Source organism: Lytechinus pictus, chromosome 3, assembly GCF_037042905.1.
Source record: "Lytechinus pictus isolate F3 Inbred chromosome 3, Lp3.0, whole genome shotgun sequence".
NCBI classification, from domain to species: domain Eukaryota; kingdom Metazoa; phylum Echinodermata; class Echinoidea; order Temnopleuroida; family Toxopneustidae; genus Lytechinus; species Lytechinus pictus.
Genome location: NC_087247.1, coordinates 80,247,861 through 80,765,169, shown reverse-complemented (window position 1 = coordinate 80,765,169; position 517,309 = coordinate 80,247,861). Strand labels below are relative to the sequence as shown.

Genomic DNA, 517,309 nt, shown 5'->3' with positions numbered 1-517,309 from the left:
TATGATTCATGGTGACTAAAATTTTCTTCTTTCAGGAGCGGTTGTGAAATGCCTGTTGATATATATATATATATATATATATATATATATATATATATATACAGTGCGTATCAAAAAAAGTTTACACTTAGAAAAAATCCTGTTAAATTATTAATTTGTAATATCTTGAAGATTTTTCCACTTTTAAACGTTGGTACAGATCCCTTTAAGCAAATGACGATATAACTGTCGAAAAATATTTCCGCTTGAGTGAGCACCACTTACTTTTGAAAAGTTAGTGAAAAATGATTTGCGCAGAACTTTGAAATAGTTGTGCGAATAAAAGTAGACCTTAATCATGAAGAACACGTGGAATTTAGCTAATAAAATTGATTTGAAAATATCTTTTACCTTTTTAAACTTATTTCATTGCCCAAAACACTTCGAAGAGTGCATTGCGCCCCACCACACTCCCCCTCACACCAAGGCCATCGTGGTGGCATTTGCTTTACACTGAGCTGTGATCCACATGAAATGGCTTAGGCTTGAATTTCATTTTGGTAATCACTGTCAACCTTGGGAAAAGTCTGGAGAAGCAAGTATTAAATGAACAATGAAATGTAAACCCACATTAAATGATAAAAACTTATGCTGGAAAAAAAACTTATGCTGAAAAAAATGCTGGAGATGTCTGATATAAACTTTTGATCAGATTCAGTTATGTCCTCAGATCCAGCTGGCACAAAAAGGGTAAAGGTTGTGCTAAATAAGTGTTGAAATTTGAATTTGGGTGGCAAAATTGTTCCAAAATACTTGCATGTATCCGTTTTATTTCAATTGACTAAAGGTGCAAAGGAAATGTGTGAGAAATGTTTTGCAAGATGAGTTTGATTTCGCCCTTTCTTCTCGACACAGCGTGAAAACGAGCATTTCTGCGCAAACAGATTTCTGCGAGCTTTACAAAAATGGGCAGTGCTCACTCAAGTGTAACATTCTGTCAAAACTTTAACTTTCATTAGATAGATGAGACCCAAACCCATACATATATATGTAAAAAAATTATCCACATGTTGTATGTTTTTTAATTCCCAGGGCTTTTTCAAAGTGTAAACTTTTTTTTTGATACGCACTGTATATATATATATATATACTAAAGGCATAAAACCCATTTTCATTTTTCTGAGAAAATTATATTTCATTGATTTCTAAATTCACGATAAAAGGGAAGCTGCTCGCAAATGACGTCACAAATCAAACAAATTAAAATTGTGATATTTTTTTTAAATCTTTGCTGGATTTTCCTCAAATCTTCACCAATATTTTTCATTATCTTTCTGCTATTGCTTCAATAATTTTTTTTTCAGGGTGAACATCTCCTTGAAAAGGGAAGTTAACGAAAAAGAAAAGTTTGATGTAAAAATACAATACCAGGAAAAATAATTGGTGAAGGTTTGAGGAAAAATCCATAAAAAGGTTAAAGGACAAGTCTAATCCAACAAATAGTTGATTTGAATAAAAAGAGAAAAATCCAACAAGCAAAACACTGAAAATTTCATCAAATTTGGATGTAAAATAAGAAAGTTATGACAGTTTTAAGTTTTGCTTAATTTCACAAAACAGTTATATGCACATCCCGGTCGGTATGCAAATGAGGGAACTGATGACATCACTCACTATTTCTTTTGTATTTCATTATATATGAAATATGAAATATTCTAATTTTCTTCCCATTGTCCTGTGAAACAAAGGTTAATTTCTCCCTGAACATGTGGAATTACCATTGTTTAACATTTAATGGTTCAGTCAAGTTGGTCCTTATTGTCAAATCTGAAAAAAATGAAATGCTGCATAATTCAAACAATAAAAACAAAAGAAATAGTGAGTGATGGACATCATCGATTCTTTCATTTGCATGTGACTAAAGTGTGCATATAAGTATTTTGTGAAAAATAAGCAAAACTTTAAAATGCCATAACTTTCTTATTTTACATCCGATTTTGATGACATTTTCAGCATTATCCTTGTCTGATTTTTCTCTATTGATTTAACTCAACGTTTTTCTGAGGTGGACTTGACCTTTAAGTAAGATATTAAAATTTCGAATTTTTGATTTGTGACGTTATATACAAGCAGCTGCTCTATAATAATGTTGTGTAATATATTATAAAATGTATAAATTACAATTCTTCAATGGTTCATGATGACTATTTTTTTTCTTTCAGGAACTGATGTGAAATAATTTGTCTGTTGATATAATGAAGGAACAACAAAACCCATTTATGTGGGGTTTTTTAGAAATGATATTTCACTAGATACATAGGGAGCTCCTAGCATATGACGTTACCAAAAAAATCAAAATTCTAATAACTTTTTGAATTTTGACAGATTTCAAGTCCAGCCCAGAAAAATGTTGATATGAATAAATAGAGAAAAATCAAACTAGCAGAACGCTGAAAATTTCATCAAAATCGGATGTAGAATAAGAAAGCTATATGGCATTTTAAAGTTTCCCTTGTTTTTTACAAAACGGTGATATATGCACAACTCAGTGACATACAGATGAGTCGGTCGATGATGTCCATCACTCACTATTTATTTTGTTTTTTATTGTTTGAATTATACAATATTTCATTTTTTTACAGACTTGACAATAAGGACCAACTTGACTGAATCATATAATATTAAATAATGCTAATTCCACATGTTCAGGGGGAATTAATCGTTGTTTCACTTGACAATGAGGTGAAAATTAGAATATTTCATAATTCATATAATAAAATACAAAAGAAATAGTGAGTGGATGACGTCATCAGTCTTCTCATTTGCATACCGATTAGGATGTGCATATATCTGTTTTGTGAAATTAAGCGAAAATTTAAAATGTCATAACTTTCTTATTTTACATCCGATTTTGATGAAATTTTCAACGTTATGCTTGTTGGATTTTCTCTTTTTATTCAAATCAACTTTTTGTTGGGGTGGACTTGTCCTAACCTTTACCAATATTCTTTATTGTTTTTTTCTGCTATTTTCCTTATTTTTTTGTCAGGATGAAATCTACCATTAAATTGATTTATTTGTAGTCCTAATCCCTTTACCCCCGTTCGTTCCATTATCCTCAAACATGTTTCTGACGTAAAAACGTTGTTATATATAGTAAGTTGTGATAAAAGGTTTGGTCACCTCACGTGCTAGAATATATATTGATCGATCTTCATTAGCCTACAATTACGGTACATGATACATATTTGGTAAAGTATATGCATTGCTACGTGAATAACAGTGTAGTCTAATACCCCTTTCATAAACCCAATAAAACCCAATTATGCGGCTAATAGCAGCATAATTTGGTCGTAAAATCAGAGGAGGACAAGAGTTATCCGTATATTCTGATGCTGCTATTATCCGCATAATAGCGGCATCGGGACAAGATTTTGAGTTTATGAACGTATTTCCAAATAATGCGGATAATTGCCATGGTGCGGTCACAAGGTCACCCTTTTCCAACACAACCGCATCGGAGGGGGCGTGTCCAGTTGTCATGACGATTATCCGCCTTTTTCAGGACGGGCGCTCGTAAAATTAATTTTCGGAGTTTGTGAACGCAATTTTTATTGAATTATCCGCATTACTCTTAGGCGGCTAATTGGAGGATATGTTCTTATTCCTCAGTTGAAATAAAAATTTATATCTTCTTTATTTATTTCTTTATTGTTTTTTTTCGGGGGGGGGGGGCAATTAAATAGCCATGAGTGTCCTTGAACAGTGTGTGTGTACTCTATAAATCCACGCATCCAGAAATATTTCACACCAAAGGGTAAAAAAAACCACAAAAGAAGGAAAAGAAGAGGAAAAGTGTGATATCTATAATATTATGTTAAAGTCAAACACAACATTATATTCTGTATTTTTTGCTCGCTCGTGGATTTTAGAAATTTTGTCCAATATACGCTGTCGACTGGCCCCCTTCAAATTGTTGGCTCATAACGCCACTGTTAATTTTGTTATTCAAATAATTAATATATATATATATATATATATATATATATATATATATATGTGTGTGTGTGTGTGAAGTTATACATGTACTACAGGCTTTGGCAACTCTTTTATTTAAATATTGTGTGAAAGAAATTGATGAAGAGAACAATGGTAGGCGTAGCTTAAATCAAGGTTCCCCAGAACTATCTACCCTTTTCGCCCTAGCCACTAACCCGTCTCTGTGGTCTAGTGGTTAAGGCACCGGCGTTCAAAGCTGGGGGCCCGGGTTCGATTCCCGGCGGGGACATTTTTTCGGCATCACCAATTTTTCCAAAAGGGTAGATAGCTCTGGGGAACCTTGATTTAAGCTACGCCTACCATTGTTCTCTTCATCCATTTCTTTCACACACTATATATATATATATATATATATATATATAGATATTTGCTTCCACATGATGATGTTTATGAGATAGTTACGAAAATTTCATTTAACTCTGAATAATCAGAAATTACACATTTCCAAATATTATATTAAAGTGTTATATGTCGACTAATTCTACCTGCGTACATAAATATAAATTTTCATGCTCCAGTCTGCAGCCACTGATGACTATAAATACACTTCATCTGTTCATTGGAACAACAATTGTGATACTCCAGAATCATGATTTGAATCATGATTTTGAATCATGATTCTAGGGTAAAAAATTGGCGCATAAACGCACACTAAGACGTCCAAACAACATGCGCAGCCCCATGCAGTAAATGAAATTAGGCTAATGTACCCGAAAGTCAAATAATATGAACTAGATTATTGAAGGACAACAGAAAGAAAAGGTTTCAGGTGCTGTTTACTCCAAGTGTTATTCGATAATAGAAAAATCCAACTTACAGGTTACGTCAGAGAAGTGACTCTGGTAATATTAAGCATAATGTCCAATATAAAATAAGCTTGACTTTACACCCATATTTCAATTCATTCAGAGGGGAGAGAGAGATAGAAAATGAGAGGGGGAAAGGGAAGGAGAGGGAAAGAGAGGGAATGGGAGGGAGAGAGAGATGGAGGGAGAGAAGGGGAGAAGGAGGGGGGGGGGATAAAGGGGATGGAGACTGGACGATACACATTACCCCCATCACACGCTATATGACTGTGATCAGAATTCATAACAAATTGCTTGTTTAAGAAGATAGTTTCAACAAGTAAGAAAAACCTAACTTTACCTAAAACATTATTTTTGGTTTGAATTAAAGGCCCGGTCCCATTGCATTTGCGGATGCAAAAAAGGAAGTAAAACGGAAAGAAATCTTGCCATCCTTTGGAAAACGTTATGCATCCGTAGTGTACTCATTGCATACGTGTTCCATACGCTCTATTTGCGCTCTATCCATCGAGCATCCGCGCATAAATGGGTTTTCATCCGCGCAAAAAGTTTTGAGCTGCACAAAACTTTCAGAAGGGATGAACTTTTCCGGTACGATGTAAGTCCGCGACATATACGAGCAACAAACGTGGTATGTCCGTTGTCATCCGTTAAACGTCCGCTTTATCTTTTTTGCTTCCTCAGGGCATTACATCCTCGCAACTCATATCCACTGCAGCTGCAGCTGAAAACAGAATTAAGTTAAAACTGATTAAAATGGCAAACAGAGCGAAAAGATAAAGTACATGGAACCATAGGCGGCGTCAGTTTTTTTTTCTGCGTCCCCCCTAAAATTTTTGATTGATAACCTTTTTTTTTTTTTTTTGCTTATCAAAAAATTTTTGTGGTCCCCCCCCCTAAAATTTTGGGCTTCCGCCGCCAATGCATGGAACGTTTAAACCTCGTTTATATCACGGAAATAAAAAGGATTTAAGCGTATGCATCTCGTATATTAAGTCAAATCAAAATCACGGTAACCACACTTCCATCCGCTTTCATCTGCTAGGCTTCCGATAAACATTAATTAACATCCTCCCTCGCTACATACTACCCACGTCCGTTTTTCCGTTCTGTTTTCGCAAATTTTCGCCACTTTTGTCTATTTCTGGAGCGGATGAAAACGGATGACGCCACCCCGAAATTTTGCTCGTCTGCTGTGTCCTTTATGCATACGTTTTGTGTCCGTCGGCCAGTGGGTCCAGCCCTTAAATCAAGAATATTAACTCCGAGAATTTTGCTTTCAGTCCCGAATAAAAGCTGAATCGACTTTAAAATATAAGCCGTCTGTTAGATTGATGCGATGTCACTGAGAATAGAAGGATGTTCGCAGTGGCAACGTATAACGCTTTTATTATTCATACTACTAGCTAGAACTTTTGATAGTTTTATGTATTTGAATGATCATATCAAATATCAACAACATCTTCCTGCACAAATACGAATACAAAATTATAACAAGAATTTCCGATCGGACACAAAATGTTTAATATTCCTCAGAGGATCTTTAAGTTCGATAAAACATTATACATAACATGATTCATGGATAAATATTACGATGGTATAACATCGAAATGTCTTGTTTTCAAAGATGAAGATTTCTTATTGAAACAGATGAAGACAAAAATACAGAGTGCAAAGAGATATATATACTGATTATGTTCCATTATCGAAGGGGGGAGGGTAGGCCTGATATTTATCAAAGCACTTTGCACTTGCGAAGCAGAATTCAATATGATTGCTGAAGAAATTACAATCGATTTACAGTTTCTGAATTGCCCGGTAAGTTTTTCTTAGTATACTTTACTTTAAATAAGTTATGTCACGACTAAATATGCCTACACCTAACGCGCATTCGCCTAAAAAAGGAAGCTAATATGTCGCAGATTATTGCATGAAAATGCGTACGAATGGAAGACGTGCAGTTCTTTTACCGCCAATTTAGCGAGAAACTGAAAGAAGAAGCAATGAGATTATTAGACAAACGCTCTAAATTATTAGAATCATGATAGAGAAACAGGTGCAGACTATGAGAGAAAACGGTTACAAACCAATTACAATTTCTCAAGCCATCTGATCATGTAAACTGAATGATGACGTTGACGGGTAATGACGTCATCAAATTATGTTTTGTCTAACAGTATTCGATTGGCGAAAAAAATAATTGTGATAGCAAAAATAAAGATACTGCTTGAGTGGGACATGTTTGCCTCAACGATAAATTGAAATATTGCAATCATCTAAGGGTGTGTAAAGAGGTATTTAAAAATCGAACATGTAAATATTATCCGTATGACAGAATATGACAAAGACAAGTCTTTTCTATGTAGTGTCTTCCAAGATATGACACATGTCATTATTAAGCAAAATGAGAGGGCAATCAATGGAATACGCGTGATTCAATTATTCTAGGTCTATTTTCTCAGCTAGGAACTTGAAAATGAGCATCACGAGTAGAGTAGGCTGAAACATCTCCAATCGAGATACTTGCTCCAGATAGGTGATGGGAGGCAATGCCATGTTCAAACAAACTTCTGGAGAAATTGGGGTCAAAAACACCCTTTCTCTTTAAGATCAAACCCCTTTACACTCGATCGTGGCAATAAGAAATCGGACGTGAAGAAAGTTTTAGAGAGGGAAACCTTGAATTCTAAGTACGGAGGAGTGACGTATCTAGAGTTGACGGGGGGGGGGTGCAGGGGCGGATCCAGCCAATAGGGGGGGGGGGGCGGAATTTTATTCAGCCATATTTTCCCCGATCGGCCGCTTAAAGATGATTTTTGGTTTCTTTGAAGGGGTAGTCCTAATAGTGACTTTTTAGCTTTATTCTTATTAATCAACATAAATATATAGTATCATAATCCTTATTTATATAATGCGAGCGCGAAGCGCGAGCTAATCTTTTTTGGAAATCTTATGTATTTTTTCCTAAAATTTGAACATTCTGGGCAATGTTTGTTATTCTGAAAAAGATGTGTATGCAACTAAATAATTAGTACGAACGCGAACCGCGAGCAGAAATGAACTGATGGAAAAGGTGCCTGTTAAAGACTGTATGCAGTTATCCATGAAGACGTTACATATGTTAAAAATAAAATAATGCGAGTGCGAAGCGCGAGCTGAATTTTTTTTATATTTTTACCCAAAGAATGGAAATTCTAAACACTTTTTGTAAATTAAACAGAATAGGTATATAAATAAACAATTGATGCGAGCGCGAAGCGCGAGCGGAAATTTCGAGATTTAGACCTACTGAACGAGACATTCTATTCATGTTTTGTAAATCATGAAAAGGATGAGTGATTGGGGATCTTCCTTACATTAATAATGCGGGCGCAAAGTGCGAGAAGAAAATTTTCATATGCGTTTTGAACTGATCGAGAAGGTACCTGTTAATGACTGCCACTTAGCCATTAAGACGTTACAACAATCAAATAATGCGAGTGCGAAGCGCGAGCTGAAAATTTTTGACATTTCTACATAAAGAATGGAAAAATTTTAATCAATTTTTATAATCGTGAAGAAGATAGCTATATAACTAAACAATTGCTGCGAGCGCGAAGCACGAGCGGAAAAAAAAAATCGAAATTTAGACCTAAAAACGGGATACTCTATTCATGTTCTGTAAATCTTGAAAAGAATGAGTAATAGGGGATCTTTCTACATTAATAATGCAAGCACAAAGCGCGAGCAGAACATTTTTGATATTGTGATCTAAGACTGGATAATGATAATGCCTAGGGATATGTCATCATAATTATAAAAATGAAGAATGTCTTCCTATTCCTCTTGCTAAGTGCGAGATGAAACAAAAGGGACAATACAATTATTAAATTAATATCTTGTTCATTAATGCCCAATGAGGGCGCGAAATCTGATGATATGATGGCCTGAAAACTGGACATTTAAATCACTTTTTTAATTATAACTAGGATGCATCCTAATATAATATTAGCCATTAATGCGAGCGCAAATTGCGAGCCTAAATTTTTTATACACTAGTCATGAAAAGGGGGATTTTGAGTAGTTTGTTGTATAATCAATATTGAGACATACATAACTCGATAATCAAAATGCGAGCTTGTAGCGCTAGCTGATACGTTTTGACAATCAGACCTGCGAGCGCGCAGCGCGATCAAAACATGTTAATATTCAAACCATAAAACTGACATTTTTACTGAGCACTTTTTAAAAATCAATTTGTAAATCACACAAAATAATGAAAGTTCGATTTTCGAGATGAAATATGTTTTGTATATTGACTTCCAAATTGATATTTAAACTCAATATTGAACAAGATATGTAAATCACCGAAGAAGCAATACGAGCGCGAAGCGCGAGCGAAAATTTTATATGGTGACATGAAAGATTTTCTTAATTATTTTTTAAGTCTTCCCTTAGCTCATCTTATTTTATTCACTCGTCTTCTTCCTCTCATGATTCCCTTCTTTTTTCTTTTTTTTCTTTCCGTCTTTTTCTTTTTTTGGATCCGCCTATGGGGTGTCTTTAGAAGAGATATGTGACAACTTGTGGAAGAAATTGAAATGACAGAAATGTGTTATTAACACATTTCTGTAAAAAAAAAATATTATAATTTGCGTATAACTTCTTAATCAATCATGGTCACAAGAAAGACAACTTTCCTGTTCCTAAGATTATCTTTTATCGGTCTAGATTCATCTATCGTCCTTTTCTTTGGTTTGCGATAAATCAGAAAGAGTAAAGATGAATTATTAGAAACAAACAAACGGAAACAATGAAGGCATCAGAAATGGATGTTGAAAGTCGATATGCGTTGTATTATGGATATTGAAAAACACGCGAAATCAAACTCCACATCTTCTCTTTTGAAAAAAAAACATAGTCAGGTCCCTTAGGCCTATAATTTGAAGTTTTGAGGACAGAGTTTACAAAAGCACCAAAATTTCCCTAAGTGTTTGGAAGGTCAAAAGCATCATTTTTCTACAGGACATGATATTGGAAAGTAATCTTCATGCAAAAATATGCTAATTATTCATGCATAAAGCGGTATTAGAATGGGATACAATATATAAATATATATATATATAATAATTATAATAATATTAATAATAATAACGCAATTATTGTATAGCGCATATCACATTATGTCATAACGTCCCCATGCGCTTCCAAAGGACTTGGATATTATTACCCCGGCTTTATATATATTTATATATATATATATATATATATATATATATATAAGTGCATAAAATGGGATGGAACACCTATGGCAGATCAACACCTTCAAATTTCCTCACGCACATTTTATTAAAAATAATATCTTTATGCATAAATGTTTATGAATCAATATTTCAATGTGATAAACAATATAGCAATGCGAAAAGAGATTAAACTTTTTGTATATCTCTGTCAGATAAATATATCTATATTTGATCAAATAATTTGATTTCTCCGACAGAAAACTCCATCGAAAATCACAACATGATGCCTGAAAATGTTAAATTATATAAATGAGGAGCTATTCATGCACAAAGCAGTATAGGATAACCAAATATCACAATGCATAAAGAGGGGCGACACATTTATATCTTTGTCTAACCAATAACTCCATTTTCTTCTTAGAACATGCTATTGAGAATCATACTTTCATGCTCAAATATGCTGCTTTATTGAAATGAGCAGATAATTAGCATATTTATATTTCCCCGTACTCCAATGAAATGAAATTAAATAAATAAAACATAAGTCAGGTTTTTAGAACGAGACAAGAACTTAAAATATACATTCTTAAAATGGTGGGCAACATACTGTCCACACAACAATTTGGTTAAATTTTTTTTATCCAACTCTGGGTAGTTTTCAACCAATGCTGTGTAGTTTTCACCCATGGCACACATTATTGGTTTAAAACTACCCAGAATTGGATAAAGTTTTAACCAATTGTTGAGTGGATAATATGTTGCCCAGACAGAGAATAACTCATTGAATCTCTCTCAGCAACTAACTGTATAAAAGAGGTCTTCACAACTTCTGGTATACCATAATGATGAATATGGTGAATTTTGTGCTATATATATTATCATTTTAAATCAGGGCAAATTGATAAACTTTTTGGCACCCTATCTTGTATTAATGCTCCATAATAAAAGGACGCATAAGCAAAATAAAAAAGGGGTTTTGTTGAATTTTGTGTGTTTCTTGCATATACATGTACATGTAATTTTTGATATAATTTGCATAAATTTTGATATTCTATTTAGATTATCAATCATCAATGTCATATAATTTTATTGAAAATGAATTCTTTATTCAATATTAATAAATATGCAAAGTAATTATCCCCTTTTAAATGCTATACCATGAAATTTGGTTGAATCTGCGGGGGCCTTTTTTGCATGTTATTAGCACATAACTGCGTATATTAGCATTTTTTATATCAAATCTTTGTCAAACATTGTATGGAATCTTATTTACATTTGATGTTTCTTCTAAAAATTGCCCATATTTATGTAGTAATTTCGACTTTTATTTTTTTATATATGGTTAGATGTAAAGATGGGGAAATCCAAACAAATAGTTTTAAAACACAAGATGGACAATGCAATCATTATATAATCCCACAAATTTTCAAACGTCTTTTGGTTGTCATGGTAACTTTAGAGGATTGGTAAATGGACTAAGCGATGACTGATGATGTTATCAATTGTATGTACTAGTATTATCATGTCATCTCAGTCGAAGTATGGTCGCTACTCCAACCAAGCGTTGGATTATTCTGTTTTCAAAAATCATGCCATACTTCTCTGTTTTTCCAGGGCAACTTAAAAATATGAAAGCGGCAAACTTACGTAAACCCTTTCCTTGTCGCGTTCCTATTAAGCCGATGTTATTTGGGGCTTTGTACTTTTCTACAAACAAAATATAAAGTACATTGTTCTTTTGTGAAGATAGGAATGAATAAATGATTGGATTACTATGTTTTGATCTATCATACCCTGCACAATAAACAGAGTGAACTAAAATACTCATCACACACACTCAATTTCTAACGACGTCTCTTTTTAGAAAAGAAAGTGTTTTTTTTTTATTTATCTTTATTAGAAATATTTAAATAGATAAATGAATGTCCACATCACACTTTATGGTTTATAAATCATGTATAAATAATAAATTAATTTTATGATATGAGTAGCCCAAAGTACATTGTTTTTGGAGTGGTATCAATGCTACATCAAACTATTTGGGTCTGTTGTGTTAATGTCCTGCTTATAATTATTCGATTAATTCACCATGCTCACGTTTGCGTTTTCCTTCAGTTCAATCAAAAAGGATTTACTGAGGTAAAAAAAACTTCAGTCGCGGCAGGTGACGGAATTGCACAAGTTTTGACAATGAAATGTATATATATGTATATAAAGAGTTTTGTTCCAAAAGGAGCTAAATCTACTTTTGGTATTTTTCTGTAAATCAAGGTTTTTTAATTCACCACTTTCCCTTAGCCACTGCTGTTTTATTTATATATATATGATGGGTCTGATAGGTCTGAAAAGGGATTACTACCAAAATCACTCCAAAATTGGTTTAAATGCAATAGTGATGTCCATTGTCATAATACTCGTAACTCAAAGAAATTACATAGCATATATCTCAGGACCACTACAGGACAGAGAAGTGTGAAGTATCAGGGCTATCTAGTATGGTCTGCTTTAGAGGATAACATCAAACAAAGTACGTCATTACGGCAGTTTAAGATGAAATACAAAAGGTATCTGTGCAATTCTAAATAATCATTAATCAAAATCAGTGTGTAACTCGTTTTAATTCCCTTTTTTCTGTCCCCCCCCCCCACCTTATTTCCATTAGGTTGATTTTAAAGTGTTCACTGGAAGAGAGAGCTACTCCAGGAGCTTAGTTGGTCACGGTCAGAGTGCCTAATGCCTCTGACCGTATGTGCTCCCGGGGTGGGCCTCTCTTTCCTTCTCGTATTCTCCATTTCTGCCGGGGCTAGACTCGATAAGCTCTGCTTTTTCTAGCCCCGGTCACATTATTTACCATCGTATTATAATTTTGTTGTATGTTTTTTTTTCTCTCTTTTATATATACATGGAGTAATTTCCTTTTCTGTCTTTTGTAATTGTGTGTATTGGTTTTTAATGTGAAATAAATGAAATGAAATCAAATGAAATAGTACTATCATCTTAGATTTATTAAATCGTGATTTCAAAAATTTAGCATTCATTATCAATTTATAAAGAATTTTTGAAATTTTATTTTTCTTGGATTTAGCTCCTTTTGGTACAGAACTGTTTTGGATTTAGCTCCTTTTGGAACAAAAATCAAAATTGCACAAATTTTACCAACCTTTAAAAAAAAAATTCAAATTCGATATGTTGCATTTGATTCCCACGTCAAAGATACATATATTTGTGTCAAAAAATCAATTTTGGTCAAAAGTGGATTTAGCTCCTTTTGGAATCAAGCTCTTCATATATATGTGTGTGTGAAATTTTCTCCCATACGTGTACTGTATCAAAGCAGTAGCTTTGATCCAGCTGAGGCATGGCGGCTTGTCATTGTTCAAAACCCACCTACACCCGACAAAGGAAATTATAATTGGTATAGTGTCGAAAATCTGTCTATCTGAAGGTCAGTCGGATCGGGGTCGCCCTAGCCACTAACCCGTCTCTGTGGTCTAGTGGTTAAGGCATCGGCGTTCCAAGCTGGGGGCCCGGGTTCGATTCCCGGTAGAGACATTTTTTCGGCATTACCAATTTTTCCAAAGGGCAGATAGCTCTAGGGAACCGTGATTTAAGTTACGCCTACCATTGTTCTCTTCATTGCTTTCACAATATATATATATATATATATATATATATATATATATATATATATATATATGTATGTATAAATTGATATTAATATTAACTAATACTCATTCAATATTCAATTCAATTCATTTATTTCACTCGATAAAGATAACATACATACAGGTAAATAAGAAATACATAATGGCAAGAACAAAACAAAATAACAAAAGTAATAATACAGTAAATAGTGTACAGAGCAGGCTTCGAGTGTGGACTGGCATTAAAGATCTGTTAGATCTTAGAAGTTCCAGCCCAGTAAAGAAAGAAAAAGAAGGGATATAAAATAGAACATACAAAGACAAAATAATACAAGGGAAAACAAACATTAATAAAGTTAAAATGAAGTGTTTGCCTTTCGAGGAAAATGATAGAAATAAGGTAAAGGACTAGCGTATGTGGAGGGTCACAGAAAATCGACAGGTGAAATTAGGGAGAATAAGTGTAGGAGAAAGGCAAACACAGAAATTATAGTCATGTTACAATTACTTAGTTATTGGATGCGAACGTTGTTAACATAATTTCTTTGTAGAAAACTAATAAGGGATAAACTATTTTTAAGGGTAGGGGGGGGGGGGAGAGAGTTCCATAATTTGGGACCTGAATACATTATAGTTTTTTGGGTAAAAGTAGTACGGACGGAGGGCATGTGAAAATCAAATTGTCTACGAGTTTGGTGAGAGTGGGTAGCAATATTAAGACAAAAATATCTGCTTAATGATTCAGGAATTATCTTTTTGTGACAAGAATACATAAATGATCCAAGGGATAGTTTATAAAGGTCAAATACACTCAGGAATTTTAATCTTTTAAAAAGGACACTGGTGTGAGCATTAAATGAAGTCTTACATATTATTCTTACTGCTCTTTTCTGTAATTTAAACAATCTTAACATATGTAGGTTATTGTTGGCTGCGGTCGCCCATACAACATTACAATAAGTTAAATAGGGATAAACCATTGAATAATAAAGGTTGATTAATATGTTTTGAAGAAGGAAATTTAATTTATTCATTACACCTATATTTCTTGAAATAATCGAACATAAATAATTAAAGTGATTGGACCAGGAGAGTTTATCGTCAAGTTGGATGCCAAGAAATTTTGTATAAGATGTGTGTTGGATTTCCTTACTGCTGAGATATATATTAACATCGTTGGGATTGAAGTGGCGATTTGAAAATATAATTGATGTTGTTTTAGAAATATCTATTATGAGTTTATTCTTGACTAACCATTCTTCTACATGAACTAATTCTTGATTGAGATTTTCACATAATTTATTTACATTATCATTTGACAAGGAAATTGTTGTATCATCAGCAAATATTGTAAAATGCAATTTTTTGGAAGTAAATCTTATATCATCTATATATATTAAAAATAGAAGGGGACCTAAGATTGACCCTTGAGGAACACCATGCATTATGATCTTAGATTCAGAATTATGCTTTTTATATGTAGTATATTGTTTACGCCCCGACGGATAGCTGTTAACCCATTTTAAAGCTGTACCTCTTATTCCATAGCAGTTAAGTTTATACAATAATAATTTATGGTCAAGACAGTCAAAGGCTTTTGATAAATCGAGAAATAAGCTAATAGTTGTTTGTTTGGTGTCAATAGCATTAGATACGTAATGAATAAATTCTATAAGGGCAGATGAAGTTGAATGTTGTGGTCTAAATCCGAATTGATTGCAATATAATATGTTGTGTTTATTTATAAAATTTAAGATCCGGTTATACATACATCGTTCTAATATTTTTGAAAATATGGGCAATAATGAGATCGGCCTATAATTGCTATATACATTATTTTGTCCTTTCTTATATATGGGTACGATTTTAGCTATTTTTAATTGGTCAGGAACAATACCATTATTTATAGATGAATTAAATATTTTACAAAGTGGTTTGCATATGACAAAGATTACTTTTTTTTACAATGGAAACATCTACACTGTCAAATCCAGGACTAATTCCATTCTTTAGTTTGCTGGTTATGTCAATTATTTCAGAGTATTTAATTGGAGTACAAAATATAGAATATGGGTTCTTTGGTATAGGAGGGCAATAATTATGATCAGTTGATCGTATGTTTTCTGATATTAAAAGAGGAGCCACATTAATAAAATAGTCATTGAATTGAGTTGCAACCTCTGCATCTTCAAGGGTGATTCCATTATTTTCAAAAGTAGTATGATTTGACCTTTTAGTTTTACCCAACATATTATTCAATATTTTCCATGTTTTAGATGAGTTACCTTTGGTGTCTTTGAAAAGCTGATCATAGTATTTTTTCTTTGTTTTGCGTAGTTCTTTAGTAAAAATGTTTCTCAAAGACCTATATTTCTCTCTATTGCTATCGGAAGGGTTTTTAAGGTAGTTACGATACAATTTTAGTTTCTTCTTTGACAGGCATTTTAAATGTTTATTGAACCAAGGTTTATTTGAAGAGCTTTTATGTTTAGCAGATATAATAGGAAAACATTCATTGTATAATTTAAGGAATATTGATAGAAATCTATCGTAACTACTATTTGGATCATCATCATTAATAGGCCAGTTGACGGAAGAGAGTTTATGGTAAAAGGTTGCAATGGAAGTGTCTTAAATGGACCGTTTAGAAAAAGCATTGCTAAGACTATCTATTGAGGAAGGGATTTCAGTGATGATAAAAACAGGTAAGTGGTCACTTACATTGGAAACAAACACTCCATTCATTAAGTTATTTTCATCATTCGTTAATATATTGTCTAGGAGGGTTGCAGTGTGACCAGTGGCGTTAAAGAATTGGTATTAATACAGTCAGAGAAGTTCTTGGTGGTTTGAGAAGCATTCATATCATTGAGATCTATGTTGTAATCACCAAGCAAATAACATTTTTTTGTGCTCGTTATTGACAATACTCAGAATACAATTCATTTTACAAATAAAATCATCTACATTTCCTGAGGGAGGTCTATAAATTATACCAATAATATACCAAGAGTGTGAGTTATTGTTTGGTTTAACCTCTATAAATATGGTTTCTAGAGATTCAAACATGTACATTAAGTCTGGTCTCTGTTTATATGCTAGAGATTTATTAATATATACTGCAACTCCACCTCCCTGTTTACATATTCGATTATTCGTTAACATATCATAATTCTCCAAGTAATAAAGAGGTATATGTGAATTAGGTTTGAGCCATGTCTCAGAAAGGCCAATGATTGTAAATTTAAGGTCAATACTATTGAGAAATACTAATAAGTTTTCAAAGTTCTTTGGAACACTCCGACAATTAACGTGTAAAAGATATATAAAAAATATATCATAACTTGCGATGGTTAATACGACATGACAATTATCATAAAGCATAAAATTAAAAAAGTTTTCGCATATAGGGTATACCGAAAACGATACGACATAAAGTCAGTTACATATAGCCACATGCAGCAAAACAATAATACGACATAAAATAAAAGTTTCAAAATGTATGTAATGAGACAAAGTTTAATGAAAACAACAACATAATAACAGACGACTAAAATCAGACGGATGAATGTCAGATCATGTATAAATAATAGTACATCATTTAGGAAGGCAAAGCAGAAGGTTAAACGAGCAGTAAAATGGGGGGGGGGGGGGGGATACTTCGATATATGACAGCAAGACTGTAATAATGATATCGATGGTGAAGACGAGGAGGATGAAGAAAGTGATAAACCAAGATGATGATTTTGATGATGATAATAAAAAAATGATAACGGTTTTAATGGATGTACTTACCCTAGTCCCCATTTTGCACTGGCTACTGATCGATCTCTTGGTGTCGTCTGACTTGAATCCATCATAAAATCTTGAAAGTTGAAGAGTTTTTACCGCTCTCGAACGTTCGTTGATTCGATTCATTCATTCGATATTTTTAGCAGAGACCAGACAGATCTAGGTATGGATTGTGGATGTTTCTTTTCAAACATGAATTAGTTATTTGAGAAGATATTAGATGCATGGATATTTTGTGCATTTTTGTAAGAACTACAATTTAAACTCGTCTATAAGAGACAGGTGAGGAAATGCTCCAAATATTACCAAAGTTGATTGCAAATTACACATGCATTATCGCCAACAGGTCGTTATAGATACTGTATTCGATTATCCGGTAATGGATTCTACCTCCGAGGGTTAATCCCCTGGTCGTTATTTGATAAATCTCCGGGAGAATCCCTTATTGAATGAAGAAGAAGATTTTCAAGTGTTTACTTTTTAGTAATACCGGGTGCCAGAGGTGTAATCTTCAATAAGTATGGATTTAAGAAAGATCATTCATTTCTTGTCATACTGGGTCTTAACGACCTTTTTTAACGAGCAAGGCAGTGTACAATTTCGCTCTGTACCTGTACGTTTGGTGACTAAGATCAACACCTGAACATATTAATGTTAGGAACATCAATAAAGACTCAAATACAGTTCTACACATACATACGAAAAAAAAATACACACACTAACTAAAAAAAGGCACGTGCACAAGTTGGTATCAATAATACATAAAGCATTTTCTTTACTTGATGCAAGATAAAAGAGCAATGTAGAAAAAAATTACCTTGGTCAAGGGCCTTGCCGGGAATCGAACCCCGGACTTTCATGGTGTAGTCGGGCGCCTTATACCACTCGACCACAGCACCTAGCTCACTGGCACACACACATCCACCCACACCCTCTCACTCGCACACACGCCCATGCACACCCTATATAAACATGCACGTATACTTGGAGCATAACCTATTCTATCGGAGAAGCCATGGGAATTCGGTGAGTAATTGTCAGTTACATGAGAAGGATACCAGAGTTTTGATCATGCAAAATAGCCTATGATTCACCTGCATGCCAAACACAGTGGAAAAAGAAGAATACTAAAATATGAAGGGAATATAAGAATCTCATGGTTTCTTATAACAATTATGTTACGATTGCGTAACAATATACCTTTGTAAACAATTCTGATTAATTTCATTTCAATGATTTAACTTGCAATTGATAAATGCTTATATGCTATCAAACACATCTGGGGCCCCGTAACACAAAGATTAGCGATCAATTACTAATTTGAAAGGGCAATTCTGATTGGTTCTTAGTCAGTTTACTGAGCCAAATGCGCATTCAACGATGATTCTCACAGGCCAATTCATTTAGCGATTGATCGCTATGACTCCTATCTTTATACCTGGGGCGTCGTGGTCTAGTGGTTATGACACTCTCAATCTGAGGGACATGAGTTCTACTCCAAGCCATGGCGTGTTTCCTTCAGCAAGAAAATAACACACACTGTGCTGCACCCGACCCAGGTTAAGTGAATGGGTACCTGGTAGGAATTCGTCCCTGAAACGCAGCGCGCGTAACAGCTGCTCTGCATGGTAATTATGCTGCATTATATAGAGCGTTAAAAAAACTTCTGATAAAGTAAGTGTTAAGCGCTATATAAACAAGTATGATTATTATTACCCTACGATTTATCAACAGTAATTTCTACCCTAAACATACTTGTATAATGCCTGTACATATTTTGTTTAGATTTTATTAGTACAGTTTTAATTGTTCTACTTTGTAAAGCACATAGAGATACTGTTGTATATCATGCGCTTCATAAGCAAGACTTTTATAAATATTATCATGCCTCATATACTTTTTCAATTACAAAGGTTATGCTCTTTCCTGTTCTGCTCTTGTCAAAGTAATGTTAGCACAGCAGCGTGCACAATTCTAAAGACAGACACACATGGCCATGGGAAGCGGAGATGCTGGGTTGGTGAAGCATTTTCCTTGAGGGCGCTGCGTGTATATTCCCCATATAGGCAGCACCCCCGGGTATTCTGGAAGCGTGTAAAATTGACAAATGTAACCAGTGACCTTCATTTTGTAGTGAAACCCTCTTCTTTTTTTTCAAATTTCTTGGGAAAAATTAATCTTCATTTTGTAGTAGAAACCCTTTTTACTCTTCAAATCTTAGCAGACCAAAAGGGCCTCGATTTTATATTGAAAAGTTTTTTTTTTTAAATTGTCAAATTTACGTTAAAAATATCGTTCCCACAGTGCCATGCAGACACACGCCCATAACTTGCCCATTCAATTTACAGTGGAAGTTATCAGGGTATACTTTCAAAAACTACATTCTGCGCATTATAAAATGAAATGTGTGTACCTTAAAGGGATTGTCCGGGCTGAAAGTATTTATAGCTTAATACATAGAGCAGAATTCACTGAGCAAAATGCCGAAAATTTCATCAAAATCGGATAACAAATAATAAAGTTATTGAAGTTTAAAGTTTAGCAATATTTTGTGAAAACAGTCGTCATGAATATTCATTAGGTGGGCTGATGATGTCATATCCCCACTTGTTCTTTTGTATTTTATTATATGAAATTAGGTTTATTCAAATTTTTTCCTCCAAGAACTAAAAAATTGGATTGACAACTGATTTAGTGCATTAAATATTTATTGTTGCAACTAATTTCATTATAAGGGAGACATATTATTCATACAAGTATGAAATAATGAAAAAAATATTATTTTATGTAATAACATAAGAAAACGGAAAGTGGAGATGTGACATCATCAGCCCACCTAATGAATATTCATGACGACTGTTTTCACAAAATATTGCTAAATTTTAAACTTCAATAACTTTATTATTATTTTGTTATCCGATTTTGATAAAATTTTCGGCACTTTGCTCAGTCAATTCTTCTCTATGTATTATGATATAAATATTTTCAGCCCGGACCATCCATTTAATCTCAAATATAGGTGATAGCAAGCTGTTGTGCATTTTAAGAGCAACCTGCAAGATAAATTTAAAAAACAAGATACACATTTATTTCTCAACATTAACAATATCTGGCATTTTAGGGCCCGAATTTCTGTCTCACCCCCCCCCCAATTTTTTGAGCCCTCGCATCCTAATCATTAGTAATCATTAGACATTGTTTAACCAATCAGCATTAGTTATTGAAATGCAATTATTCAGAAACTGAAGACCTCAAAAGCTACGGATGATTGATTTTTCATGATTTTTAATAAAAAAATGAGTCATTTGTTTACAACACACACTAAACTTGAGGAAAAGCGAAGCAACCATTATTAGTCAAATGTGACGGCTTGGTATACCCTGATTTATCGTAAAACAACCCATAAATCACCTTTTATTTTGCAACATATTTATAGAACAATAATTTCAAGTGATGCGTGTTCATAATAACCCGTAGTATAGTATAGTATGGTATTTATTTTCCGTATAAACAAATTTAAAAAAAGCAAAACGGATGGATAGCCCAAATTCAGTTTAGTCGACATGATAATACTGTTCTTCCATGGGGTCCATGAAAATGAAAGTCGGGTTTCGTATTCAATGGTACAAACCGTTGCAGGGGAGAGGTGATAGTACGCGGGTAAACTGCGGCATACATTTTTATATATAATTTATGTCCGTGTGACTATATAGACACTGAGCCATTTGCATATTATGTTCGCAATTGCTTCTTATGGTAGGATTTAAGACATACAGCTTTGAAAAATCGAGTAAAAAATACAAGGTGAATAATACTCGACCCTTTATTATAGTCGGAAAGTAATAATGCTATTGCACTCTTAAGTTATCCTCCCTCTTTAAAAGCCTCGTTAGTCTTCGCATGCTCCATCTATCATGCTAATCATGCAAATTGACTATTCTTTTTCGTCATTGTAACATGCTAACGGAAATCTACTCGTTGTTTTCGAACCTGACTAGAATTGGAAATATCGCCTAATACATTTTTTTCTAGAAGACATTGACATTCTTTAGATGAAGGGAGTGAATCCTTATCTTAATATTGGTAGATGCGGTACCACGTACTTGGATGGGAGGTAGAGGACCCTCTCGGATGATTTGCGCTAGAGTTGATTTTACTCCCTTACTATTCATTTTCAATTAATTTTTCAGACAGTCGGTGGTGCCACATAGTTGGAAGCGAGCAATTGTGGTACCCATCCCTAAAACTACAAAGCCCACCATAGAAGACTTAGACCAGTTTCGCTAACAGATCATTGTGCAAAGATCCTGGAGAAATTTATTGCGAAGTGGTTGGTGGGTGACATTGGACATGCGATTGATAAGTCACTGGATGCAGCATCAGGAAATGCCACTCAACTATACATCATCTGATAGATAAATTAAATAACATGCATCAGAATTCCGATAAACCCCAAACGATCTAGTTGCTACGGACTCCAGCAAAGCCTTATATAGACATGATCAATGATGGGCTACCTGTATATGGGGGCATCTCCGTCCTTGGTGGCATAGATATAAAATTTGCTCTCCAATGTCTCAACTCAACGGGACATTTGACTTGAACCTATAATCTTCATCTAGATTGATTTCTGACATAATGTGATTGAATTTATGATACTTATTTGGTATAGGTACATGAGTACATACCCCATGGATAGGTTATCAACGCATAACCTGCAGGTATGAAATTTCATTTTCGTTTCAGGTTTCGTGGTTATAATAAACGTTCCCTATTCTTTAATTATCGCTTGGATTAAAACAATTTCAAAGAACTACACTGAAATTAGTGTAACAGACCGGATAGTGATGATTCTACATTGGAGATTTAGTGAAACTGAAGTGATGTATATGCTAAAGTGTGGATTAAACAAGAGAAACATATTCCCTTTGAATCATGTAAGGGTAAACATACTCGATTGTTGTAGAGTGCTTTAAGTAGGACATGTTTTACTATATACACTCATAGGGAGGTTAGATGGTCACTATCATGATGTATGATCAACCATGTTTTTATATCGAGAAATTATCACTGGCCCTGTTAAAATCAGTTACTTGAAACGAATTAATCCCGATAATTGATTATGAATCAGCACTAGCATCATCATAGCAATCTAAAAAAGAAAGAAAAAAAGGTCGTTTCGAGACCCTTGGTCATATGGGGAGAATGATGAATATGAAAATAAGTTACGGTTGATTAATCAAGAATATGCAATTGCATAAAATTATATACCTTGAAGAGAAACATTGTGGATGTCATGAAATCGCTCTTTTAATAGGCCAAATGCAGTAGAATCGTATACAGGTACAACGTTTTTTTCTTCAAATTGACTATTCTTGTTCGTCATTGTAATTCTGATAATACCTGACGTCATATCAGGGGCCCGTTTCATAAAGAGTTACAACTGTTGTAACTTTGCCATTATGGCAACTACCATGGTAACCTTGATTTTGATTGGCTGCCGAGCCGTGTTACCATGGTAGTTGCCATAATGGCAAAGTTACAACAGTTGTAACTCTTTATGAAATGGGCCCCAGATGTTTATAAATGAGGATTAAAGTTCAAACCTAAAGCAAAGTGTCTTCGCATTACTAGAACATTTCAAAGAGAAGAGAACCATATCGATTTACATTTGTTGGATATTCTGCAATGCCTCATATTTCAGTGGTGATTTATTTTTTTCTATCAAAGCACAAAATAAACGGTGACTTTTCTCAATATCCAAACGATATCTTTTTAGAAAGAGAGAGAGAGAGAGAGAGAGAGAGAGAGAGAGAGAGAGGGAGAGAGGGAGAGAGATAACAAATGCCATGTGGAACCCAATATTGTCCTTTTCAGCACGATTCAAACAACGTCTCTGTTGCATTATAGGATTACACTAATCAAACCAAAAATCGTGCCTACCGCTTAAAATGGTATTTGAACCGTCCTTGTGAGTCTTTTTGTTTCCGAATTGGGTTTACTTTTCTCTATCAAATGACGGGTATATTTCTGATCGCTTGGTAATTGAAAGTCATGGCACGCCCCGCTCTCTTTCAACTCGCCATGTAATATTAGACACTGTTTCATTTCAAGATACCTTTACGTGGGTTTCAAGTGATGTAATCAGGGCTTCGTCAACGGTAGATGAAACGACAGAGTCATTACTAAACTGTACTTTACCAAGTTGGCATATTACTCTGTATATGCAGAACCAAAATGATGATAAGCAGAAGATTGTTGTAACCATGAGGTTATATCAAAATCGAAAATCTATATTTTATTATTCGAAACAGAAATCAGACACAGAATTCCGGTACCTGTGTGTTGGCACAGTTAGCAGAGCGTCCATATCACAACTGGGAGGTCCTGAGTTCAAACCCCGGCCGCGTTAGAACAATAAAGGCGTTAAAAGATGGAAGTTGCTACTACCCTGTATATGGCGTTCAACAATACAAGGGATAGAGCCTCGTTGATCTGGCGCTGCACAGTTGCTGCCGGACACACGATCAAGCGGGCAAAGCAGATTTTCGGAGGATTTCTTTTTCTGATTTCTGTTTTGAACAGAAATATGTATTTTTCCCTGTTGGCTATTGAATTATATAATTCCCATAGGCTTTGTACAGTAACCATCAGCTTCCATTATGGGTTGCTTCCTATATGGTAGCATGGAAATAAATGGGGAATTGATTAAAAAATTAACTTTGAAAACCAGGTGTCATTGTTCAGTTTATCCCACGCGCAGCAAGGTGCATAATTATTATCCTAAGGTGCACATGGCTTTTCTCTTTTGGTTGTTGTATAAATTCAAGCTTAAATTGGGTAGTCCCTCTCAAGAAGAAGGTGAGGAGAACAATAAAAAATCTACGGCTTTCTTTATTCTCTATTGCTTAATTCAACAGTAAAATTGGATGTATCATTGCTGTCAAGAGATTAATTACTTTTTTATATTTCTATTTAGAAGACCATATCACTGACAAAGGAAGTAACCAATTTTTTTTGTCATTTTATAGGTTTCCATCTATATTCTAACTATCATTTTGACCTATTTCTTCAAGATTTTTTTTTAAAGATTTGAAGATAAGAAGCCATTGTGCATGTCACAGTATTGCTTACAATGACACTGTCAACTTGAAATTTCATTCCTTCAAACAAGAATTGATCATTTGCACAATTCTAAATCCTATTGCATGAAACTTGTCATTAATGATAAATATGCCATCAATGACAATATCATTCAATGGACAATTCAAAATAAGTTCTCTACAACCTCTTTTACTTTGTTCCTATCTCACTCTCTTCATTTTATTTCATTCTGTCATGTTCTCATTACATGTACTTTATTCTACCTCTGAGGCTTTCTTGTCATGTGCTGGGTATTTCAATTAATCTCATATATTTATAATTGTTTTTAGAACAATTTCATTTTTATATTTGCCTATTTTATTTTAAGTTGTATATTTTTTTATATGTCTGTATATACCATTGGTAAACTCAATGTAATTAAGCCTTTAAGCTGCTATCTTCAGTGAATATTTGAAATAAATAAACCACTCCATTCAATACTCAAATGACCGATGATAGAGCAGTTAAAAACAATATGTTTATGCGATGCTGATCGTTCGCATATTTATAAACTCGCAAATAAAAAGAGATCCATTTTCGATTTGAAGAAATGAAGGCATTTTTTGTAATATGATTGTGAATACCGTTATTAGGGATAGTATTCTGGAATCTTGCATATTTTTGGTTTTCAACCCTTTTATAACCCTATATAAATTAGCGGATAACGAAGGAGAAGGTAAACCAATTCAAGTTTTACCTCAATGGTTGACCGTTTTCCTGGCCCCTCAGAGAAGTAAAAACTTCGCATTTCTTTGACGTCTTCATGTTGTGAGATCCAAGTTTATACCATAACTCGTTGGAAACCATGTATACAGAAAATATACAGGAATAATTTTTGTAGAACTATAGCATTACGACAAACTTACTCATTAACAAATCTGCGGTGGCTTTGGTATGAACACCTTATATTGATTTATGTACGCTTTCTTTTATAGAAACCCACACATAATGGTTCTTGAAGAGTTATAAACATAACATTCATAGCTGTTTTATTTGAGGTTTGTTGGAGTGCGAATAGGTTGTTTTCTTCTTAAAATTAATGTGAGAAAATTACTGCCGAAAAGAAACTCCTTTTTATATAAAATCTTCCTTCAATATAGATATATATATATATATATATATACTACATATAGAAAACCGCCTCAGTTTGATATTTTGTATCAATGTCTGTTCTTATCTTCAGTAGATGACATTCAACGTAGTGCAGCAAAGGCTAACATTGTACCAATCTAGGACGAAAGAATCCTGCAGCCTTCCAAAAAGATAATCTGATCAAATTTATACAGGCCAATTTGATTAAATCACACGAAATGAGTTTTAGAACCGAGAATTGGGGATTATTAATTTTTGAAAAGAATACAGCTGTTTGTTTGATTTTTGATAAAATTTTATCTAAAAAAGACATCGATAATGAAACGTTTATATTTCATTGGATAAAAAAAGTACATAAATTTCAATATCTGTGTGGCCCTGATATTTGCTCGACTTTATTAAAGCAAAATAGGTGCTCAACAATGATGCCGAAGATAATCTAGGTGATGATGGTGATGATGAATATAATAAAGCAAACATTTTGTATGCCTTATCCCCATTATCGAAATAATACTATAAAATACAGATGCAAAAAGGGGTTAACAAATTAGTCATTCTATTCAACTAAACCTAAAAAACACTAGGAAATAAATTTCAGTGTACTTTCAGCTGACGACCATGAATACTTTGAAGGAATTCACTTTTTTGGTAGGAGGAAGAGGAGGATGTGAGGTAACGAATCATACGTCACCACTCCGGGGCATATTATTTCCATTACAATGCACACAACACGTTCTTAAATTCATTACGCAACATTGATTGAAATCCTTTGTGTTGTCTGGGTAACTTTATTTGCCTTTGATTTGACTGAATGGATATGCACTAGAAACAAATGATCTGAAAATAAATTTATACTCATGCCATATGAAGACTTTTTACAAATACTCAAACAATATTAATCATTAGATAATATACAAACCACATTTGCTGCTTGATTCGAATTCATTGATGTTTAACTAACAATAATTATCAATATGCCATCACAAATTAATCAAATCATTTCCATATATTACAAATTCGCAATAACACTTAGTGCATCACCGACACGACAGAAATAAATGTAATTCGACACGTAATTCACCAATATTACAAACCATGTTTCGATCATTGTAAAATAACAATAAAGAAATATTATATCAATGATGTACCGTATAGAGAGAGTACTTTAAAACTTTTGACATATTTCATTAGACCAATTTTTCAAAGGTGATCTTATATACAAACAGAAATCTTAAGCAAACATGTCAATTCAATAGTAATTATCATTTAATTGGATTCTCCATGCAATATTTTTACCGTTCTAAAAGGTCGATGATTTTATGATGACTTGTAATTAATCAATTCATGGTGTAATAAATACAATTCAGAAGAAAACATACATTATTAGGCAATTGAATATAATGAAAACTTCTACCACTTTCAGTAACTCGCTGGTCCAGACCAGCTCCGGGCTTAGTCGGAAATTTGTGAGTTTATGATTGCCGCGTGCTAAAATAGCCCGCGCTAGACCGGTGCTATTTTTAGGCTGATATTACCAGCATCAGACTAGCTCCATCCCCCATGCCCGAGTATTTGAATGGGTGATCGTAAGAGTAGTGCAACTCTTCTATGTAGTTACTAGAGAGTTTTCGCATTCACAACGGAGACACATAGGCCATAGACAAGGGGTCGAACCTTGTTTTTTTAGATATACAATGTTTTTTGATGGTTTCTTGTCAATTCGAGGGTGCTGATTCCGAATCTGAATGATGCCACTCTTGTAACCTTGAGCATTTTCCGCAAATTGGCAAAATCCAATATGGCCGCCAAAATATGCAAATTACCCATGAAAATCATAAAATTGCCAACACATTAGCTATAAAATGCATGTAGTTGTTGTGCAGAAGTGAAATACCAATTGGAAAAGCGATATTTGACAAAATATTTATTTTATTGATATTCAAAATGGCCGCCATAAACCCTGTATACTTTATTATGTAGAATATGAATGGGGAAAATATTTTTTCAAACAAGAGTACTATTATTGCATGTGATTGTGACCTGCGAGTGGACTACTGTCTGAAAACATGACTATTAACAAAACTATGTCATTTGTATACTATCTAATGTGATAAATGCTGTATTATGATATTCAAAATGGCTGTCATAGACCCCTTATACTGTGTACAATATATAAAAGGGGGCAAATAATTTTCACAACCTTTGAATTTGTTTGACTTTAAAATGCCAATAACTGCGAAATATTGGTGTAACACTGTCTGACAACAAGGATTTCTAACGAAACATATCATTTCCCTTGCAATTTCGGTAATTATGCTGCATGTTGACATTCAAAATTGCTGCCATAGGCCCTATCTGTATTATGAACAAAGCGAATGAAGAAACTAATTTTCACAAGAGTAAAAACAATAAAATGAATGTAATTGTAATCTATACGAGTGAAATATTGTCTAAACACATGATTTCTGGCGAAACATATCATTTCATTTTCCATGCATGAGATAAATGCTGTATTGTAAAATTCAAAATGGCCCCTATGGGCCCTTACAGTATTATCTACAATGTAAATGGGGACAAATACTTTTGAAAGAATTAGGATTTGCCTGACTATGAAATCCATATAATTCTGTTGTATAAGGAAAATATTGTTTGAAAACGTGATTTTTTTAATGAAATATAACATTTCCTCTCCCATAGGTGATAAATACTGTATTTTGACTTTCAAAACGGTCGCAAAAGCCCCTACAAATTCTGTAACATGCGTATAGGGAAACTAATCATCACCAGAATGAGAACCAAAAACGCACGTAACTATGTGATGTATAGGTAAAATTTGGTCTTGAACATGATTTCTGACTAAATACATCACATAATGGTTGAGAAGGTAATAAAGGCCTTACTTTGAAATTCAAAATTGCTGCCATAGCCCAAAGTAGTATGTACATTAATTTTGACAAAATTTGTACTATGAAAATGGCTTAATTTTGATGTAAGTGTTAAGTATTGTCTAAACCCAATGATTTCTAACGAAATATATCATAGCTTGTGTCATAAAGGTGATGAATGCAGCCTTTTAAAAATGAAAAATGGCCGCCATAGTCCCTTATCTTAATATGTAAAATTTGAATGGGGAAAGATAATTTCCACAAAGAAACATATTGCAGCCATTTTGAAATTTAAATATAGCATTTATCACCTAAATAACACAAGAAATGATCTATTTGGTTACAAAATCATATTTTCAGACGATAGTATACTCATACATGCAACACCATTTAGTCAAGCAAAGCCAAATTCTGTTAAAATTATATGTTCCCATTCACAAAGTACATAATAGGCCTACCGTTAGGGCCTGTAGCGGCCATTTTGACTTTCAAAATACATTATTTATCACCTACCTGGCAGAATGAATGGTATATCTTGTTAGGAATTATGTTTTCAGACAATATTTTACTCTTAAATCACAATTATATGCATGTTATGGTGCTGACTCATTTGAAAATTGGTTTCCCAGATCGATTGTATATAATACAGTCAATGTCTTTTGGCGGCCATTTTGAAAGTCAAAATACAATATTTAACACAAATATGAAACCCGAATAATATATTTCGTTGCAAATTATATTTGAAGACAGTATTCCACTAATTTACCACAAAAAAAAAACGTTTAGTGCTCACCTTGTGATTGTTTTTGTCCTCTCTCACATCGTAGATCATAATTTTAGGGCCTTTGGCGGTCACATTGAATATCAAAATACAGGGTTTATCACATACATGGCATGTTAAATAATAAATTTCGTTAACAATAATGTTTTTAGTCAGTATTCCACTCGTTTATCTTAACAAAATGCATTTTAGTGCTCACTCTTGTGATTTTTTTGTGTCACCATTCACATTGTACATAATAGTGTTAGGGCTTTTGAAGGCTATTTTGAATATCAAAATACAGGATTTATCACATAACTGACATAAAAAATGATATATATCGTTAGCAATCATGTTTACAGACATTGCTTCACTCATAGATCATAATTACTTGCATTTCAGTGCTCAATTTTGTAAAAATTAATTTTCCCCATTCATATTGTAGGCCTACAGGGGTCTATGATGGCGGCCATTTTGATATCAAGAAAATAAATATTTTGACAAAAATCATATTTTCAGATATTATTTCACTCCGGCAGCACAATTGCATGTACTTGCTTTTGTCGAAATTTGGATTGGGACAGCAGATCATCCGAAGATTTGCGCCGGACGAACAATTGCAAATATGTCGTTGTCCAGAGTCAAGAGATTCCCAGTCCACCAACTTTCGACAAAAGCCTCTCAGCTCTCCATTTTGATTTATCTTACACTTCAAAGGAATTGGTGAATTTTATAGAGTGTCTCCGTAGTAAATACGAAATATCCGGACTGAAACTTGTGGTGCGGACTATTTTAGTGTAAGCCTGGTGCTGACCAAAAAAATCATGAGTTACTGAAAACGGTTTTAGATTGCCTTTCCTTGCTAGTAGGGCTAACGGGGCCAGAACGCATCTTTTACTTATCAATTCTGTAATCAATCTAGTGCTTAATATGTAAACATCCCTATTCTTAAAATGGTTATTCCAATATCAAATTATAATGTGTATACTACCAGACCCTATCAGTGATGATAACATTTTTGTTACATTTTGTTTTGTATTTTATTATCTCATCAAAAACGACTTACACAAAATAAATCATCATTTTTTATAGTTGTTTTCTTATCATGTTCAACGGAAGTCCAAGTTCAATATATATTTCACCCCTTACCATCGATGGAAATAACAGTTCCTAACGGAAACTAGAAAAAAAATCATTCAAATTAACACATCTAAATCAATACACCTGAGCTACTGGACCATGTGGACTGCATTCGAACATTACATTTCCAATTGTTAGTTAAATAACAATCAGACGCATAAATGAAGAGGACATTGAATTTCATTGAAGACAATTTAATTTTCAAAATAGTTCAAATACAATAAGTAAAGTAAATGTTTTTTTAATAACAATATGAGCAACGAAGCGATCCATTTTTATTTTATATATACTCCTTTGCCGTAATTCTCATGAATTACAGAGACATTAGATCAGCTGGAGACTCCATGAGAAATACTATGAATGGTATGGTATAGGAGTCCGGTAATTGAGTCTATAAAGGGAATCATACTCAAATGTTTGAACCAAGCTACAAATTGACATGGCAAGGAGTCAATGTCTCTTTTTTTTTTGTTAGTAGAGATGTTCATTGGTAAGTAGATTTAAGTGAACGATGCCTTCTAGATGTCATTACCATTAGGGTTGATTGACTTTCAAAAGATGAACGATGTGGTGCACAACGTCCCCATTAAATGAAAACATTTGATATCGACTCTGGTCATGGATTCGTGTTCCTTTCAAATATCTAGTTTTTTAAGTGGTGCTCCAAGCACACCGTGATACATTTTCTTTTTCGATCGGGAATCATGCAGCTGTTTATTAAGAATTAAGTTCATATGGAGGTGTCATTGATTTGAAAGATATCTAGATGATACGATTAAGTAACAAGATAAATTTACATTAAAAAATATCAAGCTCTTTTTAGTATATATATATATATATATATATATATATATATATATATATATATATATATATATATATATATATGGGTATAATTTTTAGGATATTTACTTGTTTTGGAGAGAGATCCTTACATGATAAAGGAAAATGATGATAGAAATGTAAACTGAAAATCTTTCCATCGTAGTTAGCCTCATAATGACCTTGTTATCATGCCCACAGTGTAAAGTTCGTTTTTTTTTCTTTCTTAAAATCATATACAGGAACATTAAATTTGTTGAGAATATGTATAGGACCACTATGCAAAACAAAACATAAACACATGTCGGACATTTACAACTCATATGGTTGTGAAAAGTGATATATCAATATAAAACCGTAATACTACTAAGTCCCCATTGTACTATTACAACTGAAAAAAATAACAATAAGAGAACACAGATGTCAGCACTATGAAATACATCTAAACCTTGGTGAAATGCCATCCTCAAAAATGGAAGCGATATGTACATATATTTTGATACTACTGACTTAATGCAAATATGAATATACAGAATTATATACGAAATTTCAATAAATGGTGTATCACATTTAAAAGAGAATATGAATACAAATTTCGTGTTCAGTACTTAACTACCAAACCATATGTGGCTTTTTTATAAGATAAAAACAAAACCACTCCAGAAATAGTTTAGAATGACAAATTGGAATATAATAATGATGTTCCAAATGTAACAGCGCAATTTAACTAGAAATATATTTTCAATGTTAAAAAGAATATCCAGTGCATATTCGAATAGTCATTCGATGTCGTTATCTCGGAGATTTAATAGAATATTACGGCATGGTATCGAATGAATTTCTTGCTAATAGGGCGCTTCCTATAATGGTCGAATATCCAGTCAATGGCGTCCCATTTCCATAGGTCACTAATATCACTTACTTCTACAAGTGTCATAATTATAAATGCCGAGACTTCATGTCTACCTTCGAGGAATATTATTTCTTTAAGATGTCTTCATGCGTACGCAAACGGATATACCTTAATTTCCTTCCGCATCCATCGCGCTTCAACAACACAAAACCCCGTCCGAATCCAGAACAAACATACCATTCTAATGGCATGGCCCTGGGAAGCGGGGATGTTTCGGCACCCCCAACAATTTCCTTGAGGGTACTGCGTGTATTATTCTCCTTAATAATTTCTCTGGAACCAAAATGACTTCAATTTGTAGTGAAGCCCTTTTGCTTTTTAATTCTCGGGACGAATTACTAGCAGATCTCCATTTTGTAGTCAAACCCGCTTTTTTTGCTTTTCAAATTTCTCGGGACAAAGTTTATTTCCATTTTGAAGTGATTTTTTTTTGCTCTTCAAATTTACATCAGCACCCCCAATAAAAAAAAAACGCAAGTGGAACGCCTCTGGCAGTCTCGCCTGCATTACGCAATGCGATACAGCAGCAGTGCTGCCTTTGAAAACAGCTAACGAATAATTATTCACATAAGAAAACACTAATATGATAATAAAATATTATGTCCAATGACCCAAAATGACATTTGACCATTATCATGTGACCTAAGACATGTGCAAAACAATCATTCATACTTGATACCCTTATGTCGATGTTTTATGTGCTAGATCCATAAACTTTCTAAGTTATGATGCCAATTCAACACATACTCCAAACACGGCCAGAGTTCATTGACCTTTAAATCCCTTTGATCTTGGCCATGTTCTTGAAACCCGCAGGGTATTCAGGGATATATTGCTGCCCTTATGTCCAATTTTCATGAACTAGATCCATAAATGTTTAAAGTTATGATGACAATTTCACAAATACCTCCAACATTACCAATGTTTGTTGACCCTCAATGACCTTTGGCCATGGTCAAGTGACCTGAAACTCACACAGGATGTTCAAGGATACTTGATTGCTCTTATATGTCCAAGTTTCATGAACTAGATTCATAAATTTTCAAAGTTATGATGACAATTCCTCAAATACCCCCAACATGGCCAAAGTTCGTTGACCCTAAGTGACTTTTGACCTTAGTAATGTGACCTGAAACTCAGGTAGGAACTTTAGTGATACACTGTTACCCTTATGTCTAAGTTTTATAAACTAGGTCTATATACTTTCGAAGTTATGACAACATTTCAAAAACTTAATCTTGGTTAAGATATCGATATTGATTCTCCCAATATGGTCTAAATTCATTGAGCCTAAATGACCTTTGACCTTGATCATGTGACCTGAAACTCAGGCAGGATGTTTAGTAATACTTGATTACCTTTACGTTTAAGTTTCATGAACTAGGTCCATATGTTTCCTAAGTTATGATGACATTTCAAAAACTTAACCTTGGTTGAGATTTCAATGTTGACGACGCCGCCGCCGCCGTCGGAAAAGCGGTTCCTATACAGTCTCGCTCTGCTATACAGGCGAGACAAAAATCCCAGGGCACTGTCCAACGGGAAATATACATCTTTTTTCTGTCATTAAAATAATATTTGGCAAAGTAATAAGTAAATTATGCGAAATTATGTCAAGTTGTTAGTTCAGTCAAATCTTTTTTATTCATTAAAAGACCAAAACAATGCAATAGTTGTTTCGTCTTCAGCGAGTTTAGTTACAGAATAAACATGTAAAAATAGAGTATTAATTTTTTTCAAACACTGGCATAAAAAGAATAGTACTTTAGTCGTCAGTTCATTGTCAGTAATTCTTCAATTAGCGGATTTTCCTAATACAGACACCTTTATATCAAAAGTTATTTATCAAACAATGTTGCCCTGTTAGCATAATAGCAATGACCCCTTAATTAATTTTAGTGAAATTCAAATTGCGGTATAGAAAGACATTAATGTAGGAATACAAAACATATTGCATTGTTACATATCTACGCAACCTGAGCAACTCTGCTGTGATTGTTTATTTATTTAATTTCCAATATGAACATTTTTGCACAATATATGTGTTATTTGTAAATCTGGGCGTTGTGGTAAGCATCCCCGGTCAACAGTCGAAGTTACGAACGGGCTAGTCTTTACATACCAGTCATGCGTTTCTATACTGATCATGATTATTGATTCTCTGATCTTGGCCAATATGACGTGTTTCTGTCCTCTATAATGGTAACTGCAATTAAACAAAAAATACCTCCGCCGTCACAAGCTTGTTTTTGTAAAAAGTGAAAAAGAACATCTTCATACCACCTTATTTTGTCGAAAATCTGTAATCATGGTAATGTATTGCTAGAAGTGCTTCGTTCCTCCAAAAGGAACCAAATTAATCTAAGCAGTGTAATAAATTGTTCATAATCATAGACAAATGACCTAGTGAGGTGGTAGAGGATGTTACGTTGAATAAAGTGATCGATGTGTGAAACATCGAGCTTTTGTTATAATTTGATCATTATGAAGTACGTTATGTCAGTCAGATATTCAAAGTAGATTGTCGTAGTAAGTCAAGCAGTCATATAGTTTATAGTTTGTCAGGTCGTCGGTCGTCTTTTGAATTTAGTTTCCTGAAATAGTTCAGTTTAGTTGTATTGGATGAGTTTTATTTTATGAAGGTCACAGGTTTGCACAGTCAAACGTCAGCATGGTCAACTTTTGATTGGTCAGTTCATAATAGTTGGTTTAATTCCGTCTAGGTATGAGTAGGTTGTTGTTTTTTTCCACACGTGTAAGAAGCAAACCTAAAAAACGTCCATATTCCTACAACGAACGAAACCTCGGAGTCTCATTATGCCTTAGAACAAAATTACACCGATTTATCTTGGTTACGATATGTTTCACAAATAAAGCATAATGATATTTTTTGTACAGATTTTACAATAGTAAGAAATTAAATATGATTACATTATATCATGAATGAGCGCTTCACTTGTATTTACAACATATCTAAGAATTGATCTTTACTTAGCAGAATAAAGATTGTGATAGTAACTTTATGATGTTTGACATGATGTGTTTCCCGTCCTCAAGCAATATCACGTACATGCATTCGCTTGCAACAAAATAATATATTGATTAGTTATGAACTCAAAACAGTCATATCAGTGCTTTCAAAGCATGCATTATTATGATTTGTAACTCGTTTTCTAGCCGTTACCACGCTATTCTTGTAGGCTGAGTAATTACTCCTTGGCCCATCTCGTCCCATCTCGCTAGATGGTCGACAACGCAGAGTGTGTACAAGTGCTCGGCGGTAACTTGTACTCAAGGCGTACACCACGACAGGATTGAAACACGTATTCAAGAAAGCAAGAATGAAACGAACCTGGCGGAATACATGGGCGATTCTAGGATGAGATGGGTTTCTGTAATCAAAAGCATACTGGAACCACAGTGCATAAGCAAAGTAAGGCAACCAAGAGATGCCAAAGAAGATGGCGATGGTGAGTAGCATGATAGCCACTCGACGTCTCGTGTTAAGCTGTGGGGCTGCACCTGGTTGACGCTCACCGGAGAAACGAGAAGTACTCAAGATGAGTGTTCGCGACATCTTGGTGTAGAAGAAAGTGATGGTGATAAGTGGTATGACATACATAACGATGAAACGGAATGTCTCGTGTATCAGTGCAGTTCGTTCGAAGTGAGGCAAATAGAAACACGTTACCGAAGTCGGCATATGGGCAATTTTCATAATTGGAATAGAAAGAGCCAGAGACACCACCCATATGATAATCACCACCAATGATGTTTTTAGGTGAGGTGATAGAGTGCTATTGTCTCCTACCGGACGTGTAATGGCACAATAACGTTCGATGCTTCCTGCCATAAGAGAATAAATACAGACACCTTGAGAGAGTACCTGCATGCCATTACTCAGCTTACACATTACCAGTCCAAACTGCCAGCAATGGTGTATCTCATGTTCTGCGTGAAATGGTGCAGACACCAGCACATGAAGCATGTCCCCGATAGCCAGGTTTAGTACCAGAATATTCGGAGCTGTGTGGAAGTGTGTGTAGCGGAGCACAACTATCACCAGGCTCAAGTTTGCAAAGAAACCAAAGATGGCAACGAGGATGAGAAAGAACGGACCCCAGAGCTTCCCCCAATTCGCTTCGCATGTTGGTTCTGTCAGGTTAACGTAGTAGCTGGACCAGCTCACTGAACTGTAAGACTCCATTGTAGTTGGAGGGATAGTTGTTGTAGTGGTCCTAGAAAAAAGATAAAAATAATGACATTGTCAAAATATGTTGAAATATTCAAGGTCTTATGCCTGTACACTACCAAATGACTCTGTCAAATGACCCATTACTGGCTACCTGCATTTTCCAGTAACGAAAAAATGAAGCAAAAGCAAGCACAAATATAATCAAGAATTGCATGATTATAATGAACTTCCGAAACATATATGGACAAATATTTTACTTAAGTACATATGGATGAGGTTTTCTGCTTAAAACATTGACAAACGTCATAACATTCAAAATCGTATGGACAATGTTTATACAGTGCTTTAAAAGTGTTTTTACACCTTCACGGATCTCTGGTGTAAAAGTGCTTTAACACCTTCACGGATCTCTGTCCGTGGCGATTCGGGGTGCCAAACTGATATTTTCTAGCATTGCCGGAGTGAATATAGGATTTGACAGGGTATTTACACGGAAATGTACGCAAATTGCGGTTTCTACAAGGATAGACAAGGAAGCACTAGGGATCTGCTTGATAAGCTACCGGAGTCAACATGGAATGCACGGATGTTACTTGGTCCTTACATGGACCTCTAAGGTGGTTAAAGTTCTCTAATGGGATATCTAAAGAGCTATGGCCAAGAATGAAGTTTCTTTCCTCTTTGTAACTTTTGAAGCGTACCGAAACATGACCATGAGCATGGACTATTGTTCATATACGTAAAGAACGGAAAATGTTCGACCCCGGATATAGCCAGTATTAAAGTATTAACAAGGACCTCCCGGTTCTTACACGGGGCCTCCCGGATGCATGCAGTAGCTACACGGATGTACAAGGTGGCTACAAGGATGAACACGGATGGTTATCCGTCCGTGTATTCCGGGATGAAAAACTGAACATGTTCAATTTTTCTCCCGGATATGCCGGTACATCAGGGATGGAGCCGGATGAGTAGCCGGTACACGGATCGACAATCCGGGATTTACCGTGTTGCATTCGCGAAGGCGTAAAAGGAGCTTAACAAACGTACAAATAGATTCACTCTATACCAAGTTAGGGGAAATGGTAAAGTATAATATAAAGTAAGTCTACAAGTAAGTCGAAATTTTGAAAAGTTAAGGAATTTCAAGTTTCTATAGCCCAATAACTACTGCAAGGCGGGTGATTTCAAATCTTGATACTACCAGGTTCCAAGAAAATGTGCGGACTTAAAGAAAATATTTTGATATATATATTTTTTACAATAAAAGATATTCTGAATACGTGCATGGTTTATTTTTTGGTAAGGACTCTAATGCTGTAGTGAAGACGTCATTGAGACAAGATTCACGATCATTCGCACTAACGGCCGGAAACATTAACTATATCCATACCGGTACTCTCCTCTTTCCCTTTTATCAATCTGTCAACGAATATGACCTTTACTAACAATGCATAAATAATAGGACAAGGGATCATATAAATCATACTAATAGCTACAAAGTGCATCGTTGGCTACATCGAAATTGATTATTGATCCGCCCAATCTAGTATAGGAAACATTGGACATGCCAAACAAAGAACGTATCTATACCAGGCCTATCCCTGCACCCTTACATACCTCGGAATATCCATAAGAGCAATTCAAATGAGGGATGGGAGGGGGTGGAGGAGGCGCGAGTGTGGGTGTGGATGCGTCGAAATTTTCTCTATAAAGAAAATAATATTAAGATGTGAACAAATAGCAAACACGGAATAATAAAAAAAGTATATATACATAATATACGGCGTCGTCCGGACAGGAATGCATGAACGAGAACGCTGCATTAAAAAATGAGATATTGCCAATGAAAATGCATTCTGTTAATCTGGCAAGTTTAGTAAATTGGTTGGCCTACGTGGGCTCCTTATCTCACACGTTATAGATCAACGCAGATAAGTGGTCTTCTCATGTCTTACGTTCTATGATTCAAAGGATTGATGTGTCTTTGTTTTAAATTGATCTCCGGCTACGAGTCACAAGTTGCGCTTCAGAATAAATCCAGGAATGCTAAAATAAATATTCTTCCTTACTGCAATCTTCGTGGGCGGAGTAAAGTCCGAGTTGGCATCAAATCGCATCAAGTAACAAGAAACATGATTTACTTTTATAGAGTCCACAATCCAATGGTTACCAGTATACAAATTATGCACACCATCGAGGCCATTAGAAAGAATTACACGCACGAGGTACATTGGAAACTTGCTTTTACATGCCCAAGGTGTAGCCGAGGGTGTTTGAACTGTTTGAAATGTAACAAGTGTTTGTAACTATTCTAAAGCCCGAGCGAAATTATGTGTATGGTATGTTTATGATAGAGAGATGTTGTTTGTTGTTAATAGCTAAAGTACCCTCATTTTAAACCATGCCTGGTCAATATACTTTACCCATGACCGCTCATCATTGGTTATTAGTTTAATCTACGTGTTATTCCGACTGGATGACCGGTCACATTCGCGCACACAACCAATCATATAATTCGGATCCACTTCTTCAACTTACATTAGAAATCGATTCCTCAAAAGCCAAGGGAATTATAATGTTATCTCATTTCATATTACCGTTTACTGTCAGTAAAAGTGACCAGACTTACAATCCGAGGTGTTCTCAAAGCAAAGTGCTTGTGTCTTTGTCTAGCTGAACAAGTGATAGTTTGTCTTATCCATCGAAACAAAAAATGTGATGAGTTGCTTCATATTTCATATTGGAAACGATTTGAAATATAAACAGTAAAAGGTCAGATTTCTCGAAGAAATCAGACCATAACTAAAATAAAATAAAATTCAGGCAAAGCAAAGAAATTATGGTCTTGGATGAGCATCCATTTTTGCGCTTTAAGACATCGCGCCCGTGTTTGCTCCTATCATTCATGGAGGTAATGAGTGATTGCTTTCGTTTATATAAGTGCATTTACGGGTAAGATAGTATACAGTGCACCAGGCGCAGATCCATGGGGGGGGGGCCGAGGGGGCCTTGGCCCCCCCCCCCCTTCGGCTAAAAAAAAAAAAGAAGAGAGGGAAAGAAAGAAAAAAAAAGAGGGGAAGAGGGGAAAGAAAAAAAGAAAAAGAAGAAAGGAAGAGGGGGAAGAAGGGAAGAAAAAAGAGAGAGGAAAAGGGGGAAAGAAAAGAGGAGAGGGGAGAGGGGAAAGGAAAAGGAGAAAAAAAAGGAAGAAGGAGGAAAGAAGAGAAGAGAGAGAAAGGGGAAAAGAAGAGGGGAAAAGGGGGAAGGAAGAAGAGGAGAAAAAAGAGAAAGGAAAGGGGGAAAGAAAAGGAGAAAAAAGAGAGAGAGGGAAGAGAGGAAAGGAAGAGAAGAAAAGGAGAGAGAGGAAAAAGAGGAAAGAAAAAGAGAAAAAAGAGGAAGAGAAGAAAAGAAAAGGGAGGGGAGGGAGAGGGGGAAGAAAAAAGAGGAAGAGGGGAAAAGAAAAGGAGAAAAAGGAGAGAGAGGAAGAGGGAGGAAAGAAGAGAAGAAAAAGGAGAGGGGAAAGAAAAGAAGAAAAAAGAAGAGAAGAAAGAAAAGAAGAAAAAAGGAGAAGAAGAGGGGAAGAAATAGAAAAGGAGGAAGAGGGGGAAGGAAGAGAAGAAAAAGGGAGGGGGAGGGGAGAAGAAAAAAGGGAAGCGGGGAAAGAAGAGGGGGAAGAGAGGGGAAAAGGAAAATGAGAAAAAAGGAGAGAGAGGAAGAGGGAAGAAAGAAGAGGAAAAAAAGAGAGAGAAGGGGGGAAGAAAAGAAGAAAAGGGGAAAGGAAGAGAGAGGAAGAGGGAGGAAAGAAGAGAAAAAAGAGAGGGGAAAGAAAAGAAGAAAAAAAGGAGAAGAAGAGGGGAAAGAAAGAGGAAGAGAGGGAAGGAAGAGAAGAAAAGAGAGGGGAAAAGGAAGAGAAGAAAAAAGAGAGAGAAAGGGGGAAAGAAAAGAAAAAAAGGGGAGAGGAAGAGGGGGAAGGACGAGAAGAAAAAAAGGGGAAGAGGAGGAAAGAAAATGATGTTCGAACCAAAAGGGCGCCGAAATGATGTTCGAAGGAATGTCAAAATGACGTTCGAACTGGGGGCGCCAAATTAATGTTGGACCTACATGTAGGGGCGCCGAATTGATATTCGAACTAGGAGGGCGCCGAAATGATGTTCGAAGGGATGTTAAAATGATGTTCGAACTGGGGGGGGGGGGCGAAATGATATTCGAACTAGGGAAGGCAAATTGAGTTCGAAGGGATGCCAAAATGATGTTCGAACTGGGGGCCGAATTGATGTTCGAACGGGGGGGGGGGCGAATTGATGTTCGACGTAGGGGCGCCGAATTGATGTTCGAACTAGGGGCACCACATTGATGTTTGAACTAGGGGGCGCCGAATTGATGTTCGAAGTAGGGGGGCGCCAAATTGATACTCGAGCTAGGGGGGGCGAAATGATATTCGAACTGGGGAAGGCAAATTGAGTTCGAAGGGATGCCAAAATGATGTTCGAACTGGGGGCCGAATTGATGTTCGAACGGGGGGGGGGGGCGAATTGATGTTCGACGTAGGGGCGCCAAATTGATGTTCGAACTAGAGGCACCACATTGATGTTTGAACTAGTGGGCGCAGAATTGACATTCGAACTAGGGGCGCCAATTTGATGTTCCAACTGGGGGCGCCAAATTGATGTTCGACCTAGGGAGGCCAAATAGATGTTCGACGTAGGGGGAGGGGGTTGCGCCGAATTGATGTTCGACGTAGGGGCGCAAAATTTATGTTCGACATCGGGGGGCGCCGATTGAATGTTCGAACTAGGGGCGCCAAATTGATATTCGAACTAGGGGGCGCCGAATTGCTATTCGAACTTGGGGCGCCAAATTGATGTTCGAACGAGGGGGGCGCCAAATTGATGTTCGAACTAGGGGGCGCTGGAATTGTGTATGGGTATGGCTTAAAAAGAATGCAACTAGTATAAGTTATACAAGTTGCATTCTTTTTAAGCCATATACCTATAATTGCATAGGTTACAAAGCACATGTTAACATCGTCACGTTCAACACCAATAACAAGCAAGCAATGACCCACCGTGTAGCTAGTTGTAGGTCGGGATAACTTGCGCTCCATAGTTATTTGAAAAGTGGAAATTGATAATAACCGTATATTCAGACCGCCTCGATCACATTACAAGAACTTGTTCAGGCCTTAAGACTATTCGTGTTATTATTTCCTCATTCATACATTCCGTCCCGAAGAGACTTCCGAGAAATTCTCGAAGTTCTCGAAGTTACGAGCATGCGCATTATGGTCTGGAAAGCGGGCAAGGCGCGAATTCAAACTCGCCAGTCTGCAACTCATGGCGCCCAGGCGACCACGCCCAACTACAAAGTTCTCAAGTACCATGGCCAGCAAAAAATCTTCAGGTTGCGAAAATCGAAAAAGAAAAGCGGAGAGGCCAAAGCAAGCTGGCTCCCTATTAGACAATTACCTCCGCCCAAATTTGAGAGGTAGGAACACATGGTGAAACATGAACATTCATCGATTCAGTGGCGTAACTACGGGGGGGGGGGGGGGGGGCATGGGGGGGGGGCACTATTTACATAAGAAAGATTTTTTCATAACTTTATGAAACATAATTTGCTCAGGGCCTATGTCTTCATTGTTCCTGGTGCTCGCATTGTCTGTTTACCAAGATACATAATCCTGTTATACTAAAACCTCCCGTTTTCAAGTCAATATACACCAAACTGCCAAATATATTTCCTCGCACTTCGAGTTATTATTGTTTAATGTACAATAGTATGCTTCGTTTTCATGACTACTTAAAGTGATTGCCCCATTTTAAGGTCTTAATATAAAACATTTCCTGTCCGTGCTTACGTTCGCAGTAGTGGATTGGTGAAATATGTCTGCTCTCCATGAATTCCTAGAATCAGTCCTTAAAATGTCTCTTTTTCTAATCTGAATATCAAAATTTTTCAGCTCGCGCTTCGCGCTCGCATCATTTGGTTAGTGAACTACGTATGGTCTTCGTGAATTCCTACAAACAAGCCTTAAAATGCCCCTCTTCAGGTCTGAATTTCCTATATTTTCAGCTCACGCTTCGCGCTCGCAAGATTTGATTAGTGAGATGGGTATATGTTATTCATGATTACAAGTGCTTTATGTGCATGTTTAGATATAATTCTAACAAAATCAGCTAATTGGCACTCGCATTAGATGACTATGGTGAGATGTGTATACTCTTAATGAATTCCTAAAATATAGTCCTTAAAATCTTCCTGTTTGGGGGTCAATATTTACAAAAATTTCAGCTAGCGCTTCGCGCTCGCATTATTAAGCGAGACAGGTACGCATCATGCTTACAAAAGATTGAATATAATGTCCCCTTTTATGTCTGAATATCAAAAATTTTAAGCTCGCGCTTCGCGCTCGCATTATTTGACCAGTGAGAGACATATCCGTTTAATGGCACTGTCCTTAAAATGTCTCTATTAGGTCAGTATACCTGGCAACTTGGCGCGCTTCGCGCGCTTACTAAGTGACTCAAAATTTTTGCTTGTGCCCCCCAATGCCGTGACCCACGGTACGCCACTGCATCGATTGATAATGTGATGTCTCATTGAGAAGTTAGAATATAGTGAATCCCCAGAAAAAACGGAACCGTAATTCGGTGAAAGTTTTTGCTGCCATAATCATAATTTTTCTTCATGTGATGTATAAATCGAAATATATGATTTCTTTCTGTCATTTAAAGACCATATCAATGGTCATAAAACATGCATGACTGAGTTAGAACAATGGAAATGGTGTTACCAAATTTTCGTTTGCACGTGCAATTTTACGATTTTTCTGGCTTTTACTGCTACCTATTCAATCAAAGTTCATAACTGAAACATCAATTTCTTCTTTTTTCATAATTATGAGACCCTCTTCGTAAAATATGAATGACGCACGGTCGAGAAATAGTTGCATGAAACATGCAGAAGCGGATCTAGAGGGGGGGTTGGGGGGGGGTTGCAACCCCCCCAAAAAAAATCCGGGGACCATTTTTTTAAATCTTATCTTTTTTTTTTAACTTGTAATTTTAGAAAACGCCATTTTCACACACAGATTTTCAAAAATTTTCCCTACTGTGGGAGGGGGGACATTCCCCTCCCACACCCTCCCCCCTCGCTCGCTCCGCTCGCTTGGACTAGGTCGCTACGCTCCCTCGCATACCACCCCAACCCCCCCTTTATAAAAAGCTGGATCCGCCCCTGATAATTTGCTTGATTCCCTACCTATTCGTTGGAAAAGAAACATTTCACGGCAAAAAATGTTCAGTTATGCCAAATTGAATATTAATTTTTGTTTCCTTTGAATTATGGCTCAAAACTCATGACCAGTTGACCACCATAGTCATGAATGTATTTCGACCTTAGTGATGTCGGTAAGTTATACATTGAACCCTAGGCTATGAGGATAATTGACTGACGGCTATTTTGTTATTTGGGGGCTAGATCTATTTATTTAGTTCATATGGGGAGCTAAAAAAAAATCGGCCTTAGAGCTGAGTTCCAGTGTATTTCCTACCCTGCTTTGGGGCCTTCTCATACAATAGTTGACATAGACTCTATGATATTTGACATTTACCAAAAAGAAAGACTAGCAAATTTTGTGCGCACGTCAACATTTCGTGTGTCACTCTGTGGACTTTGCTTGCCAACCGAATATCAACCCCCCCCCCCAAAAAAAAAGAGCCGTTATTTGCCCACAAGGTCAAAACATTTCCATTGATGTATAATTACCATTACCATTACATACATAATAAAAACATGCATAAAAACATTTTGGACTTAATGATTTGACAGATTCAAGTATAATCTATTTCTATAACGACTTCTGGGGTCATTTTCCAAACGATATTGGATTCGACGTTTTCTTTGTACACTGCAAAATCATCACTACTACATGTCTATGTATTATGAATTATGTATATACCATGTTTATTTAATGTTTGTCGGAAAATTGTAAATGTTAATACAATGTAATTATGCTTTTTTGAAAATAAAGAACCCTGTGGAAGGGGAAAAAATGGAAAAAAAAATCATCAGTTTGCAGTCAGCTAGTCAGGTGATTCCATGGATAGAACAGGGGCAGCGGAAGCGGTGGTTTGGGGGCTTCAGGCCCTCCCCACTTTTGTCAAAACCGTGTGCAAAAACGTAAAAATTACCATAATTTTATGAATGTGATTTTTTGCATGGTCAGCAGCCCCCCCCTCCACTTTGAAAACCGTTCCGCGGCCCCTGTAGAAACTGATGAACCGGCAGAAAGTTAACTTCATTAATTTTGTACTTTGCATGTGAACCAGTTAATGAGGGAACTCTCAATTGGTCTAGGTAAAATATTGTTAAATGAGTCCCCAAAGAAAACGGCCAGTCACCGACTGGTGGATATTTCTTTCACAAGCAAACTAAAAATTACTATCCCTACGGGGGGGGGGGGCGTCAAGTAGATCTAAAACACTAAAGAAAAATGCTTAGCACGCCGTATCAACGGCAGATAATGTTATTTTTAAGTTAGGCCCCCACAATCCCAAATCAACTAAATTAGATCTACTTCAAGTAGGTTCCCAAAAGTTTCAAAACTCCATAAACTCTACACATTTTATTTCACATACAACTAAATCTACATACAAGCTAAAGATCCATTGTATTTCAAGATTATGGTTAATGATTTACATAGACACACTAACGCCAAATAAATTCAAATTACACAATTCATTTATTGATACAAAAATAAATATATACATTTAGCGCATGTTTCCAATTCAAAACATTTTATAACTATATACACTACATAATGGAAAACATCTCAATGTTACTTATACCATCGAACTTGTCACATACACGGGTGTATCTGCTAGTTTATATAATACGACGTACACATTTTATATTTTTTTATATTGTATTTTTTTAATTGAATACATCTAAAGTGGGAGATTAGCTTTAATCTTACACACGCTTTGGAATATTTTATTCTAGTTTTTAATTTTGGTAAGATTTGGATGTTGATTCTCCCAACATTTTCTAAGTTCATTGACCCAGGCGGCCAGGCCTGCAATGACCCTAAATTACCTTTGACCTTGGTCATGTTACCTTAAACAAACGTAGTCAGGATATTCCGCTATACTTTATTACCCTTGTTTCCAAGTTTCATGAACTATGACATTTCAAAAACTTAACTTTGGTTAAGATTTCAGTGTTGACGCCGTCCCCATCGTCAAAAAGAGGCGCCAATTATTGTCTCGCTCTGCTATGTAGGCGAGACAAAAATTATGCTCTGTCCTAGCGACTTTTGTAACATGTTTTAGTAGGGGGCACGTAGGCAATTCGTCAATATTTTAATGAGTAATTCGTGAGCTTCACGAGCTGAGCACTCCATAACTCTATTCCTAACAAAGGTCGCTCTTGTTTATTAAAGGCTAAGAAACAAAATATGAATAAGAGTTGTGAATTCTTCTTGCATGAAGCGAAGCACTCTGCACTTTGACAAATGTATGAGAAACGTCTGATTTTAACTGTTGTTTTTATATTGCTTGCAACACTTAAGCCACTAATCCCAAACGGATTGGAAAATATAATGTTAACAAGTGGAATATAATATTATATATAGGTCTATGTTTCAATTGGACGGTGAATGGAGTACACGGCCAAAAATTATATAAATTTAGCAGTAGTGAGAGTATTATTCTTTGATCTGAGCAGATTGAATAACCGATTTTCTTTGACATTTCTGTTAATTTCAAATTACATTTTATACTGACAGTCTGACACTGTTTACATTTTGTACTGATACTCTTGATACTTATCAGAACAAATGAGGATTTCTATTCTTAGGTGAATGTTCTCTTGTTATTTCTCTATTGGAAAGCCGTTTGAGTAAAAATCGGTCTAGTAGTATAGTCACTAGTTACTAGTAAACGTTTTGCATGTTCTAGGTGGGTAGACATTCATACCACAACGCATATCATATTCTGAAATAGGATGTGCAGTATACCACCATGTGAACTTAATTGTATATGGATATATTAATATATATTATTTACAGAAATGTTGAAGTTTACTTGCAATATGTAAAGGAATAAATGAAACTTTCAGTGTAATGGTGAAAGTTTCGGATGCGTTTTTTATTTTTTGACGAATCGTCAAATACTCAAATAACTGAAATAACTCTATGGTTTATATCGTTCCTATATTTTTGTTTCATGTAGTAATGCGTAAAAGACAGCTAGATACACTTGATGATACGACACTTTTTCGTTTCCAACCTACAGTGGGAAATCACGTTTTATTTTTTTTAAACGAATTCCACTGAAACTATTACGTGGATTTACTCAGGCATAAACTGCATTGTTACATCTTGAAATAGTTGATGTATACAAGATACATGGGACCTTGAAATTCATGTTTCACTTGTATTGTATGAAAGAGAAAGATAAGAACTTATCGTCCAAAATGATGCGAACTTAAAGGAGAATGAAACCCTTGAAACCAGCTGAATCCATATCAAAGAGAAAAATCAAAGAAACATATTGTTGAAAGTTTGAGGAAGATTGAATGAATAATAAGAAAGTTATGAGCATTTGAATATTGAGATCACTAATGCCATGTAGATCCTCCCATTGGCAATGCGACCAAGATCTGTGATGTCACACACGTACAACTCCCTCATTACTTTAGTACTTATTTCACTTATATTCTCACTTTCATAGAGTCTATCACAAGGTGAGGTGTTCTCTTTATGAAAGGACAAGTGCAGAGGTTTCACAACATTATATCATTGATGAATCGTTTGTCATATGATTAGAATGAGCAAAAAGAGATGTTTTGGGGTATATTTTCAGTGTCCAAAAGGGGAGAGTTGTTCATCTGTGACATCATATATCTTGGTCGCATTGCCAATTGGAGGATCTCCATAGCATTAGTGATCTCGACATTCAAATGCTCATAACTCTTCTATTGCTAGTCCTATTTTACTCAAACTTGTGTTGATCTTATTCTTTGATTTTTCTGCTTTCACAAAAGCTAACTTGCTCCAAGAGTTTCATTCTCCTTTAAGAGCATTGTTTTCATATTTATATAGACATTGCCAATAAAGTACATTTTACAGCATATTTATCTTTAGTTTCTTATATTTGTTTTATTTACACCGTTTACACGCATTCTGTTTCTTTTGAAAATCTATTTGGAGTATATACAATTTGAGCAAGATTATAAGATACATTTCATACATAACCTTTTGATACTTGATATGATTGTTGCAAGAGCGTAAGATCCAATGTTTGTTGAATAGGATTGACAAGACAACTCACTGTTTTGAATGGATTTCAAGCGAATAACAAAAGATTATATAATATATCCAAACACTTAAAGATCTAAGTAGGCAGTGCACTCCCAAATAGTAAATGCCGAGTGCTGACTACTGAGTCTACCTCAACTCTATAACAAAAATCATTTATATCTTTTCAGGAATATATTACCCAAAATAAAACATTAATTTTCTCTCATGCAGAATATGCAATTTAGTTATTACACAACCAGTGTTCATACGCGGCGATACAGGGGCCTATGTGCCTATGAAATAAGATAATTTAACATGCATTTAAGGCACTTAAGATTGCCTGGGGGAGGGAGGGGCCGCCATTTTTCCGAAAAGTACACAGGGGCGCCAAAATCAGGTCAAATTTGGGTCCCCCTCCCTACGACATCCTGGATCCGCGCCTGCAGTGCACTGCAACAATCTTTCAAGAAAAACTAATATATAGTGCCATATGCTTTTAATTTATACACACTTCGCGAAATGAGAATGTTCGTTGTATCTCTTTAAATCAAATTTGTTAACTTGATACAATATTATAGGAGTGTCCTTTAAAATTGACAGAGATTCATCATTCGCCCAGAATTAACGTCCAACAATATTTGTCCTTAGAAGCAAATGTGGTTAATAGTCTTAATTTAATATTTCTCTCCCGATGTGAACACGTGTTAACCAATACACTCAAGTTGGATTGGGAAATATCAAGTGATGTACACATATCCAAACCAGTGTAGCTCAATTTAGCTTTTATTAAATATAAACATTTTAAGAATTCATAAATTATTAGGATCTTAGAATCAAAATTCGATGCTTTTAAGATGAAAAATAGGTTTAGAATTTTCTAGCTAAAAGTAAATTTGATAAGCAGAATTCGGGTAACGTAATGTATGTATGCCAGCTTGAGCCCATATACTTTTAGCTGTTGCAAAGCCATCTTGAATTGATAAACAAATTGTACTTCATTCAAAATTGAAGGAACAGTCGCCGAAAAACATGGACTTGTACGTGTTACTGATACTTCTTGTATTAGATGTGAATTCGGTGGTACAGTGGAAATAAACTCAGCATTGGTGCGCGTAATTGACTTATACCCCGGCACGGGAGGAGGGTGATTTCATGGTCTGTTACATTCTGTGAGTCGTCTTTCTAGTTACAGCTGACTGATGAATGAAGATAGTAATACCAGCATATAAAGTAACACTAAATATAATAACCAGAAAGAGTATCATGTTATTCCATCGCATGAATCCCAACGAGGTGTGCAATGTGCAGCCTTGGGGTTTTTTTTTTCTGGAACTATTTCAATTTTAATTTCCTGCCCAGTCCGTGATATGTTCGATGGCGCCTTAACATACACATGCGTGTGCTATACGAAGAATAACATCATGTGTTAAAGATAAATTCCAGTTTTGGTAACGATCTCAAAATGACTTTTTACAGAATCTAATATAATGACCACCCAAGTGTCTGTTTGTATGAATAAAAAATATGTGCCAAAGGATTCTGGAAGAAATTGTGTTATTGCTGAGAAATAAGCAAAATAAGCGCGGATTCGGTCACTTCCGTCGGGTCTTTATTCCAGCAATAATAATACACTGTCCCACGTGTGCCTATCTGTGTTGGCGATCTTCAGTGTGAACATTTTTCAGCGTAGATTTTAAGATTTCACAAAGTTCAGTTCATGTAACTGTACCAGATCTAGATCCTCGATGATATACTGACAATTAAGCCTGGTTTTACAGACTTTCTGATGAAATCAGTGTTTATTGCAATTACTGGAATTTCTCTTTAAGGAGCGTGTTTCGTAAATTGAGAACTTGAGAAATCTCCAATTCAAATAATTCAGGTTTAATTCATTACGCTTCATTGATATAATTTCTTGACGTGTTTTTCTTGTTAGTTCTTATAGTTTGATTAAATCCTTCCATATTTTATTTTATGGGCAATCGTTATCTGAAGGACGTCTTGGAATTGTTTTCCACTGTTTCACCCTCATGCTAGTGTGAGTTGGGCCAGGGCGTTGTAAATATCAGAAACAAAATAGGTTTAGGAATCGTAAAAGTCAGTTCATATTACATGATGATGGGATATAGAAGCAAAGTAAGCCAGCCTGAGGCTCTAATAACCTTCATTCTCACATCCATTCACAAGCCTACAGGGCTTTTCCATTATCATGCTTCATGCATGAACATAAAGAAAAGTAACATTATAAGGCACAGGTGAATGTCTTGAGTAAAACAAAAGAGAAAAGGACCGAGTGTTTGCCTGACCCATTTCGACTGGAGTCGTGTTCTAACGAAAGAGACCATGACTTCTAAACCTTTGGTAATCCTATACAAGCAGGGGTACAGCTGATAGCTAGGATTCATTACATGGCTGCTAAGGCACGACGTTCGAGAGAATTGAAAGCTAAAAACGATAGAGGGACATTCTGACTGGATATCATTTACCAATTTGTCATCTTTAGATTTTGATAACGTTCTAATTACCAAGAAATCACAATTTACATTTGACACCTTGTTGAATTGAAAGTAGAATATTAGGTTCAACTATAGATTGGATATAAGCTTTATTCAAAGAATGTGACCTCAATTTATTCTTATTGCATAATTTTAATTTACTCTTGCAAAAAACTAATTTTATTCTATACTGTTCTAACTTCCACAATCAATGAAAAAATGAACTTATTCATCTTTGTTAAATGAATTTTATCATTCCCACTATCCTAAAAAAAAAACAAGTTTAATATTATATCTAATTTAGTTACTAAATCAAGCACATTATTGCACTGTTTCCGTGATAAACTTCTTGTGAAGTATTTACATCATTGAATAGTTGCAAAGTGCTTGAAGGAACCGATTGGATGATGTTGTATTCACTTGTAAGATACCTTCATTAGTAAATCTGACGTCAAACCTAACTTGTATATATGCTAGGTTCTTCAATATCATCTGGATGATTTACCCCATACAGAGAGTAATTCTCATAAGGATCTTGTAGAATCGTTAAACGTTAGAAATACGTTGGAAAGTATTACTTTTATGGAACAAATTTGATTGGATACTGGGCATGGATCATAATTACCAAAAATAAAAGAAAACGATAAATGTATGTGGTCATTTGGTCTGGTATTTACCATGACGGAAGTGCCTCAACTATATAAAGTATTTTTTTATGATCAGAGGTAAGAACATTATAAGTTTCTTAAGATTCAGGCTTTCCCCCGTTGTAACAACTCTTGGGTTATTTTGTCATGGATTTATCTTCAGAAGATATGAAGTTCCTATTAAGCTTCATTTTAGTTACAAACTCAAACAAATCATCTTAAAGCATCACACTGGAGTCTAATACTGTGGTAAAAAACTAAAATAAACTGTCTCAAAGGATCACTAAACTGGGTTCCAATTACGTAAAGCACTGTTATTGCAATATTTATATACATACGTCAATGGTTCGATTATTTTGGCATTGAATTCTGTCCAACTGTCCGCACTACAAGTGATAAAAGTGATTAATTAGTCGGCTTTCATCACTTTTCAACCAGTAATCTTTATATCTGATGTTTTTTCAATAAATCTTGCTCATATTTTGCATACCCCCTGATTATTTAGAAGCGATATCCATATGCGCCTGTCAGATTCATTCTAATAATCAGAAATAGGGATGGAAGTATGACTTCGAGTGTGCTAAAAGATTCCCAGCTACGTCACTGCATGGAATCTGACCAACTGTATTCACACACTTTTATCATTATAATGCGTATTTTCGATGAATTATTTTTATGAACAGATCTCTAAATCATTGTTTAAAATATCCACTAATGAAATCTACGGTAGATCGTAACACATTACGCAATACTCATTATATGAGAGGATCATTCTTTGCTCCTATCTGATTATTTTGTTTACGGTACTTGTCGTATAAGAACTGTCCTTAAGTAATCCATCCAATCTTTCAGCTGTTTTTACATAATAGGTTACTTTTAAAAGCTGTCCCTCAATCGATACCATTCACACATTTTTTTCTTAGTTAAATGCAACCAATAAGCAATGCTTCAAATTTTCTTTATAATACTTTGTCAAAACTTTACTCGCTTAAAATTGTTTTTAAGTGTGAGTTTTACCGTATTCATAGCATGGTCGTAAGATGAATAGACATCTTTAACACAATGGTGATATGATACAACGAAATAATGACTCTCACAGGAATAGGTCACGTTTACATGATTAATGACCAAGTGTTACTAATATTAGGCCCCTGCTGCTGATTTTCTGAACTTCATTACTTTCAGAAAGAGACCATGGAGAAGCTACTGAAATTAACAAAGTGGAAAATTGAAAATTGCTCTAGGCACAGCAATCATTCAAGAATGAAGAGGATTCGATGATTAGTACAAACACGTTACAGCTGGTTTCATGGAAAAAGAACTTAGTCATGTGTTAGTTGTTAAGAGATATGCGAAACTAAAAGACATGTAAAATCTTTTTATCCAGGTTGGGGGATACCTGGACTGGGGGAGGGGAATTGTTCTTAAGAAGCCACAACCTAAAAGATTGGCATTCCAAAACTTTTGGCTAACTTTTCATTTTTTTTCTGAACTCTTCGTTTATAAGCCTTTCCTTATCTCTCTTTCTCCCTCGCTTCTCTTTATCTCTTTCATACACACTCGCGCACGCTCACACCCGCGCACACACATGAATCCATCCTCCCTCTACTGTACAAACCCTTCAAGAAACACACACTCTCTCTGTCTTAGTCACATTTCCTCTTTTTTAATTTTCTTCCCTTTTGGTGTGTAAAATACGTTCCATCCTACAATAAATTATAAATATAGGTCACTTCTTACAAGAATGTGAGGAAATGAGGGCCTTTAGGCTAAAACAATCTAGATTCCATTTGTTAATTGAAATAGTTATCAGTCAATTGCAAGAATAATTGCAAATAATTTGATGCAAGGCTCTGACACAAAATACCATCTTTTTCGTAATCTTATTTCTGTCATGTGAGAGAAAGGCAAGTATGTATAGACAAGAAGAAATATTCAAATTCAGTTCTCCTGTCTCGAAAATGTATAGAAGAAACGGATCCCCCAAACTCATTAAATTCAAAAGAAATAAATTTGATTTATGCAAATGTAATTCATTTCACTCAGAGATTGTCATGCTAAGATAATATTGAAGAAAAAAAACAATCTGTTTGGAAAAAAATGTTAATGTTTTATATTCCGTAATCTTAGTACGGAAATGTTGATTCATAAGAGGAAGATACACAGGCAGAAGATAAAGAAGAGACAGAGAAAGAGAGAGATAGAGAACGAGAGAGGGGGGGAGAGAAAGAAGATGGTCTGATAGAGAGATTCCAATTTGCATGTATTATCACGGGAGTCTTATCAGCATCATGTTGTGTTAGTATTCCATCACACTACCAAATAGCCTCCTGATTGAGACGATCAAGATAGTTCTCAGGTGGGAAATTCATCCAATCAATAAAATTACATAGATTCTTTCCTTCGATCGTCTGGATTAAAACCTCTCGGATTTCCGGATGTCTAAACCAAGTTGTTTTGCTTCTTACAAATATTTATGTTTAATATAATTTCATTATATTTCAACCTATGTAATTGCTGCAATCGTTTTTCTTTCTTTCTAGCATTTCAATTATGTAATAAGGTCAGCTGCACAACTCTGCATCATGTATGGTCTATGATAAGAAGAAAAGCTGAATGGGATACGGGAATCAAAACAGTTCCTGAGAAGATATAAATGTATAGAAAGGTGCGGGGGAGAGAGAAAGTAAAGAAAAATAAGGAGAAGGGAACAAGAAAATGAAAAAGTAATAATCACTATGATGATAAAATACTAATCATCCGTTTTGTTGACATTTTATGCTTTGACATGTATCTATATGCACTTTAATATTTTTATGTATTACCTCAGTGATTGAAAAGAGAGACGTGAGGGGGGGGGGGTGGGTTGTGAGAGAAAGGGTGACTGATGCGTACCCCACGTGGGGTGGGGGGGGGGGTAGTGACAGAAAGGGTAACTGATGCGTACCCCACGTGGGAGGGGGTAGTGACAGAAAGGGTAACTGATGCGTACCCCACGTGGGGGGGGGGTAGTGACAGAAAGGGTAACTGATGCGTACCCCACGTGGGGGGGGGGGGTAGTGACAGAAAGGGTTACTGATGCGTACCCCACGTGGGGGGGGGGGGTAGTGACAGAAAGGGTGACTGATGCGTACCCCACGAAGGTATGAGAATGAGACACAGAATAATCACTGGTGCATAGGACATGTAGGATCCATCAATGTATAACATGATGGAAAAGCTTGAATTTATTATATATCCCTGCAGCTCTTTGAAAGGGATAATGAAAATAATATAATGAATCATGTAATAAAACCGCTCAAAACTTACATATTTTAAAAGTTGTATCATTAATCATCATAATAATTATCTTAGCAAGCAAACAAGTATATGGAAATAAAATATACACATATTTTAACGATTGGAATTCCCACATGACTTATTTTTCACAGGAATGCATCGTCAGGGACACGTTCCTCAATAAAATTTGACAATCAATGAATAATAAAGTCGATTTTAGTAAGAAAAATTAAGACAAACAAACATAAAGAGGTTTTCGGTCCAAAATTAAGGTGATTTTGGTCAAATCTATGCATTTGAGATGATCAACCTAATTTCCATGGGTGCTATCTATCGTGTATAGCATAAGCAGCACCCCCGGAAAACCTTCAGCACCGTCACCACTCCCGCTTTTCAGGGTCATGCTCTCCTCCAACACATCCAAAACGAGTATTGATCATTTGGATTATTGTATTATTAAACCCTCTAACCAATAACCTCCCAATTAATAAATTTATTGAAATCATCGACTTCTTACTTTGTTAAAAGAATCAATATACGACACCAAATCCATACTTTCACACATTAAAATAACTCGTGTGAATGTACCTTTTATCATTAACGCTTCGCGGGAGACAAGTTATTGGACAAATAATTATTTCAAGTTATTATGAAATTCCCCCTGAAGACATTACGGTCGCAAAATGTCAGCTTCTGTTGCCAGTGGATGAATTTCCGAATGTTTAAATAATACCTTTAACCTTTCTGTACTATTTAATTAAGTCTTGATAAAAGACATGAAGTGCAGTGCTTATTTACCTTCTAAACATAATATTGGGGCGCCAATGCTTATTTGGTTTTGAAAATAAGCAATGATTTAATGTACCTTCCAAATGAAGTATGTCTGGTTAGGCTGGAATGATATGAAGCAAAGTCGAAATCTCGCCTTTAGCAAGTTAATGAAGAAAGATTATAATTCATGATGCCCACTAAACACTCTCTATTACCTCAGATGTTCATAATACAGTTTCACTTAGTAAGCAACAATTATTTGTATTTAAAAACCGAATAAAAAATTGTTTTATTCAGTTTGCTTTGTGAAGAAATATTTTCTTAAAGGAAATATCCTTGAAAGTCAATTGAACCTGAAATAAGTAAACTTGTTTTGTATTAGACTTGAACCAGTTGAACCGTTTGGAATATTTTTCCAAAGGATTCACCAAGCATTCTCTATTCATTGGTTTAGATTCATGTGTTTTTATGAAATGTATAGACACTTTTTAATACTGTAGGTCTGTTCAAATATTTGACATCAAATAATTGTAGGACTACCGGCAAAAAGCTGTAATACTCTTCCTCCCGGGTTATGCCATTTTAAATAGCCCGGGCTATATGAGATTAAAGGGGAATAAAACCCTTGAATGCATGCAGTTGAATGGTGTGTAAGTACCGTTTCCAGTAACTCATGAATTGTTGGTATGCACCAGGATCGCACTAAAATAGTCCTCACCACAAGAACGGCGCGACTTTTACGATCCCCCATTCAAATACTCGGGCACAATTAATGGCGCTAGTCTGGTACTGCAGCTACTATAGCAGCGTCAAAATAGCACCGGTCTGGCGCGAGCTATTTTAGCACGCGGCATTTTAAACTCAAAATAGCCCGGAGCTCGGTCCTGTAACACCAAGGTCAAACCAACAGAATTGCTCTTTCAAATAAGTGATTAATCGTTAACCTATGTGTTACGGGGCCTTGGTCTGGACCAGCGAGTTATCTATCTATTTAAAATGGAGCAAAAATAAGGAATCGGTCATTTATCTAGGCTGCAGCATGTATGTTTTGGGCCTTTATACACCCGAATCGACCAATATAGGACCATTCTTTTTTTTTTTTGGGGGGGGGGTGTTTCTTCCCACTATATATTTTTCATGCAAGGTGTATATTTCCCAATCATACTTCTAGCAAATATTGTGTTTTGTTAATTGGTCAAAATAATCGCAGAATGATCTTGTCATTTTTAGTGATTCAATTCAATTTTTTAGATTTCGATAAAAGAAATGTACAGAGAAATACACATGGGCATAAATACACATTTTCAATACAAAAGAAAAAAATAATAGAGATATACATGTACACATGCATACAGTAAATAACAAAAAATATAGAGATTTCGAGAAAAGGATAGAATTGAGCAATAATGCAAAAACATTGTGTTTTTTAGAGGCAGTAATCCTATGAGAGAAAATCAAAGAATTAAAAGTTAAAATACATTTCACACAAGTTTGTATTTAAATATAAGTAATTTTCATGAAAAATATTGTAACATTTAACCTTTACATTTTTATTTATCGATTCGACCTAATAAAAGGTAGCTTTAGTAACTTGTCTCCATTCTGTTTCATGTATTTTCTCAAACTGTATCCAAATTATCTAGTAAATTCCGTATTTTCGAGGAAATATCGACTTAAACCACAATTAAGGTAAGGACGACCGCCATCTTACTTCCGACCTTGGTTAGCATCCATCACTTGGTGAAGACTTTTAATCAAGATTTTAGAAATTTGAGTCGACTTTCCTGTTGAAGATAAAAGGTAAAGGGTAAGATATGGAGTGGACTAGAGAGAAAGCGAAGGATGAACTGCCAGTATCAGAAATGGAAGTCTGGAAAGGAAGGCGTGCAATTTCATCAGCGAAACAGGTACGATGTTTACCTTTTATTTTCTTACAGGGTAGCTTGCTTTGTCCAACATATTGTTTTGTTTTTAATTTCGCGGGGCTGTAGCAAGTAAGAGGAGACGGATAGCGGGATACAAGCAGACGGTAAATATGGCGCGTGTAACTCGAGTTGCAATCTCTGTTAAGCTTTCACCTGCCGGTGACCCACTTTCATAACTCCAATCCTTAAAACCAGTGGGGTTGCTGTCAGAAGCACGGGCTTGTCAGCAGATTGAATTGCTTCACTCACAATGGGAGTAAGGCTAAAAATGAAATTTCATAGGTAATACATTTTTTAAATATAAAATTGACATTGTCAGTCATATTTTGTTTAATTGAAACAGAATGAAACAAAAAATGTAATTTAATAATACCTGATGAAAGTGAAAAGTGCATTAATTGTAAATACGCCATATCTTCTGGGGTCTTTGCAGAATCTTCTTGGATTTCTGATTGACGCAGCAGAAACCGTATAGGATAATGTTTAATTCAAATCTCTTTAAAGACAGACGAACATTGAAAATTTACCATACTGTTTCACATGAAAGAAGACCGGCTCCTGTCAACATCATCAATTTGACTTTTCAACAAGGTTAAACCAAATGCTTGTATAATCTGATTACAGCATAATCCAGACTCAAATTCCATTAACTTGTACTTTCAATGAAAGTGCAATCGTTATTGCACGGTGAGCAATATATTCATAGTTCAAGAGCGTTTGGTTCACTCTAACATTGAACAAGCGTGTACTGGACTGACTGCAAATGGGAAGGGCCCACTATTGAGACAGATAAATCATATTCTTATCTAAGTTTGAAGTAAACAGAACTTACGAGTTAAGAAAGAAATAAGATTATCTTTTCTGATTTTATGTTCGGTGGATACTAATTGTTTCCCAGTGATATAAATTAAAAAAGAAAATTCCACAATTTTTGTGAAGGAATTGCAAGATATATATAAAAAGTCAAGGTCGTTTTTTCTGCGATGTTGACTTCTTAACGAAAGATAAGGATATCAAAGGTTTCTCAATGGCTTCCTTGAGGAAGACAATCATGGTTCTAATATTAACCTGTTTGAAACATACGCTTCGGTGATGATGTTGAGAAACATGTTTATGTATAGGACACCATAATATAAAAAAGATGAAATGATCACCCATGGCTAGTTTCCAAAGTCGCAGAAGAACCCTGAGTGCTATACAAGATGGCTCTCTATTTTCTTACCGCATTGTATGGCGCCATGAGGATAAACATCGCTGAGTTCACTGAACTGACAACCTTCTGTACTCGAATATTCTTGGTATAACCTGGCATATCTCTATTTCGTTACATGGCGTTATTGATCGGAAGCACTGTCAAAGATACGCAATTGATTTTCATCCCTCCACAAGGTCGCATCATCAAGGGAATCTAATATTTTAATTGTTCTCCCTCTGGATAATAGGTTTTACGCATTCTCTGAATCTAGGAGCAAGACGGACTAGTTGGCGAGAATCAACCAATCGCTGTATCATCCCGTAGGATTTCTTATTTACAGGACAGAGAAATGATAAACTACAACCAAGCAATCTGTCTGATGCTTCTTGCTTCCGATGTCGAGGTATAGGGTATGGTGAATAACAGGGTATGACCAGACAGCTGTTAATCATGGAGAGGGATTTTCAAAGCGAAAGTCAACCCTGTTTTATGTATACCTATAATTATGTAGATTTCTGACACTTTTGCTGGTTTTGCTTCGCGGACTATTATTCAAACATGAAAACACAACCCACGATTCGCAAACAACCAACAAGCTATAACCTCATGGGCTACAGGCCACAGTCCGTGTTATAATGACCTCATGTGTCGAGTTAGTCTGAGGTTATGGGCGTCTATCACGACAGGACTCATTCGGAAATGATTTTTATATTAAAATTTATGTAGGGAATACATTCACAAAATAGAAAATTAAGGATATCACGATTTGAGCATTAAACACGACATAGGCAGTAGGTCATAACTTCGTTATAACGACCCCATCATTTTAGGCAGAGACAAAAATCAAAGGAATGCTAGGATAATGAGATTTTATTCAAATATATCTATTCCAACGGCAAAATTAAATTTCATGGGTAACCCTGTGAGGTTTGAATGAAATATTGGATTTTGCACTGACCAATGAACTGTGTTTTATGATTAGATAGGTGTGATCGATTGAAGACAATAGATTGACATGGTAGGGAGAAAGAAATACGACTTAAAAATTATCAAATGATCTTGAATTTTAAGTGTTAACAAGGGCTATACATATAACTCCTTTTCGCTTCAAAACATTTATAAAAGAATATTGAAAAGAACAACAAAAAGAGTGAGATTATCACGCCTTGTCTTCCTCACTTTTGTAAAACATTGTGAATTGCCACCGATTAAATTGTTCATCATGGTTATACCTTGGTCACATTTGCTCTACGGCGGCCGTACGGCGAGTCGAAAACAGCCGTTTTATTAATTTCAATCCAAACCACCTGTATGTAGTTGTACAAAAAATGTTAAAACGACTGTTTTCGACTCGCCGTACGGCCGCCGTAGAGCAAATGTGACCAAGGTATAAATAATATGTACCCCCATGTCTTGGCCGTACACAGCAGGGGGGATTTTGATGCATTTTTTTATATGAATAAAATGCTTTCCATGCGTGTCCTGAATACATTAACCTATATAAGGAGAAGTTGCATGGTGTGCATGGAACACAATCGCGATGGTACAAAACTATCCAAGAATGGGTGCGATCGGTCGAAAAACAGATCCATGGTCGCAAAACTGATCTGAAGGATGCACCACCTTCATGACTGATAAAAAGCGAATAATGAGTCATTTGAACTGTAGTTGGATCAGTCATGTTAAGCCCCTTTCACAATTGACGTACGACCTGTTTACGACCGCCTGCAACAGTTTTTTCTTGTTGTTGCACGATCGATCTCTTGGATGATCGCACGAACTCGAGGTGGTCGGAAGTGGTCGTGACTGGTCGCATCTGAACTTTGAAAATGTTCAAAATCCAAACGCGATCAAATACGATCGACTCACTCGCATCAGATCGTACCATCGGTCTGGAGATCATCGTGTGAGTGTTGTTCAACGTTGTACGATTTGATGCGAGAGGTGGCCCAACTAAGTAGTCGCATTTAGTCGACTGGAGGTCGTACAACACTTGCACATGTGCTAGCGACCTATAGAGACCAGTCTTGCGACTGGGTGCGATAATATATAGGCCATAATACTGTTGCAAGACCGATCGCAACACGGCTTACAACATTGCACTACCGTTGCATTCGCATGTATGCGACTATTCCTCGGTGTTATAAAATAGGAGTTAAGAAGTAATAAAAGAGAGGGCAGAAAATATTAGAAAAAAAGTGTAATATAAACTCCACGAAATTAAAGCTATGGCTGCTATTACATTGCTCTGAGTTCGAATTGGTCTATACCTCACATCAATCACACGAACACTCGCACTGGTTTCATTCAAACGTACGAGAAATCGCATTGTCTCACGTCGACTCTGACGACTATGAAATCAGTCGTGCAACACTCGCATGTGATCGCACGAGCACAATAGGAGCATAAGCGACTCGTGCAACGGGGTTTACTGGTTGTTTTTGTTGTACGACAGCTGTTGCATTTGTGAAAGCCTCTGTGCGATCTTATGAGATGACTAGCGATTGATGCCTGTTGCAGCCTGTCGCACGACCAAAAGGTCACAAATGGTCGTACGTCAATTGTTAAAGGGACTTTAAAAGGGTGTAAAACAGTCGTATGATGTTCACTCGATTGGTCGTGCGACCTATGGATCAATTGTCGTATCTTCAAGTATCTTCATATTGAACAAGTATACGAAGTACTGAAACGACCAGTCACGACCTCCTCGGCTCGTACGAATTCATGCAAGTATTATAAGCCAATGTTGTAAGTGGTTTTAAAAGGTCGCACAACTAAGTCTGAAAACGCACCCCACCCTCTAGTGTAAGTTCCACAGTTATGTTTGTGCGCATTATGGTCTGCGCATATTTAACACTCTGCGCGCTGACGTCACAATGGATGAACAGGTGATTAATTAGCTGTGGGTATGAGCTGATTTTTCTCATCATCTGCACCCTAACTGCAGATTCGATGCGTTATTTTATGAAGCTAAAAAAATTGAATTATTCCATGGATCATTAAAAAAAATATCTCTACAATTTCAAAATACTTTACTCTGCAGTACTGCCAAGAATCACGAATATGACCTCGAGTTTGAATAAATGGTAGAGTGGTTTTGATTTTTCTTCACATAGATACAAAGCATTTGGCGCATTTTTGGTGTTTTAAAAAGCACATTTGCTCTAATAAAAATGCTGATAGTTTGAAAACAAGCACATGAACCCCTATTTTTTAATGTTTGTACCTCTTAGGTATAGCTTCCTCTACAACCTTGCAAATTTTAGTGAAAATGACATGGATTTTGAATAAAGTGCAGCATTTATTGTACTTTTGTAGTCTGTTATTGAAATTTCACATTTTTGAGATTGGGTTTTTGTTATCTTTTACGCCGTTTTTAAGAACTGACTGTGCTGTTAGACTTAAAGTTGCGAACAAATAGCACCATAAATAGATTATCCATTCTAACGATACAAATATTAACTCTCTTGCGAAATTTGATGACTTTTTCATGTATTTTGACTGAGTAATAGAGGTTTAAACTCATTGTAGTAGTCTTGCGAGGTCTAAAAATGCCAAATTCTTTTAAATGCGCAATTCTTAAGAACATCAATTTGGGTGAACTTTGAAGCTCTACAGCAAAAAATCAAGCACATGGACCTATGTTAATTTTTGCATATTTCGAATATTAAGGTTCTAAAGTATCTATAAGCAAAGTTTGGTGAAAATGACATGGATTTCACTTTAACTGTGGAACGTCCTTAAACCTAGTAATCGAGATGTTGAGATTCAACGCTCTGTAATTATGGACATGTAGTAACGTAATCTGGATCATCATTGAGATGATCTAAACGTGGGGATTAGAAACCAATTTTAGCCATAAAATGATTGATGAAAGTTGACCATTCATTTCAGATAACAGAATGATAATGACACCACTAAATTGAAAGTCAATGTCAAGGGCATTCACTTCACATGCTTCAAGGCTCATTGTGTACCATGACTCTGGAGCTGTGACCATGTCGATTACAAAAACATGTAGCTAGCTTTAACAGGGAACATAACTGACATTCAAATCACAGTCACGACATGGGAGTCATCTACACAAACAGAAGTGACTACTAAATATTGATTGCGTGTGAAAAGTCAAGACGTCGTGAGTTGCTGATTGACTTAAAGTAAAACTTTAGAGTGTTCAACATTCACTCTTAGTTCCTTCATCGCCTAGTCAACAATCAGAACCGTTCAGGGTTTGGTTTATTCTTTTCCTTTATTATATTGGGGTGTTGGAGTACGTAACCTTAGAATTTACAGGGTCATGTTCGTTTATGAATGCCAAATTCATAGCTGAAGGTGTCATGTGACATTCGTCTTTAGTTTCCTTTAAAGATTCAGTAAGCATGATACCATGAAAAGATCAACTTCAAATTACTGCGATTAATGATTGATTTCGAAGCTATATCTTTAAGCAAGTTTAGCACCCTCCCCGCATCAAAGTCTGAATTTTATCCCTGGTTAGTTCAGGGTGTCTTTCATCTACCCTCGATTCGTAATATAAATTTCTTTCTCTAGCCCGAAATAAAATTAAAAATTCAGAGACTGTAATTCGTAACCGGATAACTTGTGTAGAGAGGCGAAAGTCTCTGAGCATTCGTTCTTCACGGTTATTAGCCATGGCATGTAAAGAAAAGACCCTTGGGTAGCAGGAGTGGAGAGAATGGTAGAATGTCTTATAAATTATATCTGCATATATCTTTGTTTTAAAATTCTTACGTTTAAAGAAAAATTTTATCAAATCAATATCAGTAAGAAGTCAATCGTCTAATATCAATGTTTGGGTTCAACAAATGTCAGACCAGAGACAGCATGGAGCAATCATAAAAATAAAAGATGGTGTGAATTCTTTATCAGACATCAAAAAAGGCCTTTAGGTATTTTTAATGAAGATAATCTATATTCCATCAGGTTATTGTATAGATGTGAAGGAGAAAGCAACATTGTAAATTGCAATTGTTTTTCCCTTTCTCTCCCTCTTTATTTCTTTATCGTGCAAGAATATGTGTGAATTTGATGTGTGTGATTTTCATTAAAATGTTTGTTTGTCAATCACTTTACGTTTTCAGAAAGTGAAAACTGATTATGGCGAACAAAAATCAGCTTTGTGAATTGCGTTTAGTGAAATCACAATGAAAACTAAAAAGGAAATATGTAGCAGCTTTTAATTTCAATATATTTAATATCGTTACTATGAATATGTTTTATTTACATTGTATTGTAATGTGAAAAGCATTAGTTGAAGTAAGTGACACAAAAAGATCTGATTTTACATTTGTTATATATGGCTGAATCAAACAACTTGTATTGAACTGCACTGATGTGATTAAACATTAAATAAAACAACATTATATAGTTAGGTGGTTAACTTAATACAGCAATGTGAATGCTTGTAAATTAATTACAAATCATCCCACTGAAGTGTATAATTTGTTTAGAAATAGTTTTTAAAAAATCCGCACATCATGATCAACATCAGGAAACCTGTCGTGATTATGGGAAATCTTGATATTAAAAACTGAATATATTTCACTTTAAGAATGAATAAAAAACAGATATAAATGCTTCTTATTGAAACGATATTACCTTTGATTGCATGGGCGGAAATCACAGGGGGGGGGGGGGACTCCCCTACCAAAAATAGTAGGGGGACACAATATCAAATGTCCCCCTACTATTTTTGGTTTTTTTATGATGGAGAAAAATACATCATTCACACTCAAAATAATGCACGTATTTTGGGTGAAAACCTTTTTTTTTTGCTTGTCAATTTTAATTTGGTTAAATTGACCTAACATTTTAGGTGATAGCCTTTTTTTTTTTTTTTTTTTGCTTGTCAAATGTTCCTGCCCCTGGTCCCCCTACTTTCGGAAAGAGAGTTCCGCCCATGTTTGTTTGTGCTAAAAGTCATAGGCCTACTATTTCAACTATTGATGAGTTGATTGTAGTTTTTATTACATACTGTATAATGCTTTCAAAGATGCGATTATTTAATGTGTCGCTGTAGCGTCAATTTATTGAAAGTCATCTAATAATATTGTTATCAATCCAAATATACTTATATATTTCATTTTTTGGAAATAGATATGTCATGGCAAGTGAATTATAAAATAACCATTTATCGAAAATCAAGATTGATTTCTACCATTTTTATCTTTCGAATAGAATTTTATTAAAAGTAGTTCAAAAGATGTCGGAACCAACCGCTTTGATATTATGTTTCTTACAAGAATTGTTCTCAAAATATGAATGATAGTTTTAAAAGAAGAAGAAATATTTCCCTCTCTCAGTTATATTTTTTTCATTTTGTCTACGTGTCTGCTTACATTAAAAATGGTTGTTTGGAATACTTTACCCAAAGGGAAGTACGATATAGTATTTCCTCTCAGTGTGATGTGAATATTGTTATCTTTCAAGATCTACCCACTGTTTTTTTTCTCCGGCTTACCATCCACAGATTTATCGAATATAGTTTTGGATTTTATCAAATCCCAATTCGGAGAGGAAAAAAGAATTCCAGATACCTTTACCCTAAGGAGATTAGATATTCAATTGCAAGCAAACAGCTCCTGAACACAGAATAGCTATTCTTTGTAAATTTCCCAGCACGTTTTCCTTCGTCCCGCAATTTTTTAAATTTTTAGAAAGGGACTCTTGAATATGAGAAAACCAAGATTTTTTTCAGAGGGCGTGGGGGGTGTAATCATCACCGAGGTGGAATTGTAAGTGACAACCCAAATTGGGAAGTGTTATAGAATATACTATTTTACTTTAGACTCATATATAAACTACTGTTATCTTTGAAATATATAAAAAGTCATTACAAATATTGATATTATTAGTATCCAGATTGTGAACTACGAGGTCAAAAAATTATTAACTGTACATATTTTTTTTTTTTCGTTTGTTAATAGTTCTTTGTACTTTCAATATTGTTTTTCTTAATGAGATTTTATATTTAATCAACTTGAATTTTAATCGAATATGAAAATAAATGAAACGAAAACTACATGAACAGCGAGGATTCGCACCATAGTTTTAATATTGTCTTTTGGCATGATTTCTTTTTACATCTGGATTTTTTTACACATGAATAAAAACGGTCATTTAATAAATGACAAATGTAGGACTTTGTAGAAATCATTAAAAAATTCCCACTTTTCACAAGCGACTTTTATTGTAAATGTTAAGTAAAACTCCTATTTTCCTTCAAATATTTAATGATCGCACGGATAGATCTAAGATTGATTTGAGCATGAAGTAAAATATATCACTTATTTAAAGCTTAATATATTCACACTAAACTCAACTTTTGTCTACATTTACGACTTCAATCTTTTAAACGCAAAAAGAGAGTACAACAAAAATGTGAACGGTGATGAAATATCAAAATTTAGTTTAAGTGTCTGAGAATGGTAGATTATATTGTAGTTTGACGTGACCCTGTCATCTCTTATAGAGAGTGTGAGAAAAAGATGTTTTACCCATTAAGGGATCCTTATGACAAATCCCTTAGAATAACTGACACCACTAATGAGATTACCAAAAAAAGGTTAAACTTTACCAGAAGATTATTAATAGTAGATTGACGGATACGATATCGAATAGATTATTCAGCTGTTCTCGTCGGAGCTTTGGACACCTCACACGATGAAAAAATAAATAAATAAAATGAAAATTGGTGGTTCGGAGCTATATTCGTCACCAAGGTGTCTCATCAAAATTAAAAATCACAACTTCCCATTTCAACCTCAGAATTGAATGGTTGCAACCAATTCTGAATACGTCTGCAAATCTGTATTATATCCTATGAGACGATTGTAAACATCGCCTGTAAATATCATCATCATCATTTAGATTATCGTTACCTTCACATCATTATTTTAATCATCATCATCATAACCCAGTTAGATGCATATATCGTCTTAAGATATTATGAAGAAATTTAACTTACTTTAAACGTGTTTACATGAAAATCGCAGACGGGGTTAATAAAGAATGATTTAAAGCATACATAATAAGGATTCTGACTTTTTCAAAACTTATTTTGTTATTTTCCATCATCGGAAGGGATATGCGGTAAAGATCTCAGTCACCATTCATCATTCCCCGGGGTATTTGAAAAGGATAAAATAACAAAGTGTTCGTAAATGCGTTACAAATATTTCGAGACAGGTCTGTCTGGTGGTATCAATCAATACGTATTCATTTTCATATTACCGCACAAAACAAACCCATTAAATATATATATCAGAGATTGAATTACAGTATACTGTAAGGGATGAAGGTTTCGGGGAGGACGTTAAGGAGATGCGAGGAAATGAAGAGTGTGTTTGTGGGTGTGTTTGCGTGAAAGGTAAGCCTTTTTATGAGTTAGGATGTGTGTGGAAGTGCGTGATGCGTTCGATTCTCGGCGGGGCAGACCCGGGCAGTTAGGCCCTTAGTAAGCCAATTTATTTACATAGCTATTTTATCTTACGTCAAATAAATGAAACTCTTAACCCAACATGTGCACACACCTTTTAAGTGTGTAGGGAGTGTTTATGGGCGTGAGTTAAGATACGATGGAGCGTGCATGTCGCATTTTCAGGTGCAGAATGAAACATTTTGTTTAACTAGGAGGGGATTAAAATCACCTATTCCATCCACACAAACAGATATTTTGCTCAGTGAATTATACATGTTTAATGACATGCTCTAGGCGCAATATAAAAAAGAATAACATAAATGGAAAAATGGAAACAAAGCTCGATGTTTAAGAAATGGTAATGAGTTTATTACGAGCAGTACAACTATCTAAAATGCTTAATTTTTCTCTCAGTGTACATTAACAATCACACGAGTCATCTTAATACATTAAAACAATATATTGTAATTAAATCTCGCATTTTTACAAATAATATATATATATATATATATATATATATTCCAAAAAGGGTAGATAGCTCTGGGGAACCTTGATTTAAGCTACGCCTACCATTGTTCTCTTCATCCATTTCTTTCACACAATATTTAAATATAAAAGAGTTGCCAAAGCTGTAGTACATGTATAACTTCACACATTTGTATACTTTCTCCCATACGTGTACTGTATCAAAGCAATAGCTTTGATCCAGCTGAGGCATGGCGGCTTGTCATTGTTCAAAACCCACCTTCACCCGACAAAGGAAATTATAATTGGTATGGTGTCGAAAATCTGTCTATCTGACGGTCAATTGGATCGGGGTCGCCCTAGCCACTAACCCGTCTCTGTGGTCTAGTGGTTAAGGCACCGGCGTTCAAAGCTGGGGGCCCGGGTTCGATTCCCGGCAGAGACATTTTTTCGGCATCACCAATTTTTCCAAAAAGGGTAGATAGCTCTGGGGAACCTTGATTTAAGCTACGCCTACCATTGTTCTCTTCATCCATTTCTTTCACACAATATATATATATATATATATATATATATATCCTACGCCTACTTAATGAATGATTAGGTGCAATTTTCTTTAACCGAATTTATTGCATATATATTTTACAAACGCTTTGAAAAATAATGGGCGATTCCACGGTCAGTCGCATTACACAAAAAGGACATGGGAAGCAAATTGACCGATTACTTTTTAATAGTTCTTTCGAATCAAAACACTTTTACCAATTTCAAGTTTATTTATTGATTTATACTCATCAATAGGTCAATGTTATCAAAAATTCATTAATACAGTTGAAATTCATTTAAAGTGTCTCACTTTTTTCGATTACTTTTACCTCCAAAACATTACTGAGATATAGAAGTCTCAAATCAGTAATTTGAATTTAGGAAGCAACTTCGATTATCTTTTGTGGATACAAAAACTCCGGTCAGTCGCATCACACTTTGTCTGGCACCACAAATTTGACATTTTCAACCTTTCCTGCAACTTTTATTTGAATTTTTTCTTATAAGATGATGTCAATTATTTATCTCCAAATTATCCAACTGAAAGTTTTACAAAACAATAGTTTCCTGTTAAATTGAAATCAAGTTAAAAAAATTCATGCAGTCCCATGTAAATATTTTTTTGTATTGTTCGGAAATGTTGAGGCTTTTTCGTTATGATCACCTTTGGTATTCATGAACTTCCATATGAGTTTTGATAGAAAATTCTGATCCAGATTTGAAATAGAGTGAAGAAATTGGTGATGCCGAAAAAATGTCTCTGCCGGGTATCGGCATCACCAATTTTCCAAAGGGTAGATAGCTCTGGGGAACCTTGATTTAAGCTACGCCAACCATTGTTCTCCTTATCCATTTCTTTCACAAAATATTTAAATAAAAGAGTTGCCAAAGCTGTTGCACATGTATAATTGCACACATTTGTATACTTTCTCACATACGTGTCCTGTATCAAAGCAATTGCTTTTGATCCAGCTGAGGCTTGGCGGCTTGTCATTGTTCAAAACCCACCTACACCCGACAAAGGAAATTATAATTGGTATTGTGTCGAAAATCTGTCAGTCTGACGGTCAATCGGATCGGGGTCGCCCTAGCCACTAACCCGTCTCTGTGGTCTAGTGGTTAAGGCACCGGTGTTCAAAGCTGGGGGCCCGGGTTCGATTCCCGGCAGAGAAATTTTTTCGGCATTACCAATTTTTCCAAAAGGGCAGATAGCTCTTGTGAACCTTGATCTAAGCTACGCCTACCATTGCTCTCTTCATCCATTTCTTTCACAATATATATATATGTACACTGTTAAAAAATTAATCCTTAAAATAACAGAAATTCCTGCAGCAGAGTCTCGAGAACACCTGTAATCTTACCAGATTGCGTAATCTTACAGGAAATTAGTATTTGGTGTATGGAATCTTACAAATTTCCTTAAATAAAACACCCTTTTCGCCTTTTTAGACAGACCTGTTCTGTTAAATTGCAGAAAAATTCCTGTTTTATGAATTTACAGAATGATTCTGTTATTGCTTTTTGCAAAATCTTCTTTATTTTTTCTGTAAAATCAGTTTTTTTAACAGTGTATATAAATATATATATATAATACGGATGTAAAGGGGTCACAAAAGAAAAGACTGGATGAAAATAATTAAAATTAAAATGATGAAAATAATAGAGACTGACGTAAAGATGTGTGGAAAAAAAATCAATCTGAACACTGGAGCAAACAAGGGAACTCACTCTCCAAGCTAAGTAATCATAACAGTAGACCACATTCCAATCGTGCTTATCAAGGATCTTCAGACTCACGTCTTAAAACATGCATAAACAATAATATATAGTGATGTTACCATAACATCCTTATGTCAACACACACCACAACAATGCACAATGACCTTGCAAATCAATTTCTATCATGCAAAGTTATTTATTGATTTATATTCATCAATAGGTTAATGTTATCAAAAATTCATCAATACAGTTTTAATTCATTTAAAGTGTCTAAATTCTTTCGATTACGGATAAGAGATCGCATTTTTTCTCTTTCGTAGTGTTCATGATAGAATGCCACCGTGTTTTTTAAAGTTGATGTCGCATGAATTTGAAAAAAAGTAATTAGATAAATTAATTTGGAGGAAAGGGACTCAATGGTGTAAGTGATGATCTTGATATGGTCTAGACTTTCTTTCATGGAAGCTTTAGATGGTATGTGGTGAGAGAATCAAGTCGAAGCTAAGGTAATTGTTCTGGTCAGGACACATGAAGGTTGACTTTCAAACAAAAATATCAAATTTGCATGGTTCTGTTCTTTTCGAAGCTCCCTCTCTCATATTATATGTTATTTCTTTTAAAAATACAATTTAGGTGTTTAGTAAAATGAATATGTGTCTCCGTTCCAAACAGCTGCTTTTGTATCAGTTGACAATTCGGAATATTGAAAAACGTATGTCTTTAATATATTAATGCCTACAAACAGAATTCATCCATCTACAAAAATAATAACACAGTGTATCAGAGTGTAAATAATTTTTTTTGTCGAAACTTCTTCTCACAGATCCTGTTTATAACCATTGCCAGGAGAGAACCATTTTCATAATTTAGCTGTCGTGATCTAATTTCTTGATTAGAAGCAATCTACGGACACATGGTAGGATCAATAATAAAGTTACATCATGCATTCTTCTCTACGAAGGCGGACTGTTGAGGTAGCCCCCCCCCCCTCTCTCTCCCTCCAGCTCTCTCTCTCTCTCTCTTGCTCTCTTCTTCTTGCTTGCAAATCTATGACAGGATAATCACTTAATGATTGGGGTTCCACTCCTCGAAAAAATATTAAAAGAAACCATGCACGGTAACGATATTTTTTCTTCAATTTTACACTTCAGGACTGACATATTTATGATTGCAAGCCATAAATGTAAAGAGTCAACTACCATCATACTCACGTCATTTTTTTTTATGTTGAATATGTGCGAAGAAGGAGAAGAAAAGCGATGAGTTGCAAAACCTTCTCAATTAATAATTGGGTTCAATGATTGTCAATCTTAACAACTCTCATTGATTATAGAAGAATCGAGAGGCGAGTTTAAGCAGTCTTATAAAGATGTAAATAGTTTGTTCTTTAAATAGATTATCTACTTTAACACAAGAAGAGAAGAAATGACCCACGCCTCACACTAATGCATCGGAGCAAACTTTGGAGAGCATTCGTTTTGAAAACAGGTGTTAATGGAGCCAGTTCGATTTCAATCTAAAGTAAATACCAGCAAGCATTCCAGGCTGCTTATGGACCGTTCTCTTACTTCAAATGCCAAGCTCCATCTCGACTTCACTCATCAATAAATGCCTTGACGATCGTTCTACTATTCGACCTCAGTCGATGAACATGAAAGTGACTGAGCAGAAAGGATATTCTCCCCTTTCACTCGCTCCTTATTATGTTCAGTACAGCAATGCAACCAAGAGGAGAACACTACGTTATAATGCGTGCTGCTCACAATATCGCCGTACGGCAAAATAACGACAATGATATTTCGTCTCCTGCTTTATTTTCATTGGTCGATTGTTTGTGTGACGTAGTCATAATATGTACTCTCATGTTATTATAGCCATTAAGATAACGCCTCGCCTGATGAGTGGGTCTGGCAATCACACCTGTTCCCAGTAAGCTTATTAGCTCCATGATATCAACCAATATTTTTCTTCCTATATTATTTGATATCATTAAAAGCTCAAACTTCACGGTCCTATTATATACTTGCCATCTTCGATAATAAATTTGTCACTTTTTAACAATGTTTTGGTCTATTTAAGATATTCTATCTATTAACACAATAATTTAAGTTTATTGCTTTCAAATTCAGTGATGGAGTGGAAAATTAAGCAAATTAGTGAAAAGAAGATAAATCATTACCCATTTCTAAACGGACAAATCATTTCATTTCTAAATATGACTTCACATCTACTCAAGATATCAATGCACTCTCTCTTTCACTCTCCCCCTCTTTTACTTTCTCTCACTCTCTTTCACGGTCTGTTTCACTCTCTCTCTCGCTCTTTCTTTCATTCTTTTACGATGGAACGAGGTGGGTGTTTCATAATGCTGTCCGTAAGTAAGGAACGACTTTACGAACGACTGGTGACCCTTTCTTATGTATTTAGTCAACGCCAATGGAAATCTAGTCTGTATAACTTACCACAAGGAAGGATCACCTGTCGTTTATAAAGTCACTTGTAACTTACGATCAGCTTTAGGAAACACCCACCAGTACGATAGTATACAAATAGCGAATAGGCATGAGTGCGATGGTGCGAGATTTCGCATGAGGTGAAAGAAAGATGCTCTATTCAACGAGGCGTGAGCCGAGTTGAATAGAGCATTTCTTTCTTTCACCGAATGCGAAATCTCGCACCATTGCACGAATAAGAATATTCGCTATTTGTGTTGTACAACGCCTCGAAATTTAGCGAAAATATGAAAAAACAAAGAGTTTATCCCTATAGTAATCTATGAAAAGGGAGCAAAAATACCGAAAGCAGAAAGCAAAATCCCACAAGCGCACATGACCTTGGGCAGCCTTGCGCATTTAGCCAGCTGGCTTATACGCGTATTGTTCATTTTTACCGAGCGCAATGAATTAAATCGTATTGTGACGTCACCTCCTAAAGTCGTGCAACGGTACACTTTGGACGGTACATTTTGGATGGTACGTCTTTTGTGCAACGGTACGAATGTTTGACATTCAGCCTCCCATTTGCTCGCGTACAACAAGCTAAGTAGGCGTTGTACAATATTCCCTGGTAAATGGTCAGTTTCGAGGTCCTGGTTATCCTCACACCCTCTTTCCCTTTACTCTTTGGGTCTCATTTCCATTCCTGCATTTTTATGCTTTTATGATACATTTTTGTTCGTTTGTATGAATTTGTGTATTGTATTTGAATATTTACTTATAATGTTTAATTTATATATTTGTTGTGGTTCTATTTGTAAACAGTCGCATATTTCAATCTTTGGAGTGCTTGAGATTGTACTTTAATGGTTTTATTGCAATAAAATCCAATATATAGTATGTAACATAAACAAGAAAGGCTAAAGTATAAATACTACTAAGAAAAAAATGCCGTGATAAAATCTGACTCTCATTTTGTTAAGACAGAGGTTTACTTATACATTTTTTTAATGTCAGTGTGCAATATTAAGACCTAGAATATGCATTAACGGACTAAAACAATGTAGTAAGAAATAAAGAAACAGAATTTCATATCATAGATATTCAGTATGTGCATATAGTTCATTGTGGAGTACAAAAGTGTACAAAAGAATGTCTAATTTCAAGATTCACAGTTTTCGGTTGACTATAGTCACAATCGTGCAAACAAATTATAAATGTGATGATTGTTATCTTTCCTCCACAACAGAACTAAAAATAAGTTTTTACCTTGGAATTTACCTTGGAAGTAGGCATAAAGTTATACACAACTTATTTGCCCCTCTGTATCCAAACGTTGGTACCTAAAACTTATTTGGCGTTGAGTGGCATGGGTAGAGCATGGACAAAGAAAATTTTCATCTGGATTGTACATGTTCAGGGACCTTTTCCACACCTTTTCCAAACGTGATTTGAACATGTTGACAGTTCGATTGTTCACAACTTCATCTGGTAGATTGTTCCATTGTGTGACAACTCTCTGAGAGAATACACCTTGTCCCAGCTTTGAACGAACCCAATTCTTTTGAATTTTCAAATTGTGTCCACGTGTTCTCTCTGATCTAGACAGTGTTAAGAATTGGTCTGCACACAAGTTGTCAATACCAGTCACTAATTTGAAGATCTGCAACATGTCTGATCGGTGTCTCCTATAGGCAAGTGAAGGCAGTTTCATGCTTTGGAGGCGTGCAGGGTAGCTGAGGTCCCTTAATGAAGTCAGAAGTTTGGTGGCTCTTCGTTGCACCTTTTCAAGCTTCTCAATATCTTTTTTGTAGATAGGATGCCATATACATGAGGAATATTCCAAGACAGGCCTTGTTAGTGACTTGCACAGAAGTAGGAATCCTTCTTGATCAAAAGATGAAAAGGTACGTCTGATCATTCCTAGTTTCCTATTTGCTGCAGCGACAACTCTTCCGACTTGCTGATTAAACTTGAGCTTATCATCGAAAGTAACTCCCAAGTCCTTCTCCTCCGATACTGATGCAATGTCGGAAATCATACCATCTTTTTGCACTTTATAAATCCTGTCTGAACTTTTCCTACCTAGGTGCATCACTTTACATTTTGATGTATTAAAGGGGAGTTGCCATGTTTTGGACCAATTTGAAAGACTGTCCAAGTCTTGCTGCAACATCTCACCATCATTATTATTGTTGACAGAAGAGTAGAGTTTGGTATCATCTGCAAACATTTTGACTGTCGATGAGTTACCAGATATAACCTCGGGGAGATCATTAATGAAAATAATGAAGAGAACGGGGCCGGGTACGCTCCCTTGAAGAATTCCACTGGTAACAGGTATATGATGTGAAAAGGATCCATTGACATTTACTCTCTGGCTCCTATTTGATATAAATGCTTTAATCCAATGCAGAATCTTCCCTTGGATACCATAAGCGTGCAGTTTCTTTAGCAGTCTTTCATGCGGAACACTGTCGAAAGCCTTTTGGTAGTCGAGGTAAATGCAGTCCACATTACCACCATTATCCAGAATATTACTCCAATCTTCAATCACTTCGAGAAGTTGAGATGAACAAGATCTTCCTTTGCGAAAACCGTGCTGGTGCTCTGACCACAGACCATTTTTATCCATATGCTGCACTATTTCTTCCCTCACCATGGTTTCCATTATTTTCCTCACCACACTTGTCAAACTGGACGGTAATTTCCTGGAGCTGTCTTATCTCCCTTCTTGTGCAATGGAACTACATCTGCTAGCTTCCACTTAGATGGAACTTTTCCTTCATCTAGAGATGCATTGAACATATTTGAGAGTATTGGGGTGACGTGTTCACTGAGTTCCTTGAGTACTTTGATGTGTACCCTATCTGGACCTGGAGATTTGGACTGGTCCAGTGATTGTAACACTTTAAGAACATTTTCAGTGTCAATGTTGATAGATGTCAAAGGTTCGGCATAACTTCTGTCAGAAATATCTGGCATGGTCATCAAATCCTCCTTCGTAAACACAGAGCTGAAAAATTGTTCAAAAGTACGGCCTTCTCCTCATCATCAGACGTCAAAGATCCATCAGGTCTTGAAAGAAGACTGAAGTCGTGCTTTATTTTGAGTTTACTTTGAACATATTTCCAGAAACTCTTGGAATTAGTCTTCAATTCTGAGATTAACTTGGATTCAAACTTCCTTTTGGCTTGATTGATAACTCTTGTAGTCTCATTTCTGATACGATTGAAAACACATCTAGATTGAGCCGACCTATGACTTTGATGAACATTCCATGCCTTGTGCTTCCTCTTGATTGCAGATTTGACTTCTGAGTTCATCCATAATGGTTCTGCTTTAGTAGTTGAAGATGCAGTTGACTTGGGTACAAACTCCTCGGTTAATTTGTCAATAATGTCCTTAAACAAGTTATATTTGTCTTCCACATCTTGATCCTCTTCAAAGTCGAAAATCTGATGGTCCTGAACAAAGTTTCTCATATCATTGTATCTTCCTCTGAAATAAGCATATCGAGGGTGTGACATAGCCTGCTTGAACTCCAGACTCAAATTGAACTGAATCACAATGTGGTCACTTTTTCCTAGTGCGGCTTTATATGACACATTATCCACCGAATCTTCAGAATTTGTCAGTATCAGGTCAAGAATGTTTGCCTGCTGGCCATCTCTAAATCCTGTAGGCTGATTCACCAGTTGGAAAAGAAACAAGTCTAAAGTTGTGTCAAGAAATCTCTGTGCAAATTGTTGATCTGGCCGTGTAACATTCAGTGAATCCCAAGCAATTGTAGGTAGATTAAAGTCTCCTGTAATAACCAGATTATCGTACCTCAAATTCTCTGCTTTCTTCATAAGTGATATCAGCGCCTCATCATTCCTGGAATCGCTATTTGGACTGCGGTATATACAGCCAAATAGTGTAGATCCAGAGTCATTTACAATTGAGCACCATACACATTTGTATGCTCTCTGGCTCATCGACAGTCAAAATGTTTGCAGATGATACCAAACTCTACTCTTCTGTCAACAATAATAATGATGGTGAGATGTTGCAGCAAGTATGCTTGTACATAAGGAACCGAAACAAAATTCGATCCCATCAGTGATTGAACGAAGAGGGGCTAGTATTATCTAGCTCTAAAGTGCAGTCACATTCTTTTTTTTAATATCCCTTTCTCAGACCTTGATTCGGACATATTAAACGAATACCTTTAAAATGAGAATAAATAAGAATCGGTGAACTATGAAGAAACTTCAGGGTCTCAAACATGTCTAAGGCACGCGTTTTGTGATTACATTTCTCTGATTTGTTATTTCGTGCTGAAAAAAAAACGTTTTCATTTTTGTAGAATTTTCTCAAAAAAAATTATTTTGATGCACTGTACTAACCACAATTCAATATTATAGGTTACAATATGTGATAGATATATGAATATCACGAATTCACCATTTAACAATGCCATAAACGTTGAAATATATCAATTGTTTCATTACATTTGGTTTTATTTAAATATGACGCCTTGCATGCTGTTCCATGCAATCCGAGATACGATATTCTGTGACTTTGATATTTAGTAAAATGTATCGCAAATGTTTAAAGGTAAAGCTACATCCCCTTACATACATGCATACTATAACATTATAAAAGTAAATAAACGCAAACTACTTCGCATTGATAAAATGATGTTTAATTAGGATTGAATAAACTTAAGAAAACAATTTTCTTAAGTTTGTTTAATTTTCTTAACAAATCATTCTTACGGTAGAAGGCGGCAAGGACACACCTTGTTCTGTTTGAGATTCAATAATGGATAAAACTAATACGGAATTTTGTTCAATATCGTACAATAATACATGAATACTTTTCATGATTTCATGGAAATTATTTTACACATAGATTAAATTCAATTTTCCTCAATAAACTAATCATGAAAAAAAAAAGAATCTTTGCCAACAATAAAATTTATGTTTACTGTTTAATTCTACTCAAATACAAATACTTTCATAGCAGTGTTTGTTTCACAGGCAGGCCCCTTTGGTTTCTTTTGACAGTCATCATCACCATGAGAATCTAATTTTAGATCACATTATTTACATCAAACAGAGATTATCACGTGACTTACGTCACAGTCCCTCCGGTTATACCGACTCTACAGATGCTATTAAATTATATCTAATGGTGTATCATCGGTCGGTTTGGAGTCGGTTTCATTGATATAAAGGTTCTACATAGTCGCTTTATTTGATTTTAAAATTTACTTTTCATTCTTTGAACAGTTCTGTCTTAAAAGACAAATAATTCTTAGATGAAGTACTGAAACATAAGAATGATTAATGACGGTAATTATTCTCAATAATTCGTTATTCATTACTCGATTCCATATTGGCGTAAACAGGGGGGTTGAAGAGGGGGGGGGGGGGTGCATATCCGAACATTCCATGTGGGGGTGCTGTGTACACCCACCTATCCCCATGTTTTGGATTTAAATAAAATTATAGTTGGTTTTTCTTTCAATTAATCATAATTATCACTATCATTATCAATATAAACAATGAAAATCCATATTTTATTGTTCGAAATAGACATCTTAAATATAGATACTCTGAATATTCGTTTTGCCCCATTGATCGTGGACCTGGCAGCCACTGTGCAGCGCCAGATCGATGTAGTTCTATCCCCCGAATCGTTGAACACCAAACAGGATATAGCAGCAACTCCCATTTAACGAGTTGAACTCCCGACCTCGCGGCTGTGAGACAGACCCTCTATCAACTGAGACAACATACCGGTCACATGTGGTATTGCCGCAATCACACCAAGAAATCCGAATCCGAAACGATTTATGGTATATGGTATTGAAAATAACGTAATCGTTTGTATATCGGCTTGGGGTCTGTTTCGCCATTGTGACTGCGGCAAAGAGAGGCCAGTGAATTAAGAATTAGGAAGCAAAATATGCGCATGCTCAGTCCTTAAGTTTGGAAGCTCAGAGTAGCATAGATCGATTTTATCTGAATCGGGATTATCCCCTTTGCCTAATTTATTTTGGGGAAAAGCTCCCTATTTTCAACATAAAATTGCAGCAAAATATTATTATACACCTACATTTTAATTCATTATGATTCTAAAGTATAAGAGAACGTATACTTTCCTCTAAAGTATATAAACCGGCACTCTATTCAAAGGATCACATCCATGGTTATATGGCCTTAATTTCATTTTGCATCTATTCATTATCGTTATGAATCTAAATTGATCTGACATACAGAATCAAGGTCAAGCAAAGTGCAGAATATATTGATTTTTGGAAAGAACCTTTACGCTTTTCAGCTAAAACTCTTGTTTTCACAACCTCCACCCAAGCAAGGCTAATATGCTATTGATCTCGAGGTTTATTTTGCCTGACGTTACAATCGGTTTATTAGGAACTCAAAACGACCGCTGGACAATAACAGATATTCCTAGCGATTCTTAATAAATTACTTAAACCACTTTGGCACAAAACACTGCATGTTAATTTTTCAATTAACACAATTCAAATATTAACGGTAAGTGATATCAATTAAATATCGCTTTACATGTGAAATAACCGCATAAGTTCAATCCATGTAAAGTCTCAAAGATAAATAACGCTAAAACGAATTTGAATCGGCATTAAGTAACCGACGCTTAGAAATTTTGACGATACAAGTATATTAACATGGTAACTAATTCCCACCTCTCGAGTTCTAAATAATAGCTATTATATTCTTTGACATGATATCAAAACTATGCGGTTGGTACTCATCAATATCAACTGTGCAGTGTCATTAATACGTAGAAAGCCGCAACAATTTAATATTTGAAAAACAAAACAAAACTAAAACTAAATATAGGTGCATGTAAATTGAGAAAAAGGCTAATGTAATATCTGTCTATCAAAATGAAACCAGAGTGTAACCTTTGAGTTTTCATTTATCAAATTACCGTTTAAAGTGCTAATGGTAGTAGTATGATAGCAGTCATCAGTTAACGACCATTTTACACCTTCATACCTTAATGGCCACAACCAATAACGATTGTCTTTAATTTAGCCCTATAAGAATTGCATCTTTCTATTGAAGTTATTACGACTCAATTTATCTAATTTGTCAAACGTGCAAAATTTGTATTCACAAGACGAATGCGTGTTTATTCGATAAATGAAATGAGTGGGTTTGTATTCTCATAATGAAAAAGCTAAGTTCCTTTTTATGATCTAATCAGGGAGGTTGAAAGACGACTTGTGGTTTCTTTAATGGCTGGTGCGTGAAGCTCAGGTTCTCATGTCTTGCTCTGATCTCTGACAACAATCCAACCCTCTTATTAAATTAGAACTGTTGGATCACGCCGTGTGAAAACGTTTGCTCTTTACAATACAGGGTACAGCAAATCCATTGTAATTGAATTATTTAATATTTCATGACTAGAAATGGCTGCCGTCGTCTCAGAAGACAACGTGGTTTGACAGAGAATGGCGTCGAAGATGACTTGGAGGTCTTTAGTAAGAAGAAGGTTGAAGATACATATGGGACTAAAGCTATAACTGGTTATTTTTGTTGTCAATGATATAGTTATTGCTCGCTTTGAGTTATATTTGTACACACGAAATTACATTAAGACAAATGCATTTTATTTTTAGAAGTAATTTATTCTATTATTACAAATATTCTTACACTTATGTGTAATATGAAATGTACAAGCTATTTAGATTAAGCAACTTGTCGCATGCAGACATCATACGGATTGTTCAACCATTTCAAATCGCATAAATACCCCTGATTTCATTATAGCTTTTCTTTTTATGTATAAGGTAACACAATACACAGGAGGTGATAAATAAGTAGATATATAGGTAAATAGACAGACAGATAAATAAAAAAGGTATATAGATAGATAGATAGATAGAAATAATTTTGAAAAGAGAGTATATGGTCCCAACAAATTGTTGTCAGGTATATATATATATATATATCTACCAAAGGGTAGATAGCTCTGGGGAACTTTGATTTAAGCTACGCCTACCTTTGTTCTCTTCATCCATTTCTTTACAATATTTAAATAAAAAAGAGTTGCCAAAAGCTGTTGTACATGTATAACCTTACACATTTGTATTTCTTCTCCCATACGTGTACTGTATCGAAGCAATAGCTTTGATCAAGCTGAGGCATGGCGGCTTGTCATTGTTCAAAACCCATCTTCACCCGACAAAGGAAATTATAATTGGCATGGTGTCGAAAATCTGCCTATCTGACGGTCAATCGGATCGGGGTCGCCCTAGCCACTAACCCGTCTCTGTGGTCTAGTGGTTAAGGCACCGGCGTTCAAAGCTGGGGGCCCGGGTTCGATTCCTGGCAGAGACATTTTTTCGGCATCACCAATTTTTCCAAAGGGTAGATAGCTCTGGGGAACTTTGATTTAAGCTACGCCTACCTTTGTTCTCTTCATCCATTTCTTTACAATATTTAAATAAAAAAGAGTTGCCAAAAGCTGTTGTACATGTATAACCTTACACACACACATATATATATATATATATATATATATATATATATATTTATATGTGACCTGAATTTTACCATACTATAACTGTATAGAGATATGTCATTTACGATCTCATTTGAACTGTATTCGAATCTTGGCTTCTCGTCGTAAGAAATAGAAGATGACAAATTGAATAATATACTGGGTTAAACATGTTAAAGGCATTATAAAGTGTTTCCTGCAAGTAACATTTGGATATGGTTTGATGTACATGAACGATTTCTTGATTGTTCTGTCATTTATTTTTTGGGAAAGATCAATGCTTTAGAACTGAGTATAGTCCTACGTTTGCTTATTGGGCTATAATGTACAGAGATACAATGAAAAAAAACCCAAGAATTTCAATTATTCTTGAATAAAAGGGGATAATAAGGAAATAGATGCAATCTATTGGTGATACTTCGAAAATAAAACAACAAATGAAATGGAAGGAATTGGGAAATATAAGATAGAGGCGGAGAATTGGGAGGAGAAAGACGAGGAGGAGGAGGTGGAGGAGAAGAGAGATGATCAACGGTAAGATGATAACTAGATTCAACTGCCGGGAGAGTATATCACAAGGGAGCCAGAACTGAGAAGTACCTCAGACTAAGTCAATGTTTGATGAAAGCTGTTCAAAGTGGTGCCGCATCACACTTTATTGGATGTACATTTTCCTGGTATCGATATATTAATATAAAGAAATTTTGAAGGTTGAACTATAAATGCTCTATGACATGATTATTAATTGTGTTGTTATGATCACGAAAATATGCATTTCTTTGAAAGGTGAACACAAAAATAGCTTAAATTGTTGCACTATTGTAACTTAGAAACATATTTGCGTCCTTTTTCATTAGGTGACAAAAAACCCTGCTGAAAATGTCACATAGTGTATTCATAGTAATGTCCGCAATTGCTTGAATGTAATAATATAACATAGTGGAAATCTCTAGAGTCTGGGTTCTCACAATGTGTACACAAGTGGACTATAATTATGTGAACATATGATTCACAATGTTCAAATGCTCAAAATAATTTCACATTTTGTTGTTCCACACTGTGAACACACTGTTATAGAACAAAATGTGGGAGTTCTTTGTAGCGCAGAAGAACGTAATGAGCATGTTTGACATTCGTATCTCATATTCCAATAGCTATCCAACTAGACATTCATTTAATTTACATTTGTTCACTCCAAGAAGTGCTTTAGCCCATAAAGCAATAAAATATACAGGGCCTAACATTTGGAATTCACTACCTTTATGTATACGGATTTGTAACAATACTTTATCATTCAAGAAGAATATGAAGGATTGATTTTCCTCAAGGTACTGTAAATTATATTTCTTTCAGTACTCTTCATAATTGAGGTGAATGATGGTGTTTCTTCATTTTATTTAAGATGTAAATAATGTCAATTCTTATATGGTATAGGGCCTTTATTAAATTTTTGATCTGACTTTTTTTTATTTATTTTCTTTTTAGGGATGCTTATTTTGAGTCACGTTTTACAACAAATATTCATAACTTTCCTTCAAAAGCATTTTGTGTGGCTTAAGCATAGACTGTTGAAAATGACGCTGATGTTACTGTAACAACAGTCACATCAATAAAACAAACTCGATCAAAGCTAATGAGAATATGATATAATCCGTCATTTTGGAGTCGTTTCCGTTGCCATACCCTATGGTAGTATTAACGTTTTCTTTACTTTAATAGCGTGTAGCTTGATCTTATGTGAGTGTATGTAGAACGAGGTATATGGAATCCAACATTCTTTAAGCGTAATCGAATTAATCTAGTTTCTGACGGAGTTCTCTCATCGACCTACTACCGTTGAGATAAAACCCTTAAAGGGATGATCTGGGCTGAAGATATTTATATCTCAATAAAAAGAGTAACATTCACAAAGCAAAATGCTGAGAATGTGATCAAAATCGGATAACAAATAACGAAGTTATTGAATTTCAAAGATTTGCATTATTCTGGTGAAACAGTTCTAGGCATGTCTTCATGAATATATATTAGGTGGGTTATTGATGCCATATACCCATTTGTTCTTTTTGTCTTTTATTATATGAAATTGGGTTTATTAAAAAAATTCCTGTCAAGAACAAAAACAATTAGATTGACAACTGATTAAGTGCATTAGTTATTTCCTGCTGCAACTTACTTCATAATAATGGAGACGAATCACTTACACATTTATGAAAAAATGAAACAATTTTGATTTCAAGTAATATCATAAGAACTGTTTCACCGGAATAATGCAAATCTTTAAAATTCAATAACTTTGTTATTTGTTATCCGATTTTGATGAAGTTTTCAGCATTTTGCTCTGAATTTTACTCTACTTTTTTGTAATAAATAGTTTCCCGGAGCATACCTATAATATCAACATTAAAGGCTGACCGTATCAATGACAATGGAAGCGTTTAAAAATCGTTTGAAAGATCATGTTGGGTGTTTTATCCGAGATATCTGAGCTTTTTTAGCCAATAGGGAAAGCTGTCAGATATGAAGACATGTGTATCACTTACAGACAAAAAAGTTAATAAAAGGCTTTAGAAGAAGACCCTCTAACATGTCTTGACAACAAATTTACATGATAATTGTATTATAATCATAAAATTATAAGAAAAGTAATTGAAAAGGCAATACTAGTGCAAACAACAACACTTGGTTATTGCTTTATTTATTTTGTTTTCTAAATCGACTGTATACACAAAAATTTTACTTATAAGGATTTAAAAAGGAGACTGCAAATAATACTGTAACTTTGCAAAATGGCACAGGATGTTTTCCTTTATAAACCGATATCATCTATTTGGGAATTCATAATCACTTGCGTATGTGTTAACAATAAGCTTTAATTGTAATCTTTATGACAATCCGCCTGCTTTCAACCTGAAGGGATCATTTCATGGAAATCGTGATTTCTAAAAAGGTAAATTTACCTAAACGATCTCAGATTGAAGAAAGATGTACATTCTTTTGATGACCTTGTGCAAAGATAAGTTATATTCCATCAATAATATAATAATGATGATAACAATGGTTTAAATCTATTGTTGTCTCAAGCGAATATACAAAGACGTCACAGCTTTCTCGTAAAATACTCCATCTAGATCACTATAAAAACAAGTGGAGCGCCTCTGATAGTCTCACCTGCATTACGCGATTCAATATGGCAGCAGTGCTGACTTTAAAAACTACGATAAGATAATTATCCACAAAAACACCATTCATATAATCATACAAAACTACGTTCATTGACAATAAATGACAGTTGACCTTGATCATGTGACCTAAGACATGTAAGACTTGTCAGTGATACCTGATTACCCCTATATTCACATTTTATAAACTGTATCTTATGTTATGACAGCAATCTAATAATTACCTCCAAAATGGCCAAAGTTCATTGACCGTAAATGACCTTTGACCTTGATCATGTGACCTGAAACTCGCACAGGATATTCAGTGATACTTGATTACTCTTATGCCAAGTTTCATGAATCAGATCCATAAACCTTTAAAGTTATGATGGTAATTCAACAAATACCCACAACATGGTCAAAGGTCATGGCCAAAGTTCATTGACCCTAAATGACCTTTGACCTTAGTCATGTGACCTGAAACTCAGGCAGGATGTTTAGTAATACTTGATTAATCTTATGTCAAAGTTTTATGAACTAGGTCTATATACTTTCTAATACCGTGTTTACACTTAATCGGCATTTGAATCGGCTCGCGGTTCTGAACCGCGAGCCGATGCAGCATCGGCTTTTTCATAGCGTGTAAACGCGAGTAACTTGCATCGGCTCGCGGTTCAGAACCGGCAATTTGCACCACCAAAGTAGTAGGTTCTGAACCGCGAGCCGATGCAGAATCGGCTTTTTTACTACGTGTAAACAGAAAGCCGATTCTGCATCGGCAATTTGTGCGCATTTCATTTACTTTACCATTGTGACGTAATTGTAAGCGCACTGATCCAGCGTTGTCTTTATTATGACGTATATTGTTGGTGTGCGTATCATTTCAGGTTTTTGTATCGGCTCGCGGTTCTGAACCGCGAGCTGTAACAACGTGTAAACGCAAACCAAAAGCCGATTCTGCATCGGCTTTTGGTTCTGAACTAAATGCCGATTAAGTGTAAATACGGTATAAGTTATGATGACATTTCAAAACTTAACTCTTGGTTAAGATTTGGTGTTGACGCCGCCGCCGCCGCCGCCGTCGCCGTCGGAAAAGTGGCGCCTATAGTCTCACTCTGCTATGCAGGTGAGACAAAAACTGTAGATTTTTCAACTAATGTTTATGAAGGGCAAATGTTCAATGTTATTTCATTATTGATATTAAATATTTCCGATTTCAGGGAGCGGGATGAGCAATGATATCTATCTTATATCAATTATAATGAATTATTGTATTGATCTATAATATGACTGTCAGATCACTCCCGGTGCTTAATATACCTTTGCTATTGCTACCAATGAAGATGGTGCAGTATTCCGAGGAATAAACTCCTGTGGAAAGTGTCAAAGCTAGACACTATGGCATGTCAAACAGTATTAGTGGCATGGAGGGACTTGAAACAAAGTTACGAAGATCACTTCATTTTTTTAATTAACAACGTTAATGGCTATCGAAACATACTTTGGAGATATAGAAAGTGAGTACATAAACGAGGACACATATCATGTATGAACACGATAAATTGTCGTGTTCCGCCGAAAGGTGAGACTCTGGTTATAATCAATTACAAACCACTCTATTCCTGAATTGTAATGGGTGCTCCAAGCAATTAGCGTCAAATTGATTTCATTGGGAGACTTCACTGCACATTCCTCATTAATGCTTGTGTATTATTCTTATCCCATTATGACATCATTTTCAGTACATTAAGAGAAGTATTTTTTTTTTAATGAAAAAAAAATCAGATTATTTAGCGAATTGCTTTTTTATAAAGAAAACCCATTTTAAAATCAAAGAATCGGGAATTTTGGAAGTACTTTATAGACATCATGGTCAAACCCTCGCAAATAGCCGACTAACCGTCTACACAAACCGATTAGGGAAACGAAGTAATGTTTTTGGGTATGCATGCGCTTGCTTATGAATTCAAGAATCGTTACTTCATTATAAGTCAAGTCTTCTCTAATACCAACTTGATTTTAATAAAAGGTGTTTTTAAGGTGTAAAAGCATAAATAATAGGATATAAGTTAAGAGGATTGTCACATTTTAATGTTTTTTTGATCTTGTGATTCAACTCTTTAGGGTTCTAGACGGTGAGAAGAACTTTATACAAAATTGGTAGGGTTCTGCACACCGTCAAAAATGCCTTATGTGAATTGTATTAAGAACCTTAAAGGGTTCCTTGACGAACCAAAAACGTTTCTAGAAAACTGTTTAGGACCATTTTCTGTTTCTTTGATAAAAGGTTTCCAATGCGGGACAAGGAAAGGTTCTATTCAGCACTTTATTTTCTAATTGTGTACACTTGTTTATTGTTCTCATAAATATACTCATCAGCATACATTCAGATTTCCATGCAGGTTTTTTTTTTGTTTAGAAAGAGGGAAAGAAGATACACACACTTACCTTTAGCAATAAAGTTTGAAGTCTTCAACTCTCCTGTTGATAGTATGATTCCTTTCTGACAGATAACTCCTCTCAAATGATATTGTCATCTATCTATGTGGTAGTTCGTGAAATTAATCAATTCTGCATAGGCGTGATTCAATTCTCCGAAGACGGAATCAAAATTTACTCTTTAGTCTCATCAGTCGAAGGGATGATAATATACCATATCGTTATCTCTCAATCTGATTTTCGTCCTACGTGGTAGATGAAATACAATCCGTCGCAACATATGTTATCCTAGGAAAGAAACAGAAAGAAATAATTATGATCCATTGCTCTGCTCATTGTATTACGTCATGAAGAGATATTCACGGTAAATACGGTTATCAATTCATTAGTTTTGGGGTTAAAATTTCATTGGTAACCATGCAAGTTAACTGAAAGGCAGTATAAACTTGTGTGTGAAGAATAAGAGTTTGAAATATGTAGTTGAACATTTTCAATGATATCCGTGTCCATAGATTCAATATGTATTGTATATGAGCACTCACAAAGTATGCAACCGTAAAACAAAATATTAAGTTGGATTTCAAATAGATCTGTATAATTTAAAAAAAAATCGCCTTTTCTTGTCACTTTTATCAGTTTATTAGACTTTCTATCATTATCTTCAAGTTCTCCCCAAAAGGGCAATGTTAATGGGGAATATATGTGTAAGCATGAAAAGAATTTGAAAAACTGAACGAATGGCGAAAGATTTACACCTAAAGCAACAAAATTCCACCACTCTCATGACTCTTAATACGATACACTGACCAAACACTTAAATACGGATTTTGATCACCAATATCTTTGCAATCCTTATACCATCTGACATGGAAATGTATGGGATATTCATTTAGAAGAAACTCTTTTGAGAAGAGTGTTTACAGACCCTCTCCCTTATTCCTTGATGTAATTAGCTCTGACCGTTAGTAAGCACCGTCTCGTGGTTTTTACTTCGGAATCCATGGTCTTATTGTATTCAAAGAAAAAAAAATGCAATCTCTAGAATTGTGTAAGATAATACGCCATACCAGTCTAGAAAGGAATTATGTATCTTCCTGTTCTCTAAACCAATGTATACAGAACGTGGTAAGAAATGTGAGGAAACCATGACAACAAAATGCACGAGATTTAAGTGTTTGTTCCGCTCGTGGATGAAATTAATATTGGGAATTGAAACATGCACAAGTCTCTTACCTACCTAAAATGTCAGCTTGAATAATCTTGACTAGAAAAAATTAACTCTCGCCTTTTTTTTTACTGTGTATACGCTATGATATAGTTTTCTATGTGTAGCATCACGAAAAAGATTGTATTATTTATTATCATCATGAATATCATCTTGCTGCAATCACAGAGACTACACACGAGGGCCGCACGACAGACAAAACTGAAGACGTTCCAACTACGAATTGACATAAAAAATTACACGCCAAATCAACACCAGGGACCCATTGTTTGAAGAATCCTTCCTCTGAAAATATTAGTAAATATAAAAGATATAGAAATTTTTTAACATGTATCATCAAAAATGCAAAGAAAACATATTATTCACAAAAATTTGAAAATGCTAAAGGAGATATGTCAGCTACTTGGAAAAATATTAACGAATTATTGGGGAAAGCAAAGGATGCTAATTTAAATCATAAATATTCACATGGTGATTTTGTATATGAATCATTAGATGATATTGTTAACGGTTTTAATGATTATTTTGTTAATGTTGGGCAGGACCAAGCATTAAAAATACCACTACAACTAATTTTGCAGATTATTTACGCAATTCATGTCAACATACATTGTTTTTTAATCCAACAAATTCTGAGGAAATATTGAAAATCGTAAACAATCTTAAAAGCAGTCGTTCTTTTGGACATGACGAGATTAGTAATTTTCTCCTTAAAAAGATTATATTAAGCATTATAACTCCTTTTGTTCACATATGTAATATTTCAATGTCAACCGGAATTTTTCCACTTCATATGAAAATTGCGAAAATCATTCCAATTTATAAAAAGGACGATCGGACACTCATTGAGAATTATCGCCCTATCTCTATTCTTTCGTCATTTTCAAAAATACTTGAACGTCTTGTTTACAATAGATTAGTTTCATTTTTGTCATTACATAATTTATTAAATCCATCCCAATATGGTTTTCGCAAATTTCATTCTGCTGATCTAGCTCTTGTTGATCTTTATGATAAAATTTCTTCTCTTTTAGCAAAAAAGGAACATGTAATTTGTGTTTTCATGGACTTAAGTAAAGCGTTCGATACCCTGGATCATACTATATTGCTTTACAAATTAAAATATTTTGGTGTTAGAGGTACTACTCTTAATTGGTTTAATAGTTATATTTCAAATAGGCAACAATTTACATGTATAAATTCAGTAAGTTCTAATTCACAGTATATTAATTGTGATGTGCCTCAAGGCTCAATTCTGGGCCCGCTTTTATTTCTTTTGTATATAAATGACATAGTATATTCTTCACCCTTATTACAATATATTCTTTATGCTGATGACACAACAGTTATTTCTTCAAACTCGAATAAAAAAATGCTTTTTGAAATGTTGAATAATGAATTGCCCAAAATATCCACATGGTTCCAAAGCAATAAATTGTCTTTAAATTTGCAAAAAACATATTATATTGATTTCAAGAACTCCAAAACAATAGCTGATCATTATACAGAAGAAATAAAGATAAGTGGGATTTCTATCGAACAAAAATATAATGTGAGATTTTTAGGTGTCATTATAGATGAGTTTTTAACATGGGATGACCATGTATCTAAAATATTGACGTCTGTATCAAGATGTATAGGTATAATGTTTAAAGTTAAACACTATTTACCTCCTCAAGCATTACTCTCAATTTATAATTCTATTTTACTTCCACATATCACTTATTGCAATATTGTATGGGGCTCATTCAAATAAAAAAATCACCATATTCTTTTACTTCAAAAGAAAGCTATTCGTTTGTGTGCCGACGCTGGTTTTTATGAAAATACTGGTCCCCTCTTTAACCGTTTCAAGACTTTAAAAATTGATGATATACATAAATTTCAAATTGCTTTGTTTATGTTTAAGTTTCACTGTCGCCAATTACCATTAACATTTGATCATATGTTCCTTTTGAATTCGTTTATTCATAATTATCCTACGAGAACCTCAACAAATTTACATTTATCAAATCCGCTAACTGCCTTAGCCCATAGGTCAATAAGACATACTGGTCCAGATACCTGGAATGATATAGCTTTAACAATACGTGGTGCTCCTACATTGAACAAATTTAAGTTTGAGTTTAAGCATTCCATTATTAGCACTTATTTGAGTTAAGATATTGTTCTATCATCAGTTTCATGACTCATCATATTGCATACTTTATTTTTTGTATTATTTTATACGACGTATCTATGTTAAACATAGTAATATTAATCGATACGCGACTGGTGTGTTATTATCATTTGATTTATTCTTGACATGCTTGATGTGTTTTCCTTTTGGCCCTGCTTTTACTGTAATTTTTAAATATGACTTATATTGATTTTATTCAGGGCCGTAGTCTTTCTTGAGGGGCGTCCTTTTCAAGCCTTGTGCTTATGACTGTTCCCTCCCATGCAATGATTGTTTATTGTTATTTTACCATGAGATATTGTCAATATATTTTCTGTTGTATGATTTATTTTTGCATGGAAATAAAGAATCAATCAATCAATCAATTGTATAAAAGTTTTGCCAGAAAAAACTCTGGCAAACAAAATTATGCCATTGAAAATTATACATTAAAAAACTCTGGCAAAAACTTCGCCAGAGTTTTTTTTATGGCAAAAGTTTTATGCAACGGGCCCCAGACCTACACGAAATCATTATCAGATGAAAAGATTACAATCATCACTATCTTCACTATCATCATCATCATCATAATTATCATCATAATCATCATCATCACCACCACCACCACCATCATCATCATCACCACCACCATCATCATCTTCACCATCACCAAAATCATCACCACCATCATCATCACCACCATCATCATCATCACCACCATCATCATCTTCACCATCACCATCATCATCACCACCATCATCTTCACCATCATCATCACCACCATCATCATCATCATCATCACCACCATCATCATCATCACCACCATCATCATCTTCACCATCATCTTCACCATCATCATCACCACCATCATCATCATCATCACCACCATCATCATCATCACCACCATCATCATCTTCACCATCATCATCATCATCATCATCATCATCATCACCACCATCATCATCTTCACCATCACCACCATCATCTTCACCATCATCATCACCACCATCATCATCACCACCATCATCATCATCACCACCATCATCATCTTCACCATCATCATCATCATCACCACCATCATCATCATCACCACCATCATCATCTTCACCATCACCACCATCATCCACCCCATCCTCATCATCTCGATCGCCATTCATCGTATTCTAGAGTAGGAATCGATTTCAGCTTATCCGGTAAGAACCAGTGAAATCGCTTCGTGGTATCGGGTATCGTCAGTCGATCGCATTATTCTCTGGAGATCCGATCAAGCGGGTGACTATTAATCTAACCGAGTGTTATTTCGGCTATAAAGATTGTCTGACAGAAGTACAATGGCTCGGTGAACATACCTAACTTGAATATGAACACACAGTATGTACTCATTTAAAACCAGGTAGAACATGCCAAAAGTATAGTGCATTGAGCCTGGCGTTGGGCGACAGGTAGCAGCAATTTTAGTATGATGGGAAAAGGTATGAATATGAAAAGACGAGTAGTCATCCATAATAATGCAGTTTAAAAATGCAAAGTTTGACATTTCAAACAACTTTTAAACTTGGCCACCTTTAAAAAAACACTTTTTATACTTTCTTCACTTTTCTCTGAAGACAAAGAAAATGCAAAGAAAATCTGACTGCATATACCGTTAAAAAAGAAGTACACCACCGTGAATACTCTATGACGATAATAGATTTTAGGCAGTCTTTAACAAGTTTTGTAGTTCATTCAATGTATGTTCAAGAAAATGCATCCAGAAATCATTGCAATATAGGCCCTATATTCCAAGCAATCAAATAACTTTACCATACTGAGTACTTTATTTCAATTATTGATGGACAGCATTCAGATTTCACGATCAATTCGAAAGTATCTAATATACAAGTACAAATCTGTACTGGCCTAAGTTGAAATTCAAATAAATTCTTGACAATACTGAGCTAAGATGGTAACTTCCCACGAATAATATGTCCAGATTGAATAATAAAAACATGCCATTCTAAACTTTGCAAATAATATTAACAAGTAGCTAAAATCGAATTGGAAATATATTATATTTTAATGACATTCTTACCATTTGTAAATACCATGAATACAAGAAAGCTCATGGAAAATGAAGATGAACATACGATCATCTAACTCAACGGCACAGAGTACATGAGATCACTATTCACTGAAATCCAAAGTTTCATCTGACTAAAAGCAGTCCTACACTTTCTATTTTATGAAACACCAATTAACGCGCCATCCGCGGGACGTTAGCTCCGACCTTGTGGATTTGCTATTACAAAGGGCAGGCGAAACAAAACCGTGAAGTTCAAATTTTCATTTCTGTTTGATAATTTGATAAAGCACCAAAGCAGACCTTTGAATTAATGGGTTGTAATGCAATTTTAGTTTCCTCATAGCAATTGAGCATACGGCTAAATGATTAAGGTGTATTTCCCCTTTGACTTTTGACCTCATCTAGCTATTAACCTGACTGGAGGAGACAACACAAATTTCGCCATTCAATATAAATGTGAGTTTTGAATGGGATTTTAAGGGATCAGTGATCTGTATGCATGAGCGCCGTGTGGGGGCACTGTAGTCTAGTGGTTCTGATAAGTGCCTTTAATCAGAGGGTCGGGGTTCGAATACCTCACATGGTGTTATTGCCCATCAAGGTGATTTGATTACATTATCATGATTATGCTGCTCTCGACTCATGTCAAGCATGTAGTGAAATGGTTAAGATTCAAGAAAAGCTCACATTCGATTTTTTTTTCCCGTACGACGATGATCAATGGAACTCTAAACTGGTTTATGATTTAAACTTTTAAAATGGTATTGGTAATTAAAAGGAATTTTGTTTCAAAACATAACAATTCACGATTTTTATTTTATCTGCTTGATATTTTGTCTCTCTATGTTACCCAGGATACGATATTTCATGAACGTTTCGTAGAAAGCGTGCTGATCTAAAAGCCACACATTATGAAAATATCAGCAGGAAATATGACTTATCAATGTTGAGCATTCGCTTTTTAATGTCTCTGCAAATCACTTCTTGCATGTGATTTACAGATAAAATTGGAATTTCAATTCCCAATGCAAAAGTGCTGGTGTTTGTCTGTATGAATAGCTTTCAAGGAATTTTCTTCACACATCTCTATAAACCTTCGCTTATATTTTGGTAATCGCTCCATTTGGGATAGTATATGTAAGTTGCTTTGACACTCCTAAAAAATCATTAAAATTTCCTAATGGATACAAGAAGCTCGCACAATCACTTCTTTCCATATTTCTTAAAAGCATCCCTCCTTAAACCAATTCTCATGGTCCGTCGTAAATTGTTTATCTCTGCCCACATCATTTAACAGCTAACCTTCCATCGCCAAATGTCATCGGATTCCTGGGAGGTGTTTCATCTTAATAACTACGAATAAAAAATCGTTTCAAAATTCATATCACCCAAGAGAGTCCTCTGTGGAATATATTTACTTTGATTGTGTATCACAGTCTTCTTTAAGCATTTCAACAAAATAAAGCAATTTCCTTTCTCTTACCTTGTCACCTCTGTTTTTATCCAATCTTCCTAATATTTTGTCAGTTTTATACAATGACTATATCAATTCAGCATTTTCCCCCAAGAATCAAATCGCTTGTACAGCTGCACCCATAGCTTCATTATTCATCAACTGATTATCACAAATTCTAAAAGGGAAGAGACTGGCCACCTACAATGGCATCTTTGGAGATCATGCCTTGGAAAACAATGCAATATCCATGGAATCATCAGTTAAGTTGGTGTACGAGGAAACATCACTGCGTTCCCCCTTCACGCTTTTCCTGACACTATACAGACAAAATTAGATGAATATTTACTAATTTTGTCTGTATAATGTAGGAAAATCTTGAATATGGCGATATCTCCCATGACCATGATATCTATTTGTAAGGGCGTCGTGGTCTAGTGGTTATGACTCTCGTCTTTCAATCTAAGGGACGTGTGTTCGATTCCAAGCCATGGCGTGTTTATCCACATTGTGTTGCACTCAATCCAAGAGAATGGGTACCTGGTACGAATTTATTTCTTAAAATGCAGAACGGGTAGCAGCTGCTGTGCTAAAGCCAGGGTAATTATGCTCAATGCATTACTGTAGAGCACTTAGATACTTCTGATAAGAAAACAACTATGAATTTCCATTACTTATACATCCGTCATTTCCTTTAACACCTTTTTAGTATTAGTTCGCACTTGTTTGATATTTCATATTAGCTCATACAGATATGAAGCCTTGTTTGAAATGGTTCATAAATTGAAACTTTCACCAATTTGCTTTAACCTTTTTCATCTGATGAACAATTGATCTACATTGCTTTTGACAACATTAACCACAAATCAATATAATAAGAAACCAATCGCACGGTAGCCAAGCTTTTTTTCTAATCTAACCTTGGACTATATCTGTTGAAAGATAAAAACACGATTAGGTAGGTCAATAACCGAAATACATGATTTTAAACTTTAAAACGTTTGCTGCTCTGTTATAAAGGACAACGGATGGGGTTTATGAGATATGTGTAGGATTAAATGCATCGTAGCAATTAGTCAAACTCGGCAGGGTAATGATCTATTTTTTAAAGGATATATATTAGATATTCATTGCTGATGCTGCGAGATTCGCAAAGGTCTACATGAGGTTGTATTACTGTTGATAAACATTATATACAGCCTTTATCAGAGTGGCTTTCCTACCGCGCAAAGTCAATATGCCTCTTTCCAGGGCCCATACGACTGCGTTCTATTTTTTGTTTCTTTTTACTAAGAAGTAAGTCATTAACAAAGACACATTGCAAAGTTACGACATGAATCATGTCAATTCTTTATCATAGAAATTGAGCACATCTGGTAAATATTCCCCAGGATTACCACTAAAGAGGGAGTAATTCTTTGTCATTCCATACTAGACGTGTCAGAGTATTTGATATTTCAGGTGATGTGACCAAAAGTTGGCCAGTTCATGCCAGGTTAGAGGTCTATAACACGCTCAAAATACTACAGAGTCATCCAGGATCCATTCATAGCATCAAGTATGTGTGTAAAGACACCTTAGTATGTGTGTAAAGATACCTTAGTATGTGTGTAAAGATACCCTAGTATGTGTCTAAACACACCTTTGTATGTGTGTAAAGATTACCTTAGTATGTGTGTAAAGATACCTTAGTATGTGTGTAAAGATACCTTAGTACGTGTGTAAAGATACCTTACTATGTGTGTAAAGATACCTTATCATTGTAATCGTGCTGTAGTTGTGTTGTCACAATACATGGTACATGGCAGAATACAGCCAAAGTGTTATTCATTCACAAACACTTAACAATAATTGATGAAATTGAAATATTAATGGAAATTGTGAGTAACAAAGAAGAGGGAAAGAGGGAGAGGGGTTAGTGTAGATAGAACTTGTCGTGTTTGACTTGGATGATGATATTGATCCATGGTGATAAGGTCTATCAGATTTGTCGTCTGTTTCATTGATTCTCAACTACACTTCTTAGATCCGCTTTGCGCATGCGCAAAAAAATGGAACAAAACATTAACCTTGTCAAAAAGTTAACGTCGCAATTCTAAAGCTACAATGACTCAAAGTTCTTTGGTGTGTATTTAACCAATGATTATAATGAGGGTTTCTATGGCTGGTGTGCTTGGTGGTAGTATGGACACCATCTTCTTTGAGATTCCTCATCTAAATTCTCAAAGCAAGGACAGAGTGTAAAATATATGTCGGAACCATTTTGTTTAGCGAACTACATGTAAAGGTTTAGACATTAATAATTACATATAAAAACTATGCAAATCCATACATTATCAAGATCCTTTTACACGGATTTTACGGATTGTCAATCCGGGGTCATCTGTGTACAGTCCAGGATTACCGTGTTACACACCATCTACTCAGCCGGCGCCATCCATGATGCATTACCGGCATATCCGGGAGAAAAATGAACATGTTCAATTATTTAGAGTAGAGTAGAGTAAACGGGCAGATAATCATCCGTGTTTATCCTTATAGCCACCTTGTAACATCTGCATCTACCCAATGCACCCATGGAGTCTCCGTGTAACAACCGGGAGACCCTTGTTAATACCGGCTGTATCCGGTTTCGAAAATTTTCTATTGTTTGCGTACATGAACAATAGTCCATGTCAATGAACGTGTAATTTTCAGTTGTTGCAAAAAGGAATATATCGGCCAATGCATTATGTATAATGGAAACATCATAATCCTCCTTGTATACACGTTTCTACGTCTATGCATGACAAGCCTATAGACTGAAATTTATGCAAAAAAAATATTCAAACGTATAAACAACAATGATAAAACACATATGAGCGGCTGATAGTTTTAATCAACGGCGAGTTTAACATGTTTATACCCCATTTAGCACAATGTTAATTACTTTACATGTTAAAAATCAAGACCAAATTTTGATCCATAATAAATCAGAACAAGGAATCATTTCAATATTCAATTAAGATTGTATTTAACCGATTAACTGATTAACATTGTAACACCAACACTTTGCTTAATAGTGTTGCCTTCATAAATCTCAAAATTGATTTTTTTTTTAAATCCCTGAAAAATACATAATTAATTGATGATCAATGGAATTGGAATTCAGAAATGACATAGAACTTCTCTGCGATCCATCAACGGATAGTAAATAGTTTTATATGACACGCAAAGGATCTCTAGAGCTCTATCGAAACGTGATAGATAAAAGAATCGCGAACTCTTACGAGTCAAGAGAAATGGATTTCAAGATAATGAATGATTTATAGCTGGATGAATATGAACACAATGCAGAGATATGAAGAGATTGAACGCTTAAAGTATAAAGGATCAATTAAATGTGGGTATTCTTTTAGTGATACCCACAACAATATGTAAAAATCTTGTGAAGTAAACAAATTTTGAGGGTAAACATGGTAGACAACAAGTGCTCAAGGAGTGATTTAAACCTGTTTAAAGGTCATTCATCGTGTATTGAATGAACCTTTTCTTAAGTAATGAAATAAAATGAAATACATTTAAACACTTCCTTTTGCTATTTCACGTCAGACAAGCTCTAATTAGCTTTTATGGTTGTCGAGAAAAACCTTTGTCTAAAAGGTAAACTTTCAAAACATATATGTAGACAATAATTCGAGATTCATTATGCAGTAGGTGTTGATTTGATTGGAATATGACGGATAGGCTATTGAGGTGACGAAATAATATATCAAAACCATAATACTAACAATACTACTATGTGCTATCGAATCATTCCTATTTGTGAACCAAAAAAACAATCATTAACAAACTTTTTTCACGCTCCTCTATCGATCAGTCGAGATCCTGACCAAATTTGCATTAAATGTTTCTCAAAGATTTGCCATTTCCTAAGATAACTCGTTCCGATTTTATCCATCTATCAATTTCTTTGTCTTCCTTTTTTTCCTTTTCCCGGGACGTCGTGCCTTCTACCATTTGCCCTAATAATATTTCAAATATTATACAAGTCTTTATTTTACGACCAAAATTGTTTGGCTTTATCTCTTCAAGTTAATATTTGCTGTTCTCCTTTCTGTCAATCGGATCTTCAGCGTGCTCCAGCACCAAAGTTTGAATCCATGTGTTTTTTCAAATTTTCCTATATACAGTCCATGGGCAGAAATCCCAGGGAGGACAGGGGGACGCGTCCTTTCTACCCAAAATAGTAGGGGGGGGGCACAATATCAAGTTTCCCCTTATTATTTTTGGTCTGCTATGATGCGGGTCGTGTGGTCCAGTGGTTAGAGCATTGGACTCATAATCGCAAGGTTGTGGGTTCGAATCCCAACTCTGCCATTGTCTCCACTTTGATAAAAAGGCCCGAGAGTGATATCTGTCGTCTATAATGTCAGCCACTATGGCTGATTAATCTAGACGTAAAAATGTTTCATATGTAATTGGTTAGATGCCAGCTTGGCGTTTACCAGCAAAACGGTGTCCTACCAAGTTCCTACGGGAGTTACCATAAACAGAAACAGAAAGAAAAAAACATCATTCAAAATCGAAATAAAACATGTATTTTGGACGAGATGACCTTACTTTTTGGGTGATAACCTTCATTTTTTTTTTTTGGTCAAATTTTCCAGCCCCTGGTCACCCTACCTTTGGGGAAAGATTTACACCCTTGCTACAGTCAATTATTCACTCCAAGATGATACCACACAAAATTTAGCATTGATGTTTACTATATTAGCTTAATCTATATTGTTTCGCTCACATATAAATCCCTTGTTATCTTACCAAGTCCTGCCAGTGAAGTTTTTCCAAGTAATGACACTACTTACCACAGATTGTGTAGACTTGAAGTTAGACAATAAACTTTCCCTCGGGAAGTTATAACAGAAGAAAAATGAATAAATTCCTTTACGTGCCCTCTTGGCTGGTCTTGTCAAATACAACACCATGACTGGACAATTTTTTCTATCTATCGGAATATAGGTACCAACCCATTTATAGCCAACATTGCTTTCGCAGGAATTTGAAAGAACTGGAGAGATAAATGCACACGAGTTGCATGAAGGCGTGATGGAATGAATTACATACATCAATCCATTCGTCCACTCATACAACTTCAAAATGATACATGATAAGTATTCGATGATGTCGCGGTCACATATTATAGCTCCATGGTCACACGAGCCAAACCTACTTTAGACCGATCAAAACTTTAACATTATTTTCAATGACATGCCATCGGGCAGTTTGAAGTGGGGGTTTTATGTGACTGTGACATAATTCCAAAAATGAAGGGGGTTATAACCTTCAAATGATTGTCTCTTGATATAAGCATTTACATGATTTAAGTTTTGATATTGGTTTCATAAGATATTGAGAGAAGAAACAAAGAAAATGAACATCTTAGAAAGGAAATTATAATAATATAATGATAAAACACATAATAGAATTTGAATGTCCTCCTCACTGATTACATATCTTCCTTTTTTATCCAACATTATGTGACATGAGAATGACAATATACAAGGTAGTCTGTAAAATTTGATAAAGTCATTTGTATCTAATCGTTACCAGGCTGTGCAATACCGTGCTTCTTGCTCAGATACTGCAATTGTTACTTCTGGTATACCCCGCAAGGAAGTGTCCTGGGTCCGAGATTGTTTAATATGTTTATCAATGATCTAGTAAAAGTTGTCCAATCACATTGCCTGCTTTATGCAGATGACACATTGATTATATAGATTGATTAGAGATCCAGCTGAGACCAGATTCCTTCAGGAAGATCAAGATAGGGTTGTATCATGGTGTAGCCTTAACAAGATGCAGTTGAATGCCAGTAAAACCAAAGCAATGAGAATTGCTCCTAGTAAAAAGAATGTTGGTAATACTAGTTACATGATAGATGAGGTAATTGAACAGGTCAGTTGTATCAAGTAAGGGTATTTCTCAATTCCCAGTTGAACTGGGGTGACCATGTAAATCATGTTGTTTCAAGGTGTAACTGCATGCACGGGCTCCTATCCCGTATGTCGACTGGCTTCTCTTCACGAGCGCTTCTGACATTATACAAGTCACTTGTGCTGCCCATCCTTGATTATGGAGTGTCAGCTTGGATGATCTATACCCAGAATCATATTAATATGCTCGAGCACATTCAGAGAAGGGCAACAAGAATGATACTCAGACAGCGACGTCAAGAGATGCCATATGACCAACGTTTGCGATTGAAATGGCACTCGTTCAAATCTAGGAGGCTCTTCTTGATGGTGTCTTTTTTTGTTTAATTGGTGTATGGCTTGATCGTTTGTTATGTCGTTAGTGATAATATTGTAATACGTGTAAGGCGTTCTGAGGTACATTCTGAGATGTTAGATTTGTACACCTAAAGGCAAGAACAGAGAGGCTCCACCAGACTGCAATTCACAGATATCTCATAGTATGGGAAGCCTTGCCCTCTGAATGCAGAGTCGAAATAGTATCAAAAAATAATGTACATGTTCTGGATGTCTCATGCGTTGTAAAGTCATTTATTTCAACTGTTCCCTATTAATTCCGGCTCAATTATTTTAATAAAATATTCGTTCTTCTCGGTTTTCTATGGTTATGTTAAACATAAATTGGTTCATTTTGTGCAACCTACCTGTTTTATACTATCATGTTATTACATTTTTAACTCTATTGTATGTAATGATCTTTGTTCACCCAATCAGGTGTGGGAGGGAAGGCCTGTGGGCCATTACGTTGACCTATTCCCTACCCAGGCTACCTGGTTGGGTGAGCAATGGTCTAAGAAAATATTTGTATTTTTTGTATGTGCTGTCTCGTTTTTTATTTCTGAAAGTGCCGAATGAAATAATAATAATAATAATAATAACATGAATTACTATTGTGGGAATATATAATTATAATTTGAAATTGATATCTCGCGTAAAATTCTTGTTTGTGAGTTCATCACTTTTCAGACACTTACAGCTAGCTTTGCGTTAGTTTTCATAAATCCTGTAGTGACTGAATATATGCTGGAATAAAAATGCCTACAACCATTAAATATTATCCTTAAAATTCGTTTTTCAAAACGTAATGAAGTTATAAATAGCGGCAAGAATATCTCAATGGCTCAACCTTCAGTGAACGGCGTGATTTTTTTTCAAGACTAAAGCGTATCAATTGACTGTTATTAAATGTAGACAAGATAACACCGACACATCTCTTCAGATAATTTGATAAAAGTTACATTACAGCAATCAAATCTCGTAGAATACCTCCGGCATAGCAATAGATGCATCGTTCAAAAACAAGATTGTAATAGCGTCAGGTGTAAAGTATCTTCTTAAAGGATACATTAAAAATTTTGAGAATAACATGCACGCGTAAGGCAAATAGCAAGGCTTCAATAATAAATTACAGATAATAGCATTTTTTAGTTCCCAAAATTGATTACATTGTATTGTAATCATTGTTTTATAGAAATTTGAATAGCAGTATGTTTAAGAAAAACACATACTATTCATGTAGTTACGGAAAAATAGTTATTAATTTGTTGGTGTTTCTTGGCAATTGATTATTGATTAAAGTTCAAGATAAAGTCTGAATAACATTATCATCATAACAAGTTTGTTTATCAATATTTCAGACTGTATACATAATATCATGACAAGTCTGATGACACATAAAAGTTTGATCTTCCATACGGATCGGACTGTAAAACATATTTACCCATAAATGTTTAGAAAAAGAAAACATTTTTCCGCTTTCGAGCCCCAAGGGATCCGGTTTGGGTAGTAGCTGCGTTGCAAAGTAAAACTTTTACACCTTTCATTCGTCTACGCTACCCCATTGTTGACTCATTAACCACGTGACCTACTACCCTTATGTCATATCCACGTCACGTGGATGTTCTTTTTTATGCCATTGAAATGTATTGATGACGAGTATTGTTTATGGTTTGGCAACCAGTGGTTAATTATGCTCCTCCTAAAACCAGCTCATCTGTTTGAGTGGTTTTGGAGTAAGATTTTGTGGATCGACTGTTACGAAAGTTATTGGAAATCCAGTTTATTTATTGTTTGTATTATTTTAGGCAATTCATTCTATCACTATTTTCTTCAGAAGTTTTTAAATAATTATTGTAAACTATGATGCTAACACAAAATGATGATCTGTAAATTTTGTTGTAATCATTTTCCTTGAATGTATGTAATCGATTTTGGATGAAAAGTCTAATAAAAACATAATGGGAAAACAGTTCATTTTTTAAGATATGTGGGTGAGTTAGAAGTTGTAGGACCGGAAACGTGTACAAAGTCTGAAAGTGCGATAAAATGATAGCAAAAGCCATGTAAAATGACAATTTTCATAACATGAGCATGACTGATACAAAGGATAAATAGCCCGGCTCTTGGGACAATAACTGAAATTATTTACTTGTTTTGTGTTTGCGCTTTTGTGGATGTACATTTGGATATTCGTTAGTTTTCTGTGAGAGTTATTCAGCTTAAAAATAAAATTCCGAGCACCACCAATCGAAACTGAACGGACCATTTTACATATTTACTGCTGAAATTGGAAAATTATATTATTGAATATAATATACAGAGACCGCTTGAAATAGACAAATTTGCGATTGATTGCTAACCTGCTCCATGAAACAAGGAGTGTAATCTGAATTGCTGTATTTAAAAGTGATCAATCAATTGTAAAATTGCAACATAATATTTGCGATTGATTGCAAATATTTTCTTGCAACACCCCCATAGGGAGGGAGAAAACGCAAAAGATTTGTTTTTATACATATCGACGTCTAGGATGACTAAATAATTTTGTTCTGTCGTGGTTGATTCCGAAATGAATATATCATTCCAATTACTATCCAATCATGATTTACCCTAGATCCAATTATAGCTTTAGAATAATCATTATAGAGGAAAGGTGTACTGTATGTGAATAAGTGAATTCATTACTTGCCTAAGGACAACCTGTTTAAAACATAATTGCAATTGAGACTAGCAGCGTCACATGTGATTAAGGAATATTTTCTCGAACTATGTCATAGAAATATGAATACTATAGCGGGTCTATTTCAAATCTTTACAGTATATTTCATTTGATTTACTTTAGATAGTTTTTCTTTTATATCAGAAAATGTACACTCATGGAATTAAAAAATGACAAACACTTTTAAGGTTTACGTCAATACAGAAACTGATTTACCATAGCAAACTTGATATTTGGAGTTCAACTATATGCGCCTTCCATAGTTAAAAACACAAACAAATTGCAATCAATAATATTTTGAAATTCCTAAAAATCTATTCCATATTATTTTTATGATTATCAAGTTATGTTTCGTTTTCATGATTTATATTACATACATGAATTTACTATTTTATGATTTATTTATATATCTGTCTCTACAGAGGCATACATCCCTTTGGGTACGACGGGCTTCCACAGAAGCCCAGCGAGTCGTTCACTTCACTACAGAAGCCGAGATTTGTTTGGTTTAATTCGATGAAGTTTTTCAGCTTTTTCGTAATTGTTATGTACTAAAACCTCTGCCACTATTTCCTTTATGAACCTATTTCGATAACAGGATGAAAAAAATATACTACGTGGGAAAAAAATCGCGAAAATAGGATATCATATCAACTTTACCCGATTGTTTATGTTGGAGTCAGACGGGGAAGATAAGTTCTGTGACGAGCACGTACGCGCGCGCACAAGGCCTGATCACGTGATTTGTTCTTCGGATCGGATCACTGATCTCTCCACTAGATCAGTGGATCGGACCCATAGGCATCACAGGCCTAATTCATTTCCCATATAGACTAGTGTGTTAAAGTGGCACTTAAAAAGAATTCATAAAAAATAAGGAGGAAATTCGAGGGTTGAATTTTTACTACCAGTGGATAGGATAAAGCTACGCGTTTATTCACCATTTTCGTCTTATTATTTGTTTCATCAAGGAGATATCACTCTAGAATGACATCTTGGTTTCATCGATTGTATTTTCATAAAAACAACACGCTTGTACAACAGTAATATCTTGGTACTTTAAGCTGATCTCGGTGCACTTTTGAACCTTTTCCCTCCCCATCAACCCTCTTCTTCTAATTGTTGTTATTATTTTTGTCTACTATTCTGAAAAAAAAAGAAAAGAAAGCAGTTTAGCACACCATTCATCTTATGCTCTTTTTAAAAGGGAAACTTCAAAGTAGTTCTTGATATCGGCACTTGTGACTACCCGAACAAAAGTTTGTCAGGGCGGCCACTCAAACAAATTCCTTCCGAAAAGAGCAGGATACAGATGGTCAACGCCCCGAACAAAAGGAAGATTAGCGTTTATCGGCAGGATGACCTATTGAATGCTTTTCGTACTTAGCAATACAAAAAGCTTCTATGAATACTTTTTTTTCTTTTTATTTCGACCAACATACCGTATCTAAAAAAAAACAAAAAAAATTTGTCTCATTTAGCGACAACACAGGTGCTTATGACATCGCATGAATTTTTACCGTCAGTGATTTATATATTGCATAAAAGCGCTTTCCCTGGGTGATGATGCATATAGGGTTGAAAGAAGAATCATTTGGGGAAATTCTAGAAAAAAAATGTTAATATGTCACGGAGAACGAAAGGCAGAGAGAATGAGAGAGACAGAGATAAAAGGGGACATCGACAAGTGCGCTTTTGCAAAAATTCCATGAATATCTCCTTAAAGGAATAACGTGACTTTTTTTTTGGTTAGATTACTTTTAAAAAATCCCACAACGTTTGTTTGTTGCAACTCGGTCCTCAGACCCTTGTCAAACTGATGATTTTTTTTATTATTCTTGTTTGACCTATCCCCCCCCCCCCATGGAAATGTTCTGACTTTCTCTGATATTGCTTGTTTGTTACTTTCTCCGATTTTCTTTTTTTTATTGCGAATAACGCGGTAGAAAAGATAAAAATAAAGACCGACCTGGCCAGTTTTTTCCCCCGTTACGACAAAAAAAAAACGCATCTGGGGCACTTACCATGGTAAGCATCCAAACCCAAATATTTGAAAAAAAAAAGATTTATATTATCAGGGACATCAATGTTTTTTTTTTATGGCGGAGGGGTCGAGCTGTGGGACGGGAGTGAATTTCGACAAAAAAAAAAAAATTTAATTCATGTCATTTTACAGAATGAATTTATCTGAATAGGTTAGGTTTCAGAAGTTCTTCGTCTCATTCTCCTTTTCTCTCCCAGATGCAAATTTATGCATCGAAAAGTTGACGGAAACATAATCACTTCAAATTATAAAACCAATAATGAACTATACGTTTCCTCGCCCGAAATGGAGGAAATAGAATGATATAGGATGAGAAATTACGTTAAGGCACCCACTAAAAAACACGTTTGTCTGGCGTGTCCCGACAGAACCCTCTCAATCCTACAAACTTTTATTCATGTGTGACCTACGCCCCCCCCCCCTCTTACTTTCAGTAATTGCTAGCATGACTCTTTTAGAGGGAAAAGTAAGATAAGGAAAGAAACGTATAAAGTGACTTAAGAGGCTGTTCACACCGCAAGGGGGGACCGTGGGCGGACCGTGGATCGCGCTATCGTAGCGCGATCCACGGTCCGCCCATTGGCATTCGCCGGATTCACACCGCAGTGAGATAGCGCGGTCTATCGTAGCACCCCCTTTTTTGAGAGGTCCTGTTGCCATGACGCGTGACGTCATGAGGTCAGAGCGGTCAAAGATTTCGCGCGCTGTGTTACGAACCCGTACTAGTTAGTTGAGAGCTCGATATCGCTGTGCCTATTATGATAGCCGGCCTACGTTTATTTCATGGCGTTGTATACATTGTGCATGTATTGCTAATTTGATTAATCTAGATTCTAGATCGCACCAAAATAGAATGAGTATAAAATTCTCCGCGTGTAGAACGATGACTTCCGGCGTGCTATCGTAGCTCGGGTTCACATCGGCAGAGATAGCGCGATCTAGCGCGCGCTAGACCGCGCTATCTCTCGTGGACCACCCCCAAGAGGTGCTCCAGTGGCACGCCGTTTTGGCTCGCCGTGGCTCGCTGTTGGGCGGACCGAAACGACGTTGTACCTTCCACACCGCAGAGATAGCGCGATCTAGCGCGCGCTAGATCGCGCTATCTCTGCCGGTCTGAACAGGCTCAAGGAGAGAGTTCGGAGGTATGATTTCAGACTTACCATTTGTGTCACTTTTACTCGTTTAACTTTTTTAAATAATTTGAGGATATTACAAATCGAATACTGGTGCGCAAACTTCAGGGACAAAATGATTTTATTATCATAATAGCTGCGTGGAAAATCGAATTAAAGGAGACATAAATTATAATTTATGAAAAAAATACAAAAGATGACTTTTAGCGAAAGATGGAGGCCTCTGTCTTGCCACAAATCTAAGACCTAAGTTCACAAAAAATATTTGTATATGCATTTTTATATGATGAGGATCATCATAATATTGTCTTTTGCTAAAGATATCTACATCTAGTCATCTACCCACGTTATTAATATAGAAAATGGAATATGATATAGATTTTTTTGTGAAATAACAGTTACAATGGTAGTTTGAAAAGGCTTTTCGGGGCATTATTTGAGACACTGAAAAAAAGCTAAATTTTCGACATGATGGCCACGATGCAATAGGACGAGAGGCCCACAAGTGCAACCATCTCCGATCAATACACGTTGGCAAAATCGAGGCATCCTCTCATAACTGTTTTCCGATGAAGAGAAAGAGAGGTGGGGGGGGGGAGAAGACGTTAGATGTAATGTAAAATGACAGGTACTGAGAAGAGAAAATCGGAGAGAAAAGATAGAGGGGGGGGGTGGGGGTGGGTATATACCTCGTTATCAAAATCGGTGAGAAGGAAGACGATACAGATATAATTTAAATGAGAAGAACTCAGATAAAAAAAAAGTGTAGAAGGGAGGGGATATAGAAATAAGAAAGGGAATGAAAGCGGTAGATAATACATTCAGTTACAGGTTAGAACCCAGAGAAAGGGAAGACGAGGAAATCCCTTGGTACCTTTTTATAAATACATGCACATTTTATAGTAACAAATGCGCAATAATTTAAACAAATTTACCATCCGCCAGTCATAATTATAGAAGGATTTCAGTAGCTTTTAAGTGTTATTGAAAATTTGTTATTATAAACAAGTTTGATATGAAACGGGCCCCTGATGCATTTTTGACCACCCCCCCCCCCCCCCCCCGCTTTCCCTGGTTCTCTCATCAAATTGCTATTATTTTTGTCTTCTATTTCAATGGAAATAAACAGAAAATAAAGCAATTTAGAACACCGTTTACCCTCTGCTCTTTTGAAAATGAAAACGTCAATGTAGTTCTTATTATATTAACTATGTGTAATCATGTATTATTAACAATCACCTTTTTATTATATTGCTAGCATAGTTATGTTCATGTCTTTTATCGTTTAGATTATATATATTACTCGTGTACACTCATATCCTTTTATTTAATTTATTTGTTTGCTTGTAAATATAACAGTTCTAATTAGCTTCTTTTCTGGACCCCATGGAAGACCAGCAGTGTCGTTCCTGGCACAGCTGAATATGGGTTATCCAGCCGATTCCATTTTGTTGTTTCTCTCACTCTTATATATGTATGTATTTGTCTTTTTTATGTATTCTGGATCGGAAAAATAAATGCTATACTACTATACTATCTCAGGACTCCCCAAACAAAAGGAAGTCATGGCGGACACTCAAACAAATTCCTTATGAAAAGAGCAGAGGACAAATAGCCAACGCCCTGGATAAAAGGAAGATTAGTGTATTTCGTCAGGATATCATACTGAATTATAGATTACTAGTCCCCAACCTCAATTTGTAATTCACGTCATTTTATAGAATAAATTTGTCATGTTAGGTTTTAGAAGCTCTTCATCTAATTCTCTCTTTCTCTCCTAGGTGAACATTTTTGCACTGAAAATTCGAAAAAAGCATAATCAGTTCAAATGATAAAACTAATAATGAACCAAAAGTTTCCTGGCCGGAAATTGAGGAAATAGAATGAGTCAGGCATCCACCTAAAAAAAAAACACGTGTGTTTGGCGTGTCCCGTCAAACTCCTCTCAATCATATACAGACCTTGATTCTTTTATTCATGTGTGACCTACCCCCCCCCCCTAAAAAAAATGTTATTAATTTTCTTACTTTTTCGCTAATTTCTTTCTTCTTTTTTTCTTTTATTTTTCTGGCGATTAGTAGAATAGGATCCATATAAAGAAAAAAAAAGACAGGTTGACCGAATATTTTTCTTTATGGCAATTATAATTTTGGGGCGCTTACCCTGGTTAGCATCAACACCAAAATATTTGAAAAAGATTTATAAATAACAGGGGCCGCCGAGTGTTTTTTATAATGGAGGGGTTGAGTTGAATGTGGGAGGGAGTGATCCGGCCAAAAAAAAAATCACAAAGTTATGGACTTCGCGTTTTTGTATACGTTTGCTGAATAGGAGGATGGGGGGGGGGGGTTGACTGACGCCTCCTACCGACTCCAACGCCTCTGTATACTATTTAATTGAACGATTAAAAAGATAGAGACAAAACGGGATACAAATCTTTCATGATTTATTTATTACTTTTGTTTTCGGTTGTGAAAAAAACACAGAACGGTTAAAAAATGAATAAAATGAAAGAACAAAATAAAACACTTTTGATTGCGGATGCTACAATTTCATTGAATAAAAATAATTTACTTTCTCTCATTGTGACGAATACTTATCGGTAGCATGGTTATTTTGGAGGGAAAAGGGAGATGAAAATGAAACGTAGAACGAGACGAGCGTTGGGAGGTATGATTTCAGATCCACTATTCGAGTCACATTTACCCTCTTCACCCTTTGAAATTGCAACAGGAAAACAAATCGAATACTGGTATACAATCTTCAGGAACAAAATTATTTTTTTATTACAACAGCGCTGCGTGGAAAAATAGACTGTAAAAGAAAACTATAATGTAAGAAAAGAAGATACGAAAGGCGATTTTTAGTGAAACATTGAGGCCACCGTCTTGAAGCCCAGAAGCCAAAAATCACAAAATAGTTTCGCACTTTCGTTGTGCAGTGTTAAATCATCATAATCGTACTTGCAAGGGAATATCCACCCTTTTTTATTCATTCTGGAAAATAAAAGTACTTTGTATGCTGTGATTTCACCCAAAACGGACTATCGTCGTTATTATATACACTTTGCAAATTATCTCTATACAAGAAGGTAAAGAGACCATTCATGGGTAGCGTAGCGTGACAATAGGCAATGAAAAAAGCACCAGAACAGACAACAAAGCGGTATCGATCGAACCCGACCTGTCCGCGCGTGCTGATTGCCCTTACGCATTTTTGTACACAGTGCCTATTGACTTGGGGGAAAGCGAATATGTGACAAAATAGCACGACTTTTTCCTCGTAAATTTCTTAACTATTCTGTTGATTTGAGACACGAAACTTTTATTTCTAGAAAGAAAAAAGTCTGATCTTTCATCTTTACATTTACAAAAAATCCTGAAAACACATCAGTATGGCGCAATTAGCAATTGATTCGGAAAACACCGCCACAGATCCAAATACCAGCAATGTACCAAAAACGGCTCCGCCGCAGGGAGAACTATCCTGATTCGTGGGCCCGCACCCAAAGGGATATCGTTCTTTCATTTTTGTTCCTCTTTATTTCTCAGACATATCGTGGCCCTGAAGGGACATCGCATATAGACCGAATCGCGAATATTCACGACGAAATTGGCGACGAAATTCACGACGTCGCCAATTTCGTCGTGAATTTCGTCGTCAATTTGAATATTCACGACGAAATTGGCGACGAAATTCACGACATTGTGAATTTCGTCGCGAATTATTCACGACGTCGCCAATTTCGTCGCCAATTTGAATATTCACGACGAAATTCACGACGAAATTCGCGACATCGTGAATTTCGTCGCGAATTATTCACGACGAAATTCACGACGTCGTGAATTTCGTCGCCAATTTCGTCGTGAATTTGTTTTGCTTGCCTGGGCGGTATGCGGGTTGAAACCAATTCGTCTGCTGCTAATTCCTCCACTCACAACAGGGTCTACATTCATTTAGTCTAATGCAATTCTGTCCATTAACTTTTCCCCTAACAACCATGGTCCAATAACCATTTGGTCCAGTCGATCATCACTTCGTCTTATCACCAGTTCGTCTATGACCATTTCGTCTCATAACTAGTTGGTCTAATATCAATTTTAATTTCCTTAATTTCGCCCAATTAACACTTAGTTCAATTTGACCAAATGGCATATGGAATAAATGACAATTGGACCAACTTGGTTATTAGACGAAATGGCAGTTAGACTATGTGGATAGTGGAGGAACTGATGGTAGACCAAATGATAGCAGACGAATACGCGAGTTGGCATTAGACCAATTGAAAATAAACTATTGAAACGACAGAACGATGTCCACTGTTATCCATATGCATAGGCGGATCCAGGGGGAGGGGGCTAATGGTTTGTCCCAGACTAAATGAATGTAGACCCTGTTGTGAGTGGAGGAATTAGCAGCAGGCGAATTGGTTTCAACCCGTATACCGCCCAGGCAAGCAAATCAAATTCACGACGAAATCGGCGACGAAATTCACGACGTCGTGAATTTCGTCGTGAATAATTGGCGACGAAATTGGCGACGAAATTCACGATGTCGCGAATTTCGTCGTCAATATTCAAATTGGCGACGAAATTGGCGACGTCGTGAATTTCGTCGTGAATAATTCTCGACGAAATTGACGACGAAATTCACGACGAAATTGGCGACGTCGTGAATTTCGTCGCCAATTTCGTCGTGAATATTCGCGATTGGGTCTATTTGCGATGTCCCTTCAGGGCCACCATACATATCTGGGACAAACCATTAGCGTACCTGAGGATGAGGGAATGGGGGCAGGAATTTTAGAGTGACCCAACATTATTTTGACGACACTCTTTATAAAATTGTCATAAAAATGCCCCTCCTGAGGAGATTTATTCTGGTACGCCACTGGGCATACTAATATGAACAAATTAAAACGTTGACACTATTTGTATGGATAGTGAAATAGTGTTCGCGATATGACGTAGAATGTGAAATGTAATATGTATCTGAAGTGGGTTTGTTTTTCATCTTTCCTTGAAAATCTCAAATTAAAACTCATGGGACGGGGACGATAAAATACCCTCTGTTGCGTTTTTATCTTACGGCACTTTGATTGGAGAGCCGATTGGACCTCTAATGGACTGGCGATGGTAGCAACTAATACCCTGTCACTTTAATGTTGAAATGTGATACAAATTTGCGAATCGAGAAACAAACTTCTCGACAAAGCAAACACAACTCTTTTGAGGAGACTGGATAGTTTTATATCGATGATAACACAAACATACCTACTGACAGGTGGTAAAATATACATTTACTCTTCTTGAAAGACACTCGAGTTGGCACTCCCTCATGTTTACATCTCCCGTAGATACCATTTACCATGAAATATACAGTACTCCACACGTACGCAGAGAGGGTTCACCATCTCATGAAAGTACACGTTTCTATCTTAAACATGACTTGGACGTGTCTCGTGCTACAAATTCAACCTTCTCCCTTCCAATCAACATCCGAAAGATAGAAAAGAAGTGTTTTGTCAATTCCCAAGAGGCATGGTACGTATATTTCGTTGACCAAACATTTTTCTTAAGGAGAGATGATGGCTGTGCTATTTGAACTATTAATATTTGTCATGTTCTTTTTTTTTTAAAGTTTTTCATTGAAGAGATAATTTTCTTTTTTCACTATTAATATCTGAATTCATGTTTGCCTTTTACTCACGATTGGGAATGGTTCTCTCGATAGCTTCTCCCCTTCCATTGTTCAGAATTATATTAAAACAATTTTATGGAAGAATCAATCTTTTTGTTTCTTATGCAACCAAAGAAAACAGACTCCAGACAGATCAAAGCTATTCCGTTATTTTGAATGATGTAACATAGGTTGGATGGAAGTTGATTTATTTGTCTTAAGTGCACCATTAATCAACTACAATAATGGCACTATTCTTATTCCACCTCTCATATAACCTGCCTCTCGCTTGACTTTGTCCATGGTTTTGATTGTTCTTTGAACTATGAAGATTTATTCCCATGAGAACCATTTCTGTCTTTTCGATCCAGATGACACACTTCATAAAAAAAAACCATCTTGAATATGTATTATGTTCTATTAGTATCCTTGACGTTCGATGATATTGTGGTCGTTTTTATCATTAAATGAGATGTGGTTTCTACGGTAAAGAGAGGTGATAGTAAGTTAACAGGTGTTTGAATTTGAACGACCACTGATATGAAATTACGGTCTTTGGAAAGGATGTTCTGATTTCATATTAACACAAATCACTATCGTACCTACGGGGGGGGGGCAGAGGGGGCAGACTGCCCCCTGACGAGTCACAACCCATGCAAGGGACATATCCCTGCCCCCCTGACGAGTCTTGAAGACCCTTTTTTTTTTTTTTTTTTTTGCTTGACAAATTTTTTTCTGGTACGAAATCCTTTATTTGTGGTTGAAGACCTTTTTTTTGACGAATTTGCCCCCCCCCCCTGTGGAAAATCCTAGGTACGCCACTGCCACAAATGCAACTGGAATGAATTTTATTTGATTTAACCTATATAGGTCTTCCTCTTCCGCTAAGTACCTGGAAACAAAATAATGATTGATTTCATTCACGGTACACTGTTAAAAATAAGGTTAAACAACGCTGTTTACTCTGTGAATCGCACAGTAGTTGTTTCAAGATTTTAAACAAGTGTTTAAAACCTTAAACAACAAAGTTTAAATTCAGATATTTGATTATCAATAATTCAAGCATTGTTGTTTAAGATTTTAAACTGTTCAAACAACTACTGTGGTATTCACAGAGTAAACAGCGTTGTTTAAAGTATTTTCTAACAGTGTATATGCATGGACAAGCTGAACAACACTTAATTCTTTATAGAATCAGAATAATGAAGGTATCCTCTGTATGTTACAAGCTGAACAACACTAATCTTCAATGAATTGAATCATTATTATGAAGGTAATGCACGAAGATGTATCGTGTGATAAATGTTATATTACAAAAACCTATTTGCTTACTTGTCTCCATTAGTAGTCGATTTGACATTTTCCGAATCTAGAAATTTTTTTTTTCCGATGAGGCTTTTTTTCTTGATTCATGTTCCTATGGCATCATAGAACTGAGCTTGAGCAACTTTGCTAATTTGCATAATTCCCGAATGGCCACCAGACCAGTGGCGTAACAGGCGGGGGGGCAGGGGGGGCAAGCTGCCCCCCCTGGCGGAGCTCACCGGGAAAATAAAAAAAAACGGGAAAAAGAAAAAAAAAGGGGGGAGTAAGAAAGGGAAAGGGAAAAAAAAAAAGGGAAAGGGGAAAGGAAAAAAGAACAAGTGAGAAAAAACAATTCGCCCCGATATACAAACACATTAGCATGATTAGTAAAACAGGGAAATAAATTAAAGATGACAAAAAGGCAAACAAAAGCGGGAAATAAAGGCAGAATGGAATTAGCCAAAATCTAAATTGGAAAATAAAGAATAGGGACAAGATAACGTACACTACCGGGCTGCCGAGGATTGAGATAACGAGCGGGAAGAAAAATGGATGGTATATAGCATAATGTCGTATGAAAGTCTATCATAAACTTGCTAAATCTCCAAAGGCTCTGTCCAAGAGTCAAGACCCCTTGCAGTGGGGGCTCTTCATCTGTAACCTTTAATGAGTTCTATAACGGGCCCCTATATGAACCCTTCCTGCATTAAGCTTTACGTTGAAGCACTGGCGTACCGGGGGTGGTTCCACAGCCAAGGGGAAATAAAAGAAAATAAAGGAGGCAGCGAAATGAGATGAATGAAAAAAAATATATGACATGATATTTGCTATAATGATGTAAAAATCTATCACATAATTAGAATTTCATTTTAACAGGCCATTTTTTTTCTAGCTCGCTTCGCTCGCTGGCGACTTTTTACAAATTTCCCCACATTTGCTATGGTGTGCCCCTCACAATATTTGGATGATTACGATACACAACTGTATTGAATTTATGTGTAGTGTTAAAGCTATATAAATATACACGCAATTTGATTAAAATAAGTGGCCATGCATCTGTAAGGTTTAAAATGGCTTTGATATCAAGAGATTCCGGGGCTCTGCCCTGGACCCCATCCATAAAGCACTGTTATATGGATGAGTTTGGACCATGGCCCCCACAAGTTCTACAACCAAACAAAAAAAATGAGGAAAGAAAGGAAAGTGTATTATATTTTTCTGAATATCTTCATGTTAGATTCTCATGAAAAGGTGATTTTTTTTTTCTCGCTCGCTTCGCTCGCTCGGGACCTATATTAAGCTACTTCTTGCCAGAAGCGCCATACTCGGCCCCCTCGAGCATATAGAGCTTCGCCCTGCGGATGCTCATAATCATAACAAAAATCCTGTTCACCGTGGCGTACAAAAAAAGAGAGAAAAAAGGAAAGAGAGGAGGGTGAAATATGATCTTTTTAACATTATGTCAAAATCTATCACAAAATTTAATTTTTGCAATAAAAATGTCACTTTTTTTTGCTCGCTCGCTTATATATATATGTATATATATATATATATATATATATATATATATATATATATATATATATATGCCCGTTACGCCATATCGCCCCCTCAAAATTTTTGCCTTATGACGCCATTGCCTGTTCCATGATATGACTGGGAAATTTTTGGCTCTTGCCCCCCCTGGCCACCGACCCCTGTTACGCCGCTGAAGATGTCTGCAAGGTCGACGCCATCTTGAATCTTTTGAACCACTTATTCCAAACTACTATTATGACAGCATAAGAGGGTTAGGTGGTTTGTACCTAGAGTTCACATGTCGAGGCCCTGGCGGCTGCTTCCCGAGCGAAGCGAGGGATTTCCTAATTCGCGAAGCGAATTAGCCTAGCCGCCTGTCGAGGCCCTGTCGGCTGCTTTCCGAGCGAAGCGAGGGATATAGCGAAGCAGAGCGCAGCGAGACAGGGCCTCTTGACATCTGAGCCGAATTTCACCGACTTTCTTTTGTTTTTTATTGTTTTTACCAATATTCCGACCAAAAACTGGTCGGTGAAAATCATCCAATGAGAGCGCGGGCTGCTATGACGTCATGTTGAATATTCAACTCAGATGTCAAGAGGCCCTGGCTCGCTGCGCTCGCCGGGCCTTATTCGCTTTGCGAATTAGGAAATCCCTCGCTTCGCTCGGGAAGCAGCCGCCAGGACCTCGACAAGAGGCTATATTTAGGCCAGGCGAGCGCGGCGAGCCAGGGCCTCTCGACATCTGAGTTGAATTATATATTCATGAGGAACGTCTTCCTAATGAATTTACATGAGTCATGAATATTACCGGTCACCTAGTACAATGAAATGTCAAAGCTGTTTCGTCCGGGGTTCGGAATACTAGTAGTCCACTATTCTCAGGGACTATTCTGCAGGGGATTCATTTAATTGCGGGACACTAAAGGGGATATAACCAGGAAAATGCTACAAGTAGTGGTACTACTACTACTACTACTACTAGCCGTAACAGACCCATCACCGCCCCGAAACTTCCCGGGAGATCGGCCTGGTCATACTCGAGTCAAGGGGAAGCACTAACTGGACAACTCGACTCCAGCATTGTGGAATCGCATGAAAGATTTCATTTTTTCATATCCCGTGGGTAGATTTACAAAAACATCTCGTCCTTTTAGTGCAGATTTAATTTCATCGACTTGCAAATCCTTAAATCGGTCAATATTCAGCATTTTAGAGGCATATTTAATGCTCTTTGATATTTCGTCGTCACTCTTCGCCAATAATTTACGGGTCGCAATTCCAGATGAGCTCATGAATATTCAACATGACGTCATAGCAGCCCGCGCTCTCATTGGATGATTTTCACCGACCAGTTTTTGGTCGGAATATTGGTAAAAACAATAAAAAACAAAAGAAAGTCGGTGAAATTCGGCTCAGACGTCAAGAGGCCCTGTCTCGCTTCGCTCGGAAAGCAGTCGACAGGGCCTCGACAAGAGGCTAGGTTAAAGGCTGATAATGGCTAGTAAGTTGGCTGGTAGGCCCAAGCTGGAAAAATATTTTTTCGAAACCACTCGTCGTTGAACTGATAAGACCTCTTTGGAAAGGTTTTAACGTGAGAACTCATGTTTCTAGTAAAACAAAATGCAATTTAAGGTTAGCTCAAAGATTGCACACAGATCGGCCATTATGAAGCCTGTCAACAAAGAAATACAAAGAGATAAAAAAAACTGTATTTCCCCCTCATAACATTGCATTATAACCTATTCAAATAGTGCATGTCAAAATATGGCATAGGTTGATTTAGTCTACTTTTTCAAACTCAGCTCAGGCCAAGGTAAACACTTCTTCTTCACTGAATATTCTTTGGTGTCTCACAAGACAATAGTGTCTAAAAACTGTCATGAAATTTTTTTTTTTTTGTAAAGCCTTTGTAAAAAAGCAACATATTTCTAATTTGAGCAAGTTTATTTACTTAATCACAAACGTCCTCATGAGAGGTATTCAGGGACATCCTCTTCCCCGTGGTCTTCACCATCCTGATCTAGCTAGGGCTAAAAAACCTCTTTCTCGACATCCTCCATCTCGACACTTTCGTCATTTCCAGCTTTGACATTGTCACTGACATTGTATGGATTGCAGCATTTCACTTTACCACTGCCAGAATAGTTACAGCATGTCTCACACACGAGCAGGACAATGCTAATTGTGGCATCCACATATTCCAGTGCTACATCAATTATCCTATGCCATACACTGACAGTGAATTACTTCAATCAGTTTAGGCGGAGCAGTGTCACCTTGAGCTAGACAGGAATAGTGATTTCATCTCGGGTCTCCCATCCAAAGTGACTTAAATCAGTCGACTCATCAGGTATGGCTGGTAGATTTACAGCTTTAACAAAATGACTTGCAAATGAGCTTGAAGCACATGCAGCAATAGGTTATATCGGGGCCATTATTTTAGGGTTCCTCTTCTTAGTATCGAAAGAGAGCGAAGCGAGCTGACTCCACAAACACTTTTGGTTGCTTACCATACAGAGCAAAATAGAAGGTTTTTTCTACTTCCATCAGAACTGCTGGAGTTGTCCCTACGGCCTCTCCAAGTGGCCAAACCTGGAAATCCCAAGCAAGTAGTGTGTTCAGTGCACTTATCTTGCCTTTGCCGTATGGAGCGATGATGTTGTGTCGTCTACAATGAGCACAACCGCAAACATTTCTGTCCCAGGTCAGCACATGTTATACTGATATCCAGCACTGTACCATCCCACTGCTCCATTTGTACCTTACACCGTATCTCCGGCTGATAAACCCAATAGACAACCAGGACAAAAACGTCTGTGTCATCGCTAAGCACACGAATCACCTTCCGACCACAGCTGGCAGCCTGCAAAGCTCTTGGTGACATCTGCCTCATCATGAGCAAACACACCATCGTCAAGAGTCTCTACTATCGCATGCACTCCTAGACTGACGGTACTCGACATGCACGCTTGCCAGACTCCGTTTGCTGTTCTTGGTCTTTATGATAGCATATCTTTTAGCAGATTTCTGGTGATGGAGAGTTCATAGTCTATAATAACTTCACATGTCGAAAAAAAAATTGTTTGTACCATCTGTATAGAGAATCGAACACCTTGGATGGATGTGATTATATATATAATTAGGGAGTTCCACCATGGGGAAATGACGAAAGTGTCGGGATTGAGGACGTCGAGGAAAATATTGTTTAGCCTTGTTTAGATAAGGATGGTGAAGGCCATGAGGTGGATGGTGTCCCTGAATGACTTGAGGACGAGTGGGATTGAGAATGATCAAGTAAACTTCTCGAACTTGTTCGAGGAGAAGAATTCTACACACAATCTAAACATCTTATAATGAGCTGTTATATAGTACTTTGGGATAAGTAGTAATAACAAAGCTCAAGTTTTCAAGCTGAAATCTTGAATTTGACCTGAAGATGACTCCATATTGAAATTGAATTTGATAACAGAAACGGATTCTACACACCCTAAAACCCCTAATAAGAGGTATTTCTCATTATTTTGGGACAAAAGGTTCAAAAGTTAATTATTCAAGATGGCGTCGACCTGGCGGCCATCTTGGGTCCGACCTGAAGATGACCTTATATTGCAAAATAGATAACAGAAATCGGTTGTACACACCCCAAAACTCCTAAAAAGAGGTACTAATTATTATTCTTGGGCAAGGGGTTCAAATCTAATATTTTTAAGATGGCGTCTGGCGGCCATCTTGGATATGACCTGAAAATGACCTCATTTGGCAAAAATGATAATAGAAATGGATTTTACACACCCCAAAATACCTAAAAGGGAGTATTCGTCATCATTCGGTGGCAAGGGGTTCAAAAGTTAGGTTTTCAAGATGGCATCTGGCGGCCATTTTGGATTTATGCAAATTAGCAAAATTGCCCAAAGTTGCCATCGGGGCAACCAAGCTGAATTTGTTCTAGGACCCCATAGGAACATGAATCAAGAAAAAAAAAATTATCGGAAAAATCATCTTTAGTTTGGTGTAGTGAGCATATGGGACTGTCAAATCGACTTTTCAGTAATTTTGATAAAGGTTCGAGCGAAGATTATTGTGCACAACCAGACAATAGGTCTAAATCCGATGGCCCCGATGAATCAATGAGTCATGTTCTCAAACTGTACTTTACAAAATGGACGTCAACTTATTCAGTCAATATTTTCTTCCTTTCTCATTTATTCTTTTGGCAACTGACCGAGAGTAGATATTGTTATTTATTCCAATCGGAATCCTCAAAAAAAAAAATTGTTTGGAAATAAATGCCGAAGTTAGCATAAACATTATCGTTTGAATATTACTTACACGGAGGTGCCAGAATTTTTGATAGTCATGGTGACGATTTCATAAGATTTTCTCATTTTAATTTAGATAATCCTCATTAAAATAAGCGTCAAATTTTCTTTTACAGTTGGATAATCTAACTCATCAATATTGATGTGATTCATTTCTATGTTATGGATATCTTGAGTTAAAAAAATGATATATGTCACTTATTCAAGAGAACCTTCATCAACAAACAATACTTTTTAGGAAGTTCCCATTTCATTTTATTACTTAGTATTATACATCGCTTTACTGTGTTGTTGAAAATTTGCAACGAAATAAATAGTTTATCAATCAATCCTTTGCCATTTGAAACCACACGCACTTCTGCGTAACAATTTTTTTTTTAAATAAAGAGTCAAGGCTGAATTGGTTTTCTCAACAACATTAGAGAGGAATAAGGAAATATAAAAGGTATTCAATAATACTGTCAAAATGGTCAACATAAAATAATGAAAAATAATTGAGCCAATCCATTCAGTAATAAAGGAAGAACTGAGATAACATCATAAACTAATTTAAGACAGTGAAAAATGGTGATTGCTATGAATATTAAAAGTAAATGACAATTCTGATATGATTTATTATTCTACATACCACTGAATGTCAGGAAACTACCAAGGTGGTAGCATCATTTCAAGATGGATTAGGGGAATTTTCTTTTCAAGGAAGTATTGAAGCCATAAATAGAAAAATCTCAGCCTGAAAGAAAATTGTTCAATCTCAGGTAAGATGATAGATTCATTTATGAGGAACAGTCAAAGTTTATTTGGAATCAAAACTTAATTTTCTGCAATAACTTTGCGTCCGGTATAGTTTCGATAATGATTAAAATATCCCATCCGTCTCCTCTAACTATATTGTTGGTATTTAGAGGCCGGAATACCATGAACACCAAAGGACAATTATCTGAGCTCGTTATGGGTGACAAGTTTCATCAAGCCTTATAGAATTTTGGCGTCACCCAACGAATACAGACTATAACTATATTCTTTTTTCTACAATTCATTTTATTGGTAAAGGCAATTCTTTTAGAAAGTGTTTGATAAGCAATCGGAAGCAATTAAAAAACAAAGTTGGGTGCTTCAAAGGCGAGTTTATTCAAAAGGAGGTTGTATTGGTCAGGCCGCAAAACCTGGGGCCTGTTTTATAAGACTTGTTATAATTACAAGTTTGCAATAACCATTGAAATCTACTGAAATCATTCAATCTGATACGGTAAACTTGTTCGAGAAATTGTGCATTTGTTATTATGACACATCTTTATGAAACGGAACCCTTGGCAGGTATTTTTATGGTTAAATGAATGCAAGGTACTGAGTAGCAAGTTACACCAAAACAAAAATCTTCATCGATTTCAAAAGATCGAATCGATAATAGTATACATCAACATTATACTACAAAACAAAATTTGGGGTGTATGGCTTTAAGGCTAAGTCCACCTTACCTATCACCCACTACTTCTAATGTATTTGTTATGTGAAATCTGAAATACATGTTCATCCGTTCTTCATTATAAAGAAAACATTCATTGATTCGGCCGTGATCATGAGGAATAGCCTTTTAGTAACTAATTGGGATTAAATAATGATGCATTTGTGTAATATTTCTAAAGCAATCTTTATCACGTTCATTGTAAACTCTACATAACTTGAAATATACTTTATTCAAAAGTTTTAAAGTAAAGTACCAAATATCATTGGATCCCCCCCCCCCCTTTCTCTCTCTCTCTCTCTCTCTCTTTCTCTTTTATTTGCTTTTCACGCATTTTTTTCCATTTAACTGATTTGAAAGTATAAGGGAAGCCTTGTAATCCCATAAATTTATTTTTGATGAAAAAATTCAATGTTTTGTAAACTCGATTGACCTCTATATACAAAAACCTAATTACAAGTGAGATTGACTTTACAATTTAAGATTATGTGAATATTGATGCCCCAAAACAACATCAACAATATAGTTGATCAATCACTCTTTGGTTATGCGTGTTTCAGATCCCAAGCCCATTCTAGCCAAGCCACTTCCGGTAAAAAAAGATATACGTTTGACAAGCCGATACCTGATCAATAATGCACAGCTGCGAATCACGTATAGACTGGTCTTATCCTTCAAGTATCACATAATTCATGTTTTTTTAATTTGACCTCTTGTCTTTGGTTCGATATTGCCTGTGGTTACGAGCCGATGATGATCCCAACATGTTCTTGGCAAACGATGATCACACCGAGAAGAAAGATTCAACATTACAAAGTCGCTCTCTTGTTTTTTTTTCTATTCCGAGCTTTCAACCTGTCAGATTGAACGAACGTAAAGTTTTCAGAATAAAAATTAGCCTGAGAAATTGATAGATTTTTTTTTATTTTTTACCTAAATGGGTAAAATCGAACCCAAACATTTTTTTTCCTTCAAGAATTGAACTAGACTGTCGAACGCCTATGGTTTTCAAAAAGATAAAAATCCATAACAGTCTAAGTCAATTCGTTATATATTCTGTCTTCATACTATATAGTATTACATAGGTGCGCCTTGAGCAAATACTAACATGAACAAGGGCAGATATGTTCTACACAAATACCTATCGTTACTATTTATATCGTTACTATTTATATACATGTATATTGCGTACAACATGTTTACTTACAATAACTATAATGATACATGATACAGCTATTAAATTGCCTAATAATCTCTCCTTTGCACTAGACTGCATAAATTTGATATACAATACAAAGAGAAAATGCACAATTCTTTTTTTATTTTAAACAATGTTCAGGAGATTCAAGTCTGGAGAAAAAAAAATCCGAACAAAAATCCGAATATCATGATTATTAAGAACAAATCAATAAGGAAATAACTGAGATGAAAACAAATTAGTTTTTGTGTTTCATAGGACCAGCGTTTTAAAGATATTTAGAAATAAACAACTGATGTTACATGAAATAAATGGAACCATTAAAACGAACGTAGATGATTTGACCAAGGTATTTTTTCTTATAAGACAAACGACATTTTTAGAGACATTAACGGCCATTCGTAAGTAATATAACCACTATGTGGTTGCAAGATGTCATGAAGTGCAAGGACGCCAGCTTGAATATAATGAACAGTCACTTTTCTCCAAATCACATTAGGTAATAGTGTCTCACCATCTTTAGCGGTTTATCTATGCATCAACCATTTTAGAGTAAAAAAAAAGAAAAGAACTCTACATATTCTATAGCTACATGATATACAATTTGGACAAGTGCAAAAAAAGGAATGAATGAAAGTTACGAGTATTCTAACAAAATGCAAAAAAGATAAGATGGCGAAGAAGAAGAAGAATACTAAAGAATTAATCAAAAGAACAAGAATAATAAGAAGAACAAGCATTGGAACAAGACGACGTGAGGAATGATGAGGATTATAATGATGAAAAGAAGAAAAGGGGAAATAAATCAAATGACGAATGAGAACAGATTCTGTGACACGGCACACAGAATAGATACCAAAAGAGAGGACAACTCTTCCCACGGAATATATCTGAGTGTTAAGAATATTTTTATTTCAATTCATTATTTTAACTTAACTCATTCATGCCAACCAACATACCACACTTCAAGGCAAAACGTGACGTGTGTCGGTTTGTTGAAAGAAAATTAAGTTTTCTCAAATTCCCGTGGGTAATACTTAGAGAAGTAAAACTGACTGATTGCCTCATACATAAAATTCTATCTGACCGATAGAGGTATAGTGTTGGTAAATAATCAATGAAAGTGGGAAAATAAGAAGATTACTGATGATAGAAACATGTTATTAAGAATAATTATAAAGTGGTATTAGAAAATATTTTCATCTCATCTTCATTTTTATTTTATTTTCTGTTTAATATGGAGAGGTGTTAGTGTACTGACTGTGGACAAGGGGCATTTGTGTCGGTAACGAGTGACATTATAAGGGGGTTGAAACGCCTTAGCGCCCCATGATGTTTGGTGCCTGACGCCTGATCACTATGACATGTGGTGGTGTGGAAGTATACTATGATATAGTTACTATGCTGCATGTTTGTTAGAGAGCTTAAATACTTTTGATAAAGAAGTGTTAAGTAATTACCATTTTATCTAAAGAAAGGTTTGTTTAAATTAGGGCATATACCATAATGAATTTTGTCGAACAGGTATATGTTCCATTAGAAAACAATTCCATAATTGTACTTAACTCCTCACATAACTATAATATCCGTTCATAATTCCACTTATTGATAAATATTCTAGTAGAAGATTTGACCTCATGAATTTTAATTGACGTTTACCAAAACAACTTCATAAACAAGGGATATTTTGTATTGGCATAAATACATTACATTATGATTACAATCATAAAAATGGTATAGGATGAAAGCGTTTATGCACAAACAGATTACGTCGAAAGTTGTATACCATATTATTTGGTCACATCGATGATTAAGAGTAAATGAAGATTACTTTCTGAAGGACTTTAAAGAATGACCCCTTTTTAATAATTGTAAAGTATATTTGAATATATGAAATGATATCAATTTTTTCAAAGAAAAGAATGAGCGATGGATGTACAACTGCACAAGCCAAACGAACATTTTCAATTTTTCGTTTTGATATGAAATCGCATTTAATATGAAACACCTACAGAACCTTTTTTTCGGAAGTGATAAGCGCTGTATAAAAACAGATTATTGTCATTATTTTCATCATAATTAATGGTAATGAAACACTGTGATCTAGAACAAATTTACCGTAATGCGATAGCGTAGCGTACGGTTTCAAACCAATAAAATCTTGAACAGTATCAGACGTGACTTTTGTTCCGCGCCACCAATATCTCGCCTTATAGTTGCATTAAACTAGAAATGACTGTAACAAGTGGAAGGAGCGTCAATAGGAATGCATGCGTGGCTTTCATTTCAATTCCCCTATAGCATAATAATAGTATATAAGAAGTACCTAGATACCCTGTCCCCTGATATTCCACCTATCAAATATGCAAATTTGTGTTCATTTCATGTTGTAAGCCTGGAGTCTCGCCCCGTCTCCTCTTGATATGACTAGATTCAGACAGTTCTATCACATTCTTCCTACCGAACATGTATTTTTTTTTCGATGTTGAGAAGGTGCATGCAGAACTTGATTTTGGCCTTGGAAAAATAAGATTGCTACGATACCTGATAATGATTTCCGCACGTATGCTGATTATAAATGAACTATGGTTCAGCCATGGAGATAAGATGCTAAATCTCCCACGATTACTCATACCACCATGCAAACCTTCAAACATCATCTCCTTGGTCATACTTCTATTTCCACATTAGTCGCATTACGGAAAGTGACTCTTATGCGGATAACATATTACTAAATTGCTTTAAATTTCAAATGTTGTTAATGTATAGACAAAATGGACAAATAAAGACAATATTAAGAACTCAATTGCAAAAGGGTTTATATCCATTTTTCATCAAATTTGATTTATTTCGTCTCAATGTATAGATCTTTAGTAGCTCTATAAGATTATACCAAAGAAAATTTGAAATTCACATCACAAAGTGAACAAAAATGAAGACAGGCAGTTTTCTTTTATACCAAATTTTATGTTCACATGGTATATAGGGTATATAATCACAATTTAGTTTCGCATAATATCGCAATATGGTAGAATAAAACAAAATAAGTTTCTCGGAAAGGACTAAAGTAGATCTAACCCCTTTTGCAAACAAACTCCTTTGAAGAGCTCATTTACAAAAGGGGTTAGATCCATTTATCATTTAAAGAAAAATTGTCTCGATGTATAAATTTTTTGCCGCTCTGATGATACTAAAGAAAAGTTGAAATTCCCATTGAAACGTGAAAAAAAAATGGCAAGAAAAATCCTTTTCTTGTCCTTCTCATCTTTATTTTTTTTAATTTTTTGTCTTCCTTCTTCAATTTTTTGACTCAGAGATTATTGCATCATTATGATTAATTTAAAGTTTTAGAGGCTTAAAATGGACATTTATTATCATGATAATTCTGATAATATTCAGCATAGAAAATACAATCTCAAGTATTCTGCATTAAAAACGATTCCAGTGTAATGCTAGAATGTACGAAATAGGTCATCATATCCACAAACAACAAGGAAAAAAGTATTGTATCAAATGTATATGGAATGTGTACCACCTCCTCGGGATATTTAGCTCACCATCACATCCTAGGCATTCAGTATTCTACAGCTCATTTCTCCTCACAGGTCTTAATGAAATATAAAAGTGTTACAATTTACCCCTGGGCGTTCAAAAGTAGACATCCGTTTTTAACAATGATACAGACATATAAGATGAAAAAATGAAGAGACTAAAATAGTATTGTTATACTTTTTAAAGCTATTTTTATCCTTACCTTCTTGTAACAGCAATTGGTATTGAACATTATGCGAAAGCTATAGCTCAAATTCAGGCATATACCAGAGTTAGCTATTGAAAACTACTTACAATTATTAAAGCATTGAATTCGTTCCTGTCTGTACCTATTTACACTGGAGTAATGTTAACAAAACATTTTTAATAATCGACATTAAGATAGCCTTTGAGGACTTTCCTCCCGCTATCACGCGATGAATTTAAAAGAAATTTCTAACTATCCATTCATAAGCCATGTAAATAGCTTATTTAAATATCTTAAGATTCGTTTCTCAAGGGTTCATTAATAGATGTTGATTAACTGGTTGATTGTTATTGTTGATCCCTCTAATATTTTCCTTTTTGATAAACAGAGAAGAAAATGATCTAGGATTGGGTAAACCTAATGTAATAAAGGCCTAAAGAACCGTGATGTTATGGTATTTCCAGTTATTATAGCTGCTTATTGATAATGAGTTAAATATCTAAATTGGTGAGTATATTTTTAACGAATGGTTGGTCTACTATATCACAAACCATAATGTATTGCGTACATAGGTAATTCATTATCCCGATTGCAGAGGGATTGATAAAAATAAAGGTAGGATAATTTTGTAATTGGATTTCAAATGGTCAAGCAACGGGGCCTCATTTGATCACATGCTGTATGTAATAGCAATAAGAGGTAAACTCAACACGGCTGACTGATAAACACTTTGATAGACTTCAGATCAATATAATTGTCCGTTCGTTGAACTCTTTTTGGTAAACCACGTAACTTGAGATTGTTGTCTGTTTTGTGTAAACAAGAACAAGGACAACTCCGAAGTAATCGTCAAATCAATCTCTTTTTTAAATTCTTACTTTCAACTTACACAGGAATCACACATAATGCCAATAAAAAATATTGTAAATAGCGAAATCAACGCAAGCTATGTTTTCCTAATTATTCAGCTTCTTTCCCTCTAGTTAATAATAACCCTGATTAACATAAAAGAACAACATTGAATGAAATGAAGACCGATGTGTATCATGTGTACATATTACAGGTATAAATACACCCATACATACATACATACACACACCCATGTACATACATACATACACACATACACACATACATACATACATACATACACACATACATGTACATACACATTGCCATCTCTAAATCCCATGAAAACAAACAGTTATTAAAAACAAGTAACACTCTGCCCACTCTTAAAAAGCAATTGAAGACCATAATTATACATTTTCAATAAATGCAAAATCCATTGCCAAACCGAAAAGGTAATAATCTTCCCTTCAATTTTATCCCAAGAGGTCGGTTATGAGGAAAGAATAAAGACAATAAATATAATAAAGAAAGAGAAAAATAAAGAGTTATAGAAAAAAGAGAAAAGAAGCTAGAGAGAAGGGAAATAACAATAAAGTACAGTTAAAGGACAATTCCACCCCAACATAAGGTTGATTTGAACACAAATAGAAAAATCAAACAAGCATAAAACTGAAAAGTTCATCAAAATCGGATGTAAAATAAGGAAGTTGTGACATTTTAAAGTTTCGCTTAATTTCACAAAACAGTTACATGCACATCCTGGTCGGTATGCAAATGAGGAGACCGATGACGTCATAAAATATGAAATATTCGAATTTTCTCCTCATTGTCAAGTGAAACAACGATTAATTCCTCCCTCATGTGAAATTAGCATTGTTTAATACTATATGGTTCAATCAAGTTGGTCCTTATTGTCAAATATGTAAAAATTGAAATATTGTATAATTCAAACAATAAAAATACAAAAGAAATAGCGAGTGAGGGACATCATCGTCTGTCTCATTTACATGTCACTGAGTTGTGCATTTTACTTTTTTTAGTGAAAAATAAACGAAAATTGAAAATATCATAACTTTCTTATTTTACATCCGACTTTGATGAAATTTTCAGCGTTATGCTCGTTTGATTTTTCTCTTTTTATTTAAATCAACATTTTCTTGGGTAGACTTGAGCCTTAACGTATTTATATAAAGGACTCATTTTTTAAATTTCATTTGTTAAGCTGTTAGCACCGGCAACTTTGTTGTCATATCATTACGCAATGGTATTTAATTCCTATTTCTCGGAGCATTCATTAAAATCAAACTGTAATGAGAAGATGTATTCTATTGTTTACGTCATGTGAATCATTACCCTTCAACAGGTTCTCATATTGGCATTCTAAATGGTTGTGGTGACAATCTAACGATGTGGTTTACCATGCCTTGCATGAAAACTATGCCGCAAATCCCTAGCCAGGTTTTTTGGAGGTGACCTTTAAATGAGTTCTATGGTCAAGTGCCTCCATAAATCCCCTTGTTGACAGTCTATTGGCACGACAGTATGGTACCTACCTACCTTAATCGTCTTTGATGAGCTAGTAGCGCATATCTATATGGCGAGTCATATACAATCAACACTATTTCAGCTCTTAGGCATTCAATCTTGTTCACATACTTTCATGGATATAACTTTTATTTCATATAGTCTGCATGTAGGATTGTATCAAAATGCATAATAATAGTTAATGATATTACATCATTATTAATCAAATACAATCGTGCCTATGTTGGAAACTTAATATGAACATGTCGTGTAAATTCTTTTGAAAAATTGCTTATATGTTTATATATTTCTTTATTTCATAAAGTACACACACACACAAATACACACTCGAAAATACATATACTTGTGCACGTTTTCTATGTTTTTGAAACAGCTTTCATTCTAATTGGATGTTTGATTTCATCTTATCATGGATGTATAATCATGTTCTTTTATCATAATGCCATGTATCTGATTCAAGGAATCTCTCTCAAACCATTGCCAAGACCAACTCATCTAGGGATCAGACTTTTCCAAAAAGTTGCTCCATCACAAGGAAATTCTCTCCCACCAGCTTTAAGAAATATTACCCAACTTGGTCCGTCGAATGATAAACATCAGCTCAACTCAACGTTTTGTAAATCACATCGATTCATTTCAAATTTCCAATCTTATATTTCGCCTAGTCCATGTATCTCGATAAAAGAAGTAAATAAATATTTCTCGTAAAGCCTTGAATACGTTCATATCTAAGGAAGCAAGCGAATTACTCGTTTTGCGCTTCAAGAACAAACAATATTGGAAATGCTTGAAGAAAATCATTGACATTTTCAATTATTAAATTTTTAGAATGCATACTACTAATGCTACTATTAAAGCAGAACTTATTATGAGGTAGATTATCTACTCTTTAGCGTATGAACTGATGGATAGAACTGCTAATGTAATATGCACTACTAATATCTGGAAGAGTAACACTACCATGTCTACACATGAGTGCAGCAGACTGTGATGAGGCTGTCGCATTCCAAATACAGACTTCAATGGATCTTCTCTCCAAGGCATATGAGAATTTTAGTCTGACGTTTAGTCTGAAGAAGATATATGTCATAAGACAAGGTATGGAGGCATTGCCTTTTATCACCATTAGTGACTAAGAGAAGATGTGAAATATACCTTGGATCAACCATCTACCAGAACCTCTCACTTGATACAGAACTCAACATGTACTACATGAGTCTGGGAGAACGTCAAACTCCCAGCCAACACAAAGATGGTAGTTAGTGTACTCAGCACATGTACTATATAAATTATATATTGATAATCCCTGCCAAAGAAGAGAAAGTACTGACAGCCTCATTGAAGAAAGGTGTCTCATAATATCACCACAAGTTCCCTCTCTGACCGACCTTCCAAGCACGTTCACTATCTCCAGATCTTCAGACAATGCAGATACAACGTCATGAAGGATGGCAGAGTTGTGAAAGAAATCTTCTACGGACAACTAGCAGTGGTAAGAGTTCGCCCTCAACTACGCCTAAGAAAGGTGGTTAAGCGGATATACGTGGTCTTGGGATAAATACAGATCACTGGGAGGAACCAGGAACTCTGACTGAAGTGTCAAGTAGAATTAGTACCCTAACTGGGTGCCTTAAGACAATCGAAGACATACCGAATTGCAGAAAAGACGAAATAGGAGTACAGCTTCTGCGGCAAAGAGTGACTTTCGTGCATTGACTTGTTTACCAAGAGAAAGCAGTTCGCCAGCAGGAGAGCCTGCAAGGTTAATCACGGTCTACATAGACCGGCCATTATTACTAAAATAGATTTGGGCTATTATCCATGTTAAACCGAGGTTCAGAATACAGACATTAAGAAGCAATTGAGTTTGATATATTAATTTGAGTTTGTTTACAAGACCATCTGAGACGGAGCGTTGAACTTAAAAGTAATATGTCTTGACTAATAAAGTAAGGGATAATTATTTCCAACGAGAGAAAATAAATTTTAGGTTGGGAAAATTATGATATCCTCGATAGTGGCAGCAATTTGTTTGATTCATTTGAATTAAATGCAATATGGTAAGTTTTGTTGATTTTCTTTTAAAAAGAATTTCTAAAGTACAAACTTATTGACTCAAAATGGGAAAGTTTATTTTCCTCGATGCCTTTGCAATTCTATAATATTCTATTCTCATGATTTTCTCTCACCTGTTTTTTCTGCTGTTAATAGGGTGCTATTTTCAGAAGGAATAATATTTGTGGATGAGTTGATCGATGACTTCAAACTAATCCCTCGCCTGCTCCTCCTTCCTCCGTAGTAATTGAACATTCATCTAAAATATCAATGAATAAAGATGAGAAAGGGGAAAATAATGATGCTCAATGATAAAGGGCTTAAAAGTGTAATGAAAAGGGAGAAAGCTCATCAATAACATCTCTTTTTCTTTTTAACATAAATACTGAGGAGGATCAAAAGGTATACACAACGCCTCAGTGTATTATTTTCTTAGAGTATAATAATTAGGTCAATCTATCATGACGGATGTTATATATACGGGGAAGATAATTGGTGGTAATCAAATCTTGAATCCATATACTCTGCCTGAATACTAAACATATAATTATAGAATACAATTAATCAAATAAATAATACATGTTATGATAAAGATAGATCTATCATAAACAGAAAGCAATTGTCATTATTAGTTAACTTTCTTGGTTCCCGGCGTTCCATGATTAGATTTATCATTTCAATGTTCATTTATTTTGGTATTTTCCGAATAAAACTAGGATACTAATGATGATGATAATAATAATGATGATGATGATGAGACTACTACTACTACTACTACTACTACTACTACTACTACTACTACTATTACTACTACTACTACTACTAATAATAATAATAATACTATAACTGCAAGCTTTCATTCTTTAAGTAAAAAAATAATGCGACCTATTTCCTCCCCCCCCCCCCAATTTAATCGTGACCATCTTGGGTATCATGGCGTACGAAGGGATGTGTCGAGGCGTCCGTATTAAATAAGGAATTTACACGCATGATTCATGTTGTCAGTAGAATAGATAATGAACCAATTGAGCGACAATACTATGATTTAATACCATTAATGTATGGCGTCTGGATGACATTAGGTTCTTATCGTGCTCCCATTGTTTGTGAAACGTGTGATGACACATCGTCCACCTAATGTTTCTGATGATCTCGAAGAGTTTGGAGACGTTCTCATTTTCCCTTTTACACTTCCTAGAATGTAACCCTAAATCTTACAATGCTTGCGCCAATTACCAATCTTCATCTATGACTTTCAAGATTTATAAAAATCTAACAACCTTCTTGAGGAGATGGGGCTAATTTCACTTATAAGCTTAGTGTTGCTGCCAATTATACTGTACATGTCTCTTTTGACCAACCTAAAACGATTACAGCCGTCTTTGAGTGGTTTTAATGAAAATAAATCAGTAAAATCAATCTGACAATTTCATTTCCTGTAAGATACAGAAATCACAGAAGGAAAAATCATATACTCCACGTAACAACGTGATGGTGATATTTATAAAACACTTTAAATCGTGAGTATTTTACACTATACTCAAAAGATTTTTATGTTATTATTCATCCTTTCTTCGAAGTAGTAATAGTAACTTGCTTATTGATATATTATTCGGAGTTTCTGTTCTGTTTCTGTTTATGGTAACTCCCGCAGGAACTCGGCAGGACAGCATTTTGCTTGTAAACGCCAAGCTGGTATATATATCAAATTACCTAGGAAACATTTTACGTCTAGGTTAATCAGTCATAGTGGCTGACGTTATAGACGACATATATCATTCTCGGGCCTTTTCATCAAAGTGGCGACAATGGCAGAGTTGGGATTTGAACTCACAACCTTGTGATTATGAGTCCAATGCTCTAACCACTGGACCACACGACCCATTGTAATGGAATGCGGTGGAATGATACAATCAATAAATCGTATTGTGAACAATACCACCCTAAGGTAAAACATGACGTGTTGAGATTCACTGTCTCTTCCCTCTCCTATGATCATCTCAGTAACTCGATACCAGACTTTCGTGTGAGAATAATAACATTTGTCAGTGGTAGGTAGACATCCAATGTAAATTATATCTTACAATAACACAAAGCAAAGACGTGATGAATTGATTCACTCTCTTTCATGACTCTACCGGACTTCTGTTATACCATTTTGTTCATCAGTGATTAATATATATATATATATATATATATATATATATATATATATATATATATATATATATATATATATATATATATTTGTATATGTACCAACCCCTCAAAAAAAGTTTGGAAATCTGAATTTGATCGATAATCCCTCCTCGGTCTTAATGAATATTAACTTGTGATTGATACCAATAAAAAGATAATTCAATTTTCCTTAAAATGATATCCTACATGATACGGTTATGGTTCACATGGATGTGCAGTGCCTTGAAATGTGGGGCAAGGTCAAAAATCAAAAGTTGCAAAATGACTTAATATTGAAAGTCACTGTTCTTTTTTTCCGTTGTGGTTATGAGTGAGTTAAGCGGTTTCTTTTGTTTTTATGCACTTTAACATCAACATTAACATGGAGATCTGTAAGATAACATGGTTTGAAATACCCATGCATGTTTGTTTGTTTGGTATGTGTTTGCTTGTGCAGAGGTGTATGTTAATGTTGATGTTAAGGTGCATGAAAACAAAAGAAATCGCTGTGAAGCTCATTCATCATCACGGAAAAAACGAACAGTGACTTTCAATATTAAGTCATTTTGCAACTTTTGAATTTTGACCTTGCCCCACATTTCAAGGCACTGCACCTCCATGTGAACCATAATCATATCATGTAGGGTATCACTTTAAAGAAAATTAAATTTTCAATTCATTGATATTAATTACAGATTGATATTTACTAAAATTGAGGAGGAATTATCGATTAAGGTCAAAACAAAACCACTGAGAAACTTACTCATCACCACTGAAAAATGAACAGTGATTTTCAATATTGTGTCATTTTGCAACTTTTGAATTTTGAAATGCCCCACATTTCAAGGCACTGCACCTCCATGTGAACCATAATCATATCATGTAGGGTATCATTTTAAAGAAAATTAAATGTTCTATTTATTGATATTAATTACACATCGATATTCACTAAAACCGAGGAGGGATTATCGATCAAAGTCAGATTTCAAACTTTTTTTGAGGAGTTTATATATATATATTTATATATTGTCATATCGGGGGGGAGCTTAAAAAATGCCCTTCCTGATATGACTATATCGCGATTACTCAAAAAAAAAAGAAAACACGGGAATAGAGACAATAAATCATAAGATTACCTTTGGATCTCCTTTTATTACGCAAAGCGCCCTCTTGCACTAACAAAAATCGCACATGTACATGACAATATATATATATGTATATATATATATATATATATATATGTATATATTTATATATATATATATATATATATATATATATATATATATATATATATATATATATATATATATATATATATATATATACATGTATGTATATATATATATATATATATATATATATATAAATTCAATTCATTGATTCATATTCCTACAGAATATTTCGTCAAACCTAACACATAAGATCTGTTTTTATTTCAGATTCTATATTAAGTCACAAAATATGATGATTCATGGTGCAGCGTATTGGTTTCTTAAATAATCTATCACCATACTGAGCATTACTGTTAAACAAGGCACCGATTTCTAGTTTTCATTATTTTTTCTCATCTATCAAGATAATCTTTTCTATATAACTTCAATATACTTTCTTCATGTTTGAACTTGGCATGTAAACATGTGTAATTCAATCTTCTCTCAGACTCCTTCATTTTCACTCCTTGTCATCGATATGAAGGACAGATCGATCAATGGTGAATCTATCAACATTTCCCTCTACAAACCTTCACACCTCCAATGTATAGCCCTTACTCCCTGACAGCAACGACGCCTAAGACATCCAATATCTATAGACGCCGTAGTAATTGGACACTCAACACCGTCAAGGCGATTTGCTGTCGATGAGTTGAATCTCAACCAGTCTGTTCTTATGCTGGTAATGGTAATCCTCTCTGGATCTAAAGCAAACACACTTATTATGACTGACCGCCATGGGGTATTAAGATTGAAACCCTTCGGGAGATGTATTTTCTTTATTTCAACATGCTTCTTGAAATAACAAGGAACCCCCTTTGAACTGACCATGATATCTTTCCTTCGTTCATCGTTATGATTTTGAAATGATCTATCCAACGTCGCTCACAATGATGATGATCAGGATTTTTTTTTCTTCTGATAAGTATGATTGTTTTTTTCATGGTCTAAATCCTTGGACAATCAAAATGTAATTGAAAAAGCATTTCTCAGATAGACCAACTAGTAGTAGTAAAAGTTGTACTTTTGATATTATTGACTCATATGGCGATATCAAAATAAGTATTTATATTGGTACAAGTACATTTTATTTTACTTTCTAATTATTACCATTAATTGCCTCGATTAAACAAACTGAAATAGCCCCCTAAAAAGGTTAACCTAAAACACAATCATTTTTCACATAAAAATCAAGTGGACCTAGGAATAAGCCCCTGAATCACATCATTGTATTGTTTAACATGGATATATTGCGATTGAATTGTTCTAGCACCCTATAGATCCATCCATTATGAATTTTGACAATGTTTTTACCTAACCTAGCCTACCTCGGGTATTCAAGGTGATTGAACCTTTCTGTATAATCCTATGACATCTCCCTAGAGCAATAAACCTTACATGAGCCTCCATAACAACCAAGTAAAATGCCTTTCACCATCAACGCTAAAATATACCGAACAAGCACATTAAATTTAATCAAATCAATAACAGCTCTTTGTATGACCTAGTTTACCTTCAATATAATGCTTTTATCCGCCAAGCAATATCATAAAGTGCTCCGGAATGCTACATTATGCTTACATTTTACTCTTGGGGTTAGATCAAAACAATAATAATGTTGTTTTTTATGATTCTTTGGAAATCATTATTGTCATAAATCAGATTCTGTATTCGGATAAATAAAATATGAAACGATCTCAATTCTTGATACATTCCCCGCAATATTAAGCATCGTATTAAGAATTTTCTCAAAAACGTACATGAAAGAATATATTTCTTTTCATTTTCCAGTTTTATCACAATTATATTTATCAGTGAAGTCTACAATTTAGAGCTTTTGATGAAAAATGATAAATTAATTCATGATTCCTATTGTTATATGAATAAAATTGGATGAATAAATTAAATGAATCAATTGAATTGATTTCAGGTATTTTTTACAAGTATACTCTAAATCTGGTATGAATAAGTCACTCTCAAAAGGTTTTCAGACATGACTTGAGAAGAAAAAAATGCAAAAGGAAAGATAGCCTCCATTTATTTGTGGGTGTATTCTAATACTTGTAGTTCTTGACGAAGAGTATCAGTTCCATTATATGAATAAAGACTATTAACTTATCTCTCTATTTTAGGACCGCAACATAATCCCCGGAGGGCATACAAGATCGTAGTTTCGCACTATTTTCTTTAAAGGGATCCGAAAAAATAATCATCACTTATGCAAGTTAGTTGTATACATTTTGAAAAACAAGGGTGTCTTTTCAACTTTTAATTAATACGCATTCTTTGTTATTAATGATAATAAAACCCTTGAAGAAGAAGTGTTAAACTAGTCAGAAAGTCTCGATATGCTAATATCATTTAAAGTATCATCATGTATCATCCATTTCCGCCTCAAAATCACCATCATCAATAACGTAGGTCTGAACAGTCCCAATTATAACAAACAAACCTTTTCACATAATTTATTTGAAATGATGTCTGCCTACTGAAAGGTCTGGCGCACACAAAAAAACGCATAAACATATCTATATCCATCTCGCTAAAAACGTGAAAGATGGATCGATGCTCATGGCTATAACACTTAGTAAGCTTATACGAAGTTACATTATTACTATGATTTTTTTATTTTGCTTTTGTTTTAGTGGGTGTAGGACATAAAAAGAAGTGCTTTGGAGTTGTATGAGATACAGAAAGCCACAACACTAGAGAGTATGAAACAAGAATCCCATCTTAGAAAATAACAGATGATATACAATACTGGAAAAGGACAAGAAATGGGAATACAAGATATATTGACAATTCTATGAAAATCTATTATAATAAACATTATGAAAAGGTTAAAGAATTGCGAATCACAAATTGCTGTGAGGGAGAAAAGATATAAGAGTTAAAACTTTTGATGAATATCAATATTGATTGGTGGAAGCCCTCAAAAGAGAGATAATATATAGTAATTCTTGGATAATCCCCTATTATTAAGATCAATAGTAGATGTGAACATGTTATTAATTTTACCAACAAAAATGCAGTATGGAAGATGGAATTAGTTTGGGGGATTTTCATTTTTTAAGGATGAATATAATGCACAACTAATACATGTATTTGCGAGTGTAGGTCGTGTATGAGCGTGGGTTTGAGGGTGCTGTGCGAATGTGCGTTCGTATGCGTAAGCTTGATGTTAAAGAGAAATGCCAATAGTTGCAGTAAACACTGATTTCATGAGAAAGTCTGTAAAACCAGGCTCAATTGTCAGTATATCATCGAGGATCTAGATCTGGTACAGTTACATAAACTGAACTTTGTGAAATCTTGAAATCTACGCTGAAAAATGTTCACACTGAAGATCACCAACACAGATAGGCGCACGTGGGACAGTGTATTATTATTGCTTTGAATGTCGGCCCGACGCTTGACCCGAATCCTGCACTTATTTGCTAATTTCTCAGCAATTACACAATTTCTTCCAGAATCCTTTGGCACATATTTTTTATTCATACAAACAGACACTTTGGTGGTCATTTCATTGGATTCTGTACGAACTCATTTTGATATCGTTACCACAACTGGCATTTACCTTTAAGGGTGCACTAGTATGTGGGCGTTAGTATGACTCGAGTGTGAGAATTTGTTGGTGGTTCAGTTGGTCCTGCATTGGATGAGTTTTGTGTGGGTTTATAGGGTGTGCATTATTTCCCATTTTTACATAAATCTTATGTCTGTTTAGTCCTAAGTTATCATGTATAAGGTGTCCAACTCCAAGCTGTATTTCTTTCTAGGTTTTTTTTTATTTGGACACACTAGCTAATTATAAACTGGTAATTCAGACTTAGATGTGTTGGTAAATAATTTATTCATGCAAATCAATAAATAACAATGATACATTTTCCATTTTCATTTGATTTTTTTTGTATTCTGTGTTGTGTAAATATTATTATAGATAGTGTCAGAAGTGAGGCTAATTCTTAATTAAAAGTTCATATCGAATTAATTTGTATAACGTTACAAAACATGTCAAAAAAGTTTTTGAAGTGATCTAACCTAATAAGAAGAAAGAAGGGCAGAATGAATATGTAGTCGCAATTATATATAACCTTACCCAAGTATCGATGAGATTAAGTTTTCAGAATGCCAGATTAGCGCATAGACTTACTTTATTAACAGCCATGTTGAAAATTTAACAACTAAATAAAAAGAAGAAATTACTTGAAATCAGGAATGTCAACAAAACTGAAAGAAACCTTTTTGTAATATAATGTAAAGAAATCATATTAAAATATTAATAATATGTAAACACAGTGTTTTATAGCATTTTATTTCTGTAGCGATGACTCTTTGCTTTAAGTGTAATGATACTTCCCTTTCTTGTGTATTGGGTAAAGAATGTCCTTGGTTGGCGCTCTGATACATGCACCTGATAGGAAATTACATCCTCAAATTCTGCTTGAATCAGCCGTCTATTGGCCGACATGGCTATCGCTTTGGGGTTAATTAGATCGGAAACTATATTGATGATTCTAAATCGGGGAAACCCACTTTTTGCCTACAGTAAACGAGACAATAATAAACAATAAAATTAGAAGGGTGATGTTCATCTCTGTAGATACACTTGAAGGTATCCTTAAGATTTTGGAAGATATAATTTTACACATTCTGTCTGTATTAAGTTTAATCCTTCTAATTAACGCGTCAATTCCTCTAATTGAATGACCTATTTCTTTCGTCGTATTTTTTTAAAAAGTTTAATAAGTATTTGACCATCTTTTGTACTTCCAGTAGGACATAAAACAATCTTGTAAATGGGGCAGTTTCATGACAGGGTCTTGCCTCCATGAGTAGCTAGCAGGTCATCATTAGACAGGAAGGAAGGTCTCACTCCTGCCTCGTCCCCTCTAAATCGTTTCGGAATCTGTCAGAGGTATTTGCATTTGATTATCGCCTTGATCCGATAATGTTCTCCTATTCGTCCGGAGGATAATCAACCTAGCATCTCATGTTTCACCTCAAAATGCTGTCTGCAGAAGGGACATCTTTATCCCCGATAACTCATCGAAAAGATTTCCATAGACATGACAGAGAGGTAAGAAAGGAAGACTGATGAGTGTGTGTTTGAACTGGTCTGCAAGTCATTATCAAGTATGATTTCGATCGTCAAAGAGATGCCGATAGCCATCATTTTAGATCCGGATGTGACGGTTGAATTACACAGTGTTATCCCAGACATTCACAGGGGATACACAATCTATGTGTCATCAACAATATAATGTATAATAGGACAGCTACAATGATAAAACTTAAATTAGATTGATGCAAATGTTCAAATTTTAGTCATGCCATGAATAATTAATGGCATTAACATTTGCATTTCAATATATTACAATTACATGAATAAGATAATGCATGCATTTCTTCAACAAGTGGAATAATATATACGCTTTATCAATTAGGCCTAAATATTGATGGCTAAAATACCTTTACTTTTATTTTCAAACATAAAACATGTTTTATACTGAATGTAATTCAACTCGGTTTTATCTAACCAAAGCATTAAAATCATTAACATGATACACATACGTAAAATACAGTACATGCATTGGTACAAAATATAAAATGTTTGCTTGGTAGGTAGCAGCAAGAAAAGAAAATGACCCTTATAAAAACGACCGGCCATACAATATTTAATACAACATAAATTATGTGCCTAATACAACACAAAATACAAAACCAACGTAATTGACTTTGATCTTTTCTTTAAACATTAAGTGATTGTGGCTCCTCAATTGAAGATGGGAGTTTTTCCAAATAATTGGTTCTTGACATTATATAGAAAAAATTGTACGGGAGAGAGGAAGATGAAAGTATGCGGTACTTCTACTTCTGTTAATAGAATATTGCAATTTAGACTAAATGACTAAGTAGTCAATTAGAAAGAATTTTTTTAATGTCATTCATACAGTACATGCATACGCTTACAAACACCGCAAGATTTTGAACGAGGTAATAGATGATAATTATGTGGGCAAGAAATTCTACACTTTTGTTGTAAACACATCAGAATGAGGCCTGTCCTTCCCCAAACTTTCCACTGCATCACATACCTTATTTTATGATAGAAAATTGACGGGAATTAGGGGAAAATGTTGTCACAATTGTCAATATACGGCGCTCTATGTGTTCATGTGTAAGGTTGTACTTCATTTACTTTGAAGAAATGTTTACTCTTATACAGTGCGTATCAAAAAAAAATGTTTACACTTAGAAAAAAATCCTGTAAAATTATACATTTGTAATATCATGAAACTTTTAAAAGTTCGTGAAAAATGATTTGCGCAGAACTTGGAAATAATTATGTGAATAAAAGTAGACGTTAATCATGGAGAACACATGGACTTTAGCTATGAAAATTGATTTGAAGATATCTTTTACCTTTTTAACTTGTTTCCTTGCCTAAAACACTTCATAGAGTGCCATTGCGCCCCACCCCACTCCCCACCAACCGAGGCCATCGTGATGATATTTGCTTTACACTGAGCTGTGATTTATATGACATGGCTTTGGAGTGATTTTCGTTTTGTTAATTATTGTCAAGCTTGGGAAAAACATGGAGAAGCAAGTATTAAATGAAATATGAAATGTAAACTCATTTTGAATTATGAAAACTTTGTGAATGAATGCTGAAGATGTCTGATAAATTATTTGTTTAGATTCAGTTCTCTCCTTAGATCCAGCTGGCACAAAAATTATAAAGGTTCAGCTTACCTCGGGTTAAAATTTTAATTTGGGTGGCAAAATTGTTACAAAATGTTTGAATGTATCCGTTTTATTTCAATTGACTAAAAGTGCAAGGGAAATGTTTGAGAAATGTTCCGCAGGGTCAGTTTGATTTCGTCTATTCCTCTTGACACAGCGTGAAAACAAGCATTTCTACGCAAACAGATTTCTGCGACCTTTACAAAAATTGACAGTGCTCACTCAAGTGTAACATTCTGTCAAAACTTTTACTATGATTGGATAGATGAGACCCAATCCCAAGAATTTATGTGAACAAAATTATCCACATGTTGTATATTTCTCAATTCCTAGGACTTTTTCAAAGTGTTTTTTTTTTAATTGATACGTACTGTAGATTGATATTGGGATTAGATAATGTATCATTAATGCAAATTGTTATTGTTCACCCTATTATGAAACCCTCTTGGTACTGCATCTTGATTCCATGTTGCTGCTGCTGCTGTTGTTGTTGTTGTAGCGGGGGTGTAGTGGTAATGATGGTAGTGGTGGTTTTGCCAATCATATACGCTGCTCGGGTAATATTATCAGTTTTGTATTTTCATCATTTAAGTTTCATCCAACTTGCTTGATATTGCTTTTTGTATTGGTTATAAATCGGCGCCAGTCGAGAAAAATCGGTACTGCCAGAGTCTTAACCGGCACCGATCAAGGATAATCTGCGCCACCTAAATCCTAATCGGCACCAGATAAAAATAATCGGCGCCATCTGGTTATAAATCGGCGCCGGTACAGAAATATCGACGCTGCCTGAGTTCTTAACCGGCGCCGATCAAGGATAATCAGCGCTACCTAAATCTAAATCGGGGCCGGACAAGAATAATCAGCGCCATCTGGTTATAAATCGGCGCTGCCAGAGTCTTAACCGGCGCCGATCAAGGATAATCAGCGCCACCTATATCTAAATCGGGGCTGGTCAAGAATAATCAGCGCCATCTGGTTATAAATCGGCGCTGCCTGAGTCTTAACCGGCGCCGATCAAGAATAATCAGCTCCACCTAAATCTAAATCGGCGCCGGACAAGAATAATCAGCACCACCTGGTTAAAAATCGGCGCCAGTCAAGAATAATCGGCGCCTCCTGGTTCTAAATCGGCGCCAGTCAATTATGAATTGCCGCTGCCTGAATCTTACGTGACGTCGGTAAAAATAATCAGCACTACTTGTTCTAAATCGGCGCCGGACAAGAATAATCAGCACCACCTGGTTAAAAATCGGCACCAGTCAAGAATAATCGGCGCCTCCTGGTTCTAAATCGGCGCCAGTCAATTATGAATTGCCGCTGCCTGAATCTTACGTGACGTCGGTAAAAATAATCAGCACTACTTGTTCTAAATCGGCGCCGGTCAAGAATAATCAGCGTCCCCTGGTTCCAATAAATAGGCGCCGGTAGAATAATGAAGAAGTGCCTATTGCCAACCAAATCTAGATCGGCGCCGGTCAAGAATGATCAGCGGCACCTGGTTATACATTTTATTGTTGAATGGTCATAACAAAGCTTATCGCATGCCCTTACAGAGTGGACTGGGGCGGGGCAGTTGCCCACAGAACGACATATGTCATGAAATCTTTAATTTATTAACAAATTCCCAGAATCTTACAAAAGCGTAGAGCAAATCTTTTAATTTTGATGTAATTTTCCAATGCTTTAATGAAAAATGCTTTAATAAAAAGAAGGTCAGTCACTTTTCTTCTTTACACATTCCACATTGTGCCACCTCTATGGCCTTTAGTTTAAGACAGCTACTATAGTGTTTTATGAAGATGATTCGATATTTTAGCCCAAAACTTTGCTAAAACCCGTTGCTAGTACCGGGAGTGTATAATTACGCAACCAGTCGTATATTGAGATTGAGCTACACAACTCGTTCTTTATTAAAAATCGTGCTTAAATTATCCGCTTCTCAGATTGGAATATAAAAATTTTCAGCTCGCGCTTCGCGCTCGCATGATTTCTGTAGCAAAACCCTATACTTTTCATGATTAAATAGGTGAATAGAATGTCCCTTTTTCAGGACTAAACGTCAAAAGAACTCCCGCTTCGATTTGCAATAATCTTTTGCTGGATATAATCTTGTTCTTTATTACAAACGTCCATTAAACTGTCATTTTTTTCAGATCGAAATATCAAAATTTTAAGCTCGCGCTTCGCGCTCGCATCTATTGTTTTTTTTAGATACCCATCTTAATCATTGGTACCAAAAATGCATAGAATATCAAGCTTTCTGGTCAGAATATAAAGAAATTTCAGCTCGCCCTCGGCACTCGCATTATCTGTGTAGTGAGATATGTATCCTCCTCATGAATTACTACAAACAGTCCTAAACAGGCACCTTTTTCCTGTTTTCAGGTCAGTATACTAAAAAATTTCAGCTCGCGCTTCGCGCTCGCATTAATTTGTTGGTGAGATATGTGTTTCTATCTCATGAGTCATATAAATATATATATATATATATATGCATATGTGTGTGTGTGTTTGTGTGAGTTTGTTTGTTTTGTGTGATATCGAGCGCCTTTGGAAAGTTGATTCATGATTTTGCCCCCCAAATCTTAAAAAAAGGATCGACGCTCCTGTGTATATATATATACAAAAAAAAGTAAGTCCCCCCTAAATCAAATTGCTGTAACTTTTGAACGGAATTATTTTTAGATATGATATTCCGTAGGTGGTTTTCTACACTCATTAAGCAACTCCCGGAGAAAAATAAGATTGATCGGTTGAGTCATGCATGAGTAATTAAAGATTGAATTAAAAATGACAATTTTTGAAAGTCACAAGAGTCGTTTTTCAGATTGTGCACATACAAAGTTGGGCAAATGTTGTCTTTAGGTGAATTTTATGGTGTTATGTTGTTTTACTATCCATCATTTAGCCACTCCACACACAATTTTGATATCATATATTCATGGTTGAGTGAGCACAATGTATTGCAGGGGCCGCGGAAGCGGGGGGGGGGGCTGGGCGGGGAGCTTCATCCCCCCCCCTTTTTTTCCAAAAGCATGTACAAAAATGTAAAAATGACCATACGATTGTGATTTTTTGCATGGTCAGCCCCCCCCCCCCCCCCCACTTTGAAAACCCTTCCCCGGCCCCTGTATTGTGACGTATCATCATAGGGGTTCATGGTAGTATCTTCTACAACTTGTTAGATCATGTTAAAATTTTAAAATGTTGGTGGCTCCCCCGATTATAGGCACCTCCCCCATTTTAAAATTCTGGACCCATCACTGATTTGTCCATAGATTAAACTGATCATGAGAAATTGTTAGGAAAATAATACATTTATGCAGTATAAAGAGTATTTATTCCTAAGTTTTCGAATGTGCTCGCTCAACCATGAAAATGTTTAAAGTTCGGAAAGTGTGTGGTGATAGAAATGATGGATGATAAAAACAATAGCAATTAAAGTCTTATTTGAAACCGAATTTGCCCCCAATATTCACTTTATTACCCTTTAAAATGAGTCTGTGACATTGAAAATACCAATTTTTCCACTTTGATGCGTGCTCACTCATCCATAAATAGACAAATCGATTTCATTTTTGCACAGAATTCTGCCCATAGGTTGATAAACATTACTGCCAAATGACATTGCTAAGGACTGCCGTGAAAAAAGTTCCACCATATTGAATAAGGGGTTACTTATTCTTAAACATGTGCACCCATAATGTACACAAGTCTATGAGAGACGAAGTCAAAATTTTAACAAATATGAAATGAGGGTTTGTTGCATGGACGGTTTTTGTTACTTCTGCCAATAGTTATTTCATGAAACTTCGTACATGGCTTCAGAGTAACACTATCCAAAAGGCGCGCACACCAAAATAACCATTCGATACGACACAGAGTGGGGCCAAGGCCTTGAACTTTCTTCTCATTTGCATAATTTTCGAATATTGTGTGCTCACTGATGCATTAAACATCGGGATTTTCATAAAAATCAAATCAAATGAACTATGCAAGGAGGTTTGTGACAGATATCCATTGTAGCAAATTGCATTTTTTCCAATAACGTAAAAAAGAGCTAATCGCATTCCACATGTTCATTCAAGCGTGGATATTTAATTAAACGCCTTTGAATCATTGAAGCATATTAATTGGTCGTGAACATAACGAAAAAGTTGAGAAAAGATCATTTTCAGTTCCCAAAATGAACCAATACTTGCCTAAGATATTTGAAAATCGTATTTTTTGTTTTCAAGAAATGTTCATTGAACCGTGAAACGATGAATATTGTTGAAGAAACTCTTCCAAAAATAACTGTCATCATATTCTATCATTTTTATTGATATAAATGTGTAAAAAATCCAATTATAGCAAATTTGGACTTGTGTTTATTCAACCGTGAAATTTAGCCAAAAAAGTTGTATCGTCTTTTAGAGAGTACATTTTACAAGCCTTCTGACTATTTTTTATGATGAGAATGTGCAATTAGTTCCAATAAAATGGAATCAAAGTCATGATATTTCGCTTGTGACTTTTGAAAAGTGAAATTTTTGCCTTCTGACGGTGCCTACTGAAGCATGAAGTGAAATAGATCCATAACGTTTACTCAGAGGGTAGCTTATAAAATTACCTACACGCTCATGTAAAAATATATTAAAAACTCGCATTGGTTCGGAAATTATTGATGTTTGTTTAAGGGGGGACTTACTTTTTTTGTTGTGTATATATACATATAGTAAAACAAAATTTGTATCTCTATTAATATACAATAGTATTGGCCTCATCGCAATAAAAGGGTTAATACACGAGATTTTGAAATCGCACATAACATGCATAATTTGTGTTACTTTTGGCTTGTTTCTTTCTTTAATAAGTTTTTCAATCTCTCTCTATATATGTTTTAGAAAGATTATATGTTTAAATTGATGTATATTTTCTGTTATAATGAGATATGTTTAAGTGGACTTCAGGTAATGGTCGTACGCAGCAAGGGGGAAGGGGGGGGGGGGCACATTCGCGATCTTCTGTTGTGAAAATTATTTTTTTCCCCTTAACATTTCATGAAAACTATGAAAAATGTGCAAATGTGAGATGTGCACCAAATTTTCGAGTCTTGCCCCCCCCCCCACCCCCCCGGAAATATTATCTGCGTGTGGTCATGCAAAATGGCATGACTGAAAATCCTATATTTTTAAAAGAACATTTGACAGGGTCAGACTTTACCCCTTTTTCAACATTTTCTTTTATGGCGCCGGTGAAGTGCAAAAATGTGTGCGCCGCTCGGCAGTGCACCCCCCCCCCCCCCTTTCGCCAAAAGCTGGATCCGCCTATGATAAGTACGTGTACTTCGGTTCAAATGGAGAACAAATTGTGTCTAATTAAAACGTAACAAAACAAAAGAAAATAATTGCTTGAAGGAAAAGGAATTGGGCGTTTATATTCCAATAATTAATAATCAAATCAATCATCACAAAATAATAATTTTTAAGAATATCATACCAAGCTGCAATAATGATAATATTTATGAAGATAGTAACATATTTTAAAATAACGAAAAAATTAAAGTAAAGAGGGTCTAATGTTTTGTACATAGTAGACGGGATTGTAATGCCTCTTCCCGTATTTTAGAATAGCAGAAAATAAAATCCTATATCATTTTGACAAGGCTATAATAGTCCTTCTCCATTCACATATTCTTTTTATTGCTCAAATACTTCTGATTTTTTTGTATAAGCCGTAATTTATGAACGTTTTACTGTCGATCATTTCTTATTGGCTCTTTTCTGTCTTTTTCCCTGCTCTTCACTTTGAATTTCTCAATTCTAAACCCCTTCTCTTTGCTCTTACCTTAAAAAATAAAAAATAAAATCCATTTACGAGCTGCAGTCGATCGATCTCCGTGTTTCATGTAGTCTTAACGATGGTTGAAACGTTTCAGCATGTTTTATGTTAATTTTCATTCATTAAGTTTGTTCTTTCCTTAAAAGCATAAGCCTACACATTTGGCCAACACTTGCTTTTATAATTCAAGTTGAACGACGGATGAAAACACAATGATTTTTTTTTATAATTATCAATACTGATATTCATGATACTTTTAAATATTATTGTTATCATTATACGGCTTTGTTCGCTGTGTCACAAAAGGAATAGCAATTCGATCGGTCGCTGAGTACGATGTGCTTACACATCAAGCTTGCATCGGACGCGATCGGTCGCAGAGTATGATGTGCTCTCACATCAAGCTTGCATCGGTCGCGATTGGTCGCTGAGTATGATGTGCTTTCACATCAAGCTTGCATCGGTCGCGATCGGTCGCTGAAGTGTGAAAGCAGCATCAGTCAGTGAAGTATATTTTTTTCAAATACAATTTTATTCGATATTTTCTGAGCTTAAAATAGAGAAAGTGAGGTTGAAATAGTGCTGGCAGATGTCATACCGATGCATCACAATTTCAAGTACGTTATCCGCCACAGGGTCTGGGTCTAGAGAGAGGAGAATTATGTATACAATACCAAGAGGAAGGAGGGAGAGGGGTGTTAAAGTGTTTGTTCGATTATCTAGTTCTCCCCCTCCCTCTCTCTATCTCTCTCCCAGGGTGATGACCGTAGTCATGTATTTTGACCAATGTCTACAAGGGTAGAATGATATTTCTGTTACTTTTGCATGAAGGTTTTTTCTCGCGTCGCGCCAAATTGAAATGTCGCCGTTCACAAGAGAACGGGAGCCCTGAGGGTTAGCACTCACCATGAGATGGGGGAGGCTGATAATGTTTGACGTGTTACATATTATCTCTGTATGATGTTCCCCCTGAGTAAATCATATTTTAAGTTTACGTCCTTTAGCCTAATATTTAGTGAAGCCACGGTTATATCATCGAGCAGAATGTACTTGGGTGTTGTTTTAAGGAATTGCTTTAACGATGAATGTTGATGGAAGCAGTTGAAATTGAACGTGATCTGTACCAAGATACTGATATCTAACATGAATATTGCCTCAAGACATTAAAGGTAGAGGCCATTACCGTTTGATCCATGTACTATTCTTGATAAAGAATGGATCGTTGGGAGTGGAAAGGTAGTATCATTTAACAATGATTTTGGGAATTTCAGCATTCTGGCGGGTTTTTTTCACACAACGCTCCTTCTCCTTGAAAAAACATACCCACAAAATGTTTTGGGGCTTGAAAATCAAAATAAGGGACCCAAAAAACGAGAATAGTGACTTTAAATAAAAGTAGCATTAGCCTAACCTCCCCTTCTCTGTGTCATGCACACACACACACCAACATCCCATGAATGCACCTTTCCACCCCCTCTCTTTTGTGTGTGTACGTCTGCGATGGTGGGTGTGTGTCTCATATCTCTCCTCTGTCCCTCTCTCTCTCTCTCTCTCTCTTTATCTCTCTCTCTCACTTATTGATTGATGAAGCCAAAGGGCTCCAATTTTTTTAAAAATTCTTACTTTTATTCACATTAATAAATACTTATATTTGATTAGGCTCTTGATATACCATTTAAATCATCCCAGTCAAAAGGTCATTGGGGAGCAATTCGATTGTTTGCTTATATCAAGCCTTTAGGACATTCTTGGGGGAAATGGGGTATTTTAATGTATTGGGGTGGATATGTTCATGTAGGGTTATTTTTTTTTATCCCATTGAACAGTGATAAGGTGGACAGCTTTCATAAATGTACTCTTTTTTTTGGGGGGGGGGTGCAAACCCTGTATGTATTTGTTGTACGGTTGTTTCTTTTCAAACCATTCAAACATGAAATATAACATGCAGCCGGCAATTATCTTCAGGTACAACCAATCTTTTCACAGAAATCACAGTACAAATTATGTATCTTGATTATAAAGTTTTTTTTGGGGGGGGGGTGCAAACCCTCGATGTATTTTGTACGGTTGTTTCTTTTCAGACCAAATTATGTATCTTGATTATAAAGTTTTTCCATAATTATTTAAATCCATTGTCAAAGTGTGCCAATGATAAATTATTTCAAAATTTCTTCATTAAAAGACACTTCATTAATGGGTTACAACAAATGGCTTTCTGTTGCTTATTCTCTGGTTATACAGTGATAATCAAATAAAAAGCAGGTGAAATAATTTTGTAAAAATGTTTCTGGTTACTCGCCAATGATGCGGATCTAAAATCAAAGTCTAAATCACTCAAGATCATATTCTGCATGAATTACTGATTTCACGGATAGAAAAAACAAAATTTTCTCATTTTCTGCAATGAAGTGGTTAAGCCGCCTTATTCCCTGATTCGTTAGCTTCATGGTCTAGACATGGAAACTAGAGATTGTAAGGATATATCTACTCCAAAATTTCAAGCCGTAGTCGTCATTAAAAGCAAATTTTATGAAGGAAAAGTGCTTCCAGGTTTGATTTCGAGATGTACTTTCGTTGTGGTGCCCAAGGCAAAGGGCATTCTCTTCAAATAATGAAAATCCTGTTTTAGATTTGTTTGTCGAAATAAACATGATGGGGATGATAAAATATATTGGTTGTAAAAAATAAAACCTACATTACCTTCCATCAACCACTTCCTTTTACTTTCCGCCCCCATCTCGTCTCTCTTCTCTTTTCTTTTATTACCCAGTTTCTCTTATTTTTTATCATGTTTTTTCTATCTAGGTTTGTGTCGCGCCTTTCCCCGCCAACCTTTATTTTCTGTTCCATTTCGTTGTGTATCACCAACCCCTGCCCTAGAGCGCCACTTGTGGTAATTGAAATACGAGAAGGCCAGAAATAAATCATTAATATAGGACTGTTGCATTACAATCTCGCTGAATTAGACTTCACCAACATAAATGTTCTGAATCTGTATTGCGAGTCAGATTGTTTTCTATGGTCTGCCGTAACACCATATTACATGTATACCCGTATCCATATCATTCGTCATTTCAGGAAGTAAATCTTACACACATTAAGCTGCTTTAAGAATAAAGAGCGAGCTCATGCAGTGAGTGAGGGCCTAGCCTGTGGTCAAATTTACCTTTCTTCTACATATTGGGTAAAAGTGCTCCATGAGGGTAATCATGTGTCCAACCAACATTGGGCATTTCTTTTGGGCAGTTTCATTTATCCAGTGTGGTGAAAATTTTGCCCATTCTAAAGTAATCGCTCTCTATTTTTTAACCTTACTGGATAATATGCTTCCCGCATTGAGTAAAATACTGCCCCAAATTGGTTGAACACATAATTAACCTTGTGCTGGTTAAAATTTTACCAATTTTTTTTACAATGTAAGGGTTGATAAGATTCACAATAAACCGTATTGATCGAAATAGCGTTTGATTATCAAACTCCAGTTTGAATACATACTACCATTTCCTTTGCTTTGTTTTTTCTCACACATTTACGTCTTATTTCATCTTTTATTTTTATGTATATATCATCATTCATAAGTTCAACTTCATTTCATTTAATAAAACCCAAAGTACAAATGGTAAGCACCCAACAAAAGCAGAGGCTCGTTATATTTAACAATACGACACTCTAATCGGTCATACAGTGTCACAATCATGATTAATATTGATTACTTGATTATCAAACATACAAATATTTACCGAAATTATATTTAACACTTTAAGGGAATATGGGAAATAGCGAGTGAACCAAGATGTTATGTCAAAAATCTAATTTGAAAAGCAGTCAATCTCAAAGCTTGATTATTCAAAAGCGACGTGCTGAGTTAAGCTTTATAATAGTTGTCATGACTTGTTGACAAGTGTGAGATATACAAAGGAACGCATCTCAACAATAATCTCAAAATCTCAGGTTATGGTGTTATTTATGGTGTACTTTCTCACTTTTTCACTCACTCTTTATTAAGTGCAACGATTTTTAACCCTAAATACTTTGCAATCCATCCATATCCAGGAGACAAAAACATACGTCCTTACCAAAGTCCTGAAGAGTACCATAATGTCCATTAAAGGAGGGAACATTTGAAATGATGATCGGCATTGCGGGAAAATTCAATATTCAATCTTCACCACGGAGTGTCGCCCAAGGCTCTCTTACAATCCATCGTCAGGTTCTAAATGCGTTCATGTTCTCATGACATGTTCTCATGTTTTACCACTTGTCTTTAAAGAAAACAAATCTCTCTGTCATGATTTTGAAAGGAATGGTTTAATAGCGCCCTCTTCTTTTAGAGTGTGGAAAACTTGATCTGTGTTTGATCATACAAAAGTACTTTTTTTCTCATATATATTAAGACGAACAATCAGTAAATTAATGTTCTTTGCTAAGGTAACGCAATATAGCAACCCAAATGTCTATAGATTATAAGTCAAATCTGGGAGTCTCCCTTCATAAACACGATAAATGAAACAGTAAAAGGACATTTTCAAAATGATGGAGAACACATTGTCCTCACTCACAGTTGTACATCAACTTCAAAATAATGTTTAACTTACACGAGCAAAAAAAAGGCCCAATCAATTAGTTGGTAGCTAACCAATAGTTATGTGGATAGTCTTTGACAGGAGTGGTTCTTGGTTGGGGATTCTATTCATGTTTATCTAATTAATTTTTGTTCATTTAATCTTCCTATTAGTAGGGTGGCGCCATCGGCAACCTCAAACCTACAACATACATAAAGACATTGCATGCAATATATACAATGTTAAGTTAAGACGTACATTTTTTAACCAATGAAATGAACACAAATAATCAACTCATTCATAAAGGCTGTCCTATAAGAGTGGTGAAGGTACCCATATAAAAAAGGGGTTGATATTTTCATCAAGTTCTGTCTCTATGATGAAAAGTACTATTGATTCAGGGTGATTCCATATGAATGGATCAACTTTGAAAAGTATGTTAAGAGTAATTTCCCGACATCCTAAAGCCAGCGTAATATCTACCGGTATAAATGAAATATATTATGACTGAATCCTACCTTTAAACGGTAATTTCAATGTTTTTTATATTCAGTTATGATGTCAACTGGCCAAACTTCTTTAGCAATTCATCTATTCAAGAAAATGTATAATCAAATGAATAAGAAAACAAGCATTAAATGATAAAGGCTAAACGAATTCTAATAGCATAAATTGTAAGAAATTATTGCAAGTTAAAAATAGCAATAGATAATTATAAATATGCAACACATTAAAACTAAAACAAGATGGTCTTCCCAGGGCTCGTTTTAATTCTTGATGAAGTAGACAATTTCACTAAATGAAAATATTTGAATAACAATATCAACTGTTAAAAATCTTAGGTATTGCACTACACCATGAGAATGAATTTGATTAAAGAAATAAGCATCAAGCCAAGAAAATATATAACATTAACATTAATCATACTAACCAATTAAATACATGCATCAATAAAGGAATGTATTAAAATGGAGTGATACACAGGATAAGGATAACCAATATTGTAGTATGTATTAGGATGGCGTGATGTACAAGATGGCTGGGCGCTGTGGCGTGCGCCTGTAATCCAAGCTGTGGGGAAGTTACAAATTGATGCAGAGGTTCGAGGTTCGAGCCCTGGTCACGTCTTTCGGATGGTGACGTTAAAGGGCGGTCCCAGACGTAAATAATCATATCTGATTGATACACGTCTGACAAAACTCAAATACACACACACACACACACACACAAGATGAAGATAACAAATATTGTAGTTGTAATTAAGTGGGAATTACCTGGACTATAGGTAAATATATGCTTCTTCTCTTTATACCGGATTGCTTGCATTTTTTTTAAAGTGCAACCCCTGGTCAATTCCGGATCCGCCTCTAATTTAAGCTAATATCTTCCTTGTAATCCATGCTTGTAAAAAGGTAAAGTAATGTTTCCATGGTCAACCGATTAGAGAGGCACAGACATTTATCGTCACATGAATTTCAATGATTACATGGACAATATTTTCACCGAGCTTTCCGTATCTCTTACAGTATCCCTTGTGATTATGCTATTATCAAGTTTCTTTAATACCATCAATCAATTTATCTTTACCAGTGTCATTCAAAGGTACTTGTTAGGCCCTATTTTGTTTGGCAATCGTCAAATAATGTTAAAAAAACAAAAGAAACTCAAGTACAAGTGGAACAGAGATTAAAACGGATTCTGGAGGAAAACGAAATATAAACTTAAATCCTACTCGATCTAGCTGCAAAAATGCGATGCACGATTTTTTTAATTTTATTTACCCAAAAATTGAATATAATATCAAACAAGTGAAAATAGCGGAAGTATGCTTAGTTAAAAAGCAATTCGAAAATCTATACTTCATTAGGTAGTAATGGTAATACAGACAAGACCATTAATAGGTAATCATATAATCAGATAATAACGTTATGAATTAATCCGAAATACATAGGAAAACATTGTATACTAGGAGTAAGTTCCTCAAAATTAGTAATTAGTCCAATTAAACTTCTTGAAAATAAAATAAATATTTTCTTGTCTCTTTAGGGATTTCGATTTTCGAAGCTTTTTTAAGGTCAAAGTTCTCTTATGTTATCCCTATGCCTCGTAATACCATTAATCTGATTTTTGCTCGTTAGGTGAAAGATTAATGTCTAAACCAGCCAGGCTTTTCTGTGCCTTATTAATCAAGTGCAAATTAATTCAATTTATCTTAGACGTCGCCCTGATTTCCAGCTCCTATAAGTCATTTTTGTAAAGTACCCAATCGCCATTCACAACCCAACCAACATTCACTCCCTGTATGTCTCCCCCCCCCCCCTCTCTCTCTCTCCCTCCCTTTCTCTCTCTCTCTCTCTCTCTCTCTCTCTCTCTCTCTCTCTCTCTCTCTCACTCTGTAATTCCACTATCTTCTTCTCTGTCATTTACATCTTATTACTTCTCTTGCCTTTTTCTATCATTTCACCCCTTTATTGCTTTTCATTTGGTATGATATTATTCTTTATCATGAGTGGGGTCTCAAAAGCCGTCGATCCTAAATTACGTGTTTTCATTATTTCAAGTTAGCGTTGTAAATAAAGAATTTATAAACTTGCTCTTCCAACCACCTTACTTTCCACTCTTCCCCTTTTCTTTCTTACTTTCACTCAGGTTCATTATTTCTCTTTTACCTTCTTTCTATTTCCCTTCTACCAGCCATGTCATTTTTCCTCTTTATCCTTTGCACTTGTAGGTCGATGAGATATGCAGTCATCTTATTATCATGATGCCTGCGCAAGTCATACCTAACATTTATCCAAGATGTAATATCAGCTACTCACGACCTATCAACCTGGAGGTCCTACAAAAGTAGGTCTTTTAAAATACCCCAAGTTTCTACATTAGGTGAATTCTGTCGGGTTCATATGAGGTATGATTCTGTTCAGACTAGTTTTTAATTTTTTAAGGAGCATATCGATTTGGAACTAATTCATATTTTGAAAGGAAGATGCTTCAAACATAATGTGTTGTGGCTCAGTGAATAAGTCTCCGGACTTTGAACCGCAATTTCCAGCTAGGTTAAGTTCCCACCGCAGCACTCGCGTCCTCTGACAAGGCATTTATCTTTATTTGCCACTCTCTACCTATGTGTACCCGGTAGGAAGGATTTTTTTAATGCTCGTGCATCCGATCAGGTTAGTCGTGCTAGAGCCGGGATAATAGTATGCACAGCTAAGAAACATTTGTATTAAGTGCTATATAAATGTTGTATATTATAATTGACCACTATACCTTTACAGTATAAGGTACGCAGTATACTGTGGATCAAATGAAACAGCTGACCGCTAAGTATTAACATATCTCACATACATCGAATGAATTGAAAAATAACAATCACGAACAGCGTCATCACATAAACAGTTACATTTTGTACTTCAAATGAATCATTAAAACTCTGAAACCCGTTTATTTAATTTTAGTGAATATTGGAAAGTTACCCTAATAGAGCAATACTAAAGTACCTGAGATGAGGGAGTGTCCCAGACCAATTTATGATCCTTTTTTTGTGTGTGCCTGACCTGTCAATACAGACAGTGATTAAAGACATTTGGTGACACATTTTTTAATTGTCGGAATTTTGTTCTCTAACTTTCTTCCAGGATAGCGGGGACCTTTAACCTTTTTGTATGTTTTGTTTTAATTTATGTTGTTTGTCAGAAAATGTGTGTCACTAATGACAAGACTTTCCAAGTAAATGACTGCTGTCGGTGCCACAAGTATTTCGTAATAAACATATTATGAGCATGATTTCTTTGAATATGATATTTATCTCCGACATTATTGCATATTATTATTCTATTCAGAATGATTTTCCTATTGTTGCATTTTTAAACCTCTGCATTGAATTTCAAATATAGGAATTCATTACTTTTCATAACAATCTAGATGGGCTTATCGTTTGACTTATTTTGAAAAGCAGAGAAAATGTTTGCTGATCATAAATGATGCTGCATCAATTTGGCTTTTTGATTTATATGGAAATTGGTTCTTCGTGGATTTCTATATAGGCTGAATATATCTATTATTGAGCGAACCCCTCTTGTCTTATGTCAGAGAGTAACTTATTTTAGAGATTCTTATGAGCAGTTCAAGGAAGTCATCCCAGAAAAATTGGACCCTAAATTCTCATGGGATGATAAATAACCGTAAATAAATCGATATTATGATATATTCATATCAATTATACAATTTAAATCTTATTATTCGCGCCGTCAAACCGATAAAAAAAACCATTCCAATCAATTAAAGATCATCTCAGGAGAATTAATCATGTGATCATTATACTGAAAGATTAACCCTTTTTTCAACCCGACCAATAAATTTTTTCTTCATGGTAACATTTGTTAATTCATTAGGATGGTTGTGAAGATTTCCTTTGTCAATATTTAAACATTAACAATACCCGCTAATTAGGACCATCTGACTATCAACAATTAACACGATTAATGGAATATTGATTATGTTAAAGTGATTGGTTAACATTGGATTGACTTTTTAAAAATCTGAGCTAGAAGGTCACACTTGTCACCTGTGTCTGTGATATGTTACACAAATGAAGCCCAGAAAAAATTGCGTTCGAAAATAATTATTTAGTGCTTCAAAAATTGAAATATAAAGTGACCGAAAACACCATCTTAATTTCATCCCATGCACTTATGTGTACTATTTAGGCGTCTATAAGACGCCTATTTACAAAATCGGGGTTGCCTTGTAGTTTTAGCTTTTCATTCTCAATAATGGTTGTTTTCAGGGTTTATTAGTTTCTAATACATGCACTTGTACACATGTTTCATCTTGGTTTGAGAATTTTTTAAATCGGCTGCTCACAAAGTTAAACAATACCTTTAAGAGAAATAGAATCATGCAAAAAAAATAAAATAAAATGTAATCATGAAAATTTATTCATGATATGAATTAAAGGTAAGATCAGAAATTCGATTCTTTGATTTCATAATAAGTAATTGTATTTTATCTTTAATTATAGGTCCAATGTTAGTTATCTATGTAATGTTGTATTAGATGATTAGTATCAAATTGGTTCGCATTTTTCTTCCAAGTCCCTAGCATCATTTTATTCAAAGATAGGGCTTTTTTCTTACAAATAGGCCATGGTAAAAAGTGTGCCACCAGTAAGGCTAATTATGCCTTGTAAAAATTCTAACGTTTCAATCAAGATGTTATTGCCATGATTGTAGTGATGATAAACACACATTAGTTTTGAATTGATTGATAAATTCAATTTTTCTCAATCTAATTTTATTGGTTTCCCAGATTCATTGTCACAACCAACTTGTGTGATTCCGCGCCTAAAATTGAGCAAGGTATAATACGTGACCTGATATTACACATTCGTGCCAAATTATGCCCGACTTCTTTGCCACTATCCTTTCATACTTTTCTTCTTCTTGTTTTTTTTTCTTCTTCTCCTCCTCTTTTTTAGTAATTTCAATTTCTTAACAAATAAATTAGGCAGACGCACCCCGGCCACTGTAGTTTTTAGTTATCTACAAGTTTCCAAAATCATCCTGATGCCTTTACTAAATAACACCAAATAGTATTTGACCGATTGTTCGTTATTTGAACTTATATAAAGGTTGAATTCTCAATTTACATTTATTAATTACCGTGTCCGTGTTTGGAAAAGTTGTTAATGGGTTGAGTGGACTGGGATAGATAGGTGAACAATAAGAACCACCTGTTCATATTATCCGATAATCAAGAGAAGACAGATTCCGTAAAAACGGTAAATTATTAACTTTTTCACTCTCATACCGAATCTCACCTTAACACATACTAAACAAACACAACCTCGACTTCCCTCACAAACACACACACACCTCACTTTATAATACACGCTCACTTACACACATCCCACCCTCTTTCTCTGGAATCCTTAGACCCACACACACAAACACACACACACAGTCACGCACACATTCTTCACACTCTACCATACACCCCCTTACATAAACACACACACACGCCCTCACTAGTGTTAATGTAGGGACACCCATACCAGCCCACACATCTACATACCCCCCACACACGCACCTTCATCATCTCTCGGGCATATATGTATGCGCATGTCATGATATATATATTGCTTCCAGAGTGAGCCCTCCTGCCAATATACCATCCCTACTTCTCAATTTCATAATTTTCATTTTATATCGAAACATCTCTCTCAGCAACATCAAAAGCATATTTGTTAACCGCGAATGCGAACACCATCGAGCTCATTTATGTAAAAAATTAATCCTAATTTTCATGAATTTATTACCGATTTTGCAAGCTGTGATCATCTCGAGCCAATTATAAGGAAAATACAAATACCTTTTTTCACAAACATTGAAGGAACGCCGCTCTTGCTTCGATTCCATAAACTATAATCCCTTGTCATCGCTTGATCTACCGAAGAAATCAAGTCAATTTTAAAGTATGTTTCGTAATTGGTGCATGTTCAAATCACACACGCCTTTAATTGAAGAAATTACGAACATTTTTTTTCTTCAATGTGCATTTCATCGGACTGGATGATTTTTAGGCGAAATCCAGAAATTATTACTGAGTTTAAGGAAATGAATCATTCTTTGTTATTAGGATGAGGTGTTCAATATTGAAAAGTAGTATCGGTTGTTAAGGAAAATGCCTAGACCGATATAATCGCCTGGAGCATTCTCACAGAGTGAATACCTTTCGAACAATTGGCTTGGTATGTCCGTTCGTGTTTATCTTCCAGGCTTTTACACTCTATCTATGACAAGACCTTTAAACTATTGTTTCTTAAAGGAACTAAATGAGAGTGGTTAAATTTATATATATATATATATATATATAGTAAAAAATGTAATTCTTGAGAAGGCAAAATTCGGATTGCACTCACATGGGCCCAGTATTCTGTAATACATGTACCTCCTACTAATTCAAAGAAGAGAAGCAGAATACTAAATGTATATAGGATAGATATTTGGCTATGATTTTACCAAAAGAGCTTAAGTAATATTCTAATTACAAATATTTTAATACTCACATTAAATCCATCATTGACCATCAATGCTCTATATCTTAAATATCAATTCCAGTCTCATAAAAAATAGAACTAAAAAAGAAGAAATTATATCTTGATTATATTCTGAGACCGTAGGGGAAAATCATTTAGAGAAAAGGCGGGAAATATTGGAGAACGTGACGGCTAAAGATAATCATATCTCCATCCTAAGATTGATCTAATTTGACATTATCCCATTCTCTCTTGACGCCTTTTTTAGAAACATCAATGAGTATTTAAGTTTAAAAAACCTCGGATTTTGAAGATCATAATGTTTACAGTTTTCTGTTATAATTACCAAAATGCTCAGCATTGAAATAAATCCATCCTTCTCTTACAAACGTGAAAACTAAATAATTGGGACTTGGTTTATTTGAGAGGAAGGAATTTGTGATTTGTTTCATAATCAATATTTCAAAGTGCAATTATTTTTCGTGCTTGCTTTCCATTTTGAACTGCGCACTTGTTATACACCAATCCAATATTCTTCATCAAAAAGATAATGCGTAATTGCCTAAAACTAATTCCAATGTATATCCACTATGCCATAATTTATATCAAATTCAACATGGTAAAAAGTACAATTAAAACCATATGACCTATTAAGACCGTCTTACATCTTTAGAAATTGAATAGCGTTATTTTTAAAGAAAACTTTCATTAGAATATCACACCATGATTTGAAATACCAATTCCCACTACTGTCGCTTCAACAATTAATCTATTTGTTTCTTCTCAAAATTATAAACAGTATTTACGTTTTCTATTATATATTTTATGTTTCTATCTTAAATGCTATTGAAATGACAGAGGAAAGAAAGTTATATATATTGTTATTATTATTATTCTACAATAATTATTATCGTCATTCTTATTATCATTATCACTATTTATGTTATTAGGCCTATACTTGGTGTTTGAAAGGAAAAATAACTTTATTTTGCATTTTGTCTTCCACTTAATTATTTAAAATTATTAATGAGTTCTAATAAGAACAGTTTGGTAGGCAGCCTTGACGGACCTGTTTTTTTTTTAAGAATGCTTAATGCATACGCCATCTAAAAGTCCCGACTATACACAAATGTCTAATTGAATAATAAAGGAAGTAACATGGTCCAATATGAGCAATATATAGGGGAAGGCACGGTAAGTGGAGCATAGGGGCAAGTTGAGCCACCACCCCCAGGCCAAAAATGAATGAGTCAGACATTGTGGTGGTGTCATGTATTAATGACCCATTACATAACCCTTTACCCCACCACATTGTTTTCAACTTTGAAACAAAAAGTACTTTTTTAGAGGGAAAATACAAATTTTAGCAAAAAGTAAAAAAGGGTGTAAAATTGATCAGTGCTTTTTACCCAAACACGTCTTTAAATACAGTGCGTCCCACAAAAAACGAAACCGAGATTTATCGATGATTTATCATAACTTAATCGCAAATACAATTTTAAAGCTTAGAATCTCTTCTTTCATCTGATATTACTTAGATTATTTCTCATTCACGCATGAGTGAGCAAAAACAATTTGAAAAGGGGATACCAAAAAGTCACTTGGCGGGCCGTATCTGGGTTTTAAAAAGAAAACCACATTTTTAAAAAGTTCAATATCTGCTCTTTAATTTGATACCTCAATTACAGAAAATGGTCAAGAAATAACAAAGTTCTCGTTATTTGAAATAAGGCTTGAATTTCAATAATTTCATAAAATGAAGAGGTTTTACAGGCTAGCGTTCAAACTCACTCGACACTCCGTTTTGTCGACGATCAGCCATGCATTAATTCTTTTGTTACCGTGCGATAGCTTCAGTGGGAAACCGGTGAAAACACGTTTATTTAATGAAATTATGGAAATACAAGCATTTTTTCGAGGATCATAACTTTTTTACTACTTGATCATTTTCTGTGATTTAGGTATCAAAGAAAAGAGAAGATATCGAACTTTTTAGTCATGTGATTTTCTTTTTGAAATTCAGATACCCCCCCGCCAAATGAGTTTTTGGCATCCTTTCTTCGAATTGTTTTTGCTCAATCATGCGTGAATGAGGAATAATCTAAGTAATACCAGATGAAAGAGGAGATTCCAAGCTTTACATTGGTAGGTCATTTGTCTATTTTATTTATGATTAAGTTATGATAAATCATCGCTAAATCTCGGTTTCGTTTTTTTCTGGGACGCACTGTATAAGAAAGAAATAAGAACAATATTGTTAGTCCAGGTATGGATATTCATTCTTGTCATAGTCTTTTACATGATGGATGCATAAGAAATGTGTGGATGTGAAAATATTGCATTTAGTTCGGACTGGGTTACTTAGAGCCAGTAAACATGGGGCAAGTTGAGCCATGGTAATTCTTATGGTAATGTATAATAAGAAATAATAATAATAATAATAATAGCGGTATATTTACCCAGGGTAGCCGCTTCAGTTCCGAAAATTGTTCTCCCAGCGGGCCCTGCTATTATTACCCCGGCTTTAGCTGGGCTGCCTAGGCGCTCAAGCATTCAAGGAATTAATCCTGCCGGGTACCCATTTACCTCACCTGGGTCGAGTGCAGCACAATGTGGATAAATTTCTTGCTGAAGGAAATTACGCCATGGCTGGGATTCGAACCCACGACCCTCTGTTTCAAAGTCCGAAGACTAATCCACTGGGCCACAACGTTCCACAAACACACATTGAAAAGCTATTGATATGCAGGCAGAAAGGTGCAAATTCACATGACAGTTCTTTTACTTTTAGAAGATGTTAGTATTTATAGAGAATTAGCAAGTGAAAAGACTTGAAAAAAAAAAATTGACATGCTGGTTCTTCCCGCATACATTTTGTACCTAGTTTTTGTGGCTCAACTTACCCAGAAGGTGGCACAACTTACCCCACAGATGGGGCAAGTTGAGCCATTTGACATAGTTTTTTTCTAAGGTCACAATGAATTTAAGTGTGGGGGTAGAAAGTAATATATAGGTGAAAAATATTTCCCAATATTTTATTATCATCAGTCATATCAATTCTAATATGCAAAATGCAAAAAGTGTCACAACTTACCCCGCCTTCCCCTACCTGATAAAGTTAGAATGGTTCTCACTCTGAGAGTAAAATGAGCAAAACAAACGATTCGGTTCATAATACCGTACCTCTTACCTTATCTTAACGAGTATCCAAACTTTCATTAGTTGAAAAGAGGTTGTTCAAGCAAGCGATGCCTCGACAAATAGAAAATGTCAACCCAAAACAGATATTGCGATTCCGGAAATATCAAGAAACAAATTAGTATTCAAGATTCTAGATAAATGTTGGAGATCTTTGAAAGCAATAGCCATTCGTCATCGGTTCCAGGGATCACCAGTATAGAATATTTTCATGTCGAATACCAGACCTGTTTGGAAGGTCGACGTGTGTCGAAAACCGAATGTGGAAGTGGAAGAAGGAACACACACGACCTGGAGCACATCATCATCACTTACTTCATCTACTTGTTTATTGCGCGCAAAATGATATGGTACATGTTACTTTTCTCTCCCTTCTTTTCTATCTTTATCAATCCCTTTCTCTCTCACTTTCTTTCGCCTGCCCCCCCCCCCCATCCTCTCTTTCTTTCTCTTAACATACCGTTCCAATGGCTGCTTTTCTCTCTAAGATCACTTCTTCTGTAAAGTTTCAGCGATATCTCTAAACTAACATTAATGAGAATGAGAATTTTAGTAAAAGATATACTTGGATTTTAAAAAGAGAATCCAGATCAGCTGTTAGTCATCAGTCTAGTTATGGATTCATTTTTAATCCTAAAGTACTATTTTAGATATCAAAGGACTAAGTTTTATATATTTTATAGTTTTTAAATTGCAGCTGCAAGCAAGGTTAAAATTAAATCCAATGTTCATTATTTAGACGATCGACAGGTACTTAATTCAAAACTGTGAAATTAAGAGTATATCCTCATCATTAACTCCTCACCCTCAATTGAATTCATCAGATATTAAGCTTTTCTAAAGAAAAATGCATTACATACCTACGTCATATTACTTAAAGTTGTAGATAACTGAATGTACCAATAGGTGTCATAGTGCTTCTATTTGGAATAATGTGATGGTGTTATAAATCATAAAAACATGAATATATATATATATATACTGCGATAAATTTTTTTAGTCTTCCACGGTTATCTTTTTCATCCAAATAAAAGTATTTCAATTTTGTTTCTATTTTGTATGTTTTAATCCACGAGGAACAATCGTTCTCTGTTGGTTGATTGCCGGAGTTTATAAGCCTACATAAATCTAAGTTATATCTTAATAATGGCATAATTGGTTATTTGATTAGGAATTAGTGTCAAAGCCAATGCTTATGAGAGATTGAAGAAGAAGATTTTGTATTCGCAGAAAGGGCTGTGAAAGCAATCACTACTGTCATCCAAACGTAATACACTATCTGTCAATTCTTACTTAAAAACTTTTCCATTAGGCTATAGTCTAATGCTTTGGAAGAAAAAAAAAAACTATTCATGAAACGAGGTTAAAAGTCCTAACAATTGCTCAAATATTTGTAAGGTATGAAACAAGAGTGGGGAGTAAGCACAAAGCTGATAGAAATAATACGAGAAATCAGGAATCCCATTTCTGAATTCTGCTAATTCTTGTGTTTTCATTCTTATATTTCACGGTACTCGCAGAATTTGACCGAACTATACTGATATCAAATATATTGTTATGTTTATAATCAAGTTCTGAATTCTTAATCATTCTTTCAAATAGAATAGACTTATATTCCAATTTTACTGACACTAACATACATTTCCCTTATACTTAAATAAACAAATCACGATACTACACGAATGAATCACATGTTAAGAAGTCATAACACTTGTTTATAAAATTATCTGAATATTTGTTCGTGATTCACATGTTTTTTTAATACATATTTTAAGCTACGAACGAGAACAAAAAAAATAGAAAAAAAATACTAAAAGAGAAAGCTCACTCATTTTCTGACAAGTGATACAGGTGACGGATGATGGCGTGTCTGAGGTATCATAAAGCCATCATGATGTAATATGAATTCGCTTTTTACAGGCGGGTTTATGCGTTAATGGTCATTACATTTTCAGCATGATTGAAAAATTTGCTCGAGGCTAGCTTTTGAGGTTGTAATTCATAGCAGTTCTCATTCTCTTTTCCTCCATTTGCATGTCGTTTAGGCTAACTCATCTCTATATTTCCTGGGAATTTGTTTCTCCTTGAGTAATTTCTAAAATTGATAGATGGTGCTTGTCAGTTTTGAGTACCATCAGGAGATACAGTATATTCCTGTTTTACGATAGAATGTTATGTCTAACCTGTATCCTTTGATTGAATCATATTTATGAAGATTTGGAATATTAAATGAATGCACATTATTTTTATTAACACTATTTTACTACTGAATATAGCCATACGCTAAAAAAAAGTCTATAAACAATTTTAAAGGTGAATGATACACATGTAGCAGAGTGAAAATATCTAATATTTTTTATTTGTATTTTATGCCCTTCAAAGATTGAATATAGAAAATTTATTTTTAGTTTATTAATTCTCCAGATAAAATAGTTTTTTAACAAATATCATACCTTTCCTCATCTCAGTCAACTTTTAGGATACATACAACAGCGGAGGTCATCTCACTTTCTCTTAATGTAAAAGAAAAAACATAATGAAAGTAGTAATAAGCTTAAAGTAGAAGAAGCGTCTTTGCTTTTTTTTTTATCAACGTTCGAATCCAGCTTAAAACGGAATCAAATCAAGTATTAAATCGATTTATCCACGATGTAGATCATTGAATGAGATTGTTTAATAAAATCGCCCAAGTGGTGACTCTTGGAGAAGCTTCTGACCACTGGTCTACTAAGGATAACTTATTATGCTGCTTTATATGCTTAGAGACATTATAAAATGTTTTATTCTCATACATCATTACCATAACTACATATGCTTTAAATAAATGTTAGTTATCTCTCCAAAGCTATCATGAATTCATTAATCAATTTGGATCCATTACCATTCGGTTCCATACAGACCTAAGCAGTTTTTTCTTCAGTCAATAACAAATATTGACTCTTACATCGGGCCAGCTAGGCACAGACAACATTTAATGTTGATAATAGACATGATAGACGTCACGGTAAAATGGCTCATAGTTGCAGTAAATGTAAGACTATTTGTTTAGTTAAAGGAGAATGAAACTCTTGGAGCAAGTTAGCTTTTGTGAAAGCAGAAAAATCAAAGAATAAGATCAACAAAACTTTGAGAAAAATAGGACTAGCAATAAAAGAGTTATGAGCATTTGAATGTCGAGATCACTAATGCTATGGAGATCCTCCCATTGGCAATGCGACCAAGATCTGTGATGTCACACACGTACAACTCTCCCATTTGGACACTGAAAATATACCCCAAAACATCTCTTTTTGCTCATTCTAATCATATGACAAACGATTCATCAATGATATAATGTTGTGAAACCTCTGTACTTGTCATCTCATAAAGAGAACACCTCACCTTGTGATAGACTCCATAAAAGTGAGAATATAAGTGAAATAAGTACTAAAGTAATGAGGGAGTTGTACGTGTGTGATATCACAGATCTTGGTCGCATTGCCGTTGGGAGGATCTACATGGCACTAGTGATCTCAATATTCGAATGCTCATAACTTTCTTATTATTCATTCAATCTTCCTCAAACTTTCAACAATATGTTTCTTTGATTTTTCTCTTTGATATGGATTCAGCTGGTTTCAAGGGTTTCATTCTCCTTTAAGACCTTCCGTTACAAATCAATGACATTTCATTGTCAGTGTTCCGTCTGTTTTTAAGGTAGACATGAGCATGACTATCTTAATTGCGCACCATTTAATGGCCTCAATGGAATCTTCGTAACCCTTCGAACTGTTGTGCCTTCGCGGTGCATTTGGCGCGTTAAATGGTGCAGAGTTGTACCTAGTACCCAAAAGGTGCTAATTCAACAAGTTAGTGCAAAAGTTTAGGCACCCAAAATGTGCAAACGTGAGCCATTTATGGTGTTAAGAATTGCAAAAAAATACCAAAATTTTGCATAAGCATTCATGTGGGGCACGCGATAGGCTGCTGCTAATTTGGAATTTTGGATGTAGATTTCCTTCGTGTACAATTTGTTTAGTCGCTATCAGATAAAAAGTTATTAGATCATATATAACCCCTTGACAATTGCATTATTTCGTTTGACACAACGCTGAGAAAAAAACCCATTTCATCAAGATTTTACTTTAATTGATTTGAAAGGGGTGTTTTATTTTACAAAACCATGAAGCTGAATTGTTTCTATAAGAATACAGACAGAACGAAGAAGATCCTGGAGATCGCTTTAACCATGGACCTACTACAAGTAGTAGGTCCATGCTTGGCTTATTATATTCACTCGCGTTCGTAATCACTCGCGTCGGGTTGGTAATCACACGCGTTTTTGATTTTTGGCGATTTTTTTTTTTTCGGTGCGATTTTTTTTCTAACGGTGTCTTCAATGGGACAAACGTACTGGAAAAATAAAATGAAATTGAAATTCGAGTTTCGTTTTATTTTAAGCTGGTAAGTGCCTTAAATAAAACGTTCTCGACCACTGTTTTAAGATAACAAGCAAATTTTGACTACTGTTTTAACATAATCACATTCCACATCTTAAATCTTAGAGCCATAGGCGGCGGAAGCGGGGGGGGGGCTCCCCCTAAAAAAAGAGAGAGGGGGGGAGAAAGGAAGGGAAAGAGGGAGAAAAGAGAAAGAAAAAAAAAGACAGACAGAAAGAAAGAAGCAAGGAAAAAAGGAGAAAGAAAGGAGAAAAGGAATAAAGGAGGAAAGGCTACTCTCGATTTAGCTTTGCCTTTGGAGGATTTTCCTGAAGTCTGTGGTATTCTTTATAAAGCATAGTGAGGTGCTACAATTTCATAATATCACTATTTATTTGCTTCTCCCTTTCTTTGTGAATTATTCTACACTAACGTAAAAATCAGGGAGGAAAAAAGTGCTGAAGAAGAAAAGCAAGAAGGAAGGAGGAGGAGAAGTAGAAGAAGAAAAAAAGAAGATGGAGGACATAAGGGGGTAAAAATGAAACTAAAAAGAGAAAATTGAGGGGAGGATGTAGAAGAAGAGAAAGAGAAGATAAAATAAGGGGAAGACTGAGAAGAGAGAAGGAAGAAGTGAGAAGGGAGATGAACAATAAGGAGAAAGGGAAGAAATTGAGAAGTAGAAGAACAGGGAGAAGAATAAGATGACATAATAATGGGAATAAAAAGAAGACTGAGAAGAAAGAGAAGTAGGAGGGGGAGTAAAGTGCACTCTGGTTATAAAGAAGTCCGAGGGACCAACAAAATTAGTTTTTTTTTTTATATATAATGATGGTGCACTGAACAAAATTTAAAAATGGTAAAATGGATTTTCATTAATCTTGCAGGACGTTGCAGGGTGAAAAATATGAAAAAATTTGGGGGTTATCAAGGACAAGAAATCTACACTGTATTGTAATTTGTATTGTAATGTATTTACAAGTGTATATTTATTGTTGATCACAATGTTTTATTTATGTTTATGTATCCAGCCTACTGCAAGTAGTTACTGGCAAAAGTAAACCACCTATCATATCACACATATGAACATTGCAATGGATAAACAAGACTAGATATTCATCATTAGAGAAATTTAATGATTTCTTGAAAACATTTTTTTAAAATATCTTATAACTTTTGTTAAAATCTGAGAGCACACACGTTAATAACAAAGCTTATCGCATTCAGGCAAGTTACATTAAATTCAAGGTATGAAAAACATGTACTTTGGGGGACTTTCCACTAGAAACAGTACAAAGCATACAGATGGGGGATGAGTTGTACAATCACCAAATACAGAGAAATTAAAAAAAAAATTAAAATGTTTGAAAAGAACTCCTCGAAACAGACTGCTGCCAGCTGTCTGGGGCGGATCAAGCTTGTTTTCTATTCTTGGTACTTAGAACAGTAGTCGAGTACATTTTATTTTAAGGCACTTAATTGCCGGCTTAAAACGAAACTCAAATTTCCCTGCATGTCTGTCCCATTGAAGACACCGTTAAAAAAAAATCGCACCGAAATAAAAAAAATCGCCAAAAATTCAAAACGCGAGTGATTACGAACCAGAACGCGACGCGAGTGATTATAAACTGCCCCATGCTTTATACCTTGGTCACATTTGTTCTACGGCGGCCGTACGGCGAGTCAGAAACAGCCGTTTAAAAAAAAATTTGTACCAGCTACATATATTTGGTTTGAAAAAAATGAATAAAACGGCTGTTTTCGACTCGCCGTACGGCCGCCGTAGAAATGTGACCAAGGTATTAACGAACATGACAACCTTCATAACTTAATCGACATAAAAAACAATGTATTGTGTTAAAATAAAACAATTTTGATTGAATCTATTAATGAACAACAAGTTGAATGTCTCCGTTTCTGATAACCAAAGTTTAGCTGCACCTCCCTAAACAATGCTCTTGTAATGATTACATCCTATGACGCTCTTTTATCACATAACGGCCATCTTCATAATTTATGTAAAATAAATGTACAGCATGTATTCAAATTTCCATGAAATGAAAAACATCCAATCGTGTTTTGTGGTTTGTCATTACTAACAAAATTCCATACCTTTTTTAAACATTCTGCAATTGAAAAGATGTCGTCGTAGCTGTGTGCATACATGCTCTATCTTTTCAATTGTTCCTGTATCGCGTTACCTTCTATCTGCTGATTCATGTCATATTAGCCAGATGGAGGCGATCTTTCTCTGACTCGGTCGGAAGTCTAATCTGAGGATTTCTAGAACAGGTGATGGGACTTGATCTTCTTTCCCGCGTTCGTACCCCCCCCCCAAAAAAAAAAAAAAAAACGATCTCCAAATGTGAAAAAGAGGGACAATTTTATTTAGACGATTCACACCGAGTTCATACGTTGATGTAGCTCAGTTTATACAGGTGTCGAAACATGTATGGATAGAGACAGTGATTCCAGACCTGGTAAGAGTCAACCGCTACAATGTAGTTTATGAACATCATGACAATTTCACCTGTTCATAACTCACTCCATATATATACATGTATCTATTATTATATCTAATGCTGCAGTAAACTCCAAATCGACCGGTGGAATGCCATTCGAAATAACATACAGCTTTGTTCGGTTTGGAGTCGGTTTCGTTGGTGGTTGTGGTGGGAAAATAAGCGTATATTTATTGACATTGTGATTACATTCCATTCTCAGAATCATGGTCAACATGTTTAAATTAGATATTTAGCTTTTCCATTATAATATTATGAAAAATCGTATAGACTTATTTTATACCGTGATTGCCAAGGTGGGTATTTAACCCGGCATCTCCAATTCTATTGTCTTTTCGCTTTGTCCCCCTACCGTTCTTTGGGAAGTGACATTAGTATGATAAAGTTAAGTGAATAGAAGTGTGACAAAACTAATCGTTTTATTGTTTTCATTCGACGTTAATTCCTGTTATGATTACAAATTAATTGTCATTATAGTCCTCAGAGTTTTATGAATACATTTACTTTAAGATTTTTGTAGTTTATTGAGCTATTAACATGCACATTTCTTATAAGTGCTTGGAACAACATGTATATATGATATTTTGGAAATAGGCTTCTAAAAGTGGGATAAGAGTTCCGCAACTTTGCATCATTTTTTTTCTTAATGTCACATACGTAAAGATAATACATCTTCAAGGTAGTGATTTTATTCTTACATATCAAAATAGATGTTCAGCTAGTGCGTATATGAAACAGGCAAGTGATTCGGGTGGATTATTGGCAATCTGCATATCAGATTCAGGAAACATCATATAAAGATTGTGTATAACGAACTTGTCAAGTTTGAGGATTCCATCCTACTTTCCGTCGCTTAAAATTATGTCATTCAATTTACAGCATGGGTTATTAGCAATCATCTCTAAGGCAGCATACAGACGGAATTCATTACGTTACTCCGGTGCGGTAACTAGCCTTTTGGCGAGATATATGAAACCACCGTGCCTTACAGACAACACGTGTGCCCAAAATTCGCATTGTGCTGGACAAAATAGATCATAAGAAACTCCCATCTATGTCATTTAAAAGTCAGTAAAATGAAAGAGATTGGAGGTGAGGGGAGCCAGCGACGGCGGGAAAGGGTTCCTTTCTCTTGACTTTTCTTAAGAGAGCTCGTCTTACCTGCAGCCGCACACCTGAAGTAAGATGTTTAGAAATAAAGTGAAGGAGTACGTTGAAGCACAAGATAGGGAAATTGTTAAAGCTATGTGATTAACTTTTCTCAAACATGGGAATGTCTGTAGTTTGCATTAAAATAACTGTGAAATTTATGAGGTATAAGAGGGACAAATGGCTAATTAAAGATTTAAAAATATAATAAAAGTCATAATAAGAAATTGAAGAAATCCCTCTTTATTCAAAACCTTTACATTTTAATAATTTTACTAATTATAATGTCATTGTGCGAGTACATATTGGTCTATCTATTTTACCTGAATGTGGCCTTTCACTGGATTAAATATTTTTTACTATTTGTGTGAGATTGTTGATACCTTAAACTACTTATTAGTCTCGTTATCTTATTTTTTACTTGGAGAAAAAAAATGCGATCATAATACTTCAGAACTATGAGCGGTATTCAAAAGTAGAAGGTACCAAGAATGTTGATTCACGGTGCAAAGAAATAGGTCGGTTAAATACCAAATGGGGTACATTTTGTATGCCTCGGGCTCGGAATGTGTTAATTAAAAGTAACTTAAAACTGGAAACTACATACCGTCCAGTCCTAAAGAAAAGGAGGTGTACCAAACCCGACCCTGTTGATTTGGTAAGGGCTAAGACAGGGGTGGATCCAGGATTTGCCAAAGGGGGGGGGGGCAAATTTTAGGAGGAAAATTTTGACAAGCAAAAAAAAAAGGTTTTTAACCACAAACTAAGGATATTTCGTACCCGAAAAAAAATTGACAAACAAAAAAAAAAGGTCATCAAAAAATTTATATTTTGCTTCTCAAAGGGGGGTGGGGCACGTGCCCCCCTGGATTCGCGCCTGGGTTAAGATGAGATGCAAAACTCCATCATCCTCCCTGAATCGAAACTCTCTGTTGACACCCATGCCTTGAGGGTAAATAGTTGAATGCATTACACACTGTCAAACATAGTTTACATGAAAGTAAGAAACCTGTAGTAGTAGTATTAGTGAGATAGAATAACTGAATTTGAGTTCTAGCACTGAAAGCTTTTGGAATGGGACACAAAACACGTTCTTGTGAGAGTGTGATCGTAAAGGGTGGAGAATTTATGATATTTGCTGGCATCCAACTTATTTAGATTCACTATCAAACAGAAAAAAAAATATTGCAATTACGTCTATTTCTAATATGGTATACACTTAGATAAAGTACAACACACACACATACAAACATCCACCCTCACACACCCACACACACACCTTGAATTCACCATATTCACTTTACAAACACATGCTAGATATAAAAAAATAATATAGGATTTTAATAGCGAACGTACCAACCTTGTTAGATGCTCAAGGAGCTCATATATTATACCCCGGCTAAGCTAGTATACCGATTCCGGTACTCACAGCTTTTTGAGGAATCACTTCCCGTCGTTACTCATTTACCTCACCTGTGCAGCACAATTTGGGCAAATTCCTTGCTGAAGGAAAACACGCCATGCTGGGAATCGAACCCAAGTCCCTCAGATTGAAGGACGAGAGACTTCACAAGTAGACTACGATATCCCCACGGATATTAAAGTGCAAACGGATTTCAATATGTCACAGGTAACATAAACCCACGCGAGATCACATTACCTTTCTACTAAATATTTCACCATCAAGACGTTGTGAGTTATCATATGCCATATTGGAAAATGTCACTTGTCAGCATATAATTTCCATATTTTGCGATCAACAGAACGAAACTGCATATAAACGCTAGGTGTACTCTCAAAGAACACTATGGAATTATCATATGCAGCTCATTGCATTTTTTTTCTTGTCAAGTTTTTTCGTGGACGAAATGTCCTTAATTTTTGGTTGAAAACCTTTTTTTCTTTTACTTGTCTTTTTTTCTCTGGAAAATGCGCCCCCTTTTTGAAAATCCTGGATCCGCCCCTGAGGCAGCTTGTCATACTGTAAACAAAACATTGGCAAGATTTATCGTATACGTTGATCAAATTCAGACAAATTTAGATTATCATCTATTGTTAGCTAACATCTAGTGCATGTAGGGCTATTTCATTTTTTGTGAGGACTTCTTCATCTTTTATTTTTAAGAGATTCCTTTAATCGATTCGTTTACTTCATACAACGTCTTATCTGGCGGCGGGTAAAACTTTAATTGGACTTCATTGCCATGACATGGAATCAATTCAGACAGTGTGCATGATCAAAACATCGAAAAGGACGTCATTCCATTTACAATGATAAAAGTAAGAGAATGCTATAATCAGCCAACTCGAAGGAGATCCCTGACCAATTTGGGCACTTTACACGAAGCTTTGTTCTTGATCGTAAAGCTGTTTTTACCATTGGTGGTATTGATAATTGTGTACAATCAAGCTTACAAATTGACTGCACAACCGATCGCTAAGCTTCGTGCTACGTTCCCCTAGAGATCAGAAGTCTTAAGCTAACGATACATTATGCTATATGGTATTGAAGAACCATGCACAATCTTCCCCTGTGTTCACATTCTCTCCCTTTTATCAAACTTAAGCATGGATTAAGATATATAAATGCAAAATGAATTAAGTTGATAATTGAATTTGGAATGACTTAGTGATAATTACCAAAATAGAGAAGATTTATCATCTCAAGTAGATATGAAATCACTTTATTATACTAACCTCCTTTGGCAAAAGGACGCAAGTGACATATTTAGTTTTTGATAATGTGTCTACATTTTACATCTTTCAGGCAAAATATCATAGACCAATATTAATTATGCAGAGAAATGGATGGTTAGACATCATACTATGACAGTGACATCTATATAAATATGATCACCACAGTTTGCTCTTTACATTTTTAAAAGTTGCTTCCTTATGTCAAAGTCAGGCAATATAGGTAACATAATATAGACGTGCTCTCGAAAAACGATAGTTTTGATTGTTTCATTCATTCAACAGAAATTCTGTAACAATTTTCATTTTGATCTCAAGGAGAGAAACGTTGGATATTAGCACTAAAATAATGCAGACGTAATTGAAAAAAAAATATCTACATCATGTCAAATAAGAAGTAAATTGACCATCCATATGGGTTTATTGTAGAACCAATTGATCATTCCACATTTGGAATAGTATTTACATCGGTACATCTAACAAATCGCACCATACGATTTCAAACAAATCATCAATCATTCCACATTTGGAATAGTCTTTACTTACTTTGGTACATCGAGCAACATATCGAACAACATATGAATCAATGGGCTCAGTGGCAAATCAATTTGTGTTGTTTGTGTATGAGAGGTTGATGATAAGTTTCCCTTCTCAGGCTGTCAAGGTGTTACAATTCTATACCTAATGTTATTCTGGTTGTGCTCCTAGCACTTTGATGATTTAATGGGTAAAAGGGATTTGGGCCCGTAAATCTACTTACTACAAAAATATTGATAATATCTGTATAGATACTTTTGTGGTTTTGCACGATGTACGAATATCAGTGGTGCTGATTGTGAGTGTGGCTGTTTGCCCGAAGGTTGAAATGGTTGAGTATAATGTTCGAGGGTGAATAAAAGGGACAGAGGCAATGATCTCATGAATGTGCATAGCGACTGTAGGCTTGCATCCAGTGTTAAGGTAAAGATTTTGTTCTTCAGATCCCACAAATCTGAAGGCTTTTTGGTTGTGTCAAGTGTCGTTTATTATTCGAATAATTTGAACCCAGTGTCCAGAGGTAGAACTCCAACCGAGCCCTGAAATGCTCCAACGCACTTTATCGTTGATTAGTGCGTATTATGGTAAAACTAAATATGGTCCCCGTATATCACTCCTAATTATCTAATCAAAAAATAAAATAGCTGAGACGAGGTGGGAGGATGTAGGGCAAATCCCAAAATGTCACATCTAGCTCGTCAGAGGCAGATACTTAAGTCTCATATTCCCTGTAGGAAACCAGGGTTATTTATTTAAGATGTCCCCTTATTAATGACCGAGTGCATTACAAAATATTCATAAAGGGGAGTGGAGATGTTCTCCTTTCTCTTGTGATTTCAAAAAACCCTTGTAATCGATTGCTGCATGAGCAAATCTTCATCAGAGTTATGGAATAGATATGAAAAAAAAACACGGACATCTTAGTATTTCTGAATGCATTTGTGTACATTGGAACAGCTTTACGCTATCTCTCACATGGATGGTGGTGAAATCGTGTAAATGGGGAAATTATATTAGTCAACCAGACACGATAAAAATAGGATATATAGAATGGAGAAAATAAATGAAGAAAATTGTGAAATGGGTATAGTAAATAGAGGAAGCGAGAGAGAAAGGGTAAGAGGTGAAAGGAAGAAAGAGAGAGAGACAGAGAAGGGTGAAGGAGAAATGAGAGAAAGGAGAGTATATAAGAAGAGCACTTTCGATGCTCAGTATGGCATCAAAACGAAGGAACCTCTCGGCAATAAACATTAATTTTTTGCTATCCTAGGGCTTGGCTAGTAAAAATTTAATCACATCTGTGTCGCTGATGCATTCTTGGCCAAAAGATTTTTGGCGCCTCACGGCAGTAACACAAACCTAGTCTTGACGGGACATATTGAATAACGACTCAACTATATTCACTTTAAAAAATATAAAAGCAGGGATTGAACTGTGGCATAGCAACGTGAATGGGTGTCAATTTTTTTCTCTAAAATATGGGTTTGAAATATCAATAGGAAGGAACAAGTAGAAAAGTATACGGATGAAGAAGGCATGGAACCCCATGAATGGATTCCCTATTACCCCCTTATCCCCCCTTTCATTCTTTCAATGGATCAAGATTTATCATTTGTCATTTGAAATTGAAAACCACATTATAACAAAGATTAAAGCAAATTTATATTACTGAGATGGATTGCAAGAGATGTCTAGAGGCTAGTAGAAATGGTCAAGGAACGGAAAATTAGAATCACGCTTTCCAAACAAATCTATCCTGTTTATATAATTCGTAATTTGTGGTCATGGATTGCGGGATAGCATCAATGCATCAACACGCCCGCAATGATTTACTGGCCACGTGACTATTAATGTCTCGTGAATCAATATCCTTTGAAATAAATAACCCTTCTTTGATTTTATCCTCCTCTCAAGTTGAAACAAGAGGGTGGTTTTGACAAGAATGAAATGTTCGAGTTCACTATCTTCAATCAATGCACAACGCTATAAATTCTGTCACTATAAACTATTTATGATTCAATGTTATATTCGAAAGAAGGTCGGATGACCCTTCCTTTATTCATTTCTAACATTTTTCTTTAAAACATAGGGGGCATGACTTAATGATGACGGGTGTTGGAAAGGTGTGTGTGTGTGTGTGTGTGTGTGAGTGTGCAGGGTCGTTATATAGGGATTATCGTATATAATAATCTGTATTATGCATTCATACTGAAGGCATTTTGCATGTTTCTAACTTTGCATTTGATCATAATGTGTAATTATTTCATACAAACTCACCAATTTGTATTTATTACCTGTAAAGAATCATGATTATTATGTTTTATGTCCTATTCATGTATTTAGATTGGGTGCCTTTTACTCTGTATATTTTTTATGGCACGGCCCCAATGCAAATGAGACTATGTATCGGTTTGGGTTTTTTACTGTGTAGAAATAAAATTTATCTATCTTGTTATACCCCTCACTGTTCTTGAGGTAGAATATTTGGATTACTTGAAACTATTATATTTCATAATTAACGTAATTTTAATACAAACACATTAATAAAAAATCGAGCTTCCAATCACATGTCACTTATAAAGATTTAAATATTATCGCCCATATAAAAGTAAGTACATCTGGGCCCCTGTGCATAAAGTTTACTATCATCATAACTGTGCCATCTAATGTTAAAGTCAATGAAATCCATGAGTACTGTACAAACATATTTCATAATTATGGAACCTTGAATACCTCGACTATAAGGTGATGATACCTCGAAGTATTGGCCTATTGTCACTCTAAGTTCGTCTATTGGTATTTACAAAGAGGAAGTTTTTTATTTTTATTAAAAAAAACATAAGCTCGTCTAATTTATTAAAACCAGGAAAAACAGTTTTTTGTCGAGATTCTCCCATTATTTAACGAATATCGAGGCCGCTGAAACGATCGCCTGCATAAACGATCGTCTGCTTAAACCAAACGGTTTCATAACAGGTAGGCATTATTTCTGTTTTTAATTAAGATATGCTCTTCACTAAGGGTTGATTCTCACGGTTCTCTAAATATTAGCTTTTTGTCTTTCGACTGACATGGTTCACACCGATGATATTCATGAATAGTCCTCTCATTGTTTCAATCTTATTGGAATTGTAGTCATACATTCAACATATATTTACACGCATTTCGAAAGGCCAAATTTGATACCCATTACCATGATTACTCAGTTTTACTGCATTGTCGCCCCTACCTCAATTGTTCTATTTACATTTCTTCTTTTTTTATTTGTACACACTTCATAACAAAACATTTATAATAGATGTATGTTTGTTTTATCTAAATACAGTATAACACCCCCCCCCCCCCTGTTTACAGCCTTCAGTCTGTTTTCCAGCAATGCCGTAAACATTCTATAGGCTGAAAATAAGACTAATTCATCACATTTCATACATAATATACACACGCGCAACCCCACTCACAAAAATGCACGTACTATTGTTTAATAATAAATAAAGGATAAAAAAAAAATAGCATTTTCAATGTCTTAAACCCAAGGAGGGAATCAATCAGAGAGGAAAGAGTAAAATAAAAAGAAAGAATAATATAAAAGTAGATAATAAAAACAGATTTAAAAGATGTAAAAGAACATCATGGAAGTCTGAATAGACCTGTAAGGATTCAGTTATTTTTTCTAAGGTGTAATGAGACTGGTCTTTTGAATATATATATATATTTACGTTTTGAATTAAAATCGAGCCTTTCAAAATTTGTAAAGAAAAAAAATGTTTTATTTTATATATATATATATATATATAAAAAATAAAAAAAAATTTCTTTACAAATTTAGAAAGGCTTGATTTTAATTCAAAACGTAAAAATGAGTTAAGTGAGTGGAGAATTGAAAAGTGTACCAACCAAATCATGTTTACGCTTATACTTTAAACAAGGGTTGGATCTAACACTAATTTTCATTTTAAAACATGATTTCCATCAATGTAATAATGTTGATGGAATACCTTTTTAGATTCCTAGGGAAAGAAACATCCGCAAATTTAAAGGGTATAGTAAATAAAGGTTCATAGTAAAACTTAGCCTTTACCTAACCCCCTTGAACCCGCATACATTCGTAATTCCGAAGCTTCGTTATTCCGAAGGTTCGGATATTCCGAAGGTTCGTTATTCCGAAGGATCGTATTTCCGAAGGTTCGTAATTCCGAAGGTTCGTTAGTCCGAAAACGAATGAGGTTCGTAATTCCGAAGGTTCGTTAGTCCGAAAACGAAGTGAGGTTCGTAATTCCGGAGGTTCGTTAATCCGAAAACAAAATGAGGTTCGTAATTCCGAAGGTTCGTTAGTCCGAAAACTAATGATTAACGAACCTTATTTCGTTTTCGGACTAACGAACCTTCGGAACAACGAACCTTATTTCGTTTTCGGATTAACGAACCTTATGTCGTTTTCGGATTGACGAACCTTCGGGACATCGAACCTTATTTCGTTTTCGGATTATCGAACCTTCGGAATAACGAACCTTCGGAATAACGCCACAAATGTTCGGATTAACGAACCCTTTTACGTCTTCGGATTAACGAACATCGAGGTATAGGCAATTTACGTGTTTCGGAATTACGAACCGTCGGAATAAAGAACCTTCGGAATTATGAACCTTCGGAATTACGAAGTGTAACCGTCTATCTAAGGTCTACTCATGTCATGATCTTTTATTGTTTAAATGTAAATGTTTGATTTCTAATTCATTAAAATCGCCGATGGCGAATTTTGCAATTCGGGTGTTTTGTGTGTGTGTGTTTTTAAACGATGTTTTTGGTTTAGAATGAAAACTGCCTCTGTTGAGTTCTGGAATCCTATCTTGCATGGTTTAATTCATTCCAGATGGTATCTTACAGTAGTCAGGCAGATGGATCAAATACAGAAATAATAGACAAGCTGAATAAGAATACTACACAATATATCATAACTATTTAGTGTATGACGTCATTGATGGAATGGTTGTCTGGTATTCCACTTAGCCTCACACCTGGAAGAAAAAAATACTTGTAGCAGTGACGCAATAAGTCAACAGAATTGAAAGGGTGAGCACTGAGCAGAACAGAGCGTACGTGAGTGGCTTTGGAGATGAAACTCAAGGAAAAAAAAGCATGAAAACCTAATTTTGTGACAAATCCTGACATATATCAGTAAAATGATTAAATCGTGTACCCTCTTTCACTTTCTCTCTCATCGTGTCGGAACCTTTTTGGGGGCATAGCAGCCCCAAGACTTCCCTCTAGCCAGTAATTGGAAGACATCCTCACATGCTTCACCGATAAATAATTTATATCTAACAATGATACATGTATGTGATGAATGTTGTATTTTGATATTCAAAATGGCTGCCAAAGGCCCTAAATTATCATGCACAATGATAAAGAGGAGCAAAGAAATCACAAGAGTGAGCACTAAAATGCATATATATGTGAAATATATCATTCAGGTTTCAAGTTTGTGTTAAATACTGTATTTTGACTTTCAAAATGGCCGCCATAGACATTAACTGTATTACGTACAATGCAAAGTGAGAAACCAATATTCACAGGAGTGAGCACCATAAATGCACGTAATAGTGATCTTTGAGTAAAATATTGTCTGAAAGCATAATTTCTATTAAGATATATCATTTACTCTGTCATCAAGGAAAAAAAGCATGAAAACCTAATTTTGTGACAAATCCTGACATATATCAGTAAAATGATTTAATCGTGTACCCTCTTTCACTTTCTCTCTCATCGTGTCGGAACCTTTTTGGGGGCATAGCAGCCCCAAGACTTCCCTCTAGCCAGTAATTGGAAGACATCCTCACATGCTTCACCGATAAATAATTTATATCTAACAATGATACATAACCAATTTCTTGCGCTATTAATGTTATACCCTTGATTGAATCGACCTGCTACATGTTGAATTAGATGAACTAAGTAAATTGTATTATTATCATTTTTATCTGGTGATTGCAGCGGGAATCCTGCTTGCGTTTTTTTTTTTGCATACTGCGAAGACAAGAAACACTAGTAAAACACATCGCAGCAAAAAATGTTATCAAGTTGATGAATACATCTTCCCACGATAAAAAAATGTCTCGAACCTAGAACAGAAATAACATATTTTTTAAGAAAAACATTGTCTCTGTGAAGTAATTTCCATTTTAAAAAGGCATAGATATATTTACTTTTTGTTCAGTTATCTGAACTTTGTTTTAATCATGCCCCCACACTATCATTTAAAGAACTACTCTTACACACCACAACTTTTATTTTCCTCCCAGGCTTTGACACCCTTTATACTCTAGACACATCTACGAGGAGCTGAAAAACAAGTGATTTAAGGTCGTATACCTTTCACTCTTATCTCAAGATCGAACCAGTTGACAGGCGATATGACACGTGAGTCCCAGTATAAACTATATATAGGAAAACATGACCAGGCTTATTAGTATTATCTTAAATTCAAGAACTAACTACACTGTTAGAAAAATTATCCTTAAAATGAATGAAGTTCCTGCAGCAGAGTCTCGAGAACACCTGTAATCTTACCAGATTGCGTAATCTTACAGGAAATTGGTATTTGGTGTATGTGACCTTACAAACACCCTTCTCCCCTTTCTAAACAGACCTGTTCTGTTAAATTGCAGAAAAATCCTGTTTTATGAATTTAAAGAATGATTCTGTTATTGCTTTCTGCAAAATCTTCTTTTTTTCTGTAAAATCAGGGTTTTTTAAAAGTGTATACGGCCCACTTTCGTGGATATTATACAAAGAGCTGAAGCAAGAATTTGTCCACAGATCCTTTTGAGGAATGAATTTTCTGCATGATACCTCACATGTGTGGCGGTCGTAAAGTGGAATTGATGACAGAATAGATGGTTATAAACCCGTAAGCTTTCATCATTCATACTCAATATTCTTAAGACTTAGAACTGAAGTTAAAAACTGTAGGAAGTACCAAGATTATTTAAACTCTTGAAACCGACAAAGAATTAAAAACTTATTAGAATTTCAATTATTTGATGTGTGACGTCATATGCGTGTAGCCTTCCTACATAGCGAATGGAAACAATCAATAAAATGTCACTTTCTTAGAAAATTGAAAATTGTTTTTACTGTTCCTTCTGTATATCAATCTACAAATCATTTCACACCCGATTATGCATAGAAAACAAAAATAAGTCATCAGGAACTTTTAAAAAATGAAATTCATGCCTTTTATATTGCGTTAATTATGGGACAGCTGCTCGTTTATGACGTCACAAATCTAAAACTTAAAATTCTAATAACTAATAACGGATTTTTCTCAAACCTTTACCAATACTTTTCATTATTTTTCCTGCCATTTCTTACAATAAACTTTTCTTCAGGGTGAACATCCCCTTTAAAGCCTTGCAAAAGGACGATAGACCGTGGTGGTATTCGAACACACGACCCTCTGATTACAAGGCGAGAGTCAGAACCACTACACCGTTGCTCTTTTACACAGATTACAAATCTTGTAAATTGACATTTGAAGATTAGGATGAATAATCCGATGAAGAAAAGAACTGGCAGGTCTTATTCAAAAACATTTCAGTGGAACTTGGCGAGTGCAAGAGGGACGAGGACTTATAGTATATTAGCCTATATATTACGCCACTACTGACTATATTGTTAAAAGACAATAATGATAAAAGAGATATATAACAACCAGAAAACACACCCATAATACATACTCTTCGCATAGGCAGGTTATGAGAAGGTGCATCTACACCAGCAGAGCGGGATTCTAGTCTAACAAAAATAGGTCACATGCATTGAAATAATGCTTTCGTTTTTGTTTGCGTGAAAGAAATATACCTTAAAAACAAACAAACAAACATACGATTCTTTTTCTTCCTTTGGGACTTTAAGTGATTAGCAAAGAGCATGGTTTTGACATCAGATTCCCAATGCCCTGTCTCCTAGGTTTCGAATGTCTACCCAATACCGGAAAATGATGAACATGAAGAATATCATCTACCATTAAAATGATGAAGTAACTATAAGGGGTTCAATAGCCCATGTTCATGATACAAATACAACCTTTTGATTCCAGCTCATTTTTTTTTTTACTTCAATTCATACGTGTGATGAAGAGCCCCTCCTTATCCATGGAATGATTTATATTAGAATTAATCATAAGCTGCACTGGTTTAAAGTGGCTTGTCTATATTAAGGTTGTCTACCAATCGCCCCAAATCATTAGTTTGAGAAGAAGTTTGACTAAAGTTATAATTCCACAGAACTTAGAAATGTTTGGATCAAGGTATAAATGTCATCAACTTCTGATTATAAAGTTTTGGTAATGTTCCCATAATGTAAAAAATTATGAATTTGTTTTAGAAGTACTCTGTTGGAAATTTGTGATAGACATGCCCACATTTATATCAGTGCGTCTTGAAAAGGGTTGTATCATGAATTAATGATGACTAGCTGAATCTAGCACGAGAAAGTGATTACTGTCGAAAACAATTCCGAAAAACCAAATTAATATCTTGGTGGCAAAAATTCAATCATTTTCGAAATAGAGCAGACAGTTTGAATAAGCTTTTGAAAAAGAATTACTATCAGAATTGATTTCAGAACTGTGGTAATATTTAGAAGAATTGGAGAGTTCTTTCCAAACGTATACCAAAGAAAAATAAGAAAGAAAATAATGATATCAAACTTATAATGAGAAATTAACAGATACCTACCAAACAAATAGCCAATGTTTTAAACAAAGCCTTTAATGGCGTAGGGCTGAGATTGTAGACTCCTTTAGATTATACATAAGTTGATGCAGTAAGTAGTTTACAAACATTATCTTTACCCGAATGTTAATTTCAATTTCAATTTAACACAACTTGTAAATTCTCCAACACGAGTTACTAACTCGTCACAAACACTGATAGATCATATATTTATTTCAAACTGTGATAATGCAAAAAGATGCACCGTTATACCTGTTAGTCTAAGCGATCATTACATGGTCGCGCTTTCTTGGGGAAAGGTCAAACCTCAGATATGTTCAGACCATTGTTATGTATACTCTCGTAATATAAAAAAATATTGATAATGAAACCTTTGTTAATGAAATTAATGACATGCCAAATAATGATATACTTTGTGAGAATAACACGGAAAAGGCTTATGAAATGTGGATTAAAATGTTTAAAACAATTTTGAATAAACATGCTCCTATTAAGAGAAAAAGAGTAAGACACAAAAAGTCTCCTTGGATGACGAGTGATATCTTAGAGTTAATGCGTAAAAGGGACAAAGCAAAAGAAAGGGCAAAGATACCTAAAAATTTAAGTGACTGGAATGAATATAAGAAAATTTGTAATAATGTAACATCTGCCAAAAGATCAGCCAAGCGAAAATACGTAACGGAAAGTATAAAAAAGAATGTAGGCAACTCAGCTATGATGTGGAAGGTTTTACGTGATATATTGCCAAGTAGAAATAAGAATACAGGAATACGAAAAATTGTTTATAAAAATGAAGAATACTCAAAGAGCAAAGATATTGCAAATGTACTTAATGCCCATTTTTCTTCTTTAGCTATGAATAAGAAGCAACCAATTCAGTAACATGGAGCCAGAGGAAATCCGGTTCAGTTTATGGCTCATGTAAACTCCTTCTTTTCATTTGCTCAGATTACTGGAGAACAAATCAGAAAATGTCTTTTAGAGATACCACGTAACAAAGCGACCGGTCTCAATACAATTCCTTCAAGTATTCTGAAAGACTCGTCTCCCTGTATTGTTAACACACTGGCACATATCATTAATTCATCACTGAAAGAAGGGTATGTTACACTCGAATGGAAAAGGGCAAGAATTACTCCATTATTTAAGGGTGGTGATGCTTCTAATCCATTTAATTACAGACCAATATCTGTATTACCAGTACTTTCCAAAGTCATAGAAAAGATAGTCTTTAAACAAATATATAAATATCTAAATGAAAATGACATACTTATTCCAAACCAATTTGGTTTCCGTCCAAACTTTTCAACAAGCCTTGCTTTATTAAATCTGACTGAAAATATTACTAAATCACTTGATAGAGGTGAGTCAGTTGCCCTTGTTGCATTAGACCTGGAAAAGGCATTTGATTTGATTAGCCACGAGATATTGCTTAAAAAATTAAAATGTTATGGATTTGATGAAAATTGTTTACGATGGATTCAAAATTATTTTCAATTTAGAACCCAGAAAACCGTCATAAATGGAAATCAATCCACTGAACAAATTGTACAATGTGGAATTGCTCAAGGGAGTATTCTTGGGCCTTTGTTTTTCATACTATACATTAACGATCTCCCCAAAGTAATAAAATATTGTAACATATCACTTTATGCAGACGATACCTGTCTGTATGTATCATCTAGAGATCCTACTCGAATGCAAGATATGGTAAACGAAGACCTGGCCTCTATTCAAGATTGGTTAATACACAATGAGCTTTTGTTGAATGTTAAAAAGTGTAAGCTGGTCATTATAGGCTCGAAGCGTAAGACCAATTTATTTGCCAATGTCAATGTACGGATTAATGACCAAGTTCTGGAAAGAGTAGAAAACTGCAATTGTTTGGGTATCGTTATTGATAAGGAATTAACTTGGCGACCATACATTGACGGTGTCCGATCCAAAGTCCTACGAAGTTTCTTTATGTTGAGGAGAATCCGACCATATAATAGACATATCCACTGCTACTCTTTTGTATAAGACAATGATTCACCCCCATTTCGACTATTGTAACACCGTGTGGATGAAACCTGATTCAACTTCTCTGAAACGGCTTCAAATCCTCCAAAACAGAGCATTGAGGATAATTCTACAGGTGGATTGTCGCTACAGTAGAACACTTCTTTATCAGAATGTGCTATTCAAACTATTAAATAATCTGCTTCCAAATGTGCTAGACTCAAAACTTACAATTAAGGACACGCACCATTCACTTAGAAATATCGAACAGTATATTAATCTTCCAAACCCCACACCAATTATTTGAAAAATAGCTCTTTATATCTTGCCAGTCATTTATTCAATAATCTCCCCCAATCTGTAAGAACACAAACAAATCTACCGGCTTTTAAAAAATGCATCCAAAATATCTTTCGTATTAGTTTTCCGTAATTGTTGCTGACTGAGATTCTGACCATTGTATTGTTTTCGGTAATTTTTTTCATATATATTGATTGTACTTTTGTTAATGTTTTGAATGTGTATATATTTATATATTTTTTGTTGCTTTTTTAGTTCTTATTCTCTTATCTCAAATCTTTATTTTTATCATGTACAATGTAACTTACATCTGTTCAAATGTTTGTACATGTATTTATTATTATGTTCATGATTTATAATTTATTGTTTTATGTTTTTCAACTTTTATGTACGGACTTGCTGAAAAACAGCCTTGCGGCTGATAGCAGGTTTTTTTATCCCGTATTTAAATAAATAAAACAAAACATACAATTCAAATTCAGTGAAATAAAAAAAATATTACGTTTTTAAGACATTGTCAAGCATTGATTGTTCAAAGGCTGTTGGAGTATGGCATACATCCCAAGCTTCTTAAACTGGCTGCTCCTTTTTTAGTAGAACCATGGAGCTATATGATCTGTGTTCTATAGCTCCATGATATAACCATGGGTATATTTATACAATATGACATTGCGAACATGTACTATTCCAAGAGATTTAAAGACGGTAAGAATACTCCAATACATAAAGGATGGTCATATGATGTCGATAATTTTAGACTGATATCTGTTCTACCCTGCCTTGTCTAAAATACAAGAAAGAGCAATCCAACAATCAACTTTATGAATACTTGAATGAAAACTTAATGCTAACAAATCCCAGTCAGGTTTTCGACCTTTGCATTCAACTACTACATGTCTAACTGAAATTACAGACATTTGTTTGATAACATGGATCAGGAGCGAATGATCGGAGGTAATTTCCTCGATTTACGTAAAGCGTATGATGTTATATACAACACAATTTCATTCTTGGAAAACTGAAGTATTATGGAATTAAGGGTAACTAATATGATTGGATGAAAGCATATTTAACAGACAGGAGGCAGTTTGTCATAGTAAATAATAGTATCAGTAAAAGTGTAAAAATTGGATCAGGCGTCCCACAGGGATCCATATTGGGTCCATTGATATTTTGATATAGTGATATACAGAAATGCACGTCCCTCCATGCATTAAAAAAACAATGTAAAACATTAAAATTCTGACTGTCATACATGTAATTACACTGAATAACTTGATGTAGATGTAAATCAATTCCATGATAATTGTTGATTTCACTCTATATGTATAAATTATTATGTTTTACATACATTGAATTGCTATGATGTTGAGTTATTTGTTAAACTGCAGGGCGTCTTTGGAAAGCAGTTTTGCATAACTGAACAGGCCTATACCATGCAGTATAAAAAAGAAAAAAAAATAAGAAAGAAAAACAATAAATAAATAAGTAATAAATGAAAATAAATTGAACTGTTATTATTTGGAATCTTAGAAAATGAGCCGTAATATCCCTTTTCGTCCATCGTAGTTGGGTTCTCTTTCAGTTTTTTTTTTTTTTTTTTTTTTGCTTTCCGATAGACCCTTTGCTTTTCTTATACATACAATGTTATTACCAAAAAAAAATCTAATCTGGCGACAAGCGGTCAGGTAATACTTTGATGTAGAACTGCTGTCATAAATGAAATTAGGTGGATGCAATTATAAATTTGATTCGGGTTAATTACGTGTTCAGCTAAGGGCTAATTTGACTGTTGTCGAATTTAGATATCTGTCACATAATGCGAACCCAACTCCAGACCGATCAAATCAATTACACTATATCCAATGACATGATCGGTCGGTTTGGATAGTGTGACTGTGACTTTATGATTGTTGCATACGTCGTCATCAAGAAATCATTAGCATAACAATCTTCCGTTCTGATATCATCTCACGTAATTGATCCAAGAAACTGAATCTAATATGGAGAATATCCTTTTATTGGTTACAAGAATGAAGAAATACATCATGGGAAGACATGGAGAATATAAACTGGCATGATTAACTCGTGGTATATTTCGAGATCTGAGAAGATTCTTGAAACCTTTTTAGCACCTTTGCAGTTAACTTTGTGGTTTTTAGTATCATTCTTGAATATCTCAACTTGTAGACTGATATGCATGTATCCGCAAAGTAAATTGAGTGTGAGGAATGAAATCATAGATGTTATATGAATCTCAACACCAAATCAATTCTATAGCTATATATATATGTACAGATGTGGTGATTTTTCTTTTTAACCAAACAGATTGCTACTACATGACATACCTTTAATGGAACGTTATACACAGGTCACGGACAAAGAGCACTTTCATTCAAAGGAAACAAGGTATTATTGCAGTTACTAAAAACGTGTTCAGTAAACGAATTTGGTAACTGTCGTGGCAGTATTTTAAATTCGCAGATCTGGCACGGTGGTTAAAAAAAGGAAAAAAATTAAGAACTTTTTTTTTCCTTTTCACAACAAAATTGTATTCATACTTTTCAAACTTTACTTTACAAGATAATTACGTTGATCACGTTGAAATTATGTAATATAAAGTAAGTTTGCTGTTCAGATTGCATCATGATATTTATCCTCATCACTTTTTCTCTCACTCTCTCCATCGTAATATATATGGTTTCGCCCTTCTTTTTCTAATTTTTTAAATTTTTTTAATAAACATTATTACTTTGTTCTCTCATTTTAATTCACTCAGTGATAAAGAAAACGAAAGATACCACTCTATAATTTCATTTTATATTTTGCATCTATTCGTTTCTTCTACTGGTGCTGTCAAAATGACGATAGATTGGTGTGGTGAGTGGTTTTATTTGCCGTTTCCATACAATAATTTTAAAGAGTAAGATTCTTCGATGCATTGTATTTTTGTTTCTTCTCCCATATCATCCAGTCAGATAAACTTAAGGGTTGAGTAACGATCAACACTGACTTGTTCCTGAGGGTAGATAATAACCACTTGATAAAGAAAAGAAGTACTTCTGTCTTGACTTCTTAAAAGAATACCTAAAGGCTGTTCCTCGCTTAATTAACCTTGATTAAATGACGTTCAAGTGCAGTGGAGGTTTGGGGTTTCTCGTAACTGAGAATTTTGAACTGAAAATAAACATTTTGATTCAAGAATTTTTTTGTAGCATACTCTATAACATTTATTTGAAATGAATAAACAAATTATGTAAAGAAGTCAGCATGATAATGTTCAAAGGTTAATTATGTACCTAGTTATGAAACAAATGTTTTATTGTATCGCTATTTTGAGGATTAAAAATATGTCATTCATGTTAGAAATGCAGTTTCAAATAAACACAACCGATATAATAAATTATAGGAACAATGACTTGTATGTCTATATATGCTGGCATATTTGTTTATGTACAAACAAGCAAACATGCAGGTCAAAACTTGCAGTAATAATCAGTTTCTTCTTTTTATATATTTTAATTTTCATTTGTGAATTGTTTTAAATAATAAATCATAATAATGAATTAAATAATAAAGTTGCATAGCTTCATTATTGACTGGTAGGTGGTCAGTTATGCATGATGATGAATAGCTCTCGTTAAGGAGGAATTCAGCCTGCTGTTTTAACCAACAGCCAAGCATTCAGGAATGATGGAAATCATTTGATGACAGGTAACAAATGACTTCCGATCTCTCTTATGACATGTGGTTCCATTATTGTTTTCAGTGATGAATCCAGCATAAATGCTACCAATGAATGAAAACCAGAAGCAATGACGGGAGCTTCTTCAGTAATGATACTGTTTACTATGATTCGGAGACTAAGATGAATCCGGAGCAACTGACGATCTTCCTTATTTGCTACTGGTATTCATAGTTTTAAAGATGTATTTCAGGTATCTGCTCCAGGATTTGAGCCCGCTTCATTCTTCAGTCTACTCAATCTATCACCTGTCCATTATAATAGCCATATTATATTCAGTAACCGTTCACCATTGAAAAGCCGTGTGTGTATAGCAGTAGGCCTATATAAATGATGCACATATATTAGTGCATCGGTAGGTTTTGTGAGCATAAGATAAGTAAGAAACTAATATAAACCCACGAGGCGCAGCCGGGTGAGTTTTAACTAGTTTCTATAGTCACCGCATGCTCACTCGTCATACCGATGCACGGACAAACCTGTGTATCATTTGTTCTATAGAATAGTGGATTTTTTTTACATCCATACATATTAATTACCGACGCATGGCTGGTCATGCGTCTGTAATTAATCGTGCATGGTTGCCACTATGATAATTAGTTTATGAACTATGAAAACATATATATGGTTCAAGTGACTTTGAATGCACTGTGCAACGTAAAACATGAAACTTATAAACAATGAGTTCAAAATGTACAATAGGCAGTTTATATAACAGGTTGGTAATATTAAGGGGGCTGCTGGAATGCTTGGATTGAAGATTTCAGTCCCCTATAACTTGGATTTTAAAAATAGTGCTTTTACATATTTACAAGTGAAAATTTACAGATATTGGTAAGATAACGCAATTTTACCCGTTCACTAACCTAAAAAGAATAGAATATCTCGCTCTTTGCGTATAAAATAAAAAATGATTTGTTATCATGAGTCTATGATACTTATATGTAATTTATATAGGTTCAAGTACTCTAACATTTCATCGAGTATCTTCTCTAATCGAAATCCAACTTGACCTATTTATCGATTGGAAATCAATTGTTACATCCAGCAAGATAGATCCCTCTGATATTTAGAGGTCACTATTAAGAGGACATTCTCGCCTGCTTTCTTTACATGGTGGCGTATGAAGGATATGAGTGAGTGTTTGGTTTGAAACCACCTGTTCAGGAAACGATCGTGTGTTGCTAAATGAACCCCTGGGCCAATCTTCAGTATTGCCTCATACCTACTTACATCCCACCTCACAACTAAAATCCATAAGAAAAAACCCTCTACATACTTTCACATACAGAGATCCTTATAGAAGCTTATCAAAAAGGCACATTAACACGACTAATGTCATAACTTTGATCAGGCGCATTGTAGGATTAGGTCTATATGATATCATTAATTTGGTCAAAATGATCTTTATTTGCATTTCACATGGACGAATGTACCTTGTTATTAACTCTCAAGGTTTTCCAAACATATACTGGTATGTTGTCATAGTTATTTCTCATTAAACGAAATGACATGAACTATTCTAAGAACGAAAACAACATGTATTAAGGTTTTGTATCTTATGTCTAGATATATTTATGTGTGTGCTTTCCGGCTGATGACAGATATTCATTTTCTTCAGATAAACATTTCCTTCCATCGTCACAAAATATCATTTCTCGACATAAATTCATACAATATCAATTTTCATGAAATAATATCAATATACCAGAGGCCCGCTGAAAAAAATGGTTCCGATCGAACACAACTCCAGAAATCACTCCCAACTTGACTTTCAACCAATGAAATGTGCGTATTAAGAACTTGCGAAATATTTTCAACCAATGAAACGCGCGTACTTACGCTTGATTTTCAACCAATGAAACGTACGTATTAAGAACTTACGATTTATTCTCAACCAATGAAATGTGCACATTAAGAATTTACGCTTTTTTTTATTGAGTTATGTTTAAACACAATTCTTTCTGAAACGAGTCCCGTCCAGGTTACAGAGGACAGGCGTGATTCTCTATAGCTAGAAAGGCGGATGGCAATACGGTGCATTGTACAATATCTTTACGCTAAAAATAAGAATTAGAAAGACTAAAATGGAACTAAATAAATAAATGAACAAAGTATGATATGATCTAGTGAGATCCATGTAAGGACACATATCATGGCAACACGGTATAAACAATAAATTATTTTTTAAGAGAGATTCTTCATACGGTGTTTGTTATTCACTCATATAAAGGAAATTGAAACTGCAGTTATGAAGATTTCATTTTTCTTTCCTAAGTGCAAAATGAATTTAATTCGTGCTAACTTTCCCTGATGTAACATAACGTAAAATATGAAATTGAGTTTGATTTTGTTTTTGTAATTCCGAAATAAAAATTCGAAATATAGGTCAATGCACATTAAATGCCTATAGGGAAACCTAATTGTTCAGTCAGTTCAGGTCATGACACAGTAATGATAATCGCTATATTCCATTATTTTTACTACTGTACAATAAAGAACCAAGTTTTGCTGTTTTAATAGAGTATGTGATCGACAACACAAGATAGATGTATATTGTTGTATTTTTCAATGTATTGTAACCACCTAAAATGGCGTAAATTACACATGTACGTCTACTCACAAAGTGAATAGTGTAAATATGCACAAAAAATTACACTTCTTTTTTTTTACTAATAGAATTCTCTTCTCTGCCCGTAACCCCCTCCCCAAACCTTCTCCTCTCACACTATTTTCCCCCTCTTTCTCTCTTCTACCCCCTCCCATACATTCACACACAGACATACATCTTCCAACTCACACACAAAACAGCAGACGCATGATGATATCATCTCAAATTAGAATTTCAATAAAACCAAAAATATTTATTGGGATTTATAAGAAGACAATAATTTCCCCAAATTTTCCTCTCTGATATGCTGAACATAAACTTAAAAGAAACATTATTTCCAGGTCGGTCTCTCGGATTCTTAATGGACAGAACTAAAACTATAACCGTTTAAGGATAAAATTAACAACAAATAAAGCTGAATGTTGACTTACGGTCTTTAACAACTTTGTTCTGTCGTCTTTGTATCAGTCAATTGCCACTTATATGTTTTTCATCGAGTTCTCTCGTTCGATGTAAGACCTATTCTCCTCAAAGATTCATCAACGGGTTCTTGGCTTGATGAAATTACGATAGCCTGGCTCCGTCTGACTCTGATACTAACCACCCATTCTGAGAGACACAAACATCAGTAAAGAGGATCACTCACACAACTCTCTTCATCCTTCAGGGCGGGAGTACGTTCAGATCGTTGTGCATGTGCTATCTGATTGCAAACTTAACTGTTTTGGAGGTAACTCCGCGGCAAAAAGAAATGTCAGGCTTAAAAGGGAAGTCTGCTGACTACTCGTCTGCATTTACTTTTCTATCTATTGTCCCTTTTCCCGCTGATCTAAACTACGTGATTATCAATGTTGCGACTCTTCTGTCTTCCCTATAAATTATACCCCCCTTCTCCCCCCCCCCCCTCTCTGTCTGTCTCTCTTTATTTATCTTCCTTCTATCCCCCGTCCCCCCTCTCTCTCTCTCTCTCTATCTCTTTACTTACTCCTCTCCATTTATCTCTTACCTTCTCTTGCTTTCAATACTTAAATGACACCAGTCGAAAGATGTCCTTACTATTTTTTTAGTACCGCATGCATCTTGACTCTACCCCCCCCCCCCCGCTCCTCTTGAGAGTCGCAAATCAAAACAGCGATGAAAATGTTGTTATTGATACTTTCCACGGAAAGATCATGCTCGTGAAAATTATTGACCACAGAAGCTGATCATTTGAATTAACTCCATATTTCCTATTCTTTTTTCACATAAGAACATTGCATGAGTATTTTACAATTGAGTTATTCCAGATTTTTTTTTCAATAGTGTTTAAAAACATATGGTTTCAAATACTTTTAGATAATTTGTGACGGAACAACGATGTAGCGATCAAATGGAGGAATTTATTTTATTGTAACACAAACTCAAATCGCAAAATGAACATTGAAAGACCAATGCATTTTGCATTTCTACCATTCTTGTAGTCGTATAGATTTACATTTTTAAAATAACGAGTATAGACATTTAAAAAATGGACCAGTATGTTAACATAGTCTATGATGACTTAAAATACTTAAAAAGAATACATTTACAGTTTGCGAACTTATCGTATTTCTATATAGGAAAATTACATTCTGCATGGAGATAGAAGTGTTTTTTATGTTTACGTTTACTTCTAAATTAAGAACGACATATCAACAGATCTTTGAACAACTTTCAGTTCTCAAAACGAGACATATTTCTGAGAAGCTTAAATCATGAGAGAAGAGTTTATAAGAGAAGAAAACTATAATGAAACTTATTAAAGTCATCAAACTGATGGATGATTTTTTAAGTTTGTTTCCCAATAAAAAAAAAGGCAAAAGGAAGCTGCAATTTATGGTGTTCATAATGAATGCACAAATAATATATACCAGAAAATGAAAAAAAAAATGAAAATGAGCGAACTCTTCTTTAGTAGATTATATTCTACAAAGATTTATTTTCCGATTGACCAAGGGTGGCATTTTGAACATGGCGACAAGGTGATAGCAACAAGATGATAGATCACTTGTCTTGTCTGTACTGAGAGAAATTTCTATGTAAAAAAAATCGCCCCAAAAATGTCAAAGTTTAAAATAAAGTGTTGGTTAGATTGCTTATGGTTGCATATTAATTGACGCACGTTTGCAAAGCCCGTTTTTATGCAAGCCTGTATGGCACAAGTGCTGGGGCGGATCTTGCATTGTCTATCAAGGGGGGGGGGGGATGGTATCATCCACACTGCTGTTAGTTTAGTAAAATAATTATTCAGAAGTTTGTCATAATTAATGTAAATCATATACAGACCATTTAGACACAAAAATATCCTATATCCAAACTATGTACGAGTGCGACGAATATTGTGCCATACGAACGTCGTACGATATACCCATGCTGTATCACACAAATTTTGTACGATGTAATATCAATGTTGACTGATTTTACGACCCTCTAACATCCCCCCTCACTTCTCCTTCCATAACGATAGAAACAAGATAAATAAATCTTGAAAATTAATCTACCCTGGGATAAAATTCCATCAAAATATAGTTTCTCTTTTAAGAAATGACGTCATAGACTAAATTTGATCGCTTTCGTACCTTTAGGATTATCATAAAGGGAATCAGCCTCTCATTCGACCCCAAACCTTAACATTGCCAAAGTTTGTATGTGATTTCTGATATGTCAACTGATACAGCAGCTAATTGCAAATTCTCGAGGGCAAACTCCCGCATCAATGACTCTCGGTGTGGGAGAAAGAGTTTTGTTGACGGCTGTCAGAGAGGAGTTAGCATTGACCTGAAGAACCATGCTATTCAAGATCTAACTTCACTCCAAACAAGATTTCTCTAGTCAAGTGTCATTTAAAAGAATTGATAATGTTTAAAATTATCATGAAGATGTTATAGCATCAGCAGTTTTTAAGTTATTTGAAGAAGTGAGAACGATAAATATTTCATTATTAATATATTTCTTGGGAAACATGTTTAGATTTGTAGAATTAGGAAATTATATAATGTACAGTAACCGAGCGATTCACACTATCCAAACAAATTATAGAGGATGTTAAATTTGGTTTAAATAAAAACGGAGATATACAATTTTTTTTTCAAAAATCCAATATAGAGAATAACAGAGTTGTTGATATTTCCTGTTTTCGGCTATTTTCGCGCTGCCTATATCATAAGAATTTTTGCTTTGTCATATGATATTAATCAGAAGCCTAATGAATCAAAATTTTGAGGGGGAATCGAGCCAAATTTACGAATATTTTCAAGCGAGCAAGCAAAAATTTCGGCATTTTTAATTTAAAAATCAAATGTTGTGATAGGTTTTGACATAATATTTAGAAAATGATAACATATTTCGCCCTTCTCTCTTTCCTTTTCTCTTTTTTTTTCTTTTTGGTTGTGATAAGTGGTGGGGGGGGGGACAAAAGCTCCAAGCACCCCTTCCCCATCTGTACGCCACTGATATAAATTCTCTAATTAGGCATAATGGTTCATGACAGCGGGTTTTTTTTTCATAGAATTAACTGTGTATAAGAAAAAATGTGTATGATGATTCATAAAATGCACAGAAAAGATCGCTCTCAATTTATCAGATGATAAATAAAGAGTTACTTGCGAGTGACATCACGGATTTCGCCAAACTTTCACGAATAATAATTTTTTTTTTATTATCATTTTTTACCCAAAACCGACTTCAAATCAGAATAAACTTCCCTCTTTGAGCAGGATTTCTTTTTTTGCTCCTCGTTTTATATCAAATTAAAAAATGAGACAACACAAATCGAATATGTGATATGAAAATACACATGTTTAGTTAAAGATTTAACAAATGGACCCATAAAATTGAGACGAAGTCATATTGAGACATATATATAGGGAAGTATGAATGACTTGCAAGTCCCTTGGCCATGTTGGCTGTTAAACACTAGCTGTATGGAGGTCAAATCGCACTAACATTCTTTATTCCAAGTATCAATTAATATTTTACTCTCCATTTGGGAGTTTAGAAAGAGATGAGCATATTTAATAATTCTCACTATCAGAGTCCAGAGCCATACATCATCCCTCTGTTGGGCTAATGGATACTTGGCACGGAGGGGACTTTGTGTACCGCAAATTACAGTTTGAAAGTGATTTTAACCGGGAAGGGGACGCTTTGAAATAGCTAGTACAATATCATTATATAGTTTGAACATGAATTAAATAATAATGCGATATGTTCAGTATTGTTTAGTATTATAATCTACCAAGTTTTATCTATTCAGAATCTGTTGGCAAAACGAACCTCTCTAAAAGTCCCTTTATAACTTCATAAAAAACAACTCTTACAATACAGAATAACGAAAATCTCATTCTGATCGACATAGTTTTATATACATACATGTACAAGTAATCAAGATACACTATTCTGTACCATCGCGCTTTACACTGAAAATGTTACAGAAAACAAATAGAACATTTCATTAAAACAATTAAAGGAAAAACATGGCAAATAAGCAAATAGGACTTCAGTTGATTCTTAAAAGTGGAGTTACTCATAGTTTCACGAAATAGTTTTCGGTAAGTTATTCCAAATACGGGTGCTGTAATTCCGTTTGCCGACGAGTGTATCGGGTCTTGATCAGAGTGTTTGTCTAAATGTGTGGCCTGATATATATATAACTTATATCAAAAGGGATGTCCTTGTCAATTTTAAATATTGATATAAACATGTATTCTAACAACTTTTTCCCAGATTGAGATATGTACGAAACAATCTCGCGCACATTATATATATATAGTTTAAAGACAACGAATCCATAATGATAATCATGATTACTTTTAGGGGGATACTTCAAGATGAAATTCGCTAGGAGGTTTATTTTCATAAACTGATTCAGAAAGAGCCTTATTAGACGGGTCAATATATGGTTTGACCCGGAACTAATTGCAACAAATGATTTTTCAACTGTTTCTGGCAGTATTTGACCTCAGGAATAACATACTAAAAATCTACAAAGATCCGCAAATGGGAAAGTAGTTATTTTCAAGATGGCGTCCAAGATGGCCGCCATTCACTGAAAATGGATATAACTCACTCATTATCAACCCTAGAATCCTACTCCGGTTCATATTCCATGGTCAATTGGGTAAACGATTTCATTGATACAAGTTAGAGTAAATATTACCACTCCAGGGTACCAGGAAAATCCAAGATTGCGCCCAAAATGGCTGCCGTAGCCTAAAAAATCCAAAATTTCATCTATTACTTACCTGAGTGGCTTTAATTTGGTTTCTATTCAATGGTTTTAATGGTAAAGTAGTATATCGAGACAAGTTAACAAGGACAGCCAGTGGTCTTGTGTGTCCACAAATCCAATATGCCTTCCAAAAAATGAGTTTAAAATGGCTTTTAATACTTAAAATGGACATAGCTCATATCATATTCACCTGAGAGATATGATTTTGGCGTCTAGACCATGGTTCCAATTATCAAATAATACATTGGGACAATTTACAAGGACAGTCAGTGGTCCGGTATGTTAAAAAAATCCAAGATGGCTTCCAGAAATGGAGTTTAAAAATGCTGTTGCTACTTAAAACAAGTGGAATGCCTCTGGCCGTCTCACCTGCATCACGCGATTCAATATAGCAGCAGTGCTGATTTTGAAAACTACTATAACTCGCACAAGATGTTCAGTGATACTTGGTTACTCTTATTTCCACGTTTTATGAACTAGACCAATACACTTATAGAGATATGATGGCAATTCAACAAATACCCCCAACGTGGCCAAAGTTCTTTGACCTTACATGACCTTTGACCTTGATCATGTGACCTGAAACTCGCACAGGATGTTCAGTGATACTTGATTACTATTATGTCCAAGTTTTATGAACTAGACCAACACACTTTCAAATTTATGGCTGTAATTCAACAAATACCCCAATTTGGCCAAAGTTCATTGACCCTAAATGACCTTTGACCTTGATCATGTGACCTGAAACTTGCACAGGATGTTCAGTAATACTTGATTACTATTATGTCCAAGTTTCATGAATCAGATCCATAAACTTTCAAAGTTATGATGGTAATTCAACAGATACCCCCAATTCGGCCAAAGTTCATTGACCCTAAATGACCTTTGACCTTGGTCATGTGATGTGAAACTCATGCAGGATGTTCAGTGATACTTGATTAACCTTATGTATAAGTTTCATGAACTAGGTCCATATATTTTCTAAGTTATGATGACATTTCAAAAACTTAACCTTGGGTTAAGATTTTGATGTTGATTCCCCCAACATGGTCTAAGTTCATTGACCCTAAATGACCTTTGACCTTGGTCATGTGACATGAAACTCTGGCAGGATGTTCAGTAATACTTGATTAACCTTATGGCCAAGTTTCATGAACTAGGTCCATATACTTTCTAAGTTATGCTGTCATTTCAAAAACTTAACCTCAGGTTAAGATTTGGTGTTGACGCCGCCGCCGCCGCCGCCGCCGTCGGAAAAGCGGCGCCTATAGTCTCACTCTGCTATGCAGGTGAGACAAAAACCGAACATAGTTTGTTCAATATCCGGGAATATGATTTGTGTGCCTATACCATGGTTACATGGGTCAAATATTACATTGGGATAAGTTACAAGGACGATGGGTGGTCAAGTATGTCCAAAAGTCCACGGTGGCTTTAAAAAAAATAGTATAAATTAGCCGCTGGTATTTAAAAATTGACATAGTTCATGTAATATCCGTCAAGGGCATATGATTTTGATGTCTATACCATGGTTTTAAAAGTCAGAAAATTAGGAACAAGGACAGTCAGTGGTCCAGTATGTCGAAAATCCAAGAGGGCTTCCAAAAATCGGAGTCCAAAATGACTGCTGTTACTTTAAAAATGGACATAGTTAATTTAAAATCCACCAAGGAGATGTGATTTTGGTGTCCACACTATTGGTTTCATGGTTAAAATAATACGTTTGGACTGGTTACATTGATATTCAGTTTCCAGTTTGCCTAAAAATCCAAGAGGGTTTTCAAAAAAGGCATCTAAAACGACTCATATCACTCAATAATGGTCAGAGTTCTACATTATCTATCTGTCTATCTATCTGTGGTATGAAGGGTCAAATAATACATTCGGACAAGTAGCAAGGATGGTTATTATTACATTTTGTAAAAAAAAATCCATGGTGGATTATAAATTTTCATAAAAATGTGTGCTGTTACCATGTGTCAATTTTTAAGTAACAACAATCACTTTGGAACCCATTTTTTTAACCCAACTTGGATTTTAAGGCAAAATGGATAACTGCATATCATGGTAACCAGTCCCAAAGTATTTTTTGACCCTTGAAACCCTAATGTAGACACCAAAATAATATCCCCAAGTAATAAAAGTCATTTAAAACCGCAATTTTAAAGCTATCTTCGATTTTTGGACATACCTGACACCTGACTGTCCTTTCAACTTAACCCAATATATTACTTGACCCTTTAAACTCTTGTGTATACACCAAAATCATACATCCAAGGTGTATTTATAATAAACTATGTATACTTTTAAGTAACAACAGTGAGTTTACACCCCATTTTTTGAAGTCACCTTGGATGTTTTTAACATACAGAAAACTGACTGATCTTGTAACTTACCCTAGTGTATTACTTGGCCCTTTAAACCATGGTTTAGACACCAAACTCATATTCCCCAGACAGATATTGAACAAACTATGTCCTTTTATATAAGTAACATCAGACATTTTTTACTCCTTTTTTGGAAGCCATCTTGGAATTTTTGACATACCAGACCACTGACTGTCATTGTAACTTGTCCTAATATATCATTTGACACTTGAAACCATATTTTAGACACCGAAATCATATCTTACAGGCGGATACAAAATGAGCTATGCCACTTTTAGTTATCAGCAGCCATTCTAGAATCAATTGTTGGAAGCCATATTGGATTTCTGGTCATACCAGACCACTGACTGTCCTTAAAACTTGTCCTAATGTATTATTTTTATCCTTGAAACCAGTGGTTTAGACACCAAAATCGCATCTCCCAGGCCGATATGAAATAAACTATGTCTGCTTTAAGTAAAAGCAGTCATTTTAGAATCAATTTTTTGATTTTTTTTTTAAATACCAGGCCACTGACTCTCCTTGTAATTTGCCCTAATGTATTAATTTCTCTTGAAACCAGTGGTTTAGACACCAAAATAACATCTCCCAGGCCGATATGAAAATGAGCTATGTCCGCTTTAAGTATCAGCAGTCTATTTTTAAGATCAATTTTTGGAAGCCATCTTCGATTCTTGGACATACCAGACCACTGACTGTCCTTATAACTTATCCTAATATATTATTTGACCCTTGAAACCAGTGGTTTACATCCCTTTCATAAACCCAATTATGCGGATAATATCCGCATAATTTGGTCGTAAAATCGGAGCGGGACCAGATTTATCCGCATTATTTCGATGCTGCAATTATCCGCATAATAGCGGCATCGGGACCAGATTTTGACTTTATGAACGCATTTCCAAAGTAATGCGGATAATTGCCATGGTGCGGTCACAAGGTCACCCTTTTCCAACACAACCCCATCGGAGGGGATGTGTGCAGTTGCCATGACAATTATCCGCCTTTTTCAGGTCGGGCGCTCGTAAAAAAATAGTGCGGATTATTTTCGGAGTTTGTGAATGCAATTTTTATTGAATTATCCGCATTACTCTTAGGCGGATAATTGGAGGATGGGTTTATGAAAGGGGTATTAGACATCACAATCACATCTCCCAGGCCAAAATGAAATGAGCTTTGCCCGCTTTAAGTATTAGCAGCCATTTCAGAATGATTTTTTTTAATCCATTACTGATTTTTGCACATACCAGACCACTGACTTTCTTTGTAACTTGCCCCAATGTATTATTTGACCCATTTAACCATGGTATAGACACAAAAATCATATTTCTGGGTATTGAATAAACTATGTCGGTTTTTTTTTTAAAGTAGCAACAACAATGTTAGACTCCATTTTTGGAAGCCATCTTGGTTTTTTAACATACTGGACCACTGACTATCCTTGTCACTTGTCCCAATGTCTTATTTGACCATTGAAAATATGGTTTAGACACCAAAATCATTATGTCCCAGATGGATATGAAATGAACTATGTCCATTTTAATTATCAACAGCCATTTTAAACTCCATTTTTGGAAGCCATCTCGGATTTTTGGACACCATCTTGGATTTTTTTTTGACACACCAGACCACTGGCTGTCCTTGTAACTTGTTCCAATTTACTACTTCACCCTTAAAACCCTTGAATAAAAACCAAATTAAAGCCACTTAGATGAATTGAGGATTTTCAGCCTACGGCAGCCATTTTGGGCGCCATCCTGGATTTGCCAGGTACACTGGAGGGCTTATAATTCACTCTAGCCTGTATCAACAGTATTTTTACCCCCTAGACCATGGAATATGAATCGAAATAGGATTCTAGGTTGGATAATGAGTCAGTTGTATCCATTAATTTCAGTGAATGGCGGCCATCTTGGACGCCATCTTGAAAATAACCACTTTCCCGGATGCGCGTTTCCGTTTTACACCCTGGCGAAGGCATTTTCCGCAAAAATAGCCACAAAGCGACTAGTGAAGAGTCTACACACGTCGCTGGTTGCAGCGTGCGACACAGGCGAGTCCCACACCACCGCATGCAATCTGCACAGTTACTGATCAGAGCATAGAGTTCCTCGGCACTTCATGTACAGAGAGCAGTCATATGAGTGAAATCCGAACATGCTTTTGCAGTTACGTTTTTTGTATGAATAGTTATGAAAACGTTTTTTTTTCTAAATATAAATTATTAACTAAATGAATAGAATGACAAACAAAATAAAAATAAACAAATACATATAATAGAAAGAAAATTGAAGTTTGATGGATTGATACACTTAGATGCCGAAAGATAGATATAGAAGACTGATAAATAGATAGACATAGATAGATAGATAGATAGATAGATAGATAGATAGATAGATAGATAGATAGATAGATAGATAGATAGATAAATAGATAGATAGAAGTAGAGAGAGAGAGAGAGAGAGAGAGAGAGAAAGACAGAGAGATGGATAGATAGATAGATAGATAGATAGATAGATAGATAGATAGATAGATAGATAGATAGATAGATAGATAGATAGATGGGGGAGAGAACTTGAGAGATGGAGAGATGTTATAGATAGATAGATAGATAGATAGATAGATAGATAGATAGATAGATAGATAGATAGATATATGGACGGATAAAGAAAAATAGAGAGAGAGAAAAAAAGACAGACAGATCTATCTATCAGATACATCTATCTCTCAAATTCTCTATCTATCCATCTGTCTCTCTTTTATTTCTCTCTATCCATCTGTTAATCTACTCATGTGCAATATCAACACTGCTTCGACTTCCTTCGGGAGTCTATTTCCTCAGCTCTACTTTTCCCTTTTGTGTGCTCGATTTGATTCAATTACTACTTTATACTTGTTACCATTGTTGAATGTCTTGTATTGCATAATGAGTTTTTTTTTCTGAAGGTTGCCTCCTATTCTCTTTCAAATTCCACCTCTTGCTTTCCCTTCTCTTTGTCTTATCCCAATTTCTTTCGCTTTTCTCACCTCTTTCTTCTTAATCTTTCATTCCGCTTTTTTCTTCTTTGGTGACACTTTACTTTTGGCCTTTTGTATTTATTTATGATACATTTCTTTTTTATCTGTATGAATTTGTATTGTATTTGATATTTATTTATAATGTTTACTTTATATTTTGTTATGATTCTATTTGTATGTAAACATTCACTTATTTCAGTCTTTGACTGCTTGTGATTGTATTTTGATAGTTTTTATTGCAATAAAATCCAATATATATATATATATATATATATATATATATATCTCTCTCAAATTCTCTCTATCTGTCCATCTGTCTGTCTTTTTCTCAAATTCTCTCTCTCTACCTATCTATCCATCTGTCTGTCTTTTTCTCTCTATCCGTCTATGTATCTATCTCTCAAATTATATATCTATCTATCTATCTATCTATGTAACTACAGTATCTATCTATTAATCTTCTCTTTCTCTCTCTCTCTATCTATCCATCTGTCTTTCTCTAGTTCTCTCTCTCTCTCTATCAATCTATCTATCTATCTTCTATCTATCTATCTATCTATCTATCTATCTATATGTAACTGCAGTATCTATCGATCTGTTAATTTGTCGCTCTTCTCTGTCTCTCTCATTCTTTATCTATCTAACATCTATCTATCTCTCAAATTCTCTCTCTCTCTCTCCCCCTCTCTCTATCTATCTATCCATCTTTCTGTCTTTCTCTCTCTATCTATCTTCTATCTATTTATTTATCTATCTCTCAAATTATATCTCTATCTATCTATGTAACTACAGTATCTATCTATCTGTTAATCTTCTCTGTCTCTCTCATTCTTTATCTATCTAACATCTATCTATCTCTCTCTATCTATCTCTCTCCCTCTATCTATCTATCTATCTATCTATCTATCTATCTATCTATCTATCTATCCATCTGTCTTGTTTTCTCTCTTTCTCTTTTTCCGTCCATATATATATATCTATCTATAACATCTATCCCTCTCTCAAGTTCTCTCCCCCATCTATATATCTATCTATCTATCTATCTATCTATCTATCTATCTATCTATCTATCTATCTATCTATCTATCTATCTATCTATCTATCTATCTATCTATCTATCTATCTATCTATCTATCTATATATCTATCTATCTATCTATCTATCTATCTATCTATCTATCTTCTATCTATATTTATCTATCTATGTAACTACAGTATCTATCTATCTGTTAATTTGTATATCTTCTCTGTCTCTCTCATTCTTTATCTATCTATCCATCTAACATCTACCTATCTCTCAAATTCTCTATCTCTCTCTCTCTCCCTCTCTCTATCTATCTATCCATCTGTCTGTCTTTCTCTATTTCTCTCTATATCTATATATCTTCTATCTATCTATTTATCTATCTATCTATGTAACTACAGTATCTATCTATCTGTTAATTTGTCTATCTTCTCTGTCTCTCTCATTCTTTATCTATCTATCTATCTATCTATCTATTTATATATCTATCTATATATCTATCTAACATCTATCTATCTTTCAAATTCTCTATCTCTCTCTCCATCTATCTATCTATCCATACGGTCTGTCTTTTTTTTTTCTCTCTCTCTATTTCTCTTTTTCCGTCCATATATATATATGTATCTGTCTATAACATCTCTCAAGTTCTCTCCCCCATCTATCTATCTATCTATCTATCTATCTATCTATCTATCTATCTATCTATCTATCTATCTATCTATCTATCTATCTATCTTTTATCTATTTATCTATCTATGTAACTACAGTATCTATCTATCTGTTAATTTATCTATCTTCTCTGTCTCTCTCATTCTTTATCTATATATCTATCTATCTATCTATCTATCTATCTATCTATCTAACATGTACCTATCTCTCAAATTCTCTATCTCTCTCTCCCCCCTCTATCTATCTATCCATCTGTCTGTCTTTCTCTATTTCTCTCTATCTATCTTCTATCTATCAATTTATCTAGCTATCTATGTAACTACAGTTTCTATTTATCTGTTAATTTGTCTATCTTCTCTGTCTCTCTCATTCTTTATCTATCTATCTAACATCTATCTATCTCTCAGATTCTCTATCTCTCTCTCCCCCTCTCTCACTCTCTCTTTCTCTCTCTATCTATCCATCTGTCTGTCTTTTTTTCTCTCTCTCTATTTTTCTTTATCCGTCCATATATCTATCTATCTATCTATCTATCTATCTATAACATCTCTCCATCTCTCAAGTTCTCTCCCCCATCTATCTATCTATCTATCCATCTCTCTGTCTTTCTCTCTCTCTCTCTACTTCTATCTATCTATTTATCTATCTATCTATCTATGTCTCTGTCTATTTATCAGTCTTCTATATCTATCTTTCGGCATCTAAGTGTATCAATCCATCAAACTTCAATTTTCTTTCTATTATATGTATCTGTTTATTTTTATTTTGTCTGTCATTCTATTCATTTAGTTAATAATTTATATTTAGATATTTCATAACTATTCATTAAAAAAACGTAACTGCAAAAGCATGTTCGGATTTCACTCATATGACTGCTCTCTATACATGAAGTGCCGAGGAACTCTATGCTCTGATCAGTAACTGTGCAGATTGCATGCGGTGGTGTGGGACTCGCCTGTGTCGCACGCTGCAACCAGCGACGTGTGTAGACTCTTCACTAGTCGCTTTGTGGCTATTTTTGCGGAAAATGCCTTCGCCAGGGTGTAAAACGGAAACGCGCTTCCCGGATGCAGATTTGGGTAGATTTTTAGTATGTTATTTCTTAGGTCAATAGTACAAAAAACTGTTAAAAAATAATTTGTTGCATTTTGTTCCGGGTAAGGGTATTTTTGGTCGTATATCGACCCGTCTTATGAATCTTCAACATAATCCAACAATAGATATTTTAAGTACCTATTAACCAGGGAAGTACATTCCCTGTATGAACCAAGTCTTTTGAATCTATGCTCTACTTCTCCCCGCCCCCTCCCTCCCCCGCCCCTTTCCTTTTTTTTTTCGATCATTACAATAATGCCGTAGTCACACTAACGACAAACCTACTGATAGCAATGTATTCGAAATAATGTAATATCTTTTGGTTGGTCTAGAGTGGTTTCCGCTCGTATGGCTGTATCACTCTGTTAGTTGGATGAGGGTATATGCTCTAAGGTCCTTTGAGGCAGGTGTAAATTAACCCGAGTGATCTAGGACCAGGTGATGAAGTAACGGTCAATTGAGAACAATTTAGACACTCCATGTTTGTACTGGATTTGTCGAAAAGGTGAAAAGTGTAATCAAGACGGCTTCTTTTATTTATCCACGTACTGAAGACGTGGCATTTGTTATAATTTGAAATGAATAAACTTGTATTAATCTATTATTGTGCCTAAACCGCTATTAAGAAAATAAAGAGAGAGAAAAAAAAAAACATTGACCTGCATATCTTCAGTATGACGCAATCCATACAGAGAGAGAAAAATAGTGAGAAATAAAGAAAGAGAAAGAAAAAAGTGATCCTCTTAACATGGTTATCAAAAGCAACAAAAGTTCATTGAGTTAAAAACGAAGAAATAGATCATATACTTATTTTGTTTAAATCAAGAACGTAAGTTATTCTCTAGTGGGTCTAATTGAATAAATATCGAGAAAAAGATATTAAATATAGACATGATTGAATTCTTCATTCTGAAATTTTTTTTTTCTTCACTTTCGGAATATCAAAATGTTCAAAGCTAATAATTTCAACTTATTGAATTCCTCATGATTAATTTTTCCTTGTCATGTTTGTTTTTGGTATTATTTTAGGTCAAGATAAACCTGTTTGTTATTTATGGATTCCTATGTAGGAGTGCATAATGTCCATCGATATCTGTACCAAAGGGTTTCTCTTAGAAAGTTTCTGGTGCAGGGAAGAAAATCGATGGTAAGATATAGGGTAGCAAGTAGAAAGGTAATGAAACTCAATTTGCAGTTTAATTGAAATCAAACACAATTCCCCAGGGGCTTTGTGGAAGGAGAGCAGTTTCGCTGAAATTTCTGCTCTATAAATCAGGGCAAGAGCTTCCGAACCATCAAATTACATCATTACCAGTATCTATCTCGTATAACACGAGACTTAAATAATATCTACCCTTTGGTGAACGTGATATTTCAATGAGAGGTTGTTTAAGTTTTAATATTTTCTTTTTTCTTTTTGCATTTTCAATGATGAAAACTAAATAGGTGTTTTTGGTTGAATTTCATGAATGATACGAATTTATTTTCTATGTGTCATAGTGCGGTCGTTTTACTCGTATCATTTTCATCAACATCACCATCATCATCATCATTATCATCATCATCATCATCATTATCATCATCATCATCATCATTATCATCATCATCATCATCATCATCATTGTTAATATGATCTATTGGAAGAATTTCTTACCTCATTTTCGAACGTTTTAAATTACACAATGTGAACCAGTAGATATATATGATACTGAAGCAGTGCTGTCTGCAAAATCGTTCAATGATCCGAAATTGCGATGAAACTGAAAAAAAAAATCATTTTGGTAATCTAACTTTGTTGTATGCCTAATATGCTTTCGCGACGTAAGACACATACACACATAATATATATAGTACACTGTAAAAAATATATTGGGTAAAATTTTAACCAGCACGAGGGTAATTATGTGTCCAACCAATTTGGGGCAGTATTTTACCCAATGCGGGAAGCATATTGTCCAGTAAGGTTTGAAAATAAGCAGCAATTACTTTAGAATGGGCAAAATTTTCATCACACTGGATAAATACAAATAACCAAAAGAAATGCCCAATGTTGGTTGGACACATATTTACCCTCATGGAGCATTTTTACCCAATATTTTAAGAGTGTAAGTGATTGGAGCGTTGCGGCCTATAGTGGATTAGTCTCCGGACTTTGAAACAGATGGTCGTGGGTTCAAATCCCAGCCATGGCGTAGTTTCCTTCAGCAAGTAATTCATTCACATTGTGCTGCACTCAAGCCAGGTGAGGTGAATGGGTCCCTGGCAGGAATTTATTCCTTGAAATGCGTGTGCGCTGTAATCGGTAATCTGAGTAATTACGGGTGCCAAGCTACAGCTTGGGTAATAATATCCAAGTCCTTTGGAAGCGCATAAAGATGATATGCGCTATACAGGATCTGTATATTATTATTATTGTATATAAAAGGCCCATCTGTTAACTTACTTTTAAAGCGCATTATAATTTTACAAAGAATATTGTTCGTGACAATATTGTTATCATGACCGTGGTTTGTCATGATGTAGCAAGAAATGATGTATGCAGTAACGGATCCCAAATAATGAAATTCACTGCAATAGTATGCATGTTACTAAATGCTGATTCTCAAGAAACTAGATATAAAATAACAGTCGCAACTTCTTTCCTAATTTTGAATAAATGACTGAATAGGGAAAGGACTGATCTGTGATTGAGAGTTGATAGGGCACCAGACCCGTTATGACTGAATAGGGAAAGGACTGATCTGTGATTGAGAGTTGATAGGGCACCAGACCCGTTATGACTGAATAGGGAAAGGACTGATCTGTGATTGAGAGTTGATAGGGCACCAGACCCGTTATGACTGAATAGGGAAAGGACTGATCTGTGATTGAGAGTTGATAGGGCACCAGACCCGTTATGACTGAATAGGGAAAGGACTGATCTGTGATTGAGAGTTGATAGGGCACCAGACCCGTTATGACTGAATAGGGAAAGGACTGATCTGTGATTGAGAGTTGATAGGGCACCAGACCCGTTATGACTGAATAGGGAAAGGACTGATCTGTGATTGAGAGTTGATAGGGCACCAGACCCGTTATGACTGAATAGGGAAAGGACTGATCTGTGATTGAGAGTTGATAGGGCACCAGACCCGTTATGACTGAATAGGGAAAGGACTGATCTGTGATTGAGAGTTGATAGGGCACCAGACCCGTTATGACTGAATAGGGAAAGGACTGATCTGTGATTGAGAGTTGATAGGGCACCAGACCCGTTATGACTGAATAGGGAAAGGACTGATCTGTGATTGAGAGTTGATAGGGCACCAGACCCGTTATGACTGAATAGGGAAAGGACTGATCTGTGATTGAGAGTTGATAGGGCACCAGACCCGTTATGACTGAATAGGGAAAGGACTGATCTGTGATTGAGAGTTGATAGGGCACCAGACCCGTTATTAAAGTAGGTCAAAGGAAGTGCCTTAGGATAATGAGGGATAGAATCCGTGATTTTGAATTGTCACGTTGGCCGATACCTGGATGTAGATATTATTTAATCTCCGGATTTCAAATCAGACTCCTTTTTCTCCTGATGTTGATATGATATGATGTTTATTGCAAATAGTTAATGATTGGTAACATATTAATATATAGCCAGTACAAATGCAAAAAAATTAACAGACTGCAAATCAAGAAAAGAGAAACGAAAGAAAGTAGAACAGAAAAAACATGCGACAGACAAGAGAAAAGCCAAGACGAGCTTTCAGCATAAGATATGAAACGAATTCATACGGTAGTATCATACGATTACAGCAGCGAAGTGAAGAGGTCATTATTGATTGCAGACCTGAATTTAATATAGAACGAGAGAATGGGAGAGTACAACGTCCAAAATCAATAAAATATGCAAAAAAAAAACAAAGTTACACTATCACTTTTGCTCTCAGCTCCTCCTATAATTCAAACTTATAGCGTATCAGTTCAGGTTATTGATTATTCACCGAGCTATCCCTCTTCATTTCACACTAAGAGATAAAGATAAAATTCGAATTAAAAACAAGACTCATTAAAATCGCGTCTACGGAAAGACAATCTTGATAAGAAAATTTGAAAAAAAAAATGAAATCTCAATTCAAGAATAAGAATTGCTGTCAAATTCCAAAATTCCTTCGATTCCTTTACCCGTATCAACCCCCCCCCCTCTCCCTTTCTCTCTCTTTCTGTCAAGCTGGAGAGCGTTTCATGATCCGACAATTATGTTGTATCCGACAATAAATAACTGTGAATGCCTGGCATCCAATCATAATAAGGAAAGTTGTAAGATATGACAACTTTTGTCTGAAGAAAAATGTTGATAAAAATTTCCCCTGATCACCACACTTTCAGAAATATTTACAAGATTAACTGGACAAGGTATATCTTGACTGATCTGATTATATGATGAGAACCGATATGCCAAACGTACTCAGAATGTTTCAAGCATCTGTAGGTTTGTGTCTATTCTAGGTATATGAACAGATGGATGCAGGTTAAATCAATTGCCAATCCACTGTTTACATGGGTTGTCGGTAGCCCCCCCCCCCTCCACATCCACTTGCGCGGGGGAGGGGGCAATCTATATGGTAGACTCATAATTATGATGAAACGCAGCTCATTTTACGAGGCTCTTTGTATTTCATTTATCAACCAATCTTCAATACACATCAGTATTCAATGGGTAATTACGGAATCACCGTTTAAAAAGTTGTTGTATATTATTCTCTTGTTTTGTTTTTGCTATTTCTGCCCTGTCTTGTTATATCCATTAAATATGGCATCACTCACCAACACTCTCGACCCTCTTACTCTGCCATTATACATAGACTTGTAACATTGACAAATAGAGCTGACTTGACTGAACTTTGGCTAAAATTTCTCGACTATTTTGAGGATTTAGGATTCATGTTTCATGTAATTGGCATTCCAAGTCCCTCCATTTCAATCATGACATGAATCGTTCATTATTAAAAAGTGGTGTCCAGCTGCTGGTCTGCGTCTGAGAACAAGAGTGTTCAAAATGCACATTCAATATCATATGCTAATTTCAATACTTCAAGTTGGCGCCTCGAGTTTAAAGTTTAGTCAAGAAATTCGAACATGCAAAAGAGGCTACTGGCCTGCAGATGTAGAAAAGGGGATATGAAAGAAAGAAAGATATACCAATTTGACTTTGGTCACTTAATCTAGTCTAACAATATAGTGAGGATTATTAATGGGGTTAAAACAGTCTCGAAATGACCAACACTGGCTTTGAACTGCCCCCAAACTGAATATGGCATAAGACGTTTCTTGTTTCAAGGCGGAAAAGCTATGGAACAAGTTATCATACATCCCTCCTGAAACTTCTCTTACTACCTTTAAGATAAAGATTAGGACCACATTAGCTCAACACCTGTCATGATTCCCCCTTACTGCATGTTACCCCCCCCCCCCCGACACACACCACCTCCCATCCCTATACTTTAATTTCTTGTATGTTTTTTTTTACTATTTGTATGTATAGTCCTACCTTACCTTGTCTAGGATTACATGCATGATATTACTTTTTGATGCTGATTTATGTTTTCTTTTTTGTTGTTACTATTGTATGTTTGTATTGTTTAAACGTGTACACACGACCCCTCAGAAGAACAGCCTGTGGCCGGAGAGGGCCACGAGTGGAGACTAGATAAATATATAAATAAATAAATGAATAAATACATAAATAAATAAATAATGTTTAAACTAATTCACTCATGAATTACAGACGGTGTTAACCATCTTAATGCTTTATAAACAGGTCAATGATATTGACTCGTTAGAGACCATGCATGTCATTTGAAATAACTTAATAGCTTGGTCGGTATATGGAGTCCTTATACCCTTATGTGGGGGACAAGCCATTGACAGGCCTTTGTTTTTCCCTCCACTTTTTGATATTTTGTTTACTTTCTATTTCCGTTGGTTTTGTAAGCATTATTCGAGTTATTGTTTCATTGTTTTTTGACTGATGATTGTGCAATTTTGATGTGATTTTTATTGAATAGTGGAAACTAAATGAATGAATTAAATTGAATTGAATTTGAGTCCGTGCGACTGTGACAAAAACTTTGGACAAAGTTGAAATTCCCACCTTCTCACATTGTTCAACGTGAACATTGTAAATATACAGAAAAGGGCAGATGATAAAGTCGTATGGCAATGTGAGGCAGAGCTTTGAGCATGAGAGATTAAGAAAGCCAAATAACGATGCAAAGATAGATGAAGAAAGAAAGAAAATGGAAAATATAGGGGCATCATACTCGGGACCGATGACTGATGGAATCGTCTGTGTTTCATGTTTGGACGTGAATCGTGATAGTATAAAGATCAAAATGTAAAGGTTATCCTTTGTATTATTCTCTAGTGAATTTCCTCCTCTTTTTTTCTATGTCACGCAGCAAGGCATTGTACAACGAACTCAACTGTAAAAAGCTTCATCAATCAGATAAAAAATGACAAGTCAGAAATTGAACATTGCGGTGATGCCCCATTTTCCATCTTTTGTTTTGTTAACGCCTAAAAGCTACTTAGTGTTTTTTTTTCTTTTAGTCATGATGTTTAAAGGTAGCATGTAGCAATGATAAAGTCATCAGCTGTATTACTTTATAATGGAAATTGACTGAAATTACATATTGTGTTTGCCTAATGATCATTGCAAATGATTTTTCATTAATTGTGATTAATTGTGTTTAAAAACTGATTAAGGCGATAATTAAAACGCTATAAAAATTATTGCGAATTACGTCACTTTAAAATATATGATGTAATATTGCGCCATACGTATTTCAATCACTTTGACAATCTATATCTCCATTTAATAAACAAAATTATACTTTTTAAGTGTCTTTTCTTCATCGTCAAAAGTAAACCTTTCATGGAGCGGTTATATTTTTATAATAGGTTTTCATTTTTTACACCATTGTTTTCATTTTGTCAAGATATTAATTTTAAGTGAAAATACTTAATTTCATTTCATATTTATGTTATTTCTTACAAATAATTTGTACTTAGTTAACATGTCAAAAGTTGAATTTCTTTTCTCGCCAGACTTCATTCTTTCTTTTAAACATCCTACATATTGCGATCCTTCATATTATATCCTGAGGCTCTTGTGATTATCAGTTCAAAATAATCGTTCCCCAGGGAGAAGGTTCTTGTGGCTAACGCATATATACCCTAAGGCTCAAATTCCCTTGGTGTATCATATACAACATTACATTTTTCACTTATCAAAATTCAGAAATAATTTCTGGGGTGACATATTTGATATAAGGCGAGCGCGGAACTGATCCCTCGGCTTCCAACCAAACGAAATTACATCCCACTTTCAAAATACAGACAATTGTATTTTGAAAGTTTGAATAAACCTCTTTGACTTTCGATATTCGCATTTCGTTTTCAGCTGAAAATATGACAATTTCTTCATCTGATTAATCAGACGAATTATATTCTATCTTGCATTTTAAGTTGCTGATTTTGTTGTCGGCATGGTTTCAAAGGTATTGTTTAAAACGATATCAATTTAGTTTAAAATAACAACGGTTAAATGCAATGCCATATTTGCGAACATAAAAGGATTTTGAGGCTCGTATCGTTTTTTTTTCCACTTTTATTATTTCATTAATTAGAGGGAATCGGGTTCTAAATCTCGGTGAAATGATAGAACATAGCCAGAGAATACTAAAACTGAAAGATACCTAAAATTGACTTTTCAACGAGGGACGTTGTGCCACTTCGTGGATTCAGCGTCATTTCATCTTAACTGGAAACTGAAAATTATGAGAATAAACATTCAATATTTTGTCAAATTAACACACATACAGATCAGATGCGAGGTGAAAATGAAAAAGTTCAAATTCTAGAATGCTAGAAAGAAATGGGATCTATCATGAAGAAGCATTCCTATCTCCGAGTAAAATTGATTCCGGGATACCTATGCACGTATACAAAAAATTTTATTGGTATATAGGTTGATCGATAGAGTATTTGAATGGACGTGGGCTAGCTAAATGGAATAGTACTAATAAATTTTTTTTGCTGGGGGGGGGGGGGGGGAGGTGGGGTTAAATTCTATTCCAGTCGTGCAAACTTGGCATCTGCAGATAAAAATGTTGGTGGTTAACAATTAAGTGACACAATTATGTTAGTCATAATTAGTCTCATAGGAGACCCTCGTTATGATTATTATGAGTCAAATAACATAAAAATGAGTCAAATTACATATTCAATTTGGCTTTATGTGTCCCATGTCACATTTTCATATGACATGACACAAATAATTTGTGATGCACATAGGGCTGTCATTCCAATCACACATAAGTGTGTCATAGGTTTGTTCAATACGCCATTGACTCGCTTATGTGTGTCATTTGACTTTATTTAGTGTGTCATTTTGACCCCCACTTATTTTACAGACGGCCAGACCAGGGGGGCAGTAAGTTTAACAAAAGGAGACTCCAAATGTTTATTTAACCTTATATGGCAGGTTTATAATTCAACAGTGCTCCCATTGATGCAAACTGGAAGGGAGAGGGTATAATCATGACCCCATTTTTATCTGATATTTTGCATCAGGTTAAATATTACATTATTATTCAATATCATGAATATGCATGGTGCACTTTGAAAATCTGTTCATGTCATGCCCAATTTTCTTACATAGAGTTTGATAATTTAGGCCCTGTGTGTTTTCGATGTTGTCTACAATATCTTTATACTTTGTTCATTATTCCATGAATGGAAAATATTATTTTTTAGAAATCTTTAAAGCAAACATGATAATAATAATTAGGCTTATTTATCATACAAGTGTTTCTACTGTGTTTTACCATCAAGACTGATTGAACATGGACATGATCATGATGCTAGAGGGCGTTAGTCGATTTATCATTGCAGTTCGTAATGATCACCATGCCGTCTCTTCTTCTTCTTCTTCTCCTCCTTCTTCTCGATCCTCCTCCTCCTCCTTCTTCTTCTCCTTCTTCTTCTGCTTCTGCTTCTTCTTCTTCCAAAGGTGTCAATTTGACACCTTTAAAGTGATACATAATACCTATAGATTGTGGGAATTTGCTTTTGACACCTTAAATAGGTGACCTAATGACACCTTTATAGAGCCCCGGATAGAGCTCAAATAATATTAAAGGTGTCAAATTTATTGAAACCTTTGGATGTTCACCTTTTTATATGACACCTATTTGAAACTTCTAGTGAACGTAAATTTTAATTAGTTATTATTAACATATTGATTATATTTCCCCTGATTATTACGTGACATAGAAGCATTACTGCATGTACGAATGAATTTATACCAATCTACATGATCTAAGGGCATTAGTATATGCCAGTTAATTCATGTACTGCATGTGACCTAGGTTTATTGTCTATTGTTTATTATGTATTTATGCTAAATATGTTTTTTTTTAAAAGGGGAATTCGGGGTAGGGCCTTGGCTGATGTCGTAGTAGGCCATAGACCAACTTTTATTAAAGTGATGCTAACATGTAGGCCTACATTGTAATAAAATTACAAATGAACAATTAATTCGTACGTATATAGGCCTAAATGAATTAGCAATAAATGGGCTGATGAATAAAAAAATAATAGATAGATAAATGTTTAAACGAAATTAATAAACAAATAAATGAATAATATATAAATAATATACGAATATAAACACAATGGAAATAAATAAATGGCTGGATAAATAGATGAATAAATAGATTTATTAATCAATGAATAAATAACGAAAAATGCACTCTTGATATATTATGAATGAAAACATAATTGTGAGTGAATGAATGAATGAATGAACATCCAATTTTGACATAATATTCTGATAATGAAAATCAAAATGAAATGATGGTAATAATAGTAATAATAATGATAATAATAATCATATTTCACCCTTCTCTCTTTCTTTTTGTTATGAAATTAGAAGACGGTGAAAGACAGTCATTTAGGAATCAACAAGTTTTGTTTACATGTGGGTGGGGTGTGCATGTGAATGGCATGGTTATAGAACCAACAGATTCTCCGAATTTTCTGTTCGAAACTTCCGGATTCGTTTGATGTGCTACACCAATTATACACACTATTCATAAGTCTTATTTTGGGCATACAAGAGTATACCAAACTTTACTTCCGTGTTCTGTGGTGCCAATCAATCTTGCTCACTGCACTGCATGCTAAGTACACGGTTTAAAGCCTAGGATTGTTTACGAAATTGAGTGACCGAATGTGGCCGGTGTGGATGTCTAATATTTTTTAATTTTTGACCCGATACTCTGCTTGAGAGCTTCATGATGACGAAGTTTTTGGAAAATTTCTGGGTAAGTGTTGAGTCGGCTAATACAAATCGCAATTTTCATTTTTATTTGCTTAACTCTTATTCTACCATACCGATTTATTGAGCACACGGGGTGCCTGCCGGTAAAGTTCGACGCAGGAGTTCGGGCACAGGTTGTTCAGTCAGCTCGTCCCTGCCTGACTAGACTGTTTGCATACAGTACATTGATTGTTTAATCTTAGTAGTGTTGAATAGAATTGAGTGTTGTGACCTATACGCTAAGGGGTCCTCAGTGAGATGTTGATGCTGTCAAATCTTTGGAATTGTGAAAAGTGAAAGTGAATAAAATAAACCAATTGTCTCATTTGTCTGGCCAAGCCTCCAAATCTAATCGGATAATCTGTAATCCCAGGCAACATGGGCAAGGACAAGGGCCAAGGCCAAGATGAGTCTGTTAAATGGTATATATTACTGCCTTATTCAATATTTTTTTTGTGAGTGGGGTCAATTCAAGGCTCTGTGTGATTCTAGATCTTCGGAAAATCTGCAAGCATTTGGAAAGTTAAGTTTATTTTATAATATATGGTTGGCCGTTGGTGGACAGGTGCAGGTGGAGGGTGTGTGAGGGTGCTTGGAACGAGCGTTTATGTAATAGATAGTGTCATAAAGGCACATAAGGTCAGCTAGTAAAGTGATGGATATATATAAACATGCTTATAATTTGATTTTGGAGCTTGCAGATAAAAGTTTTGAGGAATTTATTGCAACCAACAGGCAACATGTCAAAGTTGTGTGTTTCAAAATACCTGCACCACTATGCCCATTAGGCTTGTAGGTCGACCACTTTCTACTAACAAGATAGCATACTGTTAGCAAAGTATGAGAATTGAATAAGTAAAGATATATTCAACTAAATGGTGAATCCCAAACATGGGAAGAATAAGAATTAATCTTACAGTGACAATCCTAGGAAAACTGTGTTGTTTAAATATATAGTTTGTCACTCAAGAGAAACACTGATAAATGCATAGTGTTGTGTATGACTTGAGTACACATTTCATTGATCAAGTTATCAGGATACATGAGTGATGTCATAATTAGAATGTAATTGCGTTTATGTTGGCATATGAAACATACAAAATGTAGGAATTGCAGTTTGTAATAAAATTACCAGCAAACATGTTAGGATACTACTTTTTTGGTTGGATATATATTATCCCAAGCTTGTGAAACAACAGGTACATGTAGCAAACCAAGCAAGGTATGAATATATCTGCTCTGCCCTGGCCCGGGGGGGGGGGGGGGGGGGGGCACTCAGTATATAATGCATAGTGGGTATGTGCCGTGGAGGGGACCCCATTTTTACACTCAAATTTCCATTCCAAGGCATAACATTTTTGTCTTATTGAGAAAAAGAACAAAGAAAGCCGCTCCAAAGCATAGCATTTTCTTCTTATCGAGAAAAAGAAGAAGAAAGAAATCCGCTCCAAAGCTTTGCATATTTTCCGTTACGCCGTTCTGGCCGTATTGATCTGCTATAATGAGCCGCAGTTTTGGTAAAAAGCGGCCGCAGAGCGCTGTCCGACCATGAGCACTTTTGGAAACCTTAACAAATACTACACTGAGTTGATGCAAATATACCAGTATGGAAAATATAATTTCGCAAATATGCCTCCCCATGCCTTTATGTCCTGTCCTTTCACTCTTAGCTTTAGGCTACCCAGATAAAGAGAAGGAATAGTAAGGACACCCCCCCCCCTCTTGTTCACAACCCACCCCTGGCCTGCTCTACATGCAGTTAGTATTCATGGTTTTACTCCATATTAAAGGGAAAGTTCACCCTGAAGAAATGTTTTTTGTAATAAAACTAATAATAGCAGAAAAAAATAATGAAAAATATTGGTGAAGGTTTGAGGAAAATCCATTAAAGATTAAGAAAGTTATTAGAAGTAGTAAGTTTTGGATTTGTGACGTCAAAAATGAGCAGCTGCCCCACATGTTGGGTAATATAAAATGCATAGATTTCATTTTTTAATGGTTCGTGATCACTTACTTTTGTTTTCATTTCAGAAATGGGTGTTAATTTTTTTTTCTCGTGATATACTGAAGGTACAGTTAAAACCATTTTCTGAGGAAATGACCTTTCATTGATTTTTTACCATACAATATGAAGGATAGTTGCTCGCATTTACGTCACAAATAAAATAATTAATATTATAACTTTTTGATTTTTTTATAGATTTTTCTCAAACCTTCAGCAATATTTTTAAATCATTTTTTCTGCTAATTTTACAATAGACTTTTTGTCAAGTGGTGAACTTCCTCTTTGAACCCAGTGCAGAAATATAATTCCAAGGCATTGGTTGTTGTTTAAGTTTCATTTGAGGATTTGTTATGTTATTACATGTGTTCCTAGAAATCAATACCAGTATACATAAACATAAATATTAATAAGAATAGTATACAACACTTGTTTTTAGGGGTTTGCATACATTTTGATCTACTCACATATTGCCTTACACCACCATAAAGCCACAAGGTCTATTAAATATCAATTTATAGTTTTGTCCATCTCTTGGTCATATACTCACTTGGTAGTATAATGTCCACCTTTTCAAAAAAAATGTTTTTATCTAGTCAAACAAAAGTTAGGTTTATAAATAGTTCATTTTTTATTGGCTAAATTGGCTATTAGAAGAAGTAGGATGATATGTACAATTTAATTTTAAGACCAATTTATAGAAAGAAAACTCAGCAAAAATGTTTTAGTGTGTGGAGTGTAAAATATGAAAGTGATGGGCTATTTTGTTCATCTTTTGTATATATATGTACAAGCCACTTCATTCATATTAAAAAAAGATAAAGTGAACAAACTGGAACACAAATGATCACTGATCGAATTATCCATCAAATTGAGCATGTCATATTGTGTAATTAAAATGAAATTAATTTAGTGTGTTATGTTTGTTGAGATAGTAACCTGCTCTACTTATGACCTGTACATGTACATAAATACTGTGGTCAATTAGTTTCTACTTTATTTGCTGCCTTAAACAGTCTGCATTAAATGATGAAAGTGTTTTTAACAAGTGTTTGTTTTAATTTGCTGGATATTTGATTGATGAAGAATTACATTGAGAAGGAAGCAAGTTTTAGAACTTTACAAACAGGGGCTTTGCACTTGTACAGTGCAAGAATTTTTTTTAAAAACATGCTATGCCTATAGTGAGGTAACTTTTCAGACTACAACAATATAGGAATAGGAATTTACACTAAGCCTATGCTTCTCCAAATCTGAATTGAGAAAGTATTATTGTTGTTGTATAGGCCTTGTTTAATTTTCTCATTTCATCCAATTTCCAATTCATTAGGCAATATGCAGCATTATTCTTATTAAAAATCATAAGTAAATCATAAATGTTACACAGATCATTCAGAATTCCCGGAAAATTTGCGTTTACAAGAAGACAAATCTCTATTCAAACTTCAAATCAATCATTGTCATTGTATTCATAGTTTTTATTAACGATAAGATTTAAATCACAAGCTTTTCCCTATTCTACTGTATGATAAAAAAAAATAAAAAAATTGACTGTTGGAAATAGATTATGTATTGACACAGTCTGAAACATTTGTCAGATATATGTAAACCCCTTGACCAAAAGGAAGACCTCATTTGTACAGTTATATGACCTAAGCAACTGGTAAAAGTTTACTTGGAGAAATTAATCTTTGTGAGATTTCATGTTAGATTATAATACATTTTGTGACCTGTGAACTATGAAGGCTCAGTCAAGGCTATTAGTTAATTATGAATGGTTTCCTTTTAAGTTTAGAATCAAGTAAGTACTAGGATACCATAATTGTTTAACAGGACATGTGAACAGGCTCTTTTCAAGAAGTGTGTACATGGTTTCTTCTACCCCTTCAATAAACCTATCCTCCAATTAGCCGCCTAAGAGTAATGCGGATAATTCAATAAAAATTGCGTTCACAAACACCGAAAATTATCCGCATTATTTTTACGAGCGTCCGTCCTGAAAAAGGTGGATAATCGTCATGACAACTGGACACGCCCCCTACGATGCAGTTGTGTTGGAAAAGTGTGACCTTGTGACCGCACCACGGCAATTATCCGCATTATTTGGAAATATGTTCATAAACTCAAAATCTTGTCCCGATGCTGCTATTATGCGGATAATTGCAGCATCAAAATAATGCGGATAACTCTGGTCCTCCTCTGATTTTACGACCAAATTATGCTGCTATTAGCCGCATAATTGGGTTTATGAAAGGGGTATTCATTCATTGTTTGAGTTGAATATAAAGAGGTCAAGAAGAAAGGAACTATTCTGCCTTTGTCTTTTTCAAATAAAATTATGTCTGTTTTAGTTGTCAACGTACAGTGTACATGTATTTTTTTTTTATTTGTGATTTTGCCTTGCAGAACATTACAGTGCAGTTCTAGGTCAAAACTGACCTAGTTTAGCATGCATTCTGTAGTCAGGTTTAACTTTGATATTGAAGGCCATGGTCTTAATCAGTGCTAAAATTATGCAAAACTTAAATGTCATAGTTGTCCTTAGATTGAACTTTTATGTTTCTTATGTTTACATGACCCTTCCCGGTGCTTTCTTGTTAAAGAAGAATAAAGGGAGTTAGAAGAGAGTGAGAGGAGGATGGTAGTAAGAACCACAGAGACAAAATGAGCTGAGGTGACATACATCATGTGATTCATTTCATATCGAACATAAATTGTTATTACTTTTATATCATGAACATATTGAAATTCTTGATACTGTTCATTATTCTTTGCCTGATGTTTGCAATCAAACCAATTCCAGGGGTAAGCTAAATAGTTAGCTGTCAATTGTCATAAATTTCTCCTCAAAGTTTTTCAACCATCTGTATCCATCTGAAGTAGGTAATGACGCACTCAGATTATACAGCAAGTAAGAGCCTCACATTTGATGACAGATCTCTCTTGGGATCTTGACATGTCCTAACCAATGGTGATCCCTAAAAATAGAAACAGGAGGAATACATAAATTAGATGATTTAAGCTGAACATAATTGACTCCTATCTGGAAGACCTAAACTTAGCCAATGGTCTCATGCTATTATTAGGAATAATCTTAAGGAGCACTGCCCACAGATTTGGAACAAAATTGTGTTGTATCCATGATCATTAGTGTGCCAATGATCATGAGCATAAAAAGGAAAGAATGTTTGCTATTTTTAGCTTGGTTGCAGTGAAAAAGGTAGATAATACTTGCCCTGGCTTCTATTTGTACATACCTGACATTCTGTATTCCGAAATCTTTTGCCCTATAGTATGTTATTGTTAAAGAGCAAAAAAATATTATTTGTTGTTTTTACAAAAATAGAAGGTTGATTTATTTACTTGAGGAAAACAGCCAGAAATTGCAAGAAAATTTTGTTTGGAAAGATGTCCTTTAGTTTAGATTTAAAAAGATACATGTAACAGGATTAAGCAATTCAATTTAAGACTGTTACATAAATATTACCTTCTAGAGACAATTTGTACAAGTGGAAAGTTGTAATACAAATCAATGCAAAATCTGTAATGAAATCGAGACCATTAGTCATTTTCTTTTTTTTGTAAAAAGATTAAAGTTTATTGGAAAATTATATCAAGGATGATTTATTTTATTTTCAAAGAAGAAATGGTGATAACTATAAAAGCATTGTGAAATGGATATAAAATAGACAACCCAAAATTTGATCTGATTAATTTGACGATCAATGTTGCACAGTTTATAATCATTATGTAAATTGCAACCGTAAAAATGTAAATCATAGCAATAAGAGATTGATCAAGGGATTTGTTTCATATTTGAAGTTTTTTTTAAAATCATTATGGATATAAAAAAATTTGTGTATTAGAGGTCAAGAACATTATTGATATATTGTAATTCCTGTTGTTAATATTATATCATTTGACTCTTAAAGAAAAATTATTCCTATGTTAATACGTATGTATGTTAATATTTTGAAACAAAAAATCCTCAAGCAAGAGGCAATAAAAAATGTTATTGCAATTCAGAAATTAAGTGAAAGTGAAGTGCCAAAGGGATGTATTGAAACTAAGAGTTTTAAAAGGTTTTGGTAAAATCAAGGAGGTTTCAAATGAGATGGAGTAACAGCAAATAAAATCTCTTTGAACAAGGTTAAAAGCCACCAGCAGAAAGTATGTCAGGCATGCACTTTGCTCACAATCTCTTGCAATTGTGTAGACAAATGATTCCCGCATGACTCCGCAGCTATACATTGTAGGTCATACACAACTTTAGGGAAATATGCTTTTGTGATGATAATTACTTTTTCGCCGCATCTTGGTCTGGTTATATGTGTAGTACATAATTCGGATGCATGCAAAAATAAACTATGCAATATGTCCTGAAATATGACTCAAATTTGCTCGACTGGGCATGTGGGGGCACTCATCTGGCATATACAGTAATGAACAACAATATTCTACAGACCTCTTTGAAATTTTCATTCGCCGCAAACGATCGGAAAAGTGTTAAAATCTGGTTTCAGTAAATTCTTTCTTTTTTCACTAATTACAGGTTAATTGATATAATCTGGGCAAATATCTTGTCGTAATAGTGCTTGGTTATTGATGTTTTGTTATGCATTCAAATTTCAGTTTGTTTATAATTTATGAAAGATGGAAAATTGATACAAATGGATATTCGTAAAATTTCACCCCTCTGCTTTCTTCACTGAAACTGGCGGCTTCGATGGCGGACATCAAAAGGTCCTTATTGCCGTTCTTTCTTTTGTGCTTCTTTAGAAATGAACAGCTGCTTGAATAAATTTGTTGCCTGTTGGAACTCCAGTCATAGAATCTTCTTGGTAAAATGCTGTTTTTTTTTATTGCATGAAGGCCCTTACATTACCCCAGTGCAGCAAACAATGAAGGATGAATTGTAGAATGCCTTGGATGGTGCTCTGGGAGAGGAGGGGGCAGTAATGGAAGTAATTTTCAAGTAATGAATGAAAGTAAAGCAAAAATGAAAGAAAGAAGAGTAAGCAAAAGCAAATTGAAGAAAAATAAATTATGGAAAGGGAAAATAGGGTCAGGTAATCATTGAATTGAGAAAATATATATATATAACCTCAGCTAGCCATCTTGCCCCACCCCCTTCCCTGACTACTCCCACCCACCATCAAGTAGTAGTAGGATGTGTTCTTTTTTCACTTATCATAGCAGCTCATAGGCTGAATTATATTCAGTGAATATACAATTTAAAAAAGATACAACCATGAAAATACAGTCTACATTGAGTTACATCATATACTTTAACACAGCCCTTGTGGAAAGCAACAAGGAACATCATATCTCCATGATCCATTGGTGTCATGTTAGAACCCCACGGAGCATCTGAAAATCATAGCATAGATGATATAAAAGGGTTCTCAGATTTTATGTTCTTGACCATTGATCTGAAGTGCTAAAAATGACCCCCCCCCAATTATTTGAAGTAAAAACAAGGTAAAAACCATCATGCATGTACTTCAGGACTCAGGAGCTCGTAAAAATAGAACAAAAGTAGTGAAACTTACTGTCAGAGTATGTAGGTTATTATATTCTTAAACCTAATAGTCTGAATGGATGTCAAGTAAAGCCTAAAATACAAGTGTATGATGATGTAAACAAGGGAGTGATCCCTTTACTTTGAGTCATTGATATACATTTGAACACGATCTCATAAAATATTGTAAAATGTAACCTAATTCTACAAAATAAACTAAATTCCCTTATTTTTGCTTCCTTAAGAATCAATGGGCATTCTACATGTATGTGTATTTGAAATGCATAAACAAATTTAGGAAGAGTATGGTTGTTTAGCATTAAAAGATTTATGAAATTCAAGCTTTCTGGCATCTATTTCTTATTGATCTAAAGTAAATTAGAGATTCATACTCAAAGGCTAATTACATTATTCTTATACGTGTAGGCCTACCTGTATATGTGGATTGCATAAAAATGACCCATGATTTTGTTGGTATGTGTGAAGGCGGTTAGATTTCATGTCGGCATCATCATCAAGACAACATCTTTATGTTTACTGTGTTGCTGGGAAGCTAATTAGATTGAGAGCATTAATGTTGACAGGTTTTTCTGCAATAGTTCAAGCGATAAGGAGCAACTGAATGGTGAGATTATTGTGAAGGTTAAGATTAATCTCCACAGTATGCACTAGGTGTTTGATTGACAAGTCATGTGATTCATTATTGTGCCAAAATTTATGCATTCTTTCAAACAATAAAACATTGAAAATGTGAACATCTTTTCAAAACTACTCAACCCCCTTTTCGAAAATTAGATTAAAAGGAATTAATAGAACTTGGTTCCTCATTGAATACTATCCATTGAAGTAGTATGAACAGAGAATGATATTACCCTTCATCTACAGTTCATGAACTAGATTCCCTGATTCAATCATATCTAACGTACAAGGATGTAGACATATTAGTAAACCACACAGTCATACAGGGATGTCTCTGTTATGTTCAAAACTCTATATTACATCATTAGGATGTGGGTTGATTTCCTTCAGATCTCTTACCTATCGATTCCTGTGTGTTGTATTTACAGTGTCCTCTTGAGCATGAAGCAGACATCATAATTGTTAGAAATCTAAGAGCATGTTTAGGTAAAAAAACCCAGCTTTTTATGTTTCTGTTTCTGTTGATAACGCTCATCGGAACTCTGCTCCATCAACGCCAAGCTGGTATATATACAGTACATCCCACAAAAAAGAAACCCATTTTCAGAGAAAGATTTCAATTTTGTTAGATATGTTTTTTACTATATATTTGATGGTCATAAAAGAGTGGAACCTTATCTCTAATTTGAAACCAACAGCTTAGCAAATCATTTATGCATAGATTAGCAGATTACAAACAATAAATATTGAGGCATATCAGAAACGATCTGCGGAGAAACTCATGTGTGAATCTGAATCCTTTCTTATTTCAGGGATCAGTGAGACAAACTTAACAAAGAATTTGAAAGAAATGCTAATGAGCCAATTGTCAAATAAGCATGGTCATCGTTTCACAAACCAATCTTGTCCTATTTCTCTGCACAACATAGTTTGGACATTAAAATTTCAAACTCGTTTTGCTCACTAATGTGTGAAGTGACTGTCTCATTTTAGGTATCTAAACAAAGAGGAATAATTGAATTACATATATATGTATATGATATATGTAAATGAAATATCATAATTCTTTTGTCTTTGAAGAAAAAAAAGCCATGGGAATCCCAGTTTCCCTTTTTCTGGGTCGCACTGTATAATCAATTACATGAAACATTTTATGTTTAGGTTAAAGGTATTGTTTAACTTTGTGAGCAGCCGATTAAAAAAATTCTCAAACCAAGATGAAACATGTGTACAAGTGCATGCATTAGAACTAATAAACCCTGAAAACAACCATTATTGAGAATGAAAAGCTAAAACTACAAGGCAAACCCCGATTTTGTAAATAGGCCTCTTATAGACGCCTAAATTGTACACATAAGTGTATGGGATGAAATTAAGATGGTGTTTTCGGTCACTTTATATTTCAATTTTTGAAGCACTAAATAATTATTTTCGAACACAATTTTTTCTGGGCTTCATTTTTGTAACATATCACAGACACAGGTGACAAGTGTGACCTTCTAGCTCAGATTTTTTAAAAGTCAAACCAATGTTAACCAATCACTTTAGTCAGTCATAGTGACTGACCATTATAGACAGCAGAAGAAAGCCTTTTTCACACGATTCAACATGAGGACCACCTTGTAAAGATTTTAATTGGCATTGGTGCACCTATGACCTTTTTCCCCTGAGACTACATGTAATTTGAAACCAATAATAATTAAATTTTTACTGGAAAGTGGGTTTTGCATTTTTGTGTTAGTACAATCTGCATACATCCACTGATATTCAAGAATCTAACCAATTTTAATTGGTTCTGTCAAGGCAATACTAGATGTGATCATAATGTGGCTGTTCATCAAGATCAGCTCACTAGATTGAGAATAAAAGTGGACACAATTGTCTTGCAAATATTCTTGTCATTTAAGCTACATACATGTGCCTGTACACCCTATCCCCCCTCCCCCATCGGCAAGAGAAAGAAATTAAATCCTTGGCCATACTGAGCTGGTTGGGCTATTTCAGACAAGGATATAATATTTATTTTTTTAAATATTTATTTTGATTTTATTTCAAACTGAAAAAGCACCTCAAATACAAAAATCATGAAATCTATAAACAATCATCCAATAAATCATCAATGTTAAGTACATAATTCATCATTTGTTTTAATGGCACCACATTTATTGTATTTCTATTCATATAATTATGTACAATACTTACATCAATAAATAGTCAGCATATTACCTTTCTGACTATATACATATATCTAGTTCAGTTCAATTCATTTATTTCCAATTAAAAATCCCAATATAAAAATTCATAAAAATACATAATTGAGCAAATGTAAACCATATTCATGTACATGTTACAAAAGTCTTCCACATAAAATATATATGTACCTTATACAATTAGTTAACATTTTAAACAACAGAGGAAATAGGAAAATTATAAAAACCCCAAAATAGAGTTTGTCTAGATAACCTCCCCTAAAGGAATTAGACAAAATATAATTAACAAAGTAAGATATAAGAAACTTATTTGCCCACAATAAAACACAAGATCAAACAATAAAGGGGGAAAAAAAAAACCAAAAAAAAAAACCAAACAAACCCTACACAAAGGTAAAAGGTGGAAAATAAATCTACACAAGTTGAAGATTGATTAAATGCTGCTTTATACTTATTTTAAATGCATTATAATTCTTTACTGATGTTATATTACTTGGCAGGTCATTCCAAACTGTTGGTGCTTTATGACTGAATGAAAATAACAGATAGGATTTTTCGGCTGCCCATAAATTATATTTATTTTTATTCCTTGTATTATAGTTATGTACCGACATATTTAATGAAAGCATATTATTAAGTAAACAAGGTAAAAACCCAATTTTATGTTTGAAACATTAAATCAAGATGTAATATCTATTCAACTGATAAATATCAAGAATTTTGAGTGATCTGAACAGATGCCTACTATGGGCATAATATGAATTCAAAGAACATATTAATTAACAGCTTTCTTTTGTAATAAGAAAAGGGACTTCAACTTAGATTTGTAAGTGTTTGCCCAAACAGCATTACAGTAAGTCAAAAGAGGTAAAATAAATGTATTGTAAAGCAATCTCAGTATATTTTAGGTAATACTGTTCGCAGCTTACCAACGATACCAACACCCTTTGACACTTTGTTTGCAATATACATAATGTGATCTGTCCATGACATGTTTTCATTTATAAAAATACCTAAAAATTTAACAGAGTGGACTCTCTGAATAATCTTGCCGTTCATTGATATCTTTAGTTGTTCAGAAATATTTGTATGAAATTGAGATTTTTTACTATGAAAGTAGATTAAATTAAACTTTTCAGCATTCAATGATAATCTGTTACAATTAACCAGTATGAAACATTGATTAATTTGTCATTTAAATCGTTGTTTACTGATAAGTAAGAATGTTGGTATCATCGGCAAACAAAATGAATTTCAACTCATCAGAGCAATTAGGAAGATCGTTAATAAATAGTAAAAACAACAGGGGGCCGAGGATTGAGCCCTGCGGCACGCCACATGTTACGTTTAGTGAATCGGATAATATGTTTTGATACAGATATGGGGGGGGGGTCAATTTGACCCCCCTCAGATCTCGGCTGCTGATTGTGTGATCGCCGCAAAAAAATTGCACCTGCCTAGAGCCGGATGTAAACTATGAGACTGCATAGTAGAATTTAAAAAAAATGATTGTTTATGTTTTATGTTAATCAATTATGCAAATAAGCATATGAAATTTGCCCTAAATCTGTTTATGTTTTTGCCTTTAACTAATATAGTTAGTAGAATGCTAATCTTTGGTGGGAGTATCAATTTTTACATTTCTAACAAATATATAAAAAAAATAATTAATTTCTTATGTATTTTTATTGTTTTTAAAATTCTTGTACTGGTATTTCTTTGTTTTTTTTTAAATTTCTGTCGGGTACACTTTTGCGATCATAAATAGCATAAATAAATCCATTTAAACCAACAAAAGTATAAATAATCATACATAAATGATTTTTGGTTGAAAAAACACAACTTATACTGACTTGTACATTGAATCACGTTTTTGAGCAAATTTGGGTCTGACATGCACTTACAAAATGTTGCGTAATTTCAGAACCGGGTACCTGGGCATTGTAAATTTGGTCTCAAAAGATGCACAAGACTTGAAAATAAAAGATCTGCTAGCGGCATGGTAAAAAATTTTGTGCGACGGCAAAGTGTGGAAATTTGTCGAGGGAGGGGGGGTCAATTTGACCCCCTTCAGTTAATTAAGGGTTAAGGGACAAGTCCACCCCGCCAAAAAGTTGATTTGAATTGAATGAAAAGAGAAAAATCCAACAAGCATAACACTGAAAATTTCATCAGAATTGGATGTCAAATTACAAATAATTTCACAAAAAAAGTTGGTTATTTTCAGTGTTAGGCTTGTTTGATTTTTCTCTATTGATTCAAATCAACATTTTTCAAGGGTGGACTTGACCTTTAATAAAGGCAGGCAAATGAAAGAGATGGAGGATTTGGTGAAAATCTCCCAAGGAATATCAGTTATATTTTGTGACGTCACTTGTGAGCAGAATTTTAAAGGGGAATGAAATCTTTGGAACAAGTAGGCTCGTGTCAAAACAGAAAAATCAAAGAATAAGAACAAATGAAGTTTGAGAAAAAGCAGACAAATAATGTGAAAGTTATGAGTTTTTGAATATTGCAATCACTAATGCCATGGAGATCCTCTCATTGGCAATGCGACAAGGATGTGTGATGTCACATGTGAAAAACTTTCCCTTTGATGGACTATAAAATACCCCCCAAATTTTTTTTTGGCCTTTTTCTTATGGTGATACAAACTCTTTATTATGTATTCTTTAAAAATCTGTATTACATGCCCTCCTATAGAAACAACACATGATCTACTGATAGATGTGATAAAAGAGGCAGTTTAAGTGAAATTTGTACTAAAGTAATGGGGAGAGTTGTTCACGAGTGACATCACACATCTTTGTCGCAATGCCAATGTGAGGATCTCCATAGCATTAGTGATCGCAATATTGAAATGCTCATAACTTATTATTTGCCCGATTTTTCTCAAACTTTCGTTGATCTGTTTCTTTGATTTTTCTGTTTTCACACAAGCTATCTTGTTCCAGAGGTTTCATTCTCCTTTAATGGTCCTTGAAATTTTAACAATCCCGACCTTTCGTTGGAGAACGCGAACGCTTATTTGCGACGGTAGTTGATTTTGGAAGAGACTTTTGGGCCTGTCGTCATGGTCGTAAAACTCTGTCCTGCAATGCAAATTGTGTGACATGAGATTTTTTTTGGTTTCGCATCTGGAACGGAAACATTCAATTTGCGTTTCGTGTGCAAAATTCTGGTTGCTACTATGGTAACAGCGATATATCCGATTTAGGACGACTTTCCAAAGCCACATTTGGTTCCTCCCAGAGCTCAAGAGGCCGCCCGGGGGGCCCACTTCCATTGAAGAGTGGATACCAGGCGCGACCACGCGTAAAAAGGGAAAGAGTGGGCAAGTACGTTACGTATAGGCCTATGTAACGTTATAAGGGTGTCAAAAACGATGTATAAAATACTGAAAAAGGAGGATATGTTTTCAATACTTGTAGGGTTTCACAAGCTAAATACTTGTTAAGAGATGCATTTTCATAATCTGGAAAAGCCTTGCTTCCCTTGCTTAGGGTGCTTTTCGAAACCGCATGGTCGTGCCTGGTATCCACTCATCAATGGAAGTGGTCCCCCCCGGGAATTCGAGTCTAATCCCCCATTTCTGGGGAAAGTAAAGCATTATGCCCATTACATTGTGTGCTAGAGGCATATCGTTTGTGTAGGAGTAAACAAAAGAAAAAACCCCGCACGTATACATGCTGTGTACATAATCAACGCATGCGATATGGTTTCGGCTGGAGAGGTGATTTGGCCCATGGAATCAATTGCCAGAGATCCACCAATAATCCACATTAAATGCAATATCGATTCGATGGATATCTAAGCCTTAATTCAGTAGCTTTTTCCTCACTCAATATGTACTCGATTTGTTTGAAAAACCACTTTCTTATCCATGTCATAATCTATTTTAGGTCCTGCATTTCGAATATCTCCAGACTCCAGCCATCAGTCGTAATGTACATGCATGTATGGTGCGGGTGTCGCGGGAAAGAATTTTGCACACGAAAAGCAGATCTGTAGGGCCTGTAAGCCCCATGTAACACAAAGCTTAGCATTGATTGTAGAGCAGTTCTACGTGTGATTCTATTGACTATAATGTACAATCAATCTTAAAAATCAAGTGTATGATTAAGCGTTAACTTTTGTGTTAGGGGACCCTAATATTAGCGTCCGTGAGGATTGCGAAAGGTGGCAAATATCATGAAATGAAGAACATGAATTTGTTGAATGCTAAGATAAATCATTTAAAATTTTATGATAATATTGCTCTTGAAGTGTATTTTTTTATTGATTCTCTGCAAACTACATGCAAATTGTGCTCTTATTAAAACCAAACTTGACAGAATACTGTAGTCTGTAGGCCTATATAGGATAGACATCATTTGCTGCTTTCCAGTCAAGTGCACATTATTAACTTAATACAAGCATTTGTATTTAAATTCCTTGGATTAATATAATGTGAAATCTAGTAGCCAAATGGTTAATCTAGAAATCTTCAACCTTCAGACATCAAAGTCCTATGTTTTGACTCAAAACACAATGAGATTTACAGACATGTTTTACAGACAACAGAAGACTTCCTTTCCATAGCTTCCTTTCAGGCTTGCTTTCAGCCATTAATTCCAAAACACGGTCTCACATCCATCACATAAATCTTGAGCAAAACTCTGACTTATTGAAAAAGGACATTTTCATAGTCTGACCATACTAATGAAATGATGATACGAAAGAAATGACAATTAAACAAAATGATTTTCATTTTGATTACTTGATCATTTTCAGGCATCTACTCATGGAGAGCAATTTCTTTCTTCTTTAAACAAATCTACTGGTATGCAATACACAATGCTGACTACTCTAAGGGTGTGTTCAATGTCGAGTTTCAAATTTAAACACCAACATGAATCATGATTGAAAACTCAATTACAGAACACACACTGCCCCTTCACATGTTAAAAATATTATAATTTGAATGATTCCAGTGAAAAATAAGGCTAATTATGAATATTTAGCATGTGTGAAACCAAACTAGAACATGATTAGAATCATGAACGCTAATCACAGTCACGATAACAATTGCAATCATTATTACAATGATGATTCAAGTTTCATATGTGAAAAGCCCAAACATGATCAGCGGTACACTGTTCAGTGTCACAAATATAAAGCTGTTTAGATGTTGATCGTCATTAAATTTCCTACTTTTGTTAGCGCAGCTTTATTGCGCAGTTTGACCCATCATGAGGAAGGTCAGTTTGGCACCTGCTTGTGCAGCCTTCTACTGCAAGAAGCCGAGAACAAATTTAAAGACATTTCAAAACTCAATTGTTTTCAACTTCAAAGTCGCATTCGCTATGCTAAAGGTCTTAAAATCTATGATGATTGAATTTAAATACGTACAATGTTACGTTCAAATTTTTCCGTCCGAATTGTGATTGTGACTTTTTCAACAAGGAATTTAGGACATTGAACACACCCTTTGTTTCTCATTTTATCTGTGTTTTGTAATCACGTTTTCAATCATGATATAAATTTTGAAACACACCCTAAGTTCCCAACAATGGAAAAAATACCCTGCCTCATTATGTTAGAAAGCCTGGGGAAACCCTGATAAAGTCTTTTGAACTTGATGCAGATCCAGTAAGGACTCTAAGTACTCCTGGTTTTACTACTTCAAAGTCGCATTCGCGATGCTAAAGGTCTTAAAATCTATGATGATTGAATTTAAATACGTACAATGTTACGTTCAAATTTTTCCGTCCGAATTGTGATTGTGACTTTTTCAACAAGGAATTTAGGACATTGAACACACCCTTTGTTTCTCATTTTATCTGTGTTTTGTAATCACGTTTTCAATCATGATATAAATTTTGAAACACACCCTAAGTTCCCAACAATGGAAAAAATACCCTGCCTCATTATGTTAGAAAGCCTGGGGAAACCCTGATAAAGTCTTTTGAACTTGATGCAGATCCAGTAAGGACTCTAAGTACTCCTGGTTTTACTACTTCAAAGTCGCATTCGCGATGCTAAAGGTGGTAAAATCTATGATGATTGAATTTAAATACGTACAATGTTACGTTCAAATTTTTCCGTCCGAATTGTGATTGTGACTTTTTCAACAAGGAATTTAGGACATTGAACACACCCTTTGTTTCTCATTTTATCTATGTTTTGTAATTACGTTTTCAATCATGATTTAAATTTTGAAACACACCTTAAGTTCCCAACAATGGAAAAAATACCCTGCCCTCATTATGTTAGAAAGCCTGGGAAACCCTGATAAATCCTTTTGAACTTGATGCAGATCCAGTAAGGACTCTAAGTACTCCTGGGCCCCATCTTACAAAGAGTTAAGCTTGATCCAATCAATCGTAACTCTATGGAAATCCATCAGTGTCATAATTTTTTCTACAGGAAATATGCACAATGTCCTTTGTAAACAAAGAGAAGCACAGGGAATTTTCAAGAAAACAATGAATGCATGAATATACATTATAGCTAGAAAATATTTTGATCAAACATGCATAATAGATGTTGACGTTGCTGGTCGTCCATAGTTGCGATTGATCGGATCAATCGCAACTCGTTGTAAGACGGGGCCCTGGTATTACTACTTACATGTATACCCGGGGAGGGGGGGGGCTACTGGAATTTGAACATGATAAAATATTGGTCTATAAAATGGGTGTCTCCAGAACGGCCCTTGAATGAATAATTGCTAAAAATGCATTGCTACTGGCCACATCAAAATGGGGGTCTCTGGAACTCATATATGACTCCTCGTCCCGACCGGCTGAGAAGTTCATGATGGGAGCGCACTGGAACGAGAAACCACAGATTTGAGGGTCTCTGGAATGGGGGGAAATAGGAATTTCTATGACTTTATAAAATGGTGATGCTCTGGAATGAAAATGTAGGCTGAAAATGGGGGTCTCGACCGCAGCACATAAGTATCATACATTTATGCTAAGTAGCCCCCCCCCAGGACTTATACTGCCACTCTAACAACTACAGGCTCCTACATTCTTCAACAATACAGTGATCCTCTGAGTAAAGAGAACACCACTCCTACATGTATTTCAGTACCTACCAGACTCATGAAGGTTGTGAATTACAGACACCAGTCAACATGAAACAGACTTGGTTGCATTGAAAATATTGTATTTTTATTTGTCAAGGTGGTGAAATTCTGTTATTAGAGGTCTGAAAAGTTTATTAAAAAAAACGTCATTCAGTACACTTACCATTTATGAAATTAGACCAGGAAATCAGTAAACAATGGTGAATGAAAATTCGCTTTTTGCAAAATTCATGGGATATTATTTGATCTGTTAATTCCATTGCATACAAGAATATCTGATTTTGAATAAAGGATCTCCTGGGCAGGGGTAGGGGTCAGATTAAGATATTTTCATTGTCCAATTGCAATCGGGTACAAATGGAAATTCAATTTGTTCGCACAAAATAATTTAGAATATCACATGATACAAAAGAAAGATTACATGATACATGTAGTAAACATTATACAAAACAAGCAAAGATAAGAGAAATTGAGATAAAGGCAGGAAGGGGGGGGGGTAATATAATTTCAAGTATTGCTATCAAATGCACGGATTGAAACTGGAACGAAATAATTTAGTCCACTCCAAGTCCACTCCATAAAAAAATTTATTTGAATAAAAAGAGAAAAATCCAACAAACAACACTGAAAATTTCATCAAAATCGGATGTAAAATAAGAAAGTTATGTCATTTTAAAGTTTCGCTTAATTTCACAAAACAGTTATATGCACACACTGGTCTGTATGCAAATGAGGAGACTGATGACATCATCCACTCGCTATTTCTTTTGTATTTTATTATATGAAATTATATGCCAAGTGAAACAACGATCAATTCCTCCCGAACATGTGGAATTAGCATTGTTTAATTCTATATGGCTCAGTCAAGTTGGTCCTTATTGTCAAATTTGTAAAAAATGAAATATTGTATAATCCAAGAATATCACTTTTTGTGAAAAATAATCGAAACTTTAAAATGTCATAACTTTCTTATTTTACATCCGATTTTGATGAAATTTTCAGTGTTGTGCTAGCTTGATTTTTCTCTTTTTATTCAAATCATCATTTTTCTGGGGTGGACTTGACCTTAAAATATATCTACCACTTCAATGGTAACACCCTCTGATACAATTGAATCTGGTTGTGGGGGAGAAATTCTGTTCTTTACACTTACACTTAGATGGGTTTATGAGAGGTGATTGTTTTGCACCACCTAGAGAAGCGTTCAATACTTCTATGATAACTATCATCACCAGTTTCACTTTTCATCAGGCCTAGAATTACTGTGTCATCAGTATATTTTAGTATTTTTACATTTCCATCATTTGAGTTACAATCATTAGTAGACAAGGGTCATAAAGTAGAAAAGATTTTAGAACTTTATCTGATAAGATAGGCAATTTTATGTTCAGTTTCAAGTTAAATGTATGTACCATAATGAATTCAAACAACATTACATGTAGAACTAAGGCAAGGTTGTCCAGTGTTTTCCATTCATATCAATTTTGTTTTTGAAGGCCAATCCTTTTTGTTAATCTAGTTCCTTTGATCACATACTGTACATTTTGTTTCCTTGTTAATGAAACCAACTTAGAAGTAAAAAAGAAGCGAGCATGCATGGTGGATCTGAATTTTAAGTAAAGTAGAAGGATATCACGTTTTTAGGGAATTCCCCTGAATTCCCCATTTGTTCTTTGCAACCGTGTTTATACAGTGGTTGCATAATCATGTGTAATATGTACAGGTGTTCTTTGAGGATTTAGTTAGAACTATTGTGGAGTTGTTATTAAACTCCTTGATTATAAAGTTGGGCTCTATTTTATTACATGTAGTTTTGTATGGAAGTTCTTTTCCCATTCTACCCTCTAGAAGGCACAGGTGTCTAAAGGGAGATGAAATTTCATACTTGTATTCATGTACAATTTTTCATGATGAAATGTCATACTTGGGGTCTTAGAAAATTGTTTTGTGAGTGTGTATGAATAATGATACACATGGATCAGTAGTCTGGAATACCTCATTAGGAGGGACAAACGGTTTCAGTAAACTAAAAAAAAATTAAACCTCCAAAATGGTCACTATTTTTTTTTTTTTTTTTTTTTTGGGGGGGGGGCTCTCAAGAAGTGTGTCCTGATTGTTTTGATAAAAAGGAAGAAAAATCTGAATGATAGTCACATTAAATTCATAAGAAACCCTAACTTGATAAAAGTCTATACGTTATAAAGTTGATGATACATTGTACTCATGAAAATCACATTCTTATATAAATCATGTTTTATTCATTATACCATCAAGCATTAAATAACCATGAGTGGTTAACTCTTACTTTTTTTTTCAAGTTTGCAAATTACTCTATGAACTAAATCCTGCATGCATGCATCCTGATTAGAGCTATGCAATGATACATTTGGACGTTGGGATTGATTTTCTTTGATTACAAAATCATAAAATTTTTAATTAATATGTGTATTTTTATACTGTTTTGATATACAGGATTCAGACTTCAATAGTACTAATGGCTTTGAAGTATTACTCAAACGGATGAAAGATGGGAGAGAGATGTGCAAGGCACTGGAAACTTTATTAAAAGAGAGGTAACGTATAATTCATAGCAAGATAATATTATCCCCCAAATACCAGTTTTTAGCTCATCCGGCCGGAAGGGCCAGATGAGCTTATGCCATGGCATGGCGTCCGTCATCCATCGTCTGTCATCCGTCCACAATTTCAAAATGCTTGTTCTTTGTCATTTCAAGTCCGAATTCAATTCTATTTTTTTATATTATAGCATTAGGTGGGGGATTCAAAACTTCTACACAGAATTTATGCGCATTTTTAAAAATTCACAAAAAATACCTTTTCTTCTTTATTTGTTGACCGATTTTAAGTTTTACGCTTCCATCTGGTAGAGCTTTATGAGGTTCACCAAACTTCTACACAGAATTTTGAAATATTGTGTACATGTAGTACAATTTTTATGCTAATTAATGCAAAATTCATGAATCACAGAAAATGCCTCATCTTGTTGACCGAATTTCAAAATGGTTCTTCTTCGTCATTTCAAGTCCGATTTCAATTCTGTTTGCTTTATATGATAGCACTAGGCGGGGGATTCAAAACTTTTACACAGAATTTTAAAACTCATGAAATATGCTAATTTATGCACATTTTTCAAAATTCACAAAAAATGTTTCTTTTTTATTTGTTGACTGATTTTGATTTTTTTTGCTTCCATCTGGTAGAGTTTCATGAGTGTCACCAAACTTGTACACAGAATTTTGAAATTTTGTCTAGAACAATTTTTATGCTAATTTATGTGTATTTTTAAAAATTCACATAAAATGCTTATTTATGTGTTGATCGATTTTGATTTTTTTCTTCCATCTGGTAGAGCTTCATGAGGTTCACCAAACTTCTGCACAGAGTTTTGAAATTTTGAGTAGAAAATCATTTATGCTACATGTAATTTATGCAAAATTTATTCATAATAAAAAAAATACTTCTGCATCATTTCTTGATCAATTTCAATTTTGTTTCCTTTATATGAAAGGTGCGTTTGTAAACGTTGTTTGACCAGAATCAGGCTTTCTGGGGAAGTATAAACAGAACCACAATCGTAAACGTGTTTAAATGACGTCATTTGGTACATGCTTCCGGTGAGATGAAAATTAGCGGGCAAATAATCGCATTGCCCCACATGGGCGCATGTTACCTCCACGGAATTACCTCTCATCTTCCCTTGTTTTGCATGTGTAGTACTATTACTAGTATTACTCTTCCAATTTGTCATCACGATGAATGTCGAGGGATTTACACACAAAAAACCTAGGAACATGAGTTATAATGAGGAGACATCGCCAGATGCCCCAGTAGCATAAACAAATAGATATTTTATTATTTTGTATACTTAATATTCTTTATTTTTTCTTACTATTATCCTCACCATGGTGGAAATTATATGGCTTTATCAAGAAGCTCCATGCAATGACTAAAATATCGGAAATTGTTCGATGTTTATATAACAGTCGACGTACCTTCCCCATAACAACACTTGGAAAAAAAAAACTTTCGAAAAAGGGCGCGCCCATGCAATTTGACCTCGCTTTCCTGCTCAACGAAAATTATGATGCGAAGCCAGCTGGAGATCATGATTTCGCCTCTGAAAAGTTAAGCATAAACAGCACTCCCAGAACCATGTTTACGATCGGCGTTTTGAATCGACGTTTGAAAACGCTGATTCTGTCCTCACAATGGAAGCATAAACACACCCTAAAACAGGTACCTTTGTACTACATGTAGCTATATGGAACTAGTTCGACTTGCCTGAGGAAGTCAGGGGTCCATAAAGATAATCCTGAGGAACAATATTTTCTGGTTTTATAATCTGATGTTTTGTTTGCTCAGTCGTAGGATGTCCCATATAAATAAGTTCATATCTATGGATGTGTGTATTTCCTCTTAAGTTATTTTAGCTTTAAAGGGGAAGTTCACTTCATCCTGAAAAAAATTTGTTGTAAAAATAGCAGAAAAATAATGAAAGATATTGGTGAAGGTTTGAGGAAAATCCATTAAAAGTTAAGAAAGAAAGTTATTCGAATTTTAAATTTTGGATTTGTGACGTCATAAATGAGCAGCTGCCCCATATGTTATGTAATATAAAATGCATGAATTTCATTTTTTAATGATGATTTATTTTTGTCTTCTTTTGATGATAGGGTGTGAAATGATTTGTATATTGATATACGAAAGTTACAGTAAAAACCATTTCAAATTTTCTGAGAATATGACATTTCGTTGATTTTTTTACCATTCCCTATGTAGGAATGTTGCTCGAATATGACGTCACCAATCAAATGATTAAAATTCTAATAACTTTTTAATTCCTTGATGGATTTTTCTCAAAACTTCTGCAATATTTTTTAATTATTTTTTCTGCCATTTTAACAAACTTTTTGTCAGGGTGAATTTCCCCTTTAAGAATAAATGAATGAGGAAGTACATTCACTTATACTATGCTTTGATGAAGTGTTTTTAAGTGGTATCTTTAAAAGGGTACTGTCTGGTTTTTTAAGGAGCAAAATAGATGTGAATGATTAAACAGATGGGTTTTGGGGGTGATTGAAACTTTTTTCTGTCATAAATAATGAAATAGTTGTTGAAATAATGACGTACAAATTTGTCTGTTTGAGGTCTGATATTTCAAGAGCCTACATTAATTAGAGTTGAATTCATTGTATAGGAATCTTCTCAGACAAACTTATTCTTCCTACTAGTGTTATTTTCTCCAGAGGCTATAGTAATAACAATGTGAATATATACTAAGATAGCTACTAAGTTTTAATTCAGTTTGAGAGAGAGCACTTAATTACAAGAACATTCAAATGGTGCAAAATGGCATAGCCATCCTCTAACCACTTATAAAGAAGTTCAAAAGATCAAGAGGGAATAATGATGGACTAACTGAACAGGAAAAAAAAATCAAGTTTAGTTCTTAATGACTCAGTTGTTTATATAAATACTCTTACACTGGAAGTCAGTTCTACCATGGACCTATTACGAATGGACATTCAACGAGAGCATTTTATGACCACCACCTGTTTCCAGCTGTCAAAATTGCTGTCTAACCCTTAACTTTCTCTTTACGCGGTTTTTACAACGACCGCCCGGGGTGATTGTTTACACAAGCTCCTTTCGCCCGATGATCGTCACCGATCGATCACTGACCCTCTTTCGACCAAAGACGGTCATGTTGTAGCCCCGATTGCCAATAGGGAAAGTCCTTACATTACCTAGAATGCAATGCGCAATTCATATCCGGTTTTTCAGTACATTATTTTAGGCTCTCTATAATGTGCGATTGTCGTCTGTCCATCAAAAAAAATTCCCGTTAAATTTCATCAATCCTGTGGAATTTTATGCCCAAATGAAAATCAACTTCTGACCGAAGGTAAGCGCTACTATCGACATCGATACTGTCCGAAAAAGCTGAGATTTTAACGTTTTTCCGCAGATTTTTTCGTCGAATTTCAACTGCTTTTTTGCCGTAGATATACGGATCAGCAAGGTGATGTCAATGCATTTCATTTCCGGTTGTTAGCGATGTACGTAAAAAATACGTTTATGCACGCCTGTTTTCTTGTTTCTGCTATCATTTTCATAGCGCTAACGTTCGCTGCTGTGCGTTGCTTTTGATAAAGTGAACGAACAACATCGCAATGGGTAGGAGCAGCGTACAATTGATTTCCGCTGTCAATCAGTGAGAGCATGTTTTACGACCGGCTTGATGGGTGTCAGCTGCCAGCGCTCTGTTTATAAAAGGATTAGCGGCGACGGTCTCTGTGTCAAAGGAGGGGATTCGTTGAATGTCCATTCGTAATAGGTCTATGGTTCTACAAAGCACTACAAATTAAGCTCATACCATATACTTACATGTACAGTAGGCCTATGTTTATTACAAAATATCAAGACAAATTTATTTCTCTTATATATCAATTCTTTGTCAATGCAAGTGTTAAAAAAAAAACGAATTTCCCTGAAGGTTAAATCATAGATCAAAGGTCCATTGATTTATTTTTAAGAAAGAGTTAATTTCACAAATGTTATGTTAGACTTTGCTCTATGGGATGTACACACTTTTCCTGATCTCTTGTTTTGCAGTATCAGAAGAGAAAAGATGAAGAGCTGGTAGACCATGACTTTTGAATTGTTTTAAAGTTTCCTTATTATTATTATTATTATTATTTATTCGGCCATAAAAAAATACACATCATACAATGTATATACAAAAAATAAATGAATGATTGAATATAAATAAGTAAAATGCCAGAAAAGAAGAAGAGAGATATGTGTTTTGATTTGTGTTTTTTTTTATTTCTTCACCTCTTGTTATTTTAACAGAGCAAAGGCAGAAGATACATTTGGGCGATCTCTTCAGAGAATGGCAAAGAATGCTGCAGGAAAGGAAGAAATTGGGTAAGAATTGAATAGATATTTTCTATGAAGCCATTATATGCAATCACATTTAACCATTATAACATGTTAATTATCATGGTAACCATACCTAACTTTGAACTGACTTGAAGGACTTACTTTAGAGGAGGGGTTCATATTGTCAACACTAATTACATTGTTAAGCTATATCTTTTATAAAATAAGGGATGTGTATTAAAGCTCAAACCTTTTCACCCATGAAGCCACACCCTTTACTGTGTGGTCCATTATGCTGTGTTCATTAAGTATTCACATTTAATTCTTCACCCTGTTAGAATAATCCAAAGTGTCAAAGTCATTAAAGAGGATAACCTCTATCTCATCAGGATCACCCCTCGTAAATGAGATAGCATTTACTTGAATTTTTATAATTGATAGTGCACCAGAGTTGTACATTTTTTTAAAATCAAAGTTTGATACTTCTACATAGTTTAACGATCAACTTGTCCAAGAAAGATATTAATTTGTATCTATTTTTTGTTGTTGCTTTTGTAGTCCTTTTGAATATGGTAGCTTTGAATAAATTCTTTTAGTGATAGAATTTTCCTTCTAGGTGTATTAACTAAAAAGACAAATTTACTATCAATAACTGGGATATACTCATTTGATTTGCTTGTTCATTACGATGAACCAGCACGCCGAATATACAGTACACAATTTTCCTGCGCGCGCGCTACATCTCCCTATGAACGCACTATCCCAAGATCATCGCGCAATTTGGCGTCCATTTCCTCTTTTACTTTCGCCTGCCGCCGTGATCAGACGTTAGCTAAGTACACTCCCACTTTACTATAAAAGTGTCCGTTGTTTACATATTTATCTATGTATTTACAGCCTATTTCAATCCCTTGCCTTTCGGCTTTAGATTGATTTCATTTATATCATAGTGCATGGAGCATTCGTGTTATTATTCACGTTTTTCTTTAAAAAACTTGTGAGTTCCGAATCGTCAGTTTCGTTTTCTCACAGACGGGTTGCTTCCGCTTCCCTTACCCGTAGCTCCGCGCACTCTTCCTGCGGGCCGCAGGCATTGATACGACCCCAAATCCTTTTTAATTCTTTATTATTCTTGACTTGCACCTTTGCCTCGTCTTGAATTGAATTGATTTTATTTCCTCCCCACAGCTTAGGCTATGGGACAGATAGGAGCGTCGTCCTTGTTTGTTCTCAAACTTGTTTTCAACTTGTTCCTTTGTGAGTCGGTTGATTGCCTCAATCAATCTTTTGTTTTTTGTTTGATTAATTGATTGATTGATTAATTAATGAATTAATTAATTGTTAATTAACCAATTGGTTAATTGTTTAATTATTAATTAATTTTAATAATTATTTTTGTATTGAATTTTTTTTTTATAGACTTATTGTCTTAAAAAATTTTTTCTCTTAAAATTTTTGGGAAGCCCCCCTGTTATCTATTAGCGTCCTTTAAAAAAGTTTTCGCTAATGAGTTTTCGGCTTTCCAGTTTAAGGGAAGTAAGTTTTTACTTCTTCCTTTCAGATCAGCTCCTTTACTTATTTCTTTTGACCCTTGTCAAAAAAAAAAAAAAAAAAAAACCTTGTGTTTTTTTTTCTTAGCTGATCCTGCTCTTCGTCCTTGGACTTAGACATTTCTGTTTTTAATTAATGTTTAAGAAGTCGGTCCTGTTCTTTCCGAAGTTATTAATTTTATTATTAATATTTCTGATAAGGATCTTGCTTTGTCACCTTTCTTGTCCACCCACCCCTCCGCCCCCTCTCTGTTTTCGACCCTCCTTTTGTTCTTTCAGCTAAGAACTTACCAGGTAGATGAGCTCTTTTGACTCATCTCCTGATGACTCCAAACCTGCCGCTGGGAGAGAACCAGACATGGTATTATTGTTCCCGTGATCAGCGGCGGTGGGTATGAGGGCAAGAGAGTGAGACCCTTTACGATGGGCTCTATAAAGGGTGGAACCGTGGAGTTGCGTCCACGTGCCTTGGAAAAAGGAGGGTGGAACCGTGGAGTTGCGTCCACATGCCCAAGAGGGTGGAACCGTGGAACCGCGCCCACGTGCCCGAGCGTTTTAGGGTGGAACTGTGGCTCAGCGGCCACGTGCCTGAAAGGTGATAGCCAAGGCTCCCTCGACGGGACCTGAACCTATTTTGGGGAGTGTTGTACTAGTATAGAAAACTTCACTCCTCCAGGGCTGCTTTACCCACCGGCTATCGGGTCCAACAAGTCCGGGTTAAGAGCATGGGACTCTTTTCCCGGCACAGACTAGGCTCGATGCTTTGTCAGTCTCCTTCAGGGAGCATTAGCAAAGGGCTACCAGCCCCTAGTCGCTAGAGACACGTGAGCTCGACTCCGTCAATCTCACGATTATCTGATCAGGGTGGAACCGTGGAATCGCGTCCACGTGCCCTTAAAGGTGGGGCTCGGTGTAAAAATGGCAGAGGTAAAAATGGCAGAGGTTAAAATGGCAAAGGTAAAAATGGCAGAGGTAAAAATGGCAAAGGTAAAAATGGCAAAGGTAAAAATGGCAGAGGTAAAAATGGCAAAGGTAAAAATGGCAGAGGTAAAAATGGCAAAGGTAAAAATGGCACAGGAAAAAATGGCACAGGTAATAATGGCAAAGGTAAAAATGATAGAGGTATAAATGGTCAGTTTTAAACCCCCATGCCAAAAAACCTAAAAGCCCCTCCATGTACAGTAGATTAAATATGAAAGGTTCTGAGAAGAAATTTGTAATTAAAATGTTTGACTAAAGGAAAGGGTAACATTTTCAAATGATGCTGTAGATCTTCTGCACCAAATTGATAACACTTGAGTTGGTATTTCTTATTTTTTCCTGGACTTACATGCACTGTCTTCTCATGTCAAATCACTCTTCTAATATTCAAATTTGAAGCACACTTTGGATCCCAAGTATTATACTTCATTCATTACAGGGGAAATTCACACTGACATAAAGATTATTGTAGAAATAGCAGAAAATAATTAAAATGATACTGGTGGGGGTTTTAGGGAATCCATCAAAGATTTAAAAAGCTGTTAGAATTTTACATTTTAACGGTGACGTCATTTGCGAGCAGTTTTTCCCGCATATGGTGTAATAACAAATATCAATGAAATGTCAATTTCTAAAAAAAAATGAAAATGGCTTTTATTGTAACATACAAATCATTTCACATCTGCACCATTTTTTTTAGCAATCATGAACCACTGATTAAAATATTGAAAAGTATACATTTTGGTGCATTAAATACGGGGCAGCTGCTAGTATATGACGTCACAGATCATAAAAACTCAAACTTCTAATAACTTTCTTAATCTTTGATGGGCTTGCCGCCAACTTTTACCAATATATTTTTCTGCTAATTTTACAGTAAACCATTTGTGAGGGTGAATTTCCCCTTCAAAACAGGTCGATAGAATGGTACCTAAGAAACACCTAAAAATTCAAATCCCTGATTCGCTACACATTTCAAAATTAATGCAGTAACCGTTACCATAGAAACTAGGTTAGGAACCTGACATCCACTTGGACTAGGTGCAATGAGGTATTGCTCTGAAAAACTGAACACTAGTTGCTATTATTATATCATTTACATTAAACTATATACGTATCATATCAATATCTATTCGGATCCATTATGATGTTGAAATATGAAAAATTGCTTTTCTTGCAGAACGTTTTGTTATTTTTCTGTTATCCAAGTTATGCCAGTGGTTCAAGAAATCCCGAACTTGTCTATTTCAGTGTGTTAATAGTAGCGCACATTGGTCTTTACATTAAAATTTGTTGGTTATGTATGGGATGAAGTGCTGTTCTACTATACGAACTGGCCAAGATAACTACTTTCATCAATCACTAATTGAAATTATTTTGGCATGAAATAGTTTGAGTTTGATCATATCAACGATAAAGTATAGACCTAAAATGATGACAGAAAAATCCATATAATATCTAATCAGTTCATAATACTCCTTTCGTCGAGAGGAGTCCATTCAAGTTCAATAACTATGACTGATATTAACCGAAAAGGTTCTGTTTTTTCCTTGTTGATGTAGCATATCATGATCTTTACCTCTGCCATTTTTACCTCTGCCATATTTTCCTCTGCCATTATTACCTCTGCCATTTTTACCTCTGCCATTTTTACCTCTGCCATTTTTACCTCTGCCATTTTTACCTCTGCCATTTTTACCTCTGCCATTTTTACCTCTACCATTTTTACCTCTGCCATTTTTACCTCTGCCATTATTACCTCTGCCATTTTTACCTCTGCCATTTTTACCTCTGCCATTTTTACCTCTGCCATTATTACCTCTGCCATTTTTACCCGGCACCAAAGGTGGAACCGTGGAATTAGCGTTCATGTGCCTAAACGGCTTGATCAGATTTGGGTGATTTTTCTCATGCGAGATATCACGTCCCCCCTGTCTCTTGTGCCCTCTTCTGCCCCCCAGCGGGGGCCGCATAGAAGAGGAAGAAGAAGAAATTCTAGGTTGCTAACCCCGCTTCGCGGGCAGACCCTTTCTTTCTAATTCTTGTACCGATGGTCAGGCGTCGTAACTTCATGTTACAACAGAACGCCCTCGCGCATCACAGATTTTTATCCTCATGCGCTCTGTCAGCTAAAACCGCCGTGTCAAACACCGGGCAGGTCAAGCAGACATTCGCCATCTCACACCTCGGAGAGTCACCGGCAATTTCATGATTCGCCGGCGCACGCACCTGCAAGGGAAATTCCCGCTAATACACAGGTGTTATCGACATACGGGCATTGCCCCCCATTATGTCACCAGACTCCCGATAATTGTGGGTCACGCGTCGCAGCTCTCATGTTGCTTCACACGCCCACGAGCAGTGCGGGTAAATTCCCCCACGCTTCATGCCAGCTTCAGCCGCCGTGTCAAGCACCGGGCAGGTCAAGCAGACATTCGTCATCTCACACCTCGGAGAGTCACCGGCAATTTCATGATTCGCCGGCTCACGCACCTGCAAGGGAAATTCCCGCTAATGCACAGGTGTTATGGACATACGGGCATCGCCCCCCATTATGTCACCAGACTCCCGCTTCATGTCAGCTTCAGCCGCCGTGCTAAGCACCGTGCGGTTCAAGCAGTCACCTGCCCTCTCACGTCGGGCTTTTATTGAAACGCTGTTCACCTACACGGTGACCCCGTTTCCATGCAGGTGCTTCCAACATACGGCTTTCAAGCCAACATGTCGGCAAGCTCTCGATGACCGACGGCTGGACGTTGCATCCTTACAGGTTGCATCAACACGTCCCGAGCATTACGGGTTCTTACCCTCGTGTTCTCCGTCATTACAGACCGCCGCAACGCGGCGGCCGGGCTTATTAACAGCCTCGCACCAGCCACCGGCCCTTTTCTTTGAAATTGCCGGCCCTTTCACCCGCACGGGTGTTTTCATGATATGCACAGGTGCTGCTGACGTATGGGTCTCACCCAGCAAGTCGGCAAGCCCCCGTATGTCGCTGGTTGGACGCTGTAGCCGCTTGGCTGTTTTCTGTCGGTCTTATTGCCGGTGACGGGCATTGAGCGGATTGAGTTTCTCCCGCCAGCCCGCACTCCGGGGAGCCGTCGGCGAGTTCACCTGCATGGGTATCCCTCATTAATATGCAGGTACTCCCGAATTCGCCCTCTACGTCAAGCCTCACAGTTTGACCGGGCATCGCTTACGGCAACGGCTCTTTCAGCGGTAACTCTCTCCATTCCACCCCCTAGGCGGGCCTGTAGATTGGAGGTAAGAATTTCTAACATACCGCATGCCTTCCTTCTCTCATGAGAATGTTTGGCTGTTTTTGAGAGGGCAACCTATCACGCCCGCGGACCGTCCGCCCAGGCGACGGGACCGCCAGCTTTTGGCCTGAACCTCACTTTCTATACGAAAGTAAGGGTGCCCTGTCTTTACTTTTAACTCCTTCTCTTCCTTGTAAGGTTAGAGTCAGGGCTAGTACAGACGCCCGTCCTCCAGCGATCGCCGCTGTAGTGAGGGCGACTCCGATATTAGCACCATCACAGCTCAGCGGTATGTCTCACTATCTCGTAGCTCTGCCGAGCTTATGAGCATAAATATCGGATCTGAATGTCACGGCGATTAATAGTTCTCCTATACTTAATAATCGCTATGCCTTCACCACCCGGTGCATTATGGTTATTTTGTAACCTATTTGTCTCGTATTCGGGCGGCTCGTGCGAGCCCTGCCCGAGCTGCCATCATCGGTCGTCCCCCCGGACCCCGCCGGCAGCACCCGCACCGAACGCCCGGAGGGAATCGGCTATTTATATGCGAGATACCCCTCCTGTTGACATTCACAACTTGTTCCCCGAGTCTTTCCCGGTCGGGTAAGCATCATCTCGGTGGAAAGAAACAGCCATATATCTCTTTAGATTGTCGGCTGTGTGCGTGCGTTCAGGCTTGTTTCAAGCCCCAGGTTTTTTCTGTCGGCATTTCTATGCCTACTTCCTGGGCGCACCCACCGTGCCGGGTCGGCGAGTTCACACCAAACTGTCCGCCACCAGGCCATCGGTCGAGCTCAAACAGTCTATCCGATAGACTGCCCTCTATGTGGGTCAAGCTTGCGGGCGTCTCCGCCGTTTTCCCCGCGTGGAGTGGGCTACGGTCGATGCATTTACCGTGCCCGCGTGTCGAGTTGTCTTCTTTTTAGAAGCTTTTTCACTCGGCACACGTGAGTCGCCTCGCAGGCTGCTTTCATCCTCCTTCCATGCTATGTATGTGACCATGGTCACTGCGTGACCGAGGATGATGTAATCGTGGTGGATATACATTTATGTATAAAATGTATACGTGTGTGTATGCATACTTATGCCTGTCTAACCACGATCACCACGACCCGCTTTCTGTCGGGCCGACTGTGGATGAGTCCCTCCATGAAAGTTATTTACTTCACTGGAGTTCTTCTTTTTAGAAGCTTAGATTCTCATCCCCCGCTGCTTAGGGCGTCATTTTTGCCGCCCCCCACAGCTTCTCGGAACTCCTTATCTTACCGATATCGGACTGTTCCATGCTGTTGCAACCGGCGGTGGTTGCCCTTGCGATCACCAGAGAAACCAGGCCTTGTCGCTGTTTTCGTAAACAACTGGTTCTCATCGCAGACTGAGGGAAATATTGGTGATTATTTTCCTCAAGTCGCCTTTCTCCTCCGCTTGTTTCGTCAAGCGAGGACTTAGACACTCTTAGCCAGTTCCGTCCCTAACCTTGATGGGACAGGGCCGTTGTTACCTCACTCGATTCCGTCGGGAACGTAACTGTTGAGGTATCATGTCTGGCGTTGTCTGTTGGTTCAGAGCATCTTGACCGACATCTCTTGATCATCGTTTACACGTAAGATCATGACAGAGACATTGTTCGCCAGCTCATCTCTGGCGTACGCTTGCTGCGACTAGGGATTACTCCGCTCAGCGGACATCCATCGTAGCCCAGTCTTACGGGCCCTCTCGGCGATGGTCGCTTTAGCAAAACCACCGCCCACCTCTCCCGCCGCGGGCACTGCACCCTCGGGCGGGTGTTTTATTTAGTACGGGAGAAAAGGGATCCGCTGTCTATCACACTTATTATGTCGTGATGCGTGCCGCGTTTTGCTCCGACACGCCCGTTTGAGCTGCTTTGACCAGACTGTTCTATCCTACATAGACAGCAGGTCCGTGGCAATTTCTTATTAACAGGATGGCACTCAGTCGCTTTTCTCGACACATTGACTGCCTTACGAGTGGTTTACCTTAACCTTACTCTCTGTCGTTCCATGTCCTTATCGGACCGCTGGAAACGTCCTGCCACAGCTCTCTATCAGAATTCTGTAGATGTTCTGCCCTCACGCATTTGAGACAGATATCGAATTCTGGGCGCCTTCTCCCACGCGGGGGCTTCTGAGATATCTCGCATTCCTTACGTTTGCATGGTTGCGGCTTGGCTTAAATTATTAAGCCGGTGACTTGACCGTGGCTTTTATTAGCCCCGCTGTCGCCTTCTCAGATTGATTGATTGATCACTTACTGAACCGTACAAGTTTCAGTCTTCCGATCACGATTCTTGTCAAAATTTTCAACAAAATCGGATCGTTTTTTGATCATCGGCAATTATCATCCCTCCGGTTAGGGATGATTAATACCTTCAATCCGAATCTTACAACCTCTTAAGTTCTTCTCAAACGTTGAGCTTGTATGGCTTAGTCCGTCATGGCACCTGTCGGTCGTTCTTGACGCTTGACTAACTCCCTCTTGGATCGGTATTCAGGGTATCTTTTGTCTGTCTATCAGTCGAGATCCCTCCTGTATCTGTTTATATATAACCATTTAGAGTACAAAGCTTTGCATACTTATGCATCGCTCCCGGACCGTTGCCGGGATTGGCTTAGATTAGGTGTGACTTCTAACCCTCGTCTTTGTTTGCCATTCTTCAGACAATTCCCAACTCTGTGAAGTTGGTTGTTTTGTCGCGCAAGCCGTGTGCGGCAGCTTTTCGAGACATCTTTCACGCTGGATTGTTGAAACGATCAAGTCAGTTGGTGATGATGTTCTCCTTCTGACACTAGGCCGAGGGCCCATGATACTATAGTATCATTCTTCTTGGGCTCTTTCTATGGAATCGTCGTATACGACATCTTGAGGACCGCCTTTTTGAGGCTCTTCTAATTCCTTGTTCTTAAGGACCTTTCTTCACATGAGGCCTTATTTGCCTCCTCTGTCCTTAAGGCAGCGGCCTTTTGTGTCTTCATCTCCCTATTTTTGTACGCACTTTCTTAGTCTAGACATGCCTCCCTTCACGTTGAATCCGTGTTGGTCTAGCAAATCAAATGAGTATATCCCAGTTATTGATAGTAAATTATGAAAATACTTACGTTTATTTTCTTATTTACGAGATAACTGGATATACTCATTTGAACCCTCCCACCTACCCCTCGCCTTGCGTGGCAACATGTCTTGCGTGCAGGCTCATGAGAGGAAATGGACGCCAAATTGCGCGATGATCTTGGGATAGTGCGTTCATAGGGAGATGAAGCGCGTGCGCAGGAAAATTGTGTACTGTATATTCGGCGTGCTGGTTCATCGTAATGAACAAGCAAATCAAATGAGTATATCCAGTTATCTCGTAAATAAGAAAATAAACGTAAGTATTTTCATACTTTCATTGATTGGGAATGATATCATAATATACTATTCAAACCTCTAGAGTTTGATGGGCAAGCTTCCATCCGCTCATCACTAGCCAAGTGATCAGTCTTAGTTTATTCAGTGGCAGAAAATGCTATATTTGTGTTTTTCAAAATATTTCCTGCTGGTATCTGTATCCCTACTAGTATCTAGTAGTCATTGGATGTCCCTTGTGATTATCTTTGAAATGTTTAGTGGTCTTCGGAAGTCCTGGGATGAACTGTTGTCACAGACAGAAGCCATGGGAAACTCACACATTCAGCTGAGTATGAGGATGATGGAAGAAGCTAAGAAGATTGAAGACTTCAGAGAATCACAAAAAGAGAGAAGAAAGAAACCAGAAGAGAATACCAAGAAGGCTCAGGTTCTTAAGAAGGAATGGTTCAATAAAGTAACACAGGTAAGATGAGTCTCTACACCCAGCATTCTAGGCAATAGCCTGAGGAAAAATATATGTTCCAGAGCTGCAATCTATCAACACTTTACCCTAAGTTTAATTTAACAAGTGGATGCATTCAATCAGTTTTTCATTAAAAACTCTCACCATGCTAAAATGAAATCCTAAAAAAAAGATGCATTTGAAATGTGTTTCAGCAGAATCATGAATGTTAAAAAGTGATAGATGCCACAAAGTTTGTGCCCTCCTGTTAAGAGGAATTACGATGTAATAATAATGATAATAATAATCACAACAATAAATCCTGCCAGGTCCCCATTCACCTCACCTAGAACGAGTCCAGCACAGTGCAGATAGATTCCTTGCTGAAGGAAATGATCGTCATGGCTGGGATTCAAACCCATGACCTTCTGATTGGAAGGCTAGAGTCAGAACCACTAGACCACGATCCTTCCACATGTGCTTTGAATTTGTACCTTTCCAAATGACGTTAATGGTATAGAGGGATTTGATCCGTAGATCCCTTGGTTCAGACATATATCCAGGGACTTATTCACTGAATGCAGATACATTATTCTTGACATACACTTGATAGATAACTGTAAGTGCCTTGGGTATACTTGCAATATTATAAATTATTTTACTAATTAAGTAAGAGTTTCGAGGTGACTCTGGTAATTATCATCAATCTAATTTAGTTAAACCTGAAGAATAAAAGGATTATAATAAGTTAAAACTTCAGTTGGAAACCAAAACCAACATTGTAATGAGTGTCATTCTATTTTGATAAATTACAATATTTTGTGACAGGTCATATTTTTGTTGTTTTGATTCAGACGAATCAAATTTATTTGACAATGACTTTCACCTGTTACTTCTAAATATGTCTAAAGTAAAAAGTAGGTATTTATATATGTGAAAATATTAATAATGCAGTTATTACAGTTATTTGGTATATACAATTACAGGAACACTACCATGAACCACAAACATTTCAAAATATAGAGTAAAATATCAGTTAATTGATTCCAGATCCTAGACCCTGGATTATATCTTATATATATATATATATATATATATATATATATATACTGTATATATATATATAAGACATCAGAAATGCGAAACAAATTCACGAGTAATGCAGTTTTTGAAGTGCCAACAATTAAGTTCTTTTATTCACTCTCCAAATTTTCGGTAGACATCTACCTTCTTCAGGGAAGATTCGTGAATTGTGACAAGTTTGAATGACAGTTGTTTTTATTAAAGCGTGCGCGATCTCAGCGGGACTAGGGTAACCACTGCTAGGTGCGCAAAATGCTGTTATGAATGTATAGTGCGCGCTTTTGGGTAATAGACCATTAATGACGTAAGTTACGTAATAATAAAAGAGTATGATTTAGGTTTCGTAACAATAAAAATATTTCGTAATAATAAGAGTGTCTAACTGAGACCGCGCACGCTGCACATTGCACAGAGAGATCATAATAAACAAGATAGCTAAATTAAGGAAATTAAGGCAAAGAGGAGAAAGATATGATTATCTATAGAATGTGAATGCGTTGAGCCAAGACAGATCTTTGTTGAGGCCACTTTCAAACTTGCGGCTTTTGACAATATGTCTCAGCTCATCCCATTTCCGTTCCTCTGCCGATCTGTATCCTCCGCCGAAGATGCAGACTTTGATATCTTTGACAGAGTGATTAGGGAGGTTGAAGTGGTCGGCCACTGGAAAGTCCTTTTTGTTTTTGGTGATGGAGCTTTTGTGGTTATTGAATCTGGTGCGAAATTTTGTGCTGGTTTCACCAATGTAAGTGACCCCCGGGCATTTGGTACACATTATGCAATACAAGACATTCTGTGCGTCACATGTGTGGTTAGGGGGGTGGACAGTAAGGGACTGAGAAATTTTTACTGTGCTATCGGTGGTTAAGTGAGTGCACACTTGGCATCGTGGCTTGCCACATCTTTTGTTGCCTTTTTGGGGCGAAGGTTTGGGCAGTTCGCTCCTTACTAGTAGCTTTCTACATCTGTGTATATATATACACAACCTTTTAACCTTATAAAAGAAAGCAATGGATAGCTTAAGTTTATAGTTTTAAAGTGCTGCACAATTATCAGGGTAGAAAATCTGATAAATAATTGCTGAAAGTCCTTTAACATGTATCTTGACAAGCCATTAATTTTTTTTTTCTTTCAAAAATGTTTTATTGATCAAACAATTGGTATGTACAACAATAATCATAATATCAATCACATTTACAATGGTATAGGATACAAAAAAATAATACAAAAACATGCATCACATTACATGAATAGTGGGTAAAAAACAATTGTATATCAAGGATATAATCAAAATATTTTTTCAACAGGGGTCCATTTTTTATTGTGCAATCCTTCAATATGCCTCTGTTTTGCAACATTAAGTTCAATCAGTTTAGTATTAGAAATGAAAGATATCAACGCCCTTATACATGAGACAAGCCATTAAATTACTATGCATTTCTAGTGAAAAGATTTCTATTTGGATTTAAAAATCTGACATATGCTGATTCATCTTTTTTACTCTAATTTTTTCATGTTCATCTGACACTGATTAGAGGAAGGTTTCTTTTTTTCTTTTGTAAGGATTAGCTATTTATTTGACAAAGCCATCGTTTCTTAGAATACTTGGCAAACCTGCAGTTGCTACAGTATTGTAATTGATCTTTTCAATGTCACTTTACCACATCTGTTCACCTCACCTAACGTGAGGAAGCAATTAACTTGACAGGTTATGCAAGTCTTTGTAGGATATCCAGACATCATCAATTGATTTACTTTGCAATATGTTCCACATTTTGTTTGATATCGTTGAGATTTGTTGATGATTTTGGTGATTCAAAAGTGAAAACCATGAATTCTGTTCTTAGTTGCATCATTTAAAGAAATATTCTGACCCAAGTTGGATACATCATTTTGTTAAACAATAGATTTATATAGAACTGATAAGTCATTGTCACAAATCTAACTTACGGTAGACATACCACTAGTAATGCTTTATGATCAGAAATATATAATAGAACAGGCAAGCTTTAGTAGGTTTAGGTTAATGCATTATAGGGAAGTAGAAACTAGGTTCTAGGGTCCTTTATTGTGTGAGTTAGTCCCTGAGGCTGAAAGACAACTATTAATAGTTCCTCAGTTTTTTCCTGTCTTAAGGGTGCTTCTGTCACCATGCCATATCATTCACATTACGTGCTGCACCTTCCTAAACCCACTTTACAATTTTTCAACACATTCCTTTAGTTTTATCAAGAAAAATCTTGCAAGAAGATGGTAATTCTTTTTATAAATTCAACTTCAAATCTTGATTATATGGCACTCCTGATTGTGCTAACTATAGGTGTTTTCAAACCACTCAATCACTAAATTAGCTTTAAATTCACAAGAAATCTTTCAGGCCTCAAACAAAATATACCCAATAATTATTTTCTGCATTCTTACCCAGGTATTTTCAGTTTTTGATTGGGTCTGAAATCATATATCAAGTATGATCTGAATTGGCATTCAAGAACAGTCAGAGTTTATAATGTAAATGAGCCAGACATAGTTTCATAATATAATTTTAATTATCTTTGTTTAAAGTGAGGTTGCATGATTGATGTATGAGAGGTTATTAATTAAAGTAATTCTACTAGTCTAAAGAAGATGAAAAAGAATTAACATCATCATTATGGAATAATTTCCAGTAAAAACAAAACTGATTCTCTACCCTTAATTGGTGAACAGTGAATTATGCATCATAAAAGTGACATCACATTGCAAAGGGAAGAGAACAATTGTCAACTCCCAGGCTGTCCAAGGAAAAAGGAAATAAATTGGCTTCTATTGTGAAAGTGAAACATGCTGTTGATATAGATCAAGTTTAATTGACATCGAGTCTGATCTAACAGTACTATTAACCATGAAGACTCATATGGAAGCTTCTCAAAAGAGGTCCAATTCTGTTTTTAAGACCATTGGAAATCATATTCCTAAATATTTCACTTGTTTTTAAATTTGACTCCTTTTTGATAACTAGATGAAATTTAACTTTTGTGAATAGATTTAGATACATTACATGACATGTACCAGATATTGTGCAATTTGCAGGAGAAACAGGGTTTACGAACATTGTCATACAAACAGCACATGCCTTCCCCTTCTCCAATCCTGAAGGAGAAAAAGGACCATAGCCCCCCCCCCCCCCATCCTGAAGGGAGAAATATATATGAATGCTCCTTTTCTTATTGCATACTTTTTTGAATGATTTTTCCCTTCAAAATCTACTTGATACACACCCCACCATGCACTGCCTCACAGAGAAAGAACTATTTTATGCCCATAAAATTATTTTCAAATTCACTGCTTTTAGAATTATCAATCAGATATAAAGAATAAAGTAATATGTCATCAATTCAAGTATCTTTGTTAGCCAATCAGAAACAATAGAACACCAACTATTTTAAGTATTAAATAATGAACAGAATATGCAGTTCTACACCAAAATATCACTCAAAATTGAGATAATTTAACACTTAAAAATATTAAGACTGCTGTTTTCATGTTATTTTTATGCAAACGTGGTTTTACATTTATTAATTGATCCTCATGTGTACTATTGTTTGTCATCATTGTTCAATATATGGAATTATTGATTGGTGAACCTAACAACATTACAGGAAACAGTTTCGTTCATGATATAGGAAGTCAAGCTCAAAGGTTATCGTGATCAAGGGTTGGTATTTAGTTTGGGTTTTCCTCCATGATATCCATGAGAAATCCGGTAAAGTGTCTCAACTTTAATATCCTTACCTATCCAGACTATGTATTGTCTCAGAAGACATAAATAAGCAAATATAATTCAGGTAAGAGTCTAAATGTTTCCATCTGCAACCATAAGTTCAGATCATCTTCAGTAACTTAAAATGTCAATGAAATAGATAAATTGTCTACAATTTATTCCCTTTTAATTGATTCTGTGATGTCATATGAATACTTCTGTACTATGCCACAGTTACACAGGCCAAACAGATTCCAGACTGATCAACTCTATTACCATAAGTTGATTTGAGTGTATTTGTTGTTGTGACTGTTCACATTCAATGTAGCATTACTCTTCTTAGAATCTTAATCTCTCATTTGTAATTAAGATATTCATTTGAACAGCCATTGACCAAAAGTTTGAAAGTAAATAACTCTGATAAGGATTTAGATTTGCTTTACCCTTTCCTCAGATTGTGTGAAAGCTCTTGTAATGCAGTATTAAGTCTAAGTTAGGAGCCGTGAAACCCTTTGCAGGCAAATGAAAATGAAAGTTTTGATATTTGTGTGCTTGCTTGAGATGTACATGTTTTCACATGTTTCTTTTTTTTTCTTTCTTCTACTGTAAAGAGCTTATACGTTGCATTCCTGTACTGAAATGTATTGATTTGAAAGATGGATAAAGTTTATTTATTATATTTCGCAATACTGAGCTTTCATCACGTTATTTGTCACAGGTTTAGTTGTACAGCCTCCCAACAATTGACAATGATCACTATCTAATTTTGAAGGAAAGTGAAATCCCCATTCTGAAATTTGGACATGTCACATTAGATGGTATTAATTCATTTCCTGGGCTTTATTTTGTCACTTCTTTTTATTTGTTTGCCCTCTACTTCTTGTAATTTCAGACAGACTAGAATTTTGACTACAATAGGGATCTTTATGACTAATAGACTTCAAGAATATTTATCAGGAAATCTTTCATTATGGCTGCATTTTGTTCTGATTTCTATCTTGCCTGAGGCGTTTTCAAGTCCGGCCTCAATTCATGAAAATTTCTAGTGAATATTTAAGGAACTTATATTTTTGTGACAGAGTGGGCTATTTTTAACATATTTTATCACATTGAATCTCAGAACGATATTGACCATCAGTGTTAGGTTCCATATATTTTATGTAGGTTTTTTATGAAAGTCAAGTATGGCGGATGAAATGACGCATTTCCAGCTCATGTGAAGCATTTGGACGCAATATAAGGCAAAGTCAAAGTCAAAGTGACTATCAACCTGCACTTCATCTTCTAGCCAGAATGACCATTAACCTGAACTTATTGACCTGTTAAAGACACTGTTGAATTGAAATTGACCTTCCAGTTAGAATGAATATTGACTAAATTCTGATTGTTTGTTTCACTATACATAAGATGACTAAATATCTTTTAAGATTATTTATCAATTACTCCAACAAAAATGGATTATTTTAAAGTAACGATTGAAGTCATTTAATACCAAACTAAACTATGACTCCACTCTAAACCCAATGAGATTATTATAGTCATTATCCAAACCATTTGTTATTTACTTTAGATATTTTTGTTACTTACAGCATAAACATCAAGAGTTCAATTCAATTCAAGTTTATTTTGCTCTCTGCATAAAATGAACATAATTGTGATAAAATACATTGGAACAAAGTTTACATAACATCACATACATAAAAGTTCACTAAAAGCATTGAGAGGGAAGCAGCCAAAAAGGAAAAAAATATCCTTATAAAACGGCCGACCCAACTTACTTTAAAAAGAAATTTACTTATTGACAATATCAAAGAGTGGTAACAGGGCTGCTATAAGAGTGTTGTATATTTTATTTGATAACAGAAAGACAACTGCATGTGTGAACTGATTTACTGTACATTGGGCCTAGGTGCTGACTTTCTGAACAGTATGGTGCTAAGATGTTTCCCCAAAATTGGTGAAATAAACTGCAAGGTTTTATTATAAAAAAGGAAAAATTATAGGGATGCTTTTCATTGCAACCACATGCCATGATGTTAAGTCAATTTGTATTTAGGTACCTGGGTACTTTCAAAATAGATAATAGACACCAGGTTTCCTATATTTGTATTCAAGAACCTTTGGTATGGTATTATTTACATTCCTATAGCCTAAAGGGGCCTAAAGGTTATCTTCTCTGTTTGCAAGTAAAACATTGGTACTTTGGCTAGAAACTTTGTCATGATGGATGAAGATGAAATTCAATACATTTCAATTGTTGTCATATATTCAATTATCAGTTGGTTTTGTATGACCATTTTAGATAGTGAGATTAGATCGTTTTTTGTAAGTGATATTTTATTTGATGTTTGACAATAAAATATGATTTAAAGTTTTTCATTTTGGTTTCATCCCAAATATGCTTTGGTACAATAGCGCAATGAGCCAATAATTTTAGGGGGCTAGGCATGGCGTATGTTGCAAATTAAAAAAAAAAACTTCATGAACTTTTTTGTTTGTTTATGCCACCCCCATCTGTACAGCAATGCATTGATGCCTGGTGTATTTATATTTTCCTTCATACATCGAAACACAAAAGGAATAAAACATAGTCATTTTGTTTATTCATTACTGGTAGGTTAGTACATATTTCTTTGCTTAAAATCTAGTAAGTTTAAATTACAATGCTGGCCTATGTTGTATTTGGTTTATCTGTCTTTATGTTTGTACAATTAGTGTTCTACTCAGAGTAGAACGGAATTTATGAATGCCTATTATTGGCTCCAACCATATAGCTCTGTGCTCCAACTAACCAAGTTAATATTGGCCCCCATGAACCTTTGAACCTCCATGGGGAATTGTCAACTTTGTTGTGATGTCAACACATGGTACTTTCAGACCGACTTGAACACTGAGAAAACCTAATATTCTCTAATCAGAAATTAAACCCAATCTACCCCGACCAGAACTGAGAAAACCTAATTCTCTAATCAGAAATTACATCCAATCTACCCCGACCAGAAAATACAAATTTTTTTTTGCAAATGTGAAAACAAATTACTTGTAATATCCCCAGAAGAAATACCTGGTAATTGATAGGTACTTGTCAAATAAAGAGGACTTTTGGAGGGTTTGTTTTTAAGGTTGCTAATATTCTCGCAGAGTGAAAGTAAATTACAAGAACTTGTCCATCCTATGAAATATACTTGGCGTGTGTTAGAGGATGCTTTAGTTTGTAGTGTGCTGAGTTCATTTTGAATTACTGGGTTCGTCAGACACTCAAACCAAACTGCGTGTGATCACAACTCAGAGAATAACCCCGAAAGGGTCTGTTTCAGGTGGATATAAAGGTGGAAAATGAACCTGAAAAGGTAGCTTACACATACATTTTTTTTGGGGGGTGATGAAAGCAGTCTGAAAGCCCCTATGGTGAGTATTTGGAGAGGAGCCAGTATGCCCTTCCTATCATGCTCAATACAGACTCTGATGTAGACCTAGATTAAAATGAACTCAATTTACTTGGACAGAATTCATCATGTTTTTACCTTGAAAGGTGCCAAAATAAGCGAGCACTTTTTTCTTTGTGAATGAGCTAGGGTTTCCCCCTCCCCTCTGTTTATAGTGATCTGCAATATATGCCTACTGTTAAGGAGCTAGATAGTTTTCGACTTAATGGGGATGCTTAATCCACAAAATAAATAAAAAGAGTAAAATCAAACAAGAATAATGCTCAAAATTCCATCAAAATCTGATTTGATATGACATTTTCATTGGCTTTATTCACAAAGCACAATGTGCACAGCTCAGTGATATGCATATGAGAAAGTCCATGACGTCACACACACACTCACATTTATTTCATTGTATGAATTTTAACATTATTTCAGTTTTCAGACAAACAAACTATAACAAAACTATTCAATTAATCACAATAGATTACAACAGTGGCAATTCCACAAGTTCAGGATGAAATCAGTTATATTATAATGAGGAAAGAATAAAGATATTTCATCTTTCCTATATTAGTAATAAAATAAATACTGAGTTGATGACATTATTGGTTCCCTCATTTGCATAATGACCAAGAAGTGCACAAATGATGTGAAATTATGCAAAAAGTTAAAGTATCATAACTTTGTTATTTTTCATCTGACTTTTTTTTTTTTTTTTTTTTTTGGGGGGGTTGCTTGGACTTGCCCTTTAAGTAAAAAAGAACTGTTTATCACAGGCTTGGTGATGTGATATTGTGTCAGTCCATTAACATGAGTGAACTTTATTCTATTCACCCCTCCTCCCCCCCCCCTCTGTAAATTAATCTTAAGTATGTCTTATGATGGAGTTGGTTTGAAATAAACATTAATAGACATCATTCTTACTTCTAAAATCTCTTTCTTATGGCAAATTTCCTGTTACACAATTATCCTTTTAATAACTTGTTTGTTTTTCCAATATAGGCCAAGAAGACATATGAAAATAGAAAACGAGAGCTAGACATTGCTGATGAAAACTACATGAAACAGAGATTGGTTTTAGCACCTAAAGAAGTAGACAAGGTTAGTATAACAGATAGGTTGCTTTCAGGCAATAATTTTTCACCTTAACATTTACTATAAACTATGGTTGTTTTCTTGTGATTTTCGTTGGTTGTAAAAATTCATGTCTTTCAAAACTCATTCATGAAGAAGTGAAAAGAGATTTAGTAAACTTTCATTGATAGTATAGGCATGATCACTTGATAGTATGTTTGAGCTTGTGCTAACTTAAATATGTATTAAAAGTAATCTTGAATAGACGACAGGATGAGTTGAGGAAATCATTTCAGGTTAATTAAAGATTGAATATTGTATTAGTTGAAATACATGTGCTCGTAACATGATTCAGCAGAAACATGATTTTGGTATTGGTTTTGGAATGTTTCAAACTTGTCATGCTCTGTGAGTCTCAGTATCCTTTTTTCTAGGATATCCTTTACAACATTCTGAGAAAAGTAATTGATTATTATACCCCAAGAAACGAGAATGGTTGTTTTATTCTATCATGTATCAGTTACTTTTCAATGGAACTTTGATTTTATCTGCTGAGATATTACTTTCAGAATTAAAAATCTAGACTAGAAGAGTCAGAAATAGCAGTGTGTCAGGACAACATGATTTGGGAATGATTACAAACATCCCATAAGGGCTGACCCAACTCTCTCACTTTACTCTGACAGTGTTCATATATTCCACAATTTTTGTATACAAATTCTAGTTTCACAGATCTAAACAAAAAATCATTGTGTGATACAGTTAATTGATAGATGAAGTTCATATCCCATTTCAAAGTAAAATAAAGAACTCTGATATACAGTACAAGTGTGAGAAAACATTTGCTTTGGAGAGCTGTAAACCATGGTAATATTATGTTTATCATGTCCACATCTGAAGTGAATATATGTGAAGGAAACTGAAAGAAAATCATAATATACCTTGTTAGCATACCTTTTTGTGGGTGTAAAGTTTTACCTAAAAATTTGTTTGCACCTCTCCTTCCAAATTCATTAATTCAATAATGGAAGATAAAATGGTTGATGGTGATGGGGTATGTAAAAGATTGGTCAGGATCAAAACTTTCCCTTTCTGAGCTCCCATTTCATGATTTGACTTTAAAGAGTTTATAGAAGTACTCTTTATTACTACTTGATTTGGCAAGTTATCCCACTTGTCATTTTTCCCAATATTGCTTGTTTAATAGAGGTATTGTGGTATGAATGAATAGTAATCTAATCATATCACCTTCCCATTCATGTTCATTTCTAACAGCTCACTGTGAAGAAAGAAAAATGTCTAGCAGCAGTAGAACAAGCAGGTATGTATTATTTTTAAGAAAACTGTATAATATGGGATGTGGATATCTTTAGATCATGGTACTCACTATTACCTGTAAAAAGTATAGAACAATAGATTCAGTGGACTAAATCTATTGTTCCTTGGTTTTAACAGGTAATAGTGAGTCAAAGATAGCTGATTGGTAGTGTAGCTATGCAAATGGCATGTAATAATCTCCAGCACTTGAAACGTATTGTAAATGTTGTGTTGTGTAAAAAAAAAAATGAATGATCAAATAATGAAATTAAAGAATGATAAAAGGATATTGTATATTTATGTGATACACCAAAAATAATTGGAAATATCTATCAAAATAACCAAATACAAGTGGATAGAAACCTCTCAAATATAATTTGTAAGTAATTGGATCATTCTGAATGTGTAATTGAGCTTGCTTGTTGTTGATGTAGGATATGAGTGTGAAGCCTAGACACTTGGTGTGACAAATCACCTATTTCCTAGATCAGTAGCAAGTGGAGCCTGAAATGTATTATCTACTTTCCAAAGAGGATGATGCAGTCTTGGCATGTTAGGTTGATACATCACTGGTTATTAATGGGTTGATAGATATATTCAACCACACTAAAAGGAATCATCAGTCCTGGGAATCATATTGCTTTCAAATAAATGTGAAATAGTTTGACAGGAACTATATTAGATACAGGCATATTATTTGAGATGTAGACCCATTGTATTAATAGTAAAACAGACTATTTTCAGTCCCCTCAATTATTTGTCTGTTTTTCTTTTATCATTTTGGACTTATTTTTTAAATTTTTATTGTCATTTTCTAAAGCCAAATGTTTGGTATCATGTCCATGCTTTTTTTTTGGTTTCATTTAAAATAAATGTGAAGTAGTAGTAGTAGCAGCAGCAGCAGTAGTAGAAATGGTGGTGGCGGTGGCAGCGGCGGTATAGGGTCCCATATTTAATTTTTTTTTTAATAAAACCATTTAAGGTTTTTCTTACGGGGTTCCAAATCTAGGACAAAAGGGTTCCAATTCACACCTTAGTAGTAGTTTGCTGTGTACATTTATATTTTGTGGGCATGTGGGTAAAGGTGGTTTCGATAGAAATGACACTGATTCATATTGAGTGTAACTGTATTTTTAGATGATTTAACAAATAAAGATAAAACAATCAAATCAGAATTCTTCAATTCTTACATTGTTTCCATCAGTATGCCAAGCAGTCAACACATCGGCAGTTTTAGGATTTGAGATTGGGAGTGGGTAATCATAAATTCAAAGAATTATTTAAAAGAACATTTGGCATGAAGGTAGGGGTATTGACTAAGATCTGTCATATGATACTGTTATTTTTAGAAGTTGAATTGGATAACAGGCATCATGGGATGGTTTTCTAGTAGCCACTGTGGCTTAGGGCTAAAGTAGTATTTCTAGTCTAGGGGGATTTCATTGTCATGCAGACGAATGTCCTCTTCTAAAATGCCATGTATGTGGTTAATAGTCATGTGAATAATTCGTAACCACAAATATATGCAACAAAAAAGAGTGAAATTGGCATCTTTAAAGGGCTTCTGGATGGAACATACTTTTTAACATTTCTCTATGAAATAATTGAAACAATACAAAAAAATTCTTGTATTTTTCCTCTAAAGTAAGTTTAATAAACACACATGCCTTTTATCACTTCTATTTAGATTGAATATTATCTTTATTTTGTTTTGCCACAAGTAGTTATAACCCCAAATGGAAAATACCTTCCCCTATTTATTTTTCATATATATATGTTTTTTTCAATGTGTCCATGTTGATAGAGACACTTGAAAATTTGATGCTTGGGGGAATTCCCTTTTTTAAGTTCAACTGGTTTCATTTTGTTGAGGAAGTTGTGTAATTGTTTATCTCCTGTAGGCCCCCAACTTTGTTTCCTTTTCAGTCTTTAGTAAATTTCCTTATTGATACCCCAACGAAAGTCTAATGCAATTTTAGTTTAAGCCACATCTCTTTTAGCTAGAATCCTTAATAGCATATTTTCCCTTTCATTTTTACAATTACTTCATAGAGAATAACAATATAGGATACGGATAGTCACTTTGAAACCTACATGTGACTGAGCCGATGGTTGAATTTCATTAAGATACCTTGCACTTTTCACTTCTCTCTCTCTCTCTCTCTTCTCTCTTGATATTCAGTCTGTATTTTCCCTGTTATGAACAGTTTCTCACTCTTGTGTCATGATGTCACTCCCTTCTTTTTGTCTTTATAATAATCATCTTATAACCTTTCCTTCTCCACTGGTCCTGTCTTTCCATGTAATCATTGGTCTTCAAATTTAAATGATATATTCTTGTTTTATAAACAAACATTATTTTTCAGATATTTATTAGTATGCTTCAGTAATTATTATCAAAGTTAAACTTTTAATTACCTAATAAATTGTATTGCAGTTTCATTCCTATAATGTTAAAGCCAAGTCACACAAGGTTTAGTGCCTGATTGTTGGGCTTACATGAATTATAACGTGAATTTTTGTATGATCAAGTACTAAGTTGTCTATTTCTATACGTGCTTAAGCTTATGAAAGAAGATGTCAATTCTGCCCTCAAGAAATTTCAGGATGGTGTGTACAAGAGGTATTTTATTCTTTTAACATGGCTTTAAAAATGACTTATGAAGCTGGTGTTGATGATGGATTTTAAAGCATATACTAATAAGGATGGAACTCCTCATGTTCCTGTAATTTCTCTGGATTCTTCTTTCTCTGTGAAGTATTGTTAATGATATCTAATCTTCTCTCTCTCTCTTTATAGATGCCCAGTACCATGCATCAGTCAAAACTCTTGATGATGCCAGGAATGACTGGGAGAAACAAATGGAAGAGACATGTATAGTAAGGCAAAATTTTATTTCAAGCTATTGATCATTATTCCAATTCAAAATTCTGGCAGTGAAATCCATTCTTTTCAGTCTAATAATTGATATATTCAATATACTGGAAATTTTTGCTCAAGATGTTCTTTTTTCAAATGTTGAAACAAATTTGTAACCTACAGTTAAGTATGCATTAGTTCTAGGCCTGTGACTTTCAAGTATATTTGTCTTCTGGTACCTGCGGTAATTTTCGGGTGGGTACCTGGGTACCCAAAAATCATGTCGCATGAAATATGACTGGTGGAACAACCCCATAATTGGCTAGAAAAACTAAGAAGATAATGCGAATCTAGCACTATTAAAAACACAATACTTTTGTTCATTGAAAAGATAATTTAGATCTAAATAATATAGGCTATATTATATAAAGTGAAGAAACCTATCGTGAAAATATGTTTTTATAGTTTAGACGAGCCGAAAAACAGTCTAATTTTTGTAAAGCAGAGAAAATTTCCTTTTCTTTTTATTTGATAATTTGTTTTCTTCATTGGCACCGTAATGTCTCAAACTCTCAACTGCGGACATGTTAATTGTCTTTACCATTGCGAAGGATTGCTGCACAAAATTTGATGTTTCTGTCTTTTATGTACTGGTATTTGATCAAATATCAGGGTTATTTGTCATATAATGGGACATTCAATTCACATTTTGGAATTATGCAATTGCCTAGTTTCGATGTCACTAAGAGTAACATCCATGTCCAGATGGAAGGGGTAATGTGTTTTACACTACACAATACAAATCAAATACTGTACATGTTATACTGGTAAGCAATTTTGAGGTATCAGGTATTGATTTTTCTACCCGGGTACCTGAGGCTTCCGGTTGGGACCCGGGTACCCGGGTTTTAGACCCAGGCCTAATTAGTTCACCTACCAGAAGTTGAATAATTGACTTTAAAAAAAGTTGAAGTATTTTCAGACCAGAATATACAAAACATGTATTATTAACATCTTCTGAGTTATATTTCACTTAACCCAAACAGATTTTACTTCTACAGATTCTACGTGAATATGAGTGATCTTGGGCTTGTAACACAAAACTTAGCAACGATCATAGCACGTTTTTCTATAATTGATTTCATTGACTACAATGTACAATTAATCATAAATATCAAGTGTACAATTAATCGCTAACCTTTGTGTTACGGGACCCTGGACCCTACGTGGAAACTTAGCTCTTGTACGAAATTGGTTACCCACTACATTGTAACCAAAAGCAATGTTAGGGTACATCTATTCTTTGAACCAGTCTGTGTCTTACAGCTGATGATAATTCTCTTACATTAATGGTACAGTATATTTCTATCTAATGTGTGACACCAGCTTCATTTGGTCCAGTGTGAGGGCATGGGGCTAGAGAGTTATCATTCAGTTCTTTTGAGGTTAGGTTTTATGTTTGGCTGATTTCCTTTGGAGCAATTGTTACTGGTCAGGAGCAAATGTATTGGAACCTTTATCTTGATAGCATGTAATAGCCTGTAATAACATGACTGAGCAATATCTCTAGTTTACTAGAATTAGTTTGTACTTATCAACTTGACTTTTCTATCCAAAAAAAAATTAAAGTACAGGATTGAAATTAAAAGAGTTGTGTAAACTCAAGTCCTGCTATAATATTCTTCAAAAGAAGAATTAACTCATGGACAGTTACATGCATTACTGTAATGAAATGTCCATAAATAATGCAACATGAAGTTTCATAAATACCACATGATCTACTGGAATGGATAAAAAAAAAATCTTGATTTCTAAACATAGGTGTTTTGTGTATGATTGTATGATATAAGCTGTGAATAAAAAAAGTTGGTTTTTATCTTACAGGCCTGTACTGGTAGCACAGAAACATTGTTATCCTAGTAACAGAGCACTATAGGCCCAGACATATCTTCTGGATGGTGATGTAAAATGTTGATCCAAGATGTAGAAAACATCTTGTTGTGACGCTAGACTTTGCTGCGACCTCACTGAGTGTAACAGGGCCTCTGTTAATGCATTGTTAGCACTAACAATGTTTCTGTGAAAATGTGTAATGTTCATAATGCATGGAACTGCCCATGTGGTTTATTTTTGCAAGTACACCTCTGAAAATATTTAGTGCAAAGATAGTTCATGAATGCTACTGATGATATCATTTCAGTCAAAGTAATTGTTACAATGAGTGTTACATGGCAGATGATCATCATTGATTCCTTGTTGTTCCAGACGACGTATTTTCATTCTTGTATATCTGAGTTGTTCTAGTAGTACTAATCTTCTAAGATCTGCTATGGTTAGTGAAGCTGTTTCTTCTGTTTCACCAGGTAGATGACTTCTCTTAACTCCTCTCATTGGTTCATGGGATGTCACATCACAATATTCCAATTCTATTTCACCCTGCAAGAATAAACAAATTAATATTCATTAAAGGACAAGTCCACCCCAACAAGAAGTTTATTTGAAAAAAAAGAGAAAAATCTAACATGCATTACACTGAAAATTTTATCAAGATCTTATGTAAAATAAGAAAGTTAGGCCTATGACATTTTAAAGTTTTGCTTAATTTCACAAAACAGTTATATGCACATCCTAGTTGGTATGCAAATGAAAAGACTGATGACGTCATCTACTCCTCATTGTCAAGGGAAACAACGATTAATCCCTCCCTGAACATGTGGAAATAGCATTTTTTAATACTATATGGTTTAATAGTCAAGTTGGTCCTGATTGTCAAATCTGAAAAAATGAAATGTATCATTCAAACAATAAAAAAACAAAAAATAGTGAGGGACATCATCGACTGTCTTTGCATGAGTTGTGCATATCACTGTTTTGTGAAAAATAAGTGAAACTTTAAAATGTCATAACTTTCTTCATTTACATCCGATTTTGATGAAATTTTCAGCGTTATGCTCGTTTGATTTTTCTTTATTTATTCAAATTAACATTTTTCTGGGGTGGACTTTGCCAAGTCCACCCTAACAAAATTATTAAGTTTGTGGTAATTCAGTGTGACCTTATTTTTATATCATAAAATCGGAGAAGCTTGGATCAAACAATGTATCGTAATTTTGAAATCAAAGCAATGTTTATGGTCAAATACATTAGAAATTGTGAAATGCATTCTTCTTTTTTACTGTTGTTCTATGTGTAAAGTGACAGATCTATTGTTCAGGCTTCAACAATTTCCCAGGGGCTTAGCCCACATTGACTTGAGACTACATTTTACCAAAGTGGGTTAGCTTGATCGGTAGCCGGCATTGGCATGAAATTTGTCGTGCCAAAATTTGAGAATCTTAAAAGTTTTGGAATGACACTTGAAGCATCGTTCCGCTACTTCACAATATGAAAAAACATGGCACAATTCAATGTGCAAATTAGTTTTTTAACTACGTAGGCCCCTAAATCATGCTAGCTAGCATCCTCGTAGTAAATGGTCCCAAAAGATTTCAGATTCAGATTTATTTCCAACAGAAATGACATTAATATTGATACAAATGATTTTCATACATTATAACAAATATTTGCGATACAAATCATTGTCATTATTAAAAAACATCCATGATAATTAACATATAAAGATATATTCAAAATATGGTGCATTTCGTAGACAAATTATAATATATAATTTAGATAGAAAAAAAGGTATCTGTGGAAATGGGAGATTCACTCAAAAGCATAGCTTGTATAATGTGAACCTCCCTCAAGGAAGAGAAAAGAGGAGAGAGAGAGAAAAAAATAGGGGGGGGGGGAGACGCAATGGTTGCTATTTGCCTACGGAGACTTTCTGAATAGATAACCTACAGAACAAGACAAAACTAAAAAAGAGTAAAATACCACGAAGAAAAAAACAAAAACAGGACAAAAGGAGAAATAACCATAAATAGAAACAGGACGAATTGCGACCGAAAATAGAGAATAAAACAAAACTGATAAAGACTAATAAAAATAACTTGATGTCTGAGAGGGGGTGGTAACGAGCGGGAATTAGTAATGAAGACCTCGGTAGGATTTAAGTAAGAAGTTTTTCAGTTTTCTTTTAAAAGAATGTATGGAAGGGCTGTTTTTTATTTTATTGTCGAGGGAGTTCCAAAAACTAGGGCCATCGAACATAACTGTACTCTTTGCCAATAAAGTTCTAAAACGGGGTAAATGAAATTCGTTAGATTGCCTCATAGGGTAATTATGAAAAGACCGATTAAGAGGAAACATAGAATCAAATACACGTGGAAGCTAGGGTATGTTTGTTAAATTTAAACATAAATTGTCCTAAATGAAATAAGTATAGGTCGCTTATCTTCAGCAATTTGCTATAAGAAAATAGTGGGTCAGTGTGTGAACGAAAAGCTGAATTATGAATAATACGAAGGGACTTCTTTTGCAGTAATAACAGTCTATCTAAAATGGTTTGATGGGTGCTGCCCCAGGCAAGATTCCTCATAATACGATTTTAAGTTTGGTCAATTCTTGATGTTATACTCATCTCTGTAGTATTCAATAGACTTGTTGTACAATATTTAAATACAGTCTGGTAATCATCACATCGATGCCTTCTGACTTTTGAGAAGAAATATCTGAAAACCTTGTTTGATCTCACCTTCCCTTGATTTTATGCACAATATTCCAGAGGGACTATACATGTAGGTGTAGCCCAAGTTGCAAGTTTTAATGATACTTTGACTAGATATATAATGTATGCCCAAACCCGGAGGGGCTACTTAGTATAAACTGTATGATAGGTATGTGCCGTGGTCGAGACCCCCATTTTCAGCCTAAATTTCTGTTCCAGAGCATTACCAATTTAGAAAGCCATATCAGGAATTCCTATTTTTTCCCCTTTCCGGAGACCCTCAAATTTGTAGTTTCTCGTCCCAGTGCCGCCCGCTCATACTCGCGCAGTAGTGGCAAATTGCGTTCAACAACAGCTAAAGCTAGCTCTGCACAGTGATTTGGAGGCCGCTGATTGGTTCATCGTGCAGAAACATCATGACCAATCTCACGCATATTCATGCAACGCTCTGAAACACAGAATGTGTGCTGTTCCGGAACATTGCTTATTTAGCAGTCCATACTAGAGCAGTTCCGGAGACCCCCATTTTAAGACCAAAGTTTAGTTCCAGAATCCTGACTTTCGCTTTTGGTGCGGCACATGGGTATCATTTTATAATTCGAGTACCCCCCCTCCCCCCCCCCCTATAAATAATGAAGTCAATATTTGTGATCAGTGGCTTTCTTCTTCTGAAGCATACCAACCTTGCATCCATCACAGCTTTCATCATGTTCATGTGCTAGTTCTGTTGCCATGGTTACATCCGAAAGAGATGTATTATTGGGTTTTGTTACAGGCATGCTACTTGGAATGAAGCTCGATGTCATGGAATGGCTATTGGGTACCATCGACACAGAGGAGTCTTTTTTTCCTTTCAATACATCATATAATTCCTGCTCCCATCGACATAGTGTTACCGTCTTGCGTTCATTAGCATTCATTAATTCAATCTTTTTCTTGATATGTCTCTTCATATTGGCTATCTTTTTCAAGATCTGTTTCTCATCCAGCGCTCTGAGTTTAGTCTTTGCAATTCTTGCTTTGACTTCCTGTATTGCTTTGGCTTTTTTTTCTCTGATGCTTGGTAGTTGACTCTTCTCTACTAGAACTGTGTGTTCCTTTATCATAGAACTTAGTAAGGCACTTAGTTGTAGGTCACCAGAGGATTGAATATCATCTGTAACAGTAACACATGTATCATCAGCAGCCATGTTTCAAGATCCAAAGTGTGTACAGCAAGAAGGAACTAGCACCCAAAATGGAATATACTGTCCGCCATCAGATTATAAAAGACTTAAAGCTACATTGTATTGTGAACATGCAAACAACAGCCAGCCACACAGAGGAAGGGCTGACAATGTATATCATACAGGTTTTGAGTCTGGTGTTGTGGATAGCGTTATGCCCAAGTGCACTTGTATGACTAGTCTGAAGTTCAGACTCTGTTAGTGCCAAACTTGAGTTGCATACAGACTAGTTTTTATGAAGCACCTGATGACCTGATTTCATTCAGGCAAAACTATTATTCAGGAGTCAGAATGTTAATTGCACTAATAGATTGTGTTGTTAGCTGTGTTAGCTGTCTTAGCTTTGGGAAGCTGTGTCTAGTAACGATACACGAAAGGGAAGTTCAACCTGATCCTGTTGGTTTTGATGAAAACAACAAAAACCGATCAAAACATATTGGTGAAGATTTAGGAAAATCCATCAAGGAAACAGAGTTATGATTTTTCAAGTTTAAATTTGTATTGTCATATGTGCAGGTTTGCATACGTTATGTACGTGATATAGATTCCATTACGTGTCATTTTCCCCCCTTCAAAAATTAGAAATATATGTATCTATATGCATTTATTGTCATATATGCCTATTCATTATGCAAAAGCATTTCTCATTATGAACCTTTAGAAAAATGAATATAATTACATGACATATGAGGCAGCTGCTCACATTTGGAAAACAAGTCACAAAATCAAAACTGTAGAAATTCATTACTTTGTCTTTCTTTGATTTTTGCCAAACCTTCATCAATATGTTTCTCTGTGCATTTAATGAAGTCAACTTGATATCAGAGTGAACTAAAACTAATTAGCCTATACATTTGTTTACTAAATAAAGTGATCATTCAATTTTTATGTTTCTTTCTTTAGGTTCTAGTAACCAGGGGTGGTTCTAGAACACTGTCATAGCTTTTGTCATTGGGATATTATCTTTTCTCTGTCAAATCTCTGCCCATCTTTTTACAGACAAACCAATAAAAATCTTTGTTACATGTAGTTCCAAATTGTAGCCCTTCTAACCAACAGCTAGACCAAGAAAATGTGGGGGCATATCCTCAATACATGCAATGGCTGACACCATGTATATATAATGCGCTTTGTACAAAGAGAAAGAAAGTTAAAGGAGAATGAAACTCTTGGAGCAAGTTAGCTTTTGTGAAAGCAGAAAAATCAAAGAATAAGATTAACAAAAGTTTGAGTAAAATAGGAAGTCAGCAATAGAAGAGTTATGAGCATTTGAATGTCGAGATCACTAATGCTATGGAGATCCTCCCATTGGCAACGCAACCAAGATCTATGATATCACAGATGAACAACTCTCCCCTTTTGGACACTGAAAATATACCCCAAAACATCTCTTTTTGCTCTTTCTAATCATATGACAAACGATTCATCAATGATATAATGTTGTGAAACCTCTGTACTTGTCCTCTCATAAAGAGAACACCTCACCTTGTGATAGATTCTATAAAAGTGAGAATATAAGTGAAATAAGTACTAAAGCAATGAGGGAGTTGTACGTGTGTGACATCACAGATCTTGGTCGCATTGCCAATGGGAGGATCTACATGGCATTAGTGATCTCAATATTCAAATGCTCATAACTTTCTTATTATTCATTCAATCTTCCTCAAACTTTCAACAATATGTTTCTTTGATTTTTCTCTTTGATATGGATTCAGCTGGTTTCAAGGGTTTCATTCTCCTTTAGGAAGGATTTTTTAGAAGAGAGGGAGAAAAAAAAGAGAGGAATTTAGTATGTAGGGCCTAACTACTTGTGGTGCTGAAAGAAATTATGACAAATTTTATGACTGCTAGACCCTATCATAAATTTTGTCATATATTTTGATTGTAAAGGGATTATGCACATTTATGAATTCTTATATGTGAGTGCAAAAGAGAATAGACCAAATTTATGACAATTTTCATGACAAAAGACTTTATGACATCCACCAGAAAACTGATTCTGTCATATCTCTGAGAAAAGATTAAATATCTATGTTCAGAATACCACCCCAGGTATTACTTTAAACCCATCAGTAATAACTGCAATACTTGGAATTCACTATGCAAGTTTGCATATTAGATTGTTACTTGTTGCTATGACCGGCAAACTCCTGACAAGCTTTCAGTTGCCAAGATCAACATTTTTGCAGCATTCTGGCTGAGCTCTATTATGTACACTGCATTGTTATTTTGAGGCTATAGCTCTATTGTAACATTGTATTCCAGTGTTCTTTTGCCATCATGCATATACATGTAACTCTGCAGACTGTTTTTCAATGCTACCACATAACCTTGAATAAAACCTAATTTTAGTTTGAAAGGAGTGCAGAGATGGGAGTATCTCTTTGTTATTAGGTACAATGACTGACATGGGTCTGTACTTGTAAACTACTCAAAAGGTGGTTTCAAACCGCCTCGATCACAAGAATCCCCGTTAAATTACGAGAACATTCACATGCTCAAAAATACCAGATAATTATTTACGCATTCAGACCGCCCCGAAACACACTCTTTGGGGAAATTTCTTGAAGTTATGAGCATGCGCAGTACTCTCTGGTAGCAGATGAAGAAGCGCGCGCTTTTAGCGGTACGATCGGGGGACGGCCGGGGCGGGAAATCCGCCTGTGGCTGGAGTAGCTCTAGCACGTAATAACTATACTCGATCGTATGCGCAAATCATTTGTTCCCTTGATCATCTGCAATTGCACTAGATTTCTCTCCACATTAAAATTAAGGCCTTGGTGGCCTCCTCACTCCAGTGCGATGTCATCTGGTATGAAAATGTAGAATACCGGTAAATATCACCCTCAATTCGTAAAACTATTTTTTTAAGAAGAAGAATCAACGTCGCATGAAAAGTGTACGTATGTTTATCACTGCATATGCACTGGCGCTGGCTTGCTGGTAGGCCTCATATCAGCTAGCCTCGCATATCCATGCATATCGAACAGCGCGGGCTATGAACCGAAAATTCACTTATCGCGGTGATCAATGTGATACAAGTTCCCGTAGTTTGCTTTCAGATTGCCAAAATACCCACGACCTTGGAAAAATCCCCGCGAAAGTTCTCGTAATTTCGCCAAGTACCTACTATTTAGCGGGTATTTTCTTTCAGGGATATTACGCGTAGTTTGCTTTCACATTACCAAAATACCTGGTATTTTCTGATCGGGGTAAATTTCCCGATCAGAGAATACCTGGAACTGACGAACTTCGAGGCGGTCTGAAACCACCTAAATAGTCTAGAAATATAGACATGTTGACACTCATGCAAAATCTGCCTTTTGACACTTTCAGCTTCAATGCATTTTGCAATTAGGAAATTAAGTTAAGATCTTGTTAATGAAATTCCAAGGTTATCTAATATACATTAAAGCAAAACATAGATGCCTATTTGAATTATTTATAATTTATAACATATTTTCGTATGCAATGTGAAATTAAGCAAAACTTCAAAATGTTATAGCTTTCTTATATCTTCGGCGGTCATCCGAACCGTCGTATCCACATACGACGGTTGAAAACCCATTTCAGAGAAAATCGACTTCAAAGTTTACTATAATTTTCACACTTAGTTCCCCGGCCTTACAATATATTCATTGCCAGAAAAATACATGGTTGGAAAGACCAAGACAATTGCATGACAATGGTATCCTTATTTTTACACAAAACCAAGGATTATAGAAAATATCGCAAAAGAGCTCCGTGCTTGTAATTTCGGTTGAGCGATTTAGATTTCCCCTGTACAAAAAACGCCATAGGGAATACAACGACCCTGACCACGATTTCAAAACGTTGTATCGCTTTTCACGTGCAAAGTCAATGCAGTGCAGATGGCCGATACGACAGTTTGGTTGACCGCGCGCACTGAAATCGCGGTCAGTCAAAACGTCGTATCGCTCTGCTACAGTACACGTTTCCAATGGCATTTGCGCATTTTATTAAAAATTTTATGGCATCACTGTGAAAATCCCCTCATATCTAAGAAACTAAATTAAATTGCTGCCTAGAACATTTATGAATAGAATAAAACTTGTACATTCATTTTCTGCAAAAATCTAAAAATCAATTTTTTTGACCAAAATTGACTGATACGACGGTTCCGATGAACGCCGATGATTTGTTTGTGTAATTTTTCTCTTTTCATAAAAAAACAACACTTTATGTTGAGGTGGACCTGCCTTTAATGGAAATACTTTTTGCATTTGATATTTCTTGTTTGATTTCTAGATTCTACAAGCCATGGAGGAAGAGAGGATAAAGTTCTTACGTAACTCAATGTGGGTCCATACCAACATGCTTTCACTACACTGCGTAGAGGATGATCAGGTATGCCACTAGAGGGCATGAAGTCTTCTTGTGCCTGATTTTCATTAACAAATTATTATTGATATAAGATACTAAAATTCATGTATTTTATTGGTTTAAAGCAAATTTTGTCAGTGAAAATCAGTGACATAGATCCCTCTGTTAATTTTCCTTTTGCCTTGCCTTGTTCTAAGAGTCATTTGTTATTATCTTGATCAATTGTATATGTCCATGCTCGATCACATTGAGTATTATGTAGCTGATCATTACACAACAATAAGAAATATGGATCACTATTCTATTACTTTCTAAAAACAAGTAAGCCTATGTGCATTGTGCACCCATGGAAAAGCATGAACTATACACATAGAAATAGGCCTGCATGTGCATATTTATTAAATACCCTTTTATATAATGACCATGAAATGTCTAGATGCAAGTTTTGTTTCAGATTTATTTCTAGATTACTTTCTATTCTGATTCCCTTGAATTTGAAAGGTTAAAAACTTAAAGGAGAATGAAACTCTTGGAGCAAGTTAGCTTTTGTGAAAGCAGAAAAATCAAAGAATAAGATCAACAAAAGTTTGAGTAAAATAGGACAAGCAATAGAAGAGTTATGAGCATTTGAATGTCGAGATCACTAAAGCTATGGAGATCCTCCCATTGGCAATGCGACCAAGATCTATGATGTCACAGATGAACAACTCTCCCCTTTTGGACACTGAAAATATACCCCAAAACATCTCTTTTTGCTCATTCTAATCATATGACAAACGATTCATCAATGATATAATGTTGTGAAACCTCTGTACTTGTCCTCTCATAAAGAGAACACCTCACCTTGTGACAGACTCTATAAAAGTGAGAATATAAGTGAAATACTAGTAAGTACTAAAGTAATGAGGGAGTTGTACGTGTGTGACATCACAGATCTTGGTCGCATTGCCAATGGGAGGAACTACATGGCATTAGTGATCTCAATATTCAAATGCTCATAACTTTCTTATTATTCATTCAATCTTCCTCAAACTTTCAACAATATGTTTCTTTGATTTTTCTCTTTGATATGGATTCAGCTGGTTTCAAGGGTTTCATTCTCCTTTAACATAAATCTCTAAAAGAGGAGGAGTCAAGTTTTGACATACAATTTCCTAAAATACAATCTGTCCTTCACATGTTTGTAAACACTCCCTTATTGGGAATTCCCCCTTCTTTTGGTACACCTGTTTCATTTTTTTTTATTGACTTGACTTTTTACTGTTTGTGATAAATTAGGACTTGTTCTGTTGTTTGGTCCCCTTTCTTTCCCCTCTTCTTCTCCCTCTCCCCATCTCTCTTTATCTCTTTAGTTTTACTAACTCACTCACTCTAATGTTATTTGTTCTAGCATTGTGAGGAGAGCAGGAAGATCTTAGAGCAGTGTTCAGAAGAGAATGATATCAGATTATTTGTTGCCCAGAAAAGGACAGGGAGCAGCAGGCCTGGTAAGAGAAACCAATCAGGCATGTAAAGAAAGCTTGTAGATAGATTTACCAAAAAAATATATGGCTAATTTCCTATCAATTTGTTTTTCATTGTAGTTCACATGTTCATAATGAAGGAATGTCTTTTGCTTTTGATTTATCTGGCACTAAGCGATAAGCACATATTTTGCACAATGATCACAGGGGTAAAGAAGATTACAAATATATCTGATTTCTCTTCTTAGTACTTTAATGCACTCTCACTTTTATAATAGTAGATCTTTCCAAACACTGCTGATGATATGAACTTATGAAATACAAGCTAACAATATTCCAATGCTTTAATTTTCATTTCATGTTGAATTTACATGAAAATCCTGTATTACAATGTTTATGAATTTCTTTGAATGATTATATATATGTTCCTTTGTTATTTTATATGATAGTGAATTATGTCTTTATTTTCTGGTTGAAGCACCCATTGAAGTAGAAGGCAACTGGAATATTGCTAAATCAACCATGTCTAATGGAAAAACAATGCCTTCGCCAACATCGGATGCCAATCGGAGACGAGACCCTCACACAGCATTGCCATCTATTCCTAGTAACACACCAAACCCACTCATCAATGGGGCACGCAGGTCATTGCCTAGGCAACCAGAAAACGGTAAATTTTGGAGTTTACGGATATGGCTAGAGGAGGAGTTTGAGGATGGGGTTGAGAGGTTTAAACAGTATCGTGTGCGGGGGTATTGTCAGTCTTAAAGGGAAACTAGTTCACAAATAGTTTGCACATCAAACCATCACTGGTTGCAGAGACGTTGCCTTGATGTTGCCTCAACTGCTTTTGAAGATATCAATGAGACAAGAGAAATGAAGTATATTTGATTGAGTTATTGAAACTTTGTCAAAAATCCATCACAGCACCATCTCATGAAGCTTGTTAGCACTGACAAATTGTTCTCTGACAGTTAGCATAGTAACAGTCTGAGATGAGTTCTTCTCAGCCAGTCAAAAGGATTTCACTGAAATTGTCAGAGCCGACATTTTAGTCAGTGAAGACGATTTTCATGAAAACACCCTCCAGGTATCTGTTGTGATATTTCAGTCAGATTTGTAGACTAATAATGGGTTGTCATGGTAACATCTCCGCCAGTGAGATCAATCATCAAACCAATCACATTAATCATCTTCACTTGATAGATAATAAACATTTTCACAACTAGTAGCTTATCAAAGCCTGAGTTCCTCTTACATGAGGAGTTATGGGAATCACTAAATATTAATACTGATTTGTGCTCACTATATTACACAGTACATATTCAGTTGAAACAATCACACTTCACTGTATGTTTTATCAGAAATCAATTTATAGACTTTTCAATGTCTAGGTCATAACTCTTTTAGGTAAATATGGTTCCTGGTAATGAGAAAAAGAGGTGTATCATTCCAAAGTTTTGCATGTATCTCTTAGGAATTGAAATCAAATATGTTGATGTATCATTCGATGGAATTGCTTATAAAGTAGCAAATTGAACAAATACAAATAATTGCTGACAATATGACCTTTCTCTATTAATACAAGATAATAAAGTCTTCCAAAATTAATGTATTGTTTGTGGAATTGCGCCATTAGCCTCTTTACCAGGAATATTTCAGCTGTATTCCTTTACAACACTTCTTAACAACCAGCCCAAAACCAATTAACATTGAATACTAACCATAACAAGACTACTCTTAAAGATTAATATATAGATAGATAAGTATTAATAAGTTCAGGGTAGCTATAATTTATAATAAAGCAGTTGACTCATATTTCACCTTTATAGCTTGTCTATTTTCTCATTCCTTTCCTAAAAAACCACAGACATCAAATTTAAAAAAACATACAAAAAGTAACATACAATGTGTGCCCATTTAAATGCTGCAAATCATCATCAGTTGTGACAGTTATTGATGTGTTTTTTACACTTTTAGAAATCATTCTTCTAAATGATTTTAATTGATCTTGAGATGATATCCAGATCAGGTTGAAAGTAATTTTAAAATAAAAATTTAAATATTATCAATTTATCTTCCCCAATATGCTATTTGAAGCCAAATTTATTGGAATGATCATAGTAACAATCTGAGAAAAAAAATGATCATAGATAACTTTAAAAGTTATATCATTCAGGATGATACGATCTTTATTCCTTGCAGAGTTTATACTTACAATGATGACCAAGTAATGTTAAATTAAAAAAGATATATTATAAATAAATTGACCAATCCATAGATACATGTATGTCAGGATAAGGTAATTTTGATAGTAATCTGGTAAGGATTGTTATCCTACAGCTTGATCCAATAGAGATAGCCATTTAAAGCTATCTGTTAATAACATCTTATACCTCAGGAGTTGTGTCAGTATAATATAGTTCTTCCTGTAGCCTGACCACAGAGTTCACTCACAGTCTACACTACACTGCTTCATAGTGACTAACAAAAGGTGACAAGTGACAGTCAAAATAGAACAAGTATTTATAGCAAAGCAACAGGAATCTCAGCAATTATGAAAAAGCACAACAGGTTGTGAGGTTTTTCAAGAAAGTTCTCTCCTCCTATCTGTACATTAAAAATTTTCAAAAATAAATTTATGAAAGGTTTTATGTCTGTTTATTTAGAAGCTTGTGGTTATGTTAGATATGACCTTTTGTTTATACTGATAAGGTTGTCACAGACTCACTGATTCACCATTCATGCTATTTATGTTAAGCTGCCAACCAAAACTACAGCTCTTATGCATTATATAATTTATTGTCTATTTGTGGTAATTGACTGGATTTATCTACCATCATGGCTATCTGTCAGAAGATGTTGGCTGTGGGTTGTATAAATTCTACCCTGCCTTGTCCTGTCTCTCTCCCCATCTTCTCTCTCTTGTGCTAGACAATTATTCAAATTGCCAATGCATCATTCATTTCACCATTTCAATCATCTGTTATTCATTCTTGTGCCTCTGTTCTATACAGAACATGACTGCCCAAAGTAAATCAATTGTGATGCTTTTTTAATTTTTAAGTAAAAAGATCACTTAAAATACATCTCTATGTTCTATACTAAGTTTAATCTTCTTCAAAACTCATGCATATGAAAATAAATGCTGTAATAAACACCTAACGTAAATGAATGAGCATTACAAATTTCCGCAAGCTCAGTAATTGAAATAGAAACTATATTGGAATTGACTTTTTATTCAAAAAAGTAATTTCTGTTCTGCAACAAGCTTTTTTGTTAGAATTACAAATTATTTGATACAATATATCTCAGTATGGTTAATACACAGTATGTAAATATTTACCTCTTTGAATAGATATCATCACAGGACTGGTTTCTAGTCATTAATTTAAATCAATTCCTTCCCTGTAATCTTTCTTATCTTCTGACACCTGTTTTTCTAAAGTCTGCATTTAGTCATTATTCAATTCTCAAATAACTATCTCAATGCCAAGATCTATTTGGCAAGCATACAATCCAAATGAAGACTTGTTATGATGTGGCCATTATTTGTTTTTCATTGAATGCTTCATGTTATTTTGCTCTCATTTTGAAATGAAGAATTGAATTTCAAATATGAACCCATCACATACTGCAAGTAAAACTAAAAAAGCAATTTGAAATAGTGAGACAGTCTTTCAAATAAATATTACATGTTCTTCGAATTAATGCAAATTTGGTGTAAATCTGACTTTTAAGGCCAAGTTTTAAATTAACATGCTCAAAGTATCTCAGACTCTTCAACAAACTCTCTGAAATTATATTTGACATATTGATTTCTGGCTCAAATAAGATACAAACAAATGCTAAATAAGAATCCTTTGGTTTGATATCTTCATTTTGATCTTTGTTATTAAATCAATTTGAAAAAGCTAGTGAATATTAGGAAAGCTAGAAATAGCATATGTCATGGTGTATATTGTTGATAAATCTAATTGGCATCTACAAGTGTAATGTCTTGGCCTTTTAGAGATTGCTCTGACGTAGACTTGATTTTTAACATGTTTAATATATAATGCAGGGATTCTCAAATAGCGGCGCGCGCGCCACTTGTGTCGCACCGAGCCTTGCGGAGTGGCGCGTGGGAGCAGGTATGAAAAAAATGGGGAAATATACTTGATGATAATTTTACACAAAGGGAAAAACAAGTCAGTTATATTTTAAACTTAATTCTTTATTGAATTTTATTTTTATTTATCTTATATGCTTGGTGTATATGGAATCATGTGCGACAGTCAATAGTATGTGCATCACGATAGAGGTATACAAAATACTGATTACAAGTGATCTGATAGCCCCGTTCTCGGATATCTATCACGTTCTCAACTATTTCTACAGCTAGTAATTTCCCATTTCCAGATTATACATCGAAAATTGATGGAATTGCTCAGATGTAGCATTTGAAATGATGACAATAAATCCATGATTTAACACTCTTGTACTTGACAAACCATGCTTTTAATCAACAACTTGGACTCCTGGCAAAGCACATCAAATTCTCCATTCTTTTCATGATATATAATTATATTGATTAAATTATATTTATTTATATTGATTATATTGATTTAAATTTGACATGCATGTTAATTCATATTTGAATCACTTATTGAATATGTATATCACTTATTCAATGTTGAATTGTTCATGCTTTTATTTAAATTGAATTAATTTATCTTGTATTTTTTGTATTATGTTGAAGAATGAAATAATGAATTGAATTAAATGAATATCATATCGGAAAATGTGGTGACATATATACAGATATAAAATAAAGTTCTTAATTTGCATATTAGTGTGGCATCACGAAAAGTAAGTCGGGTAAGTTTTTACCATCAAATAATGTTCACAGAAGTAAGAAGTTTTAGACATTGAAAATCAGAAACTTGTTTCTGAACCTGATTATTTATAATCCAAGGATGTGAAAGAGAAATGCTGCAATTAAGGTATTGCCTGCTGTGATGTGTGCATGCCCTCGTGAACTAGCGGTATCACTGGTATGTTGTGGAAAGTCACTTATCATTTGAAAAATAATAAATTGTTTAGTTTGTTTGCATTTGTGTTCCTTGTATTGATATTAATTAGATCCCCTCTTGGCCATTTAAAAAGCCTCATATTCCAAAGCTTCAAGGGGCTCCGCCCTCTCGAGCCCACCAGGGGCCCCTCAGCAATATTTCGCTCGTTAGCGCTAGTGGAGCAGTACAGATTCTCAACAAGAAATGTGGCGCTTCAACAAAAGTAATTGAGAATGACTGATATAATGTAACTAATGGAGATTTCCACGGTGAAGAAGAATTATGTAGTACATTTCACAGTACACCATGTATCTTTCTTGGGCAATTGTTGGTCCTGATAGGGACCACCCAAACTCTTTAATATACAAATTGTTTGATATACATGGTTACCAATTAGGATTATTAGAGGATGGTAAATTGTTTTTGGCAGTTTTCCATGTGGCTTTCTCATCTCCTTTTGTTTGATTTGTGTTTTAGATTGAAGGGGACTCAACGTGAGACCTCTTTAATACAAGAAAATGTCACCTAATAGCAATCACTCATAATTCCAGCCATGTTGATCAAGTAAAAACACATTGTAAGAAGACAAGTTTCATCAATTGACATGACAGTCTCAAGTATTTGATGAATCCCTGTGTGATCTACATAATAATTTTAAATGTATACTGAAACAACCATGGGCGTCAATCAGTGGGGGACGGGGGGACGTGTCCCCCCCATGATTTTTTCAGGGGGGGACACAATATCAAATGTCCCCCCCCCATGTTTTTGTCACAAAAGAAGTGTGACCATCTGGGGGGGGGGGGAATATGTGCATACCTTCTCAAGGAAATGAGAGTTGCATGATTCCCCTAAAAAAATATAAAGAAAAAAAACAACTGTCATGTAACTTTTCGATGCAATTAACGGTGGGTAAATTCGCATTCAAAAGCAGCGCAGCTAGCCGTCTATGAGCCGTTCCTGTACGTACGACGCCGGGGTACACGCAAGCACTCACATAGAGACCCGCACGTGCGTGGTGGGTTTTTTTTCATGTGGGTATGCACGGCATGACGGCATAGGCGGATCCAGGGGGCCCGGCCCCCCCCCCCCCCCTATTGGCGAAGCAAAAAAAAGGGAAAGAAAGAGAAAAAGAGAAGAAGAAGGGAAAAGAGAGGAGAAAAAAAGAAAGGGAAACATAAAAGGAGGAAGACGAGTGAATAAGATAAGGGGAAGACTTGGAAAGTAATAATAAAAAATCTTTCATGCCGGGATATAAAATTTTTGCTCGCGCTTCGCGCTCGCATCGCCTTTTAGGTGATTTACATATCTTTCTCAATATGGAGCTTAAATATCAAATCTTGAAGTCAATATACAAAACATATTTCAGCTCGAAAATTTAACTTTTATTATTTTGTTTGATTTGCAAATTTGATTTTTAAAAAGTGTTCTGTAAAATTTTTTGTTTTATGGTCTGAATATTAACATTTTCTGCTTGCGCTGCGCGCTCGCAAAATTTGATTTGTCAGGTACCTATTATTTTCCTGTATTCCATAAAGTTATCAAAATATCCCTATTCAGGTCAGATTGTGAAAACGTATCAGCTAGCGCTGCATGCTCGCATTTTGATTGGTGATTTATGTTTATCTCAATATTAATTCTAAAACAAACTACTTAAAATCCCCATTTGATCACATGCAGTTTATCAGAAATTTCGGTTCGCGATTTCCGCTCGCATTGATTGTTGAAATATATCAACTCATGCATCTTATTCATAATTACAAAAAATGCTTTAAATGTCCAGTTTTCAGGCCATAATATTAAGAGATTTCGCGCTCTCATGCTTAGGAAGAGAAATAGGAAGATAGTCATAATTTTCATATGATGACATAATGTCCCGGTCCTATGTCAAAACTCAAAGTAATAATAATGAAACTTATCAGCTCTTTTTAACTGTGATCCATATCCACCTCACAATTTTCCCACAAAGTGCTTGAAAAACAGAGCTTAAATTGACCCTTTTCAGAGCGGAATATCATATATATTTAGCTCGCGCTTTGCGCTCGCTTTATTGATTTTCATGATAAGAAATGTATTTAGATTACCCTAATTCTACATGTTCTAGGTCAGATCACAATATAAAGAATTGTCTGCTCGCGCTTTGCGCTCGCATTATTAATGTAGGAAAATTTCCAATTACTCATTTTCATGATTTACAAATCATGAATAGAGTGTCCAGAATTTTTCCGCTCGCTCTTCGCGCTCGCATCAATTGTCTAGTTATATACTTATCCTTTTCACGATTACAAAAAGTGCTTAGAATTTCCATTCTTGAGGTAGAAATGTCAAAATTTCCAGCTCGCGCTTTGCGCTCGCATTATTTGGTAGTTAAAATATGTAACGTCATCATGGCTAACACGCAGCCGTTAACAGATCAGATCAAAGCATATATCAAAAATAAATAAAACAATTTGTGCTCGCGCTTTGCGCTCACATTATTAATGTATAGGAAGCCGATTTCCAAGTACTCATCATTTTCATGATTTACAAAATATGAATAGAGTGTCCAATTTTTAGGTTTGAATCTCGAATTTTTCAGCTCGCGCTTCGCGCTCGCATTAATTATTTAGCTATATACTTAACCTTTTTCATTCTTCAGGTAAATATGTCAAAATTTTCAGCTCGCGCTTCGCATTATTTGATAGTTGAAATATGTAACGTCTTCATGGCTAACAAGCTGCCGGTAACAGATCCTTTTTTATCAGATGAAAACGTATATTAAAAATTTCTGCTCGCGATTCGCGCTCGCAGCAATTATTTAGTTAGATACACATCTCGTTTAGGATCATAAACATTGCCCAAAATGTTTGAATTTTAAAACAAAATACATAAAATAAACAAAAAGCTCGCACTTTTTAAATAAAGCTTATGATATTATACATGAATATATTACCCCTTCAAAGAAAAAAATAATTAACTTCGAGCGGCCGATCGGGGAAAATGTGGGTGAAAAAAAATTCCGGGCCCTCCCTATTGGCGAAGGCTGGATCCGCCCCTGTGACATACGTATGTAGCGGTGGAGTATGACGAAAGTGTAATGGATCTGGAAAGTATACCTATAAAAGTGACATGCTTGCATGTTGCTATTGTGTCCCCCCAATGCTCAAGTTTGGATTGACGCCCATGGAAACAACTGCCATTCATACTGTGTGTTGACTTCAGAATTGTTCATAAAATTACTCTTATTTCATCAATGTGTTTGTAACACTCCACCACAAAATAAGCAATAAGTCACGATATACGTTTTACTACTTTCTAAATTGTTAGACTCGTCTTTCATCTGTCAAAATAAGATCTACTCTACAGATTGATTTTCTCAAAGCTGATCTTATTACAAGGCAGATCTCATGAAATCTTAATCTTCTTTATCATGACAGATTTTGGTGTCCAAGAAATTGTTGCGTTGGACTTTTATAACTGTACAGGATGAAAGGATAGCTATGCCTAGTTTAGTTTAATCTCGTAACATCTTGATACTTGGTTAATAAGGCTGTTATGTGCAATGGTATAGGACACAAGTCAGCATGCTTCAGTGATCTCACCTTGCTTTTCTATATTGTTTTGAGAATAATAATCTACTCAACCATCTCACTTTCTCGCTGATATATCAAATTATTCTTTCAATCAAGTTTATAGCAAGTTATGTATGATTTTAAGGCTAAGGATGGTATTCATCTAAAACCAAGGCAAGTCAGAATTGTGATTTATTGGTTGTTTTGTGTTAGAGGGTCACTTTTTACTTCAGGAGAAATAATCAACTGCCTATTACTGTTCCAAGATTTGTAAATTTCTTCTTAGAATAAAAAAAAAATCTTTAGAATGCTATCTGATATACATGTATCTTAACAATATTTCAAATGCAATGTCACACTCACACGATCTTAGTTTTTGTTGTGCATATCCATGTTATTAACACATTGATCATACCAACTGTGACCAATTAAGTTTCAGATGATAATTCTAATAATATGAAGCTTTGCAACTACCATTTTCACTACCAATTTCTCCTAACAAATGTGTAGCTGTTGAGACAACCATCTTAAGTTATTTCCTCAGTAGTCAAATTGTCAGAAATCTATCCACAGTTGGAATGATGCATTGTGGGATGTGTTGAAAATCATGAATAGTCATTTGCACATTCACTATGATTAAATGTTGTATATCGTCAAATATCATGACAGAGCATTTCCAAGCGCTGCAACACACATTAAGGTCATCTGGTAAGTTACCCTAGCAACCACCTAACAAAATGCTAAAAACACAACTGCTCTAATAGCTCTAACATCTTATAAAATGTTAATTAAAAAAGGTAATCCAAATTTGGACCGGTAAAATGAAAGAGTCATTGAATATTATACCGTAATGTGAAAGAGTAAACTGTAATCTTTTATTAATACCTTATACCACCATGCAGGAATGCATAAATTAATTTGAAAGACAACAGATAAAGATTTAATTTTCTTAGATTTAGTCAAATGAGGGAAATGAAGGACACTGATCATTGAAGAACTGCCATCTTTTAGCCTTGCATTCATTAACATAGCTAAAAAAGGGCTATTCAAAGTGATCGTGTTCATTGACAAAGAAATTCTGAACTGAGGTATCAATGGAAATTATCACAGCCTTAATACCAAAACTTAGAAAAATCAAATTATTTAATGTGTTCAAATATTTGAGTCATGAATGATGTAAGAGTTGAAGAGTTGCTCTTTCATATTCAGGTAAAATGTAATCATGTAATTTTGAAATGTAATGTAATGGTACAATCATGTAACTCTGAATAGAAGCCCTTGAAAATTGGATTACTTTCTAATAAAAGATATATAATGCACTGTATAACTGCTACTTATACCGAATGTATCTAATCTCATTAATGCTTGGTGCATACTTGTGTCTCATGGAGACCTGGTTTGGCAAAGATCAGCCATGCTTAATTCTTTGTCTAGTCAGTGGGATATAAGGCATAGTAACTAATGTCATGAGTTTTTCCATGGAAATTGAGACAATTTGGATGATTAGCATAAATGAAGTCAGTTTGTATCACCATATCTGAACAAGACCTCAATTGAACTCACATTGATGATAATTCACATTTGTGTGAATTATTATGAGCATAATTTGATATTATTTTTTTGGCGTGGCATGAAAACTTTTCTTCTTATTTAGTACACTTAATTTGTTCTAATTATCTAAGAACCTTTAATTGAATGATAACTTTAGCCATGTATTGATACAGTTATTAATACCCCATTTTAAGGTGCATTTTTGTAATGAATCTTAAAACTTATAATGGAATATTATTGTGCATAAATTATTTGAGATAGTGAAGCAATTATGAAAAATTATAAATTGTCTTGTTTTTAAGTGCAATAAATGCATATTTTTTATGGGGATGAAATTATTTGATTGTGGCTTAAATTTCATTTCAACTGTGTGCATATTAAGAAAATATATAGCTTGTTACTTATAACATTTTTATATTCTACATCTCTGCACTTTCTCATTTTCATTCTGTACATATTGTATGATAAACAGAACACTTATTCTTTGAAATGTATATGAATATATCTATTTGTTATAATGAGCTGTGTATATTGTATCATTTCAATAAAATACTAGTACTATAATACTAACACATTTGTATTGGAGGCTTCTCATTGTCTAATCTGCACTGATATTACAACAAACTTCTTTTCTTTTGCCAAATATTTATTTCAGCAAATTGTGTCACATATGTTTCTCTCATTTGATCACGTTCGATACAACTTCATAAATTTTATCAATATATTTAATCTCACTTTTTTCCTAAAAATTAAACCTTTGTATGTTTTTATAGTATATGCATATTTAATGTCATTGTATTCCCTCATGATCTACCATATATTGATACATAATTAATGCATGGTTTTTGTTTTTGACGATCAATATTATTGGGTTGTTGGACCGCGCTACCAATCATTTTAGATGTATGATGTAACATTCACAAAAATATCTACATTTTTCATAAGGTACTGTTTTTTTCCAACATTTCCATAACGATTGCATTTTGATTAATCATGTAATCCTTGTTGTTATTTTCATTAGCTAAGGCTTTTTCTTCAATCGTCATCATCTTAACATTACCAAAAATATTTCTTTAGTGAATGATAATATTCTATAAGAACTCTTTCATATGTATTATATACATTGATAATATTTGTTTTGCGTTTTATTCCATTTCTACCAGATTACTCATCGTAATAGTATCATTATTGTAGATTTTGTGTTATCTTTTCTTTTTACCAGTCCTATTTCATTGTATGAATGCCTTAAACCTTATTTTTATTATGATTCTTTGTTTTTGCATTGTTTCTCATCTTTATTATGATTTTTACACCCCATTCACACCAGACCCTCTTTATGCAGCAGTGGAATCTCCTCCCCAATCTAATCAGGCCTCTAAATATGTTCGGGTGCGTTATGATTATAAAGCACAGGTGAGAATAACTCTCTAATCTTCTTTGAAATGTATTCACTAATATACTGAATTAAACCATGGCTTCAAATCAGTTGTATAAATATTGGTAGCCAGTCGCTATACAAATAAATATATAGTTGATTTTCAGCATTATAGGTGATCAAACTATTCAAACTGACTGCATATGATACGTACAGTAATCATACATTGAATATAAAAAGGGTAATGATAGTTGAGCTTGAGGTTGAAATCATGGTTAAAACACTGTTGTGTATACGGTCCATTCTCTCTCTTTCACTATCTCTTTTTTCTTTTATTACTTCTATTTAGAGCTCACATATATCACTTCACATGCAAAGCTGGAGTGTATTCCATTATTATCGCATTCATTCTTTGGTTTTGGCTCTTTGGAAGAATATAGACCTACAAAATAATGTGATAATCATTGAACTTGCTTTAGGGGAAAAATATAACTAATCAAAAGGTAGTCATATTTAAGCCGTGCCAACTTTTTTATGAAGTAGATATCATCAATAAATATTCTTTGATATTTTTGATATCCTTGATTCAGCTTAAATGGTGCCTCGTGTTTTTCTCATGTGCATGATATTAATTAAATTTACTCAATTTGCTGAATCGACTACCTTGATTTATAGATTTTTATTATCAGCAAAATTGATTTCAGTTGTTAATATAGTGAGGTTTATTTTTGGATGATTATCTTGCAAATATTGTTTTAGCAAAAAGCATAATAAATTACCATGTTTTTATCATCACCCTGGGTGATGTTTTGATAAAATGTTATAAAAGCAATAATAATAATACCAACATGCTTAATATATAGCACATATCACTGCTAAATACATCCTAATGAGCACTTTGGAGAAGACAGAAAAGCTAAGAAAAGAAAGAAAGTTGCTGGCAATTGTAACACTAACTCTTTCAAAATACTTTTTGATAAGTATTGTTTTAAGATGGATTTAAACTTGAAGGAGAAGAGTTCTAATAATGATGGGATTATATTCCAGAGTGAAGGGACATCATGGGCAAAAGATCATTCAAAATAACTTGGTCTGAGGCGCCCATTTTTAATCGGGAAAGCTCCAAGTCTGAATGAACACTTGAACACAATCCTCCATATATATTACCAAGCCAAGCCACTCCCACCCCCCTTATTTCCATTCACTCCTTTCCTTCAAACTTGCATGCTTTGAAGGTATATTTTTAGAGTTCCCCCTGTTTTCTATTCTGTTCTGATTAAGTGAATTCCATACTGTGCATTTCGTACATGTATGATAAACAAGATAGATAATTTCAATACTGAAATACAAGCCTAATACAAAACATCACCTTCAACATATTGTCTAATTAGCTTCACAAAAGCTTTGCAAATATTTGATGTTATATAGACCTAATTGCATTTTCCACTGATTATTATTTGTTTTATTACTGGTTTTTTCCTTTTAGATGTTATATTGTATGTTCATGAATCAAAATAATTTGCTTTAATTAGAGGGTTTTTTTAATTATGTGAGATTTTATATTCTTCCCAAATTTCATGAAATTTTTCAATTTTCAATTTTCCATACCATTGAAATTTAGAACCTCTGAACAAGGCCTTTTTATAACATACAGCCATTCATACAGCCATTCTTAGAATGAATTTGTTCCAGAAGTATGTAATTACCATAAAATGGTTGAGAGATCCAACCAGTACATAAAAGTATCTATTATGTTAATCTATTGGTATGTCCTGTAGAATCCTTGATTATGATTGGTTGTTGAGCATTGTTACCATGGAAGTTATCATAAAACAACAATTTATTTAATAGGGTCGGAGGGGTGGGGGGCATGTGAAAGATGTGAGAGATACCAATTGTCCCTGCTAATTTATTATTTGATTTCATTTATGATGTATTTTTAGTTTTATCTTCATTTCAAGTTCATTTCCTTTTTGTTTTGTCATAATCATATTATTTAATTGCATTGTTCTACATCACATGCATTCATAGAGTGATGTAAAGGATTCATGGTAAGACATTATATTATTTTAACAAAAAAGAGCAACTTCAAAATTAAAACGATTGCAGCAAAAAAGGGTTACTCATATGGAGGAAAATTATCAAGATGTTAAATAAATTGGCTCATTTTTTCCTCTCGCATTTATTTTTCTTCACTAAAATCTATGAATCTCTAAGCTCATCCTTTCCTCTCTACACATGTATATGTACACTACCAGTCACAATTCTTTGACTACCTGTTTCACAATAGCTTTGGTCCACTCAATCTATTGTTCTCTGGTTGAAACAGGTAAAGAGATGGTACTGGATACACTAAGTTTATGTATGTTTATCACAGGCCAAACTACGTATGTATACGTTGCTGTTAATGTGATGTATCCATTGCATAATTGAGGATTGATTCTAAGATATAAAGATATTATTCTGGTAAATTAGTATACCCTTATGAAATGGCCACAAACCTTTTGAGAAAAAAAATTAAAACTGAATTATCCATTGTGTCAAAAGCAGTTTCCATTGTTAGTACACCCCCCCCCCCCCTCCATACAGACACAATTATTGCAATATGTATTTTATATTTAAATTCTCATTTCATGTCTTTAATCTTGTAGTGGTCACACTTAACCTTAAAATTCATGTGCCTTATGTGGTCATATCTATTATTCTATAGCTGATAGAATAATTAATTTGAGCTCTACATACATTATGATGGTTGAAAGATAACTTTATGAATTGAGATAGTGATTGGTGACCGATAGTTTACTAAGAGAGCTGATAGGACACAAAACTGCCATTGTAAAATCTGGAAAATGAATGTGGATGCATGATTATGTATAAACTGGTATAGTTTATAATGGAAATTTCAGAAAATAGCAGCAAATGAGTCTTTTATTTTGGTCAATGCATAGGTATTCAAGTTGCTATAGATAAATGATGATATCATAGCTGGGTGACAACACCTTCTCTCTCGAAATTTGGGGAAAATCTTTTTTTTCTCCTGAATTGATATAATCTGGTGATGTTCTCTCAAATTACAATTTTTACAAAACCATTTTAAATGAAATACAGCATTAGAGCAGCCATGAATGTTAATTCTAACAAATATTCAACAGTTTGGGATACAAAGTTGGTCACACCTGTGGCCCGTAACACAAAGCTGAGCAAGCATTGTAGAACATGAAGAATATGAAGTGTATGATTAATCGCTAACCTTTGTGTTACAAGTTATTATTATGGTAACGACCATGGTAAGAGGGGCATCGTGGTCTAGTTGTTACCACTCTCGTCTTGCGGATGTGGGTTCGAATCCCAGTCATGGCGTGTTTTCCTTCAGCAAGAAATTTATCCACATTGTGCTGCACTCAACCCAGGTGAGGTGAATGGGTACCCGGCAGGATTAATTCCTTGAATGCACTGAGCGCTGAAAGGCAGCTCGAGCTAAAGCCGGGATAAAAATAATAATAATAACAACAATAACAATGCGCCTAGGAGTAGATTATTTCTAGATAGATGGCGCTATATAAGTGCCTATTATTATTATTATTAAGAATACTCAACAGCCAATTAAAATCAAGGATACCATGGGTATAATCATCATAGTAATGCCTAAGAAACAGGGCCCAGCATGCATTTAAATACTAATTGTGGTTAGATAGAATGATGGTGTGATAGAATGATGGCGTCTTGGAAGAAAGAATGCTTGGGATGGATGGAAGGGTAGACTGGTGAAAAGTGATACATTTAGAAATGAAGAAGAGTAATTGAAAAGGAAAAAAAAAACATTGTAAAATATGGGTAAAAGTGGTCAGGAAAGTTATAACCACAATTTCATCCTGCTATAAATCTTCACTGAAGACTGAGTATCAAACATACATGTATGTCCAGAATTATATTTTATGGAGAGTTCATCAATGGAGTTGGAGGACCTGATATGAAGTGAGTTGCATGCAGAGTGGAATGATTAATAACTAGATTGCTATGACTCTCTTGATAATATCCACCTGCCTGCATTGTATGTGTTCAGGCACCTTACACATTACAATTAGTCTGCCAACCGATTTTGGATTATGCCATTCATTTGTAATTCTTTTTTTTGTGTGTTTCTTTAGCTGAATAAGTGATAATAATTACAAGAACCAACATATTGCCAAAAGTTCTGAACAGTCACATAAATACTCAAATTAAAATTCATTACTATTGCAGTATATAATCTGTAAAACATCAAATCAAATACCTAAACGTCATTGTACAATTGCTATGATTTAAAGCCAATTTGGCCTTACTCCTAACCCATATTCAAATAGGGGTATTTCTCTCTGATGGATAGTGCTCTATCCCTTCTTGAAAACAGAAATTGAAAGCACAAAAATGTGCGTAAACAATTATTTGTGTATTTTGTTTTCCTCTCAAGATGTTTTGGTGTCAAGGGTCATAGTCATACTGTATGCACATCATGATAAAATCATTGCAAAACATTAAAGTAAATGATAATAAATAGGGTTTATTCAGCATTATATGCATTGTTATGAGAAAGTATTAAATTATCAGTACATATGAATTTTAAAAGAAGTAAAAACTAGTATTTAAGAATTTTTTGACATATTTTGGTCTATTGTACTTTATGGAAAGCTGAATATACAGTCTTGAATATTTTGCCAAAGAGTTATATGTCTCTATTGTAAGGTCTATCTGAATTCATATGACATTCTTAGAGCTAACATTTATCTTTTTCTAACAAAGCATGCTATCAATGACAATCACATCTAAGTTTTCTATAATAAATATTTCTTTTAATTTGCTTTTGCTCTATTAGTTATGTTGTTCTTGCCTTCACTTTCCTTTCTAGCCAGCACTTATTAGCTTTATTCAGTTATAAAGGTTTGTTATTTTTTTAAATTGTGGTATGGATTCCAGAATGGTTGATCAGAGAAACTTGATAGTGACCAACAATATTTGTTCCTGTGACAATTACTCTATTTGTGTAGGTTAAAGACTGGAGTGGGACAGTGCTAAGGTTGCTCCCCTTCTAACATTCTACCTTGGTACCAGCACTTCACATCACTGTCATCTTCTGGCACTTGTAGACTCTTTGGTTGTTAATTAGAATCGGATTTCTAGACTTTTTTCTTTCTCCTCTTGCTTTTGATTTTACTCATTGCCTCCTGAGCGTATAGCCCAGGTTATATGCCCCATCCTCCTTGTTTAAATCTTAGAAGTCAATTTGAGTTTAAAATAAGGCCTTTCATAGAGTAATTGTCAGAGCAACAAATAATTGACACCTGATCTTAATTGCATCTTGATAACTTTGCATCATACCTAGAAGAAAGAATGTGATATTAGTTGCATGCAATGATGCAAGCTATTACTTCGCAAACGCATTCTGGAACATTCAGAATCTATTGAAAATACCTGTCAAATGACAGATTAGAGGTTATTGATGAAAGTTGGTGGATCGGGACAGCATTTCATCTTAAGATCCAGATTGGACAAAAAATTTAAGATAAGTGGTTTGTCGAGAGTCCAGGATGACACTGCTGTTTTGATTCACCGGTTTTTGACAAAGGCTGCTATATTGTGAAGGGCTTTTTACAAAAGATTCTCTGTGTTATAGAAAGCGTCTGCAAAGTGATTGCAAATATCACTAGTTGACAATTAGTGATATCTCCTATTATGATTATCACTAGTTGACAACTAGTAATATCTCCTATTATGATCATTACTAGTTGACAAGACCTAGGAAATCCTTTTTTTAATGATAATGTATCATTTAATATCCTTCTTTGATAGCAGGAGATGTTTCACTAAAAGTCAAGAATGTCATGCTTTATGCTGCAGTCACATTCCTCCTACGGCGGCCGTACAGCGAGTAAAAAACAACCATTTCATTCAATTTTATTCAAACCACCTATATGTAGCTGGTACAAAAAATGTTAAAACGGCCGTTTTTTAGTTGCTGTAGGTTGCATGAGCCTAATTACATCAGGAAGGCATAAGATATTCATTCGACCCAACCCATTCAATTTTTTTTTAATTTGATATAGCTGATTGTCAAAAGTGCATGATTATGATTGGAAATCTAACACTGATTCTTGGGATGGTAACTACTGAACTTCCTTTGCCCAAGTTGGTAAGATAAATAAGTGACTTGGAACTATTTTTTGACTGGTGGAAGAATTAGGGCTATTTTACTGTTTCAGTTGATGAATTTGATCCTTTCATAGTTATCTTCATAAATGGCGATTTATTTTTAAAATGAGCTGGCTACGGTACCCTTTCCTGGTCAGATATGGAATGTGAGATATATATCCTATCCAATGGTAGTAAACATTCCACCCTCTAATTTCACATTTATTTCTTATGAATTTTTCAAAAGTGCCATTTTAACACACAAGTCTATGGGGAATGTTTTACGCGCGTGACACCTGTATGGCAGTCATAGGGGAAATAAGCACCAATGCGCACTTGGTGTTCATCACATAATCTCATAGATTATCACGTGGTAGCATGTGTCCCTCTCTGCTTTTTTAGTGTGACTGGGAATTTAAACTTATTTTTAAGTCAAACTTGATCTTAGTTTCAAAATTGAATTCATTGGTCACCTCAAAGAGAATTGCTATCTCCTTTCATCCTGTGCTATGTCAGCCATGTTACACCAGTGGTATTTTATACTGCAACCACGTATTTCAAACAGCAAAACTAGCATAATGAGAACAACAAAGTTCTTTGGTTTGGGGGAAATATTATATATGATATAATAAAGAAAAAAAAAAAAATTTTAGATTGTATTCAAACATTTGGGGACCATCAAATTTACTTGAGAATTGACATTTCTTTGTTTAAGATCAATTTAAAAGTGAGAAATTGCATCTGTTTAGCTAGTACATAGCCTTTTAGAAACAAAATGAAGTGCAGTAGAAGATAAAGAGACATTTGTAGACTAGAATAGTACGCTTCATATCATTTGCATAATTACGATGTCATTATAACCCGAGTGGTTTTGGATTCCCTTGTTAATGATTAAGAATAGTTTGGGGTTATTGTCTTGTCAGTAATATTTCTCTGCTAGTCTTTCAATTGATTTTTTCACCTTTCCTTATTTAATGAGGAAGTATTCAGTTTCCTAATTTCCTCACATTTTCAAACAAGGATTTGAAATTGAAATAGGTAGGTTAATGATAATTTGTTAGTTGTTAACATTTTCTTACATGTGTTTGAGGAAATGTTATGGTTGGAATGGATATCAATTTGTTTTAAGTAAGGATATCAAATATTGATTTAAGTGAAGTTAATGAGTCAGTCTTAATAAATCAAAATGTGATATTAAAGAGGAAATATGAAACTATTTTAAAGTAATATACCAACCCTACAAAAACATACCAGCATGACTGTGGTCCAACAATATTTTCTTTCTCAAGAACGAAGTGTTTCCTATTTCCAGATAGCAAAACAAGGAAATGTTACTTATTTTTTGGCAAAAAACTCAGATTGAATGTTGATGAAATTGAAATTGTTTTGAAATTTGACATTAGAAATGAAGTATGATTTGCAATGCAATATTTTACAAATTAAATGATCTTTTCTGGTATGATTAGCTGCAAATGAAATTACGGCCTTCATTCAGATTCTCAATTTTTTTTTTAGATTTAAACATTCTTCCAAAGCTTCAATCAATTGATTCTTCACCTTAATTCTGATACTGACACTGGTTGTCAACAGATTATGGTGAACTTTTTGTAAAGGAATATTTTGGGAATTTTGTGGCTGTTATAATTAGTTTAAAATCTTGAAGTATGCAAAAATTCAAGCAGCAGGTAGAATAATTTAATGTTTTTTTATATTGTAAAATTGTGTGTGGGATGATTGTTATGGAAACAGGAAAGCGAATGTAATGGAAAGTCTTCTAAGTCCACGATGACTCTCAATAGAAGAACCTTTATGAAGCGACAGAAGTAAGTTTGTTTAGATTATGATTTCTAGGCACATACTGCAAGCTAGAGCTTTGCCACCGTTTTAATCCACCCTATAGCGTAAAGGGGTATTCCATTCTGAAAATAATCGTCACTTAAAAAAATAAATGAGCCAAGATAGTGAAAATGTCATTAAAATCTGATGAAATATAATGAAGTTATTGAATTTTTCAATTGTAACAATATTTTGTGAAAATTTTATGTGCATGTTGTTTTATGGTATTCATTAGATGGATTGGTTATATCATGTTCCCACTCTTCCTTTTCATATTCCATTACATGGAATCATAATTATTTGCATATTTTGCATATCATACATGTGTGTAAAACATATGCCCATTGTATCAAAATAAGTTTTAGTAATTATTATCTTTCATATTAAATTGTTTTACCAAAATAACACATAACCTTGGTATTCATCATCCACTTTTGACGATTTTCTTAAGTGTTTTGTCTGTCTGATTTCACTGTTTATCTGTTTAGATAGTATGGAGTACCCCATCCTTTTCACATGTAGTAGACAATTTTCTTTTCCATTTTTTATTTGATGCTAAGCCTTTAGGAATATTGATTATGCTATGTTGTAATGATTATTGACTATGATTGTTAGGAAAATAAAGTTAATGGTTGTGAATTTGGATTAAGATTTATGCTATTGTGAATATTCATGATCGTAATTTTGATTGTGATGATAATTGTGATTGTAAAATGATGATGATGATGATGATGATTGTTATTAAGTTCATGGTTGTGGTTTTGAATGAAATTGTCATCTTTATCCCATTCAACTATGAATGTGATTTTGGTGATAAAGATGGTTGTGATAATGGTTCTACAATAAAAGCAGGTTTCCTTTACTGCATATTTCATGTTTCTATATGGCCATTATAGTCAGGTTTGCATTCAATAAAGGTTGTTCATATATATCTGTTTGACTTGTTCTTAGAGAGGAGATCTCTTTATTAGAATGCAAACTCTCTTAGCTGGGTATATGATCATCATTTAATCAAAGCATTGATAGTGTACATTTTCATATGTCAAATTTGTGTTTGTAGTATATTGCATGCAATCACACATTAATGTAATTAAAAAAAAATCATAAATTACATTTAACTTGGATGATCTGGAATTTTTCTTCAGTTGGTAATTGGATGAAATGTTCAAATTTGTCAATGGCATAGGTCATAAAATCATAAATAATTTTTGTTTGCACTAGCTTTTAATTCCTTGTATAGCATAACAGACTGCATGGCATGTTTTATTTAATACTCGTAGAGGGTTCATTGGTTCAATAAATGAATTCATATTTTGAATTGATTGCTATGAAGTCAAGATTTCTGCACTTTAGATTTGTAGCTGCCTTTGCAAGATTGTTTTGATTATGTAAATCTCTTATGAAAGTAAGTCCCTTTTCTAATATCATATATCAGACCCAAAGTGTACCAAGAAATGAAATGATTTGAATATTGAGTTATTTTTTTCATTGTTTTTGTATCCTGTATCATTATCCATTTTGTCTAGCCTGCATAGCAGCCCGATACTATTAAATATGTGCCGCTTTTCTGATGGTGGCGGCGACGGCAGCGTCGTCAACATTGAAATCTTAACCAAGGTTAAGTTTTTGAAATGTCATCATAACTTAGGAAGTACATGGACCTAGTTCATGATATTTGGACATAAAGGTAATCAAATATTACTGAACATCTTGCCTGAGTTTCCGGTCACATGACCAAGGTCAAATGTCATTTAGGGTCAATGAACTTAGAAATTACATGGACCTAGTTCATGAAGCTTGGACATAAGGGTAATAGTGTATATGATCACTGAAGATCCTGCCTGAGTTTTGAGGTCACATGACCAAGGTAAAAAGTCACTTAGAGTCAACGAACTTTGGCCATGTTGGGGGTATTTGTGGAATTGTCATAAGTTTGATATTTTCTAGAACTAATTTGTGAAACTTAGAAATAAGAGAAATTAAGTATCTCTGTAAATCCTTTGCGAGTTTCAGGTCACATGACCAAGGTCAAAGGTCATTTAGGGTCACAAACTTTGATAATGTTGGGGGTATTTGTGGAATTGTTATCATAACTTTAAAAGTTTATGGATCTACTTCATGAAACTTGGACATAAAAGTAACCATGTATCCCTGAATTTTCTGTGTGCGTTTCAGGTCGCGTGACCAAGATCAAAGGTCATTTAATGTCAATGAACTTTTGCCGTGTTTGGGGTATTTTTTTAATTGGCATCATAACTTAGAAAGTTAATGGATCTACACGTGTAGTTCATGAAACATAGACATAAGGGTAATCAAGTATGAATGATTGTTATGGACACGTCTTAAGTCACATGATCATGGTCAAAGGTCATTTTGGGTCAATGAGCATAGTATGTTAGTATGATTTTTTTTCTTTTGTGAATAATTATTCAATAGCTGATTATAAAGTCAGCACTGCTGCTATAATCAAATTGCGTAATGCATGCGAGACTGCAAGAGGCGTTCCACTTTTTTTTTTCTCTCTTGATTGTTTTATTATCCTTTATCTCAATCCCAATCCTTATTTTTTCTAATGACAAGGCCTTTCCTGTCCTTATTTCACAGGCCCATATTTTTACTAAAATGTGAAATCAAAGAATTCCTTGCAGTCTGTTGAGCCTCCTGTTGTGCCCCCATCCCTTTAGAGACAAGTTATCGCCCTTTTTTAAGTTATGAACTTTTTATCCTCTATTTTTTGTTGAAAATTGTCAAATTCTGAAATAATTCTACAACATGCCCATATCCCATGTGAATAATGCTTATTTACCCTTTTTATTACAGGGACAGTCAGAGTTAAATCTTTCCGTTGGTCAAATACTGAGAATACTTAATACAGATGACACAAACTGGTGGTTAGCTGAATATGAAGGACAGACAGGACACATCCCAACTCAATACATAGAACTTTGCAATCAAACAGAAGAAATCACTATCATATAAACATTTGATTACACTCATTTTTTTCTGTTTGGGGTAATATTTAGTCTATTTATCAGACTATTTGTTGCCAGAATGTTTGTTCAAGATTTTCCATTCCTAATATTTGCATACATGCAAATGTTTATATCAAATAGCCTTTTAAAGAACTCTGATTGGTTTGAAGTATCTCACATGATATATAACTTTCTATTATGTTATATTAAAGAGGCTAATATGACATTGATTTATTAATCCTATCTATATGAAAGATCTTTTTGGAATAACTAGGAGGGGATTATATTTTGACAAATATTATATATTTATGCTTTACTTTGGATTTAGTTTGTTCAATCTTATGCAAATACCTGATCAAATATAATTGTTAGGCTTAGTAAAAGATCCAAGAGAGCTGTGTAGTTAGTAAGTGTAGTCTGTGCCATTAAATAACTGTAGATGCACAAGTGGAAGAAACAGGGTAAGTCCTTTGGCAAGGCATCAATCAAAACATTGTCGCTCTCCACCCAAGTGTTAAAAAAAAACTTGGTAGGATGTGAAAGCCAGTATAGTATGCATAGCATTTGAGCTTGGAAGCTCTCATTCGAATGCTCCCCAGGGAGTGGAGAAGGTGCATACATTTTGTTCAGGCAAACCAGAATCTGATAATCGGGGAAAATCTAAATCACTAGTAAAGTGCTTGTATACATTGCTTTGGTGTAGTTGAAATGAATATGTATTTTGAAACAAATTATTATCATTAAATAATAAGAAACATCATTATTATATTAAACAATTCAACCTATGTTCATTTTATTAGGATGATAATATAGATATCTGAACTGATATCAGCCCATTATGTGGTCACATTTAAAAGGTCAGAGTTTGGTTGAAATCTACTCCCGCCATATATTTCCTGATTGAGGAAATAATTGCGTTTAAACAATCATCATGTGTCAAGAGCCGCAGAATGATTTTGAAAGTGGAAGGGGGGCGGACCATGCAAAAATATAGATGGTAATTTTTGTCTCACCTGCATAGCAGAGTGAGACTATAGGTGCCGCTTTTCCGACGGCGGCGGCGTCATCACCAAATCTTAACCGAAGGTTAGGTTTTTGAACTGACAGCATAACTTTGAAAGTATATGGACCTAGTTCATAAAACTTGCACATAGGGTTAATCAAGTATTACTAAACATCCTGCTTGAGTTTCACATCACATGACCAAGGTCAAAGGTCATTTAAGGTCAATGAACTTTGGACAAATTGGGGGTATCTGTTGAATTACCATCATAACTTTGAAAGTTTATGGATCTGATTCATGAAACTTGGAAATAATAGTAATCAAGTATCACTGAAGTGAACATCCTGTGCAAGTTTCAGGTCACAGGTCATTTAGGGTCAATGAACTTTGGCCAAATTGGGGGTATTTGTTGAATTGCCATCATAACTTTGAAAGTTTATTGGTCTGGTTCATAAAACTTGGACATAAGAGTAATCAAGTATCACTGAACATCCTGTGAGCATTTCAGGTCACATGACCAACGTCAAAGGTCATTTAAGGTCATTGAACTTTGGCCATTTTAGAGGTGATAGATTGCTGTCATAACTTTCAAAGTTTATAGATATAGTGTATAAAATATGGATATAGGGGTAATCAAGTATCACTGACAAGTTTTAGGTCACATGATCAAGGTCAAATGTCAATGAACGTAGTATTGTATCATTATATGAATGGTGTTTTTTGTTAATGATTATTTTATAGAAGTTTTCAAATTCAGCACTGCTGCTATATTGAATTGCGTGATGCAGGTGAGACAGCCAGAGGCATTCCACTTGTAACATTTTTTCTACATGTTTGTTGAATAAAGTGGGGAAGCCCTCCCCCTGGCTCTGTGGCCCCTGCCTTCATTGTATATATATATTTTTTAATTTCATACTGATCTGTCTTGTCTACCTACATGTATATAAGACAAGTAAATCATTGCCTTTTGTTGTGATGTTTATAAAAATTGACTAAACATCATTTTGGATGTATACTTCTATCACAGTCTTCCAACTATTTCATTTGCACTATGATTATGTATCAATGTGCCTTTTGATTTTGTAACATTTATTGAGTTTTCATTCACTGCTTAATACAATGGTGGAACAGAAAGGTAAGCACAAAAAACACAAGAAGTCAAAAGCTTTGTTTCAATTAATAATTTGGATGGAAACAAGGTCATGTGAATGCCTGAATACATTGTTTATCGTTTTAGTAATAATTGAAGTATTGAGTATTTAGCAAAGCTTTCTCATATATGATCCACCATATCTCTTTTACCCCAAACATGAAACAACATAATAATAACATTGGGTCTTATACATCAGATGATGTGGACTCTCAGTCTATACACTATAACGTTCTTTTCAGTTTGGAAAAATATGTATTTTTTATTAAGAATTATATATTGGTAAGTTATTTTCATTGCACTGTGAATAAAGAATGACTTGGCATGTCATGTTATATTCAATGAAGAAGTTAGTTTTTTCACAATCAAGAGTTTTTGCTTTTTTGTGCAAATTTGAATCATGGTACAGTCAAAATGCCATGTGTATAATAGTTATAGTTATTATTTCTTGAGAGGATATTCTAACTTTAAATGTGACTGCAATACTGATTTGGTAAAGTGAGTAGAAAAGAACATTGATTCCCCTTAAAAGCTTGTCCATGAAGACTTAGTTTAAACTTAAAAACGTTTAGCTTAAGTCCTCAATTTTGTTTTGAAAAAGTTTGAAAAGGTGTTGGTTTGAAAGAATTTGATGAGGTCCAAGGCAGAAGGACTACACCTGCAAAGTCAATATGAAACCAAATGCAATTTTGTAGATCTATGTACAACACACTGCCTAAATAATGCCACTAGTCTATTGCTTCAAAATATCAAAGTAGTATGGAATGATTATTTTCTTGAGAAAGTGCTAAATATTATATTTTGATCATATGCTAATCCTTTACACATATAATATACTATATCAAGATAATATTCAATTGCCCTTTTATGTTAATTCTCATTGAATCATCTCTTTGAGAGATAGAAATGACAATAATTACTTCGGTCACAGGATATTTTTTCATTCGATGTTTTTTGGAACTGTATCAAGAAAGAATCATAATCATTTGTTTGTGTCATTTATGTTATTCTATAAATTGAATTTTATAAGCAATGATTTGGTGCTTGATACACTGTACATACATATTTATTGACAGAACTACACTTTTTCTTGCTTTCCTTTTTTGGGTCTACTTCACATATAATCCTGAACTACTACATCGAACGTAGTACAGTAGATAGAAGAAAAAATATTCTCTCATTTTAGATGGTTTTTTTTTGCCTCTGTGTATCCATCTTTCTCCCTCCCCCCCCCCCTCCTATTCTCTTGCTTGCTTGCCCTCCACTCACTCTCCCTCCCTCCCCCCTTGCTTGTTCTCTCGCTCTTGCTTGCCCTTTTTGCTTTTGTTTGAGGATATGGGGATGGATGAATGTTCTACCCAACTCATATTTGAAGTTATATTGGTGTTAATATTTCAGTATAATTATATTCATTTCTACATTTTGATATCATTTTGAAAATGGTAACAACTATAGTCCTATTTCTGTAACAACTTGCATATTCATGTACATTTTCTTGATAAATGGTACAGAAAGGGGGATGGGTCAAAGGAGTAGTGTTTAAAAAATGTTCCAAAAATAGTTGTGTAGCCATTTATGACCTTATGCATATCATCATCATAGGATAGAGATATATAATCCTAGGATCTAGCCCTATTTCAGATTTTAGTACTGGTTGATACAGTGCTTAAAAGCCAAATAAATCCATATTATGCCAGGTATTGGTGAATATTTATAATTATATTGGATAAACTTATTCGCAGCTCTATACAGATATAGAAGAAATAGCAAGCTGGTCTTGGGATAATACTCACACTTATAAAAGCTTATTCTTTTTTCAATTGTTAAATACATATCTATACATGTATATGCAAACAAATATATTTTTCAGATAAAATTTCTGTAACATTACTCCATTCATAAAATTATGTAGGCATATTGAGGAAAGATAAAATTGCAGTATAAAAAAAATCTGTATTTTATTAAAAGTTGTAACTGTTTCACTTGTCAGTGTGATTTGTATGAATTAAGATATGTAATATTTAATATCTTTCTTAAAACGTATTGCATTGTTCAAATTCTCATTGTTAAACAACTGCAAAATATGTAATGATCATGGAAGTATGAAATAGAAATAAGCAGACAAATTTTATTGCGTTTGTGTTTTGCACTTTAAGAATTTGTTAAAGCTTATGTTTAGTAACTGAAGAAGATATTTAAGTAGGTCTTAAATATTCTTTGCTAGATGGGTTTTTATCATTATTTTTCCCATGTATGATATATTTGTCATGGCAGTCTTGCATTTTCTTAATTTTCAAGATGATAAAGAAAGATCCATCTGAAAGGCATATTAGTAAAAGGTTGAACAAGATAAAATGAGAGTAAGAAGGGTATAGACGGGTCAATATACGATCAAAAATAGCCTTACCCGGAACAAATTGCAACAAATGATTTTTCAACGGTAGTTTGTACTATTTGACCTCAGGAATAACATACTAAAAATCTACCAAAATCCGCATCCGGGAAAGTGGTTATTTTCAAGATGGCGTCCAAGATGGCCGCCATTCACTGATAATGGATACAACTGACACATTATCCACCCTAGAATTCTATTTCGGTTCATATTCCATGGTCTGGGGGTACAAAAATTGATTTAGGCTAGAATGAATTATAAGACCTCCAGTGTACCAGGCAAATCCAAGATGGCGCCCAAAATGGCTGCCGTAGGCTGACAATCCACAATTCATCTAAATTTGTTTTTATTCAATGGTTTTAAGGGTGAAATAGTACATTGAAACAGGTTACAAGGACAGCCAGTGGTCTGGTGTGTCCAAAAATCCAAGATGGCTTCCAAAAATGGAGTTTAAAATGGCTGTTGATAATTAAAATGGACATAGTTAATTTCATATCCGCCTGGGACATAATGATTTTGGTGTCTAGACCATGATTTTAATGGTCAAATAATACATTGGGACAAGTTACAAGGACAGTCAGTGGTCCAGTATGTTCAAAAATCCAAGATGGCTTCGAAAAATGGAGTCGAAAATTGCTGTTGCTACTAAAAAAAAACCTGTCATAGTTTGTTCAATGTCCAGAAATATGATTTTTGTGTCTATACCATGGTTAAATGGGTCAAATAATACATTGGGACAAGTTACAAGGAAAGTCAGTGGTTTGGTATGTGCAAAAATCCTCGATGGATTCTAAAAATTGATTCTGAAATGGCTGCTAATACTTAAAGCGGACATAGCTCATTTCATTTTGGCCTGGGATATGTGATTTTGATGTCTAAACCACTGGTTTCAAGGGTCAAATAATATATTAGGATAAGTTACAAGGAAAGTCAATGGTCTGGCTTGTCCAAAAATCGAAGATGGTGTCCAAAAATTGGTCTTAAAAATATGCTGCTGATACTTAAAGCGGACAAAGCTCATTTCATATCGGCCTGGAAATGTGATTTTGGTGTCTAAACCACTAGTTTCAAGGATCAATTAATACATAAGGGCAAGTTACAAGGACAGTCAGTGGCCTGGTCGGTCAAAAAGTCTAAGTTGGCTTCCAAAAATTGATTTTAAATTGACTGCTGCTACTTAAAGCGGACATAGCTTATTTCATATCGGCATGGGAGATGTGATTTTGGTGTCTAAACCACTGGTTTAAGGGCCAAAATAATACATTAGGACAGGTATTAAGGCCAGTCAGTGGTATGGTATGACCAAAAATCCAAAACTTGATTCTAAAATGGCTGTTGATACTTAAAAGTGGCATAGCTCATTGTTCATCCGCCTGTGAGATATGATTTCGGTGTCTAAACTATGGTTTCAAGGGTCAAATTATATATTAGGACAAGACAATGGCACTCAGTGGTCTAGTATGTCCAAAAATACAAGATGGCTTCGAAAAATGGAGTAAAAAAATGTCTGATGTTACTTATAAAAGGACATAGTTTGTTTAATATCTGTCTTGGGAATATGAGTTTGGTATTAAAAGCATGGTTTAAAAGGGTCAAGTAATACACTAGGGTAAGTTACAAGACCAGTCTGTTGTCTGTATGTTACAAATCCAAGATTACTTCAAAAATGGGGTGTAAATTGACTGTTGCTATTGAAAAGTATGCATGTTTTAATATAAATACACCTTGGAGGTATGATTTGGCTGTCTATACTAGAGTTTGCAGGGTCAAGGAATACATTGGGTTAAGTTGAAAGGACAGTCAGGTGTCAGGTATGTCCAAAAATCAAAGATGGCTTCAGAAATGGGGGTCTTAAATGACTGCTGTTACTTAAAAGTGGATGTAGAACATTATAAATACACATTGGGGATATTATTTTGGTGTTTACACTAGGGTTTCAAGGGCCAAATAATACTTTGGGACTGGTTACCATGATATGCAGCTATTCATTTTGCCTTAAAATCCAACTTGGCTTAAAAAATGGGTTCTAAAGTGACTACTGTTACATAAAATATCTACCTGTTAGAAATAATCTTGGTACCTTCCCTTAAATGCATGGGAAAAAGTTATCATATTGTTTCATGAGTTGGTAAGAGCACCCATTTTGATGAAATTTTAGAATCCATCATAGATTCTTTGACAAATTGGAGTACTAACCATCCTTGTTACTTGTCCGAATGTATCATTTGACCCTTCATACCACAATTTGGACACCAACATTATTTCTTGCAGATGAATATTGTAGAACTCTGACCACTATTGAATGATATGAGTCGTTTTAGATTTCTTTTTTAAAAACCCTCTTGTGTTTTAGGCAAACTGGACAACTGCATATCAATGTAACCAGTCCAAACGTATTATTTTAACCATGAAACCATAGTGTGGACACCAAAATCATATCTCCTAGGTGGATTTTAAATGAACTATGTCCATTTTTAAAGTAACAGCAGTCATTTTAGACTCCGATTTTTGGAAGCTTTCTTAGATTTTCGACATACTGGACCACTGACTGTCCTTGTAACTAATGTTCTGCCTTTTGAAACCATGATATAGGCAACAAAATAATATGCACTTGCCAAATAAAACATGAACTATATCCATTTTTAAATACCATCGCGGCTAATTGATACTATTTTTTAAGCCACTGTGGACTTTTGGACATACTTGACCACCAATCGTCCTTGTAACTTATCCCAATTTATTATTTGACCCATTTAACCATGGTATAGGCACAACAAATCATATTCTCGGATATTGAACAAACTACGTTGGGTTTTTTAAAGTAGCAACAGCACTTTTACTCCACTTTTAGAAGCCATCTTGGTTTTTTTAACATACTGGACCAGACTGTCCTTGTAAGTTGTCCCAATGTATTATTTGACCATCGAAACCATGGTCTAGACACCAAAATCATATCTCTCAGGTGGATGTGATGTGAGCTATGTCCATTTTAAGGATTAACAGCCATTTTAAACTCAATTTTTGGAAGCCATCTTGTATTTTTGGGCACACCAGATCACTGGCTATCCTTGTAACTTGTCCGACGTACTACTTCATCATTAAAACAATCGAATGGAAACCAAATTAAAGCCACTTTAAGGAGAATGAAACCCTTGAAACCAGCTGAATCCATATCAAAGAGAAAAATCAAAGAAACATATTGTTGAAAGTTTGAGGAAGATTGAATGAATAATAAGAAAGTTATGAGCATTTGAATATTGAGATCACTAATGCCATGTAGATCCTCCAATAGGCAATGCGACCAAGATCTGTGATGTCACACACGTACAACTCCCTCATTACTTTAGTACTTATTTCACTTATATTCTCACTTTTATAGAGTCTATCACAAGGTGAGGTGTTCTCTTTATGAGAGGACAAGTACAGAGGTTTCACAACGTTATATCATTGATGAATCGTTTGTCATATGATTAGAATGAGCAAAAAGAGATGTTTTGGGGTATATTTTCAGTGTCCAAAAGGGGAGAGTTGTTCATCTGTGACATCATAGATCTTGGTCGCATTGCTAATGGGAGGATCTCCATAGCATTAGTGATCTCGACATTCAAATGCTCATAACTCTTCTATTGCTAGTCCTATTTTACTCAAACTTTTGTTGATCTTATTCTTTGATTTTTCTGCTTTCACAAAAGCTAACTTGCTCCAAGAGTTTCATTCTCCTTTAAGTAAGTAATAGATGAATTGTGGATTTCTTAGACTACGGCAGCCATTTTGGGCGCCATCTTGGATTTTCCTGGTAACCTGGAGTGCTAATATTCACTCTAACTTGTATAAATAAATTCTTTTACCCATTGGACCATGGAATATGAACCCAAATAGAATTCTAGGGTGGATGAGTTATATCCATTTTTAGTGAATATGGCGGCCATCTTGGACGCTATCTTGAAAATAACCACTTTCCCGGATGCGGATTTTTAGTATGTTAATCCTGAGGTCAAAAAGTACAAAATACCGTTGAAAAATCATTTGTTGCAATTTGTTCCGGGTCAAACCATATATTGACCCGTCTAGTATGATCTTTGTAAAAGTAGAAATCAAAATTTATTTTTAAAGATGTATTTTTCAAAGATTTATCTCAGAATAATGTAACTTTTATGAGGTCCTAAAAATGGTTAGAAATTAAATTAATGAAATTTAATTAATTTAGGAGAAAACCACCAATTAATGATAGTTGAAAACCCTACCATTAATCAAACTGTACTCATCAGATCACCATTTTTTATTGCCCTATAAACAAAGGTCTTAGTAACGTGAAAGCTAGCAAGTAGTGTGTGCAGAGATATGCACACACTCATTTGTTAAGCAAACCATGGAATACAATATCATTTGGTCCCTACACAAGAAAAATTCATTGATTTGAAAATGCTTTCATTAACAGCCGATTGATTAAGAGCAACTTGGTATAAAAATATTGCTGAAATGCCCCCTATGTTTTGGAAGTTGAAAGTATGACAGCCCATGATAGTATGATTGGTTGATAATACAGAAGAGGACAAATGTATCAATTTTTTGGGGGGACATTTTCCATTGATTGAAAATATTGTGTATTTTCTTTATTGGGGATGAAGTTCACATTATTTTCAATTGTGAAAGAAATATTGAGTTAAAATAATCTTATAATTATGATTAATGTCTTTGTACAGAATAGAGCATGTAAATAAGGGTTTAATAGGTGAATGGTCACATGCGGCATGTATGTGTTTGGTATTCTGTCAGGCTATTTTACATTCCAATCAAGATTTCATTGATCATATGAACTCAGTAATATTTTGGACATTTACTTCTTATCTTTCACTCAATTCTCCATTATCTCATTCATGTTCAGATCTGATATAGTTAACCTTACATAAGTCAGATTTACAGATATTACACTAGCTTCAAACCAATGCAATGATTTATGAATAGTCTATCCAAAAATTTGAATGGATACATTTTCTTTGGGACCCATAATAGATTTCTATTTCAAATGTAGAGATTTTGTTTTAAAATGAAAAGAATTATTCTTATTTTAAGTTGTTCACAGCTTTTTGTGTTAAGTATATATAGGGACATATAATAAGGAATTTTTTACTAGGTTTATTTAAGAACGAGAATGTACCGAGGAAAACTGGATAATTATGACAGGATTTACTTCAACTTATGTGAATAATGCAAATTTGGCGTATGTAAGGTTAACTGTAAATGAATTATGTATATATGCACTCATTTACTAATACAATGATAGTACTATATTTTTATGAATGCAAAATAATCTATATATCTGTATTTCAATGAAATGTAAATGTCCATAATTCTTATGTATTAAAATACAAAATTAATTTGAATTCCAGCAATTACTTGAACAATGATTTTATTGTGTCTGTGTTATTTACGTCTATGTTAATGGCTTCAGTTTGAGGTGGTGGTTACATGTTCAATGGTATTTCAGGAGGGGGGTAAAATATTGCGTGAAAGCATTTTTGTTGATAATCCTGGATCTGTCCCTGCTCTCACCTGCAATTCAGCAGACTCAATGAATCATACATGCAAAAGTGTTCTCTGAATAATTATCCTGTGTAAAACATCGAAAAACCAAACTGTAACTGCCCCAAAAACTTTTTTTTTCAATCTTAAAAAAAAAAACACCTAGTAAATTCAATAAACTACGCAGAAAATCTGATTAAAGCTGCATTTATTGTACACAAAACAATACTAGCCAGTCCCATATATTATATAACTAGTTCATTGTGGCCAAATCTCCTCATGAGATACATGTTTTATGACACAGAAATATTAAGATGTAAAAGGAAAACAAAATCACTAATTCAATACATATTATCTTATAGCATGTATATTGTAAATTCCATGAACTTAGAAAGAAATATGTTTATAAACCATCAAACATGCTTCCATCCTGAACCTTTATAGAACAATGATCCTAATCTAAAGCCCGTAACAAAGCTTAGCAATGATCATACAACTTATTTCTGATTGATTGCATTGACTACATATCAAGCGTACAATCAATCATTAACCTTTTGTGTTACGGGATCCAGGTTGACACACATACTCCTTAAGAAGAACTGAACATTAATCACTTTGTTCAACTAAGAAACATGTTCTCATGAAGAGAATTGTGTCACAAAAAAACCCTAAATACAGACGAGTCTGCCTCTTGACCTCAGAAATCGGTTCAAATTAGAATATTAATGTTTTGCAATATCTGGTCTAAAATTAAAGCAATTACAGACCTGCCAACCAGTACGATTTTAGCTGTATAAGTACCAATTTGTCAATTATGCAGTACGGGCATACAATTTTTCTGTATTTTGATACCATTTTCTTAAAGATTTCATGATCTACTTTTTTTTCTTTTACTGTGTCTAGAGTTCCGCAGTATGTGTAGCCTATCTGCATTCTATTGTACGTTTATGTGTAGCGCTCTTGTAGCTTCCACATGCATGTTTGTTTTAATATGTAATGTATATAATTTAGTTTTATTAGACCTCACATTTTTCAAACATTGGTTCATATTATTCATAAAAAATACCTTCTGTGGATACAATATTTTTAAAAAACTAGATTTTTTTTTTTAGCAATCATAGCAATGAGATGTCAACCGATTTTGTTAAAACCCAGCTGACTGAGCATGCACATTTTATCATAGAATTCAGTTTTGGCAAAGAAAATACAGTTTTGTGGGTCAAAGATACAATTATATTTCCACAGGTTGGCAGGTCTGTAGTTCCTAGACTTAAAAATTCAACTCAGAGTTTACTATATATAACTGCACCGTTCATTCATTGCATTAAATAAAGGATTATAATAGGATAAATCAAAGAAAATAAAGAGTACATAAGCATATCAATAGTAAACAATGGTTAAAATCAGAGTAAAGAATAATGAATATGGATTAACAGGAGTAAATAAGACAAGAAATCTGTATCATAGAGTACATATTTAACATCTACAGTATCTGTCCTTTACAATAGTTACTCCTTACCACACATATGCATTTAATATCCCAGACATCAGCTTCATGCCTTGCTTTATTTCTAATAATGAAGCCCTCGTAACTTAGATAGTTTGTGGCATTATCCTTTGATATCGGGTAAACATCATTATAAGAGAATTTATCATTTTGAATTTAGCAGGTACATGTTGTAGTAAATCAGGGAGCTTATGAAACCAGAACTGAAGGCAATTAAAATGGATCTTCATCCAAATATTTCATTCATCCTCTTTCCAAACAACACTCCTTATATAAAGTGCTTTGTTTGTTTTGTTCCATCTCAACTCTATCCTCTTTCCTTCTCTCTGGTTTTAAAAAGCTCCCTATCAAATATAACAGTTAAGTAAAGGAGGTAAATCACCTTTCCTATATACCATTCACAACATCACTGCACTTATGCTTATTAAATGAAAATTGTCAACATCATACCACCGTTGTGTGTGAATCTTTGACTAGCCAAACTATCATGGAGCAATGATATCCCCAGTCATTAAATCACAATACACAAATAAAATTTGCAATATATTTTATATTCTTTTTGAGAAATACCCCAATTTTCAACAGAAAAGGGTAAAATAAACTCATTCAGAAATTATAGTAAGCATCAAGTTTTGCAGATTAAGCATATAACTATCAAAACTTTCATGTTCTGCTTGTAGTAAGCATTGTTAAAATATCTTTAATCCCTTTTAACATCCATACAATTTTAAAATATCATAGAGAATAATGTCCCCTTTTCAAGTAATGTAGCTCACTTAGCTAAACAAAACTTTCATTAAATGTATCAGACCAGAGGGGAAACTGTTTGTAATAAAATAAATGACTGCTACTTCCTACTGGGCTCAAGTTATATTTGAGTCAAGTAGATAAACACTTGATTTATCTTTTTTAATTCTGATTCAGCATAATCTAAACATTTCTTTCATTTTTAACATTGATGGCAAGCATGAAGAAAGGCACAATCAATATCAACAAGCGAGGAGATTCATAAGCAGTTGCATGTATACATTGTTACATAGCTGTAAATAATATCAACATACATTTTCCTTTAAGTTCAACATGCATTTAATAATATATATGAATATAATGTGAAGAGGGATGGATTTTAAAAGATATATCGTCATAGCTTAATAATATGATATGTCTACAAATCATGAAAATTCTACTTCAATATAGTACATGATTACTAGGTTACTACTATCCTGAATATAGCAAGCTGATATCTTTACCCGATATTAACTACAATGTACAATGTTCAAATCAAATATATATTTCTACAACATACTATTTACATATTTGTTTAAGCCTTTTGTTTCAGTGCATTAAACAGACTTGTGATTCCTCATACTCCATCTTCATCAATGCTATAAGTATTATCAGGTGTACCTGATTTAATGAAAACAATTCCCTGCACTGCACTGCAAAACAACAGAGAGTAATCAAGAACACCTTTGTGATACCATTTTACAAACCATTCCTGAAGCATGTATACTTCTAAACAACAGTGAGAAAATACCTTTCAAATTCCCTCATTACAATTATTTAATCCCTCAAGTTTCTGAGCTTTGGTGTAAAACATCACATGAAGCTGTCATAATGGGACTGATAACATAACTCCTTACATATAAAGTTCATTCTTCAAGTTCCGGGCTGTCTAGGTTCCTGTCTTACAAAAATATCATTGATACATTCAAACTTAACTATGGAAAGCCAACAGCGCCATAAGGATTTGTCTATTTACCTATTTGCTCATTCCCTCCTTAACAAGAATTACAGTGAGAGACCAAAACAATGACAAAGAAAGTGTATTTGTCATTCATTGTATTTACATTACAGGTATAATGGCAATTATTCATTGTAGATAATGGAATCGCTTTCTTTCTATAGTTGAGATTAATTGGATCAATTACTTTACTTTGTAAGACAGAGGACAACTTTCCACTGGAACCATCATTTTTAATATAAAGTGATGTCTCCTAACTACCATTTAAGCAAAGAAAAAGAAAGTAATACACAATATGGCTTAAATCTTGTATGTTGTAACAAGTCAGTGAGTCCAAGAATCAGGGCTATCATTCTTTACTCCTCCAAATTATAATGGACCCAAAACCATACATTCAATTATTATTCAATTCAAGAAATATTTTTTCACTTTGGCAAAGCAAAATATGAAAACATATCATGATGAAATTACACTCTAAAATCTTTTTACAAGATGTACTCTTTATCAAATGGTAAATCATTACATGCAAAAAAAAATGACATTGTTTTATTAAAATATACATGTACATGCACATCACGCTATTGTAAAGAATTGTTATTTTCAGTGTTATCATAATAACTTTCTAAATATTTATTTTCAATGGGTAACATGCTAGACCGTGTTAGTTTTATGAAACCTGAAAGGAAAACATCTAACAAAACAAAACAATGACCAATCACAAAGGTATTTATTTCAACAAAAATAATATCCAAGGACTTGGCTTCCTTTTACTTTGCTGCTAACAAATGTACACAAACTTCATCAACCGTTGACCAATTTTAATATTGTGATAATAATATCTAGTTCAATTTAGAGCAGTCAAACACGACCTCATCACAAAGATAAATCAAACTTGACACTCTCCCAAGTTAGAACCACAAATCAGAATGACAGTACTTAAATGTTACTGTGGAAGAGAACTAATTTTAATATCATGCAGTTTGACTGTGTCTGAATGTATGCAGAACATTTCTGCCCAAATGGAAAGCATGCCAATTCTAATGTCATACTATAATTGCCAAGTTCTCCTTCAATTCAAGCAATTCCAAAGACTCACGCTCCAATACACCGATTTTCAGTGTTTTCATGTTTGCTTTTTTGAAAGACGTTTATTCTTAAGAAAGAAAAAATTGCTTGAATAAAACATCTTTCATACTAAACTTTACATTAAAAAATGATTTCATGGAAGTAAATGGCTACTTTCATGCAAATCAGGTAACTTCAATCTTAAGATCTCAAGGATAAAGTCATGAAAATATTGTGAAAAGAGTTTACATGCAAACAGAGAAAATACATCCAATAATCCACATGGTTATTTGATGATTCTTGGTTAAAATAGAATACATAAATATTCACATAGCATTAAATCACATTACCATTTTCGAGTCATATTTACATTACACAATGTAAATATCAAATTCATGCACCATTTCTTGATTAATAACACTATCATATTTGCATTTGTTTTTAACTTATGTGTAGAAGCAAATAACAATTATATGCAAAAAAAATCAACACTTATTGAAAACCCAAATATGTATGAACCGTCTTTCAGATTTAAAAGAAAAACACATTCTAACTTGGGAAGACTTCTTCCAAAGCAGCCAAGAATATTACAGGCATCAGCATCATGCATTGATAGCAAACAGAAACGTCAAGTCCTGTATCTAAATATGTTGACTAATACACACAACAATGGTTCACCAAGATACTCATAATCATTCATTAGTAGTAACAAAGGACTGAAAAGATGTGATCCATCAACACATGTCTCTATCTTACACAATGTCTCAAATATTGAAAATCAAATTACACTTCCATACATGATTAGCGTAGGATAAATAAATGTGTATGACGATAATAAGTATGTCTTTGAAAGAACAAGTATTATCATCGATAAAGAGTGTTCTAGGGATGCATTAAAACACATATTTTGGTCTGCATCAATAGCCCGAGCAGTATCAGAGCTTATCCCTAAAAAGGACCGAAATCCGACGAATATCCCATAGGCTTCTGTACAAAATTTGCCATTGAATATGAGAGCTTATTAAACAGTTTAATGCGCATGGGCAAATATACAACGCGTACAACAATAAATGTGCAGCGTAGAGCACGGCTACGCTCGATGACACCGTAGTGAACTACATGCAAGTCGCATGTCTACGACTAAAATTGATCTTATGAAGTGATAACTGCATAATGTGATAAGTGATATGACTTGTTACATGAAACTGCTCCCTCTTTTTCTTTGGGGGGTGGAATAGATGATAATAATTATATTAGATGGCTTTATTTCATGAAATACCAGAAAAATTCCACTCGTGAGGGCAAATATTCCACTCATCTGCAATTCATAGAATATTTTCCTGAACTCTTGGAATATTTCTGGTATTCCATTCTCAACCATTCAATATAATATAACTATTACATCAGATAAAACTAAGAAAATGTCCAGGGAATAATTGCATAACAGATTATGAAATGAAATACACATGTTGTTAATAACCAGACAGTCGTTAATATACATTGACTCAATGTAGCAGAGAGGAATCAATGCCAATATTTCCTTAACACATGTTTTAAACACTAGCTTCCAACAAAGTATTATTTTGGTTTTTTACAGAATTAAGAATCAAAACAGTAACTCACTCTAAACCACAAGTAAGACACAGTGTATACGTCTGTTGTAGTAGGCATTTTACTGCCTTGCTAGGGTGAGTTGTTACTGGATTTCTCTTCTTTCTTTTCCTCTGTTCCTTTCTTGGTCATATCCCCACCACCATCTCCAGTATTATCATTAACAGTAAGGCTTTCAATACATTGCTGTGCTTCAGCAACCCAATCAGCCACACGCTTCTCAGGAGCACCGTCTTCCGGTAGAAGGATACCGGTCTTGATGACTTCTGCCTCCTCATCATCATCTTCCTCTTCCTCCTCTTCTTCATCTTCATCATCATGATCCTGATCATCTAACCCAGCTTCAAGCTCTTCTAATTCCCGTCTACTGACATCTTCTTTGCTCCCCTCCTCTAGATCTTGATCTCCTTCACCTGCTGTCAACGTACGTGAGGATGTCTCAGACATGACATAGTCTTTGCTGCTGCCTCCTCCATCTTTCTCTTCCTTCTGGATAGTATCATCAGTAGAGTTACTGATAACGCTACCAGTACCAGTGAAAGACAGGCTTCTTATAGGAGCACCAGGATGTTGACCTGCATCACTACTATTACCCCCTCCTCCTCCTTGTGGACTATAGGTAGGTGTAGTTGGTGTATCTGGTTCAATCTCTCTTCCTTGGCTATCTACCTCAGGTTCAGGGTTAGGATAATTCTCAGATATTGGTTCAGAGATGACAGAGCTGAATGAGATGGCACTGCATCCCGAGAGATTACGAATATGACCCATGTGATGGCGATGCTTGGCCATACGAGCTGCGCTAGCAGCATTGGCTGCTTCCAACTCCTGTTGGAATTTACATACCATGTCAGCATAAGCATTTCTAGCCCGGGTAGATAGGTCCAACAGCTGCTTGTATGTATCCTGAGTAGGCAAAAGGAAAGTGATGAAAAGTAATAATATTCCTGGAATCACATGGAAATTTGCTCTGATTTTTTTTATTTTATGACTACAACATAAATTGACTGGTGTACAGCTGTTTGACATAGAAATTATATAGCATGACTTAAAAAAATTTAGTTCCTAATTGCCAAAACTGCTTATAAAATTTGAAAAACCATTACACGTGTGACATCCATATATATATTTTATATTTTCAAATTTTTGATTAATCCTTTTTAACTTCACTCATACATGAAGACCACAACACAATGCATTTCTAAACTTCAAGCCAATTTGTCAAGTCAATGTGTCGGGCCAACTATCACCATCTCATTCTTCAGCCTCTGTCTGCTTTGTTCATGATAAAAAACAAGGATCATTCAATTTCATTTTAGCAGTATTCATAATTTTCAGTTTCTTTATTTCTTCATCACTACAAAAATCTTGAATTAAATCAATGCATCATGATCTATGATTAAAATGAAGAATGAAAATATACCTCAGCACCATCATAATTGAATATTCCCACTACACTGACTGGTACTACTTTATTGACTGCTCTCCCTAACGCCTTCCGACCCAAAGCAAAGATCAAAGGAACATTCTGTTCGCTGGCTAATGCACTGATTCTATCCATCGCTTCATCAAGACCACCTTAAAGAAAAAGAGAAAACAATAAGGGAACATATAATTATGTTTTACATTTCTTTGTGGAAATAATTTCATACTTTTAAAACTTCTTTAAGAGAATTCAGCAAAACTCAAGAAAACTTCCATCATTCTGATGCGCGGGATATTGCAACTGTTTCTAGTTTAGAATAAGTTGAAAAAATGAAGTGCCAATTTTAGATTTCAAACTCACCTTTTGATTGAATCCTCTCCAGATTAGGAGAGACCACTACACATTTGATCTTCTTTAATTTGAGATGTTTGGTAACTTCCCGAAGACCCATCACCAAACGGCGTTTCATCTTGGCCTAAAGATATCAGCAATGAAAAGAAAGCAGTCATGCAGAACATTCTGCAACAAAGTCTAACTGTCTATGTTCCAAAACAAAACATACTTAGTCATTATATATCATCCCAATATTGGTTAGACCAACACTAGAAGGAACTTTCCCTTTTCCCTAGCTACAGATGTCAAGAGAACTAGGCCCCTTAGATTTGGCTCAGCATGACTACTCTATTTCAATTTATTCAACCATAAACTATAATAAAATATAACATAATTAAATTAAACACATCAATCATAATACAAATTTGTTGAGTCAATATTTGAAGCAAATGGTAGGGGCCAACATAATAATAGAATTTACCATGCAAATTACAATGTAAGTTACTATGTATGCATTGCTTCAACCCATAAAATAAATGGGTCTTTTTTTCATTTCAATGGCATTTTTGGTGACGTTCATTTTTAAACATACTTGTGGTCAGAATAGTAGAAATAAAAGTCAAAAACAAAGAAAGTTCATTGGGTATTCTTTAAATGTTCATATACTGCTCTGCATTAACATGGATAAAATTATGCAAATTAATTTAGATTCCACTATCTAATTCATGGAGAGTTGTATTCAGTCCATCTCAGATAAAATATTTATATAACAGTATTTCAAACATTTCAGTGTGTTTTGTCAAAATGCTGTATGTAGATATGAACTGGTAGAGTAATAATTGGAGATTCTTCACACACTTGTTTAATCATAATTATATCAAAAAAGTTTTATTCTTGCATTGTCGGGGCATATATACATTTACAAATTTATTTTTGATTTTGTGGAGTTGTTTCCTACCTTTGCTGGATCTTTGTGATATTGTCGATCTTGAAACTTGACGAGAGATTGAAGAAGAGTTGTACAGCATGCATCTATGTCTTTATCCAATACTTGATTGCAATACCTAAATAGGTAACCAACATACAACAGAACTAGTATATTAATAACTCCTTTGTGCATTGACATGGGCCCAATCTTATAAAGAATTGAAAATATTTCAACTGATCTAAAATACAGATAGCCAACAACCCAAACATCTGAAATGCATGTGTCTGTTCAAAATCAAATATGATGTATATATCTGCGAGCATCAGTCTCTTGACAAATAAATGTACTCCTCCTCATTTCCAAAAGACATTGAGTACTTTTCATATTCAAATATTGATAACATTGATGTATTTTGATAGTTGTGACTGATTGGATCAATAACAACTCATGGAGACCTATAAAACCCTATGTATCGTAATCTGTTTTACCTTCTGATTTCACAGATGATCTGTTAATGAGATAATTAGTGCTTTTCACCAAAACATTGTGAAATCAAATGTATTAAAGAAGCATGTAATATCTGATATATTTCTCATAATTCATTTATTAATGTTGACATATAACAGTGTTTGCAGGTGTAGTTCTAATTTTCTTATACATATTTATCTGTTTATAATACAACATTAAACACTATTTGGAGAGTTCTTGTATCAATGGCACTTGTTTAACATGCATGCTGTACAAGTATTTTAATTCATGACCATGACAGATTAAAAAGAAATTCTATGCACAAGATATGTCCAAGCAAAGAAGTGAAAGAAAATAGAGTGAGTAGACCTTGCTACACAACTTTGGTCAGTGGATAGTGCTTCCTTCACAACAAGACTTATATTACAGTACTCACAACAATAAACAGGACTTCCTTTGTACAAGCTCTCACAAAGGGAGCATTGAGTTTTTTTGTTTTTTTTTCAATGGACTCCCTAGAAAGGCTTTCCCATGACCATGTACTACATTTCTTAATCCCTTGTCATTTATAGAGGTGAAGCTTAAAATGAACATTTGATTTACAACATTAACAGATTAAATGACTGAATTAACATGTTCATTCAATGCATATAAACACCAATAAGAAAATATATATACTTGCACAAAAAGTGAGAAAACTCACAACTGTGGTGAGCATTAGTAAGAGATAATCAGATGACTGAATTCTGATGACACCAACAACTCTGTTAAAAGGCAGTATTTTTTTACTGTACAAACTGGATGAATAATAGAAGCAACAATATAAAGGATACATGAATAAAATGCCAACAAAACAGAGATATCAAATGAAGGAATCAAATGAATTAACAGCATGTAAAATGGTAAATATCTGTTACAAATGGAAAGAGATATTGTATACTCACTCTCTAAACCTTCTACTGTGTATCTTTGTAGCAACCTGGGTTGGATTGCTACGTCCCATACCAGTAGCCGGGCTTGATAAGCCTGAGCTCAACGGAGATCCAGGAGACAGAGGGCTCATACTCAAGGGTGACATCTGACTCAAAGGTGAAAGGTCACTCTGAGACGCATTGAACCCTGGGAAGGAACCTCGATCACTTGGAGCTGTGAAGGAAAATGAAAGCAATGTATGGTCGATGTTCCTGTCAGTGGAGAGAGGTGACAGTCTTTGGCTTGAGTGTATGGTTAGTAGGTCAACAGGTTCATTACTGTCTAAAAAGGCATCTTGATACAGGGTGCTACATAACTTTTTAGAAGCACTTGGAAAATACTTGCCCCTAAATACATTTCACTTGCCCGAAAAAAATCCTTCAAAATAATGTTTTACCGCTTCAAAAAAAAAGTACTACGATTTTATATACCATTGCCCCTTTCTTCTCTTTTTAACTTGAACTATTGTACCTTTTTGTCTTTACTTCAAAACACTTGCCCGACTCTAACTTTTACTTGCCTTGGGCAATCGGGCAAGCGCTTATGTCGCATCCTGTTGATATACAGTAGGAGCTAAATTAAGTGGCTTTGAAAACTTTTCCATCACTTTCAATATCACCACCATCGATCATCATCTTCATCGTCATCATCATTTTCATCATCATCTTCATCTTCGTCATCATCAACTTCATCATCATCATCATCATCAATATCACCACCATCATCATCTTCCTCGTCCTCCTCACCATCACCATCATCATCATCACCACAGAGCTGCCAAGTTGTATTTTGCACTTTCAGTATTCTTATCCCCCAAAATCAGTATTTTGACCAAAAAATCAGTATTTTTACCGTGTGAGATAAATATTTTGTATTTTTCCCCAAAAAAGTGTATTTCATAATAAAATGCTTTTTTTTTAATACAAAAACATATTTTTTAAGGAAAAAAACGTACAGCCGTATTTTGGTTGCAAAAATGTACTAAATACCGCTAGAACGTACTGGTTGGCAGGTCTGTCACCATCATCATCATCATCATCAATATCACCATCCTCCTCCTCCTCCTCCTCACCATCATCAGCATCATCATCATCATCATACCATCTTGTGATAATCCCTGAGAGAATCCATGAGAGAATCCATAGGAGAATCCTTGTGAGAATCCTTGTGATAAGCCTTGAGATAAACCCTGTGATAATCCCACAGATACACCCCCATCATTGCTCTCAATCGGATCAACAACTTTTTGTGTTGCTTCTCCTTTTTCATCCTCTCCTTCCTCATCTTCTTCCTCTTCTTCTTCTCCCTCCTCTTCTCCTTCTTCCTCCTCATCTCCATCCTCTTCCTCATCATCATCATCGTCGTCATCACCAGCTGGTTCTCTGCAATAAGTAAAAAGAGGTAAAAAGACTGGTGTCACTTCTTATTGATTCCTGCTCGTTACCTTTACAAATACACACCTACATACACTGAATATATTTAGTTGTGTTTTTTTTTCCAATTCAGCCCAAATCATTGCCACAGTTCTAATGACTATGACATTAAATATTACATTTACTCAACAATATACCACTGACATTCTTAAAAGCTTGTTAAGAATGCTTCATGCATCTCAACGTATATCAAAAAGTATTGGATTCATTTACAGTGTTCTTGTTCCCGGCAAATTCAAGGAATCCTATTATGCACTCTTTTGGTACACCAGGATGGTGTTTCATAAAGCAGTTAATAAGTTACCAGGTATGCATTATTTTTTTAATGAATGGTGGTACTTTCTTTGGTGATAAAGAAGCTTTTTAAACATTATTGAGTGCATTCAAATCATAAAATATATTTCACATTACTTTGTAATAGCGCTAAGTACATGCTGAACAATACGGCCACCTCAAAACTTTTTTAAAATCTGGACGCTCACATCTCTTTATTTCGTTTATGGATTTTTTGTGTGTATATTGTCACTCTTGTGATTACTTATGTGACCATCCAACAAGCTCCATTTAGATAGATTTAAGTTAAAAGAAAGTTAAAAGAAAGTTGTCTGCTGAGGTAATACCCCCATCTCACTAGATGGCGATTCCACTGCGATCGTCAAAAATCGACAAAGCGTGGGATAACGTAGCTTGATCGTGCCTTGATCTTCTCAATCTTCTCCGTCGTACCTTGATCTTTTCTGAAGCGGCAAGGATCGCCACCATCTTTATGGTCGCCACAAAATTTTGAACATGTTCAAAACTTACGTAGCGAGATTGCAGAGGTGCTAAAGCGCATCACAATCGAGTCATGAGCGTATTACAAACGACATATTCGTAGCTGTAACGGAGCCCCAACGCATAAAGCGTAGTATAAGCGCATTAAAAACAGCACCGATCGCCCATGGTTTTCAGGCCCGTTCCCAAGACAATTCTGCTACGCTGCTTCCGTTTACAAGGCGACTGCCTTGCGCTCGACACGCTTCTCACAGCTTCCACCACGACGCTTCCTTCTTTGGGTGGCATGTGGCACACGTTCTCAGCCCGCTACAGGCGTTCGCGTTGCGCTTTTGCTGCGCCGCGGATTATCATATTTGCAACAGATTACGAGGCGATACCACGGCGTTTTCAAACATACCTCCCAGAAAAAGGACCAGAAAAGGGAAAGCTGCCCAAGCTACCCCACTTAGGCCGGCGGTCGAAGAGGAAGATCAAGGGGTTATGGTGGTGGTAGAGGAGGAGGAGGTAGAAGAGGAAGAGGAGGGGGTACAGGAGGAGGATGAAAATCTTACTGCTGAGCCAGCTGGAAAGAGAAAAAAGACGCTCACATGTCTTGATGACGAAATGGGTTACCTCTGCAGAAATAAATCAATTGATTATGTTTTGAAAATAAATTGAATTCTTACCACAGTGACGTACAGTAGACAACATCAAATTTTGTTAATGATTCGATCACTAATGTATTGATTGGGAAAGGCAATCTTTAGGGAGATTCTGGCATTGTGCCCCCCTCTCTCTCCCTTTTTATGAGTGCTCTCACATCAGTAGACTACTTCTTGTCAGCAAATTTGAAAGAAATTTACCAAATATTTTTGAGTGACAAACTTTGTGGAAAAAAATAAAAAGAATATCAGAGATTTTTATGCTCTTTTATGAAATTCTGGATGCATCCCTCATATTAACTATTAGGCTCATCGACATGTTTTGAATGAAATTTTAAAAATATTGTATATTATGACTTAGGTGACAGCCAGGATCGAACCCTGTATCTATTTGGCCTCCTCCTTCTCCTGTCCTCGCATTCAACTTTTAACTGATGTTCTTTTAGAATGCCAAGATGTATAAGTCCAACCAAATTCTGGACATCCATGTTGGTCGGAGGTTGGCAATCGACTGAAAAATGTGTCATGTGCCGCGATTAGTTTGCCGATTGCTTGAAATTGTTTCAAGAGCCCATCATGAACGTAACATAATCGCTTCATTCGTAGCACCACCGTACCGAGGTCCTAATTAGCGTATGAGCCTCGTTGTACGATCGCTTTGATCGCAGAAGCAGCGCATCACATCTGCCTCGAATCGTCGCAAGAAAGTGGCATCGTCGTACTTTCAGCGTATTACCATCGCCTTCAGCGCAGGTCGGTCGCATAGAAGTTGCAGTGCAATCGTCTTGCAGGCTAAAAATAGAATTTGAGGAAGATTCTGCTACGATTTGCGGGATTTACACAGATCGCCATGGTCGCCACGATCGCCTTCCTAGTGAGATGGGGGTATAACATGAACAATTACGATACTAGTCCAGGATAAACCTTGTTTTTTTATATATACAATATTTTTTTAATGGTTTCTTGTCAATTCGAGGGTGCTGATTACGAATCTGAATGATGCCACTCGTGTAACCTTGAGCATTTTCCGTAAATTGGCAAAATCCAATATGGCCGCCAAAATATGCAAATTACCCATGAAAATCATAAAATTGTCCACACATTGGCTATGAAATTCATGAAATTGTGTGGCAGGAGTGAAATACTCTGTCAAAAAATAATTTTTGACAAAATATTTATTTTCCTGATATTCAAAATGGCCGCCATAAGCCCCTGTATACTCTATTATGTACAATATGAATAGGGAAAACTAATTTTCACAAAAATGAGCACTAAACTGCAAAAAAATCGCGATGTATGAACGAAGTAATATATGCAAATCATCATTACTAACGAGATATATCATTTATTATGTCATATATGGGAACATTGCAGTATTTTGATATCTAAAATAGCCGCCACTGGCCCAAACAGTATTGCGTCTAATGGCAATGGGGGCCAAAAAATTCACAAGAGTGATCACTAAAATGCATATTATTAAGATTAAATGAGTGGAATACTGACTAAAAACATAATTGTTAACGAAATATATTATTAATATGCCATGTATGTGATGAATGTTGTATTTTGATATTCAAAATGGCTGCCAAAGGCCCTAAAAGTATTATGCACCATGAGAAAGAGGAGCAAAGAAATCACAAGAGTGAGCTCTAAAATGCATATATATGTGATAAATTAATGGGATACTGTCTAAAAACGTATTTTCTAACAAAATATATCATTCAGGTTTCAAGTTTGTGTTAAATACTGTATTTTGACTTTCAAAATGGCCGCCATAGACATTAACTGTATTATGTACAATGCAAATTGGGAAACCAATATTCACAGGAGTGAGCACCATAAATGCACGTAATAGTGATCTATGAGTAAAATATTGTCTGAAAGCATAATTTCTATTAAGATATATCATTTATTCTGCCAGTTAGGTGATAAATACTGTTATTGGAATGTCAAAATTGCCGCTACAGGCCCTTACGGTATTATGCACAATGTGAATGGGAACAAATCATTTCAACAGAATTTGGCTTTGCTTGGCCAAATGGTGATGTATGAGTGAAATATTGTCTGAAAACATGATTTATAACAAAATGTATCATATCTTTTGTAATTTAGGTGATAAATACTGTATTTCAACATTCAAAATGGCTGCCATATGCCCTTTTTGTGAACATTATTTGTCTCCATTCAAATTGTATATTATACGATAAGGGCCTATGGTGGCCATTTTCAATTTAAAAATGCAGCATTTATCACCTTAATTACACAACATTATGATATATCTCGTTAGAAACCATGGTTTTAGACAATATTTCACCCTTAGATCACAATTCACAACTATATGCAATATTTAGAGTCAAGCAAAGCCAAATTCTGTCAAAATTCTATGTCCCATGTTACAATGTACACAATACTTTTAGGACCTACGGCAGCCATTTTGGATTTCAAAGTACAGCATTTATTACCTCCACGACCAATATGTGATGTATTTAGTTAGAAACCATGTTTAAGACAATATTTTTACTCGTACATCACAATTATATGCATTTTATGATTCTCAATCTTGTGAAAATTAGTTTCCCTATTCGCATGTTACATAATATAGTTAGGGCTTGTCGAGGTTATTTTGAATGTCAAAATACAGTATTTATCACCTATATGGCAGAAGAAATGCTATAATTTATAAAAAAATATGTTTTCAAATAACATTTTACTCATACAACAGGATTATATGGATGTCATAGTCAAGCAAATCCAAGTTCTTACAAAATTTTATGTCCCCATTCACATTGTAGATAATACTGTTAGTGCCTATAGGGGCCATTTTGAATTTCATAATACAGCATTTATCTCATGCATGACAAAAGAAATGATATGTCTTGCTATAAAACATGTTGTCAGACAATATTTTACTCGTAGATCACAATTACATGCATTTTATGTTTCTTACTCGTGTGAAAATTAGTTTCTCCATTCGCATTGTACATGACAAATATAGGGCCTATGGTGGCCATTTTGAATTTCAAAATGCAGCATTTATCACATAAATGGCATATTAACAATTATGTTTTTAGTCAGTATTCCACTCTTTATCTTAATAATATGCATTTTAGTGCTCACTCTTAATTGTCATTTTTGTTGGCCCCGGCCATTGCCATTGTACATAATACTGTTTGGGCCAGTGGGCTATTTTAGATATCAGAATACAGCAATGTTCCCATATATGACATAATAAATGATATATCTCGTTAGTAATGATGATTTGCATATATTACTTCGTTCATACATCGCGATTTTTTGCAGTTAGTGCTCATTTTTGTGAAAATTAGTTTTTCCTATTCATATTGTACATAATAGAGTATACAATGGCCTATGGCGGCCATTTTGAATATCAGGAAAATAAATATTTTGTCAAAAATCATTTTCTGAGAGAGTATTTCACTCCTGCCACACGATTTCATGCATTTCATAGCCAATGTGCGGACTATTTTATGATTTTCATGGGTAATTTGCATATTTTGGCGGCCATATTGGATTTTGCCAATTTGCGGAAAATGCTCAAGGTTACACGAGTGGCATCATCCAGATTCGTAATCAGCACCCTCGAATTGACAAGAAACCATCAAAAAATATTGTATATATAAAAAAACAAGGTTTGGTCAAGTTTCTATGGGGCCTATCCTGGACTATACCATCCAGCTAGTTATCGGTGTTCTTTACTTGTCCAGCCATTTATAGACTCCAGGACTACTACATATACTCTGTTTATGTTTCCTGTGAAACTATTGAGCCCATGAGCTCTTGCTAATTCAAAGAACACTTTGAAAGGTGTCCAGTGAATGAGAAGACAATGGAAGCTTACCACCATTGTGTTGTTTGCTTGCTGTTTGAAACTCTGTGAAACACTGGCACCTGGCCATGCATTACATTGTTACTAGGGGTGCTGAACATTGTTAGAGCACCCCCAATAACAATAGATAATCCACTATGGCCTGGGGGCCGTTTCATAAAGCTGTTCGTAAGTTAAGAGCGACTTTAAGAACGACTGGTGAACCTTTCTTATGCGCTAAACCATCGCCAATGAATATACCGTTTACCACAAGAAAGGATCACCAGTCGTTCTTAAAGTCGCTCCTATCTTACGAACAGCTTTATGAAACACCCACCAGGACCCTTATGAAACAAGTGCTGTATGTGAATGTCACTACACATTGTACACATAGTGTAACATGACCGTTTGTACACTCCAAAATCATAAACTCTTGCACTTCAGTCTCCTATGCTCTCCTGTAAATTCAATCTCCCAAGCTCTCCTTACTTTAATTAAACTAAAATTATTAAATTGAAGATAGGGTGAACACATAATAATTAGAACTTAACACGATGAAGTCCAGATCAGCACTGACTTTTCTTTCCAATCTAATCTTCTGGGAAGTTCTGCCAATGTACCCACATTGGATAATCATAGAAATCAACCAATCAAATATAAGGAAAATGGTATGAACTATAAAATGAACTAACCCTATCTAAAAATAAGAACCAATCAGGGAATAGAGAAGGGTGGTCATGAGTTAAACTGAATCCTAATGAGAATTAAACAATAAGACCATGTGGAGTGGAAAGCTAATGGAAAACCAGGAAGCATGACTGAGGGGAAACTGAATGAAAGAATGAAATGCAATGAACCTGTGTTGCTATGTGAGATGTATTGTGGAGATGGAATGAAAGATGAGATCATGACAATGTATGTGGATTGTGAGGATGGAAAGAATGATGAGATGAGTTGGAATGGAAATAAACAAGTTGAATGTAAACAATAAAGTATGGAAAGCCAAATGTAAGAGTACAGATTAAATAAATAAACCCAGCAAAATTTACTGTTACAATAGCAAAAGCGGGTATATGTATGTCCCTCTAAATTCTCCCAACATGGACATCACTTATGGACACTAGTACAGTCAAAGAATTCCCTACTAATCAAATTCCTCTACAACATTTCTATTACAGTTCTGGTTATATTCACCATAAGCCTGGCCCTCAAAATCTGTAAAGACACCAAGCAAGAATTCCACTTTGCTCTTCTAAATACCAATAGTAAAGTGAATAAACCACTCTATTTGCAAACATTGCCTGTAACTGATAAAATACATTTTCTTCATTTCATACCTTACACACTGCCCAGTATGTGCAAAAAAAAGGTGACAAGACATGTGTGAAGTTAATTAACTAGAAAAGACTACTACTATAGCTAAAGCTGGGTAACTAATCAAGCAGATTTTAAGATAATGTTTTGACCCATAATTGACAAAAAAACTTTAAATATCCTCAAGTCACCATTACAACTTAAATACTCACTCATCAGAGAGGCGACTCTCTTCAAGGGTTCTCAACCTTTTCTTCTCCTCTCTTTCTTTCAAGATTACCCTTTTAAGAGCGCTTGGTTTTTTCTTTGTTGGTAATTCTCTCTCCTTCCCTCTCTTTACAGGAGCAGATATGTCAAGAGGATTATGACCCTGTCAATAAGAAATTGAAAAAATAATGTGAACGGCATACAGACATTGGTAACAGTAGAGAAAAAAGTCACTAAATATATCAAAGCCGTAGAGATTTTTCTTAAAGGACAAGTCCACCCCAACCAAAAATTGATTTGATTAAAAAGAGAAAAATCCAACAAGCATAACACTCATCAAAATCGGATGTAAAATAAGAAAGTTATGACATTTTAAAGTTACGCTTAATTTCACAAAACACTTATATGCACATCCTGGTTGGTATGCAAATGAGGAGACTGATGACGTCATCCACTATTTCTTTTGTATTTTATTATATGAAATATGAAATATTCTAATTTTCTCCTCATTGTCAAGTGAAACAGTGATTGATTCCTCCCTGAACATGTGATTTTAGCATTGCTTAATACTATATGATTCAGTCAAGTCGGTTCCTATGGTCATATCTGTAAAAAATGAAATATTGTATAATTCAAACAATAAAAAACAAAGGAAATAGTGAGTGATGGACATCATCGACTGACTCATTTGCATGTCACTGAGTTGTGCATATCACTGTTGTGTGAAAAATAAGCGAAACTTTAAAATGTCATAACTTTCTTATTTTACATCCGATTTTGATGAAATTTTCATTGTTATGCTAGTTTGATTTTTCTCTATTAATTCAAATCAAAATTTTGCTGGGGTGGACTTGACCTTTAAGTTGACAGATACCCTCTAACATCACTTTTGGCTAGTATTCAGCTATTAGGCTTATGTATAGATATGTATTAAATTATGTATTAAATTGAGATGCCAAGTTGTGTGAAAGTTTTTTTATCAAATTGGGTAGTACTTGGTAAAGAGAAAACATTCTTTTTGTAATTTTTGTTTAATTAAACAGAAGTTGTGAACAGAAAGAGAATGTACAGCTTGATAATGTCTCAAAGTATTAAGGTTGAAACAAGAACATCGTTCCTTTCATAAAGGCGAAAAGTATAGAACATTTGCTTCATGTGATCAAACCAAGCTAGATTAGTATTTCATAAGCTATTTAAGTTATGCCAGACTTTAATCATGGCTTGAACCAATTACTCTGTGCTAAGGCACCTACATACAAGTATATCATACACCACATAAAATGGTCACCAGTTGCGTGTAAAGTCACACATATCTTATACAACACATTTATGAAAAGACCCCTGGTGAGGAATTCACTTTGTTACCTATCACATGGGGAGGGGGATGCAATGATATTTGTAAACACATTTTTTTCAGCCATTGGCTGCCAAATGTGTATTGTTTTTGGAATAAATAAACCATGAATATTGTAATCGATTGAAAGTCAGTTATGGTCACAAAATCAAACATAAGTCTTCCAATTGCGGATCTCCTTAAAAATGAATAGAAAAAATTGAATTGAACCATCGATGGATATTAAGCTTATAAATTTCTAGAAAATTCTTGCAAAAATATTTGTTTTTCAGTTTTGTTATTTTTCTTCAGTGCTTGACATGTTTTTCATATTTGATGGTTGGAAGGTCAATACTTTTAGAGCATGATGTGGCACCCTTCACCAGATAAAACATTAGAATACCAAATATATCAAGAATCAATGTAGAAGTAGACCTACCCTTGTTATATCCTTGACCTGTCTTGTTTGTGAGTATGGAGCCATTGTAGCTACAGTCAGGGCAAATTGGACATTTCTACTAGGGGCTACCGGCCCTATATTCATCATCTGTTGCTTCGCTCTTATCTCCTGCTGTTGTTTCTGTTCATGTATCAAGTTTATAAAAAGGAACATTAGAGTATATGTGTTTTAGTTCATCTATCGTGGCATTGAAGGCTAAATTACATGTAATGTAATTGCAGCAAACAATGATTTCATGACAAAGTCCTGTAAAATTAAGGTTAACTGTCACTGTATCATTGTAGATACACATGTAGAGTGGGTACATTTAAATAAACCCAATTTTGTGATTTCTAAGCTGAAAATTTTCACACTGAAGATTAGTAACACATATAAGCACATGTAGGACAGTGTATTATAATTGCTTGAAAAAATACACAACACCCAGCTGGATTGACATGCTTATTTCAGTAATTCATCCGCCATTATACATTTCATAACATAATCATTTGGTACTTATTCATACTGCAAAAGAATTTGGGTGATCATTTTATTGAATTCATTTTTTAAATTAATTTTATCACCCCTGGCATTATGCTTATTCCTTCATTAAGATTTCATGAAGAACTAATATCATATGAGAATTTCACTTCCAGTTCAGATAATTCATAACTCCCTAATCATTACATGGACTTGTGATTGAAATTAAAACTGGTAATAATTTTCTACTTAACATTAATTAATATCAAAGTGTCCAACAAGACTATTTTAACACACTTCTCATAGCATCCCATAAAATAAAAAAAATTATGATATCACCTTTTATTCTCCTCTTGATAGTTAGTTGAGTAAAAAACTCTTGTCTCCATAATACCATTGGTTAGTTTCTTAATTATTGCTGATCTTTGGTACATCAAAACTTATTTTCAGATGGTGTCTCAGCTGCAGATTGGTTTGCGCTTTACTATCTTCACCCAGTATTTTTATTAGTATTATCATTTTTGAAAGACCTAAATTACCTCTAGAGCAGCGAGCATGTCGCCCAGGTCAAACTCAATAGGCATTTTTGTTCTCTTTCCTTGTTTCTTCATGTTCTCATGCAACTGTCTCTGTTCTTCTGTGATCTCAGAGTACTCCTAAACGAAGAAAAAAAAAATAATGAAATGAAAAGGCATTAATAGGTCGTGAAAACTGTGATATCCTTTTAGTATTCACATCATAAGAACTTGAATTTTCTGACTGAAGATCAGTCTTGACCTTAAATCTACAGTTAGCAGCATTATACTTACATTTTACACAGCACACACAGTAAAATATCATCTCTAGCTGTTAATCTTAGTTGAAAAAAAGATTGCTTATAATACTAGACCATTGAACCAGTGAAAAGAAGTGTGTTATGAAACATTGCTCTATTGTTCATTAAATCAGTGTTACATGAGGAAGGTCAGGGTTGCTTCGGATGTTAGGGTAAATGTCGAGGTGTCTTGATTGATTCTTTCAATTGATCAGGTAACCTACACAGAAAAGCTGGCATAGGATAATTTATGGATCTATACCATTCAGTTTCAATTCAGCTATCCTTTCTAAATCAATTCCTTACATGTTTCTCAGCCAATCAAAACCAATGATTTTACTGAAATTGTCGGTCGTGACAGCTTTCATCACCCCCCCCCCCTTTGCCAGTAATGATGGTTACTCACCTTAGCAGCAGCTTGTGTTGCCATCATTGCTTTCTTGCGTCTCTTGCGTGCATTCTTGCCTTCTTTGATAGTACTCATCACATTAGCAGGACTAAGGAGTTCTTCAGGTTTAATGATACTTCCTTGATCTCCTCCATCTTCACCTTCTTCCTCACTAGAACTCTCATTCACCTGATAACAAAACAAACATCTAATCAGTATTTACAGCATATGACTTTAGTTTAGGGGCAATAATTGATGACACCCTAAAGGCAATAAGTCAAGATATACGACTTTGGGATGAGACAGATCTCAATTTCAATGTATTCAAACATTACAGACATAAACATAATACAACCACTCAGAAGCCAGATCTTTTGACAAGGAACAAAATAATGTATGTAATATCAATAACAAGGCAAAAGCAATTTTGTGTCTCGCCCACTTATGAAAATAACCAGAAATATCGTGATTTGCGAGGGCACGCAAGAGAATTATATCGAAACTTCATTGTGAAATAACTGGGATGGAATAACACTTGTCATAAGAGCCTTGCACGTAAACTTTAATGTTGACCTGAAAATGACCTTTGACCTTACCATGTGACCTCCGACTGCAGCATAACATGCAGGTCGCCTAAGTACATCTACCATCCAAGTTTTGTTGAAAAGTAACTTACGGTTGCGGAGTTGGGTGTCATAAGAGTCTTGCATGTAAACTTTAATGTTGACCTGAAATGACCTTTGACCTTACCATGTGACCTCTGACTGCAGCATAACATGCACATCCCCCAAGTCTATCTAACATCCAAGTTTGGTTGAAAAGCGACATACGGTTGCGGAGTTAGGTGTCATAAGAGAGTCTTGCATGTAAACTTTAAGGTTGACCTGAAAATGACATTTGACCTTACCATATGACCTCAGACTGCAGCATAACATGCAGGTCCCCCAAGTCCATCTAGCATCCAAGTTTAGTTGAAAAGAGACTTACGGTTGTGGAGTTAGGTGTCATAAGAGAGTCTTGCATGTAAACTTTAACGTTGACCTGAAAATGACCTTTGACCTTACCATGTGACCTTCGACTGCAGCATAACATGCAGGTCCCCCAAGTCCATCTACCATCCAAGTTTGGTTGGAAAGCAACATACGGTTGCGGAGTTATGTGTCATTACAGGTTTGTGACGGACGGACGACATTTGGATCCCTAAGTCTCGCCTTCACCTCTGTGGGCGAGACAAAAAAGTAACTGTTTAAAAAAGCCTGATATATCAGTAACAGCTAGAGAGCTTATAGAAGCGCAGTACAAATAATAAGTAATAATAATAATAATAATAATAAAGGCAAAGGATAACTATAACGTTTAAAAAAAAAAAAAAAAAATCATGAAAATATAATCTCAAACTGATGAAATGTACCTGATGGACAGGAGGCCTTTGCTGAACAACAGAACTGTAGCTGATTGGTCGTCCTCCTGGATTCATTCCAAGCTTGTTTGCAGCAGGACTACCCATTGGCAAACCAGGATATTCTTCTTGATCCTGTATCTGTGGTGGTTTGGCATAGGAGGCTGCATTCACCATCTTAGGCTTCTCCACCTCTACCTCACCATCTTTCCTGCCTTTGATTCGTTTCTGCTTCCGTTTCCTAGGAGTGTCCTCTAAAGTTGCAGGAGACTTCTGAGGGGCAGGCACAGGAGACTGCATTCTCCTCTGTTGTTGTTGGAGCATTGGGGCTGGACTAACTGCCATGTTTCTGTAGGTAGGCTGTGGTTGAGTTGGGAAAACATTGGGTGGTCTCTGTTGGTATCCCACATTGGCCATTGGTGGAGGAGGTGGATGAACAGTCCTTGCTTTAGTCAGCATATTTGCGTAGCTCATTGGCATTACAGGTCTGAATGTAGGCATAGCAGGTTGGACAGGAGTGAAGGGCACTCTCTGTTGGACTGCAGCAGGTGCTGGTGGAGGTCTTTGAGAGACAACCATAGGGTGAGTTGGCTGGTTCTGGGTAAATGCGCTTTGTTCCACTGTACTGCTTGTCTGATGAGAAACACTCTTATCGCCCATGGCTACATTGCTATAAGATGGTTTCCCAGTTTGAGTTGAATAACTAGACACTGAGGTTGTATTATTTTGTTGAGCATGAAGGGGACTGTAGTATCCGCTATCACTATCATGAGGAGTATTCTCAACCTCTGAGTCACTTGAACTAGAAGCATCTCTACCAGTCTGATTACCTTGGGACTTCTTCCGTGTCTTGGTTTTGGATCGAGATGCAAGGTTGCTTGTTTTATCTGACAGCGGCTTGTTTGCTATAGATTCTGGAAAATCTATTGATGCAATGTACGAGAAAGAAATGAGCAAAATTCAATAAGAATTATAAATATAGGATGACAAATTGTTTCATGGTAGTCACATTCTGAATGTTGAAACACTATTCCTAGTAATGTGATTGGACTAACCCTATATCAGCATGTCACAAAATAAAATACGTTACACTATGTAAATAACCTCCCCAAAATAAACCTGTAATTCAGTACGAATTAGTTAACATTATATATATATATATATATATATATATATATATATATATATATTAGTACACAGCTCCTCGTCATAATATATAAGGTTACCAAAAATTTTCTGTAGAATCTGATTTTTTGTGCTATTTCCCCTATTTTGAGGGTGCTGAACATGAATCTGCTTGTTGCCAAATTTATAAATGCCGTCTTTATCAAAAATAGCTTGTATTTCCCTGTAAATGGTAGATAAACATGATATAAATTAGCCAATAGATTGAATTCAAGGTTCCAATTAAATACAAATGAAATTCAAAATATTTAAGATCATCAAAATGGTTCCAATTGGCCCGTTGCCATGGTAACGGCTCATTTTTCCTCCAGAAAAAATAAAAATTTTGATTTAAAGTTGTAGAATCTGTTTTTGTTTCATTTTCCCTGCGTTTAGGGTGTTAAACATAGGAGTGGTTTTTGCTAAATGTATAAATACACTCTCATTCCATTGCCATGGCAACCAAATAATACCTAATTTGGTAAAAATAGAAATAACATGGTCAAAAAAGACAATGGCGAGAAATACAATAAAAGCGACCTACATGTACATGTAATCTACATGCATTGGGTTTTTCCCACTCATTTAGAATAAAAACTACATAAGTGTTATGCATGAGTTTATTGGAATGATAGGAATTGATGTTGCCTTGACAATGCTTGAATTTAAAGATAAATATCAATATTGGCCGTTGCCATGGTAACAGCTTATTTTTTCCCAGAAAAGTATACATTTGATAAAATATATTGTAGAATCTAAATTTTTACTTTTCTGGAGGCAAAATTAGCCGTTACCATGGCAACGGGCCAATTGGAACCAATTTGATGATCTTAAATATTTTTGAATTTCATTTGTATTTAATTGGAACCCTGAAATCAATCTATTGGCTAATTTATATCATGTTTATCTACCATTTACAGGGGAATACATACAATTTTTGAGAAATTAATCCGTTGCCATGGCAACGGTCCAAGACGGCATTTATAAATTTGGCAACAAGCAGATTCGTATTCAGCACCCTAAAAATAGGGGGATAAGCACAAAAAATCAGATTCTACAGAAATTTTTTGGAATTCTTACTACTTGCCGCCTACTAATGTAGGTCAACATAAATTTTCTATTTTCAATATAATTTTTCTAAACAACAGACTTACCTGTTTGTGCACAAGCTTCAACAAAAACCACTGTCTTTGTTTTAGGTTTGGGTGCATCAGTTGGCGGTGGGGCATAGGTCTGGTACTGTTCTCTCCCCTTATTTCGATATCCTCCAGGATTTCTAAAGTCCTTGTTTGTTGATCTTTGCCCACGGACCTTAAAAAAAGGGGGGCCAAATATTTGGTTCAATATAAACATATTCACTTGTTAGAAAAAGTATTAAAGTAGAGCTATCTATATCATAATATAACAACTGGTGAGTGTTTCATAAAGCTGTTAGTAAGTTATGATGAGTGACTTTACAAACGACTGGCAATCCTTTCTTGAGGTAAGTTATGTGCAACAAATTTTCATTTGTATAGATGTAGTTTCTGAGAAAGGAGTTGTTTGCAAAGTCGCTCATCACCTACAAACAGTTTAAGACCCAGCTGGTTATGGAGCAAATATACCTGCTGAGAAATAAGTGCATTGAAAACAATGGACCTACAAGAGATGAACATTCATCAGTTAATGAATGAATTCAATTAACTGTAACTGTCATTGTTATCAGAATAACATTCTCTTCATATTTGTCTACTTTGATCCTATGATCGTCAAAGTGAATAAGGCCATGGGTTGAAAGCAGTTCATGATTAAATATTGATATGCAAATAACTGTGTGCACAGAAGATAATAAATCACTTAAAACTTGGAATATCAATATTCAGGTAGTGCCATGTGTTTTATATTGGAAAATGTATGCATATTTCAAGATAGAGGCTATACTGTGATTCATTATTTATCATTTACAAACCAATAATTTTCTAAGTATCCTCCTAATATTTAAGAGATACATGGTACAAGGCTTGTAGAGATAGTGTTTCTCTCATTGTTACTGAGATCATTATGTGAGTGCGAAAGTTTTCGCATCAATAACAAATTTTATATCAGAAAAAAATTGTCTGGAATTCAATTTTGTTGCTCTAGATCTAAATAATACCAATTGAAAGGCATATTCTGATTCGAGACATCGGCCAACAATAACCAAGACCAGGAAAAGTGTTCCTTTGTAAATTATCAGAGAAGAGTTATTGCTATTGTCAAAACACCTGTATGTTTTCATTAAGATGCATATAATGGATGGAGCGTTGTGGCCCAGTGGATTAGTCTTCGGACTTTGAAACAGAGGGTCGTGGGTTCGAATCCCAGCCATGGCGTAATTTCCTTCGGCAAGAAATTTATCCACATTGTGCTGCACTCGACCCAGGTGAGGTGAATGGGTACCCGGTAGGATTTATTCCTTGAATGCTTTAGTGCCTATATGGCGGCTCAGCTACAGCCGGGGTAATAATATACCAAGTATATTTTCAGCGCCTTGAACACATAATCAATGTGGATTTGGCGCTTTAGAAATACTCTATATTATTATTATTATAATCTGAAGGCAGTGACTATCACTGCATCTAAAGAATTCTCTTGTTAATACCTATGCCATCTCTTATAGGTCCATGACTGAAACCAACATAAATAGTGCGTAATGAATCAGAAATATGTTCTGTCGGTTGTAGCTGATGGCTTTCGAACTTGGAAAAACAACTAACCAGATATAAAATGTTTTTCAACATCTTTTATTCCAAACATAAGAATATGTGTTCACACCAGTGTTAAGAATGCCCTTCCCTTCCTATCTGTACAGATGTAAGGATAGTTTGCTGGGCTTGCTCTTTCTTTAACCAGTTGAGAACATAATATAAAACTAAAGATCTTGGGTCCCGTAGCATAAAAGTTAATATTAGATAGCCAAGACAGATCATAGCCAAGCGCAATTGGTCGATTGCACATCACGTGATATGATCGAAATCAGTGTATTTTCCCAGCCGGTTCACCTTCGATTAATATATTGACCAGCTGGTCCATTAATATATTTTCTACGTGTCTGGCGCCCTCTGTTGGATAAGATGTTACCAATTACACAGAAATATTTGGGACTAAAGTAGCGATCGTTTGCAATCGATCAACACTCGATATCAATATTGCAATAATTTTTGGGCCGAGTACCGCGTAATTTAAAAGCGCTGTAGTACTTAGTGCAGTGAGCCCAGTCCACACCCAGTCCCAGTTTAACTCAACAATACTTAAAAATGGAGCCTAGATTTGTGCTAATGAGCAATGAGGAATTAGACCAGCTTTTGGACAATAAGGATTCTAAATTTACTAAAATGTTGTGAAACAGGCGATATTCAGTTGCTATTGTAGGGCAAAGTCTCTGACTTTGGAAAAGTGGAGACGGAATACTCGGAGCAAGAGTTATGCAAGTGCATTCGATCATTCTACGCAGAGGTGCGGCGGCGAAATGGCCAATGTTACGCAAAGAGTTCCATGATCACAATACGCTATGGTCTCCAGAAACACTTTCTGAAAACAAAGGCAATGGACATTGTGAACAGTGTTGAATTTAGACGTGCAAACGACATGTTTGCTGCAGTCCTCCATAAACTGAGGGCTGAAGGAAAGGGTTCAACAACACACAAGGATTCTATTAGTAAGGACGACTTAAACAAAAAATAATGACTTCACGAGCCTTGGACCATTCTACTCCAAGAGGTCTCCAGAATGCTGTGTTGGTGAATCTAATGTTACACCTGTGTAACAGAGGCAGGGAGAATCTTAAGGATATAAGGAAAGACAACTTCGCTTTTGCTACAGATTCTAACAACAGGAGATATGTTTATCTTGCGAAGGATAAAGCTGACTAAAAACCGCAGAGTAGACAAAGATGATGACTCAAGGAGCCAATGTGGTCGGATGTATGAGACGAAGGATGAAAATTGTCCCATCAAGGCGTTCTGTGAATATGTTTCGCATCTGAATCGTGATTTTCTGTATTTTTGGTATCAACCAAAATCAGGTGCGCCTCAAAAAATGTCAAACTTGGAAGCGGTCCAGGACCAGGGACAGTAGAATAAGACCAACAAAATGTGCCATAGTATGATCATCAGGTTGTTGTAAGAATGCATCGGGGAACAAAATGAAAAGCAATAGCATTGAAGCTAACACGTCCAGGCCCTACACGAACCATTGCATTAGAGCCACAACTATCACTACGTTAGGTGAGCAAGGATTTGAAGCCAGGCATATCATGACATAAAAGTGAGAGCAGTCTTACACATTACTCTCGAATTGACGAAGGACACAAACGACAAATGAGCTTATGCTTATCAGAGAAATGTCAGTCAAAGGTTAGGCTTTCTAGTCCAAGTAGTACAAGGTCTCAAGTTAGTGCTAGATTTGGTCCTGGATCTGGTTCAGCAAAAGAAAGATCAGGACCACCATGTACAGTCAGCAGGCCAGCACCTAGTCCTGTTTCATCTCATCCACCACCAGAATCTGCACCTGATGTTATGGCTCAGCCTAAGGATTTACAGAGATCCACATTGGGTCCTGGACCAAGTCCTGGTTCGACAACAGAGAGATAAGCCTCAGGAAAACCTTGTACAATCAGTAGGCCGCCATCTAGTCCTGTTATATCTCATCCCCAATTTTGTACATCTAATGTCACGGCTCAGAATCAACATGGATCTCGGTCAGCCCTGTGTCCTGACCTGGACCGGACTCACCTCAAATGAACTATGTATCGAACAAATTGGATGTGGACCAGAAAAGGGTTGTACAGTAACACTTCCATCAGTGTACTGTAAACATAATAAACAAGTAGACAATACTGCATCATACCCTATGTAAATATGTTGCGTTCGTGTTTGTTGTTATTACGTTGAACAGTTGGAATTTCATTGGAATGTAGACTACCCCTAGGACTGTTTTCCTTATTTTTGCTTTTGGCTTGATCTCTTTTGGAATTGGATTTTTTGCAAGGAATGGATCTGGAAGGTATATTCTATATTTTGTTAGTTCTAAGGCCTATATGGATCTAGCTTAATCTAGGCCTAGGTCTAGTTTCTCTACAAATTAGAGTCTAGATAAAGAATCTCCATCATTTCAGGCTATCTAATAAAACAGATATTGACTGATTGGGTGTGTAAAATAAACATTCTTTGGACCGCCTAAAGGATTTATATTTTCCTTCATGATCATATTTTCCCTAAGCAAACATAACCCCTTGGGAAAATATGAATTCGGCGGTCCAAAGAATGCTTATATTACAAACCCCATCAGTCAATATCTGTATACTATTATAGTAACTTTGCTATCAAATGGTAACTTGCATGGAATCATTGATTCTGATTAGCTGATTAGCATTGTTACCATGGTAGTTAATGTACCATTGGAAGGCAAAGTTACTATAATAGTAACTTTTATGCAATGGGGCCCTGGCCCATTTCCATCTTGATCAGGTGGTGAAAAGCTACTGATCCCACTCTAAGTGTTAGATTTTGATTTTCTTTAATGACATACCTTTACTTGGTGTCCTTGGTATATGCCATACCCATATTGACCATAAGGTGGTATGGTAGATTGGTTGCCTTGTAGGGCAGCATCATACCCCCCTGAGGGTGCAGCTCCATGAGGGGGTTGTGGGGGTGCATAAGGTGATGGACTCTGTGATGTCATCATAGTGGGCGGAGCAAACGGTGGGTGTGATACAGGTACTCCACCTGAGGTAGACAAATATCAATAGGAAATCTTGTCTTCATCATTCAGTATCTTTCATTCTTCTGTATTATTTTATACATTTTGCAATATTCTTATCAATATTCTCCATATAGTTCCTAAATGAAAAGTATATTCACAACACTAAATATCAGGGTAGTGACTATTCAATAGATGTATTTAAGAATGGGTCCCATTTCATAAACGATAGCAACTCTAGATGGAATGTCATCTACCATGACAACAGTGTACATCTGTTTCCTGATTGGCTCTTCCAATGAAAGTTGACATTCCAACAAGATTTGCTAGTAGAATTTCTCAAAAACAAAGTGAGAAAAACAAGAAACCCCTTAATCCTTTATCATAATATAACCTTCAATCATGTGTCACTGAGCAAATACTGCCGAAAATTTGAGAGAATTTCAGAAAAAGGGGCAATTCTCCCAAATTTTAGGCAGTATTTGCTCAGGGACACATTACTATTTGATCTGGTGATAGTAAAAGAGTTTGTCTGATATTTTAGTCATAACATATTCTTAACACACTACAAACAAATGACATGTAAGAATAGGTTCACTAGAACATACTAAAACTTAAAGGGAGAGTGAATTGACCAAACTCTTTGTGTGGTCTATCATTGACTGTGTGTTATATATAACTAGTCTTTATTTAGATATATACCTTTTTAGATAATAAATAATACAGAGAATGAACAGGCCTATAATATTATTCACACTGAGAAACTAAAATGTTTTTGAGAAAAAATACTTGTTTTGCTAATTGGTAACATAATGTGGTATGAATGTACAGAGTTGAGAATTATTCAAATGTGATCATTAAAGTGGGCCTCTATTACTAGACTGCCTTGCTCAGAATCTTGTATTATGCTGGCCAGATGTCAGGTGTTGAGGAATTGAGGTGGTGCTATTAAAGGTTTGTTGCTGCTTTAAAAAGAAAAAGTCATAGCCCAGGAACTTTTTATATATTACAAACAGGATTTAGATATCTATACAAATTCAGAGAATAGATTATCAGATAATCAAGACGAGATGTGCACTAATTACACACATCCTGTAACTTCTGAAGATTTCCATAGCAAAGAAGAAAAGTGTAGTAGGTTTCACGGTACATCATGTATCTTTCTTGGGCAAGTGTTGCTTTTAAAAACTTTGCTCATTCTCCTGAAGACGACAAAAATGCGCTTGTCGAAACATCAAGTTTGGGTGGTCCTTTTCAGGACCAACACTTGCCTAAGAAAGATACAGGGTGTAATGTGAAACCTACTACACTACACATATCCTGTTCTTTTCTCAACAAAGTAATAATGGAACACCTTAAAGCAGTCAAGATTCCTATTAAACAAACTAGAATAAATAATGCAAAGAAAGATTTCCATCAGCTTACAATGCTGAATAACACAATCACAGCGCAGAAAGTTGACACTTTGTAACCCTATAAGGACTGGGCTATTTGAGATTTATTGAGGACAGGGGGGGGGGTCATTTTTATGAAAAATAATCACCCTTTTATGAATCTCATCCCATAGACTTTGAACATAAAGTATAAGCAAGAGCCATTTTTGCATGACATTGTCCCATAAAAAGTCATGTGGCGTCGTGACACTATACCCGTACATCACGAATTTGGTCTCAAAAGTTGCGCGAGGCTTTAAAGAAAAAAGTCATAAAATTTTGCGGCTCTCTCTTTTTGTGTTTTGGAAATATCGCGCTAAGTGTTGAGGGGGCCATCATGCCTCCCCATCCTTTTAGGGTTAAAGGGTTTAACAAAAATCTGACAGTCTTATTCAATTCTTGAAACCTTCTTTGATTTCAAAAAGTCTGGACAGTGTCACATATTTGTATGAGAAGAATAGAAAGACAGTAGTATTTACCTGTAGGCATGGATGGTTGTGATGCTAAGGGCATTGGTACAGGTGATTGTGCAGGGTTGTGATGGGCAGGATGATTGCCTGTAAGATGTGGTTGGTAGTTGTTACCATGTTGTTGGTAGCCGCCCTGTTGATATAGTGGTCCTCCTGTTGATACTGGTTGTGATGGTGTTTGATGAGGTACCTTGTCAAACAAATAGAATACAATATATTAAAGACCATTTCAATGGGCATAACAAGAAAAGTGATCACAGATTATGCCGACTAAATACTTTCACATATTGAGTTTTGCTATCTCAAACCTGTTACCAAATATCTGCTTAGCAGTGTAAAAATAAATCAATAATAACCCAAGAGCGGGTCATTGAATCATGGAAAGCTGGCAAAAAATTATGTAAATGTACCTGTTCTTATCAATTTTAATCCAGCCCTCGGCAGTCCTCCAACAGCCCAAAATGAAATGTTGATACCAATTCTGTGATATTTACCTGGTTGTAACCTGGGTGGACTGGAAAGTACTCCTGGTTTTGTTGTTGAGTCAGATGGGCAGTAGGGGTTTGGTGACCTGGAGGAGGCGTGTACATGGGTGTGGTCTGGGGTGTAGCTTGAGGATGGTGACCAAGAGGATGCTGGGAATTTGGAGGTAGCGATACTGGTGCTGACTGAGGAGGAGGATGTTGTACTTGTTGTGATTGCTGGGAGGGGTATCCCATCCAACTTTCAGAAGCAGGAGCTGCTCCAGTTGAACTGTACAAACAAGATATATAACCAACTATCGAGCTCTACTCTATTGATGTCATATTTCTCCTTCCAAAAATGAACAAGCACATGCACATTGTCTTAATAGCTTCAATTTTAATTCCATTCAACCATCATAAAGATAGTGAAAGTATAATACAATACAAGACAACTATAAATGATTATGTAATCTAACCATTTAAAGCCAAGGTGTGCGGTAGGGGTAAAAATACTATCACAGGGCTTTAGATAATGACCCAACTTTTATATTTAAAAGAAACAAATTTTACATATCTATCAATTTGACAATATAACAATTTTTAATGTTCTGCTTTCTGAACTTTAATCTGAAAATGGGTTATGAGCACGAACTATAGACAAACCTATCTTGTACAAATGGGTAGCATGTTGTGATGTAACGAGGCAGCTCTGTCAGGGGAACTTTCTTGCCATTCATGGTAGCCACAGCTCCTCCACTAGACGTCTGGTACTGCTGCATACCGCTAACACCACCCTGCAGCTGGGGTGGAGGAACAGGTGGTGGTGGTTTGAAACCTGACATAGCACCAGGTTCTGGGTGCATCCCAGGTACTATCTGAGGTGTCCCTGGTGTCTGATGGTGGTGGGGTTGATGGGGATGCAGTGGTTGTGGTGCATGTTGGTGTTGGTGGTGATGTTGTTGGTTGGTTGAAGAGTTATAATACATGGCTGTCATAGCGGAGGACTGATGTAATGTAGAGGTCAATCCTGGGATGAAAGGCTCAACTTCTGCAGACAGGCGTGGTGCCTATATCAAATGAAACCAAAAACAGGTACACATAAACAATATACCATGGCAGTCATATTGAATTTAAATACGTGTACAGTATTGTCATCGTTGTCACAAACTATCCCACAAAGATTTTATAAACAATTGTTGAGACCGTACTTCAAGTTAAGCTTTTGTTTGTGAAGGTTACATGTATGAATGTCATTGCATTGAATTTGTTATGAATTACATGATACTTTTTAAGACTAATATTTGTGAGATTTAGACACTTGGAAGTTTAGATAAATTTGAAGAAAAACAGTATTATTCATTTTTACAGCTTTTGGGTCTCCTAGCCCTTGGACACTTCATAAAAGCTATCATAAATCAGGAAATTATTATTTTTATTTTTATCAATACACTGACATATAGATAATCATACTTTCTAGTTTTTACATGGAGTGGTGATACACATACATCGAAACTTTGAAAGTGGGCTGAAGCCATTTTAAAGTTTCGCTCAATTTCACAAAACAGTTATATACACATCCTGGTCAGTATGCAAACGAGGAGACTGATGACGTCATCCACTCACTACTTCTTTTGGATTGTATTTTATTATCTGAAATGAAATACTCTAATATTCTCCTCATTGTCAAGTGATACAAGGATTAATTCCTCCCTGAACATGTGGAATTAGTATTGTTTAAAGGGATGGTCCGGGCTGAAAGTATTTATAGCTTAATAACTAGAGTAGAATTCACTGAGCAAAATGCCAAAAATTTCATCAAAATCGGATAACAAATAACAAAGTTATTGAATTTCAAAGTTTAGCAATATTTTGTGAAAACAGTCGTCATGAATATTCCTTAGGTGGGCTGATGATGTCACATCCCCACTTGTTCTTTTGTATTTTATTATATGAATTTAGGTTTCTTGAAATTTTTTCCTCCAAGAACTAGAAAAATTGGATTGACGACTGATTTAGTGCATTAGATAATAATTGCTGCAACTTATTTCATTATAAGGGAGACATATTATTCACACAAGTATGAAATAATGAAAAAATTATGATTTTATGTTATAACATAAGAAAACAGAAAGTGGGGATGTGACATCATCAGCCCACCTAATGAATATTCATGACGACTGTTTTCACAAAATATTGCTAAACTTTAAACTTCAATAACTTTATTATACGTTATCCGATTTTGATGAAATTTTCGGCATTTTGCTCAGTGAATTCTACTCTATGTATCAAATATTTTCAGCCCGGACCATCCCTTTAATACTATATGGTTCAGTCAAGTTGGTCCTTATTGTCAAATCTGTAAAAAGTGAAATATTGTATAATTCAAACAATCAAAAACAAAAGAAATAGTGAGTGATGGACATCATCAACTGTCTCATTTTCACTGAGTTGTGCATATCAATGTTTTGTGAAAAATAAGCGAAACTTTACAGTGTTACTACTTTCTTATTTAACATCCGATTTTGATGAAATTTTCAGTGTTATGCTAGTTTGATTTTTCTCTATTTATCAAAATCAACATTTTTATGGGGTGGACTTTACCTTTAAATGTATGTGAATTTTCACACCCCCTATGAAAAGATTTTTAACAGATGGCCCAAGATCATTGCTATGAGCAAAGCATGTAAAACACTATTTTGCTAGTCTACCAGAATATTAATCATTCTTAATGCGTGTTTTGATACACACACAAGAAAGTTTTTTAAGGCAGAAATTTTATGCAACAGACCCCTGGTAATTTTTTTCATGTTTATAAATTTATATAAAACCCCTTCTCTAGCATGGAACGGGCAGTAAATTCCAGGATATAATATTTATCTGTCTCTATAATCAATAACTACATGTATATACTCAAAGGCGATTTTGAAATAAACAATAAAAAAACAAACATTAGGCCTACTGAGAGAGCAGGGTAGAAAATAATTCATAATTTTAGAGGCTATCTTTTCTTTCTACACTGGAGCAATTACAGAATTTTGGAGTAATTTCTTTCATTTCAAGGGCTACTTTTTACAAGCAACAAACAATTATTCAGTAAATGAAATCTTTCTGCCATACATGTATTTAGAATATAGATTTTTTAAATTATCTTGAATATTGTTTGTAACAGATCTTGGGGCGACTCTAGAAAGAATGGTTGTACAAAAGCATGCATTTGGGGGGATTATAGGGATATATTTGGGCTGCCATACGGGCGAAAACGCCCGTCATCCTCATAAATTTCTTATGCTGTGAGAGAGAGGGATGGCTAGATGCCAAATTTGAAATCTAATGGCTGAAAACATTCATATGCAATGATTTCTACCCTTTTGTAATATTGGAATTTAGTATGATAGGACTATACTCATGAATATGTAGAATTCACATTGCTGACCCTTTTTAATAAGCTTTAGATTGGCCTTAAAGGTGCATACATGTACATGTGCAGTTTCAATTGATGCATCATGGTAACTTATAATCAATTAAAATTGAATGAGTCAATACATCTAGTGGTTTGATTCATATTGGTTCATTTTGTACGCAATACCAGGTGTGTGACTTTTTAGAGTCAAGCCGACAAAGGGCACATAATGTAGCATCTTACGCAGAACCTCATTAATTACTATGCAGATCAGCATGTCTTCCAAGCATGATTTATAAAGTGTGATTTAAATTCAAGCTATTCGTTCCCCGAGAAGCACCCCCAGGTCTACATTATTCATGTATCCACATTTTCAATTATTCAAATAAACTGGGTGGTTCAAAGTTCTGTAAAATCACATCATGTCCATTCAATTTCCTGACCTTATTTTAAACATTATTTAAATTATATGACCAAAAAACGTGTTAAAAGGGGTGTTTTTTCAGTTTCGGACGCGGTCCGCGCGTGGACTCGTTAAGGGTATCAAAAACACAGATTTTCAAGAAAAAGGGTGGTTTTGAAAGACTGGTCAATGGTCAATCGCGGGGTGAAACGTATTTAGGGTATGTTTTTTTCCCCAAGCTTTTTCCCCGAGGTCATATTTTGGCGACAACTTGTTTAGGGGCCAAAATTATAAATAAAGCCTGAGAAAAACTTGTTTAGGGGGTTATTTTGCACACAGAGAAAAACTAGTTTAGGGGGTGTTTGGAAATTCCTTGGTCACGCATGTGTACAGCAATATATTTGACTGGACCCCCCGGGATTATTTCGAAGGGGATACATCAAATATGGCACATACTTGAGCTTGATATAGAACCAAATCAATTTTGTATTGTATATTGTACACACTGGACAAAATGATCATGACATGCAGATATCGCAGATTGTATGTCATGAAAAGCACAATGCTAGACAAAGAAACTACAGATGCTAATATGAATACGCACATCAACCTTAAATAAATCAGCAATGTAAACAAGCTTGGCCAAATGAGTCAGACAGCTACATCCTGTGACAAGAAATGGGTCTTAATCATTCACAGAAGACTGTCAAACCACATCCTATACTTAAAATATCTTCAACAAAATGGCACCACTGAGGATACTCGGAGTTGTTCCCATGGCTCAAATAATAGAATCACACATGAAATATGTTTGATATTTGAGGGAAAAAATGCATTTTACTTCACTTTTCTTTCTATACATTTTGGTCTGTTTCTTTCTCTTTTTTTTTTTTTTTTTTGCTCTTAGTCTTTACCCCTTTTCCTGTTTTTCTCTCTTTTTTACCTCGTCACAATACATGTGGAAAACAAATATGGTAATGGGCAATTCCATAGGTTGGTGGACATGAGCTCCACTGGCGTAAATCCCGGGGGGGATGGGAAGGATATATCCCCCCCACTTTTCTAGGAGGGGGGGATGGCCTGTACAAACATCCCCCCCCCCCCCACTTTTTACGAAAGAAATGAAAAAAAAAATCACAAGAGACAATTGTTTTATTGGTGAAAATTCTTCCAAAAATACCGCTTAACAAATAAGATAATATTATTGAATCATAAAATGCAAATAAAATTTCCAAACGAAATACTTCCAATTCATCAATGTTGGGGTCTTTGGGAAGGGATTAAGATGGAATGTCAAATTTTTTAAAATGTAATCTCTAATAAACCATTAAACCATCATGGGGTAAAAAAGATAATAATATTGGAGGGGTATTTGCCATATGGACATACAGTGGCGTAACTACGGGGGACATGGGGGGCACATCCCCCCCCCCCCATCGGCTGACCAAAAAAAAAACGGGGAAAGGGGGAAAAGGAGAAAAGAGGGAGAAAGGAAGAGAAACGTAGTGGGAAAGAAGAAAATATTATTCATTATAATGTTATATTATATTATAATTATGTTAAGTTACATTACATAAGAAACATTTTTATCATAACTTTATGAAACATAATTTGCCCAGGGCCTACGTCTCAATTGTTCCTGGTGCTCGCATTGTCTGTTTAACGAGATATATAATCCTGTTGTACCAAAACATCCCGTTTTCAAGTCAATATAAACCAAATATATTTCCTAGCACTTGAGTTATCATTGTTTTATGTAGTGACATATGCTTCTTTTTCATGACTCAAAAGTGATTGCCCAATGTTAAGGTCTTCGTATATATAAAACATTTCCTGTCCGTGATTACGTTCGCATTTTTCATGGATTGGTGAGATATGTCTGCTCTTCATGAATTCCTAAAATCAGTCCTTAAAATGTCCCTTCTTCTGATATGAATATCAAAAATTTTAGCTCGCGCTTCGCGCTCGCATCATTTGGTTAATGAAATACGTATGGTCCTGGTTAATTCCTACAAAGAAAACTTAGAATGCCCCACTTCAGGTCTGAATTATCTAAGTTTTCAGCTCGCGCTTCGCGCTCGCATTGTTAAGCGAGACAGGTACCTATCATGATTACACAAATTTGATTATAATGTCCCTTATTAGGTGTAAATATAAAAAAAATTCAGCTCGCGCTTCGCGCTCGCATTATTTGATGAGTGAGATACATATCCGTTTAATGACATTGTCCTTAAAATGTCTCTATTAGGTCACTCACTCAGTCATTCAAAAATTTTGCTGGTGCCCCCCCCCCCCAATGCCGTGACCCACGGTACGCCACTGTGGACATATCAATGACAATTCCTTGCATATCTAAAAACATGATTGCAAAAAAATGCCAAAATATTTCAGTCATCCCCCCCACCCATCAACACAGATTTACGCCAGTGATGAGCTCAATGTGTCTTTGTACATATAGCCCATCTGTACCGTAACGTGAGTAACCACTTTATCTGCACCCCTAGTAAAAACCATGTGTTCTTTATTTTTTGAATTATATACAAATTTGTCTCCCTAATATACTTCTTTGAAATGGATATAATCAACTTTCATAAAAGCCTTGTATGAGGACACTTTTCACTTATGTCCACTTTTCATTTTATGCATGTCCAAATCATGTAACATGAGTAACCGACACATTTCAAAGATTTGCCAGGAGCATAATGAAATTTCCCAAGTTTTGTTTTTATACAAAGGATAGTCAGACTGCGTACTATGTTGTGATAAAGAGACTTTTAGTTCCTATCAATAATAATGGAGTTACCGCTCCAAGTATGAGTCAAGGTGTCTCCAAATGTAACGTGGGTAACCGTGGAATAGCCCTAATGTTTAACAGATAAAAGCAGCCATTAGCGCAAGTTAACACAAAAAATGTTTACATGTTGGTAAACGTTTAAACTGTTTGGGAAAAGGTGACCAAAAATACCTCAAAAATGACAAAATCTTATGCAATTTGATGGACGATAATGTTTACTCTTTTGGATTCTTGAAGTAATTTTAGCCTAAATTCTGTTCGATGAGACTACTGTAATTTCTCCCCGATTTCACTTTCTTCGTCAAGAAATTCTTGCGTACAGTTGAGATGATCAGCAGCTTTGTCAACACCAACATCAAACACCAAACTTGAAATCACCCATTCAGTCACCAAAATAAAGTAAAATGATCCAAAATCATCACTTGAAATCAACTTCATAATGCGAGCACTCAGCAGCCATCTTGGAGACTGACATCTATTCACACTGTAAAAACGTAACTGCCTGTTTATTTATAACGTTTAAATGTTTTTTTAAAGAAACGTACAGACTCAGCCCAAGTGTGTGGTCTGTGGTCTCTTTGACCACTTACAGTGCAGTATTCTGTTTTCAAGCTGCTAGATGTACTTGGCCTATGAAAAGTGTAATCTCGACTTGGGGGGTGTATCATCAATATTGCCAGCGCTGACAATTCAGTTTCACGAAGCTCTCAGAGAACCTCTGACTATTGTTACAAGATTTTTATTTCACAAATTGTTCTATATGCATGTCGTAGCTTAGCTACTAACAAAAAAAGCCAGATGGCGACGTACTGTAAACATCAGTAAGTTACATCCTATCTTCTCATAAATTTCTGGGTTTTTTTATACTTATGTTTTGAAAATGTAAAAGATATTGTGTATAAATTTTGGAAATGAGGTTCCAGCCAATAAGCATGATTTAGGGCTAGAACTTTAACAGGGAAAGTAGACATCTCGGGGGCGAATGTTTCAATTTTGCCCGTCCTATATGCACATACATGTAATATGGGCACAATCCCTGGATCCGTGGAGAGAAAGCACATTAGTGAATGATTTCTACTCTCTAAGAGCCTCCTGGCTAATCAGGGGGTAAAGGTTTAATTTTTTCCTATCCTGCATGCACAATCCGTGGCTCCATAGGGAGTAAAACTCATTCAGTAACATGTGCTTACTCTCCACGGAGCCAGGGATTGTGCCTATATCATGTGCACACAGGATGGGATGAAATTAAACCTTTACTCCCCGATTTTCTTTGTTTCCTTTCATGAATCCAGCCCTAAATGTGTAAATGGCTGAAAGTCTAATTCTTTTTAGTAAGCCTGAGTCATATTATTTTGAAAACCGGTGTTCAACGGCTTTAATTCGATCGAACATCGATGCATTGAATTTTGAAGGCGGGGAAAATCGAGTCATTTTTTTGTTGCTCCGCCCATCGCGTTGATGCGCTATGCACGCACTGCACTGACGGTATGCACTGGCCGGGTGAGCGTTGCACAAGCAGATGAGAGTAAAGTTCGTTTATATTTTCCATGATCACAAAACACAAAAAAGGCCGGGGACCAATGCAAAATTCTTCCCAAAATATCACAAAACACAAAAAAGGCCGGGGACCAATGCAGAATTCTTCCCAAAATATCACCAACAATGATGTTTGCAGATGACAACATATAAGTTTAAAATGAAACAATATTAAAGACATGAATCATGCAGAGTCGATCCGAATGATTTTCGATCAACTAGCATTCGCAGTCCAGACTCGCACACACCTAGCCCCATCCGCAGCCCCGTACACTCCCTCTACCGAAACGACAGGCGTGCTTGCCAGCAAACAAGTGCAACCAGCGGAGCCGGAGAGCACTGTAACTTGCCTGAGATAGTGTAGTTGGATCCAAAATGAGCTCCAAATTGATGGGAATAAATATAATACGTAATTTTCTCTGGATGGTCATTTGAATTGGTATTCAATGCTGATATAACGATTGTGCACCGGCGCTCGATGACATCGGTCGAACACCGATTTTAAAATCGATTTGACTCAGGCTTACTTTTTAGATCCACTCACTACTGCACTGTTCACTCCTTCAGCTGTAATTGAGCTGATTTTAGCGGACCATTGCTTTTTGCGATCAATTACGGTGTCGTCAAAAACATTGAAATTTAAAAGGAAAAACTTTTATTTGATTATCAAAAATGTTGAAATTTTTTTCAAATAAAGAGTCAGAGAGGATTATTTTCAAAAACAGCTAACGGAGTAAACCATGCAGTGCAGTGGTGAGTGGATCCCCCGGGGGGGCCACTTCCATTGACGAGTGGATACCATGCGCGACCACGGGGTCTTGAAAAGCACCCTTAACACGTATTTTCCATATTCTGAAAATGCACCCCTTAACAAGTATTGGCGTGTGAAACCCTACCCTTAACAAGTATTGGAAACAAATACTATTGGCAAGTATTCCCAGAACTGAGCCTCTAAACAAGTACAGCGATGTATTTTCCATATTCTGAAAAGGCACCCCTTAACAAGGATTGGAAACAAAACGATACTCTTAGCAAGTATTCCCTGAAACAAGTACAGAGATATTTTATTGTTATGTCACGCGTCCGTCGGTCGTCGGTTTTACCTTTAGACACCATTATTTTGGTTTAGTACGGCCCCACCTTCCACACCTCGCGCAAATCGGACTCTAAACACGTAGTGTTGGGGCAAAAAGGACATCCTTTATAAAACATTTTGGTTTTGTTTTATCATCCCCGCATATTTGACCCTAAACACGTATATTTTTCCGAGCGAAATAGATACCCTTTTTTCAATATTTTTGTGTTTTTGACACCCTTATCACGTTACGTACGTAACGTGCCCTATCTTGAAAAAGACATCCTTTTTACGTGTTTTTTTGGTCGCGCATGGTATCCACTCGTCAATGTAAGTGGCCCCCCCCCCGGGTGGATCCCCATCTTCTAAATCCTTTTTTTATAATTATTCTAAAAAATAATTATTAAAAAACAATAAATTCACCAAACTAAAGGATCAGACTTTCAGCCATTTAGATTTAGATTTTAGATTCGAACCTCTCGCTGCAGAACGAGGCATCTCCAGTCTGTCGCCTTACTCACTGAGCTAGCAGGAATTGTTGAAAGCCATGGGTTTTGTAGCGGTTATCTATTGATATTACGACTAGTCTACTCTCCAAGTAGTCCGGCAGCCCAGGAGATTTATTCAACCGAAAGCCGGACAAGCAAATGACCCCATAGCTGGATGGCATGGACCCTAAAGTTTACAAAAATGCATTGCTGCTGGGTTTTATCCGTGGTCTTCCCGCCGAAATGATGTAATCTATGATGTCACTACAAAATGGCCCTATTTCACCATTTTTTTGACATTCTACACATAGCATGAAGTCAAGGGAAAATATCTCAGCCAATCCATAATTGTTTTGTATGAAACTTTCAAAATATATTGTTCAAGTAGTGCAAGAGAGACATGCAAATTTTCATGAACAGAAATTATTGTTAACATATGCAAATTACGTCTTGAAATTTGCATATTAGTTTGGGAGATTTCTTGCATCAAAATTTGTCTAAATCGATTCAGAAATTTATTTTCTTTTTTAGTGTACTTTCTTTGTTATATTTCCTGTCAAGCATAATATCGTTCTCTTCATCTAAGATATCTCTAATTTTAGAAAATGTATGTCAGTTATTGGAAAAGACATTAAAGACTGTGAATTCAGCCCCCTTTTCGATATGGTACATACATAGAAATCGTGTGTTTTGGGCCTATTTTCACCATATTGCTGAGGTGTGCGAACGATATGCCCACTTTATCGATGTTTCCTGCACTTTGCATGATATTAAATCTTCCAAACAACATATTTTCATCTTCATTATGTCTCTGCTGATAAATAAATGATTTCAGCAAAGATTGATTGCCCACTGGGCAGTCTATAGGCTACGTTTTCAGCCTAGTTTTCAACAACGAACCTATATGTATGACTGCATTATTGTAGTCGGGTCGGAAAGGGAAGTTCCTGTGCACCATCATAATATATATATTTTTAATCAACGTGTCTAGTGTCTAGTTAATGAATCTTGATGTTCCCTTTGAAAAATCGTGTCCAACGGGGTTCAAAATTGATATCTTTGGCGGCCCTCTTTTTTTATTTTTTTTAATGAAAATCAATTATTTTCATATTTTTGTGCACAGAGTGTGACAATGGGACAATCTTAAATGAATACGCATTTCACTATGAATCGTAGAAATAGTAGAAATCGGTTGAAATAGTTTTCTGGACAGTTCGGCTAATATAGTTTGAAATAAATGAAAATTTATCCCGAAATTCTTATGCTTTTAGTCCAAAATTTGCATGTGCATTGATATCTATCTGTTCAATCATTAACTTCAACAACTATTGCAAAATATCAGCATTCGACATGAAAGAGGATATTATACCGAGAATACTGAAACGCTTCATGACAGGAATGTCTTAATTTGCCGAGTTAAAGGGCAAATACCGTGTATTACTCAATATTGTGATAAAATGACACCAAAAAGCAACCTCTGTGTCTTAGTCACACCCGCAAGAGCCTGAGGAAGGTGCCCTTTCCTTATCAGTAGCTTGACTATAAAATATCGCGCTTTTTTGGAGCCCCCATTGTGGCAAGATGGTGTTACCTCTATGTAGAAAAAAAACTCTTATTTTATTGAAATCACTTGGAGGCAAAACAGTAGGCTTTTCTCTTTCAGCTACATTATAAAGAAGTGAGGGCACAGCAAAGCCTACCCCCCCCCCCCTTTACGGGATCGCCGAAGTCCCCCATCCCTTTTTCGTATTTTGCCCATTTGAAAATTCGCCATTTTTGGAGCCCCGTTGAAGGGAAATGACGTTTCTGCTTTGCAGTCAAGTCACTTTTATTGTTTATTAACCACTTGGAGATAAAAGAGTAGACTTTCTTTCTATCTGCTACATATAGGGAAGTGCTGGCACAGCGAAGCCTAAACCCTCAGGACGCTGCCGAAATCACTCACCCTTTTTTGTATTTTACCTATTTATGGGAAAATATGCCATTTTGGAGCACCCATTGAGGCAAAAAGCATTTATGCTATGTAGTAAGTGATCCCACCTCGAAGCTATAGAAAGTTATTGGGTGTACAACACAATTGTTGACGACGACGACGCCGACGCTGGAAATAGTGATACCTATGTCTCGCTCCGCTACGCAGGCGAGACAAAAATTATATACCCAAAACAATATTTTGCCACATAGGGGGCTCCGAAAAGCACGATATCTTAATAATAATAGTCAAGCTACAGATAAGGATGGGGTACCTTCTACAGGCTCTTGTGGGACTATGCTTTAATGTGCCCGAAAGTAATTGCATGCAAAATGAAAATGCAGAGCAATGCCTCGATCCTCTAACTTTTTCAAGAGGTTTCATTATTATAAAAGTTGCTTTGTGTAGAAAACGCCTTTTATCCTCATACAAGTAATATATACCTTTCTATCGCTACGCAAGTTACATGCATTTCTGCGTGTTAGGCACATCAACAAAGCCGATGCAAGATAAAAAAGATAGATGTCAATGCACATGAACATTTTGGACCAAAATTCTTGGATGAATTCTTATTTTTTTCAAAATATATTAACCGGACAATCCAGAAAACTATTTCAACCGATTTCTACTATCCAAATTATAGTGAAATGCGTATTCATTTAAGATTGTCCCATTGTCAGACTCTGTGCAAACAAGTATTAAAATAATTGATTTTCATTTTTTTTTAAAAGAGGGCCACCAAAGATATCAATTTTGAACCCCGTGGGACACGATTTTGCAAAGGGAACATCAAGATTCATTAACTAGACACTTCAGGCAATACAAAAACGTTGATCAAAAATTTATTTTGATGGTGCACAGGAGCCCCCATTCCGACTCGACTAAAATAATGCAGTCATACATGGTATAGGTTCGTTGTTAAAAACTAGGCTGAAAACGTAGCCTATAGACTGCCCAGTGGGCAATCAATCTTTGCTGAAATCATTTATTTATCAGTAGAGACATAATGAAGATGAAAATATGCTGTAACTTGGAAGATTTAATATCATGTAAAATGCAGGAAACATCAATAAAGTAGGCATATCTTTTGCACACCTCAGCAATATGGTGAAATGGACCAAAAATCGGACAATTTCTATGTTCCCACCATATTGAAAAGGGGGCTGAAATCACAGTCTATTATGTCATTTTCAATTACTGACATATATTTTCTAAAAGTAGAGATATAGATGAAGAGAACGATGTTATGATTGGTAGGAAATTTATCAAAGAAAGTACACTAAAAGAGAAAATAAATTTCTAAATTGATTTTCGACAATTTTTGAAGCAAGTTATCTCACAAACTAATGATATGCAAATTTCATGACGTAATTTGCATATATGTAAACAATAATTTATGTTCGTGAAATTTTGCATGTCTCTTTTGCACTACTTGAACAATATATTTTGAAAGTTCCATACAAAACAATCATGGATTGGCTGAGATATTCTCCCTTGACTTCATACTATGTGTAGAATGTCTAAAAAATTGTGAAATAGGGCCATTTTGTAGTGACATCATAGATTACGTCATTTCGGCGGGAAGACCACGGATAAAACCCGGCAGCAATGCATTTTTGTAAACTTCAGAGTCCATGCTATCCAGCTATGGGGTCATTTGCTTGTCCAGCTTTCGGTTGAATAAATCTCCTGGGCTGCCGGACTAAAGAGTATTGGGTATTTATTTTTCTGACAACCGATGCCATTGGGAATTACACACACTCGAAATTTTGACGGAATAGAGCCATATTTTGGTATGTATCCAACTTTTCCTTCTTAATCTTTTGTTAGATAATTCTTGATAAACCTTCTCCATATTTTTTTTTTCAAATTTAGTGGAGGGGACATATGGAACCGTACAGCAAGTCTGCATATGCCGACTTAACCCAAGACAAGACAAGGGTGCTATTGCGACCCCATTCTACCCCATTTTGGAGAGTACCTGCTGCCTTATAGAGACTTTTAGGAGCAGTGAACGAGAACGACGTAGCAGTCGTCTGATCGTTCGAGTCAACGTCGTCTGCCCTTGTTCACTACAGATGCGAATACTTTAGATATCACTCGACTTGTACGTACGTCCACATGAAACAGCGCAATAACCAGCGGGTCATGACATGCTGCCCGACCCGGAAGATCTGGCGTACCATCGCCTGGCGACCCGGTCGGGTGATGCGAAGGTGCAACTTGTGCACACTTGCCCTTTCACTTTCTTTGATTCCTGTTTTATATATAGATATATATTTTGGAGATCAGAAAGCAATTTCAAATATGATAAACATAATGCATCGTATAGTGCTGTAGCCGAACCGCCGAACCGAACGGAAGTTCGCCGAACATGGCACTTCCGAACCGAACACTAAGACTTGGTTCGGAAGTTCGGCAAAAAAACAAACAAACGGCTTTCAGCTAATAAATTTATAAGTTTATACCCTTTCTAATCATTATATTTGCGCATTCTCTAATCTTCTTTGCAATTTTATGTTGGAAGTATGCGCTCATTTTGCGGTTACTAGATTTTGTTTTCATTTTCATGTTGACATTGTGGTTTTCACGGCCCTGATTAAGAAAGGAGATCTGATGAAAGATGTTGCGCGAGCTTGCGCTATAATCATTTTACTGGCTTTCATCATCTCTAGCGCTGTGGCCGAATCGCCGAAGAATTGCATGGTAAAGAAAACCAAAACTGTACGAGTGTTCATTAGTTAAATCTAATTATCTAAATGTTGTTGCTTTTTAGGTGGCGAACAAGATTCTTATTTGAAAATCTTCAAAGTATTTTGAATGAACGAGCTCAATAAACTGAAAGTGAAAGATGAAGTACCATTAATATCACGATTTACGATACGAAGTGATTAAGATCGTAACTCGTGTATTGTTACGGCGGAGAATAAAGATCTGATTGAGGTGATTGACATTATTATTGAGGTGTTGGCTCGCTACTGTCTAGTTTTCATGATTTTAGAGAGAAGTGAAGAGTTTTGAAAACGAGAGATCCAGTGAAAGTGGAAAATAAAGGGAGTCACTGTTAGAGATGGAAAGGAGAGATGCAAAACAAATATAGAAATGAGGTGAAGTCATCTTTTTTATTATTAGAATTTGCAAAATCAAATTCTCAATATGTTTCCACTTTAAGAAGCAGAAATCTCGGATAATTATATTGATTTTGATTAGGCGAAAATCCATCGACAATAAGAAAGTTATATGACGTATAGTGATTTCACTAAAATGCAGGCAATTTCCCGTATAAAAAATACATCGGATCCGAGAAATTAGAATTTTCAAATGGTTCAGATTTTTTTTTTCTTTCTTCCATAGAAGATGCAGATATTAAAATATTTTTCACATCATTTTGAAACTAAAAGAAGGCACAAATGAAGACAATTATTGTTGTGTTTGCAAATCAGGGCCCTGTTGCAAAAAAGTTTATGTATAGATTTATGTCATGATTTATGTCACAATTTATGTCATACAGCATAAATCATGACATAAACACAAATATTGACATAAATCCGTTGCATAAAGCTTTAGGTCATAAATCACGACATAAAATCATGACATAAATCTCTTTGAATGACATAAATTTATGCCGTGATTAAAATCAAGACATAAACGGCGGCTTTCCACAAGAAGTGACTTAAGGTTAAATTTACGATTTTTTTTAAATTATGCCCTCTGCAATTTGATGATATTTTGAGTTTTACTTGGAGTTTCGAAATAATGTTTGTGTCATTGGATAGCCTAAGATGTATTCTTTCAATATTAAAAAAAATAATAATCGTAAATATTTCCTTTATTTTTATAAGCAAAGCTAGGCCTAAGCATAAAAGTTATTGTGCTTAATTTTTGAGGATAGGACATTTTCCAAAATATTATAATTTAATATATCAACGTCACATGTTTTTCAAGCACCATCCCTCCCTCCCGAAATAATGATAATAACTTTGACTTTCAGTCTAGAATCGCCCCTTTTGTGCTTAATTCAGATGTGATTAAACAAGAAATTTGGTACACACATTGGATGACTTCAAGTCCGGTGTTGGCGTTGGTGTTGGAATTGCGATTGCTTCCCCTAGCTCTAACAAGTGGAATGCCTCTGGCCGTCTCACCTGCATCACGCGATTCAATATAGCAGCAGTGCTGATTTTGAAAACTACTATAACTCGCACAAGATGTTCAGTGATACTTGGTTACTCTTATTTCCACGTTTTATGAACTAGACCAATACACTTATAGAGATATGATGGCAATTCAACAAATACCCCCAACGTGGCCAAAGTTCTTTGACCTTGATCATGTGACCTGAAACTCGCACAGGATGTTCAGTGATACTTGATTACTATTATGTCCAAGTTTTATGAACTAGACCAACACACTTTCAAATTTATGGCTGTAATTCAACAAATACCCCAATTTGGCCAAAGTTCATTGACCCTAAATGACCTTTGACCTTGATCATGTGACCTGAAACTTGCACAGGATGTTCAGTAATACTTGATTACTATTATGTCCAAGTTTCATGAATCAGATCCATAAACTTTCAAAGTTATGATGGTAATTCAACAGATACCCCCAATTCGGCCAAAGTTCATTGACCCTAAATGACCTTTGACCTTGGTCATGTGACGTGAAACTCATGCAGGATGTTCAGTGATACTTGATTAACCTTATGTATAAGTTTCATGAACTAGGTCCATATATTTTCTAAGTTATGATGACATTTCAAAAACTTAACCTTAGGTTAAGATTTTGATGTTGATTCCCCCAACATGGTCTAAGTTCATTGACCCTAAATGACCTTTGACCTTGGTCATGTGACATGAAACTCAGGCAGGATGTTCAGTAATACTTGATTAACCTTATGGCCAAGTTTCATGAACTAGGTCCATATACTTTCTAAGTTATGCTGTCATTTCAAAAACTTAACCTCAGGTTAAGATTTGGTGTTGACGCCGCCGTCGCCGTCGCCGCCGCCGCCGCCGTCGCCGCCGCCGTCGCCGTCGGAAAAGCGGCGCCTATAGTCTCACTCTGCTATGCAGGTGAGACAAAAACTATTTTGTGTGTTAGAAATCATGTTGCCATGGTAATGGCATATTATATGACAAAAAATTGGTTATATACTTTCAGTTTCAATTTCTTCATCAATTTTCAACCAATTCTCTTGGAATTTGGTTCACACATTGAGTGAGAGGTAAAGGTGTGAGAGACACATATTTTGTGTGTGTTAGAAGTTGTGTTGCCATGGTTACAACATATTATAAGCCCCAAATTGGGTAAAGATCTATTAGTTCCAACTAATTGATTAGTTTTCAACCAATGCTCATGAAATTTGGCTCACACATTGGTCTCGAGGTAAAGATATATACAGGACTTTTTTTTGCATGTGTCGGAAATCGTGTTATTAGGCAAAAATTGTATGGTTCAAACTACTTCATCAGTAATCCTCATGATTTGCTCACACATACATGTAGGTCTTGGGTAAAGATGGACAAGACATATTTTTTCCCATGTGTTGGAAACTGTTGTCATGGTAACGGCGTAGGGCAGGGGTATTAATCACCTTCATTGATAGTTCTAGTTTAATAGTTCCCCTCGTTGAAAAGTTAAATTCGTAAAACTTTGCATCCCCACTTGGTCTGTACGTTCATGGTCGAATGAAATCTGACCAATGAAATCATTGAAATCTCGGCACTTGCTCTTCAATCGGTGAGCTGAGTTTCGCGAGCAGACAATGCACGTGGCTGTATGTACCGATGCGACAATCAGCGACATGCGATTGGTGGTTTAGTTCACCTATCGAGCCAATTAGCGAAAGGCGCATTACATAAGCACGCTTTCTTCGACACGCCCCTGGCCCTACTATGCCTACAGTTCAGTGCGCTGGCGCTGGCCGCCTCATATGTGATGCAATGGCCAATCACGTTTGACCGACTGTATATATAAATATTCATGAGCTCAGAGTCCCGCACTGCATGGGCTGGCCTAGCTGGTACTGTACTGGTATATGGTGTGTGCGAGCGTAGTTTATTTGGCAAGTATCCAAAGAGTGGTACAGGCATGGACAACAAGGAAGAGTCTCCATGGTAGAACTGTGAGTTACCCAATAAATCTGTCATCAGATAATCAAATTCGAGATAACTGTTGATTCGTTGAGCGCTATAACTTTCATGTCAACAAGATAGAGATAAAATGGTTTGATGTGACAGAGGGCACGCGAGCACATGCAGTCAATCAAGTACAAATTGTCTACCGGTACGCTACCTGAATGAACTATAGCTTTATCAGTCATTACCGAACCCCGAACCGAACCAATGTTCGGCAAATTTCTGCCGAACCGAACCCGAACATGGCGCCTGACTTGCAGCACTAGCATCGTACAACTTACATTAATTTTGTGAAAAGTCACTGAAAACTGTGTTTTAAAAGGGAAAGGTTGATCTTCATGCTGGGCTTGAACGGTTAAAAAAAAAACGCAAAATGGATGTGGCGAGGTTCTCGATTCTGATAGTGGACGTGTGTGAGGACCTGAGGCACATGAAACGCCAAAAATGACGTCATCTCGTATCAGCAAATAGAAGTTATAGAACTATATCATGGGCTTTTGCCCAATAAACACACACATTTGGATTTCACATTCTGCTATGACACTTACCGAACCATTTAGATCCTCTGGTGACTTCTCTTTGAAGATTCCTTTAAAAACAAGGCAAAAGCAATTTTGTGTCTCGCCCACTTATGAAAATAACCAGAAATATCGTGATTTGTGAGGGCACGCAACAGAATTGTATCAAAACTTCATTGTGAGATGACTGGGATGGAATAACAATTGTCATAAGAGCCTTGCACGTAAACTTTAACATTGACCTGAAAATGACCTTTGACCTAACCATGTGACCTCAGACTGCAGCATCACGTGCAGGTCCCCCAAGTCCATCTACCATCCAAGTTTGGTTAAAAAGCGACTTACGGTTACGGAGTTAGGTGTCATAAGAGAGTCTTGCATGTAAACTTAAACGTTGACCTAAAAATGACCTTTGACCTTATCATGTGACCTCCGACTACAGCATAACATGAAGGTCCCCCAAGTCCATCTACCATCCAAGTTTGGTTGAAAAGCGACTTACGGTTGCAGAGTTAGATGTCATAAGAGAGTCTTGCATGTAAACTTTAACGTTAACCTGAAAATGACCTTTGACCTTACCATGTGACCTCCGACTGCAGCATAACATGCAGGTCCCCCAAGTCCATCTACCATCCAAGTTTGGTTGAAAAGTGACCAATAGTTGCGGAGTTAGGTGTCGTAAGAGTCTTGCATGTAAACATTAACGTTGACCTGAAAATGACCTTTGACCTTACCATGCGACCTCCGACTGCAGCATAACATGCAGGTCCCCCAAGTCCATCTACCATCCAAGTTTGGTTGAAAAGCGACTTACGGTTGCGGAGTTAGGTGTCATAAGAGAGTCTGGCATGTAAACTTTAACGTTGACCTGAAAATGACCTCTGACCTTACCATGTGCCCTCCGACTGCAGTATAACATGCAGGTCCCCGAGTCCATTTACCATCCAAGTTTGGTTGAAAAGTGACTTACGGTTGCGTAGTTAGGTGTCATAAGAGAGTCTTGCATGTAAACTTTAACGTTGACCTGAAAATGACCTTTGACCTTACCATGTGACCTCCGACTGAAGCATAATATGCGGTTCCCCAAGTCCATCTACCATCCAAGTTTGGTTGAAAAGTGAATTACGGTTGCGGAGTTAGGTGTCATAAGAGTGTCTTGCACGTAAACTTTAACGTTGACCTGCATGTAAACTTTAACGTTGACCTGAAAATGACCTTTGACCTTACCATGTGACCTCTGACTGCAGCATAACATGCAGGTCCCCCAATTCCATCTACCATCCAAGTTTGGTTGAAAAGCGACTTACGGTTGTGGAGTTATGTGTCATTAGGTTTGTGACGGACGGACGACATTTGGATCCCTAAGTCTCGCCTTCACCTCTGGTGGGCGAGACAAAAATTTATTTTTTCTTGATCTTCAGTGAAGATTTCACGGAGATGCCCTTCAATCAGCGACGATATCAATTTTTGGCCTAAAGAGGGCGTGCGATTTAAGTTCATATCAAAGACACAACAAGGGAAAGACTAGGCACCGAAACTATTTTACACGCAAATCGACGCAAGGCATTACGTGAAGTCCGTGAAGTGTCCACAGTCAGACCACAGGTCCCTATGCTAATGAGCAAAAAGGCCAGATTCATCCAAATCATCTCGTGGCTGAATCCTCCTTGCAAAATTTTGTGATTCGTGAGATTTTCTTTCTCTAAGAATTTACCTGTTTTAACCTCAAGTTAAATGAAATATTATTGCACCATCAGATAGAGTAAATTTTATTCTTTCATATTAGTCATTTATTTTGTATACAATATTTTGATAAATAAGTAAATTTCTGGTCTGAAAATGTGCTTCAAAACTGAATTTTCTTCCTCTGTTTTCTTTTGCAAATTTTGCAAAACTTTTTATTTTGAGCCTCAATGATAAATATATCACCATGAAGCTGAATTTCTGTACTTTCTCACAATGCCACTCTTGATAAGCGGCACCTTTTAATCGGGTCAAGATCACACTTTTCCAACCAAGGTACAAGACAAGATTTCTGAAATTTTGTACTTGCATGAAATCCAGAGTTCTGATTGGCTGGATAAGGTTCACAGAACAACAGGCGCGGGTAATTTGAGGAGATTACCACATGGGAAGTGTGACCTTCCCATGAACCCAGGCACTGGAACCGTTTGAATTTGCCAGTGTGTGGTCTCTTTGACCAATCAGAGTGCAGTATTCTTGTTTTCAAGCTGCTTTATGTACTTCGCCAATGAAAAGTGTGATCTTGACCTGATTAAACCAATTCTTATTTTGAAACCTATACCATTTTAAAGCATAGATATTCATCTTCATCATGATCTAAAAATCATTTGGGCTCAAACAAAAATAAAGTGTGAAAATAGCAACTTTTGTCAGGTAAAAATAATTATTTTGTAGCCTATTTTAGATCAAAATTTTAACCTATATTACAAAATCTTTGAATAAATTCAAACACATGACCTGAAAGAATGATTCCTCTTCTTTACAATGATACCAAAATCATGAAATTTGATGCACAATTAGAGCAGCAATGACCGAATGAAAAGATTAAATATGCAAAACATCTCAAGTCATGAACATCACTTGGATGAAAGAAGCCACTTTCTTGGGACCTGCCGACTGACTGTCCATCTTTTCATTGTATAGACTTTGGTAGACCGTAGTATTATTGACGTTCGTTAAAGCTTGTACTGCTGGTACCGTTCCAGGTACGTATATATATATTTTTTTTTTTATTAGTCATCGTTATAAATTATTTGCAAAAAAGTGTTATCATCGCCAATAATAATCTTGAATTATGTTTTTGAAGGTATTTCATTTATTGGTGCCCATAATTAGTCAAGTAATCATAAGAATTGCGCATTCAAAGAATTTAGACACAGTTATAAAATTACCGAGGAGCTGAATCAAGGTTGTGAAATTTATTAGCGCCACCAACCACAACGACAAATCGTCCATAGACTGTGTACAAAAGATAGATCGTCTCCGCATAGCGATTCGGAGACCGCTGATTGGTCAATCGCGCAGATCACGTCATGACTACGTGGTCGCCAAAATAATTCCTTCGGACTGCGTGCGGAAGTATCGATAGCGATATCCGGTCACGTTGTGTACGCGGGAAATAGTCTTGGTTCGTGATCGGATCGCTCCGGTATCGATCGAAAATTATTGAAACTCTGCAATTTCATGCATATTCACGCGACGCAGAAGCCAATTGACTTTGTGCACGTTGCGATAGACTCTACAAATTCCAACGAACACGGTGCCATAACGACGCTAATTCGTAAGATTTTGACGGAAAAGCAAGAAGTAATCGAAATTCGCTTACCTGTGTGGTATCGGTGAGAAAATAGATCCTCCGAGAATACCTTTCATAATTCATACAAAATACAAGAAAGTGAAATTCTAGGTCGATTTAGGTACGAGGTGATAGAGAATTGCACACTTGTTTTGGTGGAATACTGTGTGGGGAAATGTAAGGCTTGCACTACGCATGCTTACTATATTTTCATTCATAAATTGACTCTCGGCAATGGCTGGATGACGTCATGTAATAAGCAAAATGTACACGACCGCTAGCGTTGAACGCTCCGCTATCCGTTGTACATAATTTGTCGCTGTGCCAACGGGCTTCCTTGTATTTCCGTAGAAGAGACATGCGAAGTCACTTTCCACGAAATTCCAGGGTGAGGTAAGTGAATTTGCTCTTTTTTGTACGATTTTTATTTCCATATTAAATTTTATATTATTGTATTGCTACTTACCGAAAAGAGCCCCAGTGAGTAGCGAGAAGGAGTGTTGGCAAATATTACTTCTGCAATGAAGAGATGCTTGCCGACTACTTAGAAATCCAGGGTCAAACGCGGTCCGGTGTACGAGGTAAGTATGATGGGGGGACCTAAAGCTACACACTCAGTGTTTACAAACGATAAATACTATGCCAATTTTAATATTTTAACAAATCATCTTTCACAAATTTGTGTTAAATATTGTAAAGATTCATAACCAAAAAGAAAATATCACAAAACTCACTTATACGAAAATCCCGCCGTGTTTTCTGAACACCTCTTGATTTCGCTGCCCAATATAGAAGGGGTCCTAAAGCTACGCACTCAATTTATCACGCAAAGAAAAAGTATTTCCTGTGCCTAAACTTCTAAACAAGGTTCATATTCTTATAGGAAAATATGAAATCAAAGTGAATATAACTTCAAAATTCCAAACAGTTGCTAGTTTTCTCTGTATTTAGCGATTTATTGCAGCCTCTGTAAAAAAACTGAATAGGAATCGTTCGTCACACTGCAGTCAGTAGCTCCACACACAGAGTGCGCATTTTGCATTGAAATTGCATGCGCATTGGAGTGGTGCGTACCTTTAGGACCCGCGTAGCTTTAGCCTTTAGGACCCCCTACCATATAACATACTAACCTCGTACTAACCCAGGGAGCTCCAGCCCGCAAAGCGGAAACGAAAAGTTCTGTCGCGATACCTCTCCTAATTCTTTCAAAATTCATAACAAAATGGCCGATCGAGACTGGGGTAGAAGGAGAGAACTTTTTGTTTTTTTGAGCAAATTGAGGTTCCAGTCTGCGCCTCGCCCTCGATGTCAACTCAAGATACTGCCACACAATAGACCTTCATCCATATAGGGTCAATTCCAGCGTAACGGACATGACGTTCAGACAAATTTTTGTAATTCAAAGGTTTATACAGTAGAATTGGCAGTCTTTTGATAATTATTACTAAGCTTATCAAACACATTTAAGTATCAGTTACATAAACATGAAATTTCAAATCGTTTCGTTGAACAGTTGCGGAGAAATTGCACTCTTTGTGAGCGTAACGGACATGACACGAAATGGACAAAGCATTTTTAGCTCCTAATGGTTATCAAAATTCCTGTGAATTCTTAGATTGCATGCACCTGATGTTGGTGTTAATTTAACCTTAAGATCATGCTCTATCCCTAAAATGGTATTTAACAACAGTTTTGCAGTGCATTCTGTATTCATAGCTCAAAATGTAGCGTAATGGACATGACACATGAAGCGTAACGGACATGACAGTTTCGTCCACTTTTTGTAAGCGATTATAATTATTTTATTACAAGATATGGTACAAGTCTAATTGTTTACATGTTAAGGCTAGAGATTAGAGACACACATCATAACTGGTAATCTGTAATATCTCCTATTATTTTGCAATTTGAGAGAGGGCCTTTTCGTACATTATTTATAAAACAAAAAAATATTTAGAAAAATTTCTTTTACACCAGTTAACAAAAGTTAATGAGTATTTTCCAGTTACTACCATCCGCCACACCTAATTAAAAGAGAAAAAGTTGATTGTAAAGATTATTTTTTATTCATGGCTTACTATATGACAATATACACTAGCGTAACGGACATGACACCCTTACGAAGTGAACTTCATCAGCACTTCTTAGTTTCAAAATGAAATAAATATGAATAATGAATGTAATAATGTAACAGCAAAGTACCTTTTCTAATATTCTTAGGAAAGACATGTAGATATTATTAGCAGTATTATTAATCTAAAAACTATAGCCTACATGACAATTTATATAGAATACAATGCTTATAGTACCACTACGGCACACTGAGAAGACCAAATCTCATTTTTTGTGAGAAGAAAACAAAATGTACCAGACCTGTATAAATCCAAGATGAACATATTATGAAATGTACTTTATGATAAAGAATATGTACTAGTATTAATGTCAGTTTTAAGATTTAAAAAAATAATATTAAAAAGTATTTTTAAATTTAATAGCAGTACCTGGAAACCAGTCTTTCATTATAGATTATGTATGAGTAAAGGTAATCGGAATGTTTGTAAATCGCCTCTGAGATATTTTTCATTCAAAAATATAAATATCCTGAGAATAAATTTATAATCATCCTTTCATGATCTTGGATGTTCTAAATCTTACGATTTTGCTTGCTGAAAAATGTGGCTGTCTCTAATTTTGTTGCATTGTCCGCGCTGCTTGTGTACAAATGAAGATACATCATTCAAATTGTGATTATGGCTGACCAAAATACTATGATGACATAATATATTGATCGCGCCACATTCCTTCCACAGCCCCTTTGCTTTGTGATATTGCAAAGAAGTGCCACTGTAGATTCATGGATTCATAGAGCTACATTATGTAACACAGATATCTGAATACAAACTTATTTTTAAATGCCATCACTGAACAAGTTGAGGTTGGTGAAAGTCAGATACTTTGAAGCAATATCATCAATGATCTCATGAATTCACAAGTTGGAATTTTATCATGCTCTAAAGTGTCAGTGCAAGCACCTAAGATAATCAATTGTATTGTTCAAACAAAAATGATGCAGATTGTGATCTGAGTATGTTGCCAGATCTAGCTGCATCTTAGCCTAATATTATGTGGCATACCGTTAATTCTCAGAAAAATATACCAGAACAAGAGCTGAACTTTCATCATTCACCAACTTCTAAAAATAGCTTGAATGACATGCAAATTCTAGGAGTTATTACATCTAGCTATCCTCAAGCAATTGAGAGTGACCTCAGTCTGTGACACTGAGCCTAATATTTTGTTTTGGTGAATGATGCCTTTTGTCATATATAAGGCGTCATGTCCGTTTCGCAAAGTGTAATGTCCGTTACGCCATTTTTATGAAAATGAGAAGTGGTAAGGGAAAATTACTGCTACACATGGTAGGGGGTTTAATTCTAACATAGAATCTGAATCTGCAGTACCTTCAGACAAATTTCCTGTAAGCTGTGAAAACTTTAAGTGAAAAAACGTAACGGACATGACATTGATAATGGTAAAGAAATCACACAAATCTGAAGATCGATTTCTCTAAAATTGATGAATGGCATAAAATTTAACAATGATTTTCTGTTGATGTAAACATTAATCAACTATTCAAAAGTTAAAAGAGACCTCTGGGACCTTATTTGCTTTTAGTAGAGACGGGAAAGATAAATTGTTTAAAAATAGCCAAATTTTTTAGATTTTGCAATTTACTTTTTTATTTTTTTTATAATGGAAAAAACTACAAAATTTTATCAATATTGCGATTTTTCTATTGGAAATTAAAACTTTATAGAATACTTTCTCAGAAAATTTGACTGCTTAAGTGAAATCTGAAACTTCATTTTTTCTCTAAAGTGAACATTTTCCATGGAATTGCCCATATTATAATCGTGGTAAGTGCATAATTTCTGTTTTCACAATTTTCTTTCCAAGTTATTGAGACCACAATCTACCCTAGTCCCGTGTCTATGTCATGTGTAAATGCACGGTGGACTAGCCTGGAGGCTTCTGGGGAGTAAAAGTCATCTACTATACGTAGGCTTACTCCCCCATGAAGCCTGGGATTGATATCCACACCTGCCAGTGTAGGAGAGGAATTCCCACGCCAAAACTAAACCTAAATCACCAATTTTACGTTTTGTTTTGCGCCCAAACTAACGTACATGGGCCAAAACAATATTTACCCCCAGTTTTTAATAAAATTCCTAAATAAGAAATAAATAGTAAGTAAATTTTAAAAAATTAAGAGCACGAGCGTTCACCTACCGAGTCTGTTTACGTCGCCATTTTGAAGTCTTTTGTTATCGATACCTAGATACCACACGCGTGTAGAGCTGCAACTTAGATTTTAAAAATACTTGCATCGGCCGATAAATTTCACGAATCGTAAAATATTTGTTTTGGTCGATAAATATCATAAAAGTTATTATGATATTTATCGACCGAAACAAATATTTTACGATTCGTGAAATTTATCGGCCGATGCAAGTATTTTTACAATCTAAGTTGCAAAAATACTTGCATCGGCCGAATAAATATCACGAATCGTAAAATATATCTGTTTCGGTCAATAAATATCATAAAAGTTATTATGATATTTATCGACCGAAACAAATATTTTACGATTCGTGATATTTATCGGCCGATGCAAGTATTTTTAAAATCTAAGTTGCAGCTCTACAAACGTGTGGTATCTAGGTATCGATAACAAAAGACTTCAAAATGGCGACGTAAACAGACTCGGTAGGTGAACGCTCGTGCTCTTAATTTTTTAAAATTTACTTACTACTATTCATTTCTTATTTAGGAATTTTATTAAAAACTGGGGGTAAATATTGTTTCGGCCCATGTACGTTAGTTTGGGCGCAAAACAAAACGTAAAATTGGTGATTTAGGTTAAGTTTTGGCGTGAGAATTCCTCTCCTACACTGGCAGGTATGGATATCAATCCCAGGCTTCATGTGGGAGTAAGCCTACGTATAGTAGATGACTTTTAGGCAATCCTGTATTTTAGGGGTCTAAATTATTTTAGGTTGCTAACTTCAGGCAACAGCTCCACGACCGCTGTTAACGGTAGTTCAGTAGTGCGTACATACGTGCTGGGTATGGCGGGCCGTTAATGCCATTATTATAGGACTACTAGTATACAGCTACATGCCTATGTAGTAGATGTAAAGTTGTATTTACCAATGGGGAATCATGCGATATATAGGGCCGGGGGGGGGGGGTGGTATGGAAATAAAATAACGGTATACTATTATGCCCCAAATAATAAAACCCCCTAAAACCAAGGCGTGCTGCATGGCATTATATTTCTTCATTGCATACCCCCCCCCCCCCCACCCCCGGCCCGGCCCGGCCATGACTAGTCCCGGGTCACGTGACACCCCGACGGCTTTAGCTATACCGTTAGTCTATACCACCCCCCCCCCTGGCCCCTATATATCGCATGATACCCCATTGGTAAATACAACTTTACATCTACTACATAGGCGTGTAGCTGTATACTAGTAGTCCTATAATAATGGCATTAACGGCCCGCCATACCCGGCACGTACGTACGCACTACTGAACTACCGTTAACAGCGGTCGTGGAGCTGTTGCCTGAAGTTAGCAACCTGAAATAATTAAGACCCCTAAAATACAGGTTTGCCGACTTTTACTCCCCAGAAGCCTCCAGGCTACGGTGGACTCCTGGCCTTAGACCAAAAGCTTCAGTCTCTGTATTTTGGTTGTTCCGCTGAACTACGTTGGCTCCACTCACCATACATAGACTGAAGGGGATGGGGCCCCGTACCTACAGCCAACGTATAGTGAACTAGCGTTTTATAGATCGCGATTTAAAACTGTTTTTTAAGCAAAATTGAAAGTTTCATGGTTTCCATTATCAGGGAAATATAAATAACTTAAGTAATTGCATACCTTGGGCCGGAGTTATTGAAAAAAATCCTCTGGATGATTGAGAAATCTGTCATCTAAGACATTTTCACCTGACCTGACGGTTTTTCTTGCAAGTTGCCATCTTGAATGACGTCATTATCGTTATTAACTTAATGTCTCGAATCGATATATCGCGATTATAACTAGTACTAGTACTAGTATAAGTAGTATCGTTTATCTTCGGTTTCGTTCGCATATGGAGCAGATCGTATAATATCGAAAGCAATATCGATATCACATTCGTGATTGTCGACGTTCGTTTGTAAATATTTTATAGTTTGGCTGCCATTTTGACCATTTTTATCGTGTTCAACCCAATTAAACATCGGTAAAGTATATTTTTCATGCCTATTTCATCTATATCGTTTAAAGTATTCAAACATTGACATATCAAGTTTTAAAAGTTTGTTGTTTATACATCCTTAGATTGTATATTCGATGTGTAAAATTACATCAAACTTTGGACTGTGAATTGACAAAAGGGAGGGAATGAGAACACATGCGAGCCCACACGTACACCCTACCGTCGGTAAATGGGGATTACAGTAAAATGTCAGAAATTGTTGAATAAATCCCCAGAAACGACGGTTATTCCTGTCTATCCTGGCCTGGGCTCCGGCCCGCTTCGCGGTGCTCTAGATCTAGCTCAGCCTATTCAGACTTCTTATTGTACTTCCCCAACGTTACGCGACGCTCGCATCCGTAACGTTGGGGAAGTACAATAAGAAACAAGATGGCGGCGTAAACATCGGGCAAGTCTCTTCCGTCTTTTCACAATATTTTTTCATTTTTTTGATGAATTCTTGTTTTAAAAATAACAACGAGAGCGTAGAAATGTCGGAAATGAAGTTTTATCCCATGGCCATGTAGGCCTACATGATTTAGAGCTAGATCTTTTACTTTTTAGAAGGAAAGTAGAAATCTCGGGGGTGAAAGTTTCAGCCAAAAATTCAGGTTTTGGCTGGCTCTGTGTGGGTCTATGAGATAGAAGGCCTGGCTTCGTATGAGAGTAACCTTACGTTAGTAAATGATTTTTACTCTCTAGAAGCCGCCTGGCTAAGACTGTGAGTGGGTTAGACTTAGACTAAGGTAGAGGGACGGTAGAGGGACGGTAGAGGGACGGTACGGGGAACCCAACCCAACCAACATGACCAAGTGATGTCCAAGACTCCAACTCCAACTTGTCCAAGAAAGTTACTTACCTGCTGCACTGTTCTCAATAACTTTGTATTTGTTCCCACCTCTGTCATCTTCTACGAACATCCATCTAAAAGATCAAGTTCTTTCATAACTGAAAAAAAATAAAATCCCGACGGCGACCTTCAAGGTGTATTCTTGAATTTTCATTCCCTTCCTTTCGACGACGACAATTTTGTTGTCAATGATGAGGCTTCCATTTCTATCAGATGATGTCATATTTCGCACGCCCAATTCAAATGCTTAAGAGCGCGAGCCTGTGCATGGCATGAAAGTGTAATATCGCAACCTGGTACAAGCGCAGCGAAAATGACGACGGGTCTTCCCCGGCCGCGCGTTTCCGTTTTACACCCTGGCGAAGGCATTTTCCGGAAAAATAGCCACAAAGCGACTAGTGAAGAGTCTACGTCTACGTTTGTTTACATAATCAGCTGGGCTCGATCCAAAAGTCCGCACCGAAGATATCCGCAGAACATACGTGCAAATGCAGCTGAGCTTATAGACCAAAAGCTTCAGTCTCTGTATTTTGGTTGTTCCGCTGAACTATATACGTTGGCTTCATGATTTTTTTACTTTATCGCACATGATCGTTTATATGAATGAAAACGAATAATAGCTAAAATATTGAAAAATAAAACACATAATTACTTTTTTCATATTATATCTATCCTTATATCTATCATATCTGTCTATCCACTATCTATGTTATAAATCAATCTATGGTACTACATGATATATCTATCTGTTAATTTGTCTATCTACTCTGTCTCTCTCATTCTCTATCTACCTATCTATCTGTCTATCTATCTATCCATCTAACATCTATCTCTCAAATTCTCTATCTATCCATCTGTCTCTCTTTTATTTCTCTCTATCCATCTGTTAATCTACTCATGTGCAATATCAACACTGCTTCGACTTCCTTCGGGAGTCTATTTCCTCAGCTCAACTTTTCCCTTTTTTTGTGCTCAATTCGATTCAATTACTACTTTATTTACTTGTTACCATTGTTAAATGTCTTGTATTGCATAATGAGTTTTTTTTCTTCTGAAGGTTGCCTCCTATTCTCTTTCAAATTCCACCTCTTGCTTTCCCTTCTCTTTGTCTTATCCCAATTTCTTTCCCTTCTCTTCTCTCACCTCTTTCTTCTTAATCTTTCATTCCGCTTTTTTCTTCTTTGGTGACACTTTACTTTTGGCCTTTTGTATTTATTTATAATACATTTCTTTTTTATCTGTATGAATTTGTATTGTATTTGATATTTATTTATAATGTTTACTTTATATTTTGTTATGATTCTATTTGTATGTAAACATTCACTTATTTCAGTCTTTGACTGCTTGTGATTGTATTTTGATAGTTTGTATTGCAATAAAATCCAATATATATATATATATATATATATATATATATATATATATATATATATCTCAAATTCTCTCTATCTATCCATCTGTCTGTCTTTTTCTCTCTATCCGTCTATGTATCTATCTCTCAAATTATATATCTATCTATCTATCTATCTATCTATTTATGTGACTACAGTATCTATCTCTTAATATTCTCTGTCTCTCTCTCTCTATCTATCCATCTGTATTTCTCTAGTTCTCTCTCTCTCTATCAATCTATCTATCTATCTATCTATCTATCTATCTATATGTAACTACAGTATCTATCTATCTGTTAATTTATCTATCTTCTCTGTCTCTCTCATTCTTTATCTATCTATCTATCTATCTAACATGTACCTATCTCTCAAATTCTTTATCTCTCTCTCCCCCTCTATCTATCTATCCATCTGTCTGTCTTTCTCTATTTCTCTCTATCTATCTTCTATCTATCTATTTATCTAGCTATCTATGTAACTACAGTTTCTATTTATCTGTTAATTTGTCTATCTTCTCTGTCTCTCTCATTCTTTATCTATCTATCTAACATCTATCTATCTCTCAGATTCTCTCTCTCTCTCTCTCTCTCTCTCTTTCTCTCTCTATCTATCCATCTGTCTGTCTTTTTTTCTCTCTCTCTATTTATTTTCATCCGTCCATATATCTATCTATCTATCTATAACATCTCTCCAAGCTCAAGTTCTCTCCCCCATCTATCTATCTATATATCTATCCATCTCTCTCTCTCTCTCTCTCTCTACTTCTATCTATCTATGTCTCTATCTATTTATCAGTCTTCTATATCTATCTTTCGGCATCTAAGTGTATCAATCCATCAAACTTCAATTTTCTTTCTATTATATGTATCTGTTTATTTTTATTTTGTCTGTCATTCTATTCATTTAGTTAATAATTTATATTTAGAAAAAAATACTTTTTCATAACTTTTCATTAAAAAAACGTAACTGCATGTTCGGATTTCACTCATATGACTGCTCTCTGAACATGAAGTGCCGAGGAACTCTATGCTCTGATCAGTAACTGTGCAGATTGCATGCGGTGGTGTGGGGCTCGCCTGTCGACGTGTGTAGACTCTTCACTAGTCGCTTTGTGGCTATTTTTGCGGAAAATGCCTTCGCCAGGGTGTAAAACGGAAACGCGCGGGGCGCGCTCCCCGGCCCCATAGAGATGTATTATAGTACTTATACATCTCTATGGTCTTCCCTCAGACCCTACTCAGACCCTAGCTACCTCGATCGACGTTATCTCCCGAGAAGTTGTTGATAAATTATTAAGATAATGGTAATGAAAACTGTAAATAACAAGGGCGTAGGCTTGGGGCATTGGCGGAAATCCCAGAGGGGGGGGGGGGGGGGGTGGGACAGGGGGACGTGCCCCCTACTCAAAATAGTAGGGGGACACAATATCAAATGTCCCCCCCTACTATTTCTGGTCTTTTATGACATGTATGATGAAAAGAAATACACCATTCAAAATCGAAATAAAACATTTATTTTGGACGAGATGACCTTACTTTTTGTGTGTTAACCTTTTTTTCTTTTTTTTTTGGCTTGTCAAATTTATTTTGCTCGAAATGATCTTACATTTGGGGTGATAACCTTTTTTTTCTTTGGCTTGTCAAATTTTCCAGCCCCCGGCTGATATGATCCTCCTACCTTTGGGGAGAGATTTCCGCCCTTGGCTGGGGGGGGGGGGTGCACTGGGTACACGCGTACCCTTACGCTGAGGCAGAGGAGTTTTGACAGTGGCAAGCAAAAACTACATTCATAGGCGGATCCAGGGGGGCCAGACCGACTGGGGCCCGCCCCCCCCCCCCTACATTGGCGGAGCAAAAAAAAAAGAAAAAAGGGGGAAGAAAAAAAAAGAAAAAGAAGGGAAAAGAGAGGAGAAAAGAGGAAGGGGAAACATAAGAGAAGGAAAACGAGTGAACAAAATAAGATGAGGAGAAGACTTGGAAAAAAAAATCTTTTATGTCACTATCAAAATTTTCGCTCGCGCTTCGCACTCGCATTTCCCATGTTTCCTTTAAGGTGACATGTCTTACTCAATATGGAGCTTAAAATATCAAATTTTGAAGTCAATACAAATTCAGCTCGGAAATCGAACTTTCATTATTTTGTTTGATTTACAAATTGATTTTTTTTTTAAGTGCTCTGTAAAAAAATATGTTTTATGGTCTGAATGTTAACATTTTCTGCTCGCGAAATTTGATTTGTTAGGTACCTATTATTTCTTGTATTCCATAAAGTTCTCAAAATATCCCTATTCAGGTCAGATTGTCAAAACGCAGCGCTGCACGCTCGCATTTTGATTAGTGAGTTATGTATTCCATTCTGAGCCACCCAATTAATATAAATATCAATCATCTATTACAAACTACTTAAAATCCCCATTTCATGACAGTTTATCAAAAATTTCTGCTCGCGATTTGCGCTTGCATTGACTGTTAGCAATATATTAACTCATGCATCTTATTCATAATTACAAAAGTGCTTTAAATGTCAAGTTTCAGGCCATAATATTAACAGATTTTGCGCTCTCATTTGGCTTAGCAAAAATAAGATATTAATTTAATAGTCCCTTTTTTTCAGAATGGAATATCGACAAGTTTCACCTCGCGCATATAGGAAGAGAAAAAGGAAGGTAGTCGTCATTTTCATATGATGACATAATGAAATGTTCTTAGAATGTCAAAACTCAAAGTAATAGAAATGAAACATATCAGCTCTTTTTTACTGTGATCCATATTCACCTCACAATTTTCCTACAAAGTGCTTGAAATACATCTTAAATTGACCATTTTTCAGATCGGAATATCGAATATCTTAAGCTTGCGCTTCGCGCTCATTTTATTGATTTTCATGATAAAAAGGTATTTAGAATGCCCAGATTCTACAACGAAATCTGAAATATATTTATTCAGATATGCAGCTTGTTTTCTATTTAAATCATTATCCAGTTTCAGATCACAATATCACTCGCATTATAATATAGGAAGATTTCCAATTACTCATCCTTATCATGATTTACAAAACATAAAATAGAGTGTCACATTTTTAGGTGTAAATCCCGAATTTTTAAGCTCACGTTTTGCGCTCGCATTAATTGTTTAGGTAGGCCTATATATTTATTTTTACGATTACCAGATTAAAAAAAATGCTTAGAATTTCAATTCTTCTGGTAGAAATGTCAACATTTTCAGCTCGCGGTTCGTGCTCGCATTATTTTATGGTTGAAATATGTAACGTCTTCATGGCTAACTGCAAGCAGCCGTTAATTCGGATCAAAACGTATATATAAAATTTCTGCTCGCGCTTCGCGCTCGCAGTAATTATTTAGTTGGATACACATTTCGTTTAGGATCACAAACATTGCTCAGAATGTTTACATTTAAGGACAAAATACCTGAAATAAAAAAAATGAAATAAAGTAGCTCGCACTATTTAAATAAGGATTATGACATTATTATATAGGCCTATTTATATTGATTTATAAGAATAAAGCTTAGAAGTGACTATAAGGACTACCCCTTCAAAGAAATCAAACGAAAATTAACTTCGAGCGGCAGATCGGGGAAAATGTGGCTGAAAAAAATCCGCCCCCCCCCCTATTGGCGAAGGATGATGGATCCACCCCTGCACATTGTACCCCTTCTTCTGCTTTCAAGAGCTGATTTTCCAACCTTTATTTTTTCTTCTTCTTCTTTGGGTGTACTGCCCAACGCCCCCACAGTGAAAGCCAACCGGACAGGAAGTTCGCAGATGTTGATAGCACGGAGAGAGGAGATGTATCACCTCTCGATAAGCATGATAAGGCCTGGGTGCAGGTGGACCACTAACCGGGGTTTCCCCCTTAACGTGCAAAGGTGGAGACTTTGATTTGATTTGATTTATTTTATTTAAGTACGGTAAAAAGCCCTCGATCAGCCGGCTGGTTTTCAGAGAGGCCGTGCAATATACAAACAATACAAAAGGTGGTGACTCTCCTCTTGTAAGATTCATGATAAAATGAAATAAGAATGATATTATTATTGTAGCCTAAGCTATATAATCATGTAATTGAAATAAATGAAATATTTATGTAAATAGTAGGCCTGTACGGGGCGCTGTATGCCCTATGTTTCCTTCAAAGATGACTGCAATTATGTCAATCAGTAGTAAGTTGTAAGTATATCTTTATGCCATTTGGCGGGCTGTATCTGTGTTTAAAAAAGAAAACCACATTTTAAAAAAGTTCAATATCTGCTCTTTGATTTGATACCTCAATTACAGGAAATGGTCTAGAAATAACAAAGTTCTGGTTATTTGAAATAAGGCTTGAATTTCAATAATTTCATAAAGTGAAGAGGTTTTACAGGCTAGCGTTCAAACTCACTCGACACTCCGTTTTGTTGACGATCAGCCATGCATTAAGTCTTTTGTTAACCATGCGATAGCTTCTGTGGGAAACCGGTGAAAACACGTTTATTTAATGAAATTATGGAAATACAAGCATTACATTGCTGTTTCGAGGGAACATAACTTTTTTACTTCTTGACCATTTTTTGTGATTAAGGTATCAAATGAAAGAGCAGATATTGAAATTTTTTGGCATTTTATAGATTAATTGATTCAATTCTGATTCAATTCTGATTCGATTCAGCTATGCTGCTGCTGCTGCTGATGATGATGACAAAGATTATTATACACTCTTAAAAAAAGATTGGTAGAATAAATAATAATAATAATAATAATTGTGATATCTTGTTGAGCGCACACACCGTCCGGAGACGCTCATGGCGCTAGCCCAGCAAGGCAGCAACAGTTCATTTGGATATACAAACAACAAATATAAACAAATAAAAAAGAGATCTTAACAAATAAAACCGAGTACATAATTTCAAAAAGAACAGTTTTATATCACCTACCTGAATTCCTAGCTGGATCCTGGTGGGGGCTGGTGCCCTCCTATTTGCTCCGTTCACCGACAATTTAAGGGGGCAAGCCCGGTCAGCTCAGAACTCACTGGAGCTCTAGCATAAGGAAGCCAGTCAGACCAGAGAGTGTTGACAAAACAAGATTTAGGGTGTACTTTACACATGTTACATGTATACAAAACAAATTTCAGAAAAAATTGGATTAAGTTGTCGAAGGCATTAATCTTTAAAGGTTGGAGAAATAGGTCTTAAGATGCACTTTAAAAGTGTCATGCACTTTCATGCAGCAGAGTGACTGAGGTAGTTGATTCCACAACTTAGCCGCAGCATGTGCGAAGGACTTATCCTCCCAAGAATGTCGGGTACGAGGAATTAGAAGTAAATTGTATGGGGAAACTGTTCTGTCAGTAATAGGACAATTTTGTTTAGATTACAAAAAAGAGCAGCAAGAATAGTAGAAAAGAATTTTGATTATACTCATGACGACTATTGACATTATTACCCGGGGGGGGGGGGCCACTTACATTGACGAGTGGATACCATGCGCGACCCAAAAAACACGTAAAAAGGATGTCTTTTTCAAGATAGGGCACGTTACGTACGTAACGTGATAAGGGTGTCAAAAACACAAAAATATTGAAAAAAGGGTATCTATTTCGCTCGGAAAAATATAATGTGTTTAGGGTCAAATGTGCGGGGATGATAAAACAAAATCAAAATGTTGTATAAAGGATGTCCTTTTTGCCCCAACACTACGTGTTTAGAGTCCGATTTGCGCGAGGTGTGGAAGATGGGGCCGTACTAAACCAAAATAATGGTGTCTAAAGGTAAAACCGACGACCGACGGACGCGTTACATAACAATAAAATATCTCTGTACTTGTTTAGGGGTTCATTTCAGGGAATACTTGCTAAGAGTATCGTTTTGTTTCCAATACTTGTTAAGGGGTGCATTTTCAGAATATGGAAAATACATCGCTGTACTTGTTTAGGGGCTCAGTTCTGGGAATACTTGTCAATAGTATTTGTTTCCAATACGTTAAGGGTAGGGTTTCACACGCCAATACTTGTTAAGGGGTGCATTTTCAGAATATGAAAAATACGTGTTTAGGGTGCTTTTCAAGACCCCGTGGTCGCGCATGGTATCCACTCGTCAATGGAAGTGGCCCCCCGGGCATTATTAAGAGATTGAAGTGGCAGGTTTTAGAAAAAAGACGAAATTATTTCCTTGCATGTATTATGTATAACTGTGTCTATGGATATGCTCCGGTACGTTTATGTAATTCTATTGATATGGTTTTTGATAGACAACCAATGAATACAAGATATGCCAATTCGCTCAACGTTGTTATACCTTAACCGAACATTTAGTTTTTTTAAGAATAGCTTAAGATATACAGGAGGAAATGTATGGAATAGTTTAGATTCAGAACTTCAGAATGCAACTTCAATTGATACTTTTAAAAGGAAATATAAGAAAACACACTTCGCGTAACACTCTCTCCGCTCTCCATTCTATTCATCTCTATGCCGGTTTATGTTTTCAACTTTTAATTTTGTATTCATCACCCAGTGCACATATATCTTTTGTTTTTTGATATATCTATGTTTGTTAATACCTATGTCCCTCATTTTTTTTTTACTATTTACTATGTCTGAATTTAAATTGTTTAATGCAGTTTTTTTGTACATTGTTAGATGTTTACTATGTCAACAGGACCATGTTGAAAAACAGTGTATATATTATCTGAACATGCTTATCCTGTATAAAGATTTTTTAATAAATAAATAAATCCAACTTGCTAGGTGCTCAAGGCGCTCTTATATTACCCCGGCTAAACTGGTCTCCCGATTCTGGTGCGTAACAGCTTTTAGGGCGATTCCATACGTGTCTTACGGGACATTTTGTCAACAATTTCTCGTCTCTTAGCTGATTGCTTGAGCAATGAAAAATTATTTTTGGTCAATAATAAAGTTATAGTGGGTAGTCATGTGAAAAACTGATTACCAACAAAAAATATTTGATTATGGCTGAATTAAGGGCGAAAATGTTGTGTGTCGTACGGGACTCAGAAATGTCCCGTACGACACGCGACATTTTCACCTCTAATTCACCCATGGATAGCATAATTTTGTTGGTTGTCATTTTTCATATGTCTACCCAGTAGTACTCTATTATTACCACAAAACAAATTGAAGTTCTTCGTTTGTTTGGACAATAGGTTGAAAAATGGAGCAAAAATTGCTGATTTTTTTAGCATGGAATAGCCCTTTTGAGGAATTACTTCCTGCCGGTACCAATTTACCTCACCTGGGTCGAGTGCAGCACAGTGTGAATAAATTTCATGGGAAAATCCGTTTGCACAAAGAATTCCCGTTTTGACATGCAAGTGCCCTTTTTGGCTTTGCCGCCCCCCCCCCCTAAACGAAAATACGTTCCGCCGCTCCTGCTCTAACATGATTAACATTTCGCTCATTTCATCAACCTCTTCAGTGAACAGTGCTCCTTTTTTTCCTAATGTGACTGCATGCGAGCAGACCCCAGTGACACCATCCTCGCCGAATTTAAACGTTACCACCTACAGCACTTAGCGGGTAAGGGAAAGAGAGAGATACCACCAACAGCATCATCCTCATCATCGTCATCATCATCTTCATCATCACCATCATCATCATCATCATCACCACCACCCTCATCATCTTCAAGGGATAACGGGATATGATTCAGAGGAGTTTGATGCCTATATAGTAGTGTCCGGAGTTCCTTTTCGGGGAAAAAGACTCACTTAAAGGGTAAGTTCAATCTAACAAAAATAGCAAAAACATAATAATTAAAAATATATTGGTGAAGGTTTGAGGAAAGTCCATCAAAGAATGAAATAGTATTAGAATTGTAATTTTTTAATTGTGACGCCATATGCGAGCAGCTGTCCGACATTTCGTATGGTAAATAATCAATGAAATGTCATTCTCCCAGAAAATTAATGATAAATTATTGTTATTATTATTATTATTAGCAATAGATTAATAAATAAGTATATGGTACAATATAAAACGAAGCCAAAGTGCATTGTAAAAATGAATCAAATTTTTTGTATTGGTTTTTATTTGAGTTATTGACATGAAGACAATCTACAGCTTTAACTGGAGCCAAAACTATGGGGGTCATTCTAATAATAATTTTCAATTTACAAAGTAATATATGAAATTCTTTCATCTGTTGTTCTTAACTTGCTCTTAAAAATCAGTAATTATGCAACCTATCGTTATCATTTATTTACTAAGGAGATGCTAGGGGCTATATAGTTTATGGTGAAATCATTAGCTTGCAAGCGTGTGTTCTAAATAGAGGGGGGGGGGGGTCAGTAGTGCAGTGACGTACCTGACAATAAAGAGGTGAAAAGTCACCTCCATTTCTAGGAGCACTTACCTATTACCTATTACAACACCAATCATCATTCTCCCTAGATACATCATGTACATGGGATTTGTATGTATTCATCTTTAACAGTTTTGATAAATGTTTTTTTATAACGTGCAGTAGATTGTTATAGATGTCCCATTAAACCACCCCCCCCAAAAAAAAAAAAAAAAAAAAAAATAATAATAATAATAATAATAATAATTCAGGTAAATTGTACGTTTTTTCGTGATATAATTCTGTATATGCTGTAGGATATTGAGTGGTGCCTTTTTATGGCCTTCCATTCCATGGTTGCATCCTTTGCTCTTGTCGATCACGATGATGATGTCGGGGATTGTTTCGATCTCGTTGTCGATTCATCTGTTCCTTCTTTCTGTTTAGATGATCGTGTTCGCGTCCAAGCTGACCTTTGAAGTCTATTAATGCATTCTTTTGCTTGGATGGGGGTGGGATCAGGCGAGTAGTAGGGTCAGGTGGAGTCAAGTTGTGAGCCTGGAACTCTGAAATGGACAATGTCCCGTCTCCTGTAAACATGGTAAATGAAATTAGAGTTTATGCGTACTGGTGTAAATCCCGGGTGAGATATAACCACCCCTATAGCTGCCACTTTTCTAAGAGGAGGGTGGAGTGTACAATCACCACCACGTACACAGATACTCGTCCTGTTCATGGTTACAAAATGTGTTCAGAATGTCCAGTTTTATCAAAAATTGTTATGACTTGTAAGATACCCATCCTGTTCACGATTACCAATATTGCTTAGAATGTCAAAATTTTAGGTCAGAATATCGAAACATTTTCAGCTCAGACTTCACGCACGCATCAATTATTTAGATAGATATATACCCATCCTGTTCATGGTTACAAAAGTTCTCAGAATGTCCAGTTTTGGGTCGGAAATAAAACAATTGTCAGATCGCGCTTCGCTTTTTGAATTCTATGCTTTCTGGTCGCATTTATTCTTTTAAAAAAGTGGTATTACAACATATTCATGGATATTTTTTTTTCATGAACACATTAAAAAAGTGGTCTCTGATTGCCTTTTTTCACTTGATTATGAAAGAAAATAATTCAACATACTTTTAAAGGCACCAAAGATTGCCAGGCGGGGGGGGGGGGGCATTATCCAAGAAGTTCACAGGGGCGTCAAAATTGAGACGGACAGGGTGCAAAATCCTGGATACGCATCTGATTAATACCACTTTTAACGCGTCTTTAAAGGGATGGTCCGGGCTGAAAATATTTATATCTAAAAAATAAAGTAAAATTCAAAGAGCTGAAAATTTCATCAAATTCGGATAACAAATAACGAAGTTATTGAATTTTAAAGTTTATCCATATTTTGTGAAAACAGTTATATGCACATGGTCATGAATATTCATTAGGTGGGCTGATGATGTCACATCCCTACTTTCATTTTTCTTATGTTATTACATGAAAGCATGAATGTTTCATTTTCTTTCATACATGTGTAAATGATGTGTCGCCAGTTGCTTACCGTGGGTCACGGCATGGGGGCACCAGCAAAAATTTTGAGTCACGTAGTGACCGCGCGAAGCGCGCTGTTGCCAGGTATACTGACCTAATAAAAACATTTTAATACAGTTCCATGAAACGAATAGGTCTCCTACTGATCAAATAATGCTCGCGCTTCGCGCTCGCTGAAAATTTTTGATATTCAGACCTAAAAAGGGACATTATAAGCAAATTTTTGTAATCATGATACGTACCTGTCCCGCTAAACAAACAACGCTAGCGCGAAACACGAGCTGAAAATTTTGTATATATTGACCCCAAACAGGGACTTTTTAAGGTCCATATTGTAGGAATTCATTAAGAGTATACATAACTCACCATGGTCATCTAATGCGAGTGTCAAGTGCTTGCTCATTTGTTAGAATTACATCTAAACACATGAAGCAATTGTAGTCATTGTAATCATGATTAACATACGCATCTCACTAATCAAATATTGCGAGCGCGACGCGCGAGCTGAAAATTTAGGAAATTCCCCGGGGAAATTCAGACCTGAAGAAGGGCATTTTAAGGCTTGTTTGTAGGAATTTACGAAGACAATACGTATTTCATTAACCAAATGATGCGAGCGCGAAGCGCGAACTGTTTTTTTTTTACATTCAGATCAGAAAAAGAGACATTTTAAGGACTGATTTAAGGAATTCATGAAGAGCAGACATTTCTCACCAATCCACTTATGCAAACGTAAGCACGGACAGGAAATGTCTTACTTAAAGACCTAAAAATTGGGCAATCACTTTAAGTAGTCATGAAAAAGAAGCATATGTCAGTAAATAAAACAATAATCTCGAAGTGCGAGGAAATAATATTTGGTGTATATTGACTTGAAACGGGAGGTTTTAGTACAACAGGGACCCGTCTTACAAAGAGTTGCGATTGATCCGATCAATCGCAACTATGGAAAGCCAGCAAAGTCAACATATAAAATGCATGTTTGTTAAAAAATGTCTAGATATGAATGTTTATCCATAAATTCATTGATTTCTTGACAATTTGGTGTGATCTCTTTTGTTTACAAAGGACATTTTGCAAATTTCCTGTAGAAAAAATTATGACATTGATGGATTTCCATAGAATTACGATTGATTGGATCAATCGTAACTCTTTGTAAGACGGGGCCCAGGATTATATATCTCGTTAGAAAGACAATGCAAGCACCAGGAACAATGAAGACATAGGCCCTAAGCAAATTTTGTTTCATAAACTTATGAAAAAAAAAAGTTTCTTATGTATTATAACATAACATAATGATAATATGATATAACATTATAAAGAACAATAATTTGTTTTTCCCACTATTTTTCTCTTCCTTTCTCCCTCTGTTTCTCTTTTTCCCCGTTTTTTTTTTTTTTTTTTTTTGGGGGGGGGGGGCCAGTCGATGGGGGGAGGGGGGCAAGTGCCCCTATACCCCCCCCCCCCGTAGTTACGCCACTGTGTGTCGCCATTATGATAGAATAAGTTGTAGCAATAAATAAGTAATGCACTTCATCAGTTGTCAATCTATTTGTTGTAGTTCTTGGTAGAATTTTTTTTAATAAACCTAATTTCATAAAATGAAAACAAAAACAATAACAGAACAAATGGGGATATGACATCGTCAGCCCACCTAATGAATATTCATAAGGACTTGCCTATAGAACTGTTTCATCGGAATAATGAAAATCTTTAAAATTCAATAAATTCGTTATTTCTTCCCCGATTTTGATCAAATTTTCAGTATTTTGCTTTGTGAATTTTACTCTATTAATTGAGATATAAATATCTCCAGCCGGGACCATCCCTTAAGTACCATCAAGGTGCTTAAATTGACCTATTTTGTGCATTCTAAAAACACAAAAAAATTCGCGAGGTGGCTCTTCTCCCGCGCGCTCTATCCTAGAAGAATTTGGCCATGAAAAATTCATACGATTGGCTTTATTTTTTATGTTATATCAGCTGAATCACGAGAGTATAGGCTATTTTGGGTCCATTATGAATTGTACGGAGCCTTTAAAGTGCCATCGATTTGATGACTTGGCGAGATACTTTATCTTGCCATGTCGACATAAAAACCTTATTATGTCGACATGACGAGATACGTTATCTCGCCAAGTCGACTTATGAATAGTTCTATGTCGACATGGCGAGATACGTTATCTTGCCAAGTTGACTTATAAAACGTTATATGTCAACATGGCGAGATATGAAGTGTCCAAGGGCCAAGGCCCAGCGAGAGTCCAAATATCTCGCCAAGTTGAGATATAACTTTTTTAAGTCGACTTGGCAAGATAAAGTCTCGCCATGTTGACATATAACTTTTTATAAGTCAGATTTCCAAACTTTTTGAGGAGTTTACTTGTTTCTCCACACTTTTTTCAAGCTTGACAATGATTAACAAAATGAAAATCAAGCCTGAGCCATTTCATGTAAAGCACAGCTCTGTGTAAAGCAAATATCGTCATGATGGCCTCAGTGTGTGGGGGAGTGGGATGGGGCGCAAGGGCACTTTTCGAATTGTTTTTGGCAAGGAAATAAGTTGAAGTAGGTAACAGATATCTTCAAATAAATTTTACTAGCTAAATTCCATGTGTTCTTCATGATTACGGTCTACTTTTATTTGAACAACAATTTCAAAGTTCTGCGCAAATCTTTTTCACTAAGTTTTCAAAAGTAAGTGGTGATCACTCGAGCGGAAATAGTTTTCGACAGTTATATCATCATTTGCTTAAATGGATCTGTACCAATGTTAAAATGTGGAAACATCTTCAGGATATTACAATTTTACAGGATTTTTTCTAAGTGTAAACTTTTTTTTTGATACGCACTGTATATCCCATACTTCAAATTAAATGTACAGTGCGTTACTGATTACAACGAACAAATCAATTCGCTTAATGAAAAACATATAGTCCTTTATATGGGGGATGCCCCGGCCCCTAAAAGAATTCAACTCAATATAATGTATCATACCCAATGCTCGTACCATATTTACGGCTCTGTTTATAAGCAAATGGCGTATCTGGAAAATCTCGTCATGAGGGGCAACATTTCCTGACAAATAATAAAAAAGAAGTCGAAGGACACCATAATTTCCAGAAGCAATTCTCCGTCAAAAACTTTATAAAAAGGTCATCAAAATTCTGTCAATGGGAGGGGGGAATACCGAGAGCCCCGGTTGCCCCACTCAATTGGTTATCAGCAAGCAATTATAACTTTATTCAATTTAATACCCAGAGAAGTAAGAGAACACTATGGAGTATTGAGGAGGGATGAGGAAGAAAAAGAGAGAAGGAATCGAAAGAAACAGAGGGGGGGGGGGGGGAGAAGAGAGGGGGAAGTGAAGCAGCTGTATTTTTTAATTAATCGATTGCTGATTGCTAAATAACTTATACATTAAACAAATTTTATTTTGATGGAGAGAACACATCGTACATCGTCGCTAAAATCATATTAAGATGCATATCAATACATTTTTTGTGTAGTTGTACTAAACTTTTAATTTTACAATCATCCTTTAAACATACTGTAGGCCTTCATAATATCAACGTAACTAAACCTAAGAAAATTATTACCTGCGCCTCAATTTTGTCTAAATTTGCTTTTTGAGGCCCCTCTATTTCGAAATGCTGGACCCACCATGATGTATCACCAAATAGGTATATTTTTGGGTATATTGTGTATTATTGATAATTACCATCTGAATCGTAGAGAGCAAGAAGTATGATAAAGACTCGTCTCCATTCTTCATCGGTCACTCGTCCATCTTGATCACCATCGATACGATCAATATCGGTAGCAGTAAGTATGAAAGGAGGAATAATGCTGCGAGTCAAAATATAAAATAAAATAAATTAAACTTTCTTACTAACAACCAGATCTTGAAAGAGGTACTAGTAGTGCATCATGTTTTGGAATAAGAAAGGTACTTTCAAATGAAGTTTTCAAAGTTCCTGAATAGGACTCAGTTTGGTCACAGTGGGGGCGTTCAGACACATCTAGGCCCTACATGGAATTAAAATTTGAATCGAAAACTGAATGTTGATTTCTTCTTTTTCACCATTCACATACAGTGAAAATGCGATTCCGATCGCCAGGAAAACACTGATGGTATTGACTTGGTTAAATGGTAAGCATGGTTTGTTACACAAAAGCATTTAATTTATGCGATGTGCATACTGGGATAGGAAAAAAAAAACACTTATGAGATATTTATGCCTATACTTAACTTTTTTGGTATTAGGCCTATAAATAAAAAAATAAAAAAATTGAATCTAAAAATGTATACTGTATACTGAGTGCGTGAGGGAGAGAATATGGATAGCATAACATACACAATCATTGTCTATAGATTTTTCAAATATATTATGAGAAACGCACACAAAAGTTAAATGTTTTCCTTACCTAGATCGAAGAGGAAGCTCCTGTGTTCATTTTAAAGGAAAGGAACAGAGATAGAAATTCATATCAACTTTAGGAAATTAATTTCTAAAATTCATATCAACTTTAGGAAATTAATTTTTTTAAACAGTCTTTAAACAACATACAAAGCATCATTCTAATTCAGATATTATTCATGGAAAATTTGATCGTTTTTAACAATTTTTTGAAACGTTTATATGAACTAAAAATCATTATATATATGTGTGTGTGTGTGTGTTTGTGTGTGTGTATATTTATATATATTAATATATATATTATATACTTAATATATACAGTGCGTCCCACAAAAAAAAACGAGATTTATCGATGATTTATCATAACTTAATCACACATACAATAGACAAATGACCTACCATTGTAAAGCTTAGAATCTCCTCTTTCATCTAAAATTACTTAGATCATTTCTCATTCACGCATGAGTGAGCAAAAACAATTTGAAGAGGGGATACCAAAAAGTAATTTGGCGGGCTCTATCTGGGTTTCAAAAAGAAAACCACATTTTTAAAAAGTTCAATACCTGCCCTTTAATTTGATATCTCAATTACAGAAAACAGTCAAGAAATAACAAAGTTCTGGTTAGTTGAAATAAGGCTTGAATTCCAATAATTTCATAAAATTAAGAGGTTCTACAGGCTAGCGTTCAAAATCACTTGTTCTATATATGATATACACCAAGAACAAACAAGAAAAATAAAATAAAAGCGCTGTAACATGATACTATTTAAAAAAAAACTTAATGTCGAAATTTATCACAACTTTAAAGAAATATTGCCCCATATGCCACGATCTGCACCCTCAAATGTTCATTACGGCTCATTACGTGATATTTATATTATAAATAACCCACATACGCACGCATATACACACACATATAACGTATACATCATTCAGTTGCCCGTTAAGTTATCACCCCCCCCCCCCCTTTCCCGGTATGAAGACCTGTCTGCGCCACTAGTTAAGTAACCAATTCTTTCTAAACATTTTTTTAAATTATACTTACATAAGGTGATTTTGGTCCAGTAGCCATAATACGTGTAAACCCGGATGCTTCTATCGGCACGACAACGGCAGCGGGATTAGACGCAACCATACCGAGGATGAGTAATGTCACCACTAATAGGGATGTCGGGCAAGCCATTTTGTACCTTTCATAAGAATATGTTATACTGATTTTTATTAAATTGCATTATGAAAAGAAGAATGAACCCGAAATCTTCCCACCCTCTGTCATGTACAGTAAAAAGAAAATATTGGAAACATTTTATTCAAGGTTAATAAATGTATAAAGATGAACCACTGAAATTCAAGTTTGACGCTGACCCACCAGGTCATCATGATCCAGCCAACCTAAATTAGGAGAGAGAATTCGGATCTGATTACAGAGGCTTAAGCCTGCGTTCAAAAGCATCCATAAATATCCATCGGGATATCCATTAGTACTAAGTAAGTATACCCCCCTCAGTTTTGCTATCAGATATTCGCAATAGAGGGCTTTATAACCATATTGTTGGCTGTCCCAAACAGTGTCAATTGGATGCATGCCGCAAAGAGCAATGTCCTTGCAGAAATTCTCATTCATGTAAGCGCAGATAACTTTGAATTGTCTCAAAGATATAATCTAAATAGCAAACGATGTATGCAAAATGAGACGATTATTGTTGTCATTTCCTACAGTTTTTCGCCAAACAGTCACATGATTCTAAGATTATATACATTTGAGTTTCATCCTCACTTAACAGTCTTGTCAAATTCAAAGGAATATATCAATTTAATAAAATGCATCAATATTAATAAACGATCACCACGCCATACTTCACACATTTTGCAATAGATTACAGTAATAAAATAGTTACCATTTTATTGTTCTTATTTAAAACTGATCAACGGTCTCTGCTGTATGTTTGATTAGAATAATTAACACGTTATTGTTAAAATGTTAACAGACACACAAATTGATGAAATATACTTCTTGTCATTGAACTTACCAGACTGAGTTTGTTTCCGAATGAAAAAAATTAGAGGATACAGTACGCAGCTTTCCCAAACAAACTCTGATATTGTTGTGCTGGAGATGATTGGTACTGTATTACTCAAGGACATCAATTGGCGTAGGCTTTTTACATCAGGGTAAAACCACTGCACCTCCACCCGTTATTCTCTCAGTATCTCTCCTTTCAAAGTTAAGAAATTGGCGATATGGATACTGGCCCAGATAATATATTGGTTGACTTCATGCGGGTTGCACACCATGCATTCATGGAACTCGACATTGGATGGTTCTTGCTTCTTCTAGAATGCTCTCTTAATACGCCACTTTTTCGTGGATGTTACAGAGCTGTTAAAGAAAGTAAACCGACAAGACGTTTCCATGGTGATTCAACAATATTCTGTAATAAAATCAAAGATACAGGTCACCGTTCTCAACCTCACGTTGTGTTTTCAGCATGTCCTATATAATCATATTTAAGTTATTCTTTCTTAAGGTTTATCTTCATATCGACATGGCAGATGCGCGCTCTGCCCCCCCCCCTTCTCTCTCTCTCTCCCCCTCTCTCTCTCCCCCTCTCTCTTTCTTCCACTCCCATCCTAGTAGGAGGGAGTCACTGTCTGACATGGTAATTTTTTTGTTGTCAACAATTTAGTGATACCAAATTTGATGTTCGCATTATACCAATAAAGTCATTTTGAATACAAATGGCAACGGAAACTGAAACTTTGATCTGTTTTGTATATATAGGGCCAATAAAACCTCTCATGTAAATATCATATATTGAAAAAAAAACATACGCACACACTATAGTAATAAGAAGTAAATTTGTTTCATATGATTTTGTGAGGTTTGTTTTTCTATTACAAAATGACACGCAATTCTTGGGTGAAAGAATAAAAGTTTAAGAGTCATTATCATTCAATAATGCTACTTTTGTTCAGCGCTCATGATTATTTATGTCGGATAATTGAACGTTTTAGTGAGAGAGTAATTTCCGACTTATCAAAACTTTCAAATCATTAAGTTATCAAATGTTTGAAGTAAACACGTAGGCCTTGATATACATTTAAAGAATAAAAATGCTTTCAAAGTAACTTCATTAAAATAGACTCAAAATAAAGGACACGAGATGAAGAATTCAAAATGAGAAACTTTTTTAACACATTGCTTCTAACTTTTTTGTCTGATTAGATTTCAGCCATTTTTTTTACATATTTGCTGGGAAGAAATAGATAACCCTCTTTCAAAATTACTTTGTGAAAGACATGGGATATTGACCTAGATCTTCAATTCAGAGCCAGTAAACTTTGTAGCACTTCGATCGTATACGGTCCATTTCTTTGAGTGATATCTTGTATTCTCATGAGTTCGGGGGCGTGGGACAGTCCATCTATGCTCACTATTCCTGCTGGGTTAGGTTAAGGACGTTCCACAGTTAAAGTGAAATCCATGTCATTTTCACCAAACTTTGCTCATAGATACTTTAGAACCTTAATATTCGAAATATGCAAAAATTAACATAGGTCCATGTGCTTGATTTTTTGCTATAGAGCTTCAAAGTTCACCCAAATTGATATTCTTAAGAATTGCGCATTCAAACGAATTTGGCATTTTTAGACCGCCCAAGATTACTACAATGAGTTCAAACCTCTATTACTCAGTCAAAATACATGAAAAAGTCATCAAATTTCGCAAGAGAGTTAATAATTGTATCATTAGAATGGAGAATCAATTTATAGTGCTATTTGTTTGCAATTTTAAGTTTAACAGCACTGCCAGTTCTTAAAAATGGCGTAAAAGATAACAAAATCCCAATCTAAAAAATGTGAAATTTCAGTAACAAACTACAAACGTACAATATATGCTGCACTTTATTCAAAATCCATGTCATTTTCACCAAAATTTGCAAAGTTGTAGAGGAAGGTATACCTAAGAGGTACAAACATTAAAAAATAGGGGTTCATGTGCTTGTTTTTAAACTATCAGCATTTTGATTAGAGCAAATGTGCTTTTTAAAACACCAAAAATGCGCCGAATGCTTTGTATCTATGTGAAGAAAAATCAAAACCACTCTACCATTTATTCAAACTCGGGGTAATATTCGTGATTCTTGGCAGCACTGCAGAGTTAAGTATTTTGAAATTGTAGAGAAATTTTTTTGAATGGTCCATGGAATAATTCAATTTTTTAGTTTCATGAAATAACACATACGATCTGCAGTTAAAGTGCAGAAGATGAGAAAAATCAGCTCAAACCTGCAGCTAATTAATCACCTGTTCATTCATTGTGACGTCAGCGCGCAGAGTGTAAACTATGCGCAGATCATAATGCGCACAAACATAACTGTGGAACGTCCTTAAGCTAAGTAATATATGGGGCATCGTAGTTGATCGGAGGAGGGGCGGGGGTTAAAGCTTAAGTAGAAAAAGACTGAAAACAAAAGGACAAGTGAAGAAAAAGTATGGAGTTCTCCCAAGTGACTGCTCCCATCCATGCAGAGTCATCTACCTCTGTCTTACTGGTACTTTACTTTTTAAAACAATATGAATTGATCTACAGAAACACTGATGAATGCCAATAATATGCAGATGTCGTTTTACATAGAGAAAGGAATTACAACCATCACAAGTGTAGGTGACTTCGTGTTTCAATGTTATTTTGTATCATTTTCATTTCATTTTATTCCACATTAAAAAACATTTACTAAAATCACGGAAAATCACAGAAATACCCTAATACGCAGAATTGCTCACACACACACACACACACACACCACCCTCAATCGTGCCCGGTTTGAAGGTGTGTATCCATGTAGACACACACACCTTCACACACCCCTATACACACCGACACCATCGCAAACCACCATGACCCATGGGCAGCGGAGCGAATTTGAAAGTGGGGGGGGGGGGGGCAGGGAAAAAGGACACCTTTTATTTCGAAAAGGGCACTATCTTATAAAAAAAGAATGACTTATCTACCCCACCCACATGACTCATTATTCTTACAAGTATATTCATTCATATAAGTAGAAACATAAACATGAGAATGTTGTTTTCTCGTTTCTTAGCAATGATGCTATTTCTTTATAATGGGAATTTGCCAAAGTATTGCAAACTGTTCCTGTCGACAATTTTTTTTAGCAATGGCTGTGTCTTATGTGACATTCATCAATTTAAAATGTGTTTTTCCAGAATCATATAACATGAACAGGTGTTCCAAAGAAATAGGTACGCCATTAAACCATTTAAACAGACTGAACATTTTCAACAAACTAGAAAAGAAAAGGAGAATTTATCAACAGTAAATGAGGGCATAATGAAATAGGGTATTATAGGTTAAAAGGGATAAATTTCATTATCAAAAGAAAAAGAAGAAGCGAAAGGGGTAAATCGTATTTTGAAAGGAATTAAACAATTAAACGATGCAGAAAGAAGCAAAACGCTAAATAAAAATAAACCGGTCGCTCATCGGGTACGAAAAGAGTAGGTTTTTAAGACAACTTATCTGATATGAAGAACAGCCATGTATGAGAATGCAAGGGGCACTCGTTAACACATAAAACGAGTCCTTCTCAGGTGAAAGGGCACAGATCATGTTCGTGAGGGGCACTTTTCGTGGTTTAAAAGGGGCACTGATTCGAAAAAGGGCACCTATAAGAAAGCAAAGTGGCACTTGCTGACGGCATAAAACGGGTCCTTCTCAGGTATGAAAGGGGCAAAGTACACGTTCGGGGGGGGGGCATTTTTCTTGCGTAAAAAGGGCAATTTTCCAGTGCTTCAAAAAGTGGGGGGGGGGGGGCACTGCGCCCCCGCCCCCAGGGTCGCTGCCCCTGCCCTGATCCATCAAGCCTCCCACACACACACACACACCTTTAAATGCATATTACCCCCAACAATAGAAGGCTTATAGTGGAAAAACTTTAAAAGAGTAATTTACCTTTTTGATAATGTTGAGATTAAAGTTATCTGAGATTCAAGTGATACGCGTCTAGTATAGAAACGAATAAAACATTTCTCATACCAGGAGGGGCGATCTGGGCGGGGGGGGGGGGGCACAGAGCCCCCCTCCCCACTTTTTGAAACAATGAAAAAGTGCCCTTTTTACGCAAGAAAATGCCCCCTCGCGAACGTGTACGGTTTGTGAATATTGACAGTTTACCAGCTGAGTATTTGCTTATAAAAACATCAAATTAATGGGTTTTGACAATAATTCAATTCAATTCAAAATTTATTTCAATCAATCAATCAATCATAAAGATACAGGTATATACAAATTATATAAAAACATGGGATTGGGAGCCCCTGGAAGTTTTCATTTAAAAAACTTGTTGGTGGGGCACCACCATGATACAATTAAATACAATAAATATAAGACATACATAAAGAGTGAACAACAAAAACATTGAAATACAATTAAAAAAAAAAAACAATGGGCTAATATAGGGGAAATAAACAAACAAGCAAACTAGAAGTAATAATTATAAATCATAGTGACCTACAGTGTGCTATTGGCCGGAATTTTTTATACTGAGAGAAAAATTCAACTTTCAAAAGTTTTTTAAACTTATTTAGGGTTTTACTTTGTTTAATATCATTATTCAAATCATTCCACAGCTTGATTCCTCTACAACGTAGAGAATTTCGGGTAATTTTAGTTTTTGGAAGATATTGGTGAAGATCTGCTGAATGACGCGTAAAGTATGAATGGTAAGAGGCATTTGTGTTGAAGAGATTATTAAAAATATTTGGCAATAGATTTGAATGGTAATTGTACATAAAATATATTAGTATACATAAGAGCCAAGTCACACATTTTCAATATTTTACAATCAAGAAATAACTTGTTTGTGTGACTATTGAAATGTGCATTACAAACTGTTCTTATTAACCTTTTTTGAATAAGAAATGATATATGTAAATGTGTTTTGAATCCATTCCCCCATAGCATACAGCAATAAGTGAGATGGGGTAAAACCAAAGTATTATAAAGTGAAATTAATACATGTCTGGCTAAAATAAACTTTAGTTTGCGGAGGACACCAGTACTTTTTGATAAACGAGTGCATAAATCATCAATATGAGGTTTCCAGGATAGAAATTCATTTATCTTGATACCTAAAAAATTGATATTTGATACCTGGGAAATAATCTTGCCATCCATAATAACTGTAGGAATGTCAGTACCAATTTTTTTAGTTTGTGTTTTAAATAGTACAAATTTATTTTTTTCAAGGTTCAGTGACAGTTTATTGCATTGAAGCCAGACAACGACTTTACGAAGTTCAATATTTATGGTGTTAATGAGAGGAATAATATGTTTTTGAGAAAGAGTAATACTGGTATCATCAGCAAAGAGTATGAAATTAAGAATTGAGGAACAATTTACAAGATCATTGATATGCAAGAGGAAAAGCAAGGGGCCGAGGACGGCCCCTTGCGGAACCCCGTGTGATACATCACTGAAAGTTGACTTGACACCGTTGACCACAACATACTGCATGCGATTCGATAAATAATTATGAAACCAATCAAGAGCGAGACCTCTTATTCCATGGAGCGTTGTGGCCCAGTGGATTAGTCTCCGGACTTTGAAACTGAGGGTCGTGGGTTCGAATCCCAGCCATGGCGTAATTTCCTTCAGCAAGAAACTGATCCACAGTGTGCTGCACTCAACCCAGGTGAGGTAAATGGGTACCGGTAGGAAGTAATTCTTTAAAAAGCTGTGTGCGCTATGAACGCCTAGCTTAGCCGGGTAATATAGGAGCGCCTTGAGCACCTAACAAGGTGGATACGTGCGCAATATAAATACCCTATACTATTATTATTATTATAATGTTTCATTTTTTTTTAAGTATGTCATGGTCAACGGTGTCAAATGCTTTTGAGAGATTCAAAAATATACCAATGGTGAGATTACCCTTATATATTTCTTGCATTATACGATCATACATGTGAAATATTGGCATATACGTTGAATATTTTTTACGAAAACCAAATTGTTGTGAGATTAATATATTGTTATGATTCAAAAAGCTGTACAAACGTTCAAAAACAATTTTTTCTAGTATCTTTGAGAAGATCGGTAAAACAGAAATTGGTCTATAATTAACAATGTCTTCACGGTCACCCTTTTTGAAAATTGGAACAATTTTAGCTATTTTAAATGCATTAGGAACTTCACCATATTCAAGAGACATATTATATATATGACACAGTGGATGGACACATTGATAAATACATTTTTTCACAATATATGGGATAATATCATCAGAGCCACAGGAAAACGTTGATTTCAAGGAGGAGCAGATCTTTAGTATTTCATTTATATTGGTTGGTTTAAAAAACATTGAATGAATATTGTTGTCTCCTAAAAAAGACATGAACTCTGTGTCGCAGTCGGGGATGACTTGAGCAAGATTTTTGCCCAAATTTGCGAAATATCTGTTGAGATAATTAGATTTCATTTGATTGGTATCAAAATATTCATTATTATAAAACATTTTGGTTGGTAGAGAAATTTGAGCTTTTTTCCCCAACATGTTATTAATTTCTTGCCATGTTTTCTTCATGTTACCTTTTAAGGTGTTAAATTTTTTATGATAATATTCTCTTTTAGCAAACCGAATTAGTTTAACCAAACAGTTTTTATAGCTTTTGTATTTTTCTTCTTTCCTTTTTTTTTATCTTTTCTGGTCCAGAGTATCTATGAAAATTTTTATATGGGATATTTTTTTTGTTTATAGATTTCATGATGCCAGAAGAAATCCATGGTTTGTGGAATCGTGTATTTTTTTTTTTTTACTGTTAACAGTAGGAAGACATTCATTATACCCCTTCAAGATCCTTACGTTCCTCCTTTTCCAATTCTCTTGTTACCCCCAAAATTTCCAAAACCTGGGGTAAAAGATCATTTGTTTACTCATCCTCTAAGCTATGGAAAACCCCCCCTTAAAAACATCAAACAGTGCTTGACTTCTGAAACTTTCAAACATTACCTCAAAACATTTCTGTTCAATTCTTCTTAATTTCTTTTATAATTTCCTAAAAAGCGCCTTGAGCACTCTACAGAGTGGATTTGGCGCGATATAAGTCTAATTATTATTATTATTATTATTATTATAGGCATCATAAAAAATTGAGTAAAACATATCATAGGCATGGTTGACATCGTTTTATGCATAGATTGGTTTCCAGTCCAGACAGCTCAATTTCTTTTTTAAGCAATCAATCCCAGCATCATTTATCATTCTTTTCAGACGGGGTTCCCTTGAAATTGAATTATTATTAAACTTTTTTGCAACATAAAATATTGGGAAATGATCTGAAATGTCAGAATAAAGTAGCCCACTTTCATATTCAAATTGGATTGCATTTGTAAAAATATTATATATTATGGTAGCAGATTTATATGATATGCGTGTAGGCTTGGTGATTACTGGGAATAAATTGTATGAGAACATGCTATCAGCAAACTCTTTGCTTTTAGTGTGGCTATCAGTATTTAACAAATTGATATTGTAATCTCCCATTAAGTATAGTATTTTGTTTTCATTGTGTATTTGAGAAAGCAGAGAATCCATATCATGTAAAAACAAGTCAATTTCAGTATTGGGAGGTCTATAGACATTCCCAACAATTACATTTTTAGAGTTAACATTGACAATTTCAATAAAAAATAGTTTGAAGGAATGAATTATTTACAGTCAGGTCTGGTCTTTCAAGGAATTCAACGTTTTCGGAAATATACAAGGCAACACCCCCACCAGTCCTGGAATCACGACATGTGTGCACAAATGAGTAATTAGATATATTATAAATAGACGTTAACATGAAAGAATTCAGCCAAGTTTCTGATATTCCTATAACAGAAAAGGAAAAATCAAGGGAAGTCAGTAACTCCTCAAGTTTACTAAAATTTGAGCAGAGACCCCTAGCATTTAAGTGTAATAGAGATAGTCTATCATCAGAGTTATTATATTTAGTACAAAAATCATCAGGAAGATAATATGAACATGGATTTGTTGGAAAATGTTGGAAAATGAAATGTCTCATCCTTTGTCGAGCTCCTTAATGCCCTGAATTACGTGACGTCACACTGTGTGAAGAGGGGTGTGATTACAAATGTTTGTAAATGGAAATATAGACTATTTTCTTGCTTTCAAGATTAAGATATCGACATTTTTCGATTTTGAGACCTGCAGCTCTTGACTAGGTTTTTGTGACTTCCCCCTTTTTTTTGGGGGGGGGGTCTTATTTGGTCTTAATTGCTATGTCGGGAAAAGTTATGACACATAATTTGAATGCATATAGAGGTGGAAAGCTGCACAAAATAAGCGGGAAATAAAATAGGTAAAATATTCCAAAGCTGCACAGGTTTCATCAATTTAAGCATGTAGATTCTTTTTATATCACTACATAATAGAAATATAAAAAAATGATGCGTAATCTGAAGGCGAAAAAATAATCCATTTGTGTGTGTGTGTGTTCATTTTGGGCGACACATCTAAACCTGCTGATCTGAGGCCGGTGAAAAGTACCATAAAGCCTTTTTTCGAAACCCAATTATTGGAGCTATGTTAAATGCGGAATTCTTGCATTATTGTGTTTTGCAATTTATTCCAGTTTTGGGTTCGGTCTGGTTCTTTAAAAGTGTTAAACATGCGAAATTACCAAGAGCGAATATTTATGACTCATTTTATAATGACGCACGCAGTACTACGACAAAGAGGCGACCATACCAACATTTACTTCATTATACAAACGATTTGATTTTGGTGTATTAAAAGAAATATACATTTTTCTCAAGAAGCAGTTTGCAGAATATACACATTGGAGAGACTGAAAGTATGATATTCGGATTATACTTAACATGATATGTTTTTTTTATTACAAGTAAGGCGTATATCAAAATTCCGAACTCAAGAAGTTATTCACATATACCTAGTAGAATGATTAGGGACATAAGCAATGGAAGCAAACCGGGAATGTACCCCTAGATTTGTTTTGATTATTGTTATCGAAAGGTTGAATTGGAGGAAATTGAAAATATGAGGTCATCGGAACACGTTCTTGATATATTGCATTTCTTAGAAAAGCATACAAATTGTTTTAGAATTATCTAGCTCTTATGAAATGCCTAAGCAATGTGATATCGCACAATCTTCCTAGCTGTTGTAAACACATATCTCACCTTTTCATTACCAATACTGACAGAAATAATGGCATGATGATAAAAATCATTTTTGAGTATGAAACTGACATCTCATCTACATGTATAAAAATATCCTGAACGTGGCATCATACAGAATGTCGGTCTCCCCATAGTTGATAGTCATTTTGGTGGAGTTGAACCCCCCCCCCCCCAAAAAAAAAGGGAGAAAGTGTCAAATATGGGATAGTGTTCTCGATATGATTTCAAAACATATCCCCAAATTAGATTTTTCTATTAAAAACGTCCAAATGTTTGCACCATCGCTTCGCTAGCTCTTAGCTTTTTAGAAGTTTTGCCCAATATGCCGCGTCAGCCCCCCTCCCCTCAAAATGTCCTCCTCATTACGCCACTGACTATGTGTTTGCCTCGTAAATTGTGTAAATAACTCGCCATTTTAATTATAACATATAACTAAATGATTAAGTATGTTCACTTATACGAAAGTACGGAATTATATATAATTTGAGATTGAATCGTAAATCTTCATAGGAGTTCAGTGTATTGAATGAGAGTAATAATGCTTCTCCTCTATTTCAATATTTTAGAAATGACCTTATGGACGTTAGAAGAACAGTGTACCCTCGTAATGAGTTTATCGAATGAATGAAAGGGAGAGTTGATGATATGATATGTGATGGCAAGGTTAAAAACAATTATTAGATTGATTTTAAGGACCAGTTTATCAAGGTTGGACACATCGGTGACCCACACTCTATTCTACAATGGAAAGAAAACCGAGTGTTGGACATCAAATATGTTGGAGCATTTGAAATTAGAAATAATTGATGAAATAAACTGTGTTAGTCTCCTAGACCTTGTTAAATAGAATTGGGCAGTACTTGGATTGGGTTCCAAAGAATGCATTCTCTGTTGGGAAAAACAAATGTATATATACTAGTAGTTGGATAAGTGAAGACATGGCTCTGGAAAGATATACAATCAAAGTGACCCACATTTTTTAGTGAAATCCCTTTTTGTTTGACTTGTAAATTCCTCTGTTCCAAAATGACCTTTATTTTGTAGTTAAACCCGTCCTTTTTGCTTGTCAAATTTCGAATTTACATCAGCACTGTAAAAAAAAAGTTCCCAGTGCCCTGTGTAAAGATGTGATTCACACCTCTACAGATTGAGTGTTCACAGTGTGCAGACAGTAGACTGTGGACTATGTGATTCACACCTCTACAGAGTGAGTGATCACATTGTGCAGACAGTGCACTGTGGACTATGTGAAGATGTGATTCACACCTCTACAGAGTGAGTGATCACATTGTGCAGACAGTGGACTGTGGACTATGTGAAGATGTGATTCACACCTCTACAGAGTGAGTGTTCACAGTGTGCAGACAGTGGACTGTGGATTATGTGATTCACACCTCTACAGAGTGAGTGTTCACAGTGTGCAGACAGTAGACTGTGAACTATGTGATTCACACCTCAACAGAGTGAGTGTTCACAGTGTGCAGATAGTAGACCGTGGACTATGTAAAGATGTGATTCACACCTCTACAGAGTGAGAGTTTACAGTGTGCAGACAGTGGACTGTGGACTATGTGATTCACACCTCTACAGAGTGAGTGTTCACAGTGTGCAGATAGTAGACTGTGGACTATGTGAAGATGTGATTCACACCTCTACAGAGTGAGTGTTCACAGTGTGCAGACAGTGGAATGTGGACTCTGTGATTCACACCTCTACAGAGTGAGTTTTCACAGTGTGCAGACAGTTGACTGTGGACTATGTGATTCACACCTCTACAGAGTGAGTGTTCACAGTGTGCAGACAGTTGACTGTGGACTATGTGATTCACACCTCTAATGAGTGAGTGTTCACAGTGTGCAGACAGTAGACTGTGGACTATGTGATTCACACCCCTACAGAGTGAGTGTTCACAGTGTGCAGACAGTGGACTGTGGACTATGTGAAGATGTGATTCACACCTCTACAGAGTGAGTGTTCACAGTGTGCAGACAATGGACTGTGGACTATGTGATTCACACCTCAACAGAGTGAGTGTTCACAGTGTGCAGACAGTAGACTGTGGACTATGTGATTCACACCTCTACAGAGGAAGTGTTCACAATGTGCAGACAGTGGACTGTGGACTATGTGAAGATGTGATTCACACCTCAACAGAGTGAGTGTTCACAGTGTGCAGACAGTAGACTGTGAACTATGATTCACACCTCAACAGAGTGAGTGTTCACAGTGTGCAGATAGTAGACCGTGGACTATGTAAAGATGTGATTCACACCTCTACAGAGTGAGAGTTTACAGTGTGCAGACAGTGGACTGTGGACTATGTGATTCACACCTCTACAGAGTGAGTGTTCACAGTGTGCAGACAGTGGACTGTGGACTATGTGATTCACACCTCTACAGAGTGAGTGTTCACAGTGTGCAGATAGTAGACCGTGGACTATGTGAAGATGTGATTCACACCTCTACAGAGTGAGTGTTCACAGTGTGCAGACATTGGACTGTGGACTATGTGATTCACACCTCTACAGAGTGAGTGTTCACAGTGTGCAGATAGTAGACCGTGGACTATGTGAAGATGTGATTCACACCTCTACAGAGTGAGTGATCACATTGTGCAGACAGTGGACTGTGGACTATGTGAAGATGTGATTCACACCTCTACAGAGTGAGTGTTCACAGTCTGCAGACATTGGACTGTGGACTATGTGATTCACACCTCTACAGAATGAGTGTTCACAGTGTGCAGACAGTGGACCGTGGAGTATGTGAAGATGTGATTCACACCTCTACAGAGTGAGTGATCACATTGTGCAGACAGTGTACTGTGGACTATATGAAGATGTAATTCACACCTCTACAGAGTGAGTGTTCACAGTCTGCAGACAGTGGACTGTGGACTATGTGATTCACACCTCTACAGAATGAGTGTTCACAGTGTGCAGACAGTGGACCGTGGAGTATGTGAAGATGTGATTCACACCTCTACAGAGTGAGTGATCACATAGTGCAGACAGTGTACTGTGGACTATGTGAAGATGTAATCCACACCTCTACAGAGTGAGTGTTCACAGTGTGCAGACAGTGGACTGTGGACTATGTGAAGATGTGATTCACACCTCTACAGAGTGAGTATTCACAGTCTGCAGACAGTGGACTGTGGACTATGTGATTCACACCTCTACAGAATGAGTGTTCACAGTGTGCAGACAGTGGACCGTGGAGTATGTGAAGATGTGATTCACACCTCTACAGAGTGAGTGATCACATTGTGCAGACAGTGTACTGTGGACTATGTGAAGATGTAATTCACACCTCTACAGAGTGAGTGTTCACAGTCTGCAGACAGTGGACTGTGGACTATGTGAAGTTGTGATTCACACCTCTACAGAGTGAGTGTTCACAGTGTGCAGACAGTGGACTGTGGACTATGTGAAGATGTAATTCACACCTCTACAGAGTGAGTGTTCACAGTGTGCAGACAGTGGAATGTGGACTATGTGAAGATGTGATTCACACCTCTACAGAGTGAGTGTTCACAGTTTGCAGACAGCGGACTGTGGACTATGTGAAGATGTAATTCACACCTCTACAGAGTGAGTGTTCACATTGTGCAGACAGTGGACTGTGGACTATGTGAAGATGTGATTCACACCTCTACAGAGTGAGTGTTCACATTGTGCAGACAGTGGACTGTGGACTATGTGAAGATGTGATTCACACCTCTACAGAGTGAGTGTTCACAGTGTGCAGACAGTGGACTTGACTGTGTGCGAAAAGTGATCAATATTACTTTTTTTCTGAAAGTCGCCAGTAAGTGTGTAGTCAGGCAAGCAGGAATCTGTTGTCTACAATCTGCATGAGAAATTATTAAATAAAATGATTGTGCCTATTTTTTGTGGGCATCACCCAAGGCTTGGAATGGGTTGAATGGTATAATCTCCATCTATAAAAACTCCTCGGTATCATCCAAATATTGTAAGGAAAGCATGCTTAACCAGAAACTCTTCAATAATGTTACCCAACAACAACAAAGGGAACATTTTTTTCTGTCAGAGTAAGCATTGAATCAAACAAGATAAAAACTAAAAAAATATCATATTGGAATATCATTTGAGACTCATTTCTGGTGTTTATGATAGCAAGACGCCATGAAAGAGCTTTTAGTCGTCAACAAAAGTTGCGGGAGACTTCAAAGAAAATAGTCATAAAATTTTGGGGCGATATCTTTATGCGAGAAGAATTTCCGAGGGGGGGGGCGGGCCGCGAAATTATTTTTCCCACCGAGTTCTGGACCAACACATGAATATTCATGACTTGCGTCTTCGGATTAAGAGTACGCATGTGCCGGTCGTAAGCATTCACGTTGCTCAGAATGAATTAGCATCGTCAAATTACCGGTACCCTTACATAGTTACGTAGACCTTATACTAGGCTTAGATCTATATCTATATCCAATTCTTAAACACTTATCAAACTAGCTGCCATTAGTGACAAGACATGTGCTAGGGTAGGGCTCGCTTAGGCTAGCGCATTAACTTTACCTCAAATCTGGACCTGTCTAATGCCTAATAATAGGAATAGCCGACTAATGGCATGGTCAACTTCGAACTGGATAATTCCGAACTTTACGTTTGATTATAGGTTTGGACCAATATTAGCTTATTTACCATGGTTTAATATGTCTAGTCCGTATACAGAACCAGTCGTAGATCTAAAAAAAATATCTAGTCTAGTCTCTATAGATCTAGCTAGACTCAAAGGGGGGGGGGCATGGAACCACTAGGTATACCAAAGGGGGGGGGGCAGACTGCCCCCATGACGAATCACAACTGATCCAGGGGACCTCCCCTCTTTTGAACGTGAAGATCTTTTTTTTTTTTGCTTGTCAATTTTTTTCAGCTAAGAAATCCTTAATTTGGGGTGAAGACGGGATTAAGATCACTGACGTTAATTTGTGCCTGACGTTAGAATACATTCCATGCACGCACTGGCGTACCTAGGATTTTCCAAAAGGGGGGCACATTTTTTGGAGGATATTTCGTCCGCGAAAAAATGTGACAAGCCCCCCCCCCAAAAAAAAAAGGGGGTCTTCACCCCAAATTAAGGATTTCTTAGCTGAAAAAAAAATTGACAAGCAAAAAAAAAGATCTTCACGTTCAAAAGAGGGGACAAACGTCTTTTTCATTGCATTTTTACATTACAAATTATTTATTTGGCTTCTCAAAGGGAGGGGGGGGGGGGACACGTCCCCTGAATCAGTTGTGGCTCGTCAGAGGGGCAGTCTGCCCCCCCCCCCCCCCCCCTTGGTACACTAGTGGTTCCATGCTGGTATACAGCGTAGATCAGAGTCTAGATCTAGAGACTAGACTAGAACTAAAATTTAAAAAAATTACATCTAGGACTGGTTTTGTATACGGAGACATATCAAACCATGGCACATAAGCTAATATTTGTATAAACCTAATTAAACGTAAAGTTCGGAATTAACCAGTTCGAAGTTAACCATGGCATTAGACGGCTATTCAGTGTTGTAGTCAAGGCTCAAACCTCCAAGGCCAAGGCTTTAATACCCAAGGCCAAGGCTTCAATACCAAAGGCCAAGGCATGGAAACCCAAGGCCAAGGCCTGAAAACCTCAAGGCCAAGGCATTTCAAACTTACGATATACAGAACTATGAAATAACAATACTTAGGCGGCAGACATCACACACGGTAAAATGTATGTGAGCGAGGGGATTGAGCGAGAAAAAATGTAACCTTTGTACATTTAAAACAAAAATAATTTAATGATAGAGACATATTGAAATAATGAGATAGTTACCTGTGTACACATAATCCATAATTTTTCTAGGCGATTTACATTGCAATAATTATTATTACCACAGTCATCTGATCCTGGCATTCTCAACGTATGTTTTTCTCCACTCCCTGGGACAGGGGCAGCAGAAAATTATTAGGGGGGGGGGTCAACGCCAAAAAGGCACTCATTTATCAAAATAAGTTTTTTTGTGCAAACAGATACATGTATTTTCAAAATGAGATTATGTTTACTGCGTGAAGTAATTGCGTGTTTTGTAGAAATTAACTTGAGCAAAGGCTTTCTAAAGTGATTTTTAATTATAAGATATATATTTTGATTTAGGTTTTACTTCTCAGCGAGAAAGCATAGCGAGCAAGCGGTTTTGAAAAAAAATCAATTCTGAAGTTGTAAAACTTGATTTATGGTCAATTATGGGGCTAATCAATGTTGAAAGGGCATCCTAGCGCAATGTTGCCAGCGCGAACCACCTGCTCAAACTTCTGGGGCCCGTTGCATAAAACTTTTTACCTGAGAAAACTCAGGTTGTTTTTACCGGAGTTTTTGTGCTGTGTTAAAGTCAATGGCAGAAATCAGACTAACTTTAGTTCTCAGTTTTTACCTGAGTTTTCTCAGGTAAAAAGTTTTATGCAACAGGCCCCTGGACATGTCGTGTAATAAGACATGGAAATTAAATATTCTGAGCTGGTTTTGTAATTATGAAAAAGATGTGCATCTAACTAAAAAATAACTTTGCGCTGCGCTCGATAATTTTTTTTATATACTGACCAGTAAAGGAATTAAGCAGTTAATTACTGCATTTTAAATAGGATACATAAATCACCAATAAAATTAATGCGAGCGCAAAGCGCGAGCTCAAAATTTTGTGATATTCCAACCTGAAAACTGGACATTCTAAGCGTTTTTTTGTGTGTGAACGGGAGGAGAACGAGTACAATAATTGATGCGAGTGCAGGAAGCGAGCCAAAAATTTGTGATATTCCAAAAAGCAACATTCTATACATGTTTGTATAAACATGAGCAGGATTAGGTCTGTACTAAACAATAATTGATGCAAACACGATTCAAATCTGTGATTTTCGAACCTAAAATGTATACTATGTTGTATTATTAAAGAAGGTATTTCTTTTTTAAAAAGGGCATATTTCATTTGGAAAAAAAAAATCCTACAGGGATTTTTTTTTGTTTTTGGGGGGGGGGGGCAAGAGAGCACAAAGCGCAAGCTAAAATTTTCAAATGCTTTAACTGAAAATGAGTCATTTTTAGGACTCTTGTCGGTTTTCATATTTTTTTCTGCTTACAACCACTTTTAAATTTCAATTATCATTTCTTGTATCTTCTACACTTATTTTACCTTAAGAAAACAGAATAAAGAATACTAACAAAATATATATTCAAAAGGATATAAAATAAACAGGGCGCACCCCATACCCTTAGTTGGAAGAGGGTAAATCTTGATTATTTCTTTAAACAGTTAATTAATCATTGATTATTAATACTTAAATATAAATATAAATAATTATTAATTATTATTTTTTTATTAATTATTATTTCTTGAAACCATATTGACACAAAACAAATACGTTGTTTATTTCCTTGAAACTGTAGAGGAATGAAATTCACTGTTGAACGATATATGACTAAAAAGAAGTAAACATTTTTATCCCTTTGTTTTGTCAATCTGACCCAAAACAAATATACAATTTAGAAGAGAGATAGAGAGAAGAAGAAGTTCCACCACCAAGAATAATCTTAGACAAGGGGGGAGGGAAAGGAAAAGATGGAGTAAATGTCATATTATTTTTTAAACAATCTATCGCAAAATTAGCTTTTCTTATAGAAAGAGGGGGACAAATTTTGTTCACTCGCTCGCTTCAATCGCTTTCTTCTTTTTTTGACAGAAATTTTGCTCTATATGCCATGCTTGGCCCCTCAAAGTTTCTGGCTCATCATGCCATTGACATAACCCATTTGGATATGACAAAATTGAAGACTGTGTTCAAGTTTACCAAATCTTTTTAGAATATCATTAAGACTTAAACATTCTTGTTGGCCAAAGAAAATAATACAAGGAAAATCCTATTGGAATAGAAATAAACCTTGTTATCGTTCTTTAGAGTTAGCTATGTTTAAAGTATGAAAATTGTTGTCAAAATTGCAGTCAGATGTCAAACTTATTCTTGTCATCAAAGCACTATTATCTTGATCATGATCATTATTATTTACTGTCATTATCATCATTAGTCACGATTACAACACATTACCAATACATAATGCTATTTTTCATAACTGATGTATTCTTTGTTTGAAAAATCTTGATAATGGTGACAATTACAATTGATGACACTGCTAGTACACTTACTACTGCTGCTACTACTGGTAACTGCACTGTAAAAAAAAACATTGAATCAGTAGTTAACACTTAATGTATTTAAGTAGAATTTACAATTTGTAATTATTTTTCGTTGTTTTTAAGTAGTTTCAACTTGTCTTTTAATTTACTTGATTTACTTGATTTATTTGGGTTCAATATACATTTAAGAAAATTCACGTATTGATAGCTTGCTTTGATTGAGTAAATCTAACTCAATTAGGCAAAGATGATTATTACTTATAAAATCATGTTGAATGTACTTATATTTTCAATTAACGCCATATTTAAATAATGCATGAATATTCATTAGAGCAAGTAAATGTTTTTTTTTTTAATAACTGTCATTTCTATTTGTGTTTGAAATTGTTTTGGATAAGGGTGTGCTAACTATTGTATTCTTTTGTTGAATCAAAGAAAAGGCAACATTAAATAGTCATTTAGCAGAAAATTATTCTCACTGTTTTATTTGTAAGAATGAAACGATCGCGTATAAATATCAATGTCAGTACCTATACATGTACAGGTAAGTGACAATTCACAAAGTCTAATATTTGGATAAAACATGTATAAAATGAAAATGATGCCACCAAAAGTGGGACGATGGGGGAGCGGACTTTCGAATCACGAAAGTCCATCCACTCCCCCATTTGATATTTTCAAATATTTTAGTGATTGTTTTACTTAATTGAATTAAGTTATTGTAACTTAATTTCCTTGAGTAAAATGGAAGCAAAGAAAATAAGTAAATTTTACTTAAAACTGCCAAAGTCATAAATACTTGAAAAAATTAAGGCAATTTTTTGCCACAATTTTATTAAGTAATTTCTATTAATTTTTTTTTACAGTGTGGTAGTATTGACCATTAGTGTCAATAAATATAAATAACAATAAATTGAAACATTTGTAATTACTTATTTAAAACAAATGAAAGTACAAAATGCCTTTAAAAAGCCTTGAAAATGCCTTGAAATTTCAAGGCTCAAATCCTCAAGGCCAAGGCTTGAATGTTCAAGGCAAAGGCTTTGAAAAAGTAGGCCTTAAGGCCAAGGCCGAGCATCAAGGCACTACAACACTGATTAGTAGGCCTACTAGGCATTAGACAGGTCCAGATTTGAGGTAAAGTTAATGCGCTAGCCTAAGCGAGCCCTACCCTAGCACATGTCTTGCCATTAATGGCAGCTAGTTTGATAAGTGATTAAGAATTGGATATAGATATAGATCTAAGCCTAGTATAAGGTCTACGTAACTATGTAAGGGTACCGGTAATTTGACGATGCTAATTCATTCTGAGCAACGTGAATGTCCACGCGCATGCGTACTCTTAATCCGAAGACGCAAGTTATGAATATTCATATGTTGGTCCAGAACTCGGTGGGAAAAATAATTTCGCGGGCGGGCCCATCTGAACGCCAATGTATTCGATCAATGAAATTATCTTATAATGCTAGAAAAGGGGTAGGCCTATACTTTACGGAGGCATTGGACATACTTGTCGAAGGAATATTGTTTTTTTTTATTAAACCCACAATTTTTAGACAAGAAAAGTGCCTTTTATCTTTTGACATAAACGGAAGGACATTAACAGTTTCATTTCACTGATCAAACCATTTTTTAATTCTTAATTATAAAACACAAGTTTAAAAAGGTCGACCCAAAAAAATAAAATGAACGAGAAAAATCCATGACGGCGTCAAGGACTGTACCCATTTTAATAATTTCCAAAAAAATATTTTGCTCATTCAATGAAAAACTAAATTTGATTCATTCAAAGACAATTATATGATCTGGAACCCGACGCCTCGTTGTTAGCTTTTGATCGTATCAAAATATAAATTTAGGGGTAAAAATTGAGAGAAAGAAAGAGAAAGGGGGAGGAAGGAAGGAGAGAAAGAGGGCGAGGCGAGAGGGGGAGAGCAGGGCACTGGGAACGATTTTTTTTAACAGGGGGTGCTGGTTCAAATTTGAAAAGCAAAAAAATAATACTAAAAAATGCACGCAGCACCTCCGCTTCCCAGGGCCATTGAGGATTCGGGAGGTGTCAATATTTTTTGTTTTTTTGTTCTCACACAGTAGTGATCGCAATATTTGTTCATACCCCATCCCCTGTCGTGAACTACAGTACGCAGCTGATTGCAATATTCGATTTTTCAACATTTTAAACTAGTAGTTGTTATTAATCCAGGATGAATAAAATATCACTCTTCCCTATGACAAATTGATCCTAAATAACATAACAGGCCTGGCAAATACATTTAATGACAACTTTATGTTATATGTGCAAGTGAGTGTATTTTCATATTTTTAATACCACAGAAGATGTAAAAATATCAATAACTTCTTGAAAATAAGCAATTTCCTTGGTATTTCATAATATTGCATACCACAAAATGTATTCGGGAATATTTAATTATATCCTAAGTTTGTATTTTGCGGGGGGGGGGGGGTGGGGGTTATAATAAGTAGGTCTTATTATACATGCTTGGTTAAACTGTTGGATTCATTCAACTTCTTTTCTCGTTCTTTGATGGTAACAATTGTTGCACAATCATTCTCTGACTGATTGGAAGTGACGTCACTATTCGTACACGGAGAAACTCTTTGACAATTAAGAATTACGCCCTCATAGTCTGTATTGGATCAACATTGCCACCCCTTTCAATACTTCAATGATTGTGTTAAATATACTTTCCTGCATATAACGGAAGAAGATTAAGGCAAAAGTAAAACTGAGTAGAATAGTAGGAGGGGGTGAGAGGAGGAAGATAAGCAAGATCATCGATTGGTCTACAACCATTATCGATTTGTTTCTCACCAGCATGTAGTAACCGCAGCATAAAATACCAAAAATCCTCAGTATCTCCATCAAATTATATCACATTCTGACATCTCATTAGACAGAGAAATTACACAATATCTATATTTTCACTTAAAGATTATCATAATGAAATACCAAAATAGTTTATCATAATTCTTGCGTGAATGCAAAGTATATTTTTCGATCTTCGTCTATTGTTCTTTCATGAGGATCAACCATATTGCATTGCGCAGCGTTTCCTTTTGTTCAGAAGAAGTTATCGATCGGCAGCCATTTCTGGATCTTTGATCGACCCTCATGGATCCTCGGAACAAGATAGAATGGTACGCCCTGAGACACCATCTTCGATCACATTGTAATGTATTATACCGTCCTCGATCCTTCCAAAGACACCTATACCGGTAATAACGCTACACGTCCAATCCGCCATTGCGCATAGTCAGTCATATCTGTTGCAACAAGGCTTTGCTTATTCTGTCTTAAAACGGAAAAAATCCAATTGAATGGAATAACAACTAAAAACGAAGAATCTGGATTCCGTTTGGATATATTTCTGGATAATGTAAGATGTGAGGCATTTGTTATGCGACGGCTTATCTTCTGACGATGGCTTTAGACTTACTTTGGGATCTGCTCTCCTTGAATAAGAGGACACAGAAACATTTTATTCTAGGCGCCATCTTGCTTTCTTTTGTCATTTTCGTCACAAATGGTAAGTTTCATCTTGATGAAAGGATAAGAACCATTTTGCTTAGAATGCTTCTTAGAGCAATGAAATGTTGTTTATAGAAAACATTTGTCATATGAAATCGTTGGCACTTCTAAAAGGCTTCTTTTCAACTTTTTGATTTATATTTCCCTTCCTTTTTCTTCTTTCTCTATCTTGATAACCCAATTTTGCTTCCTTAATTTGAACGAATTGTTAGGAAAACAAATTTTGATACGAGTTTCGATCTCAATATGTGTTTGGAAATTTATTGAATTCTTTATAATTTCGATTATTAGTCCATAATTATATTCCTTTGTTTTTATATAAAAGTCGTTCATTCGTATATCAAGGAACACAATTTCTTCATTTTTTCATGCTTCTTTCTTATTTTATTCTTTATTTCTTTCTTTCTGTCTTTCTTTCTTCCATTTGTTCTTGTTTTTCTTTTCTTTCTTCCTCTCCCCTCTGTCCCCATCTCTCTCTTTATCTCACTCTCTCTCGCTCTCCCCCCTCTATCTGTCTGCTTTCCTTCTTTGACGTGTATTTCATCTTTGAAAATAATTAATCTTTCCTGAATAGCTGAATTTGAATGATATTATTTTATTAAAAATATCAATTCAGCTTTATACATAAAAGGTAGGGAGTCAAGAGTTAAGGGATGTAAAAGGGTATGATTTTTAGATAACCTTTTTTTTTTTAAATCAGAACCATTTTCATAAATCAAACAAGATACTATAATAAAATGAAACACATAACTTGGTTTTGGCAAACGAATGCCCTCTCAAAACCTGTATCCGATCGTTAATGGTTAACAGTTCAGTTTCATATGCAATGAATAATTCATGTGTGTCAAGCTTGCAGATTTTAACATCATCTCTCGTTATCTTTTTATTCACAGGTGAAAATTTGTATAATTTTCCAACCGTTTGCGAAAGATTTCCTGATATTCATTGTCCAAACGGAGAGTGTACGAGGTACGATTTTATATACTCGAGAAAATACAAGTGGAATAATAGTCATAGTTGTCAAAAAGACAAACGCGTAGGATATACAAATAACATTTCTGTGGGAAATGGTGTGATGATTGTAGAGGTTTTTTTTTCAGATCACCTTATTAAGCTTTTGATATCATTTTCCTTAAGATTCAACACTTAAAACAACTCAGTCAAATTGACTAGTACAGTAGTCAGCTGGGTGCAACTAAAATGTCTAGTCACACTTTTGAATTGTATTCTAGTCAGAAATAACTCTGTTCTAGTAAAATACGACTAGAAAATAGTCAAATATGACTAACAGTTGTACCCAGCTGACCCCATTAACTAGTCATTTTATACTGATTTGTTTTTAGAGTGAAGATTTAGAAAAACTATATTTACATGGGTTTACTTGATTATAAGACAACAATCCTGCGTCAATATATTTACAATTTATCGATAAATATTATTTAAATAAAGATATTAATATGATAAGTATTTTCCATCTTTTCTGGTACACATGTAATTTCAAAATGTTTAGTCTCACATAGAAGGAACCATGCATTAATTGATATTAATCTGTCTTTACAAGGAATCAATATTAAAAATGCTGTACAGAAGCAGTCAAACTTCACAACAGTTCTGCATCAAATTAGTATTTCCTTCCTGAACAAAAACACTTGTGAAACTATTCATTATCTTAATCACCCACTACAGAATGAAAATAAGAGATGCACATTAGTATTTAAAATGTTTTTATTGATTTAATGAAGAGAAAATTAACAAATAATAATTATTTTCTTTTAACACACATACACACATCAATAAAGCAAGAGACAAAGGAAAGTGATAAAGAGAGAGAAACAACAATGATAAAATGGGAAGGGGACTAGATAAAAAAAAATCAATATCAAATATGAGGATTACATATTAACATTTACACAATCTAATAGAGGGAGATAGGAATATGATTTCGTTGTTTTTTAGTATTTCATATTCTACTTTTTAAGACATTTACAACTCTTACAAATTAATCTTTATAAGTTAAGATTTCCCAATGAAATTGGTTTTAAAATCAGGTATTGAACTGGGCTGTAATATATCAAAATATATCTGAAAATATTAAAGGTAGCAAATATTTTGTTCTTACATGAGCGTTGTTATTTCTTGATATAATAATGTGTATATTTATTTTTTATTTGTCTTCAGATACGAACAAATAAAATGTGAAAATGGCAAATGTAACAACTCAACTGGTTTGTGTGAATGCGAGCCGTGCTGGGCAGGCAAAAGCTGTGATATACTTGGTGAGTATCGAATCGTATCATGATCTGTCATGATATATTGTTTTATGTTGATGATCATCACCAAAGTAGGATGGGTCAGAATGTCAATTTTATAGGATGTGTTTACAATTTCTTCTTGTTTAATTCTAAGAAATAGTAATGATTTCCATCTTACAGTGTAAGTTCACAGTTCACAATGCTTCACACCATAATATTTACTCTTTTGTTTCATGAACCAAATGAATGGTAATGAGGGAAGCATGATGATATTTGCTGTATTTGGATATTTTGACATTTATTTTCCCTTTTCACTTTCATAATGATATGGCATTTTATGTAAATAGTAACATAGTCATAAACTATCAGTATCAGGACAACTACCCACTGGACAATCACCCCCGGACAACTACCCCCCGGACAACTACCCCCCGAGGACAACTACCCCCGGACAACTACCCCCGGACAATTACCCCCCGGACAATTACCCCCGGACAATTACCCCCCGGACAATTACCCCCCGGACAACTACCCCCCCGGACAATTACCCCCCGGACAACTACCCCCTGGACAATTACCCCCCGGACAACTACCCCCGGACAATAACCACCCGGACAATTACCCCCCGGACAATTACCCCCGGACAACTACCCCCCGGACAATTCCCCCCGGACAATTACCCCCTAGACAAAGGGAGTGCACAGAGTCATACGTCGGCCGTACGTTTGACTTAAGAAGTACTCAAGGCATTCTCGAGTATCTTGGAATCAAACGTACGCCGTAAGAAAGCTGTAAAATTGAGCTCCATCCATAGGCGGATCCAGGGGGGCCGAGGGGCCCGCCCCCCCCCCTATTGGCAGGGCAAAAAAATGAGAAAAAAAGGGGGAAAGAAAGAAAAAAAGAAAAAGAAGGGGAAAGAAAGGAAGAAAAATAAGAGGTAAAATAAGAGGAGGAAGACGAGTGAAAAAAAAAGGTCAGGGGATGACTTGGAAAATGATTAAAAAAATATATTTCATGTCACTATATTATTTTTTTCGCTCGCGCTTCGCTCTTGCATAGCCTGTTCGATGAGATACACATCTTGCTAAATAGGCTGATATGTAGTTAAAATATCAAGTTTTGAAGTCGATATTACAAAGCATATTTCAGCTCAGACATTATTCATTATTTTGTTTGATTTACAAACTGATTTTTAAGTGCTCTGTTTAATGTCCGTTTTATGGTGTGAATATAACTTGCAGCTTGCGCTATGCGCTCGCATTATTTGATCTGCCAAATTATATAACAAACTACTTAAAACCCCCCTTTTATGACAGTTTACCAAAAATTTCGTCTCACGATTTGCGCTCGAATTTTTGTTAAAAATATATCAACTCACAAATCCTATTCATGATTACAAAAGTGCTTAAAATATCCAGTTTTCAGGCCTCAGTGTCAACACATTTTACTCACTCATTTAGGCTTATTACATTAATAAATATGATAATAAAATTTTCATGAATTCTTAATGACTAAATTGTCCCTTTTCAGAAAAGAATATCGACAATATCACAGTTTCATATGCTTCATATCGCGCTCAGGAAGAGGAATAAGAAAGTTGTCATCATTTTCATATGATGACAAAATGTCCTTAGACCTAGAATGTCCAGGTCCTAGGTCAAAATAATAATGAAGATATCAGCTCGCGCTTCACACTCGCATCATTTATTTATTGCTTTCCATATCCACTTTACAATTTCCCTACACAATGCTTTAGATAGTGCTCAAATTCACCATTTTCAAACCGGAATATCAAGTATTTTCCACTCGCGCTTCGCGCTCGCATTGCTTTTTCGATGAGATTAATATCTTGCTCAATATAGGCTGATATGGAGCTTAAAATATCAAGTTTCGAAGTCAATATACAAAACATATTTCATCTCGGATATCGAGCTTTCATTATTTTTAAATTTACAAATTGATTTTTCAAGTGCTCTGTAAAATGTCCGTTTTATGGCCTAAATATTAATATTTTCAGCTCACGCTGCTCGGTCGCATTATTTTATTTGCATAGGCCTACTTCTTTATAAATTCTTACAAACCGTCCTTAAAATGCACCTTAAACGAATTGTATACTATCATGATTGCCAATTTGTATAGAAAAACACTGTATTTGATTATGTCAAATTGTTTACAATTTAGTAAATTTGGTACTTAATTTCCTTCTTTAAAGGACAAGTCCACCCCAACAAAAAGCTGATTTGAATAGAAAGAGAAAAATCAAACAAGCATAACACTGAAAATTTCATCAAAATCGGATGTAAATTGCTTAATTGCTTTCACCCAAGAATAATACACACAAAAACACCTTGTAATTTACCAGGTGTTCTTGTCTGTATTATCTTTGCATAAAGTTTTTTAGCTTACTGTATTAAGTTATAAAGCCACATCTTAATCTGGAATGTGCACCAATTGTTTTCATAATTCTTAGCTTCTTGTTAGTTGAACTGTTTTAAAATAACAGATTTATAGGTCTACTTGACAGTGTTAGTGTTGATAGTTGCGTTATCGACTTTCAATATTTCTACCTATGAAGGTGTCTTTTTTACGTTTGATCTATTTGCCTGATTTCTTTCCTGAAATTAAACCCAAAATAAATATCTAAAAAAATCAGATCAGTTGGAATCAGAGAAATTCAGCATTTGTGATTATTATGACTAATCGTGTTCAATTGTTCTATGAAAACTTAGAATGAGGGCCAGTTTACAAATTTTCTGATGTATATATGCATAGCCAAACGGGAGGTTTCGGGTGCGAGCTCCCCCCCCCCCCCCCCATTTTTCATGATGCAGAAGGCGCCGCTTAGCAAAAACAAAAAAGGAAAAAAGAAGAAAGTGAGAGAACAGGAGAAAGAGCAATATAAAAGAGAAAGAAAAAGTTATTAACGTAAGGTAAAGTAGAAAATATTTCGGAAACCTGTGCCACCGACCAAAACTTACAATGGGTCCCGCTAAATTCTAACATTTATGCTGGAGAGAAGGGGGGATTTTCTGAAGGTAATTGTCCGGGGGGTAGTTGTCCGGGGGGTAATTGTCCTCGGGGGGCAGTTGTCCTCGGGGGGGGGGGGGTTATTGTCCGGGGGGTAATTGTCCGGGGGGTAATTATCCTCGGGGGGTAATTGTCCGGGGGTTGTTGTCCGGGGGGTGATTGTCCAGGGGGTAGTTGTCCTAGAACCTTTATACGCAAATGCGTTTTTTTTTGGTGGGGTCGCCCTTATTTCATGCTATAATCTTCATTGCATGCAATAGTTAGCATTGTAATTACCATGTAGAAATGAAGGATCGATGTCGTAAACCATGACTGCACTCTAAACATAAAGAAGTGTAGACTATATGATGGTTAAGTAAAAAGGAATATAAGATGAATTTTCCCCCGTATACTCCAGTTATTATTTAGTATTTTGGTCGAATGCATCAGTGGTGTTAACACGATGTTACTTCCAATATTATTTCATAACAACGAGAGGCGATGATGTGGCGAAGTTAAGCAATAACAGGATACGTTCAGATTATTTCAGTATAATTTCATAACAGCAATCTGTTCTTCAATATTTTTTTCCTCTAGCGAAAAGATCTTTGAAATTGATAAGTATCATAACCTACGCCGAAAACTAGTCATAAAAGGAATGATTGTTCTTAAGAAATATAATCGATATTTATCAATAATCTGTAAACTAGGCCTATGATGACAAACCCAATGTTGACATTTGAATTTAGTCAAGTTCAGTTCAGTTCAGTTCATTTATTTCAAATTCCATATAAAGATAACATTTAAAAAATTACATATATCTATACACAACAGGAAAGCAAAGATTAAACAATAATTTGATATACATGGTATATACGAATGATGTTAACATATTGTAGTTATAACAGGAATTAGGGGAAAGCCACAAAAAGCAAGATGGCTTGTCGAGCAGGCTACCCTAGTAGGGGGAAATAAATTATTGTCAATAATAAAATAAAAACAGATATAAAACTATATTGAAATTAAATTAACAGAAGAATAGGACATATACCACACAACCCTATACAAAGCAGCATATCTAAAATATTTAAGATGTCAGCAAGTATTTCTTAAGTTTCCTTTTGAATACGTTAAGTGTTTTACAAGACCGAATTTCAATTGAAGATAGATGATAAAAAAAACATTCTAAAACTATCCATTTTATTGATAATAACTAGTGGGAACTTTTGTCTTCTAGCAGCATACTTAGCGTTAGAATGATCAAACTGTTAAAAACAAACATGCCACTTTTGTTTTAACACTGACTTGAAATCGTTGTCTGAAACGCAAATGTAATATTCTATCATAAAATACATCAAAGCACCACTATAGCTTGGAAGTAGGGCCTAAATCTGATTGCATTTGAAAGATATCTTCATTAGGTGTCTAAGACCAAGTATTTTATTTTGAAAATAAATTGCATAATTGAAATTGTTAAAATGAACACAGTTGACAAATTAACTTTAAAAATAAGAAATAAAACATAAAAAATACTTTCCCATACCAATGCATGAATAGTTGAGCCTCATTTTATATACATCTCCCTCAGGAAAGATAAATGTTTTTGTTTTCATTTCTACAGTGAAAGTTATTGAAAATGGTGTTAACTATACATCTGGATAGCAGTTGATTGTTTTCTCTTGAGTAAATTATTATTTGATAACCACCTATTGGCATTCAAATATGACAATAAAATAAGATCGAGCAATGGGGGAGGGGCAGGAAGGAAAGGCAATGTTTCAAAATGGGAAATTAAGGCTTTTTTTTCCGCATGCAGAGCTAGACTTTAAAAAAAATCAAGTTTTTCTTAAATGCAGGTTGTATATATTTGTGCACATTTTTCATAAGACACCAGGGTACCCTAATTTTTGTTGACCATTTCGAGTCAATATCGTGTTTTTAAAAAATAAGACAAAAGGATAGCAAATGGAATTCTGATACCTTGTTTGGTGTGTATTTGAATGTCTTATAAACATTTAATCATAGTAATAACATATAAATGGAGAATAAATTCTACAAACCACAATCTATAGGCTTAAACGGAAAGACTATAAATTCAAGGTTAATTTCAACATATCTATTGACAAAACATCTCAATATGATTGTAAGAGGCCATTACAACAAACAAACCTTATCTAAATCTATCAACGTTAATCCTCCTCCTACTTTCCCCCTCAGACTCGACTTGGCTTAACACGTTCTAAAATGGTTCATCACAAAACCTTGATCAATAAATCGAATAAAGTCCCCTCGCTTCATCCCTACTCGGTCCTCATTATGTTCGATAACAAGGCCATATTGATTAGATCATACACGAATGCCCCGTTTATTGTTCGATATCACAATAAAAACGGCATAGCCGCCGTTATTGTTTGCTACTCCTGGCTTTTAAATTATTAATATATTCGCTACTTACTCTAAGCTAAAGAGATGGAGGACTTTCATAACAAGATAGGTGACGTCAACGTAAGATGTAAAATGGGTCTCTATGTAAATTAGACTGAATAAATGAAGATGAATACTGCAAGGTTGTTTTTCAGAGGGCTAAATAAGAAACCACTAAATCATTACGAAGATGGATATCAAACACAAATATATTACTAAGTTTTTTTAACACGTTGGATATTATTTAAAGGCGTTTTATGTGTATACAAGCTTCCCAAAATTAGTAGGCCCTAAAGATATACAAAAAAAAATTTAAAACTTGTCCAAGCAAAAACACACAATTTCATTTGGACAAATACGAAAGGCATTGGAGTCTCTTCTGAATATTATTTTGTTATATCAATTAAAGAAAATGTGATTTATGTTTAAGTTTCAAAGAGAAATATGGTATTGACTTAGTCGCCAGTTTATACACAACAATAATGTTTAAGCATGTTTAAAGGTGAGTCTTTTGTACCAATCAAAGATACGTTAATAACGAATTGATAACATTTGTTAAAACTTGCTGACACTCATCGTGATAACAAAAGCTCTTAGATATTTATTTTTTGTGTTTTTTATGTTTTTTTTCAGAAAACAATTATCTTCCTTCTTTTGATGAATCATCGTTGAGCGTAGTGGTGAATAACTATAATGTAGATGACGTCATTACATATGTCGCCGCCACGGACAAAGATGGTGAAAAATGCAAAGCGAGCGACGCGGATTGTCCATGCGCGCGAATTATTTACGCCCTTGAGAGCGGGAATGAAGACTCTCTTTTTCATATTCATCCAAAGACTGGTGCCATCCAGCTCTCGGGAAAAGGGATTAGAAACAAGAGTGAATTCCCGCCACCGGGAACGCACCTGATATTGGTGATATCTGCACGGAATCCAGTACATCGATCGCGGAGAAGAAGAAGAAGAGAAAATGACAATATCAGTGATGGCGATGATGATAAAGTTGTTGATACGATGATTGTGATGGTTGAATTCGACGATGAACCGGTCGCTGAGGTCAATAAATACAGAAAGATTGAAAACCATGTGATCGATGAAGTTGGCTTTCGTTACAGGAGATCCTTAAGTGATGACTCACAGGTTGTACACTCACGACGAAGAAGATCGGTAAGTCTTTACTAAAATCTTATAAAAAACAAAATTATTTAATGATTTTCATAATAATAATAATGTTGATGTCTTATTAAGCGCTCACACCATCCGAAGACGCTCATGGTGCTAGCCCAGCAACAGTTCCTTTGGATATATATATATATATATATTATGTACATCTTAAACTTCAGATGAGTTGCCGTCAAGCCAACTTAATATTTAGGTGAAATGAAACTACTCTAACATATTTAATGTTGTTTATTTGTTGTACATTTTTCTGTATGTTTTAATTTTCGATGTACCATGGTAACGCCCTACCTTATCCCATAATCTATCTAAATCTGTATTTTAATAAATGTTAATGACTGATTCATCAAAATTAAAAGAAATTTATAAGGACTATCGAATCAAGAAATAAGTGATTTAGTTATCCTGCTTATTTCAATTCAATTCAATCTTATATGATTGTTCATGGAACACTAACTCGTTTAAATACAAAGGTATTCCATATTATATTCAGATTCAGGTCGTGTGATGGGAAAATCACGTGGTAAATTATTTCTCATTATTACTCCCAATATTATGACAATGGTAAACATACATATTTTGTAATCAGCCAATTGCCTTAAGGAACAAACATTAATTTCATACGTTTCTTAACTCTAAACAGAATTCAGGAGCACCAAGCGAAGCTACATTTTTCTTGGAGAAAATCGGTGACGCCATCGACATGACTGAAGTAAACATAGGCGAGAACGTTGAACTCCGACTTACGTTGTGGTTACCAACCGGTACCACGACTGATGTCGACGTCGAGTTCCTTTCTGAAAACGAAAATGGTGCCGTATTCATTCTATTTGATCCAAGCATCACGACAGTAGGTGGAAACTTTCCAAGCTTCGATACCAATAATATAGTGACTTCATACTCCGCCTCAGCGGGTGATGGAAGGGTAAGAGGTCCACTTTTCTTGTATAATAGCTTCAATTATCAATTCAAAAACAGAAACTTTTATTATGTCCTAAAGATGTTTTATGGACAACTGGTTCAAAAGTGTTATAGGAATCGCATTCGGTGGCCTGTTCTTATAGTCGGTCATTTTATGATGATTTAGAAAATTGTAATATGAAAGACATCACCATTTCCAAAATGTATTACAAATCAATAATTAAGCCTAAATCTTCAGTATCATAATTATTAACTACAAAGAGAGAAATAAAATATTCGTCATAACTTTTCACCATGAGAGCTAAATAACAAGGTCATTATTGTATTTTATTTCCATTAAGGACGCTTTTTTCATTACATAAATGTTTTCGTTACATCTCCCGTATTTTTCTAGCATGATCGGGTATTGATGAATCTGGGTGATATCACGAATAATGGTGACGATACGGCTGACGACGAACCTAACCAGATCGAACTCCAGTTCAAGGCTATTCTTACCGTCAACGAAGCTACTCAGTACGATGTCGCATATGACCTGTCAGCTGCTGTGACCTATGGATCGAGTGACGACATTTGGGCTGGGACCACATCATTTACCCCCGTTGATGACCGTGATGACTGGGTAAGATCACATTAATGACAAAAGAAATAACACGTATCTCACAGACAGAGATGACCAATTTAGTTAATTTCATATAAATTTGAATTTCACCCATACTTTTGAAAATGTTGTTTGAGAAATCTAGAATCCCGTCTTTTGACAGAAGCTTTTCATTCATCAAATTCAGATGAATGGAATATCTCGTTACTGTGTTCCAGAGGAAGTAGGAATATTAATAACTAGCCGTTTGATTAATTCAGTTTGTTCCTATAAAGGAACCCATTGTGATGATCTTACTGAAAATGATAATCAAGAAGGCGAAAAAGATTCTCAGATGGCAGCTTTTTTATATCAAAGAAGAAGTTGTAAGTGGATTTTCATGAAGTTTAGAGTTGAATCTAATGCGTGATATAGATTTGAAGGTTAAAATCTCGTTCATTTAGTGAACAAATCTCCCATACAAACAATTGACCTGATCTACTTTAGGCTGCCAAGAGATAGAGACACACAGAGAGAGAGAGGAGGGGGATAAGTACACGTGAACGGTTTAACTGTACCTCCAGATCATGAAAACTCATGAATTGTACTTTGAGCAGAGGAGATTACACATCCGTTTCCTTTTTTTCAAATTTCAGGCAATAGCATCACCCCTCGTCTCCATATCAGGACCAGATGGTCAAAATATGAGTGTTGAGTCATCAGCAATATTCTCTATCGACATCGTTCTTCGTAATTACGCCTCTGAAAACGTCGTCGTTGACCTGATCGCAGACAACTTCACCGCTGATCCTGTCATGACCATATGCGATTATGAAGTAACTGGGAAAGGTAAGAAAAATCGTTTATAGTTTTATTTTTTGTATGTATTCCTTCAAATTGCATTCTCGATTCTCCATACAATGCCATTATAACGGTCTCGTAATGCAAGCGGGAACTGTTTTCTTGCAGGGATAGTCGAGTGGCTACTCTTAACTATGGTCCATGGTTGGTGGGTCAAATCGAATATGCCAAATGTTGTTGATTTCTTGACCAATATCACATGTCAGGAGGCTAGGTAAGACTTAAACAACCTGTGAAATCATTTGATTATTAATGAGACAATTTTGAATCTTACATTACCTGACCAGGAAGTTTCAGGTAGTTTTCCGATACAAAATAGATATAGTAGAGCGGATTAGCTCCAAAAATCACAACAATTGTGCAAATTTTGACTAAAGCATGAAACTTTTACAAGTATTAGTATATGCCGTAAGATTTATTTTAAAGATGGGAGGTAAATTTTTAAATGCCATTTTCGGCCGTTGCCATGGCAACGGATTAATTTCTCCAAAACAACATACATTCCCATGTAAATGGTAAATAAACATGATATAGATGACCAAAATGATAACTTTCAGGCTCCCGATTGAATACATATGAAATTTAGAAATATTCAAGATCATCAAGATAGTTCCAATTGGTCCGTTGCCATGGCAACGGCTTGTTTTTCCCCAGAAAAATAAAAATATTTGTTTGAAAAACCTTGTAGAATATGATTTATCTTTAATTTCCCCTAATTTTACAGTGCTTAACAAAGATATTTTGGTTGCTAAATGTGTAAATTACATCTCAAGCCATTGCCATGGCAACCAAATATAATCTAGTTTACATAAATAACATGGTTGACAAGACAATGGACAGGTGGAAAATACAATTGGAATTGACTTTAATCTGTATGCTTAAGTTTTGACCCCCTCATTTGAACAAAATATACAAAAAGTGTTCTGCAGGAGTTCTTTATAAAGATAAAAATTATGTTCCCTTGGTTATGCTTGAATTAAATTTAAAAAGGAACAATTTTACAAAGGGCCTGTTGCCATGGCAACAGCTTATTTCTCTCTAGAAAGGTAAAAATATTGATAAAAATGTAGAATACATGTACGGTATGATCATCATTCCATTTTCCCAAATTTAAAGGTACTAATCGAGATATGTTTGTGACTAAATTTATAAATATAACATCTTAAGACATTGCCATGGCAACCAAATAACATCTAATTTTTTTTTTAAAGTGGATGATAAGGTTAACAACAGGTGAAAAATACAATGAATATTAACTAAATGTACATGCGTAAGGTTTGACCTATACTCAACTAATTTAGGGGAAAATAATACAGTCAGTGTTCTGCATGAACTAATTAAAATGATAAACATTGATGTTGCCTTGGTAATACTTGAATTCAACGATAAATATCAATGTTCCAAATGGCCTGTTGCCATAGCAACGGATCATTTACCCAAGAACAGTACCAGTTTTGATTTAAAAAAGGACTGTATAATCTGATTTTTCTTTCATTTTCCTTAATCTTAGGATTAGAATAGATATGTTTGCTGTTAACATGCAAATAATATCTAAATCCATTGTCATGGCAACCAAATAACATCTGATTTGAAAAAAATATATAACATGGTTGACATGATAATGGACAGGTGGAAAATGCAATTTATAACAATTAACTCAAGGTGTGACCCAGTCATTTAATTTTGAACAAAGATTACAGTGTTTCGCATTAGTTCATTAGAATGATGAAATTTGAGATTGCCTTGGTAATGCTTGAATTTAATGATAAATATCAATGTTGCATATGGGCCGTTGCCATGGCAACAACTCTTTTTTCCCCAAGAAAAGCACCAAATTTGATCGAAAAACAGTTTAGAATCTGCGTTTTGTCATAAATTTCCCCTAATTATAGGGTGCAAAGCATAGATATGTTTGCTGTTGATGTACAAATAACTTAGGCCATTGCCATCAATGCCATGACAACCAAATAACATCTAATTTAGTGGCTTAATTTGGTTTCTATTCAATGGTTTTCAGGGTGAAGTAGTACATTGGGACTAGTTACAAGGACAGCCAGTGGTCTGACGTGTCCAAAACCCTAAGACGGCTTCCAAAAATTGAGTTTTAAATGGCTGTTGATATATAAATGGACATAAAATAATATGCCTTTGGCATATATTACACGAAATATGTCCATTTGTTAGTAACAGGAGCTTTTCCATTTTTGGAAGCCACCTTGGATTTTTGGACATACTTGACCACTGACTGTCCTTGTAACTTGTCCTAATGTATTATTTGACCCATTCAACCATGACATAAACATATTCCGGGATATCAATCAAACTACGTTCTTCAATGCAGCAACAGCAATTTTAGACTCCATTCTTGGAAGTCATCTTGGATTTTTTTATATACTGGACAACTGACTGTCCGTTCAACTTGTCATAGTGTATTATTTGACCATTGAAACCATGGTCTAGACACCAAAATCATATATCTCAGACGGATATGAAATATGTCAATTTTAAAGTAACAGACTCCGATTAGACTCCAATTGTTGGAAGCCATCTTGGATGTTTAGACATACTGGATTACTGACTGTCCTTGTAACTTGTTCCAATGTACATGATGTATTTACTGACTTTTCAAACCATGGTTTAGATACCACCAAGTAAAAATGTTTTGGTGTTCACACTTTGGTTTCAAGGTTTAAAAAATATGTTTAGACTGGTTACAATGATATCCAGTTGTCCATTTTTTCTTAAAAAATCCAAGAGGGTTTTCAAAATGGCGTCTAAAATGACTTCTATCACTCAGAAATTATCTGAGTTCATACAACATCAACCTGTGAGAAATATTTTTGGTGTCTACACTGTGGTATGAAGGGTCAACTATTACATTAGGACAAGTAACAAGGATGATTAGTTATCAATTTTGTCCAAAATCCAAGGTAGATTCTAAAATTACATCAAAATGGGTGCTGTTGCCAACTCATACCTGCTTGCATTTTGAATGTAGGCACCAAAATTATTTCTCACAAGTGGATATTACATCCACTTCAAAGTAACAGTCGTCATTTTAGAATCCATTTAAGGAAGCCATCTTAGATTTTCAGGCAAAATGGACAATTGTAACCAGTCCCAAAGTATATTTTGATCCTTGAAACCCTAGTGTAGACACCAAAATAACATCCCCAGGTGTATTTTTGATGTACTATGTCCAATTTTAAGTAACATTAAAACCCCCATTTTTTAAGCCATCTTTGAATTTTTTGACACAATAATGACACCTGACTGTCGTTTCAACTTGACAAAATGTACAGTATTACTTGACCCTTTTAATACTAGTTTAGACACCAAAATCATATCCCCAATGTATATTATTAATGAACTATATTATGTCCATATTGAAGTACCAACAGTCAATTTAGACCCCATTTTGAAGGCCATCTTGGATTTTTTAACATACCAGTCCACTGACTGTCCTCGTAACTTGTTCTAATGCATTAAACCATGGTTTTATGATTATGGTTTAGACATCAAAATCATATTCCCAAGACAGATATTGAACAAACTATGTCCTAATTTATTATTTGACTCTTGAAAATATGGTTTAGACACCAGAATCACATCTCACAGGCGGATATAGAATGAACTATGCCAATTTTTAAGTAACAACAGTCAATTTTAGACCCCATTTTTGGAAGCCATCTTGGAATTTTGGACATACTAGACCACCGACTGTCCGTGTAAGTTTTTCTTAATGTATTATTGGCCTTTGAAATCATAGTTTAGACACCAAAATCATATCTCACAGGTGAATATAAAATGAGCTATTCCACTTTTAAGTATCAGCAGCCATTTTATAATTATTGCCCTTTGAAATCATACAGTAGTTTAGACACCAAAATCATATCTCACAGGTGAATATAAAATGAACTATTCCACTTTTAAGTATCAGCAGCCATTTTATAATTATTTTCGGACATACCTGTCTGTCGTTGTAACTTGTCCTAATATTATTAGACTCTTGAAACCAATGATTTAGAGTCAAAATCACTTCCCCAAGGCCAATATGAAATGAGCTACGTCCACTTAAGGTATCAGCAACCATTTTAGATTCAATTTTTTGAAGCCATCTTATGTTTTTGGACATTCCAGACCACTGGCTGTCCCTGTAACTTGGCCCTATGTACTATTTGATCCTTAATAACCAATGAATAAAAAACAAATTATAGCCATTTTATGAAGTAATGGACGAGTTGTGGATTTTAGCATACGGCAGCCAGTGAGGGCACCATCTTGGATTTTCCTGTTAACCTGGAGTACTTAATTTTTCTTTTCAACCTTTCAACCAGTATAAAGGGTATCTAAATTTTTTAAATATTTTAATAAGTCTACTTGTCATGTAAAATTAGCAGTGAATAGATTATACTTCATGTTGATTCCATTCATAATCATGTTAATCTAAAAATTATCACAGCATTTCAAAATCTTCTTCGTCAAAATCAGTAGCGTAATTTGGAGGGGTCCAGATATGATGTATCGAGTGAAATGTATTTTTGAAAGTTGTCAGCTAGCCCAGCGAAAGAGTAAAACCTTCGAAATTTTTCATTTTTTTTTTACAAAAATAAAATTTTGGGTATAGTATTCGGAAAATAATCATATTTTATCCATCTCTCTTTCACTTTCTCTTTATTTTTTTCTTGGTAATGATTTTTTTGGGGTGGAGTAGGATTGCAGAATTCCCGGGAATTTTCTTGATGGAATCTTTTCATGGGTATAAACGGGAATTTTGTGGGAATTTTTGGAATTTTCGGCAATTTTCAAGAAATGATGGGAATTTACAAAAAGTAACAATCTTCTATGCAGAAATTAAAATGCATACCCTAGCAGATGATACTTGATAATTCTTTGCCTTCAAATTTCAAGCCAAGTATTATGCTAAAACAGTCAGACAAAGCGAAATTTTAATGATTTCCATGTAAAAGTTGATTTACTGTATTTACTTTGATTAGGAGCTCAAGACCATGTCAACTCCTCAAATAGACTTAAGATTTTGATTTATCAACGTCTATAATCCCCTAATATATTGATATGATGAACGGCCTTAAAGCACAAATCACACCAAGACGCTTTCTTCAAAATGGCAGCCTGTGAATACTTTGAACGAAATTGACCAGCGTCGAAATTAGAGTTTCGGGAATTAATTTGAGCCAAAAAAAGTCTGATATGATTTTTGTAGGTCTTATTTCGATGCCATGTATAATGAAATAAATTGGTGCTTATCATTTAGCATATTTATGTTCAGCACCCTCAAATAAGGGAAAAGGAAATAAAAATAAACATATTATTTTCATAAAAATTGGTACTTTTAAGGGACCATTGGCAACATTGATATTTATTATTATGTTCAAGCATTACCAAATCAACATATCGTAATGAAATCATGCATAACACTTAATGTGATTTTAAAATTAAAAGAGTAGGTCAAACCTTACACATATTAAGTTAATTTTATTGTATTTTCCACCTGTCCATTATCTTGTCAGCCATGTTATTTTTTGGAAAATTAAATGTTATTTTATTGCCATGGTAATGCCTTGAGATGTTATTTATACTTTTATTAACAGAGATGTACGTGCATGTTTGGCACCCTAAACTTAGTAGAATTGAATGAAAAATAAGATTCTACAAGGCATTTTTTAATCAAAGGTGGTATTTTAGGGGGAATAAAATGACCCGTTGTCATGGGAACAGAACACACATTTGCAAACATTAATATTAAATTCAAGCATTACCAAGGCAACTGTCAGTTTTTATCATGCTAATGAACTCATGCGGAACACTGTATTTTTTGTTCAAAACTTAATGACTGGTCAAACCTTATGTAGATTAAGTAAATCTTTACTTTACATTCCACCTGTCCATTATCATTTCAACTGTGTTAGTTTGTTTTAAAAATTTTATCTTAAGTGGTTGTCATGGCAATGGCTGAAGATGTTATTCATTTATTAACAGCAAGCATATATATGCTTAGCTCCCTAAAATTGGGGCAAATGAAATAAAAATCAGATTTTACAATTTTGTGTTTTTCAAAGATGATACTTTTCTGGGGGGAATTGAGCTGTTGCCATGGCAACGGTACATTTGAAACACTAATATTTATCATTAAATTCAAGTATTACCAAGGCAACATCATTTTATTATTCTAATGAACTCATACAGAACTCTTACTGAAATTTTTGTTCAAAAATTAAATGACTGGCCAAACCTTTCGCATATTGAGTTATTTGTAATTGTATTTTACACCTGTCCATAATCTTGTCATCCCAATTATTTTTGTTTGTATTAGATATTATCTGGTTGCCATGGCAATAGCTTCAGATGTTATTTATACATTTTGCATCAAACATATCGATGTTTAGCACACTAAGATTAGGGGAAATGCAAGAAAAATCAAATTCTACAGTCCCTTTTTTAATCAAAACTGGTACTAAATGATCCGTTGCTATGGCAACAGGCCATTTGGAACATTGATATTTATTGTTGAATTCAAGTATTACCAAGGCAACATCAATGTTTATCATTCTAATTAGTTCATGAAGAACACTGACTGTATTATTTTCCCCTAAATTATTTGATTAGGTCAAACGTTACGCGTATGTACACGTTAATTTTTATCATATTGTTCACCTGTTCATAAGCTTATCATCTATGTTGTTGGCTTTTTTCAAATTAGATATTATCTGGTTGCCATGACAATGGCTTAAGATGTTATATTTATAAATTTAGTCACAAACATATCTCGATTAGTACCTTAAAATTAGGGAAAATGGAATGATGATCATACCGCACATGTATTCTACATTTTTATAAATATTTTTACTTTCAAGAGGGAAATAAGCTGTTGCCATGGCAACGGGCCCTTTGCAAAATTGTTTCTTTTTAAATTTAATTCAAGCTTTACCAAGGCAACATTAATTTTTATCTGTTATAAAGAACTCCTGCAGAACACTTTCTGTATTTTTTGTTCAAATGAGGGGGTCAAATCTTAAGCATACAGATAAAGTCAATTCCACTTGTATTTTCCACCTGTCCATTGTCTTGTCAACCATGTTATTTTTGTAAATTAGATGTTATTTGGTTGCCATGGCAATGGCTTAAGATGTTATATTTATAAATTTAGTCACAAACATATCTCGATTAGTACCTTTAAATTTGGGAAAATGGAATGATGATCATACCGTACATGTATTCTACATTTTTATCAATATTTTTACCTTTCAAGAGGGAAATAAGCTGTTGCCACGGCAACGGGCCCTTTGCAAAATTGTTTCTTTTTAAATTTAATTCAGGCTTTACCAAGGCAACATGATTTTTTTTCTTTATAAAGAACTCCTGCAGAACACTTTCTGTATTTTTTGTTCAAATGAGAGGGGTCAAAACTTAAGCATACATATTAAGTTAATTCCACTTGTATTTTCTACCTGTCCATTGTCTTGTCAACCATGTTATTTTTGTAAATTAGATGTTATTTGGTTGCCATGGCAATGGCTTGAGATGTAGTTTACACATTTAGCAACCAAAATATCTCCGATAAGCACTGTAAAGTTAGGGGAAATTAAAGATAAATCATATTCTACAACGTTTTTTTATCAATTTTTTTACTTTGCTGGGGAAAAAACAAGCCGTTGCCATGGCAACAGACCAATTGGAACTATCTTGATGATCTTGAATATTTCTAAATATCATATGTATTCAATTGGGAGCCTGAAATTATTATTTTGGTCATCTATACCATGTTTATTTACCATTTACATGGGAATGCATGTTATTTTGGAGAAATTAATCCGTTGCCATGGCAACGGCCGAAAATGGCATTTTAAAATTTACCTCCCATCTTTAAAATAAATCTTACGGCATATACTAATACTTGTGAAAGTTTCATGCTTTAGTCATAATTTGCACAATTGTTCGGCTAATCCGCTCTGCTAATAATAGATTTGATCATAGTAAAATGAGCTTTATTATAGTAATATACAAGATGGTTATGTTAATAAGATATCAATATGATTTGTAATCGTTAAGGATTTTTTTATTAATATTTGTACTTGACTCATTTCAACTTATTCTTAGGATCCAACTACGATTGCATGTCAGATGAATCCTACACATTTTCGACGAAAGAGGTCAATGGAACTATCTGGACAGTCCTATCAACCCTTGACCTCGGAACATGGGTCAACCAAGGTCAGTGACATAATGTTAGTTACTCTGATATTTCCCCCTCTGAAGGTTAAGCATTGGTTAGATATCGTATATAGATATCACCTAAGAAATCGAATGATAATGCATAATATGATGAATTGGTATACGGATAATTCTAATGTCTTCTTAAATATTGAAGAAAAACGTTCACCTGCAAAAGTTAGTATTCAGATGCCTTGTAAAAACTTTCTTCTTTTTTACTTGAAAGGAAATCCATTTTTGTGAAACTTTTTTCTACTAAAATCATTACCATCAGCTTGCATAATGGTAATAAAATTAATATAATCCCAGAAAGTCTACATATACTTAGAAAAACAAGTGCTGATTAGAACATCTCCTTGTCTTTTATTCACATCCTGTTGTGTTTCTTCATAGCAGATGAGGCTTCTTAAGGGTTCTGAGAACAATTTTTTTGTTTTAGTTTACATAGGACTATTAGAGGTTCTTGGTGGTATAAATAATACACAAACAACTAAGGACTCTAAAGAAATCTAACCAACCCATTACAACACTTTTGTACTTCTTTGAAGAACTTTTAAAACAAGGTTCCAAAATGGGCAAGCAGAGGTTAATCTTTTTCTCTGATGGAGTTTAAAACATGTATTTTGTTTTTATTTGACCAATAGGTCTTCGGTACGGGTCATCGACCGATGCCAGTAATACAATCAGCACAGAAGCAATTGTCCATCTGACAGATAGTACGGAGATCGAGGATTATTCGACCTACTGGTTTGGTGTGGCCGTATCTGTTAATAACGAGATGATATACTCTAATCAGTATGGTATCCACGCTCAACCAATCAGCTCACCTGATATGGTAAGTGCTGTCAGATGAATAATGAGCATCATCATATCTTTGATTGACTCCTTAAACCTAAATAGACTGGGCTATTTCGACGCCTAAGAAGACTGGGGGGGGGGGGCTGATTCAGCCCCCTCCCCCCCTTATGATCTCGGTCGTCGATTGCGCGATCGCGACGAAAATTGGCACGCGCATTACCCATGGCATTATTTACAAAACTATATTAATATCAAATTCTGCAAAAAATCTCATTGCTCATTAATTATCCTAATTTATGCATCTGATCAAATTTATTTTTCAAAAATTTCAACATCACATTTATTTTCTTATGTATTCTATTGTTTTCTAAATTTCTTATGTATTTCTTTGTTTTTCGACTTTTTTTTTAATTGTTTTTTCAATGGAAATTGTCGGGGACTTTATTTTGACAATAAACAAGGTAAAATTAATTGATTTTATACAGTACAAGGAAAAAAATGATACATTTTATGAATTTGGCTAAAAACACTATTTGCATTGGATTTGTACACAAATTCGCATTTTTGAGTAATTTTGGGTCTGCATGCACTTACGAAATGTTGCGTAATTTCGGAACCGCGTACCCGGGGGTCACAATTTTGGTCTCAAAAGTTGCACGAGACGTGAAAGTAAAAAGTCAGCGAGCGACGCAGTCAAAAAATTTCCACCGGCGGAATTATCGCGAAAAATGTCGAGGGGGGGGCTGAATCAGCCCCCCCCCCCGTCTTCTTAGGGTTAAGGCGTTTGGTGCAACTATAATGCACGTTTTTGATTGATTTGAAAATTAAACGCGATTTATTTTTGGAGTTGTGTTAAATTTTAACAGTCAAACCATAAGATTATGGGGTTCTTTCTGATAAACAGTATTAACAATTTACGAAAATGATAGCTTTGCATGTTATAACATATGTAATTCAAAGGAGTAGCTTATTCATGATGAAGTTGGGAATGAAAATAAAACTACAAGTACATAATCAGTTCATAAAAAAGAATAGATAGAGAATAAGACTTTCACATCTACTATAGATCAGATGATTGACGTAAGTTATTGTGTCCAAACCACAACGGGACAATCAATTATTATGACTAACATTAAATAGTTTAATTTGTTTGTCATAATATAACCTCATTTACTAGATATTAATCAAAGATCTGGCCATAACATTTGCCAAATTGTAAACAAAACCTTGAAAATCCATATAATAATCATTCACTTACAAATTACCTACCATTAATTATCTCCTAATTTTCCAGACCACCGAACCAACCATCGATTTTTATCCCATCGATGGCAACCAATTGGTTGTCGGAGCCTGTGTTGGTTTCGTAGTGACCATCGATCTCCAAGAAGAAGTGACGTCACGACTGATTGTTGACCTCTCATTACCTGTGACCTCGAACTCAGAAACCCAAATGAGAGTATGTAGTGCGCAGGTAGTTTCAGCGGGTTATAATATCCCATGTGCCTCCAAAGTCGTTCCAACATACGTTGAGCTGGTATGTTCATTTGTCTACTAAAATTATTTTGATTCTGTTTTACTGCATCGTTTGTATCAGTTTAGTCAATGTTAAATGTGTACAAGATAAAAAATATCTGCTTTACAATTCAGAGGGAAATTTAAGCTCTTTACAATTGATGATGAAAAATAGACTTGACTTGTTGAATTATCGCACAATTGATAATTTACAATACTAAAACATTGCACTCTAAAAATCAAGGATTTTAAAATAAATCCAGATCGGCTGTGAATAGTGACCAGCCGAATTTTAGATTTAGTTTTAAACCTTGTAGATTTAGATATAAATCTTTTGAGATTTGAATTGAAATCTTTTGAGATTTGAAAGTTAATTCTAAAGATTTAAAATAAATCGAACATTCGGCTGGTCACTATCCACAGCCGATCTGGATTTATTCTAAATCCTTGTTTTTAGAGGTCAGGATTATAATAAAGATGATGATTCAACTTCTAATATTGATACTTATCATAATCTCAAATCTACATTGCAGAGAGTTAATACAACAGCCTTTAGCCAAAATATTCATAACTTTGTTAATAAATAATAATAATAATACACAGTCTTACCTACGAAGCTCTAGAACCACCAAACCTTTTACGTTTCACAAATAGCGTATCAACTGTCGGTTTCATAGGTGGAATTATAGCATAATTGATGACATCTTGCTATTCATGGATGCCTTGTTTATTATTATCATACTTTCATAGGATGGAGAGAACAGGGACTATGTTCGATTGGACTTTGGTAGAGTGACAAACATAGGCAGACGATCAGAGGCTGGAGATAATGAACTCAAGGTTCATATTAGTGCTCAACTACTCTTTGATGCACCCGGTAAGGAGTTAAATCACTTCTAATAAATTATCTTTCATTCTTTATCGTATGATTTAATACTGTGCAATATTGTAATTCATGTGACTCCTTGAATGTATTACTCTGTATTATGATTGTCTTGTAAACTGATTGTGATTCAGCCTACGGGTTGCAATAATCAGCAAATAAACCATTCTACTACTATACTACTACTACTACTACTACTACTACTACTACTACTACTACTACTACTACTACTACTACTACTGCTACTGTACTACTACTACTACTACTACTACTACTACTACTACTACTACTACTACTACTACTTCTACTACTACTACTACTACTACTACTACTACTACTACTACTACTGCTGCTGCTACTACTACTACTACTACTACTACTACTACTACTACTACTACTACCACCACTACAACTACTACTACTACTACTACAACTACTACTGCTGCTGCTACTGCTATTACTACTACTACTACTACTACTACTACTACCACTACTACTACTACTACTACTACTACTTCTACTACTACTACTACTGCATAAAATAGTCATTGTAGGCCTATGTGTTTTCGAAGAACGGTCTCTGACTTCCAATTTATCGGAATTACTTTTTATGAAGATTGATTGAATGATTGATTGATTGAAATTATAAGCGCAGTCAATTTGATCAATATTGCAAGGGAAATACCAGCGTAATTAATGTCGCAATTGGACAAATATTCTAGGTGATTTTTTGAAGCAATCAGCGTCCCAAAGTGATACATGTTGCAATAAGTATTGTGAAAGCCTATCGGTTTAGAGGAAAGCAAAGGAAAGCTCAATAATCTAAGATTTGTTAATAGTCCATCGAACTCAATATCTCAACCAATACTAATTCACTACCCCCCCCCCCCCCATTCTTACAAATCAGATGCTTCAAATGGAACAGAGTTAACGATTACGGCTGGTGTCCGGTATGAGATGGAACAGAATGATCTAGTTTGGATGGTCCAGTATCCTCTACTTGCTGTAGATCAACGATTAGCCGATTATACTTCAGCTGCCAAGGTAATATTATGAGAGAGAGAGAGTCATTGGGAAAATTAGTTTACAATAGATGGACATGATAAAATAGGATTTCAAGACTCTCTCGAGTCCTGTGCACATAGACCATAATCTTGAAAAGCATGGATTATAGAAAAATATCTGAATGAATCATCGTCGCGATTCAAAGCAGATTGTAAATAAAGAAATCGAAGATAACATTTTTAAAAAGGTAACATTTTATTTTCGAAAATGTGTGTTCAAGTTTGTAATTCTTCAGAAGATTTTCGAAATATTTGCAAACATGTTACATAGCAACAACCATTTCGATAACCATTTTATTAATTTGATTAATCCATTTCGATCCCAACTGATTATTGTAGTTCACTACTCCTCTTTTTCTCCATTCATCTGTCCATGCTTGATACGGATATACAGTCATGTCATTTTTTTTCATCGTTTTGTAATATTTCTTCTGACAACAGCACCCAAGCTTCACACTAACCAACCGTGCTGACGATGACTACCTCTACCCGAAGTCGGCTGTTTCTTTCGAGATCGAGATCGAGATCCCAGCTGAGACAACCCATCCTGATCTAATCGTGATCATCAAGGCTCCCAAGGATGACAGAGATATGAAGAAACCATTCATGAGCATCTGCCGGGTCGAAGTCCTGACCGTCAGTGACTTGTTTCCATGTTATAATGCCAACAGAACGATCTTCACACATGAGAGTTCATCAAATAATTCAGCGGCAATTGACAAGTACGGGTTGTTTCTTATCAAGTTTATTCCTAGCCATTGACATAAAGAATGGCTATTCTTCTGCATGTAGAATTACTTTCATTGCCTCCAGTAAAAAATGACATGTTGATATCGAAAACTAAAATTTGCCTTGATTTTGTTCAGTTATGTTATCACAGACAGAAAAATTAAATATCCTCTATCCGACATTGCTTATTCTTTAGAATTTAACTATTCAGAAGCGGTTAGTTTAAGAGAGTCAAGAAATTAAATGAAATTTTAAAGAGCAGTTTCATTCTTCAGAATCATTATGATTATTTGAATTAAATAAGAAGATGCATGCCAAGAAACGTAAACCTTTATCATTTTCCATGTGTAGAACCACTGTGAACCTTGGGGTAATCAGCAACACTTATCTTGAAGAGATGATGACAGCAAACCCTGACAGTAAGGCCACAGTCACTCTAGGTGTCTTCATGCATTGGGAAGATCATGAATATCATGAAGATGATGCTACACTTCCGGTTACAGTCATGGCGGAATGGGGTCATGAAGGGTCATGGTCTGACACCATCGACTACGTCACCGAACTCAACACCGATCCTGCTCTTGAAAGTGTGAGTAGACCAGTAAGAACCAATGAGAAAGTGAGAGGGGATGGGTAGGGGAGACTCAGACGCTCATCTTACCAATGGAAGAGGTGTAAACATTTCTTAAATACATAATTAATGTTATATTTTTCAACATAGATCTAGGAACTATTTTAATTACAGCAAAAGCAGAACTTTTCAGCAAATTTGATTATCAGCCAAAACAAAATGTAAATGAAGGATTCATTTCTACCTGGCATTGTAAGGACTAGTAAGATATGTGAAGAGCAAATTCAAATGATGAATCAACTATGTTTGAAAGATACTTAAATTAAAAGGCAAATATGGTTTTAAACTTTAAATAAAGTATCAATTCCACTATCTATTCTTTCCTAGTCGGATGAGAGCCCTCAGTTTCAGATGACCCTGGATGCTGGTAGATCTCGTCATTTGAAGGCTGGTTCTACTGCTGTCTATACCCTAGTCATGTATACTCCAGTCAACACAGTCACTACATACGCCCTTGATGTTACAGCACCCAACGATACACTATCTGTCTGTCGTGCTCATTTCCGTTATGGTGGTGATAACATACCATGCTTTGATGAGCGAGATGAGATGTTAATGTCTTATGAGGAAGATGGACATCGAGATCGAGCTTTCCTTGACCTGGGTCCAGTCAGAAATACAGGTAGGGCCAAAATCAACGATAAGAGATGATTTACCCTTTTATAATTAGAACAATCGTAGATTTTGTAGTGGCTGTCATCATATTCAAGTCAGTTTATTTTCCCGGCCGCGGTTTATTTTGCAAAATATTAGCAAGGCAGATGAAACCATCAAAGGAACATTATGATCAGAGTTCTTTATCAGTCGTTTCCTCGCTGTATGACGAAAATATCAATAGTAAATATAGTGGAGAATATTTATGTAGAATTTGGTAAACATAGTAAAAGAAGTCATCTTTTGTGAAAGGAATGTTACGTCTTTCCAACAAATATTTTCTTTTGATGATTGTCAGCAAAACTAAAAGTAACTATTCTTTTCTCTCCTACAGGTATCACCACCTCTAATCAGGCGGATAATCGGATCGTGGGTCAAGTAGTTGTCAAAATGGAGGAAGCTGCTCTTCCACCGGATAACCTCACTTTGCCGGATCCTCAAGGGTTTGGTGTAACAGTTCAAGTCGGAGAGACGGATAGTTGGAGCTTTGCAGATACACTTACAGTGGATACGAATGAGACTATTCCAAATAATCTGGTATGGATCATAGCATTCAAATAAATCAAATATGGTTTAAGTAATAAGAATTTTGCGGTCAGAAATCAATATTTCATTTAATCCGGCTCATTATATGACTCTAAACTCTTCATAATTTTGTTAGTCATATTTCGTTCCAGTTTATTCTAATAGAAAGAGGGTTGTCCCTTACCACTCCACTTGTCATGATTTAATGTGTCGTTTCTCAATACCTATCCCTCATTATCTCTCTTCCAATTACCTCTTCTATGTCATCTTCACCCGTCCAGTTATCAATCGCCTACCAAAAACTCTTAAACTCTAACTCCTTTAACATGCCCATTATTTTCTTGCTCAATCTGTTTTTTTTTTATGTTATTCAGAATCCTCTTCCTGATGCCACGTTGACAAAGCTTCACGCTGCTGAATCTCGTGTCACTATCGGTGGAGTTGTTGAATTCAATCTGGATATCTTCATTCCACCCGAGTCTATTGCCCACTATGAAATCGAATTCCAAAGCGACATTGATGAACCTTACAAGACGACGATCTGCGAGGCAAGGATCATCGCAACAGGATGGAATATTCCTTGTGTGAATGGATCATTCATCGAAACTATCTACAACTCTTCAACTGATAATCAGCATATCGATATAGCCTATCTAGATGTTGGGGTGATCACCAATATGAGGATGAAGAGCGAAGGACTTCCGGTCAAATACGACAAAAATATGGTAGGATATTCTATTCGGATATATTAAATCATTACATAGCAAACACTTTCACATGTGTTTCAAATATCTATAGTTACGATACTAGAAAAAGTAATTTTAATTCTGTATTACCAAAACGTGCCGGTCATATAGGGAACACTTTTTTCAATGGCATCCAATTTGAAATGCTATAGGCCTACCTAATTTCATTGTATCACATGTGATATTCTTGACGAATAAAATCAATCAATCAGTCAGTCAGTCAATCGATCAATCAATCAATCAATCAATCAACCAACCAACCAATCAATCAATCAATCAATCAAAGATTTTAATACAAATGCATGTTTGTTAATTAATATTCAATAACCTTTTTAAAATCACCTTTCCATGTTAACAGTACCCAGTAGGATCCGAGAGTAATATGGCAATGGAAATAGATATCTCACATATACCAACTATGATTGTAATTTCAAAATGGTAAGTAATGTTCTCTAAAGTAATACTTTTGTAATTTTATTTTATCTTTTATTTATCTTAGGTTCGAGTTCAGCTTCTGACTCGTCTAGAACTGAATGATACGATTGTAGAAGGAGACGAATTCTGGTTGGGTGGAGCTGTCAAGATAGATGAATTCAATGAGATCATTCTTCAGTCAGGATTCAATGCTACAGAAGAACCTCTCTATCCGGAGGTAAGAAAACATCTTCTTCATCACGGAATATACTCAATTCATTCTGGAAGTATAATTATTGTATCGGAAGTGTGGAAGATAAGACTTATCAAACCCACTGAATATTAACCTTTTTAATTCATCTTTTTCTGCAACTCCTCCGAACCATTTTAAAGTATAATTAAGGAGTTGATCAAAATGATGATAGAATGATTAACACGAGGATATATTTTCCAGACAATCCATTCATATACATTTATACACATGCAAAAACCTGCTTCTATGTACAATAGTCTTATAATATTCACCAACATCTTATATTTGTCTTGTAGACGTACACTGAGCCAACGTTCCACGTGAAGCGACCTCAAGGCAATCTAAGTCTGACAATCGGTGAAAAGGCCCGTTACTATCTCAACATATCTACCACTGTCACCACGACACCGATGGCTATCAACCTATCTCTACCAATCGCTGGTGATGAAGCCTTTTTAACCATCACGGATATACAGCTTGAACATGTAGGAAAGAACTTTGGATGTTTCCAGCTCTGGGACGAAGAGTTTATACCGACAACGGTGTCGTCGTTGGGTTCATCACAAAACGATACCGCGCTCATTGACTTCGGTGTCATATCTAATCACGGTACGATACATTTTTTTATTACGGTACTATCATATTCGATTCGGAGATTATGAACATGTTGGGTTATACCTTATTTCATTATTTGTTTTATAATAAAAGTTTATCAATATCTATCAAGGATGTAAAGCGTTAACACTACCCCATGTTATACCACAGTCACACTGACTAAACCTGCTTCAAGCCGACCGATGGGGTGTCATCAAACATAATGTGGTAGATTTGATTGGTTTAAAGGAAGTTTACTTGGTCAGCAGGGCCCTGGGAATGTCACTTTTTCTGGGGGTGCTGAAGTAAATTTGACAACCCCCCCCAAAAAAAAAAAATGTTTCACTACAGAATGGTTATTTTTGTCCTGAGAAATTTTATACCCCCCAAAAAGGGTTTCACTACAAAATATGGGTAATTTGGGCTACATTTCTGGATTTCTTAACCGCTGCCTATGGAGACTAATAGACGCAGTTTCCCGCTTCCCAGGGCAATGTTGGTCAGCTGTGACATAATTCATGCTGGTCGCTAAAGACGTAAATCCATATTTTTATTGTCCGAGATAGTAATCTGAGAATAGAAATGTTCCGAAAATTCATTTTTCCCAATCGATCGTGGGCCCGGCAGTCACTGTGCCGCGCCAGATCGACGAGGCTCTACCCCTTAATGTTGAACGCCAAAAAACAGGGTAGCAGCAACTCCCATCTGTTTACGCCTTTTGGTCTGACGCTGCCGGGATTTGAACTCCCGACCTCCCGGTTGTGAGACGGACGCTCTACCAATTGAACCAACACACCGATGTCTTGTAAACTGATATATTCAATGTTAAAGCATATTTTCTTTGCTCTGGCTTGTCTGTAGTATATAGTTGCGCAGCCATTTTGAGCGTAGTAATTATACACTGAGTGATTATCCTTCAGATTTTCATATAAAACATTTTTCTCGCCTTGTTCTTTCACCAGGCACATCACACAAGTACCAATACTTGCCATCTAATCTAGGTGATGACGATATCATAGTCTCTTTTGAGATCCAGCTCGCTGATCATTACCAGCTAGTCAACCAAACACTTCTTGATTTTACCATCACGTTTCTATATAGTCTGGACAGGGAAGTTACTTTCACTGAGACAGTAGAAGCTCTTATGATGCCTTGGGACCTACCTATTATTGATATTAATATGACAATAGAAGATTATTACATCAGGGATGTACACCAAGGGTATGTAATCAATGACCATGATTTCATGACATATCGTTTTATCTGGCCTTCAAATAAAATACAAACGCAACAATTTACTTTGCATGTTAGATTGCACGAACAGATAAGAATGATTTGAAAAAATAAATATTTTAAGGCTCATGGTCCTGTCAAGTGTAATCCTGAAACTCTATCTGATGTGTTTGTAAATGTTCTCGTTCTTGGATCACAATAATTATGATGATAATAATAATAATGAGAATGATGATAATAATATTAATATTATACTTGCTCACATAGCGCTCTTTACTTAGTTTTGCAAAGTGTCTGTTGCGCGCAGTTTGTTTCAAGAAATAATTTTTTACCTGGTACCCATTTAACTCACGTCAGCTAAGTTCAGCAGAATACCCAATGGAATTGAGAGCGAATTTTATACTTTACAATATTTAAACCAATGATTACTTAAACCAATCAATATGTTTTCTAGAACTTTACCTTTTTAAAAGTCTTTTTCTCCAATGTTTGACCTTGGTTGTTATTCTTGTTTGTATTGTAGTGACGTGGTTCAAGGACGTATCTCCTTGAAGCACAACGAAAGATCATCATCACATGCTCATGCTGTCATGATAAACCTGATGACACCTCATTTTATCGGTGTTGATCCCCTGATCGAGATCGAAGGACCTTCTTTATGTACCGAAACCAGTGATGAGGGGATCAAATTCCACGTAAGTCACAAAAGAGATAAATAACCATGCATGGTAACTTCACGATACTGTTCAAGTACAATTTTTTAAGTTTGGTGAACTTAAATAACGATCTAATAACTAACTTCGGATTTTCACTGTACTGATGAAGTAGGCCTACATTAGTAATACAATTCTGCAATTTTGAGAATTCACATAGATAAATAGATTTGAATGATTGTTGAAAAATATTAAATTTCATAAATAACATATATTTCATACTCAAGGTATTCATATTCTCAGTGTTACAAAGTAAAATAACGGAAGTTCTTAAAAAAAAACCTCTTTACAGTTCTCTGAGATGTTTTTCACTGATATCTTCACCATGTGGTTCAATATCACAATCGATGAGGATCGCTACATGCCAATTGAAATGGATGTCATCAATACAACTGTACCACTTGAAGTTGTCTATTACAAGACAGGTGGATTAGATGATAATGATTACGTCATTCTTGGCGATGTATTCAGTACGGAACTAGAGCTTCTTGATTTGACATACACGATCGAAGGTACGTGGAGCTGAAGAGTTTATTGACATAACTTAACCCATTTCAATTTAATTCATTTCATTTTGAATTACAGATCTCCCCATTTTAAAATTGATAAATATTATTTATTTTAATTGATTTAAACAATGATCACGTTATTCCTAGATGTTCTATCAAATTTTAATGTAATTGTACATTTGCATATAATCGAATTAGAGCAAGAAAAGGTGGGCAGCCGAAAGTGCATTTGCAAAATAAGAATCTTTCAAATTGTAACAACGTATATTGATTACATGGAAGATGAAGACATGACTTATACATAAAACAAGTAAACAAAGTTTACTTGATAACATTCATTACAGAATGGCATGAATAATTACGAACAATATAAAGGAAACCTTGCAGATAAATAACATAGTTATCAGAATCTAAATATTTATTTAATGGTCTATCATAATTTATCAGGTAGCACTAGAATGTGAATTTTGGGTAATTATAAAGGATATAAAGTTGCCAACCAGCTTGACCATTGAAATGTGATATGAAATTTTCATTTGAAAAAATCAAATACATTTATCTTTCTTCTACTCTTCTTATTGTTGTTATAATGCATTAACTTTTTTTTCTTACAAGTGGTTTGGATAAAACCTAGTCTTTTTCAACACTTTTACTTGAGTTGTACATGTATTATCTTATTAATTCACCATAATGTTTTTTTTTTCTAGCTTGTGCTGAAAGACTGGATTACGCTATGAGTAGAGAATGTCAGTTTACAGCTAGTTCAACACTGAATGATTCACACGCCCCTCATACAGCAACTATTAATTCAATGACAGGATGGGCTCCTGGTTCAAGATACATGCTACCATACCTTGGCAATGACTACCTACAGGTTCGTCAATCCTTTACTAATCAATTCTATAAATCACATAGGCATTTTACATGCAAAACATGGCTCATGTAAGGAAAAAAAATAATTCTTCATTTCTGTTGAGACGTGGAAAATATAGATGAATGGACCATTCTAGTCTCATTCTAATATCAAATACTAATAAGCTGGTCAACGTAAATAACAAGAAAGCAGACATTACAATATCATAAAAATGCGATTTTTTTATGATAATGCAACTATGATGTAGAGTGCACGACGCCCTCTGGAGAGTGTACAAGTCCATTGTCCATGGTTTGCTGTCCAACCCAGGCTTCCCAGCGTAAATAAATATACACAACAAAAAAAGTAAGTCCCCCCTTAAACAAACGTCAATAATTTCCGAACCAATGCGAGTTTTTAATATATTTTTACATGAGCGTGTAGGTAATTTTATAAGCTACCCTCTGAGTAAACGTTATGGACGTATTTCACTTCATGCTTCAGTGAGCACCGTCAGAAGGCAAAAATGTCACTTTTTAAAAGTCACAAGCCAAATATCATGACTTTGATTCCATTTTATTGGAACTAATTCCACATTCTCATCATAAAAAATAGTCAGAAGGCTTGTAAAAGGTACTCTCTAAAAGACGATACAACTTTTTTGGCTAAATTTCACGGTTGAATAAACACAAGTCCAAATTTGCTATAATTGGATTTTTTACACATTTATAGCAATAAAAATGATAGAATATGATGACAGCTGTTTTTGGAAGAGTTTCTTCAACAATATTCATCGTTTCACGGTTCAATTAACATTTATTGAAAACAAAAAATACGATTTTCAAATACCATAGGCAAGTTATTGGTTCATTTTGGGAACTGAAAATGCTCTTTTCTCAACTTTCATGTTCATGACCAATTAACATGCTTCAATGATTCAAAGGCGTTTAATTAAATATCCACGTTTGAATGAACATGTGGAATGCGATTAGCTCTTTTTTACGTTATTGGAAAAATTCAATTTGTTACTATGGATATCTGTCACAAACCTCCTTGCATAGTTCATTTGATTTGATTTTCATGAAAATCCCGATGTTTAATGCATCAGTGAGCACACAATATTCGAGAATTATGCAAATGAGAAGAAAGTTCAAGGCCTTGGTCCCACTCTGTGTCGTATCGAATGGTTATTTTGGTGTGCGCGCCTTTTGGATAGTGTTACTCTGAAGCCATGTACGAAGTTTCAAGAAATAACTATTGGCAGAAGTAACAAAAACCGTCCATGAAACAAACCCTCATTTCATATTTGTTAAAATTTTGACTTCGTCTCTCATAGACTTGTGTACATTATGGGTGCACATGTTTAAGAATAAGTAACCCCTTATTCAATATGGTGGAACTTTTTTTCACGGCTGTCTTTAGCAATGTCATTTAGCAGTAATGTTTATCAACCTATGGGCAGAATTCTGTGCAAAAATGAAATCGATTTGATTATTTATGGATGAGTGAGCACGCATCAAAGTGGGAAAATTGGTATTTTCAATGTCACAGACTCATTTCAAAGGGTAATAAAGTGAATATTGGGAGCAAATTCGGTTTCAAATAAGACTTTATTTGCTATCGATTTGATTATTTATGGATGAGTGAGCACGCATCAAAGTGGGAAAATTGGTATTTTCAATGTCACAGACTCATTTTAAAGGGTAATAAAGTAAATATTGGGAGCAAATTCGGTTTCAAATAAGACTTTATTTGCTATCGATTTGATTATTTATGGATGAGTGAGCACGCATCAAAGTGGGAAAATGGGTATTTTCAATGTCACAGACTCATTTTAAAGGGTAATAAAGTGAATATTGGGAGCAAATTCGGTTTCAAATAAGACTTTATTTGCTATTGTTTTTATCATCCATCATTTCTATCACCACACACTTTCCGAACTTTAATCATTTTCATGGTTGAGCGAGCACATTCGAAAACTTGAAAACTTAGAAATGAATACTCTTTATACTGCATAAATGTATTCTTTTGCTAACAATTTCTCATGATCAGTTTAATTTATGGACAAATCAGTGGTGGGTCCAGAATTTTAAAATGGGGGAGGGGCCTATAATCAGTGGAGCCACCAACATTTTCAAATTTTAACATGATCTAACAAGTTGTAGAGGATACTACCATAAACCCCTATGATGATACGTCACAATACAGGGGCTGGGGAAGGGTTTTCAAAGTGGGGGGGGGGCTGACCATGCAAAAAATCACAATAGTATGGTAATTTTTACATTTTTGTACATGCTTTTGGAAAAAAGTGGGGGGGGGGGGGACTGAAGCTCCCCGCCCAGCCCCCCCCCCCCCCCGCTTCCGCGGCCCCTGCAATACATTGTGCTCACTCAACCATGAACATATGAATTGTGTGTGGAGTGGCTAAATGATGGATAGTAAAACAGCATAACACCATAAAATTCACCTAAAGACAACATTTGCCTAACTTTGTATTTGCACAATCTGAAAAACGACTCTTGTGACTTTCTAAAATTGTCATTTTTAATTCAATCATTAATTTCTCATGCATGACTCAATTGATCAATCTCATTTTTCCCCAGGAGTTGCTTAATGAGTGTAAAAAACCACCTACGGAATATTATATCTCAAAATAATTCAGTTCAAAAGTTACAGCAATTTGATTTAGGGGGGACTTACTTTTTTTGTTGTGTATATATATAATGGTGGAAAGGGAATTATTAGAATAATAAGAGGAGGAAATGCGAAGAGTATTAGAAAACGCCAAGAGATTCTGTATATTTGAGCATTAATGATATATTGACTTGTTTCTTGTTGTTTTATTTATTCGATTAGGTGAAGTATCCGTCTCTGATGCGATTCAGTGGTATCAAGATGCAACAAGGACCTAATGGAACTCACTATGTTGATTCATTTCAAATCAGCTATAGTGAAGAAGATGTAGTCTGGTTTGATTATGAGCAAGATGGAGCAGTTATGGTAAGCCATGATACCCTGACAAATTTCATCAAAATTCATAATTGATTGGTTATTGTGACCTAACATTCTCGCTTACAATGATGAAAACGAGAATTCAATCAAATGTCATTACTACTAAACATTTTCCTTACAATGTTTATTCATCGTGTGACATTATTTTATGAACGTTTGCTATTATTGTGATCAAATGAAATCAACTAGGTTCCCTTTACTGACCACCACTAATCAACCCCCCCCCCCTCGCAATAGGACGCATTGAGACACGTTGGTGCATGGTACGTCTTCTAACTTTTATTGCAGTAATATTTAAAACGTTTATTTTTATCGTTTTACCGTTTGAATATTTTATCGTTTTATATCGGTTAATAATTTTCACGTTTTTCTCTCATTTGCAGACGTTTCAAAATTATGACTACCACGCGTTTGTCCCGGAAGTAAATGTGACCGAAGATCCGTGGGTCATCCACCTCTTTGCCAATCCGTTCAATGCCCGGTTCTTCCGAATCCGACCACAGACACACAAGAATGATACCAACTATCCGATCTTACGTTTTGAATTGTATGGGTGTCTTAGGGAAATTGAAAGTGGTGGAGCAGGTATGCATTCAATCTCCTTTACACCCCTCCCATTTTGCATCATGTTGGCCTACATGATACTACATAAATCATTATTCATACGAAGTGGACTGTCATTCGAAATCCAATACTACCAGAATTTTGAAATTGTTTGGAATTTACCTTTCGGCTAAGGATTAAGTTCAATCATTATTATGTCCGCCCCTTCCTGATGCACAATTGTAGCTTAAAAGCACAATTTCACTCGTTATACTCTTCATCTGATTTTATCTCAGTTAGTATAAATTGGTTCTAACATGTCCAATATATGTGGTTACCAATCTCTGAACTTGTTGTTCGGTTTTCATAATGACATACTTTGTAACCAAGAAAATATTTTCAGGGACAAGGATGTGGATATATATGGCTTTAAAACAGTCGATTTAAATAGCAAGAAAACAGAGATTTTAAGTTGTGTAAGCCGTTCTTAATAATTGCCCAAATATTACTTCATTGTCTGTTTTTATATCGATTTTTTATTATTCAAAGGGACTAGTGGTAAGGATTTTTTTTCTGTTTTTACTGTAAAACATTATTTGTGCATGGTTACTAAATGATTACTAACTCAATAGAATTTAATTTGACACAGCAATGGTGCCCTACCAACATTCACAATTCATCATTTCTGGTGGGAGCTTTCCCCTCCCCCCATTCTCTCTCCCCCTCCCTCTCTTGCGCGCTCTCTTTCGTCTTTCGGAGATGCGACTTTTATCACGATTTTAACATAAAACTTTTTTTTTTCTGGTGGAAGGTTGTCTTTCGATACTTTTTCTTGACTTCAAAATAGTTTATCACTTCTCTCTTTGTAATATTCCATTGTGTTTTTTCATATAAATAATGATGCAGTAGAGTGATAGTGGTGGTGGTGATTTACATTACATTATAAAATAGCATCTGTTCCAATGTTTACATGGACCTATCCACGGAGGATTATATATTGTTACTGGGGTGCTGTGACAATGCTCAGCACCCCCAGTAACAATATAATAATCCTCCGTGGATAGGTCCATGCATTTTTGTTCATAATGATAAATACCAACCTATACAATCATCTTATTAATGTTGAAAGACGATACAAAAGAGTAAATTTGGAATGACGTGTTTAATTCAGTTCTCAATCATCATCAACAGAATGACTTCTGTCTGTATAATAGAGCAAGCAAATTTACTCCAGTTATTATTCTAATATAAATCAAAATTGGATACGTATATAAGTACTATTCTATCATCCAGTCGTGCGGATGACATAATATCATCATTGTTAGATTTCAATGTTAAATGTTATAAGACGTGATATGACATTATCCTTATCATAGCTATCAATATGCTTTCTTCCTTTACTGGTTCTTATGATCTCCATTCTGTGTATTTTTTTCTTGTAGACGTGTGCGCTGTCGAGCATGAAAAAGGTAATACATAACTTTTATTAAACACCTTACTAAGGCCAGTCTCTTCATGATAATGTTCAGAATATTTTCCAACTAACGTACATCTTCGTATTTTGTTCTTGTATTATACGTCATCAAAATAATGTATTTATATGTTATGCACATTCAGGTCGTCAGGTGACGAATATCAGTTAATGAATGATTAAGCAATATCCATGGTGGTATATATAAATCTCTAACGACTGTTGTCATTGTCTTCTCTCCCCGTCCCCCTCTCTCTATATCTCTCTCTCTCTTTCAGTTCTTCGATATTAATAGAAACATACTATGCGCATATTTTCGATAAGTTACAATTTCAAAATACATTTTCAAATACTCCCTCTTTGTCAGATTTCGGATACTTTGAACGAGGATTCCTTGTTGATCCGATAACATGGACGGTCTACGTATGTCTTCTGGAATACATCGAGTAAGTTGGGATATTTAGATCATTTAAAGTCATATTACAACATAACCCAATGTCTGCATGATAATAAGGCTATAAGCAAAAGGTTGGCAAAATGGGTATTGTTCTTGTGAGTTTTTATATGATAGTAGATGATAGAATCTCTTTTGTTAACATGGTCGTGAATTCAAATTCTTCATAAATATAACATTTTGATCTTTGTGAAAGATTTTACTTATTTATATTAATTTGATTATATCCGCTGACATGTTTTTGTCATCTCATTTGTAAAATTCATTTCCTTGTAAACATTTGTATTTGTAATGCACCAGTGAAAGACAAATTTACTATAAGGGGATGATCAAATTCAAATAAAAAACTTTTTGTTGCTATCATTTTTACTCTACTCGGAATGATATTTCTGGCATATTTTTGTTGTTGTACTGGGTATACGTTCCTGATCTATTCTCTCTTATTGACGCGAACCCCTTTTCAAGTATGAAAGAGGTGTTATAATGATAAGAATTATAAACTCTACATATTTGATGTGTCACGGGGATGTGGCTAGTAAAGTATATGGAATCCACGTCTAATTAATGTGTGCGGCGATAGACGAATAATGATGAAGAGCATTTCAACTGACGTCACTATATACCAACCATCAATCGGAGAATGTAATGAATAAATTAATTTTAACGACGAATGTATGTGTATGGTAGGATTCACCCTGATCGTAATTAATTGGTTGATATGGGTATGGCTGTACAATCATAGTCTTTGTGTTATTGATGTGTCGAGATTCTTTTACAGAAGGAAGATCAATTTCTTCAATTAAGAATTAGTAAAAAAAAATATAGGCCACAATAGAGATAAATGAAGAAAATGCCTGCAGTTTTTATTTGATTTTTTTTTTTACATATTTTGTTTGAAAAAGTACATAAATTAATGAAAACAGAAAAAGAAACGATGATTATAAATTATTGAGGCCGGTGGTCAAAGTCTTGTAATCTCAAATTCATGTTTGTTTTCATTAATAATGAAATAAAAAAGTGATACATTTTACTTGATGTTATAAGGGGCACTAGTCCATACACACAAGGGTTACGATACGTTACTGAAAAATGTAGAAAAGTAAAGGGTGTCAATTAATTTTTATGTCTTTGTTTGTTTCATTCTTTTTGTTTTAATATTTATACAGCGGTCCAACACGATGTTCATATTCAAAAGACAATGGCACAATTTGGGAAGGTAAAAAATGTAATTTTGAAACTAGATATGTGGTGGTTTTTTTTTTAGATTTTCATTCCACTTCAGTGTATTTCATCATTAGAAACCTATTAATTGAATTCACTATTTTGATAACATGTGATATCATTGCAATGGACACTTTCAATGCGCGTCCTTGATTGAAATTGAAAATTATTATTGGAAGATACATATATCCAGTGCTTGCTCGAATGAGGATTCGCCTTTTTTCATAATTATACAAGTAAGCTGGAAATACATAGAAACATCATAATGAAAAATATTTTATCCTTTATTAAAAAAATGATTTTGTGTAATTAACGATTATCTTTATTTTCGTTAGAGCTAAAACATGTTACTTTACAGAAATGTTTCAATTTTTTTTTTCATAGAGGGCTAATAACTCTACAAACCTTATGAAAATTGAATTGTTTTAAATCTCTTTTTTTTTCTCCTTACCATTTGGCTTCCTATTAATTTGAAAATGATGGGTGCAGAATGAACCCCAATTATGTGTACTAAGAAGTTTACTAATTAATTTATCTTTCTATCAATCACATTATAGCCATCGACAACAGCGTAGCTAACGTGATTGGTATCCATAACGAAACGAGTGAGCTTTACGGGATCTCACAGAACAAAGAATCTATGGTTATCAGTACCGATCTAGGTGATAAGTTCTACAGCACCAACCCCGACTATTACTATGGTCTTCTAGCCGAGCCAGGGCGCATCATCCAGACTATGAAGATACCATGGGATGACATTGAAGATGAACCGGACAATGATGACTGGGAATATAGTATGATGACGTTACCTGAGCCTCTGAGTAATACGACTACAGCTAGTATATCAATGGAATGGGCAGGTAAGATGACTCCTCACACACACACACACACACACACACACACACACACACACACACACACACACCATCACCTCCCAACTCATTCGCCTCATATTATATCAATTTTGTCTGTCATAATATTGTATTATTAATAATAATAATAATAACAATAATAATAATAGCCAGTTTTTATATAGCGCTTTTCCCAGAACGGCTCAATGCGCTTTACATCATATCATTACCCCGGTCATTGGATTACCGCACGGAAAGTGCACAATTTCCACTTCCTGGGGAGCATTCCTTGCATTCATCGCAGCCTTATAATGGCGCTGGCAAATTCAAACATACAAAAACTTTCGCATCCTAACGGGTACCCATTTAGCACCTGGGTCGAGAGTGGCAAAGTGTGGATTAAATAATTGTATTCACATTCACTCCTGATTAGCTGAAAAAGGAAGATCTTGGTTAGGGAATATATTTTACAGTGTTTTTTTTTTTACTTTCGAAGAGTAAGAAATTTTAAGATTTATGATGATATTACCCAGTGCTCACACACAGAGGGCGTTTCATCTTCATGTTTCGAATTTGGAGGAGCATTGCATCAAATTAATATTTCTCACGCCGGGGGAGGTATAGCCATTCATTGAATTCCAATATATTTTGTTAAAAATATATTTTTTGTTATTTTTTTCTTAATTCAGGTGCAAAAGCTGGACTTTATTTCCGTGAGATATTCTTCGATGGAATGAACTCTACAACAGTGTCAAACTGGACGTTGATTGGCGATTGGGGGTATCCGTAATATTGGTTGCCAACCAACGGTATGCCAATATCGTTTTGGTTTCTGTGCATTGCTCTCTCGAGTATAGTATTTTTAAGGGATTGACAGTCACTAAGTTCTGGATGAGATTTGCCTCGGAAATCAGTCCGTTGGGGCGGAGCTCCACTCTGGGTCTGAAATGACCTGGGAAAAATACCTCATCTCTTGGTCAGATCATACCCGCTCTGAAACGATGCATTGCCCAAACAGACTTATATCCGGGTCAAATCTGACCCGGTTCAAACAGACTGATATCCGGGTCAAATCTGACCCGGCCCAAACAGACTGATATCGAGGTCAAAGCTGACCCGGTCCAAACAGACTTATCCGGATCAAATCAGACGTGGGATTTCAAAAATATTTGTCAGGAAGCTTGTTTGATAATTCCTAGCTAAAAAGTTAAGCCTTCATCATGAAATTTAATGTAATCAGTTGAATAATGTTGAATGAAATATATGTTTAAGATTTTAAAAAATAGATTGGTAAACCCAAGAAAAATATATAAAAAGGAATACAGCACGCCAGATACGAATTTTTTTTCCGAATTATTCATAGGTGTTTTGTTCATATTTTTTCAATAATTTTTTTTTGGATGAATTATAGTGTTTCTACAGGAAAATTTCATGTTAATAAGTAAATTTTGTTTAACTGTCTTTAGTATACAAATGATTTATAAATATTATATTTCTATTTAATACGTGCCAATTGTATAAATGTATAATTATTGTACTTAATGTATAATTGTTTGTAAGCGCAGTTTTCAATGCCATATAGATCATGTATATCGTAGACACAGACTAATGAATGCAAAAATGGTAATTAACGTGGTTAATGACAAAAGACTAGAAATAACATTTCTTTAGTATTTCTATTTGCTGTAATTTTTATCATATTCTCATAATATCAATGATTTATTATTTTCTTGTCCTTGAACAGTACAGTGATAATTATTCCTGTTGCTATCACCCTCAACCAAATCTACCGATATCATAACTATTATTTCGAGGATATTCCATCGATCAACTTTGAGTTGGTTTTGTTGACCTTAGAATAAAGATCATGCACCCTTGTTCAATAATTGTTTTCACGACCTATGTACTTGACAGGGGCCGCGGAAGCGAGGGGGGGGGCTGAAGCCCCCCCCCCCTCCCACTTTTTTCCAAAACCATGTACAAAAACGTAAAAATGACCATACGATTGTGATTTTTTGCATGGTCAGCCCCCCCCCCCCACTTTAAAAACCGTTCCGCGGCCCCTGCTTGATAGTATGTGATTGAATTTAATTTCGTTGTATATATACGTAATTTATATCATAAATTAGAATATGACGAAGGGAATAAATCCTCAATTGAAAACAATTGACAGTTGATCTGCAGAGTCTATGTGTGTGTTTTTCTGTTTGGGGGAAAAGTAAATAATATCCCATTTGCAGGGTACATAATATTATATGCACTACTGTAGTTAATACCCATACGACAATGACATATACCCGATGTAATCCAAATCTGAATATGGTTTTAAGAACTCCTTATTCCGAATGTTCGATAATTAAATAAGTTGGATATTCCGAATAGGAAAACGAAATAGTGTTCGTTATTCAGATGGTTCAACTTTCCAAAAACGAATTAAGGTTGGAATAGCCCATTGTGTAATTTCGTATCAACGAACCTTGTTTCATTGTCGGATTACGGAATATTCAGATTACTAAACCGTAATTTTATTTTGGGATTAGCGAACCTTCTTAAAAAAAAAGAACCTTCGGCATCATGCTACAAAGCTCGAATGAAAAATCTCTTATCATTTTCGGAATAACAAATATCTTGTAGTAGTGTAAATGTTTCTAAATAACGAACCTTTTGGAATAAGAAGTGTATGCAATTCTAAAAATAATTCCTATGTAAAAAAATGATAAAAAATAATCCCCTTTCCTGGCCAAACCAGTTTAATAAACCGCGTGTGTGACGCTGGTGGTTTCTTGGTTGTTTATCAGATCGAAAAAAAATGTTATTTGGTAACTTATGATCTGTATGACATACAATCATGTAATACAGTATGAACATGAATCAGACCATCAATGGCTTCAAACAATGTCAAAAAAGTGACATGGGATTGCAACATGAACCCCATAATTAATTGTCACATATGGGCACTATAGAACCATTTCATGAAAAACTCTTTTCATCAACAGATATCAGAATATTGATATCATTTATAAATAATATCGTTCAGAACCAATTTCTTACCAGACAATATGATTGGACTGGATTTGACTTTCCTGGATCCTTATTTTGAATATACTCTATAATTATTACAAACGATCTAGAATAGATTACAAAAAGAACCGTACATCCTTCAAAAGTGGGTGAATGTGTGTGAGTGCCTAATACAAGCTTTGTAGATAGTGACTCTTGCCTTGAATAAATTGAAGGTGATGCACCAATCTGTTGCCCATTTCTCTATTTTCAGCAAGTCACGTTGAAGACTCTAAGCACAGATGGTTCTGTAGCAAGAATTTTGTAGGTGTATGTTGGTGGGTGAGGGGTCCAAGAAAATACACTACTGTGGTGGTCTTTGCATAATTGTTATTTTCAGTGACATAATATAATAATAGGTTTACACCAAAAATATACACAAAGAGAAATGCTGACGATACATGTCCAGGTTGAATGTATGACTTTGTGTTGAAAGGGGGTGATATAAGGGGTGTGGTATCGGGGGGGGGGGGGCTATGTATCAAGCCATACAGGTAAAAGGTTCAATGAACGAACATAGATTGGGGTTTGGTGTTCTGGGATTCGACGAAAACTCAATATCGAAAAGAAATGGAAACGTGACGAAATGGGGCGAAAGGGGGGGGTGGAATTTTTAAAAAAATCCATATAGAACAACCAAACAGGAGAGGGAGAGAGGGGGGTATAGAGGGATACAAAGAAGAAGAAAGAGGAGAGTGAGAGACAAAGATATATACATGTATATATATAAATGTGTGAGGTTTTACATGTAAACCAGCTTGGGCAACTCTTTTATTTAAATATTTTGTGAAAGAAATGGATGAAGAGAACAATGGTAGGCGTAGCTTAAATCAAGGTTCTCCAGAGCTATCTGCCCTTTGGAAAAATTGGTGATGCCGAAAAAATGTCTCTGCCGGGAATCGAACCCAAGCCCCCAGCTTTGAAAGCCGGTGCCTTAACCACTAGACCACAGAGACGGATTAGTGGGTAGGGCGACCCCGATCCGATTGACCGTCAGATGAACAGATTTTCGACACTATACCAATTATAATTTCCTTTGTCGGGTGAAGGTGGTTTTATATATATATATATATATATATATATATATATATATATATATATATATATATGTATGTATATATAGATACGTGATAGAAAGATATGGAATAGAGTGTAGTAAAAGAAAGCTGAAAGGAAGAGGATGATAATGAAGGGAAACGGAAAAGGTGATAAATCGTGTCAATTTTTAAAAGGATATTATTTCACAATGTCTGTTTTAGGGGAAAAAACATATCGATCAAATCTGATTGTATAAGAAATGCATGACCGCATTCAAATTAACACATTATGCAAATCCAAACCTAAATCTCATCTGCTCGGTAGCTAGTTCCCACTTTGACTATATATAATTTAATCGCCTCGGTGCCATGGAACAAGGCAAATGAATTGACATCCATTATTATTGATCTTCACTCAGCCCCTAGCAGGGGGACCTCAGCCTGCCATTGTTTGCTATACTACGTCACAATGGTAGCTTCAATTTCGCTCATATCCGGACGAAGAAAATGAAATTTACGAGGCATCGGAGCGCGCGGGCTTTTGATATGATCAAGTACGGATGATATTTGAGGAGGGATAGACGAATATTGACTTCAGTTATGGGCACGTAGTAATGATTTTCTTCAGTTATGAATTTCGCTTGGACGAATAATATATTCGCAGTTGCTCTACCGATATCATTAAATTATGTCAAATAGTACAATGTCATGCAGGACGGCTATGTGGAATAGCTATTAATATCTCAATATCTCAAATTAAATCGTTGTCTGATTAAAAATTCGATAGGGAACAGAATCATACGTGAACTTGAAACGGAATTCAGTTTTGAAGCAGCATCAGACAATGGGTTTACATACGGGATTTTTTGCTTGCACAATCGGACTTATTCTTTCCTTTGCAACATTTAATAGTAAGTAAACCCAATCTTCATTTTATTGTAATATTTTCAGTGGTAATCAGTTTCAGTAATGATGTTTCTACATTCATTCATAATTATACAAAATATAAAAGTAGGCATATATGCCCTAATATTTGTACCGTTATACAGTACAAAATACAACAGTGCAATACAAATGACGATGATAATAAAAACAATGGAGATTTAATGTACGAAAAGTTCACATGGGAATAGAAATTTGATATGTTAATGTAGGCCTATAAAACAAGATTTGTAAAAATGAAACCGAATCTTGAGATTTTGGATACTATTCTCCCTAGATCTCAATAATAGAAATCAGTTCAAAGATAGATTTATACTGAACTAGGTCTTTCTATATCACAATGTATTATACTAATAACAATTATATATTATTAATTATTATATTCATATATATTACACATTTGAATGACTTTATATAAAAAATAATCAAATTGAAACGATATAGCTAAGGTTAAGAAGGCCTTATCCAATAGAACGCAACATTGACATTCATGATCTAAGAAATAATGTTTAATTATTTGATTATCAACGGTAGATGGTAAAGTAGCAAGCCTCAAATAGACCGAGGATTGCAACATTGTGCGTTAGTATATACAGTGTAGCTGTTTTTTGTCGTTGATATAACACCTCTAAGAAATGGTTATATCTATGTTCCAAGACGTCCTTTCGTCATTTATTTAATTAAAACTGTGCTATCGCTTTTACACTATATGGAAAATATTTCTCTGAGCAACGATCAACATAAAAATATTTCGCAATGAAGTGAAACATTTTCCCTACTCTTTCAGTCTTGTAATCATCAACTCATTTAAGGACCCCACTGAAGACAATTCCTTTCAGATTACTCACAGTATTAATCAATATTTCGATATTTTCAACATTGTTTATTCTAATCAGTACATTTTATACATTTAAATATTGGTGCTTTATACATTATATAATATTTTATTGAATTGAATTAAGGAAGAAACGGATTGCTTTATTCGATGTGGAATTATTTAATTTAGATTCGAAAGTATTTATTCATGTTAATACTTAATTAACTTATTTTGATTCCTTGATTAAATTAGATGGAATTCAAAGATAATCATAATGAAACGTGATACTGTGAAATGTACATTAGATTAGATAATCTTCCAGAAACAATATAAAGTTTATTTTTTGGAAAATGTTAAGAAACTTGAGGCATTTATGCCTAATAGCAAGAATACAGAAACCTAGAAAATATATATATCCAAACCAAACGCACTATGTCACAAGAGTTAAATGTACCGATCACATTACATTTATCATCAAAATTTAAGGGAATTTGCGTGCAGTATTGCTAATGAATAAATGAGTCTAATTTATCAATTATTATCTCCATACTTTGAAAACTTTGATCCATTTTACTAAGACCTCTCTACTGTCTTAAAGGGAACACGACATTTGCTCCAGTCTTAATATCTCAGAGATCACAAGGCTGGAGTAAGGATTGTAATAGAGTTTTTTTTTTTAACTAATGTACATAATGATTAGGGTTTATTTAGTTTTGTAGGTTAGATTTTATGTTTGGCTCAACGTGCAGACTTTCCATCCAAGCAATTGTCGATGTCGAACATCACCGTCTTAAAAAAAGCGAATTTTACTCAAAAAGATACTAATAATGGTGTATTATTTTGAAATGGACCTTGATACCAATTATGTGTTTGTATGAGATACCTACAAACACTCCTCTTTCAAACTCGATTCTCGTTTTGTCTAAGCTTTAGCGTAATATAATGATCATAATTTACCTTTTTTGTAATGTTTTGTTTGATAAAATCCTTTTGTTTGAAGGTATCCATGTCGATGGTGGTCCAACAGAGAATGATAGATGTGATTTTAAAGAAAACCCCGAAGGATGTCAACATCAATCATGCTCATCGTAAGTGATTAAAGATTATTATTATTTTGCTTTCTAATTTCAATTATCCTTCTATCCGTCTTTTTGACCATTTTAGTGATCTTAATTATCACTAATTCAAAACACATGTGCACGTCCTTCAATAGATTTGTATAGAGTAGATTAATGTCAATATTATTACTATTATTCTTATTATCAGCTTTCTTGCCATAGATATTTGTTTTTTGTATGGGTCTTGTTGGTATTTCTTCCCCTTCTTCTAAATATGTTATATCATTTCATCTAATTCTCTTTGTTTGATTTTTCTCTCTCTTAGGACTTCTCTTTATCCTCCTTCTCTCTTATCTTATCTAATCATCATCATCAATTATGTGCATTCATTGCCTTTTATACATCAATTAATTAATTAATTCATTCATTCATTCATTCATTCATTGCATTTAATGTCTGAATTACATTAGCTTATCAAATGTATAGTCTTTTAAATGCATTTTACCATGTTTTTTACTATGTAATTCAATGTGCCAACACAAACTTGTAAACATGATTTTTCCAGCTCCTGATGTTCTTTCATGTGCGATTGCAAACATGTTTGATTAGCAATAAAGACCATTTTTTAATTGAATTATATTTGAGTTGAACTGTTCATCGTCATCATCAGCGGATCTAGTCATTCTAGTAGTAGAAATAATTGTTGTAGCCGCAGTTGGTAGAAGCTGTAGTATTGCTATCGATGTTGTTTAGCATTATATTTGTATCGATATTGTCACTTCAGTCTTCATTATCGTTAGAAACATTGATATAATTTCTTTATATCACTTTATACGTTAGACTACAGGCTCACTAATAACAATTAGGCTTCAAGATGAGAATTTTAATTCATGCATCCACTACATTGTATAATATTATTTCCACAAAAGGATTTAGAGACTGACACGATGAAATAAAAACAGTAACTAATATTTCAGAAAAGGGAATGCAATCGAAATTAACTAATCAATTACATCGATTCATCTCGAAGTAGAAGAGGCATAACTATCAGACATATCATACTGGTACTTTACGATGAGAAACTAGAAATTTAAACTCGTATAATAGTAACTATGGTAACGCCATATTGACTCTGACACGCTCATTAAGGGTCACTATACAATAATAATTATAAAACAGATGCCTAAGACTGTAGAATAATAATAATAATAATAATAATAATAATAGTACATTTCTTAAAAACGCATAACACCTACATGTCTCTATGCGCGAGTGACTAAATCAAACATTCTGAAAGAGGTGGGTTTTTAATTGAACTTTGAATTTCTCAAGCTGGGTAATATTTCTTAATGTCGGTGGTAGAGAATTCCATAGTGCTGGTGCAGCTTTCTGGAAAGCCCGATCCCCATATGATTTGGTCTTGACAGTAATTTCAGAGAGAAGATTTTGTGAACCAGAACGGAGATTACGCTTGGGTTTATGAATCTGGACAAGTTCTTGAAGATAATAAATGAATTCTTTGCTAAACACCACACATTCTTAAAAAACGATAACAATCTCTCGACGGTAACAGGAGTAATGTTATAATAATCTCTTGACTGAATCAGGAGTAATATTATAATAATCTCTTGACTGTATCAGGGGTAATGTTATAATAATCTCTTGACTGTATCAGGAGTAATGTTATAATAATCTCTTGACTGTATCAGGAGTAATGTAATAATAATATCTTGACTGTATCAGGAGTAATGTTATAATAATCTCTTGACTGTATCAGGAGTAATGTTATAATAATCTCTTGACTGTATCAGGAGTAATGTAATAATAATTTCTTGACTGTATCTGGAGTAATGTTATAATAATCTCTTGACTGTATCAGGAGTAATGTTATTATAATCTCTTGACTGAATCAGGAGTAATGTTATAACAATCTCTTGACTGAATCAGGAGTAATGTTATAATAATCTCTTGACTGAATCAGGAGTAATGTTATAATAATCTCTTGACTGAATCAGGAGTAATGTTATTATAATCTCTTGACTGAATCAGGAGTAATGTTATAATAATCTCTTGACTGAATCAGGAGTAATGTTATAATAATCTCTTGACTGTATCAGGAGTAATGTTATAATAATCTCTTTGCTGTATCAGGGGTAATGTTATAATAATCTCTTGACTGTATCACGAGTAATGTTATAATAATCTCTTGACTGTATCTGGAATAATGTTATAATAATCTCTTGACTGTATCAGGAGTAATGTTATAATAATCTCTTTACTGTATCAGGAGTAATGTTATAATGATCTCTTGACTGTATCAGGAGTAATGTTTGCCAAATACAAATTCATCAAACGTCTGCATTTTGTGGCAGATGCAGTATACATGACATCTAGCACACTGGTCAATAATTTGGGCAAATATGCGGGGGAAAATAGGCGCCAAACTAAGATGATAATGTAGTTTGTTTAATATCGCCATAGCAACGCATAACATTACCCAGTCGCCGTATACTGTTTTTTTTTTTTTTTTTCCCCGCTATTTTGCTATCATCCAAGAAATATAATGTTATATATTGACATTAAGATAATATTTTCTATTGATCTGAATATTCATCATTAAATTGATGCCGGAGACGAACGCGATTTCGTTTTTTTTTATTTTGGCCTTATTTCATATTATCATTATGGAGATAAACACAAAGGCGTAATTACGACTAGGAGCTCATTCTTTATTAATCACCATCGTTTTCATGGTTGTTAAAAAATATACCGCTATTAAAAACTTTAAATAAAGAAGGGAACTCATTTAATGCATTTTTAAACAACGATATAAAGGTCTTTTACATGAAAATTATGGCGCACAAAAGTGAAGAAACAGTGACTTCTAAAAGTGAGCAACGAACATCAGAATTTATTTGACAAAAATAAAGGCGGAATACCCTCAACGTCCTTGATTTTTTTTTAAGGAAGACTGTCCTCGTAGTTTTAGAACTCATGGACCTACTAGGTCAATGCACGTAGAGATCGTCAGTACTTAGGCGGTTTTCGCAGTCACACGCAGACGCTTCCTATATACACCGCACCAATTCATTAGAAAAAATGCAAACCAAATCACAACGCTGAGAGGTCTTTGTCGAAAGTTGGTGGACAGTCACAGCAGATCGTACAAAGATTCGGACCGGACGACAAGATGCAAATATGTTGTTTGTCGAGATTCCAGGACGACACTGGTTTTGTCTCGCCTGCATTGCAGAGTGAGAATAAAGGCGCCGCTTTTCCGACGGCGGCGGCGGCGTCAACATCAAATCTTAACCGAAGGTTAAGTTTTCGAAATGACAGCATAATTTAAAAAGTATATGGTCCTAGTTAATGAAACTTAGACATAAGGTTAACCAGGTATTACTAAATTTTCTATCTGAGTTTCAGGTCATATAATCAAGATCGTAGGTCATTTAGGGTCAATGAACTAAGACCATGTTGGGGGAATCAACATCAAAATCTTAACCTAGGGTTAATTTTTTGAAATGTCATCATAACTTCCAAAGTATTTGGACCTATTTCATGAAACTTGGCCATAAAAAATTCCTGCCTGAATTTCAAGTCACATGACCAAGGGCAAAGGTCATTTAGGGTCAATGGACTTTGGCCAAGTTGGTGGTATTTGATGAATTACCATCATAACTTTGAATGTTTATGGGTCTGATTCAAATAACTTAGACATAAGAGTAATCAAGTATCACTGAACATCCTGTGCGAGTTTTAGGTCACATGACCAGGGTCAAAGGTCATTTAAAAGGTCAATGAACATTTGGCCAAGCTGGGGGTATTTGTTGAATTACCATCATAACTCTAAAAGAGTATTGGTCTAGCTCATAAAACTTGGACATAAGAGTAATCAAGTATCACTGAATATCCTGTGCAAGTTTCAGGTCACATGACCAAGGTCAAAGGTAATTTAAGGTCAATGAAAATTGGCCATGTTGGGGGTATTTGCTGAATAACCATCATAACTCTGAATGTGTATGGATCTAGTTCATAAAACTTCGACATTAGAGTAATCAAGTATCACTGAAATCTCGTGCAAGTTTCAGGTCATATGACCAAAGTCAAAGGTCATTGAAGGTCAGTGAACTTTGGCCATGTTGGAGGTAATTATTAAATTGCTGTCGTAACTTTCAAAGTTTATGGATAAAGTTTATGAAATGTGGACATAGGGGGAATCAAGTATCCCTGACAAGTCTTAGGTCACATCATGATCAAGGTCAAATGCCATTTAGGGTCAATGAACGTAGTATTGTATCATTATATGAATGGTGTTCTTGTGAATAATAATTTTTAGTTTTCAAAGTCAGTACTGCTGATATATTGAATCTCGTAATGCAGGTGAGAGGCGCTCCACCTGTTTTTTTTATTCACCGATTTTCGGCAAAGGCTGTTTTGTCACTGAAGGGCTTTAGAAAGGGTCTGCATAGTGATTGTGAAAACTACTTCTCACGAAACTTACGAAGTAGTGGAAGTTCTTGGAACTTTATTTATGTACTTCCAAAAATAACATTAATATAAAAATGCGTGGAGATGCCTATAGGCGAATTACTTTACTGTGACCAATGATGACTGTTCGTTGTGATAGCTTGAGCATGAATTTGCTTTATATGGGCATGAGTATCATAATGTTGAATTTTTTATACACTAGGCCTAATAACTATCCGACATTCAGTTTATGATGATGAAATACCCTTTTTAAATTGTCAGTTTACTTCCGTCATCTTGCGTCAACGGGGAGTGCGTTGATGGTATTTGCCACTGTAATCCGTGCTGGAATGGCTCAAGGTGTGACAGATATGGTAAGCTTTTAATTATTTTTTTGTTACCTCTTTGCTCCAACAAAAAATAATGTTTGAATATTATTGTTTTCGTTTTCTCAAATATCAATAATTAGAAGTGGAGGTGTGGTTAGAGCATTGAACTCATGATTGTCTTCTTGACAGCATGTTTCTCTATCCTAAATTCTCACGAATCAAGTGCGACTTTCTTTGTCCGTATAATACAATTTAAATTTGAATGTTTATTCCCTTTCCACAAACTTCTTTATTTTTAAAAAAGAAATACTCAGTTACAACACAAAAAAATAAGAAATTGATACCTACATTTTAATAAATAATTTCCTTACTGAAAAAAGCTTTTAATGAAAGTACGATCAAGTCTCGATTATTTTGAAATATCAATGGCTGAGCATTTGACCAAATAACATTAAAATTGTTGCATTCAAGCAAAAATGTATAATGTTGTACCCAATTATCCCCCCGATCCATTAAACTCCCTCCTTTATGAACAAGATTAATGATCTCATGCATATAGAATCATCATAAATATCAACAAACATCTTCGTTATATTGATCAAATTATGATGAATAAAATACTTTAGGTCTTAAAGATTATTCATAGGTTCTTTTTCAGATTTTTCATGTTTTGTTTATTTAATCATTGGGCGGCTTTTTTGACATTGAAATCCATCTCATTCACTCTCAGCCTTTATTCCTCCGTATTAAGTCTCTCTCCCTCCCCCTCTCTCTCTCTCTCTCTCTCGCTCTCCCTCCTTCCTTCTTTTATCCGTAGCCTGATTTGATGAGTATGAATTAGATAGATAAAAGGTTTAAAAAAGATATTTATTAAATTCATACACTTTATACGAGGAATGAATATTGGTAGATGTAACTTCCAATGTTCCATGGATTAGAAGAATTCGATATGTGCACTTTCTCACCCTGTCTCCTTAGTGCTATTTAAATTAATTAAACATTGATTTGTTTAATTAGTCATCGCTATGGAGGCTGATTTGTTCTGATCCAGTGAACGCTAATATCATACAAACGCATATTGGCTAGGGTAAAAAATGACGTCACTGCGAACGCCAGCAAGTGTTTTCTGGAATGAGATATTCGGGCCAATGTCATTTTTATTTGCCCTGTTAATATTCATCATTTTACTCTCCTTATACTCCATTATTTGCACTTGGTAAAATTGAAAACGCTAATGTTGACATTTTTCAGTTAGCAAATTGAAATTCATTTGAATTTTCATTTCAATAAAGGTGCTTTTAATTCGATCAGGGTTTGCCCACGAACGAATACAATTTTATTGGAATAATACGCATATATAACATAAAAATCCTGGCGTGATAAACTAATGGGCGTAAAAAAATAGGCGTTTTGACGTTATTGACGAAAATGTCAATGAGTACTTATGCTTCAAAAAAGGGAAAATATATAGTGATATGGAAAGAGATGAAATTGTATAATATTCCATTCGGTAAAATACAATTTTCTTCTTAGTAATTGCCCCATTTGAAAAAAAAAATTCTCAAATGTATATTCATTGCAAAATGAAGATCTATAAAATGAATTATTAAAACTTTTTCGTTCATCGGCTAAAGAGACAGTAAAGCTCTACATGAGAAGCAATGAAATCCCTTTATTTCTTTAAATGGGGTTAAAACGAAGAATATCGTATTTACGTTGATATATATATATTTCATTGTATTAGAGACACCTTAATAAAAAAAAAATGTAAAAACCCCCAAAATGTACTGTATATAGCTTTAATTTGGAGTAACTTTGCACCCCCGATTCCCCCCCCCCCCCTCTCTCTCTCTCTCTCATTTTATTATTTCCTTCTTTCATCATTGTACATGCATTTTTTTTATTGCTTGCTTTCTTTTCTCGGCTCCTTAATATATCTCCTCTGTTAAACCCCAGTCTTAGCCTGACTCGCAGTCCTTTAATTACCTTCTATTTTTGTAGTCAACGAACACGCTCCAATACTGCATTCAATATCTGATAGTCCTATAACTATACATCGAAGTCAGCTTACCAATCCATCATGGCGAACAAGCGTGCTTGGTTACGCCTTAGCAACAGATGAAGATTATGACGTTCGATGCGGTGATACAATGAAATGTACATGCGCAGACTTTGTTTACTCCGTCCACCAAAGAACAGGGGGAGAGAGTAATCTCTTCAAGGTAATTCATTTTTTGTTCATTTGAAGATGAAATATTCTCTTTGTTCATTATTTCATTTGCAGGATTTTATTTCATTATTTGGAGGAGATAATTCTGCTTCCTAAAATGATGCATGCGTATATTTGATGCAGTATTTCATCTATTTAGAAGCTACGCAATGATTTTGCTGTAAACGCCAAGCTGATTTAGATTTCAAAAATTAAATGAATGGTTTCAAAATATAATAGCTCTTTAAAAAAAATCATACAAGCGATATTGCACTTTTGATGAATTAAATACAACGAAATCATATTTCAAGGATAATACTGAAATAGATACACGGAAGAATAGGAATGAAAAAATGTGATATTTAATATATATATATATATATAAAACAAATGATTAAATTGCTTTACAATTATAAAAAATAAATATTTTACAAAGCTTTTTTTCACAGAAATACATTATAAATTCTCAAATTCAAATTGATATCGATCCACGAAATTAATTATTTATTAAATTTCACGACAATTCTTTTATGACCCATTGTAGTAAAAACCTATGCCATACAATCGTTATTCAACGGATAATCTATAGATAATCAAGTCTGTGAAAAATATAGGGATGTATTCGTGTATGTCAGAAAGTCATCTCTAGCAATAGAAAGACAATAGACAAGAAAGAAAGGTTTGCATGAAATTTTAGAATTAAAGCTGGGAGTTGAATGAAAACGTCGTGTTGGAAAGAGCTGTGAGTTTATGGTGAGATGGAAGAGGTGTGGTATTTGGTGAAGGGAAAAGGTTGGAGATTAGGTTGTTTCTCAAAGAAGGCACTCTAATGATCTGTGATTAATCTAAAAAATGATGTCATATGTTTCTTTTATATCCGTTTCTTCCCGTTTCCAATGATTGGAAAGAAGTGTATATCAAACACACTGAGTTTGCTTCATTAGTTACAATGCTACCCACCATTAACAAAGTATACACTCATGTCAGTTTGTTCCTAATCCCTTCATTATTTTCACACAACCCAAATATTTCAAAAAAAAATAATACATAAATAAAATAATAAAATAAAACAATCTAATAGATAAGAAATATTATATGATAAAATCAAAAATCAAAATTGTTAATTATAGTTTTAGAAGATCGTTGGAATCAGTGATATCTTCAAATTTATTTCGTTCAAGGAGCTTGAACATCTGACTTATTCTTAATCAGTGCGTAATTAATTTTTTTAAGATATATAATTGAAAACTCTTCACTGGTTGCCCCTAAAGGAACGCATAGTATTTAAAGGAGAATGAAACCTTTGGAACAAGATAGCTTGTGTGAAAACAGAAAAATCAAAGAAACAGACCAACGAAAGTTTGAGAATAATCGGACAAATAATGAGAAAGTTATGAGCATTTGAATATTTCGATCACTAATGCTATGGAGATCCTCACATTGGCAATGCGACAAAAAAAACTCTCTCCATTACTTTAGTATAATTATATTTCACTTAAACTGCCTCTTTTTATCACATCTATAGTAGATCATGTGTTCTTTCTATAGGAGGGCATGTGATACAGATTTTAAAAGAATTCATCATGGATAAAGAGTTTGCCATAAGAAAAAGCAAACAGAGAAATTTTGGTGGTATTTTATAGTCCATCAAAGGGAAAGCTGTTCACCATAGATATACATACTAATTACATCTCTATGCTGTTCACTGACATCACTCATCCTTGTCGCATTGCCAATGGGAGGATCTCCATAGCATTAGTGATTGCAATATTCAAATGCTCATAACTTTCTCATTATTTGTCCGATTTTTCTCAAACTTTCTTTGTTCTTATTCTTTGATTTTTCTGTTTCGACACAAGCCTAATTGTCCCAAAGGTTTCATTCCCCTTTAAAATCCTTCTTTTGATTGTTCATATAGTCAATGGTTGTTGTTTTTATTTCAGTAAGTTTAAAAATATCACACAATTTAAAAAAAAAAAAAAATGTACAGTAGATACAAGCAAGATCAAATTACGACTGGTAGCCCATATTCAGCTGCAACCATAATTGTTGCTGGTCTTCCATGGGGCCAGTGCAATGTAAGAAAATTAATAGGACAAATCATAACATGAAATACAATCCATTGATAATGATATAACGAATTAAAAAACAAATCTCAAATAACACCAAGTAAAACATATATATGAAAAGAAAAAAAATATATATATAAACATAAACAAGAGCTACAACCTCATAAAAACTATAGTGTGTAAATTTCATGAAGCGGATTTCTAAAGTTAGTTAGAGTGGGAAGTTGACGCAGATTAGAGGGTAATTATATTCTGAGGAAGCTCTGTACAGAATGTTCTTTTACAAATAATTTGAATTTGGTTTATGTAATGTAAGCATGTTAAAATTTCGGAGGGAATATGGAAGATATTTAAAACCGAATCTGCCTTGCAAATATTCTGGGGTCAAGCTATTTAATACTTTATAAGTAAAGAGTAGGAAATTTTTTTTTGCCTGTCAAATAGATAGAGTGACTCGCAGCAGCAAGTCTTTGACTAGGCCGCGGGTCATAATAGCAAAGTTCGTCTCCTATCGGACTCGTAGTCTCATTCTATCAAAACGTCGTAACCTCAAACGAAAAAAAAAAAAAAAAAAAAAAAAAAAAGCTAGGAATCGACGAAGATCTGACGAAGCAAAATGCAGAGCTTCTGAAAAAGACTAAGGCTACGACGAAAGTCCTAGCTGCCTGGACTTCCGACGGACGAGTGATAGCTCTCCTCCCAGCGAGTGGAGGAAAGACTATTAAACGTGTCATCAAAGACGAGAGTGAATTGGACTTGATATAAATCCTTTTATTCATGATTGTCATGATCAATTCAGTATGACTAATGACGTTGTATATATATTGGTGCATTCTTGTTTAATCGTATTAAATCCAATAATCCTTTAAGTTTTTTTTTTTTTTTTTTTTTTTATAAAGTTGCTTTGATATATATATATTTGTATTCTTGTTAAATGGTTAGGACTTTTTCGTGTGTAAGTTGCCTTAAATTGTAAAGAATAACCATAGGGCATTACAGTGCACAAAGTGCAAAAAGTGGGTTCATATATGTTGCACTGACATAAGTATTAAAACGTACAATGATCCTTCTCATCATTTCTTTAATTGGGAATGTTCGAAATGTCTTTTTAATCATTTACCCTTCTTTAGTATTGATGATGACTTTTTAAATGATATTCAAAATGCTCATGATATATCTAATTGTGATTCCACCCATGTAACGAATATACAAAATCCTTTGAATGTTGACTGTTTGAAAGGCAAAGGTCTTAAATTTGCTCATCTTAATGTCCGGAGCCTTCTCCGTAATATAGATGAAATCAAATTGTTTTTACATAGTAACGATATTCATCTTCTTGCATTAAATGAAACATTCCTTGATGATTCTATTTATGATCAAGAGTCTGATCAAGAGTATCAAGCCGTATCTTCTTTCAATTTTAGAGTATTATCAGAGGCAGCTGTTTTTAAAGAAATTAACCTCTTGAAAAATAAACCTTCATATGGAATTGATGGAATCACTGCACAGTTTTTAAAGTTATCTTCTGCTGTTATAGTTCCTTCTTTAACTTATCTTTTTAATAAGTCACTGCTAGATTGTGTTTTTCCTAATCAGTTTAAAACTGCTAAAGTAATACCATTATTTAAATCTGGTAACAAGGATGACCCTTCTAATTTTAGACCCATATCAATTTTACCAACTGTTTCGAAAATTCTTGAGAAACTTGTTAGTAATCAATTGAAATCTTACATGAAAGAAAACAATATACTTTGTACCGAACAGTTGGGCTTCAGAGAAAAGCATTCGACTGTAACATCTTTATTGAAAGTTACCGATGAATGGTTGAAAGCAATGGATAATGGTGTTTATACTGGTGCTGTGTTCATCGACCTGAAAAAAGCCTTTGACACCGTAGATACTACAATACTTATTAGAAAACTCTCAAGAATTGGTGTTTCGGCGGATGCCTTACACTGGTTCGAAAGTTACTTGTATAATAGGAAGATGTGTACTTTAATAGATTCTGTAATATCAAATATATCATATATAAACTATGGAATTCCTCAGGGCTCCATACTTGGACCAATTCTATTTACAATTTACATAAATGATCTCATAATACAAGTAAAAAAACTGCAAATTGCATTTATATGCAGATGATACAGTGTTATATTATTCTCATAGAAATATTGATATTATTGAAAAAAATATAAATTTTGATCTCCGTAAAATTCATAACTGGTTATGTTGTAATAAACTAAGTCTTAATGTTAATAAAACCATTTGCATGTTATTTGGGACTGGGACAATGCTATCTAAATGTGATACTTTAAATGTAACTATATCTGGTAAACGCATTGATCAACGAAATACTGTTAAATATCTGGGAATGTACCTTGATCCAAAGTTAAAATGGAATATACATATTGACGAAATGTGCACTAAAATTAGTAAGGTAGTCAGCTTTCTGGCCCGTCTTAGACATTTTATATCAGAATCCATTCTTAAGATAGTTTACAATTCTATTATCCTTCCACTTTTTGATTATGCAGATATTGTTTATGATTCGGCAAGCAAAAAATACACTGACCGTTTGCAAAAATTACAAAATAGGGCCGGACGTCTCATTTTAAAAATAAATCCGTTTAATCACGTTTCAAACAATGATATTCATATCAAATTAGGATGGCAGTCTCTCAAATCAAGGCGTAAATCACATTTAAACATAATGGTATACAAATCCCTTCATAACTTAGCCCCACCTTATTTAGAAGAGTATTTCCAATATTGTAATTATTCGTATTCTCTCCGATCGCAAGGAAATATTAAAATTCCCAAACCCAAGAGTGAATGCTGTCGAAGAACGTTCTTATATAGAGGATCACGAGGATATAATGATCTACCATCTACAATAAAATTATCAAATAGCCTATTTACTTTTTATAAAAATTTAAATCAGATAATTCAGCCTTGCCCTGACCTTTAAAAGAAATACTAGCGACAAGTGGGTGGGTGGGGGGAGGGAGGGAGGGGTGTCGCGTTAGGGTATAGATGTATTCTTTTGCATTCTTTTTGTTGTTTTTCATTATTGTTTAGCTCAATTATTTCTAATGTATAATTCTATTTTATATAATATACAGTAACTGTTGTTATGTTATGTTATGTACAGTAACTGTTGTTACGTATTCTCTGGACCCCAGGGAAGAACAGTTTTGTTATATTAACAAAGCTGAGTGGGTTTATCCAGCCATCTCACTATACTTTTGATTTTATTATGTACATACATTTACCTTGTATTGTTTTTAACATTGTGATATGGAAAATAAATACCAATACCAATACCAAAATAGAGTTTGCCAGTCAAGGCGGCTGTGAATTTGGTTCGAAGAAGTATGAGAGTATGGGTTAACATTGGTTATTATCCATTCAGCCCTGTTTTGGATTTTCTGCAGTTGTGATAAACAATTTTTGCTGGTAGACTGCCAAATTACATCTCCATAATCAAAATGGGGTAAGATAGATTTATATATTAATTTAAGTTCAGACATGTTCACATACTAGCTGTCTTAATCTATCTAGATAACTGACCATTTTACTAATCTTGCTACACATCTTTTCGATGTGAACATCCACTCGTAATTTATCATCGACATGAATACCAATATATTTAAAGCTATATACTTGAGACTGCTGCTGATCTTTAAATTTTGTATTCAAAAGAAAATGTTTTTAAGCATGTTGCCTGTTCCAAGTAATTGATATTTAAATTGTTGATATCATCCACGTTACCAGACCTTTAAACTCTTTATTTAGAACATTTTCCAAAACTTCAGGATTTTTATGCGAATAGTGAATGACCGTGTCATCTGCATAAAGATGAACTTTGCACTCATCGAAAGCATAATTTATGTCATTTATAAAAATGATGAACAACAGCGGTCCCAGTATAGAACCTTGTACACCTTTCGTAATGGCCTTTTCATCAGAAAGTACATTATTGATACAAGTTCTAATTTTCCTGTTGGATAAATAGTCTGTAAACCATTGTAACATGATAGCTCTATGATTGTCATTCTTTACCCTTGACACCAATAGACTCAAGTTTAGAAATAAGAAGTAAGTGGTCGACCATGTCAAACGCTTTTTGTAAATCTACGAAAATAGTGCCAAAGCAGGAGCCACTATCTATTGCGTTGAACCAGTCATCTGTGACTGTGGCTAGTGCGGTTACAGTGGAGTGTTTTGGGCGAAATCCCGACTGATGGTACTTCCCCCAGTTACAATAAGCATAGAGCTCTTTGATGCATAATTACCAACCCTCAAGATCCTTACGATCCTCATAATCTAATCTCTTACAAATTCCAGTTGTTGAGAAATCTTTCAGGGAACGGGCCTTTGCTCATGCAGGGCCTAACCTGTGGAATTCTCTTCCACAGAGTTTAAAAACCCAGACTTCTATCAGCGACCACATTGCAAGGGCAACCGGAAGAGTGCTTTTAGACATTGACTTATTGTTCAGACATGTATTATATGTAAATAACCTTTGTTGTTGTTCTGCTCTGAAGCGCCTTGAGCATAATCAAGATGGAAAGTGCGCTATATAAATCTAATGTATTATTATTATAATTCCCATAATTGTTCTTAAAAAATGATAGATGGATGTTGATGGGACTCTTCGATTACGTCACAAGCCCCCGGATGTATCAGATGAATACCTGCTTACGATACGGGTTTCTAACCCCAATGATACCCGATATTCAGAAAAACATTTCAGACTATTGGTACCCGATGTCGACAATGAGATAGATGATGATGAGAATGAAATTCATCATCGATATAAAAGAGCAGCAGTCGCTGATGAGGTTTGAATGCAACTATTACTTTAAGAATATATAAAAACAGGTATTATTAAACACACCAATTAAACATGAGGACAGTATCGAAAATCAATATGCCACACTCATCTTGCCATGATGTATTAACATTTAATCGTTTACTGAGAAACGAACTTTTGTCAATCAAATTAGACCTGTCAATTTACCCTTCTGTCTTGTAATGGAATATTGTGATTCGTTGCAGTTTAACTGCATGATATCATTAATGTGTACAGGTGAATCATAGAACAGTGCGCACATATTTGCGATGACTTTCATTTGTCTTGACATTAGGAAAGATAGTCTTCTAAATTATTATGTAAAAGTCGTTTACTATTATTATTTTTATAATTATTTTCATAGATCACACTATTTAGATTGTATAGGCCTACATGTAACGTGTTAGCCGCACGATTTACCTGTTTTTATTGAACGAAAATATATCCAAATAAGTAGCACTGTTTTAGAAAATGGCATTAGGCCAATATACCCACCACAAACATGAAAGTTTTTGGTAATGAGCCAATTAACTAAGAACAGAAGAATTAAGTTTATGACAGACGTTTATCAGTATTTTAACATGTAAAGATCTCTACACAATCAATACGTATTATAAAATGACGATGATGCATTCATGCATCAACAAAACGCGTCGCATGAATTGTACGAGTACAACTACTTTGCTATCTTCTATGTCATGACAGGATCTAACTGAAGTTACTGAGAATAACACGATAGACTTCAAGCTTGCTGCTGTTTCTGAGGAGGCCAATGATACCCAGCTTGAGGCTGGAATCAAAGTAGTCTTCAGTTTGACTATGGATATCCCGAGTGGTACTTACGCAGAGGATGTTAAGGTAGAACTCTATGCTGAGGAAGGAAATTTTACTTTTGGTATTCTTTGTCCACCAAGCGTAACACACGCAGGATCTAACATCAATTATGAGATTGCCACACCCTCATATGATTTCGACGCCGATAATCCATTCATGGTGAGAGAAATTTCGGTGATATATCGCCAGATATCTTATTTTGTAGATGTAACTCCTTGATAGACTTAGTCTATAACATTTGTATCTCTTTGGGTTTGTGTGTTTTAAACTGCTATCGATCTATATATATCTGTTGTCGATTAAAATAATGGCACTTTACGCCCCGAACGCATTACGTCGCGCATAATCTTACATTTTTTATGTTTATAAACATTCTATAAAACACGTTTTGTTTTACTGACGGTAGATATTATGATAAAGAAATATAAACAATTTATATCATTGTGACCATGTAATGTTTGAACAATATTATTTATCCTGTTCACATCTCATCACTTTTTGTATCAGGCAACAGCTGCATACCTTAGTCTTGGTAACGTGACTAACAACAACGCGAGCATAGCTGAAGGGGCATCATCGATCACGATAGAGTTTGCATTGACCGTTCTCAATGATACACGTGCTGGGTTCAGTGATACCGAACTCAGATGGATCACTGCTGGTGTAGAGTTCGCCAATGGAGCGTTATTATGGGTGGGCCAATTGGGTTATTACCTTCAACCTGCACCGACCAAAGTGAGTCCTTCATCATCTTCTTTACCTAGACATAGTGCGGGACTACATGATATACACGCAGCTACACTGATATTTAGGACCTAAGTCAGTCAGGCTTACTCCACCCCCTCCATCTCTCTTTCTCTCTCGTCTCTATCTAATCCTGCTAGCACTATTCTCCACCTTTTCCTCTCCTTTTTTAAGTTCCCCCTTCTTTTAAATGAATCAAATACTTTCTTAAACAATAATGTTAGGTTAGGGAGGATGTATAAGTTTAATTTAATCAATCAGACCAACGGAATATTGTTACTTCCGACGTTAAACTACCTCTCTTGGGCAATTATGGAGTTAACCTTTTTGATTGAAGATGCTTTTTATCATAGATGTACGCTTTTATGCAAGATAACAATGGTCTTGATGAGAGTATAATACCAGGAATGATAGAGGGGGTAAAGGGAAGAGGAAAACAAAGTGAACCATTGACATTCGAATTCTGTGATTCCCATACAGTCTTTGCACAGACTCGGATACCACCCAGTTAACATGGTTAAGGTATACTGTAGTGGGCTAAGAGAGCTTAGCATGCTAAAGGGAGCTATAGACAATAGACATAATGGCTAAGAAATGTGTGGAATTGAAATAAGCATTGTACGAAAAGGGTCATAAGTGTTCGGTCAAGAATTGTTTGTCGATGATGCTTGTTCTTACACATGTGACATAAACCCTCTAAAGGTTTCTCGCGGGTTCATCTTAGTTTGTTTTTGTTACGATGTTCATCTTATTATCTATATTCTGTTCATTGCTCAAACTTTAGTTTCACCTCATATTTCCCTATCTTCCATTCTTATTTTCATCTCCAGGTATTTAATCAGAACACGGTATCCATCAACCTACCAGCATCAAACAACATTAACAAATTAGACTTTGGTGTCTTCACGCTTTCAATGAATATTTATGATATGAACAGTGACGTCTCTATTAAGGTTTTCAGTAGCCCAACTACAGATGGCGTCGCAAGTATCTGTAATGTTGGTGTGCGATCGTACGGTGATGGATTTTGCCTTCAGAATGAGGACGTGATGACATCATACGTCACAGACGATGTCTACAAAACCAATAAAGAAGCCACTTTCCCATTCAACTCTATTGTCAACGGAGGTACTTACTTTTTATTCAATAATCGCTTTTATAGATTTACTTATTATTTTTCGGCATTGGTCTTATTCTTGTTGATTTTTTTTCTCTCTTTTTTGGATTTGTGATCTCCTTTCGTCCAGGTTATTTATTTATAATTTTCCATCTTCATATTCTCTTAAATTTCATCATTAATGCTGATAATGATAACTCAAATGAACTTCGCTCATACTTCCCGTCCAATCTTAGGAACTTTGAATGATGCAGCCGATAGCGAAATAATCATGGATGTCATCGTACGGTTACCTAGCAATGATCAGGCGATAGTTGGAAGCACTTACCCAGTCAATATATCTGTTAATATTGATGGTGTGGCAATACCCGATTCAACCACATTCACAGCAGCCGCAGAGAATAGCTCTGTCGCGGTAAATCATTCTCCATTTAATTGACAGATAGTTTAAGGGAATCATTTTTGTATATGCATTATATTGCAAAAATCAATGACACGAAAAGAACTTTAACTATTTCGCACCTGAGAGTCACATCTCAACTACAATATTTTAATTTTCAGTGTAAGATATAATACGTATATATTTCTATGTATATTGCTATGACAACCTAACGTTTAATTTATTTAATTTGAACACTTTTTTGTGGGTCTTAACAATAAGACGAACAATTCCAAGACTCACTCTAAATCATGTAGTTGTAAAACAATTTTAATCCTTTATTATAAACCCACTGACAGCAAGTAGCAAATATTAAAGACAGTATTATGAAGTTCACAATTTCCATTAACTGAAGTCATGTTATTGTAATTTTCAAGAGGAGAATATGCTGAAAATATACATTTTTGATGCCCCAGAGGTTTATATATCAATGGTTTCTGATGGTAAGAAATCTTACATATTCCCTGTTTAACATTTGCTCGATTACAAGCTTCTGTTATGAATTTAACACTTCAGTATCAAATGCTATAGGCATAATTCTAATCTTTTATCATTCACATGATTAATAATCTCTCTCGATCATATCGATAGGCTGGTGGTACTTTCAATATTAACTTTGTGAATGCCAAAGTAAGCGAAGTAATATCAGGTGGAACGTTTCCAGTCCGCATCAAGATCGGTATCCCATCCGGTAAATACGACCTGACATTGGAGTCTACCATCACCTTACCAGCTGCTTCACCATCTCCATCAATGTGTCGTGTATTCGTTTACTCTTCCGGTTACAACCTTCCATGTATCTCATCAACGTGCCCAGACTGTTCCAATGACATCACAGCAACAAATGGATCTGTTACGTCATCATTGAATCTTGGTGTGGTAAGACGTGAGACTCTACGAGTTGATACGAGTGAAAACAAAGTGTTTTACGATGTCTGGGTTGGGATCCCGTCAAGTGTCGGACCTGGTACGGTTGATGTCGAGTTTACTCTGAAGTCTTCTGGAGTCGTCGTTGGAAGTCCGGAGAGTACATCGGTTAATGTTACCACCACCATTCCTGCTGATGAGGTAATTGTCATCGTTGTGGGAAATTTCTATAATATAAAATGATCAAAGAATATGGATTGTTGGGAGATGTAGGGGAGGCAAGAACACAAATAAAAACACGTGTTCCTTTTAATAGACAATCATTTTAAGCTTTTAACAACAGATCAAAATCTACTGTCTTTTGATTTATATTTCTTTTGGTGTTATATTGCTCTTCATTAAAGTAATTAACTTCTTATAATGTTGTTTATTGTAAATTATTAGGATGTACAATATTTGTTTTAATAATCTACAATTCTAGTAGAGGCCTTTAAAGGGAATAATCGCTTCCAACGTTTTTCAATTTTTTTAAATAAGTGTTTATCCAAAGATTACATAATGAGTTACCATTGTTATCAAAGAATGTTATAAGCATTTGTGAATATCTCAATTTGGTTTTTGTAAACAGTGAAAGATTTATTTGTTTTATATCTTTCACAGGATGGAAAAAGTCTGAGCATGACTTCAGTTCTGACATGCGGCAATTCATGTACTCTAGCAAACGGAGCCGTAGGAATACTCCGAACCACTGTCACCGTCCCTACTAAAAGCACGTATACTAATATAAGATTCGAGGTTACATCCCAGTTGATTGGTGATGTCGATCTCGTAGGATTATGTGATGCAAAGATCAGTAGCGCAACCACAGAGCTCGGATGTTTCCCATACACGACAGACAGTTTAGTGGAAACAAAGACACCAACGTAAATATTTGTATTTATAATTAAGCTAGTAATGTATCTGATGACATTTATCTGACTTTCTTTCTTTTTAAGTTCAACTTAATTTCATTTCAAGAGTAGAGTTATCGATGATCGCCAAAGTAGACGAGTCGTATGATATATCTACCAATTAGGTAGAGATATTATTGAAAGTTTGTAGCCCTCCGGTTTAAAACAGGTGGGGAATGGGAAATATTTATCCAGATTACGCCTGTAATTTTTATTTTCCATTGTAATTAATTGGAAATAAAGTACTTCACGTCGCTAAGAACATCAGGTTTTTCTCAATTATTTTCATTCATCTATGATATAACAGGGCTGGCTCATCGTTAATTGACGATTCTCTAACATTTGAAACCGGAATCGTCTCTAACTTGGACGAGAATGTCACCGGTGAATTCGTTGTCGATATCGTCTTCCGTCGCCTAATCCTCGACGCAGCAGACGTAACTGCTGAACGGACTATCGACCTCGACGTATACGTCAATGATCAAGGGGGTTCTTTACATACATTCCAAGCTACTGTTTACGGTACCTCTGATCTGTCAGCATGGGACGTTCCAGTGGCGGTAAGTCATCCCCCTTTTGTTTCTTTGATTATATTTCTCTGCGTATTGGTGTTTAAGTCAAAGAAAATTATTTACGAAGGAATACAAATTGTCTCTGAGAGAAGGCGGTTGATGACCATAAAAATGATTTTACATACGGAATGTAACAAGGTTTCTTTAAAGTGTGGTGCCAAAAATAATCGGAATTGATCATAACTTCCATAATGTTTGTATGATTTATTTTGTTTTTCTTCCCTCCACTCAATTAGGAAACCCCTGTATCCATTGATCTGTTGGTATCACCTGTTGGCGGTTCTGTAGCCCCTGGTACCCTAGCGTCTGTTAACATTACACTCACGTTAGAAGCTGATACCAGTTATGATTACACCGTAGCAGTTGATGTTAATCCAAGCACATTGAACATCATATCATTAGTAGGTGGTGACTCGGACATACCATGTGGTGATCCAATCTATGCGAATGCGACATTGACGTCACTTGATGGTGAACAGACAAAACAGCAAGCAACCCTTGAATTGGGAGTCATCAGTGCTTCATGTAAGTATCCCGTATAAAGAATAGTTTCATCTGGACAATAATGAACATAAACAAAAAATAATTATTTATCAATATCAAAGGAAAGGTTTTTTTTTTTACTTAAAATAAAATCATGTGTTCCTGATGCTAACTTTGCACACAGTCATTTTTTAACTTCCTAAGGAGCATCCCCCCGCAAAGTCATTAAGATATGACTAGTAAAGATGGTTTTAATTTCAACCATTCAATTACAGTAAGTAAATTCCACATGTAGGCGAACATAGGTACAGTTTGATTCATGAAAAGCTATATAATTAGTTTCATCCCCAACTTTTTTAATATCATCTTTCTATTGTAGCATACTTTATGCTCCCCAAAACAACAAAGAGGAGTGTATGAGTGTGTGTGTGAGGGTGAGCGCGCGCGTGTGTTTTACTATCATTGCAATCTATGTTTTTATCATACTTCTTGTTTAATGTTTCCATTATGATCACGTTTGATCGATCTTTGTATGTATTTTGAATGTAATAGTGACGTCATCTTCATTCCTAACACTGAGTTTATTGGTCCAGCTGAGTGGGGACCGGACCTTAGTCAGTGATGGATCCAACCATCCGATCACAGTGGAAGTCAAATCTTATTCCAATACAGTCCTAGATACTGAAGTCATCAATATCGGTGCCGTCTATTCAGCCTCCACATCACTGACAGTAAGTATATAATGTCGTGTGATAGTTGAGAGGGCATCCCACTTTTGAAAGACTTAGATAGAGGATCATCCTTCTCACACCCGCCATCAGAGTCAGGTCAAAATTTTATCTAACCAGTAATTAGCATTTCAATCACAAAGTAATATTTCATGATGTCCCTTTCCTACGTGAATGATCTGAACATTGTAAATTTTCAATCATTAAGATTAAAAATGATAATTCGGACGTTCCTGATTGCAGAATTTATATTGTTCATAATTATATGACACTTTTTATCACCTTTTTATAAATCTATTCTAGTAGTCAATGAACTGCAACCCCGATCTTTGTGGTTTAAAAAACTTATGATGTCGAATAGAAACTAGATTATCATGCTATTGCAATACGGTACATGGAGATATCAGATGGGTGATTTAAAAAAAAAAGGAATTTTGTAAATTACTGTAATTGGTAACAGACATAACTTCTAAACTTATTTTCACTACAGGCTGACCTACCGACATCACACACGGTATCGTTTGCTACGATCACATCACAAGATATCGAGATCGGGAAAGAGTCTGCATTCACTCAATCAATAACACTAAACAACGATACAACATTGGGATATCGATTAGAATTCACATCAAATCAGACCTGGTTGGAGTTTACAGATATCACATTAGGAACTATAAGAGATATCGGGGGATTGTCTGCTCCAGATTTGAACCCTAATCCTGCATTACCAGGGTAACAAAACATTCACTTTATAATTTTATATGCAAATTAGTCAAATCAAGAAGATATTAAATGCGAAACTGGATAGAATAAGAGTTGTACTGCATTATTCTATAGGTCATGGTGGCATACTTACTGGGGCTTGGATCTCTTTGGTATATCATCTTAAGTTTACCTTAAGTATTTAATTCCAAACTTTTACGCTCACTTAAAAGTGAGCGTAAAAGTATGGAAATAAGTACATGAGGATACGATTTGCTCATACTCATTTCTTCCCCAATAGAGGTATATGGAGAGATGTTATCGAGTTGCTAGAAAATGAAAAGACCAAATTACCCCTAAATGAATACAGGGAGAAAAGGGATATAAAGTAATAGTATTATGGTTATTTTATTCTTATCGTTTGTTTTTTCATCTGTGCTAAAGTAGATTCTTCGTTCAGCACATCAGCATTATACATCAAATAGAATGCTGAACCAATCCTGAGATTAAAAAAAAAACAAGCACTATTGTTACTTTATGAGATTTTACCGTATTTTATGTGTAACAGAATTAGCCTTAAGCAATGTACTATCCATACACTCCGTAACTCAAACAATATGATAAATAAACATATAAACTTAAAACCCAAACAGATTTTGTACGAAATAGCAGCCTTTATCTTGCCATACTTGCCATATATTGGCAGAACATGTTTGCACTTTACCAAATCTAAATTTATTTGAATCCGAAACCTTGATTATCCCTTTTTCACCCAACTTTTGTTGTTGTTTGGTACTATTATGTTTTTGTTCTCTGTTTTTCATTTTGTTTCTGTTTTGATTCATCAACCCTCTTTGGTTTTGTATATAGGTTATGTTTTACTTAGTTTACTTTGTTATGATTTCTTATTCTTTGTATTGTTTGTATATTGCACGGCCTCTCTGAAAACCAGCCATTGGCTGATCGAGGGCATTTTACCGTGTTTAAATAAAATAAACCAATTCAAAATTTGCATTCTTTCCATTTATTATCGTTTTTCCCCCATAAGGGCATCATTTATAGCTGATCTTGGCTTCATCGCTTGTTTGGGTCCGGATTGTCAGGTAAATAAACAAAATGTTATGATGTCATTCGGTAATATTCCCTCATCATTATTTGATACATGATTAATGCACGATTTTCGGATATATTTTGAACTTGTCGAACTTAAGACATGTTCGGAATATCTCCCCAGGAAATTTGATTAAATATCAGCCAAAATTGTAGATAAATAATGGAACATAACATACCCGATCCATTAACATCTATTGATTATCTTTTGCATTTTGTTTCATGATATTTAAACAGGGAGATGGTACTGGTAACATAAGATTAATTAGATTGACTAATATCAGATTTATTTGAATCCTAGATTGAGTTTCAGTTGACTGTTAAAGCACGTAATGATTCTGGAGCAATGCATGGTGATGTGGTACAGATGGATGCTACTCTCAATGTATACACAGGAGATACAGAGTCACAAGATATTCAGAATCTAATCTTTTATGCCATCAATGCAACTAAAATCAGGAATTATACGGTGAGTTAAAAACGAACTTTGTTTAAAATTCAAATTTTAAGGGTCGTGTGTTCTAGTTGTTAGGGCATTGGAATCGTGATTGTAAGAATGTGAGTTTGAACCCCAGCTCGGCCATTATCTCAACTTTAACCAATGGTAATTTCTGTCGTCTATAAAGTCAGCCACTATGACTAATTAAACGTAAAATGTTTCCTCTTGGTATTATACCCGTTTGGCATTCATGTGGAAAGCTGTTTTTGTCTAGTGTCTACTGGAGCTTCTTCAACAGAAACAGAAGGGGTTTTATTCATCTATAACGGATGAAGACTTGTTGATGTAGTTCAAATGGACTCTAATTTAAAGAAAAATACGCTCGACCTTAAATCAAATCCAATGTAGTTACACATCTATGGTATTCTTTCAGGTAAATGTGTACCTCTGTAAAGGAGATATCATTTTGCATTCGTATTCACTGTCATCCTAAGAAAACAGATCACTGCTTGGTACAATCGAGAAAAGTAACATGTGTTTCCTTCGGTAAACAGTATCATTCTCAGTATGTACTTTTTGGACGACTAAATGCAATATTTACCCGAATATTATTACTAGTGGGGTAGCTATCATCCCATTTATTATCCAATCCAAACTTATCTCACACTGTCCCATTCTAGAGCACCTTCGACCTGAGCTGTCCTGATTCTGCTACAACTATGACACCAGGTGAGAAGGCATTGTGTAATATCACCATCGATGTCACTGATCAGGATGTTCAATCGGAGGTTGAAGTGGTTACAACCCTTAACATCTCCTACGTAGGCTTGGTGGTGAGGAGTTTGGGAGTCACTGAAGCAGGTAGCAACCTTGAGAGCAACATGGGTCTCCTTCCGTCCTTAGTACCAACCTATACTAGTCATGTCAATGAAAACAGCACACAAAGAGATCGTGTCAAACTCTCCCTTGGATTAGTGCATAACAACGGTGAGCATATCAATGATATTAACCAGTAGAGTATCGATAATATTAATCAGTAGAATATCATTGATATTAAGAGAAATGAGTAGATTTTTTTTCAGAAACAAGGCGATTCCCAATTGCCCGCTCACAAATAAAATTGTCCTTGTTGGGCATAAAGTATAGAAGACTTATTTGCCCCTCTACATCTTTCGTAGAACTTGTCCTCAGTTATAAACAATTCTACATGCATGTTTGGGTTTGGACGATTTGTGAAAATTATGTGTCTAGGTCGAAAAGATTATACTTGGTTTTCCAGGCCTTCTCTAGATTTGATTTAAATGAATTTATACTGCTACTGTTTACGACCTCAGAAGGTAAGTCATTCCATCGCTTATCGCTCCGCCGCTGTCTGAATCTTCTAAAACTGAAATAATTTGATTCGATTCATTTGATTTTAATATTTCACATTCCAAAAACTATGTTGGGACGGATCTGAGTATTTATGAATTTGGTAGAGAAAACGTTGTTATGTTTCTCTTTAAAAACAAAGACAAATCAAACACTCCAATCAATCAGGCTAGGAAAAAAGGATAAAAACTTAACAACAACAAGCACGGCGACTCAACATCGCAACTTTTTAGCTACGTGATCATTCAAGAAAAACTAGCACTTGTAAACAAAATATTTACGGTTCGATGACTTCAATTTATAATTAAAATGATTCAAATGCTTTCTTTGACAAATTTACAGAGTGTTTACAACTCAAAGAAATGCCTGTATGATTTATCCAATAAATTGAAGACAGTAAATAAAGTTATGTCGAATATTCAAAGAAATAGGAGCTCTCTCAGTTTATAACAGAGTAATTGATTAAGTAATAAAATATGAAAATACTTACCATGATTTTCTCATTTACGAGATAACTGGATATACTCATTTGATTTGCTAGTTCATTACGATTAACTTGCACGCCGAATAAAAGTACACAATTTTTCCTGCGCGCGCGCAGCATCTCCCTACGCACGCACTATCCCAAGATCATCACGCAAATAGGCGTCCATTTCCTCTCATGAGCCTGAGCGCAAGACATGTTGCCACGCAAGGCGAGGGGTCGGTGGGAGGGTTCAAATGAGTATATCCAGTTATCTCGTAAATAAGAAAATCATGGTAAGTATTTTCATAATTTACATCAATAACTGGGATATGCTCATTTGATTTGCTAGACCAACACGGATTCAACGTGAAGGGAGGCATGTCTAGACTAAGAAAGTGCGTACAAAAATAGGGAGATGAAGACACGAAAGGCCGCTGCCTTAAGGACAGAGGAGGCAAATAAGGCCTCATGTGAAGAAAGGTCCTTAAGAACAAGGAATTAGAAGAGCGCCAAAAAGGCGGTCCTCAAGATGTCGTATACGACGATTCCATGGAGGAGCCCAAGAAGAATGATACTATAGTATCATGGGTCCTCGGCCTAGTGTCAGAAGGAGAACATCATCACCAACTGACTTGATCATTTCAACAATCCAGCGTGAAAAGATGTCTCGAGAAGCTGCCGCAAACGGCTCGCGCGACAAAACAACCAACTGCACAGAGTTGGGAATTGTCTGAAGAATGGCAAACAAAGACGAAGGTTAGAAGTAACACCTAATCTAAGCCAATCCCGGCAACGGTCTGGGAGCAATGCATAAGTATGCAAAGCTTTGAACTGTAAATGGTTATATATAAACAGATACAGGAGGGATCTCGACTGATAAACAGACAAAAGATACCCTGAAAACCAACCCAAGAGGGAGTTAGTCAAGCGTCAAGAACGACCGACAGGTGCCATGACGGACTAAGCCATACAAGCTCAACGTTTGAGAAAAACTTAAGAGGTTGTAAGATTCGGATTGAAGGTATTAATCATCCGTAACAGGAGGGATGATAATTGCCGATGATCAAAAAACGATCCGATTTTGTTGAAAATTTCGACAAGAATCGTGATCGGAAGACTGAAACTTGTACGGTTCAGTAAGTGATCCATCAATCAATCTGAGAAGGCGACAGTGGGGCTAATAAAAGCCACGGTCAAGTCACCGGCTTAATAATTTAAGCCAAGCCGCAACCATGCAAACGTAAGGAATGCGAGATATCTCAGAAGCCCCCGCGTGGGAGAAGGCGCCCAGAATTCGATATCTGTCTCAAATGCGTGAGGGCAGAACATCTGCAGAATTCTGATAGAGAGATGTGGCAGGACGTTTCCAGCGGTCCGAAAGGACATGGAACGACAGAGAGTAAGGTTGAAGTAAACCACTCGTAAGGCAGTCAGTGTGTCGAGAAAAGCGACTGAGTGCCATTCTGTTAATAAGAAAATGCCACGGACCTGTTGTCTATGTAGAATAGAACAGTCTGGTCAAAGCAGCTCAAACGGGCGTGTCGGAGAAAAACGCGGCACGCATCACGACATAATAGGTGTGATAGACAGCGGATCACTTTTCTCCCGTACTAAATAAAACACCCGCCCGAGGGTGCAGTGCCCGCGGCGGGAGAGGTGGGAGGTGGTTTGGCTGAAGCCACCATCGCCGAGAGGGTCCGTAAGACTAGGCTACGATGGATGTCCGCTGAGCGGAGTAATCCCTAGTCGCAGCAAGCATACGCCAGAGATGAGCTGGCGAACAATGTCTCTGTCATGATCTTACGTGTAAACGATGATCAAGAGATGTCGGTCAAGATGTTCTGAACCAACAGACAACGCCAGACATGATACCTCAACAGTTACGTTCCCGACGGAATCGAGTGAGGTAATAACGGCCCTGTCCTATCAAGGTTAGGGACGGAAACTGGCTAAGAGTGTCTAAGTCCTCGCTTGACGAAACAAGCGGAGGAGAAGGCGACTTGGGGAAAATAATCACTAATATTTCCCTCAGTCTGCGATGAGAACCAGTTGTTTACGAAAACAGCCACAAGGCCTGGTTTCTCTGGTGATCGCAAGGGCAAACACCGCCGGCGCTGGTTGCAACAGCATGGAACAGTCCGATATCGGTAAGATAAGGAGTTCCGAGAAACTGCGGGGGGCGGCAAAAATGACGCCCTAAGCAGCGGGGGATGAGAATCTAAGCTTCTAAAAAGAAGAACTCCAGTGAAGTAAATCACTTTCATGGAGGGACTCATCCACAGTCGGCCCGAGAGAAAGCGGGTCGTGGTGATCGTGGTTAGACAGGCATAAGTATGCATACACACACGTATACATTTTTTACATAAATGTATATCCACCACGATTACATCATCCTCGGTCACGCAGTGACCATGGTCACATACATAGCATGGAAGGGGGATGAAAGCAGCCTGCGAGGCGACTCAAGTGTGTCGATTGAAAAAGCTTCTAAAAAGAAGACAACTCGACACACGGGCACGGTAAATGCATCGACCGTAGCCCACTCCACACGAGGAAGCGGCGGAGACGCCCGCAAGCTTGACCCACATAGAGGGCAGTCTATTGGATAGACTGTTTGAGCTCGACCGATGGCCTGGTGGCGGACAGTTTGGTGTGAACTCGCCGACCCGGCACGGTGGGTGCGTCCAGGAAGTAGGCATAGAAATGCCGACAGAAAAAACCTGGGGCTTGAAACAAGCCTGAACGCACGCACACAGCCGACAATCTAAAGAGATATATGGCTGTTTCTTTCCACCGAGATGATGCTTACCCGACCGGGAAAGACTCGGGGAACAAGTTGTGAATGTCAACAGGAGGGGTATCTGGCATATAAATAGCCGATTCCCTCCGGGCGTTCGGTGCGGGTGCTGCCGGCGGGGTCCGGGGGGACGACCGATGATGGCAGCTCGGACAGGGCTCGCACGAGCCGCCCGAATACGAGACAAATAGGTTACAAAATAACCATAATGCACCGGGTGGTGGAGGCATAGCGATTAAGTATGGGAGAACTATTAATCGCCGTGACATTCAGATCCGATATTTATGCTCATAAGCTCGGCAGAGCTACGAGATAGTGAGACATACCGCTGAGCGGTGATGGTGCTAATATCGGAGTCGCCCTCACTAGAGCGGCGATCGCTGGAGGACGGGTGTCTGTACTAGCCCTGACTCTAATGCTCGGGACGTGTTGATGCAACCTGTAAGGATGCAACGTCCAGCCGTCGGTCACCGAGAGCTTGCCGACATGTTGGCTTGAAAGCCGTATGTTGGAAGCACCTGCATAGAAATGGGGTCACCGTGTAGGTGAACAGCGTTTCAATAAAAGCCCGGCGTGAGAGGGCAGGTGACTGCTTGAACCGCACGGTGCTTAGCACGGCGGCTGAAGCTGACATGAAGCGTGGGGGAATTTACCCGCACTGCTCGTGGGCGTGTGAAGCAACATGAGAATTGCGACGCCTGACCCACAATTATCGGGAGTCTGGTGACATAATGGGGGGCGATGCCCGTATGTCGATAACACCTGTGTATTAGCGGGAATTTCCCTTGCAGGTGCGTGAGCCGGCGAATCATGAAATTGCCGGTGACTCTCCGAGGTGTGAGATGGCGAATGTCTGCTTGACCTGCCCGGTGCTTGACACGGCGGCTGAAGCTGACATGAAGCGTGGGGGAATTTACCCGCACTGCTCGTGGGCGTGTGAAGCAACATGAGAGTTGCGACGCCTGACCCACAATTATCGGGAGTCTGGTGACACAATGGGGGCGATGCCCTTATGTCGATAACACCTGTGTATTAGCGGGAATTTCCCTTGCAGGTGCGTGAGCCGGTGAATCATGAAATTGCCGGTGACTCTCCGAGGTGTGAGATGGCGAATGTCTGCTTGACCTGCCCGGTGTTTGACACGGCGGTTTTAGCTGACAGAGAGCATGATGATAAAAATCCGTGATGCTCGAGAGTGTTCTGTTGTAACATGAAGTTACGACGCCTGGCCATCGGCACAAGAATTAGAAAGAAAGGGTCTGCCCGCGAAGCGGGGTTAGCAACCTAGAATTTCTTCTTCTTCCTCTTCTATGCGGCCCCCGCCGGGGGTCAGAAGAGGGCACAAGAGACAGGGGGGACGTGATATCTCGCATGAGAAAAGTCACCCAAATCTGATCAAGCCGTTTAGGCACATGAACGCTAATTCCACGGTTCCACCTTTAAGGGCACGTGGACGCGATTCCACGGTTCCACCCTGATCAGATAATCGTGAGATTGACGGAGTCGAGCTCACGTGTCTCTAGCGACTAGGGGCTGGTAGCCCTTTGCTAATGCTCCCTGAAGGAGACTGACAAAGCATCGAGCCTAGTCTGTGCCGGGAAAAGAGTCCCATGCTCTTAACCCGGACTTGTTGGACCCGATAGCCGGTGGGTAAAGCAGCCCTGGAGGAGTGAAGTTTTCTATACTAGTACAACACTCCCCAAAATAGGTTCAGGTCCCGTCGAGGGAGCCTTGGCTATCACCTTTCAAGCACGTGGCCGCTGCGCCACGGTTCCACCCTAAAACGCTCGGGCACGTGGGCGCGGTTCCACGGTTCCACCCTCTTGGGCACGTGGACGCAACTCCACGGTTCCACCCTCCTTTTTCCAAGGCACGTGGACGCAACTCCACGGTTCCACCCTTTATAGAGCCCATCGCAAAGGGTCTCACTCTCTTGCTCTCATACTCACCGCCGCTGATCACGGGAACAAAAGACCATGTCCGGTTCTCTCCCAGCGGCAGGTTTGGAGTCATCAGGAGATGAGTCAAAAGAGCTCATCTACCTGGTAAGTTCTTAGCCTGAAAGAACAAAAGGAGGGTCGAAAACAGAGAGGGGGCGGAGGGGTGGGTGGGCAAGAAAGGTGACAAAGCAAGATCCTTTTCAGAAAATATTAATAATAAAATTAATAACTTCGGAAAGAACAGGACCGACTTCTTAAACATGAGATCAAACAAAGTTAAGAAGCTGAAGTGAGAAAAAAAAAAAAGTTTTTTTTTATTTTTTTATTTTTTTTAAATCAATTACACGTCTACATGACGTTAATTAATTAAGAACAGAAACGTCTAAGTCCAAGGACGAAGAGCAGGATCAGCTAAGAAAAAAAAACCCAAGGTTTTTTTTTTGACAAGGGTCAAAAGAATAAGTAAAGGAGCTGATCTGAAAGGAAGAAGTAAAAACTTACTTCCCTTAAACTGGAAAGCCGAAAACTCATTAGCGAAAACTTTTTTAAAGGACGCTAATAGATAACAGGGGGCTTCCCAAAAATTTTAAGAGAAAAATGTTTTTAAGACAATAAGTCAAAAAAAAAAATGTCAATACAAAAATAATTATTAAAATTAATTAATAATTAAACAATTAACCAATTGGTTAATTAAACAATTAATTAATTCATTAATTAATCAATCAATCCATTAATCAAACAAGAACAAAAGATTGATTGAGACAATCAACCGACTCACAAAGAACAAGTTGAAAACAGTTTGAGAACAAACAAGGACGACGCTCCTACCTGTCACATAGCCTAAGCTGTGGGGAGGAATAAAATCAATTCAATTCAAGACGAGGCAAAGGTGCAAGTCAAGAATAATAAAGAATTAAAAAGGATTATAAAGAAAAGGGAGCGTCGTATCAATGCCTGCGGCACGCAGGAGGAGTGCGCGGAGCTATGGGGAAGGGAAGCGGAAGCAACCCGTCTGTGAGAAAACGAAACTGACGGTTCGGAACTCACAAGTTTATTTAAAGAAAAACGTGAATAATAACACGAAAGCTCCATGCAGTAGGATATAAATGAAATCAATCTAAAGCCGAAAGGCAAAGGATTGAAATAGGCTGTAAATACATAGATAAATATGTAAACAACGGACACTTTTAAGAAGTAAAGTGGGAGTGTACTTAGCTAACGTCTGATCACGGCGGCAGGCGAAAGTAAAAGAGGAAATTGACGCCTATTTGCGTGATGATCTTGGGAAAGTGCGTGCGTAGGGAGATGCTGCGCGCGCGCAGGAAAAATTGTGTACTTTTATTCGGCGTGCAAGTTAATCGTAATGAACTAGCAAATCAAATGAGTATATATATCCCAGTTATTGATGTAAATTAGGATATCATCTTCAAAATTATGTGAAGACTATAGCAGCTAGGCAAAAGCGTTGAGAAGTTGACTTGTCTGCAAAAGTTCGATCTACTTGGCGAATTGAGTTGTTCGACCTGAACTTGGAATGATGAAATAGGCCTGCCGTGTACATCGAAGAGTGGAAAAAACTCGTCTAGATGAATCATCGATATCAGGACAAAAACTCGTCAATGGCATGAATGGTGAGGGTCTCAGTTGTGCCTGAAAATTATCAAAATAAGACAAACAGTGTCCTAATACACTTATCGTCGTCGAACACAGATAAACGACCTCAAAACGTGTAACAAGATATAATTTTACATCTCATAATAGTGACAATGAGAATTGTCTATTTAGCAGCATTTCTAAACAAAAAATACAAGTACATCATGTACAACCAGGCTATATGCCTTTAAGAAATTCGACGAGAATGACTTCACAATGTCAAGGTCAAATAACAATGTTCACTACCAAGTAAAGCATACATCGGAAAAATTCTCCATAATACCAACAAAGAAATTAGTTATATCAAATATCTCTTTTCTCTTTTTACTAGGGAGGTTATTATAAATATTAGAGTACATACCCGATAAATATCAGGAAAAAGAAGTAAGTAAAAAGTCAGCTAAAACAGGAGTCCATTTCTCCTCTACAAAAAGAAGAGCCCAGACAGCATCGGTGAGGTACGCTGTTGGGAGCTAAGCAGACGATCTCGGGGAGATATAGGTTCAAATCCCGATAGAAAAAGATGCAACCAAAATTAAACACAGACGACTCTGCTGAAGTATCAGCAACCGGGTTTTTTTAAGAGTCCCGTATCGTTAATTAAAAATGCACGAAACCGCCCTTACAGGGCGAGATCTAATTGGTCATTTTGCATAACCAAGAAAAACATTATTTACATATTATTACTCAGTCCGTGTCTCTTAGGGTTCAACACGTATTGGAAATGCTTTCTTTTGAAATTCATCTGCTGTTCGGGAAATACTGTTCTTAATAATAACAGGTGGAAATTTCTTTGCGTCCAACTAAAAAAAAATCCAAATTGCTTTTGATTTCTTTTTACAGTATCACAAACGTATTTCAGGCTTCTTTGATATCCTAAAATAAACTCAGAAATTGTCACTACAACTATACATATTATCCATCTTGAAAATATATAAAACTCGTAAAATAACATTATCTGTTTGACGATTAATTGCACTTACGTGAAATATGAGGACCGTATTAAAAGAATAAGAATAGGTGACCAAATTGGCATGGTATTAGTAAGGCAATATATGCATAAACTTAAAATAATTGGGGTAATTTACAACTACAATGTCAGCATTATCATCGAAATTTAAAAAAACAATGGCAAAAATAATTATGTTTCCGCAGTCACGTTCACCAACGAAACCGATTACAAGCTGACAGTTATTGGTAAACTTTATGCATTGATTCGAAATAAAGAATATGTTTAATCTGTCTTGAGTCGGCTTTGTTGGTATATATAGCTGTGGCATTGCAGTCTATGTTGAGTTCTATGTATAAATGGGACATGTATTATATATTTTGTTGACTGTTGACCATACAGATATTGAAAATGCAGCTGCAAATGATCCGGATCATCAAATAGTTATTGGTATCGAAATCCAGTTAACCGATTCAGAGGAAGTAACCGATGGCTCTCAACACATCCTATCCGCTGGAGTGTCCTTTGATTCAGCTTATGTATGGGTTTCCAATCTTTATATTGATGCGAGTAGAACCGGAAGTGAGCAGCCAGACCTATCTGTCACATTCAACATGACGGGAGATATTTCAAGCCTTGTAGATGGGTAAGGAGTTGTTTGTATTGGTCTTTGATATAAGCGAAAATGATGAACGTTCAGGGAAATTGGAAATTCTATTGCAAATTCTATTGCACTATGAACTTGGAAATTCTATTGCACAGATTATTATAAACGTTTGAACATAAACATTCATATTTTACACGATTCTTTTCTCCTAGACTACAACCATCTTTCTGATGAATTCTTAATTCATCTGTCATGTCTGACAATGACTCTTAATGAAATGTTATCTCTGTATCAATAATATTGACTTTATATAAACTATGTCGAATGGTTTGGTCCCTGGTTTGGTTTACGCACATGTCTGTGATTTTTCATTAACCCAGTGATACTGTGACGTACAGAATAGGTTTCAGCCATTCAGACATATCTTCAGCTGAGATTAATAATGTTGAGTTCCTTCTCATGTTACCGCCATACATTATCTACCAATCATTCACTGAAGATAGTGCTCATGCTGTGAGTTATCCAATCGCTATTGATACTTCAGCTGGATTGACATTTAAGGTGAGGTTTGTATATATTCCAATAAGTTAAGATGTTTTTACAATATACCCGCTTAGTTTGTAAGTTTGTCTTAAGTACAGTGTTGATGGTATACGAATAGGTCGACAGTTTTGAAGCTCATTGGACATCATATTAACTTGCTCCTTGTAGACCGTAGTTGTCACACTGCCATCAAACCCAAATGAAATGTGAACGTCGTGTGCTGTGTTTTTTCGGTATCAATATAATGGGGTTTATATCTGTTTCGAGTTTATTCAGGGCGCTTTAAATTCCATTTCTTTTTAATGAATCACCATTACATAGGGATAAATTGACGAATATCACTTTGAATATGGTTCTACACCAAACAACTTTGCCCCACTGTCTTTGCCGGATTATATATCCAATTTGCATAAACCATGCAGGATAACTGATATTAAAAAAATTATTTCCGAAATATATTATTTACCTCTAAAGCAGAATACAAGACACATCACGGCAATATACACTGTTATTAATTACAGGTGACAAAGGTATACTTTACCGACATCATCGCATTCGATGTGGCATGTACAATCAGTTCAAGCTACGCATACAAAGGTAAAACGAGCTGGAGTGCAAGCTCGCCACTCCAGATCTCATACAGTTCGTATGATCGAAGTGGTCCTAGCATCGTTGATGGTCCCATAGTCATCGCATTTGAAGAGGTTACATACTCGCTTACAACTTCATCACCAGTCCCTACTAGTAAGTATTCTTTGTAGAAACCTGTTTTATGAAAAAAAAACATTAAATGATAATTTCATCAACCTAATTTTCCCATGTATGAGTAGTAAAGTGGAAGATTAATAATTAACGCGCCAAAATATATTTGGTGGTTTAAAGCAGTAATTAAGTGTGTGCAAATTTAATATATTTTTCTCTGATTGGATAATCGTACATAGTTTGTTTACGTAGTATAATCATACCTTTATTACTAATTTGATATTTTTTTTATAAAGAACTTAAAACTTTTATTTAATTGTGAATTACGATTCAATCAAGCAATATATTTTTTTGAGCCTCGTATATTGTATCCTTTTTTTCCCTCTTCGGCTGTGTAAAGTTTGATATTATTGTGTTTTTTTTTCAATTACATTGAATCGTCTCAAACACATAATGGGTGGGCTGAAGTGTGTCAGTCGTCATTTTAAGAGGATAAAAAGGTACATTATGACCCGGCATTATGATCGATAAAGTTGCTATACCAGAAGCAGTGTTGCTGGCGGAGTGGAGACTTATAAACACGATCAACGTTGAGGGGGGGGGGGCTTAGCTAAAATAATACTAGCATTGTCACTAGAATATTACTTAAGATCAGTTTTGAACAGGTAGAAAGAGGACAATAAACTTTATTTGATTTTACATTAATTTGATAATTATGTGATCTTTCCCCACGTTTTTTGTTTTACCTCAGGTTCCCACCCTGCTGCAGCCTGCGTATCCCCCACAGACCTTGGGGTGGGTGACAGTGAGATCGTACAAGACTGTCAGCTACAAGCCTCTTCTGAACCTAACCCAGAGGCAGCTGCTAAACATGCTCGTCTTAATGGAATAGGTGAGAAATCTTCATTTTTCATCAGTTGCTATTCTGTAAACAGTCATCACGGGATGAAACATGGGTCATTACTACAGTCCAGAGGCGTACTCGATCCGGGGGGGGGGGGGGGCAGGGGGGGCGATCGCCCCACCAATGAAAATATTGGGGGGGGGGCAAACATACCGTTTTGCCCCCCCCCCCAATAATTCCGCATGTGCAAAAATGAAAGAAGATTGTAAAATGTTACACAGAAATCAGCAAGCAAGATTGAGATACACAACTCATATTTTATTTAAAATCGTGCTAACAAAATGTCCGCTTTTCAGATTGGAATATAAAAACTTTCAGCTCGCGCTTCGCGCTCGCATTATTTCTGTAGCAAAACCCCTCACTTTTCATGATTATATTGGTGAATAGAATGTCCCGTTTTTAATTCTAAACCTCAAAATAACTCCTGCTTCGATTTGCAATAATCTTTTGTTGGATATATATATCTTGTTCTTTTTTTAAAAACGTCCATTAAACTGTCAATTTTATTTCAGATCGAAATATTCAAAAAATTTCAGCTCGCGCTTCGCGCTCGCATCTATTGTTCTTTTTAGATACCAATCTTAATCATTGGTACCAAAAATGCTTAGAATATCAAGCTTTCAGGTCAGAATATAAAAAGATTTCAGCTCGCTCTCGGTACTCACATTATCTGTGTAGTGAGATATGTATCCTCCTTATGAGTTACTACAAACAGTCCTAAACAGGTATCTTTTTCCTGTTTTCAGGTGAGTATACTATAAAAAGTTCAGCTCGCGCTTCACGCTCGCATTAATTTGTTGGTGAGATATGTATCCTATATATATATATATATGCCTGTGTGTGTGTTTGTGGGTGGGTGAGTTTGTTTTGTGGGATCGAGCGCCTTTGGAACGTTGATTCATGATTTTGCCCCCCCCCCATCTGAAAAATCTTTGTATGAAATCAAATGACAAATAATATTAAAAAGAAACACCTTCCGCCTATTTTCGTTTTTGTATTGTAAATTATATGTTTTTTTGTTGTTGTTGTTTGTTTTCATTTTTAAAGGATGGAAAAGTGAAGCCCGTGCCGGTGATCATCTTTACGATCGTTTCTTAAAAATCGATCTAGGACGCAAGGTTGCATTGTCTCGTATATTAACTCAAGGAGGAGCAAGAGCCGCTATAGCGGAAGAAGTCGCATTCGAAGGCGATATCAGGATGTTTGAAGTCCGTTATAGCACTGATGATGTCATCTACCGAAGAGCACAGGATAGTGATGGCATGTTTCAGGTTTGTTCAAGCGTGATAATGACGTTGAAATAAATATCCTCCGTCCAAAGTCACTGTTTGGATTGATGAACAGTAGGCCCTATAGAATTATTGGATGAAAGCAAATAAGCAATACAATGGGGGCTCCCACTCCCACCCCCAAAATTTATTATAAAAAAACGTATATTTATTGCAAATTTTCACAAATTTTCATAATCTATCTATCTGTCTATCTATGAAGAGCTCAGTTGCAAAAGGGTTTAGGTCCATTTTTCATCAAATTTGATTTTTTTTTTTGTCTTCATGTATAGATTTTTAGTAGCTCTATAAGATGATACCAAAGAAAATTTGAAATTCCCTTTAAAATGTGAACAAAAATGGCAAAGAATTTTTTTTTTTTTTAAGGGGTTAGGTCCACAAAGAATTTTTGTTTGGAAAAGAATATTTCAAAAAATATGAAGACAGATTTCTTTTATACCCAATTTTATGTTAACATGGTAGGGTATCATGAAAATTTAGTTTCGCATAAGAATATTGCAATATGGGAGAATAAAAAAAAATGATTTTCTTGGAGTGGACCTAACCCCTTTTGCAACCAAACTCTTCTGAAGAACTCATTTGTTAAAAGGGGTTAGGTCAATTTTTCATAAATTTTATTGTTTTCTGTCTCAAAACCTATAGATTTTTAGTCGCTCTGATGATAACAAAGACAATTTGAAATTCTCATTAAAACGTGAATAAAAGTGGCAAAAATAATCACTTCTTTCAAGAGATTGGATTCATTTCAGTTTGCTTGCAAGAGGGGTTAGGTCCACAATGATGACTTTAAAAAAAACACATAGAAATAAATTGAAGACAGGTAGATTTCTTTTGTACTCAATTTTTTCATGTTCCCATGATAGGGTAGTACATCATGACATTTAGTTTCACATAATAATATTGCAATAAGTGAAAATAAAAAAAACATGATTTTTTTTCGGAATGGTCCAAAACGGTCTTAACCCCTTTGCAACCAAACTCTTCATATCTATCCATCTATCTTCATCTTTTTTCTCCTTTTTCACTAATGTTTCTTACCTAAAAACGGTGTATGTATAGTTGTCAGAGACAGAGTGGTTATCAAATGACAATTTTTGTGTAATATGATGTTGAATAAATCTATATGATTCTATTTTCAGTTGAATTATATATATTACTTCAAACATGATGAAACGATAATACTGGCCTTTTAGATCTCGTCTTAACCTCTATTATTATTTTAATTTGAACAGTTCAATCATTCAGAAATTTACGAATCATCATCTTCGACGCCTTACTATGATCGGATATCCGAGCATCGTCTTCTCGCGCCAGTAGAAGCTCGTTACGTCATAATCCAGCTCACTGAATATGATTTCAATAATGTGGGTCATCTTTATAATGTACTGAGAACTGAACTACAAGGCTGTGAAATAGAGCCCAAGCAGACTGGTTAGTATTGATAAACTTTGTGTCCATAATGAGCAAATAATCATTAAATCCAACTTGAAATTTGTTGTTTAGATATAATGTTAACTTCAGGTCTTGATTCTTAAAACTTATTTTGTTCCATTTAGTTTATTATACAACTCTTCGCACAGCAAACCCGCAAAGTAAGGACGCCGTTCGATCTGACAACTTTCCTTGAATTTGGTTGGCTGAGAGGCACATGTCTTTTACTGTTACTATTGAAATTGTAGGACAAAATATCCAACAGGTTCATTCATAAAACACTCCTTGAACAGAATCAGAAGTGAGTTTGCAAATACAGAAACAACATGACACTTACCATACATATATGTCAACAATAGTATTAGACTTATTGAGTTTCATTAAATTCATGATGATCTGTTTGTTTTCATTTAGTGGTGAAGAAAAATATATTTTATGTTATAGAAACTGTGATTGCTTTTATTAATATTCATTTTTTCCAGACGTTTGTCAAAAGACGCCCATTTCTTCAGACACTGGTCGTAGTGTGCTAATCCATAGTAATGATCACGATGCGTTCATCTGTGATACAAAGACTCACAAAGAGAGTGATCTTCAGAGAGATTTAGACAGTCAGACTCTTGTTATTAACAACAAGTAAGACCCATCTTATTCAGAATGATAATTTATAAGCATGAAGTCTAACGAGAAGAGCAAGTAATAAATTATCTCTCAATATTAAGTTCCTACAGGAATGTTTATATGTGAGGGTATGTCAGATATATTGTGTCCTATTTTTTCTTCAAATGTATTTTCCGCAAACATGTAAAACTTAAGCTGTAAACGTGTGTGTCATAACAAAATGCAAAGGGATAAGATCTACAGTATGAATTATATTTGAAAATGTATTCTCCTAACTATGATGGAGTAATGATTACATGCATCATCAGTCAAGTATAAAACCAATATTATTAAATGAATAGTTGTGTGCTTTTTTTAAAGGGGGCAATTTGTGAAAAATATCATTACATTTCTACAATATCCGATTTATAAATTTAATATAGGGACGTAATATAAACTTATATCCGATGGCAAAAAAAGTTGTCATTTTTAAATGGTTGATTTCAAGGTATATTTCTAAGGCAATTTTAGACAAATATATTTTCTCATAAGATATATTCTTATATAGATAAATGAAACATTTACACATATCCTTCATATTTACATCAATTTGTAGATTTTGGGAATGTTAGAATACCCAGCTCCTGTAAAACTTGATGAATTTGCATCTAAAACTTTTTCTGTATACAGACCACCAAAGACCATCTGTATCATCAAGAGAGCTACTCCTTCACAGCAGTGGTCAGGTAGTTTATTCTTTGGAATCACCACAAGCAAACATATTATCAGTGGATCATTATTTATTCAGTTCAATGCAGTGATGTGGAATCTCAAGACAAACCATTCCTCTATCTAAATGTGGTTGTATTGTAGCAGTCAGAACTTAGCTTTCTGCTAAAATAAAAGAGAGTTCATCTTATCTATAATAAGTCATTCCACTTAGTAGGTTTTTCAAGTTTTTGTTTTTAAGTTTACATCATTCAAGAATATTTCTTGAAGGTTATTGATTCAGGGAAAACATATTAATTTGGGGTATTGGTACAGTGTAATATATTTTTCAGAGTAAAAGCACTTTATCAATTAATGTTATAAGTATCATCAAAATGATTATACTTCAATACTTTCAAGAAAGATTAGATTAGCTTATTGCTTTTTTTTAGTGTAATAAGTATGCTTTTCAAATGACATAATCTATTTAGATATTAAAGGTGAGGTCAGTTTACAGCTGCAGATTATTTCTTAGTTTTGTTCTGGAGTGAGATTTTTTAGTATCTGGGGCCCGTTTTATAAAGGACTAACAACTGTTGTAACTTTGCCATTATGGTAACTACCATGGAAACCTTGATTATGATTGGCTGCTGAGTCCTGTTATGAAACGGGCCACTTGTCTATGAGTGCAACCTTTTTCAACTCTTTATTTTAGTGATACCTACGTGGATTAACTTTTTTTCTAGTTTTAATTGGAGGCTATAATCTATTGCTAACAGTAATAAATTTCTCACAATGCTTACATCAGAGCAGGATACCATTTCTATTTCGTGAAATATTTCATAATATTTATTTATTTGCAAACAGCCTTACCTAACCAAGTACGACAAGTTATCGGGTACTCTCCGACTACAAACACACTTTACGCAACAGGGCTCGATTCTTCAGCAATATACTACATCAAGAGCACAGATGGCGGGTTGTCATGGATACCAATATCACATAGTGAGTGGCAGTCAGCCGTTACCATGTTAACCATCACTGAGGCAACAGAAGTACCCTTAGACTCTGCAGACAGTCCAATCTTCAATTCATTCCTGTCAGCTGATCCCAAGCAGTTAGGTAAGAGTTAACACAACTATAACAAAATATCAATGAGTGTTAATGGATGAAATGAAAATAAGATGATAGAGGGCCATAGAGAGGTGACAAAGGGATACATAAAGAGGAAGGGAAATCAGAACTTTGCTACCTACTCATCAATTGGTAAGCATAAATGTTATTTACTACTGTATATAAAGGAGACAGTATGATTGATGGCATATATGTGAAGTTATCTTATACAATTACTCTTTTATTATTGATCTCATTAATTTCATTGTATAAGAAAAATACTAGTTTCCACTCAATGGTAACTATGTGCAGCCATAAGGGGCATGTTATATTTTTTTAATAAGCAATTTCAATTAGATCACATACATCATGTAGGACTGGACTATTGAATTACTACATGAAAAAAAAAAGATTCATCTTCCTCTCAGTCCAGTACCCCCCCCCCTTCCATAGGATGGTATACAAAATTTGAAACTTGAAGGGGATACATCATCCCCCCCCCCCCATGCATGATGATTTCATGAGATTGTTGGTCCCTCTAGGTGGAGGGACAAGATGACCTTCTCTCGTAGGCTGCTGTATAAACTTCTAAAGTCAAGGGGACGCCTTGGTCAATTCATTGTCAAATATGGTGTACTTTTTTATGAATTAGCAAGTGAGTGTATAGTGTATATAAAATTGGACATTTACACTCTCAAAATTGTTATAAAATTATAAAGGAAATTATATGAGTAATTATATTGAATTGTTTTTCTTTTCTTCTGCAGTTCGCTTTGATGGTATCTACTCTGACGAGGAAACAGAAACAAAATGGGTTGGTTGGAATCAATGCTGTCAGAAAGATTGTTACCTTGAAGGAAATACCAATTGTTAATCAAATCATAGAAAACTTGTCATCAATTTGAAAAAAATCCTGTGTGTATTTTCTATCAATATGTAAAAATGTTCCTCATAAATATTCTGCCATACATTGTAGGATTAATCATAACACTTGGTTTCCCATGGAACACAAAACATGTCTTGAATGATTTACTACATCCCTAACAAAAGAATTATGTTGCAAATTTGTTAATTTATCAACTCTGTGAATGTTAAAGAAAGATGGAATCTAAAAGATATTCATACACATATTATACTTTAATTATGGTATAGGTACTTTGTTTTGTCATTTAGTTTGATTTTTGTGGAAGGAAAATGAGTTGGACTTATTGCAATACCATGCTCAATTTCTCCCTCTGTACAAGATTTCTTTTTCATCTCCATTATCTTCATAAAATATATATTGGAAGTAGCACTTTTAAGTATATTTCTATATTTTACCAAAAACTTTCAAAAGAAAAGGTCGTCTCTAGTGGGAGACTAAAATCTCCCTCCTAATGGTGAAACTGTACGTATGTCATTATTTTACAGATATATGTATTATACTAAGAAACTGATGAAAAAAATAATGTGATATGTTTTATTTTTAGTATGTAAATAACTTCAAATCAGATTCGGTATTTGTTTAAAAAGCAGTAGGGAAATGTACATAGATTTCATTGCATTGTTACACTGAAGGAACAACTCAAATGAACTTATGAATGTTTAATAACAATTTGGCATGTTTTATTCATAACAGTGCTACTGCTAGGCAAATAAAGTACTTTATATATTCTTGTATATACACTTTGATGAGACTAGAAGCAAACATAACATGGTTAGGCTATAATATAAAAAAAACTTAAATGAACAAAACATAACAAAGAGTATGGTGATTAAATCAGATTTTAAAAGTTGTTTATAAACCATAGTAGACTTCCATATTCCAATGTCTTTCACTATACCTCTTTTGATAAGTCTTTCACAACTAAATCATTCTAAAAAAAATCTGTCTTTTCAGAAAGCCTGTATCGAACAAACTCGATTTCAATCAGCTTGATTCTTAAATAAAAAACATTTATGATGTTAGGCAATGTTCATCTATGTATAGACCTAGTCTAGATCTGGACGTACTGGCATCGATTTCCTTTGCACCTGTTTGAATACTCAATGTAGATCGGTCTGAAGTCCATTGATTTATTCTTTTAAACTTACCTCCAATCTTTTCCAGTGGATTTGGTTGAAGAAGTCAGTAAATAAACTTTGCAATGATCTTTATTGGGCATACAAACACAAAGGTACCATAAAAACAATCATATACAGTTGAGGCCAAAAGTTTACATAGACCCATGGAATTCAGTGAAATTTGTTCTTTGCCAAACATCGTAAAATTTACTCTATCTTCCAAAATATAACTACCATGACGAATTGGGTGTCAAATGAAAGAGCATATTAAGCTTTTTCACATGACTGAGATGCTCTTGGTATTAAAGTATATTTCAGGTGGAATTTTCTTTGAAGTAAAAAAGTAATATTTGTGCCAAATGTTGTTATATTTTCAAAAATGTTGTTATGTTTGTTATATTTTCAAACATCGTTTCATAGAAATGCATAAATGTCAAATCTATGATTTATGATTTTCTATCATAATATGTCACAAAAAAAGGTAATCTGAAATGTTTGTGTTGAAAAGTAACTAGCACAAATAACTTTTTGTCAAGTTTTTATTTTTAATTTGTCTAAAATATGAAGATTTTTTGGTAAAAAATGACAGCTAAATATTTTTGAGCTCCTGATGACAAAGCAATGTGATGAAGGAGCATGACATACTCATTTGTTTGATATCAAATTCGTCATGATCAGCACAAATATTCTATAAGATACAGTAAATTTTATGTTTAGCAAGTGTCAACTTTTCTTTGAATTTCCTGGGTGTATGTAAACTTCTGGCCTCAATTGTATGTCCAGATCTGGATGAGCAGAGACTCATATTTTGCCATGGAAATGCAGAGAATCTCTGTGACATTCATAAAACTTGATGCAACCTCAAAGATAACAATTTGATTCCAAGTAAAACAAAAATCTCCCAAAGCATGAGAATGAAAAAAAAATCAAATTCACAACTTGATCTACCAAGGATGATGGTTTATAAGACATCATCTCATTGGTTTCAAAATATTCTTCATTTCTAGACCTCTTTGAATTAAGGTATGATGATAAATGACAAATATGATGAAAAAAGTATAATGCAAAGTACAATATGATGTGAAATTAACTGTTGTGGCATGAATGCAAGATACAAAGTATTTACTTATTTCCATCTTTTCATTTTTTTTTAAGATTTGAGAATATCACATTTCCTCCTAACAAATTACCCTTTTTGAGTAGAATTGATGACCGGAAGAACTAATTCAACTTTATTCAAAAGGCATCTTAACATATAACATTCATTGCTATATATTGAAATAGAAAATTGAATTGAAGTTCTTTTCCATTACATTATTTCTGATGATGTAGTTGAACCTATGAACATTAATGAGGCTCATTGTATCCAAACATGATACAATAGGAATATTATAATAAGTAACATTTATTCAGTAATATAAAAACATTTGACTCTTTGGTTGATAAAAACCAACAAGATAAAAATCTCATTCGTACAAAACATCTAATACATGTACATGTATATCTAATATTGAACATAAAGCAAAGTAAAAGAATTTGTAATAGGTTGGATATCATATTACCATTATGTTATTAATTTCAATGGTTATCTATATCACAAATTGAGCTGAAAGTTTTGATGATGATAAAGATTATAATAACACTAAGTAAGAAATCTACATTTTATGTAGAATAGTGACTAGTAAAGAGTGCCTACTGATCAAATAACGTTTGTAGTAAATATTATCTTTTCTATTCATTAATGATACTATGTAAGAAATCTACATTTTATGTACAACAGTGACTAGTAAAGAGTGCCTATGGATCAAATAAGATTGTTTGTAGTAAATCTTGTCTTTTCCATTCATTCCATCTAATCCCCTATCCATACACCCCACATATCTTACAAATGAAGATGAAAAGGCTATATTTGTGGCTGAATTCTTTTGTTTATAAATGGGGGGGGGGGGGTCAATAAATGTAATGTTATACACTTCTATCCAGTTAAAGCTTCTTTTTTTTCTCCTTTTTTGCAGACAGAACCCCATGAAAAATACCACATTATTACATATATATATTCTGATAAGCAGAACTCCTAAAGCAGATCTAAAAAAGCTGCAAATGATCTAGTTTTCTGAAAATGTGTTAATTGTCCTTACTCTACATGTGCAATAATTTCATTTTCACTCAATCTGTTTTTTTATGTCACATAGAGTAATGATGCTCTGCATTTGGTAGATAAAGCACATAGGCTGCATAGACTACAGAGTTAAGGCTTACCGCTCATCAATGCCTCAAAAATAAAGTAGTATTACAGCAACATTGTAGTATTATGAGGTGGTGTATCTAAATGGTGACTCTGGAAATTGATATAGTAGTGTTGGTGTATATGAAGAGACGATACAATCATAGCAAATAATAAGATGCAAAATCAAGGATGATAAGATTTACTGCATAGAAAGTTGAGTCAGTTTAGAATAAACTAAATATTAACAGTAATAAAACTTAACTCTTAAAGATAAATTCCAGTTCTGGTAACGATCTCAAAATGACTTTTTACAGAATCTAATATAATGACCACCCAAGTGTCTGTTTGTATGAATAAAAAATATGTGCCAAAGGATTCTGGAAGAAATTGTGTAATTGCTGAGAAATAAGCAAAATAAGCGCGGATTCGGTCACTTCCGTCGGGTCTTTATTTCAGCAATAATAATACACTGTCCCACGTGTGCCTATCTGTGTTGGTGATCTTCAGTGTGAACATTTTTCAGCGTAGATTTCAAGATTTCACAAAGTTCAGTTTATGTAACTGTACCAGATCTAGATCCTCGATGATATACTGACAATTAAGCCTGGTTTTACAGACTTTTTCATGAAATCAGTGTTTACTGCAACTACTGGCATTTCTCTTTAATAGAGTGATGAGATGATTAGAGACACAAATGGTGTAAAAATGTTAAAAGCATGAAATTGAGACAAATGCTAACCTAAATGAGATAAAAGGGAGAGAAATGAACGCAAAGGTCATATATTTTGATTGCAAATTGAAGTTATTACATTACACCAATCTGAGTGAATTGAATGAATTTTTTTATTCACATAAGCCTACAATTTATATTTTTATTTATGATTTGACACTAAACCTGTAATCCTTCAATAAGAAACAATGAGTTAAATGGAAGAGAATTGTATCTAGCTTGCCAGGTATTCAAAACAAAATAGTGGTACACTTTTACAGTACAATACTATAGTAAAGTATTACTGCAATATGGTTTCATTTTTACATGTAAAAACTTCAAAAAAATCTTTGATTTCCCAGAACAGGCATATGTGAATGCTCATGTGCACACATTCATATATATATGGGCAATCTGTAAAGTATGAATGTCCACCTGATTATCTCAGCCTTCTTGACATGATTTCACAGTTTTCTCATTTAATATAAAAAAGTTTTCATGCTCTTAAATTATCCTGGCTTGAGCAGTTTAGATTTGCAGAAAAATTATGAAATAAATTAGAGTTGAAAAAGAGTTTCATGCAGTGTCTCAATGTAAGCTCACACAATCAGAAGGTACTGATCAGACAGTCAAGCAGGACTCCCCTAGGCATCAATTTGCTACTCATAAAAAACATCATGAATTACTCACCTTCCATGATGTTCTACAGAAAAATCCTACAAATTACTAGATATTCCCAGATAAATCTTCTCTTTCAATGTGCAATATGCATAATAAGTTTGTTAAAAGCTGAAAGGTTTATAAAATAGTTTATGTATCCTAAACCAGTGTGGTAACAAAAATTCATGTTCTCAACATATCTAATTAATTTCTACACTCCTACGCCAATACATCCTTTTCTTTATGGCAGCCACCAAGCCAATAGTGACAACTAAAACTGATTTCTACTGAGTAAGATTGTATAAAAAAGAACCTGTCTATAATAAAGGCCACATTTTGTGTTTGCCTTGTGTAGTCACTACAGACAAAAATCTATATATCTTATAATAAAAGTTGTTATCTTGTACAGCAATCTTGTTGGAAGATGGTCAAAAAGAGGATCTCTTGTAGATTTACTGTCTGGTTCTTCAGAATTCAATTTTATCAGGAGGGGGGGGGGGTCATGAACATTGACAGTGCTGACTAAATTGTCAGCTTCAGTGAAATTATCAGTTTGATTGGCTGACAAACACTGGTCTCTGACTGTTACTATGGTAACTGTCACAGAAAGATATCTTGTCCATGCAGACAAGCTTCATAAGATGGTTGAAGGACATGTCTACTTTGTCTTTAAAGACCACACTTTGCATTTATCTTGTGTAGTCACTACAGACAAGATTTGATGTATCTTATAATAAAAATTGTATAGCAAGCTTCATGGAACATGAACTCTCTGATTTTTCAGAAGTCAGTTTAACCTGGGGTAGTTTCATGAATGACCTCACTTAGTTGTCAGCTTTTGATAGGCTGAAATGCACTGGTCTCTGGCTGTTGCTATGGTACCTGTTAGAGAATGATAACTTGACAAGCTTCATGAGATAGTTGAAGGAGTTGATGGATCAACTCAGAAGCTTTCACTGCAGGAGCCATCACTATCTGATTCATTACCTTTAGCTTCACCACTCTCCTGAAACATCAAGAAAAACACATGTTTGAATAAAAGATACTTTTAATGTATTTTGACCCATTCACCACAAGATTAAAAATCCCCATAGACTTTGTACAGGGCCCACCCGGTTCCCGTAGACAACGGGTTAATCCTATTAGTAATTTTCACTAATGCATTCTTAACCAAAAAATATGGATAGGTTCCACTGACCCACTTCTGCTGATTTTTCTTTTCCTTTCTTTTAACAGTATATAGAATTTTACACTATTCCTGCCTTTCAGAGTAATGTTAGAATCAATGACATCTTTGAGATCTACTTCAACTCCTATTCATCACATGACCCAGGATTGCCCTATTTTCATATGAAGATATCTAGAACAGTTTTGGTACTGTATGTTCAAAGATACTTTTCAGGTATCTAATATCAAAATGTGAATTTTATAATTGTCTTTTATAATAGTCTTATTTCAGGCCATTTAACTTTTGATTGAGCTGGGCAAGTACCCGATTTAAAGTTGAATTAAGAAGGGGGTGAGTTTCCATAAATATAGGTTCTACATACAATATATAGTATACATAAGTTGTTCAAACAGATAGCATGTCACAAAAATCCTCTGCCTTCTCGATATTTTGCTTTGAAAGTCTATGAAATTAGCCACCTGTCAGAGCCCGAGAGCTAGTGTACAGAAAAGTCACTCGGAGTGTGACGTCACCGGGGGGAATTTAGTATAAGAGGTGCCTGAATGTCATACAGAAATGCTATGCAGAGAGAGAAAGATATTTTACAATTTTTTTTCAAAGCAACTCAAATCAAATAAATAGGACTGATATGTACAAATCTTTACTTTCCCTGTATAAAAAACAGTATGAATAACCACCATGAACTCTTCAATCATGATGTAAGATAGCAAACAGTGAGTTATTAAATGATATTTTCACTATTATTCATTTATTTTATCACGATGTTCAATCAAGTGAGTAGCTGGAAAGTAATTCCGGCGGCTAGCTCAGCGCGCGCTGAATGAACGCATAATACTAGTACACACATCACCCAGGCATTGAGTGTACTGTTATGGTCTGGTATGTCGACTTAGTTCATGGCCGTGCAGCGATCCCCTGGCGTTTTTTCTTCTTTTCTTTTGTCTTTGACTCCACTTTTATATCCTCTGGATCATTTCCACTCATAGCTCATTCCACAGAACAATCTTGAACCAAACGTATAGTATTCTTTCTCGGCCTTCTGAGTTGTTTTCTATATTTAATTACGCTAGGGGTCACCGTCACACATACAAACGCAATTCGCAAGTGAGTTGAAGACAGAAAGATATATAGTAATTAGTATACATCTCTATGGTTGAAGACAACAAGAACGGTACGGTAGCTCGACAGCTAGCTGCGCCGGAGCGGGCGGCCGGTCGGCACAAAGCAATTCCGCAACCAAATGTGTTTTTTTGCAAGAGCCGCGTCACACGCTTATAAATATGTCATAATAACACGTCTGCTACGTTATCGACTGGTGAGAAGATCTCGATCAAATTTCATATTATTCACCTTGAAATTATTCCTTTAGGGTCTATGGTATCATTCTGAGGGAATTCACATATTTGGAATAATAGTACGGCCACAAATATTTTAATCATTTCCTCTTTGCAAGTTCTATGGCTCGCAGATACAACTTCAACTGCAGTTATTCCATATGAAGGAGTACGTGCATAGTACACAAAACGGCACTGCCTTGTTTACTACACCGGGACCGAATACCCCCCGGTGACGTCACACTCAAAGAACACCCGTCTCGGTAGGCATTGCAGGAGCGAACTCAGGGAAAATGGGTAGGGATAAATCGTTCAAATTCACTATTTTGAAAAAAGAAAATGGGGGGTCGAATCACCTATTAGTGTTTGGGGGGTTGTAAGGTTGCTATTAATGTAAATATCTCAATATTTGGAATCGTCTTCTTAATTCAACTTTAAGTTTTAATGTACTGTTAATTGTGACTAATTTCAGTTCAGTGAATTAAAGCAAAATCTATCGCAGGATTGATTTTTGATGATTTTTTGATGAGCTATGAATTAACACGTGAGTGAATGGGGGTCTGTAATACTCATGTGAGCCATAACCAGATCGGGCTTTTTTGGTGTTAGAAAACCGGGGGGCAGGTTGTATTAACGCCCCCCCCCCCCCCCCCCCATTGAGATCTCGGCTGCCGATCATGCGAATGCTGTGAAAATTGGCATGATAATAGTATGGAATGTAATCTACAAGGATGTACGGTTAATCCCCCCCCAAATTTTTTTTTTTTTTTTTCCAATATGAATTAATTATGCTGATTTATGCATAAATCATACTTTTTGCTCTAATTCACTAAAAAAAGGCTCTTAGAATGTTATTTTGTTAAATGTAAATTATTGTTTTATGAATTTATGTATTTCTATGTTTTCAACCTTTTGTTTTTCTTTGTTTTGTTTTTTAAATTATAGAAAAATAATTCACAATTATGCTAAAATCAATTAATTAAGCTTATGAATGTAAAGATAATCATATCTTGATGAATAAGATGAAAAAATTCAATTTATTTAGACTTTGTACACAAAACCACATTATAAAGCAAATTTTGGGTCTGACGTGCACTTATGTAATGTTGCGTGATTTTTCAACTGCATACCCGGGCATTGTAAATTTGGTATCAAAAGATGCGCAAGACCTCAAAGTAAAAGGCGAGCGGCGCAGTAAAAGTAGAATGGTCGCAAAAAATTTTGAGGGAGGGAGTTAGTTCTTCACCCCCCCCCCCCCCCCCCCCGGGCAGGTTTTAGGTTTAAGCAAATAAGCAATAATGTACAAGCAATTTTATTGAAGAGGAATGAAAGATGAATGGTTGTTTATTCTTTACCTCCTTTTCTCCATCACTATCAGATGATTCTAATCTACTTGCTGCTTCTTCTTCCTCCTCCTCGCTATCATCTTCTCTTGTTATCTGAGATGGAATCTCTTCTCCCTTGAAAGATAAGACAGCATCAAGAATTATCTTTAAAACTTGACAATTGTTTCTCTTTGTATATATATATGTATGTTTCTGAACACTTACGATCTCTGAAAGGTGTAAACCTGTTATAAACAGTTTACCATGACCATGGCCCTGTAACCAAACCGATCCTTAATATGGCAACTTTCCTAAAATTGAGATCTCTGTACTTGATATATCCTACCAAGGAAGCCTTCATGATAGTTATGTAAGGTTAACATAACAATGGCCATGTAACCAAAGTGATCCTCAAATAACTTATCTTACCTTGAGATCTCTGTACTTTTTTTCCTGCATGGAATGCTTCATGACAGTTATGCAAGGACAGCATAACTTCAACCCTGTAAATCAATCTTTCAATTGGCAACACTTTACTCACCTTGAGATCTCTATTCTTGAGGTTTCCTACCCAGAATGCTTCATGACAGTTATGTAAGGTCAACATAACCTTGACTCTGTAAACAAATTGCTCAAGGAGACGTTTCATCTGAGGTACATGACTAGTCAATGCAATATCCTTTGCAACCTGTCAGAAAATAAGAGAAAATACTTCTTATTACTAAGTTGGATCTTTCATTAAAAACATGCACAAAAAGATTATTGAATTCGTTTTCAAAATGTTCTGAAATTTAAGATTAAAGCTTCGCTCTATAAAAAGTTGAATGTTCAGGGGATTGAACAGAAAAGATGCCCATTACACAGTATCCAAAGGGCATGCCATTGGCAAAGCACAGTAACTTAGGTAGATAGATGACATGACTTGATAAATTGGACACACAATATTTGCTCCTGCGACAATTGCTCTGGGCTTTATTTTGTCTAAGATGCAGAGTAAGAGTTAGAATAGCATTTTATGTTAAGTTTAGGTTTAGCTTTAGGTTAGAGTATAGTACATATATTTCATCCAGGGTTGAAGTTGGTCATTCAATTAGTGTGTCAAATTTATACCAAAGCAATTACCGCAAGAGCAAATGTCATTGAAACAACAATTTTTCCATAAAAAAATTGGTAACGGGTCTTGTTTTCCAAACTATATGAGGCTACCATTATTTTTCTAATTTCTCTCTAAATATTAAGATGCAGGATAATAAATTGTTATCACAAGATGAACAAACTCAACCAATTATTTATTCACCTCCACACCATTACATGACGGATTGGTATTATACCCATTGCAATAAATGACTACTCCCCAGGGATCAGAGAAAGTGTTATATTGTGTGCGGGCAAGCAAAAAACCAACGGCAGCATACATATAGCTGATAAGTACTAGAAGACGTCATTCCTATGCTTTAGGTACTACATAAAAAAAATATTATCATTATTACTTAGTGGCAAAGGCCATGAAATATACCTAGATGTAACTTCTTACCTTTGAATGGCTACAGATGTGTTGTAGATATCTAGTGCATTGTTGCAGCATCTTTAGAAGAGCTTGTACATCATCTTTCTCAATCCTAAACAGCTTATCAAGGAGAGGCATTGCATGACGTAGGAAGATATCAAGGAACATTCTACCATACTAAAAATACAAAGATAATGAAACATGATATAAGTATACAGAGTTACAAGGAACATTCTACCATAATAAAAATACAAAGATAATGAAACGTGATATAAGTATACAGAGTTACAAGGAACATTCTACCATAATAAAAATACAAAGATAATGAAACATGATATAAGTATACAGAGTTACAAGGAACATATTCTACCATACTAAAAATACAAAGATAATGAAACATGATATAAGTATACAGAGTTACAAGGAACATTCTACCATAATAAAAATACTTGAAGATAATGAAACATGATATAAGTATACAGAGTTACAAGGAACATTCTACCATAATAAAAATACAAAGATAACGAAACATGATATAAGTATACAGAGTTACAAGGAACATTCTACCATAATAAAAATACAAAGATAACGAAACATGATATAAGTATACAGAGTTACAAGGAACATATTCTACCATACTAAAAATACAAAGATAATGAAACATGATATAAGTATACAGAGTTACAAGGAACATTCTACCATAATAAAAATACAAAGATAATGAAACATGATATAAGTATACAGAGTTACAAGGAACATTCTACCATAATAAAAATACAAAGATAATGAAACATGATATAAGTATACAGAGTTACAAGGAACATATTCTACCAGACTAAAAATACAAAGATAATGAAACATGATATAAGTATACAGAGTTACAAGGAACATTCTACCATAATAAAAATACAAAGATAACGAAACATGATATAAGTATACAGAGTTACAAGGAACATATTCTACCATACTAAAAATACAAAGATAATGAAACATGATATAAGTATACAGAGTAACAAGGAACATTCTACCATAATAAAAATACAAAGATAATGAAACATGATATTATAAGTATACAGAGTTACAAGGAACATTCTACCATAATAAAAATACAAAGATAATGAAACATGATATAAGTATACAGAGTAAGCCTGAGTCGTATCGATTTTAAAATCGGTGTTCGATCCATGTCATCGAACACCGGTGCATCGAAAAAAAAATAAAAATACGTCGGCCGGCCGATTCGTTTGGTTCACACAATCAATCATCAAAATATCAGTAATGTCCAACTTGACTACTACTTACTTGATTTCTATTGCCCCCAAAATGAAACCGATTGTGTAATCATGATGCCTATTCACCATTAATTTGAAGTTTATTTCGATCATAGTTCGAGTCTTACTCGTGCCGAGATAATTCATGCACGATGAATTCATGAATGGAAGTCATGGCCATCGATCGTGCATGCGCAGTACTGTTCTTTAATCAAACCAGAAAATGGCCGGAAATTGACGCGATCAACGTAAAATAAATCTTGCTTTCATGAACAATATTAATATCATGACCACAGAACATTATTTAATTGAATATTTAACAATAATTTGCATATGATAATCATTAATATGAATTTAGATCTTGATGTGAAACGTTTGTATTTCCTTTCAATTTTCAATGGCGGACATCTCATGACGATCGACTTGACTTCTTGAGTCGAGTGAGTGCACTTGTCTAAAAAAAATAATTATCACGTCAGGATTGAATTTCGAACATTGTCTCCATGCAAAAACTCTTTTCAAGTTCGTAATATCACCATATAATAACATTTTACATGACAAAACAGAGAAAATTGCGTTATATTTTTTCCCATCAATTTGAAGCTAGTTTGTGCCCAACTTTGGGCTCTGATTTCATGAATGGAAAATATGTCATACGCCATCGAACACGCATGCGCATTGTGCTTATCGCGGAGCTCGGAGGAGACGTCCAGAGATGGAATAACAATAGAAATAATGTCAGTATTAATTCTTCCATATGAACATAACATACTTTGCTGACATCGTCAATATAGTATTGACCATAAAATCTTGTTAAATCGTAATAATTTATATGAATTTAGGGCTCGATTCGAAACATTCGTATTTATTTTGATCGCATGCTCAATTGTGTCTAAAAAAATGGATTGTCATTATCAGGATTAATTCTCGAACATCGTCATAATTCATATTCCACAATCTTTCCTCACAATCGTTATATCAGCATTGAATAGCAATTCAAATAATCATCCAGAGAAAATTACGTATTTATTCCCATAAATTTATTTGGAGCTCATTTTGGATCCAACTACACAATCTAAGGCAAGTTACAGCGCTCTCCGTTGGTTGCACTAGTTTGCTGGCGCTGACAAGCACGCCTGTCGTTTCGGGAGAGTGAGTGTACGGGGCTGGTGAATGGACTGCGAATGCTAGTTGACCGAAAATCATTCGGATCGACTCTGCGTGATTCATGTCTTTATTATTGTTTCATTTTAAACTTATATGTTGTCATCTGCAAATATCGTTGTTGAAGATATTTTGGGAAGAATTCTGCATTGGTCCCCGGCCTTTTTTTGTGTTTTGTGATCATGGAAAATACAAACGAACTTTACTCTGTCATCTGCATTTGCAACGCTCACCCGGCCAACGCCAGTGCATACCGTCAGTGCGTAGTGCATGCAAGGCGCATCGACGCCGGAGCAAAAAACAAAAGACTAAATTTTCCCCGCCTTATGCATCGATGTGCGATCGAATTAAAGCTGTCGAACACCGGTTTTCAAAATAATCGATATAACTCAGGCTTAATACAGAGTTACAAGGAACATATTCTACCAGTACCATACTAGAAATACAAAGATAATGAAACATGATATAAGTATACAGAGTTACAAGGAACATTCTACCATAATAAAAATACAAAGATAATGAAACATGATATAAGTATACAGAGTTACAAGGAACATATTCTACCATACTAAAAATACAAAGATAACGTAACATGATATAAGTATACAGAGTTACAAGGAACATTCTACCATAATAAAAATACAAAGATAATGAAACATGATATAAGTATACAGAGTTACAAGGAACATTCTACCATAATAAAAATACAAAGATAATGAAACATGATATAAGTATACAGAGTTACAAGGAACATTCTACCATAATAAAAATACAAAGATAACGAAACATGATATAAGTATACAGAGTTACAAGGAACATTCTACCATAATAAAAATACAAAGATAACGAAACATGATATAAGTATACAGAGTTACAAGGAACATTCTACCATAATAAAAATACAAAGATAACGAAACGTGATATAAGTATACAGAGTTACAAGGAACATTCTACCATAATAAAAATACAAAGATAATGAAACATGATATAAGTATACAGAGTTACAAGGAACATTCTACCATAATAAAAATACAAAGATAATGAAACATGATATAAGTATACAGAGTTACAAGGAACATTCTACCATAATAAAAATACAAAGATAATGAAACATGATATAAGTATACAGAGTTACAAGGAACATATTCTACCATACTAAAAATACAAAGATAACGAAACATGATATAAGTATACAGAGTTACAAGGAACATTCTACCATAATAAAAATACAAAGATAATGAAACATGATATAAGTATACAGAGTTACAAGGAACATTCTACCATAATAAAAATACAAAGATAATGAAACATGATATAAGTATACAGAGTTACAAGGAACATTCTACCATAATAAAAATACAAAGATAACGAAACATGATATAAGTATACAGAGTTACAACTTGGAACATTCTACCATAATAAAAATACAAAGATAACAAAACATGATATAAGTATACAGAGTTACAAGGTGGCTTGTCAGATAGAGAGGAAGGGACTGAACGAAGAAGATATGGACGATGTGTTGAGGAGGGTAGGATCGAGGGAGGATGCACTGAATAGAGTATTAAGTGGAGAGAGGGGGTGCGAGGTGAATCTTGCCATCCCCATAGTGTGGGACTAAACTGGATTTAAAACATGTATTACTACTACAATTTTACAGAAATTGTAAAGACATACAGCTTAATTCATTTAGTTATTTTCATACAGATGCATCGATCAATCTTTATTTCATGACCATATTCTCACCTCCTCAGTAACCTTTGTCTCATTAACAAGCCAACATAACCAGTGAGTACTCAACTTACCAACATCAAAACATCATTACTTATCGCACAAATCACCACTGACCTCATGATACTAATCAAGCACACAGTCAAACCTGAACATAAACTGATAAAACATGGATGCAAATATTCACCGTCTTAGCTATACAATCTCAGACATATTCTATTACTTTCTTTGTCCTTACCTTAAGCAGTGTCTTGATATTGTTCCTAAGATCAAACACCTTGATGACATTGACCAGAGCAGAGAAGACCTTGACCGATGATCTCCAACGGTCAAAGGTCTCACCCTGGACATCAGGTGATGTCCTCATAGAAGGCTGCAACCGCTGGACGCATGAAACTAACTCCTTCAACATAACATGGTAGTAACAGCTTAGGGTGTTCCTGAGGAGAAGATGATTGTCAAATCAAACAGAGAGAGAGAGAGAGAAACGTAAGAATAAGCACAGTTGGTGTATGAAGTAATCTAATTACATTTAGATGTACAGAAAACACATCTATATGTGTTAAACAACAGGATTCATGACATGAGAGAAATCCAGCACACTTGATTAATTCCATCACACTGATTTAAAGTTTTAAACCAAATATTGCATAGAAGTTATAGACACAAAAAATCAAACCAATTGAATTTCAATTCCAATGACACTGCCATTGTTGAAATCTATCTAATTTCCTACAAAAGTTTAACAGTGTGAAGCAGAATTAGTTGGGCACCAATGGATGTACCATACACACTAAGTACTTGGTTACATGGATCGCATTTTTTCTTGCTTGAAAAAAATAAATGGGGTAAAGTTTTATATCCCAATAAAAATATGATATTAATGGGACAAATTTCATAAACTGATTAATCTTTTTTACATGTACGTCATTGTTTCTGCAATGTCACTGCATTTCACATTTTGCCCATGTCAAGTATCATTTGAAAGCATTATAACTTGTATAAAATGGAAAACAGAGACAACTAACTTCATGAAGGTCTGTGGAGCCGGGTTATGTGCAAACGCCAGGATATATGCAAACAACGGTATATGTGCAAAATTTCGCCGGGATTTGTGCAAACAACGGAATTTGTGCAAACGCCACGCCGGGAAATGTGCAAATCTGTCAAATTTATCAACGGCATCTGTGCAAACGTGATGACGGGATATGTGCAAATGAACAATTTTCACGGGATATGTGCAAATCACTGCTTTTATCCACATTAAGGCTTTTTCTCATGAAATGTTTCATAACATTACTGCATAAGGGAGAAGCTACAGTACCATCGGCAATGAAATGCTTTCCAGAGAGGCAGTGGGGGGGGGGGGGCACCAGCCTAAAATTTAAGACCCACTATCGTTCGGAATAACATGGATGTAGAGTGTAGTCTTTTAATCCTCCAGACCCAGTCATTTAATAATTTGAAGATCCTTCTAAACTAAGATCTGTACTACACGGCTGTTTCACAGTGAAAATAAGCTTAGCGCCCCCTTGCGGCCCAAGTGCGCATATGCATGTAACGTTGTTGTGCCGCTATCTCTGCTGGGGCGATGAAAAAATCTTTGGCGAATGTTGTGGCATCTGGCGCTGACACGACCAACTCTCTCTGTCTATCCCCAACAGTTTATTTATTTCGCAAGAATTCCGTGGAGGAAACATTTTTTTCCATGTTTGAAGTCGTAAGTATGGCAATGTGATTATACGTTTTCTGTTTTTCTCCATTTTGTCATGATGTTTGCGTTTGCATAATCCAATGTAAACTCGCGAATCTGGCCCTAATTATGGGACTTTTTAAAGTCCAAAATGTAAAAAGTCCGGTTTGTCAGCATTTTGTATTTATTGTAGTTTTGTTTTCAAAGCACTTAAGATTCATCTGGCGTAATTTTTCGTTGGACCCATCAGTAGAATTTATTTTAGGTGGATTTTTCGGTACAGCACATTCTGTTTGTATAGGACGTGCGCGCCACTACCCCGGGTGAAGCCGGGCAGGGCCGGGTCGCCTGGCTGTGTGGTCAGACACCGCTCATGTACACAGCAGCTCAGCTGCGCTTCGTGAGCTGAGGCCGAGCTAACCCAGGGAACTCCCGCCCGCGCAGCAGCGGGCCGGAGCTCACTGGGTTAAGGCTGAGCTAGCTGAGTGAGACCGAGAGTGCATTCGCTGTCCATGACCATGTAATGATTATGCTGCTGAGTGCTAACTTTGACTCGTGAAAAAGGGTTTTTCACGGTCTGTAGAGCTAGGTCTAGACTCTAATTTTCACAATCATGACAACACTTGCAATGTTTTTTTTTTTTTTTTTTTTTTTTTTTGGGGGGGGGGGGTTTGCATACAAATTTACAATGTTACTTGTATCTGTGATACTGATAGGGCTACATTGACTACACCGCTAGTGACTAGATTCAAGGTCAGCAGTGCTAGTAGTACTAGTACTAGTAGGCCCTATAGATTCTAGATTTTTTAATTAATTTTTTAGGGTGGGGTAGATTTTGCTTGAGGTTTTTTCAGATACATGGGGGGGGGGGATTGCATTAAAAATATGCTGTACTGCATAGAGTCTATATGGTGGGGCCAGGGGATCGGGATTGGGTCTGAAATGAAGGATTTTGTGCGAGGAAGTTTATTTATTCCTTTATGGTTTTCTCAATCTTTTAATAATCAATACCACGCATTGCTACATTTATTCACAACAATTTACTGTATGGTACTATGCACACAGAGGTCAGGTAAATTCTAATTTTCTATTATATCAGACCAAAATATACATTTATTATTATATTTCATACAAAATTATATGATACTTTATCTCTGCACTCGCTTCTTTGGTGGCATTTCTTGTTTACTAAATTTCATCATAAGATGACTTTCATCTTTCAAAGGTCCTTTCGTCTTTAATATAACATGTCTTCTGTGTGCACGTTTTTGTACAGGGAAGATTAGCATAAATTCTATTCGTCTTTTTTATCATCATGATAGTTGTTCTCTGGTGAAACAGGTAGTAAAATAATTGTGACTGGTACTGTAGCTTTTTCTTCTTTTGTTGATTTGAGTGGTGATAAGTCATATTTGACTAATGTCACCAACATAATCTAAAAAATCTCACTTCTCACATAATGACATTATTACCAATATATTTATAGGTTTTTTATTTTATGTATCCTTTTAACTAGTTCCACTAGTCTCAAAAATTGAAGAAAAAATATGTATGTTACATCAGAGGTTAAATCTAAATCATGCCTATATTACATCAGATAAAAGAAACATCTTAAACAACTGCCAGCTATTTTACTTTTTATATATAAAATTATTTAAAAAAATTATATCACACAATTTTCAGTAATAATCTACACATCTGTGACGTTACAAAATAGAATAATTAGAAATTTATATCTCCAACATCCTGACTTCTACATTTAATCTTCTTCATTTGTCAGTTGCTTGGCGATGGGATGAGTCATTTTCTGAAGCAATGAGATGGAAGGAACCTTCATAGCATCCAACAAACAAGGATTTCTGTGAGGCATTGTGTTTTCCACATTGCAGACCTCTGTATCACCAACTTAAATGAGCCTCCACCTGTCCACCATGATCTCCCCCAAACTTAATCCACACCTCTTCTTCAGGAATTGCCCCATCGTGAGTTGTGAGAAATCCATTCCTGTGGAAAGATGATGGAACATGAACATATTGGTAGGTTTTGATGATTTCTGCCAATTAATAGCTTTAGCTATAAAAAAAAAGGCTGGCCTCCCTCAACATTTTTCAAGATATTTCTATTACTCTTTTTCGTTTGAGTCTACTGGTAATGCAAAATTTAAGGCCACATTTGTGACAGTTGGCACAGTTTTAAAAAAATAATACAATTATGCAAGTGCATATCAGATCAAAATTTGTTCAAAAACTTGTTTTAGTACAAATCAAATGCTTTATTCTGTCTCCAGCAAAGATGTATGATTGTATACATATTATTCTCACTTTTGCTGAATTGAATCATGAATCTGGTGGCAGATTATAGTATCTATTGTCATTTAAAGGTTTGAATGATCATGAATAATCCTTGGTGGCCATGTCCCTGAGATGAATTTATTGATTTCATGTTCTTTATGATCATTAAAACTATTCAAAATAAAGCAATATTCCGGTGCTAACTTTTCTTTCTATTTCTGTTGTCTAACCACCTCCAGTCTGTGACTCTGCTATGGACCTAGCGAATCACTGTCGACTGTCCATGGTTCAAGTGAGGATGGCAAACCTGGTCATTTCTTGATTACCTACAGAATGCAACTGTACCATGCAAAATCTTATGCAGTGATGGAGACACTACCTTTGACTGTGTGAAGATCAGACAATGCAATTCCCATTGGTCAGCCCCCCACCCCAAGGAGCCATTCACTGCCAGAGATCTTGAGCCAGGTCTTCAGTGGTTATCCATGGATAAGAAGAACGGAGACAATAAAGATAGTGAGGTCAGTATGACATTAATTCTCAGTGAAATTTACCTATTCATCTGTCTGTACTGTGACCAATTAAGGTGCCCATCATTCATCATGGCCAACGTCTTTGCTGCATCCCGTTATGTAAATCTCTTTGAATGACTAACAAGAAGAAGCTTTCTTCACATGTATAAGCTGTAAAACATATATACATAACAATTTTAATTTCATATTTTGATGGCCATTCACTAGAAGATTTTCCCCCCGCAATTCAAATTTGGTGCTTTTAAAATTCATCTGCCACTATACAGGTTGAAATAAAATACCCCCACTCACTTGCATGTACACATAGGGGTCATGGCTCACCAAAATTTTCACCACAAAGAAAAGGGGATAAAAAAGGAAAGGAAAGTAAAAGGGGTGAAACATATTACTTTCTGAATATTGTGTCAATTGCTATCACAGTTACTATTATTTAAAATGTAAAAAATAGTCAATATGGAAGAAAATGTTTGAAGATGAGAAATCAAACTATCAAAGTGATTTGGATATCATAAGGAAGGGGATATATATTTTTCCAACTATAAGTAGATCAACATCTATACTTGTAAACCATTCTTAAAAATAAAATTCATGTTTTATCAATATTTCAAAGAAATAAACGAGTAGTATATTGCATTTGTACAGGTGATGAGCTTTGAATTAAGATAATTCTCTCATTTAATTCGCAGTGCTAAGAATTTGCGTTACTTACTGTTCCAGGTATCTTGTTGATTTCGGCGTGACCATCTTCCTGATGCTTCTTCCAAACAATGAAACTGGAGGCTCTTTCCACGAATCTTGGAATATGTACAATTGAATGTATAGCTGCTTCAAGTGTGATTCCAGCTTTTTCAAGAGCTTCTTGACGTTCTACTTCTACTGGCCTTTATTGTAGTTAACATGTCCTGTGAATGTTTTTAGGAGGCCAGTTTTGCCACAAACACAGTAAACCTTAAGTTCACATATAGTTAACAAACAGGGATTACTTGTAACATCATCTAGGAAAAAGTTCTTGTTACAAATTGGACATGGCGAAACTTTTCATTCATTATGTCTTCAGTATTTACTGAGGTACTCACTACAAAAGGAAGTTGGGGTCAAAAGGTGAAGGTTTTGTTCAACTTGGTCACATTCCTTTATTTCTGCATCAATTATGTTCACACTTACGACATCTGATCCTTGGGTAATACTACATGTACTTTCATTAGGATAATGGGTCAAAGGCCTAATGTTAATAATCAACTGAAAATTACTTAGTCAGGAAAAGTGGCTTATTGGATTCCCTATCTTTTGCTCATAATTATTTTTTTTTTCAAATTTAATATTTCTCCATCAAATCTGACGAATTCATTATTTTTTTTATCAATAATTATTAAACGATGTCAGTAATAAGAGTTTTGATAAACATGTGCAGTATATGTATTAACATCCAAGTGCAGAATATTTGCTGGAAGGTTACATGCTACAGAGAAATTTTAAAGTGTGCAACCATAGGATACAGGAAAAAAAGTTCTTGCAGTCTTTGATGTACTTTTAAAGATCAAGATAGAATTCACCCAAAACATCTATTAGGTGTTAGTAGCCGAAAATATCCTAGATTAGTTCAGCACTATTCATCTGGAAGAAGAGACGAGTCAAAGCATTTTAAACAATTTTAAAAGTTGCCTGCGCTATAATTGTTTTAATTGTCAATTGATATGCAGTTAGAATTGATCAAATTCTGAATGCAAGCTGACAAATTTATTTAGAAGGAGGGTATTAACATGAATGTATTTCAATACAAGTAAGATGTCTCTGGCCGTCTTGCCTGCATTATTATGCAATCCAATATGATCGCATTTCAGAAGTTTGGTATGGAAATGGGTGGATAATGGAAAAAGTATTTGTAGAGTTAAATGCCACTAATTGAATAATATTAAATTCAATTATTAATCAAAAACAGACTTCTGGAATGTCTCTACAGTTATTATTCATGACATGTCTAATCATACTAGACTAGTAGAAAAATGTCAGCCAATACAATATTCAAATTTTCAATTTTTTTTAGTTCCAATAATTTAGATATATTTCACTTCAAACTTTAATTCAAAGACTACAGGCATCACTTTTTATACGCCCGTCTTGACGGGTGTATTATGTTATCACGCTCGGTGTCCGTCCGTCCGTTAACTTTTCCTTGTAAACGCGACAACTTCAGTTTAACTTAATCTAGGCTCATATAATTTGGTGCCCGATACTAGCATGGATCCCAGGAAGCCTATAGATTTTGAGGTCAGAAGGTCAAAGGTGAGGTCACCATCTTCCACTTCTCTTGCTTGACCAATAACTCCATTTTCCATGTTACAGACGGGCATATTATGTGCCCGCCTTAGCAACACTCTTGTTCAATTTGAAGTGTATTGATTAAGAAGTTATAGCATGTATGTTAAATAGTAGGTTAAAAACAACTAAAATATGTATTGTAATGACAATGTATTATATTGTGTCATGATATGAATTATGACTGTAAGGTTTACATTTCTAGTCAGTTAAAATTCAAAGAACAACGAGATGCAGATTATTTTTACAAATTCAACCATTTTGAAAATATAAAGGAATGAGCTACATGTGCATGTCATACCCAATCTAATCAATTACCAGTAGTCACTTATCTGATTTGTAATTTATATTTATAGTATTTTTAAGTCTTGTATCATTGCATGAAAAAAAATTATCCGCAGGGTACTGAATTTGCCGGGCATGTGAAGGTGAAAGTAATTTTTCAGTTTTTTTTTTTAACATTGTTAAAATTAAATGTACACTGTAATTGATATGCATACAACGATAGATAACCAATTTTTGTGACTGTTTGAGTGGTAGATCACATAAAATTTGCAAATATTATATTTTAAAATGACTGATTATTTCATATTTATATTTATTCTTTTTTTGGAGGGGGTATATAATGCAGACCTGACAAGTGACCATGGTTTTCATTTAGGAGTTCAATCCCTTCTCCTTTCATCCATATTTTATAGCTTTTATAAAGTTACGAGGGTTTCATTGACCCTACAGACATGTAGAGTTTGAATTTTACCTCCTGGAATCTAATCCAAACACATAAAATGAGGAGTATCTATATCAGGTAATGGTAAATGATTATGTCTTAAACACATTTTTTTCCAAACACATAAAGTATTCTAATCTTGGGCTATCTTGAATTAAGTTTTAGGCTATTTATCCCATATTTCTCACATTAGTCCATAATTCATTTCCATATCGGTTGTTATACATGCTCATTAAAACATTTTATTGGAAGGTTTCATTCAAGTAAAATTATTGTCTTGATGTTTATTTATATATATATCTTTGTGCATGTAATGTCACTGGAGGGCAAATTTTCAAATGTGTTGCAATAAATAGATGAATGTGAATGAATCTCTATCTTTATCTAAACTTCCTTAAATATGTAGTAATTCACTGCAATTTTATTGTAAATTTTGAATAAAATTTGTTTATATAATCTTACTCTTTTTTATAAGCAAGGGATGACTACTTGAGACATCTAACATTCTGTTGTATAATCAAGGATAAAGGCACAAGGGTGAGGCACATGTACTTGTATGCTGCCCCTCCACGCTATATTTTGAGAATGACTCCTTGATTAGGCATTTTATCCAAAAGAAAGACCATTGTCATTAGTACGCCACCCCCTTCCTCAATTTTGCCTTCTCCAGTGCCCCATTGCATAAAAGTTAGTAATATGGTAACCTTGTTATCAAATGGTAACTTCCATAACACTAATCAAAGCCAATCAAGATCAAGGACTCCATACAAGTTGTATTTGCATGGTAAATCATAATGGTAACTTTTTATGCAATGGGGCCCAGGTAGAGTAAATCCTTGATCACTGACAGCAAACAATTAATGAAACGGGACAAAGGCAGTATTGATGAAACTGAAAAACCAGAGTCAAAGGCAGGGTTGGAAGGGACACATCCCCCCCCCCTCATTTTGAAAAAAATCTCAATTAAACATACTACTAATATAACTTTTTATGCAATGGGGCCCAGGTAGAGTAAATCCTATAGCCAAGTTTTAGGAAATTGCATAGAAAATTGTCATCTGCACCCACTCAATTTTCAGTTTTGCTCTTTGCACCCTCTTGATTTAAAAAATACTGGACCTGCCTCTGAGATATTCTGGGGTTGGATCGGCTTGGGTATTTATGACGGTGGGGGGGGGGGGGGTAATATTTTACCTCCACAATTAGAAAAAACATAGTTTCCATTAAAAAAATTTAACAAGTAAAGTTATTTTAAAAAAATCAGTGACAATAATACTACCAGTAGTCAACACCAGGGGCTGTGAAAGGGGGGGGGGGAGCTGTGGGGGCTTTCTAAAATCATGTACAAAAACATAAAAATTACCATAGAAATATGATTATTGCATGGTCAGCCCCCACTTTCAAAACTATTCCGCGGCACCTAACACCACTTTCCAGAAGGGGGGGGGGGACTGCCTTATCCTCAAAAGTAAGATGGCCCCGGGGCCGGCCCCCCTCTCTGGATCTGGTTCAGTTCTAACAAGTCAGTGGCGTACACAAGGGAGGGGGGTTACAGGGGTTCAACCCCCTTCAAATTTTGTTTTAAACCCACCCATTCCCCCCCCCCACAATAAAAAAAACACAAACATTTTTGGAAGACCCTTTTTTTATTATTTTTTTTTTTTGGGGGGGGTATGAAACGACCAAAAATTGGAGGTTAAGACTTTTTTTTTTGGGGGGGGTCATCAACATTTCATTCAGCTTGACCCCCCCCTTAAATATTCCTACGTAAGCTACGTACTGTAACAAGTTATATATTTTTTTTTTTTGAATGAGAAAGAGTTTGCCTATTTTTTTAGAGGACCGCCAACTTAAGCAATTTATGCAAATGAAAAAATAGGCCAATATACCCGGTACTCTCACACCGTATATGATATGACAGCTAGCTAGAGGCAACAATTATTTTCCATGATCGATCATGATCCGTGGTACTTGGTATCGTCGACTCGATCTCCCATTCTAAAATAGGCTCTCCCTATGATCAAGTCTGAAAAGGATCACAAAATGCTGTCAGACGAATGTGAATCGTTTTAGTTGCAATATTTCTCTCAAATCTTAATTATGAGAAGAGCAATGGAATAATTCATGTAGAATTTTCCTCGAAAACAAATACATTTGTCTACGTGGTCTCGCTGTGTTTGGTCCGGTCTTGGACCTAACGTTAGATCTAGACCCATTTCCCCATTCAAAGTGTGATCGATGACGTCCAGATAGTTTTGTTTACAAATAAATCGTAAATCGTATTTTGCGGGGAAAGATCGATTGCCAATTTGGAATTATAAATTTCAAGGATTCAAATCTATATAAAGTAAATTCAACATATCGTAATATTTTTTTTGGACAAAACTTAACAAAAAAATCTAAAATATCTAACAAAATTATTTTTATTTGAATTTGTTACTTTATTCATGAAATATGCACCTTACAAATCTTAAAATGAAACAATGATCGTGTTATAAGTTTCCAGAAGAAACTTGGCAACGTCAAAGACTGTATATGGTATTTGACGTGCATTAGAAGTACTGGGTAGCAAAAGTAGAATTAAAAGAAAACTAGTGATGGGTTTGTGATGCCAATCGGATATGTTATTTAACAAGACATTATATCTTTTGAGACGTTGAGAACACCAAAATCGGACGAGTGGTTTTCAAGATATTGAGCCTGAAATGGACGTTCTATGCAAGTCCCAGGGGCCAGGCTCATTCGCGATTGCACTGAAAATGTCTCTAATAAGTGTGGAACTTTCAGGATTTATGTGAATATCATCAAAATGAAAAGGATTTTCGAAATTTGGAATGTGATTTCTCGTGATATTTTGGAGATACCATATGACGATGGAAAGGAATAACCGTTAAAAGGTAAGGGAAACCTCCAAAAATGTAGCTTTCTAACACATGTCGAATGAAAGTCTTACAGTTGATCGTCGAGTAGTGTATAAGTTGAAATTGCATATCAGCTGGCTGGGCAGCGCGCGCGGATTTCGTGCGCGCGTACTTGAAAGGGCTTATTTTGTACATAGCCTATGGGAGTGAAACAGCCGTGACTAAAGCATACATGTACGTAAAGAGCATACCGGTAGCCTTTCAAAAATAATTAAAAACTGCAACATCTCACCGTCTACCAAATTAAGACCCTGTAGAAATGAATATAGAATGTAGTCTTTAGCCCAGACCCTGTTATATCAATAATCTAAAAAAACCCCACCTGTGGAATGAGATGGGTTTAAAGTGTAGTCTTTACTCCAGACCGGGTGATTAAACAAATTCAAAACTATTAAAGCCCCGCCATCTTACACTACTAAGACTCTGTTATAAAGAACGTTTATATAGCGTATTCTCAATTCTCCAGACCCATTCATTTAAACAAACTTTCAAGACCCCACAGTCTCATTCCTGTGAAAAAAGAATGGATATAGAGTGTAGTCTTTTCTCCAGACCGTTGATTAAAAAAAAACCTTCAGAATTAAGACCCAAAACTAAGAATCCGTTATAAAGCAAGGGTACATAACGTAGTCTTAACTCCAGACCCGTTAAAAAAAAATCATGTTATAATCTTAAAGGACAAGTCCACCCCAACAAAAACTTGATTTGAATAAAAAGAGAAAAATTCAACAAGCATAACACTGAAAATTTCATCAAAATCGGATGTAAAATAAGAAAGTTATGACATTTTAAAGTTTCGCTTCATTTCACAAAACAGTTATATGCACATCTCGGTCGGTATGCAAATGAGGGAACTGATGACATCACTCACTCACTATTTCTTTTGTATTTTATTATATGAAATATGAAATATTTTGATTTTCTCGTCATTGTCATGTTAAATGAAGTTTCATCCCACCCTGAACATGTGGAATTCCATTATTTTAACATTTTGTGCTTCAGGCAAGGAGGTCCTAATCATCAAATTCGTAAAAATTGAAATATTGTATAATTCAAACAATAAAAAACAAAAGAAATAGTGAGTGAGTGACATCATCGACTCTCTCATTTGGATGTAACTGGCTCGTTCATATAACTGTTATGTTAAAAATAAGCAAAACTTTGAAATGGCATAACTTTCTTATTTTACATCCGATTTTGATGAAATTTTCAGCATTGTGCTCGTCTGATTTTTCTCTATTGATTCAAATCAACATTTTTCTGAGGTGGACTTGACCTTTAAAAAATAAGACCCTGTAATAAAGCATGGATATAACAGCATAGTCTTTACCCCAGACGTTGTTATATAAAAAAAATAGGAGATCTTCAATTTCAAGACCCCACCGTCTCATCCCTGTGAAAAAAATGGATATAGAGTGTAGTCTTTACTCCAAACCTGGTGATTAAAAAAAACTTAAATACTAAGACCCCATCATCTTCCAAACTAATAGTCTACAACAAAGCACGGGTCACTAGCATAGCCTTTACTCCATACCCATTTATTAAAAAAACTACACTGTACACTGTACACCCACTGTATAATTACACTGTATACCCATGTGCTACATAACAGGGTCTGAAGATGACGGGATCGAAGTTTTGAAGATTCTTTTTTTTTTTTTCAAATGACTGGGTCTGGAGAAAGAATAACTCTATATCCATATGCTTGATTACATGGCAATTGTTTAGAAGATGATGAGGTCTAAGTTTTAAAGCTTATTTCCCTTTTTAACCACCGGGTCTTGAGTAAAGTCTACGCTTAGCTAGTTCAGGTAACTCTGGTACGGGTGTGGGAGGGGGCTCTTCTTTCTTTGCCTGTCTCTCTTTCAGTCATTAAAATCATTTTTTCCCCTATCTTATCATTTCTTGATCACATAAATCCTTTCTCTCTCTGTCTTTACTTTACGGGGCCAATAAAACCCCAGAAAATATATCTTAGGCCACTGAGATTATCTGAATTGTAAAGAAAAAAACAACTGAATATATCATAAATGATGCTTGGTACACTGAGAATTCGAAGTACCGAAAAACTTGTTAAAACGTTATCCCCTCTTGTTAGAATGACTTTCTGTTATATAATATCACGTAGATTGTCGATCAACGACCTCATATCGTTTTTTTTTTTCATATGTATTTAAATGTTTTGTTTTGTTTGTAATTTCATAGAAAAAAGGGAATGAATATACAAGAAATAAAAAAAGGGGGGAAATAAAAATAATAATAATGAATAAAATTGTTACCCTACTCTTCATACAGTGAGTGGCAAAAATATTCAATCATGACTTATGGCCAAATAAAAACAAGGAATGG

The 517,309-nt window shown here is 35.3% G+C and overlaps 8 protein-coding genes and 1 non-coding gene across 9 annotated transcripts; 4 read left to right on the top strand and 5 right to left on the bottom strand.

Moving 5' to 3' along the window:
* The first annotated feature begins 13,546 nt into the window (after positions 1–13,546).
* Positions 13,547–13,618, top strand: TRNAG-UCC (transfer RNA glycine (anticodon UCC)). Its single transcript has one exon. It is a non-coding gene; the product is annotated as a tRNA-Gly (tRNA).
* Positions 13,619–31,419: 17,801 nt separating this feature from the next.
* Positions 31,420–36,577, bottom strand: LOC129256063 (neuromedin-B receptor-like). Its single transcript, XM_064097790.1, has one exon. The coding sequence runs from the start codon at positions 36,462–36,464 to the stop codon at positions 35,364–35,366; it is 1,101 nt and encodes a 366-aa protein (XP_063953860.1). The 5' UTR covers positions 36,465–36,577; the 3' UTR covers positions 31,420–35,363.
* Positions 36,578–98,551: 61,974 nt separating this feature from the next.
* On the top strand, positions 98,552–293,413 carry LOC129258008 (proline-serine-threonine phosphatase-interacting protein 2-like). The gene is made up of 15 exons (XM_064096113.1): positions 98,552–98,664; positions 99,442–99,505; positions 231,775–231,875; positions 236,179–236,253; positions 245,627–245,831; positions 255,066–255,164; positions 256,413–256,458; positions 259,255–259,334; positions 269,419–269,517; positions 270,884–270,980; positions 271,435–271,626; positions 280,231–280,269; positions 282,440–282,525; positions 284,519–284,538; positions 293,309–293,413. The coding sequence occupies exons 1-15, from the start codon at positions 98,552–98,554 to the stop codon at positions 293,322–293,324; spliced, it is 1,332 nt and encodes a 443-aa protein (XP_063952183.1). The 3' UTR covers positions 293,325–293,413.
* On the bottom strand, positions 258,810–265,332 carry LOC129256636 (uncharacterized). Its single transcript, XM_054894794.2, has 2 exons — positions 264,607–265,332; positions 258,810–261,750 (listed from the first exon to the last, which is right to left on the bottom strand). The coding sequence occupies exons 1-2, from the start codon at positions 265,111–265,113 to the stop codon at positions 261,511–261,513; spliced, it is 747 nt and encodes a 248-aa protein (XP_054750769.2). The 5' UTR covers positions 265,114–265,332; the 3' UTR covers positions 258,810–261,510.
* Positions 293,414–303,719: 10,306 nt separating the features above from the next.
* On the bottom strand, positions 303,720–336,945 carry LOC129256637 (selenocysteine insertion sequence-binding protein 2-like). Its single transcript, XM_054894796.2, has 16 exons — positions 336,546–336,945; positions 335,913–336,171; positions 335,428–335,608; positions 333,342–333,541; positions 328,949–329,105; positions 326,643–327,553; positions 325,250–325,420; positions 324,569–324,685; positions 323,550–323,690; positions 321,783–321,940; positions 314,681–314,961; positions 313,552–313,753; positions 312,170–312,275; positions 311,239–311,353; positions 310,876–311,030; positions 303,720–310,358 (listed from the first exon to the last, which is right to left on the bottom strand). Exons 1-16 carry the CDS (start codon positions 336,875–336,877, stop codon positions 309,528–309,530), a joined length of 4,317 nt encoding a protein of 1,438 aa, XP_054750771.2. The 5' UTR covers positions 336,878–336,945; the 3' UTR covers positions 303,720–309,527.
* Positions 336,946–374,606: 37,661 nt separating this feature from the next.
* LOC129256066 (uncharacterized) lies at positions 374,607–382,476 on the bottom strand. The gene is made up of 5 exons (XM_054894369.2): positions 382,376–382,476; positions 381,391–381,535; positions 380,352–380,371; positions 379,645–379,772; positions 374,607–374,959 (listed from the first exon to the last, which is right to left on the bottom strand). The coding sequence occupies exons 2-5, from the start codon at positions 381,526–381,528 to the stop codon at positions 374,706–374,708; spliced, it is 540 nt and encodes a 179-aa protein (XP_054750344.2). The 5' UTR covers positions 381,529–381,535; positions 382,376–382,476; the 3' UTR covers positions 374,607–374,705.
* Positions 382,477–402,888: 20,412 nt separating this feature from the next.
* On the top strand, positions 402,889–444,581 carry LOC129256638 (uncharacterized). The gene is made up of 30 exons (XM_064097788.1): positions 402,889–403,290; positions 404,186–404,261; positions 405,471–405,568; positions 411,608–412,143; positions 412,799–413,080; positions 413,471–413,698; positions 414,313–414,505; positions 422,636–422,749; positions 423,394–423,584; positions 424,842–425,084; positions 425,813–425,939; positions 426,853–426,989; positions 427,451–427,731; positions 428,090–428,327; positions 428,697–428,991; positions 429,358–429,560; positions 429,923–430,273; positions 430,794–430,946; positions 431,258–431,570; positions 432,518–432,776; positions 433,312–433,483; positions 433,794–434,013; positions 434,718–434,884; positions 437,720–437,863; positions 438,259–438,460; positions 439,861–439,887; positions 440,257–440,335; positions 441,510–441,559; positions 442,122–442,424; positions 443,105–444,581. The coding sequence occupies exons 1-30, from the start codon at positions 403,185–403,187 to the stop codon at positions 443,203–443,205; spliced, it is 5,889 nt and encodes a 1,962-aa protein (XP_063953858.1). The 5' UTR covers positions 402,889–403,184; the 3' UTR covers positions 443,206–444,581.
* Positions 444,582–447,063: 2,482 nt separating this feature from the next.
* LOC129256639 (uncharacterized) lies at positions 447,064–493,174 on the top strand. The gene is made up of 28 exons (XM_054894798.2): positions 447,064–447,423; positions 449,272–449,359; positions 454,082–454,173; positions 456,130–456,350; positions 463,044–463,250; positions 463,967–464,254; positions 464,603–464,830; positions 465,670–465,967; positions 466,193–466,371; positions 466,987–467,463; positions 467,923–468,185; positions 468,520–468,772; positions 469,021–469,309; positions 469,820–469,998; positions 470,486–470,727; positions 471,746–471,800; positions 472,109–472,276; positions 472,927–473,233; positions 481,825–482,068; positions 482,410–482,590; positions 483,094–483,316; positions 484,026–484,166; positions 485,226–485,449; positions 486,700–486,898; positions 487,381–487,534; positions 488,189–488,244; positions 489,074–489,328; positions 490,087–493,174. The coding sequence occupies exons 1-28, from the start codon at positions 447,357–447,359 to the stop codon at positions 490,191–490,193; spliced, it is 5,685 nt and encodes a 1,894-aa protein (XP_054750773.2). The 5' UTR covers positions 447,064–447,356; the 3' UTR covers positions 490,194–493,174.
* On the bottom strand, positions 490,903–515,609 carry LOC129256640 (Fanconi anemia group D2 protein-like). The gene is made up of 6 exons (XM_064097787.1): positions 515,133–515,609; positions 504,718–505,978; positions 500,341–500,490; positions 499,348–499,494; positions 498,837–498,941; positions 490,903–495,964 (listed from the first exon to the last, which is right to left on the bottom strand). The coding sequence occupies exons 2-6, from the start codon at positions 504,889–504,891 to the stop codon at positions 495,902–495,904; spliced, it is 639 nt and encodes a 212-aa protein (XP_063953857.1). The 5' UTR covers positions 504,892–505,978; positions 515,133–515,609; the 3' UTR covers positions 490,903–495,901.
* Positions 515,610–517,309: the final 1,700 nt, after the last annotated feature.

Bases quoted from the DNA above. Each gene is read 5' to 3' on its own strand.
- LOC129256063 (XM_064097790.1), bottom strand. From the start codon at position 36,464: ATGGAGTCTTACAGTTCAGTGAGCTGGTCCAGCTACTACGTTAACCTG.
- LOC129258008 (XM_064096113.1), top strand. From the start codon at position 98,552: ATGCAGTTGAATGCCAGTAAAACCAAAGCAATGAGAATTGCTCCTAGT. The intron at 98,665-99,441 runs GTAAGGGTATTT...TCACCCAATCAG, and splicing joins GAACAGGTCAGTTGTATCAA to GTGTGGGAGGGAAGGCCTGT. The intron at 255,165-256,412 runs GTTAGTATAACA...CATTTCTAACAG, and splicing joins CACCTAAAGAAGTAGACAAG to CTCACTGTGAAGAAAGAAAA.
- LOC129256636 (XM_054894794.2), bottom strand. From the start codon at position 265,113: ATGGCTGCTGATGATACATGTGTTACTGTTACAGATGATATTCAATCC. The intron at 261,751-264,606 runs GTTGGTATGCTT...TTATTCTTGCAG, and splicing joins AAAGCTGTGATGGATGCAAG to GGTGAAATAGAATTGGAATA.
- LOC129256637 (XM_054894796.2), bottom strand. From the start codon at position 336,877: ATGACAGCCATGTATTATAACTCTTCAACCAACCAACAACATCACCAC. The intron at 314,962-321,782 runs GTGAGTATTTAA...TACTTATTGCAG, and splicing joins GAGAGTCGCCTCTCTGATGA to AGAACCAGCTGGTGATGACG. The intron at 310,359-310,875 runs GTATATTTTCAT...TTGCCTACTCAG, and splicing joins TCAATTATGATGGTGCTGAG to GATACATACAAGCAGCTGTT.
- LOC129256066 (XM_054894369.2), bottom strand. From the start codon at position 381,528: ATGGCTTGCCCGACATCCCTATTAGTGGTGACATTACTCATCCTCGGT. The intron at 380,372-381,390 runs GTAAGTATAATT...AAATGAACACAG, and splicing joins CTGGACCAAAATCACCTTAT to GAGCTTCCTCTTCGATCTAG. The intron at 379,773-380,351 runs GTAAGGAAAACA...TTTGACTCGCAG, and splicing joins GAGCTTCCTCTTCGATCTAG to CATTATTCCTCCTTTCATAC.
- LOC129256638 (XM_064097788.1), top strand. From the start codon at position 403,185: ATGGCTTTAGACTTACTTTGGGATCTGCTCTCCTTGAATAAGAGGACA. The intron at 438,461-439,860 runs GTATGCATTCAA...TTTTTCTTGTAG, and splicing joins AATTGAAAGTGGTGGAGCAG to ACGTGTGCGCTGTCGAGCAT. The intron at 439,888-440,256 runs GTAATACATAAC...CCTCTTTGTCAG, and splicing joins CGCTGTCGAGCATGAAAAAG to ATTTCGGATACTTTGAACGA.
- LOC129256639 (XM_054894798.2), top strand. From the start codon at position 447,357: ATGGGTTTACATACGGGATTTTTTGCTTGCACAATCGGACTTATTCTT. The intron at 473,234-481,824 runs GTGAGCATATCA...TTGACCATACAG, and splicing joins TGGATTAGTGCATAACAACG to ATATTGAAAATGCAGCTGCA. The intron at 484,167-485,225 runs GTGAGAAATCTT...TCATTTTTAAAG, and splicing joins TGCTCGTCTTAATGGAATAG to GATGGAAAAGTGAAGCCCGT.
- LOC129256640 (XM_064097787.1), bottom strand. From the start codon at position 504,891: ATGTTGAAGGAGTTAGTTTCATGCGTCCAGCGGTTGCAGCCTTCTATG. The intron at 500,491-504,717 runs GTAAGGACAAAG...TTGTATTTTTAG, and splicing joins ATATCAAGACACTGCTTAAG to TATGGTAGAATGTTCCTTGA. The intron at 498,942-499,347 runs GTGAGTAAAGTG...TTATCTTTCAAG, and splicing joins TCAAGAATAGAGATCTCAAG to GGAGAAGAGATTCCATCTCA.